This window comes from Hemicordylus capensis, chromosome 14 (assembly GCF_027244095.1).
Source record: "Hemicordylus capensis ecotype Gifberg chromosome 14, rHemCap1.1.pri, whole genome shotgun sequence".
In the NCBI taxonomy this organism is placed as follows: Eukaryota; Metazoa; Chordata; class Lepidosauria; order Squamata; family Cordylidae; genus Hemicordylus; species Hemicordylus capensis.
Window position 1 is genome coordinate 2704541 of NC_069670.1, and position 558782 is coordinate 3263322.

A 558782-nucleotide genomic window follows, 5' to 3' on the forward strand; every position below is an offset into this window, starting at 1 on the left:
ATTTTCCGAGTTTCACCTGTATCTATTTCTCTGGACAGATATACAGCCGGTAGAGCCACAAAACCCCAAGCAATGCCGGGTGCACTGTGCTTGTTTTTCCGTATAAACCACTTTGAGAACTTTGGTTGAAGAGCAGTATAGAAATATTCGTAGTAGTAGCAGCGTAGGGACTGAGGCGGAATGCTTTCAAACAGGCAACTGACCATATTCAACCCGGGCTGGTACAGTCCGGCAAGAGATGACTGTACCACATGCCCTTCCTGAATGTTTGAATGGGCCCCAACCAGGGGCGTAGCAAGGCTGGAGTGGGCCCAGAGACAAGATTTTAAAATGCAAGTCATTTAATGGTACCCGAGAAAGACCTGCTGTTCTGGTAGCTCCAGGTCTTAACACTCGCATCAGTTTCGGAGGATGAAGGAAGCCCGGGCGGGTGCGTGGCTGGGGGAGTCAGTCATGTGACTAGCCTCGGGGGGGGGGGGCAAGGCAGTGGGCCCCCAGACAACTGCCTCCCCTTGCCCTATGATAGTTAATGCCCCTGCCCCAAGGCCCAAAGTCAAAAATGTCGTTGTATAAGGCAGCTAAGCAGACGCAGAGAGTGGCAGAGGGAATCTTACATGAATGCAGGAACCTCAATTCAAAATAATCTAATGTTGTTGCTAAGAGTTGACAGCACTTAATCCATCAAAAAATATTGTCATTGACTTCAACTTGGACGATTGGGCCTTCTGTTTGTTCTCTGCTGGTTTTGCCGTTTGTGAGGTTGGGCCTGCTACTGCTTTTTCTCTCTCTTGGGAAGGAAAGGCTGGGATAGCTTCGTTTAAAAAAGCAAACACCTTATATCTTTCTAAGTTCAATGCTTAGAGCCGTTTCTGTTTTGTAGGCATTGCAGTGGTGGCTTAGATAAAGGAAAGTGTTCCATCAAGTCGGTGTCGACTCCTGGCGACCACAGAGCCTGGAGTTTGTCTTTGGATAGAAAACAGGAGGGGTTGACCATGGCCTCCTCCCGCGCAGTGTGAGATGATGCTTTTCAGCATCTTCCTAGATCGCTGCTGCCCGATATAGATGTTTCCCATAGTCTGGCAAACATACCAGCGAGGATTTAAACCGGCAACCTCCGGCTTGCTAGTCAAGTCATTTCCCCGCTGTGCCATTAGTTTAGCTGGCTTTAAACATGGATTAGAAAAAGTCATGGAGGAGGAAAGAGTGATATTTGGCTTCCAATCATGATAGCTGTGTGGAGCCTGCATGGACAGGAGCAGTCTACCTCGGGAATCAGCTACTGGAGACAAGCAAAGGAGGAGCTGTTGATCTAACAGGGCTCTTTTGATTATTATTATTATTAATTTTTTTTTAAGTTCGTTTATCAGCTTCACTGATAGCCAGTTATCAGAGATTTATGTTTTTGTGTGAAACCACCCCTTCCCTCTCTCCTGTTAAACCACAGAATCGTACATAAAAGAGAGAGAGATCAACTGACGGCAGAGAGAACCCGGTTTATTGTTTTAGCTAATTTCTGAAGCATGTTAGCAACAGCAGCACAGAGAATGCCAGCTTCCAGAAACGGATATTGATCGCTAGGTCACAAGCAAGCTTGCTTTGTGCTATGTTGTGAGTCCCACCCAAATGAACTGACCCACTCAAAAGGAGATTCCATTCCTCTTTTGCCCAACCAGGTTTTGACAGCTCCTGTGTTTGTCACAGCTAACTAGATTAAAATGTGGCTGCCTCCTGCAGAGTATAGATCTGGTGGTTTTCAAAAAGCTTCAACACCAAAATGCTTAAGCAATGTGTCTAATACAGAATCTTAAACTATTTTGAAACCAGTTTCACCTTCATTCCATTCCCCCAAAAGAATTCCAGGAATTGTAGATGGGCTAAAAATTCCTTTCCAATAACTTTTCAGCACAAAATTACAATCCCTCGGGGTACTCGGGAGAGAGACATCTGCTAAACTGGTGTCACACTGGTTTTAAAACTGGTTGTGTGGATGTATCCAAAGGCGCCATTTGATTTTCAGTTGCTTGTGTGGGTGAAAGCTGAAAGTGGCCTCTCTAGTGGCAGAATGTGGCAACTTAAGAGCAAACTTTCTTCTGAACACCATTCATTCGTTCAAGGTCTCGCAGACTGTGGATTTGCAGAATTTTGAGTGGCCCAGTTTCAACACAGGTTGGCCCGCTCCTTCAAAATCAGGCTGTAGTGCCATGTAATAAGTGCCCCCCCCCACGTCCCTTTCCAAACCCTTAAGACAAGGCAAACCATTGACATGCCCACCCTCCTCCTGCTGTTCCGCTGAGGCCTCCATTTAAATCCAGATATCGGAGGTGGTGTCTCCCCCGGGGTAGCGGATCTCGTGGGCCAGAGCTGGGCCCTCGGGCTCTTTCCCGAAATCCACGAGGAATTTCTTGTTTGCTGTCAAGCCCCCTTTGGTGGTGTTCACGTCGATCTGCAGCATAACAGAGCCTTCCCTGAAAGGAGAGGAGAAAAGACAGTGAGGAAAGGAAGCCATTTGTTGGGAATTAAAAAGCAGAACTGGAAACTTTTCCATTATTATGGCATTACAAGTATGGACCCACAAGAAAGTGTTGCAGTCTATTCCTGGTGTGCATATGCTACCTGATCCTGTGCCAGATCATGTTCTAAGTTTTAAGCACCTTCCCCCCTTAGAAGCAGAAGGGGTTGTGACTGTCTTGAGGGAGTATTCTTCAAGCTGAGAAATTTCCCTCTCGTTTTGTTCCTTCCCCCCATCTTTGACACCAAGTTTCATTAGCTCCGCCCACCAACTTGTCTGTTAACTGCCCTCAGAGTCTGCAAACATTCCACTCCATGGCGTTATATTGGGGCAGTTTTTGGGTTTTTTTAGGTTTTTCTTTCTTCAGATTTTTGTGACACCAACCTATTTGCTGGTTACCCTAAGTATGCTGGTGCCTCCCTCACACCTACAAGGGCCTCTGGTTATTCACCCATAAAGATCATAAAATTTCCAGCTCTTTCAGAAACAGCTTCTCTGCTCCTTGACAGCTGTTGAAAGGCCCTTTAAAAAGATTGAAAGTTGGAGTGGAATTGGGAACAGAGTTTCTCATCTCTGAATCCAGCATCCACATTTTACCGGGTGCATTCCAGCAAGATAGGAAAGGTAAGTCTGTGCACATGCACACCTCTCCTCTGATTCAAGGTCGTCCCATATTCTAACTTTGAATGTCAAAGATTTTTAAAAAGAAAAACTAGGAGGAGGAATGGTGCCTTACCTAATCATATCGGGGTAGAACTGCTTATCCCAGCCGCTGTAGAGGGAAGTGGAGACATACAATCTCTGGCCATCCAAGCTCAGCTGGATCATTTGAGGCCCACCTTGAACCCTCTTGCCCTGAAGAGGAGGAGAAAGCAGATATGCTAACTTGCCCACATTTCAGGGGCAGAGTAGCGGGTCCCATGGGGCTTTGCATACGCTGAACTGCAGTTTGGTGCATGGGGAACAGCAGAAGCATATGGGGCTGTTTGGAAAAACCAGTCTACTAGGATCCTAGGTGCACTGACGTGGGAGTAAGTACCCCTGAGCTCAGGAAGTCTTACACATGCGTAGGACTGGGCTGCAAGAGGCAGAACCGTTCTAAGGCTGTGTTCGGATATGACGCCAAGCCAGAGGCAAACATGCCAGAGGTTTGAGTCTGTGATTGTCCAGATGCTTGAAACTGTGGTTTTGTCACCCAACTGCAGCCCAGTTTTTGATCCCAAATCTGAATTTGAACCTTCGGTTTGTAGTGCGTTTTGCTGCTGAAACCTGTTTCGTCTGGATTCTGCTGCCACCGCAACCTGGCTTTTGTGCTGTGGCTCCTCCCGAAACCATAGAGAGGGCGGCTCAGAGCATCCCAGAAATGGGTCAGCTCTATGCCGGCTGCGTTTCTTGCTGGCCGCCTCTCGAAGCTGTTGCCCTGCTCTCCGCCGTCTCTGCAATTCTCTCGCCGTTGCTTGGCAACTAAGATGCCGCGTCCCTAGCATTCATTCATTCATTCTTTCTTTCTTTCTTTCTTTCTTTCTTTCTTTCTTTCTTTCACCACATTGGAGAAAGCCCGCTTCCCCGTGCGTCTTATGGGCTCCCCTTGTCCATCCACACAAAAAAGATGGGATGATGTGACAGGGACAGCAAGAGACGTCTCCAGCAATTCAGAACTGCAGAGATATCTGCACACACACATGAAGCCCCGATAACACCAGAAATTGAACAACTTGGTTGTTTCCCCACAAAGGGCACCCATGCCAGGCCATTACGGGAGTGATACCACATCGCTAAGCAGAAATACCAATGTGCCAACATTGGCAGGGGCCCCATCAATACTATATCTGGGATAAACCGGCTCCAAACCCGGCTGTGGCAACCTTCCCGTGGTCCAATAATATAAAGAGGCAACATGTAGCCCCACAAATTTGGTGTCTGTCTCTGTCCGTTGGGTTGGAGTTCTTGAGCAACCTGCTAACTGGGCAAAGAGGCAACTTTCTAACATGGTGATTCTCTTTATTTAGCAGGGGGAGAGTAACTGGCCCTCTCCACCCCCAGCCCAGTTCCTCCAGTGACTCTTGCTGGTGTCTACCTTGCGTTTCTTTTTAGATTGTGAGCCCTTTGGGGACAGGGATCCATCATGTTTGTTTATTATTTCCCTATGTAAACTGCTTTAGAAACTTTTGTTGGAAAGTGGTATATATATATATTTGTTGTTGTTGTAATGCACACCTTCGTGTGCTGGTGAGCATGCGGGACCTTTATGTAGAATTACTCTACAAGACATTTTGACAGCTTCCATCCAGGAAAGAGGCCTACACACGCAAGGAACCCTATCACTCAGTAGCGAAGCCAAGCTAGCAGCAGCCCATGTCCAGCCGTTGCCACGGCCCCACTTGCCCCACCCCCTACATCTGACGTCAGACGCCGGGGGGGGGGCATGGTCTGGCTCCTGAATGGGGCCGCACAGCCCCGTTCAGGACCTAGATTGGGGCCAGCGCTGTGTTCGCAGTGTGGCCAAAAGCAGCTCTCCCTGCCTTTAAACACAGTGCTGGCCACTTAATTCCCAAACAGGGTCACATGGTCCCCATTCGGGAGCTAAACAAGTCCCCTCCCCCCCATACATCTGACATCAGAGGCGGGGGCATGTCGGGATTGCGAGGCGCGGCCCCAAGGGGTGGCAACCCGAATTATTTGAACCCAGTCGCCCAATGGTGGCTATGCCCCTGCTATCACTAACCACACCTCTGATCGAGCGCAGCTGCTCAGCAAGACAATATTGTGTGTGCTGTCAGGTCGGTCAGTAGGGCATTGATTTCCCTGGACGCCTAGGCGCTGTCTATATTTGTGAGGTTCCCCTGGACAGTGCTGCTCCCTCCCACTGTATAGAGGGGTGCCTTCTACTCGGCACATATATGTGTGTGTGTGTGTATCCACGTGTGGAGTACGAGTTCCATTTTTAACCAGAGATGCCGGGAGCCCCACGTCAGCGGGGGCCCCTAGAGTTGGATGGCCTACCTCACAAGAGCGCCGTCCAACTGAGACCCGAAGCACATGGTGCCTCCAGTTTTGTCCAGTGGACTGGCCCTTTCCTCTTAGGCAAGCCGGCATGGAGGCAGGAGTGGGGCCTTCCTGAACCTCTTTGACCCAGGTCTGCGAGTCCAAGAGCATCCTCTGTGTTCCTGGCCCAAACCCCAAGATCCTTTGCCTGCCCTCAGACACAGGTTCCCTCCTAGGAGGTCACTTCCTGTTGATCTAGAAATCACTTCCTGGTGATCTAATGATCACTTCCTGGAGTAACAGAAAACTAGCCCCCCCCCCCCCCCGGTATCTATAGTTGTGCTTGTGCGAGGCTGTAGTATTGCTGGGGAGCTCTTGTAAGGGCAGTGGTGCAAGTAGTTTAAAATGCTTTCCCCCGGCCGAAAAAAGGCCAAACCCCCTTGATGATCATGGCCAATGCTTGGCTGCATTACTGACATCCTGATGCCCTGTGATGTGTGCAGCACAGAGCTTGTTAGGATGCAGCTGCGGCAGCGGATCAGGAAGAGGTAGGGGTCCCTCTGCCCAGAAGCCAGGGGTTGAATGATCGTCTATGGCAGGGATTCTCAACGTTGGGTCCCCAGATGTTCTTGGACTTCAACTCCCATAATCCTCTGCCCCAGTGGCCTTTGGTTGGGGATTATGGGAGTTGAAGTCCAATCACATCTGGGGACCCAACGCTGAGAATCCCTGGTCTATGGGATGAGTCCCGGCTTCACAGATTAACCACAAGTTGGTCTACCCATGGTCTCACGCTTTGTCCGAAAGCAGCCTCAGTTTTGCAGAAGACCGAAGCCGTGATGATTTACCTGAATGACGAACGGCTCTGGCTGGCAGTCCAGCTCTTGGTCCTCAGTGACGGTGACGGGTCCACCTCTTACAATGCTGCCTCCCACAAAGACCTGCCGGGAAATGTGTCAGAGCCAAGTTCATACACAGCCAGAAGTGGCCAAGATGAAGGTCTCGTTGACAGCCTACGCACTGAGCAAAGCAGGCCAACCAGCTTGGCTTAGCTCATCGCCACAAAGTGGCGTGGCAGTGCATCAGTTCAGACCTCGATCTGGTTAGATCCAAGTCAATTTTACTGCCAAGACATCAAGTATGTTGCCCCTGCGTTTTCCTGCAGGCATGCCCTGGAATGGAATGAGACAGCTACAACATCAAGGGGAAAAGTTAGACCTGAACTCTAATCCAGCCTACAGTTCTTCGCCTTCTCTCATCTGAGCCTGTCTGTGTGTTAAGACTGGCATCAGAAACTTGCTCTGTGTCCTGTGGCCATTAGATGTATGGCCAACTAACATAAAAGGCAAGGCCTTTTCTTTGGTGGCACCAAGATTGTGGAACACCCCCTCTGGGGAGATCCACCGAGCTCTTCCTTCACTTGCGTTCAGATAGTCAGTTAAGGCCCTTCAGGCCTTCATTCTCCAATGGTTGCAACTTTTTAACTTGGTCAGTAATTTATCGATGCTGCTGTCTGCTATCCCTGGAACCGTTTCTTTTATTTTTAAATTTGGGGTTCTAAAAGGTGGAAGAGAAATGTATAAATCAGGAGGTGCACTGCAAATTGAAAAGCTGGTCTTTTTGCGGGTGAAGAACATCCTGTGACATCCTTTCTTATATTACATCTGTCTTTGTGGATGAAGGACATCCCCTTTATATTACATCTGTCTTCTCAAGTGAAAGACCATTGTGACATCCTGTTTTACATTATGTCTGTCTTCACCCTGTTTTCTTGGCTGAAAGACCACTGTGGCATTCCTTTTCATATTACAATTGTCTGCACTCTATCTTCACAGGTGAAGGACCACTGTGACATCCTTTTTAATATTACATCTGTCTTCACCTGAAATATTCTAGGCTGGATTGAAGGACAGCTCAACACTGAATGCTAGTTTAAAAAATATCCCCGGTTCTTGTCCCTCTCTCAGAGCTTGCATTTACCTGTCCTACCAGCTTGGGCTTTCGGGTATCGGTGATGTCATACTGGCGAATGTCTCCATGAAGCCAATTGCTAAAATACAGGAATCGGTCGTCCAAGGAGATCAGGATGTCTGTGATGAGACCTTAAGGGGGAAATGGCAGAGAATCATGGAATGTGTCATGGAATTGCAAGGTCAAACTATTCATACACTGTTGTGATTGGTTGGGCAGTGCAAGGCACGGGAGGCTAGGATAGCCACCAGGATGGCCAGGAGGCATCTCCTCGGCTACTTCCACCATAGTGAAATATGTGATCATCTGCGGTGGCGCCAACATCAGGTGCCCTCCATATCTCTGGCTGGGAAACCTCCAGTTCTGTGTTTCACCCTCTCTTTCTGCATACATCTCCCTCCCTCCCTCTTCTCTCTCCCCCTCCCTGTTCTCTCTCCCCAAACGTGAAGCCAGCCTTTGACCAACCTGGCATGTCTGGCAGAAGCCACCCATTCACCTTCTTGTTGGGCACCTGGATCACCTTCTCTGCCGCCCAGGTCCCATTCTGTGGAAAGAGCAGCCACCGTGGAGGTTAATGAAGTACATCAGAGGAGCTTTGGTTTAGCATCCTGTTTCTCACATTCGCCAACCAGAAACTTCTAGGCAGCTCACAGACCGGACACAAAGAGCCCTCTCCTGCTCGTCCCCAGCACCTGGTACTCAAAGATAGACTGCCTTCGTACATGGATGCCCCATTTAGCTATCCTGGCTAAATATCCTGCTGATAGGAACCTATGAAACTGCCTTATCCTGAGTTAGATCATTGGTCCTTCTGGGTCAGTGCTGTCTGCATTGACTGGCAGTGACTCTTCGGGGTTTCAGAAAGGGTTTCTTCCAGCTTCACTTGCAGAGGCCCAGCACTGAACCTGGAACCTTCTGCATGCAAAGAATATGCTCTACCACTGATTTACGCCCCTTCCATAGACTTTTCCTCCACCTCCATCATTTGGCCTGATCCCCTTTTAAAGTCACCAAGTCATTGCCACATCTTGTGGCAGTGAGTTCCACATGTAAACTGTGCGTTATGTGCTGTGCTGTTGCTGCCCCTGAAATGTCCCACCTGTCAGCCTCATTGGGTGAAACTGACGATGAGTTCTGGTACAGTGAGAGAGCTCTTCTACTCCCTCCCTTTCTCCAGGAAAACATACAACCACCTTGTAAGGCAGGCCTGTGAGGTCCCCATAGTGCTGAGGGATGTGGTGGTGGAGGGTGAGATTGTGGCTTGCCTGCAGAGCTGAAATTCAACCAAGGACTTCCGGGTTTCTAGCACCCCCGTAGCCCCTCCTTGCCAAGAATATACAACGCGTCCATTATATGTAGATAATAGAAGGCTCTGTGGTGGAACAGCTGTGCAATAATTTGTATGTAACTCCGCATATTTGTATGTCACAAGGAAACTGCACTATCAATAGGGGAGAACGTTAAACCAAACAGTATTGTCAGAGCAAACAACACTGACAATAGGGGAGAACATTAAACCAGCTGCTTGCAGCACACGGCCCATAATACAGAAAAATAAATCATTCACTTGCAGAGACATAAGAGTGATCACAATTTGGAAAAAAACTTTTTCAGTTCTGGTCCAAGGAACTCTTGTGCTCACAGAGCTGTCTTGATTTCCCCACCTGATTGTGTCGGCCGCTATTTCCTATTTGATTGGCTCCAAATGTTCCGAGACAATCTGATTTGCTCCGAATCGCCCCGGAAGACCGATTCAAATCATTGACAGCTTTTTATGTTTTCCTAGAATGAATGGCCATGGCTGGTTTGTCCCAGCACATTGTGGGTGCAGCCAGAGATCGTGCACTTGGCACTCGGTCTGAAGAAAGCCTTCCAAATCACCATTTTAACGACCTCAAAAAGCCACATTAATCCACGAGTTAAAATCAGGGTTGCAATGAAGGCCTCAGAAAGGATATTTTGATGCTGCGACGTGTCTATACCTACCAGGATTAGAATCATTTGGACAATGGTTTCCCCCATGACACTCTATGGGTGCAAAAGCTGGACTTTGAAGAAGCAAGAGAGAAAAAGCATTGATGCTTTTGAACTTGGGTGCTGGAGAAGACTTTTGAGGATACCATGGGCAGCCAGAAAAACAAACAAATCAATCCAGAATTTTCACTCGAGGCACCAATGACCAGGCTCAAACTATCATACTTTAGACAGATTCTGCGAAAACCCAGCTTCCTCAAGAAGTCCGTAATGCTGGGAAAAGTTGAAGGGAAGAGAAGAAGAGGAGAGAATCTGTGTGGCCGCTAAGAGTCTAATCCATTAATCCATCCTTTTATTAGGACTTTATAACAGAGATGCCAGCCAGGGATCAAACCTGAGACCTTCTGCTGGCAAATCATGGGCTCTCCCCGCAAGTGACAGCCCCTCCCTGATTACTAAGCCAGCGTGGTGTAGTGGTTAGAGTGCTGGACTAGGACTGGGGAGACCCGAGTTCAAATCCCCATTCAGCCATAAGACTTGTTGGGTGACTCTGGGCCAGTCACTTCTCTCTCAGCCTAACCTACTTCACAGGGTTGTTGTGAGGAGAAACTCAAGTATGGAGTACACTGCTCTGGGCTCCTTGGAGGAAGAGCGGGATATAAATGCAAAATAATAATAATAATAATAATAATAGTCATATTGCTACCTCCGTCTTGTAGAAACGGTGCACAGCTCCACTGAGGGCACAGCCGATGAACCCCTCTGCAGCCGCAGGGTCATGGAGAAAGCGGATTTCCAGAGGAATGGAATTCTTTCCCACGTCAATGGATTGGATGAGCTCGTGGGTGGTCCAGTCCCACACGTTAATGTTTCCACCGTAGCATCCTGAAAAGATCAGGTGGAAAAAACAAATGGAGGCTCAGGACAGCCGGGTTTCATGAGAGGCGACGTTTCCTCTTCACCCCAGCGCTCAACCCCCGCAAGGGTGCTGGCTACAGAAGAATAGAGCCAGTTTCCCCACACACCAGAGTCCCCACACTTTCACCAAGCACCGTTACCACCTGCACTGTGGATAGCTTTTGTGGATTTCTTGTAAACAGGGTCCGCCCCGGTTTGCATTCGAAGGAGAGACTGCATGTGAGCACTGGAAGCTCTTCTCCACAGGGGATGGGACTGCTCTGGCATCTCCAAGCTGCTGCCAGTCTGTGTAGACAATACTGAGCTAGATGGACCAGTGGTCTGACTCAGGATATGGCAGCTTCCTGTGTCCCAGGTAAAGCTTTGGCAAGATCTTTCAGATCAGGATGTGAATTGAGACCTTCCTTGCCTCTGCAGCTACTGGCTGTGTCCATCTCATAGGGTCACAGGAAGCTGCCATATATTGAGTCAGACCACTGGTCCATCTTGCTCAGTATTGCCTACCCAGACTGGCAGCAGCTTCTCCAAGGTTGCAGGCAAATGTCTCTCTCGGCCCTACCTTGGAGATGCTACCAGGGAGGGAACTTGGAGCCTTCTGCATGCAAGCAGGCAAGTGCTCTTCCCAGAGTGGCTCCATCCCCTGAGTGGAATAGCTTACAGTGCTCACCAGTGCTCACTGTAGAAAATATTCCCAGATGTTGTTGACTACTACTCCCATAATCCCCTGTCAAAGGCCCCTGCAGCTAGGAATGCTGGGAGTTGTAGTCAACAACATCTGGGAGTCCCTCTTACAGAGAACTCTGGTGTTCACACATGTAGTCTCCCACTCCGATACGAATCAGGACAGACCCTCCCACTATCCTCCATCACTTCCCCCAGTTTTCCTTCCCCACTGAAGCTCCTTCTTCTAGCCTTCGCCTCTAGATCATAGATTCTTAACCATTGGGTCCCCAGATGTTATTGGACCTCAACTCCCATAATCCCCAGCCCCAGTGGCCTCTGGTTGGGGATTATGGGAGTTGAAGTCCAATCACATCTGGGGACCCAACGTTGAGAATCCCTGCTCTAGATCATTCCCTCTTCCAGCCTTCCTTTCCTGGAGCCTGCTTCCTCCCCCTTCTCCTTTCCTGCTGCCATGATGTGACCACCTAACACTGAGTCAGACCCTTGGTCCATCCATCCTAGTATTGTCAACACTGACTGGCAGTGGCAGTCACTCTCCCCGCCCCCCCGCTCTCGAAATCCACCTGAGGTTTCTTTGTTAACTGGAGATGCCACCCGGACTTGAATCTGGGACCTTCTGCAAGCAGCGTTTATCCTCTGCCGCTGAGCTACAGCCTCCCTCCTCTGAAAGATAAACACTGGTCCTGTGGAAGGTGCTCCTCACCATCTCCCAGAGGCACGATTGGAACCCACAGCTCTGGTTTTTCACTGGTTCTCTATTTCTTACTGAGCTACTAGGCAGTGGACAGGTGGCAGCCAGAGTCGCTGAGGGCTGGACGGATCAGATCCTTCGGGTTAGACTTGCAGGCCTACTCAACTTTGCCCCCCCCAGCTGTTTTTGGACTACAACTCCCATAATCCCCAGCCACCGTGGCCAATAGCCGGGGATTATGGGAGTTGTAGCCCAACATCTGCAGGAGGGCTGAAGTTGAGCAGGCCTGTAAGCAAAGGGACATTTACTTTCACAGGGGAAGAGAGACTGAAGGAGGCGTCTTCGGGACGTTTTTGGTTAGCTCACCTTTCTCTAGGTCAGCTGGATCAAACCCATTTACAAGGCACTTGGGCACTCCCCACTCTGTGCTCATCAAGACATTGTGCCTTGGCTGGTACCAGAAATCGTAGCCCAGTTTGGGGGTCTTGGATCCTCTTTCCCAGTTTCCCTTGATCTCAAACGTCTCTCCGTCCAGCAGCACAAAACCACCTAATGGCACCAAACAAACACCCAAACACATTATCGTCATTGACAAGACACATTTTCTATAAAGCCTGAAAAATCTTCCGGGTATAAAAAAAGGTTACTAGTCCTTATTGTTGCTGTCGGGATGCCATGTTACCGGGTTGCTTGAGTGGCCCTGCGGAGGCTGGAAAAGGGCGTGGCATCCCTCCTCTGAAAATTTCGTTCCCTTTAGCGGGCAGTGGGGACGAGAAGGGCCCAGGACGGTCAGATCCCAGTTAGGTTGAGAGGGCAAGGCAGTTTGGGTGTGGCAGGAAACAGGAAGCCGGGTAAGGAAAGGGTTAGGGTGGAAGTCAGCTTTAAGCCCTGTGTCAGCTCTGCAGGGGGGTATTTAAAGGCAAGGCAGCCAAGGAGGAGGGGTTGCTTCTGAGCAGGGGAGCCAGGAGTTCCCCAGGAGAGGGAACTGGCTGAATGCAGCAAGCCAGGAGGAGGACTCCGGGGGACAAGCTCACCTCCTCTCCTGGCTGTGCCTGAGGCTGACCTTTTTTGTGGGTGCTCCAGTCATTCTGGAGTTCAAGAAAGGCTCGGAGCCGACCTCGTCCCCTGGGAGCCTGACAGTGGCACAATATTTCCATATTCTTTCATTGTTTACACAAAGGGCATATTTAGACCAGATCTTGGTACCAAAGTTTAGGAGATTTTTGACCTTCTCGCGCTTGAACGTTCTCCCTTCGGCAGTACTTGATGGTAAATTCATTCATTCATTCATTCATTCGATTTCGATACCTCCCTTCCAAAAATGGCTCAGAGCGGTTTACCCAGAGAAATAACAAACAAATAAGATGGCTCCCTGTCCTCAAAGGGCTCACAGTCTAAAAAGAAACACAAGATAGACACCAGCAACAGTCACTGGACTGTTCAAACAACTCAAACAATTCAAACAACTTCCTTATGATCATCAGTGCTGTTGCCCCTGTGGTTCGGGGGATATAGAGTCTTATCACCCATGTTATTCTTTATTGCCAGTTTTATAAGGATGCTCGCACCACATTTATTGCTCCTATTTTAGCCATTTATCCTGGTCACCCAGACCAATTTGATTTGGAAATTATGCTGACCAGTTTCAAACCTGCGCTTTCAGATCATGTGGCCAAGTTCTGTTTCGTGGCATCGAAGCTCCGTAAAGACTGTATCAGTAATTTGAACTGTTTGTGATTTTGTAAACTTTGAGATTTCTGTATTTTCTTATTAATGTTATTAATTGTTATTAATTGTTAATCGGGTCTGTGACCGCAATAAACTTACTACTTTACACAAAGTGTTATGCTACTAGTCCCTATGATTGTGAGATATGTGGGGATGCCTTTGTATGTAGTCTGGAAACTGCAATTGGCCCAGAATGTAGCAGCCTACACTGGCTGCCGAAACGTTTCGGGGCAAAATACAAGGTGCTGCTTATTACACATGAAGCCCTCAGCAGCTTAGGCCCTGGGTATTTAAGAGAACGTCTTCTTCACCATGAGTGCCACCGCCTGCTAAGATGGAGAAGTTCATCTGCGGTTGCCTTTGGCGGCTACTCAGGAACGGGGCCTTCTCCGTTGCTGCCCCTGGACTCTGGAATGCGCTCTCGGTTGAAAGAAGAGCCTCTCTATCTTTGGCAACTTTTTAAAAGGCACTGAAGGCACATTTATTCGCCTAGGCTTTTAATTCGATTTATAGTTTTAGTATTTTTAATGTTGGATTTTAAGTGATTTTAATGTTAATGATTTTATTCATTTTTATTTATTCATTTTAAAAACTTATATACCACCCAAACTTTTGCCTCTGGGTGGTTAACATAAAACAATTAAAACACATGTAAAGTTAAAACAAATCAACAGTTTTAAAACAACCATAAAATAAAAATGGACAGTTTAAAAAAAAAAATGAGATGAGATAAACCTAGCTGTGTATGACCTTACCATGCTTGTAACTCAGTTTTATGTAATTTATTCTCTTGATGTTGTCTGTTTTTATTGTATTATATTGTTTTTATTCTTTCTTTTTCTTTTTTCTTTTGGTCATGGATCGTAATAAATTTGATTGATCGATTGACAATTTTTAAAAGCTGAGAAAGCTTGGTTGAAAAGATGGCTTTCCAGGTGTGTTTTAAAAAATTGCCAGAGATGGGGAGGATCGTATCTCAGCAGAAAGCGCATTCCACAATCTTGGGACAGCGACCGAGAAGGCCCGTCTCGGTGCAGCCACCAAACGAGTTGGCGGTAACTGGAGACGGACCTCCTCAGATGACCTCAATGGGTGATGGGGCTCGTAGTGAAGAACGCTCTCTTAAATACCCAAGGCCTAAGCCATTTATTTTACTGTTTCAATGATTTCAATTGTTTAATTAATTTAATGTTTCAATGATTTCAATTGTAAGCCACCCAGAGATGTGAGTATAGAAATATGCCAAACAAACAGTAGTGTTTATTATACTTTTTTGCTACTTTTAATGTTAAGACCCAAGGGTGATGTACATTCTTTTTTTAATTCACAGGATCCATAAAGAATGGAATAAGATACATGAAACAAAAGGAAGCAGCCAATAGAGCCCTACAGGTATGGGGTCGGACTCACATGAGGATGGGGCTGTATCTCAGTGGCAGAGCATCTACTTTGCGTGCAGAAAGCCCCAGGTTCAATCCCTGCCAGCACTGCCAGGTCGGGCTGCGAAAGTCTCCTATCGGGAACCCTGCTGCCCGCCAGTGTCGACAACACTGAGCTAGATGGACCAAGGGTCTGACTCAGTTGAAGGCAGCTTCTTATTCTCCCATGTAACCAGTCAGTGACACTCCTTACTGCCCAAAAGCCTGAATAAAGAAAGTGGTCCTAAAACATCTGCCGAAGAAGTTTCTCTCATCTGGGAAGAAGGTTCACCATGTGGGAGCAACCACTGAGAAGGCCCCGTCCTGTGTGCTTGAAAAATGTGCCTCTGCAGACATGGACACGTTCAGCTGTAGGGCGCTGGGTACTAATTATTACCTGGCCAAGACTTCCACCCACAAGTGCCGCCTTTCCAAAACAAATACCTTTCCCGTTGCCCGAAGGATCTCCCATCGTGCTGATCATGATTTCCCCGCTACCCAAGCAGTGAGTGGTGTGTGGATTGGCCAAGTTGCACTTCCAGTACATCTCCACGGGCTCGATAGCCTAAGGAAAGGGGTGAGGCAAACGTGTCAGCTCGAGTCGGCTCACAGACAACCTGCTTGCGGACCCCAGGGGAGATGGCCAACAGCAGCCACGGCGGCACCTTGTAGAGCCTGGGAGCCCGCAGGTCTGTGCCGGTGTCCACGATGTAAATCCGGGAAGAGATCAGGCAGGGGAGGATCAGCCGGTCCCGCTTCTTGGTGGTGTCTCCGAAGCAGCTGCTGCAGGCGTTCCAGCCCGTGTGGTGGAGCTCGTCGTTGACGTTGGGCATGGGCAGGCGATGGATGACCTGTGAAAGAATGGAGGCCTAGGGTAAAACTCCAGGCCGGATCCTGCAAGCCAAGGAACCCCAGCGACTCACTCTCCTGTCTCTGAGCAGTGGGCAGCAGGGCCAACACCGAGAGCCTTCATCGACTGAAAAGCAGCATCTAAACACTAAAGGTAAAGTTTGCCATCAAGTTGATTTCGACTCCTGGCGCCCACAGAGCCCTGTGCTTTTCTTTGGTAGAATACAGGAGGGGTTGACCATTGCCTCCTCCCATGCAGTATGAGATGATGCCTTTCAGCATCTTCCTATATTGCTGCTGCCCGATATTGTATTTTAAATTGTTTTGTGTCAGTGTTTTAATGGTTTTTAGATTGTGAACCTCCCTGGGACTTTTTTATATGGGGAGGTATGTAAATGTAAGAAATGAAATAAAAAATTGTGTGTCCACACTAGGAAGAAAGAGGTTCTGTTGTGATCAGCCTTCCCTCCTTCTTAAGAGTTAACAGGGAGTGAACCCTTGTCTTGACTGACAGGATGGTGAACTCCAGGGCAGCCAATCAGTACACCAGGTGGGTGGGACCTAAAGAGTGGTTGCTGGGAATTCTGGGAACAAGAAAGGTGGTCTGTGCTGGAGAAGCGTGTGCAAAAAGGCATTGAGTTTTTGCTCCCTCATGATCAAAGCCAGCATGGAGATTTCTCACATGGAATAACTGCAGATCCTTAAGAGACAGGATTGCAGGAAGCTTGATTCTCATCAGGTGTTGGGTGAGTTTTCAAGGAAAAGGGAATTCAGCATAGGGAACAGTTTGTTAGTCAGATTTTGCGTTAGATACTTATATTTAATTTTGTGTGTGCTTTGTATATTCCTGATACTGTTCTTTTATTCTTTACCTGCAACGTAATTAAAATAAGATACACTAAACTATGCTCAGTCCACCTAGGGCAGGGATGGGGAACCTTGGCACTCCTGCAGATGTTGGCCTACAATTCCCATAATCCCTAGCTATTGGCCTCTGTGGCTGGGGATTATGGGAGTTGTAGTCCAAAAACAGCTGGAGTGCCAAGGTTCCCCACCCCTGACCTAGGGTGTTGCAAAAGACTCTGTAAACGTTTACGTGTGCCTAAATATAACCAAAAACTGCCAATTAAGACTACCTATTTTTGTAATCTGCTAAATATTTCTGAGTGTATTTAAAACCTAAAAGCCTCAGACAGAAGCAGTCTGTAGTAATTGAATAAAACTGGATGGGGTTGGGTTTTTTTTTGTTATTTTCTTTTTACAAGTCTCTCAGCATTGGTTTTTAACTCAAGAAAAAGGGAGGGCGGAAAGGGGATTTATCTGGTGCAAAAGCATCCTCAAACGCTCAGCAGCTATGAGTTCTTTCGTCACATGTAGGCCTACATGTGGAAGGTTTTTATACTTACCCAATAGCAAAATAAAGAGTTTTCCCTGGGATTCTACTCCAAGCCCAGGGAGGTTCAAGCTCTGTCGACAGGAGTGGTGGTGGTAGCATTTTAATTCTACCGGAAATATAGATTAGTTTTGTTGTATATTTTTACTGTATTGTATTGTTTTTTACTTATTGTCTTCTTGGTCATGTACTGTAATAATAAATTTGATTTGATATAGATTAGTTTTATGAGAAGCCCAGCTAGGCAGCTCGCCAGGGATGATTCAGCATTCCCCCCCCCCCGTCACGTGATCTGCTCTGAGACAAAGGCTTTAATCTGTTACAGGTCCCATTGTATTATTAGCGCCATCTGCTGGCCATCTGCAGCAGTCAGTGAAAGAGTCATCTTTTTTCATACTCCTGTTATTCTAATTTAGAGGGGAAATGGTTGTTTCACTGACTGCCCCAGATTGCCAGCAGATGGCGCTAAGAATATAATGTGACCTCCTTCTTAATGTGGATTACCCCCTTCCTCCCCCCCCCACCCCATGTGAGCTGATCTTGGAATATGACAGTGTTTGGAAAACCCCTCAGCTGATCCTAATAAAGTTTTACACTTTCATCACTTTAGGTTTTTCTTCCCCCTAATGAACCACCATTAACGGCCTGCGGTATTGATTTAAGATTAAGGATGTCTTAAGGCCCTTAAAGATATCTCAAGGCCCGTTACACAAAAGAACAGACTTTGACAAGATATCTTGTTGCACTAGATCAACGGCCCCCAAAGTTAATATAGCGGGATTACAAAAGCAACAAGAGATTTAGCAAACTGAACCGCTGGAGTATTATCCCAGAAGCATTTGACAGATAAATGCCGACCACACCTACATTTTTCTTTGACAGCCACACATTACTCGGATTGAAAAACATGCACTTATTTCATATAACTAGAGAAGCAGCCTAAACTAGCTGGATCCCAAATCGCCTCCCCCCCTCCACAATCTGCCAGATTTTATGGTGTACAATCTATGACTCTAATTCCTATCAGAAAGTAAAATACAAGCAGGAATGTTCAACAACTTGCGTCGCATTCCAGCTGAGAATCTGACCCTTTGGACATTAGTGAATCTGACCCTTTGGATATGGATATTAGCGGCATTAACGACAAAAAAAATCCTTCTTATGGAGAAGGTTCATAAATGCAAAGCAAGCGTTGATACGCTTGTGGAATTCTCTGCCACAAGATGTGGTGACAGTCAACAACCTGGATGGCTTTAAAAGGGGTTTGGATAACTTCATGGAGGAGAGGTCTACTACTAGTCGGAGGGCTACAGGCCACCTCCAGCCTCAAAGGCAGGATGCCTCTGAGTACCAGCTTCAGGGGAGTAACAGCAGGAGAAGGGGCCTGCCCTCAACTCCTGCCTGTGGGCTTCCCAGAGGCATCTGGTGGGCCACTGTGGGAAACAGGATGCTGGACTAGATAGGCCTTGGGCCTGATCCAGCAGGGCTGTTCTTATGAGAGCAGCCAGTCAAGATAATTTGGAAATTTCTCCGCAATTCCTAGCACGTGCATCAACAGTCCCCCTCTTTCCAAATCCTTCACCAGACCCTGGTTACTTCTGTTACTTCAACACTAGCTGCTTTTTCTCCACCACGGCTGCGCTTTCTTCCCCTGCTTTTTATAGAGTATCGAGATCATGTTGGGTCGCTGCAGGCTGCCTTTTTCTGTGCCCCCCCAAGGAAACACAGCCACAGCTCTGCCCTGCCCAGTGTGGGTGGGCAAAAAGTGGTCTTAAATGTTTTCGGAGTTTCTGTGCCTGTACATTAAACATTTCCTACAAAGGGGTTTCCTGTTTTATTGCTCCCCATTGATCGCGGCTGTGGGATTAGCGAGTCCCTGCTGCTTGGTTTCCTTTCTCTATCTCCATTCTTTTTTAAAAAAAAATTGCAATGTTTTCTAGGCGTTTAAATAGAAATGTTTTATTGGGAATTGCTATGTCTCTCCCTCTTAGGATTGGAATATAGGCTTTAGAACATAAGAACAGCCCTGCTGGATCGGGCCCAAGTCAACCTCATAGGAACATAGGAAACTGCCATATACTGAGTCAGACCATTGGTCCATCTCGCTCAGTATTCTCTACCCAGACTGGCAGCGGCTTCTCCAAGGTTGCAGGCAGGAATCTCTTTCAGCCCTACCTTGGAGATGCTGCCAGGGAGGGAACTTGGAACCTTCTGCATGGAAGCAGGCAGATGCTTTGTCCCCTGAATGGCCCTATCCCTTAAGGGGAATATTTTGGTGTGCTCATATATGTAGTCTCCCATTTACCTCTTCTGCCCAACTTCAAATCCTGGTTCCAAGTGGGCAGAGAATGTCAGGCAGACGTTGGTAGAATGTTGGCCGGACAGCCCGAGAACTGGACTCAGGCAAGTTCGCACAACATACTGCCCTGGAACCAACACTTCCTGCCTACTTACATGCCAGTGGATTGTGTGATCTCTCGCTCTCTCTGCCATGGAACCCGGGATTGCCCAGTGAAATGGATGAGCCGTAGATTCAGGACCGGCAGAAGCTTTCACACAATGCATACTTGATTTGCGGAACTCCCTGACACAGGATGAAGTGATGGCCACTGTCTTAGAGGTCTTTAAAAGGGGCTTGGATATGTTTGTGGAGGATTGGTATCTTAGTGACAGTTAGCCATGATAGCTAAACTGAGCGAAATTGAGCTTCTATGCTTGGAGGCAGTATACCTCTAAAAGTATGCTGCTGGGAGAAACAGTAGGGGAGGGTGGTTGCCTTCGTGCCGTGCTTGGGGGCTTCCTGGAAGCATCTCTCTGGCTACTGTGGGGGCAAAAGCTGGACTAGAGAGACCCATCACTTGACCCAGCAGAGCTCTTCTGATGACCAGATGTTTTTGTTTATTTGTGTTTTGGCTGAAAGGAAGCCCTGACAAGAATAGAAAACAGCTGTTGCCTAGAGAAATTGTCTTTTGCAAACTTTGCTTAATCGTCGGAAAGGTTCGACTCCAGATTCAAGACTGGACAAGTCTGAACTTGGTACAAAATATATACCTTGCAATAGGTTGAAGACTTGGGATCTACATCCACCGTGGCCAGGTAGTCTGGCTTCTTTATTCCCGTGTTTCTGTAGATGCAAGGCAGGTATACAATCTCTTCCCGTGGACCTTTCAGAAAGCAAAAGAATGTATAAGTTGCGGGGGGGCGGAGAATACGAGGGAGAAAGATCCATGCTCCACCTGACAGTTGTGTTTGTGGACACAAGGAGCTGCTGCCTACTGAGTCAGACCATTGCTCCGTGTATTTCAATATTGCCTGCACTGACTGGCAGCCGCTCACCAGGGTTTCAGGTAGGGGGCTGATATCCCAGTTAAATACAAGGGTTTGTAGAACCTCCTGTTTCCAATATTTGACAAACCACACAGAAGAGACTCAATTGTGCACAAAACAACAACAACCAGGGAAGGTGTAAGGGGAGCCCACAAGACCCCGAGGCTCACGACAGTTTAGCATTACATCAGCGTGGGTTGCCAGAACCTAAGGGGTATACTCGTGAGTCAAATGGGCCGTAAGCCAGAATTTGGCTTTTTAAAAGCCAAATCTGGCCACCTAGGCGTGGAGGTGCCAGGGCCTGGCTCTCGGCATGCAAAATCTGTGCTGTCCCTCTGAGTGATGGGTCTCTTGAGTTTGCCCTCTGCATACCTGTGCTTGCTGCTGTGATTGATGGATTGATGCCAAGGTGAAATGGGTCTTTATAAACACACAGTTGGCATGCACTGAGGATTGAGTGGAGAGCTGGTCTTGTGGTAGAGCTGGCCTTGTGGCAGCAAGCATGACTTGTCCCGTTATCTAAGCAGGGTCCGCCCCAGTTGCATATGAATAGGAGACTTGTTGTGTGAGCACTGGAAGATCTTGCCCTTAGGGGGACGGAGCCACTCTGGGAAGAGCAGAAGGTTCCCCTCCCTGGCAGCATCTCCAAGATAGGGCGGAGAGAGATTCCTGCCTGCAACCTTGGAGAAGCTGCTGCCAGTCTGTGAAGACAATCCTGAGCTAGATAGACCAAGGGTCTGACTCAATATAAGGCAGTTTCCCATGTTACAGAGAGGAGAGCTGGTCTTGTGGTAGCACACATGACTTGTCCCCTTAGCTAAGCAGGGTCCGCCCTGGTTGCATATGAAAGGGAGACTTGATGTGTGAACTGCTCTGGGAAGCAGAAACACACACAGGCACTGAGGATCAAGAGGAGAGCTGGTCTGTTGGTCGCAAGCATGACTTGTCCCCATAACTAAGCAGGGTCTGCCCTAGTTGCATATGAATGGGAGACTAGATGTGTGAGCACTGTGAGATATTCCCTTCTTAGGGCATGAAGCCGCTCTGGGAAGAGCATCTAGGTTCCAAGTTCCCTCCCTGGCAGCATCTCCAAGATAGGGCTGAGAGAGATTCTTGCCTGCAACCTTGGAGAAGCCACTGCCAGTCTGTGAAGACAATACTAAGCTAGATAGACCAATGGTCTGACTCAGTATATGGCAGCTTCCTATGTTCCTATGCAGGATACCCGTTGTGCCAATCTTGAATTTAGCATAAAACTAAGGCTGTCACTCAATTTACAAAGTCTAAATTGAGCATTCAATTAAATTACCATTTCAAACGGCATAAATGTGCAGAGTTGTGTATCTACTGCCATTCATTGGCGGAGTGTTGTGGGGTAGCCAGAATTTCAGGCCTTGGAAGACTGCGACCCTTACCTTTCATAGCGTCCAACGGCGTTTTGTACCCAGGACCGCAGTCTCCACATTTTGCTGCAAATTTAAAAAGTCGAGATACGTTAATACTCTGCAGAAGGTGGTGGCTAGATGAGCCCTTGCGGAATATATCCAAAGCATTTTTCAGCCCGTGTCTTTTGAAAACATGAAACGTCGAGTCTTTTGAAAACGTCTTTTGAAACCGTCAAATGTCAGTGGCTAGCTTTCGACAGGGCTGCAAGGACCCTGGCAAATCTGCGGAACGATTTAAAAAGAGTTCTGAGGGAGACTCCAGTCCCAGCATTCAGCTTGCTATGAATTGCAGATAATAATAATAATTAAAAAATCAAGTTTCTAGCCCTCATGGCAGTGAAGGTGTGCTTGAAAGTTTATGATGAAATCTCTGTAGCTAACAGGGGGGTGGGAAATGATTTCAGGTGGGCAGTGCTCTTCAATACTTTCTGCCCCACCCCATGGCTATCAGAAGCAGAATAAATTATGTAAAATAAGAGAAAACATGCAATCTTTTGTTGCAGAATTAAGTCGCAGAATTAAGTTTTCCTTGGTGCCATTTGGATAAGGCTCTGCTTCTGTTCTCAGCCTGGTTAACTGACTAAAGGGCCAGCCCGGGGGTTCATTGCTGAGGGAGCATCCACAGCAGATCCATATTTAAGGCTAGTTCTAATCCGACTGGAACTAACTAGAAGTAGAACCGCATTAAAGGTAAAGTTGTGCCGTCGAGTTGGTGTTGACTCCTGGCAACCACAGAGCCCTGTGGTTTTCTTTGGTGGAATACAGGAGGGGTTTACCCTTGCCTCCTCCCACGCAGTATGAGATGATGCCTTTCAGCACTTTCCTAGTTCGCTGCTGCCCGATAGAGGTGTTTGCCATAGTCTGGGGAACACACCCGCGGGGATTTGAACCAGCAACCTCTCGCTCCCTAGGCAAGTGACTTCCCCGCTGCACCTTCATTCATTCATTCATTCATTCATTCGATTTCTACACCGCCCTTCCAAAAATGGCTCAGGGCGGTTTACACAGAGAAATAACAAATAAATAAGATGGATCCCAGTCCCCAAAGGGCTCACAATCTAAAAAGAAACACAAGACAGACACCAGCAACAGTCCCTGGAGCGATGCTGTGCTGGGGATGGATAAGGCCAGTTACTCTCCTCCTGCTCAATAAAGAGAATCACCACGTTAAAAGGTGCCTCTTTGCCAAGTTAGCAGGGGTAACCACCACCATTAGGTGGCAGATCTGCACTAGTGGAATATTTAAGTGGATGTTTTTTGATCCAACAAACTGTTTTGAACCAACAAAAAATCGGCATTCCTTATACTGGAGCACTTGGGAGAGGGAAACTAGAATTTTGACATCACATCTCTAATGGGGGTGGGAGGGAAGCTATGTTACAGCCTCCACAGGGGCTGCCTTTAATCTGAGGAATTCTGTTGACATATTTATTTATCTATCTATCTATCTATCTATCATTACATTTATATCCTGCTCTTCCTCCGAGGAGCTCAGGACTTATTTTTATCCTCACCACAACCCTGTGAGGTAGGTTAGGCTGAGAGATACAGGACTGACCCAGAGTCACCCAGTGAGTTTCATGGTTGAATGGGGGATTCAAACTCGGGCCTTCCCGCTTTACCACCTGTTCCCCCCGGCCTGCCCCGTTTCACCACCTGTGACCTTACCTGGATTTCTCCATGGTGCATGTCAGCGTACAATTATCTCTCTTTTTTTTTATGAGCTGTTGAAATGTTATTGGGTGTAATGTGTCTGCTTATTGCCTGCTGCGGAGAGAGGCAAGGTTTATGGGCAGCTGTAAAATCTTTTTTTTTTAAACCTCTTTTAAATCTTTAAGACCTTCTGTGGTTTGTTGCTTGCAGCTGGCTTATCTGGCTGCCTCCCTAGAATTTGGGTCGATCCAGGCCCAGAGCAGCTTGTTTGACTTAATAAGTAACATTTTAAATGGCAGAAGAAGGAGAGAGGGGAATATAACAGGATCAAATAGCATTGTAGTCCCTACTGGCTCCAGAGACACTTTTGGAGACATCTCCCCCAGTGAGGAATTGCCATGAACCCACCCTTAAGAGTGTTAATTGCTACTAAAAAGATGGTGGGGAGGGGGGAAGGAACAAGGGTGAGACATAAGAAGAGCCCAGCTGGGTCAATGGATATCTAATTCGGCATTGCTTCCCCACTGTGGCCAGCCAGAGGCCTCCAAAAAGCCCCCAAGTAGGGCTTGAGGTTAGAGCCTCCCTCCTTTGCCCATTCCTCAGCAGTGTGTGCTCAAAGGTAGATTGCCTCAGTACATGGAGGCTCAGTTCCTAACTTATCATAGCAAATGCTGTGGCAGAGAAATTCCACAGATTAATTTTATTGTATGTTTAATTTTTATGTATTTATCAAATGTGTAGCCTGCCCCAAACTATCGTCTCTGGTTAGTTTACAGCGATATTTGGGCAGTTTACATTTAATTTTTAAAATGTAAATTAAATGTAAATGTTATTTTTTTAAATGTATATCCTGCACCTCCTCCAAGGAGCCCAGAGTTTATGGTTATGTACATGGTTATGCTTATCCTCACAACAACCCTGTGAGGTAGGTTAGGCTGAGAGAGACGTGCCTGGCCAAGAGTCACCCAGTGAGTTTCATGGCTGAATGGGGATTGGAACTCGGGTCTCCCCGGTCCTAGTCCGGCACTCTAACCACTACCCAGGGCTGCTCAACTCCAGCCCTCCTGCAGATGTTCGCCTACAACTCCCATAATCCTTGTCTATTGGCCACTGTGGTTGGAGATCATGGGAGTTGTAGTCCCAAAACAGCTGGGGAGGGGCTAAGTTGAGCAGGCTTGCACTAACTACATCCATGTCTGCCCTGAATTTCCTGGCAACCAGTTTCCTTCCTTCTGTTCCTCCTCCAGTTAAGAGAGAGCTGTTCTGGTGGTAGCAAGCATGACTTGTCCCCGTTAGCTAAGCAGGGTCTGCCCTGGTTGCATATGAATGGGAGACTTGATGTGTGAGCACTGCAAGAGATTCCCCTCAGGGGATGAAGCCGCTCTGGGAAGAGCAGAAGGTTCCAAGTTCCCTTCCTGGCAGCATCTCCAAGATCGGGCTGAGAGAGAGACTCCTGCCTGCAAGCTTGGAGAAGCCGCTGCCAGTCTGTGAAGACAATACTGAGCTAGATAGACCAGTGGTCTGACTCAGTATCTGGCAGCTTCCTATGTTCCTAAAAAGCTGAGGGCCACTCTCTCGTCCCAAGGGGGAATTTTTTACATCTGAAAATAATGTCAATATTACTAAGCAGGCTTGCAAGATAAACAGCATGCCAGCATCAACGTATCGCCGTTACAGGCTTGCACACTAAACAGATAAAACTGTTCACTGTTTAATTAACAGTTCCAAACAGAGGGATGGTTTTGTTCACACTTTTAAACAGACAAACCGGACTGGTAACTATTGACTTAACTCAGAAGTAAGTACAATATTCAGTGGGGCTTCCTGCCGAGTAAGCCGTCTAGGGTGGCAGTTTACTATAAGCATTCGAGGACTGTGTTCCAATGCTGAACATACTGGAGGGATTGGGACCACACGAGGGGATACATCCTCTCTGCTTCTCTTTCGGAAGCCAAAACCAAGCAGGCACCAGCCAGGGACATGGAAGCGATTCACACAGACAGGCAAAACTGGGCGAAGGGAGCCCAGCACGTGTGAAACCGCTGCGATGATCGGCAGCAAACCCACCTAGGCAGCCGTCCTCTAAAATGAGGTTTGGAGCCTAAATTGTCTGCGGGGAGGTAAGCATTTTAAGACTTCCTTCCCGCTCACTCTATTGTCCCTTCTCACTGCTCACAAGAAAGGGCTTGTTGCTGTTTGACATAATGAGGTCACTCACACAAGCAACTTTCGCCTGTGTGGAAGCCAGGTAGAAAGGAGGAAAACGTGGGTAGAAGTGACCCAGGTTTCCCTCCCACCTTGCTTCCACACTGCCGATAATTGGGAGCGCACACAGCTCCCAAACCCGGGTCAAACACACTTGTGGGTTGTGTGAATGACCAAAATGTGTTAGGAACATAGGAAGCTGCCATATACCGAGTCAGACCCTTGGTCCATCTCGCTTAGTATTGTCAACCCAGACTGGCAGTGGCTTCTCCAAGGCTGCAGGCAGGAATCTTTCTCAGCCCTATCTGGGAGATGCTGCCAGGGAGGGAACTGGGACCCTTCTGCTCTTCCCTCCATCCCCTAAGGGCAAGATCTTTCAGTGCTCACACAACAAGTCCCCCATTCATATGCCAGTAGGGCGGACCCTGCTTGGCTAAGAAGACAAGTCATGCTGGCTACCACCAGACCAGCTCTCCTCTCCCCAAAGTTCAGGGAAGTTTAGGGAGTGTGTATACTTTCTCCTGGAACAGACTGGATAGAAAGATTTTGCCATCCCCTAATCAACCCATTTCCCTCCCAGTTCCAATGAACACGGCCACCTAATGGTGCAGTGGGGAAGTAACTTGCCGCTGGAGCAAGAGGTTGCCAGTTCGAATCCCCACTGGTATGTTTCCCTGGCTATGGGAAACGCCTGTATCGGGCAGCAGCGATATGGGAAGGCGCTGAAAGGCATCCTCTCATACTGTGCGGGAGGAGGCAATGGTCAACCCCTCCTGTATTCTACCAAGAAAACCACATGCCGCCGTGGTTGCCAGACGGCACAACCTTTCCTTTCCTTTTTCAACAAACGTGCTGTAGAGCGGAAGACAGGCCAGTTCTGGGCTTCGGAGCCAAAGAGAGTAAAGTTCCTCTCTTAATCTTCAGGGCAGACTTGGACGTTTACTGCGTTGCTGTCAGGAAACGCCAAAGAAAGAAAGAGAGAGAGAAAAGGGAAGGAAGGAGGGAGAGAGGGAGGGAGGGGGAGAAGAAAGAAAGAAAGAAAGAAAGAAAGAAAGAAAGACCCGTAGAGCTCTTCTGCATAGAAAGAAGGTCTGTTTTTGCATGCAGAGCAAGAACGTTTCTTACCCATGCTGGACTCCTTTTTGCCTTCTTTCCCCAGACTCCGGCTGCTGCAAGCGAAGCAAAGACCCACAGACGCAGAGTGTTGCCGTGAAGGGTCATATATTCCAGGCCAGTGGGTGGAGACGAGGCGGGCTGGAGTCGGAAGCTGCAGCATGGGAGGGTTTCCACAATAAAAAAACCATGCCCTCCCATTGGGCCAAAGACCGAGGAAATGACTGCTCGAAACCCGTGGCATAAGGCGCGGCATTAGGAGATGCCCAAGGCTGTTTTGTGTGGCTCAAGAAATGCAAACGGTTCCAGTTCAGGCCTCGGCATGGCCAAAGAGCCGCTGGAGAAGAAAAGGGCTGCACATTGGTCATATCGCATGGCTGGGTTGCTGCGATGCGGAGCCCTCCGACATGGCACGGCACAGCACGACGCGGCAGAAAATAGTTTTGAGAGTATCAGAAGAGCCCTGCTGAGTCAATCCAGAAAGATGTCTCCAGGAAACCCACAAGCCTCAACAGCCCCCCCTCTCTTTGGAGGTCCCTAGCATGTGGTCCCTGGTGGTATACTACCCCTGAACATGGAGGTTCCATTCCTAGCATGGCTAATATGAGCATAAGAAGAGGCTTACGGGATGGTACTAACGTCCCATCGCCCTACTTTCCAAGAGGCTGGTCAGATTTTATTTATTTTTACATTTTATATCCTGCTCTTCCTCCAAGGAGCCCAGAGCGGTGTACTACATACTTAGATTTCTCCTCACAACAACCCTGTGAAGTAGGTGAGGCTGAAAGAGAAGTGACTGGCCCAGAGTCACCCAGCAAGTCTCATGGCTGAATGGGGATTTGAACTCGGGTCTTCCCGGCCCTTCCCATCAATCTCAGCACTGTCTACACTGACTGGCAGAAGCTCTCTGAGGTTTCAGGCAGGAGTCTCTCCCAGCCCTACCTGGAGATGCTGCCAGGGCTTGAACCTGGGACCTCCTGCATGCAAAGCAGATGTCCTATGACTGAGCCCTTCCCGAAAGGGTCTCCCATCCAGGCACTAACCACACCAAGACTTGCTTAGCTTCAGCAAGATGGCTATATCCTGTACATTTGGTATTTTCCCCCATTTTTATTTTTAGGTCTTTTTGCGGTCATAATTCCCCTAACCCCCTGTTTCCCATAGACTTTAATGCCTGGTCAACCACGAATTTGCCAATGGCGAGGTTTTCCCAGAACAGAACCCTAGCGGTTGGCGAAGGATGACTGTACCCTTAGACCAGGGCTGCTCAACTTCGGTCCTCCTGCAGATGTTGGCCTACAACTCCCATAATCCCTGGCTCTCGGCCACCGTGGTTGGGGATTATGGGAGTTGTAGTCCAAAAACATCTGGGGCGGGCAGGCTGGGGGGGTCGCAAAATTGAGCAGGCCTCCCTTAGGCCATGCTCTGCGACCTGTCGTGTTTAGGACTGGGCTATCAAACAGTGCATGTACTTTTAAATTCCTCACCAGCCCTAGAGATTATTTGCTTCAAAATTAGACAGACATAATGTTGATCTCTTTTGTTGTCTCTCGCAGGCAAAAATGCAGCCTGAAACATTAAGTTAAGGGACATGCAACACCTTGTCAGTTGCATTTGGTTCCCAGCCTGTTCTCTCTCTCTTTTTTGGTGTGTCAGTTTTTATCTATTATTGTGGTCTCACTATCCCACAATAATTATCCCACAATAATCCAGGAACTTGGTTGTAATGCTTAGAGGACAGGAAAGGCTATTTTCTGCCTTTGAACTCACAGTCTGTTCAATATTTCTTTTCTCTTCTTAAGATGCCTACCCTCATGCATTTATTATTATTTCTTGTTTACACAGTCAGACAGGTGTTATTGACTGGTTTGTTTTAGCCAGACATCGAGTCCTTCCCAAGGACCTGGGATGGCTGGATGTTATCATCAATACTGTTGTTGTTATTATTATAGATATTGTCACAAAATATAGGCTGTTCCCAGTAAAGCTGCTTTTTGTAATTGGCTGGTGGTGATTTCTGTGGCCCCGATGGTGTGGAGGTGCTCTTCAAGGTCTTTTGGAACTGCACCCAGGGCGCCAATTACCACTGGGATTATGTGGGTCTTCTTCTGCCACAGCTTTTTAATTTCAATTTGTAGATCTTTGTATTTTGTTGTTGTTGTTGTCGTCATCATCTATATATTTATTTCTCCTAGGCATACCCATCGCTAATCTCATGTGTGGCAGCTCTCACGAGAGTTCACAAACAGCTGCCAGATAGGATTAGCCATGGGGATGTGGGGGGGAAAGGGATGCTGGCCGAGCTTGGTTAGAGTGCTGGACTAGGACCGGGGAGACTTGAGTTCAAATCCCCATTCAGCCATGAAACTAGCTGGGTGACTCTGGGCCAATCACTTCTCTCTCAGCCTCACCTACCTCACAGGGTTGTTGTAAAAGAGAAACTCAAGTATGTAGTACTCCGCTCTGGGCTCCTTGGAGGAAGAGCGGGATATAAATGTAAAAATAATAAATAATACTGAGTCAGACCCTTGGTCTATCTGGCTCAGCATTGTCTACCCTACAGAAAGCTGGGGGGGCGGAGAAGCGGCCGGCTGGCCAGCCAGAAAGCCAAGCATGTGCGGGGGGATGAAAAAGCAACAATGGGTGGGTCGATCGGAGGCACAAAAACTCTGCACCTGGCCCAGCTAGTTGTTGCTCTTATTAATATTAATATTATTTATTATATGTTGGTGGGTGGGTGGACGTTGTCCTCTGGATACCTGCAGGAACAATGTTATATGCTGATAACCTTGTTTTATGAAAATCCAGTTGCTGGCAACCAGATTACGTTTGTGCCGTTTTTAAAAAGTTAATGCAAGGTTTTTCTTTGTTCTGTCACTTCGCTCAATGGTAGGAGTTTTATCTGGTCCACTTTGTAATAGTGATAGATGAGCTTCATGCAGGTCTAGACATCTTATTCAGTTCTCTAGAGAGCATTTAATTGTGGATCTCACTGCTACAGGGACTCACAATGGGGTTTATTTATGGCACATGGGCACTTGATTGTGTGATTTCAACAGCGGCTTGTACAATTGGCTTGTCTGTTCAGTGGTGCACTAAGGGGCATCATCTCTCTGGTTGGGTTTCTTAGGTGCTACCAAAATGCAAGTTTAATCAGCAGCAAGCTGGAGAAAATCGGGTTTAAAAAAAAGACAGGGGAAAAATAATGTGAGATAAGCGTAGAACAGCATTATTATTCAGCAAATTTGCTGTGAGGAGGGAGGTTTGTGGGAACTGAGGTGGGAATTTTGCCTCTGAGTCCTGAATTCTCCAGGTATCTTTAGGTTGTTCATTTTCAACCAGCCAGAATGAAAGAAGAGATCATCCTGGCCTACCTTATGGGGCTGTGGGACCCTCTACAAAACAATTTCTGTAGTGCTTTCCTACAAGGAAAAGCTAAATAATAATATGATTCCACTTTTCAACAAAAGCTTTCAAAGCGGTTAAACAAAAGGTATGAGAAAATGGTCCCCTGTCCCTAAAGGGCTCAGGTCCAAACAATCTAACATCTGAGGCTTTTAATTTAGGAACAAATGATAATTTCATAGAAGCTTGTGAAATTATGCCCCCGTGTTGGAAGTGGATATTGAAAATTTGTTCTCCCATAATACTAGAACCTTTGAGTCAGCCAATTGAAAGGATGCAGTGAATTCAAGACAAGCAAAAGGAAGCCCCTCTTCACACAATGTAGAACAGATATGTGGAACTCATTGCCACAAGATGTGGTGGTGGTCGATAGCTTGGATGGCTTTGAAAGGGGATTACACACATTGATGGAAGAGGCAGAGAGGTCTATTGCTGGCTGTTAGTCATGAGGACTGTATGGAACCCCCATGTTTGGAATCATTTATTTTAATTTAATTTTATTTTATTTATCATACATTTACTTAATATATTTATGCCCCACCCCTCCAGTGCAAATCCAATACTTCTCCAGGGTGGCTCACAACAGTAACACAGACAAAATAATAAAAACCGTAAAACAGAGAAAACCCTAGACAGTGTTGAATTAATAAACCAACTAAAACAGATCCAATTAAAATTAAAAATCCATCTATTTCCATTTCGATGTATTATTATTACAGTCGATGACCAGCATTAAATATACATCACATTAGTTTCACATTAAAAAAACAACAACACACACACCCCATCATCAGACTGTCATAAAATATTTTTTAAAGCTTTTTAAAAAAACCCTAAGGGAGGGAGCATGGTGAAGCTCTTCTGGGAGTACGTTCTGAAGCAGAGGGGCCACATCTGAGAAGGCCCTGCCTCCAGTCCTGCCCACCGAATCTCAGCCAAGAATTGGGCCCTGGCAGATTCGTAGAGGCTAACGGGGTCCAACAGTAACTCCGGCTCGAAGTGGTTTGGGGCACTTTGAACCTGGCTCAGAAGCAGTCTGGCAACCAGTGAAGAAGCTGGAGGATGGGTGAATCTCTTAATCAAAATCAAATCTTTATTGTTACGGTCATTTGGCCAGCAAAACACAGAGTACAAAAACTTTACATAAAAGCGAACCTGGTCAAATAAGTAATAAACTGTTCAAACATAAAACCGAGCCGTAACGCCCGAGTTCATCCACTACATAAAACAGAGGGCTCCATACATTATGATAATCTAGAAACAACTGCTCATATTCTTCTGTATTGTGATTATTACAGAGACATAAGACGCCAACTGATTGCCCCACTTTTGATTAATTTCCCGGGTCGTGGAGATGATTTTTATTTAAACTATCTACTCACCAATTCTAATTGGGACATTATTCCTAGTGTGGCCAAATATTGTTATATAATATGCCAAATGCGTATAAATGTAGTCTGATTTTATAACATTTTTATTATTTTCTTATTTGTTTTATATTGTTGTATTGCTGGTCTATGACCGAAATAAAGTTTTACTTACTTACTTATGATAATCTAGAATTTAATTCAATCCAACCCCATATCTCAAATCCAACCCCATATCACCCAGCCAGTGTGGTGTAGTGATTAGAGTGCTGGAGTAGGACTGGGGAGACCCGAGTTCAAATCCCCATCCAGCCATGAAACTAGCTGGGTGTCTCTGGGCCAGTCACTTCTCTCTCAGCCTAACCTACTTCGCAGGGTTGTTGTGAGGAGAAACTCAAGTATGCAGTACACCGCTCTGGGCTCCTTGGAGGAAGAGTGGAGCATAAGTGTAAACAAACAAACAAACAAACAAACAAACAAATAAAATATCTCGCTTCTCAACATTTCTTATCCTAGTCTTGTTAGCCAGAAAACAAAACTTCGCCACATTCTAAGATACTACATCCCAATGGCCTGTTAAAAGTAATTCCAAATAGAACTGCTCAGAACAACTGGGGTATGCTGTTAAAAAAGGACTTGTATCTCTCTCTCCCGCAACGTTCGAGAAAACTGACAATTATTCAAGATCACATGGGCCGTTGACTCCACTTCCCCAGAACCACAAGGGCAGACATGCTCCTTGTAGGGGATCTTAAGTATTGGTTGGGGATTTGGGCATGCATATTTATTTGACTGGGGGGAAATTCATCTCACAAACATCTCAGCCATGTTAGGGCCACAATATTATGTGTTTCTTTCTGTACATAAACCAGCTGCAACGCTGATGTCTCTCAAACTCTGCTAAGCCTGACCCTTCTTCCTGAATCCCGGCAGTCTTTCTTGTTCTATGTCTAACCGAAACGGAATATGTTGGCTGAACCCACATGGGAATCAGTATCCAGGCAAAATAAATAGCAGTCTCCTATAACACAGGAGGGAACCTTTCAGTGCTGTATTTATCTAACTGGGGTGCAGATCGCCAGGGCTACACTGGTCCTCATCCAGCTGTTGTGGTGTAGTGGTTAGAGTGCTGGACTAGGACTGGGGAGACCCGAGTTCAAATCCCCATTCAGCCATGAACACTAGCTGGGTGACTCTGGGCCAGTCACGTCTCTCTCAGCCTAACCTACTTCACAGGGTTGTTGTGAAAGAGAAACTCAAGTATGTAGTACACCGCTCTGGGCTCCTTGGAGGAAGAGCGGGATATAAATGTAATAATAATAATAATAACTACCATGACCAGTAACCATAGGCCCCTGTGGTTGTGGATGCTGGGATTTGTAGTCCCACGGGAGAAGCCAAAGTTGTGCAGCCCTGTGATAAACTGAAACAGGCAGTTTCACTCTGTGGTTTAATGTGTAATGCAAGGTGGCCAGTTGGTGTAGTGGTTAGAGTGCTGGACTAGGCCTGGGCAGACCCAAGTTTGAATCCCTGTTCAGCCATGAAACTGGCTGGGTGATTTGGGGCCAGTCACTTTTCTCTCAGCCTAACCTACCTCGCAGGGTTGCTGTGGGGAGAAACATTACTGTGTACATTGCTCTGGGGTCCTTGGAGGAAGAGCAGGCTAGAAATGTGAAGATCTCAGAATCTGCTTAGGAAAAGATGTCAAGAACAGCACAAAATGTCTCAATACAAGCTAGCATTTAACTCTTAAAATCATGAATTGTGACTTTAGAAAGCCAATTGTTTTTCCATACACCAATGTAGACTTGGAAAATAATATTCTATAATTAGTCCTCCCCCCCCCAAAAAAAAATCTTGCACCTGCAGCAGAATAAAAATGCTAAAAGAATAAAACTGCATCAGTAAATTCTCAACCATAGAGAAAGCCAAGGTTTGAATTCAAAATCCAATTGCTTCAGGGCACAGTGGTGGTTGTGTAAAAGGTTCAATCTGTCTTCTTTTATATATGAATGGATGCTGATTATTACCAGCAATTACTAGCTTAGCCCCAGGAATTAGTGTCTCTCAGCAGGGGAGGTAGAATCATGCCTTCTCTGAAAAAGCGGGGGGGGGGCCTCACGGGGGGGGGGGGTGTGCGGCTTGTGGCAGGTTTGGTCCGGGCGCCAAAATTACCTAGGTGCGCCACTGCTTGCAGGCTTTGTACTCTGTCTCCCATCATGCCCTGCTGCGATGGACGATAGGGTGATGGGCATTGGAGTCTAACCACCATGAGACCCACAGGGAAACAACAGAATGTTAAGAGTTGTAAGGTACCCATCTTTTTGTATAAATCGGAGCATGGCCACAACACAGTCTTCAGAGCAGTGGGGAAAGAACCCATGCCCAAGTATCTGTTTTGTCCTAACCTTATTTATTTATTTATTTATTTATTTATTTATTTATTTAGAGAAATCCTTACTTCTGTACCTTAAAACAAAATGCCTTTTTCAGAGAAGGAATGACTCTACTTCTCTCGCCCCCCCCCCGCCCCCCAACCGCCGAGACACACTAATTCCTGGTGCTCAGCTGGTAATTGCCTGGTAATTCATTTGCAAAAAGGTGCAGATTAACTTTTCATTTGCAAATGAAGCCACCTCATGAGAATTATTCGGCGGACATTCTGAGGATCATTGGAAGTCCAGCAGGATCTTCTTGCCATTTCTCACCTCATACAGAAATCAAATCAATAAATAATAAATATATTTGCAATCAAAATCCTTTGAGAATACTTGGCGGCATATTCGTCACTAAGTCTACTGAATGAAGCTCCATCGTATCAGAGCTGAAAATTCTGTGGTATCTCTGTTTTTAAAAAGTTGCTGCTTCCGTCTGCCCAGGAGGTTGGAACCCTCTCCTTTTTCAATGTGAACAGTGCCATTGATTTAAATAACAAAAAATGTAACCCCACTCTTTTGACATGAGAACTGGTTTCCCTGCATATCTTGCCGGGACTGTAAACAACCAGGGGAGCCCTTCTGTGAGGCAAGGCATGAGACGAGGCGAGGCGCAAGACGAGGCGAGGCGCTTACCCCAGGCAGCAGATTATTGGAATTCCACCCTCATTTTACTGAACTCCCCTTACCAAACTTTTAATAACTCACATCTCCCCGCAAGAGTGTCTTAGCTGTCTGCCAAAAATAAATAAATTCATTAAAGAGTTGTTCCTGTGGGTGTCCGGAGGGGCAGTTCCCATTGAATTCAATGGGGCACACTCCCAGGGAGTTGGGGGGGGGTGGTATAGGATTGCTGGCTTTGGTCATTCCTTCTTGCACAGTTGAGAGGTATTGGGTTAGGATTCCTAAATCCCCAAAGTGCTCTATTTTGGCTTTTCTTGAAATGCTTTCAAATTTTGCATGTTTTCTTTTCTAACCCAGAGGTTCCCAACAGGGGGAAACTAGTGGCCCTAGGAGTATCTGAAGGGCTCTCAGAGGGTACGTGTGCTGCAGTCATGATATTTGTTCCCCCCATCTAAGAATCGCCAGTGTGAAACCAACACATCCTCAGTGAGGCGTCCTTTGCAGAAGGGGCAGGAGGAGGTGAAGACCAGTGTTCTCTCTAATGTGTTTCATCTGTGTGCAGAATGAGTTTCCTTCTGGGTGTGGCAGAATCAAGGCAGTGTGTGCACATGTGCATTCAGAGTGGGGCCTTCTCATCTGTGTGCGGAATGAGTTTCCTTCTGGGCGGCAGTATCAAGGCTGTGTGTGTGCATGTGCATTCAGAGTGGGGCCTTCTCATCTGTGTGCGGAATGAGTTTCCTTCTGGGCGGCAGAATCAAGGCAGTGTGTGTGCATGTGCATTCAGAGTGGGGCCTTCTCATCTGTGTGCAGAATGAGTTTTGTTCTGGGCGGCAGTATCAAGGCAGTGTGTGCGCATGTGCATTCAGAATGGGGCCTTCCTGCTTCAACCAGAGCAGGTTCTAAAATAAACTGAGCGGACATTAAAAAAGTGTGCGTGCATGTGCGCACACACGCACACATTAGGGAGAACACTGGTGAAGACCCTTCTGCTCTGCTGCTAATTGGCTGGCTACATTACCTCTCCTCTCAGCCTGACTGACAGGCTTCAGAACATTCACACGGAGTACTCCCATTGAAATTAATAGGATACGTTTCCTGTTATTTCAAGTCTATTTGTCCTATTAATTTCAGTGGGAGCACTCATGCATAACTTCATCTAGATGCAAACCAGTGACAGGAGTGACCTGTCTCATAATGGTAACATTTAAATTTGTGCGTACACACACTCTCACACACAAGCTCTATGGAGTACTTGAAATGAAAGTGGAAGAAGGGGTACATGTGTCTATAAAGGTGGGCAAACCTTGTTCTAAACGATCAGAAACAGCTTGGAAAGGTTTCTTGAAAAGCGGGCTCTCAAACATGGATCTCCAGATGATGTTGGACTACAACTCCCATCACCCCCAGCCATGCTGCTGGGGATGATTGGAATTGTAGTCTAACCACACTGGGGGACCCAAGTTTTTATTTTTAAAATTAAGATTTTTATTAATTTCTAATACAAAGAATACAAAAGGCAAGGGGGAAAAATTGAATCAAAAAGATAAAAGACATCTCTAAACTTCTATATACTATAGTAAAATACAATTGATGAAATACAGATTTACTGTCTATACCATAAGAATTGATTGTGTGAAAGCAATCAGACTGGTTTATGTATTCTTTCAGATATCAAACCGATCTGGGGGACCCAAGTTTGGTAAAAGATTCAGTGGTGAATTTTCACAGCTAGTTCTGAACCTGGGTTCCCTGTAATTCCCAAACTGGACAAATGTTTGTGTGTGAACAACACCCCCTCTGCTGGATGGAATTGTCCTCATACAACTACTCGTTAAAGAAGACAATCCATTTATTTATTGTTGGTGTAGCATTTTATTTGATGATCTTCACTTCAATGGCTGCTTTGCATATTGGAAGTCCATATTAAAATAACAGAAGCACACAATGTTAGACTTAAAGGGGACCTTGGAGGCTTAGCAGGAAACTGAGCTAAGCCAGAAACAGGCCATTGATATATACGTTTTGCCTGAAGGCGGATTAGTTTGGGTGTATTGTTTTCCATTCAAGGTATGAAAACCAAAAGGAAGCATACATTTGCCATGGTAAACAATCATGTTTGTTTGTTTGTTTAATGCACTTGTATACTGTCCAAAACGTACATCTCTGGGCAGTATTTATGGAAGCTGAATGCTCTTTTAAGAGATGTTTAAAACATGTTCAGTTTTTGGTTTGGGTAACCGTAAATAGTTCATAATTGATTCTAAAAGCCTGCAGGGGCAGAGGGCAGTGTTCCTGTTAACAGGGAGTCCCAGATGTTGTTGACTACAACTCCCAGAATCCAAGCTGCAGTGGCTTTTGCTTGGGGAAAGATTATGGGGGTTGTAGTCAACCATACCTGGGAATACCTGTTAGAGGAAACACTGGTGGTGGAGTGGATTTTTTTGCTTTATAAACAGTTTATTTTAATGTGTCTGTAACCAGTTGCTGATCTGTTTCAGACAGCTTATGTATGATAGTGTTATGGCAGAAACGAACCATCTTTTTCTTGAAAAGATAGACACTAATAGTCAGACAACATAGCTGGGAATCATCTCGAATAATTGAAAGTGTGGCTGTCACTCAATTAAAGAAAATGCAGCTGAATCATGTAGGTAGCCAATGGACTAAAGTTGCTGGGAAGAGGCATTCCCTTTGCTGGGAAGAGGCATTCCCTCCATTATAAAAAGATAGAATGCCTCTTTAAAAATGGTGCTTGCTATCTTAACTTCATAGCTGTTTATATTTTCATAACTATTTATATTAAAAATAATTTTCCAGTTAAGCAGGGCTACCTGTTTAGTAGATTTTAAAAATCAATATAATCTAACGAACAGATTAAACATTGCAGCCCTTGGAAAGCATCCGATTCCAGGGCAGTCACTGTGAAGACTATGCAGCCAGCATAAACCAGGTGTGCCTCTGCTCCCAGTCCAACCCAGAAGTAGGCATTCCTATTTATTTCAGTGGAGCTTGAGAGTGCCTAATTGCACACTGGGTTGTGTTTTGGTTGCTGTATATTAGTTGGGTATTATTATTATCATCATCATCATCATCATTATTACATTTTATATTCCGCTCTTCCTCCAAGGAGTCCAGATACTACATACTAAAGTTTCTCCTCACAACAACCCTGTGAAGTAGGTTAGGCTGAGAGAGAGGTGACTAACCCAGAGTCACCCAGCAAGTCTGAATGGGAATTTGAACTCGGGTCTCCCTGGTCCTAGTCCAGCACTCTGACCACTATACCAAGCTGGGTTGATAATTACAAATATGAATACAACGAGTATTTATATACCACTTTTCAACAAAAGTTCCCAAAGTGGTTTACAATTAAACAAACAAACAAACAAATGCACTTGGTAGCAAATAAATAAATAAGTAAAATGGCTCTCTGTCCCCACAGGGCTTACAATCTAAAAAATAAACATAAGATAACCACCAGCAACAGCCACCCGAGGGATGCTGTGCTGGGACCGGATCTAGGGCCAATTGCTCTCCCCCTGCTCAATCATGAAAATCACACCACTTTTAAAAGGTGCTTCTTAAGCTCAGTTATCATGGGAAAATTGATAACAGTCTGACCAAAGGAAAACAAACATTCTCAGCTGACGTTTCTGAAGAACAAACGGTAGATTACCAGCATTGTCAGAACCATGTGGATGTGGTTCTTTTATGCAGGAATTTATTTCCGGATCTTGTGAGTTGCGTTGCAGGAATTGATAATAGAGTTTTGTCACATAGTTTAGTAACTAGTATATATTTATTTATATAATAATTAACTATTGTATAGCTTAGAGAGCTGGTCTTAGCGAGCATACATTGTCCCCTTTGCTAAGCAGGGTCTGCTTGGGCTTGTATTTCGGCGGGGACTATATGTGAGCATGATAAGAGATTCCCCTTAGGGGAGGGGGCTGTAGTGGGGCAGCTGTATATCCTCTTGCTACCCCGGCCAGAGTAAAACTGGAAGTGGTGGGCACACGCCACGCACATGTGTGGTGGGCGCCTGTGCACTTGCCACTTCCGGTTTTACGCTGACCCGGGCGGCAAGAGGGTATACTGCTGACCCATGCCAGCATTTTTTAAAGCAGCGCCAGAGGGGGAAATGTCGTGGGGGAGATAAGAGCACCCTCCCCATGCCTTAAAGTGACCCCACCGGTTCGAATTTGAACCGAATTTGAACCGGTTCGAATTTGAACCGGTTCGAACGCAGGGGCTCCGAACCTATTTGGCGTTCCTTGAATGGAACGCCGAACGGGATCGTGCACATCCCTACCCTGTGCCCATAGCCACAATCAGCAAGACGGGCTCTGCTGTTGCTCCCAGCCAGTGTTTTGTTCGAGCTCTGGCTGGGTGCTTCATTCTCTGCCTTTCTGCAAGCAGAGAAAGAATGCACCCATCCTTGAACCCTTGAACGGAGCAGCGCCAACCGGGACCAGCAGAAGGACAGTGCCGAGAGTGGCAACGCCCCTTCGTATGATGTCATACGCGGCATGGCAGGGGGCGCGCTCACGAGCGCGCACAAAACAATACAGAGGAGGGGGCGGCCAGCAAGAGCTTGCCCTGTGGCCGCCAGAAAGCTCTCTACGGCCCTGAAAGCGTGGAGCATCGCTGCCGGTACAGAATACTGAGTTAGAAGAACCAATGGTCTGAGTTGGTGTAAGGCAGCCTCCGATGCTCCTGTGTAACAGCAAAATTTGTGTTTTGTCTTATTTTGTTTTTAAAAAAACACAATTATGAACACATTATTCTATCTATCTATCTATCTATCTATCTATCTATCTATCTATCTATCTATCTATCTATCTATTATTATTACATTTATATCCCGCTCTTCCTCCAAGGAGCCCAGAGCAGTGTACTACATACAGTGGTCCCTCGACTTACGAACTACTCGACATCCGAAGTTTTCGACTTACGAACGACAAAAATGACCGGAAGTCGTTGCCAGTTTAGATGTGGCTTCCTCGACTTATGAATGTTTCCAGACCTCCGTGGGTGCGCTTTTCGACTTACGAAAATTTCGACCTACGAACGTGCGTTCGGAACGGATTAACTTCGTAAGTCGAGGGACCACTGTACTTGAGTTTCTCTTTCACAACAACCCTGTGAGGTAGGTTAGGCTGAGAGAGAAGTGACTGGCCCAGAGTCACCCAGCAAGTCTCCTGGCTGAATGGGGATTGGAACCCGGGTCTCCCTGGTCCTAGTCCAGCACTCTAACCACTACACCATGCTGGCTATCTATCTATCTATCCATCCATCTATCTATTTGATTGATATACTGCCCTTCTTAAAATGGCTCAGGGGTGGTTCATACTAGAATAAACAAAACCATCACAATTAAAATCAACAACCAATGAAATACAGATTAAAATTACAACTAAAACTAGATAACATTCCAACTCGATATCATTAAAAGCCAGGGTAAAAAGATGGGTCCAAGGCTCTCCTGAAGGACTCGACACAGGTTTTGGGCAATATAGAAACATATTAAAATAGCAAATAAATAAATATAAATATTATATCCACAGGGAGCATGTTCCACAACCTAGGGGCAACGATGCCTCTCCATACCAGTTGCAGGGGAGCAACAGCCGGAGAGAAGGCACGCACAGACCTCTGGCCTGTGGGCCCGCCAGAGGCATCTGGCGGGCCACGGTGTGAAACAGGAGGCTGGACCAGCTAGGCCGTGGGCCTAGTCCAGCAGGGCTGTTCTCATGTTCTGTGTTCTTAATAGAGAATGCTTATCCCAGGTCGCCACCAGATTAACAAGTGTCGTTCAGCAAGTAAGCCCAAGGAGCGGTCGTGTGTTGTAGTGTCAGTGTGCTTGAATAATTGATCCCATTACTGTACAGTTTTTGCTTTACTATTGCAGTGTCTCTCTCTTGCACTGGTGACTTTGGTCTGGTCTTGTGGTAGCAAGCATGACTTGTCTCCTTAGCTAAGCACAGTCTGCCCTGGTTGCATATGAATGGGAGACTTGATGTGTGAGCACTGCAAGAGATTCCCCTCAGGGGATGGAGCTGCTCTGGGAAGAGCAGAAGGTTCCAAGTTCCCTTCCTGGCAGCATCTCCAAGATAGGACAAGATATATTTTTTTAATAGGACAAGATTTTATTATTGAATCAACAAACTACCAAAGCATACAGTACGTTGCCCAAGATAGGGCTGAGAGAGATTCCTGCCTGTAACCTTGGAGAAGCCGCTGCCAGTCTGGGTAGAGCGAGATGGACCTAGGGTCTGACTCTGTATATGGCAGCTTCCTATGTTCCTAAAATGGGATAGAAAAGTTTCAAAATAAATTGGGGTCTCTGGCTTTGTCTAGACCAGTGGTTCCCAACCCCGGGGGCCTCCAGATGTTGCTGAACTACCTTTCCCATCAGCCCAAAATATTGTAGCTGGGGCTGATGGGAGTTGTAGTTCCTCAACATCTGGATCCCCCAGGTTGGGATCCACTGGTCTAGATCGTTATGAACTTCTTTCTGCTCTTCTGCTCTGCCCACAGCAGCCTTCATAATAATTCAGACGTGGCAATGGATATAGCATGCTGCACGCTGACCAAGCCGTTTTACCGCTAAGCCTTCTCTGTGGTGCACTGCATGTGCTAAAGTTGACTGTGCATGAGCCATACATTTATATTTTAATATATCTTATGGGTGCAGTTTATAGTTATGCATACTTGAGAGGCTGAATGGGCGTCTGTAGAACTTTTTCTGGGGTGGGGACAAAGGCTACAACTGACCTTAACCATCACAGGCTCCTCCTCCTTATCTGCATAGGAAATCCCCACTGCCCAATCACCACAGTGCCACAGGCTCCTCCTCCTTATCTGCATATGGAATCCCTACTGCCCGATCAGGTGCTTCTGCTTGCAAACTCTGTCAGCCAATCGCCTCCTTTCTACCACGCCCCCACACATGGCCGGTCTTGGAGAATTAATAATATAGATTGTACGGGTCTTCTGTTGCCAGCTGGCATTACCTTTCATGTCTTTGTTGTGATTCAGGTCTTGAGGACATCCTGTCTTTGTCAAAATAGATTTAGTTTCAGCACTGACTACTCTGCTAAATTGCTAGCAAAAATGTTATTTTTTCCCCTGACACTAAGTAGCAATATGTTGGGAAGTTCTATTTTTGTAATAAAACTTGGGACCCCTAGTCGAATGTGTACTTCCTGTGGGATTTCTGGCATTGCCCTTTTGCTGTGGAAACATAAGCCCTTGAAACTAATTACAGAAATTAGCTACAGAAATTAGCAGTCTCATAATTTTCAGCAAATATAATTTGTTGTGGTGGAAAAGCTCAAAAGCTACAAGATCATATTCATACATTATGAACAATGGGTATATATCCAGTACACTTTGCTAGCCACATCCTCAGCTTTAATTAATTGCTAACTAATGGTCTTTGGGTGCAAAAAACCATCACTGAAAGAGGATTGGAGTCCTTAGCTCCAGATATACATCAACAACATAAGTCTTGTCAACAGAACATTGAAAATTATAGGCAAAATTCAGAGTTTGCATCGCAGAAGGTAAACTGTTTATAAAGGAATGTTACTGGTTTCTACTTACATGGCCAACCTCAGAAGGCAGATTTTAGTTAGCAACTTGTGAATTATTTTATTATATTTGTAATCGCCATGGTGGGAACCATGCAAACTTTCTGCCCAAGGTACCAAAATCTCTTAGGCCTGGCTATTTCCCATTTCTACTAGTCCTAAAGCCTTTGGGATATCTTACTAACAAACTGAGAGATCTGACCACCAAATATCAACACAATCGATTTTTCTAGTTCGTTTCTGCTTTGATTTCTAGTCAGTTTCAGTTTTGATTTCATCTCAGGAAGCTTTCCTTGGTTGATGTCATGTTGTTATTCAGTGAACATCTATGTTTTTGTTTCATTAAGCCTTCCATAGTTTTAGTTTATACTGTTCATTGTGTGTGTTTGAAGGTTAGTTTTAACTGGTAGTATTATTTTATTGTGATGTTGTAATTTTCATGGCAAATCTGTTTTGAAACTTTAGGGTGGTGGGCCTAAATTGAGTAGAAAAGCAGAAGAGAAATGTATTAATGTATTTATTAAATATATTAGTTAATACATTCCACAGATCAGGCATTTTTGAAAAAAGTAACATTCATATCATATTAAAAACCATAGATGCTTTATCGTAGTAGAATTTCAAAAGGCTTTTAAATTCAAGATTTTCCATAAGAATCTTTAGAACTCAAATGTTGAACATTTTAATGGTAGTTTCCCGAAGATTAGCTTCTTTTGAACATTCCGCAAAACCATTGCCTGGTTGGAGATGGTTGGCCTTCTATGTTTCTATCCCTGCAAAGTTGCAAATAGCAGAGTCTAACCAAATCTTCTGAATTTGTACACCTGTTGAGAAGGTGAGAAAAAAAGATGTAAAACTATATTTTAGGAAAAAGACCCAAGAAATCATTAAATATTTGGTCCTGAGCGCTAACATGGCAGTGCTTGGCTGACAAAGAAGGGGAAGCCTTTGACTGCTTTTTTCCACCTGTTGTTCCATTTCTGGCCCTATGTTTATGGAAAATACCTCAAAAAATTCAGGTTGTTAGGTTTAAAAGACCCCCAAAACTGGGAAGAACAAAACATCTTCCCAATAATTTATGCCTCAGACAAACTTCACCAGGTTGGGTTAGGGTGTGCCAGTCTGCCACTGACGTCACGCCAGGCAGCCAATCAGGAAGCGGGTTTAGAGAGCGGAGGAAATGATGTCACCGTATCCCTCCGCCGGCCAGGACCCCTTTTTGTGTGTGTGTGTTGTTCTGTATCAACCCGCAACCATTTTTTTTTTATAAAAAAAAAAATCTGGGGAGAGAACGAGGGGGGGGCAAGCTCATGCAAGTCGCCTTTCGCTCTCGCTCGCTTCGCCCTTTGCTGAGGGGCCGTAGGGGGCGTGTGTCACTTTAAGCGTGCCTGTGTGTGGACCGAGCCAGCCTCGGAGGCTGAGGAGGGAGAAGGTGGCCACAGCGGCGGCCGCAGCAAGACTGGGAGGTGAGTTGGCGCCATCCCGTTATGTAGGGGAGAGGCGGACGCAGCAGAATCAACCCGGTTAGGCGTAGCGGGTGGCGCGGAGGGGGGGGGAAGAGAGAGGAGAAGAGAGAGCGGTGCGCGTGCGCGCCCGCGCGAGCCAGCCGGCCACTAGAACGCAGGTGGCGGTTAGGGACCGTTGGAGACCGTTGGGAACCGGTTCGAACCGCCCGGCTCCTTTTTCTCCCCTTCTCTCTCTCTCTGCCCCCCTTTTGATCAGAGAGGGAGGGGGGAATGTGGAAGAGGGAGGGAGGGAGAGAATGCAGGGAGGGGGGGAACGAGCGAGCGAGGGCGCGCGCGCGCCGTACACAAAGCCAGCGCGAGGCGGGAGGAGGAGGGACGGCGGGAGTGGGGACGGCCGCCTCTGCCTGCGAGAGGAGGTCGGCGATTGGAGGACTCTTGAAGCGGGGGAGGGGGGAAGGAGGAGCTTATCTCGCGCGCTCTCTTCCTCTCTCCCCCCCTCCCCCGCCCGCTAGGCGGCGGCATACCTGGCTCGTGCTTTGGCCTCCTTGCCTGATTCTTTTTTGAGGGGAGCGCGCGGAGGGATACGCGAACCCCTCTCTCCCCGTCACATTTCTCCCCCACCCCCGTCTTGAGGGGCGGGACGGGAGTGGGGGGGGGAAAGGAGTGAGGCGGCTTGGAACCCGCCGTTTGCCTCCGCCTACCTCCCCCTTTGGAAGGTCCTATGTGTCAAAGAAAAGCCGCCCCCCCCCGCACAGCATGTGAACCAGAATAAAACTATCAGTTCTTGCCTACGTGTAATTATTTTGGTGGCAAAGAGGGAGGGTTTGCTCAACTTGCCCCCCGCCTCAGCTTAAAACTCAGTGCTGGGTGGGCGGCCATGTTGGGCAAGGGGACTATTTTATTTCTCCCCTCCCCCCACCAGAAAAACGTGAGATGATTAAAAAAATTTAAGTGTTATTTTGATACTGTGAAGACTAATGATATGTTTGCAGACCCCTTTTCCGTGGCAATTGTTGGTGCTCTTGGATGTGTCCTCAGATTGAAGGCAAAATGGGGGGGGGGTTTCCCTAGAGAAAGGTGGAAGTGCCTTTCCCACCCCATAAGCACAATATTTGCCATGTGGGGTATTGTTGGCCTGTCAGGAATGGGCCCCTCTTTGTGGCTGATTGTCGCCCTTTTATTGCCATCTGATTTCGGAAATGAATGTCCCCCCCTTGACCTGGCTTGTGGCAAGGTGCAAAGTAGTTCTTTTTATTCTGTGTTAAATAGAATTTCATATTCATAGTTGCTGGTGTAGAGTAACAATTCTGTCCAAAAAAATGTGGGATTGACTTGGTTGGAGAAACCCATCCTCCTCATGCGAATGGCTCCTGGGCTGTTCTTCTCTTGCTCCTGGGTAGAAATGTGAAGGAAGCCCATGTGGAGATGGCAAGGTGGAGATGGCAGCTGCTGTGGCTTTGGAAAGCACAGATCCACGGCATGTGCGGCTGCCACATGGGGACCCACGGTCTGGATCGGGGCTTCCCATTAATTCACCAGGGCAGATCTCGATGGGCTGCGGAAAGTGGCGGCTGGGGGTGTGCTCCCAACGCCTTGTTTCTCTGTCGCGAGGAAACTTGTGTGTACAATTGCCACATGTTACAATCTATGTCAGATCTGTGTCATATCTGTATAAATACCTCCCCCAAGTGCCCTGAATGCTGCATGTTGATCTTATGGCAACCCAGTGAGGCAGCTTATATTATTATTGATCCCATCTTACAGGTGGAGACTTAGACCGAGAGGGAACCGTTATTTTATTTATTTATTTATACATTTTATATCCCAGAGTCACCCAGCTAGTATCATGGCTGAATGGGGATTTGAATTTGGGTCTTCCCGGTCCTAGTCCAGCACTCTAACCACTACACCATGCTGGCTGTGTTGATGTCAGTTGATGTAAAGGTAAAGTTGTGCCATTGAGTTGGTGTCGGCTCCTGGCGCCCACAGAGCCCTGTGGTTGTCTCTGGTAGAATACAGGAAGGGTTTCCCATTGCTTCCTCTTGCACAGTATGAGATGATGTAATGGCACTCAGTCAATTCCTACATGATATGACATGACATTTAAAATAGCACACCTTGTGCTGTCAGCCACCGTACGAGGGCACCTATGTTCACCTTAAAAAAAACACAGTCTGTTATATGGAAGTGTCTGCCATGTAGGGATTGTGTAAAGTGTGTGACAGCTCGAAGAAATGACGGAAGAGCTCCCTTGTCCGTCGATGTCATTGAAAAGTGAGTACATCTTCAGGTAATCATAAGGACATAAGACAAGCCCTGCCAGATCAGGCCCAAGGCCTACCTAGTCCAGCATCCTGTTTCCCACAGTGACCTACCAGATGCCTCTGGGAAGCCCACAGGCCAGAGTTGAGGGCCTGCCCTCTCTCCTGCTGTTGCTCCCCTGCAGCTGGTATTGAGAGGCATCCTGCCTCTGAGGCTGGAGGTGGCTTATACCCCTCAGAGTGGTAGCCATGGATAGACCTGTCCTCCATGAATTTATCCAAGCCCTTCTTAAAGCCATCCAGGCTGTCGCAACCACAGAAAATTCCATCATGACATGCACTGCACTGCAGGGGTTATCCAGCTTAGGTTCCCAGATGTTGTTGGACTACAACTCCCATCATCCCCAGCCACAGTGGCCTTTGGCCATTGTGATGATGGGAGTTGTAGTCCAAGGATATTTGGGGACCGAAGCTTGAGAACCCCTGCTCTACTGTGTAAAGGAAATGAAAAAACCAGGATTTGTGTCGTAAAGCTTATGGGTTAGAGAAATGTCAGGTTTTGGTATCCTTTGGTTGTTACAAAGTCTGAAAAACTTGCAGAATATCCAGTCATCTAGATGAGTTGAAAAATAATAGTGTGATCCGATGTCCTTGAAAGAACCATTCTGCATAAAGAAGGATCTAATTCACGGTTTCTTAACCTTGGGTCCCCAGATGTTGGACTACAACTCCCATCCCACAAAGGCCATGGCCGGGGATGATGGGAGTTGTAGTCTAAGAACATCTGGGGACCCAAGGTTGAGAAACCCTGATATAATTGCTCAGTCCCTATCATACCTTTATATGCCTGGATCTCCCAGATTATGCTTTAATTGCACAGTGTATTTTACCATCATATTCCTATTCTTTTAGTGTTTGTTCCTGCTGTAGTAAAATTGCCAATGTTAGCACCATTTATTGTTAAATAGTCATTGTGCACATTCAGCAGAATCGCATTGTAGAACCCTTTTCAGACGATAACATTACAGACTGCATTTTTGAACATGTTAAAAATGCTAGTGTGCATAGTAAACAGGCATGCCAGGAAGTGGGCTAGATTAGAAATTGTCTGGTGGCATAGTGGGGAAGTATCTTGCCTAGGGAGCAAGAGGTTGCTGGTTCGAATTCCCGCTGGTTTGTTTCCCAGAATATGAGAAACTCCTATATCGGGCAGCAGCGATATAGGAAGATGCTGAAAGGTGTCATCTCAGACTGCACGCGAGATGGTCATGGGAAACCCCTCCTGTATTCTACCAAAGAAAACCACATGGCTCTGTGATTGCCAGGAGTCGACACTGACTCGACGGCGCAACAGCAGCTAGTTTTCTACTTGCATATGAGTAGGGTTGCCAACTTCCCAGTAAAAGAACTCAGCCTGGCCTCTTTTCTGGGCTCTTGAGAGCTGTTTGATCTGCATAAATCAGTAAGTTTTAAGACAGTAAAAGCTGTTGTTGACATAGAATTGAACATTATTGCATGGGGTGATACCTGTAGATCAAATCATGATGAAGAGTACAGATGCAGAGACCAGCTCAAAGGTTGGCATCCCTGCTTACATGGGAAAGCATTCAGAACGTGACCCTCTAATTGTAATTTAGGATGGTGCAGTCGAGACAGGGCTCTGCAGTGTAATTTTATGTTGCTTTTATTTTATTTTAGCTGAATGTGTAGACCAGCTGTAAGTTCTAGTGCTAGACTAGCTCTTACACTCAAAATACCAGTTTTTCATTCCATCTGCCTGCAGCCCCGACCTTATATGTCTGAATACAAAACATGTATGTTGACATGCATGTCCGTGTGAAGTCAGGAAAAGACCGCAGTTTGCCCATCTCCCTTGTTTAGAATAACTTGCAAATATTGTTATTTTTCAGCTTGCCACAGTTGTGTCACTTCTTCTCCAAGGAGTGAACAATTTCCCACTCAGTTTGAACATATTTTAAATATTTAAAAACATAAGCTGGCTTATCTTGCTCAATCTGTTCTGAGCGTGCGCAGCGCCTTCAGATCGTCCTCAGATCATTTATCCTCCGCACAACTGTTGTGTTGCTCTTTCCCGCTTAGTTCTTCTTTAGCGGTGCCCCAAAACAAAAGAAGTGGTTGCAGGAAGCTTTTGCTGCATGGGGCAGTCATGTTGCTTCTGGAATCTTGGGCCTTATTCTTAGGTGTTTATGATCTGAAACAGCATATTGTACTTTGGTATCATAGCAACATACTGTTGCCTCCTCTCTTTATCCACTGAGACTCCTGAGTCCTCCTCCTGAAGGCTAGTGAGTTACACTCTCGTCTCCTGTGTTAATCTGTTTGGCTTTCCTCTGGACAACCCTTCTGCCCACATCGAATTTAATTTTATTCCTACTTAGTTTTGGGCCATTTTGAACACATAGTATATCAAAAGTGGTTGCATTTCCAGTTTAGTCTCAGCTGTGCGTTTGGGTAAGTGTCCGTCTGTGTAATTAATGAAGATTTTGAATAGTGTTTAACCCAAGACTGACTCCTGTAGAATCCTATTTTATTCTTCTTTCATGTTAGTCCATTCAGTAGTACTCTTATGTGTGTGTTTTCTGCCACTTGTGCATCTACCTGATGATAGTTTCTATCAGGCCTGCTTCCCAAGACATGTCTCTTGAACCATGGCCCTTCCGCACTCTCTGTGCCCACCACAATAACTGATCAGAGGCAGGAGCCGTGGATAGTTTAGCCTCGTCAGGAGCCATTTCTAAGCAACTGTGAAGCTGGATCTTTTGGAGGAAGTCAGGTGACCCACAGGCTCCAATAGCATGCTGTTCTCCCCATCATCACTTTTGTATGGGTCTCTCTGGCTCAAGGAACTCCTTTCTGGAACTGCTGTGTTGTATCCCTATGCCCAATTCCTACCTGTTTGACATATCTCAGGTATCTGACCAGGTCCTGGATCTTCTCTTTCTTGCTCCTCTGTACCAAGGGGAGGAGAGCTGGTCTTGGCTATTGGCCACTGAAACTGGGGATGATGGGAGTTGTAGTCCAAAAACAGCTGGCTGGCAGAAATTGTGCAGCCCTGGTTTACAGGAGAGGACAGCTGGTCTTACGGTAACAAGCATAACTTGTCCCCTTAGCTAAGCAGGGTCTGCCCTGGTTGTATATGAATGGGAGACTACATGTGTGAGCACCGTAAGATATTCCCCTCCAGGGATGGAGCCGCTCTGGGAAGAACATCTAAGTTCCAAATTCCCTCCCTGGCAGCATCTCCAAGATAGGACAAGATTTTTTTTTTTAATAGGACAAGATTTTTTTATTGAACCATCAAATTACCAAAGCATACAGTATGTAACCAAAGCACAATTATATGCAAAGTGGCTGTTTGTACATCATATATCTACAAAGATTTACAAACAAGGATTTGGTAACCCACAGGGTTATAAAGTATATGCACACAGTACTGTAACTTGGGGGGGGGATTACAAGGGATTACAAGGCACATCAGGTAATCGGGGGCGGGGGGTTACATCCAACGTCCATTTCCACAATTTGTCCCATTGCTGTTTAGAAGAGATACACTTGTCTTTTTGCACATAACCATACAAACTTTTCCAGAAGAAATGGGCTGAGAGAGATTCCTGCCTGCAACTGCCGGTCTGTGTAGACAATACTGAGCTAGGTGGACCAAGGGTCTGACTCGGTATATGGCAGCTTCCTGTGTTCCTCTGCCTTCCCAGCTCTATCTCTTGGCCTTTGCCCTTGCCCTGGCTTTGTCAGCCTCTGCAGTGCAGCTGCTGCTGGGGTCTCCTAATCCCACACACCACCTGTTGACCTGCAAGGTGGCCCACCCAAGTCCTGGCTGTGGAAGGTCCTAATCCTTGACCAGATTAATCAAATGAAGGGCCTAATCCTTGACCTGAGCGCCTGGGCAGGGGGAGGTCTGATGTTTTCTTGGAAGGGGGTTGCATTGAACACAGCAGCACAGTAGAGCAAGAGGACTCACTTCCAGAGTCCCCAGCCCATCTCTTGATTTTAGAAATAGGGCGAGTGCCAAGGCAGGCAGCACTTGAGTGGGGCCTACTGGGTTAGGTGGAACTGGGAGGGTAAAAGTCTTTGGGCCAAGCCTGGCTGACCTTGGATTTAGGGGCATAAACAACAGGCTGCTGGACAAACCATAGAGTCTGGCCTCGATTCTAAAAGATTGTCCAGAGGCTGCTTGGCTGCATTCTAGAACGATCTACAAATATGATGAATATGTATATAATGCTTTTGAACAGAAGTTCCCAAAGCGGTTTACAAACAATCAAACAACCAAATAAATAAAATGACATAAATAAATAAGAATTGAGGCAAGGTCTACTGCGCTTCTTGATCCTTCTAGTAAAATTCTGGCTGGTTGGGAATCTACTGGGGCCAGATACATCTGTTAATTCACTAGAGAGCCAGCGTGGTGTAGTGGTTAGAGTGCTGGACTAGGACCGGGGAGACCCGAGTTCAAATCCCCACTCAGCCATGAAATAGCTGGGTGACTCTGGGCCAGTCACTTCTCTCTCAGCCTAACCTACTTCACAGGGTTGTTGTGAAAGAGAAACTCAAGTATGTAGTATACCGCTCTGGGCTCCTTGGAGGAAGAGCGGGATATAAATGTAATAATAACATAACATGGCCTTGGCTCATTGTCTCCAGCATCTAACATTTGGGGGTATATTTCCTCTGTGCATGGAAGGTCCATTCAACTGTCCTGACAAAGAGCCCTTGATTTGCCTGTCTTCTATCAATGTGTGCAGTCATTTCCCCCCACTAGCTATCATTGCCACATCTTGTGGCAGAAAGTGCCATAAGTTAATTAGGTGTTGTGTGAAGCAGTACGTATTTCCATCTATCCTGAATCTACTACCCCATCAATGTCATAAGGTGACTCCTTAAGTTCTGGAGTTGTGAGAGATGCCTTTGTCTGCTTCCTACATGCAGTGCATAATTTGATAAGCCTCAAAAGGCACTGAATAATGATACTGTTAATGCTTGTTAGTTATAATTAGGCTTTGTGGCTTTTTGGGTTGATGGCAGACATGGACAAAAACGAGGGCTTTTGTACTTAATAATGTTTTATGTGCCTAGAAGCTGGCATTGTGTTTCTGGGGGGTACTGACAGCAAATCTGGGATCTGGGATTTCCCCAAGCCTCAGGCTCAATGCATGTCTTTCCCCCCTCCATTGTTCTGCTAAAAGTAAGCTACAATTACTGCATTATTTTTAAACTTACGGTCAACCGTTCTTATTGTACTTTGAAGATCACCACATTTATTGTGGCATAAGAACAGCTCTGCTGGATCAGGCCCGGGGCCTATCTAGTCCAGCCTCCTGTTTCACACATGCCCTCTCTCCTGCTGTTGCTCCCCTGCAGCTGGTATTTTAGAGGCATCTTGCCGCTTAGGCTGGAGGTGACCTGCAGGCCTCAGACTAGTATTGTATGGTTTTGTGGGCTACAACTTTATAAGCTGCTTTGAAATATGAATTCATATTTCAAAGTGAGATGTAAATATGTTGAAGAAAGAATAATAATAATTACACGCACTTTTCTGGATAGCTTTAAAGGGCATTAGACACATTCGTGGAGGAAAGGTCTGCCACGGACAATTAATTATGATGGTTGTGTGAAGTTTGATTGCCCGGGAGCCACTGTAAGAGAGAGGTTGCCCTCTGTGCCCTGCTTATGGGTTTCTTGAAGGTATCTAGTTGACCTCTGGGAAACAGGATGCTGGAAGTGATGGACCAGGGCTGCTCTTCTTATAGTCCACAAGAGTGTATGCCACAATTAATGTGATGGTATTTAGGATGTGGCAGGACTCTTGGTGGATTTCCTTTCACATGGAGACCACTTGGAATGTATTGACTTGTAGGCTGCTGCTCAACTCTGTGTAATTGGTTTTCTCACTGGTTGAATCTTTGGTTTTCTCACTGGTTGGTTGGGATCCACAAGTGGGTTTGAGATCAAACTGGTTGGCTGGGGTCCACAAGTGGGTTGCACGGCAGCATAAAGTGGGTCACCGCTGTGGCATTGCTGCTTTGTTCTCTTCTTTCTTTTGGAATTTTTTAAAAAAGAGGATAGATTGTGGGATAAAGTGGAAAAAACGGGAGGGAGGAGAACAGTGGACACACAGAGGCTATTCACACGTAAGCCCAGAACTGGGCGAAGGGAGCCCAACTTGGTTCCGCACATGCGTGTGAACCGAGCTGGTGATTGGGCCCGATCCCGGCGGCTATATAGCGGCAAACCCATCTATAAGTAGCCACCCCTCTAAATGAGGTTAAGGGAGCGATCTCTCCCTTAATCGTGAGAAGAGCTCCACTGAGTTTAAAAAAAAACAAACACCTGGAAGTGAATTGGTCCCATGTAGATTGTTGGGGTTAAAGATCTGAAAGAATTGTAATTGATTACCCTTAGGTACTGCCTAGGTTTGCAGAGGCCTGTACTTTTATTTTATTATTATTTATTGATTTGTAGCCTGCTTTTCTACTTAAAATATCCAAAGCAGTCGATTTTAATCTAGGCAACGTAACACCTTGGTATAGTGATTGGGGGCAAAGCAAGTGCATGAGCCAGGCGTTCGTAAATTTCACCCAGCTGAATCTGTGTTCATCGTCCTGGCTTTAATATTTTAAAAGTAGGTTGGCAGTATTTCTCCTTGTTGGAAAGGGAGACCAGATTTCCTAGACAGGCTGTCTGGCTTGAAGTTTCTGTTGGAGCAAAGTTCCTTCCTCTCTTCTCCTTTGCGCTTCTGTTTCTTGCCAACCACATGAAGGAGGCGGTAGGCTTGGATTCAAAGAAAGTTTGTTGGAAAGCAGGTATTGCATTGTTGGGATGGGTGGCATGTTAGAAAGCCCTGATATGTGCCTGTTTATTTGTTGTGCTATCATTGTGCGTTGAGGTTTACAAAGTACAGGAGGAGAGGTCTCCGTCCTGAGAGGCTTATAGACTGATGTTATTCAGCACAGGGGAGCTAACTGAGGAAGGGGATGGAGATGGAGTCTGGGGTAAACAGGCAAAGATGATGCTCTTAGATAAGGAGTTGGGCAGGTAGAGCAGAGCGACACATTTTTGGCCCTCCAGCTGGTCCTGGACAACAACTCCCATCATCCCCAGCTCCAGTGGCCAGTAGTCAGGGATGACGAGAGCTTTATCCCAACTCTAGCTGGAGGGCCGAGATTGTGCAGCCCTGCGGTAGAGTTACAGTATTGCAATTATTATTCTTAAATATTTTTAACCAGACTTTCAACTAGCCGCGTACCTGGATTGCCTGCTGGGCATACTATGATAAATATTTATATACCACTTTGCAACAAAAGTTTCCAAAGCGGGTTACATAGATAGATATAAACAACTAAGAACATAACATAAGACCAGCCCAGCTGGATCAGGCCCAAGGCCTATTTAGTCCAGCATCCTGTTTCACACAGTGGCCCACCAAGTGCTGCTGGGAAGCCCACAGGCAAGAGCTGATGGCATGCCCTCTCTCTTGCTGTTGTTGTTCCCCTGCAACTGGTATTGAGAGGCACCTTTTACCATGGTGATTCTCTTTATTTAGCGGGGGAGAGTAACTGGCCCTCTCCACCCCCAGCACAGTACCTCCAGTGACTGTTGCTGGTGTCTATCTTATGTTTCTTTTTAGAATGTGAGCCCTTTGGGGACAGGGTTCCATCTTATTTATTTGTTTGTTATTTCTCGGTGTAAACCGTCCTGAGCCATTTTTGGAAGGGCGGTATAGAAATCAAATAATAATAATAATAATAATAATAATAATAATAATAATAATAATAATTATTATTATTATTATTATCTTGCCTCCGAGGCTGGAGGTGGCCTAATAAAATGAAATGGCTCCCTGTCCCCAAAGGGCTCACAATCTAGAAAAGAAACAGAAGACAGTCACCAGCAACAGCCACTGGAGGGATGTTGTGCTGGGGATGGAGAGGGCCAGTTGCTCTCCCGCTGCTAAATAAAGAGAATCGCCACTTTTAAAAGGTGCCTCTTTGCTCACTTAGCAAGGGACCTGCTTGTAGCCTGTCAGGATCAAGCCTATAGGGATCGCCACCATGTCAACTTAATGGCTGTCATTCTGACCAACTGTGCTTGCAGAAAGACATTGCATTAGTGTGAAGCTGTTGCACTAGCTACTCGTGTATGGGCTGGAGCTTGCATTCCAGACTCATGTGTGCTTCACTGTGCTTGCACAACAGTTGCACAACCTGCAGTGCACTTCCTTTGTTCTAAAGGATTGTGGGGTTTTTTTGCGCAAGAGCACTGCAGCACAGTTCTGCAATCCTCATTTTTGTTGTGCAACTATGACAAACTGCTGTGAGCATCTATATACTGCTTTTGAACAGATCTCAAAGTGGTTTACATCAAAAGGGAAGCATAAGGAGAAGGTGATTACCTGCCCCCCAAGAGCTCACAGTCTAAAAAGACACCAGCAACCAGCAACAGCCACTGGAGGGATGCTGTGCTGGGGTTGGAGAGGGCCAGTTGCTCTCCCCCTGCTAAACAGAAGAGATTAACCACTTTAAAAAGTGCCCCTGTGCTCAGTTAGCAGGGGCAACGGTGTGATCCTGTGCCAGCACAACTTTGCTCATTATGCGTGGGCTTCGTTAGTCAGGATGTCAGTTCTTAAGTTTACATGGAGATATTTTGTTTAATATTCTCCTAGGCTGCATGTATGGAGGAGGGAATGAATCGCACCCATTCTTTCTCTTATATTAATTAATTGTTCTTGTCATTCTTTTGGAAGGAAAGAGAGGGGGCATGTGAGGGAGGGATTCCTTTTCTCCATTTTAAAATCTCTTATTGATATTTGCTGCTGCTGCTAATTTGAAAATAAAATGTATGTGTTCTGTATTGGCTGTCGAGCTTCAGTTGGTATTTTGAGAGAGGGAGGAGGAAGAAAACCGAGACCTTTCCCCACATTGGGGTAATTCATGTGCAGGGTGGCGTTTTAAACCTTTGAGTGCTAGATCTCTTGCAAGTGAATGCTTTCAGTCAGAGCTCTGCTTGCAATCCAACTGTCAACCTTTAAAACCGCCTTGCTGTCATTATTCCAGCATTTCTCAAACTTTTGATTCCTAGGGCACATTCTTTTCCTTAGATGAAAATGTAGGGTGTGCTTCCGTTTTGGCTTGTGGCTGTAACATTAAAGAACTTGAACTTGAAGGGTATGCTTCTTACCCTCAAAAAGATAAAATAGATATTTTGTGGCTGTGACTCTTAATCAATTAATTGGTTAGATAAAATCAATTTTAAGACCTTTTTAATAGACTAAGTGGGTTTCTGTGATTAATTAGGCAACACATTTTTTTTTAACAAAACCTTTCTAATGTGAGTGCTTCTAAAGGCTGCGGGTAGCATGCACCAAGTCTGAAGAGGCATTTCCCTCTTCTTTGCACAAAGGAAGAATGACCTCCTAAGAAAATTAGTTGCTAAATCAATTCACTTAAATCAGTTGTTGGCAAATACAATAATTCTGAAGCAAGAAGCATACCCCCCCCCCCTTTGACAATCCACGGGAATGTTGTCGCAGGCATCATCTGAGAACAGGGCCGTACGACTTCACCTCTGCGACCTCCATAATTCCCATCCATAGTTGCCAATAGTTGGGGATGATGGAAGTTGTAGTCCAACATATGCAGAGGGGCCGAAGTTGTTCAGCCCTGTCATAGTAGAAGCACTCCCACCCAATGTATGAGAAAAGGGGGAATCCCTCATACTTTTATAAATAATGAGAGAATACTTCTTTTCAGATGATGACAGAAGAGGCATTCCCTTCTGTGTGTGAGAGAGAGGGAGGGAGGAGAGCAAGCTGCTTGGAAGACAGGTTCTTGCCATCTGCATTTCCTCCCTGATAAACCAGGGACACCATTTTTATTGAATACCAGTTTTGATTGATTAACTGATTAAAACGGTACAGCTTTTTATTCTTACAACAGGGAAGGAATGTATATTGGCATAGGATGGGGGTGATCAGTGCCGCAGGGGCCTCTTGCTGGACTAGTGGGTGGCTCTCCTTAGCCAGGGACAAGCAAGACAGCAGCTCAGTTAAAGAGCGGCTGACCCAGCAAAGCCAACATACCTAGTGGCCAGGGGCGCTGTCCATTCCTCAGGCAGCTCCAGACCAAAGCAGTTGTCTGAGCTGACCTCCTGTTTCTCCAGAGCAGACCCATTGGGAGGGTGGCCCCGAGCAGCCAAGCAAGCTTGGCACTGGCATGGGGTTGCTTCTGCTCCTGGGGTCCTGATGGCCATGGAGGAGGTTCTGCAGGTCGGACAGGTGCCCCGCTGGGTATCATGGGGTCCCCAGAGCTCGTTCAAGGGGTGGACTAATGAAAAGCTGATAAACGCTCGCTGCTTAGGGTGCTGCTAGATCGAAGGGGCTTTGGTTGGGGCTGAGGGTCCCGGTCAGGGTGTGTTCCTCCTCCTGCTCTTCTGAGAGGGTCTCCTCTGGGTCAGGCTCTGGATGGGTCCTGGCAGTGGCTTAGTTGTTTTGAAGGCCCAGTTAAGCGCTCCCATGGCATAACTGTTCAGGGACAATTATGTGGCAAGGAGAATATAAAGCCATTCCGGCTACTTAAAAGGAACGGCCTGCATTTTTGCAGGACTACGAGTTAACTGTGTACAGCGGGCCACTGGCTTTTGAGTGCCTACCAAGGTCGGTTTTTGTTTTTGTTTTTTGAATGGGAGAGCAAACCATTAGTATGTTCCAGTCTCCTTTTAAAAAAAAACCCAAACCCAAGCTCACAATATATTTAGCACATCCTGGCGTTGGTGTTTTGCGAGCGAGCATCTGCTGGCGAGGTGGCAGAAAGCAAAATGTTAGAATATTTGTCACTGGGCTGAAATCATTCGATTGAGCAGGAGAGTCTGGCACCCCAAATACTGGCACTTGACGCTTGCAAAGAAAACAGGTGATGGAGGGACGGCAAGGTTTTCTTTATTGAATTGACAGGCAAGGTGTGTGTGACAAGGGCCCACTCCTAGAATGTGTCTGTTTGCAGTTTTTGAATAATTATGAGGTTTAAAAATACTGTAATGCGTGACTTGGTATCCTCAGCAACTTTTACAGTAGAACTGTATTGCGCTTTTCTTGTTTCTCTGACTTTTCCCTACACAACTTCAGCCCTCCTGCCTACAACTCTGATAATCCCTGACTATTAGCCACTGCAGCTGGGGATGATGGGAGTTGTAGTCTTAAAACAGCTGGGAGACTGAACTGATGCAGCCCTGCCGTAGACCATGAAGGAGAAGAACCAATCCAACCTGTGAATAAAATGCTCACCACTCTAAAGTAACAATGGAAGTAACATAGACCTATATACTAAACATTATGTAAAGTTTAATCATCGCGTAACCAAAAACCAATCACATACAGTAAACCATATGACTGAAAACATCCTATGCAGAAAAAACAACCAGCCAAACATCTATAAACAACATGTATAGACAATAAAAAACAAAACACATGTAAAGACATTTAATAGTAAACTCCATTGAAGAACCCAAGGTCTTACTGAGACAAAGAGATAACTCCAACAGCCAAAATTGGCAACAATATGTAACTACCCCTTGTAGGGTCACGGAGACTGCCCTATAACCTACTGGTCTAGGCGCCAGCCCCAAAACAATGGGCACTTGGTGAAATTACTGGACACCGTGATGGGCACTGTCAGTCAATCTTTATTATGGTCTCAGACAGTGCTCTCTCTAATTTTTTTCCATCTGTGTGCGGAATGAGTTTTGTTCTGGGCGGCAGTATCAGTGCAGCGTGTGCACAGATGCATTCAGAATGGGGCCTTCCTGATTCAACCTGAGTGGGGTCTAAAATTAACCGAGCAGACATCCAGAAACTTGTGAGCGCAGGCATGTGTGCATGCCTTAGAGGGAGTGCTGGTCTCAGACCAGCACAAGGTAAAAGGAGCAGGTAACAGGCGATACTAAAAGCAATTAAAAGCAGATAAAAGCAAGAGAGTCTATGCCTAAGCTATTAGCATAAAGAGTGTAAGGTTACTATGAAATCACTATAAGATGAAATACTATGAATGTCTGTAAAAAGCGATAAAGGAGCTGTAACATGTCAAAACAGTAGCATGTGACTATGGAGCCTCAGTAGGGCTAAAATCTCTGAGATGCTGCTGAAAGTTACATGCGATAAGCGATAAATTGCAGCAGTACTAAAATCTGTAGAAGATAAACGGAGACTTTAAAAGCAGTAGGGCTGAATGATTGAAGAAGCTAGTTCTTGCTGGTGGTCAGAGCCCGGCGAATTCTGCACGCCGCTGCGCAGAACTTGACTACATTGTATGTTATAGATGGAGTACAGTCTGAGAGTAGGAGGGAGATGTAGGATTGGCCTGAGCGTCCTGGTGACCTGTCAAGTAGACAGGTCAATAATAATAATGAGAATAATGAGAATAATGAGAATAAGGGCAAATAAGGAGAATAAGGGTGTTTCGTACATCTCTGTAGAACAGGCAGTGAAGGAGGACATGCTTGATAGTTTTGACTGGTCCCAAGTTGCAGGGGCACAGATGTTCTGGGAAAGGGGTCTTCCTGTATTTTCCTTCAACGACTGCCGAGGGAAGGGTGTCACAGTGAGCTAAAGGCCCTTCTGTGGTTAGGTACTTCTGGCTGTGTAAGGTATCCAGCAGGTGGTGTTATGTACCTTAGACTTCGAGAGAGAAGAGAGTTCAGGTACCTACCTAGGTTGGTTTGGCATTCTGCGTCCATTGTGCACTGTTTGATAAGTGTTCTGGCCCACTTGTAACCCAAAGAAAGTAGGTGGCGGGGTCGGGGGAGAGTCCAAGTAAGAATAGTTTTGCACATAGAGGTCGCTTCTATGTGGATTGGAAGCCATCCATCAATGTTGAGGGGGCTAGGCCCATTGGGAGGAGGGATAGCCTGTAGTTGAGTATGGACAGCCATACTCGGGCTTCCTGCTTCCAATCGTAGACCAGCATTAGAGACACAATGAGGGGCTTGCAGTACTGCTCTTAGGAATTTGGATTGGACGAGCTCTAGAGGGGCAGAGCTGGAAAAGGGGCCAAGCTGGGCAGCCTATAGAAGTTGTGCCATTGACTTAGCTTTGAATAACTTAAGGGCTATGGGTATGTATTGGCCCCCTTTTGACCAGAAGAACTTTAGAATGGCAGTGGCACTTCTCTGGGCATTTTGGGCAGCATAGCTGCCTTGAGCCTTCCTGGCCCCAAAAGCATGGAAAGCCACTCTCAAGTGTGTCCTAGGTCTCTTGGCGAAGACCATGATTTTGGTTTTAGGGTAACTGATTTCCAGTAGGTCCTCCTTGCAGTATTGGGCGAGAGCCCTCAGTGCTCTTTTAAGTCCTGTAGGGGTCCTTGAGAGGATTGCCACGTTGACTGACTGTGCTGAGCAGGCTAATAGGTCTGTGATTGGCTGGGTTGTCCTTCCTGCCTTTTTAAAAGATGGGAACTAAGACTGTGAGCCCCCAGTCCTCAGGGATGCATCTGTGTATGTCAATGGATGTGAACAGCACAGCCAGAATGGGAGCCCACCATGCTGGGTTGTTTTTGATAAGCTCAGAAGAGAATTAGATCGTTGCCAGGAGCCTTGGGAGATCAGGTCCATGATCTCAGCTGGCACCACCAGCGGCCATGGGGGCAGGTCCTCTGCATCTTTCTGAGGATATTTGTGGTCCACCTCTTTGCCTGTGTATAGTTCGTTGAAGTGTTGTTCCCAGGTCTCTAGTGACGTGAAGCTGTCCAGACATGTCAAATCGTTACTAGTGTGGTCCGCAGTGATGCACCAGAATAGGGCCAGGTTATGACTGCTCGGTGTGACCAAGCGGCTTTCATAGCGTCTCTCTTCTTGTGTTTGAGAAGTTGCCTGTATTGTCTCTTCTGCTTGAGGAGGTCCTGCGCCATCATGAGACTTGTGTTGGTCTTATAGGAGTTGTCGTTGGTGCTGATCTGTTGTTGTTGTTGTTGTTGTTTCAACACATTTGGAATCAAACCAAGAAGCAACACAGGTGCAGCTTGGACTGGCCGTTGGGATGGACATTGTGGAGGGGAATAGGATGATTGGGATTCTCTTTATGCCCTTTACAAGTGACATACCTAGAATGGAAACAGAGTTGTTTTGGCCAACCAAAAGTTGTGCCGTCGAGTCAGTGTCGACTCATGGCAACCACAGAGCCATGTGGTTTTCTTTGGTAGAATACAGGAGGGGTTTACCATTGCTATCTCCCGTGCAGTATGAGATTATGCCTTTCAGCATCTTCCTATATCGCTGCTGCCCAATATAGGTGTTTCCCATAGTCTGGGAAACATACCAGCTTGGATTTGAACCAGCAGCCTCTTGCTCCCTAGGCAAGTTACTTCCCCACTGCGCAAATACAAGCAAAGATTGCATTAAAGCACCCTCCCTCTGAAATCTAGGTGCCGCAATTAAATTTATAGGCGCCATGGCTCCTTGGCGCCTGGGATTTGTTAAGCCCTCCTTCAAAATAAATGTGTGTTTTGTAATACAGGCGTACAAGAGTACATTCACTTTTTAGTTCACACAAACCTTCTGTCTGAAGTTTGGAGATACTGCCAGAAACACACTTGTCAAATGGCAGCTTTTCTGATGGGTTGCTTGCTACTACAGATTCATGCTTCTGGCTTCTTAACTGTGGTTAAGAGAGCAGGGTGCTTCCCATCCCCGGTTGACCTTAAGCAAGTCAATATTGCAGCTTTAACCTAATTTTATGGACAAATCCATTCATCTTCCAGAAGCATCTAGGTTACATAGAAAGCTGCCTTTTACTGAGTCAGAACCTTTGCCCACAATTTAAAATAACAAACAACTTATTCTAGACAGAGTAAGTAAATCTGTTCTCTGTCATCTGAACGAGCGTCAAAGTAGTGTCCTCAGTTTATGTATGTCTGTGTGTTTTGTAGAGGATAAGGGAAAGCCAAAATCGACAGCAAGTATATTGGCTTCAAAAGTGAATTGTTCTCAGGAAATGTCATGCTATCTTATATCTGAAGCTCCCATTCTAAAGAGGCTGTGATGACCATTAGGCATTTGTGCCCTGTTTAGGGTTGTATATTTGACAATTAAGATGGGGCTTCTCGATATGTGGTTCTGCTTGACCTCGGTTCCTGCATGTTGAGAATGATTGGACTGTTGGCAGGGTGCTAGATGAAAAGGCACCAACTCCTTGAAGGCATTCACAGAATAAAAAACTGTTCTATCCAGGTTTGGGAGCTGTGTGTGCTCCCAATTTTCAGTTGTGTGGAAGCAAAGGAGGAAGGAGGAAAACGTGGGAAGAAGCGATTGAGTGGAAGCAAGGCAGAATTTTCCTCCTACCTACCTTGCTTCCACACAACTGAAAATTGGGAGCACATATAGTTCCCAAACCCAGGCAGAACACAGTTTTGTATTGTGTGAATAACCTCCATATGAAGTTGGATCCGGGTTTTCTATTAACCAGCTGCAGCAACAGAGTCTTGTGGAACCTTCAAGCCTGATAATCTATTTTAGCATGAGCTTTCATGGACTGCAGCCCACTTCATCAGTTGCGTAGTGTGTTAATTTCATGGTAGTCATGGCTTTGCAACCACTGTTCCCTCTAAGGCATGCACACGTGTGCGCACTCACAAGTTTTTGGATGTCCGCTCAGTTCAATTTAGATCCTGCTTAGGTTGAATCAGGAAGGCCCCATTCTGAATGCAGGTGCGCACACACTGCCTTGATACGGCCGCCCAGAACAAAACTCATTCCTCACAGAGATGAAAAAAATTAGAGGGACCACTGTTGGCAACCCGCTTCAGACCCTGTTTTAGTAGCAAACCCTGATATCAGAGAGGCACATGGTTGTGAGAGATGAGGCAGGGGAAAGGGTTACGGAAGAGGATGGAATGGGGAGCTTTCCTTCCGTTGGGATGCACTTGGGCCTTCCAGGAAACAATGACTGTCAAACGGAAATAGGCGTGTGAACAGAGAGTAAGAGGTACGAAGTAGATTGGTCTATGGCGCGATGTGTAGCCGGCCAAAAGGCAGAAGTCTTGGTATTCATTTGACTCGTTGTGGCATCATTGCAGCCCCAAAACAAAAGGAGCTACCGTTGCGTCTACATTGCGAACTTCCACACCAGTTCAAATTTGGTTTAACTGACATGGCTTCTCCAATAGGACCACTGACATTTGAAGGTGCTAAGCATCCTCTTTTGGCAATTGCTAGCCCTGCAAAAAGCCACTGTTCTCCAGTTCCTTGTGAGGAAGCATAGCTGTGAATCCTGTTTAAAACTGCTTTGCATTCTTTGTGTTTAACTACGCTCAGTCGCCCTAGTTGTAATTGTTGACATTTGGTGTGTGTCTTGGTAGCAGCACGCCAATTAAATTGTGAAATGGAGGCAATGCCGAAAGTGTTGTGATTCTGGGTTGCCATTTATTTTATTTTAATTGGTTTGAACCAATTTTAAAACAAACCTTATCATCCATTTGGAATGTGAAAAGCTCTCTAGTTGTACCAGTCAGGTCATTGCTTTTCAAACAATGTTCCTTGAAAGCTCTTTTCAATTTTTATTTATTTAATTCCATGTATAACCGTATAAAATATAAGTATTTTTAAAGAATTAACTTGGTTAGAATAGGCTAATTACTTTCCTCTCGTGTTTTTCTGGTTTATTTGGACTATTCTGGTTTATATGGACTATTTTCTGGTTTAGTCCATATTATTTGGTTATTTTTGGAGATTTTTGTTTTGTTATTTGCTGTTAGATCATTCCATTGTGAGCCTCCCTGAGTGCCTCATAGTGAGACAGAGGGCAGGATAAACATTACTTGGGTAAATTAACTAATTTCAAAAACAAATGCTTTATTTGTTTATGATTTGATTTGATTTGATTTGATTTGATTTGATTTATATACCTCCCTTCCAAAAATGGCTTAAGTCCTACTGTGGAAATTTTTTACTTTTTCAAAAGTTGTACTGGACTATTTAAACTGTGAACAATATTCAATAAGTTTTCAATAAATATGAATGATTCTCTGGACCAGGAATGTACAACTTTGGCCCTCCAGCTGGTGTTGGGCTATCGCCCATCAACCCCAGCCACAGTGGCCAGTAGTCAGGGATGACGGGGGCTGTAGTCCAACGACAGCCCTGCATCGGACAGTTTCCCTCTTTGACGTTTATCCTGGAATGCCCAGGTCAACATCAAGTTAGGGAAAGGTGACAAAACTAAAATTTAAACAGAAGTTATACCAACTAACAGCGACTCTTAACAAACCCAAAAGTCAGTTTTAAAGGCAGTAGGCAGCAGAACAGTTTTCTGTGTGTCATCAGTATTGTGACTTGGTCGAATATTTGACCATATTTGACTGCAGCGAAATAACAGGCGATCAGTTGACAACCTTTAGCTAGCATGCCAGCCCTAAATGGGTACTAGGCTCTTCCCAGCAGGATGGGGCGTCTGCCCCTAGAATGCACCAAGAATGGGTCTAGAGGCTTCCTTGAACATGGTAGGCCTTCCCCTTGGAGAGCATTTGAAAACAGCTGTCTTAGAGAGACCTGCCTGATTCTCAGCTTAGCCGCCACTCTTTGCTCGCCCAAGAAAACACACTGATGCCTTTCCTTCTTCCTTTTATTCCCAGGATGGCGGACACAGACCTATTTATGGAGTGTGAGGAGGAGGAGCTGGAGCCCTGGCAGAAAATCAGTGACGTGATTGAGGACTCCGTTGTCGAAGATTACAATTCAGTTGACAAAACCGCTACAGGTAACTCTCCTCTTCCGTCTCCTTTATTTTAAATGTCCGGTGATACACAGTCTTTACATTTTGTTGCTCGGCGTTCCCTTTTGGTGGGTGGGTGGGGGAAGTGATTCTGTGCCATCCGTACCTACTCAACATTCAGCTGCCTGCTGATCAAATAGATCTCTGCATTTAATTTTCTGAATGCTTAAAAATAACTGTTTTGTGTTTTGCCATTTCCAAGCTGCTCAAATAGAGTGTTGTGCGTGTCTCCACTCTGAAGGGGTGTGGAGTGGCCAACATCTTCGGTGACTGGGGAATGTTTGGGCTGACAATTGTTATGAGCCAAATGCCTGTCAAGTTTCATGGGGAGGACTGGGATGGATGGCTCTGTTCCTCTTCACAGTCCTGTGCCTTTCTGCTCTCCTCCTCCACGCTATACTCTTCCATCCTTCACTGAGGCCATTGCTTCAGTCAGAGCAAGGTCTATAGCAGCGATGGCCAACTCAAGGCTCTCCAGTTGTTTATTGGACTACAACTTTCATCGGCTATGGCTGCAGTTGATTGTGGCCGGGAAGATAGAAGCTGCACTCCAGCGGTGGCTGGAACCTCGGGTTGGCCAGCCTTGGTGTAGAGGGAAAGGCCTGCATTGGCTCTGCTTTCTTTGAAGGAAAGAAAAGGCCTGCATTGGCTCTGCTTTCTTTGAAGGAAAGTTACCGCCCTGAGCCATTTTGAAAGGGCGGTATACATATCTAATAAAAAACAAACTAACTAAAGACAGCCTCTGGACCCTGAGGTGGGGATACAGCCTTGCCTCCCAGTTTTCCACAGTTGTCTGATTTCATCCTAGATAGTGGGTTGTATTCCAAATCATGCCTCAGGAGACAGGAAGAAGATTTCAAAGCTGTAGGCCATATCCGGTAGTTAGGTAGGCGGAGCCCAAGACTCTAGTTCCGTTCCTGTCTCACCTCAGGCAACATCGTTTCTGAGAGAGCTCCGATCTTAGCGTTTTCAGGCTTCCGAGGCTTCCCCCAGAAAGGCACACAAGAGGTCCAAGCACTTAAAGGGAGAGGGAATTAAGCCCTCCAAAAAACAGAAGTCTACACAGGAGAGGCAGAAGTGGCATAAAAAGATCAAGCCTCCAGTAGCACCCCTGAGTGAATGCCTGCTACTACAGGTGGTTTGCCAGCAACGCCTTCCTTGGTGTCTCCCCACCCCCCCGCCCTGCTGCAAGTGCAGGAAGGAGTAATAAGTTAACCAACCTCCTCTCCCACTTGCTCATGACACTTCACCCTCTTCCACTATGGAGAAAGGCGAGCTATCAAAAGAGGAATTTCTTTCTCAACAAGCCAGCTCATTTAGACTCTTCCAGCTGGCTGATTTTGAGGTATTATTGGCAAAAGCACAGTGGGTCATCAAGGATATCTCCCTTGAATCCATTGCTCAGCCGCAAACAGGCTTTGACCAGGTGGTTTTTCGTTCCACCTCAGCGTCTTCTACATCAGTACCTTTCCTCCTGCTCTACAGGGATGCCATGCTGACTGAGTGGAAAGTGCCCTTTGCGCCAAAACCAACTACTCCATATCTAAAAAAGCTGTATGCTCTTCCTGATGATGTTATGACCTTATTAGTCTCTCCTATTGTAGATGCTCCTGTGGCACAATTGGTTTCCGGAACACTCATGAATAAGAACGGAGACGAGCAACTAAAAATCCCCAAGGATAAAAAGTACGATTTCCTCCTTCGCAAGGTTCATGACAGCGCGGCAACGGTCATCAAAGCAGCCACCACCAACTCAATTTTCATGCAGGCGTCGGTTTTATGGGCAAATGAGTTGATGCAACTCATCCCCCCCCCCCCCCCGGAAAACAAGCAGCTTAGACAAGGAATCAACAAACTAGCTAAAGCTGCCTCCTTCATAGCTGATTCTAGTTTAGATTGCATCCAACACACCTCTAGATCCATTGCTGTAGGTGTGGCAGTGAGGAGATCCCTTTGGTTGAATAACTGGAAGGTAGACTAAAAGTCCAAACTTAATTTGGCCTCATCCGCTTTTTCCGGGGCTTAGCTTTTCGGGGACTCCTTGGAAACCCATCTTGGTTGAGACTAGGGACAAGGAAAAGGCCATGCCTATATCCCAAATGGAATATACCCGGCCGGGTAGGTTCTCCCAGAATACCTTTCGTCCCTATAGGTCCTTCCAGAGACCCTCCTTCAACCTCTTCAGAGACTACCGCCCGTTCAACAATAATTTCAGGCCCTCCTGGCAACAATAGGGCCAACAGCAGCGATTCAGAGGAAATAGCAGGACCCAAGCCCCTAGACAAGCTTTCAGATCGGGATTCCAGCAGGGAAGAAAAGAATGACTCCTTAACTGTCGGAGGCTGGCCCCGTCTTTTCTCAACATCTTGGAGCCATTATACATTGGACGCATGGGTACTGGATACTGTTGCCACTCATGGCAACCTGGCCCCTCGGCCTCCTATATGCCTTCCCACCTATGGCCATCATAGCCAAAGTTCTTCAGAAGATGGTCATAGAAAAGGCAAACATAATCCCCATCGCCCCACACTGGCCCAGAATACCGTGGTTCGTGGACCTAGTCTCCCTATCTGCCAGGGAACCATAGCCCCTTCCTCAGCGTCAGGATCTGCTGCTCCAGGGCCCTGTACTATATCCAGACCCAGACTGGCTCCAACTAGGCGCCTGAACGTGCCTCCCTGAAGAAGGCCGGATACACAGTGGCAGTGCAGAATACCATACTGGCATCAAGGAGACCTCCCACTAACAGAATTTATCAAGCCGCCTGGTTGGCCTTTTCCAGATGGGCACGCAGGAAACACTTCTCTCCCATCACTTCAGGGATCCCTGAAGTCCTGACATTCCTCCGTCCCAACACACTCCGCAGACAGGTTTCAGCTCTTGCGTCAGTCCTGGATTTGACGTCCCGTGGTTCTTCCATGCTACACCCTCACCTCAGACGTTTTCTAAAGGGGGCCAACAACCTCGCACCTCCACCGATACACAGGTTCCCATCCTGGGATCTTAATAAAATGCTAAATGCTCCTGCACAACATCCCTTTGAAGCCCTAGGGTTAGTTCCTCTGAAAAGACTTTCTTACAAGGTACTCTTTCTGGTGGCCATAACATCTGCATGCAGGGTGTCAGACTTGAGAGCCTTATCAGCACACAAGGAGCTTTTGCTTTTTCAACGAGGAAGTGGTTATCCTGTGCCTGGACCCTACATTCATACCAAAGATCAACTCCACCTTCCACAGATCCTAGGAGGTGGTTCTCCCATCCTTCTGTCCGAATACTACGCATTCTAAGGAGAAGGTCTGGCACCCACTGGACGTATGCAGGCAGCTCCGAATTTATCTGAAGCGTACCAAGACCCATTGCAGCTTGGACGCCCTATTCATTTCCTTTTACCCTAAGTCTCTAGGTCAAAAAGTGTCTACGACTACCCTAGCTAAGTGGATCAGGGCTACTATCTGCCTGGCATATGAAACATTACACTTACCTATTCCAGGGGGCATCACGGCTCACTCCACCCGCAGTGCCAGTACATCATCCGCCTTCTCAGCTAACTCCCCACTTCAGGTCATCTTTAAAGCAGCTACGTGGGCCCCCATCTCCCCATTTATCAAACATTATAAAGTCTCGCCCTTCCATTCGAATCAAGCGGCCATGGCTCACACAGTTCTACAGCAGGTTGTCTAACCGTCCGCTTGTCCCTCCCTATTTATCTCTACTGCTTGGGCATGCCCCACTATCTAGGATGAATGCGGACAACTGCGGAAAAAGAAACATTGGTCTTACCTGTTAAGGGTTTTTTTCCGCAGTGTCTGATTTCATCCACCCCTCCCGTGGACCTTTTCCCTCCAACTATGGGATTCGGGCACAGTCGTGGGAGGTGCTGACTCCCGGGGTAACAGTATTTTCCACCTCTAACTCATGTTTTTTCGTCCTTTCTCCATGCAACCTCTACTATCTGCCTATCACTAGCATCTCTCTCTCTCACTCTCTCTAGTACCTTAAACTTTCCATTGTAGCTTCTATGGTTGCCTGGCTCAACAGTTTGGAACTGAGGTCTTGGGCTCTGCCTACCTAACTACTCGATATGGGCTACAGCTTTCATCTTCCTGTCTCCTGAGGCATGATTTGGAATACAACCCACTATCTAGGATGAAATCAGACAACTGCGAAAAAGAACCCTTCACAGGTAAGACCAATGTTTCTCTTTCTCTCTGTGTAAGAAGGCAGCACTCATTGCAGCGTTGTCCCCAGGCAGAGAAGGACCATCTCCTTCCACATGAATCTGCCGTTGCTTCAGTATCTGCATCAGAGAGGCAGACCAGGGAAAGGGCCTTTCTGGTGGTGGCAACCCGGTTGTAGGATGTTCTCCCCAGGACTGCTTGCCTGGTGCCTAGCTTGACATGCCTTTATATGACCTGCGATATATGACCGGTTTATGTTTCCAAGCATTTAATTGCTTTTAGCTGCAGGCGTTTTATTATTATCATTTTAGTGCTGCTCTGCTGATTCAGTTTTCCCAGGTATCATGAGGTCATTCATCCTCCATGCTGGGTTATCGGCCTCTGAATGCTTCAGGGAGGGCCAATCAAAATTCAGGCAGGCTAGTTCCCGTAGCAGAGCTAGATGTCACTCAAACCCCAGTTCCGGTCCTCTCTGGCTCCTACAGGCAGTATTGGGAAAGAGCTCTTGCTCTTATTAATTCAGGCTAGTCCATATGCCTTTTCCTTTCTTGCTCTGACTTTCATGTGCAAGGGGTGTGGGGAAGGGAGTTGTTAATTTTATCTCATTTTACAAATGGTAAGCTGCTTTCAGAATTTTGTTTCTGAAGTGGGTTAGAGAAGTAATCTAAATGAACAAATACTCTTTGCATGGGTGAAGTTCAGGCGTGCACTTGGGGATAGCATTAGCGTGGAGCCTAGTTCTGTTATCTGCCTGCCCCAGTGTAACTCTGTCCCTTTATTTGCATAACCTCATCCTGGTGGTTCTAGAGTTTGATGGAAAGTTGGCTGCTATGTTTCTGTTTTGCTTGGTTGGTGGTTTGATGGTGAACGACTTGGCCACTCACGGTCAGTCATGCTTTGGTAGCCTCTAGGATAGACTGCTACAATTGGATTATGTGGGGCCACGCCTCGAAGACAGTCTGGAAACTTCAGCTAGTGAAGAATCTTGCCATGTGACTGAGAGTAGACATGGATTGGCATGTTTGTATCGAGTTTCCTTGGGTTCAGTTCAGGGTGCTGGTTTTGACTGACAAAGTGCTCAACTGTCTGGGTCCCGATTGTCTCGGGAAGCTGCTTCTCCTCTTTACTTCCACTCAAGATTTTAAGAGCTATTAAGGAGACCTTCTTGAAAATGCCTTCTGATGGGGAGGCCAGCTTGGCCTTCCTGAGGTTGGGGTTTGCGGTTGGTGCCCTGGGATTCTGGAATGCCCTCCTATGGGATGCCTGCATGGTTCCTCTCCTTCAGGGGAGGAGGGCATTCTGGATTGGGTCGTTCTGTCCAGTGGAGTTTGGGTTTAAACAGCTTCCTGTCCCCACTGGTTGGGGGAAGCTCTGCCCAGTTCTTGTGCTGCCTCAAAATTCCCCATCCTGCCCCCCTTTGCTGTTGCGAGTTCATGAATCCATTCTTCATTGTGTTGAACAGCCTGATCCTAGGGCTGTTTACTCTGAAGTAAATCCCACTGTGTCCCATTGAAGAAAGGCACGACAACAAAACCCTAGACAGGAAGACCAGGCAGCAATAAATAGGTTTAAATTATGTCAGCTTTACTGAACTGTATTATAAAATCTTGGGCTTAGATCTTAAAGGGTAGCCCTTTTGGTTATAAAATACCTACACTTAACTGCTTTTGAGCTGCAAGTGAGAGGAAGCAAAAAACCTGTTGTACTCAGACCCGACCTGATGGGGACCGGCTTCACCCTAACTGGGAAAAATTCCTTCTTGGCTCCTATACGTGGCAGCCAGCTAAGCCTGCAGCATTGGGTTAAACGGTGGGTTGGTTATGAGAATTTAGTTGCCATGTTGGTCTTAACAACCGAACTGACTTTATCCTTTATCTAGCTTACCTTAGTTGTCACGATCCCTGAGTCTGAACTCTCCTCATCCAAGACGGAGCCTAGCCTAGTGAAGAGAACATAGGAACATAAGGAGCTGCCTTATACCGAGTCAATCAGTCAGTCTTTATTATGGTCATAGACCAGCATAAAGTATAAGAGTCAATTACATAGGAGAAATGAGCCACCTATATGAAACACCTATATTGGGCAGCAGTGATATAGGAAGATGCTGGAAGGCGTCATCTCATACTGCGTGGGAGATGGCAATGGTCAACCCCTCCTGTGTTCTACCAAAGAAAACCACAGGGCTCTGTGGTTGCCAGGAGTCAACTTAATGGCACAACTTTTAACAGCACAACTTTACTTTTAACTTTACATATTAGAAATAAGAGTAGATAAAAAGTACACCGGGTGATTACATACGATATAGTACTTTAATAATGTGTAAGGTACATAATGATATTAAAAATATTCGTAATAATAAAAATAATAGAAAGTACACAAGAGGCATGAGGGCATAAAAGCCTGAATACTGAGTTAGACCCTTGATCCATCTAGCTCAGGATTGTCTACACTGACGAGCAGCGGCTTCTCCAAGGTTACCGGCAGGAGTCTCTCTCAACCCTATCTTGGAGATGCCAGAGAGGGAACCTGGAACCTTCTGCGTGCAAGCAGGCAGATGTTCTTTGCACAGTGGCCCCAAATATCTGAACAGTGCTCACACATGTAGTTTCCCATTCAAATGCAAACCAGGGCATACCCTGCTTAGCAAAGGGGACAATTTATGCTTGCTACCACAAGACCTGCTCTCCTCCCATAGTTGTTACCTTGTACTTGCATAGACCTGATCTCCCAGCTTCTGGCCTTGGCTTTGACTGACCTGATAGGATCAGGTAAGATTTGACTTACCTGATCCCATGTAGACCAGACTTCTTGGCTTCTGACCCTGGCTTGTAACGTGGCCTCAGTGTAAATGGCAAAGCTGATTTGATTGCTGCTTTTAAATTGTAGCACATATTCTACCAAAGAAAACCACAGGGATCTTTGGGCTCCAGGAGTCGAAATTGACTTGATGGCACACTTTAGCTTTACCTTTTTTTACCTGAAAGGCAGACTAGGGTTTTCCCCAAGTAGTTTAACTTGGAAAACATTGGCCAAGAGCCAGTCTGGTGTCGTGGTTGGAGTGCTGGACTAGGACCGGGGAGACCCAAGTTCAAATCCCCACTTAGCCATGAAACTCACTGGCTGACTCTGGACCAGTCACTTCTCTCTCCGCCTAACCTACCTCACAGGGTTGTTGTGAAAATAAACATAACCATGTACCCTGCTCTGGGCTCTTTGGAGGTAAAAGTAAAGTGTGCTGTTGAGTTGGTGTCGACTCCTGGCGACCACAGAGTCCTGTGGTTTTTCTTTGGTAGAATACAGGAGGGGGTTAGCATTGCCATCTCCCATGCAGTATGAGATGATGCTTTTCAGCACCTTCCTATATTGCTGCTGCCCGATATAGGCGTTTCCCATAGTCTGGGAAACATACCAGCGGGGATTCAAACCAGCAATCTCATGCTTGCTAGAAAAATCATTTCCCACTGCGCCATTAGGTGGCTCCTTAGAGGACGAGTGGGATATAAATGTTGTAGTAGTAAATGTAGTTTTGTTTATGGGTTTTGCCTTTAATTTTTTGTGTTTGTTTTTAATTCATTTATGATACTTTATGATGATTTTTTTCATAGATTACTGCAGTTTTATATTGCTTGATATAAATGAATCACGTGGTGATTCTCTTTATTTAGCAGGGGGAGAGTGGCCCTATCCACCCCGGCACAGTATTTCCAGTGACTGTTGCTGGTGTCTATCTCATGTTTTCTTTTTAGACCGTGAGCCCTTTGGGGACAGGGATCAATCTTATTTATTTATTTTCTCTGTGTAAACCGCCCTGAGCAGCCATTTTTGGAAGGATACTATAGAAATTAAATTTAACATCATCACCATCATTTGGAAACTTACCTTGAAAGTCTTTTAAATATTGGTAATTACTGATGAATCGCCTACAGTTCAGCTGAGTGCTTTAGAAAGAATGAAACGGAGTGGCCCCTGTCAGATTGTTTTGCAGTTGAACAGGCACAACACCAGGAGGAGAAAAGAATGGGGAGGAAAGTGGGAAACAAGTATGTTCATGTACGCCAGGCCTGGGCATAGATTGATTATGCGCTGTGTGAAAAAATACTTGCTTTTGTCAGTCCTACATTTTGGACCTTGGATTTGTGAAACAGCCTACAATTTAGGAACCAGACATGAACACTTGACAAAATCACCAGACTCAGTTTCTGACTCTGTGGACAGGGAGGATAAATGGGCTTCTCTTTATCCTCTTTTCAAGTAACAAAAGCCGAGTCGCCTCTGAATATCCTAGTCTAGGCGCCATGGCTCCCTGGTGTTAAATTTCTAGGCACCATGACTCCTTGGCGCCTGGAATTTGCCAAGCCTTGGTATATGCAGGTTATCTCGGCCCCTTGGGTCACTGGTTTTCTTCTCCCATCAGCCACTGTTTCCTACCTGGCTTCAGTTGGTGGCCCTCAGAGTAGACCCTGCAAGCCTGAAGGTCTGCCTAGCCCAGTTACGGACTCATGAGGTTGAACACCTTCTGATAGAGACACGACTTCTCTCTATCCCCTCGCAGGGCTCCAATGGCCAGAGATAAGAGTTCACCAGCAGTATTTGAATAGCACAATCCTCTGCCTGTATACTCAGAAGTAAACCAGTGTGTACTTAGGATTGCAGCCTTGTGCTTAAGCTTGTAAATGTGGAATTCCTCCTTTGACATCGCTTAAAGAGCAGGAAATGCAGTTGTGCATAGATGATTAGATATTTTGCAACCAATAAGGACTAGAAATGTACTTTTATGTTCAAGTGCCCAGAAAGCTGAATTCTGTATTCCTGCACAATCATAGCCATGACCGTGGTTCATGCATCAGTTAACCCTGATGAAGGAGGAACATAGGAACCTGCCTTGGTTAAGGAGTTGCAGAGGCGAGGAAGGCCTGAGGTCACATCCTGATCTGAAAAATCTTGCCAAAGCTTTGCCTGGGACACAGGAAGCTGCCTTTTACTGAGTCAGACCATTGGTCCATCTAGCTCAGTATTGTTTACACAGACCGGCAGCAGCTTCTCCAAGGTTGTAGGCAGGAGTCTCTCTCAGCTCTATCTTTGAGATGCTGCCAGGAAGGGAACTTTGATCCTTCCGCACACAGAAATGCTCTTTCCAGAGCGGCTCTATCCTCTAAAGGGAATGTCTTACGGTGCTCACATATAGTCTCCCATTCACATGCAAACCAGGGTGGACCCTGCTTAGCAAAGAGGAGAATTCATGCTTGCTACCACAAGACCAGCTCTCCTCCCTTGAGGTACTGGAGGATGAGAAAAAGAGAGAAAGAAAGTGCGAAAGAGCATGAAAATAGCATGTAGAAAACTAGTGCTTCAAGGAAAAGACTAAGTTAGTACTGGTTCCCTGATCCACTAGCTTTCTAAGTCTGTGTGTTTGTGTGTGTGTGTGTGTGTGTGTGTGTGTGTGTGTGTGTGTGTGTTGGTACAGAGCAGTATTCCATAACCTGCAGTCAAGTCGTATAGCCCAGACACAGGCTGGCCGCGTCTCTGGAGACTTTTACAGCCATTGAATTTCCCCAGCTCTGTACGGCTGTCTCCTTGGAAGCAAGAGAAGGCGCTCCACTTCCTGTGGAGCTCATACTCTCCTTCTGCCCCAGGCTGGGCATGGGTTTTTGCAGGGACTGAGGTTTTAACAGCCACTGAGACAGCGGCAAGAAGTTGGGAGAGAAAGAAACTCTCTTGCTGAGAATATTGAGAGAGTTCGGACTAACAGCGTGATCCACTTCCGAGTAAGGACCAATTCATATATTTAGCACAACAAGGCAGTAAAGCTTTTTCTTAATTGTACCATTTCAGGATGTGGGTGGGGTTTCCCCCCATATTTGAATCATTCCCCTCCCATGGAAATGTAGCTTATCACAGAGTAGGCTAGACTGAATTCCTCTTCTTGCCCATTTTAGGGAGGGTTTTTTTGCAAGGAGGGAGAATATTTGACCTTTTTACACACACACACACACACACACACACTTGGGTACCCTTTGATTCTGCCAAAGATGTAAACTGGCCCAAAGGGCCCTTGAGGCAACTTTGCAAAATGTCCCTATGAATACGAATACGAGTATTTATATACCGCTTTTCAACAGAAGTTCCCAAAGTGGTTTACATAGATATAAGCAATCAAACAAACAAATAAATAAAAAGGCTCTCTGTCCCCAAAGGGTTCACAATCTAAACAAGAAACATAAGATAACCACCAGCAACAGCCACTGGAGGGCTGTTGTGCTGTGGATGGATTGGGCCAATTGCTCTCCCCCTGCTCAATAAAGAGAATCACCACCTTTATAAGTTGCCTCTTTGCTCAGTTAGCAGGGCTATGAAAGTTGCTGGCCCAGAAACGTTCTCACTAACCCACACATACCTTTCGTAGCCTGAAAGAGGAAACCAACTTTTGCAAAGTGTGAGTGGTCAGTGAAAGATTATTCTGATTTGCCACCGACAAATGGGTGATTTATAAGTCCATCTCCTCTTGAGCGCATTCCCAGTGCTGCTGCTCTGACCTGAGACCCGGCACCTTTTCTTGTTTATATTCTTTTTTGTTTAAAGGATTTGTATCCTGCCTTTCATAAAGCAGAATAAACTAGACTAGAACAAGCAAAACAAAACATCAGCTAAATCTATAACATAAGCAGGCCAGTAGTTAAAAGCGCAAGTGGAAACAACAGATGAAAGGCCATTTTTAAAAGGTAGCCTATCTATCTATCTATCTATCTATCTAAAAAATACACTAAGGTCGTACATGGCAAACTTCTCCCCTGCTGCAGCCACGGCCAGTGGAAATGGGGGCAGGGCTTTCACGTACAACCTGGCGGGCCCATAGAACATAGGAAACTGCAGTATACTGAGTCAGACCATTGGTCTATCTAGCTCTGTATTATCTTCACAGATTGGCAGCGGCTTCTCCAAGGTTGCAGGCAGGAGTCTCTTTCAGCCCTCTCTTGGAGAAGTTGCCAGGGAGGGGACTTGGAACCTTCTGCTTTTCCCAGAGCGGCTCTGTCCCCCTAAAGGGAATATCTTGCAGTGCTCACACATGTAGTCTCCCATTCAGATGCAAACCAGGGTGGACCCTGCTTAGCTAAGGGGACAAGTCATGCTTGCGACCACAAGACCAGCTCTCTTCGCTGCCATCTCCATCGCCAGCACCCCGTTGTTGTCCATCCTCTCCACAGTCATGGAGAGGCTTAAGGTGGGAGGGGGCAGGGGGCCAAGTGGTGGGGGGTAAGAAAGGCTGAGCAATGGGGGAAGGAAAGGCTGAGCAGAGGGTGGGAGGGAAGTGGGGGGGGAGGCCGAGCCGGTTGTGGGGAGGACCAAGCGAAGTCTCGTGGGGAGTGAGGGGGCCTTCCATCTCTCTGCCAAGTCTTTGGGGTGGGGAAGGCCGAGTGAGGGGGTGGGAAGGGCAAGTGCACTAGCACACAGATGCTCTGTGTGGGTTCAGCTAGTGACATTAAAAGCACACGAGAAGATTCTGCCCACTACTTGGAAAGATGGTGTCAAGTGAGCATGTCTAGGGGAAAGCCACAGTTTGGGCATCACCACCAAAAAGGCCCCCCAGGAAGCTCCTGCCTCCCTTCTGAAAGCAGGGATAGCCAGAGGGTTCAGCAAGTTCATGTGGTGGGAAGACCGTGCTTGAGATGTATTCGATCCCCCATTCGGTATTTTTTGAAGTGAAACAGCCCTCTCTGGGGGTTGTCCGTGAGTGTAACTTCTCTTAACCATTTGCATTTCCTTCCCTGCAGTTTCGGTGAGTGTGCAGCCGGTTGCCACCCCAATGCCCATTGTCGCCCATGCGTCCATCGGCAGCAACCTCCAGACACCCACGTCCGTCAGTGGCAGCGGGCCTCCGAACAGCGACAGCGCAAAGAAGACGCTCGTGACCCTCTTTGCCAACAACAGCGGTAAGGAGAAAGACCTTGGACGTTGAGTTCTGTGAGCTGGTGGCCTTTGCTCCGTTCCTGGGGGTCAGATCCTCCTTGGAGTTGTGGTGATGCAGATACTGCACCCGAGACAGCTGGGTTCTGGGACCTGTGTACATGAGGCAAATCCAGAACATGTGCTTCTGTCCATTATCTACAAATGTTCTCTTATTTTGAATGAGCTTTTTTTTAAAAAAAGCTGGTTTTTGTCTAGCGACATCCTTTAAGCAAAGATTCTTGAAATTTAATCTAGGGCCTCATGCCCGCGGAGTATGGGCTCTGCCCCCCAAGTACAGCTTGAAGTGAAATGCGAGAATTTGGCAATGGCGTCTGTGAAAATATGCCTTTTTTGGTAACCACATCTATTGTTTTCTTTTGGTGCTGAAGTGTCCTCGTAGCCCAGTCAGCAGCGGTGACAATAACTCACTTCCGGCCCGGCTTTTCTCTCCCTCCCCACCCTTCTTCAGCTGGCACCCCCATCGTGCAGCAGGGCGGGCAGCCCCTGATCCTCACGCAGAGCCCGGCCTCCGGGCTGAGCACAGTGGTGACCCAGCCAGTCCTCCGGCCGGTCCAGGTCATGCAGAATGCCAACCACGTCACCAATTCCCCCGTGAGCAGCCAACCCATCTTCATCACGACCCAGGTGAGGGCGTCCTCCAGTTCTTTTGACATCTGCGATGCAGCCGGGAGAGTATTGCAGGGCACAGAAGCAGGCGTCTTCAGACTCATGGAGGCCGGTCTCACGATCACTGAGACCCGCTTTTGCCGGTTTTGCGAGGAGAGTGGGCTCAGCCTGCTCTCCCCGCAGACGAGCAAGGAGGGAGCCCTGGGCTCCCTCGTGTGGGCGGCCAATCGTGTGGATTGGCCGCCCACGCGACTGCCGGCTCGGTGACGGAGCCGGCGGGGGCCCCCGGAAACTCCAGTATGCCCTGCACGAGCACGCAGGGCATACTGGGGAGACCCCCCGAGCCGGAAGGCTGCTTTCCAGCTTCCCACCGGGGGTCTACTCTTGAGTAGCCATGGCGCAGAGCCGCACCGCGGCTGCTCACGATCCCAAAAACCGGGTTTGCGGAGCAACCTGGTTTAAGGGGCGGGCTACTTGAGCGGGTTACCCGCTCAAGAACCACCAAGCTTGCAGCCGAGCCCGGTGGTTCCCACAGTTGCAGGCGAGCCCGGTTTTCTACAATCGTGTGAATAGCGTCGCTGTCTGATAGGATGAGGACAGTGACCGTATTTTCACATGTAGAATCTGCCGTTTATACATTTCTTGTCCCCCAGAAGCAGGGAGTGCAGGGAACTGAGTGGGTGCAGGTTGTACGGAAATATTTTTCCATTCTTCTTTCCTTGTGGCGGGGGGGGACCCACCTGGCTGGCCCCACAGCCTTCCACCCCAGAGAGCTCCTGGCACCTCTCCCCAGCAGCTTCCCTGTCCCAAGAGCAACTGCTGCCCAGATGCTGAGGCCGATCCCCTGCCCAAGTTGGATGCCTGCACCCAGATACGGCAGCAGCCCTCCTCCGAGTCCCGAGACCCTCTCCTGGGTGGAACCTCCTTCTTCTGTGTGTCCAGCAACAGCCCTCTTGCCTGCAAGACGGATGCCTGCATGCCTCCCCAGCTGTAGTGCCTCCGTCCCTGGGGTCCATTCACCCCTGGGCCTCCCCCTCTGCTAGCCACTCTGCAGCCAGGAGGCAGGAGAAGAAAGCCCTAGCAGGGGATGGGGAGACTATATTTCTGCATCTATACCCCTGGGTCTAGATTGCCACCAGTGCGGGCAATACAGGTTGTTCTCGTTTTACGAGACCGATCAGCTGTGTAAACACGGTACTCCAAGTAGCCCCACAGAAGTTAAGCTTTTCCTTCTTATGTCAGCCCCTGTCGAGAACAGGCGTCGTCCTGCTGGATCTTGAGAGAGGTCGCTCTCTGCGGTGGACATTATCTTGGGCCAGGGAGGGTTTAGAACAGCTAGGAGGGAGATGGTAGCGTGGGAGCCAGCGGGTCCCATTCCGAGTCTTCTCTCCCTTGTACTGCACAGCTGCTAATAGAAAGGTTTGGGGGCGAGGCGCTCTCCTTGCTGCCCCTGCTCTTTAGGCCAAGAGGCACCTTTAAAAGTTGCACCGCCTGTTTGGCAGCAGGAGCGCAACTTTCCCGATTTCAACCCAGCTCGGCTCCCCTCGCCTTGACTACAACCTGCGATGAGCCTGCTAAGGCGCCTCCTTTTGCTTGCACCCCCCAGGGCTTCCCCGTACGGAATGTCCGGCCTGTGCAGAACGCCATGAACCAGGTCGGGATTGTCCTGAACGTCCAGCAAGGCCCGACTGTGAGGCCCATCACCCTCGTCCCAGGTAAGGCAGCGAGCGACTCTGCGAAGCAGGGCAGCCAGCCGGGAGCGTGTTTGTGGCCCAAGAGAGCTGTTGTGCCCACCTGGCGTACATAACGCCGAGATGTCCTTATTGGGCTCTCTTCTGCTTCTGTTCGGAGTCTCCGTGGGATGGAAGCGGCAAAGGGGTTTTATGGGAAGGGGTGTGAAAGGGGCAGGAACGGAGAACTGGCTAGAGAAACGGGGAACGTCGGCAGTTTCCTTCTTCTGAGTCCAGTCTAGCTCAGCGTTGGTCCATCTGACTCGGTCTCGTCTGCACTGGCAGGCAGCCACTCTCCAGGGTTTCAGGCAGGAGTCTTTCCTAGCCCTGCCTGCAGAGGCTGAGGACCGAAGCGGGGACCTTCTGCCTGCAAAGTTCACCATGCCTTGGCTACAAAAAATAGTTTCTGGCAAACCTATCAAGTGGCCGTCCTCCTGAGTGAGACCATTGATCCATCACACTCAGTAGCGTTTACTCTGGCAGCAGCCCCAAGAGAGAGAATCTTGCCTTTCCCGTGCTACCTGAGCTCCTTGTTTAACGGAACCTGGGACCTCTAGGGCATAGTCCTTCCTCGGCACCTGAAGCTGCTTTATAGAGAGTCCATCTGCCAATCCGTCTGTCCCAGTGGCGTCTGCTCTGACTGGCAGCAGCTCTCCAAGGCCTTTCTCCCTCCGTGGGGGAGTGCATCCGATGAGCACACCACCAGATACACTCCCTGCCACTGAGGAGAATGACCTTTCCGATAAGTGCCGATGATTCATTCCCAGCCCCACTACCCGAAATCCTAACTGGAGATGCCAGGTATGCCCTGCTAACTGGGCAAAGAGGCACCTTTTAAAAGGATGGATTCTCTTGTATTTAGCAGAGGGGGAGCAACTGGCCCTCTCCATCCCCAGCACAGCATCCCTCCAGTGGCTGTTGCTAGTGTCTGTCTTGTATTTCTTTTGCAGAATGTGAGCCCTTTGGGGACAGGGAGCCATATATATATTCTTTGGGAACTTTTGTTCAAAAGTGGTATATAAATATTTGTTGTATCAAACGGGGACCCTTTGCATGCAAAGCAGGTGCTCTGTCCCCCAGGCTATGGGGGTTTGTACATTCCTGTAGCCCCCATTGTAATTGGGGGCATCTTTCAGGTTGATCGGTTTTTTAGAATCTTTGTTTTGGGTGAGACGTTGCATCCCTGATTTATAGCATTTCCCAGAGAGTCTCAAGAACTGACCAGCCCCCTCTGACCTTTTCCCGCAGCCCCTGGCACCCAGTTTGTGAAGCCCGCCGTCGGCGTCCCTCAGGTTTTCTCCCAAATGGCCCAGGTGAGACCAGGTCCGACCATGCCGGTCCGACCGTCCTCCAACACTTTCACTACGGTCATTCCGGCCACCCTTACCATCCGGAGCACGGTTCCACAGTCGCAGGCGCCCCCGCCAAGTAAGTCCTCTCCCAGCACCTCCACTACTCCTACGGCAACGCCACCAACCGCACTGGGACACTTAACTGTACAACAGCCAGGGCAGTCCACTCAAGCTACTAACCCCAAATTAGGTAAGACTTCCCATGGGGAGGAAACAAAAAAATAATAATTGAAAAACAAACCAAAAAAAGGCACTTGATCTTCATTCTCTAGAGCTCAGAACAGAGGAACTGGGACCCCAGCCTCCTGGGTTCTGCTGCACCATGTGGGTCTGAGGACAAGTCTCCTATCCTCAGCTTGCCCCCCTCCCGAGAGAGGGGCTAAAAGGAGCACCAGTCTCTTCCTGTCCCCCCGTGAAGTGCAAAATGTTCTGTGAGCCTCGACCTGTAGATTTTGAAAGGTAATAGGTATAGAAAGATAAGAAAAGCAGATTTGAAAAGTGATCCTTCTCAGTCTCTTAATAAAGCAGGGAATGTATGAAACTGCCTTGTATTCAGGGGTGAAGAAATGTTGGCTCAGTCTATCAGCCAGACAAAATATTTTACTTGCCAGATGGTTCCTCAAACAACGTTGAGGAACCATCATTCGCTCATCAGGACTTTTTTTCCACTCGTCAGGCATCATTTTCCACTCGTCACAGACTAGTAAACCAGTGGGTTTCCTCAACGCTGATTATACTAATACTCCCAGTGTTTCCGGCAGTGTTCCCTTGGCTAAACCCTGCTGCCCGGAATGACTTGAAGCAGAGGAGACGCATTTTGCATGCAAAGCATAAGAGGTTTGGGCCATCCTCAGAAATGGGATCTTGGCCTAGAAATATTAGCAGGCCACTTCAGAGCAGACAGTTTCAGTTAAGTATTTCTTGTGTGACAAAGACCTTCAGTTTGCCCTAATCCCAGTTCCCAAATTTAAAGGGGGGGAATTCCAGGCAAGCAGATTAGACAAACCCCGCCCCCCACTTAAACATTTTACAGTCTTAAGCTGAAACACAATTTATTGACACTTCCAATTTCCAATAGGATTAGATCAGACACCATACCCTCATCCCCGCAGTCGGTTTGTTTGATCATATTTCTGTACCACCTGATGTGCATCCTGGGCAGAATACATAAGTCAAAATATAACAAATATATAAACAGGTTGAAATTATTAAAACAATTATGATATAAAACCAATTAAAATTAATTAAAAAGCCCAAGAAAACAGATCTTAAGGATCTTTTTAAAAACAGCCATTGATGGAGAAACGGGTTTTAACAGGGAATGCATTCCAGAGCCCTGGGGCAGCCACAGACAAGTCCCGGTCCCGAGAGCCAGTGGTAGTAGACGTAACCGGACCTCCCCAGATGATCTTAATAGGCAGGAGGGTTCATGACAAAGGAGACGCTCTCTTAAATACCCTGGACCCATGTTGTAAAGGGTTTTATAGGTAATAACCAGCACTTCGTATTTTGCTCGAAAACATATTGGCAGCCAGTGCAGTTCTTTTAAGATTGGTGTTATGTGGTCTCTTCGGGTTATCCTGGAGACCAGTCTGGCTGCTGCATTCTTTAACAACTGTAGTTTCCAACTACGTACAAAGGCAGCCCCATGTAGAGTACATTACAGAAGTCAAGTCTGGAGGTTACCAGCATATGTACCACTGTTTTAAAGTCATTTTCCTCCAGAAGTGGGCATAGCTGACATATCAGCCCAAGCTGGTAAAAAGCACCCCTGGCCATTGCCTCAGCTTGAGAGACCAGAAAGCATTTCGGATCCAGGAGCCTTTCAAGCTATGTACTTGTTCTTTCTGGGGGAGTGTAACCCCATTTTGACATGCAGATCTAAACCATCTCTCAAGTTCTGACCCCGCCACAGGACAGTCTTATTTGGATTCAATTTCAGTTTATCCCTCATCCAGCCCATTACTACCTCCAATAAGGTAATAAGGCAATAAGGGAAGTTATGCCATTACCTGATGAAGTTGATGAGAACTAGATTTGCGCGTCCTCAGCATACTGAGAGCACCCTGCACCAAATCTCCTCATGTTCTCTCCCAGTTGTTTCATGTAGATGTTAAAAAGCATTGGGGAGTGTATGGAGCCTCGTGGAACTCCATACGTTCACTCTTGCTTTGCAGAGGAACAGTTTCCAAGAGACTCCATCTGGAATCTGCCAAGGAGGTAGGAACGGAATCACTGTAGAATAGTGCCACCCAATCCCACCTCCCACAGGCAACCCAGAAGTATACCATGGTCGATGGTATTGAAAGCCGCCAAGAGATCCAAAAGGATCAACGGAGTTACACTTCCTTTGTCAATACCCAATTGGCAATCATCCATCAGGCTGACCAAGGCACTCTCAACCCCGTTTGAAATGGGTCTAAATAATCTTATTTCCTCCAAGCTGTTTCCTGACCTGGAACTGAGAGGCACCACCGGTCTCAATCACCATATTGTTCACCAGTATGATAGCCAATTAAAGTTTGTGTTGATTACTGCCTGTGCAGGGACTGATTTTAACCAGTAGGGTTGTGAGGTCATTTGCTTATTACATTTTGATCGTGCTCTTCCTCTAAAAAGCTGCAGCTGGTATAGATGGTTCTCCCCCTCGTCCCCGCCCCCCATTTTATTCTCTCAGCATACACTGAGACAGGCAGACTGGCCCAAAGTCACCCAGTGAGTTTCATCTCACTGAGCAAGGATTTGGATCTGGGTCTCCCTGGTCTAAATCTAATATTTTAAGTACTAATTTAAGGGCTACATTGTTTGGGGTTTTTTTTGAGGTGGAGGTGCTGTTTGAATTCTGGTATATTACTGTGATGGGGACAGATTAAAAATATGGAAAACAAGGCCTTTCCGTTTACTAAATTTATATGTTTTGGTACGCTTCCTTCCCAAAGTCAATTACGTTGAAGTTTTAGTTACATCCAAATGAAATGTACTGGACTGTCAAAAGGCAGATGATCATTTGACTAAATATTCTTTAATCAGCGGATGGCCCTAGTTTTTGGAAGTTGCGTCAAAGGAGGGCAAGCAAGCCCACATTTGGGCCACCAGTAGTATTCCATTTTCAAGATGAATGGGACCCAAAGCTTGCTTCCCCATGGGGTTAAGAGATCCAGCAAACCATTATCTGCATCTGATCCATAGGAACACACAAAGCTGCTTTCTGGCGAGCCAGGCTATTCTAACCCAATATTGCTTGACTCTGACTGGCAGTGGCTCTCCAGAGCCCCCGGCAAAGAGAGGCCTTTCCCAGCACCCGCTACCCGAAATCCTTTGAACTGGAGATAAACCTAGAACCGTCTGCATGCAAATCACATAGTCTTCTACAGACATTGAGCTACGCCCCACCGCCAAGCTGTTCTGGAAGTCGTGAGAAGGGATTTCTTTCCACATGCCATTACTTGAACTCAGAACACTCAGCCGCTTGGCTTACATTTCCAAGAGGAGCCTATTTTTCTCCTGCTTTGTTCAAGGAATGCCTTGAAACTTTGCCAGCACAACCTGTTTTTTCACCTAATGAAATGTCTATTCCAATTCCCCCCCCCTCCCCACCCCGTTCCTCTTTGGAATGAAAACTATTTCTCTCTCTCTCTCGCTCTCTCTCCCTCCAGTGAGCATTGCTAGCTTTGTGACGGTGAAAAGGCCTGGCGTGACGGGCGAGAACAGCAACGAGGTGGCAAAGCTGGTGAACACCTTGAATACGGTCCCTTCACTGGGCCCCAGCTCAGGCCCCATTGTTGTCTCCAACAACAGCCCTGCCCACAGCTCCCAGAGAGTCAGCGTTTCCGAGTCCTCCTCACAGAAAGGTGGGTCCTGCTGGCGGCCGAAGAGCTAAAAATATTGCTACTCCGAACCCTCCTAAATCCCCACTTTGGAAACTCCATTTCTGCCTGTGTTGGGTGCACGGAGAGGACAGATTCCCCCTGGGTGAAATGCAAAGTTGGTTTACTTGTCATGGGGTTTCATGGAGGACAGGTCTATCCATGGCTACCAGTCTGAGGGCTACAGGCCACCTCCAGCCGGAGGCAAGATGCCTCTCAATACCAGCTGCAGGGGAGCAACAGCAGGGGAGAGGGCATGACCTCAACTCTGGCCTGTGGTCTTCCCAGAGGCATCTGGTGGGCCATTGTATGAAACAGGATGCTGGACTATGTAGGCCTTGGACCTGATCCAGCAGGGCTGTTCTCATGTCCCTCTCAGCCTGGAGCCATGTAAATCTTCTGGTCTGCCCCTTTTGATGGCAGATGTGCCTGCCCCAGTCCCAGTCCTGGCTGCCCCACAGAGACAGAGCCTTTTTGGAACTCCTGCTTCAATCAATCACCTTTATTAAGGTCCAGGACCAGCGTAAGATAAAGCAGTAGAGCATGATTAAAACAAATTATGAAACCATAGAACCGTGTTACTTTAAATTTCTATTCGAATGCTGTGAAGCTATAATATAATACTAAAAGGCTGCTACGCTTAAAAAAAGAGGATAGCTATAACATTATTAAAATTATAAGCATATAAAAAGTGGAATATATAAAATGCAAAAAGCACTGGCTAAAAGAGAGTATATAAAATAAAACGTCTAAATAGGAACACTAAAAACAGTAGTACACCAGCCAGCGTGGTGTAGTGGTTAGAGCGCTGGACTAGGACCGGGGAGACCCGAGTTCAAGTCCCCATCCAGCCATGAGACTTGCTGGGTGACTCTGGGCCAGTCACTTCTCTTTCAGCCTAACCTACTTCACAGGGTTGTTGTGAGGAGAAACACAAGTATGTAGTACACCGCTCTGGGCTCCTTGGAGGAAGAGCGGGATAGAAAATGTAGATGATGATGATGATGATAATAATAATAATCATGATAATAAATTATCATCCCCACCCACTGCAGGCGTGGTGAAAAGAGGGCAGCTTGCCTTAAACGGGCTCTGTGGCGCTGGGGAGAGATGAAGAGGGGGCCTTCCAGTTCACCCCTTGAATTCATGGCTCTGAGACCAGCAGTATGCTCTGCCTTTTTTTTTTTTTTTGGTCCAATGGAAACTGGAGATCTTAGTGTCCTCCCTCCCTGTCGAATCCTTGAATTCTGTTCAGTGCCCTGAATATCTAATATTGTGGGGCCCAGCTGCCCTCCCACCCCCCCACCCCCTTAGCGGGAGTCGTGCCTAGTCTGAGCAAGAGGACAACCTGCTGGATCCCAGCCTGGACTTTTCTTCTGCTTCTCTCCATTACAGTCAGTTCCTCGCCGATCCCCGCCTTCGACTTGCAAGACAGCGGGCGGAAGGTCTGTCCGCGGTGCAATGCCCAGTTTCGAGTCACTGAAGCTTTAAGAGGCCATATGTGCGTAAGTAACCTGCTGCTGAGAAGCGGGACGAGGCGTGTTGCGCTCCACTGGGGGCCCGGGACAAAGTCTCCAGCCACTGTGGGTGGCAGTTTGGGTAGATGGCGATTTAGCATACTAGAAGTCGGAGGGGTGGATGTCAATGAGGTGAATCTGGTCAGAGTTTGCTTCCAAAAAGGAGGCACCATTTCACACGAGGCATGGTTAACGTCTGGAGTTTGAGCTCCAGAACCTGTCACTGCTGGCACAAATGGTTTTAAAGAGGAGAACATAGGAAGCTGCCATATACTGAGTCAGACCATTGGTCCATCTAGCTCAGCATTGTCTTCACAGACTGGCAGCGGCTTCTCCAAGGTTGCAGGCAGGAATCTCTCTCAGCCCTATCTTGGAGATGCTGCCAGGGAGGGAACTTGGAACCTTCTGCTCTTCCCAGAGCGGCTTCATCCCCTGAGGGGAATATCTTGCAGTGCTCACACATCAAGTCTCCCATTCATATACAACCAGGACAGACCCTTCTTAGCTATGGGGACAAGTCATGCTTGCTGCCACAAGACGAGGAGGTTGACACATCCGTAGAGGGTAGGTCTGTCTAGGACAGAACTGCACAACTGTGGCCCTCCTGTGGCTGGACTGTAGCTCCCACCTCCCCTGAATATTGCCCATTATGGCTGGGCATGATGGGAGCTGTAGTCCAAAAGGAGCTGGAGGGCCAGAGTTGGGCATTCCTGGCTAATAGCGGTGATAGCTTAAACCGAATCTCCTTTTGCACAGCAGATACCAGACTAAGGCTGGGAAAATGTGGCTGGTGAGCTGTGATTGGGATCACTGACTTCCCAGCTCATTTCAGTTCTTGGCTCTCTGCTTTAGGAGGACTAGGAACATGCACTGTGTTTTTTTGTGAAAGCCCCAAATCTTAGGGCCCTGCCTGCTTGTGGAATCTTGGGAACCTGCTGGATACTATGTTAAGTATTATGTAAGCAAAGATATTGGATGGGGGTCAGGTGTCCCTGCCAAGAATCTAGTCGCCAAGAAATGGTGGGGGATTTTTTGCCCATCTGTTATTGTAAACTACAAAATGTCCATATCACACTGACATTGTCCTGGATCACTTGCTGGATACAGCCCAGCTCTATCAAAAGCTCTTAAATATACATTCCCACCTCTTAGTTCTTAAATAGCAGCAAGGCTGTGGGGATGGTTGTAAAATACACAGTTGCTGCCGTTCAGGGTGGAAGTCCCCCACTTTCAACTTATCCTTGTCAGAAAACAGCTTGTACCATATATTACATGCATGAAGTCAACCCTGAGTTTAAGACACACACACCGCCCCCCAAAGAGTAGAGGTTAGATACAGGTTATGCCTGCATTTACTCAGAAGCAACAGGACTCTGAAATAAAGATGAGCTCCTGGTTTCTAATTTCAAAAAAATTGGGGGGAAACCTTGTCTTGGGTTCAGGTGGAGTCTTATAGTCTCTCTGTGAGTCAGTCTATGCGTTTTTGTCCGACTCCTCCCGTTGGAACTTCTTGCTACTGTGGGGAGCTGGTGGGGTGGGGAGGGTAATTGCCTTTGTTTCCCCTGTGAGGGAGAGCCCCGACCCCGAAGCCATCCTGCCTTTTCACCCTTGTCCACCCGCCCTTTGTGAGACATCACTTCGGTTGTGACTGGAGCAGACGTGACCTCAATCCCCAGCCTCCTCCCAGCATGCCTAGCAACCTTCCGACTTCCGGAAAGGGCAGAGCCTGCTTTGGCCTGAAGGGCCGCGACTCCGTGTGGGTGTTCAGTGGGGCCCAGCCCTCAGCACACCTGCCCTCTACACATTTCCGCCGGTCACGTTTCCTACTCTTGCTCTTGCCCCCCCCCCCAGTACTGCTGCCCTGAAATGGTGGAGTTCCTGAAGAAAGGGAAGCCCCTGGAGTCTGAACCAAATATCCCAACCCCCAAGCCCCCTTCTCCGGAGAAGACGGCCGCCATCACCTCGCCACCCTCCTCCACCCCCATCCCTGCCCTCTCGCCGCCAGCCAAAGCCTCTGAGCAAAGTGACGGCGTGGCCGACGGGGCCCAGAGCAAGCTCATCATGCTGGTGGACGACTTCTACTACGGCCGGGACGTCGGCAAAGTCAACCAGCTGCTCAACTTCCCCAAGGTGCCGACGTCCTTCCGCTGCCCCCACTGCACCAAGAGGCTCAAGAACAACATTCGGTAACAGCAGCAGCCTTGAACGTTGGCGGGGGGGGGGAGGGAACAGCCGGCTCCCTAGAGTGGAGGCTTCCAAACCTTGGGGATTGATGGTGGCATTCGCTTTGATGGCCTAGACCCCGCCCCGATGCCACGGAAGTCTCCCCCACAAAATATGTTGCTGCAGAAGCCACATAGAGTCTTGTGGCATCTAAAAAAGCTAATCATGGTCTGGTGGCTGGAGAAGAATTTTAAAAGGAGGTATGCTGGGAGTGGAGGAGGAAATGGGCCTCAGGGGAACTTGTTTTATAAACATGAGTTTTATTGAATCTTTTTCGAAAAAGCAAGGTAAAATGTGATACTGACATACCAGTTATATTCATTCATTCATTCATTCATTCATTTGAAATTTCTTGTATACCGCCTCCTCCAAAGACACTAGGCGGTGAACAATATTTTACACACACACACACACACACACCCCTAAACATAGAATAGTGACACATTGCAAAGTAATGACTACTGTTGTTATTATGATGATGATGATGATGATGATGATGATGATGATGCTATGAACATGTGCGAAGCTTTATTTTATTTTATTTATTTATTTATTTATTAGATTTGTATACCGCCCCAAACTTTAGTCTCTGGGCGGTTTACAATAACATAAAACCAGTTAAAAACATATACAAAAACTTACAAACAATTTAACTATTTAAAAATAACCAGAAATTAAAACCCCCAAATGTTAGGAAGCTGAGAAAGCTTGGGCGAAAAGATGGGTTTTCAGATGTTTCTTTAAAATTACCAGAGATGGGGAATGAGAGTGAAGATGCTAAGCGCTGGAAATGTTGTCCTTTGAGGCAGGATTTTCAGGGGGAGAGAGAGCAAGGCAGCACCCCATAGGCGGTCCAGGAGGGTGTTCCAGGCACTGGGGGCAGTGAGGGAGCGTGGGAAGAGAGAACAGGGGATCTTCCCTCCCTCCTGCCTTCTTAGAAGCAGGAACACTTTCTTCCTCCCCACAGGTTTATGAATCACATGAAGCACCATGTCGAACTGGATCAGCAGAACGGAGAAGTGGACGTCCACACCATCTGTCAGCACTGTTACCGGCAGTTCACCACCCCCTTCCAGCTGCAGTGCCACTTGGAGAACGTGCACAGCCCCTACGAATCGACCAGTAAGTCCAAGCTGGAACAGGAGGCGGTTGCCTTCCAGGTTCCCCTTTCCTTTGGGGCAGAAAGCCACTGTCCACGAGACCTGGGCGAGGCAACAGGACATTCGTTCTCGGTTTCCCCGGCAAATGTTTTCCTTGTGGGGAATGGGTCTTTAATGTGCTTCCTCCCTTTTGCAGCCAAATGCAAGATCTGCGAGTGGGCATTTGAGAGTGAGCCCATGTTCCTGCAGCATATGAAGGACACCCACAAGCCGGGGGAGATGCCCTATGTCTGCCAGGTACTGAGGCTGCCCCACGGGAAGGGATTTCTCCTCCTCGACGCAAACTGGGACCCAAAGGATTGCCTTGCGGGGTTGCACCAAAGGTCTCTCTAGTCCAGTAGCCAAGCTGGCACTTCTGGAAGCTCGCCAGCTGGGTGTGGAGGGAGCTCTGAGCACCAGGGCGTTAGGGCCTTCAAAGCCTGCGGGGGGCCTCCCCTTCTGTTCGTCGCTCAATGGAACCTCCATATTCAGAGTCACTTTACCAGTTGGGAGCTCCCGGAAGATGTCAGCCGTGGAGGACAGGCAAGAGGCCTGTGTCAGAAAAAGCTAGCTAGCTGCCTTGTGTGTCTGCTCTCCTCTGCCTCGGCCCTCAAAGCGGGATGAGCAGGTGGAGATAAAGGTGCTGATCGAATGGTGGATGGTGCAGAGGCATTGGGGAAGAGACGTTTTCCTCCTTCCTGCTAGACCTTGGGGTCCTTTAGTGGAATTTATGGACAGTAGGACAGACCAGAAGGGAAACTTCACGCCACTTAGAATTAATTTGTGGCACTCTCTTGGGCAGTGGCCATTGTCTCCAGTGAGTGAGTCAGTAAGTAAAACTTTATTCCGGTCGTAGACCAGCAATGCAACAATCTAAAACAAATAAGAAAATGATAATAATATAAAATCAGACTGCATTTATACGCATTTGGCATATTAGATAACAATACTTGGCCACAATATGAATAACATCCAAATTCGGATTAATGAGCAAATAGTTTAAATAAAAATCATCTCTACGACCCGGAAAATTAATCAAGAGTGGTTGTCTCCAGTGCTTTTATTTATTTGTTTGTTTGTTTGTTTGAAACATTTAATATACCGCCCCCTCCAAAGACTCTGGGCGGTGCACAAAAACATGCAAAGCAAGACAGCATTAAAATTACATCCTAAATTAAAAACTAAAGTAACTAACAAAAAAGGAAAAAACCAAAGCGGTAAACTTTTAGAAGGAGATTTGGCACTCGCGGAGGAGGAAGAGAGGTCTGTCTGGCTATGAGTCATGGCGGCATCCGAAGGCTGGATGCCTTGTGCCACTGACTACCAGATGCTGGGAGGGGGCCATGAGGATTGGGGCGATTTGCCTCCTGGCCCTGCTTGTGTGGATCTCCTCCTCCTCCGCCTCCAAATATTTATATACTGCTTGTAAATACAAGTTCTCAAAGCAGTTAACAAAGAAAAAAGCCATAATGGATAGATGAGCTGGTTCCCTGTCCCCAAGGGACTCACAATCTAAAAAGAAGCCCAAGGCAGACACCAGCCACAGCCACAGGAGGGCTGCTGTGCTGCGGGTGAGTTAGATCAGTTACTCTGAAGAGAAGAGACTCACTCCTTGGAAAGGTGCCTTTTGGAAGCATCGGCCTGGCCACTGGCAAGAACAGAGGAAGCTGCCACATACTGAGTCAGACCATTCGTCTATGTAGTTCAGTGTTGTCTACACAGACTGGCAGCGGCTTCTCCAAGGTTGCAGGCAGGAGTCTCTCTCAGCCCTATCTTGGAGATGCTGCCAGGGAGGGAACTTGGAACCTAGATGCTCTTCCCAGAGCGGCTCCATCCCCTGAGGGGAATCTCTTCCAGTGCTCACACATCTAGTCTCCCTTTCATATGCAACTAGGGCAGACCCTGCTTAGCTAAGGGGACAAGTCATGCTTGTGACCACAAGGCCAGCTCTCCTCTCCAAGAACAAGACACTAGGCTGCTGGCGCTTTGGTCTGACCCTGCAGGGCCAGTTCTTCTGTTTTTGTCTTGCTCCTGTGTGAATGACTCTCCCCCTGCACCCCCCCCCCCAGGTCTGCCAGTACCGCTCATCACTCTACTCGGAGGTGGACAGCCACTTCCGGATGGTGCACGAAGACACGCGGCACCTCCTCTGCCCGTACTGCCTCAAGGTCTTCAAGAACGGCAACGCCTTCCAGCAACACTTCATGCGGCACCAGGTAGGTCTCCACCTCCGTGGCGCTGCGCAGTCACCCGGGGTGAAGCCTTATTCCGCCTTTGTCCACCGCTTCCTGGACTGGAGACAGCAGGCAGGGAGCACAAGCGGGATAGCGCTGGAGCCAGGGTGGTGTAGTGGTTAGAGTGCTGGACTAGGACCGGGGAGACCTGAGTTCCAATCCCCATTCAGCCAGGAGACTAGCTGGGTGACTCTGGACCTGTCGCTTCTCTCTCAGCCTAGCCTACTTCACAGGGTTGTTGTGAGGAGAAAACACAAGTATGTAGTACTCTGGGCTCTGTGGAGGAAGAGTGGAATATAAAATGCAAATAATAATAAGAACACAAGAACAGCCCTGCTGGATGAGGCCCATTTCCGCACAGTGGCCCATCGGATGCCACTGGAAGCCACAGGCAGGAGTGGAGGGCCTGCCCTCTCTCCTGCCGTTACTCCCCTGCAACTGGTACTCACAGGCATCCTGCCTTTGAGGCTGGAGGTGGCCCACATCATCATAATAACGGGAAATAAAAACAAGACTGGAAAACCAAGAGGGAGGGGACGCCTCAAGAAGAAGAAAAGGCCCAACTTGAGAAGGAACGTTCTTGCAGTGGTGTAACGGCTGTCACAAGAACGTAGGAAATGTCGTTCAGTCTTGCCTGCTCTGACCTGGCAGCAGCTCCCCAAAGCTGCCAGCCGGGGTCTTTCCCAGCCCTGCCTGGAGATGCTGCCAGAAATTGAATTTGGGCCCTTCTGCACGCCAAGCAGATGCTCTGCCACTGAGCTGTGGCCTCATCCCCCAAATGGAGCGGATAGGTACCTCGGAAGCTGCCTCCTCATCAAGGGTCAGGCCCTGGGTCCATCTAGCTCCATTCTGCAGGGTTTCAGTCGGGAGTCTCTCCCAGCCCTACTGGGAGATGCTGCTAGGAATCGAGCCTGGGGTCTCCGGTCTGCAAAGCAGATGCTCAGCTAGGGCCCTATCAAAAGAGAAGCGAGTGGGATGGGACTTGGTTTGCCCTTTGAGTGGGGGTGGGGGTCCCTCGAGGGGCGGGACTAGGAATGCCGGGCCATAGACTTTGGCTCTAGGATGTTCCAGGTGCACAAGGCACAGCATCCAGGTGTGTGCCTCCACAGGTGGTGACTTGGAGACTCACAGCCTGTCTTTCTCGGGGTCCGGGTCACTCCGCTGTTGGGGTTGGCGCAGCTGCTCTGAAGCCAGACTGTCGCCTTCAAGGCCGTAGATGGCGTCCTCGGTACTTCTTAGTTGTGTAGAAGGGAGAATTTCAGTGGAGTGCAGCTTCTCCCCATCACCTAGAAGCCGTGGGGGGTCCTGCACCCCCAAACCTCCCTGTTCTTCGTAGTGATGAAAAACAAATGAAACTGGCCTTGCTCTTTCAGTCTGGTCCACGCTACAAATGCTAGCTATTCTTGATGTCTTGCGATAGGAGCGATTTTGCTGCGGAGTCTTAGGAACTCTCGGGCTCTCTGGCTTATTGACTGCCGTTCACATCCCGCCTTTCTGCCAAAGCGCTCGAGGCAACTTGCGATTCCTAAGAGCAGCTCCCAATCCGAGAGGCCTCATGCCGAACGGGCAGAGAGGGCACCGGGAGCAAACGCCAGCCCCAGTTCTGACATAATGGTCGTTGCAGGATTGTTCGAAAGATTGGGTGTCGTGGGCGGTTCTGACTGGCGCCCTCCACGACTCTGCCTCTGTTGAAATGACTAAAGTTCCCTTTTGGGGGGGTGGGGGGCCCGTGCGGGCTTTGCTTGGTCCCCTCCTGCAGAAGAAGAGCGTCTACCACTGCAACAAGTGCCGGCTGCAGTTCCTCTTTGCCAAGGACAAGATTGAACACAAACTACAGCACCACAAAACCTTCCGCAAGCCCAAGCAGCTGGAGGGGCTGAAACCCGGCACCAAGGTACAAGCAATGAGTGGGGAGAGCCTGGGGGGCTTGGCGGAGACTGGGGGTGGGTGGGTTGTGGGGCCTGTGGGGTTTCCGTCGCCATGACTCTCCCGAGCCATTCGTGATGACTGGGAACGCTTTGGCTCGGGCCTGCCTTCTCCCTGGCCGGCTCGCTCGCTCTGTGCGGAGGAGTATTCGCCGAGGGCCGCCCACACCAGCAGTCTGAAGTGGGACAGCCCCTGGCTCGGGCGGGCCATGCCTATTACTTCTCTCCTCCCTGTGTGTTTGGCTGCAGGTCACCATCCGGGCCTCCCGGGGGCAGCCGCGGACCGTGCCCCTCTCCACCAACGACATGCCCCCGGGCCTGCTGCAGGACGCCACCCTGCTGTCGGCCTCCTCGGACCCCCAGCCCAACTTCCCGTACCCGCCTCTGCAGAGGAACATCCAGAAGAAAGCCGTCAGGAAAATGTCAGCGCTGCTTCCTGAGTTTCAGACTAAGATGTTCTGGAGAGGGAAAGTTCAGGCGGCTCGGATGAGGCTGCTCACTGGCCCCCTGAACCAAAACTCTACTCGAGCGGTTCCCATCCGAATGGCTTTCTTCCTGCCTCGGGGTGGACCCCAACTTTCACCCTTGGGGGTCATGTTCCAACCCAAGGCAGGCAGATCCCATTAAATCCCTACATTATGTTGTAGATCAGCTGCATGTTTACACCTTGGCCTCACTGTTCCGTGGGTCAGTTTGCAGAGCTGTTATGTTTTAATTTGAGGAATTTTAAAATGTCAAAATAATTTTTGAGGGTAGTGTTTTCAGGGTCCCTTCTCAAGCCATGAGGACTAGAAACAAAGACAAACAAGAAGCTTATTTTTTCAGGATCCTGATCAACTGTACAATTAGAATCCCTAATGAATAGCCTTCATAGTGTGAGCTGGCTCTTCCTTTCTTCCAGTCTTAGCATTGATACTCTGTCCTTGTTCAGAGGGAACAGACAACCCTCTAGAGAAGAGAGCTGGCCTTGTGGTAGCAGGCACGACTTATCCCCTTAGCTAAGCAGGGCCCACCCTGCTTACAAATGAATGGGAGACTTGATGTATGAGCACTGTAAGAAATCCCCCTGAGAGGATGGGGCCGCTCTGGGAAGAGCCTCAAGGTTCCAAGTTTCCTCCCTGGCAGCATCTCCAAGATTGGGCTGAGAGAGACTCCTGCCTGCAACCTTGGAGAAGCCGCTGCCAGCCTGTGTAGACAATACTGAGCTAGAGGGACCAGTGGTCTGACTCAGTATCTGGCAGCTTCCTATGTTCCAGTGTGGTGGTATTGGTCATCATATTCACCCCCACTTTTCAGTCAAGATGGTATCCCAAGGCAGCTTACAGTGAAGATCCGTACCAATGTTCCATCTGGCTAGCGATAGGTTGTGTGCTGATGGGAGCCTCTTCTGGCCCCTGGCAGTTGATAGAGTCCAGACTCTTTCCTCCAGGAGGAAAGTGGGCTGAAGGGATTAAGGGCTTGTCAATGGCCATGATGCCAGCTCCCTGAAGCCGCCCTTGTGTTGGCCTGGACATTTTGAATTGCCATGTTGGGAAGACCGCAGAGCAAGTTGGCTGTCTGAGGGCTCTTACCTCAGCATTTTTTGTGGGCTGGATGTGTGTCGGGGTGCCTGGTAAGCGCTGTTTTGATCCCCGGAAACCCGGGACCTCATCCGGCTGCTCCCCCTTTTATCCCCAGGAGCGTCCTTGGCAGGCAGACGTGCCTGGAGTGCAGTTTCGAAATCCCGGATTTCCCGAACCACTTCCCGACCTACGTCCACTGTTCGCTGTGCCGTTACAGCACCTGCTGCTCGCGCGCCTACGCCAACCACATGATCAAGTGAGTGCCGCGCTAGCAGGGCGGGAGTAGCAGGCGGCGACTTGGGAGGGGGGGACAAGGAGGGGGGCCCAGATTTTGAGTGCCCGCTGAGTCCAACCCCCCCCCCCCACAGCTGCAGAGGTGGCCAATACTTGGAGCCGGAGAGAGCAACGGGGAAAATATCGGCCGGGCCGATGAACAGGCAGGCCCAAGATCCTGTGCACAAAAGCTTTGAACCTTTTCGGAATAGGAATATTGGTGGGCTCCTTTTCCCGCTGGGTTAAGCCATGTAATGTGTTCGCCCCTTTCGGCGCCATACGGATGGTAACATTTCTGCCTGCTTTGGGTCTTCTTTTTAACAGCAACCATGTTCCTCGCAAGAGCCCGAAGTACTTGGCCTTGTTCAAAAACTACACCGCTTGGTAAGGCAAAACTTCTCTGAACTGAATGGTTTCCCTTCTCGCCTCTTCTGGGAACACTTCTTTTGCCTTCGCTCCTCTCTTGCCAAGGAGCCTTGGGGAACGGTGTTTGGGAGCCAGGAGATCTCCAATAAGCCTGCAGTTCCCAGGGTCCTTTTTTCAGGGCGGCGGGAGGGGGGTTCCCAGACACAAAGCCACCATGTCAAGAAGCCCTGTTTCTCAGCTGGCTGTTTTTCTGTGGGCGTTTTGGGAGGCCACTCGAGTAAGGGCAAATTGCATTTGACAAGCCGGAGCTGTGCAGACCCTCCGTGTGCTTTCTGCATTGTTGTAAAGTAGCTGGCTGATAAGAAATGCCCTGCTGGAGAGCAGAGCAAGGGTTCCTCTAATCTAGCATCTCTCTTTGCACAGTAGCCAGCCCGTCGCCTCCAGGAAGCCCACAAGCAGGGCCAGAAGGCAACAGCTCTTGTTGCTCCCCAGCATCTGGTACATAGCCGCCTCCGCATATGGAGGTTCCATTTACCTGTTACAGTTGATAGCTGCCAATAGATTTCTTCTTCTTCCTCCATGAATTTGTGTTGTCCCTTTTTAAAACCCATCCAAGACAGCTGCCACCACCACATCTTGAAGCAAACTCTAGGCCTCTAGAACATATGCTGCCGATTCCTGTCTTCTGCTCAAGCCTGTCTCATTTTTAATCTGTCCTTGAGGTTGGGATTTTGTGGGGTTCAGTCAATGCTGAATTGTGACTTGTGATCTTTTTTTAAAAAAAATTAAACCAGCCTTTCAAGGTTTATTTATTTGTTTTCAAACATCTGTTGGGTCAGCAATGAGGACTAGAAGCTTTGTTTTAAAATGAATGCTGATACGATTCTCACAAGGCCATATAAAAAGGCTTCAGATCCCCCACTCTGGTGCAGTTTGTCTTGGAGTAGCTGCGTTGTGACAAAACAAATGTACATTGTCTGGGCATATGTTTCTGCCATAAGCTGTTTTTTTGCTGGTGGGGAGATCTGCCACTCGAGTGCCACCCCTTCTTTTCTGTTCCCTCTCCCACAGTGGGGTACGGTTGGCTTGCTCTGCCTGTCTCTTTGCAACATCGGAAGGCGACGCCATGGCCAAGCACCTCGTCTTCAACCCGTCGCACGAATTCAGCAACGTTATCCTACGAGGTAAAGACTGGAGGGCCAGAGCAGAGACAGGCTGATGCGGCACAGGACTTCTCTGCCGCGTTCTCCGTTGTCCCCAGTGCTTGTGCAGTTATATCAGAAAGGAACCAAAAAAAACCCTCTTATTGCAGCCCCCCCACTTCTCCTCTCCCAACAGGGAGAAAGACCGAGAATAGGGGTGTGCACAAAACATAGTTCAGAGCGAGAGCCTTAAGAAGGAGACAGAGGCGCCCACACATGCGTGGGCATCATGTGCACGCTGGCACTGCATGAGGCCGAGAACCACCCCAGCAGGAAGCTGCTCTCCGCTTTGGTATAGCCCCAGCTCCCCTCCCCGCACCAAACCGGTGCTCGAACCGTGGTTCGTGCGCACCCCTAGCAGAGAAGCGAGAGAGAAGACCTCCCCTCTTGATTTCAAAGGGCTTCTGTGGTCTGGCCTTGCCTTCACTCACAGCCCCCTCCTTCCGTGGGTCACCTCCTTGCTCTTGCCTTGCCCCATTCTTCCCCCCCCCCCCCGTTCCTCAGAGGTTGGATCTTAAAGTGATACCTACCGTATATGGAAGCAAGTAAAAACAAACAGGTTTTATCCCAAAAGGGGCTTGGTTCTGGACCTTGGTTTCCCTCTCTCCTCACTTCAGTTTCCAGTTCTAATAAGGGGATTGCAGTCTTGGTCTCTCTGCGGGGGATGAAGGAAAGAGGCTCTCGCGTGCTGGAGTGTGTGGGCCATCCCTGTGTTACCAGGAGAGTAGAAAGGCCTGGGTCTCACTCCAGCCAGGTGGTGCTTGGCTGGAGTGATGCACACCATGTGTTGGAGAGGCCGGCTGAAGTCACTTCCAGAAAGACAGGCCAGGCCAGCAGGGAGAGGAAGAAGTCGGGAGGCCCTTGGAAACAGGGATGAGCAAAGGCCGGTGTGCGGGGTGTCAGGAAAGGGCCAGGGCCAGTCACCGTGGAGGTGGAACGGGGCCAAGAAGTGGCAAGGCCCGAGAGGCCTTTGGCTTCCTAAAGGGTGGGAAGATCCGTGCATCAGCCCCAGCTCCTGGATGTCCTGTGGGCTGAGCCTGAGAACTCGGCCAGGTTGTCACCCCCTTTCTGTGCATGGGGGGTTGGGTGTACTGCTAGCACCGACTAGCATGTCAGTGCTGTATTGCCCCCTGCTAACTGGGCAAAGGGGCACCTTTTAAACGTGGCGATTCTCTTGATTCAGCAGGGGGAGAGGAACTGGCCACCCCCAGCCCAGCATCCCTCCAGTGACTGTTGCTGGTATCTATCGTACATTTCTTTTTAGATTGTGAGCCCTTCGGGGACAGAGATCCCTCTTATCTTATTGATTTCTTATTTCTCTGTGTAAACTGCTTTGGAAACCTTTGTTGAGAAGCGGTATATAAATTGCTGCTGTTGTAGTATTTCTTGTCACTGGCTTAACCTCCCGTTGTTGTTCCTCTCCCTCTCTTAACAGGTCCTGCCTGGAGTTCCCATTCAAGGTGAGTCTTTTCTGGGCCCTCGTCTTGGGCTTCCTGTTCTCCCGCCACCTGCCCCCGCCGCGGGAGAGCTTCTCTTTCTCTGAACACAGCTCTCCGGTCTCTCTCTCTTCCTCTCCTCCAGGCCTATCCAGCCCTTTGACAGAGGTGCAAAGGCTCCTCCGGACTCCACCTACCCCGCCAGCAAAGCTGCTCCTGTGAACTCGCCATCTCCCATGCTCGAAGAGGAGAAGGACGAGGAGGTGACTGAGTTGGTGCCGGAGGCGGACAAAAGACCCGCAGCCGCCGAGGCGGAGGAGTGCTTAAACGTGGAGGACCAGGACGAGGAGCCGCCGGCCAAGGAGCCGCCCGAGCCCGTCAGCAAGAAGGAGCAGCTCTCCGTGAAGAAGCTCCGCGTGGTTCTCTTTGCTCTGTGCTGCAACACGGAGCAGGCGGCTGAACACTTCAAGAACCCTTCGCGGCGGATCCGGCGCTGGCTGAGGAGGTTCCAGGCTTTCCAGGAGGAGAACGTGGCGTCGCTGTCGGAGGGCAAGTACCTCTCCTTGGAGGCTGAAGAGAAGCTGGCGGAGTGGGTGCTCACCCAGCGGGAGCAGCAGTTGCCGGTCAACGAGGAGACCCTTTTCCAGAAGGCCACCAAAATCGGGCGGTCCCTGGAGGGGGGGTTCAAGATCTCCTACGAGTGGGCGGTGCGGTTCATGCTTCGACACAACCTCAGTACGCACAATCGGCGGGCAGTGGCCCACCCCCTCCCCAAAGACGTTGAGGAGAATGCCAACGGCTTCATAGAGTTTGTGCAGCGGCAGATCCACACCCAGGACCTGCCCCTCTCCATGATTGCAGCCATCGACGAGATCTCCCTCTTCCTGGATGTGGAGGTGCTGTGCAGTGACGACCGGAAGGAAAATGCCTTGCAGGCGGTGGGGACAGGCGAGCCCTGGTGCGACATCGTCCTGGCCATCTTGGCCGACGGTAGTGTCCTGCCCACCCTTGTCTTCTACCGGGGCCGCGTGGAGCAGGCCGCCAACGTGCCCGAGATGATCGTGCTGGAGGCCAAGGAGAGCGGGTACAGCGACGACGAAATCATGGAGCTGTGGTCCTCCAAGGTGTGGCAGAAACACATAGAGAGCCAGAACAGCAAAGGCATGCTGGTCTTGGATTGCCACCGGACGCACCTCTCCGAAGAAGTCCTCTCCATGCTGAGCTCCTCCAGCACACTGCCGGCTGTCGTCCCTGCCGGCTGCAGCTCCAAAATCCAGCCCTTGGACGTTTGCATCAAAAGGACCGTGAAAAACTTCCTGCACAAAAAGTGGAAGGAGCAAGCCAAGGAGATGGCCGACGCCACCTGCGACTCGGACATCCTCCTCCAGCTGGTCCTGTGCTGGCTGGCCGAGGTCCTGGAGGTCATCAGCGACTGCCCCGAACTGGTCCAGCAGTCGTTCCTGGTGGCCAGCGTGCTGCCTGGCCCCGACGGCACGGCCAACACCCCCACCCGCAATGCCGACATGCAGGATGAGCTGATTGCATCGCTGGAGGAGCAGCTGAAGCTCAACAATGAGCCTCAAGACGAGGAGGGCGAGTTGCAGGACGGGGCGCACGCCGAGGAGGGCGCGAACCCCGAAATCCTCCACCAGCTCTTCGAAGGGGAGAGCGAGACGGAGTCTTTCTACGGCTTTGAGGATGCCGATCTGGATCTGATGGAAATCTGAGTGGCCGGCTGTGTTCCCAGCCGATCCGAAGGAGGGCGCGCTCGCTCTGTCTCTCTCTCTCTCTCTCCCTCCTTTTTAAACTAAATGTTGGATGAGACCATTTTCACTTCCCTGTGGATTTGTGGGTGTAGGAGAGTAGTAGGTGAACACGCAAACTAATAGCCATTTATGCTGTTCATTTCTTTTTTCTTTTTGGCTTATTTTCTTCTTCTTCTTAAATCACTGTGTTGGTATTTTCTGAAGATATATTGTGGGTGAATATTTTTTGTTTTGCATTTTTCTTTTACCTCAACTGTATTATAGTTTCTGGGTTTTTTTTTTCTTTTATATTGTGCAAAAAAGGGTTTTTTAATTCTACTACATCATCAATGTGACTTTTTTGACAATGAAGCAAACCGATATGTAGCTAATGAATCAGTATCTCTAAATCTCCTCTCTCTCTCTTTAATTTGTTGTAACACGGATTCCCCCCCCCCTTTAATACTTGGACCCAGAGATGTCAGTTTCTGAGGGTACCCCTTTAAAAAAAAAAGATTTGAATGATTACTTTAATATGCTGAACATTCTGTGTCCACCCATTGAAATTTGGGAATTTGCTAAAAAAAAAAAAAAAAAAAAAAGGAAGGGGTGCAAGGTGAGCGTTTAGGGGAGGGAGAGGGTGGATTCCATCTGTTTGTCACCAGCAAAATGACTCCTTGGACTCCGTAACCCTATACTTTAAGATGGGTTGTACAAAGATCCGCTTGTAGAAAGTGACTTTGATTTTGTGACAGTGCTTTCTCCATCTGAGAAACCATCAGCCGCCTGCTTCTTCACATTGCTGACAAAAGTATACTGTGGAAAGATCCAGGCCCAGCACAGCGATTGTCCTGGGCGGTAGATTCTGAGCTGATTGTGTCCTGGACTGTGGACTCGAAATCTTTTTCAGCCTTGATCGATCTCTACTGAAGCCTGCTTTCTCCAACAGCATCGAGACACACACACTCTCACACACACACACACACACACACACACACACACACACACACTACGTTCCCTGAATCGAGCGCTCCGATCGAACCGGCTGTGACATGCACAAGAGGCGGGAAGTTCCCTGTTTTTATTTTTCACTGCCAGAGGTAAAAAAAAAATAATAATGACGAAAAGATGTTTTTTCTACTGTTTGCATGTTTGAGAGTTTTTTTAAAAACTGTAATGTATTATGGTCTAAAAACGAAAGCATTTTGACATGACAGAGAAAGCAAACGTGCGAACCCCCCCCACCCACCCTCTGCACCATTTCTGTTTTTCCGTTCTGAGGTTTCGAGGACCTCCTTGGCCCACTCCACCCCATCCCCACCCCACCCCCAGTGACTGAAGGGACGCAGGAGGTAGGGCGGGCTGACCTGTAAATGGTTCATCTTTGAAATGTACATATGTGGAACATTTAATAAAGCCAGGGAAATGGATTTATAAACACGTGTTTTTATTCTGGAGGACCGCAGGACATTGCGAACAGCCTAGAGGATGCCCGTTCCTCTCCTCGGGCGTTATCAGGTGAGATTTCCTGGGGCAGGTGGGGGGACCACCACACACACACACACAGAGAGAGAAAAACCCCTTGTATCCTTATCTCTCTTACCTTTGGGGTCTGACGCAAGAACTCCTCCAAGGGATCTTCAGACAAATTGGAATATCTGATATCTTAGATCCTTGCCTCCTTGAGCTTGCTCAGGCAGGTTTGCCGAAATTTCTGCAGTATGTTCAGTAGTGTTCTTGGACCAAAACAAAAAACGGGCTACCTTTTTGTGATGATCTTTATTATTTCTCCATTCAGAATTCAGCATATTTAATGTGTTACTCTTTGGGCTTGATACTGCTTGCCAATGTCAGTGTTTTATTATTATTTATTTCCTCACTCACAGCACAGCGCCAGCTCACTTGGCAGTCTGGGTAATATACGAGGGTGGAATGGTTTGGTTTCCCAAACGGATCTGGGTCCTTTGGGAGATCAGCGACTGCCAGCCCGCTGTGGCTGCAGCAGGAAACCCGGGCTTCCCACCAAGCGGACGGGCCGTGCCTGTGACTTGCGTGTTTGGATGGCGTGCAGAGCTGTCGTGTTTTATTTTTAGATCTGTCGTGTGCAGAGGGGAGGGAGAGTGGGCGAGACCGTGGCTTGGATGGGCTTGTCAGGGGAGCGAGAGACGGTGGCTTTCCGCTGCCTCTGAGTTGGGCTGCTGTGAAATCAGCTGGGCAGGCTGTTGCCGGGTTCAGCAACATGGGGAGGATGGCCGTCTTGCGTGATGATGGCGTCTCCCCTTTGCTAAGCAGGGCCCACCGTTTGGTTTGCCTTTGGATGGGTGACGGAGTGCTGGAAGGCATTCCCCTTTGGGGATGGGGCCATAGCGGGCAGAAGGCCCTCTGGCAGCATCTCCAGATACGGCTGGGAGACACGCCTGCATGGAAACTTGGGAGAGCTGCTGCCAGCCAGTGTAGACAAGACTGAGCTAGAGGGACCAATGGCCAGACTCCGTCTAAAGCAGCTTCCCATGTTCCTGTGTAAAGTGTGATTGTGGGAGTAGTGGGGGGGGGGCAACAGACCTTGGTTTGAGGGGATACGTTTTCTACCGTTGTCTTGGTTTTCATCTTTGAAACTGTGGTTACGTGACTGCTGCTTTTCTCCTCCTCCTCCCCCCGCCCCCTGCCGCTGCTTTGCTGTTAGGCCGTTTGCCAGGGGGGAGTGGGCCCACTTTACGGCTGTGCCTGCTTTTGCATCGAGGGCTGCGGTGTGTTGTGGTCGCCCTGGGGTTTGTGTTATGTTTGTGGAACTGCCGTCTCCCGAGTAGGCCTGGAATCTGCATGCTGGAGCGTCTACTCTTGGGAGCAATCAGGGAAGGTCTGCCAACTTGAAGGAGGTGAGAGGACCGAGTGCACGCTTGCGGCCACTTCATGCAGCTGATGTAGAAATCCAAACATTTCCAAACTCCCTTCGTGACTCTTCACACACTTCAGTGTGCTTGTGCTCCAACGGTTAGTGCCGGTTTGAGTCTAGTGCGGTTTGAGTCGTCTCTATTCTGTTAAAAGCAGGAAGCCGGCCTGCTGCTCTCCGAATCCTTGCTGTGGGCATGAAGGAGAGTTGGCCACGGTTCAGAGGCTCTCCAGAGGGATATGGCTTCTGATGATGGAGGCTTCATGTAGCCATCACAGCGAAGAGTTGTTGGGGGAGAGAGGCTAGGAAGACACTTGTCCTGGGGCTCTGCTTGTGGACTTCCTGCTGTTATCGGATTGGCCGCTGGGAGAAACTGGATGAAACTACCTGGTGTGATCTGGCAGGGCTCTTATGTTCTTCGTAGTTATGAATGAAGCCTCTATATACAGAGGTAGTCTTGCCTTCATATGTTAAGTGATGTGGGGGGGGGGGGGCGGGAGGGTAGCAGCAGCTGGGGGGGCTTGTGTGCCTTGTGGATACCTTGCTGGATGGCCCCAAGATACTGGACCATACAAACCCTCCGTTGGATCCAGCAGGGCTCTACATTTATTATTTTTGGCCCTTTCCCAAACTTTAGCTTCCATTTAAGTGTAGCACCCACTTAGCAGCAGGCTAGCTGTGGGTGGGGTGGGGGGGGACTGCTTTAAGAGCCATCCCGCTGGCTGTGTGGCCTAGAGTAGACCCCAGACTCTTCCACAAAAACTTCCCTGAAGGTAATCTTTGAGAAGTGCTGCTTTTAATCCGAACTAGCACTTTCTCTTCACCTGAACCAGGTGGTTGCAGGGGGGGCTGCCTGAGCTCCCGATTTCTCCCACCACTTACTCCAACCACCTTTGTTGCAAAACTATTCAGCGAGCTTTCAAGCTTCACAAGAGCATTTTGCTTAAAGTCAGAAGAGGAAGGGGCTTCAAAAGCAGCTGGTCTCGCAACGTTCCCCAAGGCAGGTCCTTAAGAACAGCCCTGCTGGATCAGGCCCAAGGAGGTCTCTCTAGTCCGGCCTCCTGTTCCACACAGTGGCCCACCCAGATGTTTCTGGGAAGCCCACAGGCCAGAGGTGAAAGCGTGCCCTCTCTCCTGCTGCTGTGGCTTAAAAAGCATTTGAAAACCCACCTCTTCACCCAAGCTTTTCCAGCTTTTTTAATCTTTAGGTTTTAATCTGCTTTTGATTGAAAATTTTCTAAATTGCTTTACGTTTTTGTTTGGTTTTAGCTTGTTTTTTGTGCTGTTAACCACCCAGAGATGACAGTTTGGGGTGGTGTACAAATTACCTTAAGTGGCACAGCAGAGAAATGCTTGACTAACAAGCAGAAGGTTGCCAGTTCGAATCCCTGCTGGTATGTTTCCACCTATACCGGGCAGCAGCGATCTAGGAAGATGCTGAAAGGCATCGTCTCATACTGTGCAGGAGGCGGCCATGGTCAACCCCTCCTGTATTCTACCAAAGAAGACCACAGGTCACTGTGAGCAGCAGGAGTCGAAATCGACTTGACGGCACTTTACCTTCACTGTACAAATCTGATAAATAAACTGGTATTGAGCGGGAGTTTGCCTCTGAGGCCGGAGGTGGCCTCAGACTTCGAAGACCTGACTCATCCCCCCCCCCCTTTTGTAGGCAAGCAATCCGCACACCTATCCCCAAGCAAGACAGCAGTGACGGCTAGTTCTCTGACTTAAGAGGAAGCATCACTCCCTAAAAAGGGGGAGAAACAAAGATCACCTCAGTCTCCCCACCTCAGGCAGGGGGGTGACAGGTTGCCGGGGGCCCAGGCAGCGGGGCCCAGATATTTTACATCATTTCTCTATATAGACACTAAATATAAGTGTCTATGTAGCCAAGGTCTAAGTAAGTTCTGCTGATTGGGGTAAAGTTCAAGGCTTGATTGACTAAGCTCTACTGCTGGGGAACGTAGAGGTCAAGTTTGACTAACGCTGACAACTGGTACATCCCTTGGCATACCATAGACATGGCCTTTATTAAAGATGGGCTTTGTAAAGTGATACAACCCAAACAGAGCTCTACCTTGTACTCTGCACAAGTAAGTTGGCTCTGAAGCTAAACTCCCAACACTGCCCTTTTTGGAGTCAAGGACCGCTAAATTCTTTGTGCAGAGTTTCAAGGACCACTACATTCTTCATGCACAGTTTCGTGGACGAGCAGAACTTGCATCTCTGGGCAGTTTACAATTAAAATAATATAAGCATTAAAATAATTAAGTTTGGAATCTTTTGCAAACATGGAATATTAGGGGTTGGTGCATTTGGCCATTATGGCTGAGGATTATGGGAGTTGAAGTCCACCAACATCTGGGGACCCACCCCTGAATCTAAAAGCCTGGGTGAACAAATATGTCTTCAGTAGGTGCGGGGTGGGGGTGCTTGTGATTACTCAATGGACAAGGACATTAGAAAAATTCAGAAGCTACATGGGGCCAATGAAAACAACACACACGCAAGCTTTTGAATTCCCCAAAACTCTTCATCAGGCTGGATGTCAAGCAAAGCAAAAAGGAGGTGAGGAGAGGAGAGCTGGGCAAGTTGTCAGCAGAGCCCAAAGTCTACAGTTTAACCCTGTCTTGATGGAGGTGGAGATGTGTAATTGCAGGGCTGGATCCAGACCACGTTAGTCAGGACCACCCACTGAAATTAATTTAGTCATCTCTCATTTGTGTCAATGCTGCTTGGTCATGATCACCTGGCTGGGTCTGGTATGCTGCCTAGAAATACATTTCACTGAATACACACAGACACACTTCACAATATATAGTGATATACATTGAGTACTATATATTTGTGCTCAAAGTTCAAAGGTTCAAAAATTGGAAGAGTCAATAGTTCGAAAGTGAACTTTCCTAAAGGGTTCACACTCTAAAAAGATACATAAATTGGGTACCAGTAACACACACACACACCGAAGGATTTTGTGCTGGGGCTGGATAGGGCCAGTTGCTCCCCCCTTTCAATCAAGAGAATCATCACAACTTTTAAAGAGGTGTCTTTTTGCTCCATTAGCAGGAGGCTGGTGTGTGCTCCAGGTTCGAAGGTTCAATGGTTCAAGGGGTCAGTGGGTCGAAGGTTCAATGGGTCAATGTGTCAAAGGTTCAGTGGGTCAATGGGTCAAAGGTTTGATTGTTCAGTGGGTCAAAGGTTCAAGGGGTCGATGTGTCAAAGGTTCAGTGGGTCAAAGGTTTGATTGTTCAATGGGTCAAAGGTTCAATGGTTTGAGGGGTCAATGGGTCAAAGGTTCAAGGGGTCAGTGGGTCTAAGGTTCAGTGGGTCAAAGGTTCGATGGTTTGAGGGGTCAGTGGGTCAAAGGTTCAAGGGGTCAGTGGGTCAAAGGTTCAAGGGGTCAAAGGTTTGATTGTTCAATGGTTCAGTGGGTCAAAGGTTTGATTGTTCAGTGGGTCAAAGGGTCAGTGGGTCAATGGTTTGAGGGGTCAAAGGGTTGAGGGGTCAGTGGGTCAAAGGTTCAGTGGGTCAAAGGTTTGATTGTTCAATGGTTCAGTGGGTCAAAGGTTCAAGGGGTCGATGTGTCAAAGGTTCAGTGGGTCAATGGTTTGATTGTTCAGTGGGTCAAAGGGCCAGTGGGTCAAAGGTTTGGTCAAAGGGTCAGTGGTAGGATCACTTCATTCCAGTGCCATTCATCCAGTTACCCTTTTGCATGAATGCACAAAATGGCGTCTTGCCTCTCCCCCGCCCCATGCTGCCTCCCTCAGCCCTCCTTGGTACTCGTGCTTGCTCCCCCTCCCCCAAGGAAGGTCCACCTGCACTCCCTTTCTGCACCTCCATGATACTCCTCTTCCTCTTCTGTGCCATGTGCAAAACTGAGGAAGTGAGTGCCTTGATTGCAGTTGTTGGGGGGGGGGAGGGTTGACTCCCAGCCAGGGACCGGCGCTCAACCCTTTGCGGACCGGTAGTTGAGGAACTGTGCGTTTAGAGAGCACTGCTTCAACCTGGGGTCCTCCAGATGTTGCTGAACTACAACTCCCAGTATCCCCAGCTGCGGTTTACTGTGGCTAGGGAGCCTGGGAGTTGTGGCTCAGCAACCTCTGAACTGCTTTAGCTGCAAGAGTCCTGAGCAGAAGCTTTTTCTAAACTGATTCCTGTGAAGAATTGCAATAGATGGTTCAAGTAACAGCAAACGGTGCACACACCCCGTAAAGCCAGTAGAAGTAGAGTGCCAACCACCTTTATTTTGTTTACAAAAACACACACAAATGTAGAGTCCTCCCAATACAATGGAGACACCTCTGCAGAAACAAAGCTGGAATGGACATACATTCTTCAGTTTCATTCAAAGCCACTGGAAGAGGGGGATAAAGTTAGATTAGTTCGGTCTCGGCCCAAGAAAGTAAGTATTGTACAGTGTCTGGAAATGTTTAACATATAGAAAATCTTTCTGAAACTAATTGGTTACCCATTCTACTAAAGTATTTCAGTCACACAGTAAAACGGGTAGGCCTGAAGCAAGAAGTACATTTTTCTTTTAGATGATCGATAGAGGTATTCCTTGGTGTCTAAGAAAGGGGTGTCTCTTCTATGACAGTGTCCGCCACCTGCAGCGGTTCTTAACCTTTGCACTAGTAATTTTTAAAAGTTCTCCAGTTAACTGGGACACTTTATGTTTTTAAAATCAAGCCAGCAAAGACCAGTACTTGCCGTCTCTTTGGCTATCAATACCAGCACTTACAGCCTGGGCTTAAGAACATAAAACAGTTAAATGTTCAGGTCTTCGTTGGGAGAAGTCTTTGAAATCTTGGATGGACGGCTTACCAGCTGATCGTCCCATGGGCTTTTGGGTACAGTGAGCCTCACGTCTGAGAACACAGGTACTCTTTCCCAAGCATCCACATACACACACACACACACAACTCCAAAACTAGTATTAATTCATTATTATTGACTTATGTATTTGATTTATATACTGCCCTTCCAAAAAATGGCTCAGGGAAGATACTGGAGGGACGGGACAGGCAAGCACAAGGAGGTTCCCAGGGGCCTCTTCCGGTCCAGGTGGGAGCCGCCTGCTCACAGAGAGCAGAGCTGAGCCAAGCCACCTTCTGCCCTCTCCCTGTCCAAGAGGAGCTGCTTTGGGGCAGGAGCCGCCCCTAAGTAAAATTTATTCCCACCAAGGACCAGATTCTATTATTTAGGAAAAGGAGCCGCCCGTGTCTGTCCTCCACCCGGCAGCCAAGGGCAGGAAGTACCTCTGGCCACCCAGACGGACCTCCCCTTGCACGGGCAGGGAGGGCAGCCCCCAGGTGCCCCACAGTGGGCCGGCTGCTTTGGGGATGGAGCCCAAACACTCACCTGACCAGATGCGCGATTTCCCAGCTGGTCTCCGAGGAGAGGGGCCCTTCCACTTCCACCCCTTTCTCTGTGACCGTGGTGAGCTCATACTGGGGAAGAGGAGGAGAAAACGTCAGCCCCCGTGCTAGAGCGGCACGCCTTGGACGCTGGGAGTGGCACTTCCTTTCTGAAGGCCTGGGCGGCCGGGGGTCGAAGTGGGAGCCCCTGCCTGCCTCTGGGCCCAGCAGCCCCCTTGTGGAGCCAGCAGCAGGGGTGCAAGCGAGCACCTCTCCCAAGACACTCCGGGGGGGGGAGACATCGGCTGGGGCTTTGTCTGGGTTACAAGCGTGTTCCTGGGGCCCTCTGCTCTCCTGGCTTGCAGGCAGCGGTCCAGGCCCATGGGGCACGAAGAGAGGGCTGTCGGGCCCCTCCCAGCCCCGTTTCTACCACCACCTGCTCCGCAACTCACCCTGTTGAACGAGCGGGCATCTCTGTAGTAAAGGATTTTCATGCAGCGCTCAATGAGCTCCCGCGCCTCTTTCTTGGAGAGGTTGGGCTTCTTTTCCAGGGCGTCCCTCATCAAAGGCTGCAACAAGGAGGGAGAGAGGCAGCGGCGGGGGCGGGGGAGAGAGACTCAGTTTCATAGCCGTGGGCAGCAGGCCGTAGCGGAGTGAGGGACTGCGGCCTTAGCCACAGCCCAGACTAGCCGGGGCCCCTTGACTTCAGCCTCGCCCCCTGCACAGGCCCACACTGCGCCCCTCCCCAGACCCCTCACCTGTGCCACGTAGGAGCCGTATCCTGTCGCCAGGGAAGGGGCCTCATAAGCTACGCCCAACATGTCAACGTAGCCTAGAAAACTGAAAGGGGTTCGGGGGGGGGGGGCGAGAAGAGCGGTTATTCCTGCAGGGAGCAAAAAGGGCTCTGGAGCACCCTCTCCCACCCTCCCTCTCCGTGTGACAACGGGCAGCCATTCTGGGCCACACTGCTGCATGCACTAAGAAAGTTCCCTTTGAGCTGTTCATCCCATCCGACTCCCAGGGCTTAATCAGAATCAAACCCGAGCAAAACCGCTGCAGAAGCTAGCACTTTCTGGGCTGCTTCACACAAGTGCACACCTAGCGCTCGTTGACTGTAATGTCAAGTAATGCTCCCAGAACACAACACGTGCTGATGTCCAGACCAAAGCTGCTTCAAGTCCAATATTCTGCTTCCTGCAGCAGGGAGTCAGTTACATTTGAGAAACCTACCTAGCAGGAAGACAGATGCCACCGCCCCTCACTCTGTGCTGTGTTCCCAGCACTTTATCAAAGATATACTGCCTCTGTACATGGAGGCTCCATTTAGCTATCTTGTGTAATATCTGTTAGTCAACTGTTCCCCCTGACAAACCTTTCCTTCTAAAGCCATCTGTGTCATTTGCCACATTGTGTAAAGTCAGCAAGTTGTATGAAGAAGTACTTCCTTTTGTTGATCTGGATCGATTATTGCAAGCCCATGATGTCATGGGTTTGCAACGATCTCTAAACTGCACAGGCGCGCCTCGCAGTTGCTTCAAGATGCTAGCCTGAACAGATGGGCTCAGCATCGTTCCTACTCACACCTTGCCACCGCCGGGGGTGGTGGTGAAGGACTGCTCTGCTCCCCACCACAGCTACCCCTCGCCCACGGTAAGAGTTTTTTTAAAAAATGGAGCTTTGGCAGGATGGGGCCCCCAAAGGTAGTTTCAGGGGGCCTCACCGGGGGGAGGGGCACTCACAGCTGGGCGGTCTGGGAGCCCAAGTTACCTCGGTGCGCCCCTGGGCATGCGCATGTACACACACAAATGGGTAAATATCCCACTCAGTTGAATCAGGAAAGCCCCACTCTGAATGCATGGGTGCGCACACACTACCTCAAAACTACCACCCAGAACAAAACTCATCCCAGCCCCAGTGTGTAAAATGGGAACCCCTCCTCCAACCCTTATCCCATCCCTTTACTAATATTGAGCCAAAGACCAAACACTTCAGTGCCATCTCTGTCCGACTCACCCTTCTCCATTGGAGTAACCACCAATCACAACCGTGTTCCAGAGAGGGTTCATCTTGGACCGGCGGGAGTACATGGCTCGGGTCAGCCAGGAGTGAATGGCCTTGGGGCTGTAGCTGTGCCCGTCTCCCAAGAGCTCCTCATCAATCCTACGGGGTGAATATTCCATGAGATGCACCATCTATCTATCTATATAATTCTCTAAGACCCACTGCTAGTCCCATGTGTGGCAGCTCTCGCGAGAGTTCGCGAGTAAGGGGAGGGAGAGAGGAAAGTGGCAGTGGACAGGTGTGTGGGGGAAGAAAACGGCAGCAGGAGAGAAAGCAGTGGCAGCTGTGGGAGGGGGGCTGCAAAGAACGGGGGGAGAGAGAACTAGAGACACTGATACTCTGTGCCCAGGCCAGCTAGTACACTTCACAACCATTAAAAACCACCAGCCATATCAAGGAGGCCTTGAGGACTGCCTGCTCTCAGAAGAGCCCCCTGGTGGGCCAGCTTTGTTCCTGCACCCTGCCTGACAATGCAGTCAACTGGGGGAACAGCGAGACACACACAGAGTGGCACACAGCCTGAGCACTCGCTTCCTAACTGAAAGTGTGGACGGAGTGGGGGTTTACTCTACCCACCTGCATCTCTATGGTCTTCTGCCCTACCCTGATTAGCAGGTGGAGCCCTACAGATTATTATGCCTTATATACTGCTTTTCAACCAAAAAAGAGCAAATTATATAGCAAAAGGAAGGAGAAAATGGCCCCCTGTCCCAAAGGGACTCAGCAGAAGAAAGCAGAACAGCTGCCTGACGAAGCAGGAGAGCACAGCCACATCTATATATTTATTTCTCCTGGGTGTGCCTTCAAATGTGCGTCCTGGCTCCCAGCCTGATTGGCTGGGCGGCGGAAGCGCCTGATTGGCTGGCGCACCCAGGAGAACTGGTCAGCGGCGGGGGCAGGCCAGAGCAACGGTGGCAGCGGGTCCGGCCTGGCTGCGGAGGTGAGGCGAGGCGGCGGGCCTGGCTGCAGAGGCGGCACTTGGCCTGGCAGCCTGGGCCCATCCCCACCCAGAGACTGGGGCAGAAGGTGGGGGTGGGGGGAGAGGGAGCCGGCCCCAAAGAGGCCAGCCACAGGGCCTTCTTCCTGGAGGGGATAAGTGGGGGCCGGAGTCAGCAACCAGGGCCTGCGGGTGGAGAGAAATCCCCGCTGTGTGCAAGTGAGAAGGGGCCTGGAGAAGTGGGTCTCCCTCAGCAACAAGTGCGCCAGGAATGCTCTGCAGTCACGAGTTGCCAGGAAGCAGGCACCGTGCCACCAGCTGGTACGAGTGTGCAGAAAGGGGGACACCGGAGAGATTAATACTCTCTCAGCCAAGGACCTACCTACTGCTAATGGAAAGGAAAGTGTGCCGTCGAGTCGGTGTCGACTCCTGGCACCCACAGAGCCCTGTGGTTGTCTTTGGTAGGCTACAGGAGGGGTTGACCATGGCCTCCTCCCGCACAGTATGAGAAGATGCCTTTCAGCATCTTCCTAGATCGCGGCTGCCCGATAGAGGTGTTTCCCGAAGTCTGGGAAACATCCCAGCAGGGATTCAAACCAGCAACCTCTGGCTTGCTAGTCAAGTCATTTCCCCGCTGCGCCATTAGGTGGCTACCTACTACAAGACTAAGATAGAACACTTAGTTAGGTTTTTTGTATTTTCTTTTGAATTCCTGCGTGCCCTCTAATTTCCCATGTTTTCCCCAATTCCTTATTCTGTGTGCAACCCTTATTTCTTAATACATTTCCTATTCTTAGAAGTGGCTTCAGTCTGGTTTAAAAGGTTCTGGAAGCAAAATTCTTCCCCAGGTGCCTCTTAAGTTCATGCGCTACGGAGGACTTGTTTTATGATCAAGAGACTTTCTCTAGAGCTGGGTTAAGTGGACAGAGCCTGCAAGTCCCAAGGCAGACAGTCCTAAGTTGTTGGAAGCCACGTGAGCCTGGTCAGTGGATTTCGATCAGTCTTCAACTGGTGACATACTTGATCCCAGGAGAGCCCAGATCCGTCACATGAGCTAAAAATGCAAGGCAAGTATTTGGCCCACCCTGGGCCAAATTGGGAGGCGTGGTATAAAAATGCAATAAATAAATAAATAATAAATTTGTGTGAGGGATCTTTCAGGCAAATACAGACGGTCAAAATAAGTTCAGACTATCTTAAGGCAAGATAAAGTCCCAACCTATTTTATACTTAATTATCTTAGGAAGAAAGTCTGAACTTATTTTGATAGATATATAAACTTTATTGCTGTCTTTGACCAGTACAATAAGGATTAGTCTTACTAACTCATTTAGGCATTCACACACCCAGATACTTTGTATCTTTAACCCATCAAAAGGATCAATTAGTGGGATGGCTCTGAGTAGGTTTCCTTGTAACCTGCACGTTCAGGAACTGTGTCAGCTGCTACTGAGATGCATACAGGACAAGTTGTTTCCCCACAGAACTGAAGTGCCACTGTATGGGCTACCAGCCCCAAAGTGTGAATTGTGTTGACTTACACCATCTGCTCTACGACTTGCTTGAGGTACTGGAAGTCAGCGTAGTCTCCGGACGCTCCCAGCACGGTGCTGTCGTTGACTTTCATAATCCTGGAGATGTTGCGGAACCGGGCCAGGGACCCGTAGGAGCCCAGCATGTCCGCTGCAATCATCACACCACCGTCAAACTTGACACCCAGAACCGAGGTGCCTGTCACCATGGGACTCCTTGGAGAAATGAGAGGGAGAGGATTGGTTTATTTGTTTGTTTATTTATTTAATTTGTATACTGCCCTTCCAAAATGGCTCAGGGCGGTTTGCGGCTTCCCCACTGGCTCTCCCAAAGTACGGATCCAAAACTCTTTGGGTTATCATCACATCAGATAGACTCTGAACCTGTGGAAATAATGCCCCTACTGGAACTGCAGACCCCGGTTTCCTCCCCTATCCCTGGCACTTTCCGAAATTCTACAGTATAGGTCATTTCCGTTCACCTCTACCATGGGATGTGGCGATGGCCACTAGCTTGGATGGCTTTAAAAGGGGCTTGGGCAAATTCATGGAGGACAGGACTATCCATGGCTACTAGTCTGGTGGCTATAGGCCAGCCTCAGAGGCAAGATGCCTCTCAATGCCAGTTGCAGGGGAGCAACAGCAGGAAAGAGGGCAGGCCCTCAGCTCTGGCCTGTGGGCTTCTCAGAGGCATCTGGGGGGCCACTGTGTGAAACAGGATGTTGGACTAGATGGGCCTCCTTGGGCCTCATCCAGCAGGGCTGTTCTTATGACCTGCCCTCGGGAACAGGGGGTGAGACCCCTTCCTCTTCTGACGTTAAGCAAAATGCTCTTGTGAAGCTTAGTTTTGTAACTAAGGTGGTTGGAATAATGTGGTGGAAGAAATGGGAGCTCAGGCAGCCCGCACACTCAACCACCTCTTGCCTGTTGTTTATTATCTACATGTTTATTATCCCCCATATTGTTTATTATCTACATGAAACTGCTGGGGGAGATCATCAGGAGATTTTGGCTTCATTGTCAAGACACTTGGAGCTTTCCCAGACAGCAGGGTTTTTAAAATTATTATTATTATTATTGGCATTTTATATCCCGCTCTTCATCCAAGGAACTCAGAGCAGTGTACTACATATTTAAGTTTCTCCTCACAACAACCCTGTGAAGTAGGTTAGGCTGAGAGAGAAGTGACTGGCCCAAAGTCACCCAGCAAGTATCACAGCTGAATGGGGATTTGAACTCAGGTCTCTCTGGTCCTAGTCCAGCACTCAAACCACTACACCACGCTAGCCAAGTTTACTGAGAGTTCGAAGTTGCCCCAAAAACCCGATGTAAAAAGTTGATTTTTTAACCCTGGATATAAATCGGGCTACACTCTAACACACAATGTAAAAAACCCAAATTGTGTGTTAAGTGCTCACAGGGACCTCAATAGCTCGCAGGGGCTTTGGGGTAAATTTGGCAGATATCCCTCCATTCCGAAGGAGTTGCAAATTAAAAGCCGAATGTGAAAAACTCCCTGGCCCTATCTCACTATGTCTTCCGATTCCAGGGAGGCAGAGGAGGTTCTGAGACATGGTTTGGAAGCCATGATGGGCTGCATGGGGGCGAACAAGCTGAGGCTTCATCCTGGCAAGACGGAGATGATGGTGGTTGGCAGAAGGCCTGCTCAGGGGTTTCAGCCTCTTTGGGACGGGATTGTACTTCCTCCAGTGAGTGCTAGCCATTGCCCCAATGACTGCTCTCTGTTAGCAGCTTATTTTTTATTGACATTTCATTACTGTTTTTCTTGTTCACCACCCTGGGGTCTGCCAACAAACACACACCAATGCTTTCAATAACAAAACACCTCAAAGTAAACCATGTTTAAAGGGTATGTTTCTCAATGAAGAGGCACTCCCCACCATCTCTATGAACTGTTCCCCTTATAAAGTGCACGTGTGTGGCTGTTACATCTGATATCAACAGAGGTACAAAGCACCCACCAAAAGGGAGCTCCAACTAAGTCTGACCACCACGCCACCCACCCCCACCAGACACACGCACACTTCTTAACATAAGAGCAGCCCTGCTGGATCAGGCCCAAGGCGGCCCATCTAGTCCAGCGTCCTGTTTCGCACAGTGGCCCACCAGATGCCGCTGGGCGCCCACAGGCAGGAGTTGAGGGCAGACCCTCTGTTACTCCCCTGCAACTGGGACTCAGAGGCATCCTGCCTCTGAGGCTGGAGATGGCCTATAGCCCTCCGACTAGTAGCCCTTGATAGACCTCTCCTCCATGAAGTTATCCAGAGAAACCCCTCTTCAAGCCATCCAGGCTGTTGGCTGTCACCACATCTTGTGGCGGAGAATTCCACAAGTTGATGATGCCTTGTGTGAAAAAGTACCTCCATTTGCTGGTCCTAGATTTCCTGGCCATCAATTTCCTGGAAAAATTGAACCCCTGGTTCTAGTGTTATGTGAGAGGAGAAGAATTCCTCTCTATCCACTTTCTCCATACCAGGCATGATTTTATTTTATAGACCATCATTTCATGTCTCCCTGCAGTCACCCTTTTTCTAAATAAAATAGTCCCAGGTGTTGTAGCCGTGCCTCATAAGGAAACGACTCTAGCTGCTTCTTCCCTGGGTCGCAACCCCTTAGAGCCCCCCCCCCAAACCCGTGGCTTAGGGTCACGGCCGGCCACCCACGCGCGACGCGGCATCACGGGAGCGCGCCTGAGCGCACCCCCCGCCTTACAGGGTCCTGGTGACGGCCCCGGCCTGGTCTGCTGCTCCGTGGCCCGGGCAGGGCGGCGAGAAGAGCTCCCCCGGAGCGGGACCCCCGGCCCAAAACGGAGGCAGCGACGACATCTCCATCTTTCCTCCGCGGGAGCCGCTTAGTCACTGACTGAGCCGGAAGAGGCTCCGGTTGACTAACTGAGCATGCGCGAGAGCGCTTGGCCCTCGCGGGGAACCGTAGGGGAAGGAAGCCACCATTTTGTGTGCGGCGACCAGTTAAGCCACTACCCCGCCCCCTCCACACACACACACACACACACGTTTATGAAGAGTGCCGATAGCAACATAGAAAGAAAAGGCATTTTGGTGAGCTGCAAAGAGAAAAACGCCGTCTTAAGGAGGTGGGGAAGTTTGGAGCGAGGCCGCCATCTTGAATGTGGCTCCTAGGTGGCCATAAAGTTAGAAATGCTAGAGCGCCCCTTCCGCCTACAGTAAAACTGGACGCGGAATTTTCACCCGGTACTCTATGCCATAGAGCTAACAAAGAAGAGAGCGACCCCTCCCAGATAGCTCTTTCAGAGTGCCTTCAAAGGAAGTTGCCTGTCGTGGCATGCTAGCTTTTTTCTAATCTCTCTGCGTTAGGACTGTGCACGTACGGAAGCGAGACGAACGTCATCCCAGGAAAGGGATGGCAGCCATTTTGGGCGTGGCATACCTTAGCCACACTTTCCTCCTTACCACTGACTACACAGGCATCCAAAGCTTTCCCCTGGAAACTCTTCTTTGTATTAATATTTCAAATTTTTTTGTTCTCAAAGCGATTAATTACTATTAGCAACAACGGCTCCAGTATATCATACATTAAATATTTCAGCTCACTTACTTTATACCAACATTAATAAAGCTCTTAGCTGATCAGTATTTTTTTTTTAAATTACAACTAATTCAATTCCGGACAGAATAAGTATGTCTTAAGTAGTTCCTTCAATTGGACATGGAAGAAGAAAAGCACACTGCCAAATTCAGGGGCTGCTACAAGACAGGCCCTGCTCTTGAGAGATGACAATTTTACTCCACAATGAATAATAAAGAGAAACACAACTTATTGAGACAGTCATATTTGACAGTTATCACCATGCTGGTTTTTTGAAGCAAGAATTACTGAGACTTCTGGCATATTAAAAACTGCACTTTAAAAACTGCCGGAACAGCATTTCCAACTGAGAAAACTGTTCAGCAGAGGTATCACACAGGTCTCTGTTGTCCTCTTCTTTGGTCATGTCTATGGGGTTAAAGCATCGCAGGGGGGCAGTTACTAGCAGGTCATGGCAAGAAGGCCCCCCCTCCAAAAAAATTAAGGTCTTAATTTGTAGGTGATTTTTAAATTGTTTTACGTTTTTGTATATATTTTAACTTGTTTTTATGCTATTGTTAACTGCCCAGAGACAAAAGTTTGGGGCAGTGTACAAATCTGATAAATAAATAAATAATTAATATATAAATCTGACTCTTTTGCTACTTAGACCCATATGAACAAGTTTCCCCTTCTATGTTCCGCATCCCAATCGTGTTTTCTATAGCACCACCACGAAATGTGGATATTACCGTTAGGGCCCTCAAACGAAGAGGGGAGAACTGATCCTTCTCTCTTAATTATTACCTGCAGAAAACTCTAAAGATGTTTCTTTAGTATGTGTTTGTTTTTCTATGTAAACCGCTTGGAGACTTTGGTTGAAGAGCGGTATATAAGTATCTGTTGTTGTTGTAGTAGCAGTAATAGGCACGCATAACAAGTATGCTTATGATGGCTAGTGGCTACTAATAGGAACATAGGGACATAGGAAGCTGCCATATACTGAGTCAGACCCTTGGTCCATCTAGCTCAGTATTGTCTACACAGACTGGCAGCGGCTTCTCCAAGGCTGCAGGCAGGAATCTCTCTCAGCCCTATCTTGAAGATGCTGCCAGGGAGGGAACTTGGAGCCTAGATGCTGTTCCCAGAGCGGCTCCATCCCCTGAGGGGAATATCTTCCAGTACTCACATGTGGTCAATATATGCCCAACTTCAAGGGAAACACTTTGGCAGGCAGGCTGCTGCTGGTGAAAGGCGACAAAATGCTGAATTTTTGCAGCTAGCTGCGTGGCTCTGTTTGCTTTGTGGGAACTGATGCTACTTTATAGCTGAGGACGGCCCATCTGGCTATCTGCCCGCTCCCCCTTGCCCAACTGACATGTTTCTAAATACCGAGATAATTTTTTTTAAAGCGCCGTTAATCTCTCCTTGTAGGAAAAGCAGCCAGCTGCCCTTGGAATTTCATGAAACGGGGAGCAGGAATACTACGGCATTCTCTGCTTTGCGCTGTTCGCTTTCAGTTCCCATCACCTACTGAGGTATCTCCTGTTGAAGTCTCTCCCTCTGCATCCAATTAACAGCCTGGCCTGCAGCCATCGAGGGAAAAGCTGGTCATGCTGCAGAAACATTCCCGTAAGCGTCAGCTGGATGGCTCCTAACACTGTGTGTGTGTGTTTTCCCCACACAAGCAGAAAAGAAAGTGACAGTGCAGTGATATGATTAAGGTTAACGAGCTGCTGATTACCCAGCAGAGGACATAATTTGGGAGACCAGGGCTCCACTGTGAATGGTTGGCTGGGTGGGTGGGTGGGTGGCAGAAGAAGGAGAGCCCATTTTTCCTGGCTGCCTTCCACCTTCCAGTTCCAAATTGGTTATTAGGGCTTGGGATGATGTTCCCACAGCTAGCAACAACCTCGGGGGGGTGGGGGGCCAGGAGATTTTGAGGTGCTGGTTGTGTCCTTAAAAAGCCAGATCTGCAGGGTAGTGTGTAGGAAACGAAAATTAAACTCCTGCATTCGCAGAAGCTGCAGCTGACCCTACCTTCTGGCACCTGTCCGGAGTAAAAGGCTGTCCCGATCTGCTGCCTTTTGAAGAGATGTCAGAGATGCTTTAGTCAAGTGTTACTAGGCACACACGCACACTGGAATTTCCCCCAGATATTTAAACAGGGGTAGTGGCAGGGCACTGTCTATTAATTATTATTATTATTTAATTAATAATTACCCTGTGAAGACAATACTGAGCTAGAAAGACTAATGGTCTGACTCAGTATATGGCAGCTTCCTATGTTCCCATGTGCATTTCTATACTGCCCCATCATAGGAACATAGGAAACTGCCATCTACTGAGTCAGACCATTGGTCTATCTAGCTCAGTATTGTCTTCACAGACTGGCAGCAGCTTCTCCAAGGTTGCAGGCAGGAGTCTCTCTCTCAGCCCCCTCTTGGAGATGCTGCCAGGGAGGGAACTTGAAACCTTCTGCTCTTCCCAGAGCAGCTTCATCCCCTGAGGGGAATATCTTGCAGTGCCCACACATCAAGTCTCCCATTCATATGCAGCCAGGGTAGACCCTGCTTAGCTATGGGGACAAGTCATGCTTGCTACCACAAGACCAGCTCTCCTCATCCAAAAGGCTCTGGGCGATGACTCTAGTGCTGGGGCGGGCAAGCTTCAGGTTTTCAGAATCGACGTTGGTTTTTAGTACTAGAACCTCTTCTGCCCCCTCGTTCTTCTGTTCATCTCTGCCAAGGGATGTGAAGATGGCCACTAGCCTGGATGGCTTTAAGAAGGGCTTGGATAAATTCATGGAGGAGAGGGTCTATCCATGGCTACCAGTCTAAGGGCTATCGGCCACCTCCAGCCTCAGAGGCAGGATGCCTCTCAATCCCAGTTGCAGGGGAGCAACAGCAGGAGAGAGGGCAGGCCCTCAACTCTGGCCTGTGGGCTCCCCAGAGGCATCTGGTGGGTCACTGTGGGAAACAGGATGCTGGAGCAGAGAGGCCTTGGGCCTGATCCAGCAGGGCTGTTCTTAGGTTCTTAAGGTCTACCAACTGCAGCCAGTTGCAAAAGAGGGCAGGGAGTAGAGCCAAACACAAAATGGTGGCTCAGTGGGCGGGGCTGAGGACCCACCACATCCCGTGAGCCATGCACGGCCATGACCTGCATATACAAGTACAAACCTACATCAGAGTTAACCGAAGTTAACTTAAGGGGAGAGGAGAGCTGGTCTTGTGGCAGCAAGCATGACTTGTCCCCTTAGCTAAGCAGAGTCTGCCCTGGTTGCCTTTGAATGGGAGACTACATGTGTGAGCACTGTAAGATATTCCCCTCAGGGGATGAAGCCGCTCTGGAAAGAGTACCTTCATGCTTCTATGCAGGAGGCTCCAAGTTCCCTCCCTGGCAGCATCTCCAAGATAGGGCTGAGAGAGATTCCTGCCTGCAATCTTGGAAAAACCGCTGCCAGTCTGTGCAGACAATACTGAGCTAGATGGATCAATGGTCTGACTCAGTATGTGGCAGCTTCCTAGGTTCCTAAAGATCTGGGAATATAACATAAAGAAATATTTGTAACAACAACAGCAGCAACTCTACAACAGGCCAGCAGAGCAGCACACGGGCTCCATCACAGGCAGGGGTGTCAATCAGCAGCACCCCAGCCGTTGTGGGCCTACAACACCCATCATCCCCAGTCACAGTGGCCAGCAGCTGGGCATGATGGGAGCTGCAGGCCACAGTTGGACACCCTTGGTCAAAAGCAACTGGTGAGTCCTCCTATTTGGCAAGTGAGGAAGATTGAGGCGTGAAACATAAGCACAAGGCTGCCACCAGGGCAGTGGATTCCTCTCTCTTTTCTACTTGCAATTCCGCTTTCTGTGGCCAGAAACCTCCTGCAAGTCTCCCAGAGAGTGACCAGGAGATCCCGAGCAAGCTCCGCCCGACCCACCCCGACGGCAACTACTAATTCTGACGTGGGTTCTGCTCCTGGAGGAAACGCTGGACTTCGGTCTGAGCCCTCGTCATAGATGGAAGGCCGATAAGAATGCCCCCGCGGGTACACCTTGCCTTGCGTTCCGCCGGGGTTGGCTTCCGCAAAGTCCTTGAGCAGCTGATTAAGGAAGTGGATCTCCTCTTTGCGAGGACATGTTGGGACGGAACCAACAAATTTATTGATGTCTTCATCCATTCATTTCATTTATAATCCACTCTTCCTCCGAGGAGCTCAGAGCTCACACACTTATTTTACTGACGTTTCTAGGCGATGGGTTTGACATGGTTCCTTATGATTTCTAAGAACGACAGCTGTTGTACAGGCTCGTTGGGAATAGGGCCAGTGGCAGAACACGTCCTTTGGCGGCAAAAGGCCCCAGGTTCAGTCCCTGGCATCTCTAGGCAGGGCAGCCTGGAATCCGGCAGCGCCACTGCCGGCCAGCGTAGACAACACTGGGCGGGATGGACAGAGGGGCCACTCAGCAGAAAGCAGCCTGACGGTGTTGTGGTTAGACCAGGGGTAGGCAACCTTGGCCCTGTCGGTTCTCCAGCATCCTGGACTGGGCCCTCCTGGCCAGTAATCTGTAGGAACGTAGAAAGCCTCCTTCCACTGAGCCAGGCCATTGCTCTACCAAGCTCAGTGTTGTCTGCACAGACTGGCAGTGGCTCTCCAAGGTTTCAGACAAGGGTCTCTCCCAGCCCTACCTGGAGATGCTGCCAGAGCGTGGTCCTCTATGCCAGGGTTTCTTAACCTTGGGCCTCCAGATGTTGTTGGACTACAACTCCCATCATCCTCAGACATGGCCTTTGTGGCTGAGGATGATGGGAGTTGTAGTCCAACAACATCTGGGGGCCCAAGGTTAAGAAACCCTGCTCTGTGCAAAGCAGATGCCCACCCACTGAGCCATATGACCCCATCTTCTCAGGTTACATAGAAGGCTGCCTGATACCAAGTCAGACCATTGGTCCACCTAGCTGAGTATTCTCTCCACCAAGGCCGCCCAACTCCATGCAGGACTAGCAATTGCGGGATCTGTTGCTGAACTACAATTCCCACTGTCTCCAGCTAAAATACATTATGGCTGGGGGTGATGGGAATTGTGGTCCCGCAACAGCTGCGGAAGCCAACATTACCTACCCCTGGGTTAGATAACTGGGTCAGGGACAGGGAGGGACTTGGGTTCAAATCCTCACTCAGCCAGGAAGCTCACTGCGTGATCTTGGGTCAGTCACCCTGCCTCAGCCTAACATACCGTCCAGGTTTGTGAGGATAACAGGGGATATCCAGTGTACACCACCTGAGTTCCCTGAAGAAGAAGTAGAATATATATATGTATCAAGAAGGTGCTGGGCGCTCAGGAGAGCTGGTCTTGTGGAATTAAGCATGACTTGTCCCCTTTGCTAAGCAGGGTCCACCCTGGATTGCATCTGAATGGGAGACTACAGCTGTAAGATATTCCCCTTAGGGGATGGAGCCACTCTGGGAAGAGCATCTGTGTGCTTGCATGCAGAAGGTTCCAAGTTCCCTCCCTGGCAGCATCTCCCAGATAGGGCTGGGAGAGACTCCTGCCTGCAGCCTTGGAGAAGCTGCTGCCAATCTGTGTAGACCAGGCCTGCTCAACTTTGCCCCCCCCCCAGCTGTTTTTGGACTACAACTCCCACAATCCACAGCCATAGTGGTCAATAGCCAGGAATTATGGGAGTTGTAGGCCGACATCTGTAGGAGGGCCAAAGCTGAGAAGCCCTGGACTGTAATCAAATCTGAGCTAGAGGGACCATCAACAATCTGACTTGGTATATGGCAGCTTCTTACGTTCCTATGTAATCATAATGGGCTCTCACTGTAAATGTATCTTTTTAAAAAAAAAATATTGAATACTGAAGGCTGTACTCTTCCACACTCCATATATTCTGCAGTAGCTAGAATATGTGCATGGTTTTCATAGCCCAGCAGGGTGAACAAAAGGAGAGTGGGATAAGCTGCTGCAGAATACACCGCATGCAAAAGGTGGCACCCAGGGGGTGGAGCCGCTTTGGGAAGAGCAGGTTTCGAGTTCCCTCCCTGGCAACATCTCCAAGAGAGGGCCGAGAGAGACTCCTGCCTGCAACCTTGGAGAAGCCGCTACCAGTCTGGGTAGACAATCCTGAGCTAGATAGACCGATGGTCTGACTCACTATATGGCAGCTTCCTGTGTTCCTAAGCTGCATGCTGGGAGCACTCAGTCAGTCCTTTCCGATACGAGCACTGAGGGGTTACAAAAATGGCCCCGTTTTCATGGAGGAAATGTAGGAGAGGGTAGTGTGGGAGGGAAATGTGGAGGAAACGTGGGAGAAAGTGGCGGAGCGAATAGGCATCAGAATTCAAACCGGGGTCTCCTGTACCAAAGATCAGCTCCTCAACAGGAGGCAGGAACTGCTTGTCGGTTTTCGTTTGTTCCCCGCAGCAAGTCTAGCAAAGGAAGTCAGTTGAAATTAACGGAGTGCATAGTTTTGGGTTCACGGCTCCTGGGGACAAACGAGTGGGGACTGGGGCGGAATGGACACCAGACTTCTGCCACAGCAAAAACACAGGTTTGCCTCCTCCCTTCCCAGTTCAAGCCCTACCTGCTGCTTGCCCGCCTTCTCCTGTGTCAGCCCCGCTGTTCTTTTCCGCCAGTCTTTTTGCTGCCCGTAGTGAAGAAGGGAACCCTTTGGCGAGTGCATAGTGGTGGTGTCAGGTGGAACGTGGTCAGTGCAGAGGCGGGAGAGACAGCCCAAACGGCAGCCCGGAGTGCGAAGCCGTGTGTGTTCCTTACGCGGAGGCCTGGAAGGGAAATGACCAAGGTGAGCTTGGAGCCCAGGTGTCAGGAGCCGTAACGCTCAAGCAGGATGTCGCACGCTGCTTTGTGGGTGCCGGAACTGGAAACATTTTTTTGCAACTGTTGTTGTATAAAAACCATTCAAAACCAAGAAATAATGCTCCTTGCGGTGACAAGCGTTATCCTGGTGGAAGCAGGCGCTGAATCAGGAGCACGGCCAGCTGCCATGTCTCCCTGAAAGGGTAGGACAGTGTGGACTATATTACCTTTATTGCCTATATTACCTTTATTGCTGGTTATTACCTTTAAAGCCCTGAACGGCTTAGGTCCGAGTTATCTAAGAGAGCGCCTCCTTTTACATGATCCCCACCGCACGTTAAGGTCATCTGAGGAGGTCCGTCTCCAGTTGCCACCGGTTCGTCTGGGGGTGACGACTCAGAGGCGGGCCTTCTCTGTAGCTGCTCCTGGGCTGTGGGATGCACTCCCGGCAGAAATCCGTAATTTGAGATCATTGCTGCCCTTCAAGAGAGCCCTTAAAATGTACTTATTTGGCCTGGCCTTCCAGCGTTTTAAATGATTAATTGTTTTAAACTGCTTTAAATTGCTCCCCTGATTTTCAGGGCTTTTAGCTGTTTTATTGGTTTTATTGTGTTTTAATAGTTTGATTTTAATTGTTAATTTGTTTTAATTGTTTTTATCGTGTTGTGAACCGCCCTGAGCCATTTTGGAAGGGCGGTATATAACTCTAATAAATTTATACACACACACACACACACTAAAGGGTAGGGCTATATTGCTGCTGCCCAATATAGTACCAGTGGGGATTTGAACCGGCAACCTTCTGCTTGTTAGTCAAGCATTTCCCTGCTGCGTCATTAGGTAGCTCTGTTCACTGTACCCGTAGTTTAAAGATTAAACCCATTTTCTAGTTCCATTGAATCACTTTAATATGAATATTCACTTTTATCCTTTCTGTCTCTCTGTTCCCCGACAAAAAGGTCGTCATCACTCTGTTCTGCTCCCGGGCTGTGGAATGCACTCCCGGCAGAAATCCGTAATCTGAGTTCATTGTTGGCCTTCCGGAGAGCCCTTAAGACCTATCTGTTTGGCCTGGCCTTCCAGGGTTTTTAAACTGTTTTTAAACCATAAAGGTTTGGCCTGGTTTTCCAGGGTTTACCGTTTTCGATTTTAACAGTTAATTTATTTTAGTGTTGTTTTTAATGTAAACTGCCCTCAGCCATTTTTGGAAGAGTGGTACAGAAATCAAATACATAAATAATAAATAAAAGAATTCTATGTTACCTGAAAGACTGCATGCTCCCAGAGTCAAAAGGATAAAATGTGACCAGCTTTGTCTCTGCTATACCTACAACCCCCCAAACCATGAGCTACATAAAATAAATATCCAGACACTCCCATAAGCCCCCAAATACCCACCCTCAGGAGAGAGCCTGTTGTTGCATCCCAGCACGATGTCCTCATTGCTCCAGTTCTGTCTCATCTCTGCGCCGGGCGCAGTTGAAGCACTCAGTTATTCCCCATGCAGATGCACATCAAGATGATTCACCCTGAAAGGAGGTTGCCTGTTGCATTTTGGTGTGAGTCCCTGTTCCGATTCCCTGTTCGGTTCCGATTCGATCAGAAAGCATGCTCAGAACAACCATCCACTCATGGATGGACACACATGGCCCGGACTCTTCTGAGAGGCCTACAAGCATGGAGAAGAGTATCTGGAGGTGTACAATTAAGTCAGTGTGTTTCCAGTTCTCATTTGTGAATTATTTCCTACATTACATTTATTATTAGCTGGCAGGAGGTCCAGCTCCAGCTCGGAGGGGCCCTCCTCCTTTCTGTCGTTGCAATGCTATGTGGGATTTCAAAATATGGTAGGTAGCAGAGGCAGACTAACTGAAGCTCAGTGGTGGAGCTGTTCAATCCCTGGTAGCATTTCCAGGCAGGGCTGAGAGAGTCTCCGCCCTGAGACCTTGGAGCGCTGCAACCAGTCAGTGTACATAGGAAGCTGCCATATACTGAGTCCGACCCTTGGTCCATCTAGCTCAGTATTGTCTTCACAGACTGGCAGCGGCTTCTCCAAGACTGCAGGCAGGAGTCTCTCTCAGCCCCATCTTGGAGATGCTGCCAGGGAGGGAACTTGGGACCTAGATGCTCTTCCCAGAGCGGCTCCATCCCCTGAGGGGAGCATCTTACTCTCCCATTCAAATGCAAACCAGGGTGGACCCTGCTTAGCTAAGGGGACAAGTCATGCCTGTTACCATAAGACCAGCTCTCCTCTCCTGTAGACCAGGGCTGCACAATTTCTGCCAGCCAGCTGTTTTGGGACTACAACTCCCATCATCACCAGTTTCAGTGGCCAATAGGAGTTGCAGTCCAACGTCTGCAGAGAGGGCTGAAGTTGTGTGGCCTTGGTGAAGACAATACTGTGCTAGATGGGCCAATGGTCTGACTTGGTATAAGGCAGCTTCCTAGGTAACCTGAGAAGATGGGGCCATCTAAGGAGAGCATCAGGGGCAGAGCATCTGCTGGGCATGCAGGAGGTCGCAGGTTCAATCCCTGGCAGCATCTCCAGGTAGGGCTGGGAAAGACCCTTGTCTGAAACCTTGGAGAGCCACTGCCGGTCAGTGCAGACAATACTGAGCTTGGTAGAGCAATGGCCTGGCTCAGCCGAAGGAGGCTTTCTCTATTCCTACGGATTACTGGCCAGGTAGGCCCAGTCCAGGATACTGGGCCCTCAGCCTCTGCCCTTGGGACCAATGAAGGTAAAGTTGTGCCGTCGAGTCGGTGTCAAGTCGACTCCTGGTGCCCACAAAGCCCTGTGGTTTTCTTTGGTAGAATGCAGGAGGGGTTTACCATTGCCTCCTCCCGCGCAGTATGAGATGATGCCTTTCAGCATCTCCTATGTCGCTGCTGCCCGATATAGGCGTTTCCCAAAGTCTGGGAAACATACCGGTGGGGATTTGAACCAGCAACCCCTTGCTCTCTAGGCAAGTTAGTGGTTAAGAAACTGAGCCATGAATTAGAAAGTCCCTGGTTCGAATCTCACCTCTGCCAAACACTCACTTATGAAAGCCCCTCCCTCTTAGGTCCCCATTTGCAATATGGGGATAATATTATCTACCTATAGCAGGACTAATCAATTTTAGGCCGCCTGCAGATGTTGGCCTACAATTCCCATAATCCCTGGCTACTGGCCACTGTTGTTGGGGATTATGGGAGTTGTAGTCCAAAATCAGATGAAGGGGCTTAAGTTGAGCAGGGCTGACCTATAGGGTTCTTGTGAGGATTACAATCTAACAAGAGACGTGAACCACTTTGCACCCTTGAAAGCAGCACTGCCCAAATGTTTATGTATTCTGCTCTTTATTTCAGCTAGCAGGAGTTTTGGAAGCACAAACCTGCGTGGGAGGAGGCAATGGTAAACCCCTCCTGTATTCTACCAAAGAAAACCACAGGACTCTGTGGGTGCCAGGAGTCGAAATTGACTTGTTGGCTCACTTTACCTTTACAGTGGATAGAGTGTTGAACTTGGATTGTAGAGACCTGGGTTCAGATCCCTGAGTGGCTGTGAAGCTTTGTGCAAATCATGATTCAGCCTAGTCTACTTCTCAGAGTTGTTGTGAGAAAAGAATGGGATGCATGCCACCCTGAGCAGATCAGGGTTGCACAACTTTGGTCCTCCAGCTGCTGTTGGCCCACAACTCCCATCATCCCCGATGTGGCCGCTGGGGATGATGGGAGTTGTAGTCCAAGAACAGCTGGAGGGACAAAGTTATGCAGTCATGTTAATTAATACCAACTGCTATTTTAAAAAATGAAATTAACTGCTCGTTGAGCCTGATGGTGTCAAGAAGAATCTCAAGTTTGATCGGGGCTAGAGAGGAGAATTGGTTGGGCGGCTTTAGCTGGAGATGTCTGTCTGAACTCCAGCTTTTCCCATCAAGGATCCAATCTGATCTCTTCACCGCGCCTTCAGATGTGGCTCAGGGCAGTGCGTTCTTAACTTACGGGCTCACTAGTCGAAATCAAATCGACACGTTAGACGAAAGAGGTCAACCCTGTCCATGTCTTGAGGGGCATCTTACACGGTTTGTCATTTGCGAGAGGCTATCGGAGTACAGAAACAGATCTTGAGCAGAAGAGGCATGAACTTCAATGACCTGGGGGGAGCGAAAGAGGTTGTCTCTCTCCCTCCAGTGCTGGCTATCCTGAGATACTCTTTGCCTGGCCAATGCATTAAAAAGTTTTCTGTTTCTGAACTGTCAGGATTGTCGCAGTAAAGTCTTAAGAACATAAGAAGAACAGCCCGGCTGGATCAGGCCTAAGGCTTATCTAGTCAAGCCTCTTGTTTCATATAGTGGCCCACCAGATGTCTCTGGGGAGCCCACAGGCAAGAGGTGAGGGCAGGCCATCTCTCCTGCTGTTGCTCCCCTGCAACTGGGACTCAGAGGCATCATGCCTCTGAGGCTGTAGATGGCCCACAGCCACCAGACTAGTAGCCATTGATAGACCTGTCTTCCATGAATTTGTCTAAGCCCCTTTTAAAGCCATCCAAGCTAGTGGCCATCACCACATCCTATGGCAGAGAATTCCATAGGTTAATTATGCGCTGTGTGGGAAAATATCTCCTTTTGTCTGTCCTAAATCTCCTGGCAACAGGTTTCATGAGATGACCCCTGGTTCTAGTGTTCTCTGAGAGGGAGGAACATTTCTCTCTGTCTACTCTCTACTCCATGCATAATTTTATAGACCTCTATCATGTCTCCCCCCTAGTCACCTCCTTTCCAAAGTAAAAAGCCCCAGATGCTGTAGCCTTGCCTCATCAGGAAGGTGCTCCAGATACCTGATCATCTGGGTTGCCCTCTTCTGCACCTTTCCCAGTTCTACAATATCCTTAAGATACGGTGACCAGAACTGTACTCAGTACTCCAGATGTGGCCGCACCATAGATTTGTAGCAGGGCATTATAATACTAGCATTTTTATTTTCAATCCTAATGAAGAAGGGGAGTGAGGCTCAGCCATTAGAGCACACCTAACCTGCATCCCTCCCCATTTGCTAAGGGGTGTCATCCCAGTGTTAGTACTACAGGGGCCCAGAAGGTGCCCGGTCCCCTGTTTTTTAGAAGGCTAAGGGATGGGACTGCAACTAAATGTAAAGAAGACTAAACTAATGACAACAGATACAGAAACCAGCCTCAGAATTGACAATGAAGGCCTCGGAAAGGATATTTAGATGCCGTGACATGTCTATACCTACAACGATTAGAATCGTTCAGACAATGGTTTCTCCCATGACACTCTATGGATGTGAAAGCTGGACTTTGAAGAAGCAAGATGAAAAAGTATGGATGCTTTTGAACTTTGGTGCTTGATAAGACTTTTGAGGATACCATGGACAGCCAGGAAAACAAACCAATGGATCATAGAACAAATCAATCCAGAATTTTCACTCCAGGCACAAATGACCAGGCTAACTATCATACTTTGGACACATTATGTGAGAACCCAGTTCCTTTGAGAAGTCCATAATGCTGGGGAAACTTGAAGGGAAGAGAAGAAGAGGACGACCAGCAGCCAGATGGATGGACTCGATGATGACAACAATGAATGCACCCGAGAGACCTTAAAGGCCAAGCTGAAGACAGATCATCCTGGAGAGAATCTATCTATGTGGTCACTAAGAGTCCACACCGACTTGACGACACTTAATCAATCAATCAAGGGATGGGAAGATGGCATGACTAAACAGGGATGCAAGGCTTGGGAATTAACGAAGTTAAGAGACAAAGAGTCATGTGTCACCCTGAAAACTTTTCACACGGGGCTTTTGAAGCCCTTTGACTCTCATCTCCTCTGGAATGGAGGGAGTGCGTCCACATATCCGCCAGATTTACCCCGAAGTCCCTGCGAGTTATCAGGGAGCAGTTCACACACCATTCGGGTTTTTCACTGTATGCATTAGAGCAGGGTTTCTTAACCTTGAGCGTCCAGATGTTGTTGGACTACAACTCCCAGAATCCCCAGCCACAAAGGGGATTCTGGGAGTTGTAGTCCAACAACATCTGGGGGCCCAGGGTTAGGAAACCTTGCATTAGAGTGTAACCCAATTTATACCTCCAGTACTTCCAGTGACTGTTGCAGGTGTCTATCATGTTTCTTTTTAGATTGTGAGTCCTTTGGGGACAGGGAATCCATTTTATTTATTTGTTATTTCTCTATATAAATTTAATTTTAAAGGATTGTAAAGAGGAGAATTTATTAAATGTTGCTAAATTTTGTTATATTTGTGGTGTTATTCGGAATGAAGTTGTTAATTCTAAATGATTTTATTCTTGTAATTCTGGCCATTGGCTGTAACTAATAAAGACTTAGACCTATGTAAACCACTTTGGAACCTTTTGTTTAAAAGTGGTATGTTAATTAATTAATTAATTATTACATTTATATTCCGCTCTTCCTTTAAGGAGCCCAGAGCGGGATACATAGTTATGTTTCTCCTCACAACAACCTTGTGAGGTATATAAATATCTGTTGCTGTTATATCCAGGGTAAAAATAAATAAATCCATTATTTGTGTCTTTGGGGACAGCTTCAAGTTCACAGTTAAAGCCTCCCCGTAAACCTTTACCTGCTGGGCGTAAAAGTCTCCCGCTGTTCACAAAAAGCCAGTCCCATGTTTTCCTGAAGACTTGTTAGGATCTTTGCTGAGGCACACATTTCCAAACTGTCTGCTTTGCCTGACGGGACGAAGAACGCTCTGATGCCTGTGAAAGGGTCAATGATAAAAAGATAGTTAGCCAAGGTACTATAATTAATTAATTAATTAATTAATTAATTAAAATATTTATACCCCACCCCTCCAGTGCACTACTGCTCAGGGCGGCTCACAACAATAAGATAGACACAGATACAATAAAAGTAATATAAAATTAACTAAAGTTTTTTTTTTTTAAGTCAGATTAAAAACCACAATTATTAGGTTCAAATTAAAATTGAAAATGATAAAAAGCTAAAGAAGCTATAATAATTTTCAGACTCAATCCTAAAACGTAAGTTTTGGGCGGTATAAAAATATGTTAAATGGGGGAAAAAAATAAATAAATAACAACAATATAGGGGCCTTCCTGCTTACCTCCCGCCTCGCGAAAGCCCAGGCCTGGTTGCTAAGGAGGAGGCAGCCTCTGCCTGGTTGCTAAGGACTCTGCCCTGCCCCGCCCCTTCGCTCCACACAAGGGCCGCCATCTTTTCCGCTGGGGCCACGCCCTCAGTTTCCCGCCTTGTTTCCTTACTGCCGAGGCCACGCCTACCAGGCGGGAGAAGTTTGGCGGCGCAGGCGGAGGGGGGGACATTGGAAGAGAGGAGGAGGTGTGGTGATGAGAGAGAGGGGAGAGGTTGGGGCGGGGCGTCCTGGAGCAGGGGCCAATGGGAAGCGACGGGGGCGTGGCCGCGACTCGAGGCTCAGGTAACAGGTTGAGCCCGCCCGGGGAGGAGGACAGAAGGTGTGAGAAGAGAGCGCGAGCCGGACTGCCCGGGGAGGCTGCGCAGGAGGAGCCAGGTGGGTCGCGGGGGCTCAGCTCTCCCCCCGCCGCATGCCTTGCGTGAGAAATAGTCTGCTTTCCTCCCCCCCCTCCCCATCCTTTGGCAGCCTTTGCTGCCTCCCGTTCCTTATATGGTCAGTTGCCCCTTATTTCTACCCTGGGGAGCCCTGTGCGCCGCCCCCCCGCCTCCCCTTTCACTTCCTCCAGGTGGGACAGGGCGCCCTCTTGTGGTCAGTGCTGCCTTCCCATGGCCAACTGCCCCCCCCCCGGTTTCTGCCCTGGGGTGGGGCTGTGTTTGTGTCCCCCCCCTCACTTAGCAGCACTTTTAGATAGTGACTCCCACGTTTAGAGTGATTGCCCCCAATTTTTCCCCTGGGGTCCCTCCATGTGCCCGCACCCCCTCCCCCCAGCCTCTGTCCTTAATTGATACTGTCGCCTCTCCCACGTTTTATAGTTCTTTTTACCCCAGGAGGTGTTTTGTGTGTGTGTGTGTGTGATTGCTATCTTTGATTTATAACTTGAGAGATTCGGCTCGCTTTTGCCACCCCCCCATCACTAGGGAGTGACTCCCTAATCACTCTTTCTGCCCTAGGGATGCTCTGCCTCTTGGCCTTGTGGCTTTGGGGTCACTGTCCCTTGCTTCTGCCCCATATCTCCCTGTGCCTCTCTCCCCCCGCCCCAGATTGCTGCCCTCCACTTTATAGTCTGTATGCCTGGGGGCTCTGTGGTTGCTACCACCATCACACCCTCTAAATGTCATCTTTGCCCCTTGTTCCCTGGGAAGTTCCTACCCCCCCAGATGATGGCTCTTGTGAGCTCTGTGCCCCCTAAGTAAGCAAGGCTGACCCTACCTCTTGGTTACTGCCTCTTTATGGGGCTGTGTATCCCCCCCCCAGCACTGTGCCTGTGGTAAGCGTCCCTTGTTTTGTGGTCACTGCTCCTGATGTTACCTGGGGGGAATGCTGTTTCTCCCCCCACCATTACTCTCTCCTCTCACTCCCCCCACAATTGTTTTTGCTCCCAGCAGTCCTGTATTTTCCTCCAGTGCTGACTCTTTGTTGGCAGGGTGCCTCCAATACTGGGTGAATGCCGTACCCCATCTCGCCATTATTCTTTCATTTATACCCTGTGCCCTCCCTCCTCCATATTCACTGTCTCCCCATAGTTCAGATAAATATCTCCCCAGCCCCTGCTCCCCCTGTAGCCACTGCACCCCACAACAGTGTCGTAAATGCCCCACTGTGGGGCCTCTCCAGACACCAATGCAGATTTAACTTCAGTTTGGTTCTCCTTGGGTAAAAGAGGACTCATTTGCTCTCGCTTTTGGCACGCCGTGCTCTGGATTGTGTGAACTGATCCCGCCGTGGGGCTGGCCCTTGTTGTCCATTCAGTTTTTTTCCATCCTAATTAAGATGGGAGCAATTCCAGCTCCCGGGCTGCCCAGAGGCCTAAACATTCCTTCTGCCTTCCCTTTTCTGGTGCCCAGGAACTTAGAAGCATATTTTCCCAACTTCCTTCTGTGAACTGGAAAGTGGGGCTGAGAGAATCTGAATGTTCTTAGGGACTAGCACCTTGTTTTTAGGCACCTTGTTCCACCCACCCTTGAGATTTAACTAGCCTGCTGGAAGCTTTGCTGGCTAGGTGCCTTGTGGCTGGATTGTGCGTTGTGCGTCGTCTTAGGAGCTTGCGGGTTTCTGCTTTGCAGCCACAAACCGACCCACATTGGTTGTAAAGAGGGTTGCCAACACTCCAGGACTGGCTGGGAATTTCTGTCCATCTCCCAAGAGGCTGTTGAAAGAAATCCTGGAGACTTGATGGCTTGATATTGTGACAGATATTGGTGGCACCCAAAGGTGTTTGATCCAGTGCAGAATGTCTTGGGTGCAACTAACTGGTGGGGTTTCTCAGGAGCAAATTACTCCAGGAATCACAAAGCCCAAATGAGGAAAGAGGACTTTGGTTTGTGTCTCTCTCTTCATTCAAGCCCCAGAATTGCTGCATTTGTGGAAGCCAGTTCGGGACAGCTTCCCTGTGGGATGTGGGAAGGACTTGTGTAGCTGGTGGCTGTGGCAGTCTCCATAAACGGTGGAGGTTGATGCTGACCAGAGCTGTTCTCTGTCTTTCTGTGCCTTGCGTCTTTTGTTTCTGACTACGGTTTCTTTGGAGGTAACTTGAAGCACAATTTCAAAACTAGACTGCCGATGTGGAAAATGAAATCCTGCTTAAGATCTCTGGCGGTGGGATAAAAGAGGCTGCTGTGTCCAAAGGACTAGAAACGCAAAAGAGGCAAGAGTAGATGCTTGAGCTAGGAGTGTGCAAGCTTCTGAGCTTCATAGGACGCACTTTTTTGTTCCATCTGATTTAAACCGAGTCAGGGATATTTAATTGTTAGCCAGGCAGTATAAGTCCGTAAGGAAAACATAAGGAACAGCCCTGCTGGATTAGGCCCGAGGCTTATCTAGCCCAGCATCCTGTTTCCCACAGTGGCCCACCAGATGCCTCCGAGAAGCCCCCAGGCAAGAGGCGAGGGCATGCTTTGATCAGTCCGAGCCAGGGTCCATCCAGGTCCGCATCCTCCTTCCCACAGTGGCCAAAGGAGGACATAAAGCCAACAGCCTTCTCATGCCTCTAGTCCTTTGAAGGTAGGCTGTCCTTCATAAATCCAGCCTTGGGGTTTCCTGTCTGGTAGCTTCCTTTCCTTTCCTCCAACCTAAGACCAAAGGACCATTTTAACTCCCTCCTCCTCAGCAGAAGCCCTGGCACAGATACTTGGGAATGAGCCACTGAGTTGTGAAATAAAGATAAAGGCCACAACCAGTGCTGTTCTTGCTGCTCACTCTGGGGGAGAAGGGGTTAAAGAGCCCTTTGCCCCGTGAGCCTTTTGCATGGGAATCCCTGTGCAGAGCCATTTGGCCCTGGGTAACATCGTTAAAAATGAGTTTCAGAGCAAGGATATAATTTACACTTGCATTGTTGAGAATAGATTGGGGGGTGCCCCCCCAGCTATTTGTAGCTTTGTAAACAGCCCCCCCTACATACACACAAATGCCATCCCTTCTGTTCCCAAATCCTGCAGATCACTACCCCCACACTTCCAAAAGACCAACGCTTTCTTATTTACTTAGGAAAGTTACTTCTTTCTGTCTAATGAAATACACCTTTGCCTTGAAATGCACAATTTTACTAACGAACGTGCAGTTTCCTATAAAATGCACCCTTGTGTCGAAATACACACTGGGCTCATCGAAATGTGTGTACTTGTAGGAAAACACAGAGCAACTTTTTAAAGTTGCAATTTCCCACCCCCTGCCCCGCCCCAATCCCACTGTGATTGCAAAATGTGTCTTCCTTGATTGCGGGCTCTGTTGTTTCTTTGTGTAAGGAATTCTCACACACACACACACACACACACACACACACACACAGAGCTGTTGGAGCCCTGTGGTTTCCTCTTACACCTGAACGATTTGTACCTTTCCACCTTCCCAATCCACTCCTGCAATCAGCTGATTGAAACTAGAGTAAAGGGCTGAGTCTCTCGTTTCACTTTTTTCTTGTTTTTCCCATGCACTGAGAACAATATTCCTGTGTGTGCGCTGCCCGGGTTGCAGGGGGGTGAGTGGGGGGTGGACAGTTGGAATTCCCGCCCCCCCTTCCAATTGAGAGAGTTGGTTGCTTAATTGGCCATTGCTGAGAGGAACTGAAGTGTTACCAAATCCGCTTTGGAGAGACCCAGATGGGGAAAGCGCAGGTCTAGTGAGGCTACGGACCTTGTTGAATTCCCCAAAGGCAACGTCTCCTGGGGTTTGGGTTTAGACAGGAGGCCGCCGTCAGAGGTCAGCGGCCAAGAGGGCAAACACAGGGCAATCGGCGTTAATTCATGCCTTGGAAAGAGGGGTGGTGTCTAAAAATATCTAAAATTAAACAGAGTCGCAAAATCGGGCTTCTCGCCCTTATGAGAGAGAGCTTGCAAAAGTGAGCTTCTGCTGTGAAAATAGTTCTTTGGGTTGAAGTTCCTAAAAATCTGATGTGACCCCCTAGGCATCTTTTAAAATTGCGTCCTTGGCGTCGGCGGTCTGTCGGGGTACAAATGGGCTATTTAAGAAGAAAAACTAGTCCAAAGCCTCCTTGGGCACTTGGCTTTAGTCTCGCAGGCCAGGATAGGAAGAGCTGTCTTTTCAGCCATGAGGTCTAGAAACTTGATTTTTTTAAAAAAGTTGAAATTCCTAGGAAGTTGAATCCTGCCGCCCAGCTCTCTGTTGTTAGTGTGGGAAATGCACTTGATCAGGACTGCTGACATCTCTTTTAACCTTCAAGGTTCCAGGTTTCTCCCTGGCATGAGTTAAACCTTTGCAGCTCTTCTGTAACTCGATGCCTTTTAAATGTTAATGTTCAGCTCTGTGCCTGCTTCTGCTTTGTCTAGGGATACTCAAGTGGCAGTTTCCACCACGCGGAGGAGAACCTGAGCCCGTTCTGCGGAACTGTCCGAAATCTGAATAGCTCCCTGTGTGAGGCTGCTGCATCTTGAGCGGCGGTTCTGGTCATTCTGGTTCAGGGTGTTGCTGAGGTCATACTTTCAGGGCGGCGCCAGCTTTAACGCTGAGCCTCCGTCTCTTCCAGGCTTAGGAATCTGTTGCACATTCTTTCCCCCACCTTGCCACATTAGCGCTGCCTACATGGTTGTCTGTTAACTATCCTCTGAGTTGGCAAACATTCCGTTCCATTGAGTTATACTGGGGCAGTTTTGGGGATTTTTGCCCCCTTAGGATTTTTTCCCCCTTCAGATGTTTGTGAAATTGACATATCTGCAGGTTACCTCGGGCCTGTCAGTACATCCCTCTTGCCTGCCGGTGCTTGGGTTATGTGTCCATAAGGATCATAACATTTCCAGCTCTTTCAGAAAATAAAAGCATGCACATTCTTCTCGTAAACCCCTATCATAAATTGCCTTTGAAACCTCTGCTCGTACGTTGCTGTGCCACATGGGATATATGTGTCGGATAAACCTAGGTGCAAACTTCCTATGTAAACTTGCGCCGTTTTCTAGATCCTGCTCATAATCTCTTAAACTGGTTTTGGAGAACCACTTGGCAGTAAATACAGTTGTTTTGGGCATCGCAGCCAACTCTCTTCTCCGCCTCTTCCCCGGACACAACTTCTCTTCCCCCTTTCTCACATCTCACCCCCAACCTGTTAGTCTGGTTTTTGAGGATTCGAGTTTTGTTGGAAAGAAACGCTTTGAAAGTGCCAGGTATGTGACCTTCATATTCTTGGCCACCCTTAATTCCCCGTTCCCAGATTTTGCACACTGTGTGACCGCACAGCAGTGGGAATGCTTAACGCTATAATGCACAGCACAGCCAGATTTTCTGGTATGCACATCGAAAGGACAGTGCTAAAGCTTATGATGCAGATGGCCACTGGTGTGGCGTAGTGGTTTGAATAAGGAGGTACAGGTCCCGGGTGACCTTGGGCTGGTGTCTCGCTCTGCCTAAGCAACCTTGCAGGGTTGTTGTGTGAAAATAAAATAAGTGCGAGGTGAACCATATAGGCTGTCCTGAGCTCCTTGGAGGAGAAATGGGAGAGAAATGCATAAATTAGGGGAGAATAGTTTTGTTCTTGAGGAAGGACAAGATTATAACGCCTTTAATGTGGCGGTCCATCGTTTTGAGCAGATGGTTCTTCGGGATGGCGGGGAAACAGCTTGTCTAGAGTGCAAGAGTTCGAATCCCTGCCAGTGTGCTTCCTAGACTGTGCCTAGTAAATATATCTCTAGTTGCCTATATTGGGCAGCAGCGATATAGAGAGGTGCTGAAGGCATCATCTCATAGTGTGCGGGAGGAGGCACTGGTCAACAACTCCTGTATTCTACCTAGAAAATCACATGGAATGAGTTAGGCAGCACAGTCTTTCCTCTTTTTTATCTTCGGGGTGGAACCATAGTTCAGTGGTATAGTAGCTGCTTTGCTGATTTAGTCCTTGGTGGCATCTCCAAGATACGGCTGAGAGAGACGCCTGCCTGAAAACTTTGGAGAAACGGCTGCCAGTCAGTGTAGACAATACTGAACCAGATGGACCAATAACCTGTCTCGGTAGAAGGAAGCTCCCTATGTTCCAAACTATATCACTCCTTACACTAATTTTTCAATAGCGCTTTTAATACTGTTTATAAATGTTTTCTGCTTCTCGCTCTCCTCCTTGCCTTGAATTGTAGACTGTAAGTCCCTTGGGGCAGGGCACCATTCTCTCCGGCTTTGCAAAGAGCTGTGTGCTTGGGTGGCGCTCCTCAGAACACACCACCGTGGGAGGAATCTCCAAAAAGCGGCTCTGAAAACCCCAGAACTCTTAAATAAGCGGGAAAGCCCTCTTTACGTTTAACCTTCCCCTGCAAAATTAAGCCCAAATGATGAGAAAATATTTGCACACAGATTGTGGCCAGGAATGTTCTGTTTGTTTTGTAATCTAAAGACTCACCGCTGTCTGATAGCACATAGCTCTAGCCTTTTTGACGGGCTTAATAGTCACCTCCAGTTTTTGTGGGTGGCTGCAATGTTGGGTATCAAATTTCCTGGGTTCCAGCAAGGAGTCTGAAATTCTGTTTCCTGGGGCCAGCTTTTTCCCTAGCTTTCCTCATCAATTGACGAGGACTGCAATTCCAGCAGACACTTGAATTGGCAGAAAAGTAGTTGTGGAAAGCAGTAATTTAATGCTGTTTTAACGCACTCTCTGGCTTCTGGGCTTTGCTACGTGCGAGGAGTGCTGGAGGTGATACTAAAAGACCAGGAAGCGGTTTCTGCTTTTCTGTCCCAAGAGCTTGGCTTATGATTAACAACGCTCCGGGTCAGTTTTTGGTATGTTTGTTTTTTCTCTAATTTCCTTGCCTGTGGAATTAGGAACCCGAAAGGCTTGCCTAGAAAGCCTGCAGCCGTCTCAGTACTACAGAGAAAATGCTTGCTCCTAAGGTAAAAGTGTGCCGTCGAGTCGGAGACGCGGGCTGGTTTTGTAAATGTGCTTCCAGCCGGGGCTTCTGATTTCTGACTTGCTGGAGGATCACAAGTCCTGGTTTGGCAACTGGAGGGTCCTCCTTGTGGTGGTCTTGTTGCAGTTAGCCTGTGGGACTCACTGCCACAAGATGTGACAGTGGCTGCTGCTTTTGATTTATTTATTTTTATTTTATTATTTATTTGATGGGTTTAAAAGAGGTTTTTTTTTAACTCTGTGGAGAGGAGAGCAGAAGTCCGCCTGGCTAAATGGTGCTTTGACGACACACCCAGGCCTGACAACAGCTGTGTGTATTGTCTCATGCAAGTTTTTTTCTGGTTAAAATCCTTGCATCAACCCTGTAAGGTTGAGAGCAAGTGACAATAAGCTTCAGGGCTAAGGGTGAATTTGACCTTCTGGGTTTCTCCGCTCCAAGGCTAACCACGAGTATGCCATGCTGCTATAAAATGCAGATTTAAATACTGTATTTACCCAAATAGAAGACAACTCTGAATTTTAAGAAGACTACCCCCCTTTGAAAATACAGGTTATACCTCTGAATTTACCTCTGAGTACTCTGAATTTAAGATGACCCCCCAATTTCTGACATCCAAGAACTTGGGCAAAAAACTAGTCTTGGATTCAGGTAAATGCAGTATTGGAGTTGATGAAGTGGGAGGGAGGGAATTCCTCAAGTCACTTCTGGGGGAGCAGTTAAAATCCAGGCATGACTGCAGGCTTTTGGGGAGGGGCAGAGCATGTAGAAATTCTCGCAAGTCTTGTCAAACTGTCAAGGCCACTAGATGAGAGCGTCTTTAGTCTCGCTGCGTGAGCCTTGCCGAAGAAAAATTACAAAGAGAGCAATTGAGGTCAGGATCTGCTTCTGGGGAGAGCAGGAGCAAGATTTCCAGAGACCCAGAAGTCCTTCAGAGGGAAAGGAGGCTGCCAGGACTGCCAAATAAGATTAAAAGCCTCTTGGGAGGGAGAGCCGTGGTATCGAAACACACATGGGAGCCTTAAGCTTGCTTTAGCCAAGGCTGTGGGGACAAAATCATAAAGAAGGTTTTGCACCCACAACTTTCCAAAGATGTCGGCTCCTGCGACCTGTAACTGTTATGTAATTGGAGCATAATCTGTGTCCGGGGAGAGCCGGGCTTGTGGTAGCAAGCAGGAATTGTCCCCTTTGCTAAGCAGGGTCTGCCCTGGTTTTCATTTGAATGGAAATGAAAGCACTGTAAGCATCCTCATGGGATGGAGCCGCTCTGGGAAGAGCATCTAGGTTCCAAGTTCCCTCCCTGGCAGCATCTCCAAGGTAGGGCTGAGAGAGATTCCTTCCTGCAGCCTTGGAGAAGCTGCTGCCAGTCTGTGAAGACAATACTGAGCTAGATAGACCAATAGTCTGACTCAGTATATGGCAGCTTCCTATCCCCCCCCCCGCCCCGATGCAATGCCCCTTTCCTGGTGCAACACCCTAGTCATGCAGCGTTGGAGACCTGTTACATGTAGTTCTGTTTTTGAAACTCATTGGCTATTAGGTGGCGAGGTGGAACCTCCATGCGCAATAGCAGTATACCTCTGAATGGGGATCAGGAACCAGGGAGGGCTGCTGTTGTGGGGTAGAGGGGCATTGCATTGTGGGTAAAAACAATGGCACCTGCCAGTATAGCCACCGTGAAAAGCTCCAGGTGAGGCCTACTGCCAGCAGAAGCCCCGGTTGTGGTACTTGAGGCCTTGAAACGGTAAAGTGTGCTGTCAAATCGATTTCGACTCCTGGCACCCACAGAGGCCTGTGGTTTTCTTTGGTAGAATACAGGAGGGGTTGACCATTGCCTCCTCCCCGTGCAGTATGAGCTGATGCCTCTCAGCATCTTCATAGGGTAGTTGAGAATCATTGCAAGCAGTGGCAAGGAGTTACATGGGCTCTGAAGTACCACCCTTTCGCCCAGTGGTAGGAAGCATTTGTTGGCTATAGTTTTCTGGTTTCCAAGATTTCAGTCAGGGGTGTTCATATAGGGTCAGGGCAGGAGTAATGCCAAGCAGTGGTTTGCCATTAGGTAGGAACATAGGAAGCCGCCATATACGGAGTCAGACCATGTGGTCTATCTAGCTCAGTATCATCTACCCAGATTGGCAGCGGCTTCTCCAAGGTTGCAGGCAGGAGTCTCTCTCAGCCCTATCTTGGAGATGCTGCCAGGGAGGGAACTTGGGACCTTCTGCATGCAGATGCTCTTCCCAGAGTGGCTCCATCCCCTAAGGGGAATCGCTTACAGTGCTCACATGTAGTCTCCCATTCAAATGAATGCCAGGGTGGAACCTGCTTAGCAAAGAGGATAATTCATGCTTTCTACTACAAGACCAGCTCTCCCCTCTCAATGTACTGGAGGGCGAGAGAGAGAAAGCACGAGAGAGCATGAGAAGGGCACCCTGTCCCTGCATCCTGTTTAAAGCGAGTGTCGTTTTGTATGGGTACCATCCATGCTTGTCACCACAAGATCATCTGAGTTCTTATGTCATTCCGATTCCCCTTTCGCTTCCAATTTTGTGGCAAACCACAGAATTTTTGTTATTGATGGACTGCACAAGGAGCAGAACAGTCACACGCCTTTGGGATGCAGGATTAGTGGTTTAGGAGGAAAAGACAGTAGCTTAGGGTTTACCAGCTTAGGGTTCTGAGAGTTTACTGCACCGACCCAGAAAATGGGGCAAGAATCCCCCTCTTTAACATCTCAAGTTCCTAGACCTCATGAACAGTATTCCCTTGAGGAGCACTGATGCCTGTGGTTCTCAGTCTTGTTTTGTGGGGAAACCTTTTTCAAGCTTTGTGTCTGTTTTTTGTTTTAAATTCTTTCATCACGAAATCCCGAAGCCAGTGTGGTGTAGTGGTTAGAGTGCTGGACTAGGACCGGGGAGACCCGAGTTCCAATCCCCATTCAGCCATGAGACTTGCTGGGTGACTCTGGGCCAGTCTCTTCTCTCTCAGCCTAACCTACTTTACAGGGTTGTTGTGAGGAGAAACTTAAGGATGTAGTACACCGCTCTGGGCTCCTTGGAGGAAGAGTGTGATATAAAATGTAAATAAATAAATACATAAATAAATAAACCTTCAAGTTTCTAGACCTCATGGAACTCTTCTCATGTGCTTCTGAGGAACCCAGCCTTGCTCTAAGCAGCACTCTGGAACATAATTAGCATGGCGACCGATACCACCTCTGTCTGCACCTCATGAGGTTTTTAGGGGAGGGGTGTGGTGTGGATACGTGGGCCTCTTGCTGCAGTGCAGGGAACTTGTTCAACAGGTGGAGAGGTGCTCCCAGATAATCTCCTAGCAAGGACGGGCCTGTCGCTTTAATCATTATTTACCTGGTACGGCTTGGCCTTGCTCCATCCCATCCCTCTTGCTACACCTGTGGAGGCTGACAGGTGACGTTTGCCCAGGTGTGTCTGGTTTCAGGTTTCTTTGGCCTCCATGCTGAACCGCTTTGCCGAGTTCCTTTCCGAGTTCCTTTCGTATCCTGTCACACCATCAAAAGGATCCCATCCTCCGGCGTGTCTTAAAGAGACCTCCCTCTCGGGAGCCTGCCTTATAAAGCGATGGCTTGATTTGCACAAGTGTTTGTTAAGGGAGGGGAGGCCTGGGAGTGTAGGGGCATGCTACCTCTTCAAAAGGGAACACGGCACAGTCGCCATGAATATAAGTTTTTGAAGCTGCCAACTGAGTCTCGCCGCTGGGCCACCATGTAGGTGCAGAGCCCCTGCCTTAGGGGGTGGGGCTGAAGCTCAAGTGGTAGAGCATCTGCTTTGCAGGCAGGAAGTCCCAAGTTCAGTCCCTGGCAACATCTCCAGGCCGGGCTGGGAAGTGTGGCTGCCAGTCCGTGTAAACAATCCAGAGCCAGATGAACCAGTGGTCTGACTCAGTATAAGGCAGTTTCTTGTGTCTCCTTAGCAACATGCAAAAAAACCAACTTGATTTCCCCTTGAAACACTTTGTCCTGCTTGACCCAGGTTTGCGGTGCCTCTGGTATGTTACGTGTAGTTCTGTGATTCTCCTTGTTGGCTATCAGGTGGTGAAGTGGAACCTCCATGTACAATAACAGTGTGCCTCTGAAAGGGGATTGACAACCAGGGAGGGATGCTGTCTTCACACCTGGCTTGTGAGGTTCCCAGACACACCTGACTCGTGCTGCAGTCTTATATTTCAGGAGTTCTCAAATTTGGGTCCCTAGTTGTCCTTGGACCATCACTCCCCTTATCCGCAGCTTCTGACAACATCTGGGGGCCTGAGTTTGAGAATTCCTGTTATATTTATAATACATTTCTTACCCTGCCTTTGAGGCTCAGTGCCTTATTTATTTATATCTTATGTCGAACCGCTTTGGGAACTTTTGTAGAAAAGCAGTATATAAATATCTGTCTTCGTATTCACAAGGCAGCTTATGTAAACATTAAGATTTGACTGCATATAAAACAATTATGGAAGGTCCATTGCAGCAAACAGTTTAAAAAAAAAAAAAAACCCAACTCCACACACATGCTTAAAATCATGTGGAACTACATGCACTTGAGTGACAGGTTATGCTCCTCTAGATAAGTTCATCTCATTAGCCTAACGATCTTGAGAGGACAGAAATAACAAGCTGTGCAATACAGGATGGACGGGAATCCTCTGTCTCCTCTACATCCCCCAGAGAGACCTGGTTTCCTTGGCTGTGAGCTCCGGGGAATACAGATGCATTTGCTGCTGTGTGGTTTTATTTTTAAAAAATAAAAAAATAAGATTTGCAACAATTCCACAAATACAAGGCAACAAATATTTATATACTGCTCGCCACTTTAAAAAAACTTGCCTCTTTGCTCAGTTAGCAGGGGTCGCAGATGGATGAATTTACTAGAACCGATGGGTTTAAATTACCGGGCAGCAGATTTAGGCTAGACTGTATACACAGCCATGCAACAAATATTTATTTGCATTCCGAACATCACTTGTGCAGAGATTTCACTAGCCCTTACCCCACACTTCCAGGTCTATATTTTGTTCATGAGGACCAGAAGCATGGGCTTTTCTTTTCTTTTTAAGGACCTGTAACTATAACACAAACATAATGGTAATGATTTAACCTGAGATTTATTTTTTGTAAGGCTTTTACAAGCAAAATACATCCCACAGGATAAACATCAGGAAAGGATGTTTATCCGGTGGCTGGTATGTACTCTATTCTTGTGCAGTGGTTAGTGAACTAGAAGCTGGTCTTGTGGTAGCGAGCATGAATGGTCCCCTTGGCTAAGCAGGGTCTGCCCTGCTTGCATATGAATGGGAGACTCGATGTGTGAGCACTGGAAGAGATTCCCCTTAAGGGGATGGAGCTGCTCTGGGAAGAGCAGAAGGGTCCAAATTCCCTCCCTGGCAGCGTCTCCAAGATGGGGCTGAGAGAGATTCCTGCCTGCAACCTTGGAGAAGCCGCTGCCAGTCTGGGTAGACAATACTGAGCTAGATGGACCAAGGGTCTGACTCGGTATATGGCGGCTTCCTATGTACCCCCAAACCTTGAGGGGGAAACTGTGGCCCTTTTTGCACAGAAGAAAGAGTTAGGGTCAAGATTAGAGTAACCATGAACAATGCCCTTCCTCCATGGGGTCAGCTTTGGAGGACATCCCTACCCATTTTCATTCCCCCGACATCGATAAAATGTTATCATGTTTTTTGGGTTGTGTGTTTTTTTTTTGCAAACTTACAAGCTTTCAAAACCCCATTGCACATTTGGCCGTTGCAGGCCCGATGGTCAGGAGTCGGACCATGAAAGCGTGAGGACACACTGCAAGCCTAAGGTCTGGCCAAGCTATTGCCTCTCTCTTATCTCTCGGGGTGCAGAGCAGACCTTGTCACAAATCACGAGGAGCATCCGTCCCTGCGGATGGTGCCGGCCACTCCAGCCGGCTCATGGCATTCCCTCCGTCCTCCGTTTTCTTGGCCCGGGGACAGAACGCCAGCCTCTTCAAGACATCCGATCTGCCCCTTCTCCTGCCCAGTTGATACTGCGCTGGCATCTGCCCAGTGATTGCTGGATAAAAAATGTGGGGTGGTTTTGTCCTCTGTTTGGATTGCAAACTGTGTTGTTCTGGAAGATAAGGAAATAAGAGCCACATTTACAGAAAAGCAAGCTTCTTTTCTCCTTTGATTCCCCTCGCCAACTCACCCACCCTTCAAGTCTCTGCTGCAGTTGCTTTTGTTATGTTCTGGAAAACCAAAGTTCAGTGTGCTTATTTCGAAGCTGAAAAGTGCACATGTGAGTCAAAGGGGTGCTCAGTTCTTGTTCGCGCTGCACTCGAAGCGAACAAACGTTTATACCTTGTGTCATTATACGAATACGACAAATATTTATATCCTGCATATCAACCAAAGTTCCCAAAGCGGTTTACATAGCTATAAATAAATAGAATGGCTCCCTGCCCCGAAAGGGCTCACAATCTCAAAAAGAAAAATAAGACAGACACCAGCAACAGCCGCTGGAGGGATGCTGTGCTGGGGGTGGAGAGGGCCAGTTGTCCTCCCCTCTGCTAAATAAAGAGGTTGTCTTTGGTAGAATACAGGAGGGATTTTCCATTGCCTCCTCCCGTGCCGTATGAGATGATGCCTTTCAGCATAATGTTTTTCATGCTAGAGGAGGCATTTGAACTTGAGTCTTTTGGTTCTGATCAAATAGCCTCTTTCCACTGGACTTCTGGGACGGGAGCTATTTTGCATGACTGAAGTTTCGGGCTGTTTTTCAAGATCCAAGAAGCAAGCTTTAAAGTTACACAAGGCCCTTCCTCAGGCGAGGGAACTGGCACTCCAGCCAACAACAGAAGGTGGCCTTTTCAGCTTTACAGACGTAACATTGCCATTATAAAATGAGCCAGGGCATGAAATGTCTTGCCTACAGCTTCCCTTCTCAGAAACCATGCCTGAAGAGAGATTCTGTGCAGTGTTCCCTCTAAGGTGTGTGCATGGTTTTTAATGTCACAGTTAATTTTAGATCCCACTCACGCGGAATCAAGAAGGCCCCACTCTGAATGCACGTGTACCCACACTGCCTTGATAAGGCTGCCCAGAACAAAACTCATTCTGCACCGAGATGAGAAAAATTAGAGAGAATACTGGTTCAGTGTAGCTTGAAAGCTTGCTTCCAACCACTTTGGAGCACTAGTTCAAGAAATGAGTATTGGATTTTGGGTTTTGGATCTGTGTCCCCTCTAATAGGAATTCCCAGATTTGACTACAAATCCCATAATCCCCAGCCAAAGGCCATTGCAGCTGCGGATACTGGGAGTTGTAGTCAACAGGATCTGGGAATCCCTGTTAGAGGGGATCCCTTACTTGGATCTTGGGTTTTTGTGTGAGTGTGGAAATAAAGCCCACAAGCAGGAGATGAAGGAAACTGCCACCCCTAGCAATTGCTATTCAGCAGTACACTGCCTCTGAACATGGAAGTCCCAAATAGCTTTTGTGGCCAATAGGTTTTATAGACTCCTCCCCCATGAATTTGCCTAATCCGTTTGTTAAAGTCGCCTGTGCTTGTGGCCACTAATTTTGTGGCCGAGGATGCCACGCGACACAATAATACGTGGCGCGAACGTGGGAAGCTGCTGTTTGCTGAGTCCGACCCTTGTTGCATCTAGCTCAGTACTGCCTACACTGACTGGCAGCGGCTCTCCAAGGTTCCAAGCGGGGATCTTTCTTAGCCCTACCTGGAGAGGCTGCCAGGGATTGAACTTGGGGGGCCTTCTGCATGTAAAGCAGATGCTCTGCTGCTGAGCGAGGGGTGAAGAAACACTTTCTTTTGTCTGTTACAAATCAGTTTCACGGGATCATGACCGAGTTCGAACACGAGAGAGAGAGAGAGCCTCCACCGCTTCTGCTTCTCCTCTTGGGGTAGGTGCTCTAACCCCCTGATCCTTTCGTCTGCCCCCCTTTTTTCCAGCACTGTGGGAGGTCAGAGAGCAGTACTTATTCACTGCGAATGGGATATTCTGTGCAATGAGCAATACCTCCTTTTATTTTTGGAGTCGTAGCATCTTCCCGAGAGGTTAGCTCCTCCTCCTCGGACAATAACTACTTGCAAAGACCCTGGTCTCAAGCGCTTTCTCAGTATTTTTTTTTTTTAAACCCCACCGTCCTTCCTGCTGTGGGATTCGAGATCAGCGTGCCGCCTCCACTCCCCCCCACCCCAATTCCAGCTGACTGCCAGCGTGTGAATGAGTTTTGCCTCTGTCTAATTGTGGCTCCTTCCCTCCCTTCTCTGCTGCTCCTGGTCCGGCTCTTGTCCCACCCGCTTCCGATGCCCTCCGCTTCGGCCCGTGGATCTCGAGGTACGAGGCGATCCTTTTTCCCCTCTCTTTTCTCGTTTCTGCATGCCAGCCCTTGGAAGCAGGGCTCCGGGAGGCCGGCCGGCAGGCAGATAAGCATGTCAGCTGGCCGTTGGCTCAAGGACATCTTGCTTCCAGCGCTGGGAGCCCTGCCTGTTCCTTTGCAAAGGCTGCGGCAGGCTCGGCTCTCCTCCCCCTCCTCCCCCCCCCCAGCCGCCGCCACGGAGCTGGTGCCACGATGCAGCCCGGCCGGCTGGCCATCCCTGCTGCAGCCATGTGCACCCTCACACTCTGTGCCTGACATGTCAGGAGCGGACACCCACTCCGATGCGAGCGGTGCTTCGGACCGGCGGCGTTGAGGTGCCGGCTGCCGTCCGAGCTTAGTTTTACTTCTTGCAAGCTTTTTAGTTCCCCTTCAATAAAGATTTCTCTCCCCCGCCCCTCCCCACACACACCAGTGCTTTATTTCCCTCCATGCACACGGCGCACACACACACGCACACACACACCCGCTCCAGTCGCAGTGAGTATGCACCATTTTGCCAGCGGGCCGCCAAAAGGGGGTTAGGCCGGGGTCACCGGCTCTCTGAGAGTTGGCAGCCGGGGCTCTTGGACAGCCTCTGGAGGGTCTCCGTCTGCAACCCGGTAGCGCTGCGTCGGGCACGCGCGCCCCCTTCCTCGCTGTCCCACTTTGGAAATTGCCCCTTGTCCGTCTTCTGCTGACACCGTGCAATTCCTGATTGGCGTTCCTTTCCGTCCCCAGCGGCGCGGCCCTCATTAATTCCGAGGAGCCGGTTCCGGATGGGGCTGCGCGGTGTGTGGGATCTTGTCTTTCGCTCTCTTGCCGGGGAAACAACCCCCTCCTCGTGCCCTCGAAATGCAAATTCATCTGCTGGCAGGGTTTTCGTGAAATTGTTTTTTTCAAAAAGCCCCAACACTAGCCGTTTCGTGGAGCTGAGCAGAAGGGAACCTGCGGCAGGTCGTCGGTCGGTGTGATCGGTAGACCAGGAAGTTATCCCAGGGAGGTGGGGGGGCGGGTGGATGGGAGGCCGACATTGGGGAGATTTATAAATCTCTGAATGGTAAGGGAGAGTGGACATTTCATGTATTTATTTAACACACTTCTGCGCCGCCCAAAACTCACGTCTCTGGGTGGATAGAGGGAGACTTTTTGAAAGACCGCCTCTCCATAGAAGAGCCCGCGCAGTGTAGTGGTTCAAGTGTGGGAATAGGACCAGAGAGACCCGAGTTCAAATCCCTGTTCAGCCATGAAACTCACTGGGTGACTCTGGGCCAGTCCCTTCTCTCTCAGCCTAACCTACCTCAGAGGGTTGTGGGGAGGATAAACCATCACCATAAACACTGATCTGGGCTCTTTAGAGGAAGGTGAAGTGTGCCATCGAGTCGATTTCGCCTCCTGGCGCCCACAGAGCCCTGTGGTTTTCTTTGATAGAATACAGGAGGTGTCTACCATTGCCTCCTCCCACACAGTTTGAGCTGATGCATTTCAGCATCTTCCTAAATTGCTGCTGCCTGATACAGTACCAGCGGGGATTCGAACCAGCAACCTTCTGCTTGTTAGTCAAGCGTTTCCCCGATGCATCACTTAAGGTGGTATCTTTTTACATTCTTACATTACATTTTATATCCCACTCTTCCTCCAAGGAGCCCAGAGTGGTGTACTCCATACTTAAGTTTCTCCTCACAACAACCCTGTGAAGTAGGTTCGGCTGAGAGAGAAGTGACTGGCCCAGAGTTACCCAGCAAGTATCATGACTAAATGGGGATTTGAACTCAGGTCTCCCTGGTCCTAAATATTTATTTGTACACATACAAATCAATTCTGGAAATTAGGACCATCCAATGAAACTGATCGGCAGGTTTCAGTCAAAGCGAAAAGGAATTACTTTTTCATCCCATGCAGAACTGATTTCTGGCATTTGCCATTGTGATATGCAGTGATGGTCCCTGTCTTAGATGTCTTTTAAAAACCAGGCAAGTTATTGGAGAAGGGTGAGCTTTTCAGGAGAGTGGAGTGGAGTCTTCCGGTTCAGAATCGGCACACCTCTGAGGATCAGATGCTGCAGAGAAAGGGGAAAGACTCTTGCCTTTATCATGCCTTTCTTGCAAGCTTCTTCGAGGCATCTGGCTCGGCACTTTTGGGAACAGGATAAGAGACTAGGTGGGCCTTTGTTCTGGTCCAGCAGGGCAAATTCTTCTGTTCTTACGACTTGTGGTTGACCAAATATCAGATGGGTGCGAGGGATACAGAAGAGGATTAGTTCACCACAGTTTGCCACGTGTACACCTGTGTCATCCAAGAGGAGCACTGTGAAGTGAAAAGGGGAGGAGATTCATCCACGTCTTGGTGTGTGTTCCTGTGATTTTAGACTGCACATATAAATATCTGCTCCCCTATGGCGAGTAGAAATTAACTCCAGCCGAGCAGGCAAAGAATTACTTGTTAATTGGGCATGAGTGGATTCCGTGTGTGTGTGTGTGTGTGGATTCCGTGTGTGTGGATTCCGTGTGTGTGAAGTTTGTTTTTAATTTTTTTAAATTGTATTACATTTTTTATATCCCGCTCTTCCTCCAAGGAGCCCAGAGTACTACATACTTGAGTTTCTCTTTCACAACAACCCTGTGAAGTAGGTGAGGCTGAGAGAGAAGTGACTGGCCCAGAGTCACCCAGCTAGTTTCATGGCTGAGTGGGGATTTGAACTCGGGTCTCCCCGGTCCTAGTCCAGCACTCTAACCACTGCACCACGCTAGTGTACCACAAACCACCTGTACTGTTATGCATGGGCAGCATGCTACCGAAAAGACTCTTGTGGACTAGTAGCTTAGCTGATAGAGAGGCACTGGTCCTGCTTTCGTGCTTTTTGGTGCCTGGCAGGCGTGCTGGGCATGGCTGCTGCTGCATGTGGAATGCAAATGGGCCTTCATCACTCTGTGATTACTCATCCGAGTGGGTGGAGTTGTTGCCACAGCCGAAAGAGACCTGGGTTGACCCCCTCTGACAATCCAAAGTGTGTAGACAAGACTTCCCCCTATCATGGATTCCTGACCTGCCGGGCTCCTCACTTGTAGTTTGGTGCCCACTTCGTGCTTCCTGTATCCTCGTCTGCATCGAAGTTGGCTGGTTTGAAAAAAAGTGAGTCCTGTCGTGAGGGCTGCTGGGCTTGGGTGCACGCTCTTGCTGCGCCGAGGTTCAGTAGCAGCTTTGGGTCTCTGTCAGCGGTCCTCATTTTTCCCAGCCCCGTAGCCAGAAACCATGTTAAGGAACTAAGGGATAATTGCAGAACAGACATACAGGTAGCCCCCAAAGTCTAAAATTAGTTAATTTTATTCCCAGTGAGCAATTGGATAGAATCTTGCCTCCACATGTGCGGATCTCCCCCTAAGTCAAAGGGACTAGAAACTTTTTTTTATTTTTAAAGCAAGCTGGACGTTCCAGAAAAAGCTTCTTATAATCCTGAGCGGCGGGGGGTGGGGGGGGTGGAGTGGAGACAGCCTATCGCCCAGAGCTCTCCCATTCAACTTCGGCTTCCTAAATCCAGCCAGTGGGGCGAACCAGTCCAGGGTCTCCCTTAGCACTAGCCATTGTGGAATCTGCACGTCCAGAACCCTGCTGGATGAGGCCGACGGTCCTTCGCACTGTTTGCAGTCCAGCATGCCATTTGCCGCAGTGCTTGCAGGAAGCCCGCAGGCAGGCTATAAAGCCCACAGCCTTCCCCCTGTTGCCTGTTCCCAGCACCTGGTGTTCTGAGGTAGACTGCCTCTGTATATGGAGGCTCCACTTAGGGGTGTTTTTTTTTTTAAAATTTATTTACCATATTTTAATATGTAAATCTCTAGTTATCGCTGACATAGGAAGTGGCCATATACTGAGTCAGACCCTTGGTCCATCCAGCTCAGCATTGTCCACACTGACTGGCAGCAGCTCTCCGAGGTTTCAGACTCAGGAGCCTCTCCCAGCCCTACCTGGAGATGCTGCCAGGGATTGAACCTGAGGCCTTCTGCAGGCAAAGCCGGGGCGATGACATCCTACGGTATTGTGTGTTTTCTCACTTCCTGGCCATCCGCTCTGATTTCCCTGCCATGGTTCCCGTCCCGTTTTTCCAGACTGGGGACGTGTCCGCTCCTAAGCGGGGGGGTGTGTGTGTGCTTCTGGCCGAAAGCGTTGGCCTCTCTGCCCCGCATGCCATTCGGCGTGATAAAAAGCCTTGTTTGCATGTTTTCCGCCAAGGAGTTGCCGGCTGGGTCTGGGTGTGTCACAGAGGTTAAAGTGCAGCTTTGCTGCTGCTGGCTAAAAGTAGAAATAAGCCCTGTGCTAAATCAGCATTCCAGAGTGGGGTTTTGTTTTTTTGTTTTTAAATGAAAGGAGGAGCCAGCGTTGAGGTGGGCTGTTCTCTAGCTTGGCTCAGTTCAATCACCTCTTGGAATCGTTCTGTTTCCCCCGTCTCTGTATTTGTAGCGCCCTGCGAAAATGTGGCGCTGCCTTCTGAGTCCGGCTCTGGGTCCTCTGTATTGCCAACTCAGACTGGCAGCAACTCTCCAGGGCCTAGGACACAGAGGGGACGGGTTGCCCAACCCTACCTGGAAGTGCTGTCAGGGATTGAACCTGGAGCCTTCTGCATGCAAACCAAGTGTTCTTAGCGGTAGCCCCGGCTTCATCTTCAGTAAAGTGGTGCTGGGGTCGTTGTTGACTCCTGGCGCCCACAGAGCCCTGCGGTTGTCTTTGGTAGAATGCAGGAGGGGTTGACCATGGCCTCCTCCCTCCCAGTATGAGATGATGCCTTTCAGCACCTTCCTATATCGCTGTTGCCCAATATAGGTGTTTCTCATAGTCTGGGAAACATCCCAGCGGGGATTCGAACCAGTAACCTCTTGCTCCCTAGGCAAGTTACTTCCCTGCTGCGTCATTAGGTGAGCTTTATTTATTTATTTAGTACATTTGTATACTGTCCTATCCCTAAAGGTCCCTGGGCAGTTCACAGTACGCTGGGATTGGGATGTGCGAGCCGTTTGCTTGGCGTCTCCATTTCGGGGACCCTATTCAGGACCGGCTGTCCCTCTGGGTGCTGACCCAACTCTTCGAAGAACCTTGAGAGCTGGAGGCCTGGATGCGTTCAGGCGGAAGAAAGCCCCACGGTGTTGAGAGGGTCTTGCTCCCTGGGCAAGTGTGTGTAGGGCCACAGCCGTAGCCGAGCGCAGGGGGCCGAGTCGGGAAAATTCCAGGTTCCAAGCGGAACGGCCGCACCCATATCACCGCTTCTGTGCCTCCCCTGCCTGTACAAGGAGGGTTTGGTTGACCCGCCTTACAGGGATGTCGCAATGATAACCGGAACGATGTACGTGAGGCATTTTGGATGCTTGTGAGCGCCTTGGAGGACGGGCAGGGTATGGATGGAAAAAATAATACACTGGATTTTTTCAACTTTTATTTTATTGGTTGTTGAGTTAATCATATAGGAGTTGTCTTGATGGGTTGGACCAGCGGTCCAGCTAGTCCAGCATCCGGCTTCTAGCCAGCCAGATGCCCCCGGCCGGCCGAAGCGCTTGCAAATTGGGCCCAAAGGTGAGGGCCTTCCCCTGCCGCCAGCCCTTGCAGGCACCCTGCTTTTGAACCTTCACTCTCCATTTTAGACCCCCCCCGGACCAAAACGCCACCCACAGATTGTTGCGGTCCTCTTTACAAGACGACCTGCAAGGCGAGTCAATAAAGCTCGCATCATACCAGCGGGGGAAGCACTCGTGGGGTTCCCCTTCCTCCCTTTCTGGCCTCTGAGCCGGTTTCCCCACAAGCCCATCACTCGTGCCAGCCTCTGCCCCTTTAATCTGGCGAGAAAGAGAAGCGTCCTTGTTGCATGGCGTCATTTGGTGTGGCTCACGGCTGCCTGCCTGCCTCTTCCGTCTACATGCTCAGGTGTGCTACATGCTCAGGTGTTTGTTTTCCCCGTTGCAGGGTCCCTGAAGAACCCGAGTCCGCGGAGAATGGACCACCACATGAACGGCGCCATGGCCGACAAGCACAGCCCCATCGACTACGGGGTCCAGATCCGCTTCATCAACGACTTGAAGGAGCCCAGCAAGTCCCAAAAGATCCGCCCCAAGGTGGCCAAGCCGGGCTCCTATGGGGTCGCGGTGCGGGTCCAAGGGATCGACGGGCAGCCCTTTGTGGTCCTCAATAGTGGAGAGAAGGGCGGGGACTCCTTTGGGGTGCAGATCAAGGGGGAGAGCAAGTATGGGGCGCCTGCCAGGAGCCAGCCGCCGGAGGGTCCCTTCCCGGGGTCCCCTGGGGCAGCGTCGTCGTCCAAGGACGCCTCGGGATCCATCAGCTCGGATTCGGATCTGCCGGAGAACCCCTATGCAGGGAAACTCTCTCGGTACAGCTCCCAATACAGCACCTCGGACGAGGAGCAAGGCCCGCGGCGGGTGCCCAAATCGGACAGCTTGGACGCGGCCCGCACGTACCGCAGCAACGGCTCCTCACCTCCCCAGACCGGCTACAGGACGCTGCCCCACAAAAAGTCCTCTGGGGAGCAGCTGCGGCGGACTCAGTCTCACAGCTCCCTGCTCGATCCCGAACCGGACGCGCCCCAAGAACCCGGCCCGCCACGAACCCGGCCCGGCAACCCTTCCCAGTTGCCGCCCTCAGGGGGCGCCGTGAGGAGCAACAGCATGATGAACCTCCTGGGCCGCAGACTGCCGAGCCCCCGAGAGGAAGTGGGCAGCGTCTCCGGGTTGAAGCCGGTCGCCAAGGCCCCATCGCTGGACACGGGCGCTCCCCGGCTGCTGCCCGCAGCCAACGCGGGCGGTGGCGGCAACGTTGATACCAAGCCCTTGTCTTCGGTGGATGCCCTGATCAACAAGTTTGATGGGAAGGCCCAGCAGAGAGGCCGGGCCGCGCGGAGGAGCCGGGTCTTGCCGGAGGACCGGAAGCGCTCGCAAAGCCTCGACGGAAGGGTGGTCTGCTGTGATACTGCCGACTCGCGGGAGCTGGGTGTCGGCGAGCGCCAAGGAAGCCTCCCAGAAGGGATGGGGCCCTCGGTGGCGAAGCAGCCCGGCTCGGCCAACCCCTCGGGGACGAGAAGCGTCCACAGAGCCGCCGGGCAGCAACTGAAGGAGAACGGAGTGGACAAGCCGAAGCTGACCCGGGATTGGGTCGACAGGAGCCTGGAGGAGCCTGTCGCGGGAAATCAGCCGAGGAGAGTCCAGTCGGATCTGCAGGTAACGCTCCGGGGCTGGCTCCTGGATTGGGGCAGGGGGAGGGGTTGCCGGTCTCTCCTCCCTGCCACCCAGGATGCTCTTGGCCCAGAGTGGGGGCGCTGGGGAGGAGAGGGCTGCTTGGGCTTGCCTTTTATCGGTAACGGGCCACGGCTGACAGATGACAAGGCAGCACTGAATTGTACCCAGCTGGACCTCAAGATGTCGGATGGGATAACTTAGTCAAGGGCGTACCTGCTGAAATTTAGTGTGTTTCCCTTATCGTGGGAATCCAACTCGAGTGTCGCTCGAAGAAAAATGTTTTAAAACAGGGCTTGGCCATTCCAGGTGCTAGGGAGCCGTGGTGCCTAGAAATTTAACCGTAGCACCTTGACTAGGATAGGGCCTGGAGGTGGGGCTGACAAGGTGCCCCCTTGCCCCGCTGCTCCACTGCCCCCATGTCTCCTGGGAAAGAAAGCACGGTGGCCCTCTTCAGCACGTGAAGCGCTTGCTTCATGCCAGAAAGGAAGCATCCGGCCAGTTCAAAGGAAGCACTTCGTTCTCCAAAGGGAGGGGAGCTGGTCTGGTGGTCGCCAGCATGACTTGTCCCCTTAGCTAAGCAGGGTCTGCCCTGGTTGCATATGAATGGGAGACTCCATGTGTCAGCACTGGAAGAGATTCCCCTCAGGGGATGAAGCCGCTCTGGGAAGAGCATCTAGGTCCCTAGTCCCCTCCCTGGCAGCATCTCCAAGAGAGGGCTGAGAGAGAGTCCTGCCTGCAACCTTGGAGAAGCCGCTGCCAGTCTGTGAAAGCAATACTGAGCTAGATGGACCAATGGTCTGACTCTGTATATGGCAGCTTCCTATGTCAATGGGCTAGAGAAAGTGGGGGCCTCTGTGCTTCCCATCCCAGCGTGTGCCTGAGCCCCTGGCCTCTGCAGCAGTGAAGTTGGGGAGCGTGGCAGCAGTGGGGGGAGAAATGCCAGCCGTGTTGAGAAGGGAAGGAAAATGTGACAGCAGTGGACTGTCTCTGGGCCCCTGCCCAGCTTACTACACCTTGCTTGCCAGTTAAATCTGGGTTCCCATGTTTGAATGTTTAACGGGAAACTGCCACAAGTCATAGGTGGACACTCTAAATTCCCTCCCTCCGTGTGTGACCGTGGAAGGAGTGCACGATTATAGCTCTAGAGCTGCATCTGAATTTGGCCGTTGGCTCAGAGGTGCTGGCATGAGGTTGGGGTATCCGGCATTTTTCTTCGCAACTGACATACACAAGTACATTTGTGTTTGCCATCAGGTTGCCATCTGAGATAGCAGGGATTTCCAGACGTTGTTGACTACAACTCCCACAGTCTCCAAACAAAGGCTACTGCAGCTGGGGATGCTGGGAGTTGTAGTCAACGACATCTGGAAATCTCTGTTAGAGGGAACATTGCTACCACCATACCACCACTACAATCAATCCACAAAATTAAGATGTCCAAGCAATGGTTCCTCTAATTCTTTTCCATCTCTGTGTGGAATGAATTTTGTTCTGGGCGGCAGTATCAAGGCAAATCTAAAATGAACTGAGTGGACAGCCAAATGGCAAGAAGGCAGATTTTGGCTAGACGTTAGGAAGGATTTCCAAACTAAGAGCTGTTGGATGGTGAGGCAGCCTGCATCATGCTGTGGTGGGCTCTCCTTCGCTAGAGGTTTTCTGTTGGAATTTGGATGGCTGTCCATCAAGGATGCTGTAAGGGCTAGATGACCTCTCAGGTGCCTTCCAGCTCTGAAATTCCATTCTATTATTCTGCTGTGGAAGTGCCCCTTGCTTCTGCATCATGGCTGCTCCCCTGCCTTTGAAGCACTGGCTTTACAGGAGGTTTCCAAGCTAGCTGCGCGATTTCCCACCTCTCTGCTCACTCGGCGGTTCCTGGCACACCATGCAGAGACGCTGGCCTCCTCCCAGCGATGGCTGACCTTGACTTGTTTTCTTCCAGCTGAAGTCTACCCCAGATCTTCTGAAGGACCAGCAGGAGGTATCTCAGCCGGGGAGCAGCGAGTATGCAAAGGAGGTGATCTACAATATCTTGAAGGATGGGTGAGTGCTGAAGTGCTGAGAGGAAAAGGGACATGGTGTTCCTCACCTGTAAAATGGGAGCATCAGTTCACTGGCCATATCTCTGTGCAGCTCCTCTGGCCAGCTGGTTTTGGAGATTGCAGTTGAACCTTGGCTCCATGCGATGCTTGCATCCTGACCACACGTGAGTCGGGAAAACTGCAGGTTTCCACTGCTTCTAAGTGCAGTGAAAGGCAGTGTAGGTTGTTTTGTGATGCCTGAATCGAATGCTCAGATTGGAATAATTCTGCTCGCCTTTGGAGTGGAAGACCAACTAAGATGGGTTGTGACAACCGAACGGAGCGATCTGGGCTGCTTCGAACCCGCTTCCTTGGAATAAAACAGAGACCTGAATCCCGGGGTTGAAATGGGTTGCGGATCTCAGTTTTATTTCAAGGAAGCTGGTTAGAATTAAGCCAATATTGGCTTAATTCTAACCAGCTTCCTTGAAATAAAACTGAGATCAACAACCCTGGATGACACAGGTAACCCTGGTTTGTTTTTCACTGCAGTCAGAAGTGCAATTATTCAGAGGTTTGCAGGAGAACAGGGGAATGTGCTCTCAGAGATGTTGTGTGGATTCAAGACGTAGCGGTGCTTCCACATGATATCTGAGCAACCTCCTATGTTTAAAAAATCTACATGCAAAATCTGTAGCAACGCTAGTGTAGATGTGTACTTGTATGTGATAGTCTGTGGCGTGCAATGGCTACTTGGTTCATTTTGCATTGGGCTCCACCTCCAAAGCCCCTATTTTGTGCCTGGCTCTGATTGGTCAACTCTGGGGAATCTAGTAAAGAAACACCCAAAAGCTCAAGTAGATCTCACAAGCCAGAAGTCTGCCTGCCCGAAGCCTAGAACGCACTGGGAGCTGTGCATTCCAAGGAAATCTCTGTCGGGATAAGCAGTCTGACATTACTGGTCTTCTCTGAGCCTTAAAGACCATCGGGAAACTACTGCTTTAAGCCATAGAGGAGTTCAAGGTCTCTTAAGGCGGGTTAGATGCACTGAAATAACCATTTAGTTAAGCACTAGGTGGGTATCTTCTAAACTGAGAAGTTGATCCCCTCTTTTTATCTCCCCCTCGCCTTCTTCAGAAGCACGGACAGCGAAGCCTTGGTGAAGAGAAAAACGAACCTGGTCTTTGAGAAAATGCAAGCGCTTGTGGTAGGTCTCTAATAAAATCCACTGTGCCCTGGGCTATCCCAGATCTACGAAGCCTGAATAACTGTGCCCATCATGAGATTTGCACACGTTTTGGGCCGATGCCTCCTAGTTCTGGGCAACCCTGAACCTGCTTCTGCCTTGGCTTAGTGTCCACATCCCAGCATTTCTCTTTGGGACGTTGAGGACTAGGAACTTGCAGCGAGGTTCTCTAGGCCTGAGATGGCTACCAGGCTCTGTGTTTGGGGGATATGGCTTCATTCGTCCAGATTTTCACTGGCTAGGCAAGGGAGAGTTAGGCAAGGGAGAGTAGCCCTCCCAGCCTAAATAAGACCCATCCCTTCAGAGACCGGGTTCCACCTCTCCTCTGAGCTTGTAAAACACCTAGAAACCGTTCCCAGATGCAGACTGTATCCAGTGTGGTGTAGTGGTTAGAGTGCTGGACTAGGACCGGGGAGACCCGAGTTCAAATCCCCATTCAGCCATGAGACTTGCTGGGTGACTCTGGGTCAGTCTATCTGAGCTAGATAGACCAAGGGTTTGACTCAGTATATGGCAGCTTCTTGTGTTCTATTTCTAAGCCCCAAATCCTTGATCTCAGTGTGAAACCCAGCCTGTGTGTCTGACATATTTTCCCCCGCTGTTAACTCCGAGGGCCATATGAGTGCTTCTTAAAAAACAGACTCGGGTGCTTTCTTCTCTTTTTCGCACCCCAGCACGTCTTTAAAAAGAGCTTTTCCTGCCAGCTTTGGCGCATAGACCTCTCCTCCCCTCTCTTTCCCCTGCCCCACGCCACGTTTTGAGAAGGAGATGACAGGCCTCTCTATCGAAATTGGCATCGCTGCTTTGGGGCTCAACAGAACTGCGAGACGAAGGGATGTGGTTTGCCCCTGGCGCGAGAGTGTTGCTTACCCGAGCTGAAATTTCAGAGATCGGGAAGAGCTTGTGAGGGTCATGCTGCTTCCCCCTCCAAACGAATGCAAGCCAAGCTAAAAATCAGAGCATGTTGAAGAGCATTTAGGAAGACCTGAGGACATGTTGGCGCTGAAAGAGGGGAGAGCTGGAGGTTAGGAAAACGGACATGGGAAAGCGGTCTTTTTTCTAAGTCAAGCCATTGGTTCATCTAGCTCAGTAACAGTCAGCACGGACCGGCAGCAGCTCCTCGGCTTTTTCAGCCCTACTGGAAATGCCTGGGGTTGAAATTGGGGTCCTTTGCATGCAAAATAGGTGCTCTGCGACTGAGCTGTGGATGCTCCTGATAAATATAGAAAGGTGCCTTCTACTGAGTCAGTCCATTGGTCCATCTAGCGTAGTATTGTCTGCACTGACTGGCAGCAGCTCTTGGTTTCAGAAAGGGGGGCAGTTCCCCCCCCTTTTTTTGCCCTACTTGGAGATGCTGCCACAGATTGAACCTGGGGCCCTCAGCATGTAATGAGGGTGCCCTCCCTGTGCTCTCACTCACAGGTGTGCAGGAACTCAATCTTGGAGATGCTGCCAGGGAGGGAACTTGGAACCTAGATCCTCTTCCCAGAGCGACTCCATCCCTTAAGGGGAATATCTTCCAGTGCTCACACTTCTAGTCTCCCATTCATACGCAACCAGGGCAGACCCTGCTTAGCTAACGGGACAAGTCCTGCTTGCTACCACAAGACCAGCTCTCCTCCCGATCGCAGGACTGGCCGTAGGCCCTGCCGTATCCCCATCTGATGTACTTTCTTCTCATTTTGGAAAAAGGCTGTCCCGTCCGCGGAGTCGAGGGCGTCCGTCCCCCAGGAGCTGAAGCAGAAGGTTGAAGAGCTGCAGCGGAAGCTGGATGAGGAGTCAAAGGTGACTTTAAAAACAAAAATTGCTATAAGCCACTAAGCATATAGGATAGAAAGGAATATAAATGACCCCTCTCCCATCTAGAAATGGTGTGCATTCCATGCTTTCTTGCTCAGCGTGTGTGTGTGTGTGTGTGTGTGAAAGAGAGAGAGAGAGAGAGAGAGGGAGAGGGAGATGTGTACATTTTTGCAGTAGTCCTTTTGTACCAGCATTAAACCTTTACACTGGCATTCTATACCCAGGCTGAACAGAACTAGGGATCATTCTTCCTTTTAACAGGGATTCCCAGGCGTTGTTGACTACAATTCCCATAATCCCCAGCCAAGGGCCACTGCAGCTGGGGATGCTGGGAGTTGTAGTGAACAACATATGGGAATCCCTGTTGGAGGGAAACAATGCCCAGGATGCACTGAAGTGAAGTGCATTGAAGTGTGGAGCGGGAGGCATTTTATTTATTTATTTTATTTTAAATAGTTACAGCCTGCCCCTCCAGCACACTGCTGCTTGGGCCGGCTTACAACGTTAAGAAGATATATAAGATATAAAATAATTTATATAGAATTTTATATATAGAATTTTATGTATAATTTATATATACTTTTAATGTATATATAATTTTAATTTATAATTTTATATATATAGAATTTTATATAAGATATAAAAGAATTTTAAAAAGAAAAGACCCAGCTAAAACCACATTTAGGTTAAAAATTCTAGAAGTTTAAAATTAAAAGTTAGAAGAAGCATAAAGAACTTTAAAAAAAAAAAAAAAACCCTACCAGTTATAAGCAAAAATGAGAGACCCATGTTCTTGGACCCTTAAGACCCCTGGCTTTTCCTGCAAGGTGCAGCAAAGGGATAGAGAGGAAGAGGCTTCTGGGTAATCCAGAACTGCCACAAAACCTGCAGGCTTGCCGGCTTCTGGCACTCGGTGTGCCAAGACTCTCGATTCCCCTGCCTGTTCTTATTCTTCTTTTTTCTTTCTTTTTTTTTTAAACCACAGCTCCGTCAGAGGCTGGAAATGACGCAGGACTACCGCCGAAACAGCGCCCCTCGCAACCTAGAGATCCGCCTGGAGGAATCTGAAGAGGAATGCCGCAAGCTCCAAGAGGCCTTTGAGAAGAAGAGCCAGGAGCTGCAGAGGGCTTGGCAAGAGTAAGTCCTCCCGCCACCAGCAGGGGGCACCCTCGTAATTTTCACCCCCGGAAGGGGTGGGGCTCTGGAACTGGGCGGCTCTGTCTCTGCCTCGGAAGCAGTTCTGAGCACCAAGTAGCTGCTGAGTTCTTGTCTAAATGAAGACGGCTCCACGGAGCCATGAGTTCTTTAGTCCAGCGCCGGAAGTTCTGAGTCTAGAGAGCTGGACTCTGCTCCGGGACAACCAACAAGTGCCAGCTCTGCCACAGACTCACTGTGTGACCTTCTCCATGTCACTTTCTGTCTGCTTGATCACCCCAGCCAGCCCGCCCAGACTAATAAAGTTGACGACGCCTTGTTGGCCTTTCCCTGCATTTTCTTCCCCTTCCACTCTTCTGTAAGGTAAAGGTAAAGTTGCTCCGTCGAGTCAGTGTCGACACCAGGCGCCCACAGAGCCCTGTGGTTTTTCTTTGGTAGAATACAGGAGGGGTTTACCCTTGCCTCCTCCTGCGCAGTCTGAGATGAGGCCTTTCGGCATCTTCCTATATTGCTGCTGCCAGATAGAGGTGTTTCCCATACTCTGGGAAACATACCAGCGGGGATTCGAACCGGCAACCTCTTGCTCCCTAAGCAAGTTACTTCCCCACTGTTCCATTAGGTGGCAATCAGAGGCACCTTTTAAAAGTGGTGATTCTCTTTATTTATCAGAAGGAGAGCAACTGGCCCTCTCCATCCTCAGCACAGCATCCCTCCAGTGGCTGCCACTGGTGTATATACCTTATGTTTCTTTTTTAGATTGTGAGCCCTTTGGGGAAAGGAAGCCATCTTACTAATTCATTATTTTTTTTCTCTATGCTTTGGGAACTTTTGTTGAAAAGTAGTGTGTGTGGATCATGTATCGGGTATATGTGTATAGTGTGTGTCGAGTATCGTGTGTGTGTGTGTGTGTGTGTGTGTATATATATATATATATATATATATATATATATATATATATATATATATATAGTATCGCGTGTGTGTATAAAAATGTGTATTGTGTGTGTGTGTATAAAAATGTGTATTGTGTGTGTGAGTACCCAGAATGTTGGGGGCAATATGCTAAATAATTGTAAACCGCTTAGAGAGCTCCGGCTATAGAGTGGTATATAAATGTAAGTGCTATTGCTATTGCTATATATAGTGTATACGTGTGTGTGTAGCGTGTATCGTGTGTGTATGTATATATGTATAGCATGTATCTCACACACATATAGTGTAGTGTGTGTGTGTGTGTGTGTGTGTGTATTCATCGTATTGGTATTACTCTTTTGGGTTGCGGGGATAAGCGATTGTATTCAGCTGGGTCGTGAGAAAAGGAATGTGACGAATCGCTGTTGGAGACAGTCAAACCAGTCTCTTCCCCTCTCGATCCTTCAGGCTGAGGGAAGTGAAGATGGTCAAGGAGCAGGCGGAAGCCAAGCTGACCGACCTGGAAGAGCAGCTGATGGAGATGCAGGAGGAGCTTGACCGCTTCCGGGAGCCCATGGGAGGCGCTCCGGATAGGGACGCGTTACTCAAAGTAGGTGGCTGCCCGGGACCTTTGCACACAGGTTGAAAGTGTCCGTGCGGGGCAGGGAGAAGAGGTTGACTTCCCTTTGCCTTCTCGCTTCCCCAGGAGCTGCTGGACACCAGGGAGATGCTGGAGGAGATCCTGACCGCCAAGCAGAAGCAGGAAGAGCAGCTGCGCCTGCGGGAGAGGGAGCTGACGGCCCTGAAAGGGGCCCTGAAGGAAGAGGTGGCCAGCCATGACAAAGAGCTGGACCGGGTCCGGCAGCAGTACCAGCAGGACATGGAGCAGATGAGGCGCAACATGGAGGACGTGTCGCAGGTGGGCGGGGCCGTTTTGGGTTCTGGGACCCTACGCCGGGCCTAGTGCAAAGCTCCCTAGGCCAGCTGTAGAAATGGGCCCCGGGGTTTGCTAGAGATGTGCCGAAACCTGTTTGGAAGCCCTTTTTACGGGCCTCCAAACAGGTTCGAACACCCAGCGGTTTGGAGGTGGGCTAAGGGTGGCGGAGGGTGCACTTACCCCTCCCTCCACTTTCCCCCCGCCGGCACTCTGTTAGTTAGTAGACCTCCCTGCTGCCCTGTTTCTTCTCTGGCCAGAAGTGCCGGGTGCGCGTGTGCACGCACGTTGCACGCACACCCAACGTGCACGTGAACGGGCACAACGTGCATGCAGATGTGCCCAGCATGTGCACATACGCCTGGCACTTCTGGCCAAAGAGGGAACAGGTCTGCTGCGGCCGACCCGACGGAGTACTAAGGGAGCACCGGCGGGGGGAAAGCGGAGGGAGGGGTAAGTGCACCCTCCCCAACCTTAAAGTTAGCCCCTCCCCGCTTTCGAGCTTCCCCTGCCCGGTTCCGTGCACATCCCTTGTTCTTGCGCGGAACCAGGCCCTGAGCTTTCACAGGCCACACCTCAGGGGCTAAACCTATTTCTAGGCTTTTCTGTGTCATATGCAGGTCACACATACCTGAATATTCTCCTCCATGCCAAAATAATAATAGTTACTGCAGTTTCTTGTCCATAGAAAGCTAGTGTGTTAGAAGCAGAATTTAGTGTGTGTGTGTGTGTATGTGTGTGTGCATGCGCTGTCTGGCTGGTTTTCTATGGGAATAGTAAATTTTGTTTTTGTGTGGAGGTGTGTCTTGTCATGGGAGCCCTTGTTTATTTATTTTATTTTATTTTATTACATTTATATCCCGCTCTTTCCCCAAGGAGCCCAGAGCGGTGTACTACATACTTCAGTTTCTCCTCACAACAACCCTGTGAAGTAGGCGAGGCTGAGAGAGGAGTGACTGGCCCAGAGTCACCCAGCAAGTCTCATGGCTGAATGGGGATTTGAACTCGGGTCTGCCCGGTCCTAGTCCAGCACTCTAACCACTACACCACACTGTCTCCATGGTATAAATGGTATCTCATCTGCTCTTCTGTGGAAACTTGAGACTACCTTACAATCAAAGTTGTGGGGGGAAAGGAGATAAACTCACACATCTCTTTCTTCCTATGTGAACTCTAACTTTAAAACTCAGGAGCCAACGGGAGAAGCAGAGGCATCTTGCAGAGTATGCCTTTAGAAGTAAGCGTCTCTTGTGCTCAGCAGTTGGAATGGGCCATCATCTACACAAGAACATAGGAAGCTGCCATATACTGAATCAGACCCTTGGTCCGTCTACCTCAGTATTGTCTACACAGACTGGCAGCGGCTTCTCTGAGGTTGCAGGCAGGAGTCTCTCCCAGCCCTCTCTTGGAGATGCTGCCAAGGATGGAACTTGGAGCCTAGATGCTCTTCCTAGAGCGGCTCCATCCCCTGAGGGGAATATCTTACAGTGCTCACACTTCTAGTCTCCCATTCAAATGCAAACCAGGGTGGACCCTGCTTAGCAAAGGCAAACAATTGAAGCTTGCTACCACAAGACCAGCTCGCCTCCCACAAGATCCTGGGCGCTGCTGTGAGCTTAACGTCATGTCTGGATGCTTAGTTAGCTATTAACCTATAAGCCGTTGGATTCCCACAAGAAATGTGAACAGGCAATGTTGCTGCCTCCTTCCCCTTGGGGAAGCAGTAGGGCCTTGGACAAATGTACTGCAATAGCCAGTGTGGTGTGGTGGTTAGCGTGGCAGAGTAGAAGTAGGGAGACCCAGGTTCGAATCCCCACTCGGGCATGAAACTCTTGGCTGAGCTCAGGCTGGTCACTATTTCTCAGCATGAGGGGGGAAATGGGGAGAGAAGTCTCATTGTATGCTGCTTCTCACATCTTGGGAAACGGTAGAATAATGAGTAATTTAATCCGTTGCATCTTCATGAGTTTCCCCCTGAATCTGCCAGGATCAGGCCAGTTTGGAGGCCGAGAGACAGAAGATCAACTCGGTGGTGAGGAACCTCCAGAGAGAGCTGGAAGAGAGCAATGAAGAAGTGACTCACTGGAAGGAGATGTTTCAGAGGAACAAGGAGGAACTGTGGAGCACCAAACAAGAGTAAGCCGTTCTTCTCCCTCTCTGCCCCAAATCCTCCATTGTAGGCTGGGAATGGAGCCGTGAAGGCCGTGTCCCCTGCTAACTAAGCAAGCAGGCACCTTTTTTTTCAAAAGTGGCGGTTCTCTTGTATTGAGCGGGGGGGAGCAACTGGCCCTATCCGTCCCCAGCACAGGATTCCTCCAGTGGCTGTTTCTGGTGTCTATCTTATGTTTCTTTTTTAAGATTGTGAGCCCTTTGGGGACAGGGAGCCATTTCACTTATTTTATTTATATCTGTGTAAACCACTTTGGGAACTTTTGTGGAAAGCAGCATATAAATGTCTGCCATATTCATTGACTGTCCCCCGGACTCTGAGTTACAGGGCCACATGGGCAGTAGCAGCATGTCTGCGACTGGGTAAGGCGCGTCGGCCCTCACTGGTCACCTCCTGATCCCGAGTTCTGCCGGCCAGGGTTGGGTGCCGACGTAACGGGGAACCTCGCTCTCCTGCTGTAAGAACGCCCCGAGAGGGCAAACTTAGGCTTGAAGGAAAAAATGCTGCTGTGCGTCGCATGCCGCCTTGGTTTGTTAAAGTCTGGAATGATGGGCGTTGCAGTCCAGCTGACGTCGTTCAGCCCCAGCCTGCTGGCTGGAACAATTTCTCTCTTGCCTTCCGGGCAGTGACATGGGCCACGCCATGCCAGGGCCTCTGCACATCAGAACAGCCCTGCTGGATCAGGCCCAAGGAGGCCCATCTAGTCCAGCATCCTGTTTCACACAGTGGCCCACCAGATGCCGCTGTACGCCACAGGCAGGAGTTGAGGGCATGCCCTCTCTCCTGCTGTTACTCCCCTGCAACTGGTACTCAGAGGCACCCTGCCCTTGAGGCTGGAGGTGGCCCACAGCCCTCCGACTAGTAGCCGTTGATAGACCTCTCCTCTGTGAAGTCATCCAAACCCCTCTTAAAGCCATCCAGGTTGTTGGCTGTCACCACATCCTGTGGCAGAGAGTTCCACAAGTGGATCACGCTTTGTGTGAAAAAGTCCTTCCGTTTGTTGGTCCTAGACCTCCTGGCAATCAATTTCATGGGATGACCCCTGGTTCTAGTGTTGTGTGAGAGGGAAAAGAATCCCTCTCTCTCCACTTTCTCCACACCATGCATGACCTTATAGACCTCTATCTCCACACTCCTTCCTCCTCCAATACAAAAAAGAAACCGCCGGATGGGGCCCTTATGCCTGTGGGCTTCTGCCTCACACAAGATGTGAGCTACACAGGAGAAGAAGGCGCTTGGCAGATCTCGCCCAGTATGGTGGCGGAGTTAGTGGCGGGGGGGACTCAGGCTGAGGAGTTCCAAGTTCGTTTCCACTTCCGGCCCTGAAGCTCACGGGGTGAGCTTGGCCTTATTTTCTCTCTCCGCCGCACCTAGCCTGGCCTACCCTACCCTACCCTGCAGGGTTGTTGTGAGGATAGAACTGGAGAGGGGAGGCTCGTGCACAACTCCACCCTGAGCTGAAAGCCACCCTGCCCCCAGGCTAACTGGACAAAGGCACCTTTTGAGGAGGTACTGTGGCTCAGTGGCAGATCCTCTGCTTGGCATGCAGAAGGTCCCAGGTTCAATCACGGCAGCATCTCCAAGTAGGGCTGGGGAAGACTCCGGCCTGAAGCCTTGGAGAGCTGCTGCCAGTCAGCATAGACCAGGGCTGAACAACTTTGTTGTGCATCTCCTACAGATGTTGGACTACAACTCCCATCAACCCCTGCTAACTTGGCAAAGAGGCACCTTTTAACATGGTGATTCTCTTTTATTTAGCAGGGGGAGAGTAACTGGCCCTCTCCACCCCCAACACAGTATTCCTCCAGTGACTGTTGCTGGTGTCTATCGTGTGTTTCTTTTTAGATTGTGAGCCCTTTGGGGACAGGGACCCATCTTATTTATTTGTTGTTTCTCTGTGTAAACTGCCCTGAGCCATTTTTGGAAGGGTGGTATCGAAATCGAATAAATCATCATCCCTGAATAATGGCCACTGTGTCTTGAGATTATGGGATCTGTAGTCCATAAACAAGACTGGAGGTCAAAGTTGTGCAGTGCTGGGGTAGAGCCATGGTTCCCAACCTGGGCTCCTCTAGATCAGGGTTTCTTAACCTTGGGCCCCCAGATGTTGTTGGACTACCACTCCCAGAATCCCCAGCCACAAATACCATGTCTGGGGATTCTGGGAGTTGTTGTCCAACAACATCTGGGGGCCCAAGGTTAAGAAACCCTGCTCTAGATGTTGCTGAACCACAACTCCCATCATTCCTAGCTACCATTTATTGTGGCTGGAGATGATGGGAGTTTTAGTTCAGCAACACCTGGAGGAGACCAGGCTGGGAACCATCTGGAGGAACCCAGAATCCTGATCCAGACGGACCAGTGGTGCGACCCGGTGGAAGGCCCACCTAACAGCGCCTGATGCATGATGCACGTATGGACCGAGGCAGCGTGTGCACAGCCGGGCCGTCTCGAGTGTCTCCTCTCTCGGCTTTGATGCTCAGGGGCAGCTTAACTACAGGGCACCTCTTTGCACGTGGCTTTAGTTTTCCTTCCTCTCCCCGCCAGTCTGATGCAGGTGAAGATGGAGCGTGAAGAATTCGAGGAGGAGCTGAAGGAGATGCGCGAGCGCTTCACGGTCATGCGGCAGGAAGTGGATCAGGTCCGGAGCAGCGCCGGGGACGCCGGCGAGGCCGACGCCCTCAGAAAGGTGCACCTTTCCCCACCAAGTTGAGGGGACCGGCGGCTACCGGGCCGCAAAAGGGATGCTGGGAGCAAGCTTTTCCAGGAAGGCCCCCCAGTAGCCTTTCTGCAAACGCTCCTCCTCCTCCTCCTCTCCGCCTGTGCCAAGGTGGTCCGGGTTCCTTTTTGTGGCAGGCCTCAAAATCTCTTCCCTCCTCCCACCAGGGGCTGCGTGAGGCTCGGGAGCAGCTGAGGGAGCTGGTGTCGGAGAAGCAGGCCCAGGACGAGCTCCTCCGCCAGCGGGAGCGGGAGTTGGCCTCCCTGAAGGCGGCCCTGAAGGAGGAAGCGGCCGGCCGCCACCGCGAAGCCGAGGAGCTAAAGCGGCAGTTCCAGGAGAATGTGGGGCAGCTGCGGAAGGATTACGAGGAGGCGTTCAAGGCAAGGGGGGCCGAGGGGCCGGGCCGGGGGAGGGCGTTGGAAGCGGTTTGGTTGCCTCCTCGTATGTCTTATTTTTATTTATTTCACATATTTGTGTACCGCCCAAAGCTTAACGTCTCTGGGCAGTTTACAATAAAACAATACAAACAAAAGGTTCAAAACATGACAATCATTTTAAAATTTAAAACGATGCTGAGAACTAGTAAAACAGCATCTAATTTCAACCCCTGCTAACTTGGCAAAGAGGCACCTTTTTAACGTGGTGATTCTCTTATGTTTAGTGGGGGGGAGCAAGTGGGCCTCTCCGACCCCAGCACAGCATCCCTCCAGTGGCTGTTGCTGGTCTCTGCCTTGTGTGTCCTTTTAGACTGTGAGCCCTTTGGGGACAGGGTTCCACCTTATTTGTTCGTTATTTCTCTGTGTAAACTACCCTGAGCTATTTTTGGAAGGGTGGTATGGAAATCTGATGGATGGATGGAAAGAAAGAAAGAAAGAGCGAGAGAGCAAGCCTGGATGAACAGATATGTCTTAACTGCCTTTTTAAAAGTTGCCAGAGATGGGGAGGCTCTTATTTCAGCAGGGAGCATGTTCCAAAGCCTCGGGGTGGCCATGGAGAAGGCCCGTCCCTGCGTAGCCACCAGACGAGCCGGTGGAAACTGCAGACAAACCTCTCCTGATGATCTCAGTGGGCGGTGGGAATCATGGAGAAGAAGGTGTCTTCTTAAAAACCCGGGCAGTGTTCCCTGTAAGAGGGAATCCCAGGTGTTGTTGACTACAACTCCCAGCATCCCCAGCTGCAGTGGGCTTTGGCTGAGGATGCTGGGAGTTGTAGTCAACAACATCTGGGGTTTTCTGTTAGAGGGAAACACAGTAAGCTTCCACTGTAAGCTGTTTAGGGCTTTATAGGTTATAACCCACACTTTGTATTTTGCCCGGAAACTTATTGGCAGCCAGTGCAGCTCTTTCAATACTGGAATATGATCTTTCCGAGATGACCAGAGACCGACCTAGCTGCTGCATTCTGGTCCAACTGCAGTTTCCGGACTACGTTTTGATGATGATGATGACTACATTTATATCCCGCTCTTCCTCCAAGGAGCCCAGAGCGGTGTACTACATACTTGAGTTTCTCTTTCACAACAACCCTGTGAAGTAGGCGAGGCAGAGAGAGAAGTGACTGGCCCAGAGTCACCCAGCTAGTTTTATGGCTGAATGGGGATTTGAACTCGGGTCTCCCCGGTCCTAGTCCAGCACTCTAACAAAGCACGTGCTTTCTTGAGTGGATAAAAAGTGGGAAGCTCCTATGATAAGATACTAGAGGGGTGGAAGTTGATCCTTCCTGACTCCAATGCGCCAGTTTATTTATTTTTATTTAAAATATTTATACCTTGCTCCTCCAGTGCATTACTCCAGTTGGGTTAATAGAACAGAAGAACAGGCTGTTCTGCTATAGATAACAACATTGTTGGATCAACTACAATCCTACTTAATTTGTTTAGATTGTGAACCCTCTAGAAACAGGGGAAAATCTTTTAATTTTTCTATATAAACCGCTTTGAGGACTTGTGTTGAAAAGTGGTATATAAATATCTGCTGTAGTATAAGTTTACAGTCTAACGTTTCTAGACCTCAAGGTAGTGCTGAAATGATGTAACCAAGCATCTGTGAAGAACTGTGTTTCTCTGTGCTGCACGGCCACCATTCCCTTCCTGGCAGCATTTCTCCTACCCTTAAAGCTTCTGTTTACCTTCGTCTCTCCTGCCTACCCGGAGTGTAAAAATCCTTCGCCAAGGGGATCAATGACTCATACAAACCACTGGTATGCAAATACTCCTCTGGTCCTCTTTCATGGCACTGTTCAGTCAGTGAGCCTGTTTTTCCCAAAATGTCAAGGACCTTGCAAGATAGGAAGCTGCCTTATACTGAGTCAGACCTCTGGTCCATCTAGCTCAGTACTGTCCACAATGGCTGGCAGCGGCTTCTCCAAGGTTTCATGCAGATGTCTTACCCAGCCCTACCTGGAGATGCTGAGTCTTATTTTAGAGTATCAATGGCTGTGTGAAGACCCAGAAATGCTACCTTTGGGCCTGGAGCCTGTTGAGAGATCTCCCATCTCTTCCACAAACCATGAGGACTAGAAAGATCAGATGCAGAAAAAACTGGGTTTGCAGCATAATGCTTGAAGATGATGATCTCAGAACAGTGGTGCACTCACTGGAAATGTCTAGGCTTGACCACTGCAGTGCGCTTTGTGTGAAGCTGCCTTTTGTATGTCATTCGGAAACCTTCCGTTAGTCCAAAATGCAGCAGCTAGATTGGTCTCCGGGGTTTCTCGGAGAGACCACATGATGCCTGTTTTAGAACAGCTATGCTGGCTGCCGATGTTTCCGGGCAAAATACAAAGTGCTGGTAATTACCTTTAAAGGTAATTAAAGGGGCCTCCAGTGACTGTTGCTGGTGTCAATCTTATGTTTCTTTTAGATTGTGAGCCCTTTGGGGACAGGGATCCATCTTATTTATTTATTATTTCTCTGTGTAAATTGCCCTGAGCCATTTTTGGAAGGGCAGTATAGAAATTGAATAGATGATGATGATGATGGAACATCTGCAAAAAATACAAGCTACTTGTAGCCAAAAATTGGTAGGACCATAGAATTGAAAAGGTTGTAGAAAATGAAGATACAAAAATATTATAGGACTTCCGACTACAAACGAAAAACATCTGCCACACAATACACCAGATATAACTGTAGTCGAGACGAAAGATTTTAAAAAGTTAAAATAATTGACATAGCAATACCAGGGGATAGCAGAATAGAAGAAAAAGAAATAGAAAAAATCACCAAATACAAAGATCTACCAATTGAAATTGAAAGGCTGTGGCAGAAAAAGACCCAAATAATCCCAGTGGTAACTGGCGCCCTGGGTGCAGTTCCAAAAGACCTTGAAGAGCACCTCAACACCATAGGGGCCACAGAAATCACCATCAGCCAGTTACAAAAAGCAGCTTTACTGGGAACAGCCTGTATTCTGCGACGATATCTATAATAATTGACAATAAAATTCTGGCATCCCAGGTCCTTGGGAAGGACTCGACGTCTGGATAAAACAAACCAGTCAATAACACCTGTCTGACTGTGTAGACAAAAATAATAATAAATAATGCCCTAAATGCCTTAGGGCTGGATTGCCTGGGAGAGAGCCTTCTTCTGCATGACCCCCACCTTGCATTAAGGTCCTCACGTGAGGTCGCTCTGCAGCTGCCAACAGCTTGCCTGCCGGTGACCTGGGATCAACCCTTCTCTGTAACTGCTCCTGGGTTCTGGAATGTGCTCCCTATGGATATTAGAAGTTTTAGCAGCCTTTAAAAGAGCCCTAAAATAGATATCTCTTTAACCTGGCTTTTTGTGTTTATTGAAACGGTTTTAAACTGGTTTTAATTTGTGTTTTAATCCATTATTTATTTGTTTTTATCTATCTGCATTTATATTTGTGAACTGCCTAGAGCCATCGAGGTGAGGCGGTATAGAAATCTAATAAATGTATAAGCAGTTATTTTAAAAATACAATCATCTCTTCCTTTTCTTGCAGATGAGGGCGACACTGGAGGGCGAGAAGGAGGCAACTGAGCAGACAAGGAAGGCCATCGAATCTACCTTGAGGGAGACCCAGGAGGAAAACGACGACCTCCGGCGGAAGATCCTGGGCCTGGAGACGCAGCTGAAGGAGTATTGGCACTTTGCTGACAACTGGCAGAGCACCGAGGCCAGGCTGAAGGAGAAGATTGCCAAGCTGGAGGTACCTTTTTGGGGGGAAGCTCAGTAACGGGCTACCCATTTCCTGCAAATCTCTTGAATACTGGAATCGTGAAGGGGGCCACACTCTGATGAGTCATGGGAAGAGGGTTCCAGAATCCGGATCCCAGAATCCGATTCGCGCTAGGAACATAGAAAACTGGCATATACTGAGTCATCACCTAGTTCAGTATTGCCTGCACAGGCTGGCAGCATCTCTTCAAGGTTTCGGTCAGGAGTCCCCCCTGGAATGGGGAAGTTTTTCTTTCCAAGGGGGAACTCCTAGGCTCACAGGCAGTGTGCTACTAAAGCTGGGTGACAGTTACTGGGGGAGGGAGCAGTGGGGGAGAGCACCGGGGGGGCGCAATTGGGGGCCTTCCTAGAGGTAACTGGTTGGCCATTGCTGGAAACAGGATGCTCTGGACCAGATGGAGGCTTGGTCTGTTCCAGCAGGATTCTGTATGTTCCGAACAGCCATGATAGTTAAGAATGGAAGCTCTATATACAGGAGCAGTCTACCTCTGAGCACCAACTGTTGATGGGAAGGAAAGGCTGAGTCCTTCCTGCTCTGCCCGAGAACTTTTCTCAGAGGCATCTTGCCAACCACTGTGAGAAACAGGATGCTGGTCTTAGATGAAGCTTTGGTCAGTGACTACTACCTAGTAAATAATCTCTCCTTTAGCAAACAGTATCTCCAGCTAAAGTCAACTCCAGTTGCGCTGACACGAGGCTTAGTGTGACCAACAGGCTCTCCCAATTCAGCGTCCAGTAAGCGTCTTTTTGACAAGCCAGTTCTGACTTTTCCCCTTTTAATCTTAATTTGTATTCAGCAAATGTTCTTTTTCCAAAAAACCAAGGTAAAGGATTAAAATTTCCATATTTTAACCCACACGCCTAAACATAGAAAAGTATATAGCTGCCTTATACCAAGTCAGAACATGGGGTCCATCTAGCTCAGTACGGCCTACACCAGAGATTCTCAACATTCAGTCCCCAGATGTTAGTGGACTCCAACTCCCATAATCCCCAGCCCCAGTGGCCTTTGGTCGGGGATTATGGGAGCTGAAGTTCAATAGCGTCTGGGGACCCAACGTTGAGAATCCCTGGTCTACACTGACTGGCAGTGGCTTCTCCAGGGTTCCAGGCCGGAGGCTCTGGACCAGTGATTCTCAAACTTGGGTCCTCAGGTGTTATTGGACTTCAACTCCCACAATCCCCAACCAAAGGCCACTGAGGCTGGGGATTATGGGAGTTGAAGTCCAATAACACCTGAGGACCCAAGTTTGAGAATCCCTGCTCTGGACCATTCACTTCTCTTTCAGCCTTACTAATATCACAGAGGCTAAACATAATCCCGCACACCGCTCAGGGCTCCTTGTAGGGAGAGAGGGATAGGAGTGTAAGAATTGAGGAGAGCTGGTCTTGTGGTCGCAAGCATGACTTGTCCCCTTAGCTAAGCAGGGTCGGCCCTGGTTGCATATGAAAGGGAGACTAGAAGTGTGAGCACTGGAAGAGATTCCCATCAGGGGATGGAGCCGCTCTGGGAATTGCATCTAGGTTCCAAGTTCCCTCCCTGGCAGCATCTCCAACGAGACAGGGCTGGGAGAGAGACTCCTGCCTGCAACCTTGGAGAAGCCGCTGCCAGTCTGTGAAGACAATACTGAGCTAGATAGACCAAGGGTCTGACTCAGTATATGGCAGCTCCCTATGTTCCTAATAGACACAGGTTGTTGCTGCGTTTAATTTTAGCTGTGTTTAATTTCTAATTTTCAGTTTTTTGGGGTTTTTTGCTGTGTTTACTGTTTTCTCCCCCGGCCTCGCCTCCCACACCAACGCCTTCCCTCCCCCTTCCAGGTGGCCCGCAAGCAGATGGAGGAGTCCCTGGGGGACACCACGGACCGGGAGCAGGAGCTGTTGCTGGGGAAGAGATCCCTGGAGAGCCGCCTGGAGGAAGCCCAGAGGAGCCTCAACCGGCTCTCGCGGGAGCACCAGGACCTGAGCGCGTCTTACCACGAGGAGCTGAAGCAGAAGGAGCAGCTGAAGCGAGCCAAGAGCGAGCTGGAGGAGGAGAAGCGCCTGCTGGACAAAAGCATCGGGAAGCTGACGAAAGAGGTGGGGGCCGCCCCAGGGAGCAAACGCCCCGCCGGACCACTTGGCTTTGCAGGGTGCTGGACGGCCCCCCTGGGTGCTCCCGCTTTGGGGTGGTAGATCCTGAAAATGGACCCGGCGGGGAGTCCGTTGCCCTGCTGGGGGTCTTTTCTCCATTGTCAGGTCCAGCAAGGCAGCAGCTGGAAGGAAGAGCTCTTGAATGGGCAAGGTCTGGCTGCAGGTGGAGGGGTTGTGCAGGGACAGAGGAAGCTGCCATATCCCGAGTCAGGCCCTTGGTCCATTTCGCTCAGGATGGTCTACCCAGGCTGGCAGCGGCTTCTCCAAGGTGGCAGGCAGGAGTCTCTCTCTCAGCCCTATCTTGATGGCAGGGAGGGAACTTGGATTCTTCTGCCTGCAGGCAGGTACTCTTCCCAGAGTGGCCTCATCCCCTAAGGGGAAGATCTTGCAGGGCTCATGTGTTGTGTCTCATTCAAATGCAAACCAGGGCAGACCCCCTGCTTAGCAAAGGGGACGACTCACGCTTTCCTCAGCCAGAACCCAGCCCTGTTACACTGTACATGCACAGAGGTGTCCATAAATTTGGACCTGCGTCTGCACATGCATTCCTTTTTAGAAGTGGATCTAGGCCCAGCCTCCCGCAAATGCATGGTACAGACCGGAAGGGTATGGCTGTCCCTGGGTGGAACATGAGCTGCAGGACTCCCCATCTGCTCCTTGGAAGAGTCCTGCAGCTCTGGGGAGCCCAGCGCCTGCCTCTCCACCGAGGCGTCTGTCCTGCCACCAGAACCCTTCCCATTGCTCCTGGGACCTCCTGCCACAGCTCGCCTCCACTACCAAGTGGGGAAGTGCTCGCCTGTGTGCTCAGGACCTCCCTCCTGATGGGCTACTTGGGAGGGAGGGGAAGGACTTCTTTCCAGGCACCTGCTTCGGATGAGGGCCAGGGCTCCCAGCTGGTCTTGTCGTGGCAAGCTGTAGCTCAGTGGTGTGGAGCACCTGCTTCAGGCCCTGGCAGCATCTCCCGGTGGGACTGGGAAAGTCCCCTGCCTGAAACCCCGGATAGCTGCTGCCAGTCAGTGTAGGAAAATGTGGAGCTAGACGGACCCAGTGGTTTGGCTTAGAATAAGGCAGCTTCCTGTGTTACTCAGAGACGGCAAGCCGGCTGCTCGGGGCCTTTTGGACGGGCTGCTGGGCCAGTGCATGGCCCCCGTGTCGGCTCATCTCCCGGCCCCCGTGTCGGCTCATCTCCCGCCCCTCTCTCTCTCTCCCTCCAGTTGGACCAGATGGCCGAGGAGTCCCACAGCGCTTTGTCGGCCCTGCAGTCACAGCTGGAGGAGTACAAGGAGAAGTCGCGCAAGGAGATCACAGACTCCCAGAAGCAGGCCAAAGACCGCAACGCGGAAGTGGAGAAGATGCAGTACAACCTGGGGCGGCTGCAAGATGAGGTAGGAGGCAGCTGGCGGAGGGGGAGAGCGGCGCCCTGCGGCGCCTACAGCAGTTGGGCCCTGGCAAGGAGGGGGACGGGTTGCAGTGGTTACTTAGGCCGGGGCGGAGAGCCGGTCACGGGGCAAAGGCAAAGTTGTGCCGTCGAGTCGGTGTCGACTCCTGGCGCCCACAGAGCCCTGTGGTTGTCTTTGGTAGAAAACAGGAGGGGTTGACCATGGCCATCTCCCACGCAGTCTGAGATGATGCCTTTCAGCATCTTCCTAGATCGCTGCTACCTGATATATGCATTTCCCATAGTCTGGGGAACAACCCAGCAAGGATGCGAACCAGCAACCTCTGGCTCCCTAGGTAAGCTACTTCCCCGCTGTGCCATTGTGTGGCAAGCATGATTTTCCCCCTTTGCTAAGCAGGGTCCATCCTGGTTTGCATTTGAGTGGGAGACTAGAAGTGTGAGCACTGTAAGAGATTCCCCTCAAGGAATGGAGCCGCTCTGGGAAGAGCATCTGAGGTTCCCAGTTCCCTCCCTGGCAGCATCTCTAAGAGAGGGCTGAGAGCGACTCCTGCCTGCAACCTTGGAGAAGCCGCTGCCAGTCTGTGTAGACGATACTGAGCTAGATGGACCAATGGCCTGACAATGGCAGCTTCCTCTGTTCCTTAGCTGCCGTATCCCACGCCATTGGTCTATCTAGCTCAGTTTTTTCAGCACTGAGCAGCAGCAATTTTCCAGGGTTTCAGATGGTCTCTCCCAGCCCTACCTGGAGATGCTGCCAGGGGTTGAACCTGGGACCTTCTGCATGCAAAGCATAAGCTCTTCCACGGAGCTACGGTTCATCTTCATGGCAGGGGGCCATCAGAAGGCATCTTGGCTGTTCCTCCTCAGTCCAGATAGCACTTTCACCCTAAGCCAGAAGTGCACGAAATGGTCAGGAAGGTATTTCAGGGCAGTATTTCAGAGGCCGGAGGCTCTGAAGACACTGACTCTGCTGGGTGATCATGACTCAGTATGTGGGCTGAAAGTGGGGACTCCCTGCGGCACAGTTCGCAGAGTGGGATGGGTGGCTATGGGTTAGAGGTGCATGCATGCGTGGGTCTGTCGGTTTTTAACTCGGAGCGTGTGGATTGTGTGCAGAGGAGAGACCCCAAGTGCACTGAATCTTACCAAGATTTATCTTGGTTTCTTTCTGGGCTATTAGGCAAGCTACCACTCCTGCATGCTCTTCCCCTTTTGAAACCAAAACACGTCATGAGGACTAGAAACCTGTCTTTCATTATGCATTTTCAAATTTTTGAGTCTTTTCCAAATCCTTCAAACCTGTAAAATAGGAGTCGGCAACTTAAGCTGCGTCCTTGTTCCCCCTTCTTTATAAACTTTCCCCAGCTTTTACAAGATGACATAGGAAAAAACATGAAGTTTCTCGAGAACAGTAATGGTGATCCTTTCACTGGCAGAGGTTTGGCATTTGGGAAACAAAGAATATTCAGATCTTGAGATGGTTCCCAGCTAGCACTGCAGGGCTGGGGAGGGAAGTTAGGTCAAGAGAAAGTTACCTGGGTCAGCAGTGACCCAGCACACCTTGCTGAATGGTGCACCCAGAAGGAAAAGGCTCATAGCAGACTACAGATTGCTCATTTGGCAGTGAAGGTGCAGAGGTTGTCTCTTTGCAGTGCAGAAATTCACACCTTTTGAATTTGGGAAAGGGAGAATCTTTGGTTCTACAGGACAAGAAATGCAGGATAAGACCCTTTTCATTTGGGGGATGCAAGCTTTTGCATTACACAGGTTTCTTAGGAACATAGGAAGCTGCCATATACTGAGTCAGACCCTTGGTCCATCTAGCTCAGTATTGTCTACACAGACTGGCAGCAGCTTCTCCAAGGTTGCAGGCAGGAGTCTCTCTCAGCCCTGTCTGGAGATGCCAGGGAGGGACCTTAGAACCTTCTGTGTGCACGCTTGCAGAGCGGCCCCATCCCCGAAGGGGAATTTCTTTTGGTGCTCACACATGTAATCTCCCATTCAAATGCAAAACACAGGTGGTGTTTGTTAGTCATGTCTAACTCTGAAAGGGGAACGTATGTGGAGCAAACATAATGAGGTGGATAGGAGGGTGGACCCGGCTTAGCAAAGGGGACAATTCATGCTTGCTACCACAAGCCCAGCTCTCCTCTCCTAGACTAAAATAAAAGGTAAAGTTGTGCCGTCGAGTCGGTGTCAACTCCGGGCGACCACAGAGCCCTGTGGTTGTCTTTGGTAGAACACAGGAGGGGTTGACCATTGCCATCTCCCATGCAGTATGAAATGATGCTTTTCAGCATCTTCCTGTATCGCTACTGCCCGACATAGGTGTTTCCACATAGTCTGGGGGAAAACCTCTTGTTCGCTAGGCAAGTTATTTCCACTGCTGCACCACTAGCTCTCCTCTTATTCGGGCTGTTCAAGAAAGGAAGGAGGGGGTGTTGGAAGGCAAAAATAAACTGGGGGTTCTCAGCCAGTCGCTGATGCTGCTTCTGGCTGGAGAGGGAGTAGGGTGTAGTGGATAGAGGGTTGGGCTTGAGGGTTCAGGTCTCTGCTCTCTGGCCCTTCCAAAGGCACATTCTGCTCACGCATCCTTCTGGTGTTTCCCTCTCCCAGGTAACGCGACTCAAGCAAGCCCTGCAGGACAGCCAGGCGGAGCGTGAGAATGCTGTGTTGGACAAGGAGCTGCTGGCTCAGCGCCTCCACAACCTCGAGCAGGAGGTCGAATCCAAGCGGCGGTCCCAGGACGATCGGTCGCGGCAGGTCAAAGCGCTGGAGGTTTGTATTGATTCCCCCCCCCTCACCCCTGAATAGAATCCGGGGTCACCTTCAGCTCCCGTGTTCTAGGAATGCCTCCTCTTTACATGACAAGGCCTCTCAAAAAAAAAAAAAAATAAAAGACCGCTGTCTCTACAGGAGATCTGGAAACCTTCTGGTGCACAGCAAACCCAGAATGGCATTGCAATTCCCTCGTTGGAAACCTCTGCCGTACTGGCGCTAACAGAATCTGTAATTAAAAATAATCCCAGGACTGCTCTTACTTTATTGATTGATTTGATTTGACTTCTATTCCGCCCTTCCAAAATGGCTCATTAAAACAAAACTAAAATCAATTAACGATTACAATCGAAAACTGTAAAAGCAACATAAAACCATTATTAAAACAGTTTTTAAAACCCTGGAAAACCAGGCCAAACCTTTATGGTTTGAAACAGTTAAAAAACCCTGGAAGGCCAGACAGATAGGTCTTAAGGGCTCTCCGGAAGGCCAATTATGAACTCAGATTGTGGATTTCTGCCGGGACTCGGAGTGCATTCCACAGCCCAGGGGAGCCACAGAGAAGGCTGTGTTGGTGGTAACTGAAGACGGACCTCCTCAGATGACCTTAACGTGTGGTGGGGATTGTGCAGAAGAAGGTGCTCTCTAAAATAACTCGGACCGAAGATAACTCGGACCCCTTGCAGGTTTTGTGCCGCTCGCTGTCTGTGTTGACAGGTGGCATCTTCTCTCTCCTGCTTCCTGGTATCAGTTAAGCTCTTCCTTAATATTAATGGTCAACCAGTCAAACCTGACAGGCGGTAGATCCAGGACAAAAAGCATCCTCTTGGCATGTGGTGTGATGGTTACTAGCCGAGATTATTTTAAAAGGGCATTAGACAACGTTGTGAGGAGAGGGCTTTTGACATCGTAGCTGTGGCGCCTATATGGAACCTCCATGTTGAGGGGCATTCTACCTGTGAACCCCTGCTAACTCGGCAAAGAGGCCCCTTTTTAAATGTGGTGGTTCTCTTGATTTAGCAGAGGGAGAGCAACTAAGGTTTTACTTTCTGTTTTTATTTTGTTGTAAACCGCCCAGAGACGTAAGTTTTTGGGCAGTATAAAAATGTTTAACTAACTAACTGGCCCTATCCACCCCCAGAGCAGTAGCTCCAGTGACTGTTGCTGGTGTCTGTCTTATGTTTCTTTTTAGAATGCGAGCCCTTTGGGGGCATCTTTATTTTAGTATTTCTCTACGTAAAGTGCTTTGGAAACTTTTGTTGAAAAGTGGTATGTTGTTGTGAGTATCTATATTTCTGAGGAATGACAGCAGGAGGGGGGCCTCCATATACTGCTTACAGGCTTCATAGAGGAATGGCTGGCCACCGTAAGAAGCTCAGGATCCGGGACTAGATGGCCTGATCCAGCAGAAAGCAAAGTACTGGGTTCTGTCTTCAGACTGTATTCCTGCACCTGTCTCTCCTATGTGTGCAAAAATCTCCTTGCAACAGCAGGAGGCAGCACTGCGTGTCAAACTGTCTCCTATCAGTTTTTCCTCAAGACAGAGATTGCATGTGTGTGTTCAACAGAACCACTTACTCCCTGCCTTATGTAAAATAAACATTAGGCAACCTGGAAGGTTTAAAAAAATATTTGGATTCTTTCCAAAGCTCTTAACATCAACAAAGCTCTGTTCGGAGACTGAAGCCCAGGCGAATCCTGCCTGTGGACGCAAGTTCCAAAACTTATGACCTGTTCCGAGGCAATGCACAAATGTTGGTCTGCAATTGCAGGATAAAGCGAAACGCCTTGAAGTGGAGCTGGATGAGGAAAGGAACACGGTGGAGTTGCTGACGGAGAGGATCAATCGTACCAGAGACCAGGTGGGTAGTTGGGAGTCTAAATCTCGCAGAACTTGGCCGCTCGCAGAACGTTGGCCCTTGAACCCAGGACAGAGGAAGCTGCCTTTGACTGAGTCAGACCCTTGGTCCGGCTAGTGCAGCATTGCCTACCCTGACTGGCAGCAGCTCTTCAAGGTTTCAGGCAGGAGCCTCTCCCAGCCCTTTCTGGAGATGCTGCCAGGGATTGAACCTGGGGCCTTCTGCATGCAAGGCACTGAGCTACAACTCAGTTTTATTTATCTTTTTATTTTTAATTCTAAAAAACACCCTGCAAGATTCTTTTTAAATTGAAAACCATGTCCAGAGCAGCTTAGAAACGATAAAACTTAACAATATAGAAGAGAGGAGGCAGCTGTGAAAACAGTCCCAGAGATAACTTAAAATTGAAGCAGACAGTTCCAGGCAGGGCTGGGAAAGACGTTTATTTGAAACCTCTGCCCGTCAGTGCAGATTGGGCAGGGTCATATGGGAGGAGAAGGTCTGAAAAAAACCGAAGGTTGTAGAAGTTTAAAGCCAGCATCTTGCTGGTCTTTTGTAATGGGTGTGGTGTGGCCCGGACTATGGGTCCAGCCTGCAGGCTGGAAGCTGTATTCAGAACCAAGCAGTCTTCAAGGGCAGCTCCACAAGTCATGTGTTACAGTAGCCTAACCAGCATGCTCTGACAGCATGGTTGAAGGCAGCGAGGCGCTCTCTGTGGTCATCTGGGTGCCGCAGGAAGCTGGCAAGCAGGGCATGATGGGAATATTATCTGCACACACACACACACACACAGAGCTCTAATATCACTTGCCACACAGTTTAGATGGCTTCTTGGCTCCTATCTAATTTGCAACCAGGGGAAAAAGAAGGCTTGGATGGCACAGGAGCTTGGCTCCGTCCATGCAGAGTAAGCTTTGGCATCATCTCCCCGCAATCCGATGTTGTAAGATCTGCAGCTGTGGCTGGCGGGGATGCAGTTAAAGTCTGACCTTGCCTGGCCACAAAACATGTCCAGGACTATATTTAGCTACCCACAACGATGTCCTCTTCCCAGACTGAAGCCCGGCTGTCTTTTAAATAATGGCAATAAGTGCCCAATGCTTGCAATTAAGTTGTCTCGGTAATCTTTACAACATTCCTCTAAGGCGGGTCAGTGTGACTTCCCGCATATTGCAGCTGGGCATCTGGGGCTGAGTTCAAGGGATTGGCTTCTCTGTGGCCACAGAGAGGGGGCAGGAGCTAGATGTTAACTCTGCCATTAATCCTATTAGGTTACATCAGCTCTCTGACTTTCTGCAATTAGAGAGGGTGTGGTGATGACCACTGGCTTAAATGGTTTTAAAGAAGGATCAGAGAAACTCATGGAGGGGAGGGGAGGAGAGGCTTAATGCTGGCTACTAGCCGGGATGCTTGGGTGGAACCTCCATGTACAGAAGCAGTCTACCACAGAATAGCTGGAGAGCGACTGTAGGTGACCACTGCTGCCTTCGTGCCCCTGCGTGGCTTACATAAGAAGCTGCCTCATACGGAGTCAGACCCTTGGTCCATCTAACTCAGTCCTGTCTACTCTGACTGGCCACGACTCTCCAAAGCAAGAATCCTTCCCAGCCTTTATTTACTTTATTGTTGAATGTATATACCGCCTTTCATTAAAAACAATCTCAAGGCGGTTTACAAAAGTTTTTTTAAAAAAACATACAATAAAAATATTAAGCTAAAAATATAAAAACAAACCAAATTTAAAATCTATAAAATACAAGCCTAAAAACTATACATGGATAAAAAACACATAGAAGCAGCAATAAAAAAACAATCATGTAAAAGCCTGGATAAAAAGCCAAGATTTAACAAGCTTTCTAAAAACTGTGATGGAGTCCGAGGAGCGAATGGCCACTGGGAGAGCATTCCAGAGTCTGGGGGCAGCCACAGAGAAGGCCCTGTCCCGAGTGCACGACAGCCGAGCCTCCCTCATTCTCGGCGCCCGGAGAAGAGCCCCCTCAGATGTCCTCGTCAAGCGGGCAGCAACCCTTGGGAGCAGGCGGTCCCTCAGGTACCCCGGGCCCAAACCATTAAAGGGCTTTAAAGGTCAAAACCAGCACCTTGAATTGGACCTGGAAACAAACTGGCAGCCAGTGCAGCTCTTTCAGGATGGGTGTGATGTGCTCCCACCGGGCAGCTTGAGATAAAACCCTAGCTGCCGCGTTTTGCACTAGCTGCAGTTTCCGGATATTCTTCAAGGGCAGCCCCATGTAGAGCATGTTACAATAATCCAGCCTTACCTGGAGATGCTGCCAGGGAGTGAACTCGGGACTTTCTGCACACCAAGCAGATGCTCGTCCCCTAAGCTACAACCCTATCCTACTCAGTCTATATGTGGCCTTCCAGAAGGCGTCTGGTTATACGCTGCAGATGAACCTTTTGGTCTTCATGTGTCCTTGTGAACTGCTGTGGTTAGGAATGGGAACCTCCATGTTCAGGAGCAGTCTAGCGTGGAGTCCAAAGTGCCGGACTTGTCAAGGTCATGAGCTTGGTTGCTGATGAAAACAAGATGCCACACCTTTTTAGGATTGATCTAGCTGGGCACTTCTTGAGCGCTTACGTGCAAATTAGTACATTGTGTGACGGTGGGTTCTTGTGACGGTCTTCTGCCCCTCCCTCTCCCTTCCTCCAGATCGACCAATTGCGAGCGGAGCTGCTGCAGGAACGTTCCGTCCGGCAAGACCTGGAGTGTGATAAGATCTCGCTGGAGAGACAGGTAAGCCGGCCTGCCGCTGCACCCAGTCAGGTGACTTGCTTTTTTGTACGGACTCGGTAGTCCCACCCAAAGGTTGATGGGAGATTCCTGGCTTCCATATTCATACGGAACTTCATGTGTATTCCGGAGGCCAATCCGAGAGAGACGAATGCGCTTGCTTCCAAAGTTATATCTCAATGCCTTGGGAAATATTTTCCCCTCCCCGGGGGGAAATATACCTATGGAAGTCCATCAGAATATTGACTTCTCCGTTTCAATCTCCACCTGCTTACGCTGGAATAAATTGGCTTATTCAGCGGTTGTACAGTATCTGCATGCTTGGCGCTCAGTGTCACTGCTATCAGTCATCTGCCCACTCCTTATAATGGGCACAAATTAAGTTCTTGTGCTCGGCACAAGAGGGAGGGGCACATCACGGCCAGCGTGGTGTAGTGGCTAGAGTGCTGGACTAGGACCGGGGAGACCCGAGTTCAAATCCCCATTCAGCCATGAGACTTGTTGGGTGACTCTGGGCCAGTCACTTCTCTCTCAGCCTCACCTACTTCACAGGGTTGTTGTGAGGAGAAACTTAAGTATGGAGTACACCGCTCTGGGCTCCGTGGAGGAAGAGCGGGATATAAAATGTAAATAATAAATAAATAAAATAAAATCATTTGTTGCAGGGACATCCTGATTGAAGCTTGGTCCTAGTCCCCTGTCGGGCACTGGCAGGGTGTTGGGATCGGGGTTAAGTTTCCCACGTGGCCATGAAGTCGGTGACTTTGGGCCAGTTACACTCTTTCAGCCTAACCTTCCTGACAGGGGTGTTGTGAGGATAAAAGGGGAGAAGAACCACATGCACCACCCCTCTGAGCGACTTGGAGGAAGGGCAGGATCTAAATGCAATGAATCTTATATCTATTTCCATAAGAGCTGGAAATGTTATGATCGTTACGGATGCATAACCACCTGCGGGTGAGAGGGATGTACCGGCAGACTCAGGATAACCCGCAGATAATTTGTTTTAAAAGAAAATCTAAAGAAAAAAACATAAGGGGCAAAAGAAAAACACACAAGCGTCCTCAGTTTAACTCAGTGGAGTGGAATATTCAGACTCACTGAGGGCAGTTAGCAGACAATCAGGTGGGCAGAAATGACGGAATTCAGTGGCAAGAAAGCAGGGGAAGGAGGGCTTGGACAAAAAGAGTGGGAAATTTCTCAGCTTGAAGAATACTCCCTTTTGCTTCTGAGGGGGAAAGGTACCTAAAACTCACCATGGTTTGGTGAGGTGGGCAGAAAAACAAGTGGGATTCTGTTGTGTTTGCAGCAATGGATTAATGTGACTTCACATCTGGGAGCTGTTAAGAATGAGGTGCCACCCGCACAAGGCATCCTGTCTCCCCACCCCCGAGCTGACCTGACCTGACCACCTCGCTTCTCCCTCGCTCGACGGAGAAGGGGCAAGAAGCCCAACTTTCTATGTCGGGCTTCTCTCCACTTTCTGTGAATGCCACTGAACATTCTGTGACATCATGCAGCAGTTCAGCCAATGGCAACATGAGAATTAAACAGCAAATCACCAGCCACCCTTGCATTTTAGTTTACGGGGGTGGGGAGGGAGGGAGAACTAGAAAATTTACCTTTTAAAAATATAGTCCTTTTGTTCTGGGCCCAATTCAAAATGACTTCTTAGAAAACGAATCTCCGCTGTACAGGTGGGCACTATGGGAATGGAAAGGGTGCGGCTGGAACTGCGAAGTGTGAGGATTAGGAAAGAGACACAGACGGAATTAATGGGTGGTTGGAGATTAAGAGAGATCAGGATTTAAAAGGGGGAAAGAAATCCCGGTGTCTCCATGTTGTCTCGGCTCTGGACCAGGACTTTTGGAGTAGAAGAAAATGCAGGGAATGACTTGTATCAAAAGTTGCATGAACTGGACCTCTGCTTTCTTGGCTGGACAGAATATTGAAATCCCAGAGTTGTCTGCTCTGGTTAGGGACACAGGAAGCGGCCTTTAGATTGGGCCAGACCTTGGTCCATCCAACTCGGTATCATCCGCACTGTGTCTGGCAGCCACCCTCCAAGGTTTCAGGCAGGACTTCTTCCCAGGGATGGAAACCGGGTACCTTTCCACATGCAAAGCAAGGCCTCTACCACTGAGGTGCGGCCCCATCTCCAGAGCTTCCAAGGTCAAACAAAGAGAGGTCTTTCCTAGTGAGATTCTTAACTGGACTCACCAGAACTCGAACCTGGGACTGTCTGTCTGCATAGCTTGTGCCCGGCCGGTGAGCTATGGGCCCTCCCTAGCATATGAAGCTAGCGGATATTGAGCCGGACCACTGGCTTGTGCATATTAATAACAACTAGCCGACCCCGCACAGAGCATCTGTGTGCTCCTTGGGGCCGGCGGTTACCTCTTCCCCACACCTTCTGCCCCAGTCTCCGCTTCCTCATGGCGGACGGCCCGCGCCGGGCCCAGCCGCCTCTCCTCCTCGCCGCCGCCTCCCACTTCTCCCCCCCACACACACACACTTTCTTCCCCTCGCCCTCCTGGGCCTGTTCTGTGGTGCGGCTCCGCTGCCCGCCTCTCACCCCTTCCGGGCGCGGCTCTGCCGCCCGCCAAGCCAGGCCCTCTGCCTCTTCCTGGCAGCCCAGACCCGCCACTGCCGCTGCCGCCGCCGCTTCCTCACTAGCCAGTCCTGCGCGGTTCCACCGGCCTTCTCTCCTCCTCGCCGCCTCCCCTACTTTCTTCCCCCCACTCTCCAGCAAATAGGCCTGGGCCTGCCTCTGCCCGCCAAACATCCCCCCCACACACATCTGCACACATTTCCGCCGCCACATCCGCCCGCCACGCACTGGCTTAGTGAAATAATTGTATAGAAGGTGGCTAATACCGAGTCAGATATTTGACCGCTCCATAATTGTAGTTACTATTATCTTAATAGATGAGAAGGTAATTGCAGACCTATGGCTATACAGAACACAGCAATAAGGAATGACGCCATGAGATAGGAAAGGGAACTTTCACGCTCACACACACACATTTTTGAAAACTTTTTTTTTTGCCTCGTAAAACCATGTTTACGAGGCAAAGGACATAAAACTGCTTTCGGGAACCTGGCTGACTCACGGGTGGTGCTTCAACCGCGTGTTCCTCCAGCTCCCGACCTCGGTCTCGCTTGTGGCGTGTGCCCAAAATGGCAGGGGAGGAGAATGAGACCCCCCCAACCCACCTTCCCACACGGCAGAATCAGCCAGAGGGGCCTGGCTAGTGGGTTGGAGCGTGAACCCTCCGCTTTTGCTGATCCCCTTTCAAAAGCTGCCAGTTGTGGGGAGCAAAGGCCAGGCCGCATTCACGCAGGGGCCTGTGTTCGCCCCGGTGGCCCCTCAGAGGATGGGAGGTCATGAAGAAAATAGGGAGGGCTGGAGCTGGGCGGCCCAAGTTCTTTGCACCCGCCCGCTCAATTATAGCTGCACCCCTGCATTCATGCCAGAGCCCCTTGAAGCGGAGAGGGAGATACAGGGGACGGGGACGAAGGTTACTCAGGATTCCCCCAGAAGCTGCCTTCTGCGGAGTCTGGCCATTGGTGCATCTTGCTCAGTATTAGGGCTGTTCTCAGGATGAGGACAAGGGCCCTACCCAGCTTCGACAGCTGATCGTGCGCCTGGTGTTTTGGTAATCTGTCAGCACGAAACCGAGGGAGCAGAAGTGATGGTGTGGAAGCTCTCATGGCCGAACCAGCGCTCCCCCCATGCTCCGCATATTATGGAGGGTGGAGGAAATGCTGTTAGAGCCTGTGACTACCTCACTCCCCACCCCACACCACTTCCTCCTACCCCAAAAATCATGTATGGTGTGGAGAAAGTGAAATTCTTTTTCACTTCTTCTCCCTCTCACATAACACCAGAACCAGGGGTCATCCCATGAAATTGATGGCCAGGAAATTTAGGCCCAACCAATGGAAGGACTTTTTCACACAACGCATAGTCAACTTGTGGAATTCTCTGCCACACGATGTGGTGACAGCCAACAAGCTGGATGGCTTGAAGAGGGGTTTGGATCACTTCACGGAGGAGAGGTCTATCAACGGCTACTAGTCGCAGGGCTATGGGCCACCTCCAGCCTCAACGGCAGGATGCTTCTGAGTCCCAGTTGCAGGGGAGCAACAGCAAGAGAGAGGGCAGTCCTTCAACTCCTGCCTGTGGCCTTCCAGCGGCATCTGGTGGGCTAGATCAGGGATTCTCAACCTTGGGTCCCCAGATGTTATTGGACTTCAACTCCCATAATCCTCAGCCCCAGTGGCCTTGAGTTGGGGGTTATGGGAGTTGAAGTCCAATGACATCTGAGGACCCAACGCGGAGAATCCCTGGGCTCGATGGGCCTTGGGCCTGATCCAGCCGGGCTGTTCTTATGTTCTTACCTCGGTTTTTGCTTATGGACGACCACAAATCAGGAGCGCGCACAGCTCCCGAAGCTTCCCATTCACCCTTGTGAGAACCAGTGTGCTGACAGGGTCCCAGGCTTTCCCAGTCCTACCTGGAGATGCCGCCAGGCATTGAGCCCGGGGTCTCCTGCACACAAAGCCGCTGAGCTGCTGTCCTTCCTCATCCTTATCTCCGGGAATCGATGGCCTCCATCGAGGCACGTGGGCCTTTATCCCAGCTGGCTTGAGAGACGGCCCCGGTGTGAGGCAGAGCGGAGTTATGCCAGGAATTCTGCGGCTTGTACAAAAGCTTCTTTTGATCCGATGCGTCTCCTTCCTAGGGAAGCTCTTCCCTGTCCAGACCTGCGTGGAGTTATGCAACCACGCCGCCTCCAAGCGCAGAATTATTTATCATTTGGATCAACGAGGACCCCAAGCGGTTCTTGTTCCCGCCGTGTAATTAACGAGGGCAGAACTAACCCGCGACACTCTCCTGGGACGTGGGCATTGGGTGGGCGCTAATGCACACCCCAGAGGCCTTCACGGGTAGTGGTGTCTCCCTTTCTGGGCTGATACTTTCTTAATAAGCCGAGTGCCTGTCTTCTCTCCATGGGAGGCCTCTTGAATTTTACCAGAGCAGAATTTCTTAAACTTGCCCCGCACCCCGCCGATGTTGCTGAACTACAACTCCCAGCATTCTCAGCTATGATTTATTGTGGCTGAGGATGATGGGAGTTGTAGTTCCTCAACATCTGGGGGCCTAGCCCTGTACCAGAGGAGGGAATGTGGAAGCTGTCAAACAGCTGGAAACTGGGCTGTTGGCTAACTTCTTTTGTTTTGGTTTTCTGGCAGCTTCCTTGCACAACTTTCCTCTTGATTTCCGAATCCTTTGACGGCAGACCTTCAGTCAATTTGGCTGGTTTGATCTGAATTCATATGTGGAATTTAGATGTGGAATTCTCTCTCTTCTTTCCTCTCATCCCACAGCCACTACAAACACACAAGCCTACACTTTCGGGGATCCCCGATCTACTTCTTGTTTAAGGACATAAAAAACATAAGAGCCCTGCTGGATCGGGTTCAAGGCCTTTCTTGTCCAGCATCCCTGTTTCTGACGGTGGTCCCCCAGATGCCTCTGAGAAGCCCACAAGCAGGAGATGAAGGCGTGCCCCCTCTCCTGCGGTTGCTCTCCTACAACTGGTATTCAGGGGCATCCTATAGCCCAGGGATTCTCAATGTTGGGTCCCCAGATGTTATTGGACTTCAACTCCCATCATCCCCAGCCCCAGTGGCCTTTGTTTGGGGGTTATGGGAGTTGAAGTCCAATAACATCTGGGGACCCAATGTTGAGAATCCCTGCTATAGCCATCCAGACTAGTAGCCACTGAGAAACCTGTCCCCCATGAATGTGTCTAAGCCCCTTTTAAAGCCATCCAAGCTGGTGGTAGTCGCCACATCTCCTGGCAGAGAATTCCATAGATGGATGATGCACAGTATAAAAAGCACCTCCTTTTTATCAGTCCTAAATGTCCTGGCCATCGGTTTCAAGGGATGACCTCTGGTTCTGGTGTGGTGAGAGAGGGAGAAAAACATCTCTGTAGCCACACTCTCCACACCACCCATCATTTTATAAACCTCTATCTTATGGGTAGACATAGGGAAGTACTCGTAAAAACCCACTTTTCGTATCCAAAATTGCTCCCTGAGCTTCCCTCCGCCTGTCACTGCACTACAACTCTGTAGTGGAGAGAGGAGAGCTGGACTTGTGGTCGCAAGCATGACTTGTCCCCTTAGCTAAGCAGGGTCTGCCCTGGTTTACATTTGGATGGGAGACTAGAAGTGTGAGTACTGGAAGATATTTCCCCCTTAGGGGATGGAGCCATTCTGGGAAGAGCATCTAGGTTCCAAGTTCCCTCCCTGGCAACTTCTCCAAGATAGGGCTGGGAGAGATTCCTGCCTGCAGCCTTGGAGAAGCCGCTGCCAGTCTGGGTAGACGATACTGAGCTAGATGGACCAAGGGTCTGACTCGGTATATGGCAGCTTCCTATGTAACCTCCATCATTCCCCACCACAATTTATTTGTGGCTAGGGAAGATAGGAGTTCGGCAACTGTTGAAGAGCCAAGGTTGCCTATACCTGCTCTACTGCTATGAATCATAAAAACACGACTGCCTTCCATTTGCTGTATCCATTTATTCTGCAATTAACGCTACCCATCATCAATTTAAAAGTTGAGAAAGTGCCTGTTCTTTGAATGCAAGATGTGTTACTAGACAAACAGAAAAATTATTTTCCCCCCTTTGTTTTTGCTCTAGGCATCAGGATGACCTAATTTTTTAGCCCCAAATTTTGGACCAAAGACTGCTTGTTTTAAAGATTGCCCTGACTCTCCACTATAGCTTCACTATCTCCCCTTAGCCTCTGTCTTCTGTCATGTACTCAAGAGGACTAGGAACTTGCATCTTTTTCTAAGAGCAAACTTTGCATTTCCAAACTTTCTGATGCAAATGTGTAAATTGGTGTCATGGTTCTTACTGGTGCAGTAAAGTTTATCTTTGACGTATACATTCTCTCCATAGCCCCTTTCTTCTGCTTTGTACCCATGAGGACTAAGAGCTTGCTTCCTTTTTTAAAAAAGAGAGAGAGCGAGAGAGAGAGAGCAAAAGCTGCCTTTCCAAAGTTTCTGACAGTAATGTTGGTGTCATGGTGGTTTCTGCTGATGCACTTAGCACCTGACTTATAAAATTCTCTTTTCATTTGTGCAACTGTTCAAGAGCAATCACCCAAAACCTTTGAACACAGAGATGGAGGGGAGGGGTGCGGGGAGGGGAAGAGCGAGGTGTGCATACGCTTCTCCTGGGCTTCTGCGTAGTTCTCTTAAACACCTTTTCTCTTGGCCACAGTTCAGTGCAAGGAAAAAATAATTACTGTTATGTAACTTGGCTACCAAAACATCCCGTCCCATTGGGAGTGGAGGGGTTGAAGGGGGGGGATTTCAGTCCACCTGCCAGGGGACGTTACATAACACTGCCTGTGTTCTCTTTGTTAAGCATAAGTTGCTGACTCAGCCACAAGCTGCAGGACGGATCAAAGCCCCATCCAGTGCAAATCCCCTTCCTGCCGTTTGAACAGAGGCCTGCTGTAGCGTGGTGTACGTGGGCACTTTCTGGAGGGAATAGCTCTGGATTGTGGTCACTTTAGAGTGGATGCAAAATGAGCTTGGCTAACTCCAGGTGACTCGAAACAGTGAGCCAAGTCACGCACAGGGCAGGCGTCTGTGAAGTAAAGTTGTGCCCTCGATTCGGTGTCGACTCCTGGCGCCCACAGAGCCCTGTGGTTGCCGTTGGTAGCAGAATACAGGAGGGGTTTGCCATGCGCGCAGTATGGGTTGATGCCTTTCAGCACCTTCCTAGATCGCTGCTGCCCGACAGAGGAGTTTCCCATAGTCTGGGAAACATACCAGCAGGGATTCAGACTGGCAAACTGAGAAGAAAACTGTGCTTCCTTTGCTTGTTGACGATGCCCTTGCTTGCCACAGCAGGGACTTCTTAGAAGGCAGGAAGGAGAGCTGGTTTGTGGTAGTGAGTGTGAATTGTCCCATTTGCTAAGCAGGGTCCATCCTGGTTTGCATTTGGATGGGTGACGACATGTGACCGCTGCCTGCGGGGAGAGGCCCATAGCTCAGTAGTAGAGCATCTACTCCCAGGTTTAATCCCTGGCAGCATCTCCCGGTAGGGCTGGGAAGGACTCCTGCTTGAAACCTTGGAGAGCTGCTGCCAGTCAGTGTAGATGATACTGAGGTAGATGGACTAATGGTCTGACTCGGTATAAAGCTGCTTCCTATCTTCCTAAGATACATTCTCTCTGATAAAAGGGGGGATGCTTTTTCTTGGACAGATACCTCCAGCCACTTGCAGGTTTTAGAAGCACTGTTATTAAAAAAAAAATCTGCTACCTGATCGGTTGGTCAAAATTGATTAAATTAACAATCTGCTTTTTTCAATGTTTTCATTTCCGTCCTGCTGTTCCTTCACGGAGTCCAGAGCAATGTACACGGTGGTGCTTACCCTCACAATGACCCTGCGAGGTAGATTAGGCTGAGAAGAAGTGACTGGCCCAGAGTCACCCAGTGAGTTTCATGGCTGAAAGGAGATTTGAACTTGGGTCCTCCAGTCCCAGTCAGACAGTCAAATCGCTACACCGTACTGGCTCTTGGCACGTTGGAGCCCTGTGCAGAACCAAACTCGAATGCCCGGCCAAATGTGTGAAATATAAAGACTGTTTCTGAATCCGTGCAGAGTGTTTTCCCTGGGCCCTGGAGTTAACTTGCCAGCCTGGAAGCTCTCAAGACTGGAGAATAGAGCTTCTAGATCAGAGATGGGAGTAGTCGCTGCATACTCTCTGTTCTTCTTTTGAAAGGTGTTTCTGCAGCCTTGAGGGCTAGTAACTTAATTTCATTTTCTAAAGAGAGCCGAGATTCTTAGCTTTGCTGTAGGCTGGTGGCCTGTGTGAGTGCCACTGCTTGTTGCTGCACCCTTGTATTGAATGGTGCTCTTAAAATGCTTCTTTCCAGAACAAAGACCTCAAAAGCCGTCTGGCAAGCAGTGAAGGACTGCAGAAACCAAGTGCCAACGTATCACAGCTGGAGTCACGCATTCAGGAGCTGCAGGACAAGCTCCAGTCTGAAGAGAGGTAAGCAAGTCCCTCCTGTACCCCGCCCCCCCCAAAAGAAAGGTCTGGTCTTCTTCCACTCACTGAAAACCACTAGGCTTCTCTGCCACTTGAACTACTGCCATGTCTCCTGAAAAGTCATAGCAGTCGACACTTGCTAGTTAAACCTGTCCCTTTGCGAGTAAGGAGGCTGGCTTCTCTTTGGGGTTCAATGTGGCAGCAAGTCTCCAGTCATTTAAACAATTGCCCCCATGTTTCTCTCCACCTCCCTTCCCTGGGCCAACAAATGATCTCCTAGATGTGCGCATGTGCACACAGCACCCCATCAGAGACTCTGCAGTGGAAGATTCCATTGCTCGGTATTGACTTAATGTGGTTGATCAACACAGTGAGAAAGCAGATGGGCTCTATTTCTGTCCGTCTTTGTGCCAACAAGTCATCTCCCAAAGTGCCCCCCCAAATTGGAGACTCTGCAGCGGAAAGATTCTGTTGCTTGGTATTGACTTAATGTGGTTGATCAATGCAGCGAGAAAGCAGCTGGGCTGTATTTCTGTCCATCTTTGTGCTAACAAGTCATCTCCTAAAATGCCCCCTCAAATTGTAGACTCTGCAGTGGAAAGATTCTGTTGCTTAATTGACTTAATGTGGTTGATCAGTGCAATGAGACTGCAGTTGAGCCATGCTGTCTCCCTCCCCCATCGCAGAGAGAAGAGCGTCCTGGTGTCGTCGAACCGTAAGCTGGAGCGGAAGGTAAAGGAGCTGACCATCCAGATAGACGATGAGAGGCAACACGTCAATGACCAGAAAGACCAGGTGCGTCGGGGTGGAGTTGGTGGTGCAGTAGGGCGCTTAGCTTCTCTTTTCTTGTTTATGGGTGTCAGGGAGAGAGCCAGAGGGCAGACCCGAATGGTGCCAGAATCCCGGGTTAGGGTCTGTTTTCTTAGTTCTTGTTACAGATCTGCTGCTAGCCAGAGCTGGGTTGGGTGCCGCAGTGGTAGTGCCTATGCTTTGCACCCAGGAGGTCCCAGTTTCATGGCCACTTAGAAGGATCCTAGGCACTGTTCCCTCTAAGGGGTGTGTGTGTGCTCGCAAGGTTTTGGATGTCCACTCAGTTCAATTTAGATCCTGCTCAGGTTGAATGAGGAAGAGCCCCACTCTGAATGCACATGCGCACACACTGCCTTGATCCTGCTGCACAGAACAAAACTCATTCCGCACAGCTGTGTTCCCTCTAAGGCGTGCGCAGGTGCACGCGCTCACAAGTTTTCTTAAATTTAAATTTACATTTTATTTATTTACATTTTATATCCCGCTCTTCCTCCAAGGAGCCCAGAGCGGTGTACTACATACTTGAGTTTCTCTTTCACAACAACCCTGTGAAGTAGGTTAGGCTGAGAGAGAAGTGACTGGCCCAGAGTCACCCAGCAAGTATCATGGCTGGGTGGGGATTTGAACTCGGGTCTCCCCGGTCCTAGTCCAGCACTCTAACCACTACACCATGCTGGCTCTCTTTTTAAAATGTCTGCTCAGTTATTTTTAGATCCCACTCGGGTTGAATCAAGAAGGCCCCGTTCTGAATGAACATGCACGCACACACTGCCTTGATCCTGCCACCCAGAACGAAACACATTCCGCACACAGATGAAAAAAAATTAGAGAGAACACTGCCGCACAGACATTGATCCTACCAGATTTCTGGTACCTTGGCAACGATTCTGCCTGAAAACCCTGGAAAGCCTTTGCCAGTCAGCATGGACGATTCGTAGGTCGATGGGCCTGCCTTGGAAGGTAGGCATAGGAAGCTGCTTCGTACCATGTCAGACCGTTGGCTTCTCCAAGAAAGGGCTGAGAGAGATTCCTGTCTGCAACCCTGGAGAAGCCGCTGCCAGTCTGTGAAGACAATACTGAGCTAAACGGACCAAGGGTCTGACTCAGTGTATGGCAGCTGCCGATGTTCCTATGTTGGTCTCTCTTGGTCTTGTCTACACTAATTGGCAGCAGCTCTCCAGGACAATGGATTTGGGTTATTTCCTGGCCCTGCCTGGCGATGCCGGGGATTGAACCTGGGACCTTCTGCATGCAAAGAAGGTGGCGTACCCCTGTGCTATGGCTCCTTCCAAGGCAGGACTTGGCTTTGGGCAGCTTCGCATGTTGGTTCTCTGTGTGGGAGATCCTCTCTCCTACTTGGGAAGGAAAAGCAGCACCCAACTGAGACCTGTTCTCCACCCTCCCCACACACACACACTTTATTTTTAATTCTTACAGAAATGTACAAAGGAAAACATTACACTAAACAACAGATAACACTCCGCTCAGGAACAAATATAGCACTCCAGGATTATTCCTTCACTTAATTCATTTGGCAGATTTGTAAATATATTTATAAGTGAGCAGAGGCATGTAGCTGGGAAGAGAGCGTGTCCTGCACCAGCGACCCCCAAACTTCATCAAACCAACATTTAATTTGTTGATCATCCCTCCTTTCCCTCTTCTTGGCAATGTGAAGTTTTTTGTTGTTGCAAATAATAAAAGTGCAGTCAATTACCTGCATAAAGTAGATGCTCATCTCTGGGTCCCTCCAATACGTGCTGCGTCCCACACGGCCACCGAGAGCCGAGTTTGGAGGCCGGCTGGGTCTCCTCCTTCCTCTCACATAGCTGAGCCGCATCTCCCTTCCTTCTTTCCCTTCACATAGCTGAGCCTGCGGGTCAAGGCGCTGAAGAGGCAAGTCGACGAGGCAGAAGAGGAGATTGAGCGGCTGGAGGCTGCGCGGAAGAAGGCCCTGCGGGAGTTGGAGGAGCAGCTTGAGATGAATGAGCAACTGCAAGGCCGGGTCAAGGCTCTGGAGAAAGACCTCTGGTAGGTAGGGCCGCAGAAGCTGTATGCATGTATGTACATAAGAACAGGCCCAAGGCCCATCTAGTCCAGCATCCTGTTTCACACAGTGGCCCACCAGATGCCTCTGGAAGCCACAGGCAGGAGTTGAGGGCATGCCCTCCCTCCTGCTGTTACTCCCCTGCAACTGGGGCTCAGAGAAATCCTGCCTTTGAGGCTGGAGGTGGCCTGTAGTCCTCCAACTAGTAGCTGTTGATAGACCTCTCCTTCATGAAGTGATCCAAACCCCTCTTCAAGCCATCCAAGTTGATGATGCATCTCCTTCAGGAGATGAGAGCTGGTCTTGTGGTAGCTAGCATGACTTGTCCCCTTAGCTAAGCAGGGTCCACCCTGGTTGCATATGAATGGGAGACTAGAAGTGTGAGCCCTGGAAGATATTCCCTTTAGGGGATGGAGCCACTCGGGGAAGAGCAGAAGGTTTCTAGTTCCCTCTCTGGCTTCTCCAAGACAGGGCTGAGAGAGAGACTCCTGCCTGCAACCTTGGAGAAGCCGCTGCCAGTCTGTGAAGACAATACTGAGCTAGATAGACCCATGGTCGGACTCGGTATATGGCAGCTTCCTATGTTCCTATGTTGTGTGAAAAAGTACTTCCATTGGTTGGTCCTTAACTTTCTGGCCATCAATTTCATGGGATGACCCCTGCTTCTAGTGTTGTGTGAGAGGGAGAAGAATTCCTCTCTCTCCACTTTCTGTCCCTTTCATGCTCTGTTCTTGAGTTTTTGTCTGAATGAAATGCTCACCTAGAAGGAGCTTTTGGTCTGACCCTGCAGAGCAGGTCTTTATGCCGATGGTTTAAACCAGAGAGGTGATAAGACTGCCTTGCTTTCTCGTGCAAACCTCCTGCCTACCCATCCCCATACCTTTAAGAGGCTGCAAATTTTGTCGCTTGCCTTCTCTTCCTTCTGATCTAGGCGCAAGGCAGCCCGGTCCACTGCTGAGTCGTCCCTGAAGGATGACCACTTGAGCTCGGACGAGGAGGTTGACAGCGCCTACGGCCCGTCCTCCATTGCGTCGCTGCTGACAGAAGGGAACCTCCAGACGAGTTCTTGCTAGCAACAACTGCCTGCGCTTGGGGGTAGGGAAGAAGAGCATTCCCCCACGAGGGCCGTTGTTGAAGCTCCCACGTTAACACTCTTGAAACCCAATGGCAAAACCATCCCCTCTTTAAACAGTCTGCAAAATCTGGCAAGGAACCAGAAGATGGAGCGCGCCCCTGACATTGTGTGCCTGTAGATAAAATAGACCTCTCTATCTATGTGAAGGAAATGTTTTATTTTTTGCTTGTTAAGGGGGCAGGGTCAGCAAGATTGGGGAGAAGCGGAGTGTAACATAGAAATGAAATGATTATGGTGTAGCCTTTTCTCTCTCCTCTCCCCACCCCACTTTGATCTGGTTCTCAGGGCATTGGTGAATGATTAAGAAATCAAATCATTTTTCTTTTCTTTTCTTTTGTTAACCAAATTGTAATTCTTTTCGTTTGCCTAAAAAAGGCCTATATAGTCCATATGTCAATGCATGTGTACTGACACTGATGTGCAATAATGTTACAGTGTAAGCTGGTGAGATGGGAGATAAGAATGTGTTTGCAGGGGGGCACCTGTAGCCCCACACCTATCCGGAACATGAATGTGGACATTTAGCAGAAAGATTCCGAGGTGGCCTTAATCGTGTTGATCGTTGCGTCCTTTTCTTCACCGGTGGGTCTTTCGTTCTTCAAGCCGAAGTTGCCTGAGATGGAAGGGATTGTTTCTTACTTTGCAACTGGGCACCTTTTTTTGGTGGTTCGGCTCATATTTCCCCCCCCAACGAGTCTGATAATAATAGGTGTTTTGGCTCGTTTCTTCCCACTGCTCCGACACGAGCATCCCTTCCTGTGTTTTCCTGATCACCTCATCAGATGCTCTCTTCTCCCCTAATGAATGAATTTCCTAACCATGTTTCCAGAGCAAAGATGACTTCATAACAGAGATACATGAGCCTCTTTTGGGGAAGGGGCATTTGAGTCCTCCAGATTTCCATTGTCACATGTCGCTGGCTTTTTGCTCCCGACGTCGCACGAAGGTTGGATAAGCAGATATCAGAACCAGGACGATAAACGTGAAAACAAAGCTGTTGCAAGAGTTGAGCTATGAGACGCATCGGGTAGTGGGAAGCTCTCCATTCAACTCATGCTTGGCTTGGTGGCCATGGAAGTCTATTGAAGAAACCAGTACAAGTTGGCATAAACTTGTATTGGCTCCTTCAATATAGCTGTGATCTCCGCCCTCGTGTTCAGCCAACCACTCTAGGAACACTCAGCTTCTCTGTACCCTGATTGCCCAAGTATCTATTTCTGAAAACCTCCACCAAATGGTGGCCATTTCCATTTCGTAGGGAGAGGACTCCGGCCTATGGGATCTGCCTTTGGAAGAAGAGCAATGGCAGGATTCAAAGCGGATGCCGATGGAAGAACGTATTTGAGACTGGTGGGGACGGGGAAGCTTGCGTCTCGAGCACTTTATTGCCAAAACAATCAGGTCCACACCACTAAATCATGGATGTCTCCGAATAGGCTTACCTTCCCAGTGCTGACGACCACAGAACCTGATACGCTCAGTGCAGGTATACAAAAGTGAGAAGTAATCCATATCCTCCCAACAGTTCTTCTAAACCATTTCCCATTGTCTGGCTCGTAAAGCAACCACAGAGGGAGATCGTCGCAACCATTTTGGGGATGGATGGTCCCGGAGGCATTCTCAACAATCCTGTTTGCCTACAACTCCTTGAAAGTCAGTCGCTTGACGCCAGCCCTGATCAGGCCATGAGCAGACGCCCCTCTCGGGCAGCCATCCACGAACTGCTTCCAACCTGATTATCTAACCAGCGAGTCTTCATGCCTGTCGCTCGTGTGTCTGGAAACCTAACCCGCAGCTGAGGAATACGTAGCAGAGAAGACTGACATGGGCAGGCCGGAGGCACGGAAGAACCCTGTCGGAGCCATTTTGTGGGGCTCTCCTTGCATCTGCACACTTTGCTTAGCAGCCTTGCCGTTCCAAAGTTGCCTGGCTTTTGAGTGGTCTTGGGAGCTGCAGCTGGGCACCTCTTTCAACTGGGCCTCGGGGAAAGTGGCATAAGCGTCACTCCACGTAGCCGGGCACCTTCTAGAGGTCTGTGTACTCCTCCTCCTTTCTAATTCCCAGCTTCACGCAGGGCAGGGAGAGGGTGCTGTGCTGTGGGACCCTCCTGAGTAAGGGCTGCTGCCTTCCATCCCTTTACAGTCCCCAATTCAGGTTTCCCTCATTCATCTCTCTCCAGGCCTTCCACCAAGTGCCTTATTGCTTGTCTGTTCCAAGAGGGGTGGCATTTTAACACATGTTTCTGATGGGAGAAAGATTGTGGGTTGTATTTGGAAACACCCCCCTCCAACGATACCACACGTGCAGGCTGTGGCACTTATGCAAATCCACGTGCTCGAGCCAAGGAAAAAGTGCCGTCGTGTGAACATAGCAGCATCTTTTGCCGTGTGCTCCCCTCTCAGCAGCTGGTACCATTCAGTTGGTCTCACAGTGGCAATAAACAAGTTTTTTTTTTTTAAAAAAAGATCCTTAAATGCTGGTTCTTGACAGGATGACTGTTTTAGTTTTCCGCCTCGGCTATGCAGCTACTGGCTTCAAAGGGTGCCAGGTCAACTGCTGAGGTGATTTTTGGCTCTTTGTGGAGTTGGCCCAAAGAGGCGCATTTGTTCTGTGGAGCGGGGAGCTCTTCCTGCCATGAGGTGGTCCTCCACAAGACGTCTCAAGAAATCCTGAGTAGCTTGTAGGCAGAGGCTTCCAGAAAGAGCGTCCAGCAGATTACGGAAGGGGCCAAGATGGAGTTGGAGGCTGGTGTTCCCTGTCGTGGGGATTCCCAGATGCTGACTATGACTCCCATAATCCCCAGCTAAATGCCATTGCAGCTGGGGATGCTGGGAGCTGTAGTCAGTATCTGCTGGAGGCTCCACTTCAGGTGACAAATTCTTGTCCAAGTATAGCCCGTCCCTCAATCCTAACCTTGTTGTCCCTGTCGGCTTGGGCACTGCTTCCAGGACACTGTTGGGCGTGTGTGTATATGCACGCATGTTTTGGACAGTGAAAACACAGAGGCCTGGCCTTCCGCATGGCACTAAGAGTATTCAAGATGTTCCATCTCCAAGCAACATGCATCAGAACAGAAACTACAGTTGTACACGTGAATATAGGCTTCACTGCTCTTGACCCCCTCTCCAATATTTTTGCGACCATGTGGTCCTTTGGTCCAAGGGCAGAAAGCCGATTTTTGCCACAACTTGGGCTGCTCATCCGTCCGTTTTTCCTTGGGTAGCAAGTCATCTCTTTTCTAAAAAGCCGAGTTTTCTGTCGGGGCAGGATTTGGCCAAAATTGTGATAGATGTGTGCGATCAGCAGACCTCTGCAAAAACAAGATCTCTGAACCATTGTGTTGTGCCTTGGAGCACATTTCTTGGCTACAGGTTTCCTACCAGACTCTTCTGGGCTTTGAAGACACTCTTGGGTGAGCCTCCATCAACCAGGACGAGCTGATCTAACAGATTCCGAGAGCGTTTTCGACACTCTTCCACTTCTTTGCTGAGTATCGAGACAATCAAAGGGTGTCATCTACGTGGAGTTTGTGGCCAGCTCTCCAACATGCTTTGGGTTTGGGGGAGTTGCTGGGCTTTGGGAACTGGGTGAAATTGGATGATCTGTAAGGCTCAGCAGCAACAAACTCCTCCTCCACCCTAACAGGCCACCATACATGGCTATTTAGTTGCATTCTGATGGGTGGGTAACAACACAACCTGGTCTCAAATGGACTTATGATAACTCCTGCCAATGGTCATGTTCTGCTTGATTCCCTAAAGCAATGCATGCTGGGAAGACTTTGGTTTGATGCCACACCACGTTCACAAAGAACTATTCAGGAGTAAGCAAGCTGGGCTGTCTAGCTGTTGTTGAGCTCCCATATCCCCAGCTACAATGAAGGGTGTCTGGGGATGATGGGAGTTGTAGTTCAACAGCTAGAGAACCAAGATTGCCTTACCCTGATTTAGTTCTCCCTTTTTCCTGTCAGATCATTGGGCTGATAAGAAGAAACCTCCCTTGGACCAATGAATTCTCCTTCCTTTGTCTAATTGTGTGCCCAGAGGATCATTTTGGTAGAAGGACCTTTAAGGCAGATTGTGATGTGATTGATCCAAATCGTCTGAAATAGGCTGAAGGCCACCACGGACCTCTTATTTTTAGGGCTAGCAAAAAATACAGTGGCTACTTTCTGACTGAATACTGACAATGCAATAAGATTTCACTTCTGCATTGTATTGCAATAACAGATTATATCACTGCATTATGTTGGGGGATTCAGGGCCCATGAATGTCTGCTGCAATTCATCCCAATAAGTTTAGAAGAGCTGTCAGCCTTTGGCAGTGCCGGATACCTCTGCTGCTATCAGGAACACAATGGACAACTGTCAAAACCCACCCTGCAAAAACAGGTGTCTGAGAAATGAGCAAAGCTCTCTGTGTTGGATTTCTGCCTGTCCTGTTCCGTTTTCCAGGGGCAAAATTTGGGGTATGGTTTTTCCACCCAGACCCTCTGAAGCCATACTCCCACTTTTTGCAGTAATGCAATAATTTTAGGCATGTATTTGGAGGAAGGATCTGATCCAAGTGGAATGTTTCATTATTTTGTGCACACATCCTTCAATGATGGGTTTGTACAGTTTTAAATGGCTGCTAATTTGATCTGGGTTGGTTTTTATCATTTGTAACTTCTGATTTCCCTCCAGATTTATTTTTCCTTTATTAAAGAAACAAAACAAAACCTTGTACATTGATTTTTAAAATAAAGTCCTATATTAATTTGGGCTTCAGTGATTTGATTCTCTTGCCTGCCTTCCCCTCCCTCAAATATCTTGAAATTGGTGTGTAACAAAAGACTTTAGGCAAGGATTTTTTAAATTTTATTTAAAGGTTTTACATAGGAAGCTGCCTTGATACCAAGTTGGATCATTGGTCCATCTCACTTAGTATTGTCTACACTGATTGGCAGCAGCTTCTCCAAGGTTTTAGGCAGGAATCTCTCCCAGCCCGACCTGGAGATGCTTCTTCGCATGCAAAAGCTCCCTGCTGTCATAGGAACATAGGAAGCTGCCATATACTGAGTCAGACCATTAGTCCATCTAGCTCAGTATTGTCTTTACAGACTGGCAGCGGCTTCTCCAAGGTGGCAGGCAGGAATCTCTCTCAGCCCTCTCTTGGAGACGCTGCTAGGGAGGGAACGTGGAACCTTCTGCTCTTCCCAGGGCGGCTCCATCCCCTGAGGGGAACATCTTGCAGTGCTCACACATCAAGTCTCCCATTCATATGCACAAGGGTAGACCCTGCTTAGCTAAGGGGACAAGTCATTCTTTCTGCCACAAGACAAGCTCGCCTCTTTCAAGGAGTGAACCTGGTAGTCACTGCCACCCAGAAAGTGTAAAACACTCAGTTATTCATTCTTTCTTCAGTATTGTTACCACAGTACTGGAATGCATCCCATTCCTTAATGGATTTATACTTCCATACCATATTGCTGTGCATGCAAAGGATACTGTACCGGTGAGCTATGCCCCCTATAACCCGCTGTTTCACCAAGGGCTGGAGTTGGGTTGAAATGACGGGAGAGCTGCCAAAGGCCTAGGTCAGCTTGATCCTGGGATACTGTTGGACTACAACTCCCATCATCTATTGTTGCTGGGGATGATGGGAATTGTAGTCCCACAACATTTAAGGACTCCTGGCTTAGGGTGTTCAGAAGGGCACACTATATGTCCCCTTGTCCGTGTCCCTCGACTTCATGCAGTGGTGGTCAACCGACCCTCCACAGGCCCAGGGAAGAGAGGACCCATGGAAGGCAGCTTGTTGTGGGCTCCCTGAATCCTGGTCCTTGCTTGGGACGTCCCTGTATTTCTAACAATAATTGCTGCTGCTGTAAGCGCACGTGTGCATTTGTTGAAGGCTGAATCCGTTTCAGCCACCTCCACTGACTCAAAAGCAAAGCAGGTGTTTGTTCTTGGGGCTAAAGATACGCCTAGGGAAGCAGAATGTCTTCCAATATGTTATCAGTCTCCCAGATGCAGGTTGTGAATTGGCGACCACTGCACAGAGCCTTAGGTGTCATGTGCACGTGTTGACCTGTGCCCGCATTACCACCCAGGGATTTAACTGCTAGAGACTCTGGGGGAGGGAGTTGAATCCTGAAGAATTACGACGCTAGCAAATTGGGCTTGCACAAAATGGATCGAGGCTGAACTCGGAGGGATAAGATAGGGACAAAGCAGATCAGAAAGTAGGGACTGTCCCTAATAAATCCGGACAGTTGGTGTATATGACAGAGACGGGGAAGAATGTTTGTTGACTAGTAACTTGATTGGGTTTGTTTTCCATTTTGGTGTACAGGGAAACCTCTTTCAATTGGTGTCTCTCAAAAATTCGAGGTGGGAGGCATTATAAGTAGTAGTGTCAGCCAGCTCCTCTCTGAAAAGCCCTGATCTTCCCTATTCTTGCATGGCTGTTCCTGGAAGGCATACCCGATGTTTGCAAAGATCTCTGGGGCAACCTCTTCTTTCCTGACAGGAGGGATGTCTACCAAGATCTTCAGCCTAGGGGAATTCTCTCTTCCCTCCCACACAGGAGGAAATGCCTCTTCTCCATACATGGCGCTTACTGCGATTTGTGCAGTAACAAGGATGCTGCTTTTTCCCCCTGTACTAACATTGGAACATAGGAAGCTGCCATATACTGAGTCAGACCCTTGGTCCACCTAGCTCAGTATTGTCTGCACAAACTGGCAGCAGCTTCTCCAAGGCTGCTGGCAGGAGTCTCTCTCAGCCGTATCTTGTGGATGCCAGAGAGGGAACTTGGAACCTTCTTGCTCTTCCCAGAGCGGCCTCATTCCCAAAGGAGGTATGTCTCCCATTCAAATGCAAGCCAGGGTGCACTTTGCTTGGCAAAGAGGGCCATTCATGCTTGCTACCACAAGACCAGCTCTCCTCCCTACTGCTAGCATGATGTTCATGTGCAAATGAAGGCAGGTTTCACTGCTTAAAATGTGTGAATTTACTTGACTAAGATTTCTTTAAGCAGATGTCTGCCCTGCTTAGGGACATAGGCATCTGCCATAGACGGTGTTGCATAATCTGACTTGAGAACTGGGCCAGCCAGGCACACACGAGTGGGCCTTTGCCACACCCTTGCAGCCTATACTTGAGCAAAGTTGGAAGGGTGCAGTCACCTTACAGATAAGTTCTCCTCACCCACGTGTGTTTCTGCTGCTAATTCCAAGTCCTGGGATCTCTCTCCAGAGAGGCGTTCCATCCTGCTGTGTGTGGATTCTTCTGGCAATCGATCCTATGGGTGGCTTGAAAAATGGGTGAACCAGCCAGCATTCACACCAGGTTGGCCTTTGCCAGTCCTGTTTTAAAATACAAAACATCTAAGTTAGTGACTACAAGATGTAATAATGGGCACTAGCTTAGACTTAACCCCCGGCCACCGCCGCCGCTTTCCAAAATCAATTATCAGTGGCTCTTGGCCATGAATCCATTAATCTGCCAGGGCCCTCCGATCATCATCTCAGGCCCTGCTCATGGCCCTGCCACTAACAGAGATCTGGTCGGCGAGGACTAGAGACAGGGCCTTTTCGGTTGTGGCCCCTCGGCTTTGGAACGCCCTCCCTGAAGAGTTTCTTCATGCTCCCTCCCCCAGTGTTTTTAAAAAAACATCTCAAAACACACCTTTTTAAGGAGGCTTTTTAATGCTCCATTATTTTGTGTTATCTGCTAGGTTCTTTAGCTTCTTTCGCTTTTTATAATTTTCAGTTTTAATTTGAACCTAATAATTGTGGTTTTTAATCTGACTTTTTTTTAAAGTTAATTTTATTACTTTTATTGTATCTGTGTCTATCTTATTGTTGTGAGCTGCCCCGAGCAGTAGTGCGCTGGAGGGGCGGGGTATAAATATTTTGAATAATAATAATAATACATAATTAATGGCTAAACCAAACCTCCAGGTGCAGAAACAGTATATCTGTGAAAGAAGGGGCCTGCTGGATCAGGCCCAAATGTCTGTCTGGTTGCGTATCATGTTTTCAACAGCGACCAGCCAGAAACGTTAGAGAAGCCCACCTCCTTGGTATGCCCCCAACATCTAGGACTTGGAGAGAGACAGCCTGTACAGGAGGCTTAAGGATCATCACAAATGAGAACATCAGCTCTGCTGGATCAGACCAAAGGTCCATCTCTAAAACATTCTGCAGCCCTCGTCTTTGGACTTGTAGAGCCATCTGCCCTGCATGCAGAAATTTCCAGATTCGATCACTAGCAGCAACTCCTGGGACAGCTGGGGAAAGCCACAGCCTAAAACCCTAGCGAGCTGCTGCCAGTCAGAGTTTATAGTATTAAGCTAGATGGACGGAGGGTCTGACTCAGTTGAAGGAAGCATTGTACGTACATATGTTTTAATATGCCAGCGTGATGTGGTGGTTAGAGTGCTGGACTAGGACCGGGGAGACCCGAGTTCAAATCCCCATTCAGCCATAAAACTAGCTGGGTGACTCTGGGCCAGTCACTTCTCTCTCAGCCTAACCTACTTCACAGGGTTGTTGTGAAAAATAAACTCAAGTATGTAGTCCACCGCTCTGGGCTCCTTGGAGGAAGAGCAGGATATAAATGTAATAATAATAATAATAATGGGCAGTCAAATGCCTCTGGGGAGTCCACAGGCACCAGACCTCTCTCCTAGTTTGCCCCCCAGCAGTTGATATTCAGAGGCATGTGTGTGTTATCTATTTATCGATATGTTGTTTTTAATGATCAGGAAAGCTGGTTACAACATGCTCTTTATCTAGGCTTGATGTGTCACCCTGATAAGATTTGTGCTAAAGTAAAGTGTGCCATCCAGTTGATTTCAACTCCTGGCACCCACAGAGCCCTGTGGTTTTCTTTTGGTGGAATACAGGAGGGGTTGGCCATTGCCTCCTCCCTCACAGTATGAGATGATGCCTTTCAGTATCTTCCTATATTGCTGCTGCCCGATATAAGAGTTTCCCATAGTCTGGGAAACATCCCAGCGGGGATTTGAACTGATCTGTGCTACACACATTGAGAAAACGTTGCAGAACCGCCTTGAGATTGTTTTAATGAAAGTATAATGGTACTAATGAAACGTATAATGGTATACATTTAATGGTATATTATTTATTTATTTATTATTTTTTACATTTTATATCCTGCTCTTCCTCCAAGGAGCCCAGAGTGGTGTACTACATACTTGAGTTTCTCCTCACAACAACCCTGTGAAGTAGGTGAGGCTGAGAGAGAAGTGACTGGCCCAGAGTCACCCAACTAGTTTCATGGCTGGATGGGGATTTGAACTCGGGTCTCCCCGGTCCTAGTCCAGCACTCTAACCACTACACCACGTTGGCTATCATATTGGTATGGCAATTTAACAATCAGTCAATCCCTTTGACACACTGCCATGTCAATGGGGCTGCATTTTTTTCCTCCTTCTCCAGCTTCTGTTTTGTGTTTTCCTTTTCAGGGCTCCTCTGCCTTAAACAGCGGCCAAGCCAGGCCAGGCTAGGCCAACCCAAACCCTCCCCCCAAAGAAAAGAAAAGAAATGAAAGAAAACTACCCCCAAACCAACAAGTTCAGCTTATCCTGGCACAGAAATGCAACTAAAAGGGAAAGCTTTACTTGTTGAGTTTGTGTAGCGACTTCTCGGCAACTGTTCCTCAACTTCTGATATCTGAAACCCAATTTTTTTTTCTTCAGTTAGAAGTGGCAGCTCTCTTTGGCTTTCAGTAAGTTCACCACAACTGTCCTAATTTTAACCTGTCAGTATCGCATTGATTGTTTGTTTTTATTATGCTGAGTTTTGTGTAAGTATGTTTTACTAAATATTGGTCTATGACCGCAATACAGGATGACTGTCTGACTGACTGGAACGCTACAGATGTCAGAAAACAGAAGCATCCTTTCCTGCCTTTCCTCATCGAGGAGGGAATGCCTTTTCTGACACCATTCGAGGCTATGTGGTCTCTGCCTGCTTCTACCTTCAACCAGTCAAACAATTTTACCTCACGTTTCCGGTGGCCGCATGTTAGGGCATCAGAGTTCCCTCTTCCCAAAGGGGGGAAAAGAATGTTCAGAAGTCTAGGTACTTTGTCTTTTGCATGGCTGAATTTATCCCTCAGGAAAATCCTGAAAACACACAGACAAATGATAACATGCAAGTTGTTTGTTCTCATCCAAATCTTGGCAGGTTTGAGAAGGCAGCAGGGAGTTGCAATTCCAGGGGGTCGGTCATGGTCAGCACGTTCGGAGAGGAGAGCTGGTCTTGGGGTAGCAAGCATGACTTGTCCCCTTAGCTAAGCAGGGTCCACACTGGTTGCATATGAATGGGAGCCTAGATGTGTGAGCACTGGAAGAGATTCCCCTCTTAGGGGATGGAGCCGCTCTGGGAGGAGCATCTAGGCTCCAAGTTCCCTCCCTGGTGGCATCTCCAAGATAGGGCTGAGAGAGATTCCTGCCTGCAACCTTGGAGAAGCTGCTGCCAGTCTGTGAAGACAATACTGAGCTAGATAGACCAATGGTCTGACTCAGTATATGGCAGCTTCCTATGTTCCTATGTTCCAATCCTCAATCGGGAATCTAGATGTTTTGATCGAAAGCGATCTGTTGGGTTGTTTAATGCCTTCTCTCTTTCCTGTCTTGTCTGTGTGTGGTGTGTGGCTCCTGAAATTGAGGGATGATTATATTATTAATATCTACATTTAATAATCATTATCTACATTTTATATCCCGCTCTTCCTCCAAGGAGCCCAGAGCAGTGTACTACATACTTGAGTTTCTCCTCACAACAACCCTGTGAAGTAGGTTAGGCTGAGAGAGAAGTGACTGGCCCAGAGTCACCCAACTAGTTTCATGGCTGAATGGGGATTTGAACTCAGGTCTGCCCGGTCCTAGTCCAGCACTCTAACCACTACACCACGCTGGCGCTCTGATATGGGGAGGAGAACTACACACCAAGGCATCCACAGAGGAGACAGGAAAGAGAGAAGAAGGTATATAAAACACACACACACACACACACACATATACACAGAGATAGCTTTCAATTCTCAGCAGCCAGATCTCTGACTGATGATTAGAACACGTTGCCTGGACGCTGAGATTTTTTCTTACCGCTGTCTGCTGGAGTTTGTCAAGAGTTGGGGTGAGAATAAACGCTGCTAATTTTTAACAACTTGTCTGTGTCTTTTCAAGGGTCCTGGAGGAGCAGAATCAGCCAAGCAAAAGGCAAAGGATCTAGACTTTTGAATGCCCTGTTCCCCTTTAGGGAGGAGAGATTTCTGATGCCCCAAACTCTTACAAGCACCAGTGTGTGTGTGGGGGGGAACCTGAGGGGTTCACACGGGGAGGCAAAGTGCATTTATGGGTGGGTGAGCTGTGTCCCACGTATTAGAGCCAGCCCAGTGTAGTGGTTAGAGTGCTGGACTAGGACCAGGGAGACCCGAGTTCAAATCCCCACTCAGCCATAAGACTAGCTGGGTGACTCTGGGCCAGTCACTTCTCTCTCAGCCTAACCTACTTCACAGGGTTGTTGTGAGGAGAAACCTAAGTATGTAGTACACCGCTCTGGACTCCTTGGAGGAAGAGCAGGATATAAAATGTAAAAAATAAAAATAATTAAATAAATAGATTTCTGAAACAGAAACGGGGGCCAGTGTGTGGGGAAACCACTTGTCTGGAGGGTTGCTAACCCCTCAGAGCCGCCCTTGTGTTTTTCTCTCTATTAAAGATTATTTCATCCTTTAAATCAGGGTTTCTTAACTTTGGGTCCCCAGATTTTTATTGTTGCATTATTTATTATTTACATTTTATATCCCACTCTTCCTCCAAGGAGCCCAGAGCAGTGTACTACATACTTAACTTTCTCCTCACAACAACCCTGTGACGTAGGTGAGGCTGAGAGAGAAGTGACTGGCCCAGAGTCACCCAGCAAGTCTCCTGGCTGAAGGGGGATTGGAACTCAGGTCTCCCTGGTCCTAGTCCGGCACTCTAACCACTACACTACACTGGCTCACATTATGCTGGACTACATCTCCCATCATCACCAGTCTCAAAGGCCACAGCTGGGGGTGATGGGAGTTGTAGTCCAACAACGTCTGGGGACCCAAGATTAAGAAATCCTGCTTTCAATGATGAAGCGGCAAATTCTCTACAGCGGAGAAATCTCCACAAATCTTTTTCCTTCCCCCCCCCGCCACCTTCCCTTTTACAAATTGGGCAGGTGTTGGCCACTTTATAGCTAATGCATTTTTGTTTTGTTTTTAATGTGATAGCTTGTCGCGGTTTCTTAGGCAAATACCTTAACAGGCCACAAGTTACATATTAAACCTCCCCCCGGATTTTGTCTCTGTGTGCTCTCTTGGTGTAGCAGACTTTATAGCCAGAAGCTCGCAGAGATAAAAAGTGACTGGAGCAATAAAACTCTTCTCTGTCTAGAAACAGGTAGATGTCAGAGAGCTGCTAATTCTGACTGGAGCAATTCCTGGAGATTTTCCCTCCCTCCAATATTTTGCACAACTGAAAGCCACAGAGACCTCCAGATGTGATTTCAACAGCCCCCTGGAAATGGATGCCCGCCAATGCCAACCCAATATGGCTACCCCATGTTGTATTGGCACAGTACCTATTTCATTTGAAAAATCTGATTTTACCATTAATTTCTCAGTTATGTATTTATTCATCTTTGTGGCCTCTAGACACTTCCATACTGGGAACTGTGTGACGACAGCCATAGGACCGTCTACAATTCTGTAAGTTATTGTGTTCATTTATTTATTTATTTATTTAATGTATAAACTGCACCATCCAAAGGCTCTGGGTGATGTACAACACATGAGTAATGAGTGTGGGGTGATTTCTTCTCGTCCCTCAGTGAATGCTTTTACCTTTTACTTCTCACACACTGAAGGGAAGTGGGGGAAATACACTGCCTTCCTCACTGTGGAAATAGAATTATTTTGTTCAAAAGAAGCAATGAAATCTGATTTCCCTTTGGTTTGATTGGTTGGTTGGTTGCTTGGTTGGTTGGTTAAGTGCCATCAAGTCGATGTCAACTCTTAGCGACCACATAGATAGATTCTCTCCAGGATGATAATCTGTCTTCAGCTTGGCCTTCAAGGTCTCTCAGTGGTGCATTCATTGTTGTCGTCATTGAGTCCATCCACCTTGCTGCTGGTTGTCCTCTTCTTAGGAACACAGGGAGCTGCCATATACAGAGTCAGACCATTGGTTTATCTAGCTCAGTATTGTCTTCCCAGACTGGCAGCGGCTTCTCCAAGGTTGCAGGCAGGAGTCTCTCTCAGCCCTATCTGGAGATGCTGCCAGGGAGGGGACTTGGAACCTTCTGCTCTTTCCAGAGTGGCTCTATCCCCTGAAGGGAATCTCTTCCAGTGCTCACACTTCTAGTCTCCCATTCATATGCAACCAGAGCAGAGCCTGCTTAGCTAGGGGGACAAGTCATGCTTGCTACCACAAGACCAGCTTCTCTTCTCTCTTTCCTTCTTCTCTTTCCTCTTCTCTTCTTCTCTTCCCTTCATCTTTTCCCAGCATGATGGACTTCTTAAGGGAGCTGGGTCTTCACATCATGTGTCCGAAGTTTGAGAGTTTGAGCCTGGTCATTTGGGCCTCGAGTGAAAATTCTGGATTGATTTGTTCTATGATCCATTTTTACATAAATATAAAAGGGGAACGGGCATTAGTCGTGTTTTCATAGGATACTTGCTGCATGCCAGTGTCTTCCTTTCTGTCTTAAAATGACTCTAACAGTCTTGGTTAGTTTTAAATTGGAATGGAATCCTTATTTCAGTCCAGACAAAAATACAACACAATTGTTAAGCCGTAACCTCCAGCAATCTTGATTCTGCCAGTACTTTCTTACAAAACCCACTTACAATATAACAATATATAGTACCCTCGACACTCATGATGTTACCAATGGCTTCCTTACACAGCTTGCAATGCAACACAACTTTGCCACCTTGGTGGAAACATTACTATCACTCTCAGACAAAAGGAGAGACACATAAAAATCTAGACAGAATAGGTGACAAAAGTACTAGCCGGATATCTCTACTGAACAAACAGTGGAGCAACTTATGATCAATCGTCTGAACTGCTCCTGACTTGTTTGGCTTACAGCCGTAAATAAAATGATTATGATTATGATTATAACTGCTCCTGACTGACACAGGCACCATAGAGCAGTTGGGCTAATATTTTCCCTTTGAAGACCTGAATTGCAGCGGGGATGTAACCACCTCCATTACTGGGGGAAAAAATCTATTTAAATTGTTTTAAATGTTAAAAACCCACAGCCTCTCATATGCACTTCCCCAATACTTTGTGATCAGCCACTAAGGCCTTGCTTCCACCTTTTTATTTATTTATTTTAATATCTTTTTGAGAAACTATATTTGTATGTGGAGATTTCTTGGTGATGACATTGTGGTTATAGAACAGATTATAGTCTGCCCCACCACTGGCGGAATTCTTGCTCAGAAAGCTCTCTGTAATTTGTCTTAATTTCCCCATGGAGAAGGGACAATTGTGAACAGTTCTAGAAGAGAGTTTCCAGTCCTCCTGGGCAGAAGAAATAATTGGCTAGAGTGGCCTTTTCATCCTGCCTCACTTGGTGCAAGGGATTATGGGACAGAATGCCTAGAAACCTACCAAATATGAATGCTTGAGGTGGAACATTTTCTTCTCTCCTAAATGTTTGAATTTACATTCCTTGTGGGATGTCCTTGGTTCTGTGTGCATATTATAAATAGATATAAAACAATATGTATTTAATTAAATATTGTTTTAATAGTTTTAACATTGTTTTAAAATATTCTTTTAAAATTGTAAATTGTAATGTTTTAATGGTTTTTGTTGTCATCTGTTTGGTTTTAACTAATGAGGTTTTAACTGGTTTGTTGTCATTTCTTTTGTTTTAACTTTAACTTTTTCCGTTGTCATTTATTTTGCTTTGCGTAAACTGCCCAGAGACGTAAGTTTTAGGTGGTATGAAAATACGTCAAATAAATAAATAATATGTTCTGGTTTGGGGCTTTTAATCCCTATTTAGTACCGATGCACACACGTAAAACAGACTTGTTGTATGCAAGCATTCATGTCCTGCAATATAAAATGACCATGCACTCTCCCTTCTCTCATTGCTAAGATGTGCAGTACCACAGAACACTGTTCAGAAAAATGTACTAATCTCCAGCACAAGCTTTTCTCGTGTATTTCAGCTTCATAAGTGACTCATGGAAAGATGACAGATTGAAATACAGTGGACTGAAAAAATATAGCTTGAGAGAGAGCGAGAGAGAGCGAGAGCGAGAGCGAGAGCGAGAGCGCGTGATGTAGTGGTTAGAGTGCTGGACTAGGACCGGGGAGACCTGAGTTCAAATCCCCATTCAGCCATGATACTAGCTGGGTGACTCTGGGCCAGTCACTTCCCTCTCAGCCTAACCTACTTCACAGGGTTGTTGTGAAAGAGAAATTCAAGTATGTAGTACACCACTCTCGGCTCCTTGGAGGAAGAGCAGGATATAAATGTAATAATAATAATAATAATAATAATAATAGTTGCTTCATAATTCGGGATAGTCTGGACTTTCTGTCTCGAAAAGTACCCAAGAATACCGCCAAAAAAGTTTGTCGAAAGGTATCATTCCCGATGCTTTTCTACTGGGAGATTTCCCGGCAGATCAATTTCCCCAAGGTTTACAATTTTTCTGGTAGTCTGGGTGAGGTCTGGAGCCTACCTGTGAAAATGGCATGGTTCTATCTTTTATGGTTTGATCTGGCAGTTTGACGACAGTGAGTTAGTGAGGCCCAAGCAGCTTTAGAGATATATAGATAGAAGTGGCATAGGAATGAAAATAAATTTATATCAATAGCATTGGGTCTTTTAACAGAAAGGTGATGCATTGTGATGCTAGGGTAGTGGCCGTGGAAAGAAAGGCAAGAAAGGATGTTCCTAGGCTCTTGTCCTCAGCTCCTGAAAAGACCAACAGCCTGAGACATTTTATTAATCTTCTGTCATTTTATTCTTTTAATATTGTAAACCGCTCTGGGTGCCTCTGTTAAGGCAGAAAGGCGGTATAAAAATGTAGCAAATAAATAATTGATTAAGTAAGGAGGAGGCTTTTTAATGCTCCATTATTATTTTGTTATATCTGGTAGGTTCTTTAGCTTCTTTAGCCTTTGATAATTTTCAGTTTTAATTTGAACCTAATAATTGTGGTTTTTAATCTGGCTTTTTTCTCTTTTAATTTAGTTAATTTTATTACTTTTATTTTATCTTGTGTCTGTCTTATTGTTGTGAGCCGCCCCGAGCAGTCGTGCACTGGAGGGGCGGGGTAGAAATATTTCAAATAAATAAATAATAAGTAAGTAAGTAAGATCACCGGTTGAATTTCTGCCCATCAGGCAAGTGCCAGAAGGCATAAGGTCTGCAGGCCACATTTTTAAAAGCGGCTTCCGTTTCAGGCAACCTTTTCTCTGGTGTTTCCTGCTGTGCCAACTTTCCAAGGCAGTTTTGTGGAGTCAAATCCACCTAGCGCCAGGTTACACCTGGCTGCTTGATGTCATCACATTGCTGGTTGCTAAGTGACACTCAAAATCCCGAGAAACCGGGGAACTGTGTTTATTAATAGCACCCGGGGCTGGTGCTTGACTGTTGCTCCTGCAGAGCCAGCTCAGCACTGCTCAGTCTGGTTCCCACAGCATCCTAGATCCTTCTGAAACACCACCCAGTCTGGGTATCCTTTAGGGGCACCTTGAAAGCCATTTTTCACCTCAGAAGCATTTGACTGCTCTCGGAGTGCTTCTTCACAGTCATCTTACACTGATGGCGTTGTGCTAGGCACCGTCCGTAAAAGACAGTGAGGTCATTCACACAATTAAAATGTGTGTTCTACCTGGGTTTGGATGAATTGTGTGTGCTCCCAATTCTTGGTTGTGTGGAAGCAAGGTAGGAGGAAAACCTGGGTAGAGGCGATTGGGTGGAAGCAAGGTAGGAGGAAAAGCTACCCAGGTTTTCCTCCTACCTTGCTTCCACCCAATCAGTTCTACCCAGGCTTCCCTCTTACCTTGCTTCCACACAACCACTTCTACCCAGGTTTTCCCTCCTACCTTGCTTCCACACAACCACTTCTACCCAGGTTTTCCTTTCTACCTTCTACCTTGCTTCCACACAACCACTTCTACCCAGGTTTTCCCTCCTACCTTGCTTGCTTCCACACAACCACTTCTACCCAGGTTTTCCTTTCTACCTCCTACCTTGCTTCCACACAACCACTTCTACCCAGGTTTTCCTTTCTACCTTCTACCTTGCTTCCACACAACCACTTCTACCCAGGCTTTCCCTCCTACCTTGCTTGCTTCCACACAACCACTTCTGCCCAGGTTTTCCTTTCTACCTTGCTTCCACACAACCACTTCTACCCAGGTGTTCCCTCCTACCTTGCTTCCGCATAACCACTTCTACCCAGGTTTTCCTTTCTACCTCCTAACTTGCTTCCACACAACCACTTCTACCCAGGTTTTCCTTTCTACCTTCTACCTTGCTACCACACAACCACTTCTACCCAGGTTTTCCTTTCTACCTTCTACCTTGCTTCCACACAACCACTTCTACCCAGGTTTTCCTTCCTACCTTGCTTGCTTCCACACAACCACTTCTACCCAGGTTTTCCTTTCTACCTCCTACCTTGCTTCCACACAACCACTTCTGCCCAGGTTTTCCTTTCTACCTTGCTTGATTCCACACAACCACTTCTACCCAGGTTTTCCTTTCTACCTTCTACCTTGCTTCCACACAACCACTTCTACCCAGGTTTTCCCTCCTACCTTGCTTGCTTCCACACAACCACTTCTACCCAGGGTTTCCTTTCTACCTCCTACCTTGCTTCCACACAACCACTTCTACCCAGGGTTTCCTTTCTACCTCCTACCTTGCTTCCACACAACCACTTCTACCCAGGTTTTCCTTTCTACCTTCTACCTTGCTTCCACACAACCACTTCTACCCAGGTTTTTCCTCCTACCTTGCTTGCTTCCACACAACCACTTCTGCCCAGGTTTTCCTTTCTACCTTGCTTCCACACAACCACTTCTACCCAGGTGTTCCCTCCTACCTTGCTTCCGCATAACCACTTCTACCCAGGTTTTCCTTTCTACCTCCTAACTTGCTTCCACACAACCACTGCTGCCCAGGTTTTCCTTTCTACCTTGCTTCCACACAACCACTTCTACCCAGGTGTTCCCTCCTACCTTGCTTCCGCATAACCACTTCTACCCAGGTTTTCCTTTCTACCTCCTAACTTGCTTCCACACAACCACTTCTACCCAGGTTTTCCTTTCTACCTTCTACCTTGCTACCACACAACCACTTCTACCCAGGTTTTCCTTTCTACCTTCTACCTTGCTTCCACACAACCACTTCTACCCAGGTTTTCCTTCCTACCTTGCTTGCTTCCACACAACCACTTCTACCCAGGTTTTCCTTTCTACCTCCTACCTTGCTTCCACACAACCACTTCTGCCCAGGTTTTCCTTTCTACCTTGCTTGCTTCCACACAACCACTTCTACCCAGGTTTTCCTTTCTACCTTCTACCTTGCTTCCACACAACCACTTCTACCCAGGTTTTCCCTCCTACCTTGCTTGCTTCCACACAACCACTTCTACCCAGGGTTTCCTTTCTACCTCCTACCTTGCTTCCACACAACCACTTCTACCCAGGTTTTCCTTTCTACCTCCTACCTTGCTTCCACACAACCACTTCTACCCAGGTGTTCCTTTCTACCTTCTACCTTGCTTCCACACAACCACTTCTACCCAGGTTTTTCCTCCTACCTTGCTTGCTTCCACACAACCACTTCTGCCCAGGTTTTCCTTTCTACCTTGCTTCCACACAACCACTTCTACCCAGGTGTTCCCTCCTACCTTGCTTCCGCATAACCACTTCTACCCAGGTTTTCCTTTCTACCTCCTAACTTGCTTCCACACAACCACTTCTACCCAGGTTTTCCTTTCTACCTTCTACCTTGCTTCCACACAACCACTTCTACCCAGGTTTTCCTTTCTACCTTCTACCTTGCTTCCACACAACCACTTCTACCCAGGTTTTCCTTCCTACCTTGCTTGCTTCCACACAACCACTTCTACCCAGGTTTTCCTTTCTACCTCCTACCTTGCTTCGACACAACCACTTCTACCCAGGTGTTCCCTCCTACCTTGCTTCCGCATAACCACTTCTACCCAGGTTTTCCTTTCTACCTTCTACCTTGCTTCCACACAACCACTTCTACCCAGGTTTTCCTTTCTACCTTCTACCTTGCTTCCACACAACCACTTCTACCCAGGTTTTCCTTTCTACCTTCTACCTTGCTTCCACACAACCACTTCTACCCAGGTTTTCCTTCCTACCTTGCTTGCTTCCACACAACCACTTCTACCCAGGTTTTCCTTTCTACCTCCTACCTTGCTTCCACACAACCACTTCTACACAGGTTTTCCCTCCTACCTTGCTTGCTTCCACACAACCACTTCTGCCCAGGTTTTCCTTTCTACCTTGCTTCCACACAACCACTTCTACCCAGGTGTTCCCTCCTACCTTGCTTCCGCATAACCACTTCTACCCAGGTTTTCCTTTCTACCTCCTAACTTGCTTCCACACAACCACTTCTACCCAGGTTTTCCTTTCTACCTTCTACCTTGCTTCCACACAACCACTTCTACCCAGGTTTTCCTTTCTACCTTGCTTCCACACAACCACTTCTACCCAGGTGTTCCCTCCTACCTTGCTTCCGCACAACCACTTCTACCCAGGTTTTCCTTTCTCCCTCCTACCTTGCTTCCGCACAACCACTTCTACCCAGGTTTTCCTTTCTACCTCCTAACTTGCTTCCACACAACCACTGCTGCCCAGGTTTTCCTTTCTACCTTGCTTCCACACAACCACTTCTACCCAGGTGTTCCCTCCTACCTTGCTTCCGCATAACCACTTCTACCCAGGTTTTCCTTTCTACCTCCTAACTTGCTTCCACACAACCACTTCTACCCAGGTTTTCCTTTCTACCTTCTACCTTGCTACCACACAACCACTTCTACCCAGGTTTTCCTTTCTACCTTCTACCTTGCTTCCACACAACCACTTCTACCCAGGTTTTCCTTCCTACCTTGCTTGCTTCCACACAACCACTTCTACCCAGGTTTTCCTTTCTACCTCCTACCTTGCTTCCACACAACCACTTCTGCCCAGGTTTTCCTTTCTACCTTGCTTGCTTCCACACAACCACTTCTACCCAGGTTTTCCTTTCTACCTTCTACCTTGCTTCCACACAACCACTTCTACCCAGGTTTTCCCTCCTACCTTGCTTGCTTCCACACAACCACTTCTACCCAGGGTTTCCTTTCTACCTCCTACCTTGCTTCCACACAACCACTTCTACCCAGGTTTTCCTTTCTACCTCCTACCTTGCTTCCACACAACCACTTCTACCCAGGTTTTCCTTTCTACCTTCTACCTTGCTTCCACACAACCACTTCTACCCAGGTTTTTCCTCCTACCTTGCTTGCTTCCACACAACCACTTCTGCCCAGGTTTTCCTTTCTACCTTGCTTCCACACAACCACTTCTACCCAGGTGTTCCCTCCTACCTTGCTTCCGCATAACCACTTCTACCCAGGTTTTCCTTTCTACCTCCTAACTTGCTTCCACACAACCACTTCTACCCAGGTTTTCCTTTCTACCTTCTACCTTGCTTCCACACAACCACTTCTACCCAGGTTTTCCTTTCTACCTTCTACCTTGCTTCCACACAACCACTTCTACCCAGGTTTTCCTTCCTACCTTGCTTGCTTCCACACAACCACTTCTACCCAGGTTTTCCTTTCTACCTCCTACCTTGCTTCGACACAACCACTTCTACCCAGGTGTTCCCTCCTACCTTGCTTCCGCATAACCACTTCTACCCAGGTTTTCCTTTCTACCTTCTACCTTGCTTCCACACAACCACTTCTACCCAGGTTTTCCTTTCTACCTTCTACCTTGCTTCCACACAACCACTTCTACCCAGGTTTTCCTTTCTACCTTCTACCTTGCTTCCACACAACCACTTCTACCCAGGTTTTCCTTCCTACCTTGCTTGCTTCCACACAACCACTTCTACCCAGGTTTTCCTTTCTACCTCCTACCTTGCTTCCACACAACCACTTCTACACAGGTTTTCCCTCCTACCTTGCTTGCTTCCACACAACCACTTCTGCCCAGGTTTTCCTTTCTACCTTGCTTCCACACAACCACTTCTACCCAGGTGTTCCCTCCTACCTTGCTTCCGCATAACCACTTCTACCCAGGTTTTCCTTTCTACCTCCTAACTTGCTTCCACACAACCACTTCTACCCAGGTTTTCCTTTCTACCTTCTACCTTGCTTCCACACAACCACTTCTACCCAGGTTTTCCTTTCTACCTTGCTTCCACACAACCACTTCTACCCAGGTGTTCCCTCCTACCTTGCTTCCGCACAACCACTTCTACCCAGGTGTTCCCTCCTACCTTGCTTCCGCACAACCACTTCTACCCAGGTTTTCCTTTCTACCTTCTACCTTGCTTCCACACAACCACTTCTACCCAGGTTATCCCTCCTACCTTGCTTGCTTCCACACAACCACTTCTACCCAGGTTTTCCTTTCTACCTTGCTTCCACACAACCACTTCTATCCAGGTTTTCCCTCCTACCTTGCTTCCGCACAACCACTTCTACCCAGGTTTTCCTTTCTTCCTCCTACCTTGCTTCCACACAACCACTTCTACCCAGGTTTTCCCTCCTACCTTGCTTCCACACAACCACTTCTACTCTGGTTTTCCTCCTACCTTGCTTCTGCACAACTGCAGATTGGGAACACACACAGCTCCCAAACCTGGGTAGAACACAGTTTTTGATTATGTGAATGACCTCCCGGTCTCACATTGATTCAGTTGTGCTGTGGGGGCTGCACAAAGCCAGAAGCGATACCGTCCTGCCCAGCTTTAGCTACCAGTCTGAACTCCAGAACTTGGTATTGTTGCAAAGTCTTTGCTTTGGTGGGAAAATAAGAATGACCAGAGTGTGCCTCTGTAGACATGCACAGATGAATTACTCCCTACTGAGATTGTTTTTATTGTATAAAAGGTAAGCATCAAATTACAAAATATACAGCTCAAAAACATGTCTGAAACCCAGTCCACCACCTCATTTTCTGCTCATTACTAAACACAATGCAGAAATAAACAATAAGTCAGTTTTTCTCACAGTCTCAAGACAAATACATGGTTTCTCTCATGTCAGTTCTCCTTCCCAAAACTGTAATTACAGTTTATTGCTGTCTTCTGTGCCGTTCATAGCCGTGCAAGAGGCAGAAATTCAAGAAGTGAAGCTTGGCATTTGAGTGGTTTGGAGCAGAATATCCTCAGGGCCACTGCCTAACCTCTGCCACTGACTCACTGTACATCCTTGGTCATGGCACCTGGTGCTTCAATTTCCCATGTGTTAAAAAAACAAATAGAGGTATTAGTCATACTTTTTGGGATTCCTTCCCATAGGATTCTTGTGACCTTCTGAGTGGTGCATCAAAGGCTTAAGGGAGAAAATCTGTTGCTGATCTTGGTTGCTTGCATCCCTCTGGGCTATGGAGATGCTTCCAGTGGTGTGAAACTCTGTTGTCCTCCTGACTATCAGTTGGGTGTGTCTTTTCCTTCCCTTCATTGCTTCTTGGCTGTCTTGTTTGATCAAGGGTTGTTTGTCCAAGCCAGGCTTTGAAGAACCAGGTCTTTGGAAGAAGCTCTGTCATGCATAACCTGAGAGTGACCCTGTTATGCTGTGTATCTGGAGATTTCCTTATAAGGTTGCCAACTGATCGGGGGGAGGGGGTGGACCCCTGGCTTTCTCTGAAGCATTTAGTAGCAGCACGGTTTCTACAGAAACCAGAAAGCTTTTCACAACATCGAGTTGGCAGTGGACACAGCTGCTTTTAAAGGCATAGATGCAATAACTGGTTGAGAAGTTGGCAACCTTACTCCCTGTCAGTGCTTAATTTCTCAAGTGAGGTGCTGGGATTGAAGGCTCAAGTTGTAGTCCCCCACCCACCCACGCACAAATGTGAAGCTTCCTTCTTCCAAACTTCAGAGGCAATTGTACATTTTGCTGTAGCATTTTCCTAGAAGACCTCCAAGGTCCACTTCCAACTCTAACATTTTGTAACTGAACACTTATAACATGCTTAGAAGGACCTCTCTTCTTTACCTTCTCCCATAGTACTAGAACTTGAAGTCATCCCATTAAACTGATCGATAGATTCAGAACACAGAGTCCTTATTTGCACTGTGCATCAACATATGGAACTCACTGTCACAAGATATGATGATGGTTGCTGGTCTAGACAGCTTGAAAAGGTTGTTGTTATTATTATTACTATTATTACATTTATATCCCACTCTTCCTCCAAGGAGCCCAGAGCAGTGTACTACATACTTGAGTTCTCCTCACAACAACCCTGTGAGGTAGGTTAGGCTGAGAGAGGAGTGACTGGCCCAGAGTCACCCAGCAAGTCTCATGGCTGAATGGGGATTGGAACTCGGGTCTCCCCGGTCCTAGTCCAGCCCTCTAACCACTACACCACGCTGGCTGTTTTGGATCCACGCTGGATCTTTTGGATCTGATTAGTCAAATTCACAGAGGAGGAGAAGTCTGCCAATGGCTGCATTAAACCTCCATGTTCAGAGGGAGTATGAAAGCAATCCCTGAGGGTGGACAACTCTTTTCAAGCCTTGAAACAACAGATATTTATATACCACTTTCCAACACAAGTTTCCAAAGTGGTTTACATAGAGAAATGATAAATAAGATAGATGATGAAATCTGGAGCCAGAGTGGTGTAGTGGTTAGAGTGCTGGACTAGGACCGGGGAGACCCGAGTTCAAATCCCCATTCAGCCATGAAACTAGCTGGCTGACTCTGGGCCAGTCACTTCTCTCTCAGCCTCACCTACCTCACAGGGTTGTTGTGAAAGAGAAACTCAAGTATGTAGTACACCGCTCTGGGCTCCTTGGAGGAAGAGCGGGATATAAATGTAATAATAATAATAATCCCAGTCCCCAAAGGGTTCACAATCTAAAAATAAACATAAGATAGACACCAGCAACAGCCACTGGAAGGATGCTTTGCTGGGGATGGATAAGGCCATCCCCCTGCTCAATAAAGAGAATCACCACGTTAAAAGGTGCCTCTTTGCCAAGTTAGCAGGGGTTATTGCTGAAGTGACTATCGATATTGCTGAACTACAAATCCCAGCATCCCCAGTCACAATAAATGGTAGCTGGGGGTGATGGGCGTTGTAGTCCAGCAACATCTGGTGTACTCCAGGTTGGGAGCCCTTTCTATAGGGAAACAGAAGAGAGAGGCAAGCATCCCCCCAGCACCTGCAGGATGAAGCCTGTTTAGTTCATGGGAGAACTGAAGGAGGAGGTTGCTCCTGTTCGGCTGGCCTTCCCTCCCCAGCAAACCTCCACCACTGGATCCCGATGAGCTAACTTCCCAGGAATGTAGCAATTACAGCCTTCTCAGGTGGAGAGGCGGCTGCCCGCCAAAGGCACGCCTTATTTGCTGGTAGAGCGAGGAAGAGAAGGTATTGTTGGATACACCTCCTAGAAGAGGAGCGATGGCCTACCAAAGCCATCGGAGGCTCTCCATGCCTGCCCAGGTTGGAGCAGGCGGGATGTCTCCAGATCTTAACTTCTGGGGAAAAGAGGAAGCGAAGAGGATCTTCTGCTCCCAGGTAAATCCGCAAATGCCCAGAAGATTAACGCCCTATTTACCTGCATTCAAGCCTAGGTTCCCCCCCACCAAGTTTGTTGATGTTAGAAATCGTGGGGTTGTCTTGAATTCAGAGACTTTTCCCTTTGGGATCAATACAGGTACCGTGCAACCTGTACTGAACCGGTATTTTTAAAGGAGGTCATCTTAGATTCAGAGTCACCTGCTACTCAGGTAAATAGGCTAGATCGGGTGTTATAGCGGCCAGATTATTTCTAATAAGGGGCAGCAATGGGAAAAATTCCTCTTTCTTTGGGGTCAACATGGGTACCATGTGATTGGTATTGAATCAGTATTTTTAAAGGAGGTCATCTTAGATTCAGAGTCACCTGCTACTCAGGTAAATAGGCTAGATCGGGTGTTATAGCGGCCAGATAATCTCTAATAAGGGGCAGCAATGGGGCAAATTTGGTCTCCTCTGTAGTCTTTTCTCAGTAGCTTTTCTTAGGGGCAAAAGAAGGATAGATGAATCATATGCGTGGCCATGAGCAGACCCTCTCCGGAGGTCTTGATGGATAAGGCCTTCCAAAAATATTAGTTTCTGACTGGGGCTCCACAGAGCTAGGAGTCAGAATGTCTCCATGAATAGGCAAAAAGCCCATCATGGCACGTTGGAGAGCAGAGGGAGGGGATAGAAATTGGCTTAATTAATTTTCCATATAGATCTCAGATGCAAAAAAGGTGCTGGCAGATGAAGCGGCAAAGGGACTTGTTGGAAGAGTCAGAAGAGATCCACAATAGCTAAATGGAGCCTCCACTGGCAGGGGCAGTCTAGTTCCTAGTATCAGTTGCTGAGGCAAAAAGGAGAAGGCCTGTCACTTCTAAGTATTTGTGTGTGAGTCTCCAGAGGTGATTTATTCTCAAAATGATTCTGTGGTGGTTGACGTGATGTATCATTTCATAAAATAAACATAGGAAGCTGCCATATACTGAGTCAGACCATCGGTCTATCTAGCTCAGTATTGTCTACACAGACTGGCAGCGGCTTCTCCAAGGTTGCAGGCAGGAGTCTCTCTCAGCCCTGTATTGGAGATGCTGCCAGGGAGGGAACTTGGAACCTTCTGCTCTTCCCAGACGCAGCTCCATCCCCTGAGGGGAATATCTTACAGGGCTCACAGATCAAGTCTCCCAAACTTGCTTAAAATAAATAAATAAATAGAAATCCAAGGCATTAAAAATCTGGGGTGTAAAAACCTTCCGCAGCTGCAAGGTAGAGATAAATTAATGTATGAGATGTTTATTTTAGGATTTAAAGCAAGATTTATTTTTTGGTTGGTTTTGGTTTTTTTGTATGTGTGTTGCAATGTTGGGTTATTGAGGCTGGAGGGACATCTCCCCTTCTGGGGCAGTTTTAGGATGTTTGGGTTATGATAACCCTTCCTTTGGAGGGTGAGAGATCTGCTTTGGAGGTTAATATCCACAGGGGGCTGTGAGAAATTATCACTATCAACTATGATAGTTAAATAGAACCTCCATGCCCAGTGGTGATCTACCTTTGTGTACCAGATACTAGAGAGCAACAAATGGAGAAGGTTGTTGTCCTCTTGCCCTGCCTCTGGGCTTCCCAGAGACATCAGTGGCCACCGCAGCAAACCAGATGCTAGTCCGAACCAGCAAGGCGCTTCTTATGGGTACTGAGATCCCTGTTATACTGCTTCTGAAAATGGAGGCTCTCTTCCTTCCTTTCATTATCCCTTGGCCATTTCTTTTTCATTAATTTCTCTTGTCTTTTCCCTAAGCCATCTTTGTCAGAGGTTGTTAACAAATGCCATACTGTGGTGATGAGTTCCACAGAACAGTTAGGCACAGTGGAAGGAATTACTTCCCCACGTGTTACTGCAGTAGCTATTTGGATAGGGAAAATACACGTTGGGGCACATAGTCAATAGGTCGAAAGGTGTGTGTATTTTCAAGTCCAAGGTACACACAGAGGGACCTCCCAATTTTATAATTCTGTGTGAGTATACTTAGTGTTCTGTCCCCACCTACACTAGACAGCTAGTATCAAGCTGTGGCTACTTTCCGAGATTCTGGTGTTTGGAAAGTCTGCTTTTAGAAATACCAAGTTTCTAGTTCTCATGATTGCGTGGGGAGGGAATGCCTTCCAAGTGACCCAGCAAAAGTTTCCCCCCGCCAAGAGTTGAGAAACAACAGAAAACCCTCACTCCTGTGTTGTTGTGTTTAGCTTTTTTAAAAAGCTCTTATGATGTTGGCAGGGTAGACCTGTAATTTGGCCTTGGTGGGAAAGGTGTGTCTGGCACGCAAGTGATAATTTTGATACAGGTGCCTTACGGAGGGAAGGGGAAACACAAACAGGTGCGTTCACATCAGGATCCATTAATCGAGTCCCAGGTTCTCTTCTCCCATGGGCTGGAGTTTTGCCTGATAGCTGTTTGATCGGTGATCAAAGGGCTACTGCACAATTTTACCATCATCTCACACTATGTGGGAGGAGGCAATGGTAAGCCCCTCCTGTATTCTACCAAAGACAACCACAGGGCTCTGTGGGCGCCCCGAGTCGAAATCGACTTGACGGCACACGCCACACCACAAGTAGAATCTCTAGCCGGTGGTCCTCTGAGGTAGGCTGCTTCTGTGCATGAAAGTTCTATATTTTAAAATTTGATTTTTGCATGTGTATCCCACTCTTCCTCCAAGGCGCCCCGAGCAGCGTACATGGGCTACGTTTATCCTCACAACAACTCTGCAAAGCAGTTAGGCTGTGAGAGATAAGCGACTGGCCCAGAGACACCCAATGAGTTTAATGGCTAAACGGGGATTCGAACTCTGATCTCCCTGGTCCTGGTCCAGAACTTTAACCATTACACCTTGCTGGCTCTGTTTGGTGTGGACAGCAGTGCATGAACGGGCAATCATGAGACCCTACAGAGACTAATGTGTATCACTCCAGGTTGCCCTTGTCCACAGTCTATTTGCTCTACTTCAGTCTTTCTATTAGCCAGAATTGCTGCACTGAACCTCCACATGCAGACTGTATGTCACAAAAGAACAGGTAGTGGTTGTTGACTCAGTTCCCTGCTTGTGGGCTTCGTGGACATGTGTAGTTGACCACAGTTAGAAAAAGGAGGCTTAGTAATTTGGTTGGTTCTAGCAGAAGCAGTCTTCTCATGTTGTTCAGCCTCACCTACTTCACAGGGTTGTTGTAAGGAGAAACCTAAGTAAGTAGTACATTGCTCTGGGCTCCTTGGAGGAAGAGCGGGATATAAATGTAAAAATAAATAAATAAATGATGTGAATGAAACCTCCAGTTGCAGATGCAGTCTACCTCAGAACCCAGGCTTGAAACAAGGAGGGCAGGGCCGTTGACTACCTGCAGTTTGATCTGATTCATGAGGATAATTCTTGGAGGTCTCTGTTATCCATGATAATTGCAGGAAGCCTCCAGGAACACAGGAACACAGACAGCTGCCATATACTGAGTCAGACCATTGGTCTATCTAGCTCACTATTGTCTTCCCAGACTGGCAGCTGCTTCTCCAAGGCAGGCAGGAATCTCTCTCAGCCCTCTCTTGGAGATGCTGCCGGGGAGGGAACGTGGAACCTAGATGCTCTTCCCAGAGCGGCTCCATCCCCTGAGGGGAAGATCTTACACTGCTCTCACATGAAGTCTCCCTTTCATATGCAACCAGTGTGGACCCTACTTAGCTAAGGGGACAAGTCATGCTTGCTACCACAAGACCAGCTCTCCTGTCCATGTTCAGAAGCAGTCCACCTCTGGGTACCAGATGTGCCTTCATGCCCTGCAGGTGAGCTTTCTGGAAGCATCTATCTCTGGTCCTCTGTGGGAAACAGTTGCTGCATTAGTGAGACCTTTTGATCTAACTGAGTAGAGCTCCTCTTATGTTATTTATTATCCACGTTAGGAATAGAACTTCCATGGTATGGGGCAGTATATCTCTGAGAAGCTGCTGTTAAGGCCATACATCAGGGGAGGGCTCTTTTTCTAGTGTGTAGGCTTCCTGGAGGGAATCTGGTCTCTCCCTGGCAGAAATAGGATGCTGGCTCAATGCACCTTTGGCCTCATCCAGTATGGCTGCCTTCTTTCCTTCCTTCATCGCATTTATAAACCGCCAAGGTTTATAAATCCAAGGTGGTGTACAGCAATTTAAAACAATAAAACACAATATAAATTTTAAAAAAATTGAAAACACATTTAACAAAAGGCCAGAGAAAACAGATGTGTCTTGAGCAATTATTTGAAGACAGCCAGAGATGGAGAAACCCTTATATTAGTATATTAAGTTTATTGTGAGTATATTAAGTCTATTGTGATCATAACATGTTGGTTATGTTTTGTTGTCGTCATAACATGGCATAGCATAACATAAAACATAGCATAAAAGAGAGCTCTTATATTGACAGGAAGCACATTCCAAAGCCTGGGGCAGCCACAGAGAAGGCCTGGTTCCGCATTGCCACCAAACAAGCCGGTGGTAGTTGTAGCCGGACCTCCCTACATGAATGATCTCAGTATGGCATGGTTCATGGCAGAGATGGCGCTCCCTTTAATACCCTGGACCCAAACTGTCAAGGGTTTGTATTCTGCACTTTGTATTTTGCTTGGAAACATATCAGTAGCCAGCGGCGCTCTTTGAAAATCTCTGTGTTATGGTCTCTTCAACTCACCCACCCTAGAGACCAATCTGGCTGCTGCATTTCTGCACCAGTTGTCGTTTCTGGACTATACGTGAGGCAGCCCCACGTAGAGCACATTACAGAAATCTATGACTTTATTAGCCATGGTTGGTAGGAATAGAGCCTCCATACACTGAGGCAGTCTACCTCGGAGTACCAAAACATTGGGGACAGAAAGCAGGGGAGGACTATTTCTTCCTGAGCTTACCCCCCTGGTGTGTGAGATGCATCTTGGGCCCGATCCCAAGCTGTGTTGTTTGGCCCATTAGCTTTAGGTGGCTTGACTCTTCTGTGGGAAAGAGGCTTTCTCTCTTAGTATTTGTAAGCAGCTTGAACAGGCAAGCATCGACCTCTTCGACTTTTGCAAAGGCTTTTTCCAAGCAGCAGCAACAACAACAATAACAACAATGTTTATTAGTTTTTTAATACCTTTTAAGCACACGTATTGACAGGACCAGCGAGCTCCCTGTGTGCAGCTCGCGCAACGAGACTGTGAAGGGGCGGAGCCTAACAAGGAGCTGGGCGGAGCCAGCCTGTCAAAGCAAGGTCGAGAGCAAAGGGCGGTGGGCACGGAAAGGAGAGAGGAGGAGAAAAGGGCCCGTGTGGCCGAAGAAGACCGCGGAAGGAGGGGTGGGCGTGGCGAACGTGCAGAGAACGGCGCTGATTGAGGCGAGCAGGGTCGGAGGGCGTGTCTTGGGGCGGGGCAGCGGCAGTGGGCGTGTCTGCTATATAAGAGTCGGGCGTGGCGGAGTCCGCCTCCAGTTGGAGCGGAGTCCGTGTTGCCTGGAGCAGGGCTGTAGGTAGATCCGGCTATGAATGGGGCGCGGAGTCTTTGCACGCTGTTGGATCTGCAGCCGCTGGAGGAAGACAGCTCGGTAAGCTTACGCCTTGTAAAGCAGAATCCTGCATTCATTTATCCTTAATGCTCTTCGCCTTATATCATGATTATTTAAGGATGCCTGCTCGTTTTTATTTTTAGGCTGGACACTACTAGGATAACGAGTGTAGAGGATCAAACTGGCTTTCTCAACATGTAACTTCTGGATTTTCAAAAACCCTTTTAAAAACCCTGTTGTTTACTTGTTAATCGACTTGTCAAGTTGTATCCTCCCCGTTAAAAAGAAAAACCCTTTAAAAAGGTTAAAAACAAAATTTTAACCCTCTTGAAATTTAAGCATAAAAGTAGAGATACAAGATGTTCATGACACAGCAGAATAGAACATTATCTGCCCGATGTTTAGATGCATTCATTGCTAAGTTAGCAAATTAATAATCTAGTAAACTAATGGATTTGATGAATTCATGAACTAGTTCCATTAAAAAGTTACTGAGTTAACAATTTAGTGAAAATGATAAAAGCAGCGAGTTAGCAGTTTAGTGAATTAATGAATTGGATCTGTCAAAACAAATTAGTCAACAAGTTATGCAAGGTTAGTACTAAAGAGATATAATAGAGGTGGCCCCCCACCCCCCCAAAAATATTGAGGTAAACAGTGCAGAGAACCTAATGATTAATTCCTCTAAAAAAAAGTAACTTGTACTTGTATCTCTAGTTTTATTTGCTCTATATCTTTATAAAACTTTTCAATTGCATTCTTTCATTTTGCAAAGTGCTGAAGCTTTTTCAAAATTGCTAAAAGTAGGACCACTAACTATGCAGCGTTAAAGGCAATATTTAAGGATGGCTTTGCATCTGTAGCATAAAAAAGGACCAGTGCCAGCCGCTTGTTTAAAAATGGAAATAAAAAAGCCTTGAGGAGACTTTAGTCAACCAAAAGCAATATAAGAAACACCCATTTTTCAAAGCAGATCAAGGTTGCAGTCCAAGACATGCTTATTTGTACTCTGTGCGACTTTCTGAGTAAGCCTGTGTGGGATTGCTCCATACGATAGTTACTCATAATTTCATGTGAGGCGCGGCCAACGCTCAGGTTTTTTTTGTGTTTTTTTGCATTTTATTTTTACCTGCTCAGGTAGGAACTAACGGGTGCCTCTGAGAACATGCAGACTGCCCATCAAGCAGGACTGCATGGAAATCCAGGGGGTAGCAGGCATGTGAGTCCATTCTGGCGAATAAGGCCCAGTCTCTCATGGCACCTTAGCAGATTTATTGTGGCCCTGCTTGGAGGTGATCAGGTGCAAACCTGAGAGTGCCATTGAACCCTGGGGACTTGCCTTGTGTCGTCAGTTGGACAGAAATGTTTGTGAACCACAAGAGGTTCTGCCACAGTAAACCTCTGAGACTTCCAGAAACTCTTTGACTTGGGGTCTTAAAGATCGAGGGGTTTATTGTTGTTTTTCCCTCCCTCTTCTTTCAAGAAGCTGTAAGGTGGTCACTGCAGAGAGCTAAAGCTGGCAGCAGAAAGACTTTGAGTGTGAAGCCTTCTAGCCAAAGTGGGTAGAAGAAGCCCTTAGCTCTCCCATTCTGCCCAGTCATTCCTAAATCAGATAGGGCTGCCAGCTCTGGCTGAGCTATTCTTGGAGATTTATTTCCCATATCTTTCATGATGGCGAACCATTAAATTCTCAGGGATTAATGGATTGCCTTCACGGCTGCTCCTGGAGGTGGATGCCGGATCCTTGAACCCTAAATTCAGAGAACGCAGGCTAAAGAGGTTATATTGCCGATATTAAAAGATGGCAGTAGGAGAAGATGTTTAGCTGCTTCTATTTGATGTTGGATTAGTAAGTGCCAGTATTAAAACCAAGAAATGATGTAGGATTGAAATTAACGAATTGTTGTGGTCAGGCCTTGACAAATTTTCTTTTGGATCTAGGTAAGGTAAAGTGTGCTGTTGAGTCAGTGTCGACTCCGGGTGCCCACAGAGCCCTGTGGTTGTCTTTGGTAGAATACAGGAGGGGCTGACCATGGCCATCTCCTGCCCAGTATGAGATGATGCCTTTCTGCACCTTCCTATATCGCTGCTGACCCATATAGGAGTTTCCTATAGTCTGGGGAACATCCCAGCGGGGATTCAAACTGGCGACCTCTGGCTTGCTAGTCAAGTTATTTCCCCGCTGCACCATTCAGCCAGTCCAAATATTTAGGAGCCAGACCATGGACACTTGACAAAATCATTAGACTTAGTGACAGACGTTGTGATGGAGGAGGGTAAGTGGATGACTTCTTATGAGGAACGGAAACAGGGTTACCTGGGACAAGTAAAGATTTTCTTCAAATAATTCCCTTGAATATCCTAGTCTAGGCCCCACGAATAGATGCCATGTTAAGCCCTGATTGTGAGTGTACTGCTTTTTGTATAATGGCAGTAACTCTCATTTAGCCAAAAGAAAAAAAACAAAGTCCCAGTAAGTAAAGGTTTATATGTCCTCTTTGCTGAATAGGCACCTTTTTAAAAGTGGTGATTCTCTTTTATTTACCTGGGGGAGAGTAACTGGCCCTATCCAACCCCAGCCCAGAATCAGCGGTTGTTGCTGGTGTCTCCTTGAACCCCTTGGGGTCAGGGAAGCAACCATGTATTTTTTATTTTTCTGTGTAAACCATGTTGACAACTTTTGTTGAAAAGCAGTATATAAATATTCATAGCAGTCAGTTTATATGCATGGATTTGTGTGCTGCAATACCTTGTCTGCTGACAGTTGACAAATGGCTTTCTCTGTTTTGTTTTCCTTTTCTCTGTTACCTGGTTAAAAACAGAACTCCTAACAAATTATGTTTAGAAGAATACATAGGCTGTTCGCTTGAGTCCGTCAAATACTGCAGCTGCTTCTGAGCTGAACCTCTGAAATAAGAATAATTAATCACCCAGCTGTTTCAGTTATTGATTTGAGAGAAGGGCTGGATTGAAGAAACGGCTGATAAAAAAAAAAAGAAGAGGTTGGAATCAACCAAAACCCGATTCCAGCTTTGGGGTGTTTAATGTAGGGGTGTGGGGAATAAAAGGCTGTAAAAACCTTTGCAAGCATGACTGAATAGATGTTCTTAAAGTACAGGTTGCATGTAGAACCCTTCCCACTGTAATATGAGCTCACTCTCACTTTATGTAACAGCTTCACTCCATGTTATTGTGTGTTACAGATAAATACATGTAGGGTTTGGGTTGAAATCTGCAAGCTTTGGGGTTGCGCAGAACTCTTGCAGCCTTGTTTCCAGATAACCTTATTCGATTTAAGACTGTAATCTTAATGCACGTTTGTCTGGGTGGAAGTCCTTTTGACCTCTGGGAATTACTTGTGACTAAACATACCTAAGGACATGCTGTAATTGCACTGTACTTTAGCCTGGGAGCATGGCCTATTAGATGCAGTGGGATTTACTTCTGAGTAAACATGTGCGTGTTCGAGCTCTTTGGAACTGGTTGCCTGTTGCTTTCCATCATAACATATCCCATCCGGTTTTCTTGCTGCATGAAGTATGTGCACGTATAATAATCTCATTTGCTTTAAGATACATACATCTAATATCTATTTCTGGAGGAGTTAAATATTATGATCCTTATGGACACACAAAGTGGTGTATGTGTGTGAGAGGGCAGTACTAGCAGATTCGGGGTAACCTGCAGATGTGTCAATTTAACAGACATCTGAAGGAAAAACCCTAAGGGGGCAAAACACCCCCAGATTTCCCCAGTGCAGCCCAATGAGGTGGAATGGTTGTAGACTCTGAGGGCAGTTAACAGATATGCAGGTGGGCGGAGCTAATGGAACTCTGTGGGGCAGAGTGGGGGCGGGGAAGGAGGACTTGAACAAAACGAACGGGAAATTTCTCAACTTGAAGAATGCTCTCTCAGGATGGTCACAGCCCTTAATGTGTTTGAAGGGGAAAGGTGGCTAAAACTTTCACCATGCTCAGAAACAGGTTCAGGAAACGCTTGCACACCAGGGATGGACCGTAACATTTTGTTACACCATTGCTAACTTGGCAAAGAGGCACCTTTTAACGTGGTGATTCTTTTTATTTAGCAGGGGGAGAGTAACTGGCCCTATCCGTCCCCTGCACAGCACCCCTCCAGTGACTGTTGCTGGTGTCTATCTTATGTTTATTTTTAGTTTGTGAGCCCTTTGGGGACAGGGATTCATCTTATTTATTTATTATTTCTCTGTGTAAACCGCCCTGAGCCATTTTTGGAAGGGCGGTATAGAAATCAAATGAATAATAATAATACTTGTGAAGAAAATAAAATTCTAGTGTGAAAATGTTTAAAGAAACAGATTAAAATCTTCAGCAAGGGTTGCAGACAATTAGAGTCTTTATTTTTATTTATTTTAACACATTTATGTACTGCCCCAAACCTATGTCTCTGGGTGATGTACAACAAAAATAAAACTAAACAGAATTAAAATGATGAAAACACTAAAATCATTTAAAACCCAACATTTAAAACTATTAAAACTATAAATCAAAAGCTTGGGTGAACAAATGTGTCTCCAGTGCCTTTTAAAAAGTTGCCAGAGATTGCGCTCACTGTGTGCTCAAGAGAGACCACAACAGACCTGCAAGGTAGGCTGGTCATCTTATCCTCATAGTGGAGGACCAAGGCTAGGAGAAAAATGCTTCCCTAAGGCCATGTCATGAGTTTGTAGCTAAGGTGTGACTCTAAGAAGGGACTTCCCATCTGATGAGAGCTGGTCTTGTGGTAGCCAGCATGACTTGTCCCCTTAGCTAAGCAGGGTCCATCCTGGTTGCTTATGAATGGGAGACCTGATGTGTGAGCACTGTAAGATCTTCCCTTTAGGGGATGGAGCCACTCTGGAAAGAGCATCTAGGTTCCAAGTTCCCTCCCTGGCAGCATCTCCAAGATAGGGCTGAGAGAGACTCCTGCCTGCAACCTTGAAGAAGCCACTGCCAGTCTGTGTAGACGATCCTGAGCTAGATGGACCTAGGGTCTGACTCAATATATGGCAGCTTCCAATGTTCCTACCACAATGATGTCCCCCCCACCACCAAATTGTTCCCTTTCTCTTTTCATTTCCAACATGTGCAGAGGTGAGATTGTTTTCTGGTTTGCAGCTGACCTATTCAAGGATCAAGGCTGATACCATGCCCCTTTTCTGGGATTTTTTTTAGTTACTTAGATCCCCTTTACATAGGAATATAGGAGACTACCTTCTACCTTGGTCCATCTAGCTCAGTATTAGCTACACAGAGACTGGCAGCGGCTTCTCCAAGGTTGCAGGCAGGAGTCTCTCTCAGCCCTGTCTTGGAGATGCTGCCAGGGAGGGAACTTGGAACCTCATACTCAGAGAGGCTCCATCCCCTAAGGGTAATATCTTAAAGTGCTCCCATGTAGTCTCCCATTCAAATGCAAACCATGGTGGGCCCTGCTTAGCAAAGGGGACAAGTCATGCTTGCTGCCACAAGACGAGCTCTCATCCCTACCAATTTACGACTGTGCAGTTTAGGAGCAATCCAATTCTCTTTATTTTTTTCTCTGTCAATTTCTTCTAGCTGTGGAAGAAGAGACTTCTGTTTCTGGGGTCACCTAGAAGCAGATTTCTTCAATCTGGTTATCTCTAAACTCCAGGGATTTTGCCAGTGGAAAGGAGTTGCTGAGGGTCATGAAGTCAGGGTCCCTGAAGTGTTGAACTTCTCTACTAAATGCTGTCATTTTTTTTTTTTGGTCAGGTGGGGCTCAGTGGTCCTTAGGGATGTGCATGAAATCCATTTGAGTCGATTCAGATTCAAAACCATTGAACAGAGTGGACATTCGCTCGAATCGATTCAAATGCACCCAAAGTCGAATTGATTCGAGCAAATCTCCACTCTGTTCATTGCCTGTGAATTCGATTTGAATCGACTTGAGCGAATTTCATGCACATCCCTAGTGGTCTTGTTTCTGGGTGCCTCACGGGTGATATATTGGGCATCATGGTTTTTAATCTTGGTGGACAGAGTTACTTTGTTGATCTCAGGAAGAGAAGAAGAAGAAATCAAGCATGATCCTAGAGCTGGCGAGGGCCTTGAGGTCTTCTAAGCCCCTCCCTGGTCAGAGCAGGAAGCTGCCACACCATCGCTGGCTGTCTAGCTTCTGTTTGACAACTCCAACGAAGAATAGCTTGTGGAAGCAGACTGCTATACCACTGCACAGCTCTTACCGGTCAGGCAATTTCTACTAAGGTCTAGCATAAATCTGGTTCTCTTGTCATTCCACCAGGAACAACGGGGAACAAATCTGCTCCTTCTGTGCCTTTCAGACGTTTGGAGATGGCTATCCTATCTCCCTTTTAATCTTCCCTTTCCCAGGCTGAATCTGAAAAATATAATCTGAAATAATTCTCTACCCTCTGAAAACGTCTAGGGATGATGCAAATGAGTGGGAAAACATGCCAAAGGAGGGTGATGTAATCTTGTTGCCTTGGCTTATTGACTGTCTGAAGAGGAAAATTACAGGTGTTAATGGGTTTGTTTGCTCTGGTCTTGGAGAGCTGGAGGAGAGGAGGGAAACCTAGAGCAAAATATGTATAGAGCAGAAGCCTTTGGAAGAATTGCAAAAGTGTAAGGAGGGGCTGAAGAACAGGGAGGGCCATCCAAAAATGGTATTAAAGAATTCACATAAATGCAGTCTAGCTTGCACTAAACACTTTATTTTTGTATTTATTACATTTTACTGCCGCCCCCTCCAGAGGCTCTGAGTGGTTTACAACAACAAAACAAAAAACTAATCATCATTTACAACAATCGACTAAAAACAAATTTAAAACAATGTAAAACCATTAAAAACAGCGAATAACATCCAGAGCAATTTAAATATCTCTACAGTGCAAGCTTTTGTATTTCGCCAAAGTCTTCATTGCATAAAAAAAGGAAGGTCAGCAGAATCTCGTCTTATAAATCTAATGTGAAGAAGAACTTGGTGAATAAATGCCACAAGCTTGCACATCTCAGCAGTGGTCCTTCTAATTTTTTTCATCTCTGTGTGGAATGAGTTTTGTTCAGGTCAGTGTGTGTGCGCACCTGCATTCAGAATGGGGCCTTCCTGATTCAACCTGAGCGGGATCTAAAATGGACTGAGCAGACATCCAAAAACTTGTGAGTGTGCGCACGCCTTAGAGAGAACAGTGCATCTCACAAGAGCAGCCAAGTTGGTTCAGTCAGAAAAAGAAATTTTCCTCCTCTGTGAGAAGGACCCAGAATGCCATTGTTTCCCCCCTTCCCTTATTTCTTCTTTATCTCACTCCCTGCGTACTGCTTCCCACTCACATTCTTGGAATTGCTGAGCTGAACTCTTGCAACCTTCCATATCTCACTCTTGCCTAAAGCTGAAAACTGGAGCATTTTAGCCCTCCTTCCTCTTTTCTCCCCCTTCCCAGGATCCTTGGGTTAAATTTGTGCCAAGACCGAAGAATCTCTTGCTGTATTCCCGGGCTTGGTATTGAAAAGCAGTAGTGTGAGGACCTCTGAGCATATGCAGAGTTCTTTCTCTTCATTGCTAAGTAATGACCGCCTGTACCCACACTTTTAGCATTGGTCAAATACAGACCTTGACAAATTTTCTTTGGATTTGGGCGTCAGATAGTGAACACTTAACAAAATTACCAGACTTTGAAGGTGAATGGGCTTCTTTATCCCCTTTGCAAGTAACATACTTAGAATAGAAATGGGACTGCTGGGGTAAACTACAGATTTTATTAAATAACTTAATCTCTGAATATACTAGTCTAGGTGACACTGTTAAATTTTAGGTGCCATGGCTCCCTGGCGCCTGGGATTTCTCAAGACTTGAGCAAATATTACAAAATAAGTGTCAGGTGTTTTTAGTGTTCACTTTTTAGAACCACAGAAATAATACTTGGATCACAGCACACTTAATGCTTATGCTGACTTCCAAAAGACACTTGTGAAACTGAAATTCATTTGGGGGACAGTGTTAGGTATAGGTTTTTTATAAATGCAAGGGAGTCACTAGGCAGTTCTCTTTGGCATTTATCCTGGAATGCTCAGGTCAGTATACAATTAGAAAAAGGTTACAGAAGTGAAATTGCATCATAGTAAAGTAACAGCAGTGATTTAAAAACAACCGCCTCAAAAATCGTTTTCTAAAGGCTGTGGAGCAAATAGTTTTCTAAAAAAATTCATTTTTTAGGAAAAAATGGCAGTAGCCAGGAGCGCTTTTTATCAGCTTTGGCTGATAATGTCAGCTACATCCATTTCTAGAGGTCAATGACCTTTAAACTGTGGTACATATGCTGGTAACCTCCAGGCTTGACTACTGTAATTCACTCTACGTGGGGCCGCCTTTGTACGTAGTCCGGAAACTACAGTTGATACAGAACGTGGCAGCCAGATTGGTCTCTGAGACAACACAAAGGGACCACATAACACTGGTTTTAAAAGACAATATGTTTGACAGTATGCTGCCAATATGTTTCCGGGTGAAATACAAAGTAATATAGGTAATACAAATGTTAGCTATAAAGCCCTTAACGGCTTGAGTCCAGGCGATTTGAGAGATTGCCTGCTTTGTTACCCTGCTACCTGCTACAATCTTCTGGAACGGTCCAGTTACAGTTGCCACTGGCTTGTTTGGTGGCGACCCAGGACCAGGCTTTCTCTGTGGCTGCTTCAGGGCTTTGGAATATGCTCCCGTCTGAAATAAGAGCATCTCCTTCTCTGTTTGTTTTCAGGAAGACCCTCAAGACTCTCTTGTTTTTCTCAGGCTTTTAATTAGAATTAATTTTAATAATTTTTTTAAAAAACTTGTTTTAATAATTATTGTGTTTATTTTCATGTATTTTAATTTGTGACTTCTAACTGTTTTAAATTTTGTACTAGAGATATACATGTCAGCTGGTATAAAAATATGATAAACTTTTCTAAAGGCATGATGTCGTCAGCATCATGGCTTCACAAAGTACTTGACAATATTTGACTGGCCTGCCAGTCCTAATCTAAGGTCAAAAAACAAGAGCCCTGGTAGCTTATCTCTTTAGAAATCTAGTAGGGTCCCTATTCCTTTCTCTGCCTTCTGATTTTAGAAACATTCGCCCACCCGTTATAGGACTTGGATGAAATGGGTGGAGAACCCCACCTTCTTCCCTTAAATAACTGGAATGTTTGGTCTGGATGTATCTCTGGTTTTTTAATGACTCAGGGTCTTGGTAGTTCTTCCTGCCCACGCCTCGGTGTTTACAAGGGTCTGTGTTGTATGGATCAGCACTAAAAGATTCCCAAGAACGCTGCTGGTAATCCACAGTGACTCATTTTCCCCCTGGTAGGATTGTGAATGTGGACGCTGCGGTTATCCGAGAATTTTGCAATTGCTTTTGCTTGACCTCGGATATTATTCTCCCACTGAAGCCTCTTATCTCTTTGAGTGTGCAGGTGTTGATATACCATCTCATGTCAACTTAAAAGAGAGGTTTCAACTGAAAATGGAGTCACGAAGAAGCTATTTAAAGGTTCTCCGATAACCCAGGTGTTCATACCCTTGCCAAATACAAGATTCTACTTATTCCCGAGATAAGGTTGAAATTACATGCAATTTTCTGCATAGAACCGATGAAAAGATATTTCTTTCCCTTCTTCTCCCCACCTTGGCTTGAGTGTTGTTGTTGCTGCAAAACTGACAAATCTATTCTTAAAATTCTATTTATATAAGAAGTTGGTAGGCCATCTTTCTCTGGATAGCTGTGTCCAGTGACTTCCGCTGTTTCTAAAAGCCTCAGTTGCTTGAGACTAGACAGTTCTAGTTTCCTCTTTGTTGACTGAGTGCAGCAAGATCCCCTTGTAGAATACTAGGTTAAGTTGTTGCTTGTCAGTGATGCCACAGATGCTGTCCAGTACATGCTTGCAGTTTGGAATGCAGTTGCAGGAGTGTTGTAACAGCCTCGCCAGCTGGGGAATGAATTCTGTTCTCCTTGCAACAATACATAGGGGTCTGAGCACTGGAAAAATGTGACACCCCCAATGTTGAAGCATGTTCTTGAAGGAGAACATCTGAATCCTACACAGTGATGAGCAACTGTCATGCATTTGGAGAAGACCTGGCCTCCAAGGAGCCCAGAGCGGTGTACTCCATACTTAAGTTTCTCCTCACAACAACCCTGTGAAATAGGTTAGGCTGAGAGAGAAGTGACTGGCCCAGAGTCACCCAGCTAGTTTTATGGCTGAATGGGGATTTGAACTCGGGTCTCCCCGGTCCTAGTCCAGCACTCTAACCACTACACCACGCTGGCTCCATGTAGCATTGTAGTGTAGCATTGGCAAAGCAAGCATATGGTCAGAAATGTTGACTCTGTTCAGCAGCCTGACACAAAATTTCTACTTGTCAAGCTATGTTGGTACATTAATTGTCAGGATTTTTTTTTGCATGTCAGGCATTATTTTTATTTACTCATCACAGACAAGTAGACTGGTGGATTTCCTGAGCCCTGAATATGATCCAGTTCAGATGTGACACTACACCACAAAACTGATCTATGGTTAACTATGGGTTTGTTCAAACCACAGTTCCTCCCGTTTGGATGAAACTGGAAACTGTGGCTTGTTACAAACGGTAAGAGAAAACTTTAAATTTCTGTGCTTTGTGTGTGAAGGACAAAGGAAGGGGGCAGGGAGTGTGTGAGCCCAAGACAACAAGCTTGAGTTGCTTGTCACGGCTGAATCAGGCCTATATGCTTGAACCCGAAAGTTCCTCTTCAAAGTTTGCCTCTTGTCACAAACTTGTTGGCCAGTCCAAATGGCTGACTGTTCCTGTTACCCTTTGCGGACTCCTCAGATGGGCTTTGAGGATGGGTAGCATCCTCAACTCGTTATTGCCCTGATGTTGTGCTCCTCAGAAATGAGAGACTTGTGTTTTGGGCGGTATAAAGGTAAAGTGTGCCATCAAGTTAGTGTCGACTCCTGGCGCCCACAGAGCCCCGTGGTTGTTTTCGGTAGAATACAGGAGGGGTTGACCATTGCCTCCTCCCGCGCAGTCTGAGATGATGCCTTTCAGCATCTTCCTATATCGCTGCTGCCCAATACAGGTGTTTCCCATAGTCTGGGGAACATACCAGTGGGGAATCGAACCAGCAACCTCTGGCTTGCTAGTCAAGTCATACAGATAGGTTAAATAAAATAAATAAATAAAAATGGTGTCTCCCAGTGTTCCCTCTAACAGCAATTCCCAGATGTTGTGGACTCCAACTTCCATAATCCTCAAGTGCAGCTGGGGATTCTGGGAGTTGTAGTCAACAACATCTGGGAATCCCTGTTAGAGGCAACAGTGGTGGTTGCTATTTTCTTCATCTGTGTTATAATCTGATGTGGGAAGGGAGCGAATGGGCTGTGATGGAACACAAATGCAAAGATAATTGCATCCCATCATGCTTGATGGGACTGGGTTCTTTCTGCAGCCTTTAACATGCCCCTTGGTGGGCAGATAATTACTTTAGGGACCCGCGGAGAATCAAACTTGCGTAATCAAGACCTCTCATTGGACACCTTAAGTTGTGTTGGTGGTTTAGTCATGATATTGCAGAACCGCTTCAGGGCTTTGTCATCGCTGGTCGGACTGCGTACACCTTATCACATCGGCTGGAAATGTCAGGGACGGGTGTGTCTGACAGCATTCTCGACAGAGAGGAGATCTGGTTTTCTGATTTGATGTGGCTGCAGATTCTGGGTGGTCAGCAGGTAGGGTGCACCGAGACCAATTTAAAACTGCTGATCAGTTGGCATCTTTGAAAGTTGGGACTTGGATGTTCTAATGCAGGGATCCTCAACGTTGGGCCCCCAGATGTTCTTGGACTTCAACTCCCATGATCCCCAGCCCCAGTGGCCTTTGGTTGGGGATTATGGGAGTTGAAGTCCAATAACATCTGGGGGCCCAACGTTGAGGATCCCTGGTAATGTATCCACGCTCTCTCCCCATGTTCTCGCTTATCTTTTTTTTGAAAAAGCTGGAAATGTTATCATTTTGGACACATAATCAGAGCACCTGTGGGTGAGATGGAAGTACCAGCAAACTTGGGGTAACCTGCAGTTTCGGTTTCACAAAACTGAAGAGAGAGAAAAATTAAGGGGCCAAAAAACCCCAAACTGCCCCAGTGTAACTCAATGGAGTGGAATGTTCACAGACTCAGAGGGCAGTTAAAAGACAGCCAGGTGGGCGGAGTGAATGGAACTCAGTGGTGAGCCAATGGAAAGGAAGAGTTGAATGAAAAGAGTGGGAAATTTCTCGGCTTGAAGATTACTCCCTCAAGAGAGTCAAAACCCTTTCTGCTTCTGAGAGGGAAAGATGCCTAAAACTTTCACCATGCTTTGGTGCAGGTTCAGGTGACACATGCACAACAGAGACATACTACAACTTTTTTTTGGGGGGGGGGGGTAGGTCCATACTTGTCAGATCTCCTTAGACACCTGGTATTTTTGCAACGGCAGCAAATGCAAAAGCTTGCCGCTTCGTGGTGCAAAAGCGGATGGCGCTGGGATGTTGGCACCGAGTTGGTCTTGAAAATGTTTGCATTTCCCGCAAGTCACGTGAGGTGGACTGTGCACATTTCCCAGGGAGGCCAGTTTGCACGATTACTGCATGGTTGGAACTTGAATGTCTCAAGGATATGTAAGCAGCTGATGATAGTGAATTCCTAGGAGTAGGGGAGGGTTGGCTGTTCAGCTCATGACCCCGAGGATTGGTCGGTTGAGCTGTAGGAGTCGGTCAACTGTGTTTTCAGTCAATCCATCAATCATCTTTATTACGGTCCAAGACCAGCATAAGGTAGAACAGTAGAGCATAACAAATTATGGAACAGCAGAATCATATTAAAGGTGAATGTGTGCTGTCGAGTCGGTGTCGACTTTTGGCACCCACAGAGCCCTGTGGTTGTCTTTGGTAGAATACAGGAGGGGTTGACCATTGCTGCCTCCTGCGCAGTATGAGATGATGCCTTTCAGCACCTTCCTATATTGCTGCTGCCCGACAGAGGTATTTCCATAGTCTGGGAAACATCCCAGCGGGGATTCTGTTAGAGCTTGTTAATTTTTACCCTCAATAGGTAAAACAGCAGAGCACTAAGGAATGAGCACACACTCCAGTTACAGAGTAGGTAGCAGAGGATGGTTTAGTTGTTGCAGCTATTTAGAGAAAACACATGGAGATCCTTGTATGACTAAACACTAAATATTTATTGGTTAAATACACTTGGATAGGAAAGACGTAAACTTGATTTAAAGGACTACATAATGGATAGGTAAGGAGAGAGAGAGAAGTTTCCATCTGCTCTCTAGGAGGAAAGGAAGGATTGTGACTCAGCACAGGAAGTGCGGACGAGTCAGATCAGAGGTCACAGAGTAGGGAGAGGTAGAACTGTCAGGGAGACCCTTAGTATCTCTACTCCCAATGCCCCTAGTGGTAGTTAGGATAGGAACGTAGGAGGTTGCCATATACTGAGCCAGACCATTGTCTATCTAGCTCAGGATTGTCTACCCAGACTGGCAGCGGCTTCTCCAAGGTTGCAGGCAGGAATCTCTCTCAGCCCTCTCTTGGAGAAGCCAGGGAGCGAACTTGGAACCTTCTGCTCTTCCCAGAGCAGCTCCATCCTTTAAGGGGAAGATCTTGCAGTGCTCACACATCAAGTCTCCCATTCAAATGCAACCAGGGTGGACCCTGCTTAGCTAAGGGGACAAGTCATGCTTGCTACCACAAGACCAGCTCTTCTCCTCTAATAGTTGGTGCAAAAAGTCGATGCACTGGAAGTCCATCTCCAACAGATTTGAACCGGCAACCTCTGGCTTGCTGGTCAAGTCATTTCCCTGCTGCACCATTAGGTGGCTTAGAATCATATTACTTTAGAATAATGATTCTAATGTTATGAAAAATACTAGAAAACTAGTATTTAGAACTAGTATATAGAAAACTAGTATAGTATATAGAAAACTATTTAGTATTTTCTAGTATCTCTAAATACTAGAAACCTTAGAATGGGGGTGGGGCGGACAGGTGGAACTCACTATGATCATAAGCACCTATATTTAAAAGAATAAGAATATAAAATATGTATAAACCGAAGTGGCTAAAACAAGATATGTCAAGTAGACTAGCAAACTGGGAGGACTGAGCAGGCAAGTAAAATAGTCAGTAGTTTAAAGTGATACAAGGCTGATACGTGGTTTTACAGACTAGGAGTTGGGGCCGGGCGGATCTTATACGCTGCTACGCAGAACTTGGCAGTGTTAGAGGTGAAGGTCTTTGTCTGAGAGCCGTGTCCAGGTGTAGGCTTGGCTTGGGCGACCAGGGTGCTTGAAGAATAGCAGAAGTGTAAGCTTGGCATGGCTGCCTCTATAAAAGGGGCAGGATAGGAGGACGTGCTCTGTGGTTTCAGCCTCCCCGCTGTCACAGGGGCAAAGTCCCTCTGTGTCTGGAATCTTTCTGTATTTGTCTTCTAAAACAGCAGAGGTCTGTTTGGCCTATGGCTGCAATAAAAGAACGACTACTACTCTAAAACAGCAGAGGGGAGGGGGCACGGCAAGGGTGTAGGCCCTTCTGTGGATTGGGATTTCCAACTAGGTACGCAGCAGGAGAGCCAGGGTATCGGTGCTTTCCGAGGACAGGATGCTTGGAGCCCTGCCTAGGTGGGCCTGGTGCTCAGTGCCCAGTATCCTCTGAGGGCCATTTTCACTTTGTCACAGCCCATTTAGTAAGTATTTAGTAAGTATCATTATTTATTTATTTATTTAATTCAAATTTTATACCGCCCTTCCAAAAGGGCTCAGGGCAATTTACAATTAAAACCATAGCATAAGCCCATAGCAAGTAGTAGAGGAGAGGAGAATCCCAGCAGCGCCACTTTAGACCAGGCGGCCATTTCCAGGAGGACTGAAAATTGCCCATCAGGGTCAAAGGGCCCATGCCCTGTGAGGTCTGAGGGATAGTTTAAGCCAGAGGGTAGGAATGGTCATCCACACTCTGGCCTTGATTTTTAGCATATCGCACCAGTTTCCAAGCATAGAGTAGCATTAGACACAGCATGGCCAGAGGAGAGCTGGTCTTGTGGTAGCAAGCATGACTTGTCCCCTTAGCTAAGCAGGGTCCACTCTGGTTGTATATGAAAGGGAGACTACATGTGTGAGCACTGTTAAGATATTCCCCTCAGGGGATGGAGTCGCTCTGGGAAGAGCAGAAGGTTCCAAGTTCCCTCCCTGGCAGCATCTCCAAGATAGGGCTGAGAGAGACTCCTGCCTGCAACCTTGGAGAAGCCGCTGCCAGTCTGTGAAGACAATACTGAGCTAGATAGACCAATGGTCTGACTCAGTATATGGCAGCTTCCTATGTTCCTTGTGTGCCACCTAATGGCGCACTGCAGAATCAATCTGCCTAGAGAGCAGGAGGCTGTTGGTTCGAATCCCCGCTGGTGTGTTTCCCAGAATATGGGGAACTCCTGTATCGGGCAGCAGCGATTTAGGAAGGTCTCATACAGTGCAGGAGAAGGCAATGGTAAACCACTCCCGTATTCTACAAAGAAAACCACATAGCTCTGTTGTGGGGGGGGAATCCCGGGTGGGAACTGTTTTTGCAGCATGTGCCTGATTAAAATGAAAGAAGTGATGCTTCAATGTTGCTTAGAAACAGGTGAGATGTTGTGAAACAATGAAACTGATAAAAGAATTACAACTGAACAACTTCAGGTTTGCGATAATAAATGGGGATGAGTCATTAATTCTTGCTAGACTTTGATCCTGGAATGCCAAGGTCAGTCTACAGTTTGCAAATTAATGCCAGCAAAATGAACAAAACAGGGAATTAAGATGAGACTAAAGCAAAATTAACGGCAGCTACTTGGGGCCACCTAATGGCTCAGTGGGGAAATAACTTGCCTAGGGAGCAAGAGGTTGCTGATTCAAATCCCCACTGGTATGTTCCCCAGACTATGAGAAACACCTCTATGAGGCAGCAGTGATACAGGAAGATACTGAAAGGCATCTTCTCATACTGTGCGGGAGGAGGCAATGGTCAACCCCTCCTGTATTCTACCAAAGACAACCACAGGGCTCTGTGGGCGCCAGGAAATGACACCGACTGGACGGCACAACTTTACCTTTATTCAGTAACAAAAGCTGGGTTTCAGAGAATCACTGGCCTCTTGGCGTTAGGACCAGGGTTCTCAAACTTGCGTCGTTGGACTACAGCTCCCATCATCCCCAGGCCAACAGCCATTGGGATGATGGCACTCGTAGTCCAACAGCAGCTGGGAATCGAAGTTTGAGAACCGCTTCACTAGGGAACATCTGACCACTAGGCCATTGACTGGCTGGCCTACCCTAGAGGATGGGGCCGTGCACACCAGTGTGCCTGCATCTGAATGCTGCCATCCTGGGCAAACCCTGTTGGGCTGGGTAGGGCGTACTCGGGAGACATATGCCCGGGATGGGCCGGGTGCCAGCTAGTGCAAACCGTGGAATGCTATAAAAAGAGAATTGTCACACAGTGCCCTTTGCTCTAGCGTGATCTGACATCTGGTAATTGTGATGGTCATGTTTTCCTAGACCAAACCACACCTTTGAGGAGAAGAGCTGGCCTTGTGGCCGTGGGCCTGAGTTGTCTGCTTTGCTAAGCAGGGTCTGTCCTGGTTTGCATTTGGATGGGTGACTGCTTCTGAGCACTGTAAAGTATTCCCCTGGGGCGGGGGGCTGTAGCTCAGGGGAAGAGTACCTGCATATATGCAGAAGGTCCCAGGTTCACTCCCTGGCAGGATCTCCAGGTAGAGCTGGGAAAGACTCCTGCCTGAAACCTTGGGGGAGCTGCTGCCGCCAGTCAGAGTAGACGGTACTAGGCTAGATGGGCCAAGGTCCTGACTCTGTATATGGCAGCTTCCTGTGATCCATTTTGAATTCTAAATCTTCTATTGCCAGCGTAGTGTAGTGGCTATAGTGCTGGACTAGGACCGGAGAGACCCGAGTTCCAATCCCCATCCAGCCATGAGACTTGCCGGGTGACTCTGGGCCAGTCACTTCTCTCTCAGCCTCATCTACTTCACAGGGTTGTTGTGAGGAGAAACTCAAGTATGTAGTACACTGCTCTGGGCTCCTTGGAGGAAGAATGGGATATAAATGTTGTTGATAATAATAATAATATTGGCTGATATTGACTTTTGAAACCTTAGAACTTGATCAGTATGTTGTCACATCATGGCTGGAGTGGAACAGGCAAACACCCGGACAGACCCGGTTGCTCATCCCCCAATGGCCACCCCAGCCCTTTTATGGCTCCAAACCTTGGTCGCCCCGCCCTTCCTGCCTGCTTCCTCCCTGCTGGAATCTGCCCCCGGCCCCTTCGTGCTCTTGGTTTTGGTGATGGGTGTGACTCATCCCTGGGCAACCTCGAAGCACCCTTTCCCTCACTCCCCTCAGACCATATATGGAGTCAGAAAAGCACGTTTGCTTTAATTAACCCCACCGGGCAATGACGGAGGCACTCATTAACCTGGTTGCTGTAGCCGCAATAGTCTTGCGCCTATGTGCATGTGCGTGCACGCACACACAGACTGCCTTGGTCGTTGTTTGATGGGAGTTAATTAACCCTTGCCACAGTCACTTAGTGAGGGGAAGCATTCTCGGAGTGGGTGTGACTCAAAAGACACGTGCCAAACTTGGGTGACGGCGTGCCACTTGTGGTGATTCCAAGCTCTTCCGTAAAGGGTTCACAAAGCAGTTTCTGCACCCAAGGAAATCGGGGGAAGAAGGGGAAAGGCGGTTCGCTGCCCCCAAGGGCTCCCAGTCCAAAGAGAGAAACCCAAAGGAAATGCCAGCAAGAGCCAATGGAAGGAATGCTGGGGGGGCTGAACGGGGACAGTTGCTCCTCCACCCCCCTCATAAAGAGAAGAGAGCCGCCATTTTGAGAAGGACATCTTTCTCAACAACAATCCTACTTGTTTTTCCTCCACATCTGGCATGCAGAGGCACACCGCTTCTGATCATGGAGTTTCCACTAAGCTTTCACAAGTATGATCCATCAGTAGACCTTTGCCAACTGGGTCAAGGGGCAGTTTCCCAAAATGGCAGCTCTCTTGCACCTATTCGTAGTGTCCCTCCCAGGGGCTTCTGCTGGTGTCTCTTTTGGGTTTCCTTTTAGGTGGTGAGCCCCTTGTGGAAGAGAACCCTGATAAACAACAAAAAAAGTTCTCAATGTAGTTTACATAAGAAAAGGTAGAAGAAAATGGCGCTCTGTCCTCAACGGGCTCAACCTCTTAAACCAGGCCTGCTCAACTCCCCCCCCCGCCCACAGTTGTTTTTGAACTACAGTTCCCATAATTCCCAGTCACAGTGGCCCATCGCCAGGGATTATGGGAGTTGTAGGCCAACATCTGCAGGAGGGCTGAAGTCGAGCAGCCCTGTCTTAAAAACACACACACACACACACACACGTCACCAGTAAGAGCAACTGGAGAGAGTCACTAAGCTGGGCTGAAGAGCGACAGTTGCTCTCCTCTTGCTACAGAGGAGAGAGCCGCCATTTTTGAGAAGCCGCCATTTTGACCTTGGCCCAGTGAGGGGGGGCACTTGTTCTATGTCCCAGAAGGGGGTCAGAAGACGGTCCCTTGTCCCAAAGGGCTCATAATCTGAAGCGAAACCCAAGGGAGAGGTCAGTAACAGCCCCTGGAAGGGATGTTGCGATGGGCTGAATGGGGACAGTTGCTCCCCCACTCCTGCTACAGAGAAGAGAGCCGCCATTTTGAGAAGACGCCCCTTGGCCCAGTCAGCAGCGGCCGCTTAACGAGCTCAACCTGAGGGAGCAACTCATTTATTACTTATTTCGTATCTGTTCACTCTGTTTTCCAAGGGGAAAAAATTAATTCTGAAACCGTTTAACCTTATTAATTTTTAATCCTATATTGTATCCATTTTATTAACGTCGCAAGCAGCCCCAAGCTGCAGTGAACTGTAGGGGCGGGGTATAATAATAATAAAAATAAAAGCTATTTCCAAAGGAGTATAGGGGAGACGCTAGCAGCTGCCACTGGAATGGGGACAGTTGCTCTCCCACTACCTCTGAGTTATGGCCTCTTTCCAAGCACAGGAAGCTGCCTTCTACCGAGTCAGACCCTTGCTCCTTCTAGCTCAGTATTACCTACCCTGACTGGCAGCGGCTCTCCAGGGTTTCAGGTTGGAGTCTTTCCCAGCCCTACCTGGAGATGCTGCCAGGGATTGAACCCGGGAACTTTTGCATGCAAAGAAGATGCTGTGCCCCATGCTAGATGGGCCTCCCTAGATGGCTTCAGGCAACCCACTCTCAGCCCCGCCAACCTCAGAATATCTGTTATTAAGAATACTAGCATGGTGTAGTGGTTAGAGTGCTGGACTAGGACCGGGAAGACCCGAGTTCAAATCCCCATTCAGCCATGAGACTTGCTGGGTGACTCTGGGCCAGTCACTTCTCTCTCGGCCTAACCTACTTCACAGGGCTCCTTGGAGGAAGAGCGGGATATAAAATGTTAATAATTAATAATAATAATACACTATAACTTAAGCCTATGTACATGTGAAATATTCTTCTCCTACTTCTCCCTGAATCTGCTTCTCTCCCTTTGTTCCCCTTATGTAACTTGTAAATTGTGAGCCCCGTGGGGCAGGGACCTGCCTTCTCCTTACCTGTCAAGTACATGGTGGTGTATAAGTAAATTAAAACGAGAAATCGAATCAAGTCAGCATTGGCCACCCCCCTTTCAAGCACATACCTCCACAACCATAAGGACTAGCAACTTTGTGTTTGTTTTTTAAACATGCAGTTCTCAGGGACTCAAGTTCTTCTCTGAGGACCCAGGATTCAGGGCTGCTATGCTCCTGGAAGCCTGCATATAGCCAGACTGCTGAGAGTGCTCTGATCCCTTATACATACAGACACACGCATCCTCCGCCCAGAGAACTGGTTTAAACTTGCAGTCATGCAAATATCTGCTCCAGCATGTAAATGCTGCACTCCACCGTGAGCGTGTTCTCGGAGGGGAAGCAAATAAACTGCGTGGTTTGGGCCCAGGTGCACTGTAAAGGTAGGCTCTGGCTTCTTAAGAACATAAGAACAGCCCTGCTGGATCAGGCCCAAGGTGGCCCATCTAGTCCAGCATCTTGTTTCACACAGTGGCCCACCAGATGCCCCTGGAAGCCACAGGCAGGAGTTGAGGGCATGCCCTCCTTCCTGCTGTTACTCCCCTGCAACTGGTACTCAGAGGCATCCTGCCTTTGAGGCTGGAGGTGGCCCACAGCCCTCCGACTAGTAACCGTTGATAGACCTCTCCTCCATGAAGTTATCCAAACCCTTCTTCAAGCCATCCAGGCTGTTGGCTGTCACCACATCCTGTGGCAGAGAGTTCCACAAGTGGATCACACGTTGTGTGAAAAAGTACTTCCGTTTGTTGGTCCTAGACCTCCTGGCAATCAGTTTCATGGAATGCCGGGAATCTCTCTCAGCCCTATCTTGGAGATGCTGCCTGGGAGGGAACTTGGAACCTTCTGCTCATCCCAGAGCGGCTCCATCCCTTGAGGGGAATATCTTTCAATGCCCACACATGTTGTCTCCCATTCAAATGCAAACCAGGGTGGACCCTGCTTAGCAAAGGGAACAAGTCATGCTTACTACCACGAGGCTAGCTGTCCTCTAGAATTTTAGATTATTATGATGCATGGAGCTTTCAGTTTTATGTAATGGATGAACTCCGGTGTTATGCTTCTGTTTTATGTTTTAACAGTTTATTGCTTTATTTGACCAAGTTCGCTTTTATGTAAAGCTTTTGTACTTTGTGTTTTGCTGGTCGAATGACCGTAACAATACAGATTTGATTTTGGAATGCTTTGTCTCCGGCGGCCTAGATCCTGCTTTGTGGCTGCAATTCATTCACGGAAAAATGTGGGCCTTCTGGTTTGCTCCCATTTCTTGCTCAATCCCTGAATGCCCTAAGCAGAAGCCGGGGGAGAACCGGCAGCGGTGTGCCCTTTGATGCACCAGCGCAAACCGCCTGTGGACAGGTGGCTCTCTTGACATTGGCCAAGGCGTTGTCAGGGTGAGGCTTTGCTAAAAGCACGAGATCAGGATGGCCTTAATAAGCTTGGGATGTTCTGCGTGCCAGGAACGTAAGACACACCTCTGTCGTGTTGAGACCAACCATGTGCTTTTGTTCCCTTCCCCTTAAAAAAATAAAAAAAATAAATGCACGCTCCCATTTTCTGCCCCTGGGCTGGATCTGAGTATTTAGGGGCAGGAACGTGTTCCTTGAGTGCCTGCAAATTGCTGGTAATTAAATAAGGGGAAGGAAGGTGAGTCTTCCCTGTTTAATAGTCCTGATTGCAGCCCCGGAGGCACCCAAGTGGGGTGCATGTTTCGACTGCCTTCCCTGAGGGACGCTGTGCATTTTGAATGCTCCTTCCTTAGATAAACTTCCCCTCTCACTGCACATTCCTTCGCCTTTCTCTCCCTCTGTCTCCCCCATCTGCATCAGTAGCAGAGCATTCCCAGGTTCAGTCCCTGGCAGCATCTCCAGGTAGATCTGGGAAAGACTCCTCCCTGAAACCTTGGTGAAGCCGCTGCCAGTCAGGGATGGGCTAGCTGGACCAAGGGTCTGACTCGGTATAAGAGCAGCCCTGCTGGATCAGTCCCGACCTGTGTTCCCTCGAACAGCAGATCCCAGATGTTCTTGACTACAACTCCCATAATCCCCAGCCAAAGCCCACTGCAGCAAGGGATGCTGGGAGCTGTAGTCAACAACACCTGGGATTCCTCTTTTTTACAGGGAACACTGGTCCCAACCCCTATCTCGTCCAGCATCCTGTTTCCCACAGTAGCTCACCAGATGCCTCTGGGAAGCCCACAGGGAAGCGATGAAGGCAGGCCCCCCCTCTCTCTTCCTTTTGCTCTCCTGCAGCTGATATTTGGAGGAATCTTGCTTAGGAACATAAGAAGCTGCCTTCACCAGCTTTTAGATGACCCTTGGTCCATCTCGCTCAGTATTGTCTGCATGGACTAGCAGCGGCTTCTCCAAGGTTTCTGGCAGGACTCTCTCTCTCGGCCCTGTCTTGGAGATGCTGCCAGGGAGGGGACCTGGGACCTAGATGCTCTTCCCAGGGCGGCCCCATCCCCTAAGGGGAATCTCTTCCAGTGCTCACACATGTAGTCTCCCATTCACATGCTGCTTAGCAAAGGGGACAACTCGTGCTTTGCTAGGGATGTGCACGAACCTGTTCGGAGGCCCGTAAAACGGTTCGAACACTGGCTGGTTTGAAGGGGTGGGTGTGGATCGGACTCGTAAGGGCGGGGGAGGGTGAACTTACCCCTGCCGGCGCTCGGTTTCTGTAAAATCCTTTGGGGCGGCAACATACCTCCCTGCTGCCCCTTCCCCTCTTTGGCCGGAAGTAGCTGGCGCGCATGTGCGCACGTTACGCTCACACACGACCCCACCTGATCCTCCTCCGCCCTTAAAGTCCAACCCCCACCCCACCCCTTCGAACCACCCCCTTCCGGTTCCGTGCTCATCCCTGATGCAAAGTCGAGCAGGCCTGGTTTAGACCAGGGATTCTCCGCGTTGGGTCCCCAGGTGTTATTGGACTTCAACTCCCATCATCCCCAACCAAAGACCAACTGGGGTTGGGGATGATGGGAGTTGAAGTCCACTAACATCTGGGGACCCAACGTTGAGAATCCCTGGTTTAGACGATCCTGAGCTTGACGGACCAAAGGTCTGGCTTGGCAGAAGGCAGGTTCCCTCTGTCCCTCTCGGAATTTAAATTGTGAGCTCCTCAGGGTAGCCATGTATTTCCTCTGATCATACTTGGGTGCGCCGATAGTGCTGTATAAACGAGCTAGTAACTGAATTGCTCATCATCTGAGCCTGGATTGGCATCTGCTTTGCATTGCCTGCAGAACATCCCTGGTTCCATCTCTCGATGGGGGAAAGGACCCTGCTTGAAACTCTTCTGCCCGCCAGGGTAGACGATACTGAGCTAGAGGGACAAAGGGCCTGACTCGGTGGGAAGCAGCATCGCGCGTTGTTGTCCAAACCCAAGGCCTCATCTTGTTCAACCAAGAATAATCTGCCAGTGCTGGAAAACTGAGCCCGCTTTGATCTCCTGGGAGGAGAGCAGGTCTTGTGGCAGCAAGCATGAATTGCCCCCCTTTGCTAAGCAGGGCCCACCCTGGTTTGCATTTGAATGGGAGACTACATGGGGGCACTGTAAGATATTCCCCTTAAGGGATGGAGCTGCTCTGGGAAGAGCACCTGCATGCTGGCATGTAGAAGGTTCCAAGTTCCTTTCCTGGCGTCTCCCAGATAGGGCCGAGAGAGACCCCTGCCTGCAACCTTGGAGAAGCTGCTGCCAGTCTGGGTAGACAATACTGAGCTAGATGGATGAAGGGTCTGACTCAGTACAGGTGAAACTTGGAAAATTAGAATATCGTGCAAAAGTCCATTAATTTCAGTAATGCAAATTAAAAGGTGAAACTGATATATGAGACAGACGCATTACATGCAAAGCGAGATAAGTCAAGCCTTAATTTGTTATAATTGTGATGATCCTGGCGTACAGCTCATGAAAACCCCAAATCCACAATCTCAGAAAATTAGAATATTACATGGAACCAAGAAGACAAGGATTGTAGAATAGAACAATATCGGACCTCTGAAAAGTATACAGTGTACTGTGCTTGATTGGCCAGCAAACTCGCCTGACCTGACCCCATAGAGAATCTATGGGGCATTGCCAAGAGAAGGAGGAGAGACATGAGACCAAACAATGCAGAAGAGCTGAAGGCCGCTAATGAAGCATCCTGGTCTTCCATAACACCTCATCAGTGCCACAGGCTGATAGCATCCATGCCACGCCTCATTGAGGCAGTAATTGCTGCAAAAGGGGCCCAAACCAAGTACTGAATACATATGCATGCTTATACTTTTCAGAGGTCCGATATTGTTCTTTTCTTCAATCCTTGTCTTCTTGGTTCCATGTAATATAAAAAACAAAACAAGCCAGAAACTGCAGAGGGTGGGGGTATAAGCACATAGGTGCTTCTGTCGGACCTTGGAGCCTGGAAGGTGTCTCATGTGCTTGCTGGTAAACACGGCTCTTTAGCCTGGTAAACAAGGATTTAAGAGCGAGAGTCGGAGCGAGATCTCAAGGGGGGGGGGGGGGAGGAACTCTGCCTGACTTTTAAAAAGATGTTGAATCGTTCATGCAGCGTAGGGTGGCGGAAATGGATTGGTAGTGCCAACCGTCACCCCTGAATTAAACACGAGCATCTGTCCCTGCTGCTGAGTTTGTGCCGAAGGATCCTGAGATAATGACAGAAAGCCCCACTGGCTTGTAACTTCGGCGGGGAGTTTTCAACTCCTCACTCTTGGAGGTGACTTGCCCCATAATAACCCCTGCTAACTGGGCAAAGAGGCACCTTTTTAACGTGGTGATTCTCTTCATTTAGCAGGGGGAGAGCAACTGGCCCTATCCACCCCCAGCACAGGACCTCCAGTGACTGTTGCTGGTGTCTGTCTTATGTTTTCTTTTTAGATTGTGAGCCCTTTGGGGACAGGGAGCCATCTTATTTATTTATTATTTCTCTGTGTAAACCACCCGGAGCCATTTTTGGAAGGGCAGTTTGCTTTTGTTTTTCTGTAGAAACATGTGCTTTGCCAGTATACAGTGTGTCTCAAAATAAACTCTTTCCCTCCCCTCCCCTCTTGTGTTTTTAGGACAGTGTGAAAATACTAAGATTAACTCTCCAGAATGATCTCCCCGGCGACAGACGCGATCAAGTGAAACAAAAGGTCAGGCTTGTCTTGTGTGCAGAAGCCTCGCTTCTAGAAGCCCTCGGTCTATGAGCAGGGGCCGACTAGGGGGGTCCATGAATAGGGGAACAAGGCCAAGCTGGTATTTGTCCTTGCTTAAATTGTGGCTGGGAATAAATTGTAGGGGTAAAGAAATTTTATTTATTTATTTATTTATCCATCCATCCATCCATTTATATACTGCCTTCCATTAAAAACAATCACAAGGCGGTTTACAAAAGTTAAAAAAAGACAATAAAATACAATTATGCCACATAAATTGTAGCTGGGGGTGATGGGAGTTGTAGTCCAGCAACATCTGGAGGGCCACAGCTTGGGGGCAGTGTCCCTTGTAAGAGGGATTCCCAGATGTGGTTGACTACAACTCCCACAATCCCCAGCCAAAGGCCATTGCAGCTGGGGATTATGGGAGCTGTAGTCAACCACATCTGAGAACCCCTCTTACAGAGGACACTGGTTGTAATGTATTTCCACAAAATCAGTTTGTGTAGACCTGGTCTGCACCACTTCAGCCCTCCGGCCAATGTTGGCCTACAACTCCCCCGATCCCTGACTATTGCCCACTGTGGCTGGGGATTATAGGAGTTGTAGTCCAAAAACAGCAGGGATGGGGTGTGTGTCAAAGTTGAGCGGGTTTGGTGCAGAATCTTTCTTTCTGTAAGGTAAAGTGGTGTAGAACCTTCTTTTCTGCCTCCCAGAATCGGGGGAGAACTGGTCTTGTAGTAGCAAGCATGAATTGTCCCCTTTGCTAAGCATGGTCCACCCTGGTTTGCATTTGAATGGGAGACCACACTGTAAGTCGTTCCCGTTAGGGGATGGGGCCGCTCTGGGACAAGCGTCTGCATGCTTGCATCCAAGTTCCCTTCCTGGCATCTCCAAGGCAGGGCTGAGAGAGACTCCTGCCTGCATCCTTGGAGAAGCCGCCGCCAGTCTGTGCAGGCAATCCTGAGCTGGAGGGACCAAGGGTCTGACTCAGTAAGTGGCAGCTTCCTATGTATTTAGAGCCCTTGTTCTGTCTTCTCTTCCTACAGCCAGTGGGCAGAGCCTTTGCCATGGTGGCCAACCGGCCCACGAGCAACCACTCCTTGGCTTCGGAATGCATCAAGTTCAACGATGGCAATGAGGAGATCATCAAGGTGAGGAAAGAGCCATTGGGCTGTGGTGGGCTACAGCGGCCCAGAGCGATTTTCTTTTCTCTCTTTCTTTCTTTCTTTTTTTTGCAGGGGGGGGGGAGGAATAAAGGGGTGCAGTCACTGTGAAGCTTCCTGCAGTGCGGCACTTCAGGCATCTGGCGAGTGCGTGGTAAGGGGAGGGTGGTGGCTTCCATTCGCTCAAGGCCAAGCAATCAGCGGCGATTACCAGATTAGCACTGGGAATTCATGTCTCTCAGCGGGGGAGGTAGAGCCATGCCTTCTTTGAAAAAAGTCAGTTTGTTTTAAGGTATGGAAGTAATAATTTTTTTTAATGAATCAATTTGATCTTTAGCAGATTGGCAGTCCTCTGATAACTGGGCAAAGAGGCACCTTTTAACGTTGTGATTCTCTTGATTGAGCAGGGGGAGAGTAACTGGCCCTATCCGTCCCCAGCACAGCACCCCTCCAGTGACTGTTGCTGGTGTCTATCTTGTGTTTCTTTTTAGGTTGAGAGCCCTTTGGGGACAGGGAGCCATCCATCTTATTTATTTGTTATTTCTCTGTGTCATTTTTGGAAGGGTGGTATAGAAATCAAATAAATAATAATAATAATCTGATTGATCTGAGGATTGGCACAAGCGGCACACCTCTGGTCCTTCTGCAGACGTTGGACTGCAGCCCTCCTCACTCCTGATTATTGGCCAGCGAGGCTGAGGATGATGGGAGTTGTAGTCCAAGATCAGCCGGAGAGCCAAAGCTTTTCTTGCAGCGCAGATCTAAGGCCACAGTGGAGGCCTGCAAGCCTGTATGAGAAGACATTGCAGCTCGGGATGTGTGCCATGAAGCCTCAGCAATGTGCATTTGGGGTGGGGCTGTAGGTGGGTGGAAGAGCAGCTGCTTGGCATGCAGAAGGTCCCAGGTTCAAACCCTGGCAGCATCTCCAGGTAGGCCTGGGAAAGGCTTCTGCTTGAATGCTTGGAGAACCTGCTGCCAGTCAGTGCAGGCAAAACTGAGCTAGATGGACCCGTGGTCTGACTCAGTAGACAGCAGCTTCGTATGCATGGGTTCCTCAGCCCTATGTGAAAAGAGTTTTCCGGGGGTAGGAAGCTTATGGGGGGTTGAAAGCCCACTGACTTAAGAAAATGTAATGAAATACACTGTCCTGCTTCGATCCACTTCACTTGGGGCTGCCTTTAAAGACCACATTCTGAGTGCCAGTTGTGTCGGTCTGTGGCCTCCAGTGGGTCAGAGCATCCTGCCCTGAATTTGATCCACTTTCACTGATTACCTCTAGCCTTTGGGCTCAGTTTTTAAGTGTGGCTGATCGCCCTGAAAACCTTAGGGCCAGATTGCCTGATGGGCTGCCCTTGCCTGTTTCGAACCGGCTCCTGTCTCCAGATTTGCTGCTGAGGCTCTGGTAGCCTCAGGGCTGGCAGGTGACCGAACGGGGCCTTCTCCTTGGTAGCCCCGTGATTGTGGAACTGCTTCCCCAGTTAAATTAGACTGACTTCTTTGGATGGTGGCCGAAGACCATTGTGTTCCTGGAAGCCTTATTTTAATTCTGTTACAGGGCTGCATAACTTTGATCCTCCAGCAGATGGGACTGCAATGCCCATCATCCCCAGCGACAATGGCCAGTCGTTGGGAATGATGGGAGTTGTAGTCCAGCAGCTGAAGGGCTGAAGTTGTGCCGACCTGCTCTCTTGACAGATGTTAGATTGCTGCTGCTTCAGCATGGATTTTTGTGGTGTTTTCAGTGGGCCTTACTCCTGAGTAAGTGAGCATAGGATTTCAGCCTACAGAGGTTTCTCTGTAACCGTTGCTGGAGTGTAGATATGGGTCTCTGTCTTCTTATCTTTTGTGTGTGTGTGACACTGTCATATCTGGGCAGCTTGCTCATCGTGGGCGTTGTGGTTTCTGCTTTCCTCCTCTCTGACTCAGGTGTACCTAAAAGCACGGGCCGACGACAGAGCCAGACACGAAAAGAGCCTCCATCAGCTGAAAAGTGACAGCTCTCATCTCCAAGAGGTAATTAGCAGCTTTGGGGGAGGATTTCTGCTGGCAGCCAGACAGAAGCGAATGGCCCAAAGCCTTAAAACGGAAAATGCAAAACTCAGTATGACCCATGACTGGCTCTGGTAAGAAGCAAGATGGGGCATTTTTTGGGGGGTGTAAAAGCTCAATAAGTGGGTAGTGGGAGAAACGGTTGAAATTCAGAACCAGAGAGAAATCCATTGTGGTGAGGGGTTTGGCACGAACAGACCAGAAGGGAATATCTTGTTGCTAAAAACCACTGCTTAGTAGTGTTGGCTCATTTAGGGAAAAGACCAGAAAGCCGCAGTAGAGCCGTACTTTCATTGTGATGTGTAATTGGTCCTTAAAGTAGCGAGCAAGCTTTTGAGTTTAATAGAACTCTTCTTCAGGCTGGATATGGAATAGAACTGGGTAGGGGGAGAAATCTGAGCCTGATAAAGTTTTACAATTAGACTCTGCTATGTGTGTGATGGATTTCAGGCCGTGCTGTCGGCAGCTAGGATAAAGCATCCATGATGATGGTTCTTACATATTTTTGAAAACTTAAAATTCTGTCAGTTTATTTTTACACTTATATCCCACTCTTCCTCCAAGGAGCCCAGAGGAGTGTACATAGTTAGGCTTATTCTCACAACTCCTCTCTGAGGTAGGTTGGGCTGAGAGAGACGTGACTGGCCCAGAGTCACCCAGCGGATTACATGGTTGAATGGGGATTTGAACTCGGGTCTCCCTGGTTCGAGTCCAGCACTCTAACCACTACACCACAGAGCAGAACACTCGAGTGTGAAGTATAGAGCAGAAGTAAAGAGTACCATATTTCTCTTTATGTTAGGAAATCTGGAAATTTGTTTTTTATATACTGCTTTTCAACAAAAAATTGCCAAAACTGATTTACAAAGGAAAAAGAATAATAGGGACTGAGTGTCTCCCTGTCTCCAAAGAGCTCGCAATCTGAAAAGAAACAATTTTAGGTGATGCACCTGGTAAAGAGTAAGTAGAAGCCAAACAGGTTAGTATATGCTAGGAACACAGGAAGCTGCCATATACTGAGTCAGACCATTGGTCCATCTAGCTCAGTATTGTCTTCACAGACTGGCAGTGGCTTCTCCAAGGTTGCAGGCAGGGATCTCTCTTAGCCTTGTCTTGAAGATGCTGCAAGAGAGGGAACTTGGAACCTTCTGTACACTAGCATGCAGATGCTCTTCCCAGGCCCACTTCCTGAGGGGAATATCGTACAAAGTGCTCACATGTAGTCTCCCATTCAAATAAAAACCAGGGCAGACTCTGCTTAGCAAAGGGGACAAATCATGCTTGCTACCACAAGACCAGCTCTTCTCCCATTGTGGTTGGAGGGCATGCAGCTCCCTACCTTATTTTATTTATTTATTCAAAAAATTCATTTCATTTCACTTCATACCCCGCCTCTCCAGTGCACTACTGCTTGGGGTGGCTCACAACAATAAGATAGATCAGGGTTTCTTAACCTTGGGCCCACTGATGATGTTGGACTACAACTCCCAGAATCCCCAGCCACAAAGGCCATGTCTGGGGATTCTGGGAGTTGTAGTCCCAACAACTTCTAGGGGCCCAAGGTTAAGAAATCCTGAGAAAGATAAAAGATACAATAAAAGTAATAAAATTAACTAAATTAAACAAAAAAGTTGTCAGATTAAAACCACAATCATTATTAGGTTCAAATTAAAGGTTCTTTTAAAAGCTAAAAACTGAAAATTATAAAAAGCGAAAGAACCTACCAGATATAACAAAAAAAAAGAGGGAGCATTAAAAAGCCTCCTTTAAAAGGTGTGTTTTAAGATGTTTTTTTAAAAAACACTGAGTGAGGGAGCATGGCGAAGCTCTTTGGGGAGGGCGTTCGAAAGCCGAGGGGCCACCACCGAGAAGGCCCTGTCTCTAGTCCCCGCCCACTGGATCTCTGTTAATGGCGGGGCCATGAACAGGGCCTGAGATGATGAGCAGAGGACCCTGGCAGGTTTATGTGGGCGAATGCGGTCCGACAGGTACCCCAGCCCTAAGCCGTGTAGGGTAAGCCCCATCTTCACGTGGCAGAAGACAATGTTTCTCCGGTCTTAAGGCATTAAGAGACCCTAACTTTAAACGAAGCTTTTGGCAGAGCTCTCCCTCATGGTCACCTGGAGTGACTTCTTAGCCTGCTGTAGGCGATTGGGCAAGGGCAGCCTCCAAGCCCTGCTGAAATGTCCCCATGGGAACGTCTGGCAGTTGGGAAGGCTCAGCCAAGTTGCCAATGGAGGCTTTTGTGTTCCGAAACGTCTGTGTTCAGACTTGGGTTTTTTGTTTTTTGTTTTTTTTAAAAGCCTCCGCCCCGGCTGGCACCAAACTTTGCTGACTCACCCCCTTGAAGACCTGCAGAACTCAAGTTTGCAATTGTTCTGCTATCTGGGAGGAATCTGTAGGGAATCGTCCCCTTTCTGTGTCTTTTTCTCAGCCAAGCTGCCAAGTATGTGCCACACCCAATCATGCCGTGAGCGCCTTGCCTTCTGTTGTTGGCGGCTTCTCTCGGAGGCCCTGCTTTCTGCCCCTTGCGGTTCCCTTTTGCTCCTATCCCGGAAGGCTCCCAATCTCTGTCTCTTGTTACCTGTGTCGTAGAGCAGAGCTTCCCTGCCGGGGACCCACAAATTCTGATCCTTTGATGGCCCGTAGGAGAGAAGCAGATCTCTGGTCATTTGCTCTGGGATCTGGGGACAGTAAGCTGGAGCTGGTTTCTGGGTTGGCTTATTTTTCTCTCCCCTTCCTGCTTCTATTGCGTCTTAGCTCAGCGACAATGTAGACCGGGGTTGCGGTGGGGGGGAGGGTTGTGGGGTTGGGAAGGCAACTCTGCACAGGGGGCTATGAGGAAGGGGACTTAAAATGGACTTGGTAGGGGAGAATTGGAACCAACCCTTTATTTAGCAGAGAATTCCATCTGGATGAGAACAGAGCTTAGGGCGGAGATCTGGAGATCTCCTCCCTAAACTTAAGGTGCCAAAAAAGCAAAGCTTTATTTGAAGAAGCTACAGACTTAGCTATGAAACCCTGTGCTGGCTGCCTCCGTGGTGGAAGGAAGAAGGAACCGCGAGAACAAAGGAAGAGTGTCCTAAGAGTATCAGCCTACCCGTCAGAAGAGACTTGGAGCACAGATACAGAAACAAGAGAGAACTGGGAGAGGAGAGCTGGTCTGGTGGTCGCAAGCATGACCTGTCTCCTTAGCTAAGCAGGGTCCACCCTGGTTGCATTTGAATGGGTGACTTGATGTGTGATCACTGGAGCCACTCTGGGAAGAGCATCTAGGTTCCAAGTTCCCTCCCTGGCAGCGTCTCCAAGATAGGGCTGAGAGAGATTCCTGCCTGCAACCTTGGAGAAGTCGCTGCCAGTCTGGGAAGACAAGACTGAGCTAGATGGACCAGTGGTCTGACTCAGTATATGGCAGCTTCCTATGTTCCTAACAAGGGGGCAGATTCTCTACCTCTACAGGCCCTAGCAGACAATAAGAAGGCTTGGTGTTGAGAGTCAATGCCGGTGGAGCCACATCTCCCACAGTCTTGCTGTGCCAGGTGCTGGCATAAAGCACTGGGCAGGGCTGTTGCCCTCATGACCTGCTTGTGGGCTTCCTAGAGGCCTCTGGTTGGTCATTGCAGGAGGGCAAGTTCCTAGGAGAAATGAGCCTTTCGTCTGACCCAGCAGGGCTGCCTTCTTATTAACCTTGACAGGAATGGAGCCTCCATGCTCAGAAGCAGTCTACTTCTGGGTGCCAGCTGCTTGGGGCAAAGAGAGGGAAAGCAGGCAGTTGTTGTCTCAATTGTAAGCCCTCTTGAGAGCTGGTCTTGTGGTAGCAAGCATGACTTGTCCTCTTGGCCAAGCAGGGTCTGCTCTGGTTTCCATTTGGATGGGCATCTGTGTGTGAGCACTGTAAGATATTCCCCTCAGGGGATGGGGCTGCTCTGGGAAGAGCACCTGCTTGCACGCAGAAGGTCCCAAATTCCCTCCCTGGCGGCTTCTCCAGGTAAGGCTGAGAGAGACTCCTGCCTGCAACCTTGGAGAAGCCGCTGCCAGTCTGGGTAGGCAATACTGAGCTAGACGATCAAAGGGTCTGACTCAGTATACGGCAGCTTCCTATGTTCCTATGAGTGCGCTGGCAGAAAGGCTGTGTGCATATGTAGAGCCAGTGTGGTGGAATTCCCATTCAGCCATGAAACTCCCTGGGAGATGGGCCCAGTCGCTTCTCTCTCAGCCTAACCTACCTTGCAAGGTATATATAAGGTAACCATAACCATGTGCTCCTTGGAGGAAAAGCAGGATATAAATGTAGTAAAGGAAACCCCAAAATAAATGTGCAAGAATAATTTTGATAGAGAGCAGAGATTTCCTCCACACACAGACATACAGATAACAGCCTCCAGTGGCCAGGTTCTGCCTGTCACGAGAGAGGTCTTGCATCCTCTTGAGAGCACTCACGATTGTTTCTCTCTTTGTCTGAAACGCAGCTACCGTCGGAAAAAACGAATGGCGTCCATCCATACAGAACTGCCTCCTACCGAAGCATGTCCGTAAGCCAGGCACGTGCAAAGATTGGGGTGTGGGGCTGGAGTGGTGATGTCTGGCGGCTGGAAAGAAACCCGGTTTTTGAGAATGAGCTTGCGCTGTTCAGTTCGGCATCCCATCCACCACAGAGTGGGGAGGGGCCACACAATGGAGAATTTTTGTCCCAGCCTTCTCCTGGTGTAAGAGAAGACCTCACGTACACGCTCCTGATCAGTGTGTGTGTTTGTTTATATGGGGAAGTTCGGAGAGAGTGGAATTGCAGAAGAAAAGTGAGGTGAGGTTGAGTCAGTGCTTCCCTCCCACTGGTGGTTTCTCGACCACATGTTTTGCACACCAGCAGCATGTGCAGGACTGAAAGTTCAAAATCAGAATTCAATTTTCTTTGTTAGGTCTTTGACCAGCAAATTAGAAATACAAAATACGCTATAGAGGTGGACCTCGTTATCCATGGGGGTTCTGTTCCCGCAGATTACCGCTGGTAACGAAACCGCGGATAATGAGTAATTGAGTCTATGGGTTAGTTTCCCAGACTAAAAAAAAAGTCATCACAATGGGCCAAATAAAGTGCCCTCCGTGGGTCTCCTGACATCCACAAATGCCCCATTTTTTTTGGTGAAAATGAGCCACAAAATGGCTCCCGTGGACAAAATGGCAGCCGGAAGTGACCTCTGCAGTCACTTCCAGCCCTCGGGGAACCACCGATATGTGATTTTTTTATCCATGGATATTGAAATCGGGTGTCAATTACACACCCAGGAATATGTGAAACCATGGATACAGAATCCGCATATAACATGGTTCTTATGTAGAACCTTGTTACGAGGTTCTTCTAACAAGGTCGTTATGTAGTAATAACTACTACATATCGTATATTCTAAGTAGCACCTCTTGCTATAAACTCTAGCTTCTAAGACGAACTATCTCAAACTTAAATCTAATTTACATATAACAATAGATAGCCACCTTTTCCAAGTTATGAATCAAGATGAATGAGGGTAGCTATTAATCTACAACAAATTCGAATCGCAGCTGCTTAGGTCTTGGCTACATTATATGTAATATTAGATTGCTCATCTGATAAAAGAAATGGAACCTAAAATTCAACCACTCATCCTGGCAATTTAGATGATAAAGGAGAAAACAGAGGTTCGCAGTTCTTGAGAACCGCTGCAGTACAATGAAACATGATCTACGTTTCCTCATCACCTGAGCGTCAAGGGCAAAAGTGTTCTCGATGAGGGATTTCCCCAATGCAGAGGGAAGTGCATCAAGGCACGCTAGCCAAAATGCTCTGTGGTCAGGATTATAAGTGATGTAAAGTCATTGGGAAGGCCACCAAATGGCGCAGCGGGGAAGTAACTTCCCCGCCCTGAGCCATTTTTGGAAGGGCGGGATATGAATCAAAGAAATAAATAATAGAATAAAGCTTGCCTAGGGAGCGAGAGGTTGCTGGTTTGAATCCCCGCTGGGCAGCAGTGATCTAGGAAGATGCTGTGAAAGGCATTATCTCATACTGCGCGGGAGATGGCAACAGTAAACCCCTCCTGTATTCTACCAAATAAAACCACATGGCTCTGTGGTTGCCAGGAGTCGACACCAATTCGAAAGCACAACTGTATAAAGTAATCAGGGGTTGGGACGTTTGATGTTTAGCCTCTGAATTTGTTCTGCCCCGAGTTCCAGTTTCCTTCATCTGCTAGCTTCTGGGATTCACAGAGTAGCCTCTCTCTGAAACCGTCTGTCCATGCGATGTCCGTTTCTAAGCACTGATCAGACTGCCCTCCCCTCTGTGTCACTGGCAGGAGGAGCCGACCTATCCGAGCGAAGACATCACGATCATGCGCGAGACAACCAAGCGGCTCTTCTCGAAGCTCCAGGAGGCCGAGAAGCGACACCAGTCAGACAGAGCCGCCTATGAGGTCAGCCCGGGGTGCTAACTGGGCTTCAACGGTGGTTTCATTTGGATTAATTTGCCACTGGCTTATTCGGTCAGGTGCCCTCATATTATTGTTTTATTTATTTATTTATTTCATTTAAAACATTTATACCCCGCCCCTCCATTACATTACTGCTCAGGGTGGCTCACAACACTTACAAAACAGTTACAATATAAAAATCAGACTCATACACTTAACCAAACTAAGCAAGTTGGAAAATCCAAGCGAAAACCACAATCAAAATTAGCTTTTCAAATTCCAAATTAAAATCTTAAAGCTAAAAATGAAGAATTATACCACTGAAACTATCATTGGATGTACATCTGGCCACTTAAGCTCCATGCTTAACCAGCAGTATTGGGGGTGGTGGTGGTTAAAGATGACCCGCCAGTAGTATTATTCCAGGGATTTGGTGTGTGAAATCCTTCCTGTTCTTACACAAAGCAGCTGAGATACAGTCTGCCAGCCAAAGCAAATAAAAGCTTCTTTATGCTTTTGGGGAAATGTCCTCTACAGCAGGGATCCTCAACGTTGGGCCCCCAGATGTTAGTGGACTTCAACTCCCATAATCCCCAGCCCCAGTGGCCTTTGGTTGGGGATTATGGGAGTTGAAGTCCAATCACATCTGGGGGCCCAACGTTGAGGATCCCTGCTCTACAGAACTTTAAAATGTGGACTCCTCCTGTTTCTCCCTGCTCTGCAGTGCGGTGTTTTATACTCCTTAATCCGTTTCACATGGATGTTCTCAGGTTACTGTACTTCTAAACATCCCAGAGGCAATGGCAGCAAAAAGACTCCACCTAAAGATGGTGGCTGAAAGTAATTGCTGCTGCTGTCCCCCAGGGCAGTAGAAAGAGTTGGCTAGAGTGCCGTATTCCCAAGGAAGCATCCTCCTTGGCATTAAATGCAGGAGCCATTGGGGTTACCGTCTTCCCAAAGGTGCCTAGAAACCTGTTTGAAGACATTTTCGGTTTGCATGCTGCCTTTCCTCTGAGGAGCAAGGAACAGAGCCAGAAACTGAGGATTGTCCTGTTCAAGGCCCTCCAGTGGGGACTGGAGTGAAGGCTTCACGTGTCCTTACAAATAGAACGGATATTTATATTCCACTTTTCAACAAAAGGTTCCCAAACATACTTATTTACATAGCTATAAATAAAATGGCTCCCTGTCCCCAAAGGGCTCACAATCTTTTTTTAAAAAAGAAAGAAACCTAAGATAGACACCAGCAACAGCCACTGGAGGGATGCTGTGCTGGGGATGGATAGGGCCGGTTGCTCTCCCGCTGCTCTGCTGTTAGCAGCGGTGGCTGTTGTCCTAGTGCAGCACGGAACATTGGCATCCTACTTGTCGGGGAAGGATCGGAGCGCAGAGAACTCACACCCCCCACGATTCCACATTGCATTTGTATGTGGGGAAAGATGCTCGGCCTTATGGACAATGAGTTTCTTGTCTTGCCTTGCAGACATCCATCTCCCACTACCGGCGGGAAGCAGAGCAGTCGGGCACAGCGCTCAAGAGGGCGGAGGTGGAGATGGAAGAAAAGGACCTGAAACTGGAGGAATTACAGCGGCTTCTGACGGGGATGGAGAAGGTATGGTCACGTCTGTGGCTTCTGCATCAGCCCCCACTGGCGGATGGGCCAGGAATTTGATGCACCTCCGCCTGAATCACAGTATAGTTTTATATTTAAAGTATCTTTATGGAATATATAAGAGAACCATTTGGCAGATTTAAAACCATCGAATCCAAAGGGAACACGCAGCCAAGAAGACCACAGTTCCAAAACTGAAGTTGCAGTGATAGAGTGAGGGCGTCTAGTTTAGAAGATGTAATTGTACAGCGTGCATTGAGTTTAAAAAAACAACACTTCAGAATATGCAGGTGCTTTGCATGTACTGTTAACAACATCCCAATAAGGTGGGCTGGTATTTAAAATTCCCGTATTGTACATGAGAGCTTGGGAGGGACCAACAGCAAGAGAGAAGGGTTTTTTTGGGTTTGGGTTTTCTTAAGAGCAGTCTGAGTTTTATTTATTTGATTGATTAATTGATTTCTGTAGGTGGCTCAGGGCGGTTTACATTAACATCAAAACAATTAAAATCAATTAAAAGTCAAAAATAAAAAACTATAAAAACCATATAAAGCCTGTTAACAGTTAAAAAACATTTAAATCAGTTTTAAAACTCTGGAAAACTGAGCCAAACATTTACAGCTTAAAAATAGCAAGTTTGTGGGAGTGGCCGGGCCAGAGCCGAGAATTTGCTGGTTTACAGCTTAGGTGCTCAGCCATGGAGCAAAGGAAGCTGCCATCCACTGAGCCAGGCCCTTGGTCCACCTAGCTCAGTGTCGTCTACACTGACTGGCAGCGTCTCTTCAGTGTCTCAGGCAGGGGTCTTTCCCAGCCCGACCTGGAGATGCTGGCAGGGATTTATTTATTTATTTAACATATTTATATAATTGTAAACTGCCCAAAAATTTTGGGTTGGTATAGAAATATGTTAGATAGATAGAGAAGTAAATAAATATACTTCCCAAAGCTTATGTCTGTGGGCGGATTGAAGCTGGGTCCTCCTGCATTTCAGCCTCATTTTCCCCACAGTGCTGCAGCAGCTCAGATGATCCAGTGTGGAGGAGAGGGGGCGAAACGACCCACTTCCTCCAAGTGATGCCCAACGTTATAAACACGCTGCTCTCCCTCCCGTTCATTTCTTTTTCTAAAAACGAAAAAGCCCCCAGTGTCTTAGCCTTCCCTTGCAGAGAAGGTGCTCAGATCACTTCGGTTCCTGCACCTTTCCTGGCTCTGCAATCATCAAAGGATCATTTGATTCTTGGGGCCACAGGATACAGCATCCCAAAGGTGGCTGCACTCTAAATGTAGTATGCAACCTCCGAATTGCCACTTCTAATGGGAGGAGAGCTGGTCTCGTGGTTGCAAGCATGACTTGTCCCCTTAGCTAAGCAGGGTCTGCCCTGGTTGCATATGAATGGGAGACTCCATGCATGAGCAGTATTAAGATATTCCCCTCAGGGGATGGGGCTACTCCGGGAAGAGTGTCTGAGGTTCCAAGCAGTGTTCCCTCTTAACAGGGATTCCTGGATGTTTGCTTATTATTTTATTTATTTAACATATTTTTATACCGCATACCGAAGATAAAAACAAAAGTAAAACACTAGTTAAAAACAAAAACAAGGAATTTAAAACACCACAATTTAGAATTTTTAAAACAATATTCTAAAAACAATATTAAAACAATCAAAGCAATATCAGTTAAAAGCCTGGGTGAACAGATGTGTCTTTAAAGGCTTTTTAAAATTTGTCAGAGATGGGGAGGCTCTCATTTCACTAGGGAGCACATTCCAAAGCCTACATGAGTTGTTGTTGCCTGCAACTCCCAGAATCCCCAGCTGTGATGGCTCTGCTTGGGGGACTCTGGGAATTGTAGTCAACAACATCTGGGAATCCCTGTTGGAGGGAATATTGGTTCCAAGTTCCTTCCCTGGCAGCATCGCCAAGATAGGGCTAAGGTAGACTCCGGCCAGCAACCTTGGAGAAGCCGCTGCCAGTCTGTGCGGACAGTACTGAGCTGGATGGACCAGACTCAGTATGTGGCAGCTTGCTATGTAACCCTGAGCCCCAGAAGTACAGTCAGCCCCTTGGCCTCCTCGGTTGCTCCCTTGCCCAAGCGGGCTGCATCTGGAGCCGTTCCTTTGCTGTCACCAGCTCTTCTGGCAGCTGCCTCAACCCGTTTGCCCTCCTCTCCTCCTTAGGAGCACCAGGCCCTGCTGCAGAAGATGAAAGACGGCGAGTTGGAGCTGGAGGCCCTGAGGGATCTTGAGAGAGACAAGCTGGCTGAACAGGAAAGGTGAGGAGATGTTTGTCAAGACGGTGTGACGGCTGCCGCCCGGGGCGTGCCGATGGTTTTGCTCAGTAAACCCAGCCACCCTTCGCGATGGTTGGCAGGTGCATGGATTCCTGCTTCCCCCGAGAGGGTTATAAGATATGCATTGGCACTGCAGAAACGTAAAGCTGCGTCCATCTTCTGCAGCAGTTCTAAATCGGCTCTCCTCCAGTTTTGGGAAGTAGTTCTACAGTGGTGCAGCAGGGAAACGGCTTGACTAGCAAGCCAGAGGTTGCTGGTTCGAATCCCTGCTGGGATGTCCCCCAGACTATGGGAAACAGCTGTATCGGGCAGCAGCGATCTAGGAAGGTGCTGAAAGGCATCATCTCAGACTGCGTGGGAGGAGGCAATGGTCAACCCCTCCTGTATTCTACCAAAGACAACCACAAGGCTCTGTGGGTGCCAGGAGTCGACACCGACTCGAAGGCACACTTTACCTTTAAAGTGGGGGTTGACTAGGATTGGAGAGATCTGAGTTCAAATCCCTCCCCATTCAGCAGTGTAGCTCAGGGGATGAATGTGGGCCTGTCGCTTTCTCTCCTCCCAGCCCACTTCACAGTATTTTTGTCAGGATAAAAAAAGCGGGAAGCAGCAACTTTTGAGCCACCCTGTGCTCCTAGGAGGAAGGGAAGGATCTTAATGTCAAACACACGTCTGTATGTAAGATCCATATTCCTGGTAGCTACTAGACACATGCACTCTGATAATAAGCATGTAAATAGGGAAGCAAATTTAAAGGGATGTTGCAGTGAAGCCACATAATGGCACAGCAGGGAAGTAACTTGCCTAGTGAGCCAGAGGTTGCCGGTTCGAATCCCTGCTGGTAGGTTTCCCAGACTATGGGAAACACCTCTATCGGGCAGCAGCGATAAGGTGCTGAAAGATATCATCTCACACTGCGTGGAAGGAGGCAATGGTCAATCCCTCCTGGATTCTACCAAAAGAAAACCACAGGGCTCTGTGGTCACCAGGAGTCAACACCGACTCGACGGCACAACTTTACCTTTACCTACAATGACTACCAGACAAGGAGGAGTTTTTGGCTGCTAACTGATCTTCATTTGACTGATTTCCTGATAACTGAGCCCCTTTGAATGTGGTGACACTCTTATATTTCTTGTGTTTTTGTTTTTATCTTGCCCAGAGACATAGGTTTTGTGCGGTATAAGAATATGTTGAATGAATAAATAAATATTTAGCAAAAGGGGAGCAGCTGTCTCTGTCCATCCCCAGCACAGCATCCCTCCAGTGGCTGTTGCTGGTGTCTGCCTTGTGCTTATCTTTAGACTGGGAGCCCTCTGTGGACAGGAACTAGCCCCCCTGCTAACTTGGCAAAGAGGCACCTTTTAACGTGGTGATTCTCTTTATTTAGCAGGGGGAGAGTAACCGGCCCTCTCCACTCCCAACACGGCATCCCACCAGTGACTGTGGCTGGTGTCTATCTTGTGTTTCTTTTTAGATTGTGAGCCCTTTGGGGACAGAGATCCATCTTATTTATTTGTTATTTCTCTGTGTAAACTGCCCGGAGCCATTTTTGGAAGGGAGGTATAGAAATCAAATAAATAATAAATAAATAATAATAAATACTACATACTTCAGTTTCTCTTTCACAACAACCCTGTGAAGTAGGTGAGGCTGAGAGAGAAGTGACTGGCCCGGAGTCACCCAGCAAGTCTCATGGCTGAAGGGGGATTTGAACTCGGGTCTCCCCGGTCCTAGTCCAGCACTCTGGCCACTACACCACGCTGGCTCCTTTTACGCCTGTAGTGAAATGTGACCAGCAGCAGCAGCAGCTTGAACCCACGGGCTCTTTCCTTTCCCCATCCCCAGGTCAGCCAAACTAGAGAAGGAGGTTGCCACCTTGCGGGAGAAAATCCACCACCTGGATGACATGCTGAAGAGCCAGCAACGCAAAGTCCGGCAGATGATTGAGCAGGTGGGTGTTGGCTTTGCCCCGTAGTAGGGAAGGGTCGTGGCTCAGCGGTGGAGCCCCTACTTTGCGCGCAGAAGCTCCCAGGTTCATTCCCTGGCAGCATCTCCAGGTAGGCTGGGAAAGACCCCCTGCCTGGAACCTAGGAGGGTGGCGAGGGCCGCTGCCAGTCAGTGTCTGCGAGGCTGAGCTAGAGAGACCAATGGTCTGACTCGGTATAAGGCAGCTTCCTATGTTCCCAAATACTATAATAATAAACTTTATTAGCTGCCCCATAACAAACTGTTCTCTGGGCGGCTTAACCCTGGAGGGCTGGTGCCAGACACATGGGAAGCTGCCATATACTGAGTCAGACAATCCATCTAGCTCCATATTGTCTACCCAGACTGGCAGCGGCTTCTCCAAGATTGCAGGCAGGAGTCTCTCTTAGCCCTATCTTGGAGATGCTGCCAGGGAGGGAACCTGGAATCTCAGATGCTCTTCCCAGAGAAGCCCCACCCCCCTGAGGGGAATATCTTAACAGCGCTCACATGGAGTCTCCCATTCAAATTCAAACCACGGTGGGCCCTGCTTAGCAAAGGGGACAAGTCATGCTTGCTACCACAAGGCTGGCTCTCCTCCCACATGGACAGTGCAGACAATCTAACTAGAGTTAGACGGAGCAATGGTCTGATCCTGCAGGAAAGCTTTGTGTTCCAACTGTTGGGTAGGGGAAGAGCATCTGCTTTGCATGTTGGAGGAAAGGAGGGGAGGGAAATCCCACCGTGACTGTAGCAAACATACACAAATAATATAAAGCAACCAAACTATGGAAATATATATTAAAGACAATAAACCAATAGTAAAATAATCTCTAATTACTGACACTCATGAACCATAAATCATAAATCCAAGCACAAAATTGGGCAAGAATAATAATATGTACAATAATATTCGAACCATCACATAATACAGAATACAAGAATATAAACATATACAGTAACAGTCCAAAATTTCCCGAGGAGGTGTGACCAGCAAGACAAAATAGGGCTGCTAAATAAATGGGCAAAGTTCAATGTCATCCATACAGTAATGAAAGGTCCAAACTGCAGAAAAGCCGCATCAAACGGAGTCTCAATAAGGTGTGGAAGTCAACATTCACTTGACGTAACCCTCATGCCTTTTCAAGAGAATGCAAACTAAACGTGTAGAGATGTAGCTGAGGGCAAAAGAAAGAGGGGTGCTGGCTTGTAGGAGAATGCTCAGTGCCATCCACACAAGAGTGAAAATTCCCAATAGCAAACCCGCAAATTGCAGAGAACCAGTCGAGCGTGGCTTCAAAAGATGGTGTAAATCACAGATAAAGCCCACTGCATGCCCTGTGGAGGAATGGAAACTAAACAAGTCAAAGTAGAACGGCTATTCCGGATACTCGCCATTTCGCGAGTATCGGCACCTCCTTCATACCGGCACCTCATTCCTAGAGCTAATACTGGGATAATACTGTAAGGCATTATTTAGCATGGGAGACTTGATGTGTGAGTACTGTAAGATCTCCCCCTCAGGGGATGGAGCCGCTCTGGGAAGAGCAGAAGGCTCCAAGTCCCCTCCCTGGCAGCATCTCCAAGACAGGGCTGAGAGAGATTCCTGCCTGCAACCTTGGAGAAGCCGCTGCCAGTCAGTGTAGACAATACTGAGCTAGATAGACCAATGGTCTGACTCAGTATATGGCAGCTTCCTGTGTACGGGCAGCCCTGCTGTCTTGAAGAGCTGTCCGAGCCACAAGGAAGAGAACTGGTCTTGGGGTAGCAAGCATGAATCTCTCCCCTCTCCCTTTGCTAAGCATGGTCTTTCGTCTGAATGGGAGACTACATATGAGCACTGTAAGAGATTCCCCTTAGGGGATGGGGCTGCTCTGGGAAGAGCATCTGAAAGCAGAAGGTTCCATGTTCCCTCCCTGGCAGCATCTCCAAGAGAGGGCTGAGAGAGACTCCTGCCTGCAGCCTTGGAGAAGCCACTGCCATTCTGTGTAGACAGTACTAAGCTAGATGGACCAAGGGTCTGACTCCGTATATGGCAGTTTTCTGTGTTCTGCTATCCTTTTTTCTACAGTTGTCAGGCACTGTGGGAAAGAAGATGCTGGACTGAATGAATGAGTCTTTCAGGGCTCTTCAGGCTTTTTACATTAATATGATTCTGCTATGTCCCAATGTCATGTTGAGGAACATAAGAAGCTGCCATATACTGAGTCAGACCATTGGTCTATCTAGCTCAGGATTGTCCACACAGACTGGCAGCGGCTTCTCCAAGGTTGCAGGCAGGAGTCTCTCTCTGCCCGATCTTGGAGATGCTTCCAGGGAGGGAACTTGGAACCTTCTGCTCTTCCCAGAGTGGCTCCATCCCTTGAGGGGAATATCTTACGGTGCTCACACCTGTAGTCTCCCATTCATATGCAACCAGGGTGGACCCTGCTTAGCTAAGGGGACAAATCATGCTTGCTACACCAGACCAGTTCACCTGTCTTGTGGCTTGCTGTGTTATGACTATTAGTCTGTGTTAGGCTAGTACACTTGGAAGCATCCCATCTAGGCCGTGTTACGGAAGGCGGTGTGTTCTTCCCAACAGCTTCAGAACTCCAAAACTGTGATCCAGTCCAAGGACGCCATTATCCAGGAACTGAAAGAGCGTGTGTCCTACCTGGAAGCTGAGGTATGTGGCAATGCTTTCTTTAAAAACATTCCACTGTTTTCCTGCTCCTCCTCCTCCTCCTTCTTAAACCGTGCTTTCAGAATGGACAAGCCACCTAATGGCGCAGTGGAGAACCAACTTGCCTAGGGAGCAAGAGGCTGTCAGTTTGAATCCCCACTGGTATGTTTCCCAGAGAATGGGGAAACACCTATATCAGGCAGCAGTGATATAGGAAGATGTTGAAAGGCCTCATCTCATACTGCGCGGGAGGAGGCAATGGGAACACCCTCCTAAGAGAACCACAGGGCTCTGTGGGCGCCAGGAGTTGAGACCGACTCGGGTGCAATCTTTCCTTTTTCCTTCAGAACAGACATTGCCTTGGGTGTGTGCTTGTTGGCGGGGCAGCAGGAGTTTGCAGTTCCTCAGCTCTGCTGCCCCCTAACGGGGATTTGTAACACTGCCAGAGGCTGGCTAGATCAAAAGTGTCCTTCCACTTATAGCCCGGACTGCGTCCTCCTTGTGGATTAAAGTTTCGTCTTTCTTATTTCTTTCTTATTTCTTTCTTATTTCTTTCTTATTTCTTCCTTATTCCTTTCTTTCTCTCTTTCTTTCTTTCTCTCTTTCTTTCTTTCTCTCTTTCTTTCTTTCTCTCTTTCTCTCTTTCTTTCTCTGTGTAAACCGCCCTGAGCCATTTTTGGAAGGGCGGTATAGAAATCAAACAAATAAATAAATAATAAAGTGCAAGCATACTGTGCAGATTATTATTAGTATTATGCTGCTTTTAGGCATTTTGCAAATAACATGTGGTCCATCTTGATTTGTTTTACCTTTTATATCCTCCTTTTCCTCTGAGGAGGCCAGAGTGGTGTACATGGTTTTGTTTAGCCTTGCAAGAGCCCTGTGGGGTAGGTTAGGCTGAGAGAGAAATGACTGGCCCAGAGTCCCCCAGTGAGATTCACGGCAGAATGGGGGATTTGAACCCGGGTCTCCCCTGGTGCTGGTCCAACACTTTCACCACTACACCACACTGGCTCTCTTGCCTTGGTTTTCAGACTAAGTTTCTGTTGCTGCTCTTTAAGCTTCTTCCAGCTCAAAGCCATCTTGACTGACCACTATTTATTCATTTTTATTTTATTTATTGTTAAATGTATATACCACCTTTCATTAAAAACAATCCCGAGGCGGTTTACAAAAGCTAAAAAAAATACAGTAAAAATTGTATCTTCCCGAAGAACCTCCCTCTAGCTCCAATGGAGGCCTTTCTCCACGTGCCTCCTCCTTTTGGAGCTAAAGCCTTCCCTCCCGGCTCTTTGGCTCTTTGATTTCACAGCTTCCTTCTCTGACTGAATAATGTGTGTGGTTATTTTGGCAATTCCCAGACTGCAAAAGTGGCCTGTGCTTCTCCTCCCGTCCCCAGCATGTCCCAGAATGTTGTTATGCTTTGATGTTACATTTTGGGGTGTTTTCCTTTTTAATCTTTCTTAGAACCTGGAGATGCATGATCGCATGGAGCATCTCATTGAGAAGCAGATCAACCCCGGGGGCCAGAGCACCAGACCCCGCTCCAAATCCGAGTATGTCAGCAGGTGAGCTGCAGAAGGTTCCAAGTTCCCTCCTTGGCAGCATTTCCAAGATAGGGCTGAGAGAGACTCCTGCCTGTAATCTTGGAGAAGCCGCTGCCAATCTATGTAGACAATCCTGAGCTAGATGGATCAAGGATCTGACTCGGTAGAAGGCAGCTTCATAAATGCATCTGTTCAAGAAACTGATTTTTATTTTTCGGTGTAAGGCTACACCTTAATTGCACCCTTCCTCAGGAACTCAAGGATGTGTCTGTGACTTTCTCCCCCTTTATTTTAGCTTCACAATAGCCCTGCGAGGTAGGTTAGGCGAAGAGCTGATGTGTGGTCCCAGCTCAGCTAGTAAACGTCCTAGCTGAGTTGGGATTTGAACCTCGGTCTCTCTGTTCTGTGCCCAGCACTTGAATCAAGGTGATGCAGCCTGCCTCACCCTTGCAAAGGTGTCGGCAAGATTCGAACTGGCAACCGTAGTGTTAAGAAAGCAGGAAGGGGGCTCTCTAAGCAGTATTGAAGGCACTCTTGGCTGAAGGCCTCCTGAAGAATTTATGACCGAAGCAGGGCTGACCGCTTCCTGGTTTGCAGGCAGATCTCCTAGACTCCGTCTTAGCTCAGCTCAAACAGAAAGAAATGCCATGGCAAGGTGCAAGTCCCGTTGATTGATTGATTGATTGATTGATTTAAATAGCAGTGTGAGCACCATAAGAGATCCCCTTTAGGGGGTGGAGTCGCTCCGGGAAGAGCATCTAGGTTCTGAGTTCCCTCCCTGGCGGCATCTGCAAGAAAGGGCTGAGAAGGATTCCTGCCTGCAACTTTGGAGGAGCCGCTGCCAGTCTGTGAAGACAATCCTGAGCTAGATAGACCAATGATCTGACGGCAGCTTCCTATCTTCCTCTCACCTTGCATCTTGCCCTTAAGAGGGGCACCCTGGGAAGCCCTTGCAATACCACAAAGTCGTGTGACTCTTCGGAAAACAGAACTTGTCCGCCTCTGAATTTACCCTATGCATTAATACCGATTTCTTCTTCTTCTTCTCCTCTCTCCTCCCAGCAAACGGCCCACCAGGTCTTTGGGCCCCAAACCGTTGCCTCTCATCCGAGTGGTAGAGACATGAACTGGCTCTCGCCGCTGCCTCCCCCACAAAGAAGCCCACCATGACTCGCAGAGCCAGCTGCTTTCGCTCCACCACTTCTTGATGTTTTCCCCCAAAGACAAGCGACTCCCCCTGGCATGGTGCAGCGCCACCAGCAGGGTCTCCCTTTTGGCCAAAGAGAAGCCAACAGACTTTGGGACTGTGGGGGCATGAGATTGTACAAAAGAGGGATCCACAACGCTCTTTCCCCAAAGGCTGGGAGAAGAACCCTTTCTCTTAATATCCTTGCAATAAAACTAGCCCGTTAGCGGAACAGTGCCTTTAAGTTTCCCCCTTCCCCTTTGAATTTGGGTAACTTGCTCTGTTTAGTGCAGCAGGGTATAAAATTTGTCCAGAGACAAACGGGTATTCCTGTTGGGGAATACTTTCTCGGGCTTAGTGCTTTCTAAAGGCCTTTTGGACTGGGCCGGAGAGGCAAAGAATTCTCTCTCTCTCTCCCCCAGCCTAGCATTTGTCTGAATCAGTAGTGTGCCCCACATTGCTCTGTGGGTCCCATTTAGAACCCAGCCAGCCGCTATCTGAACTCACCCTGCTTTGGGTTGTGTTTCAGAGTCACACCGGGGTGTCATGGGACTACGGTGCATAGACTAGAACTTAGCATTGTGTATATATGAATGCGACCTTACTGAGGAGTGTACAGAGACAGGCGGGACATTCTGGCTGAATTTTTCAGAGCGAAATTCTGGGGCAGAGGTACCAGGGTGCCCGAGGCAAGCCGATCGCTCTTCAGCTAAAGGATCTCCAATCGCAAAGCCGGCAGAGAACTCTCTTAACCCTGGCGCATCTCCTCTCGTCAGTGCGTATGGTACGAAGCTAGATGGACCAAGGTCTCGATTGAGTTGAAGGTACCTGCATTAGCTTCATGTGCTCCCACTTGACTGTAGCCATGCCCCAAACGAATCCTTCCTTTGAAAAATATCTGGACAGGCAAGCAGCTGTAGAAACAGAAGGCTGAAGAATTGCAGTGTGGTGGGACAGGGAAACGCTTCATTCCTTTCATGTTGCGCCTTTGCAGCTGAGAGAGAGGCTGTGAACGTCTTCACTAAAGATGCTTCAGACCTCTTCAGGGGCTTATATTTATTCTGTAAGTTATTGGGCTAGTCCACATGATCGGAATCCAGACAGCAGGAGGAGGGTCCAGCCAGGGTAAGAGAACTGGGTGTGCCTCTGATTGGCAGTCGTAGGGACCCCAAGATGAAGGGAGGAGGAGGGAGAGCAAGGCAGGAGCCGAATTGGATGGCTTTCCGCCCACCCTCGGTAAAATGTTGGGTAGAAAATCTGAGGACGGCTTGTCCATATGACTCGGCTCCGCCTTGCCTCTGATCACTCTCCCCACCTCTTACCTGGGTTTTTCTCATGTGAACTGGCCTCTTGAATAGCAATAATTGCTTAGGAATAACTACCACGGTGCGTGATCTCAATCGGCCTTGCTGTGTGTGAGGCTGTCTCCTCTGTCCAGGGTTAAGGAATCCCCCCGGTTTATCCAGCATGGCTTGTCTTTTGGTTAACTTTACAGTATCAAAATCTGCGCCTCTTGCATCCACATCAGAGGGCAGGAAAAGCTTTTGGCTTTTTGGATAATTTCTGGCATGCTGAGCGGCATAGCTGTGCGGAAGTGAAAACGAGGGCGTTGTAAAACCAGATGGGAACCCCGTCAGCCTTAAATGTGTCTGGGTCCAAATGTTCTGAATGTACAGTATATAGCTGGTTTAAATAAAATTAAAGTCCAAAAAAAACCCCCTGGTTTTGTCTGTGGATTTTTATCTTGTCTGTATGTGTGTTGTATATCTGCATCTTAGCTGTTCATACCACCACTGTTTACTACGAATAGTAGGGTTAAGTCCTGCAATTTAAGTCCGATTGGCTTAAGGCCTATTCTTATTTTTCCTGATAACACCATCCTGGAGCAAATTAAATCGAGCAAGAGGACTGTGAGGTTGATGGGGAATGTCTGGGAAGAGAATCTGTAGTTTTTGGACACGGTGGTTAAAGCATTGGTTGGTTTTGATTATCATTGTTGAGTGTGTGTGTGTGTGTGTGTGTGTGTGTGTGTGTGTGAAATAAGAAAAAGGGGGAGTGTGTGTGTGTGCGTGTGTGAGAGAGAGAGAGAGAGAGAGAGAAAGAAGGAAAAGGAGAAAACAAGAAAATGAAGGAAAAAACAGAGTCCTCTGTGTGTGTGTATGTGAGAAATAAGGAAAAGGAGAAAATGGAGGAGAAAATGAAGGAAAAAACTGGAGTCCTTAACGTATGTTTGTGTGTGTAAGAGAAAGAAGGAAAGGAAAAAATGAACTTAAAGTGAACACAAATTACCTGCTTCTTGATGTGTCTCTATTCACTGCTGAATAATCATAAGGTGGGACCACACTGTCACTATTACTGAATCCGCTAATCCCATTTAAGTTTTGTGTTTTTGTGTTTTTCAGGCAGGGCTGCGGGGAGTGTGATTTTATCTTAGTTGAAGGTTTTACAGTTTTTGGCGCTCAGCGTCAGGAAGTCCTACCTTGCGGTTGTTGGGATTTAGGTGTACAGTTGTCCCCTGCCAACCGCAAGGGTCCCGTTCCTGTTGAATTCATGGTAGATGAGAAATAGGAAAGCGTTGGAAACTGGGTTAAGGGAACTGCAGTCACAGAAGGGCTGGAAAACAAGGTAAAAAACAAAGAACTGACCCCTGGAAATGACCCTCGCGAACCTTGGAAGTGACCAAAAACCCCGATTTTTTTTTTTTTTTAAGATTGCCAAACTGTAGATACTTGTGTTGCGGTTGGCAAAACTGGTGACAATTTCCTAGTCGTGGATATTCAAATCCATGATTAGGAAACCCATGGTTGGAGAAGGACGACTGTATATACATTGTCTTTGTACTTGCCATGGATGTATTGTATGTATATGTATAGGCTTATAGGGGTAGGGTTTAGAAATGCCCGTCTCAATCATAAGTGCTGTGGACTGATTGATCCGTTCGTATTTCTTAATGGACGCTTGAGATGATTATTTTTTCTGTTAGGATGATCTTTTACTCAGAGTGGGGCTGTTGTTTATGATTTGGTAATAGTTCAGTAATAAACCTTAGTAACTTTGTTCAATAAACCTTACAAGCCTGAGTTTCCCCTCCGTTACACTCTGCTACAGTGGTATGGGTAAGCTCTTCCCCATAGTGTTTAATCAGATTCCCCTTTTCAAAAAGGGATTCAGTAATCCCAAAACCTTTGGTTTGAGATGAGAGTTAAGATGCTTTACATTCTTACTCGTGCTCTAAAAAGAATGGAAATTGCAAGTTAAGGTGCACAACTTAACTTCTGTGCCATATAATGTAACTTCCTGAAGTCACCTGGAAGTGTGTGTATCTTTTTTTTTTTTAAGCAATTTTTAGTTACTGGAGTGGTCGATGCTAGGCTGGCGCCCCCTAGGAATCAGACTGGCTGGAACAGCTTGATTAGCAGGCTGTTCCAGCCAATAAGACCAAGGAAGGAAGCAGTAGGCAAGGAGGAGGGGCAAGAGGGAGCTTTGTGCTTTTTTGGAGGTTTTTCTGGCTGCCTGTACAGGTAAGTTTGAGTTTCATTGTTAGCTTTGTTTGGTGGGAGAGATTCAAGTCCTGGCTTTCTTGCCTTTGAGTACTCTTTTCTATCCCTCTTTCTCCTGCCCCCCGCCTCTCTTCTTCAGTTCTCTGCTTCTGCCTTTTGGCCCCTGATCTTTGCTGCCTCCCCACTTCCTGTTTTCTTCCTCCAAGGAGCCCAGAGCGGTGTACTGCATACTTGAGTTTCTCTTTCGTAACAACCCTGTGAAGTAGGCTAGGCTGAGAGAGAAATGACTGGCCCAGAGTCACCCAGCAAGTCTCATGGCTGGATGGGGATTTGAACTCAGGTCTCCCCGGTCCTAGTCCAGCACTCTAGCCACTACACCACGCTGCCTCCACATGGTTTCTTCAGGAGGGAGAGACCAGATAGGAATGTTCAGTATGCGTGCCATGCTTTTTGATGAACATGACTCCCAAGTTCTAACCACTACACCATGCTGGCTCTTGTTCATTTGATGCCAAAACAAAGGAAATCTGCCCCACCGTACCTCCACCTCTTATATCCACTTCTCACAGCATCATCTCATACTGTGCGGGAAGAGGCAGTGTTCAACCCCTCCTGTATTCTGCCAAAGACAACCACAGGGCTCTGTGGGCGCCAGGAGTCGACACCGACGTGACGGCACACTTTACTTTACTCTACTCCTGAAACAACATCTGCACCAAGTGCTGCTTCCAACCCAATGAAACCCTTGGCCTCCACCTGCACTTCTAACATTCTTTTCTTCATGGGCAATAGACCATGTTAGTAAATAATGCCTTTATCTAGGCTGCCCGGCATGGCTGAACTACCACAAAGTTAATGCTGCATGTGTTGCTGTCTCCAAGTTTTCCCACAATGCCATCATCTCTCCACAAGCCTGACGCCTTCAGTCAGTCACATGAGCCATCGGACAGTGCTGTCATGCCAGCTAAGCTGTGGCAGAGAGTTCCAGTGTCTTGAATCCTATTGCTTTCACATTAGCTCTCCCTCCTGCTACATCCTGCCTCTCCATCCAGAAGTCCAAGCTGAAGAAAAGGGGAACTATTTTGGGGAATTTGTACTACATACAAAATCACTGAAAATTATTTTAAACAATTGGTAGTTCATGGGGATTAATATTAAGGAGCTCTGTTGAATGCTCCATCTGTGTGTGAAAAGCAGGAAACAGAATGGCTCAGTTTTTCTCTGTCTTCAGTGGGACACTATAGCATCAAAACAAAAATCTAAAACTGGCCAGTGAAATGGTATCATTCTGTGCACACAGCTCTAAACACATCAGAATCACTTTTGTTACACTGATTATTGTTGCAGGCTACTTTGGTGGCCGTTGTTCATTGGAAGGTCACGGACACAATGCTGTGGGTATATGCAGGGGTGTAACTGTAATAGGGCAAGGGGAGACAGTTGTTTGGGGGGCCCCCAGAGGCAAGTCACATGACTGACTCCCCCAGCCGCGCACCCGCCCGGGCTTTCTTCAGTTGTATTCATCCTCTGAAATTGCTGTGGGTGTTGAGACCTGGAGCTACCAGAACAGCATGTCTTTCTCTGGGCCCACTCCAACCTTGCTACGCCCCTGGGTAATCTATTTATTTGATTGATTGATTGATTGATTGATATACTGCCCTTCCAGAATGGCTCAGGGCGGTTCACAACATGATAGAAACAATTAAAACAAATTAACAATTAAAATCAAACTATTAAAACACATTAAAACAGCTAAAAGCCCTGAAAATCAGGGCAACAGTTTAAAATAGTTTAAAACAATCATTTAAAACTCTGGAAGGCCAGGCCAAATAAGTACGTTTTAAGTATATGTCATGCATTAAAAGGTAATGTGTGCCATCAAGTCAATTTCAACACCTGGCACCCAGAGAGCCCTGTGGTTTTCTTTTGGTAGAATACAGGAGGGGTTTACCATTGTCTCCCCCCCACGCAATATGAGATGATGCCTTTCAGCACCTTCCTATATCACTGCTGCCCGATATAGTACCAGCGGGGATTCAAACCAGCAACCTTCTGCTTGTTAGTCAAGCATTTCCATGCTGCGCCATTAGGTCGCCTTATGTTGTGCATTATAAGGGTTCAAACCAAGCAGGTTTGTGATGTCACATTTGGGCTTGTCTTTAAATTACATGGGATTGTTAGAAGGTCCTCCACAGTTAGACCAACATAAGATATGTTAACCAAAAAGAAAAAAGAGAGCAAAAAGGAAAAAGAAATGTAATTAACTCTATATGGTTTCTCTGTTACAGCTTATTATTATTAATTATTTATTTTCATTGCTCTCGAGAAAACAAAATGCTGTCAGCTGTACCAGACTAACCACCATGGTTTTGTCTGCAGACACCATGTTTCCTTGGTGGTGGTGGTGGTGTTCGTTCATTCATTCATTCAGTCAGTCGATTTCTATACCACACTTCCAAAAATGGCTCAGGGTGGTTTACAAAGAGAAATAATAAATAAATAAGATGGATCCCTGTCCCCAAAGGGCTCACGGTCTAAAAAGAAAACATAAAATAGACACCAGCAACAGTCACTGGAGGTCCTGTGCTGGGGGGTGGATAGGGCCAGTTACTCTCCCCCTGCTAAATAAAGAGAATCACCACATGAAAAGGTACCTCTTTGCCAAGTTAGCAGTTGCACCATAATGACAAGAGAAGAGGGTGATCCTTCTTTCCGCTCTCCTTGGATATAAGGTAGTTTTGTAAAATGCCTAACTTTTGGTTAATACTTTGAAACTATTGATGGGATGCAGACATCCTTAAAGTTTACCTTTCATATTAAAAATGACGGTGACATTAAAATGGAAATCTGAGTTGAGACATCTAAAACACCAACAAATTTTGGGCAATTAAATGCTACTGGCCAATTCTTTTGCCTACCAATTTTGGGCAATGAAATGCTAACTTAGCTCAGGTTTTAGATTGTGTGGCCAATGTAGTGAGAATGAAAGGAGAGAAGAGAAAAGGAATTGCTCATTCTATATAACATTCTACTCAGAACAAAAGTCACTGGGGCTTCTAAATTCTACTTAATGAAGTGCAAATGTTGGTTTTGTTTGGAATATGTGTTTAACTCAAGGAAACGCAAAAAATGTGCATACAAGTTGGTGGTGGTGGGGAGATTATGTATGTCACTTAAGTGAGAACGGGACATATTGAGGTAATTTGTAAGTATTCTCTACCGCATTCTCCATATGAGGCATAGGTGAGGCTTAAAAAAAACATATGCCTGTATTGCAATCACACATGATACGACTATCGTAATGGTGATGCTTGAAGAATGGCGAGGTCTCTACTGACCCTGCCATTTTCAGCACCAAAATGGGGAGATGTACAATCTATTAGTAGGGGAAATATTTACTTATCAAACACACACACTGTTAGGATTAATAGACCAGTAATTTGTTAGAGAGCTCAGGAGGGGAGATTTCTGCATCTCCCCCATTGGAAGTGCATAGATAAGGGAACACTGCTTTTAACATGGTCCGGAAACATGGAGTTAGAGTTATAAATAAAGTCGTTTTATTTAGGAAATCCATCAGGGAGCTAGATAAGACCTATTGTGCCTCATAGCAAGTTACATACAGGAGGAGGGGAAGGGAGAAAAAAAGATGGAAGTCTCTCTCTTGGATGAGAAGGAACCTGATACTATCAGTCTAACAAAGAGAAAGCAGGGGAGAGGAAGCGTGGTCAGAGGGGACCTACCTGTTTGGCTGGCCTTCCAGGGTTTTTTAATTGTTTTAAAGGGTTTTGAATGTATCGGGGTTTTATAAGGCTTTGAATAGTTTTATTTTTAGCTGCTTTATTGTAGTTTAAAATTTTCATTCCCAATCATTGATTGATTTTAACTGTTTTGTGATATTTGTGAACCGCCCTGAGCTATTCTGTAAGGGCGGTCTAGAAATTGAATGAATGAATAAACAAACAAATAAATGCCCTTCCTGGCTATCTCTACTGATTAGCTTGGCTTGAGCATGGCTATTTAACTTTAAAAGAGTGGCATAATTTCTGAACTCTAATTTCAACTCTCTGCAAAAGTTCAGAGTCCTGTTTTCTACATCTGTAGTTCTGTTTTCCACACCAGATCCAGTTCCATGGTTCTAATCAAGCTCATCTTCTATTAATGAAAGGACTAAGTTCATAAGAGAGCCAGCGTGGTGTAGTGGTTAGAATGCTGGACTAGGACTGGGGAGACCCGAGTTCAAATCCCCATTCAGCCATGAGACTTGTTGGGTGACTCTGGGCCAGTCACTTCTCTCTCAGCCTAACCTACTTCACAGGGTTGTTGTGAGGATAAACCTAAGTATGTAGTACACCGCTCTGGACTCCTTGGAGGAAGAGCGGGATATAAAATGTAAAAATAATAATAATAATAATAATACTTTGGGAAGGACTCGATGTCTGGATAAAACAAACCAATCAATAACACCTGTCTGACAGCAATAATAATAACAGCATCCAGATCAACACTCAGCTTTCAGTTGTTCCATCAACAGTATCAAACTAGGTGTGTTAGGGAAGCATATAGCCCACCTCGGAAGTGATATTCAAAGGATGTTCTCTACTCAGGTACAGAAAATGAAAACCCACAGCTGATGTACACATATCAGGTGATATGAAAGGTCAAGGAATGAGGGAAAGGTTAAGGAATGAGGGTTGGAATCAATCAATATTCCTATAAACAAGTCAAGGATAACATGTTCTAAAGGTTTCGTTGTGGGAGACGGGGTATAAGAATACTTGAGCAAGATTGTGAGGGGTTGCCAGTTCTGCAGAGGAAGCTCCGTGCTAACTTTTCAAGGCCTGATCACCCAGCTAGCTGAAATGATTGTTATCCATCTTGACCCGGTGGTAAGCATAATAAAGTACTCTTATATTATGAATTGAGTATTTGTGTCTAGATGTTTTCTGTGGGTCAAGACAAGTTGAAATAGCCTCAAGGAGCAGCAATAATTTACAGTATCAAAATCTGTGAGTTGCATCCACATCAGAGGATGAAATTCTGGCTTTTTGGATAATTTCTGGTACGCTGATTGGTATAGATGTGCGAAACTGAAAGCAAGGGCATTTTAAAAATAGATGAGAAGCCCGTCAGCTTTAAATGTGTCTGGGTCCAAATATTCTGAATGTATATAGCAGGTTTAAATCAATATTCAGGTTCAAAAACTATAGGTTTGTCTGGGGATTTGATCTTGCAGTCTCTATGCATTTTGTATATCCTCATCTTAGTGGTTCATACCACCACCGTGTTAATTAGAGATATTCCACCATCAATGTGATTGGCTCCACAAAATAAAGCCAGGCCAGTCTCTGCCCCAAAGATCCTACAATCTAAAAAGCTACTGAACGCTTTAGTTATAGAAGAATATACTTTGTCTAAAGCTGGGTTTCTGGCTGCACAGTGCCAGTAAGCGCTAAGCAGTGTTCCCTGTACCAGGGATTCCCAGATGTTGTTGACCACAGCTCCCACAATCCCCAGCCAAAGGCCATCGCAGCTGGGAATTCTGGGAGTTGTAGTCAACAATAGCTGGGAGTCTCTGTTACAGGGAACTCTGGTCTTAAGCCACATAGTTCTAGACGCAGAAGCCATGTCTGAGTCTGGCCAGTGACTCTATAAACTGGTGGCAGCCTACCTCAAAGAAGCAGCCTGAATTGGAATCCAAGCAACCTCTCTACAGAAGGTAGATCTCAGGAAAATGTCCATTAATCACCCCCTCCCCGGTCAGTCACACAATGATGGCTGTAAAGTGCAGATCTCAAAAACAAACGGTTCTTGGGTATGGAAGCTGAATTGAACCTGCAAGTGTAGAAGCAGTCTACCTCTCAGTACCTGCTGCTCCTAAATAACCATTGGAGGGAGTGTGTGCCTTTTTGTGGGGGTGGGGGTGTGATTGATTGATTGATTAAGTTCTATCAAGTTGGTGTCAACTCTTAGCGACCACATAGATTTTCTCCAGGATGGTCTGTCTTTAACTTGGCCTTTAAGGTATCTCAGTGGTGCATTCATTGCTGCTGGCCGTCCTCTTCTTCTCTTCCCTTCAGCTTTCCCCAGCATTAGGGACTTCTCAAGGGAGCTGGGTCTTCACATAATGTGTCCAAAGTATGATAGTTTGAGCCTGGTCATTTGTGCCACGAGTGAAAAAATTCTGGATTGATTTGTTCTATGATCCATTTGTTTGCTTGCTGCCCATGGTATCCTCAAAAGTCTTCTCCAGCACCCAAGTTCAAAAGCGTCAGTGCTTATTCTCTCTTGCTTCTTCAAAGTCCAGTGTTTGCATCCATAGAGTGTCACGGGGAAAACCATTGTCCAGACGATTCTAATCTTTCTAGGTGTAGACATGTCACGGCATCTCAATATCCTTTCCAAGACCTTCATTGCAACCCTACCAAGTGCTATCCTGGGGCATATTTCTTGCCTGCTGGATCCTTGACTGTTGACGGTCGGTCCTAAAAGGCAGAAGCTATCCACCACTTCAGCGTTTTCATTGTCAGTTCTGAGGCTGGTTGCTGGGCCTGTTGTCATTAGATGAGTCGTCTTTACATTTAGTTGTAGTCCCACTTTTTCGCTGTGTTCCTTGACTTCCCCTACTAGAGCTTACCTCCTTTATTCAGTTTTGTAGGGGTAGTCTTCCTAAAAGATGTATTTGGTTACAGGGAAAAGATGCTGGCACACCCACTGAGATACTGACTAGGAATGAAGGGATGTCTTGTGGCAATCCAGACTTTTTTGACTTGCAAAATGCAAGCGCTGTTTAAACAGTAGAAGTGTAGCCATAGCCTTGCTGGCTCTGGGAAACAGGGTGGCGCATCTTTCAAATCCTCGTCTTCAGCCAACACAGCTGCGAATGTTTGCCAACATCGGCCCAATTGCTTTGTATTAGCCCATATGTGTTGACAGTTAAAACAGGCAAGCTGCTATCTCCCGCCCACTTCAGGTCTGCCTGTGTGTCTGGGGAAACTGTTGACTCTTGCCTTCAGAGGATTTCCTGAGCCTGCAAGAACAGCTACAGCTGCGGAAGGCATCCAAGCCAAGCAGCTTACAAGAAACAAGTCTTTGCTGGGCTGGACCAAAAATCCAGCATCCAGTGGCTATCCGAATGCTTCAACCAACCAGCTCGGGATGGTGATGGCTCTCTTCTATGGTTGTCCTTCATCACCCTGGGGTGCAGAGGTAGACTGCATCTTTATGGGGAGGTTCTCCTTGTCTTATCCCCTTTTAGAAGCTAGGAATAGGATGTTAGGTAACACCCCCCCCCCGCAAGAAAACGAAAACACTTTTTTTTTTCAACCACAGGGGGGAAATTGCATCAGTCGGAATTGTTTTTCCTCTTTTATTATTTTATTTTAATTTAGAATTTTATCTGAGGTTTTGACATTCTCATATCCCGCTAAACGAGACACAGCGCAATCTGGCTTTATTATTTAAAGGTACATATTACAGTCTTATATCATTTAGTCACAATTTCACACGAATTGAAAATACATCCCAGCTAATCCTTCATCCCTGCCTCCCTCCAGCCTTGCTCTCCTTTTCCTCCACCTGGGTTGCCTTAGTAACCAGCTCCCCGAGCTCTCTTACAGAACTACAGTTCCCATGAAGCCCCGCGAGAAAGAGGTCCAGCCCCCTGGCTAGAAGGCTCGGCGAGCGCCCGCCCCCCCGTTTCGAACCCGCGAGTCCAAAGAGGGGCGTGTCCCCGTCGCAGTCTTTCCCCATACTACAGCTCCCCGGCAGCCTCGCAGATGAAGCGCGTGCGCAGTCCTGCCCCGAGAGTTCCTCTGCGCCGCCCAAGACTTGCCGGGAAGCAACTACATCTCCCAGGAGCCCCTTGCGCGCGCGGCCGGAAGGAGAGAGGAGACGGGGACGAAGGGAGGCGCGCCTACGGCGGAAGGACTACGGAAGCCGGGGCGGCCGGGAGGGGGCGTGCCTGGTCGCGTGACAGGGCGCGCGTGTGTGTGGCTGAGGGGAAGCGGCGTCCTCCTGAGGCAGAGCAACGGCTCTCGCCAAGATGGCGGACGAGGCCAGCGAGGGGCTTCCGCGCTCCGTCCTGCCGGGCCCCCTGCGGGGCGGCGGCGGTGGAGGCGGGGGCGGCGGAGGAGGAGGAGGTTCGGGCTCTGGCTCCGGCTCCTCGGGGGCCCCGCCTGCCTCGGCGTCGTCCTCGGCGGGCCCCGCCGCGGCCGGCGGTCCTCCTCCCCCTCCGTCGGGGCCTCGCGTGGTGCGCATCGTCAAGTCCGAGTCGGGCTACGGGTTCAACGTTCGCGGGCAAGTGAGCGAGGGCGGGCAGCTGCGCAGCATCAACGGGGAGCTCTACGCGCCGCTGCAGCACGTCAGCGCCGTCCTGGGCGGGGGGGCGGCCGAGCGCGCCGGGGTCCGCAAGGGGGACCGCATCCTCGAGGTGTGAGTACAAGGAGGGGGCGCGCGCGCGAGGGGGTGGCGGGTGCGGCTGGGGGGGCACCTGCGAAGCTGGAGACGGACAGATACGAAATATATATATACGTCTCTAAAGCATGTGGGGGGTGTGGAGAGAGAAAAACGTGTCCTTTATGCATACACTTCATGAGTGTGTTAAACACATACACACACACACACACACTCTCTCTCTCTCTAAGTATGTGTTTCGGTTTTGCATGTGTGTGTATCGGTGTGTGTAAAGAGAATATGCATGCAGAATCTGTATAGAAAGCATACTGTGTGTGTATTTCTAGAGACAGCTTTTCTGAAGCTGCAGACAACAGAAGTGTGTTTGGGATCTTGGAAGGATGTATTTAATCAGAAAGAGCAGTATACATTTACTGTTGCTCCACAAAACAGAAATATAATGGGCAAGATGTTTAGGCTTCCACCTTCTTTTTCATCAGCTCTCCTAGCAGGTGCTGAACCTCTCCTATAACATTGGTGCAGTGGAAGAAGACAGAAGCCGGAACATCTTGCTTGCTATATTTCTGCTTTGTTAATCAACAGTGGACTCTGTGTGTGTGTGTGCACACATACGCACTGTATTAATGGTTATTGTTCTTGCACAGAATATGTATCCAAACATATGGAGAAGAATGGGGAAATTGCTACACTGAGCCTCCCTTTCTCTCTCTGGAGTTGCCTTCTTACATTTAGAAAGTAGTGTCCTCCCAGAGAAAGAAGAAATAGCGTGGTGTAGTGGTTAGAGTGCTGGACTAGGACTGGGGAGACCTGAGTTCAAATCCCCATTCAGCCATGAGACTAGCTGGGTGACTCTGGGCCAGTCACTTCTCTCTCAGCCTCACCTACTTCACAGGGTTGCTGTGAAAGAGAAACTTTAGTATGTAGTACACCGCTCTGGGCTCCTTGGAGCAAAAGCGGAATATAAATGTAATAATAAAAATAATAAAATAATTTAAAGATTTCACTGCTGTGTGGGCTGTAGTTATAAGGAGAACTTCTCCCCTTATTTTGGTATATCCCATCCACAGTAATAGTGGGAGGTCATATCTCTCTCTCTCTCTCTCTCTCTCTCTCTCTCTCTCTCTCTCTCTCTCTCTCTCTCTCTGCATGCAGTACATATGTGTGCATACACAAGATTATATATATATATGATCCTTGTGAAAGTAGGTTTTAGGTAGTGGGAGGAGAGCAAACACTTCACCCCCTTTAGTATGTGTCTCTTCTACATAGCAATATTTCCACTTTAAAAAGATATGTATTTGGGTATTGGGAAGGACTGGGAAGCCCCTTTCCTTTGGTGTATTCCTCTGAGGGTTATTTTAAAACGTGGTGGTATTACTGTAATTCTTCTCCACCTGCCCAGTTCCCAGAAGGCAACTTCAAGATAAAATGGGCAGGGGGGAGGAATTGGGGGAGGAACTGGGAAAACCGATACCCTAACCGGTCTGTGGAGCTGTGTTGGGCTGAAATGAACTCTTCCCTTAACAAATTCTGAGGGACAGAGCTGAGAGTTTTTCTCACTGGGTGAGATGAAAGCTGGTTGAGGTGTGTTGTGTGTTTTGGGGTATGGAGTTCTGTTGCATTTTGGTTATATAAATCACTGGGTTTGCCAATAGGAATGGTTAACCACACGTCTTTCCTAGTATGGATGGTTTCTGTGAGTAGTCACTACATTTACTAGGAGAAAACGGAGCGTTGGAGCAGTGGAAGGCTGTGTGTAATTGGTTCCTGCCCTCCCGCATCCTAAGGGACACTTTGGTGTGTGAGATGGATTCTTGATGGGACCAGTTAGCTTTGGAACCGACAGGTCCTCGATATTTCTTAGCTGCCTTATGTGTTGGTGCACATTAGCAGAAGGAAAATATGTGTCCTTGTTTACTTGGAAATGTTCTGGTCAGTTGGAAAAAAGTGTCGTCAGCTTTTCCCACTGTGTGATTTTAACCAGGGATGGCCAACTTCTTCAGCCCCGGGGGTGTGTGTGCTTGGGTGCCAATTTCTTGGTGTACACCACAGGCATGGATGGTTGCAGTGCCTGCGAGGAGTAGTCACTCCCCTTGAAGGAGAGGAAGGGGTGCTCATTGCTGCTTGAGGTGCAGTTGGCTTCTCCATGTGGGACCATCATGAGACATCCTAGAACTGCAGTCTAGAACCTCCTGGGCTGACAGGAGGAAGAGGAACATAGGAAGCTGCTGTCTGCTGAGTCAGACTACTGGTCAATCTAGCTCAGTATTGTCTACAGCCCTCCAAGGTTTCAGGCAGGTGTTTTTCCCAGCTCTATCAGAAGATGCTGCAGGGGTTGAACCTGGAACCTTCTGCACTTTATCAACCCTAAACTGTCTGGTTTTTCTTTTTCTGGGCAGGCATAATGGGTCTTATTGTGGTCTTGTACAAAATGCACTTTTGGGGATTAAAAAAAGGGACAAAGTTTCCCCTGTTAGAAAGCACAAGCACGTTAGCAGTGAATTTTGGTTATAGCCATTACTGAATCTTCTTAAGTAGGCGTTTGAAGACTGAAAAGTAACCAAGCCTGGCTGTTGCTCAGCAGATGGAAACTTGCCACCCTGCTCTGCAATACACCTCATTCAGATTTTGTTGCTGTTTGCTGTCTAGCTGAAGGAACTAAAAATATCTGCACATGTAAACAGTAATCTGGAACTTCTTAAAGAGAGGTCAGGGGAGATCTGTAGATTTCCATTCTGTTTACTTGGTGAAGAATTCTGTGTAGCTAAAAGAGCTTGCATACCCCGTAGGCCTAAAATAAGTTTGTCTTATGCAAAGTGTCACTACTTTTTGCATGTCTTGCTTTCATTTAAATAAAGTTGGTGATGTATGTGAATGGGCCGGAAAAAGGTTTCTAGACACAGGCTTATTACTTATACAAACTTACTTTCCCTAAGTTCCGCCATGCCTGTTTAAATGTGTTACCATTGGCTGTTTTGGAGGGTAGATTTTGCCATACATCATATTTTCAATGGCTCTGCCCCTGCTGCTCAGGCATGATTGAGTCAGCGGGGCATGTATTATTTTATAGAGATATACGCCCTCTTATTGGCCCAAATCTGTTACATTATCCAGGCAGGCCAGATGACCTTTATGTAAATTTTCTGTTTTCTGACTCTGATGCCAAGATTACCTACTGTGTGGCCAAATTTCGTGCCATTGCTTGTAAAATCAGGAAACAAATGGTTAACCCTTATGTTATGTAAGGTACATGTGTTACTCTGGTGGTGGCTTGGTAGTTTAGTAGTATGCATTATTATTTAATAACAGAGTATTTTAAGTTATGTTTGCAACTGTTGATTATTGTAATTGCTGGCTGGTCATGGACCGTAATAAACGGTGATTCTGATTCTTGGTGAAGAATTATGTGTAGCTAAAAAAGCTTGCATAGGCCTAAAATAAGTTTGTTGCATGCAGAGTGTCACTTCGTTTTGCATATCTTGGTTTCATTTTAATAAAGTTGGTGATGCGTGTGAATGGGCCGGGGGGGAATTTCTAGACACAGGCATGTGGAATTTATTCCAGTCCTGACCCTGTCATGGTTTTTGTGAGAGATGGTGTTGAAAAATGGTTAAGAAGAGCATCTGTTAATATAGGTGCAGTCTCTGAGTTGAAACTGGAATATTTTTGCTGTGCAAACAGCGTAGACCAGGCCTATACAACATAAAGCCTGGGTGCCGGATTTGGCCCGCAGGGACTATTTTACTGGTCTCCAGGTATCCTGCAGCAAGACAGGAGCTGGAAACTGCCTTATAGCGCCATCCTGTGCATGCTTTCTCAGAAATATGCTCCATGGTGTGCCCAGTGAGGTTTACTCCCATGTAAGCATGCCTAGCATTGCAGCCTGAAAGCAGCAACAATTTAGGGAGAGGAGAGGACTTGGCATTTGTTTGGGGCTGGCATGGACTCTAGGGGCCCCGTTGATTGAGCAGGGACAGGACCTATTCTCTGGCTACTATCCTTGGTTGAAACTGTGGGTCCACTGACAGGGGGAATAGCTCCACAGTAACTAATAATATTTTTAATTTTAATGTAATGTGCTAAAAATTTGACCTCGGCCCCTGCATGCCAAGTTGTGGATGATTCCGGCCCACCAGGGCATTTGAGTTGTGCAGCCTTGGCATAGACCCACGCTCCTCCCTTCCTTCCAATGCCTCTGATTCTGAAGATCTGTTGGAGGGGAGCAAAAAGAGGAGAAGGGGCCCTCATCTCTTCCTTGTGGGCTTCCCAGAGACATTTAGTGGGGCCACTGTGAGAAACAGAGTGCTGGATTAGAGAGGCCTGGAGCCTCATCCAGCAAAGCTGCTCTTATGTTTCAGGTCTGTTGTGGGTCCTGCAGCAAGTGTCCATCCGTTGTGTGATGTATACCTTGATTATAGCAAGGGTGCCTGTGTATTTGGAGGGAACAAATCTTCATGTTGAGAAACTTCCTTTGCTTGTCCTGTGTGGAAGCAAGCTATGTGTATTATTTGTGTACTGCTTTTCAACAAAGTTCTTAAAGACGTTTATGTAGACTAAGAGCAACCTGGCCCCAAAAGGATTCAGAATCGAAAAAAGAACACAAGGTAAATGCCAGCAACTACCACTGGAAAGGCACCACACTGTGGTTGGATAAGGATAGTGGTTCTTGCCTTGCTAGATCTGAGGGTCGCCACTTTAAACGGTTCCTCTTTGCTCAGCTAGCTATGTAGGGATACTTGTACCTAACTTTTAAATTCTTTGCTCATGGTATATGTTCCCAGACTAAGCATGCAAAGTGTTTGTTTTTAATTTCTTCTTTTTTCATGAGTAGTACTAATGCAGCTGCTGGCATCTGGCCATGAGGCCAGATGCCATGCTACCACCCTGGTTAAATTTTGAGCGTGAGAAGTTACTGAAATTACTGGATTTAATTCACACAATTGAAAGTCTGCGGGAGAGACAGTTTTGTATTTGTTGGCTGCTGCTGTGTTCCTTCCTAGTTAAACTCTGCTCCGCCTCCTGCTAGCAGCTCTCTTTGCCCTGCAGTTTGCTTTGAAGATCCTCCCAGCTGAAGTGGATAGGATGATTATGGTGTCAAGTTCTGGTTTTTAGGTCATAGGACTATGAAAAGTGGAGGCTTGGTCAGACAATTGGGATGCCCCCTGTGTGCTTCCCTATCCCTAGAATTAGGCAGCAGTTCTTGTTGTGTCTCTTGACACATAACAAGAGGACAGTATTCTTGTGTGATTAATGCAAAATGGCAGAGAATATGTCAAAATTTCTCTGACACGTTTGTGTCTGTGGCAGGGAGGGGTGTTGCCTTGATGGTTTGGTCTGAGCTAAGGATTTTCCCTCCCCACATCCTTCAGCCATGAGTGGTACTCTATGCAATTCTCATCCTTCAAAGGTAAAAGTAAAGTGTGTGCTTTTACTTTCTGGAGACTGTGTGGCACTGTCTTCTTATTTCTTTATTTTTCTATGTAATCTACTTTGAGAACATGGGTTGAAAAGCAGTATATAAGTCATAGTAGTATTGCATGGGATCAGGCCATCTGCTAGGCAGCTGACGGTGTTGGTAAGCCATGTGGAGGGGGACCTGTTAGCAAGTCTAGCTGTAATATCCTCTTGTCTTCAGTACTTCATAAGAGAGGGTGATGCTCGGGGAATCTGTCTTCCCCTTTCTTGTTCACATTGTTTTGATTCATCTAGTAGAGTCAAGACAAGGGCTCAAGGATGTTGGAAGGACTCCTTGTTTTGTTGTTTCTGGAGGTGGGGAGACAGGATGTGATGGCTTCTGGCTTCTGACCCCTAATCCTATATCTAAAGAAACAGCCTTCTAGCTTCCCATCTTAGGAATCATTTCCATACTTACTGGTCTGCTGAGAAACTTCCATGTCTTGTGGAGTACCTTCCAGCATGCTGTCTAGGGCACGCTCTTAGTGTGCGTGAGGCCCAGATCAGGGCCGTTGAATCTCACTGTAGCCCCATGAGAAAACCGAGCACACTCCAGAATGTACTGAACACTTCCCCGCATTGCAGGGCAAGATTGGTAGTGGTGGGCATCAGTGTCCCCTACAGCTCCCAACATTCCCAGCTGCAATGGCCTTTGGCTGGGCATTATGGGAGTTGTAATCCACAACATCTGGGAATCCCTGTTACAGGGAGCAGTGGTGGGCATCCTGTATTTCAGGTCAGTTTGTTTGCCGTTATTGATCCTTGGTTGCCTTTATTGATTGGTGTGCTCAGTGGGAGAGCACCTGCTTTGCATGCAGAAGGTCCCAAGTTCAATCCCTGGCAGCATCTCCAGGTAGGGCTGGGAATAGTGCCTGCCTGTAACCTCGGAGAGCCCCTGCCAGTCAGAGTAGACAGTATTGAGCTAGATGGACCAGGGATCTGACTTGGAATAAGGCAGCTTCCTGTGTTCCTATCTTCTTGTCCACTAACCCGTGGGTCAGCTAGCTTCTGAGGAACCTCATTGTTTCCTGGCAGAGAGTTTGAAAGCCATTGATCTGAAGCATCCCTGGCAGAAGCAAGCCTAGCATGTTGGAGGGAGGAGGGCCCATTGCTTCTTGGTAGAGCATGTCCTTTGCATGTAGATGGTCAGAGATTTAGTCCTCTGCATTTCCCATTAAAAGATTGGGGCAGAATTTATTTACATCTATATCCCGTTCTTCTTCCAAGGAGCCCAGAATGGTGTACATGGTTATGTTTATTCCCACAATAACCCTGTGAGATAGGTTAGGTTGAGAGAGAACTGACTGGCCCAGAGTCACCCAGTGATTTTTTTGGATGAATGGGGATTTTTTCAAGACAGCTTGATATGATGGTACATTTCCAGAGGAGAAGTGCTCCTAAGAGTCAGTTCAGTCTTTGACCTGCTCTCACAGCTACGATATTGAACCTGCCGTTTGAAAGCTCTTGGTCATCCTCCTGTCCTTGATGGATATGGTGAATCATGAGGTCACACGCCTGCCGGCATGTGCAATGGAACAAAAGCCAACCTCTTTATCATGCAGGAGAAGGCTACAAATCCTCAGTAGAGCGGTTTGATTTTGCTGTAGCTGCAGGGAGCATGCAAAGTGGATTGGCTGGATTTCTTTTTAAAAGTTGTGGATGACCAAACGAATCTTCACCACCACATTGGCACCCTCCCTCAGTCTAGCTTCTGTGTTAGTGTCTGATTCCCTTTTGTTTCTGCCCCCCTCAATGGTTCTTGCATTACTGGGGTGGTGTGGAAGAACCCACAGGGAAGCAACTCTCAAGCCATAGCTGCTGGATCTAAATTGACCCTTGAACCCTAGATCTCTTCCTCTTTTTGCTTGGCTTGGGTTACTGTTGGTTGGAAAGAAGGAAGGAAGGATTATGTGGTTTCTATATTCTGAACATTGACCTGTAGCTTTGTGATTCTATAATAGCCAGGCAGGCTTCCTTTGGTTGTGCATGTGAACCTGGATTAGGATTGTGAAGTTGCAGGGACGTATAGCTTCCTGAGCCCAGTGATGCTTTGCTTACACTTGGGTAAATGGAGTACACTCTGGCAGAGACTTCTGTGCCAGTTTAGGGGTTGTTTAGAGATGGAACTGTGAAAAATGAAGTTCTAATCTCTCTTATCTTTCCCTCTCAGCTGCCTGCAGTATGATAGTGATCCACCTTACAGGGTGGTGATTAGGATTACTGAAATAATGTACATGAAGCGCTTTAAAATGTGGAGCTCCTTTAATGATCTCTGGTGTCAGTCCTGACAAAGACCTCTCTTTGACACTGTTAATGGAACTGGCCCGGGGCGATTGGTCGACACCCCCAATGTTCAGGCTGTGTGGGGAATTAGCTATTAACGGGGTCAGCTCCACCAGTTTTAATTTGGACTCAAGAAATGATTGGATTTGAGACAAGGATATAGTTTCAAAAAAGAAGAAATGTATTTGAAATAAGCGGGATACAGGAAGAGAATGGTGTGATTAGATCAATAAAAAGGTACTAAGCAATTTAACTACAATGAGGCGTTTCTGACTTAAAAGAGCAATAAAATAAGTTTCTAAATAAAGCAACTACAATGAGGCGTTTTAGCTTAAGGTCTAATTGTGTAAGTTTTCCCAAGAAAGATGCTAAGAGATGGGGGAAAGGGGAAGTTTGAAAAGAAGTTATAGATTGGGGTCCTGAGAGCCGGACAACCACTATACAGTACCTGCCTCTCTAGGCAATGAGGCTTTGAGCAGCTCACGTCCTTTGGGGATAGTGAGGTGGAGAGCAGGAGGGTTGCAAGGATTTTTATAAAGAGGGTTGCCCATGAGAATGGCTTCTCCGTGGGTCCAGCTTCCTGTAGGTGCAAGGCAAGCTGGATGGATTGGCACAAGGACCGATCCAGGTAGTGATTTCAAGCTCTTTTCAAGGTGCAGGAGAGCAGAAGCAGTGCCCAATGGAGTCCCAAGTATTAGCACACGAGGGAGCATGGAGGTGGCTGGATAGAATCCAGCACAATGGATGGATGGAGCACAAGAGAGTGCTTGTTGCAGTGGAGTCCCAGGTGGCAAGACCAAAGGAGCACACTGGGTCATGGAACTGGGGATACTTATATCCCAAAATGTGCCTTGGGGACACATTCCTATAGTCATGTTTTGCTGTCTAGAATTGTCCGGGTGGACCTGCACAGACGGCATTGTTACTGATGGCTCTTCCAGGGTGTGACAATGTGGGGATCGCCTTTTGTGTGTAAGGCTGTCTGTGATGAAAATCAAGGCATGCAGGTGCGTGAAAGAATATCCATGCTGGATGGGCTCTCCAATAATCCTTTCAATAGTTTCAATGGGTACATCTCTGAGCCTACCTCACTGACTCATCTCCTTTGTAATGGGAGATCATTATTTTTCCCCTGTGTTGGAGCTCATCAGATAAGGTTGTGCACTGAGCATGCTTGAGACAGGACTAGATCACGTGGTTTAAGTTCTGTCTTACTTGAGCTGGCACATCTTTCAGAGAGTTCTTCAATATTTAGTCTTTTTTGGCCTCCTATTCCTCCCTTTCCTGCTATTCCCTCCACTGTCTAGATTGTGCGAGTGTGGGAAGGGAGCTGTCTCCATTGGATCCTAAATTATCTTTTTCTAAATACAATTTTTTTTCTTTTTAATTTGGCCTAATTGGACTCCAAAAGATTTATTTTTCATTCCTTTTTCTCTGTGGCGGTTTGCAAAATGGAGCTGGCTCACGCCGAAGAGCCCCTGAGGGGCTCCCTCTTGGAGGGTTCCCAGCTACCGCAGGACCTGGGTAGCTTAGAGCAGAGACCCACGATCCCTCTCCGGCAGCTGGAATTGGCTACTTCCACTGCGCCTGCCATTTTGATTCATGAGCCAGACGACTTGGAGCTTCCTTCCAAGAAAGCTCCCAAGAAAACCAAACACTGAGGGGACCAAGCCCCACCAAAGAAAAAGAAGTGTTCTCCAGCTCCTCTAGACTCTTCTCTTCAACTGACTTTGATGTTCTCCTTTCCAAGGGAAAAAGGACCATCAATGATGTTGCACCTTCTGAGTCTCCTGAACCTTCTCTTACTTTGGCCCAGAATGTATTTCCCTCAGGCACCAGTATTGCTGAGGCGGTCCCATTTCCATCTCTCTTCTGCAAAGTCATGTGTGCAGAATGGCAACGCCCAGCCTCCTCCAAACCAATAGGCAACATCCCGAAGAAACATTACACCTTGCCACAAGAAATTATGTCCTTGCTGGCAACTCCCAAGATTGACTTCCTGGTGGTGCAATTGGTATCCAGATCACTCCTTCATTCCGAGGGCCAAGAACAATTGAGAAACCAAGAGGATAGGAAGTCTGACTCTCTTCTGAAGGTTCATGATGCTACGGCCACAACCATCAGGGCGGCTACCACCAATTCCATTTAAGCTTGCACCACTGTCCTCTGTGTCAAAGAACTTGCTACCTTGGTCCCACCTGAAAACACTAAACTCCGCCAAGGAATCAATAAGATAGCCAGGGCAGCGGCGCTCATGGCGGACTCCAGCTTAGACTGCATTCAGCAGTCTTCCAGAGCTATGGTTGCAGTACGCAGGTCCCTTTGGCTCAGAAGTTGGAATGTGGACACCAAGTCCAAACTCGCCCTGACCTTGGCACCCTTCTCCGTCTCTAACATTTTCGGTCCGGCACTAGACCCTATTCTCATAGAAATCGGAGACAAGAAAAAGGCTATGCCCTCTAACCCTAGAGATACTCGCAGATTTTTTTGAGGCACAACGCAGTTCTTTTGCCCCAACAGGCAATTCAATAGCCAATCATCCTCACAGTACCAAGACTTCTGTCTCCAGAACTCTAGGGGTTTTGGAAGACCACAGTGGCGACAGAGGTTCAGAAGGAACTCTAGGGGCTCCAGTACCCACCCCTTCTCCTCCGCCATGGCACTGCGTAAACAATGACTCCATCCCCATGGGCGGCAGGTTGCTAGAATTCACCACAACCCCCACATCCAATGACAAATGGGTCATCTACACAGTCTCCAAGGGCTATTTCCTTGAACTCATTTCTTCCCCTCTCTACTGGTGCCTTCATCATGCTCCAACAACCTGGCCAAACATCTTTGGATGCTCCAAGCAGTTCACCATCTTCTGAGGATTCAAGCAATAGAACGTGTTCCATCTACTTAAAGATTTCAAGGCATGTACTCCATCCTGTTTCTGGTTCCCAAGAAGGACTCCTCCTGGAGGGCAGTCCTCGACCTGAAATTCCTCAATCGCTTCATCAGGAAAAGGAAGTTCCGAATGGAATCCCTATGCACTATAAAAGAGACTATACACCTGGGAGATTATCTGGCATCAATAGATCTCTCCGAGGCCTACCTCCACATCCCCACCAGACAGGAACACCGTGTATTCCTTCGTTTCTCTTACGACAACCACCACTTCCAGTACCATGCCCTCCCGTTCAGTCTCTCCTCTTCTCCCTGGGTCTTCATCAAAGTCATGGTGGCGATCATAGCACACCTCTGCCTCCAGGGGGTGCATGTCCACTCCTACCTGGACGACCTCATCAGATCTCATTCCTCCCAGCAAGCTCAGGTAGACGTCCCCAGGACTCTTCAGTGCCTCAAGGATCATGGGTTCATTGTGAACTTTGAGAAGAGTCTGCTCATCCCTTCTCAGTCTCTCATCCATCTGGGAGCCCTCTTCAACACAGTTCAGGACTCCATCTCTCTATCACCGGACAGAAGAAAGAGGGTTGTCTCCCAGTTATGCCCTCTCCTCCACTGCTGTTATGCAGAAGTCATTGACCCCTCTCAGGCCTTGAGATCCATGATAGCTTGTCTGGAATGTACTCCATGGGCCAAGTGGCACTCTCGTCCCCTGCAGTGGTTACTCCTTCCCTATCAGGACCTTATCATGGCCTCAACCCACCTTCAGATACCCCTTCCCCAGGTCATCACGCAGTGCCTACTGTGGTGGCTCTCCTCGGCTCTCCTCAAGGGCCTCCCCCCTTCCAGCCAATCCACCTCGTACTTACGACGGACGCCAGTCTCCTGGGCTGGGGAGCCCACTGCCTCGGTCACCTAGCACAAGCCCGCTGGTCCCTGACCGAAGCGAAGCATCCCATAAATTGGCTGGAACTTCGGGCTGTCTGCCTCACACTCCTTCACTTTCCGCATCTTTTCCGCGGAGGCCAAGTCCTGGTCCGGATGGACAATGTCACCGCCAAGGCGCACATCAGTCGACAGGGTGGCACACGTTCCAAGTCACTGATGTTGGAATCCAACCACGTGTTCCAGTGGGCTGAACACAATCTGGCTTTCATGGCTGCCGACTATCTCAGGGGGACAGAAAATACGCAGGCAGATTGGTTCAGCAGACAGTCCCTCAGTCCAGCTGAGTGGTCTCTACATCCAGAGGTCTTCAGGCAAACTCTCCAACTCTTCGGATGTACCCAGGTAGACCTCTTTGTGTCCACTGCCAACCACCTCCTCCCTTGGTTCTTCACAAGATTCCACTCTCCCCATGCGGAAGCGACCGATGCCCTGACTTTGCCCTGGCCGAAGACTCTCCTTTATGCCTTCCCACCCATGGCAGTAATTACCAAGGTTCTCAGGAAGGTGGTTCTCTAAAAGGCAGAAGTAATTCTCATTGCTCTTCACTGGCCTCGCAGACCTGGGTTCCCTGACCTTCTCGATCTACAGTCTCGATCTGTCTATCGTGGCAACTCTCGACTTGCCTGGATCTGCTTTCACAGGGCCCTCCTTTCCATCCAGACCCAGGTTGGCTACGTCTCTTTGCCTGGAAGTTGAACGCCAAAGACTAGCCTCCCGGGGCTACTCCAAGCAAGTACAAAATACCACCCTGGCCTCTCGATGGCCCTCAACTAACAGGGTCTATCAAGGACATGGGCGGCACTCCTACACTGGTCATGGACCAATAGCAAGAATCCATTGTCCGCTGGCATCCTGGAGGTGCTAGCTTTCATACAGGTCAGGCTGGACTTTCATCTGCCCCAACACCCTGGACCTCCGTCCCATCCCAAAGAAAAGCTCTGGCATAAACCCGGCGTCCGGAGAGCTTTGCACGTCTACATCAGACACACCAAGGACCTTCACAAATCAGATGCCCTTTTTGTTTCCTTCCACCTCCCCTCCCTAAGCAACAAGGTTTCTAAAGCCACACTCTTGAGTTGGAATAGGTCTTGCATTATCCTTGCCTACGAATCTCTCAGCCTTCCTCTGCCGGCGGGGGGGGGGGGGCATAACTGCACACTCCACCAGAAGTGCGGCCACCTCGGCAGCATTCTCCGCGAACATTCCGCTTCCAGAAATTTGCCATGCGGCCACTTGGTCGTCTGTTACCCCTTTTATCCGACATTATAAGATCTTCTCTTTTTCTATCCCTCAGGCTGCTTTTGGCTGCACAGTTCTCCAACAAGTGGTCTGATACATCCTTCCCTTCCTTTTTTCCCCACACTCCGCTTGGGCAAGAACCTCTCTGATGAGCTCCAACACGGGGAAAAAGGAACATTGGCTTACCGTGAAGGGTTCTTTTTCCCTGTGTTCGGAGCTCATCAGCCACACCCGGATATATGACAGGACTCTGTGCTTCTCCTTGGGAGGGATAGATGCATACAAACGTTCCTTTTTGTCCCTTATGTCGCCTTTTTGGGAGGGGGAGACAGCTCTCAGGGTACCAGTTTTGGTAGGCTGTCGTTTTTCTTCTGTCCCTAACTTCTCTGTTCTACCCAAGATGTTTCTTTCATTCAGCTCACCTTGCTTCAGCTCTCTCTTCCTAGCTGTCCAAACTTCTCGCAGCAGCCCTGGAACTGGGATCAGGAGGCAGCTTCCAACAGGAAATTAAACCACATGATCCAATCCTGTCTCGAGCATTCTCAGTGCACAACCCTATCTGATGAGCTCCGAACATAGGGAAAAAGAACCCTTCACAGTAAGGGTTCCTTTCGCCACCTTATCTTGTCCTTTCTTCCTGCTGGCACAATTGGTTCCTTAACCAATCTCCTGTGGAAGGAGGGGAGTGAGGTGGTTCACTTAAGTACAGGGTGTCCTTGAAAGTTAACTCGATATAGTTAACTCTCAAGCTGGGACTCCCATCTAGGGAGAGGAGTGCATCTTATCCCAATTTGCTTTGTTTGCAGCAAATCTAGGGGTGACTAGCCCACTGCCAACTAAGTGACTTGCCCCTATGTGTACCATAAACTGGTTGCTCACATGGCAGTGCAGCTCCTGAGCATATCCAGAGCGCAATCTCCAAGCCTGGAGGTGCAAGCCAACAGAGAGGCTCCTGGGTGCTGGGTAGAATAAGCGTAGTTGGTAACAACAGCCTGGTGACTGGGTGCCAGTCAGAGTTGAGAGTACTCCCATCTGCTTGAGTGGAACATGGAATAGGTCACTTATCTGTGATGGTGTTCCCACTGCAGAACTAATTTTCTCAGGGTACCTGTCTGATATTCTCCCTTTCTGTCTTCTAAGTCAGGTCAAAAACGCTGCTCCTTAGATGTGCAAATGACCTAATTCTTGAAATAATCTAGTTCTTTGCATTTGCTGATAGCTTGGAACTTCTTTTTTTGTAACCTTTGATTGGATTTTTGTGTTGATTGTGATTGTCAGCTGCCTTGAGGGTTCACTACGGGGGAGAGAAGCTTTTAGCCTAGATGAATTAGTAAGTCTATTGAAATCCTGTTCCTGGGCTTAAATGTCACACTAGTTTAGGTCCACACGCGAAATGCCAATGTGTTTGCAAGTTTAGTTGCCCACTGGATTGCACCCTCCCCCTTCAGTGGGTGCTTTTGCACTTTCTACAATGCTGAACCTAAAAGAAGACTTGCAGTCTTGCTTTCCCTCTTTCTTACTTTCCCTCTTTCTGTGATTGCAGTTAACCTTTGCATCCTAATTGGAAAGCAGTTTACTTCCAAGTGAAGTGAGCTTTGGGTGGCAGATGAGTCAACTGTTTCCTCCACAGTTTTCATGGCATCAGGCATGGAAAGAGAGCTTGGCCAAAGCACAAAATCCGCCTGTGAAAACAAGGCGGGGGCCATGCGTGGATGTGTTGGGTTTTTCATGGTGCTGGCACCTGGCAGAGGATGCCAGCGATTGTGTTGTGAAGCGGTCAGTAGGCTGAAGAAAGGCAAAATCTCTGGGTCTCGCCTGTCGTTCTTTGTAACGACAGGCTTCTGGGTAATGGCACTGCTGGTTTTGCAGACACATTGTGTTGCCAGGGCTGCTGCGGTCCAGGAAGCATTTGACTGACTGACTGACATGCCTCACCTCCCTCTCTATGTACATATGTATTATTATTATTATTATTATTATTATTATTATTATTATTATTATTTACATTTATATCCCGCTCTTCCTCCAAGGAGCCCAGAGCGGTGTACTACATTACATACTTGAGTTGCTCTTTCACAACAACCCTGTGAAGTCGGCTAGGCTGAGAGAGAAGTGACTGGCCCAGAGTCACCCAGCTAGTTTCATGGCTGAATGGGGATTTGAACTCGGGTCTCCCCGGTCCTAGTCCAGCACTCTAACCACTATACCACGCTGGCACTCTGTATGAGCATCATAGCAGTCCTGCCTTGTTGGGTCAGACCACAGGTCCCTCTAGTACAGCATCCTGGTTCCCACAATAGCCAGCCAGAAGTCTGTGAGAAGGCTCTGAGCAGGACATGAAGGTTACAACCCTCCTCTGCATTTGGTACTCAGAGGTACTGCCTTTAAGCATGGAGGTTCTGTTTAGTTGTCATGGTTAATGGCTGTAGATGGATCTCTCCTGTCTGATCCAGGCCTGTTCAGTTTAGTCCCCCCCCAGCTGTTTTTGGACTACAACTCCCATAATCCCCAGCCACAGTGGCCAGTAGCCAGGGATCAGGATTGCTGTTCTTGTGGTAGCAAGCATAATTTGTCCCCCTTTAGCGAAGCAGGGTCCACCCTGGTTGCATATGAAAGGGAGACCACATGTGAGCACTGTAAGAGATTCCCCTCAGGGGATGGAGCCGCTCTGGGAAGAGCAGAAGGTTTCAAGTTCCCTCCCCGGCAGTATCTCCAAGATAGGGCTGAGAGAGATTCCTGCCTGCAACCTTGGAGAAGCTGCTGCCAGTCTGGGAAGACGATACTGAGCTAGATGGACCGATGGTCTGACTCAGTATATGGCAGCTTCCTGTGTTCCTTTGACTATGGGAGTTTTAGGCCAACATCTGCAGGAGGGCCGAAGTTGAGCAGCCCTGGAATCCTTTCAAAAAGTTGTCTGAACGAAGAAACGTCACCACATCTTGCAGTGGTGAATTCCGCAGGTTAATTGCATGTTGCAGGGGGAGAGCAACTGTCCCCAGCAGCACAGCATCCCTCCAGTGGCTGTGGCTGGTGTCTACCTTACGGCTTACCCCTCATTGGCATTCCTCAGCACCTGGTGTTCATGGGCATGCCCGCTCTGATTCCAGTGGGAATTAGATCCTGTTGGCCTTTCTCTTGGCCTCAGTTTCCCATCTGTGCAGTAGGTAAAATCTACTTACCTCCCCTCTCGCTAAAAACAAAACACAAGCCACCATACCAATTTTCAACTTCCATTCAGCACATGTGACACATTTCTCAGCATAATGAGCTCTTGGTCCTGAAAAATGCCAAGTTCTCCTTCCTGAGAGGAATTAGGCAAACTGGGCAAATGACTTTTTGCATTAAGTGGCTGAGAGTGGGTGAGATCTCTTCTAACTTCCTCAGGGAGCTTATCTAGTATGTGGAATTAGGTTTCAAAAGCACGTGTCCACGTTTCTTGAAAGCTGATTTTTTTTTTTTTAACCTGAAGACATATTTAAAAACCTTTTAATCCATCCTGGGCCTTCAAGATGAGTTGTGCCAAAAAAAAAAATCCCAAGAGATGAAATGTTAAGATGCTTTCTTTCTTCTCCTTCTCCTCCCTCCTCTAAGGATTTGAGACATCAATAGGTAGGTAAAGAGGCTTGTAGAGAAAAGAGCAGAGATAGCTCTGGGTGGGCAGAAAGAGTAAAAGATCAGTGGGCCACGCAGGCTGTACTTCCTGCTTATGATATCATCAAAAACTTTACCTTTCCAAGGTGATCCCAGCAATTTGGAGGACTGAGAACTTTAATGCTTGCCCAAACAAAAACTATACTTCACTAATGCAGTGGTTGGGGTGAGGGTATCTGTGATAACCTGGGATGAGTTGCCTTGAGCACAACACTAGCTACAAAGAAAAATATCGATCTTTAGTTAAGAATTTTGCTTTGGCAGTGCAGGCTTAAAGCAGTGGCAGAAATGAAGTCAATAACAGTGATACGTTTATATTGTTGAGGATGTATATAAATATTCTTTTGTGCATGCAAGAATGAAACTAATAGCTGCACGTCTGTTTCGGTTTTGCCTCCTTTGTGACTGGAGCGAAGCAACTTCATTAATGTCAGAGTACACACTGCAATGTACAAAAAACCAGTCAAGGGGTGGGGACATGAAATATCACAAGGTGAAAGACTTAAGGTTGAAGAGTGCATGGAAGATGAACTGATAGACAGAAATGGAAGATCTATTTTTTCTCCTCGCTTCTCTGGGTTAGGTTGATCCTAATATTCGGGTGAGGGTTAAGAAAAAAAACAAAAATGTGGAGATCATTGGTATCCAATTCTGTGTGCAATTTTCACGTGCATTGTGAGCCATACTCAAGTACTTGAAATCTGGAGTTAGGAGGGATCCCAATTGCCTAAGGGTGAGTTTTCCATTTACTGGGGAGTAAACATTTGGTGAGGCACATGTCTGAGTCCACATGCCTGAGATAGGACTGCGCAAATGTATCTGGGCAGCCCCCTCAGCCTTGTGCAGGGCTTGGTGGCTACGAATTAGAAGGAATTGGAAGCCATTTCCCTTTGGAAACGGGAAGCTGAGCACTCCCATGTTACCCTGGGCTGTAATTCCAATATTCCTGCTTTCAAAATGACTGGTTTATTTTTATTTGTATTGCTTTTATCATGTGTATAAGCCATCTTGGGCTCAAGTCTGGGGCATGTTTAGACATAAGACGGTTCTGTACGAAGCCAGCTCCCAACTTGTGGTCGCTAGCATGAATTATGCCCTTTGTTAAGTAGAGTCCGCCTTGGTTAGCATTTGGCTGGTTGACTGTGTGGACTGCTGTGAGAGATTTCCCCCTGGGATGGGGCTGTAGCTCAGTGGTAGAGCATCTGCCTCGCGTGCAGAAGGGCCCAGAAGGTTTGGTCCCTGCCAGCATCTCCAGATAGGGCTGGAAGAGACCCCTGCCTGAAACCTTGGAGAGCCATAGACAATACTGAGCAATAATACAGTGCTGTAGACAATACTGAGCTGAATGAACCAAGAGTCTGACTTGGTATAAGGCAGCTTCTTATGTTCCTTATTGGGAAGGGGGAGAGCTACACAGGGGCATAAGGTACTGGATTTTGCATGGAACCCCACCCAAGGTTAGGACATTTCTTCTGCCCACGTTCTTTTCTTGATGGCTGATCTGTCAGTTTTCCTCTCTGGTGTAGTAATTTTGCTTTTGCTTTCAGAACCCAGGAGCATGCGGTTTCCGCTTCCCCAGGCTGCCAAGCAGGAATGTCTCCCAGGGGTGTCCTTGAGAGCTCTTTTGGCTGCATGGCAGGAAAACAAGGGAAGACCCATGGCCTGCCTGATCTGCTGGTGAACTTCTTGGAGACACCCGGTTGGCTGCCGTGGGCATTAGGAGAAGGGGCTAGATAGAGCCTGAGCCAGCACAAGGCCGTTCTTGGTGGTCTCTGTTCTTGGCACTTGCCTGTTTCTGTGAACAAGCTGGATGCTGGTCAGTGTGAAAACTTGCTGCTTGTGTTGCGACATCCCTAAATGGTATTTATTAATCCTTTTATGATGGCATAGTAACATAGGAACTGCTTAGTATCAAGTCAGAGCAGTGCTCCATCTCGCTCAGTATTGACTGCACAAACTGGCAGCCGCTCTCCAGTCAGAGGAGGCGGAGGAGGCGGCAGGCGAGAAAGAGTCTTTCCTAGCCCTACCCAGAGGTGCTGCCAGGGGTGGAAGTTGGGACCTTCCGCATGCAAGCAGATGCTCTGCCGCTGAGCTGTGTCCTTGTCCTCTAAAGGAAATAACTTACAGTGCTCCCAAGTAGTCTCTCCCAATCCCCCAATGAGGAGTTGGGTCAGGCGATAGACACAGTTGCGCCTCGGCGTCTTCTCCTGACCCGCCAAGCCCAAGCGACTCCCTGGTATACATGTGAGTTGCGGACAGTGAAACAGACAGTGAAACAGGCTGGTAGACGGCTTGAGCGTTGTTGGCGGAAAACTCAGAATGAATGTGACCGAACGTAGGCTAGACGCCCATATTAGGGCCTGCTCTATGGCGGTGATGGCGGCGAAGAAATCCTACTTCTCCGCCACCATTGAGTCTGCTCAGTGTCGTCCAGTGGAGCTTTTTTGAGTGGTTTGGTGCCTCCTAGGTGAGGACCCCAAAGACCATCTAAATAGAACTGCCGGCAGCCCACTGTGACCAATTTGCGTTATATTTTGCAGATAAAATTGCTCGCATCCGTTCTGACTTGGATGCTTAGATTTATGTGGTACCGGAACAGGATTTGTCAATGCACTGTCTGGCCCTGTTATATTGGATAGTTTTCAGACTGTGTTGCCTGAGGAAGGCTGAGGCCTACCATATCCGTGCTCGACCCCTGCCCTTCATGGTTGGTGAAAGTTTCTAGAAAGGGACTAGGTCCATGGGTAGTGGGGGTGGTGAATGCCTCTCTAAGGCAGAGGGTGGTGCCCTCTCAGCTGCAGTCATCAGGCCCCTCCTAAAGGAAGCCCTCATTGGACCCAGATGATCTGAACAACTTCCGACCAGTTTCTAACCTCCCCTTCTTGGGCAAGGTGTTGGAGACTGTGGTGGCATCTCAGCTCCAGGCAGCCCTGGATGAATCTGATTACTTAGATTCTTTCCAGTCTTGCTTCTGACCTGGATATGGGATGGAAACTGCCTTGGTCTCCCTGGTGGATGACATATGCTGGGAGATAGACAGAGGGAGTGGGACTCTGTTGATCCTCCTGGACCTTCCAGCCGCTTTTGACACCATCACCCATGGTATCCTCCTGGGATGTCTCTCTGGGTTGGGACTTGGGGGCACAGTTATACAATGGCTCTGCTCCTGCTTGTGGGTTGTACTCAGAAGGTGGTGCTAGGGGATGCTTGTTCCACCCCTTGGCCTTTGGCCTATGGGGTGCCACAGGGATCTGTTCTGTCCCCCATGCTGTATAACATCTACATGAAACCTCTGGGAGAGGTCATCCGTAGGTGTGGGCTGCGGTGTCATTAGTATGCTGATGACACTCAGATCTACCTATCTTTTAAGTCAGCAGACACCAGGGATGTAGTGGATGCTCTGAACCATGGTTTGGAGGCTGTTCTGGACTGGATGGGGACAAACAAGCTGAAACTTAATCCAGATAAGATGGAAGTGCTATGGGTTGGTAAAACGGATTATCCGAGTAGCAAGTTAAATCTGGTCTTTGATGGGGTCACACTCCCTCTGAAAGACAGAGTCTGCAGCATGTGGGTGCTTCAAGACCCAGCGCTGTCCTTGGAGGCACAGGTGGCAGTGGTGTGCAGAAGCGCATTTTACCAGCTACAGCTGGTGTGCCAGCTGCGACCCTACTTGGAGAAGTCGGACCTGACCTCAGTCACTCATGCATTGGTAATGTCCAGATTGGGCTACTGCAATGCGCTTTACGTGGGGCTGCCCTTGAAGATGGTTTGGAAGCTGCAGCTGGTTCAGAATGCTGCTGCAAGGATGCTCTTGGGTGCAAGTCTCTTCACGAGTATTACACCCATCCTGCGTCAGCTTCTTTGGCTACCAGTCCACTTCTGGGCTAGGTTCAAGGTGCTGGTATTGACCTTTAAAGCCCTACACGGCTTGGGCCGGGGTACCTGTCGGACCGCATTTGCCCATATGAACCTGCCAGGGCCCTCCACTTGTCTTTTCAGGCCCTGCTAATGGCTCTGCCACTAACAGAGATCTGATTGGCAGGGACTAGAGACAGGGCATTTTTGGTTGTGGCCCCTAGGCTTTGGAACACACTCCATGAAGAGCTTTGCCATGCTACCTCTCTCAGTGTTCTTAAAAACAACTAAAACCACATTTTTTTAAAGAGGCTTTTTGATGTGTCACCTGTTGTATATATCTGGTAGGTTATTTAGTTTTTAGTTTTTATAATTAGATTTTAACTTTAAGGTTTTAATTTGGAATTTTAAGAGCTAATTTTGATTGTGGTTTTAGGTTGGATTTTTAACTTGTTTAAGTTGGTTAATTTTATTAGTCTGATTTTATATTGTAACTGTTTTATAAATGTTGTGAGCTGCCCTGTACTGGAGGGGTGGGATATAAATATTTTAAATAAAAAATAGTCATCATTCAAATACAAACCAGGGTGGATACTACTACTACTACTACTACTACTACTTCTTCTTCTTCTTCTTCTTCTTCTTCTTTTATTCTTATTCTTCCGATTATGGCTAAATAAAGAGAATCACGGCGTTAAAAGGTGCCTCTTTGCCAAGTTAGTGGGGGTTGTTGTCCCATTTACAAAGGGGACAACTCATGCTCTGTATCAGGAGAGCTGATCTTGTGGTAGCAAGCACAAATTGTGTCCTTTGCTAAGCATGGGTCCACTCTGCTTTGCATTTGAATGGAAGACTATATGTGAGTACTGTAAAAGATTCCCTTTCGGGGATGGGGCCACTCTGGGAAGAGCATCTGTGTGCTTGCACACAGAAGGTTCCAAGTTCCCTCCCTGGCAGCATCTCCAAGACAGGGCCGAGAGAGACTCCTGCCTGCAGCCTTGGAGAAGCTGCTGCCAGTCTGTGTAGACAATACTGAGCTAATACTGGGCCAAGGGTCTGACTCTGTGTATGGCAGCTTCCTATGTTCCTATACTGCAAGACCAGTTACTTCTATTTTTTTTTAATGTCCTTGCTCTAATAATTACATTTCCAAGTTGGCCTATGACATCTAGAAGCTTTTAAAACAGGGTGGTGTAGTGGTTAGAGTGCTGGACCAGGACTGGGGAGACCCGAGTTCAAATCTCCCTTCAGCCATGAGACTAGCTGGGTGACTCTGGGCCAGTCACTTCTCTCTCCGCCTCACCTACTTCACAGGGTTGTTGTGAGGAGAAACCTAAGTATGTAGTACACCGCTCTGGGGTCCTTGGAGGAAGAGTGGGATATAAAATGTAATAAATAAATAACATACAAGTCTGAACAGTGGTTCAAATGTTGCTTGAAAGTGTTTCACCAGCATGCTTTCTCAGTTCTCATTGAAGTTCCAACTTCCCCATCCCGTAAACATTGATGTTACAGCTTCAGTGAAGTCTCCCTCACTGGCTTCCACTGCGTGCAGGTAAAAACATATGACACCTAGCAAGCTAGCCCAGGCTGGCATGTCGCCTACTTGGCACCGTTCTTGCCCACATAACCCTCTGGGACAGGGCAGGTCTGCCGAGACAACAAGAAGTTCCTTGCGGGAAACAACTGTTAACTCTCCCAGGGCCAGAAACAGGAAGCCTGGCCAAGTCTCGGAGTGTGGCAACTCCCTCTTTTAAAAAAAAGAAAAGAATAAAAGAGACAACAATCTGGAACCATTCATTCATTCAGTCGCTGATGGTGATCTCTTCCCCTTTGCGAGGGATTTCCAGTTTCGGCCTGTAGGATCCTGGAGCCCTGGGCTGTGTATCTGATAATTCCCCATTGGGTTGCCATGGCAACTTGATTGCAAAAAGGTTTGGGCCCTCTGATGGCATGCACCGAGGTGCTGTGGTCGGATATCCCATGGGAGAGGCTGGGGTGGGACCACCAGCCCCCTGGGTTGCAGATGCAACAGGTCTGCCTTTCTCCTTGCGTTGCTATTAGCGATGTGGTTCCGTGGTGGCAGTGGGCAAAGCGGACGTGTTTTGAGGAGACGGCTTCTGTCTTGGTTGATCTGCCTGACCTGATCACCATTTGTCCCTGAAGCTCAGCTGGCAGCCGAAGCAAATCACGCTCTCTTGGCAGTGCTTTGTTCTAAGATGCATGACCTCAGACTTCACCCTAGCTTAAACCCAGCCAGAGTATGCGCGCTGTGTGTGTGTGTGTGTGTGTGAGAGTGAGAGTGAGAGAGAGAGAGAGAGAGAGAGAGAGAGAGAGAGAGAGAAAATAAATAAATATGAATGTGTCACGCTTTGCTTTCTTCTCTGTTGTGTACTTCAACATGGGGGGAAAGTGTTTTTGTTTTTGTTTTTGTTTTGCAGGTGCAATGTGACCTGTGGTATTTGAGAATACACATAGGCAGCTGCCTTGTACTGAGTCAGACCATTGGTCCCTCTTGCGCTGCCTGGTCTACACTGACTGGCAGTGGCTCTCCGAGTTTTCAGGCGGGAGAGGAAGCCAGACTTCTGATCATCTGAGCAATCAGGCAGGTTCACATGGGAGAAGGTGATTGTGACCTTAGCCTTGCAAAATAGCTTGCAAAGTTAAACATGGCTGTTTGTCTCCCATTAAACCTTTGGCAGCAGCAGTCTAAGACCAATGGTAGTTTCCGCATGCTCTTCAAAGGCAAACACATGGAGAACACATGAGCAATAGTCTAATCTGGGATTTCTGTGGCATGAGCAGGCAGATGATGTCGCCTGAGCAGTGATTTATGCTCTTAACACTTAAGTTGCTCTTTTGACCTCTGTTGGCCTGTCTTGAAGCCAGCTTCTGATTTGTTTGGCAGTGGTGGTTGTGCTTCCTGATGCTCATGTCTTGCTTTTTCATTCTAGCAGCTATCGTTCCGTTAGCTGGGGTCGAGGAGGGACAAACCCATCACCAACTGTTGGGAATGGAGAACAAACTTTATGAAGATTGTGCCTTTATTGTGCCTTTTCTGTGCTTGGCTCCCACTGGTTAAGATCGCGTTGGTGCTCTGTGGTGGCCTTGCCCCTTTGTGCTCTGAGGCGGAGATCCAAAGTGTCCTAAACTTTGCATGCATGCAGTGTGGTCATGCATGCGTAGGTCATGACACATGCGTAGGGGGCTCTTCATAGGGACATAGGAAGCTGCCATATACTGAGTCAGAATATAGGTCCATCTCGCTCAGTTTTGCCTGCAATGGTTCCTTGCGGGAAACTCTTCGAGCCCTCTCTTGGCCTTGCACCTGTCCTATGCCTTACCTGGTCCTCTGCATCCCATCACTGCGTGCTGTTTGTCTTTTGTCCTCACTTGTCTCATTTGAGACTTGTAAGCCCTCTGGGGGAGAGGCTGTCGCCGCTACTTTCTGTACAGCACCTGGGCACAGAACTGGTGACTGGTAAAGATGTTAACAGTGCCCCCTGCTTGGCCATTAGCATGAGAGAACCTTCTTCAGAGTGTTTTTGGGGCTCTGTAGTTTATGCTCTGCTCAGATTGTGGCTCAAGGTTTTGTTGAGATGACCATTTTCGGTGTGGTACATAAATAAAAAACATGCAGTCCAATTCAGGAACCCAAACTTTCATCTGAATTTGTATCCACACATAGAAATTAATCTAGTGTCTGCTGTGGGACACAGGCCGCTAAACTTCTTGTTTTTAAATAACCAGCTTGTAGGGCTTATTTGGAGTCTTTCTCACAAGCCTCTCATTAGCTGTGTGCTCTCAGAATTCAATCTTTTCCAGGCCTCTGAATTTTGAGGTGCCCACAAGCAGAAGTTTCTCAAAGCAAATGCCTGTCTGTTTGGGGTGTGTGTGTGTGTTTATATTTATATTTAGCAATAGCAATAGCACTTACATGTATATACCGCTCTATAGCTGGAAGCTCTCTAAGCAGTTTACAGTGATTTAGCATATTGCCCCCCAACATTCTGGGTACTCATTTTACCGACCTCGGAAGGATGGAAGGCTGAGTCAACCTTGAGCCCCTGGTCAGGATCGAACTTGTAACCTTCTGGTTACAGGGCGGCAGTTTTACCACTGCGCCACCAGGGGCTCTTTATATTCATTTATATTTATATTCATATTCAGAATACTGAAACAGAACAGGGGTCTGACTCAGTAGAGGGCAGCATCCTCTGTTCCTATCTCTTGGAGAGCTGCTGCCAGTTAGTGTAGACGATGCTGAGCTAGATGGACCAGTGGTTTTGGGATAAGAGCTTGGGCCAGTGGGTTGGACCTCTCAATGCCAGTTGCAGGGGAGTAGCAGTAGGAGAGTGGGCGTGCCCTCCGCTCTTGCCTCGGAGCTTCCCAGAGGGCCACTGGGATCTGGTGGGTCACTCTGTGAAACCGGATGCTGGACGAGATGGGCCTTGGGTCTGATCCAGCAGGGCTGTTCTTATGACAGTAAGAGCAAAAGCGAGCCTTGTATTGGTGGTGTGAGGACAGCAGCTCTGTCTACTGGCAGACTAAACCTTTTGGGGAGAAAGTGGTGCAGGTGATTTTCAGTCTCACGGTAGGCTTGCAAAAATCTGGAGAAGCTGGAGTCCAGTGGGTTTGAAGTTCATGCAGGGTTCTAACTATATTCTTAACCAGTACTGACCAGAAATGTCAGGGCACACTGGCCAGCCAAATGGGCCCATGGCAAATTATTTCAGCAGTAAAGCTCCTCTTCCCCCTGGACCCTCAAATCTGGGATTAGAGAGAGAGGGGACTAGAGGAAAATGCCAAATTAACTTCACCCCTTCCTTCCAGGGCGTTGAAACCCCTTAATGTTCAAATCCAAGTACCCTCCTGTTGGCTTGTCTCCAATTTTGCGCATATTGCCTTGAACACCTTATAGCCCGTGCGGTCCTATTTCGGTAGAGCAACTCTTTCCCTCCTCCTTGCCAGGAATGGCGTGAACGTTGAAGGGGCAACGCACAAGCAGGTGGTGGACTTGATCCGGGCGGGCGAGAAGGAGCTGATCCTGACAGTGTTGTCGGTGCCGCTGCACGAGGCTGAGAACCTCGACCCGAGCGACGACTCGCTGGGCCAGTCGTTCTATGACTACACGGAGAAGCAGGCCGTCCCCATCTCCATCCCCACCTACAAGCACGTGGAACAGAATGGTGAGAAGTTTGTGGTGAGTACCGGCCCGGCTGGGGTCCTCCTGAGTGTCTGTGCCTAGTCTGTCTCTCCCCGCTGCCGCCTGCCAGTCTGCTTTGCAGTTCTTCGGGCCGATCTTGCTTGCTGATTATCGCGAATCTGTGTAAGAAGCCAGCCTTCCTCACCTCTGCAGCTTCAGGCCACTTGCATCTCTTCTCTGGGCCCCTTGACTTTTCCTTCCCCTCTGATGATACTCCTCTTAGCTGTCACCTCATTCCTCTGGGTCACTTTCCTCTTCCAAGACTTGTTTCCACCTTGGAAAAGGACTGCTACCCCCTGAGCTTGCTGCTGCTTCTCTTGGCCTTTCCACCCCTCATTCTGTACGTTCTTTTGCTTAACCTGCCGGTGGCTGTCAGAAATGGCTAGTTCCCAAAGGAGCAGCTTTTGGGACTCTTCCTGAGATGCTTCTCACTTGTGCCAGATATCAGCATGCAGTTGGCGCTTTCGGTGTTAGAAACATAGGAAGCTGCCATATACTGAGTCAGACCATTGGTCTATCTAGCTCAGTATTGTCTTCACAGACTGGCAGCGGCTTCTCCAAGGTTGCAGGCAGGAATCTCTCTCAGCCCTATCTTGAAGAAGCCAGGGAGGAAACTTGGAACCTACATGCTCTTCCCAGGTGTTGGTCCCTTTAACCTTGCTCCCCTAGCCTGTTGCAAGCGGAGCCCTTGACCTCAGGGTTGAGGGTCCAGAGCTGGGTAGCTCAGCACCTGCTTGGCATGCACAATGCCCTTACAGGTTCCCTTCCATGCCCTGTTTGTGAAGCATGACTGGCAGCCGTTTGGGATGGGGGTGAGCTGGTCTTGGATGACCTGAGCCAAGGCCTTTTGTAGGTTCTTAACTGTGCTCTGTGGCATTGTCTGCATGCATACAGAAGAACAGCCCTGCTAGATCAGCCCAAGCACATCTAGTCCAGCATCCTGTTTCACACACTTTGAAACGCTCTGTCTATCCCCAGCACAGTCCCGCTAGTAACTGTTGCTGGTGTCTATCTTGTGTTTCATTTTAGATTGTGAGCCCTTTGGGGACAGAGATCCATCTTATTTATTTATTTATTTATTTCTCTGTGTAAACCGCCCTGAGCCGTTTTTGGAAGGGTGATATAGAAATCGAATCAAACAAACAAACGAAGTGACCTGCCAGATGCCTCAGAATCCCACAGGCAGGAGCTGAGGGCCTGCCCTCTCTCCTGCTGTTGCTCCCCTGCAACTGGTATTTAGCAGCATCTCGCCTCTGAGGCTGGAGGTGGCCCTCAGCCTAGTTCACCTATTGGGAACCCATCAAATTCTATTGTTTGGAATGTAGAATGTTTGATGGAAAGAACTGTGTGTTTACTGTCTTTGCAACCTGTTATACAGGTTGTTGTTGTTGTTTTACATTTATATCCCGCTCTTCCTCCAAGGAGCCCAGAGCGGTGAGGTTGGCCTGTGTTTGACACTTAAGCTGTTAAGTTTGAGTGACTGAGTCTTAAAAAAAAAAAAAGAAAGAATTATGGAGTGTGGCAGCAGCTGTTATGCTGGTGCTATTAGAAGCCTGTTGTTTGGGTGGAATACCAGACAGTCTTTAAAAAGTAACATGACTCGATGGCGTGCTCCTTTGGCAATGACGGCGGCTTCTGTGCTCTCCAAGGTCCTCTCTGCCGGTGTCAGGCTTGAGGCTGCATGGTGGTTGAATCCTCAAGGGAGCCGCTGAATGCAGACAGAGGAGCTGGAGCACTGGTGTCCACTCAGTTTAGTACTGGTCTGCTCAGCTTAATCTACATCACTGGGTGGCTCAGATAAAAGGCGCGAAGATTTGTAAAACAGGGGAGCTGAACGTGCTCTAGAGAGGAATCCTCTCTTCCTTTTGAGCTTTCCCCTGAAAGAAGCCGTCTTCATTTTCAAAGTGCTTGCATTGTGGAGTCCTGGAAATCAAACCATTTTCAGTAGGAAAAGGCCCGGCCTGAGCATGGTGTGCCTTGTTCTGACTGTGTCGTTCCTCCCCTTGTAGGTTTATAATGTTTACATGGCGGGCCGACAGTTGTGTTCGAAGAGATACCGCGAGTTTGCCATTCTGCACCAGAACCTGAAGCGAGAGTTTGCCAACTTCACCTTTCCCCGTCTGCCAGGCAAATGGCCATTCTCGTTATCGGAACAGCAGCTGGACGCCAGGCGGCGGGGGCTTGAGGAATACCTTGAGAAGGGTAAGCGGTTGTTGTTTTGGGTGGGGGGGAAGCCACGAGGCTACCTTCACCCCGGTCTTCTGACAACCCCTGAACTGACTCCTCTGACCATGGCACGATTCTGACCTGCCACTTCTTGGGACAAAGCTGTCACCCTGAATTGATTAAAAACAAAACATTAATAGACTATTTGCTGCAATTTAAAACTTATTTTTAATGCAAGGACTTAAAAAAAAAAAAAGTCAGGTGGCAAGCATGGTCTTAGAAAGCATTTCTTCCTGCATGTGTCTGTGGCAAGAGAGCCTCTTCTCAGGTGATATTAGAAGAGGTGTTCCCTGTGTGAGAGAATGGGAGCGTGCCTCTTCTAAGCCAATCAACGTAGGTTTGCATCAAACTAAGTGCTCTTTTTTTTTTTGTTATGCAAACTTACGCAGATTTAACTGATTATTTGAATCCGTCAGTGAGGTGATAGTTTCACTTGGAAACCTTTTGGGGAGAGGATGAAGCTTGATTGACAGCTGACCCTCTTCCTCTCCCCACTCACCTCTGAAGGGTAAGCCTGGGAGTCCTGTAGTACTGGTGACGTTCAAGAGGCCTGCTTGGTTCTTAGATGGGAAACCACCAGGCTGCCTACCCCTCGTGATTCTGGTGGAATAAACAGTGGTGGTCCTGGCGACCAGTGCGGAAGCCTCATCTTCCAGGAATCTAGCAAGCAGTCCAGGGCCCGAGAGCTCTTCTCCCTCTTGTCCTCTTCCCGGTGCCATCTCTCGGAACACAGTTGCAGCCTCTCTTCTTGTTTCCGAACACAGTCTCTCTTCTTGTTGCTACAGTGTGTTCCATCCGGGTCATTGGGGAGAGTGACATCATGCAAGAGTTCTTGTCTGAATCGGATGAGGTAGGCCTGCAAATATGTTCCCTCTCCAGGGGTGGTGTCAGACTGCATGCTTTGTTGCAGTGGGTTGGATCCTGGCGCCTCCACTTGGGGCCACAAGTAGCGGGGCTAGGAGGGGTGTCCGGCTTCGATCTTTCCAGATGGACATCCCTTCTGTGGAACTCTCTCCTGAGCGGAAAAACTGGCTGAGCTGGTTCCTCTGGAGCATTGAAACCCCTGCTAGCAGGGCAGGGTGGGCCTATTAAAGTAATGTCTGATATATTTAAGAAAATAAGGAAAGCCCGGCTGGATCAGGCCCAAGGCTCATCTAGTCCAGCATCCTGCTTCACACACTGGCCCACCAGATGCATCTGGGAAGCCCACAGGCAAAAGCTGAGGGCATGCCCTCTCTCCTGTTGGTGCTCCCTTACAACTGGTATTCAGAGGCATCTTGCCTCTGAGGCTGGAGGTGGCCTACAGCCCTCAGACTAGTAGCCATTGATGGACCTCTGCTCCATGAAAAGCCATCCTGTTTGTTGGCTGTCACCACATCTTGTGGCAGAGAATTCCATAGTTTGATTATGTGTTGTGTGAAAACGTGCTTCCTTTTGTCGGTCCTAAATTTCTTGGCAGTCAGTTTCATAGGATGACCCCTGGTTCTAGTGTTGCTGGTGTCTGTTTTGTGTTTCTTTTTAGATTGAGAGCCCCTTCAAGGCAGGGACCGTTTTTTCTTTACTTATTTCTTTGCACTTTGAGAAGTTGTTTGCTGCAGTGCAGTATATAAACATTTTTACTAAATACTTGCAGTTTTGTTTTTGGTTTGTTTGTTTTTTACATTTTATATCCCACTCTTCCTCCAAGGAGCCCAGAGCGGTGTACTACATAGTTAAGTACCTCCTCACAACAACCCTGTGAAGTAGGTGAGGCTGAGAGAGAAGTGACTGGCCCAGAGTCACCCAGCTAGTATCATGGCTGGATGGGGAGTTGAACTCGGGTCTCCCCGGTCCTAGTCCAGCACTCTAGCCACTACACCACGCTGGCTCTTTTGGGGGGGGTGGCCTGTTTATGCACTTTTAGGCCATCTTAATTGCTGCAAAGAGCAGGATAGAAATTCACAAATGGTAATATCAAATTGGAGCAAGCAACCCTCAGCCATATTGGCCAGTGACTCTTGTGTGGGGCACCCTTATCTGCACAGTTAAATCTTTCTGTGTGCATGGAGAATAAGACCCCAGTTAGAAGGGCAGGATTAAACCCTGCACAAGGAAGGGGGCTTTCTAGCTCGATTGGTGAGCATATCTTTGTGTGTCTTGCCTTCCAGAACTACAATGGTGTGTCAGACGTGGAGCTCAGAGTGGCACTTCCAGACATCACGACAGTGACCATCCGTGTCAAAAAGAACAGCACCACGGACCAGGTGTACCAGGTGAGGCGGTTGCCTGGAGACACTTTTCTCCCTGGCAGTGGGAGGTGGGGAACGCCCAGAGCAGATGGGCTCCTTCTTTTGCAGGCTTGTAGAAATAGGTGGGAGAGTATGACCCCGCCTTTGTAGCAGGAGGGCAGTGTTTCTTAGAGAACAGAGCACGGGCAATGGGATGGGGTAGGCAGCTAGCGGCCTCTGTGCCCAATCAGGCCTTAAAAGGCTTCTCATTTGGCTCCTGGCATCATAAAACACAGGAAAGCTCCTCGTTAACCCTCTTCCCCTCTTGACTGTTGACATTCGAGGATCTCTTTGGAAAGTATAAACTTTATAAATGTTTTACTATTTAGGTGAATTTTAAAAAGAAATTACAACTTGTGAAACACATTTTCTTTTTGAAAAAGAGTGAGTGGATCATGGGCCTGGCACAAGTGATTTCCGGGTTTGCCCTTACGGAGGAAAGCTGGTCTTGCAGTAGCGAGCACGAGTAGTTCGCTTTGCTAAGCAGGGTTTGCCTTGGTTTGCATTTGGATGGGTGACTACGTTAGCACCGTCTGCTGTAAAATATTCCCCTGAGGGGATGGGGCTGTACTTCGGTGACAGAGCTTCTGCTTTGCATGCAGAAGGTCCTGTTGATTAATAAATGTAGTCTATATTTGCAACCTGCTCACACAACTGTCTTGAATATTAAAACAAACCCACTTCCTGATAGAGGGATGGGGCCGTAGCTCACTGCTAGAGCACCTGCTTTGCATGGAGAAGGTCCCCCAGGTTCACTCCCTAGCAGAATCTCCAGGTAAGTCTGGGACAGACTCCTGCCTGAATCCTTGGAGAGCTGCTGCCAGTCAGTGTAGACCAAGGATTCTCAACGTTGGGTCCCCAGATGTTACTGGACTTCAATTCCCAGAATTCCCAACCAAAGGCCACTGAGCCTGGGGATTATGGGAGTTGAAGTCCAATAACATCTGGAGACCCAACGTTGAGAATCCCTGGTGTAGACCATGGCTGCTCAACCTTGGCCCTCCTGCAGATGGTGGCCTACAACTCCCATAATCCCTGGCTATTGGCCATTGTGGCTGGGGATTATGGGAGCTGTAGTCCAAAAACAGCTGGGGTGGGGGCAAAGTTGAGCAGCCCTGGTGTAGACAGTGGTGAGCTAGACCGACCAACAGGCTGGCTTGGTAGAAGACCCCTTTCTGTGTTTCTGTATTCACTTTGGAGATGTGGGTGCTTCTAGGTCTGCAGCTGGATCTGCCCCCCACTGCTTGGAAGGGAGGGGGCAAGCAGCCCTCCTCTTTGCCCTTGTTAACAAAGGATCCTGTAATGGCAAAGGAATGAGCTGTCACCTACATTCTTGGCTTTGTGGAATGTTTGCTCAAATGAGTCAGACAGTCAACAGTATTTGCCTGGTCAATTGACTCACATCTCCCCCCCCCCCATGCAAGCAGCCAACTCATCCTTCCTCTTATGCACGTGAGCTGTTGTCTCCCATAAGGCAGCCGAGACATACGAGAGGAAAGTCTGGAAATCACATGGCAGGGAGCAGTGATTCAGAGCACTCTGCCTGTGGCCAAGATACACAGGCAAGGAAAGGTTCTGCCATTCTTAAGGGGGAGGAGGAGATTTGAGGCCTGTCCGTCAGCCAATCAGTATTTCAGTCCTTGACCAGCAGAGAAGCCAGTCCAGCATTGCTGGTCTTGTTGGCCCCTTCTCTCCATCAAAATTTGGCCCATTTTTTTTTTTTTAAATAAAGAGTTGCTAAGTGAGGCAATAGGAGCTCCTCAGCTCTGGTGCTGTAAGCGTATGTGGTTTCTCATCTTGAGAATGGAAACTGCAAGAATCGGAGAGAGAAGCTGACCTAATTGTTTTGGGGGACGGAATTGCTTTACCCGAGTGAGGAACCTCCGAGGCCTAGTTATGAAATCTCATCACAAGCTTTGCCGCAGTGAGGAATTGGGCAAGTGAGTTTCCCTGCCTTAGAGTTGGGGCTTGTGAGGGACAGCCTGTCACCGAGGGGAGGCATCCTGCTCTGCCTTTTGGGGTGGCCAGATCCTTATTTATCTCCCCTGCTCTGTGTTCCCCTTGTGCTCCAGGCCGTGGCTGCCAAAGTCGGGATGGACAGCACGACTGCAAACTACTTCGCCTTGTTTGAAGTGATCAATCACTCCTTTGGTAAGAGCCTGGTTGGAGCCGAGGAGTCGCTTGGACTGCAGTCGCCTTTCGGCATTTTCAGAGGTTTCCTGGCCGTGGAATTGGAGCACCTTCCCTCCCACGAAAGGCTATAGCTTAAGAACATACAGACAGCCCTGCTGGATCAGGCCCAAGGAGGCCCATCTAGTCTAGCATCCTGCTTCACACAGTGGCCCACCCGATGATGATGATGATGATGATGATGATTGACATTTACATCCCAGATGCCTCCGGGAAGCCCACAGGCAAGAGCTGAGGACATGCCCTTTCTCCTTCTGTCGCTCCCCTACAACTGGTATTCAGAGGCATCTCACCTCTGCGGCTGCAGGTGGCCTATAGCCCCCAGACTAGTAGCCACTGAGAGACCCTGTCCTCCATGAATTTATCTAAACCCCTCTTCAAGCCATCCAGGCTGTTGGCTGTCACCCCTATTGTGGCAGAGAATTCCATAGGTTGGTTATACATTGTGGGGGAAAGTACTTCCTTTTTGTTGGTCCTAAATTTCTTGGCAGTCAGTTTCATGGGATGACCCCTGGTATGTGAGAAGGAGAAAAACTTCTCTCTGTCCACTTTCTCCACACCATGCATGATTTTATAGACCCCTATCATGTCGCCCCTCAGTCCTTTTTTCTAAATTAAAAAGCCCCAGGTGGTGTAGCTTTGAGGCCTTTTTAAAGTTCTGTGAATATTATCTATCTAATGTGTACGCCGCCCCAAACTTTCGTCTCTGGGTGGTTAAAAATAGCATAAAACTAGTTAAAAACGTATACAAAAAACTTTAAAACAATTTAAAAATTTAAAAATAAACCAGAGATTAAAACCTAAAAATATTAGGAAGCTGAGAAAGCTTGGGCAAAAAGATGGGTTTTCAGGTGTTCTTTGAAAATTGCCAGAGATGGGGAGGATCGTATCTCAGCAGGGAGCACATTCCACAATCTCGGGGCAGCGACCAGGAAGGGCCGCCTCTGAGTAGCCACCAAACGAGTTGGCGGCAACTGGAGACGGACTTCCTCAGATGATTTCAGTGGGCGGTGGGGCTCATAATGAAGAAGGCGGTCTCTTAAATACCCAGGGCCTAAGCCGTTTAGGGCTTTGTAAGTTATAACTAGCACTTTGTATTTTGTCCAGAAACCTATCGGCAGCCAATGTAACTCCATCAGTAAAGGAGTAACATGGTCTCTCCGAGATGACCCAGAGACCAACCTGGCTGCCACGTTCTGAACCAACTGAAGTTTCTGGACTATGTTCAAAGGCAGCCCCACGTAGAGCGCATTACAGAAGTCCAGTCTGGAGGTTACCAACGGATGTACCACTGTTTTGAGGTCGTTGATCTCAAGAAACGGGCGCAGCTGGCATATCAGCCGGAGCTGATAGAAAGCCCCTCTGGCCACCGCCTCAACCTGAGAAACCAGGGAGAGGTGTGAATCCAGAAGTGAACCCAAACTAAGAACCTGTTCCTTTTGGGGAAGTGTGACCCCGTCTAAAACAGGCAGATCAAAATCGTCTCTAGAGTTCTGACCCCGCACAATAAGTACCTCCGTCTTATCTGGATTCAGCTTTAGTTTATTCTTCCTCATCCAGCCCATTACTGCTTCCAGGCAGGCATTGAGGGAGGATATGCCAGGTCCTGAAGAAGTTGACATGGAGAAGTAGATCTGGGTGTCATCAGCGTACTGGTAATACCCAGCTCCAGATTGCCTGATGATCTCTCCCAGTGGTTTCATGTAGATATTAAAAAGCATTGGAGAAAGTGCGGAGGCTTGAGGAATAAGTTTATGAGAAGACACAGTGGGAGTTTATCGCGTTATGCATAGTGTGTGGAAAGTGGGGAGAGAAGCTTTTTTCCCTTTCTCAGAATACTAGGAGAGTTGGTCTTGTGGTAGCAAGCATGACTTGTCCCCTTAGCTAAGCAAGGTCCACGCTGGTTGCATTTGAATGGGAGACTCCATGTGTGAGCACTGGAAGATCTTCCCCTCGGGATGGAGCCGCTCTAGGAAGAGCAGAAGGTTCCAAGTTCCCTCCCTGGCAGCTTCTCCAAGATAGGGCTGAGAGAGATTCCTGCCTGCAACCTTGGAGAAGCCGCTGCCAGTCTGTGAAGACAATACTGAGCTAGATAGACCAGTATCTAGATAGACTAGATAGACTCATTATATGGCAGCTTCCCATTTTCCTGTGTAGGAGTCCTTTGGTGAAATTGATTGTCAGTTAATTCAGAACAGACAAGTTCTTCTCAATCCATCATGAATATAAGGAGAGCTGGTCTTGTTATAGTGAGTTGTTAATTGTCCCCTTGGCTAAGCAGTGTGTGCCCTGGTTTGCATTTGGATGGGTGATTACAGACGACCACTGTCAGCTTTAACAGCCTCCCCTTAGGGCAAGGGGCCATGACTCAGTGGTAGAGCATCTGCTTTTATGCAGAAGGTCCTAGGCTCACTCCCTGGCAGCATCTCTAGGTAGGGCTGGGAGAGACTGCTGCCTGAAACCTTGCAGAACTGCTGCCAGCCAGTGCAGACAAGACTGAGCTAGATGGACCAATGGTCCTACTCAATATAAGGCACCTTCCTATGTTCCTGTGAAGTTCATTGCCACAAGGTGTGGTGTGGGTCAGTGGCTTGGATGGTTTTAAAAAGGGATTAGACAAATCAGTGAGTGCTACTATCAATAATATCTCTTCAGTATGAAGGATAAGTCGATCAACCCTGACTATAATAATGATGGCTCTCTAGACCTTTGCTCAGAGGCAGTAGGTCCCTGAATCCCATTTGCTGGGGAGCAATGGCAGAATAGGGTGTTCCCTCCCTGTCCTGCTTGTGGGCTTCCTGGAGGCATCCGATTGGCCACTGTGAGAAACGGGATGCTGGGCTAGGCGGGCTTTGTGTTCTGACCTGGCAGCATGACTCTTGAGGTTGTTGCTTTCAGGACAGGAGGCGTCGAGCGGGTCTTTCTCCAGCAAGAGGGCATCCCTTCCCCACACAAGCACTGGGGAGCCACTTGGGGTTCTGGTTGAGAGGTCCTGAAAGCCATACCGTGGCTGCAGAGGGAAAGCTTCAAGACACTCTGGCCCTAGGAAGAGTGGCTGCTAAGCCCTGCCAGCCTAGCAAAGAGGCCCCTTCTAACGCTCCCCGGCCGGCCCCAGCATCCCTCCAGTGGTTGTGATTGGTGGCTGCCTTCTGTTTCTTCTTAGATTGTGAGCCCTTTTGGGGACAGGGAATCATCTCTTTCATTATTTTCCATGGGGACTTCTTCAAGAACCTTGGTTGAAAAGTGGTATATAAATATCCATAGTAGTAGGCCTCCCAGTCCTTCCTGGCCAAATCCACCCACAAGGCAAAGGCTTTTCGGGCCCTGGCTTTCGGGCCCAAGGACCAACAGCCGCTCAGGGGCTCTCTTCCCCCATCCCTTTCCAAGAAAGAACGTCAAATCAATGATCTGGCCTGGCCCAAGCATCTAATGGAATTGGCTGGGAAGTGTCAGCATGGGTAGCTGGTGGGTCATATTTCTGAATGCTCCATGTACCCTTTGAGTTCAGTTTAATAGTGGGGAAGGGGGAGCAGAGGGGGAAGGCAGATGCGGTAGACGCAGGTAATGAGGAATCCATGTGAACAAGCATCATGGTGCATGTTGAGACTGCTTTGGGGTTGGCTGTTGTCCATGCCTCGGGCACGAGGGCTTCATGGGTTGGTGATTGATTGATTAAGTGCCGTCAAGTCGGTGTCGACTCTTAACGACCACATAGATAGATCTATCTTGTCTATTCATGTGCTTTTCCTTGTAAAATACAGGAGTGGTTTACCATTGCCTCCTCCCGTGCAGTATGAAATGATGCCTTTCTTGTTGTCACTAAAGTGACCATCTGCCTTCAGCACTTTCCTGTATTGCTGCTGCCCAATATAAGCCTGTTTGCTTTAGCTGGGATGACCTTTGTGCTTTGGGTGACCCTACTGGGAGTATACCTCTTGGCGTACTTTGCTCATCCCTCTCAGGAACACGCTCTGCCCCCGCCACGATGAGGCAGCATAGCAGGACGTGTGTGAGTGAGAGAGAGAGAGAGAGATTGGTTGGTTGGTGCAGGGCTGCTCTACTTCGGCCCTCCTGCAGATGTTGGTCTACAACTCCCATAATCCCTGGCTATTGTCTACTGTGGCTGGGGATTATGGGAGTTGCAGTTCAAAAACAGCTGGGGGCCCTAAGTTGAGCATGCCTGGGTTGGTGGCTGTAGAGAAAGTGTGCCACCCTTGAAATATGCAGAGCCAAAACGGCACCTTTTCCCGTTTTTCTTTCCTGGGTCCCCTGCCTGTTATGTAGTGCGGAAGCTGGCGCCCAACGAGTTCCCTCACAAGCTCTACGTGCAGAACTACACCTCGGCTGTGCCCGGGACCTGTCTGACGATCAGGAAGTGGCTCTTCACCACAGAAGAGGAAGTCCTCCTGAACGACAATGACCTGGCGGTGACTTACTTCTTCCATCAAGTGAGCATGCTCAGGGAATGTAACCATCAGGGGCTTGTAAGCACAAACCGCTTCCGAGTCCCCCGTGGTGTTGCTCACCTGAGGAGACAATTAAAAACCACACCAACTGGGGTATGTGCATCTCCGGGGAGCGAGGCAATGATTGCGCATGTGGGGAGCAGAGAGTGGGAGAACTTCCTTATTCAGAGGCAGTTGATCTTGGAGGGCAGACTGGCCAGAAAGGCCATGGTCACCTTGCTCTGCTTGTCAGCCACCTGGCTGGAAACTGTGCTGGGAGAGGTGGATTTTAGCCTGCTCCAGCAAGACGGTTCTTGCAGGATGATTTCGAGCAGACACGTTTAAGGGCAGAGAGCTTTTCAGTATTAGGAGATTGGAGCTGTACTGGCAAACGACCAGAAGCCAAGCTGAGTGGCACATGTAGAAGGTACAGAGAATGGGGGGGTGGGGAGAAGGAGACAAAGGTGTAAGCCAGATCCAGGTGAATAATAATAATAATAATTCGATTTCTATTCCGCCCTTCCAAAAATGGCTCAGGGCGGTTTACACAGAGAAACAATAAATGAATAAAATGGATCCCTGTCCCCAAAGGGCTCACAATCTAAAAAGCAACATCAGATAGACACCAGCAACAGTCACTGGAAGTACTGTGCTGGGGGTGGATAGAGCCACTTACTCTCCCCCTGCTAAATAAAGAGAATCACCACATTAAAAGGTGCCTCTTTGCCAAGTTAGCAAGGGTAGAAGAGAAGCCGTTAAATCCTGTGGCAGTCCTTATTAATGTTGGCTGTTCTCTGAAGACTGCTGTTGCCCCCACAGGCTGTTGATGATGTGAAGAAAGGGTACATCAAAGCCGAGGAGAAGTCCTATCAGCTGCAGAAGCTCTGTGAGCAGAGGAAGATGGTGATGGTAAGGCGATCTTCCTGGTCAGTGGGAGCAAGGCATTCTGGGATGTGGAGTTTGTGGGCCTCACTCGTGAAGGTGGCACGGGTGGACAGAAATGTCTGCGTGGCACTTGAAAACTTCTTTAAAGGTTGGGGAACGGGACAGACAGCCCACCTGAAGCATGTTGGGGGGTGGGGACTGATAGCTGGAGCAGAGGTAGATTATCTGCTATGTCTGCCCAATCAAACTGCAAAGCAGTGAAGAATGAAGACACAGGATGGACCCGGTGGCCAAGAGATCCTTGCCCCCATCCCCTGCATTATACAGCTGTCTGCTCCCTTCTATGTCCATGAAAGGCACACACAGGGCATGTCAGTCTTCAGGTGGTTTCCGACCCCCATTGCTTTCTTTCAGGAAGTCTTATTGGGGCTGGCTTTTGGTGGGAAGTGGTAAACCCTGTAGGGCAAGCTTTGCAGAAAGCTTCAGTTTCGAAGTGCGGAAGCCGCTCTTCGCCAAACCCGTTGCCCCTTGCCCCTGACCTCATGCAGCCACTCCCCTCACTCACCTTCACACAGAATGTTGCTTTTAAAAAGTGTTACCATATTTACCGGAGTTGAAGATGAGGCTGTAGTTAAGATGACCCTGTTGAAAAGTAGAGGTGATACTTGCATTTACTCAAAAGGAACAGGGCTCTGAATTTAAGATCTCCTGATTTCCAGTATCAAAAATCCTGGGTGGGGAGCCTGGTCTTGGATTCAGGTACATAGACTGTCACGTTGAAGAGCTGATGGTCAACAAGCAGTAGATAAATCTAATAAAGTGCATAATAAAATGCCTCCTGCAAAAAAATATTGCAAGGGCAGCCTCCTCTTTGTCTGACATTGATTTGATTTGATTTTGATTTGACATGCATTATTCTCTCTCTCTCCCCCATTCTGATTCCCTCTCCACAGTACCTGAACATGTTGCGGACCTGTGAGGGTTACAACGAGATCATCTTCCCACACTGCTCGTGCGACTCGCGCCGGAAAGGCCATGTGATCACAGCCATCAGCATAAAGCACTTTAAACTCCATGCCTGCACCGAAGAGGGCCAACTAGAGGTCAGGAGCCATGGATGAGTTGTGGCCAGTTGAGGAGTGAGAGAGAGCGGGATTTCTTTGTTTGTCTGTTGCTTGCATTTCTATACCACCCCATTAAAAAAAAAGAAGTCGTCGTCGTCCCTGGATGGTTCACAATCCAAAAACCATTAACACATAAGACACAATTAAAACAGTTTAAAAATACAAAGGAAAACTCTAAAACCCCAAGGTTTAAAATGAAACCGTGAGTAAACCTGGCGAAACAGGTATGTTTTCAGGTCCTTCTTAAAAACATTCAGAGAATGGGAAACTCTTAATTTCATTAGGAAGCGTGTGATAGAGTCCCGGGGCAACTCTAGAAAAGGCCTGGTTTTGAGTCGCCACCAACCAAGTCCGTGGTGATCAGATGATCTTATTAGGCGGCGGGGTTGGTGAAGAGGAAAGCCTTGGGGCTAACCGCCTTGGGGCTATATTTTAATGAAAGGCGGTATAAAAATACAAAAATAAATAAAATAAAAATAAAAAAGCATTCTCTTAAATACCTCGGACCCAAGCCGTTTAGGGCTTTAGAGGTAATAACCAGCACTTTATATTTCATCCAGAAACTTATTGGCAGCCAGTGGTGGTCTTTTTAAAATGGGTGTCATATGATCTTTTTTGGCAGCACTGGAAACCAACCTGGCTGCTTCATTCTGTGCTAACTGTAGTTTCTGAACTTTGAACAAAGGCAGCCCAACGTAGAGCACATTGCAGTAGTCAAGCCTGGATATTCCCAGCACATGCACCACTGTCTTAAGGTCATTTATCTCCAGAAATGGACGTAGCTGGCGAATAAGCTGAAGCTGATAGAAAGCACTCCTGGCCACAGCCTGAGAAGTCAGGGAGAGGTTTGAGTCCAGAAGTACTCCCAGACGACATACCTGCTCTTTCCGAGGGAGTGCAGCCATGTTCAGAGCAGGCAGATCTCAACTACTTCCTGAGCCTCGACCTCCCGCAATGAGCCCCTCCATCCTGCTTGGGTTCAGCTTCGGTTTGTTCTCCCCCGGCCAGGGAGAGAGTGGGATTGTGACGCTCACAGTTGTACCAAGCCAGAACTGGGCATGGGGCTGTAACTCAATGGCGGAGCATTGGCTTTGTATGCAGATGGTCCCAGGTTCCATCCCGGGCAAGCATCTCCGGGTAGGGAGAGACTGGGAGAGACTCCTGCCTGCAACCTTAGAGCTTCCAATCTTCCTATGCTTTATCCTGAGTCAGACTCTGGGGTCTTTTCAGGCCAACACTCTTTACTCTGACTGGCATCGCCTCTGGAGCAGTGCTCCTCTAATTTTTATAGTCAGTGAATAGAAACAGTAAGTATTTCGGTCGTAGACCAGCAGTGCAACAATATAAAACAAGTAAGAAAATAATAATCTAAAATCAGACTACATTTATACGCATTTGCATATTATATAACAACATTTGGCTACAATATGAATAACATCCGAATTAGGATTAGTGAGCAAATAGTTTAAATAAAAATCATCTCCACGACCCGGAAAATTGATCAAAAGTGGGGCACTTAGTTGGTGTCTTATGTCTCTGTAATAATCACAGTGCAGAAGAACATGAGCAGTTGTTTCAACGTTACCAGATCTGCAAGGGCATAATCTTGATGCATATGGTATACCCTGGAATCTCCCATGGAGCACAGCTGTTGGGAGAGCATTTACATAATAGAAACAGTTTTGTTCTGGGCAGCCGTTTCAAGGTATTGTGCGCGCATAATTTTGTTACATACACAGATATTAATACTGCACAATCTTTTGCCCACTGCTCTTCTTCCACAGCTTATTAATCAACACTTAAACTAGTTATTCATTACTAAGCACCATAAATATGCACTGTAAATATGAAAGGAAAAAGAAATGTCTTTTACAATTCTATTCTATTTTATTACAAAGTATAATAAAAACAAGGCAATTCCTCAGCAAATAGTTACTGGAACTGATAATTCTTCAGTCTTCAAATTAGTATGGTGGAACTAGTATTATCACACTGCAGACTTTATTACAAAGTATAATAAAAATAAGCCAACAAACATATACTTCAACAGTTATTGGAAGTGATAATACTAAGGTGCGTGCCTTAGAGGGAAGGCTGATTAGTTGCTGTGCAAGTCTTAATGTCTCCTCATAAAGCTGTTCTGTGCTTTAATTGTTGTGTATGAAGATTACTGAAAGCTATGTCCAATGATGAAAACCTTTGCTGTTCACATCATGATTGAATGTGATTAGTACTTAAATTTGAGGACATAGGCTTCAGAGGAATAGACCTTGGTGTTGAATTTCTTATGGCGTGTGTATGCATGCTTTTAGTGAAGAAAAAAGAATTGTGTTTTAAAAACAGCCCTTATCCTTTTTCCTTGCCAATTAGAAGGGATAGAAACTTACTTGCTTTAAAATAAAAAAAAATCTGGATGAGAATTTTCCATGTCTTATAATAGATTGTCTACTTATGGAATAAAGGGATATAAAAGCGGGAAGAGGGCCTGTTCAAAATAAAACTGAGGGGGAAAATAATGCAATGTAATAGGCATTTTAACTATATTTTGGACCTAAAAAACTTCCAGTATTGCACACATAACATGTTACCAGTCAGAACCCAAATAGCATCTTCTGGAACAGACATTTTATAAATACTCATTGCATTGAAAACAGTGGAAAATGCTACATATGAGAATAATGTAGAAATTAAATCTCTGCATTACTAAAATCTTAATCTTTCACAGACAAAACTTGGAGTGAGAGATTAGAACAACCTTGCATCTGTCTTCACGGCAGAGGATACTGACCATATACCCTCTCCAGAATTGAGTTGTTCAGGTTTAGAGGTTGAGGAACTGGGTGAATTTGAGGTGACAAGGGAAGATGTTCCAAACTGTCTTGAAAAGCTAAAAATTAACAAATTGCAAGGGCCAGATGGCATCCACCCAAGGGTTCTAAAGGAACTCAAATGTGAAATTACCGATCTCCTAGCAAAAAATATATAACTTGTCCCTACAATCAGGCTCTGTACCAGAGGACTGGAAAGTAGCCAGTGTGACTCTAATTTTCAAGAAGGGATCCAGGGGGAATCCAGGAAATTACTAGAACCGGGGAGACCCGAGTTCAAATCCCCATTCAGCCATGAGACTTGCTGGGTGACTCTGGGCCAGTCACTTCTCTCTCAGCCTCACCTACTTCACAGGGTTGTTGTGAGGAGAAACTCAAGTATGTAGTACACCGCTCTGGGCTCCTTGGAGGAAGAACGGGATAGAAAATGTAAATAATAATACAGTTTAAGGAAGCTGCGCGGAGGGCTTGGGTGCTCTGTGCTTTACATGAATGGGCGCAAAGCCATTCTCCATTCGGAGAGGAGAGCTGGTCTTGTGGTCGCAAGCGTGACTTGTCCCCTTAGCTAAGCAGGGTTGGCCCTGCTTGCATATGAAAGGGAGACTAGAAGTGTGAGCAGTGTAAGATCTTCCCCTCCGGGGATGGAACCGCTCTGGGAAGAGCATCTAGGTTCCAAGTTCCCTCCCTGGCAGCATCTCCAAGATCGGGCTGAGAGACATTCCTGCCTGCAACCTTGGAGAAGCTGCTGCCAGTCTGTGAAGACAATAGTGAGCTAGTAGACCAATGGTCTGACTCAGTATATGGCAGCTTCCTATGTTCCTATATGTAAGAGCACAGATGGCCACTAGAAGAACCCAAGTTACAGGTAAGCAACCTGTCGATCCTCTGACTGGCAAATATCTGGTTCCGCTTGAACCTCCTGCGGGCAAAGCACATGCTCTCCTGCCACTCTGTGGCCCCTTCATATTCCTGTTGTGGAGAAAGGCAAATTTCATGCTAGCCATTTTGGGCAGGGGAGTCATCAATAATACCTGCATTGCTCTCTTTCCCCAGAACCAGGTAATAGCCTTTGAATGGGACGAGATGCAGCGATGGGACACAGACGAGGAAGGCATGGCTTTCTGCTTTGAATACGCACGCGGGGAAAAGAAGCCACGATGGGTTAAAATCTTCACCCCTTACGTGAGTAGAGAGATCCTTGTCAAAGAGAGCAGGGTGTGGGGTGTGGTTCGGAGCTGGGGTGCAAATGGGGCTGGCCGGGCCGCTAGGGGGCAGCAGAGGCACAGCAACTCAGGTCAACGTGGGTCTTGTCCTTAGCTGGCCTTTGGGTGGAGTGAAGGGAATTTGGGTGGGGGTGATGGTGCTGGAATGGGGGGGGGAGCAGCTCCCCAAACCCTCAGCCCTGCCTTTTCTCTTTTCAGTTCAACTACATGCACGAGTGTTTCGAGCGGGTTTTCTGCGAGCTCAAGTGGCGGAAAGAGGTGAGGGTTTGCATTGCTCAGGATGACGACATTCCTGGAAGTCCTAGTCAGGTTTAATCTGAGCCACAGTTCTCACGGTGCAAGGCAGGCTTTGCAGTGGCCTTGCTCACCGGGGAATCTCTGCGCACCACGCTGCAGAGAATTCTGGGACACGTTTGCATGCTCAGGTTTGTGGTCACTGGGGTACCCACAGAACATCCCCAACACCACCATATGGCTGATCTTCTCATCAAGGATAGGCTTCTGAGGAGCCACCATTTGGAGTCAACTAAGAGATTCTCTGGGCATTTGCTAGAAGAGGACGGAGGTTCTCTACCTTCTCATCTCTGTCCCTTTTGCTGCGTGGGGTGGCGCCCGCCACCTTCTTTTGACTGGCAGTTCAGGGAGCCAATGGGGTGCTTCTCTCCGCATTCCATGGCTAAAGAGGTGTGTCTTCCATCCAGCCCCAGGAGCTTGACTAGAGGGCGGGGAAGACCCCTCTGCTGCCGCCGCTAGAGCCAGGAGGGACATGTTTGTTTGCCGAGCGAGTGCCGATAGTCTCGCTGCCGCTTGAAATAATTCTGTCCTTTTTGAAGGTGGAGGAGGAAGCCACAGACAAGGATAACAAGAACTGCAGTAAAGACAATATGTGCAGCAAGGTATGGTGGAGTGGAACAAAACTCTCTCTTGAACTTGCCCTCGCCCGACTGACCCCCACCCCTCCCCGAAAGAGGCCTCCCATTTTGAGTCAGGCTGAGACATGTGGGGCTGTTGACAGTGTGGGCTTTGCCTCTGCCCCTTGCTGCCAGCCTGCCTCCCTTGGCAAGGAAAACAAACCCCAGGATCCCTTGCAGAGGAGGCAACACGCGTGGCAAAGCGAGGAGGGCACCTAGACCGACCTGGCTGGCCAGCCCGTGAGCCGGAAATGGTTTGCGTGCTCAGGAGTGCCTTTTCCTGCTGGTGTCATGGGATTTGTCGCTCTCTCTGGGTAGAGAAAGCGGCAGATCCCACACTTCCAGAAGAAAGCAGCCGTATGCCTAAGTAACTTCAGGAGTCGGGCAGGGCTGTCTGAGAGACCCCTCCTGCTGCCTCTTCATAAAGATCAGGGTAGATTTGCGTGGGCAAACGGACACGCCTTTCAGGCTTTTCGAGTCGAGAAACCCAGTTTTCAAGGCGAGAGGCTTGGCAGGGTGGGGCTGCCGATACCCCTGCTCATGGTGTCTTAGTGTGTTCTCTCCCCTCTCTCTCCAGAACATCTTTCAGGTGATGCGGACACAGCACAGAGACATTACGACTTAAGCCTCCGGCCGCCACGGACAAAAAAACACGTATTCTCCCTTCCCCGCCCCATGAAAATTAACACTTTAAAAAAAAAAACCCACAAAAAAAAACAAAGAGGGGGAAATGGTTTGTTGTATTAAAGCCCTGACACTAAATATTAATGATACCATTTGTGAATTTCATGTTAAGCAACCCGGGGCAGGGAAAACCAGCAGAGCTGTCGGCAACAAGGGGTTGGAGGAGTTGGGGGGGGGGGCGGGCGTCAATTTTGCTTTCCAACAAAAATTGTGGTTTCTTCTGGTTTGTCCCCCTTCCTGTTGTTCAGAGATGGACTATGCTGAGATTATTTTTTTTTTTTTTTTTGGTCTCTTTGTTTTTGTTATTTTTACAACTGGATATAGAGATGTACACCCATGTGCACTGTTCGGACATATATATGTATGTATGTAAAAAAAATTATATATACAAACTATCACGCACGTATATACATATATATAATTTTCATATCGGCGGCCGTTAACCCCCTTTGGAACGCTTTTGTTTTTTTACACGGAGTTGTCCTCCTTCCCGGATTTGTCGTGTCATTATTTTGTAAAGATCTAGAACCCAGAAGAGGAAGAGGAGAAAAGAAACCGCATTAAAGGAACTGCCTTTCTCTGCGTGTAGGAATTTGCTGGAGCTGAACGAAATGTTGAATGTCCTCCGAATCCTAAATTCTGAAATCTTGCAGTTTGAATGTCAAACTCCTGCTGTGAAGGCTTGGAAATATTCGCGCCGCAGCTTGACAGAACACGTGTTCTGTCTGAATTTGATGAGCCAAATGTGAATTTTTTTTTGCAGTTGTGAAACTCCAATTTAAGGTGGTTCGTTTTTAAAAAGGACAAGATTTCCTTTCAGCTCTGGTCTCCTGCCACCTTCCGTGCTTTAAACTTTGGTCCCCGTCCCCCCCGCATTGGAGCTCTTTGACTGTTTTTGCATTCTTGTATTTCAAGAGTCAGCGCTTGGGAAGAAGCGGAGGCATTTTCTCCTCTTGAGTAGGCGGATGTCATCACAGTGTAGCAAGCTTGCACGGAGCAGTCGAAGAGCCCTGGCTGCATATGAATGGGAGATGCTCTGGGAAGAGCAGAAGGTTTCAAGTTCCTTCCCTGGCAGCTTCTCCAAGATCAGGCAGAGAGAGATTCCTGCCTGCAACCTTGGAGAAGCTGCTGCCAGTCTGTGTAGACAATACTGAGCTAGATAGACCAATGGCCTGACTCAGTATATGGCAGCTTCCTATGTACCGTTTGCTTTGCACGCAGGAGGTCCCGGGTTCAGTCTCCACGGTCTTGAGTGAGAAAGAGCTCTTTGGGTTCGCTGCTGGTCCAAGGTGAGACGAGGCTAAATGGGCCCCTACTCTAACCCAGGGGTGGGCCAGCGTGGCCCTCCCACTTGTGTCTGGACTACAACTCCCATCACCCCCTGCCACAAAAATACACTGTGGGTGGGGAACATGGGAGTTGTAGCCCAACATCTGGAGGGCCAAGCTTGCCGCCCCCCCCCCCCAAATTCTCTAACCCTAACCTAAGGCAGCTCTGGATGTTCATCAATGCACATGTCAGCACCAGGCTGCATAGAAACGGAAGTGCTGCCCCTCATGTGGGGAAATGGGGCGGTGGGGGGGGGAGCCAGATACGTCTGGGGCTAACAGGGAACTGGCTCCCCGGGACCCCTTCTTCCTGGCTTTGGCTAGTGCTGGGAGATTGATTCTGGGTCTCCCCCCTTCCTTGAGAGTAGACCAGTGCTGTTCAGCAGGGTGGAAGCCAAAGTGAGGGCAGGCAGAAAGTGGTAGCCTTGGGCCGCCTGGTCCGACAGGCTGGCTAATAGAAGCACACCAGGTTCATTCTGTGGTTGGGGCTGAGTCCTGGAGCACGTGAAGCAAAGAGTGTCTCCAAGTAGGGTGTATATATATTAAAAAATCCAACAATGTTAAGAATGTCCCTGCTGGATCAGACCAAATCTCCACCTGGTCTGGTATTCTGGTTGTCACATTGGCCAGCCAGATAACTCTGGGAAGCTTAGGAACAGGGTGTGAAGGCAACAGCCCTTGAGTTTATCCTTAGCGTCTGCTGCTCGGAGGTATACTGCACCTGGACACAGAGGCTCCATTTAGCTACGATGGCTACTGGCCATTGATAGACCTCCTCCTCCTCCATTCCTTTCAAAGCTATCCCCATTTAAGAGCAGTGGCCATCACCGCACCTTGTAGCAGAGAGTTCCGCAAGCTGCCGCTGTGTTGCATACCCACACCCAAGGCTTGCTTTGCAGCAGAAATGGTGCGTGAGGCGATCCTGCTCTGCAGCCAGCTGCTGCTGGGCCAACCTTTTTGGGTTTGGGGGCTTGAAGTGAGAAATCAGTTTCATGGCATGCTTTCCCCCACAACTGGTCTGTCACGCCAGCAAGCCGTGGGTCTCCTGCCAGCACCGGCCATTGTTCCCCGCGATACCTTTGCAGCCGCTGTTCTCCAAGGGGAGGGATCTCAGCGGCCCGCCTGCCTCTCCGTAGCCAAGTTCTGCTGCTGGATCCTGCAAAGGGCCAATGGAGAGGGGTAGCGCTCTGGAGAGACAGACCCACTGCATGTCCAGCCATTCAGCCTGTCTTATATTTTTTAATCTTTATTTATTAACATATTTTCATGCCGCCCAAAACTTACGTCTCTGGGCGGTTTACGACAAAATCCCCCAGTCTCAGGTTTTCTGGAGGAATTCCGTACCTCCTTAATTCCTCCGGTGTTTGCCTCATCTCCTCACCCGCCCAGTGAGAAGGCTCTGAGGATCTATATAACTTGGCGGCAGAGCTTCTGCTTTGCATGCAAAAGGTCTCTGGCTCACCCCTGTGTGTCAGGTTTTTAATAGCATGGCTCGAAAAGACCCCAGCCCTGCAGCTGTGGAGAGCTGCTGTGAGCTCCTTGCCTGGCAACGCTCAAAATAATCTTTCTAGCTTCCCAGATGCCTCCGGGAAGCCCGGGGGCAGCAGGACCCCTCTCTTGCCACTTCCTCCCAGCATGTGATGCTCTGAGGTAGACTGGCCCTGATCTTGGAGGTTCCATCTAGCTCTTATGCCAGTTCTCCTCCTGCTCTTCCAGGAATTTACGCGATCCCCTTTCATCAGAACCTAAGACATGTCTTCTTGCTGGATCAGGCCCAAGGAGGCCTATCTAGTCCAGCATCCTGTTTCACACAGTGGGCCAGCGGATGCCTCTGGGGGGAGCCCACAGGCTTCCAAAGCCCTTTCAAACAGTGGCCATCACCACAACTGGCAGCCAGCCAGTTCAATGCTTTGTTGGAAGAACAACTTCTGTGTGTGAGAGAGAGAGAGAACGAGAATGGGGCAGGGGGAGGAAATTAGAAGCCGCACACAGCAGGTTGTGTGATCTCGCAAGTGCAGAAATTCAGTGTCTGGCAGCCTCGCTCTTCTAGCTCATTAAGAATCTCAGCAGTAGGGTAGAAAGTGCTCTAGCAACTCAGGATGTCAGCAGGTGGTGAGCTTTTGGGCAGGTGCACCTCTCTCTCTCTGCTGTTGATGTGATGTTCCTGACATCAGAAAAAAAAAGTGCTAACGGTCTTCCAAGACTGTACCACTTCAGGGGGCGGCCCCTCTCCCTGAAAACCGGACTCTTCCCTGCATGTAGAAAACTAGAATTTGCGGTGCCTTGCCCCGAAGTGGCGTCTTTCTACATGCAGGGTGTGTGTCTGGTCTGGCGGAACATTCAGACCTGTGGCCGCCCGGGAGCCCAGGTGGACTCTCGCACCACAGTAGCTTGGCTGTTCCTTGCCAGTTGGCCAGAAGGACTTGCCTGTGCCTGGTGTGTGGTGAGAAGCTCAGCTGTCTGGGCTGCAGGAAAAGCCCTGCTGCGTGACTTCCCCAGATGTGCCCAGCCTGCCGGATCATGGCGTCTGCAGCTGCTGGCCACTCCGCCCTCCCTCCCTTGCTGCTCAGGGCGTGCAAACTGGGATGAAACCCATCCAGTGTGCGGAAACGCGGATGCCTTCTGCCTCGATTGCCCTTGGTACCCACTCCCCGCCCCCCTTCTCCCTCTCTGCTTCGGAGACCGGCACGGGGGATTTAAAAGGCCCCCTTCCCTGCTAACTTTGCCTGCCTCTCCGTTTCCAGGCTGGTGGCTCGGCTGCTTATCTTCCTTTAAATTAAGGGATTGCTCACAAAGCCATCCCCACCGGCAACGAAACATGGCATGTAAGCTAAGCGGGACTTTAAAGTGGGTCAGAGTGTGTGTGTGTGTGTGTGTGTGTGTGTGTGTGTGTGTGTGTGTGTGTGTGTGTGTGTAAGCGGGACTTTAAAGTGGGTCAGAGTCTGTGTGTGTGTGTGTGTGTGTGTGTGGTGTGCTTCAGATTTGAATATTCAGGAGCAGTGATTGATGGGGAGGTTATTCTTGGCAGCCGTAACAGGATGAACCTCCTGATCGGGGTGGGGCTTTGTGAGAGTGGGGAGTGGGGGCATATGGGTCAGCAACTGGTGGCCCCTGAGTCGCATCTGGCCCCTTGTGGGGGGCTCTCGTTGGCCCCCAGGCCACATCTGGGCCCAGGTGCCTCCCACTTCGGGATGCCCAAGGCGAGAGGATTATATAGAAAGAGCCGCAGCTGTGGCACCCATTGGCAGCCTGCTTTCTGTGATGCTAGGGGGTGAGGGTGGGCCCTGAGTGTGGGTCACCTGCCGTCCCCAGGGGGGCAACCCCAGGGGAACGGAACGCTGCACTGTACCCCATTCTGTGCATGGTTGGTTCCTGCGCCCCACACAATTGCATCCAGGGGTCCCCAGCAAAGATTTCTCAGGCCCCTCCCACCCATGGGGCTTCCTTCTGCCGAGGCTTTTTGAGCTGCCTGCACGGAGCGTTTTCGGCCCCCTGCCCTCTCCGTGGCCCACCCTGACTGGCAGCGGCCCGCCAGGGTGTCAGGCTCAGAGGTCTTTCCCAGCCCTACCGGGAGGTGCTGCCAGGCACTGAAACTGGGGCCTTCCACTTGCCGAGCAGCGGCCCCACTGCCATCCCCGGTGGTTGGGAAAGGCCTCTGCCGGAGATCCCAGCAAACCCTCCTGGCCGGGAGGGGTTGGCGGTCCAGCTCAGTTCCCGACCTCCCTGCAAGCCCCTCTCTCCCACTCTGAACCAGTCAAGTGCTGTCACGTGGCCTCTGCGTAAGGAACCCCTGCTTGGTGCGTCTCTGCCCGTTGCCCGCCAGCCTGCTTTGGTTCAGAGCCCCTGTTGAATGGCTGCCTGTGGTTGGAGTGAGGGGTGTGTGCTTGAGAGCCAACAGCCTGGCGAATGCAGTGCTTGCCGCCCCCGCCCGATTGCATGTGGGGCCACATTCCGCCCCCTGCTCCTCACCCTGGGATGACACCTGTGCAAACGGAAAGGATTTTTGCCATAAAAGGAAAGTACCTGTCCTCTTATGACAGCAGTAGCCATTTATAGGGGGGGATATCTCTTTATTTCGTGTCCTGGTTCTCTTTTCCTTCGTCAGGTTCTCTTAAGTGTGGGTTTTGGCCCTACCAGCGAGGCTGCTGAAAACCTTTTCCAGCCCAGCCCTCTCTGATTATTGCCTTCGTTTAGAAAGGAGAGGGGAAAGCATTATTTTTTATTGGCTCTGGCCAACCACTTACATACCCAGATGCCACTTGTGCATCTCTTTTCTTTTTTAATTTATTCGAGATGACTCTAATTGTAATTTTCATTGCAGTATCTTGTATTTTTATTTGCGATTTCAAGAAATGTGAAGAAAAAATAGAGGTGGGGTGTGGGGTGGTGGTGTCAAAAGACAGTTTCCAACAGTGTTGCATTCTTCATTTTCTTTAGAGCTAACCACTCTAAAATTTGTTTGGTAAAAGTCAATTAGTGTAACTAATTGTAACATATTCTTTTAAATAAATTGATTTATTGATGAAATAGCTAAGTTGTGGGTCTGTTTCTCTTTCTGGGCAGGGCATGGAGGGGAGCGCAGGTTGGCATTGGGAGACCACCTGATTTGCATGCAGAAGGTCCCAGGTGCGAAACCTGACAGCATCTCGCACTCAGACCTTGAAGAGCCACGGGCCATACACTGTATCTGTATACCAAGGATCTCTGGTAACAGGGCTGAGAAAGACCCCTCTCTGGCCTTTGAGGGCTGCTGCCAGTCAAAGGCAATATTCAGCCGGACCATTGCCACGACTCTATATAGTCTGTTGTATTCAATTAATGCTTCTACCTTGAAGATTCACTAGATATTGCCCACAAACGTATGTTTGCTTTAACCCCCCCCACACACACACTCATATCCGGCTCTTCCTCCAAGGAGCCCGGAGCAGTGTACATGTTTCCTGTCTCCACAACAACCCTGTGAGGTAGGTTAGAGAGAAGCAACTGGCCCGGAGTCACCCAGTGAGTTTCATGGCTGAACAGGGACTTGAACTCAGATCTCCCTGGTCCTATTCCAGCACACTAACCACTACACTAAGCTGGTTCTTAGTCATAAGGACTAGGAACTTGTTAAATGAAAGCTAGGCTTTCCAGCATTCAGGCTTTCACGCATATCTGGGCAACCATGACCGCTAGGAGCTTAAGTTTTTCTTCACAAATAGAAACTGAGATTGCCAAGAAGCTGCAAAACTGCACCTCGGCTAGCTTTGTATGAAACTGCAAACCAAAATTAAGTAAAGTGTGCTGTCGAGTCACTGTTGACTCCTGGCGAACACAGAACCCTGTGGTTGTCTTTGGTAGAATACAGGAGGGGTTTACCATTGCTTCCTCCCGCGCAATATGAAATGATGCCTTTCAGTATCTTCCTGTATCACTGCGGCCCGATATAGGTGTCTAACATAATCTGGGGAACATACCAGTGGGGATTTGAACCGGCAACCTCTGGCTTGCTAAGTCAAGTCATTGCCCCGCTGTGCCATTACGTGGCTCAAACTGCCACCACCCTAACCCAAATGAGATGCTTACACATATTTGAGATCTTGCGTTTCAGTACGGGAAGGGGCTCCCAAGAGCTTCTGAAACCGTGACATGTATTAGCAACTTGCTGGCTAAATTGTCAGTGGGGAGGAATTGGATCTAGGACTTCAAAACTCTGGGGAGCCTTTTGAGACGGCAGCTGAACAGAAATAAATTTTCTTTCCCCCTGGAACGCAACTGCTGCTGACAAGACTGCAGGCTTTAGACTACTGCTATGTGGGTCAAATCGATGAGGATTCCTAAGGTGGAGAAGCAGAAAAGGAGCAGGCAGCCATGTTTAATTCCGCCTGGAGGGGGAGAAGACGGAGGAGAGGAAAGCTGCGTGGAAGAACTAGATGCAGGTGAAGAGAAGCTTTTGAAGTAAGTCAATAAATTTTTATTACGGTCCTTAGACCAGCTCATTTAAAATATACGTTTATGATTTACAAAATATTCAGATTGCTAATACAAGCGCCACGAAGTTCGGATGCAACAAAACAAAACTCGGCCACATGTCTAGAAGTGACAGATTTAAAATTTGACAGCAGAAAATCCAAGTAAAATTGATCCGGATGGCCAGGATGATTCTTTGAGAGAGGAGAACTAAACTGAATACGAGCATCCCTATAAAACTGACAATACAGAATAACATGAACAACTGACTCTATATCCCCTGAGCCACAAGGGCAACAATCTATTTATTTATTAGTTTATTATTTATCTTTTGTTTGTTTGTTTGTTTGTTATTTCTCTTTGTAAACCGCCCTGAGCCATTTTTGGAAGGGCAGTATAGAAATTGAATTATTATTATTATTATATGGAACTCGTTTATATTTCCCGTCCAGGAGTGGAGAGGGAAGGGCATTCGAACGAGCAAGGGTCAGCGCTCTCCTCAACTTGGGAAGGTTTTGAATGGTATGGTGCTCAGGGGGACTCCTGCCTTCAGATACGAATCTCGGCATCCCTAAGAGCGGTCTGTCGGGATCTTCACTCGATTTCTCACTTACCTTTGTCTGGGACGGGGCAAAGTTTGAAAGGGAAGTTGGGGGGCTGGCAACCCCGAGCACTCAAGCTGGCCGAGTGGAGCGTCCCGTGTGACCCTGATCCCCTGCTGGTGCACCTCGGGATTCTTTAAACACCTTCGCCTCCGTGATCAAGGGAGGTTTTGACTGAGTTGCCCTGGCCGCTCACTCCCATTTGCCTGGTCCGGACACCTGTCTAGAAGTCGACATCAGACTCTGTTTCAGGTCATTCTGGGGAGGAGAGGATTCAAAAGCACTTTGCTCTGTCCCACCTAGGAGGCCTGGCGGTGGCAGCGGGGGCGACTGGGGGGGGAACCCCCCACATTTTTTCTAGAAAAAACTTAAAACTTGTGTTTTCACAGTTTCCCCCCCAGGCTTTCACATCTCTAATCCCACTTTCTGCAGGTGGAGCCAGTGATGCTGGGTCAGTTTGCCTGCCCCTGTTCTAAAAAGCTGCTGATTGGGGATTTGTAATGAAACACCGAGCTGGGGAATAGCATGTTCTGCCTCTTGGAGGCCGGGATCCGAAACTTTTTCAACACTCAGACTTTATTTATTTATGTATTAGGAGCATTTAATATACTGCCCCCTCCGAAGACTCCGGGCGGTGCACAAAAACATGCAAAACAAGGCAACATGAAAAATTACATTCTAAATTAAAAACTAAAGTAACTAGCAACAACAAAAAAAGTAAACTACAGGGCAAAAGCTTGGCGAAAAAGTCTTCAATAGCGATTTGAAGATCAGTAAGGAAGGGACTAAACCAGGCCTGCTCAATTTAGGCCCCTCAGATGTTTTTGGACTACAACTCCCACAATCCCCAGCCACAGTGGCCAATAGCCAGGGATTATGGGAGTTGTAGGCCAACATCTGCAGGAGGGCCGAAGTTGAGCAGCCCTGGACTAAACGAATCGGAAGGGGAAGAGAGTTCCAAAGACACGGGGCAGCACTCCAGACTAGGCTTGATTCCAGACTAGTTTTTGGAATTCTCGAGTTAGCCGTGTTAGTCTGTTACAGTAGTTACGAGAGACCTCTGGCACTTTAAGGACTAACAGGTTGTGTTGTGGTGTCGGTGAGTTTGTTTCCGTTTTAGGATTAGGAGAGCTGGTCTTGTGGTAGCCAGCATAGATTGTCCCCTTTGCTAAGCAGGGTCTGCCCTGGTTGCATTTGAATGGGAGACCACTTGTGAGTTCTGCAAGATCTTCCCCTCAGGGGATGGAGCTGCTTTGGGAAGAGCAAAAGGTTCCAAGTTCCCTCCCTGGCAACCTCTCCAAGATAGGGCTGAGAGGGACTCCTGCTGGCAACCTTGGCGAAGCCGCTGCCAGTCTGTGTAGACAATCCTGAGCTAGATGGACCAAGGGTCTGACTCAGTATGTGGCAGCTGCTGATGTTCCATCATCTGTTCTGGCCTGCCTTCCTCCCTGCAGACGTTCAGCTAACAGCCCAAAGCTTGGCTGTCCTTATTCATGCAACCCTTTTGAGAGAGGTTTTGCAGGGGAACCCCCAAGGTGGAGCTGATGGCCACGGGAAAACCTGGAGAACTTCATGTCGGGGCCTCCCCCACCTGGGTCTTGCAGGGGGGACCCTATCAGGTGGGGGAAGAAGGAGATGCCAGTCGGCCCACCTGGGAGTGTTCAGGCCGGCCCGGCAGGGAGATGTTGCCTGGCCATCCACGGACAGCAGAGGCGAGATCTCGCGAGACTTGACCCGGCTATATAAGGGAGGCCTGGCCAGTGATGAGGGGCCATCCAGGAGGAGGGCTCAGCATGGAAGGGACTCTGGTACCAACACTAGGGCAGGGCTGGTGGATGGAACAAGCCCTGCCTGCAAGCCTTGAAGCTCCCCTGGCGGAAAACTCTGGAGGCCATCTCCACCTTCAATGGAGAGGAGAGCTGGTCTTGTGGTCGCAAGCGTGACTTGTCCCCTTAGCTAAGCAGGGTCTGCCCTAGTTGCATATGAATGGGAGACTAGAAGTGTGAGAGCTGTAAGAGATTCCCTTTAGGGGGGAAGAGCAGAAGGTTCCAAGTTCCCTCCCTGGCAGCATCTCCAAGATAGGGCTGAGAGAGACTCCTGCCTGCAACCTCGGAGAAGCCGCTGCCAGTCTGTGAAGACAATCCTGAGCTAGACGGACCAAGGGTCTGACTCGGTATCTATAAGGCAGTTTCCTGTGTTCTTATATTAGGCTGCTATCAGCAAATTCCTGGCTGCTGCGTCCTGGGAACCTACTTCCTATCCTACCTTTAACCATACAGGGGTGGGGCTGTTGCTCAGTGATCAGAGCATCTGTTTTGACTGCAGCATCTCCAAGTAGGGCTGGAAAGGACCCCCGGCCGGAAAGCTTAGAAAGTCACTGCCAGTCAGTTATAGACAATACTGAGTGAGGGCCTGACTCTGTATAATCAGACCCGTGAGAAGCTCAGGGCGATATACCTGGTGGTCTCTCCTCTCCCCCGCCCCGAGCTTCTTCCTCACGGAGTGGGGATTTGTCTCGGCCCCACGTCTGGCACTCTACCCACTCTGCCCCACACCAGCTCCTGCCCCTGGGGCCCCACGTGGCTTAATACTGGGGCTGGTGCAAGGCGGGCCCTGCTTTGGCCCACGTCTCCCCTTTGCTGCAGGATAATGTGTGTGTGATGGCAGAATAAACCCTGCCCTTTCCCTTTCAATCCCCGTGAGTGGAAGGGGACCTTTCCCGGGCTTGGATTTATGTCCTCTGCTTGCGCCAAGAACACTATTTCAATTAGAGCTGCAGCCCTCGCGGGGATCCCAGACACTCGCTTTTAGCAGGTACGATTGATGCTTTTGCCTGCATCTCCGAAGCCTGGAGGTCTTCCCAGCTGCTGCAGAGCGGAGATGTAAACGGGTGTGTGGGGGGGCTTCTTTGGCTTGCTGTCGTGCAGGAGGGCTGCAGCAACGTCTCTGGAGGGGAGGATGTGCTGCTGAATATCTGTAAAGGAGATGGAACGAGACAGGCCATCTGTGCCTGTTGGTTGCCTGAGGCGCCTTAGCAGAACCACCCCTAAAAGGAGCCGAGAAGCCCCACGGTGTGTAAGCCCCACATCTGCAGCAATGTATGTCTGTATTGGTTTGCACATCGGCAGCAAGGTTTCCCACGTCCCTTTCTGCGTACACCCTCTTGACTAGCCGATTGCCCCCCTCCCGTTCTTTGCTCACTTGGAGTCACAGGGGCAAGGTGCCTCTGAGCATGGGCGGACTGCATTCCGCTAACAAATCCGTCGTGCCCCACTGTGAAAGAAAGCCTGTGCCCCGAAGTTGGGGGGTGGGGGAGAGTGCTGAATGGGTTTGGGGTCAGAAAAGAAACCAGAGAGAAACCCTGCTGACAGCTCTCTTTAAGGAGAGGAGTCACAATGTAGGGAAGGGCTTGGAAGATAAAGTTTGGGCTATTCTTCAAAAAGCCAAACCAAACCAAACCCCCCCAGTGATCCAGTGGGACTTCTCCTACCGTTTCTTTTGTGCTTTAGCCCTGTGGAGACAGGGAACAATTTCTTCTTATCCTTTTTGTAAACTGCTTTAAAAATCCTTTTTTCTTGAAAACTGGTGTATACATAGTAATAGCTTCAACCTAGAATAGGGAGAGATGGTCTTCCAACCAGGAGATTTGGGTCCCCTCCGGGCAGCCAGCCAGGCATTAGACCTGATGGATCTAGACCTGCTCTACTAGAAGCCAGTGTCCACCATGGGCACTTAGGGGGTAAAGCCAAATACTCAAGGCACCCCATAGGCCATATGCTAGTATGGCCACATGCAAATGTGCACCTGCATTTCTGTCCAGCACCTACAACTGTCCAGCAATTCCCACCCCCAGCACTCCTAAGAATTAGCAAATCGTCAGCTCTCTTCAGCATGAAGGCCTCCCCGGCAGCTGCAGGACGCTGAAACGTAGGACTTTGCAACTGGCCACTAACTAAGCCAATGCGTGCAGCATTGCGGCCTTTTTGTTGTTTTTGAACAGCTGCCAATCTCCTGCAAAATCCTCCGGGGATCTCCCGGCAGATCCCGAGATATCTTCTGCCCAAGCCCTATGCAGCTTACATTGGTTGTATACCCGTTTCACTGGCGAGGCTGCACTTAAAAAAATTCTAGTCTGTCTTGGATCCTCAGAATCCCCTCTTAGGACCCTGAGCAGACTAGAATTCCTGGACATTTGGAGTAAGCCGTGGTTCAACTGCATTGCTTACAGCAAGCAGAGGTCAGCCCAAGATGGGGTGGGTGGTTAAAGGATGGTTTAAAGGCTGCCTGAGAAGTTATTTATTTGACTGACTCATTAAATAATTCATTAAGCTATCAAGATCATGACAGCAGTGGGCCCCTCACATGCGAAACAACCCAGCCATTCAGCGATGCAGATCAAGCAATGTGGCTTTCGCAGGGAATGCTTCTCTATAGGTGAAGTTAACATCTGAAAAGGCAAGGAGAGAATATATTTTCTAGCCTCCATAGCGCCTGGTAACTTACTGATCAGTCCATGCAGGAATCTCTCTCTTGGGTCTTTAGAGAGTGGGCAATCAAGAAGATGGGGAGTCGGATCTTCATGCACAGACAAACTTCACAGATTTCCTTGAGGTCGGGTGTATTTGCTAGAGTTAAGGAAGGGGCTGGCTACCATCTCTGATTATGCACTGTTAGAGGCGGACAGGGTCTCGTGTCCATTTAGAAAGTGAAGGACAGGGTTGTTGGTTACCTCCAGGCTCAGAGGAATTGATGCCTGAATAAGAGAGCCAGTGTGGTATAGTGGTTAGAGTGCTGGACTAGGACCGGGGAGACCCGAGTTCAAATCCCCATCCAGCCATGAAACTAGCTGGGTGACTCTGGGCCAGTCACTTCTCTCTCAGCCTCTCCTACTTCACACGGTTGTTGTGAAAGAGCAACTCAAGTATGTAGTACACCGCTCTGGGCTCCTTGGAGGAAGAGCGGGATATAAATGTGAAAATAAATAAATAAATAAATAAATAAATAAATAAATAAATAACAACAACAACAGCAACAACAACAACAACAACGGTTGCAGGGGAGTAACAGTAGGAGAGAGGGCATGCCTTCATCTCTTACCTTTGGGCTTCCCATTAGATAGGCCTTGGGCCTGCTCCAGCAGGGCCGTTCTTATGTTTATGCATGATAGCGCAGGACTCTTAAGTTGTTGGTAAGTTGGCTGTACTGCAGAGAGAGAGGAATTGTGGGAAAGAAAGTTGGTTGTATCCACGGTGGGCGGTCCGTGCCTGCGGTTCTGAGTAACCCCAATCTGAGAGGATGTTTGGTAGGTGGAATTACCTGGCCGTGGATGGTTACAAAATGAATTGGAGTATTACAAATAAATTGCAATATAATGCAGGCATTTAGGTGGGGGTTGCCTTACTAAGCTGATGGGCAGGCCAGTTCAAGGCGGGTGTCGTGATAGATGAAGAGCATCCTGTCTCCCAGAGGGGCCCAGTGGAGGAAATGCCTCTGTGAAGTCCACAAGCAGGGCATGGATGCAAAAGCCTTGTTTGCCTCAACAATTGGTATCCCGAGATAGACTGCCCCTGTATATGGAGGTTCCATTTGTAACGATCGTGGCCAATAAGAACATAAGAAGAGCCCCTGCATAATCACACCAAAGGCCCATCCAGTCCAGTAGCCATTTTGGGAACTTTTATTTAAAAGTGCTGTATAAATATTTGCCATCTTTGTATTCGTAGACAACCAGATTTATTTCTTTTATTATATACCGCCTTTCATTGAAAACAATCTCAAAGTGGTTTGCCATATAGTTAAACAACCCAAACCAATTATCTCTTATTACATTACCCCAGCCGAACTGATGCATTTTATGTCACACTTCTTCTTGCAATTAAGAAATCTTCTATCGCTCACAAGGTTGCTAAATTTTGTGCGGCCCCTGTTAAGATCTGCCAACAATCAATTTCAATTTTCTAGATCCTGCTATAAAATGCTTACTCTGTTGATGTACTGTATGATAGCTCTCTTATCTGAATGCTGTATAATTGGTTGTTTCTGTGTCTGATCTATGATCGTAATAATGTTATTCATTCATTCAATTAGACCATTAAGATAATACATGTATTAAATTTAAAAATTAAAGTAATACAAGTCAATTTAAAAGTTGATGCCTTTGGGAAGCTGGCAGCGCAGAAAGGAAAGAGCCCTTCTGGAGAGTTGATGGATAAACTAGGAAAGGTAGACTTTCTCTGGACGGAGAGGCTCTACTCCTAACTATCTTGGCCAGGAAGAAGAGCATTGCTTGATCAGGCCAAAAAGTCCATCTGGTCCACCATCCTGCTTCCAATACTGGCCCACAAGATGCCTCAGGAAAGCTTGCAGACCAGATCGGCAAAAAAGCTTTCCTTTGCTGTATCTAGTATTCAGAGCCAGAGTGCTCCAATTTTGCTGTATGATATGGTGGTTCCAATATGGTGCCTACACCTTAAGTGGTCGCAGCTGGACTGACAAGCGGAAGGTTGCCAGTTCGAATCCCCGCTGGTATGTTTCCCAGACTAAGGGAAACACCTCTATCGGGCAGTAGTGATATAGGAAGCTGCTTGAAGGCATCATCTCATACTGCGTGGGAGGAAGCAATAGTAAACCTATCCAGTATTCTACCAAAAGCAAACCACAGGGCTCTGTGGGTGCCAGGAATCGAAATCGACGGCACACTTTACCTTGCCTTTAATATGGTGCCTAAAGCCGCAGCAGGGAAGTCACTTGCCTAGGGAGCGAGAGGTTGCCGGTTCAGATGTCCGCTGGGATGTTTCCCAGACTATGGGAAACTCCTATATGGGGCAGCAGTGACATAGGAAGATGCTGAAAGGCATCATCTCATACAGCGCGGGAGGAGGCAATGGTCAACCCCTCCTGTATCCTACCAAAGATAACCACAGGGCTCTGTGGGCGCCAGGAGTCGACACCACAACACTACCTTTTACCTTTAGTATTTCAGTATCTGTATGTGGAGATAGTGGACAGAAAGATGCTTTTCTTCAAGTATCTTTCTGTCCACTCTCTCCACATCTCCACATACAGATTCATAAAATATCTGTTTCTTCTCCACCTTCTAGCTTAGTCTTCCTTTTCCCTAATGAAACAACCCCCTATTAATATGATGATGATGATGATGATGATGATGATGGTACTTCCGACTACAAACAGACAAACATCTGCCACACAATACACCAGATATAACTAGTCGAGAAGAAAGAAAAACAAGTCAAAATAATCGACATAGCAATACCAGGGGATAGCAGAATCGAAAAAGAAATAGGAAAAAATCACCAAATACAAAGATCTACCAATTGAAATTGAAAGGCTGTGGCAGAAAAAGACCCAAATAATCCCAGTGGTCATTGGCGCCCTGGGTGCAGTTCCAAAAGACCTTGAAGAGCACCTCAACACCATCGGGGCCACAGAAATCACCATCAGCCAATGACAAAAAGCAGCTTTACTGGGAACAGCCTATATTCGGCGACGATATCTATAACAGCAACAACATTGGCAACAACATTGACAATAAAATTCTGGCATCCCAGGTCCTTGGGAAGGACTCGATGTCTGGATAAAACGAACCAGTCAATAACACCTGTCTGACTGTGTAAACAAGAAATAATAATAATAATAATAATAATAATAATAATAATAATAATAATAATAATAAATTTACTCTGCCTTTCTACATTCAAGAAGCCTCAGAGCGGTTGCAGGGAACAAAGAATTAAAAATAATAGCACACTGTGTCAATGAGCACAAATGACAATCTCCCCCTTTCTCTCCTCCACCGCCTGGCTCTAGCGGTTCTCTAGCCCCTGGTTGTTTAAGCTGCCCTTTCCAACAGAAGCAAGTTCTCTTTTGTACAGAGCCTGCAGATCAGCGCTTATAATGCGTTGCTAGCCGAGGGTTGTGGGTGGGGGAAGTGTAAAGAAATCACCCAGACCCTTCAGGAACACCAGCCAGAAGCTCTTTGTGTACCAGCGGATATTGATATGGCTATTTATGAGATATTTATACTTTTATACTTTTTCTTGGCACAAGCCAACCTGAGGGAGCAAGCCAATCCATAAAATAAAGCCGTATCCCACAATCCAAGAATCCCTGCCTCCCATATTACTGAAAGCGGCAGATAAAAATCATCATCCTTTTGGAAATGGAGAGGGAAACTGGTGCAGTGTAGTGGGTAAGAGATTGAGCAGCGTTTGGGAGAGTCCCAGGTTCGAATCTAATATTGGCAGGAAATTCAGTAAATCGCCTTAGCGAGCTCATTTCCTTCTCAGCCCTGTTGCGCTTGGAACATAGGAAGCTGCCATATACCGAGTCAGACCCTTGGTCCATCTAGCTCAGTATTGTCTGCACAGACTGGCAGTGGCTTCTCCAAGGTTGCAGGCAGGAGTCTCTCTCAGCGTCCTATCTTGGAGATGCTGCCAGGGAGGGAACTTGGGACCTTCTGCATGCACGCCGGCAGGTGCTTTTTCCCGAGTGGCCTCTTCTCCTGGAATATCTTCCAGTGCTCACACGTGTTCCCTCTAACAGGGGTTTCCAGACGTTGTTGATCACAACTCCCATAATCCTCAGCCAAAGATCATTGCAGCTGGGGATGCTGGGGGTTGTAGTCATCAAGATCTGGAAATCCCTGTTAGAGGAAACACTGATGTAGTCTCCCATTCAAATGCAAACCAGGATGGACCCTGCTTAGCAAAGTAGACAATCCATGCTTGCTACCACAAGGTCAGCTCTCTGCCGGATTAACAGTGCCAGCCTGCCTTACAAAACTGTGGTGCAGGTTATGGTGTGCATATGAAGTTCTTGAAACATTGAAAAGTTCATATCCATGCCAAGTAATTAATTTCCAGAGGGTTTGCTGGGTTTGTCTTTGGCAATGAGAAGTATAGTAGTACCATAAAGAATAACAGATCTGTTGTAGCATTATGCTATAATTCCTTGGTTTTCAGGTGCCTCTACTCTTAAGTCTTAATTACACAATTACTTAATTACTCTTAATAATTGTTGTAGTATTGTACTTGTTCTTGTCTTTCCATATTGTGTTTGTTTTCTAATCTTTTTAATCCGATCTGTATTTTTATATTCTAGCTTCATGTTTTAATTGTGTAATTGCCATAGTCTTGTGTTAACTTTTTTGTGAACTGCCTTGAGATTGTTTTAATGAAAAGTGCTATAGAAATGTAACAGTAAATATAAGTAAATAAATAGGGCTTATTTTCTAAAACAAGAGATGCTGAGGTTCATGCCTGTCAACAATGGGATATCTGCTACCCTGGGAGCCCTGATTTCGGGTCTACAGACATCGATGTGGAAGGAGCAAGAGCCCTTTGCATATGCTCAGAGATCCTCCATACATTTCAAGCTTCGTTGGCCCACACTGACCCAAATGAATTTCTCTCTCTCTCTCTCTCTCTCTCTCTCTCTCACCGATCTGTCTCAGAGCCTGGTCTAAGGGTGCATAATACAACCGCCTTGCTGATGCTCTTCCAGTTAGGGCTGGGAGAGATTCCTGCCTGCAACACTGGAGCACTGATGCCACTAGTCAGAGTAGACAATCCTGCACTAGATGGACCAAGGGTCTGACTCTGTATCCCACACCCATCCATAATTCTGCCTGTCTACATCCGCAGCCTTAACACCTCCTTCCTTGGGTATCAGCCCCTTTCAACCCAACAGGACAAACTCCGGAGTCAATATGCATGACTCTTTCTTTCCCTTTCCGATTTCCCCGTCCAGTTGTAATTCTTGGCCTCGTTTTTTTTTTTTTTTTTTAAGCTGGGTTTTATCATCTGTTCTGTTGTTTTGCTTGTGTGTTGTCTAATCTCGGACAGGCTTTGCGAGCGAGCGAAAGATGCAGTTAAATTAGAAGCCCCATTACCGCTGACCTCCGGGAAGGCTTGTCCGTGCCGCTCTTAAATAAACCCTCTCCAGCCAGAACGACAGCAACATGATTGGACTGATGGATGCTGAACGCTGCTTCATGCGTCCTCCGATTTCCTTTCCCTCCCTCCCCACAGCCTCTTCCCTTCCAAATAAAGCGCCATTGCTGCCTGCCTCGCAGATCTGCGCACCCAGCCCGAAGCCTGAGGACGCGGACGACCAGTTGGCAACCACCAAAGGCTCCCAGCGCTGGCCTCGATCATGGCACCATCCGCTTGGATTCCTGCCTTGAGCATCTTCTTGGCTTTTCAAGGTAACTCCTTGCTGGTTTCTACCTGCAATCAGGGTTTCTTCTAACGTGCAGCTGGACATATTCTGTGCACGCCTGTGCAGTTGGGGATGTGGGGGTTTAATAAGGAATAGAAACATGACTACTGTTTCCTTTCAATCGCATAGGAAAAGAACCCTGATTCCTGTTGATCTTTGTGAGTTTATTGGGAGAGTATGTTATACAATCGGGATCAACTAGTCCAACCCATTTATTATTGAATTCTCCCTGCAAAGAGTCTCTGTGGGTATAAAACTGTTAGATAGCAGCAAAATAAAAAAATAAATAAATAATAAAAAAATAAAAATAAAAAAATAAAAAAAATAAAAAGTCTCTGGCCATTGTGCCATATTTCCTCTCGCATTATATCTCTCACTGTTAGGTTCCCCCTGCCAACTTTTTTTTTTAATTAGAAAAGGTTTGGGAGATGCCCAGGGATTAGAGATGGGGGCTGCTCTGGCTCTTTGTGCAGTTGGAGTGGAGGGGTGGGGTGGGGGGAACATAGGATGAACCTTGACCGACGGACGTTGCTCGTGTTTTCTCTTTTCCCCCTTTCACAAATGCACAAAATTCCTCCTGTCCATCGCTTGGAAAACTGCTAAGCTGGGAGGGATAGATCTGGTTAGACTGGAGAGAGACTTTTCGCAGGGGGTGGCTGCATGTGGATGGGCTGGAGCTGGGCTCAGCCGTAAGTGAAACATACAAGCCTCCACCCCAACCCCAGGGCTTAAGAAACAGAGGAGAGAGGAGAGCTGGTCTGGTGGCAGCAAGCAGGACTTGTCCCCTTCGCTAAGCAGGGTCTGCCCTGGTTGCATATGAATGGGAGACTAGAAGTGTGAGCACTGGAAGATATTCCCCCCCTTTAGGGATGGAGCAGCTCTGGGAAGAGCTTCTAGGCTCCAAGTTTCCTCCCTGGCAGCATCTCCAAGATAGGGCTGAGAGAGAGCCTGCCTGCAACCTTGGAGAAGCCGCTGCCAGTCTGTGAAGACAATACTGAGTGAGATGAACCTATGGCCGGACTCAGTATATGGCAGCTTCCCATGTTCCTAGATCCAGCATTTCAAAGTAAGACCTTCTCTCTCTTTCTCTCTCCCTCTCTCCTTTGACTCTGAACCACAACTAGGAGATCTGTAGATTCCCCCACCCCAGCCCAGCCCCAGGGCTGGATATTCCTTTATCTCCAAAGATGCGCCTTACGGTTGGAGCATAAATCTAGATAAATCCCGGGTTTCTTATCCACCCTGCTATAATTCGCAGCAAAATAAGACCTGTGGCTTGGTGCTTGTCTTTTTGTGTTTTTTTTAAGCATCTGTTTTTTAGTATCTCTCTTCCTACCACAGATTTAGCATCTGTTTTTACAACCTCGCTGGATGCTTGGCAGGAAAGAAAAGCCAGCTTTCCCAGTCCTGCTCCCCCCCGCCCCCCCGCCACCTAAATCATTTCATGCTTGCTGAGTTTAAATTTTATATATAGCCTCTGTTTCCTTGGAAGGTGGGAGCAGACAGTCTGGCTTGTCAGTTTCGCTCAGGGTCGCCGGTTAAAAGGGGCCACCTTCTCTCTCTCTCTATCTCTCATCCCATTCAAGGAAGGATTCGGCCATTAAAGAGAGTGCCCAGCTGAAGAAGACCTTGCATTTACAGAGTGGGAAAAGGATGCAGAAAGAAAGGTCTCCCTGCTCCCCTATAATACTCAAACTTGGAGTCACCCAGTAGGAATGATTAGCAGGCGATTCAGGAGAGAGAGAGAGATAAAAAGGATGTTTTCTCACAACATGTCATTAGAGAATTCACTTGGGAGAGGAAGAGCTGTCTGAGGTGGGCTGGAGAGGGGTTTAGGCACATTTGCGGAGGAGGAAGAGGAGGAGTCCTATCAAGGCTTACGGTGGCAGCTAAATGGAACCTCCAGTTGCAGAGGGAGCATATCTGAATATTTATTTATTTCTTCGATCTCTAGACCGCCCTTCCAAAAATGGCTCAGGGTGGTTTACACAGATAAATAATAAATACATAAACAAGATGGCTCCCTGTCCCCAAAGGGCTCACAATCTAAAAAGAAACATCAGACAGACACCAGCCACAGTCACTGGAGGGATGCTGTGCTGGGGACGGATAGGGCCAGTTGCTCTCCCCCTGCTAATAAAGAGGATCACCATGTTGGTGCCTCTTTGCCAAGTGAGCAGGGGTTCCCTGTTTGTGGGCAAGCAGCAAGGGGCCATGATTGCCTTGGTGCCTGGCCGGTGTGCTTCCCAGGTGTATTCGACTGGTGGTGGGTGGAAGCAAGGCCTCATTCTTTACATTTCTCTCCCACTCTTCTTCTGCGGAACGCAGAGAACCAACATGGTTCTGCTGGTCCTCACAACAACCCTGTCAGGTGGGTTATGCTGCAAGAGAACGGACCGGCCCAGAATCATCCCTGCATGGCGGAGCAGAGATGTGAACCCTGAATCCTCAGTCTATGTCCAAAACTTTAACTGCTGGCTGGACTGATCATCCAGCAACTCATGTCTTGCAGCAGCTGTTCCCTCTCCGCCTCTGTATGTTAAAGACCCACCAGGAAGAGCTCAGGCCCAAGGTCTGTTGAAACGCAGAGGGGCTTGGCCGAAGCGCGGCCGTGATCTGGGTCAGACCCAAGGGTTTGTTTGCCTGGACGAACGAGGTTGGAGAGCAGAGCTGGTCTGGTGGCAGCAAGCAGGACTTGTCCCCTTCCCTAAGCAGGGTCTGCCCTGGTTGCATTTGAATGGGAGACTAGAAGTGTGAGCACTGGAAGAGATTCCCCCCCTTTAGGGATGGAGCAGCTCTGGGAAGAGAGCAGAAGGTTCCAATTCCCCCCCGGCAGCATCTCAAAGATCGGGCTGAGAGAGAGACTCCTGCCTCCAGCCTTGGAGAAGCCGCTGCCAGTCTGTGAAGACAATACTGAGCTAGATAGACCAAGGGTCTGACTCAGCATATGGCAGCTTCCTATGTTCCTATGCCTCTGCATCTTTTCCCCAATATCAACTAGTCAGAGCCCTTGGGAAGCGTGTAGGCAGGGCACAGAGCTTCTAGCCCTTCCCTGTTTCACTCACAGGGGATGCAGCTGCCACTCAGTGGAAGAGCCTCTGAATTGCATACAGAAAGTCCAGAGGTTCAGCCCCCGGCAGCATCTCCAGGCAGGTCTGGGGAAGATCCCTGAGCCTTTGCTCAATGGTCCAAGGGTCTGCCTCATTTTAAAGCAGCGTCTTATGTTCCTTTCCATCTATCCATCCTTGGGAACATGGGAAGCACCCATATACTGAGTCAGACCCATGGTCTATGAAGCTCAGTATTGTCTACACAGACTGGCAGCAGCTTCTCCAAGGTTGTAGGCAGGAGTGGAGATGCTGCCAGGGAGGGAACTTCGAGCCTTCTGCCTGCAAGTACAAACATGCTCTCTAGAGGTTTAGTGTTCAGGCTAATGGTCATTGATAGACCTCTCCTCCTCCTCCTTCAATTTATTCCATCCTGTTTGAAGCCATCTAAGCTGGTGGCCCTTGCCACATCTTGTGGCAGTGAGTTCCATACATTCTGTGTTGTGTAAAGAAGTACAATCTCTCCGCTGCCCTGAATTTACTGCTGACCAGTTCTGTCAGGTGAACATGAATTCTCGTAGTACGAGAGAGAGGGTATAATGCATTGTTTTCTTTAATTTTCTTGGCCAGCTTTTTTTAGTTCAATATTCTGACAAGCAAGAGTCTGTTTTCTGGGTGTTGAACCTAAGCTTTTGGAAACGGGAGATGGATCACTGTTGCGAAGCGCTATTGATTAAGAGACTGGGAAAACCAGAGAATTAATTGAATTGACTTTCCTGGTGAGAGTAAGAGAGAGAATGAAGGATGATGATAATCCCATGATCAGTATTTGAGTGTTTTACAGAATAAGGACATTGCAATGCAATTATGGGGTGTGTATTGCCAACATAGATGGGATTCCAGTTATTCAGTTGGTTATATGCATCTTCCTCCCTTTATTTTATTTATTTAGCTATTTATTTATCATATTTTTATACCGCCTGAAATGTATATCTCTAACCCTTTGATGGGGGGAAAAAGCCTCAGGCAGCACTGAAGGGGTGGCCAGCTTGAGGCTCTCCAGCTCTTGTTGGACTACAAGTCCCATCATCCCTGGTCACAATAAGTTGTGGCCATGCATGATGGGAGTTGTAGTCTAACATCTGGCGAGATGGGCCACCCCTTAAAAACTGCCTGAGGTTCCCCTTCCAAAAAAACCCAACCCAAAATACTGCTGTTCTAGTTTTTAAAAAATGAGAAGCAGAAATGAAGGATCTGGCATCTTGTCTAGACCCTCGGCCCATCTCGCTCTGCGTTGTCTACGCTGGCTGGCCACGGTGGGTCTCCAGGCTATCCGACCTTCCAGCGGGGGACTTTCCACGTGCACAGCAAGCGTTCTCACACCCCCTCCCTGTCACCCCTTTTCTGAGAGTGGAGGAGATGTTGTCTCTCACGCACATGCACACCAATGAATGCGCATGGACATTAAGGCTCCATTAAGGTGGTTTCATGCGCCCTAGCAGGTGAGGTTCATTTTTGAATGCTGATGATGCATGATGGGGGGAGCGTGTGTGTGTGTAAGCAAAAGAACAAAGGCGCTCTGCTTTTAGATCACTGGTGCGGCTGAAACTGCTGTGGAGGAATCCTACAGCACAGCGTGGGCCGAAGAGGGCCTTCAGCTGTGGGTAACGGAGAGTGGTGGAGTGCTCAGGCTTTGTGAAAATGGCTCATTTGGAAACACAGGAGTGTCTGGCTTGGCTTCGCAGGCCCCCCGACTGCTTCCCCTTGAGGGCGCTTGGGCTGGTTTTTGGATCCTGAGCTGGTCCCAACCTCCAGTGCCTCAAGCGCGCCTGGAGAACGTCCCCGTTGCCTCTCTCCAGCGGTGATACTGACAGCAGCAGCAAGAAGCCCGCTGTGGGTGGAGACGTCTAAGTGGAGCCCAAAGAGCGGGACTGGTGCTCTGAGAAGGCCTTGAGCCAAAGGACTGGTTTGTTCTCCCCACATCTCCAAGGCTGCGACGCTTTCTCCCTGCTTATTGGGAATCAGTGGGGCTGATTTCCGAGTAATCGGGGCCAGGGCTCGGATCTTCTTGTCCTAGGATAAAAAGGAACATAGGCAGCTGCCATATACTGAGTCAGACCCTTGGTCCGTCTAGTTCAGGATTGTCTACCCAGGCTGGCAACGGCTTCTCCAAGGTTGCAGGCAGCCCGATCCTGGAGATGCTGCCAGGGAGGGACCTTGGAACCTTCTGCATGCAAGCCGGCAGGTGCTCTTCCCAGAGCGGCTCCGTCATTGTGCCCCACTCACTGTGGGGTCCTGTCTCCGCATGACCTGCTGTCACTCTCCGTGGAAGAATCCAGTAAGAATGTGGCATCTGCACAAAGCGGGTGATGACTGGGGTGGGAGTGTTAGGATCTTCCTAGCTTGGCCTCTTTTCCTTGGAGACTTTTCAGCTGAGCGTAGAAATGCCCCCATCTGGACCTTGTGCATTGCCTCCGCCTCCCTTTATGGGGAATTGTCTTGGCCCACGGAAGCCCTTTCAGACCCAGGCAAGGAAAGAGCGAGGATTGCAGCCTTGGAAGCCCCGAGTTCACGAACCAGACTTTCAATGGCCTTTGCAGAGAACCACCTTCCCGTCTGTAGTTCCACCTGAAGCCTGTGGTGAAACACTTGTTGCCAGAACAATGGAACCCAGTTCTTAAAATGGCTTTATTTGCCTCTCTTTTTCATTTTCCCTCCTTCCCTTTTTGGCCAGGCTTTTTCTTTCCTTTTGCACTTTCTGTCTTTTGCTTAGAACTGTGTTCCCTGTAACAGAGATTCCCAGATGTTGTTGACTCCAACTCCTATGATCCCCAGCCAAAGGCCATTGCAGCAGGGGATGATGGGAGTTGTAGCCCACAACATCTGGGAATCCCTGTTACAGGGAATTGGCTTAGATGCCTCCTTTCTTGTTTTGGGAGTGGTGTTCACTAGGGGTGTGCGTTTCGTTTCGGATACAAAACGTTTTGTGTACAAAACAGGCCATTTCGGCTGTTTTGTAGCCAAAACAAAACACCCAGTGCTCAAAACAGAAAATTTTGTAGCCAAAACAAAACGTCCATGTTTCGGATACAAAACGTTCTGTTGTTTCGGCTGTTTTGGAATTCCATTTCGCAATCGCAAAAAGTCTTTCTCCTTCAGTCTGCATTTTGAGTTTTGACATCTGTTTGAATTTCCAGCCCTTCCAGCCCACAGATTGGCCAGCAAAAGCATGCGCTGATCTGCTGGCAATTGCCTCCTTATTCCCTTTAAGCACATTTAAGGGTAAATTTTACCCTTATTGGCCAGTGGGGCAGTGTGCATTTCATTGTGTGTAGATCAATTGCATTTCAGGCGGGGTGGGGGGATGTGGATGTGCATGACCTTTGGAAATCTGCCTGATTTTCTTCCAAAGCTCTGCTGTTGTTGATGTGTGATGTTATTTGGGGTGGATTTGGGGCAGAAAGGGGGCTTTGGGGGCAGAAGAGTGGTTCAGGTGGTAGTGCCCCAATGGGTGCCTGCTGCCACCCAGATTCCAGACGAATTGGGGAAAGGGCTTATTTTTAAAGAATTTTTGGAAAAGGGGCAGAAAGGGGGCCTGAGGGGCAAAACAGTGAGTTGGGTGGCAGTGCCCCAAGGGGTGCCTGCCACAACCCAGATTCCAAAGGAATAGGGCAAAGGGCTGATTTCTTAGGAATTGTTGAAATTTATGCTTCTTTAAGGTCCCCCCCCCGGAATAATGGAGGTTTCAGCAGACCCATAACTCCACCTGGAGGGCACTGGGGTGACCGGGAGCAAGTGGTGGTGTAGTGCACATAGGGTGCCAACCACCCCCATGGGTTGCTGGGTTCTGTTGTTTCTGAGGTGTTCTGAGTGTAGATTCTCTGGTAGCATATGAGATTTTTCAACGACAAACCATGAATCCACTCTCATATGCTACCAGACAATCTGAATCTACACTCAAAACATCTCAGAAACAACAGAACCCAGTACCCCATGGGTTAGCAAGCCATGGGGGTGGTTGGCACCCTATGTGCTCTACACCACCACTCACTCTGGGACACCCTGGTGCCCCCCAAGTGCAGTTATGGGGCAGGAATTATGGAGGTCCATCCAGAGGCGTATCTAGGGAAAATAGCGCCTAGGGCAAACACTGAAATTGCGCCCCCTGTCCAAGCATCTGACACCCATCTTTCAGATAACTTTACCATAATATCAGCTGAAAAATACAAGTCAGGCTTGTTAATCTTTTAATCTTTCAAAAACTATTTTAGCAGTGGACTTAGCCAGACCAAAAAATGCTGGAAAACTACAAATTTCAGTATGCTGGGGCTCATGAAATACCCAATTACTATGTGGAGCTGTACTTGGAAAACTAAACAGAAGTGCCTGTCTAATTCTCTACTATGCATTGTAGCATCACTATTACATAAGTTTTAAAAATAAATGGAGAATTTGACTTTTCCCAGATACTCTGAACATAATGAAAGGATATGCAGAGTAAACTGTGTCACTGCTTGGAATATATTCTAGTCTTTCAGAAAGACAGTTAAAATGAGAGAAAGAGAGCAAGAAACTCCCAGTGGGCCTTAATATTAAGGATTTCACACTGATTCAAAGACAAATTCACCATTAATAGCCATATTAGCAAGACATCACATTTAACTCACTTATCACAAGAAGCAAAGTAAGAGCAAATGAATACAATCCTAGCTCATAAGCATCAGCTCAGTATTCACAAGCCCTGATTCTCTGTACATAGTGCCAATCTGAATATGTGTACAGTGACTTATATTATATATTATTATTATTTTACCTGTAGCCCCTTCGAGGGGCTTCCTAAAGGCAGGGTTTTTTTTTTTGCAAAGGTTCCTCCTCCCCCCACTGGCCTCTAGGGCCTCGCAGGGACCATTTGAGCATGTGCAGTGGCCATTTTTAAAAATCTTTTTTTAAAAAAATGGCCACTGAAAACAAAATGGCCACCATGCATGCTCAAATGGCCTCTCCAGGGCCTGGCAAGACCTAGGGCCTCACAGAGGCCATTTGAGCATGCACGGTGGCCATTTTGTTTTTGGCAGCCATTTTTTTTAAAAAATAATTTTACAAAATGGCGCCCCCCTTCAAGTGGCGCCCAGGGCACGTGCCCTGCCTGCCCTACCCCTAGATACGCCCCTGGGTCCATCATTCTCTATGGGGAAGAACTTTACAGATGCAGAAACTCCATTACATCTTTAAAAATCAGCCTTCTGCCCAATTCCTTTGAAATAATTCTGGCAGCTTCCTTGCCACCACTGGGCACTACCACCCACCCTACTCTGCTCTGGGCCACACCTTTCCCCCCAACATAAAGCTATACTTTTGCTGAAACCTCCATTCTTCCCTATGGGAAGAATCCTATACTTCAAAAATTCACCAAAAACCAGCCCTTTGCCCAATTCCTCTGAAACTTGGGTGGTAGTTTCCACCCATCAGGCACTACCACCATTTTTCCCTGGGGCCATTTTTAAAAATCCAAAATGTTTCAGATTCGGATTGTGCAATTTCGAAGAAAGAACAAAATTGGGGTGTTTCGGATTGGCTGATTTCGCACAAAGAACAAAATGGGGTTGTTTCGGATTCGGGCCAAAAACAAAACAGAAAAAAAACCAAAACGCACAACCCTAGTGTTCACAATACATGTGAGCACTGTAGGATGCTCTCACAGATGCCCTTAGGGGATGGGGCTGCTCTGGGAAGAGCACCTGCACGCTTGCATGCAGAAAGTTCCACGTTTCCTTCCTGACAGCATCTCCGAGATAGGGCTGAGACTGAGAGAGACTCCTGCCTGCAACCTTGGAGAAGCCGCTGCCAGTCTGGGTAGACAATCCTGAGCCACATGGACCAAGGGTCTGACTCAGTATGCGGCAGCTTCCAGTGTTCTACGTTCTGACGTGTTCAGCCTCTGCATGTGTGTGATTTTCAGGTTCTCAAGGCGGAGTCCACCAGCGGCAGTTGCTGAAGGAGTTGATGGAGGACTATACCCCTCTGGAAAGGCCCGTAGGGGATGATGCTCAACCCATCACGGTCCACTTTACGCTGAGTCTGATGCAGATTATGGATGTGGTAAGCAGGGGAGTGGGAATCGATTTCGGAAGCCTGAGAGGTGAAGCAGATTGCCCCTAACTGGGATTGGCTTGCCAAGATTGGAATTCTTATGATCTTAGTTTGACTAAGATCATATGCTTGTTCTTGGGTGATATACGGCACTGAATCTGGTCAGTTAAATGTAAAAAGTGCCCATGTTTAGCATTTAAAAAAGATTAGAGCTGCCATCCAAGTAATCAAATTTAAATTAAGTAATCAAAGTTAGTTTTAATCAGTTTTAATCAACTACTCCATTAAGTGTGCATAACCCTTGCATCTGACCAAAACAATTCTGTGGGGAAAGTGTACTTCATTTTTAGATGGTGCCTTCATTTTTAGACACTGCAGCAGGTGCCTCCTAAAAGAGGTATTCCCTCCAGTTTTAAGGAAGGGATGGAGGATTGCTCCTTCGCAGGTAGTGTTAGAAGAGGCTTTCCCTCTTCTGTGAAAGTGATGGGAGAATTCTTTGTTGGTGACTGAAGAGGCATTCTCTCTCCTGTGTGAAAGAGAGGGGGAATGCCTCTTCCCAAGTGGTGCCTGTCACTTGCAGTACATATACATCCTTATATTAAAAATAATTAACTTAAAAATAAGTGCCTCCCTTAATCAGAGATGCTCTCTCAGACAATTAAGCGACTGCGGTTCTTGGAGAGATTAATCAATTAAAGGCTGCAGTCCTAGAAAAGACCTGCCATGTTACCGAAACACTGAACTGAACTCCTTAAGAGATGCACTTTGGACATTTTGGATTCAAAAAATAAATCCCACTAAAGCAGCAGAATTTCCACAGTGATGGAGATGTTGCAAATGACTCACCTCTGAGTCTTCATGTTCTTCACTTGGATGACCAAATTGTGCCTCTTCCTCCTTTGTCCCTTCCTGTAGTTGGCATTTTGGAATTGTGTAGAGGTGCTCTCTTCGCCCTCACCTGCTCTCTCAAGCACCCAGCTTCTCCCCGATCTCTCTGATTCTTTCACCTTTCTGCTTTTCTCTTTGCAGGATGAAAAGAACCAGGTTCTGACTACCAACGTCTGGCTGCAAATGGTAAGGCCGTGGTGGAATAAGGGGAGAAACATCCACCTCTATCTGTATTGTTGGCTGAAATGAATAGTGTCAGTTTCTCTGGCAGAGAAACTCTGCTTCTGGTCTTGGCAGCTGAACTCTTGCAAGGCCTATCTTCTTTGTGGCACCACAATGAGAGATTTAAAAAAAAACCTCTGGTTCAGTTCTAGTTCAGACACAAACACTGAAAGTGGTTAAGTAACTGGTCTAGACACTGAGCTAGTCTCGAACTGATTTAGATACATTTAGAAGACAATCAAACTCTTTCCCCCCTGCGGTATAACTTTATAAAATGATTCCTATTAAACTTGTGGTGGGGGGATTGATTCATTTCTGAAAACCGGATTTTTTAAAGGTGTTTTACAAACAAAATCCAGGCCTAGATAAAACCCAGAAAAATATGAAACAAGCCCTTCAGCCGCAAGCTCAGAGCCTGATTTCCAGGCTACTTCTAGTGAACACGTTTACTGTTTAGGGGCTTGGTTCAGGTCTAAGGCAGCCAAGATATGCTAGATTTGCGCTCAATTCCGGTTCATTCACAGAACTCCTCTGAACTGGGTTTTGGGTCTGGGTTCAGATTTGGGTTGACAATATTTGTTTGTTTGTTTGTTTGAATCATTTAATATACTACCCACTCCAAAGGTGGTGCACAATGACATGTAAATAAGATAACATTAAAAATTGCAATCAAAAATGACATTAAAAATTGCAAACGAAAATAGATAATGGAAAGGAAATGAACAGGGCAAATGCCCAGCGGAAAAGAAACGTCTTCAGTAAGGATTTAAAGACTGGGAAAGAGGGGGCTAGACGAATCTGACGGGAAAGAGAATTCCAAAGAAGTGGGACAATCTGCCTCTTCCATCCTAAGAAAACCAGAGTGGGTCAGCTCTGCATGAACTTTGCATTCTCGCCCTACAGTATTGGTATGATCATTATCTGCGGTGGAATGAAACGGAATATCCCGGTGTGAAGACGCTGCGGTTCTCGGCCGACCAGGTCTGGACACCTGACATCCTCTTGTACAACAGGTAGGGACTGGTCTTTCCTGGGTGGGTTTGTGGGTGCCTGTGTATGGCCTGAGCCACTAATGCAGGCCCCGGAGCGGACAAGCAAACCGTCCTTGGCGAAGAAGCTCTGAATGCCAGCGGGAGAGCGAGAGCTATGCAGACCCTTGGAGGAGCTGCTCTGCAGCATGTCCTCAGTTCCACAATCCCAGGTTTCTATATCACCGGAATCTATCCTTCCTTGGCCTGACTTGATTCGGGCAAGAGAGACAGGACTGTAGGGTCGCCGGCTGACTGGAGGAAAATGGGTCTGGCTGTTGGGAAATTCAGGAGTCCATTGCCAGGAAAACACCCCCCACCCCCACCCAGCTGTGTTTTGTTAGTTGTGGACCTTCCTTAGATGTACACCCAGATTAATCCTCTTGAGCTTCACCCTCCACTCCCCCTTGGACAAAATATCGGCATAAGACCCCATTCTTAAATCTTGCCTTGGATAAAGGACCTTTGATTCCCAGAGTGCTTGGGGGAAAGCTCAGCTTCCCTCTAGAGCCAGGGCATTAAATGTGTTTTTTCTCTGGTTCTAGGACCTGCCCTGCCCCATTGGGGGACAGCCTTAGGGGCTTTGCTGGGGTTCACCCTTAGGGAAGCCTTGGTCTGCTCCAGAACTGGACCTGTGGGCATTTTTTTTTTTTTTTGGCAGATCTTCCTTGGGCAACTAACTACTGCCTCTAATAGGAACATAGGAAGCTGCCGTATACTGAGTCAGACCCTTGGTCCATCTAGCTCAGTATTGTCTACACAGACTGGCAGCGGCTTCTCCAAGGCTGCAGGCACGAGTCTCTCTTGGCCCTGTCTTGGAGATGCTGCCAGGGAAGGAATCTTTCTGGAACTTGGAACCTTCTTCAGGCAAGCAGGCAGGCGCTCTTCTCAGAGGGGAATATCTTACAGTGCTCACGCATGTAGTCTCCCATTCGCATGCAACCAGGGTGGACCCTGCTTAGCAAAGGGGACAAGTCATGCTTGCTACCACAAGGCCAGCTCTCCTCATAAGAGCAGCCCGGCAGGGACCAGGTCAGGTGCTCGCATGTAGTCCTCATCCAAATGGAGACCAAGGCAGACCCTGCTTAGCAAAGGGGACAATTCATGCTGACTCTTGCAAGGCCAGCTCTCCTCCCTGAAGACACGGGGAGCAGGGGAGGAGAAGGCGAGGGGCCCACTCCTCATTCTCAGACGTGAACTTGTCGTCTGACCTAAGCATCCTCCAAGCTAGAGTGGAAATCCACAATATTTTTTAGGATGGTATTCCTGGTACAGGTTTGACCACTGCCTGTTAGATATCTGCTGGGCCGTTCCTTGCTTAAGTGGATCTGATACCCAATTATGCTGCTAAGCTTCACTCTGGGCCTAATTAGATGGGAAATACGAGACTGTCTAAAATGAAAAAAGAAAAAGAAAACACGCTAAAAAAACACAAATGAGCATTGCTGTGAATGTATCTGTAATGAAATTGACGATCTGGTTCATTATCTTCTTCACTGCCCATTATCCGTCTGCTTCATTATCTCCACGCCCAGACCCAAGGGAGAGAATGGAGCTATTAACTCGCGAATTCGCGCAGATCTCGCCAGGCTTCTGCATGCAAAACAGGGGTGTTGCAACTGAACTGCCTTGAATTCTAACCAAGGCCCTGCTGGTTAAGCCCAAACTATTGATTGGTTTTTTAAGCCGTCTTTTGACCCCCAAAAAAACATTCTTTCTGTGCAAAGAATCAAAAATAGTGTTAAGCCAGTTCTTTAGAGCAGATGTCTCTCTTTTACAAAAAAGAGGGTATGTGGGGGTCAATCAGAACTGGGGTGGGTCCTTTCCTCCTGCATCATTTCCCCAACAAAAAATGCTCCCCAGAGAGCCAGCATAGTGTAGTGGTAGCCAGACTAGGACCGGGGAGACCCGAGTTCAAATCCCCCTTCAGCCATGAGTCTTGCTGGGTGACTCTGGGCCAGTCACTTCTCTCTCAGCCTAGCCTACTTCACAGGGTTGTTGTGAGGAGAAACCCAAGTATGTAGTATACCGCTCTGGGCTCCTTGGAGGACGAGCAGGAAATAAAATGTAAATAAACAAATAAAAATAAAATAAATGCTTCTGCTAACTGTGCAAAGAGAGACCTTTTAAAGTGATGCATCTCTTATGTTTAGCACAGGGGGAGCAACCAGCCCTATCCATCCCCAGCACAGCATCCCTCCAGTGGGTGTTGTAGGTGTGTCTACCTTACATTTCTTTGTAGATTGTGAGCCCTTTGGGGATAGGGAACCGTCTTCTTTATGCCTTACTTATTTGTTGATGTAAACCACTTAGAATGTTGGTTGAAGAGCGGTCGATAAATATCCGTAGTAGTATTTGCTGCAGTAGCTGCTTGGAGAAGCGGTTCTTGGAGGGAAAACTGTGCAGACCGAAGCTTCTTTTGGTGAAATGAGAGCAATTTCTTCTTTTAAACCAAGGTTGCTCAACTCTGGCCCTCCAGGTGTCTTTTGGACTACAGCTCCCATAATCCCAAGTCACAGTAGCCCATTACCAGGAATTATGGGAGTTGTAGGCCAACATCTGCAGGAGGGCTGAAGTTGAGCCCTGTTTTAAACCAACAGGTAGCTTGACTTGCCCTTGCTCTCTCCTCTGGTTCCCATAGGGAGCTGTCCTGGATAATGGTGCTGGTTTAACGATCGACCCACCCCCCTTTCTCTCTCTTGCTTCCCAGTGCAAACGAAGAGTTTGACTCCACTCTGCACACCCACGTCTTGGTCAACTCGAGTGGCTACTGCCAGTGGCTACCCCCAGGTGAGGCTCAAAGGGGTCAGGGCCTCTGCGAGGAACAGAGGAAGCTGCCATATACCGAGTCAGACCATTGGTCTATCTAGCTCAGTAGTCAGTATTGTCTTCACAGACTGACAGCGGCTTCTCCAAGGTTGCAGGCAGGAGTCTCTCCCCCAGCCCTATCTCCTTGGAGATGCTGCCAGGGAGGGAACTAGGGACCTTGATGCTCTTCCCAGAGTGGCTCCACCCCCTGAGGGGAATCTCTTACGGTGCTCACACATCAAGTCTCCCATTCAAATGCAACCAGAGTTCAAATCCCTGCTCAACTTGAAACTTATGGGAGACCTGAAGTGTGAGCGCTGCAAGATATCCCCCCTCAGGGGATGGAGCTGCTCTGGGAAGAGCAGAAGGTTCCAAGTTCCCTCCCTGTCAGCATCTCCAAGGTTGGACAAGATATTTTTTTTTAATAGGACAAGATTTTTTTATTGAACCAACAAACTACCAAAGCATACAGTACGTTGCCCAAGATAGGGCTGAGAGAGATTCCTGCCTGTAACCTTGGAGAAGCCGCTGCCAGCCTGTGTAGACAATACTGAGCTAGATGGACCAAGGGTCTGACTCAGTCTGTAGCAGCTTCCTATGTCCCTATGTACTTGACAGGGTGGTTGAGAGGATAAACATCACTCTGTACACTGCTCTCGGCTCCTTGGAGGAAGAGTGGGATATTAAAATGTAAGAATAGAGTAAAGGAATAGTGGCTTGGATAGTTATGGTGCTGGAATGGTGGTGTCTTGAACTAGGAACAGAAGAAGCTGCCTTATACTGAGTCAGACCCTTGGTCCATCTTGCTCAGTATTCTCTGCACTGACTGGCAGCGGCTTCTCCAAGGTTGCAGGCAGGAATCTCTCTCAGCCCCATCTTGGAGATGCCAGGGAGGGAACTTGGAACCTTCTGCTCTTCCCAGAGTGGCCCCATCCCCTACGGGAATATTTTTCAGTGCTCACACCTGTAGTCTCCCATTTAAATGCAAACCAAGGTGGACCGTGCTTGGCAAAGGGGACAAGTCATGCTTTCTACCACAGAACTCACTGTCACATGATGTGGCAGCAGCTGCTGGCTTTAAAAGGTGACTTGACAAATTCATGGAGGAAGAAATGCCCATCAGTGACAATTTTCATGATGGCTAAATGGAACTTCCATGCTCAGAGGCACTCCACCTGTGAATACTGCTTGCTGGGGGGAGGGGGGCAAAGGACATGGGTGGGGCTATTGCTTTGATGTCTTGCTTGTGGATTCCTCCGAGGCACCATAGGGAGGACTAGACGGACCGTTGGTCCAATCTAGCAACTCTTTCCTTATTTCCGTCCAGGTATCTTGAAGAGCACGTGCCAAATTGACGTCCGCTGGTTCCCCTTTGACACCCAGAAGTGTGACCTCAAATTCGGCTCTTGGACTTACGACGGCTGGCTCCTGGACCTGCGGATGCTGGAGACCGATACATCTGGCTACATTGCCAATGGCGAGTGGGACCTTGTTGGTAAGGGGATACCTCCAGCCAGCAGGCCCTGGGTCAAGGCTGATAGGAAAGAACATAGGAAGCTGTCTTGTACTGAGCCAGACCCTTGGTCCATCTCCCTCAGCACTGCCTACCCTGCCTGGCAGCGGCTCTCCAAGGTTTCAGACAGGAGGCTCTCCCCGTCCTACCTGGAGATGCTGCCAGGGATTGGACCTGGGACCTTCCGCCACTGAACTTACAGCCCCATTCCCAAAATGACCATAGGAAACTGCCATCTACCGAGTCAGACTCTGTCCATCTAGCGCTGTATTGTCTACTCTGACTGGCAGCAGCTCTTCAGTGTTTCAGGCAGGAGTCTTTCCCAGCCCGGCCTGGAGATGCTGCCAGCCTGGGACCTTCTGCGTGCAAAACAGATGCTCCAATACTGAGCCCAGCCCCACCCCCTGTGGTTGGCAGAACACAAATCGTGTTGACACTATCTCATCATTTTGGAGTCCTTAGAGCAGGCCTGCTCAACTTAGGCCCCCGCAGCTGTTTTTGGACTACAACTCCCATAATTCTCAGCCACAGCAGCCAAGAGCCAGGGATTATGGGAATTGTAGGCCAACATCTGCAGGAGGGCCGAAGCTGAGCAGGCCTGCCTTAGAGCCTTTGGAGCTGGGCGGTATAAAAATGAAATAAATAATAATTTGGGGCAGGGTGGTTTTTTTGTGCAGTGATGAGGCCACCCCCTAGCACTCCCTCTCTGCCGACAGGTGTTCCAGGCAGCCAGAATAAAGTCTTCTACGAGTGTTGCCGGGAGCCCTACCTAGACGTCACCTTTGCCGTGACCATGCGCCGCCGGACGCTGTACTACGCCCTCAACATGCTGGTGCCTTGCTTGCTCCTCTCGGCCATGACTTTCCTGGTCTTCCTCTTGCCGGCTGACTCGGGCGAGAAGATCTCTCTCGGTAACACTGGCCTGGTGGAGGGGCAGGGCTGGCCGTGGGCACAGCTGATCGCGGGGTGAGGTCCTGATAGAGGGAAGGTGCTCAGGAAGCCTGCAGCCTGCGGTGTGGGGCTAACTGGGGGCTGAGGGGAGGGATTGGAGGAGCCGGGGGTGGCGGGGGGGGAGACGACGAGCAGAAACCAGAACGAAAGCTAGCGGCCTCATCTGTTTCCCGGAAGCTTATTTCTTTGTGGGCTCTCTTACTGAACATGCCAATAGCGTTAAAAAGCAACACCACCACACCTATCAGGTGTCTCTGTGCCTTCCTCCCGCTAGGGTAGGGTCAAGTTGAGCGCCTTCGTTGAATATTGCATGCACGTTTTTTTCCTTATTTCTCTGCAGGTGAGAGGGACTAGCGACTTAGTCTTTTTGAAACAGAAATAAAACAGGAAAGCAGGGAGCAGCTTGGAATGGATTACACCCCCCATCCCAATAACTTCCCTTTAGGGCGAGGGGGGGGGAGAACGTGGCCCTCCAGCTGTTGTGGAACGACAACTCCCATCTTCCCCTGCCACAATAACTTGCCCACCCCTGCCTTAGGGGGAGAACTCCAGCCGTGGGGGCCTCACTCCCCACTGGCAGCTTGGATTAGGATGTCCCAGGGAGGCCCCCCAGTTCTGAGTCTGACCCTCTTTTGCCCCACAGGCCTTGCAGCTTTTGCTGGCCTCTGGTTAGTGTCCACATCCTGACTTTCCACAGTGCTTCCCCACTATAAATACTTGTCACTGGTATAGTGCTTTGGTGTGTTCAAGGGGCTTTGGCAGATAGTGTCAACGCTGCAACAGCCCTGTTAACAGTCAATACTCTCCTACCCATGTTGCAGGGGTGGAGGCTGGGACAAGAGTGAGCCAGCCTAGTACTTAAGGCAGGCCAGCTCACAGCAGAGGAGTGGTTCGAACTCGGGACCTTCTGCTTTGTAGCTCCGTTTCTTCAATGTCTCTGTCAATTTAGTGGGATGCTGTCCTGTCTCTCTCTCTGCTTCCTTCGCAGGCATCACTGTTCTTCTCTCGCTCACCGTTTTCATGCTGCTCGTTGCTGAGGTGATGCCGGCGACATCGGACTCCATCCCCCTCATAGGTACGGGGGCCGGGGGGGGGCGGTATTCACTTCTTGTATTTTTTCAATTTGAATCCCGCTTTTCATTTAAAAACAGCCAAGTGGCTTACCAAAAAATAACCAATCTATTTAAAAAAGACTATAGCGATCACATGGAAGCGTAATCAGCAGTAAGAGCTCTGAAGATGGCTTGTGAGTTGGGCACTTTCCCACGGTGCTTGGCATCCCAGGAGAAGCGGCTCCGAATCGAAGCGGACTTCCGGGCAGAGAATCGAGTGGGATTCGAACCCACAACTGCTGGTCCTAAAGCAGCTCATCCCTTGCTCTTGCTGCAGAGTAGCTGTTGAGAGGCGTCTTTCTGAACTTATTCTTGAATTCTGGATCAGAATGGCCTCTCAGGGCAAAAGAGCACCAAGCAGGGTTGAGAGAGGCCTTGGACCGATCCAGCAGGGCCCTTACGTTCTTAATAATAAAAATAATTATTGATGATAAGAGAGACAGCGTGGTGTAGTGGTTAGAGTGCTGGACTAGGACCGGGGAGACCCGAGTTCAAATCCCCCTTCAGCCATGAGACTTGCTGGGTGACTCTGGGCCAGTCACTTCTCTCTCAGCCTAGCCTACCTCACAGGGTTGTTGTGAAAGAGAAACTCAAGTATGTAGTACTCCGCTCTGGGCTCCTTGGAGGAAGAGTGGGATATAAATGTAGTTGTAGTTGTTTATTTACGATCTTAGATCAAACATCAGAATATACACAGTAAAGAGAGAAAACAAAAACAGAAACAAAGTCTAAAATGTCATCAAATACATAAAATCAGGCACCTTTGACAGTGACCGATTGCTGTGCTCTATAAATGTAGTAATAATATAAATATATAAGGTCCCGCCTGACATTTAGTAGATGATGATATAAATGTAGTAGTAGATATAAATGTAATAATAATAATAATAATAATAATACATTATTAATAATTATTGTGTACGTATAAATCTGTTTTACATACCATAATTATAGGGATTTCTAAGCTCAGGTGCATATCAAACTGTCAGTCCTGAAGATAGCCTTAAATACTTCTGTTTATAACCATAATCAATGAGCCATTTATTAATAAAAGAAGTCTATATTTGGAACCTGCTCACACAACTGTTCAGTATTAAAACAAACCTGCTCCCTGATAGAGGGATGGAGACATCGCTCACTGCTAGAACACCTGCTTTGCTCGCAGAAGTTCCCAAGTTCCCTCTCTGGCAGCAACTCCAAGATAAGGCTGGGAGAGACTCCTGCCTGCAACCTTGGGGAAGCTGCTGCCAGTCAGTGTAGGCAGGGCTGAGCTAGATGGATCAAGGGTCTGACTCGGTAGGAGGCAGCTTCCTGCACTCCTAAAGTTAACCAAATACTATTATCAAATGTTAGCAAACATCATAGTATCTTCAGGTTATCCTTTTCTGTGATTTCTAACCTCGGGAAAAGTCCTTGAGAAGAGGCTGTGGGGAAATCCCCACACTGGAATTATATTGAGGAGAGAAGAGCTAGTCTTGTGGCAGCAAGCATGACTTGTCCCCTTAGCTAAGCAGGGTCTGCCCTGGTTGCATATGAATGGGAGACTTGATGTGCGGGCACTGGAAGATCTTCCCCTCAGGGGATGAAGCCACTCTGGGAAGAGCATCTAGGTTTCCAAGTTCCCTCCCTGGCAGCTTCTCCAAGATGGGGTTGAGAGAGATTCCTGCCTGCAACCTTGGAGAACCCGCTACCAGTCTGGGTAGACAATACTGAACTAGATAGACCAACGGTCTGACTCAGTATGTGGCAGCTTCCTATGTTCTTCCTATCCCGTTGTTGCTTCAAGAAGTAGTGAGTACTCTGTGCCCGCATTTAACTCTTTTGGAATGAAAGTGTCTTAAAATCTGTTATTTATTATTATTAATTACATTTTTATACTGCCCCATCCAATGGCTCTGGGCAGTGCACAGCAAGTAAAAAACCAAAACACAATTTAACACAAATGACAGATCAGCTTTTAGGGCTCTCTTGAAGGCCAACAACAAGCCCAAACTACGGATATCTGCCAGGAGCCCATTCCACAGGCTAGGAGCAAGTACAGAGAAGCAACCCAGTGGATTTTAAGACTTTTTCATTCCCTAAAAGCTTATTTGTGTTAAATTGTGTTTTTGTTTTTTGCTTGCTGTGCCCTGCCCAGAGCCTTTGGATGGGGCAGTATAAAAATGTTGTTGTTGTTATTATTATTATTATTATTAATAATAATAATAATAATAATAATAATAATAATAATAATAATAAACAGATTCTGGCAGCCCCAAATAGAAAGTCGATGGACTTATGGCTGTATCTAAAACATTGCTCTGCCTGTGGTTCCCCAGTATGATGATTACTCAGCAGGGATGCCTGCAAGAGCGTGGCCAGTCCGTTCTTCAGCCCCTGTCTCTCTTGCAGGGCAATACTTTGCCACCACCATGGGCATGGTGGGCCTCTCGGTGGTTGCCACCGTCTTTGTCCTCCAGTACCACCACCACGACCCGGACGGCGGCTGCATGCCAAAATGGGTGAGTCGGAATGCCTCCCGGTTCTCATTTCGAATCCTGGCTCTGCTTATTGTGCTAAACTTAAGTGCTCGCTCTTGTGCATGCCTCTCTCATTGCCTTTTGCGAAGCCTTTGAGAAATTTGAGAACAGGGCGGACAGGGAACTCTGAACCTGGTGGAGAAGAGCGGGATAACAGTCCCACCAATAATCAACAGTTCCCAGAACACCCAAGTGGAACACTTATTCATTCATTCATTCATTTGTCACATTTATATACCGCCCAAACATTCGCTCTGGGTTGGCTCCCAATTTCCCCGCCTCCCACCAGGGCGGTTTTCTAAAAGAACACATTATCCTAAAAGAGCCTGCCCATTAGGAAAGATCTCTACCCACAGCCCTTCTCAGGGGGTGGGGGCCTGCCTTCAGTGGTTAGGCAGGTAGTAGAGGCCTTCTCAGGAATCCCTTTTCCAGACGTGTTCACCTGGGGCCGTCCTTGCGGGGCCTTTTGTGTGGTGGCCCCGCAACTCTGGAACCCTGTACCCGAAGCGTGCTTGTCTTGTGTCCTCGTTGCTGTTCCTTAGACGTCAGGCTTCCTGGAGGCATCTGGCTGGCCACTGGACTGAATGGGTCCTTGTTCTGATTCAGCAGAACTCTTCTGTTGTTCTTATGCCTTTCACCATCCCTCCATGCCAACCCCAATGGCAACAAAGATGCACATCTACACATACATGCGATGGTATTTGCTCACACTTGCTCTTTTGTTGCTCTGGCCTCCCTTCTCCCCTTTCACTTTCCTCCCTCTATTCTTTGCTCCTCTGCCAACATTTAGATTGTAAGCTCTTCGGGGCAGGGACCTGGCCTACATTACTCTGTAAAGTGCTGCTGGTGGGACAACCGAAGTAAAGAATTATAGCAATGCTTACTCAGCAGGCAGCCCCACTGAATTCTGCCAGACTCACTCCCAGGTAAGCGTGCCTAGGATTGAAGGTTTACGGCTGTATTCTGTGTTAGGGTGATTGCCACAAGGAAGCGATTTGCATGGGAGAATTTAGTGTGAAACAGGTCACTGTCTCTGCTGATGGCCTCTGTCACATGGAGAGAGTTTTCCCCGGTTTTATATGTATGTGCTGGGGAGCCTTGGCCGCAGACTTATTTCCAATTCTTCTCTCCACCCTGTATTTAGAGAGAGGGTTCTTAAATGCCTCAAGGTTTTGCATCTTTTTTGCAGCCTGCCAAGGTGCTAGGAAACTAGTAACATCTCCCGGCCTCGATTACCTCCCTGGTAAACGGGTACCGGGATCCTCTCCCCTCTGGTCCCTCCCTCTTTCCTTCCCCTGCTGCCCACTCCTGCTCTCTTGGTTCCCTCGTCAATGGTTCCCTCTTTCCTATGGGCTCTCCTCCTCCTCCTCCTCCTCCTCTAAGAACAGCCCTGCTGGATCAGGCCCAAGGAGGCCCATCTAGTCCAGCATCCTGTTTCGCACAGTGGCCCACCAGATGCCATTGGGAGCCTACAGGAAGGAGTTGAGGGCCTGCCCTCTCACCTGCCATTACTCCCCTGCAACTGGTACTCAGAGGCACCCTGCCCTTGAGGCAGGTGGTGGCCCACAGCCCTCCGACTAGTAGCCATTGATAGACCTCTGCTCCATGAAGTCATCCAAACCCCTCTTAAAGCCATCCAGGTTGTTGGCTGTCACCACATCCTGTGGCAGAGAGTTCCACAAGTGGATCACGCGTTGTGTGAAAAAGTACTCTCACTGGCTGATTTGTCCTGTCCACACAGGTGCAGGTGGTGGTGCTGCGTTGGGGCGCCTGGCTGCTGCGCATGCGTCAGCCCGGGGAAGAGCCGGTGGGGCGGCCACGCTGTGCCCCCAGCCTGTTGAGCTGCAGCTCCGACAACAGTGAAGGCCGCCGCAGCACGCCGACCCAGCAGGCCCCTCCGGTCGCCAACGGCAACCTGGCCTACATGGCCGCCCCAACCGGGCCGCTCCCCAGCAAGCCCCCAGAAGTGCCGCGCCCCTTCCTCCCGTCCCCAGAGCCACAGGCCTCCACCCCCGAGGAACTGCTGGCCACCCCCGAGCTGGGCCACATCTTGGAGGAACTGCGCTACGTGGCTCAATGTTTCCGGGGCCGAGACGCCGCTCAGGCCGCCTGCAGCCAGTGGAAGTTTGCCGCGGCCGTTGTCGACCGGCTCTGCTTGGTCACCTTTGCCCTCGTCCACATTGTCTGCTCCATCGGCATCCTCATGGCCGCGCCCAACTTTGCCGAGGCCATCACCAAGGATTTCCTGTGACAGTCCGGAGGCGGACTCCCCTGAAGCACAAAGGCCGGCTGGGCTGAGGCCTCGTCTCTGGTGCCCCTCTCCAGCAACAGCATGGGGCTCCCCCCCAAATGGCTTCCCACCCACCCCAGCAAGAGGCGGGGCATTTCCAAAATAGCCTCTCGCTCCCGTCACAGGATGGGTGTTGCTAGAGACTTCTTGCGAGGCCTAACGGGACAGGCTTCGTCGAGGGTGAATGCGATCCGTGAATCCCCAGGCGGTACTCTGGATGGCAGGATGGTCCGCTTTTCTCCCCCATTCTGACGGTTCTCTTGATGCCACTGCCAAAGACTTGAAAATTCACCGCTCCAATTTATTTATTTATTTTTTGCCACCAACCTATGTCACTTTGAGCCACTTTCAAACTCGATGGGTTCCCAAAACCGCCTGGAACCTTGCAAGTGTTTAAAGGAGTTGGGGAGTTGTGTGGGTTCCAGTTGTAGGGAAGGAAGTTCTTGAAAAATTCAAATGCTCCCATCTCTGAATTGTGACCAGGGATTTAAGTCCCACCTCAGTCTTGGTCAATGCCTCAGTTCCCTCGGTCTGTAAAATGGGCGAAACATACTTTCTTTCGCAGGGTTGCTGTGAGGGCAAAATGCAATAAAGTTTCTAAAGCACTTTGCAAATGCAAATGTATAGTGCTTAGATGTACTGTATTCTTAAGTAGATGTCTCTTTATGGGGACAGTATGTGTTGGAATTCAAATGGAGGACCTTCGCTAGAGTGGCATCCAAGGCCAGCTTTATCATAAAGGTGAACCTGGCTACTGTCTAAACTACAGCAGTAAAGTAAGAAGATTTGCTAACGCACACAGGTATACATCTACCCAGAAGGAAAGGAAAGGAAATTGGGTATCCAATTATCCTTTTTGGAGACCTTCAGCATACTACTGGTAGATCCAGAAGTGGTGACAAATATAACAGTATGCACTTACTTTTCATTTCTTTTATTTAGACAGAAAAAAATTAAATTAAAAGTAAACAGCAATAAATAATCAATAACTTAAGCGTTGATATCGTCTGAAACATATAATCCAACTCTTCATTTTAAACCCACCCCCCGCCCCCCACTAAAAGTTCATCTGGTGTGTTTTTAAAACTTTTTCCTTTTCCTTTTTTGTCCTTCTAAATTAAATGATCAAGTAATAAACCCACCTCCCACCCTAGAAGGGAAAATAAAAGGAAAAAAGGGAGACAGAAAGAGAGAGAAAGAGAAAGCAAGATTTTAAAATCTTCTAAAATCAGTAAAGGTAAAATGGTGATGGATTGAAAACCCTTTTTTAAAATTTAATTGCAGCTTATCGCAATGGAATTATTTACAATTACTGGATCAGCAAGAGACTGTAAACATATTTTTAATTTCTTATTTCTTCCTCTCTTTCATTTTGTTGTATCACCTTGATTTTAGAATGTTTGTGAGTGTGAAAGGTTTCTGAGCATGGACAGAAATCATGTCCCCCCCCTCCTTTTTAAAAAATACAATTGCTTTATGGAGATGCAGGGGGAAAGGGCCAGGTGTGGGCTCATGGAGGAGAAGTATGAGGACAGCAAAACTTTGCTTTGCAATGGGGCAGGAAATTCACTCAAGGCTTTGGCTGTGTGGACAGCTCTGGGTTGAAAGGAGTAACTTGAGCACACGCCAACGGGGTGGGGTGGGGTGGGGTGTGTGTGGGGAGAGGGAGAGCAGACAGGTCAGGAAAACGTTCTCTCGCTGCAACTCTGAGAGAGGTCCAATGGGGCTGGGGTGTGGATATTGCGTCCAGTTCTTGGGGGTGGGTTCAGGAGGCTTCCGCTAGTTACAGAGTACGGATTTAGGACATCTGTGGTAATAACGCTCCAGCTTTGGTACTAACCCTGAGTTGCCCCTGTGTCCTGTTTCCCCCTCCAATCAAACAAGCGTTGAGTCCATTTTGAATTTCCCAAGGGCTGCCTCAACACCATAAAGGTCCGACTCCCAGCTCTGGATTCCAGCACTGAGTTGAGGGTGTAGAAATGCTCAAAGCAGATAGACCCCTTGCATGTTCTGGTTCTGTTCTAGCAAACCATGTTTGCCTTTGAGACATGTGAGCTGGATTTCCCCTTCTTCTGTTTGATTTCCGTGGGTGACTGTCCTCCAGATCTTTCTCTCCCACTCCTCCCATCAAGAATGGTTGAGGTGGATGGGGGATGAGCAGCAACGCAATGCGGAGTGTATTTTGTGCCTGGTCTTTGGACTCAGTCAGGACTGCCTTGCGAAAAGATGAGGCGAGAGAGAGTTCAAAATTGCCACTTGGGAAGCCCCCAAAGGGACCCTGGGCTGAGGGAATGCGTGTTTGAAAAGGAGCTCTCTGGGTAGAGAGAGGGGGCAAAATGGAAAGAGAGAAGCTTCCGAAATCTCCTGGCTGGAATGGACCCAAGTCAACGTTCAAACAGTTTCCGGAATGTCAGAAGGTTCAACGGCAAAATCTTTGCGAGTTTCATGGCGGAGTCGGCTGGTCTGCAGGAGAGCAGGTGGATCAATCCAAGATCTTCCCGTAGGCTTCTTATCGACCCACGTAACATAGCCCTGGAGGTGGTGCATGTGTCCTTCTGTCTTTGTTTCCGTCTTGGAAGGGATAGGCTTCGAGGAAGGATGCCAGCCAGGCTTTGGAGGTGGGGCATGTGTCCTCTGCACCCTGGTCCTTCCTGGCTGGATACCCAACTCAGGTGCCTTAACTGGCCCAGTGGTGTCCTCAAATGCCACTTGGCCGTGGTGGAATTCTCCCATCACGGCATCTTGTGGTTGAAATGCCAGCCGGTGGCCAGCCAGGAAGGAAACAGTGGGGCAGGGGTGTGGGCGTGAGAGAGAGTTATGTCGAATCCATAAATTTTGTATTTATAATGTTGGATTTGCATCCAGCTCCTCCTTGAAAAAGTGGCATCGTATAGGAAGTTCCCAAGCGATCTCCTATCTATCCTGGTTCCTCCAGGCCGTCCTCTGGCGCTGTGAAAGAGTTCTCACACTCTGTAACCCGGGTAGCCTGCGTACTTAGGTGGTAAGCAAAATGTGTTTATGGCAGGGTTGCCAACTCTCCCCCAACACCCCCATCAGGACACCTGTGCCTTTAACATCGGGAAAAGATTCAGTGATGCATCTTCATTACAGCACCTCTGTGCTGGTGAACAAGCAGTTAGTTGCCTGCTGCATCCTCGTTTCCGACTGGTGGGCTGTGAGATTACTGCAGATGGGCCGTGAGCAACATCCTGCGATTCCAAAGCAGCTGCTTATGCAGGAGGCCTCCTGGGTCTCCTTCCTGCCAGAGCTTTGCATCTGCATCAGAGCTTGGTTAGCAGAGTTCTCTCCTCTTGGACTCTGTGCCGCTGTAGGAGTCACGGCGCTGGCCTCCTGCCAGTCAAGCAAGCAGCTCTCCGGAGACGACTGAATGACTCCTGGGGAGCCCGGAGGAGGCTCGGCTCGTCCTCCTCTGTGGGCAGCTAATCTTAGCCGCCTTCTGGAGTTTTAAGAGTGAAGCATCCCTCAGCCCGTTTGGAGAAATGTTGCAATTAAAGGCACAGACACCCTGCCAGGAAAAAAGCTGGCAAACCTCATTTGGCCAGAGCGGGGCATGTCCTTCAGCCACGGCCTACCTCAGAGCTGCAGATCTGTCTGGGAAGACGACTGTGGCAAAAAATAGATATACAATAATAGGTAGCTTCCCAATTCTCTCTCCAACTGCTTCTGCAAGCCAGTCTGGAATCCTCTCTTTCCCAGCAACCCCACCGCCAGAACGAGGTTCTCCTGCCATTTAGAGGCTGGCTGGCTGGGGGTGGATTATTACTTTACTTTATCCAAAAACTCTCCCAGTGGCCCCCCTGCGGCAGCATCCGCTACTTTGCTAGAACCCTGCATCATCCACTGGTGTACAGGAGCAGCTTAGGGGAAGGGGTCATGCTGCGGGCCCGAAAGGCGGTTGGGTGTCTATCTGGGTTGGTCCTGGGGCTCTCCTTTTCTTCTGCCCAAGTTGTCTGGTCCGAGCCCTGAGGGGTCCTTTCTTGAAATGCGAGCTTCTGTTTGCAAAAGGCCTTTTGCAGGCTGGGTGCTTGGCACTCTGGTCCCCACAGTGCTCCTTGGCTGAGTGAGTGTGTGTGTGTGTGTGAGAGAGAGAGAGGGCAGGGGCAGAATCCAAGTGGACTGGGGGCAGAAACGTCTGGCGAAGCCCATCTGATCGAATCTGTCCCCGGAAGAGGAGTCGGTTGGACGCAACTGGAGATCCTTCGGGTTAGAGCTGGCAAAGAAAGCGGAGTCCCTCGACTTTGGGAACAGGCGGCTTTCTGTGATCTATGAGGAGGAAGAAGAGCCAAGGAAGAGGGGGAACTCGGGAGTAGGAATGGGCAGGGGACAAGAATTTAGCGGACTTTGCTCCTCCGTTGAGCTCCAGTCCTAAAGAGAGGGGGAGAGAGGGGGGGGAGAAAAGGGGGAAAACCAGAACATACATCAGTTAAATCCTTCTCTTTCTAGTGGGACTTTTCCTGCTGGGTCACAGAGACAGGGAACTGTCTGAGCGCCTAAGACATGCAGAGAAAGGAGGCTGGTTTGGCTGGAATCCTGGGCACCGCCCACCCACCCCAAAAGTCGCTTTGAGCCCAGCCCCTGCTCCACGCCCAACTTGGGTGGGAAGGCGACATGGGCACGTATTGAGCCAACTGCGCTTGGGACCGAAGCACCAACAGAGGGTCAACACCTGCCAACTTCCCATGGTCCCAAAAAGGCTGCTCATGCTTCCAAGGACCCTGCCCAACTGCCTTGCCTTGAGCTGATGGGACCTTTGGTTGGGGAGTTAGAGATTCTGGTCCAAGCCAAAAGCTTTGTTTTAAAGGCTGAATTGCAAACTTGGGGTGAAGAGAGATGTAGGGTTTTTCGAGGGTGGGGGCAGACAACTGGTTTGCTCTGTAAACATATATTTTTCTTTACTGGACTGGGCACTGGATTTCGCAGCTTGAGGAATGGGGGAAAGCTGGTTGTGATGGACACCTATTGGCTAGTATCCGTGCCACAACCAATACCCCCAATGAATCCTTGGAACGGCATCGTAACTTTTAAAAAATTGTATGTGGAATAGTGTCTTTTTAAAAAGTGGACAGTCTAACAGATACAAGAGGTGAGAGGCAACACTCGAGGGAACATCCAGACCACTAACTGCTGGCCTGCATGTATGTTCTAATATCTGATTAACCTTGTGATGTTATGACATACTTGTAAAGAAAACAGGTTGTACTTGGAGACTAACTGAAAAGCTAAGATGGTTTAACAGTGCATGAACTTTTGTGGGTGACAACCCGTTTCATCATTCATTTATGGGTTAGTACTGGACAAACGAGACAATTGAGAACAAAGGTTGGAACCATTCTGAGATTTTTAAAGGGTTAGGGGCTAAGTAGATAACGTGAAAGAAAACCAAAGTCTCTAATCCCTTGTCTAATACAGTCAGATTTTCTAATATATTCTTGTCCTGCTATTTCCCAGTCTATATGGTTTCCAGAGTAGATTTATAAGTCAGGTACATGATGCTGTGACGCTCAATGGTAAAGTGTTTGAGCTGACAGGGTTCTTGATGTTACTTCTGATATAAGAGCTACATCCATTCAATCTTTATCTAAGGGACAATCTTGTTTACATGGCTGATGGGTGTTTGATGCATGATACTGGCTACACATTTTTTTTTGATGCGCATGTATATTTTTACATTTATATCCCGCTCTTCCTCCAAGGAGCCCAGAGTGGTGTACGTGGTTATGTTTCTCCTCACAACAACTTTGTGAGGTAGTTGAGGCTGAGAGAGACTTGACTGGCCCAGTCACCCAGTGAGTTTCATGGCTGAGTGGGGATTCGAACTCAGGTCTCCCCGGTCTTAGTCCAACACTCTAACCATTACACCACACTGCCTCATGTGCCCTGTATATGGAAGATGGCACCACTGCATCCACATACAGAATCCTTTTTGCTTTTCAAAGTGGGCACAGTTGGCAGCTGGGTTTGCTGCAGTGTCTGGTACCATGTACTATTTGATGGGATGGGTTTATTGCTTAGAATGAGCTTCAGATGAGGTGACTGTCTGTCTGATGAGAATGGCATGCCCCCCACTAGACTTTTCTAGATAGGGATCACTCTCAATAGTGGATTGTAGTTCTTCTTGTGGTGTGCTTGGAATATTCTGGATGGAGCTCCCTAGGCCAAGGCTTCTCAAACTTGGGTCTCCAAATGATGCTGGACTACAACTTCCATTATCCCCAGCCACAATGGGGATGATGGAAGTTGTCAGTCCAGCATCATTGGGGACCCGTGTTTGAAACCCCCTGCTTTAGGTTATAACAAGAGAAGTCCTGTTGTGTGTTTTTGTTGTTTCTTGTGTGGTGCACCCTCACCCCTGCTAACTGAGCAAAAAGACGCCTTTTAAAGTGGTGATTCTCTTGTATTTAGCAGGGGGGTAAGCAGCCAGCCCTATCCAGCCCCAGCAAAGCATCCCTCCAGTGGCTGTTGCTGGTATCTGCCTTATGTTTCTTTTCAGATTGTGAGCCCTTTAGGGACCAGAGGCTGTCTTATTCATTTTTCGATATAATCCGCATTGAGAACTTTGGTTGAAGAGCGGTATATAAATATTTGTAGTAGTAGTAACTGGATTATAATTCAAATTAATAAACGTTTTGTCTAATGGAGGATCACGATCCAGTGGGGCTGAGCATATCTATTGTATAAAGCCAGAATGGCCTGGCTTTATCCAACAGATGATTTAATGTTTTTGATGGTAGTTTAAATGTATTTTAACCCCTGTCCTTTTACAGAGAAGAGAAGACGCTTTGTTTTCAATTGCACATTTTCCTGTGTTGCTTCAGGACCAACCCAGCCTCTGTGCCATGTTGGAGGCGTGTTTTCCCCCTTGCTTGACTGGTTTTGGCACTGGTTTCCAACTGGCTTGCAGTCTCCTTGCTTCTCCTTTGGCTGGTTAACATACAGATCGGCTTGATTTGGATGGTAACAAGTCACCCAAGAAGCAAGGAGATGGCCCCTTCCACGATGACCTCTGCATGTTTTGGAGCTGGCAGGTGTGCACAGCGGCAAGCGTGTGGCAGAGGGAGTGGAAGGGGGGGCTGAGTCCAGGTCAAAAAACTGGAGGGCCATCAGCAGGAGGAGCGGCACGTTCGGGGCTGGTCTACAGGGTGAGGCAATGGGGCAGAGAGCAGTCCGGAAGTTCTGCCTGGCCTTTTCACCTCCCCAGCATGCAAAGCTTGCCCGTTTTGACCCGTGTCCCAGGATTCCAGCAGCCGGCCGGGCCCCTGAGTGCAACACAACGGCACAGGCTCATTCAAGTCGCGGTATTCGCCATTTCTCCCAAGGGCAACAGAGAAAGCCAAGGTGGCAGCAGGGGAACCCAAGATGGGCCATGTCCTGGCCGCACTTACCAGAATTTCCCAGGACTACATAATCCGATTCGTGCATTTAACCCCAATCAATAGGGCCTGTGTCCCAGGAAGAGAGGAGGTGGGAGGGGAAATGGCCACAAATTCCCAATTCCCTATAAATTGCGTGGGTGGGGTGGGGGAATTCCTACTGCTGCCACTGAGCTCTGCTTTGACCTTGGGGTGCATCCCTATTTTTCTCTGGGCCTTTTCCTCCTTGATCTCTTTGCCCAGCTCATAACCTCCGGGTGCTGCCAGCATCATCTACTAAATGTCAGGCGGGACCTTAAATATTTCAGTGATGATGACGGAAGCAGAAAAGGAAAGCCCCATTTTTAAAAATTAGCCCCTTAAAGTCCACCCCGCCCAGGAACCACCTTATGGAGTCCATCATCAGTGGCGTCTGGTCTCCACATGGTGTTTGCCCCAGCCCCGTGATGCTTCTTTAGTGACTGAAAATACAGACACGCCCACGCACACACACGCACGCACGCACACCAACAACAAAAAGAAAGCAAAAACACAGGAGAAACCCACAACGACGACGACGACGACAATGACAAGGACGACGACAAGAACAAAACAAGAAAAAGGCCCTCAGCAGCAGCAGCTTGAGATTCTTGCTTACACAACAGCGCACACGGGCCAAGCAACACATCAGCATGGGAGATTCTGTCGGTGGCAACGGTTGCTAGGGAGCAGCCAATCGGGAATCTCCAGGAGGGATGGTGGCGGAGGTGATACCCAACAGGCTCCGGGGAAAGTGAGATGGAGGGAGGGGAAGGGGATTCCATGCAGAGCGGGGAGAGGCAGTGATGGAGGTGGTGGACCAGGCAGGCAGTTCCGCAATCAAATGGATGTAGGGAGAAGGTGGAGGGCCTCTGTTGTGTGCTGAGGAGTGGAGGGGGCAGGTGGATTGTGGGCACAGACCCCTTTGCCACATGAGGAGAGGGGCTTAGGGGCATTTCCTTTGCCTCCGTCAAGGCTAGGCAGGCTTGTTTGTTAAACAGCGTCTGGCTGTGCTCTGTTGGGTAGGGGTGGGGTGCATTTCAAGGGTTCTGGTTTTCTTGGCAAAATCAGGAGGATGAAGGTGCTCCCTTTCCCCATCTCCAATGATTGGTTCCGTTCCTTTGTGCTGCAAGTGGATTTGTTGGGGCTCCATTCAAATCTCCCCAGATTCTAATGGATCAGAAGCCTGAGGGGATGGGCCAAAGTCCACTCTCTGGTATATGATACTCTAGTATTCATCCAGATTAACTGGATCCTGGCTCTGTAGCAACCTTTTAAGAAGTAGTGGAGGCAGTTAAGTGGAGGTCTACACATACGGCAGAGTGGCTGTCTTTTTGCTCTGCCACACCGTCAGATCAGTTTTATAGCACATGAGAAAGATCTTTTCTCTTTACAGGGCTCCACTTGTTCACACAATACATCAGTTTGTGGAATTCTCTGCCACAACATGTGGTGGCAGCCAACAACTTGGATGGCTTTAAGGGGGTTTGGATAACTTCATGGAGGAGAGGTCTATCAACGGCTACTAGTCGGAGGGCTATAGGCCACCTCCAGCCTCAAAGTCAGTTGCAGGGGAGTCACAGCAGGAGGGAGGGCATGCCCTCAACTCCTGCCTGTAGGCTTCCAGCAGCATCTGGTGGGCCACTGTGTGAAACAGGATGCTGGACTCCTTCTTGGGCCTGGTCCAGCAGGGCTGTTCTTATGCCCTGGGGCAAGGTATCTTTTCTGTGGGACTCCTAACAAAACCCTTGGCACAGGCTGCATATATTTACACAGCGATGCCTTCCATGGGGGCTTCTGTATCGGATGTCCAAATGGCTGTAATCCCATATGGTCAGAACATCCACTTTCCCAAGTCTGGCCTGAGGAATCTTTGGCAAACGACGCCAGACCTTTTTATTGGGGTACTGTGGGTGGAGGTGAGTGGGCGATCTGGGTGCAGTTAGCGGACGTTGGAGAGAGAAAAGTGCTTCAACGGGTGTGTTTAATTTTCCGCGACCCCGGCAGGTTAAATGTACAAGAAGGCTGTGCGCCATGCCTGCGCATGGCTTCAGGTTGATGTGGTCAGGCACTCATGTGGCAAAGGCGGAAGGGAGGGCAGGCTGGGACGTGGCGGGGGCAAGGAGAAGTCTTGTGTTCACCCACGGGACGAGAAGCACCAACCAATCACACAGTGCCGCCAGCCAACGCGCGTGAGGGACAGAACCATACAAACAAGCAACCACGGCACAGGCAAGAAAATTAAAGAGAGGCCTTCTGCGGAATGGGGACAGCAAGGAACTTAACGGTGGTGGAAGAACAAAAAAAGTGGTGTGGGGTTCAGGGGGGAGCTGTGTGTAGAAGGGGGGCGGTCAGAATTGAGATCAGTGGAGGCCACAGGGAGTGTACTGGAGACCCTGAATTGAGGGTGGGGTTTTGCTTCTGGCTAGCCAGTGGGCCGGGCATCTGTGTGCGCGTGTGCTTATGCGTGCAGGGGTGCGTGTGTGCGCAGGTGTTGGGGAGGGGTGGGGGTGGGGGGGGCTTCACCAAACGAAAACTACGTTCCAAAAACTCACGGCACATCCAGTAATGCTAAATCACACAGAGGTCATGCAAAAAGAGTGCAGTCTCAGACCACAGGACGGTTTGGTTTGTCTTTCCAAACAATAAGAATATAGAAATAAATAAATGGGGGGGGGGAAGAGGAAACAAAAACAGAAGATACAACCACTTGGGTGGTGTTGCTGTTCATTCCGTTGGATGCAACTTACAAGGGGGGCGGAGCTAGGTCTCCCGCGACAGCGAGCGAAGGGTGGCGCTAGGAACAGAGTCCTCTCAAGATATGGCGGGGACCCTGCCCGCGAGGAGGAGGCGGGTTGTGCTTTCGAGCAGCAAAGAAAGAAAAGGGGAGTTTGGTTTCTCTTTGGTGGCTGGGTGGTTAGTTCTGCGCTTTCAACAACAACTTCTTATTTTCCTCCCCACGTTTTGGCGATTTCAGTCATAAAGCGGGGTGGGTGGGTGGGTGGGGGGAACTGACAAGTCATTCAAAGAAAACAACTCTACGTGCTCACACATTGAAAGAGACAAGATAGCAGAGGGTTCGCCTGGCTGGGTTTCCCCCCTTTCCTTTGAAGGCGATTCGGGCTTCAAGGATTTGGGCCCTTGGAAGGCGATTCGGGCTTCAAGGATTTGGGCCCTTGCTCTCTAAAGGGTGGGGGCGACTGATGAGCAAGAGCGCCACAGGGAGCCCCCCCAACTTAAAAACCGGTTGTAGGGACCCAAGAGTCTGGAGGCCCATCCAATTCAAACTCTGAATGCTTCCAGCTTTTTAGTGGCTGTGCCAACTCAGAGCAAAGTTTTGTATCGCACCTTTGTAAGTGAGTATTTTTACCCCCAGGTTGCTGCTTTGCCTTCCTAAGACCACCCAATAGGTTCACAACCGGGGAGCTTTGCAAGATATTTAGGCAACCAAATTTGCTACTCACGAGCAGCACAAATGGAGTTAATGGAGTGTGCGATCCCCAGACAAAGGGCGGCTCCATTGAGCGCTTGCGGGTAGGGTCTGCATGTCCTGGAGCGGGATGGGTTATGATGCGGCAATGGTCTCTCCCAAGTATAGACATGGAATTTTTCTTGCTATAAATTTCATTTTTACATGGGCCAAGCCTTTGGAAATTTGGCCTGATTTTTATTTTTTTTTAAAGTGGGGCGGGGGTGGAGGTAAGAAGGTGCAAAACCACTCACCCTGTTTCACAGCTCCAGGAGGATATTGTGTGTGTGGGTGTGGGGGGGTGGTGGCATTCACCGGAGCTATTCCTAGTTCCTTTCAGTTACCATCCCTCCCCCCACCCCGCCAGAATGACTGTCAGAATTATGGTTCATCAAGATGTTTTAAAAACCCCAAACAGCGCCTCCTGCTGGCAGCCACCAATTTGCCCCCAGAATGTTCCCTTGGTGTACTGTGTTGGCATAGCACCAATCCAAAGCATTCTAGGGGGCGGCGGGGGGGGGGGGGAGAAAAGTGTATCCAGCAGCTCACAGGAGACCCTGTGAGTTGCACCCCACCCTGAAAATTGCCACAATGGACCCCCCAGTTTTGTGGCCCGTGGATATGACCACAAAATTGGGAGTGCGGGGGGGGGGGGATAGAGTCTTAAATTAGAGGCGAGGTGCAGAAACCTTGATGGACTGTGGCAGTGATGGGTTTAAGTATACTTAAATCTGGGCTGGGTTATGGCCAGGGTGTACAAATCCGTTTTTCCATCTTTAAGCCTGGTTTAGATTGTAAAACAACCTTACAAGTGGCCATGAAGTCTTAGCAGCCTGCAGAAACTTCCACCTGCCAAAACATACTTCTGTTATTTGTTTGAAACTCAAAACAAATTAGGTTAAAAGCAGGGGTGAAAAGGGACCAACTTTTTTTTTAACCCTTCTGCGACTGACCCTTAATTTGGCAACTGTCAATGACCAGCAATTTAGAAGCCTACTTCTAATGTCTGTATTTTGAAACTGTGTAATCTCCTTGGGGCAGAGACTTGTTAGAATACACCCCACAGAAAAGTGTTCCTTACCAGGCCATATCCGGGATGTAACACGGACCCCAGAATCCCCTCCTGAAAACGAAACATGGTGGGAGGGAAGCGCCCTTGGGGCATTGCAACTCTGTCTCTTTAATGTGCGCAAAGTATATTTTAAGACAGAAGGGTCTTCTACAACGACCCCCACAAAACACCACCACCAACGACAACAAAAACGACACAAGGCAAAAGGAACTTCAAAAAAAAGAGAGAGAGAGAGGAAAAACTAATTCACGCCAGGAGAAACTGTTGTTTGGAACTAGATATGGCAAACACGCACATGAGAGAACAAGATGGTTATCCAGAATGAAGGCATGGGACAACATGCCATGGTGGACACTTAGGGGTCTCCACCACCCCCATCCCCCCATGGGTATTTTCTTCCCTTATTTATCCCTCCCTCCGCTATCTCCCCTGTGTAGAATTGTAGAGTGCAATCTCAGGCAGAGACCTGTCCTCCTTTGCAAAGTGTCATATGTACAGTTAGCACTATACAAAGAATCACTGTCTGACATTGGGCAATCACAGAGTTCTCTCATTTTCTGAAGTATAAAAAATAAATTTTAAAAATAAGATTGGAAGTTTTGTGCACTCTGCTTTTTGAAACCCTAATCCCTTTCCTAACAGGCATCTCCCCGACCCCCAACACAATTTGGGCCCACCTACAAGCCCATAAATATTATACTTATTATTATAAATATTTATATACTGCTTTTCAACAAAAATGTTCTTATAGTGATTTACAGAGAAGAAAACATTTAACGGTTATTAATCTGTGAAGCTTGTTTCCTTGAAACCAACAACCCACAAATGGAAATGTTTTATTTGGGTTTCTTAATTTCATTTATTTGGGTTTCTTAATTTCATTTCAGTATTGGGGGAAAAACAACCTTTGGGAGGGAAAATGATGCATTTAAAGTAGGAGGCTGCATGTCTTAACATCACACCAGAGGATCCAATCTATGCTGTTCACATCAATTTATCAATCTCAGGTCATTTCCAGATTGTCTGCCAGGGCACCCAACTGTCCAATGAGAAACAAATTATAGGGATGTGCAAAAAGTTTCAACGTCAAAACAACCTGTTTCGAGCTCAAAACCGAACACCCTTTAAATAAAGAGCCTGTTTTGAGCTTTCTGGCATTGGCTTCTAGTTGGCTTGTGATCTCCTTGCTTCTTGGTTGGCTTGTTGTTATACAAATCAAGTGTTGGCATGGGCAACTGTGCCCCCATTGGCTGGGGATGAGGGGGGGACATAAAGGGAGGGGATTTCAAAATGTATTTGAAGGGACTGGGAGGCACCAAGAGCCCTTATACTGTGCCTGCCTCTCTTGATGAAGAGGATACAACAGGAGAGGAGAATGGAAAGGTTTGATTTTGTGGTTTTATTTTCTCAGCACTGAGTATAGTATGCTGTGCTATTGCTACTATAACCACCTGGTTTTGCCGGATCTCAGAATGACAAAGGCAGAATTTGGGTGCCTGCCTTCCTTGAGTTGTGATTCATTTTGTTTGTGAGATAGTATTGTGGCGAGAAATGAACACTGGCAGGTACATGCACGAGTGATATTTTTTGGTGAGAGCTGTGATGAGCTCCATGTCTGACCTTGAGACTAACTTGTGCTTCACTCACTGCTTTGGTCTGCTCTGCAATCTGCGGGGTGTACTCAGTCAAAATGTGGCTTAAGTTGCTCTCGTTGAGCTTATGGCTATGCTTGCTGCTAAGAGAGCAGCAGCTTGTGCCAGTGCAGTGGATTCTGGGTCAGTGATTCTTTTCTGGCCATTTCTGGACTGTGTCTGAAATGTGTGTTCTGTGTTGGGAGGTAGAGATTCCCTTTTACTGTGTTCCTCTGCAATGCTTTTCAAGGCAGGATTGTAAAGCTCATTGCACTCTGAGTGCAGCTTGTTCTGGCCATAGGGAACAAACTTGAAACACTCCATTGTTCCCCATGGGTAGCTCCTAGGGTCACCAAAATGGGTCATGTGGTCAGGCATGATACTACCAAACAGCCCACAAAAGAAATGGGCAACTGGGTGATTTTTTAACAGCCCCCCCCCATTTTTTAACTTTCCCCCCATAACCCCCATAAAACCTTTTGGGGGAAAGATTAAACATGTGTTAAAAACATGTGTTGAGTTTCCCCATTGTTTGCTATGGCCCAAACACTCAAAACGTTTCGAGTTTGTTTCATCAAAACAGCCAGCTCGACTGCTGTTCCTGACGAAACCTTTTGGCTGTTTGCGTTTCTTTTTGAGCTTGAAACAGAACGCAAAATTTGTTTTGTGCACATCCCTAATAAATTAATGAAGTAGTTAAAGGCTCCTGGAAGCTCAAGGCATTGACCCCATCGAGGGAGACTCCTCACTGGGTGTCTGAATGAGCCAATGCTCAGGCATTGCCTCCTATCAGTCAGCTTCCACTGCAGGAAGGCAATTTCCCTGTAGGGATGCATCAGTTCTGAAGCACTGGCCAAGCAAATGTTGTGCCTCCATCTTAAATATATAGTGGCAACTTTTAAATATGTCCTCCACCCCAACATGTGCTTTTTGAAACATCAGTACGGAAATAATTCGGAAAGGAAGTTTGTCCCATTGCCAGAACTGCATTGCCCTCTAGTGGCAGGGAGGACGTAGCGCAGAATTGTGTTTCCCTGCCTTGCTGATGGACAACCTCCCAGCGTTCATGACAAGTTCCTACTAATTATGTCTGCCCCAAATTTGATAGCAAGGCCTCACAGCAATTGGCAGAGAGAGGGTGAGGAGGGGCTTTGATATTTTGCCTCTAGTGCCCTGGACTTGTTGGAGGCTTTGCCTTCACGTCTGACGTGGAGACATTTCTCACCGAAAAGGGCTACATAGAACCATGGGGAGTGGATGGAACCTAAACCAAGGCTACCCAAGTGCAAAACACAGTCCCCTCCGTTCTTCACAATAAGCCAAGACCTACATTTTTGGTGGCCACCATGGCGTAGGAGTAGAACCCCAGGTGGGAAGACTAACGATGCCCAGTGCCTACCCTCCAGTCGGGATGCCTCCGGGTGTATCAACAGGTGTTGACTGGTTCACACCTGGCTGAGACAGCACTCACCTGGTGGATGGCAGTTCAGTACGGCCGGTTGGCATCTTTGGGCCGCTTGAGCTGGACCTTGAGCCGCTTCATGCCAATCTGGAAGCCGTTCATGGCCTGGATGGCAGCCTGAGCGCTGGCGGGATTGTCAAAACTCACGAATCCTGCAGGAGGGAGAGAGATGGAGAAGAGGGTGGGGGGGACGAGCACCTGCTGGGACCTCACAGTCCACAGGCGGGGGGGGTTCCCCCATGTGTAAGGGCTTATAATTCGATGGACCACATGCACAAATGTGGAATCAAAGGTGGGATTCAGCAAGAGGGGGTCTTTGAAAGCGGCCGATTATATTTTGCACAAAGCAGGGCATTTTTGCAATTTTCAGAAATCTGGTGGGCAAAATAAAGGCTTGAGACAGTGGAGCCCAACCTGGGGCTGTCCAGATGTTGCTGAACCACAACTCAAAAATTGTAAGTGGGGCTGCTGAGAGTTGTAGTTTAGCACCATCTGGAAGACCCCCAGTTGGGAACTGCTGCTCTAGAGGAACAGCTGGTTTAGCCTGGTGGGGGAAGTGAGTTGGACACAGAGCCAGGGGTTATGTAAACCACTTGTGGAATTCTCTGCCACGAGATGTGGTGACAGCCAACAAGCTGGATGGCTTTAAGAGGGGTTTGGACAACTTCATGGAGGAGAGGTCTATCAAGGGCTACTAGTCGGAGGGCTATGGGCCACCTCCAGCCTCAGAGGCAGGATGCCTCTGAGTCCCAGTTGCAGGGGAGCAACAGCAGGAGGGAGGGCCTGCCCTCAACTCCTGCCTGTGGGCTTCTCAGAGGCATCTGGTGGGCCACTGTGCGAAACAGGACGCTGGACTAGATGGGCCTCCTTGGGCCTGATCCAGTAGGGCTGTTCTTACGTTCTTATCTGTCTTTTGTCCTGGAAAGCCCTTTGGGAATTGGAGCTTCAACTATTACCTCTGAAGAAGTTCTCTTCTAGTGAACACTGCCCTCTAGTGGCAGCACGGGGGGGAGGCTGGCCAAGGAATCTCTGGTTGTGGGCATAAGAGATTAGTAGATCTTTTTATACTAGGCGATATATCAATCCAATCAATCAATCAATCAATCAATCAATAGTCCCTTTGCCCTGCAAGCCACTGGGAATCCAAGTAGAGCTTCTGAAGACACTGGTTGCAGAACGAGGGGCTGAGGGTTCAAATCCCCGCTGGAGTGTTTGGGCAAGAAGTGGGCTCGGCGTTCAATAATAATAGCAGTTCTTAGTTCAGCTGCTGCCCTGCCTCAATTTAAATAAATAAATAAATAACTGGTGGTTTCCAGAGTTTTGAGCTCTATGCATTTGGCCTCAAGGAAGCTACACAGCCCCAAGCGAGGGACCCGCCAGAGAAGGGGGCCGGTTGAGACGGCATCTTGCCCAAGGCTGCCCATGTGGCAGGGACCCATCACCCAGTAACAAGCAACCATGTCGGTACTGGTTACTAGGCAGAGCCAGGGAAGCGCACCGGCGGAGATTTGAGCTCAGGAATCTTCGCTGGCCTGCAGGAGGCCACACTGGCGGGGCCAGCAATCTCCACTGCACCAATGCAGCCAATGGGAGCAGCTCCAGGTGGAGCGGCCTTGGAAGGGTCAATTCCAGCCTTCCAACGGCACCCAGAAGACCTTGGAAGCTTTGAGCCCGCCCCCTGCCCTGACAGGTGGACGCTGGGACTGTGGGATCCATGCACGATGCAGGCATCGCCCGTGGCCTCCCTGGGGAGTTTTGCTCCTCTGTAGAGCCTTCGGTGAGGCTGCCAGGAATCCAGAAGATTTCCTGCTGAAATAAGAGCCTCCCCATCTGACAACTTTTAAATAGTCCTTCAAGACTTGTCTCTTCACCTAAGCTTTTGGACTGTGGTTCTAAATTGTTTTTAAGGTTTTTATTTTCTGTGTTTTAACTTGTTTTATATTGTTGTAAACTGCCCAGAGAGGGAGGTTTGGGGTGGTAAATAAGTAAATATTGTTGACCCCTGGGCTCCTGTTCAGGAGGTGTCATCCTAGGCCCATGGGAGAGGAATATGGTGCAAGGTTCACTAGAACGGTCTCTCTGCACTAACCCTGTTGAACATCAGTCAGGCAGGGGGATGCTGCTGTTCAATTCAATGGCGTTTTGTGCAGGGGAACTTTTGAGTGGATCGTGGGGGGTGGTCTTCAGCTCCAGGACACGAGGCCTGTAAGGGGCAGAGATCCACCCCCTCTTTCAGCCGTACATCCCTACCGAAACATTTGCTTTGATTAGTGGCCCGATCGACAAAGACTTTGGCAGAGATTACGTTCCCGAAGGGGAGGAACATCTGCAAGATCTCTGAGTCCGTAAACTCCTGCGGCAGGTGGTAAATGAAGATGTTACAGCCTTCGGGACCTGGAAAAGAATGGAGAGTTGTGGGAGGAGGCCAGGGGATGTGAGAGAAGACAGAGACAGAGACAGAGACAGAGAGACAGAAATGGTGGGTTGAGAATATGCCGGAACTTAAGCATGGGTCCAGCCTGTGCAAGAAATTAAAGGGTTTGAAAACCCTCCCTCCTCTGGGCTGTAAGATGAACCGCTAAACCAGACTCTAACCGTGCAAGCCTGGAACATATGAATGGGAAGGGTGTAGGTCATTAGCAGCAGATGGTGACAAGCTCTCCACAGGCCAATCACATTAATTAGTGACCTATGACACAAATTTGTAATGGCTCAAGTCACTGAATTGCAGTCTGATGACCGGAGGCTATCTAGCCAAAACTGTGGAATCTGCAGAGAGCAGATTAGGAGGAAAAGCATCCCCTTAAGGTGAATAGGCAGGCATAGTAGAAGATATACCAGACCATAAAGAAGAACCATTATTTACTTGTAGATTTAAGTTGGGCTTGTCTAGGTCGTACTGCTTAGATTCACCCATGGCTGCTTAGAGTAAGAAGAACCTGAGGCATCTGTGTGAAACAGGATGCCGGACTAGATGGGCCTTGAGCTTGATCTGGCAAGTCTGGCCCTTGTATTCTCAAGCAGGTCCTCCTGTTCCAGAGCGCTCTAGAAACCCAGCACAGCCTAGAACCTGCAGTCAGCCTAGCACCTGAACCCTTGCCTGTGGGCTTCCCTGAAGCATCTATGTCATTTCCTACTAGGGGCACTGTGGATCTTATAAGCACATACACAGAAAAATCTTAATCCCATAGACAATTTTGTTAAAAAAAATCTTCAGTCTTTTACTACATGCAACACTTTATATGTTGTTTATGCTACTGAATCACTCTGTCAACAGCTATATATAAGTAAGGCAACCAGAAGTCTTAATAACAACAACAAAACAAGTTGGGGAACACAAACAACTGTTGCTACTCCCTACTTCTCAAATGGGAACAATTTGGCCACTCCCTATAGGGTTGTCTGCCAGTAAAGTGAACAAAATGTGACAAAATAATGGCTTAAAAATGGAAAGTATAGGGATATGAATGGGACAAATTTTTCAACCAAAGTTCCCAAAGCAGCTTACATAGATATAAATACATAAATAAAATGGCTCCCTGTCCCCAAAGATCTCACAATCTAAAGAAGAGACATAAGACAGACGTTGTGCTGGGGTTGGAGAGGGCCGGTTGCTCTCCCCCTGCTAAATAAAAGAGAGTCAGCACTTTAAAAATGTGTCTCTTCGCACAACAATAGCCAGTAGATTTTTATTTATTTAATCTGGGGGTATTTTTGCAGTTTTCAGAAACCTGGCAGAGAAAAACCAGGGCTGAAATTAGAGAACGGATAAGAATAGCCAGGAGATTTTTCTTGGCTTTTTTACGCACATCTACACCGATGAGGGGAGTGCAGCTTCAATGTGTTGTGAGTCTCACAGCATGCTGAGTGTGGGGCACAAAGTTGAGAGTATTTCAGGAACCTGGCCCGCCAAATCCTGGCTGAAATTAGGAACAGGAAGAGCCAGGAGATGTTTCCTTGGGGGTAGTTAAGCACCTCCAAGAAGTGGGCTACTCTCCATTTCGGGGGTTGAGACAGCACCGCTCAGGCTGGGCTTACCTTCCCGCTGCTGCTGCTGCTGGGGAGGAGGTTGCTGGGTGATGATAGCGGCTGGTTGCTGAGGGAAGGCTGGGCTCACCAGGCCGTAGGCAGCGGGGTAGGCAGCTGTGGGGAGAAACAGGAATGACTGAAGGCCAAGCAGTGGCAGAGTTGCCCAGGCCCCCTGGAATTCCGGGTTTCACCCGGATTCTAAGCTTCTCGCCCAGATTGCTTAGCACAACCAGATTTGCCTGGATTTCAGCTTTCTTTTTTTTCTTTTTTTTAAAAAGCTAAGCTCCAGCCCTTGCAGGAGCGGAGTTATGGAGGAAAACGTGCAGTCACACTTCTGCTCAAAAATGCTATGCAAATTAGGCACCTGGATTTGAAAGAAAGAAAGAAAAAAAAATATATATATATATGCAAAATTTCATAATATGCAAATTAGGCACCCAGATTTGGGAAGCCAGCATGCGGCAACCCTAAGCAGTGGTTGTTGGCTGCAGTGATGAACTCCGGGCCCCTGGGGGTTGCCCAGGCAACAGGGCCTGGGCAAGGGAGTGAACACTCTACAAGATGGCCTTGGAGAGACCGCGAGGGGCAGGCCTTTTAGGCCGGAGGTACCCGGACTGGGGTCCCCAGTGTTGGACTCCCAACTCCAGGCCATTGTGCCTGGGGAGGATGGGAGTTGTAGTCCAAAGTTGGGGGGGGGGGTTCCCCAAGTTTGAGAGCCTCTAGCCTAGGCAATGGGGCACGGAAGAAGAGAAGGAACAACCCTGGGTATGACCCAAGCAGCAGAGTGAAGCCAGGGGATGCACAAGAGGCCAACTACTCTCAGGTAGCCCACCAAGCAGCAACTGCTAGGCTGACTCACCCAGCCTGCTGCGGCCACCAGCGTCCCGCCCTCGCCCACCTACCTGTATAGTGCTGCATCCCAGCGTAGGCCTGCTGCAACGGGTCCACAGGGGCGGCCGGGCTCTGTGCTGTGGCAAGGGGAGAAGGGGAAATGGCACACACCCATGAGGAGACCGGCCCCCATCATTGAACATGTGCCAAGTTTCTGCAGCAGCTGATGCTTGGACACGGAACCATTCAAAATAATTAATCTTGGGGAAGGGCTGCATCTGTGGAATGTCCTCCTGAGAAATGATCCGGTATGGACTCGATCATTTAGGTGTCAAAGGGAGGCCATAAGAACATCAGAACAGCCCTGGTGGATCAGGCCCAAGGAGGCCCATCTAGTCCAGCATCCTGTTTCACACAGTGGCCCACCAGATACCTATGGGGAGCCTACAGACTCAGAGCTGAGGGCCTGCCCTCTCCCCTGCTGTTGCTCCCCTGCAGCTGGTGTTGAGAGGCATCTTGCCTTTGAGGCTGGAGGTGGCCTATAGCCACCAGAGTAGTAGCCATGGATAGACCTGTCCTCCACGCATTTATCTAAACCCCTCTTAAAGCCATCCAGGCTGCTGGCTGCCTGCAAGTCTTGTGGCAGAGAATTCCATAGGTTGATTATGCGTTCTGTGAAATCTTCCTTTTGTCAGTCCTAAGTTTCTTGGCAATCAGTTTCACGGGATGACCCCTGGTTCTAGTAGTGATATGCAAGAGGGAGAAAAATTTGTATGTCTCAAATTTTCCCACACCATGCATGATTTTATAGACCATCTTCCTCTCTCTCTTGGGCGACATCATTATGTCATTATGACAACTTTGTAAGGAATTAACTGTTTGAGACTCCTCTCTTTAGTATTTGCTGCTGATGTGCTTAAGTTTATCAAGAGCAATTCAACCACAATTCATAATTTATTTTCAAATGTTTTGTAAGAACTTAAGAAGATGCCTGCTGGATTCAAAGGAAAGTCCACCTACTCCAGCTTCTTATCTCCAACACGAGCCAAGCAGATGCTTCTAGGACACAAAAGCACTCTCCTGTTCTTGATCCCCATTTAAAGGTAAGGTAAAGTGTGCCGTCAAGTCAATTTCAACTCCTGGCGCCCACAGAGCCCTGTGGTTCTCTTTGGTAGAATACAGGAGGGGTATACCATTGCCTCCTCCTTCACAGTATGAGATGATGCCTTTCAGCATCTTCCTATATCGCTGCTGCCCGATATAGTACCAGTGGGGATTCGAACTGGCAACTTTCTGCTTGTTAGTCAAACATTTTCCCACTGCACCACTTAAGATTACTGGTATTTAGAGGTACACTGCCTCTAAATCTAGAGGTGCCAGATTTAGATTTCTATTTCTATTTAGAAATCTAGATTCAGATTTCTATTGTGGACAGTCTCCTCCATAAAGCTGTCTAAACTCCGACTGTGAAATTAGTCCATCAGTCAGGTTCTTTCTGGGGACAGGACAACGCACTTAACTTTGGCAAGGTTGCTATAAAACTTGACAAAAATCTGGAACAAGCCCTATAACCCAAATCTGCAGCAAGTATATGTCACTGAGAAAATTCATATAGTGCCAAGATATCGGATGCCCAGGGAAAAGAGCCTGAATAATATTGATCCATTATGGAGAGCCACACAAAATATTTTCAGAAAAGCTACAAATAGTCCTGATGGCCAGAAACCAGCCTAGGGAGGTAGCTTTGGGCACAACCAATTTTAAAAGAACTGCACTGGCTGCCGATAGGTTAGAGCTGGTTATTACCTATAAAGTCCTTAATGGGTTGGGTCCAGGGTACTAAGAGAGCGTCTCCTTTGTCATGAACTCTGCTGCCTATTAAGATCATCTGGGAAGGACCGGTTATGGTTGCCACCGGCTCATTTGGTGGCTGGGCCTTCTCGGGGCTTTGGAATATGCTCCCTGTCACAATAAGAGCATCTCCATTTGATTGCTTTTAGGAAGACCCTCAAGGCACACCCGTTTTCTCAGGGTTTTAACTGAAATTTATTTTAAACTGTTCAATTGTTTTTATCCTATGAAATTGTTTCAATGTTTTATTCTGTGGAATTGTTTTAATTGTTTTTACTCTGTTTTACATTTGTTGTTTTAAATTTTGTACACCGCCATAGGAACAGAGGAAGGTGCCATCTACTGAGTCAGACCATTGGTCTATCTAGCTCAGTATTGTCTGCACAGACTGGCAGCGGCTTCTCCAAGGTTGCAGACAGGAATCTTTCTCAGCCCTGTCTTGGAGATGCTGCCAGGGAGGGAACTTGAAACCTTCTGCTCTTCCCAGAGTGGCCCCATCCCCTAAGAGGGGGAATATCTTACAGTGCTCACACTTCTAGTCTCCCTTTCATATGCAACCAGGGCAGACTCTGCTTAGCTAAGGGGACAAGTCATGCTTGCTACCACAAGGCCAGCTCTCCTCTAGAGAAGGCCTGCTCAACTTTGGCCCCCAGCTGTTTTTGGACTACAACTCCCATAATCCCCAGCCACAGTGGCCAATAGCCAGGGATTATGGGAGTTGTAGGCCAACATCTGCAGGAGGGCCGAAGTTGAGCAGCCCTAGCACAAACATCAGGCTGTATATAAATATGATAAACAAACAAACAGATACCTGGATATGGGTGGACACCATTGGTGTAGATGGCCTCAGAGGCAGGCTGTCCCGTGCTCTGCGTGGGGACGGGGCTGTACCCATTGACGCTGAGGGTGGCCGGGATGGCAGACACTGGTGTGGCAGCAATAGTGGGCGGCGTGCTGGTACCTTGTGAGGAGGGAGGAAATGATGGGTGAGAGATAGGATGGCCATTAAACTCCCACCAGGCCCTGAGGGCGTGTCCCCCCATCACAATGGTCTGTAGACTTTGTCCCTCCACGACACAAGTCTTTACATCTGGGTCAACGTCTTGTTTGGCTTAACAATACCGCCTGAGTGAAGAAGAGTTCTGGAGAACTCAAAAGCTTGCTCGGCCCAGGTGCCATTTTAGTTATCACTTGGGATATGTTTCAACTTTTCAACAGAAAACGTTCCCGAAGCAGCAAAAAGGAATTTGAAGAGAGCCCCCTCTCCCAAAATGGGCTTGCCGTTCACAAAGAAACACCAGAGAGGCCCCAGCAACAGCCACTAGAAGGGAGGCCATGCTGGGCCGAAGAGGGGCAGTTGCTCTCCCCTTGCTAAAGAGAAGAGAGCCGCCATTTTGAGATGGCACCTCTTGGCCCAGTGAGCAGGGAGGGACTCTCATACTGTCTGCGAAAAGAGGGCCTCAAGACGGTGCCCTGCCCCTAAGGGTTCATAAATCAAAACAGAAACACCAGCAACCATCACCGGGGAGTGGGGGTGCTCTGTGGGGCTGAATAGGGGCAGTAGCAAGAGACGAGAGAATGGCCATTTTGAGAAAGTGTCCCGTGGACCAGCGAGGGGGAGGCAATTAACGAGGCCGGCCTTTGCCTGAGGGAGCAACTCGTGGATTATTCATGCAGCAGCACCTGTCCACTCTGCTTTTCCAGAGGAAAAAGTTCCCGAAGCATTTATCACAGCAAAGGGAATGAGAAGATGGCCCCCGCCCCAACCCCAAGTGGGTCCCAGTCTCGAAAAGAAATGCCACTGTGCTCAGCTGAATGGGGATGGTTGCTTCCCCCCACCTCGCTCAGACGGAAGGGAGCCGCCATCTTGAAAGGGCACCTCTCGGCCCCACCAGCGGAGCTTACCTGAGGAGGGCGTGATGGGGGTGGCGATGAGGCCGTTGGGGTTGATGGTGGCCATTTGCTGCATCTGGACGGCGGCCATCGTCGCCATGGGGTTGAGGTAGGCGGAGTGCGCAGCAACCAGCGCTGCCTGCTGCTGCATTAGCTAGAGCGGGGAGGACGGTGGAAAGACGTCAGGTACGGCGCCCTCAGACTCCCGACAGCCGCACCGGTCTGGCCCTACGGCCACGGTGCGCCCGTGTCGTGCTGAATGAAGTGCTCGTGTCGTGCTGAAGGACGTGCTGAATTCTCAGCACTTTCTTTAGTTATGTCGACGGATGTATAGACCGCCCCCAAACCTTATGGCTCTTTATGGCTCTTCCCACCCAACTAGAGTTCCCCGCGGGAAATAACGTTGACAGTGAAAGTGGCATGGAAATGGATAGAAAGGAACGGGAGGGGGAAGGACCACGGCGACGAGGAGAGGAGGACAACCAGGAACGGCATGAAGAGTTATGCTTAGGACTACTGAGATTTGTCTGCTGCTTTCCAACAGACATTTCCAAAGTGGTTTGCATAGATAAATGTATTTAAACTACTTGCGTCTCTGGGCGGTTTACAGTTAAATAAGATGGTTCCCTATCCCCAAAGGGCTTGCAGTCTAAAAAGAAACACAAGGTAGACACCAGCGGCAGTCACTGGAGGGATGCTGTGCTGGGGCTAGACAGGGTCAGTTGCTTTCTCCCTGCTAAAAGAGAGCCAGCATGGTGTAGTGGTTAGAGTGCTGGACTAGGACCGGGGAGACCCGAGTTCAAATCCCCATTCAGCCATAATACTAGCTGGGTGACTCTGGGCCAGTCACTTCTCTCTCAGCCTAGCCTACTTCACAGGGTTGTTGTGAAAGAGAATCTTAAGTATGTAGTACTCTGGGCTCCTTGGAGGAAGAGCAGGATATAAATGTAATAATAATAATAAATGTAAGAGAATCACTGCTTGGAAAGGGGCCTCTTTGCTCCGTTAGGAAGGGTGTATCCAGGAAAATGTGTCCCTGCACGTTTCAAGGCTTCAGGGGCAAATCTCCAGCATACAAAGCTGCTCAAACTTCTGATGACTGCCATTCCTGAACCATCCCTGGGTTTCCTTCTGTGCTCCTTGTCGTGGTGCCTCCTGAATTCTCACAAGCAGCAGGCGACAGTGTCAACCTTTGTCTAGAGCAGGCCTGCTTAGCTTCGGCACTCCTGCAGATGTTGGCCTACAACTCCCATAATCCCTGGCTATTGGCCTCTGTGGCTGGGGATTATGGGAATTGTAGTCCAAAAACAGATGGCGGGGCCTAAGTTGAGCAGGCCTGGTCTAGACTGTACCACTTCAGGCTACAGGTGGTGGCTCATCCAATCGAACACTCCTACATAAAACAAACAGGCCATGATCATAGAAAACTAGTGTGTCAGGGAAAGAGAGCTTAGCCTTCTTCCTGATGTACTCGTTTTCTGTGTACAGGGATCTTGATTTCCTTATTTTTTTAAATAGAAGGAGAGCACCCAATTGTGTGAGTCCCCATTTGCATTCCACAGTGATCCGGTCCAGATCAATGGTCCCTTTTCCTGAGCCGCAAGGTCCAGCCTGGTTTGCTTTTAAGTGGGAGACAACATGTGAGCACTGTAAGATACTCCCCTTTGGAGGTGAGGCCATCGCTCAGTAGTCGAGCAGATGCCTGCTTGCATGTAGGGATGTGCACGGAACTGGGTGGGGGAAGTTCAAAGGCGGGGAGGGGAAGTCTGACTCCAAGGGCAGGGAGGCTGCACATATCCCTCCCTCTGCTTTCCCCCAGCATACCTCCCTGCCACCGTTTCCTCTTTATGATGATGATGATGACATTTATATCCCACTCTTCCTCCAAGGAGCCCAGAGCGGTGTACTGCATACTTAAGTTTCTCTTTCACAACAACCCTGTAAAGTAGGCGAGGCTGAGAGAGAAGTGACTGGCCCAGAGTCACCCAGCTAGTATCAAGGCTGGATGGGGATTGGAACTCGGGTCTCCCCGAACCAGGAAGTACCCAGCACCGCCTGACGTACACGCGCTAGGTACTTCCTGATACTTCTGGCCAAAGAGGAAATGGGGCGGCAGCGAGGTATGCTGGGGGAAAGTGGACGGAGGGATAAGTGCACCCTCCCCTGCCCTTAGAGTCAGACCCGCCCCCTGCCTTCAAACCAGTTCGGACGGCCTTAAAAGGGCCTCCAAACAGGTTCGTGCACCTCCCTGCTTGCATGCAGAAGCTCCCAGATCCCCTCCTTGGCTTCTCCAAGATAGGGCTGAGAGAGAGACTCCTGCCTGCAACCTTGGAGAAACCGCTGCCAGTCTGGGTAGACAATCCTGAGCTAGATGCCCCAACGGTTGGACTCAGTATAAGGCAGCTTCCTATGCAGGCCAGTTTCCTCACCTGATGTTTGTGATAACTAGGCCTGCGACAGGGGTGCCTGAAATCTCAATGGACACCTTACTCCCACCCAAAACACAGCCAAGTCCTCTCTCCCGCCCTCCTGGCCCAAGGCGAGATCCTCACTGCTTGGGTATAGGCGCTGTACGCCCCGAACTGCAATGCGATGGGGCTGAACATGCCCAGCTGGTTGGCCACTTGCTGCATGCGCCGGAGACCTCTTTCCTTTTCCGTGTCCGCGAATTTCACCACGAGGCTCGAGGAGGCGCCCTGGGGGAGCAGGGAAAGAATTGGGGGCAAAGCCAATTATTTTTGGAGCAAGGAATCATGGCTTTGCTATGCATGTGTTAAAGCGGATATTATTTGAGAAGGGACCTTCCTTCCTGCGTATGCAAGAGGAAGTGGAGGAGGCATTCCCGCCTATCTGTGTGAGAGAAGGGGAATACCTCTCTTACCATGCCATCCAAAAGTTTTAGAAGTACTCGTAAGTCATTCTTTTTAAAACACTAGTGTTTAATTAATCAGGGAGAACAGTTTTGAGTTGATTAAATGCATTTAAAGAGAATAATATAACCAATAACTCCGTTAAACATTTCCGTCCTATTTTTAACTGTTTTGGAAATGTACAGCCAGGGAATATTTTGGACAAACACTGTTGGGGAGGTGCCATGGCAGGCGCTGGCCACCAAGGGGCAGCAGAGTGCAAGGAAAGGTCTCCTTTTTTCTAAGGGTGGAGTGTCAAAATTTAGGATGGGTGGGCGTCAGGAGGTTTGGGGCAAGGTTAAATCCTATCTCCGCCCCCCCCTCCACCCCCAGGCCCTGAGCCCAGAGGACTCACCGGCAACGTGCGACTGCCGTGCAACGTGTTGATGGCTGCCTGCGCTTCTGCGTGTGTCTGGAACTTCACAAAGGCACAGCCTAATGGGAAAAGACAGAAAGACAAGTCCATCGGGCAGATGGGAGGGCGTTCCTGTGAGCTTAGAACCGAGACAGATTCCGATTTCTATATTACGGCCACTGGCCAGGAAATAAAAAGACACAAAGCAGCAAGGTACAAAACATCTAGAAATACAAATTCAAAAGAGTATACAAATAAAATAGGTGGATATAGTCAATAGATGAGCGACCTGCTAGGCCCCATCACATGACAGCCGGGTCCTTATTGGACCGGACTGTTGCATACTAAAAGTGGGGTGGGTGGGTGGCATTTTGAATTATGCAAAAGCAACCAAAAAAACCCACCCTCCCTGCATGTAGAAAACTAGTACAACATGGGAAAGTGTTGCAGTGTACCCTGCCCTTATAAATGCTAAATTTTTGCATATAAGGTTTTGGGGTTCTTTTCTCCATCCTGAAATAGTACAGTCCTGGAAGGACTCTAGCCTGTGACTTTTCCAAATGCATAGAGTTAAACCATGCGTACCTGCCCACAGCAACTTGAAGGAAAGAATTAGCATGCAGTGGTCCATCTAGCAAAGTTCTGCGGTTCTTGCCTAACCCCTTACCCAAAGATAAATCCCAAGCGAGGCATAGAGGCAGGGCCCATTCCTATTTTCTATCTATCTATCTCCCCGTTTTCTAAGGGTGCATAAATAACACACAGCATTTGAGTGCTTTGATGCACTTTCACCAGATCTTCTTCAAATTATCCTCTTCCTTCCTAGACTAGAACAAACCAACTCTGCACGTTTTGTGTCTATGTACAGCTCCGATTGGCTTGAATCTGTGGCATCGTGAACCCACCTCATTATCCCTGGAGCATTTTTTTCAATTATTTTAAAGCTGATTCTGCTTTATTTTATTTTAAGCAGGCAAACTTATACTCGGCCAGTGGTGGATTAATGGAGAGGCAGAGTAGGCATTTGCCTAGGGCGGCAAAATTTGAGGAGCGGCAAATTTTGCCACCCCACTGTGGGTGGTTGCAGCAATGGTGGTGGGGAGAAAGTCCCCCCTTTTACCTTAAAAAAATGTTGCTGTGTGGTGGCGGCTATGGGTGGTGTGTGTGTGTGTGTGTGACTGTGCTCTCTGCCGTGCAGCCTGTTTTTGGCCTCCCCCCATGTGTGGAGGAAGCCGAAAACGGGCTGCACAGCAGAGAGGCCGGTGCAGTCACTTGGGAGGAGTCGGGGAGCTGGAAGGAGCTTTCTGCCCCCCCCCTGCTGTGCAGTGGTGTTCTTTAGAGAGGAAAAGGGGAAAATTTCCTCCCCCCCCACCACAGCTGCCATGGCACAATGGTGTTTTGTGGGGTTTTTTTAAGGTTAAAAGGTGGCAAAAAGCTTAATCTGCACCTGTTCTCACCTTAATAAATGGAAAGGCAGCACTCTAAAAATAAAAAGAGGCAAACAATCCAGCTAAAACAGGGCGGGCGGCCAACACAATTGGCTGAATCAGTGTTGGATTTGCATACTGGTACATCTGTCACCTGCATTCCAGATTATTATTATTATTATTACATTTATATCCCGCTCTTCCTCCAAGGAGCCCAGAGCGGTGTACTACATACTTGAGTTTCCTTTCACAACAACCCTGTGAAGTAGGTGAGGCTGAGAGAGAAGTGACTGGCCGAGTCACCCAGCAAGTCTCATGGCTGAATGGGGATTTGAACTCGGGTCTCCCCGGTCCTAGTCCAGCACTCTAACCACTAAGGAAGTCTGGTTCTTCCCACTGGTGGGGGGGGGGAGGGCGGGGAGGCGTGCTGTGACTTTTTATCTCTTCATATGCCTGTAAGTATAGATGCCCCACGGAGTTCATATAACAATGCCCCTTAGAGCTGCCCCGAGGTCTTTGCAGCCCAGTGTCTCTCTGGGACAACCTGTCAATGGTGAAAGGGTCCAAGCCCATGTTAAATTTATATCACAGAACGCCCAACCATCGACCCACTCAGAGAGAGATCCTTTCATTTCACGAGGGGTGCTTCTTATATTCCTGCTGCGATTCAACTTCTTGTGGCTCAAGTCTATCCACAGCTTATGTATGGCGCCGAATCGGGCCCCTTTGGCAACTTTTCACCTGGGGAGTCTATACAAACAAAATTCCTCAGATCTTCAGGTGGGAAGCAGGAGTCTTTACTCTGGAATCGGGTTACTGGCGATGCAGTCTTTTAATTTTGGTTAAAACGGAGTTCTCCCAAGTGGGCCTGGCCCCTCTCACATGGGTCGAGCGGAGGGTTAAAATAAAATTACAACTTTACAGGCTCCCACGGGAAGAACCTATCCGGTTGGGACTCGATCAAGCGACGAAGGTCCTTAAACAGCGTATCCTCGATACTGAATTACAAGCTGAAGCTGCCAAAATACCAAGAGGCCTGTGTATAGGTAATCAGCTTGTTAATTTGAAACCTGCTGGTTATTTAGGCGATATAACATTCCCTCAATTTAGACGTGCATTATCTCTTGCGCGTCTTAACGCTCTCCCAACTGCTGTACTTGAGGGGAAGTTTAAGGGGATTCCATATTCTTTGCGCCAATGCCCTTGTGGCTCCGATGCTATTGAGTCCACCGCCCATGTCATTTTACATTGTGACCTTTACAGGGATATTTTGATTAAATCTTATTTCACCTTTTCTGAAGTTTTTTCCTGGCCACTCGGATGAATTTTATCTTGATCTATTGCTGCCCAATTTTAATGTTATGAGTACTAATTCGGTGGCCAGGTTTTGCTATATTTTCTGTAAATCTTGTACTTTTTAAAAAATGATGTTCTTTTGTTCTGGCCGATGACCGAAATAAAGTGATTCTGATTCTGGTGAAAGGGGAAGCACCACCGCCCACTTAAGCTCACCTTTGCTGGTGCCATCGGGCCCGCGGAGTACCGTGCACTCGTCGATACTGCCAAAGGGCTCAAACATTTTCCGGACGTCCTCGTCTGTCTGTTGCTTACCCAGCATCCCCACAAACAGCTTCCTGTCTTCTGGAGAAGCAGACAGGAAGTTGCTCAGATAAAGGATATTCCAGCAAAGCTTACCGCCTTTCCCTGAATTGTGGACATTTCCACCCCAAAATGTTGGCCCACCCCAAAAATACGTTTCTAGAAAAGCCATTGTTGGTACCCTGAATGTGCATGTTTTACTTAAAAACGCTGCCAGTTTTATGCTCAAATGCAAAACGAAAACAGTAAAAAATGGGGTGTGGTGGTGGTGCTGTTCAGGGAGAGGATGGAGGTAGAGCATCTGCTTGGCATGCAGAAGGCCCCAGGTTCAGTCCTTGGCAGCATCTCCAGGGAGGGCTGAGAGAGACTCCCGCCTGAAACCTTGGGGAGCTGCTGCCAGTCAGTGTAGACAAAACTAAGCCAGCGGGGCCCATGGTATAAGGCAGCTTCCTAGACTTCCTAGGAATGACCTGCTAGGGGAATTAACCCTGCCCAGAATCTGAAGCCTCGTTCTTACTGGTACAGTTTGGTATGTTCCCAAATGTCCCAGGGAGGAGAGCTTAGGGTTAACATGTCCCCCGAAATTCCAGGTTTCACCCAGATTTTAAGCATCTCACCCAGATGCTAAAAACCCTAACCCACCCAGATTCACCCAGATTTCAGCTTTCTTTCTTTCTTTCTTTCTTTCTTTCTTTCTTTCTTTCTTTCTTTCTTTCTTTCAGATTTGGAAAGCCAGAAGATGGCAACCCTAGAGAGCTGGTCTTGTGGTAGCTGATCTCAGACAAGCACGACTTGACCCTTTTACTAAGCAGGGTCCACCCTGGTTGCATAGGAATGGGAGACTAGATGTGTGAGCATATAAAGAGATACTCTCCTTAAGGGATGTGGCCACTCTGAGAAGAGCACCTGCTGGCTTGCATGTGGAAGGTTCCAAGTTCCCTCCCGGGCAGCATCTCCAAGATCGGGCCGAGAGAGACTCCTGCCTGCAAACTTGGAGAGGCTGCTGCCAGCCTGTGTAGACAATACTGAGCTAGATGGACCACGGGTCTGACTCAGCACATGGCAGCTCCCTCTGTTCCCAAACATAATGTGGTGGCAGTACCTCCTCTGCTTTCACTGTCTGCTGGTTTCACCTGGATGGGTCGGTTCATCTGAAAGAAGAGAGGGATAGAAAACAGACAATGAGAAAAAGGGAAACTCAACCCCAACATTGCTCCACTAAGAAAGACTACGGACAGCCAATGAACAAAATCCGAGTTGAGGAATTGTGTTAGTTTCCACTAAGCAAACAGAGCAGTTTAGAAAAATAAACAGGACGGATATTTAGATACTGCTTTTCAACAACAGTTCCCAAAGTGGTTTACATAGCTATAAATAAATAAAACGGCTCCCTGTCCCCAAAGGGCTCACAACCTTCAAAAGAAACATAAGATAGACCCCAGCCACAGCCACTGGAGGGATGCTGTGCTGGGGATGGATAGGGCCGGTTGCTCTCCCCCTGCTCCATATAGAGAATCGCCACTTTTAGAAGGTGCCTCGGAAGTTCAGCACCGGTCACCTCTGTCGCCCGCACCTTTCCCAAGAAGCCCCGCTCAGCCGTGGGAGGGTTAAGGCCCATCGGAAAGCACTCTCCCCTGCTTGGAGGATTAGAAAAGCAAGATTATCTCACAGCAGGCAGCTGGGGCCCGTTTCTGGAAAGGCATTTGTAATCATATTAAAGGAACGCAGCCCCTCCAGGGGATGGAGGGGCCCTCAAAATGCCCCGCTGCCAAGGAGGGGGAGAAAGGAGGAGCAGACTTTTGCCAGGCTCTGGTAGGTCACAGGGTCCCGCCACGCCGGCCTCCCCTGCATGGAACAACTGCACGGCACCGTTGGGTGATGGGCAGAGTGCGGGAGAACGGTTCTCCTGCACTCTGTCCCAATTTTCCGGGGACAGTCTGGATTTTCAGGTGCCTCTCCCTGGAAAATCTTCTTTGTTGGCTTTTGAGAATGCCTCAGCATTTTTGTTAGGGCGAGCTACTAATGTTGCGGTTCTCTAGGCTTCGGTGCCCGTCCCAGAGAACTTATAGAAATTAAAACTCGGGGCAGGTGGCTGATTTTCGACCACGCATGCGCATCATATGGGGATGGGGCCATAGTCCAGTGTTAGAGCATCTGTATGTTCGCGTGCCAAAGGTCCCAGGTTCAGTTCCCGGCAGCAGCTCCAGGTAGGGCTGGGAGAGGCTGCTGCTTGAAACCTTGGAGCGTCGCTGCCAGTCAGTGTAGACAATCCTGAGCTAGATGGACCAAGGGTCTGACTCAGTATGAAGCAGTTCTATGTTCAATGCACGCGCATAGATGCCAAGACCCCACATGTGCACAGTCACGTCCTGCAGCTGCTGAGGAATCTTTGAAACTGCCGAGAATGGGTTAACGCGTTTCTTCTCAGTTTATCGTCAGCAAAATCGACTTTTAACTCAACCGAGGCCGAATGCAGCTTGGAACAGACGGAGTAATGTGACGGTGTGGAGGGGCCCAGATGCTCATCCTTGTCTTGAGAACGGAGGGGTAACATGCACATCTCCATCTGTGAAATGTCACAGGACATGCACTGCCTGGACCGACGGCCCCCAACTCAATTTCTCCGTCAGGTGTGGCACAAGGACAGTTACCACCACTGAGAGGGACTAAACCAAATTCCAGTTCAGCCAAGACAGAGAGGCTGGGCAGAGGACCTCAGCCATGGGGATATGGTGGATACCCTGGTTCTGGATGGGGTTCAGGCTCCCCCAATGCAGCAGGGCCTCTGTTCCGGGGCACTCCTTGCCACTGGAACAGCGCCGCTTGCATTTTGATCTGATCTTTTAAAAACTCAACATAATATATTTATGCATGGCTCTTCTATAAAATATATCAGAAGTGGTTTGCACTAAAGTAATATTCTTAAGTACATGTAACTGAGTTAAGTGCATACGCTCCATTTCACTTCCTTTCCTTTGTTTCCTCCCTCGGCTCTGTGTCAGATTTTTAGACTGCAAGCCCTTTGGGCAGGGACCAGCCCCTCTTACAGAAATAAACACATATTCTTCTCCTGCATACTCCATCTCTCTCCTTGCCTCTCCTTTGTCGATTACAGATATTAAGCCCCTCAGGACAGAGACCTATCTGGCTGTACCTTGAGGAGAGTCACACGGATGGCACTATACAATTACTCATACTATAAAGTCATCCATAACACACAATAGCCAAAGCATACCAATAACGCACAATAAAATAACCATAACATGGTAGCCACAAATGACCATTTTAAAACCCGTTTTTAAAGCGTTCCCAATTTTTGTAGGCTCTGGTAACCTCTGAACTTGACTACTGCAATGAGCGTACGTGGGGCGGCCCTGGGAAACCATTTGGAAATCTCAACGGATCCAGAATGCAGCCGCTCAACTTTTATCAGGAGCTGGCCGCAGAGTTCGTGCACTTCAGAGCCTTTGCCGTCTCCTTCACAGATTACTGGTTGGCTTCCGGGCCAAACGCAAGGTGAAATGTCCCCTCATGGAAGTGGTGTGGTTGTCTGGCTAAGAGCCTTTTTGAGTTACAGGCACTCATTTTATGACTGGCTCCATTTTGCCTTCTTTCTTTGTAAAAAAGCTTTCGCTTTCTTTGTGCACTCTATGCCATTTTATTATTAATGAATAAGAATTATCATTATGTATGCAGTGTCATCCTTGAGCATGTATATTATTCTTACTCCATCGTTTCTAAGGGTTGTAAACGTCTACGGGAGTATAGCAACATTAAAAAGCAGGATACAAAGTAAAAAATGAAATCTGGGTGGGGTGGGGGTGAGGGACGGCTTCAGCCTTCAAAACCCAAAACGGCCTGGGTGTGGGATATCTTAGGGGAGGTCTTCTCCCATAAATACCTGGGAATGAAAATTAAACAGTAAAATGTTCACAGAATTTCAGAGTGGGAAGGGACCCCAGAGGACCCTCTGCAACACCCCTGTCCAGTCCCTACGTTTCCCCCCCAAATGAAATCTTGTAGCAAGTGACTCTGGACTAAAAATCAGGTGTTTTCGATAGCAACTGTGAATTACGGAACTCCCTCCTGAGGGAAATCTTCCAAGTGTGTTTTTGCTGGGATTTGCAGGCAGTTTGTCAAATATTGTCTTTTCTCTGCGGACACTGAGTTTATAGAGCATTCTGCGCTCATTAGCTGCTGTTACGATGTCTGTGGTGTTGTTGGGGTTTTTTTAAAATGATGTCTTTAGAACACTGTGTACAGTTCTGGTAAAGCTGCCATGACAAGGATTTTTACAGAACTGGACAAAATGCAGTTAAAGGCAACTTAAAGAATAGTGGGTTAGATCAGCTTCCCCGGGAGGAACGGCTAAAGCAGCTGGGGCTTGCGAGTTTTAAAAAAAAGATGACAAAGGAAAGATGGGATAGAAATTGATAGAATTACACATGGTGTGGAGAGAGAGTGAACAGAAAGAAGTTTTTTCCCCTCCCTCCCTCACCTCATAGGAGAACTCTGGGCCATCCAATGAGACTGGTGTGAGATTCAGGACAAATCATCATGTCCTCAGCTATGATTTCGCACAGACCATAACTGGTTTATGGAACTCACTAACACAAGATGTGGTGACTGGAGATGTCGAGGTCTATTAACAGGGATGGCTGATGATGGCAAAATGGAACCTCTTGTTTTAGAAGCAGTCTACCTTAAGTGGCGCAGCGGGGAAATGCTTGACTAACAAGCAGAAGGTTGCCGGTTTGAATCCCCGCTGGTACTATATCGGGCAGCAGCGATCTAGGAAGATGCTGAAAGGCATCATCACATCATGCGCGGGAGGAGGCAATGGTCAACCCCTCCTATAGTCTACCAAAAAAAACTACAGGGCTCTGTGGACGCCATGAGTCGACTCCGACTCAACGGCACACTTTATTGGTTCTAAAAATACAATGAAATCAGTATTAAAGGGTGTCGCACACCCCAGCTGCAAAGCACCGCTTGGGGAATAAACAAATCCAACCTTATTCTGCGTGCCTTACAATCTTTGCAAACACATCTGGAATTACGCAACTTTAGGGCAATTCTGCACCATAATCTCATGGGTTTTTAAGTGCCAAGGCTTCCTTCCCAAAGGAATCCTGGGAAGGGTAGCTGGACGATGATCCTGAGAATTCTCAGAAAATGGCAATTCCCAGGGTTCCTTGCAGCGAGCAAATGGCCGTTTTAATCCCGTTTATGTCTGTAGTGTGGATACATCTTTACGCACAGTGGTTAATCTCTCCGCTAAGGGGCGATGAGGCTAGGCCTCTTTCCATCTCTGTACCCCTTTTCAGATATTTTCTTTCTACATCCCCCATCGTTATAACGGTAACCAGCCTTCCCAAATTGTGGGAGGGGGAGATAATCTCCCACCGCGTGATCCCTTTGACCTCTGGCGGGGGGGGGGGGACGCAAAGGATTCCTGTTGTGCGATCAGTGTAATGAACGCTCTGCTAATTGACTCGCCGGTCGATTACTGTCGCTAATGTACTGTGTACGGGCCTCAGTCGATCAATCAGGGACAGCCCACGGCAAACGGGCTGGGGTGGGGGTTGGGGCGTACAGTACGGCAGGGAAAACCCAGCAAGGGCGGCAGATTTTGTACCCCACACCCCTTGGGCTCTGCTCAGACGGGAACGTCTCCCTTGCTGGGCTCAAGCCGAGTGAGATTTGATTCCGGTGTTCAATACTCCATTTCAGATCTCCAACAGAATGAGACTACAATTAGAGGAAGAGCGGTGGTTTTGTGCTAAGCAGGGTCTACCCTGGTCTGCATTCGGATGTCTACATGTGAGCACAGTCAGATATTCCCCTTAGGGGGTGGGGTGCTCTGGAAAGGGCACCTGCCTGCTTGCATGCAAAAGGGCTCCAGGTTCCCTCCCTCGCAACACCTCCAAGATAGGGCTGAGAGAGACTCCTGCCTGCAACCTCGGAGAAGCCGCTGCCAGTCTGTGAAGACAATACTGAGCTAGATGGACCAAGGGTCTGACTTGATACAGGGCAGCCTCTTATGTTCCTATGAGTGTTGCAGAACTGCAAGCATGTAGAACATCTCATTTTTTGGGAGGAGAGCTAGTCTTGTGGATGCAAGCAGGAGTTGTCCCCTTTGCTAAGCAGGGTCCACCCTGGTTTGAATTTGGATGGGAGCCTCCATGTGTGAGCACTGGAAGATATTCCCCTCAGGGGATGAATCCGCTCTGGGAAGAGCAGAAGGTTCCAAGCTCCCTCCCTGGCAGCATCCCCAGATAGGGCTGAAAGAGACTCCTGCCTGCAACCTTGCAGAAGCCGCTGCCAGTCTGGGTAGACGATACTGAGCTAGACGGACCAAGGGTCTGACTCGGCAGAAAGCAGCTTCCTGTGTTCCTATGTACAATTCCCTTACAGTTCTTCACGTTTCAAGGCAGGCCTGCCTCCGATCACATGCAGCACTTTCCCCTGCTGCCCCCACAGAAGTAGGAGGCCCTTTCAAGGTGGATGAGGAGGGGGAACAAGAACGGTAAGATCGGAGGCCCTGGGTCTGAAGGGCGCCCTTTTGGCTTTTGAAATTATCTTTCCCCCTTTCAAACAGAACAAATGTGTGACTCCAGACCCTAGAGCAGGGCTGCACGGCTTTGGGCCTCCAGCTGTTGCTGGACTACAACTCCCATCACCCCCCGGCCATGGGGGCTGACAGTCAGGGATGATGGGAGTTGTAGTCCAAGCACAGCTGCAGGGTTGAAGTTGTGCAGCTCTGCTGAAGAGGAAGGTTACATTGAGTATATAAACGGTATATATTAATGTAATACACATATAATAATTATAAACATACCTTAGATTAACAGAACATATAATAGGTGGTACATTAGTCAGTCAGTCTCTCTCTCTCACGCACACACCCCTTGCTGTGATCTCTATTTATGGACATTCAAATTGCAGATGGGGAAGCTGTCAGTGACAGACTTTTGACACACCGTGCCACTTCCGTGAAAGGAAGAAAATAACCAGAGAAAAAGGCCAATTCCATGCTAGGGACCATAGAACATAGGGACATAGGAAGCTGCCATATACTGAGTCAGACCATTGGTCTATCTAGCTCAGTATTGTCTACCCAGACTGGCAGCCACTTCTCCAAGGTTGCAGGCAGGAGTCTCTCTCCCAGCCCTGTCTCGTTGGAGATGCTGCCAGGGAGGGAACTTGGAACCTAGATGCTCTTCCCAGAGCGGCTCCATCCCCTATGGGGAAGAGAACATCTTACAGTGCTCACACAAGTCTCCCATTCATATGCAAACCAGGGCAGACCCTGCTTAGCTAAAGGGACAGCTTGCAACCACAAGGCCAGCTCTCCTCTCCCTGAGGAGGAGATTGAAAATAAAACTGCTAATATTATGCCCTGAAACAAAACGATGGTGCAGCCACATCTGGAGTACTGCGTACCGTTCTGGTCGCCGTATCTTAAGGAGGACATTGTAGAACTGGGAAAGGTGTCGAAGAGGGCAACCCAGATGATCGGGGGGGGGGGCCTGGAGCACCTTCCTGATGAGGAAGTGACTAAGCTACAATTGACTTATGGGTCACCTCAGAGGCAGGATGCCTCTGAATCTGTTGCAGGGGAGCAACAGCAAGAGAGAGGGCACGGCCTCACCCCCCTGCTTGCAGGGCTTCTCGGAGGCATCTGCTGGGCCACTGTGCGGAACAGGAGGCTGAACTAGATGGGCCTCCTCGGGCCTGATCCGGCAGGGCTGTTCTGAGGTTCTTATGAGAAGGAGAGGGAGGGGGCTGTACATTTTTGTGGGCGATGGAGGAGACCCTGAGGGTTGCTCATCAGGATGGGAGGCCTGGTGAGGAGTGGGAGTTCGAGTGAGAGAAAGGCCAGGTCTAAAACCTGTTTCAGGAAGGGTAGGGTGGTTCGCGGAGGCAGAGGGGCAGAGCGGAGGAAATCTCTCACTGCATCGTCGTCGTGTTGGGTCCTGTGGGTTGCACCTCAGCCACCCCATGGGCTAGCATGGGGGGTTTTGCATGATAAGGGGCTGTGGACCCAACGGGGGGATGCAGGGATGCTGAAGAGGCAACACGGTTGTGGGGCTTCGCCAGCCAACAACTTGGTGGCAAGAACGTTCTAGAACTTGGCCGGCCAGGCAGCCGTCAGATGGCTGGAAGGCATTCAAGGATGCTTCAGACCTTGTGAGGCCTTCTTCTTCTGAGCAGGATGTGGGGACTGCCTTGTCCTCAAATCCCGGGGCTGCCCAAGAGTCCTGCTTACAAAAGAAACAGGAGGATCCTTTTAACCTCTCCATCCAAATCTGTGTGGGGAGAGGGGATGCCTGATTCTCCATTCTGGGAGGCTCCAACCCCTCATTTGGCAGGGATGGTGGGGCAGAGGCTCAGAGAGGGCAGGATTTCCAGTGGGGGGGGGAAGAACCCCCACCCCACCCCAAGTCACCCCCGAAGGCTCTGTGAGGGGCTTGAGAGCCAGTTGCCATGGCGCCCAGGCCCTGTATCTTCCCTGCACATCTCCTCCCTCTTTTGCTTCTTGTTGCCAGGTTATCTCCCGTTGCCACAGCAACCGGTGCAGCGGAGGGGACCAGTTTCCCTTCGTGACTTCCCTCTTATTCCCCTCCCCGTAAAGCACACCACTCCCAATTTATTTGATTATTCTCCTTTCTTCCCCCCTTCATTTTACAAAGCCAGCCACCCCCCGCCCCCCGGCTAAAAAAATAATAATAGAGAGACGGCCTCATCCCAAAGATTTAGAAAGAGATCAGCCGGCAGGTCCTTTCAAGGACGGCAGGGAAGGAAGAGCAAAGGAGGCAAAGCAGGCCAGAGAAAAGAAATTCCTCTTGGGGGTCGATTCACCGAAGGCTCGCAAGATTCTCTCTCCCTAAAAAAAGATGTGGTGTGTGTCCCGGTGAGGGTTAAAGGCCTTGCCTTACACTGGCTCCGTGGCCCTAGCAAGAAGCTTTGGATTTGCTATCCTTACAATTAACTCTAGCCACCGAACGGCACAGCTGGGAAATGGCTTGACTAGCAAGCCAGAGGTTGCCGGTTCGAATCCCCGCTGGGATGTCCCCCAGACTATGGGAAACGCCTATATTGGGCAGCAGCGATCTAGGAAGATGCTGAAAGGCATCCTCTCATCCTGCGCGGGAGGGGGCAATGGGAAACCCCTCCTGTATTCTACCAAAGATAACCGCAGGGCTCTGTGGGCGCCAGGAGTCGACACCGACTCGATGGCACACTTTTTAACAATACAACAAGGCATTATGCAAAAGAACAGGCCCCTGGCCCAATCAAACAAAGAGGCCAGAAAGACAGAGGTAGAGAGAATCAAGGGATGAAAATGCATTTATTTCAGTTCCACACACTTATGCGTGGCGACAGCAGGGTACAGCTTGTGCCCAAATTGAATTGTTTGGTGCACATACTCTCAGAATCTCACGTTCTTATTTATCTCATTTCCGCTCGCCTCCTCCCAAAGTGCCCCAGCGAAAGGAGACGGGATTGTCCCATTTTTAATCACAGCGAGAGAGCCCAAGATCTCTGTGCTGAGCGCCCCACCCCAGGCAGTGCCAGAAACAAGAATACAGCGTTCGTCTTCAGAAGCCCTCTTCTCCTCCCATCCTTGTCATTTCTGCCAGCAAAAATACAGGGGGGAAAGGGAAAAAAAGGGGGGGGGAGAGAGAAAGAGCAGATGCCCGGTATCTATGGCAACGGGAGAACATACTCCATGGCAACCGCCCACTCACCCCCAATTTACCCATCGGGTTGCCATAGGAACTGCGCTGACATCATCACTTATCTCTATAAACAATGACCAGGATACTCGAACATAGGGTGGGGGGTGGAGAAGGGGAAAAGGTACATGCATTGAACAGAGAAGGGGTGAATTTTAGCCAAAGACTAAATACACAGGGATGGAAGGGAAGAGGTTAATTTTGTTGTTGCTGTTGGGAAAAAAGTGAGGAATCCAAACCAAGCAAAGCCTGCGGGCTTGCAAAACCATTTGGCTTGTACGGCTCCTCCCCGAAAATAATTGGTTTTTAGCCACGTTAATACACAGCCATTTCCATCAGGCCTGGCCCCCAACAGATTACACAATCCCCAGTGTGGCAACGTAGGAGGGTGGGCACTGCAGGATAATCCCCAGGCCCACGGGAACGGGATTCGGAGCTTCTGCTCGCGGGGGCCACAGTGTGTCGCTGTGGCGTGGTGAGTCATGGCCGGGATGGAGAGAGAAGCCGTGGGGGGGGCGCCCTTGTGGAGGTCTTGCGTGGAGGCAGAGCGGCCGTTTGGAACGGAGACCCCCGACTGGCAAGAAGGTTGCTGCCGACAGGGACGACAGCCCTAGGAAGCTGCCTTATACCGAGTCAGACCATCGGTCCAACTTCTCCAGCGAAGGACTGACTGCACTGACTGGCAGTAGTTCTGCAAGGTTTCCGGCAGGAGTCTCTCCCAGCCCTACTTGGAGATGCTGCCAGGAAGTTTCTCACACCCGGCTCTGAGCCTCGCATCTCCTCCGGGATGGAGGCTGTCTGTTCACCTATCGGCCAAATTTACCCCAAAGTCCCTGCAAGCTATCGGGGAGCGCTTCACACACAATTTGGGTTTTCCGTCGGCACCAGGGGCGTAGCAAGGTTGGAGTGGGCCCAGAGACAAGATTTCAAAATGCCCCCACCCACCCCGAAGCTCAGCTCATGAAGTAAAGAAATCTTAAAGGAGGCTGAATAGTGGTAACAAAAAGCATAGTTATACACACACACACACACACACACCCTACGTGTCACAATAGAACATCATTCTAAAGTTGTTGTTTTTTAAAGGTTTTGTAAATTGTGGACGATGCAAGTCATTTCATGGTACTAGAATATGCTGTTCTGGTAGCTCCAGGTCTTAACACCCACATCAGTTTCGGAGGGTGAATACAACTAAAGGAACCCATGTGTGTGTGTGTGTGTGTGTGTGTGTGTGTGTGCGCGCGCGCACGCGCGACTCAGGGAGTCAGTCATGTGACGCCTCTGGGGGGGCCACCAAGGCAGTGGGCCCCAACTGTCTCCCTTTGCCCTATTATAGTTACGCCCCTGCATCGCACGTTAGAGTGTAGCCCGATCTATATCTGGGGTTAAAAAAAATCCACTTTTTGCATCCGTGTTTTTGGGCAACTTCGAACTCGCAGTAAAGGCTCGCAGAAAACCCGCGCTAAAGCCCAGAAAGCTCCAGGGAGTGAACCTAGGATGCAGACCGCTGCTCTACCACTGAGCAATGGCCCCATCCCCTCAGGGAAAGACCTTACAGTGCTCAACCATCCAAATGCAAACCAGGGCAGACTCCGCTTAGCAAAGGGGACAATACATGCGTGCTACCTTAAGACCAGCTCTCCTTCTACCATGGCCCAGAAGGAGATTTCGGGTGCCGTTGCCGGCATCAAACTGGAAGACCAAGTTGTTCCTGCCAGTTTTAAAAAAATATAAATAAATAAATAACGGGCCGAGGAAAAAGTGGGACAAATCAGTCTGGCCCACAGAGCACAACCTATCGAGGTGTTCTCCTGAGCAAGCCCAGCCCTATAAACCAGTGGTTTCCAACCTGGGGAGCGGGGGGACCTTCCAGATGTCACTGAACTACAACTCCCAGCATCCCCAGAGACAATAAATTGTAGCTGGGTGTGATGGGAGTTGTCGTTCTGGAGGCCCTCAGGCCGGGAACCACTGCTACAGACACTGCATGGGAAAAGAAGGCGGCATGCTTGTTACACCTTCAGTTCTCAAACTCAGGTTTGGCGCTGAAGGTTCCCCCCAGGCGCCTTAACTCAACCCACTCCTGTCTCATTTGCCTTTTGTATGTCTGCTCCACGACAGTTTTCTGAGAAGTGAAAAAGCCGGAGAGCGATTCTTCTTTTCATTGCAGAGATACTAGGAAAAGACAAAAGTATCCTGCAGTATGGAAACAGGGCCATAACTCAATGGGAGTCCACCTGCTGTGCAAGCAGAACCTCCCAGGTTCATCCCTGGCAGCATCTCCAGGTAGGGCTGGGAGAGACCCCTGCCTGAAATCTAGGAGAGCTGCTGCCAGTCAGTGTGGACAATACTGAGCTAGGTGGAGGAACGGTCAGACTCAGAATACGGAAGCTCCCTCTGTACCGACCCTCTCTGTTTCGGGGGATGGGGCCATCGCTTCGTGGCAAAGCATCTGTTTTTCATGCAGAAGACTCCAGGTTCATCCGCTGGCAGCATCTCCAAGGAGGGCTGAGGGAGACTCAGGGGGCGGAGCCACCACTGAGAGGGCGGGTTCAAAGAACTCAGGCCGCCGCCGCTCAGGGGCCGCACCTCACGCCCCCGCATCTGACATCCGTCACAGGGGGCGTGGCTAAATGCTCCCTGCGTCTGGTGTCAGGTGCAGGGGGCGGGGCTAAGGGGGCTGCGGTGGCGGCAGAACCCGGGCCTCCCTCTGCTCCTGGGGAGACTCCTGCCTGAAACCTTGGAGAGCTGCTGCCAGTCTGTGCAGACAATACTGAAACTGAACCAGGGTCTGACTCAGTAGAGGGCAGCTTCCTCCTATGTTCCTATCTCTTGGAGAGCCGCTGCCAGTCAGTGCAGACGATGCCAAGCTAGATGGACCAGTGGCCTGGCTCAGTATATGGCAGCTCCCTGTGTTCCCAATACGGAGATCCATCGTCGAAACAGACTTCCACAGCTGCAGGCTAGGCCGCAAATGCCAGGGTGCCAAGCCAGACGTGACTTTAATCACACTGGTTTCTCTTACGTAAAGAGCACGTGCAAGGGATCCTTCTGATCTGGAGGGAGGCGATGGCTGGGCGCAGAAGAGGTCTAAGCCCATCTCTGTGGCTCCGAGAAGAATCACAGTGCTTAGCGACTCACATTTCAAACAAGGAGGTGTAATGCAGAGAGAAAAAGGGAGACAGGCATAGAGCCAGGAGGGGGCCCGGAAAACAGAGGAAATTCTCCTACTGAATCGAGGACAGCTGGAGAGATGCAAGCCTGGTTGAAGTGGGCGGAGCGCTCGCTGCCGTGGGGCTTGCCCAGGGCAGCGTCCTCGTGGGCCTGGGTGGCCCGTGTTAATTAGCGGGAGAGCGGCTGTCATTTGGATGTGCGGCCTTGGGCTGACGGCTCCTGTGCAGCTAAGCACAGCTAAAATTATCCCGCGTGCTGTGAGTGTCAGCTTTCACTCTAGGGGGAGCGAAGCCAAGGTGCTAGTCCTCGGGAAGGCAGGCTTGGAACTGTGTGGGCCACGCTGGAGGATATCGCAGGTGCTGTCCCAGTTTGAGGGCGCACAGTTTGCTGGGGGCTCCCCCTCTTATTTGGGCCCCTTTACCGTGGCGGTGCTCACAGGTTTCTCTCAATCAAAGCACCAGCTCGCCACGACTCGTGAAAGGAAACCCATGAAATCGACTCGCCACGACTCGCCACCCATGAAATCGATTCGCCACTCGCCACAACTCGTGAAAGGAAACCCATGTCTGCCACCACAATAAAGGGGGATGCGTTTAAAATAAACAAATCGGCAGCCCCTCTGTTAGGGCCCAATCCCCCTAGGGGCCAGGACAGGCCTCAGCAGCAAGCTCCTTGCAGGGGGCTGAACTTCAGGGGCCTGCATCATCTCCGAGAAGTCTTGGACACAATCGTTCCGTTCCCACGCCCTACTGAAACGGCACCTCACTGTGTATTATTCTCCTCTGGCTGGCCGGCTACTGTCTCGTCCCACTTCCACTGTTGTCTCTCTGGACAAAACTGATTGTGGCTAGGAATGATGGGAGCTGTCGTTCAGCAACAGCTGGAGGACTAAATTCTCCCACTCTTGCCCTTGTGTCATTTTCCAGATTGGAGCCTCCTCGGGGCAGAGGCCTGCCTCCTTGTTCTGCATAGAATAGGAGCTCTTCCCCTGCTTAGGCCCGCCTCCCAACATGGGAAAGCACCCTTTCCCACGTTGCTTCCCCTGGGTCAGTTCTTAGATTGTAAGCGCTCTGGGGCACGGACCTATCCTCCCGTCATTACTCTGTAAAGGACGTGCGCATCAACAGCATCCTAAATAATTGTTGCCAAGGTGACATTGCTGCTCTGTTGTGCAACGAAGGGGGTGAGGGGGAGACGATGTGGAGGAAAAGCAGGCTGCCCCACCCCAACTGAGCAAATGTAAGACGCCGGCGACCAGCTACCAAGGTGAGCCCGAACTGGCATTGCTTAGAGCAAAATCAGGGCGTGCATGTAATCTACCCTTTTCAAGTCAAGGATCCCTGCCCAAGTGTCTCCACAACGTGGAAAGCTCTGTTCCGCCTGTGGGATGCCGTGTTCCTCTCGGAACATAGGAAGCTGCCACATACTGAGTCAGACCCTTGGCCCATCTAGGTCAGTATTGTCTACTCAGTCTGGCAGCAGCTTCTCGAAGGTTGCAGGCAGGAGTCTCTCTCAGCTCCATCTTAGAGATGCCAGGGAGGGAACTTGGAACCTTCTGCATGCAAGCATGAAGGTGCTCTACTCAGAGCAGCCCCATCCCCTAAGGGGACTATCTTACAGTGCTCACATGTAGTCTCCCATCCAAATGCAAACCAGGGTGGACCCTGCTTAGCAAAGGGGACAGTTCATGCTTTCCTCAGCCAGAACCCAGCCCTGTTACACTGTACATGCACAGAGGTGTCCATAAATTTGGACCTGCGTCTGCACATGCATTCCTTTTTAGAAGTTGATCTAGGCCCAGCCTCCCGCAAATGCATGGTACAGACCGGAAGGGTATGGCTGACCCTGTGTGTGAACATGCTGTGTGTGAATGGGGCTCTTGTCTGATTTAAACGTCAAGATGGCAATTTTGGTAAAAGCCCAGTTGCCCGACAAGCATATTATCCGCAGTTCCGACTATACTTTGGTCCCCACTGGGCGTAAATCAGGAGGATGTGTGCCAATGGTGGTGCCTTAGCGCCCATGTGTCCCCACTGGCGCGCATGTGCATTCGAGACGAGTCTGCCCACCCACACGGAGGTTTCACTTTTAGAGGCCTCAGGAAGTCAGGGCTGAGCCCTGGAGAAGGACAACGCAAGCAACTCAGCCAGATAAAACGTTAACCAGACAAGAGAGCCAGCGTGGTGTAGTGGTTAGAGCGCTGGACTAGGACTGGGGAGACCCGAGTTCAAATCCCCATCCAGCCATGAGACTTGCTGGGTGACTCTGGGCCAGTCGCTTCTCTCTCAGCCTCACCTACTTCACAGGGTTGTTGTGAGGAGGAACTCAAGTATGTAATACACTGCTCTGGGCTCCTTGGAGGAAGAGCGGGATATAAAATGTAAATCCTCCTCCTCCTCCTCCAAAGGCAAGACACTGGAGCAAAAACAGCAGTTATCTAGGGACTAGGAAATTGGGGCCGCCTAATGACACAGTGGGGAAGTAACCTGCTTAGAGAGCAGGAGGCTATGGGTTCGAATCTCCGCTGGTGTGTTCCCCAGACTATGGGAAATACCTATATCGGGCATCAGAGACATAGGAAGGTGCTGAAAGGCCTCATCTCAGGCTGCGTGGAAGGAGGCCATGGGAAGCCCCTTCCTCCCACCAAGAAAACCACAGGGCTCTGGGGTCGCCAGGAATCGACACCAACTCGACGGCACACCCTTCCCAACCTTTAGGAAATCAGGATTCTCTCTGGGAAATCAGGGAGGCTAGAGCACGGGCCTTCGGTTACTCTAAGCAAGCCCTGGATTTAGAAACCCAACCGCCGGCTTCTTGCGACCCTCAAAAGAAAACGAAAGTCGGCTCTCTGACGCCTCTGCCCCTCGGAGCCGTTTCAGATGCCGCCAGCGCCTCCGCAGGGGGGATTAAAGTGGGGATTACCAACATCCCCACACAGGTTTAATTTCCTTCAGCCATCTGGGGCAGGCCGGCGAGCCTCCGACATGTCCCCCTTTTAGCAAGGAGAGAATATGGCTTATTTCGCTTTCTTCCTGTGGGGCAAAAGCAAGGAGGTCTGGGGTGTACGTGTGGGCATCAGCTCATTGGCTTTAGCTCGCGTCTCACGGGCCTGCAGGTTCTCCATGTTAGTTAATCCAGTGCTTTGTTGCTTTATAAAAATTCTGACTCCCCCTAGGCATGCGCAGAGTTTCTTTCTCCTAAGGGGAAATAAGTCACTAAAAATAACCTAAGGTAAAAATAACCTAAGGCTACATTCCCATTGTCCCTGGGAATGTAGACTTTTGCTGCCTGTCCAGAATGTGGTGTCCAGCATCTCACCGGGCTGGGAGTAGTCCCAGATAAGTGAACCGAGAGAAAGCCTGGGGTGAGATAACCAGCTGGGACGAAGGTCTGAATTCTGTTTCTGCACAGTGAGGAGATGGACATCCATCCTGGAAAAAAGCTCTTCTTCCAGGAGTCTAGTCAAGATCTGACTTATATTGTGAGGATGTGGGCAAGTTTTCTGTATATCTTTGATGTACAGCACCCAGTTGATGTGGACCCTGCTTAGCTAAGGGGACAAGTCATGCTTGCTACCCACAAGACCAGCTCTCCTCTCCATGGAGAGTGAAAGGATCATAGGGACTCGGTCCTTCTAGTCTCCCATTCAAGTGCAAACCAGGGTGGACCCTGCCTAGCAAAGAGTTGGTCTTGCTTCCACAAGACCAGCTCTCCTCCCACAGACCAGCTCTCCACCTCACAAGTAAAACTGAGTGACACCTCCGGACCGCAGAGGGCTTCTTCAAGACACAACACCCGGGACTAGCGGGAGGCAGACGGTGCCCAGGTCATATGAACCTGCATTCGTCCTTTTCGGGGGTCCCAGCCTTGGGGAGGGACGCGAGGAACCCTCCTGGGAAATGTTGATAATTTCATTAAAACATTCCCCCCCCCATTTTAATCACAAGTTAAGCATGTGGGCTGGGGGTGTGTCCCATGGCTGCTAAAACCAAGCTATAGGTCTCAGCCCCAGCTGGCCAGCCACAGGCCACGATTCACTGCCATGGGCCCTACATAGGAAGCTGCCTTATTCCGAGTCAGATCCTTGGTCCATCTAGCTCAGTCTTGCCTACACTCACTGGCGGCGGCTTCTCCAAGGTTTCAGGCAGGGGTCTTTCCCAGCCCTACCTGGAAATGCTGCCAGGGCTGGGACCTCCCACGTGTGCAAGCACGCAGATGTTCTTGCACTCCGCGGAGGCCCCACCCCCTAAGGGGAAGATCCGGCCGCGCTCACCTAGGCAGTCTCCCATCCAAATGCAAACCAGGGCAGACCCTGCTTAGCAAAGGGGCAATTCGCACCCGCTACCACTACTTGGGATTGGGGGGGTCTCGTCCTTCGTGGGACAAGTGCTTTTGAGTGGCGGGGGAGGCCAAGCCGCCCCGAGACTTTCGCCTAGGAGGTTGGGTGGGATTTCTGGCTGTGGCTTCATGCGGCTTCCTGTCTCTCCGCCACCAAGAAAGGGCATGGCAGCTCTCTGAGATCAGAAGGCATTTGCCTGGGTGCCACCTGCTCTAATCCGGCTTCTCCTCCCCCCACGCCGCTCCCCCCCCCCACACTTTGCCTCGGCTTCGCCAGGCCTAAATCGAGGGATTATCCAATCCAATCCCAAATCTCCTTAGATCCCAGCATGCCGTGCGTGGCCGGCATCTTACCACAGGGTTAGCGCTTGCTGTTTGTTTAGCATCGGTGACCCGGGGAGGGTGATACGGCGTCCGAGGTAAACTGCTCCAGAGAGGGGAGAGAGAGAGGGGGAGAGAGAGGGAGCGAGCCAGCGTGCGGAAAGGTCAGCCGTCTCAAAATATCCCAGGATCAAGCAGTCCTGGGGCTTTAAAAGCTCCGGCCAGATCTACACGCCGCTGCCACTATAATGGGACCGCCAACCTTTAGGGGCGACTCTGGGCAGGGAAGGTGGGAAGAAAAAGCAGGATTTCGCTGCGCAAGACCATCAGGAATGGAACCTCCATGGTCTAGGGCAGTATACCTGAGCGCTAGATGCTGGGGGCATACAAGGCCGAGGGCTATTGCTTTCAGACTCGGTTTGCGGGTTCCCAGAGGCACCTGGTTAGCCTCTGCGTGGAAACAGAGTGGGGACTTCCTTAGACTTCTGTTTCAAACCCAGCAGGGCTTTTCTTACGCTTATCTTCCTCTGCAAAATGCCGAAAACGTGTGCATCGAGGCTCACGCCACACCACACCAGCTCACACCGGTCCTCTATCAAACCGCGCAGAGGGGAAGAGAATCCCGGCAGGCGGCCCTTTTCCCTCCCTGTGCTCCCGCCAGTGGGAGAAGCCGCGCCCGGGGAAAAAAATTCTCCCCGCAACCAGGGTTGAAAACCTAGCATCCCTGGAAGGGACCTGCAATGACCCGAGGCCTGGAATGCTCTCTCTCCAGCTTCTAAGAAAACAGATAAAGAAATAGAAATAGGAAAACACCCAACCAGATGTGAATCGCCCCTCCCCAGGACATGAGTGGATCCCCCCCCCCCGACACACAAGGCAGACACATGTCTGCAGATGCAATCCCCCCCCCCGGGCGTCACTGCTCCCCAGTGGGGACTCTTGCTGTTGTTAGCTCAGCTGCCCCCCCCCCAATCTGACACACCTGCCTCCCTTTGCATCCTGCCCCACCACAGGCCACGCTGGATGATGTTTACCTGGCAACTGCAGCCGGTTACCTAGCAACCGGGCGGCCAGGTGACGCACCATCCGCGGAGCAGAAGGGACTATATTTATAATCGACCGAGTCCCTGAACAAAAGGGAGACGGGAGGCGAGAGAAGCCGCGCAGCAGAGGGGGCCAGGAGTCAAGTATAGGGCTGAACGGCAATTTGATTCTTAAAAAAGCGGGGGGGAAAGGAAAGAAAAAGAAATCCCAAATTTCGTGCCCAACAAACGTCAGTTCTGCAGCCGGTAAAAAAATGGCACAAGCGAAAGAGGATTCGCCTCGCTGCTTCTCGGCAGAGATGCTGCAATTTCAAATATCGTCACACAGCACTTGTTGGGATTATGCAAGCCAAGGTGGAGGAAGGGAGCAGGGGACGGAGCACTGCAGAGCAGGGATTCTCAACGCTGGGCCCCCAGATGTGATGGGACTTCAACTCCCATCATCCCCAGCCCCAGTGGCCTTTGGTTGGGGATTATGGGAGTTGAAGTCCAATCACATCTGGGGACCCAATTTTGAGAATCCCTCCTGTAAAGGCACAGGGGTTCTCTCTCCCCCCTGAAGCACCAGGAACCTTGGTTTGTACACTTTTTAAGCTGGCGAGATTTCAGCCCACACTTGTCTGCCAAGTGGTAGGCAGGGCAACGAGACAAAAGGAAGCACGCTTCGGCACACGAGCCACAGATCACTTGCGGAACTCCCTGCCACACGAGGTGGCAAGGGCCTCCGACTTAGAAAGGGGATGGGTCACGTGAAGGGGACGGAGAGAGAGGTCTATGAGCCACGAGAGCGAAATGGAGCCTCTCGGTTCAGGAGGAGTCTACCTCGACCAGGTGCTGAGGAGCAACGCGGGGGGGGGGGAGGGCTATTACTTCCGGGAGCCTCCTGTGGGCTTCTCACGGACGGCCTTAAACAAAGCCAGGAGACTGTTATTGTTCAGGCCTGCTGGAAGAAAAGGTGTTGCAATGCTACCGATTAGAACAGCAGGTAAAACACCTGCTGCCCATGAGGGGGGGGGCCTCCATCTTCTCCCTAGGCAAACAGCTGCCAGGAAACGAGGGGGGGGGGAGAGAGAGAAAGAGAGGAGTCGAGACCAAACAAAGCTCACGGTTGGTCAGATGGGGCCAAGGAAGGAAACGTCACCGCCAGCCCCACCCTGCAGACAGACGGGCCGGGAGGAGCATCTGCTTCTTGCAGACCCTACGAAGAGCTGGGCAATGGTCTACTGAGTCCGACATACATGGCCCATGTCCAGATGCTGCCGGCAAGCAGGCCAGGAGGGCGGCAGCAAGCCTCCGGGCAACTGGCATTCAGAGAAACTGCCCCTGAACGTGGATGTTCCATTCCTAAGGACCAAGAAGAAAAGAAAACCGCATGGCTCTGGGGTCGCCAGGAGTCGACACCGACTCGATGGCACAACTTTACTTTAAAGGGCCTCTCGGATCAGATCAAAGGTCCGTTTGGCCCAGAATCCTGTAGCCCACTCTGGCCGCCAAAGTGAGGCCTCCGGGGAGACCATAAGAGAGGGGCAGAAAGGCAAGCCCCTTATTCCTTTGTACATCCCTAGACCACAGGGAGAAGTGCGGGAGCACCACCCAGAACGGCCTCTGCGAGATTGGACCGAATCCCCGTCTCATCCAGCATTCACAGACCCCAGGGGAGTGAGGCGGGTGGGATCTGGGGGTGGGGACCGAGCCCCACCATCACTCGCTTTCCCACCATCCAGGGCTCAAGTCTTAAGTCTCTAAGAAGCACGCACAGAACACCTTTCCTCATCCCACAGAGTCTGCGCAACCCGCCCCGAAGGCATCGGAAATAAAGTCAGGAGTCCCTGGCCACACTTGGGAATACAAACTCCCACCCTTCTCATCAAAAAGCTCCCCATCCCCGCCGTACCCCGACAACCCCCGCTTCTCAAACTTTGCAACCCTGGAAGCTGCCATCTACTGAGTCAGACCCTTGGTCCAACTAGCTCAGTGTTGTCTTCACAGACTGGCAGCGGCTTCTCCAAGGTGGCAGGCAGGAATCTCCCTCAGCCCTCTCTTGGAGATGCTGCCAGGGAGGGAACTTGGAACCTCATACTCTTCTCAGAGCGGCTCCATCCCTTAAGGGGAATATCTTCCAGTGCTCACACTTCTAGTCCCCCATTCATATGCAACCAGGGTGGACCCTGCTTAGCTAAGGGGACAAGTCATGCTCGCGACCACCAGACCAGCTCTCCTCTCCTTATCTTGGTTTTGACCCATTTGAGAGTGGACTTCGGTATCAAAGTCCTTTTAAGAAGCCCTTAAAGACTTACCTTTGCACCCAAGCTTTTTAATTAAATGGCGGTTTTAAACTGTTTTAAGGTTTGCTTTTGTGTTTTAATTTGTTTTATGTTGTTGCAAGCCGCCCAGACACGGAGGTTCTGGGCAGCATACAAATTTGATCTAGAGATAGATAAATAAAGAAAAGATACCTCCACTACCCCCACACTGAAAACCAAATACACAGGAACATAGGAAGTTGTCTTCTACTGAGTCATCGAGCTCAGGCCCATCTGGCTCAGGACTGTCTACACAGACTGGCAGTGGCTGGCTTCTGCAAGGTTGCAGGCAGGAGTCTCTCTCAGCCCTCTCTTGGAGATGCTGCCAGGGAGGGAACTTGGAACCTTCTGCTCTTCCCAGAGTGGCTCCATCCCCTGAGGGGAATCTCTTACTGTGCTCACACATGTCATCTCCCATTCAAATGCAAACCAGGGGGGACCCTGCTTAGCAAGGGGAGCAATTGATGCTTACTACCACAAGACCAGCACCTTAAGTGGTGCAGCGGGGAGATGCTTGACTAACAAGCAGAAGGTTGCCGGTTCGAATTCCTTCCCATGTGTCCCTATGCCCCTGAAGAAGCAGGAGGTCCACCCCATGGATGGAAAACCACTCCCTGAACATTTTAGCAAGGATTTGGGGGGGGGGCATGACTCTAGGCCAGGCCTGCTCAACTTAGGCTCCCCCGCAGCTGTTTTTGGCTGGCAATTCCCACAGTCCCCATCCACAGTGGCCAATAGCCAGGGATCATGGGAGTTAGGAACATAGGAAGCTGCCATATACTGAGTCAGACCCTTGGCCCAGTATTAGCTCAGTATTGTCTCTACACAGACTGGCAGCGGCTTCTCCAAGGTTGCAGGCGGGAGTCTCTCTCTCAGCCCTGTCTTGGAGATGCTGCCAGGGAGGGAACTTGGATCCTAGATGCTCTTCCCAGAGAAGCTCCATCCCCTGAGGGGAATCTCTTCCAGTACTCACACATCAAGTCTCCCATTCAGATGCAACCAGGGCAGACCCTGCTTAGCTATGGGGACAAGTCATGCTTGCTACCACCAGTCCAGCTCTCTTCCCAAAGTTGTAGGCCAACATCTGCAGGAGGGCCGAATTTGAACAGCCCTGCTCTAGGCCTTCTTTCAGCGACAACAGTTTTTCCTCCAGGGGCAAACCAGAGAAAATCATTGGGGCTAGGGGAGAAGGGGTCCCACCGTCTAGGGAGGTGTTGGATTACACCAGTTTCACACAAACAGCGGGAGAGGTTGGGCTGAGATTTAATGGATTTAAATTTACATGGATTTAATTGGAGCCATGTTCCCTGTGATTTAGTTCTGCTTCTAGAGTTTCTGTCTGAAGCCTGTGAGTACACAGAAACGTAGGAAGCTGCCATATACTGAGTCAGACCCTTGGTCCACCTAGCTCAGTACTGTCTACTCAGACTGGCAGCAGCTCCTCCAAGGCTGCAGGCAGGAGTCTCTCCCAGCCCCATCTTGGAGATGCCGGGAAGGGAACTTGGAGCCTTCTACATGCAAGCATACAGGTGCTCTTCCCGTCAGGGGAATATCTTACAGTGCTCACACATGGAGTCTCCCATTTAAATGCAAACCAGGGCACATGCCGCTTAGCAAAGGAGACAAGTCATACTTGCTACCACAAGACCAGCTCTCCTAACAAGCGTGCACCTGAGTACATGCAGGGTGCCTTCTTTTATACCACTAATACCCACAAATCTGATCAAGAAAGGTGAACCTGAATACGAATACGTGGAGTCTGCTTCCTAACCAAACCTGGTTGACTGCGGTCAGCCCCCAAGAATCCAGTGATTTGGAGGGAAAGGGTTGTGTCTGAGTGAGTCGATCCACATTTTTGGAGAAGCTAAAATGCCTGGAGGAGTGATCGGGAAAGACAGGACCTCCAAGGGAGGCTGGACTGGACACTGGAGGAAAAAAGATCCCTGGTCAGCTCAGCTGTGATGTGCTGCTTCTATTTTCACAAATCAAAGGGACTAGATACTTGCTTTTTAAATGGGAGCTGAAAATTCAAGGAAGGATCTTGGGCACGTCAGCCTCTCTCAGGTGGTAAAGTGCCCTGCAGTTGAGACGGAAAATGCAAACCGGAATATTCTGGAGACTCCCAGGAACAGTGATGGCGCGACAAACAAATCTGGGAATGAAAATCTTTGGCAACGGAGTTGCAGCAGAGATCTCGCATCTCCTGGCCAGTTAAGGAAGGGGGCTTACTTTGGGGGCTTCAAGTCCTAGCATCTCTCATGTCATAAATCCTAAGCCCTGCTCCGTCTCCTTTGAGAGTTCTCCTCCGAGAACTCAGTCTAAATACTGTACTTTTTAAAAACTCATTATCGCTTGTGCAGGTCTCAGTACCTGGCTGTACCCTCTTGCTTTGATTGTTACACACAGCCCTGCCTACACACTTTGCCCTATAGCTGCACAAGTCAAAGGGACTAGAGACTTGATTTTTCATTGACAGCTGGACATTCAGGGAGTGGCCTGGGAGATCCGTGAGGAGGCCAGACCCCTACAAGCCCCTCCCGCGGCTACAGCCCTATCTTCCAGGAACAGAAGAGAGAGGTCAACTGAGTTCCTATCCTGCTGGGGACCTGGCAGATTAAGCCCCTTGTCCTTTTGCTGCAAACGGGTTTTTCCTTGAGAACTTTCTCCATCTAAATAGCAAAATGGCTTGCGATGAGATAAGTAGCTGTCTGCAAAACGCAGTGCCAAAAAAAAAAAAATTAATAATAATAGTAATAATAATAAGCCACACACTGAATAAAAGAGCTGTAGAAAGGGAAGGCAGGTGGCAGGAAGGGAAGAAAAGAAAGAGCCTGCCCCACAGACAAAGGGGGGAGCTCCCGACCGCAGACACGCAGAAACATCTGCTCCCCACATCCACAAGGGAGGCGGCGGGGAAACAAAGTCCTTGGATTTCACTCCTCCCTCCGATTCTTTGGATTCTGTCGTTGTGGGCTGGGGGGGCAGGATGAGAGAAAGCGAAGGGCAAGGGAAGAGAAAAGCACGAGGGTCCCTTTTGGGGAGGACAATATGCAAAGGAGACCCTCAAGGATGCTGGGGGGATGGTGGTCTGTCTTTATGGGGGTCTCTTCTTCTGCGGGGACGGAGTCCGTCTCTCGGTAATCAATCTCTCAAACGAGAGGCCTTGGGCGAGTGCTCACGTCCACCTTGAACCTCTGTATGGTCCCCTGCCCGGCAATCCTCAGACACAAGAGCTGCCACAGCGGTGCTAGCAACCCAGGACTCTGTACATGCTCAGAGGCACCTGCTTCAATCACAGGTCTCTGGGGCTGAGACCCGGCATTAAGCACAAAGGTTTATGTGGGGGCTCAAATTAAGCCCGACAACCTCTCCTTCAGGGTCAAAGTCACAGAGTTGATGCTATGACCCTTTCCTTACCCACCCACCGCCACCAGCGGGAAAGCAGGGAACTCGGGGGTGGCAGATGTGTGTTCCAACGCCACGATCAATTCATTTACGGGCCAATCAGCATGTGGGGCAGAACGAGGGGGCAGGATTCTGCACCATGCAATTCCTGACAATAAGGAGATGGGATCCTATTTTCCAGCGCTGTTCCCCCAATGTACAGAAAAGAGAAGAGAAAAGAAAAGATACCCCTTGCACGTAGTAAAGTTGTGTCTCAGGAAAAGGGACAACAAAATCTTTCTCGCCGGTGTGCAACTCTTTCCAGACAGGAAGCTCTGCTATGTTTGGGCATCGGGGGAAGCATTCAAAACTATGACGAGGGCCTGTAATCTGACACAGCTCCCCTCCAGAATTCCGCAATCTTATTCTGCGTGAGAACAGCTTCTGCTGGCCTCTGGCCTATAAGCCTCTCAAAGCGCAGTTTGTGCAAATAAACGCACCCTAAGTTCAGATTCTAGAATGTACCTCCCAAGGAAAGCAAAACACCACGCAGCCCAAAGCTGGCATATAACCTTAAAAATCCTTTTTTTTGGCCTTCTAGGGGCCTCCCTTCGGAGATCAGGCAGGTTTGGACCAAGCATTTCCTGGGATGGTCCCCTCCTAGACAAACACGCCTGGCGTGCTCACGGCTATCTTTAAGCTGCCAGACTCTCTCTCTCGCGCTTTTCACAACAATCCCCACTTATTGGCTGCTCCCACCTTTATTTTTGCTTCACTTCTTTTCTAAGCCTTCTGGGATTTTGTGCAACTTCCTCACACCACTTCCATGGCTGGCCTTTAATATTGTTTGAACGGGGTGTTTTGTGTTTTTTGTTTGCAAAGCGTCTCAAGGGCTCAAGAGGTGGGATATTCACATTGTAGATCAACAAATAAATAAATGGCCCCAAACCGCTGCATGGCAGAATACACTTCCAGGACTTTTACTGTCTCCTGTTTTGGCGGTTGACCCGAGACTACTCGATTTAGGCTCCAAACACAGTCCTTCAGATTTCGGTTCAAATCCCGCTGCTGACGTTTTGCCTGATGAACCTTGACTACTCAAGTGTTTTTAAGACGCTTCCTCCCTCACTGTTTTTAAGAGACGAGACGCATCTTTTTAGAGAGGTTTTTAAAACGTTTTGTGCGCTGCTTATATCCAGTAGGTTTCTTAGTTTGTGGCTTTCGCCTCAGAACTTTTAATTTGAAACTTTGCAGTGTTGAAACTTTTAAATGGGGTTTTTGTCTGGTCTTGTGTAACTTCTTTTAATTTTATTTTTTGGATCGTTCTGCATTGTATTTATTTTATTAATGTTGCAAGCCACCCCCAGCAGCAAATAAATAAACAAACACACACATGTTTGCACAGGGGCTGGCTGCTTAACTTATACCCTAGTAGGGCACAGTAGGCCAAGGGCAGAGAGGGAAAAGAGAGTCTGGGCTGTACCCAAGAGGGACTGTGCACATTTAATTCACCCTACACACACAGCTCAGAGGACACCTTGAGCCCTGCCCGTGGCCCCTCCACTCACTGAGATCCGGTTGGCGGGGACAAGAGACAGGGCCTTTTTGGTTGTGGCCCTTCGGCTTTGCAACACTCCCCGGAAGAATGCCATCAGGCTCCCTCCCTCACTGAAGCATCTGACAAAACATCTTTTTCGAGAGGCGTTTTAGTGCTTTATCCGCAGTGATAACTGGCGGCTTTTTTGAACTTTTCAATCTGGTTAGAACGGAGTCCTGCTTCTAGTGATTTGACTTATTTGATTAATGTCCGGTTTTATGACAGTCTCGTCATTTCTGTGAGCCACCCCGAGCAGTATTGCACCAGGCATATTTTAAGCAAGCACATAATGAAAGCTCCCTTCCTGGGAAGAATCCACCCTGGGCGGGAAGGAGAGCTGTGGATGTGGGTGGTTTCAACCAGATCGGCCCACCTGTTGCTCTCCTGGCAACCTTGAGAGGAACGGCCATATGGCTGCCCCAAATGCTCGCACAGACCAGGCAGAGAAAAAGCTTTCGTTAAGAGCTTTCCCGGCAGGAGGTAAGGGAGGTTGCCGAGGGTGGGGTGGGGAGTGGAACGGGCCACCCACAGAACCGGTGGAGAGAAGAACGGCCCCCTTGGACTTACCCCTGGCAGTGTTTTCTGCTCATGAAGAGCACTTTGGGCTTTGAGGGCAGATTCGCGGGCACAGTAGGTCAGGAAAGCGCATCCTGGAAGAGAAGAGGGGCAAAAAGGATTAACGCTGGAACGCAACCAATATTGCACTTTGTTACTGCTCAAGGGACAACTGTGTGTGCGAGGCGCTGTACCAAGAGACACAGCCCGCTCCCCGGAACCTCCACGTCCAGGGGCAGTCTAGCTCTGAACACCAGCTTCTGGGGAGCAAGTGTCGGGGAGGCCGCTTCCTCGACAGCCTGTTCACGCGGGCTTCCTGAAAGCATCCAGCTGTCCACGGCTGGAAACAGGTGGCTGGGCCAGATGGACATTTTTGTCTGATCCAGAAGGGGCTCCTCTGCTCTCCTTATGCAAAGGCGAAGTCTTCACACCCTTGTCAAACTACAGTTCCCAGGATCCCCTGGGGGAAGCCATGACAGTTCAAACAGCAAAAAAACAATATAGATGGGTAAGGCCGTTATGTTGGAAGGGCCTGGGGCTGTCGGTTATATCCGAGATACTCATCTGGCTTCTCCTAGCTCAGTGGAACTTGGCAGGCAGAAGGTGGCAGGTTCAATGCCTGGCAGCATCTCCAGGAAGGGCTGGGAAAGTCTCCTGCCTGCAACCCTGGGAGAGCCGCTGCCAGTCAGAGTAGGCAATACTTAGCTAGATGGACCAAGGGTCAAGGGTATACGTCAGCTTCTTATGGTCCTAATTCCAAGCGGGAAGATAAATAGGAACAGAGGAAGCTGCCATATACTGAGTCAGACCCTTGTTCCATCTAGCTCAGTATTGTTTTCACAAACTGGCAGTGTCTTCTCCACGGTTGCAGGCAGGAGTCTCTCTCAGCCCGATCTTGGAGATGCTGCCAGGGAGGGAACTTGGAACCTTCTGCTCTTCCCAGAGCGGCTCCATCTCCTAAGGGGGGAATATCTTTCAGTGCTCACACATCTAGGCTCCCATTCATATGCAATCAGGGTGGACCCTGCTTAGTTAAGGGGACAAGTCAGGCTTGCTACCACAAGACCAGCTCTCCCCTAATGAAAGGTTATCTGAACTACCACCAATAGATTATATTTACCACCGATGCCCACTTCTGCCTAGATTGTGCTTCGGGCACATAACCCACTCCTGGTTTGCAGGAGGTGCCTTTCAGGGGTGGAGAGGAGGATAGGACCCCCCTCTTTGATTTTAAAGCCCCCCCCCCAGCACTTTAAAAAAGTGTTGTAGCTCATGGCTGGGCAGACCTCAGGTCTGTGGGACCTGCTTTGTCTTTTACCCTACGGTTCACCAACTGGAGTGAGATGCAAAATGGCGGCTATGGGGAGAAGCCAAGCACCCTCTAGTCCAGGGATTTTCAACCTTGGGTCCCCAGATGTTATTGGACTTCAGCTCCCATAATCCCCAACCAAAAGCCACTGGGGCTGGGGATTATGGGAGTTGAAGTCCAATCACATCTGGGGACCCAACATTGAGAATCCCTGCTCTAGTCCATAGACTGGGAGAAGTGGCATACACAAGGACAAACCTGCATGCACGTTACTACAGATCAGAGATTCCAACACAGAATTCTCCACCAAGCCACCAAAATGGCACAAAGACCGGCTCCAAGACAAGGAATGATTAATATTCATATTTGACAAGTGAGGAACACCAAAGAGAAGCAATTACTGCTAGTCCAGCTGTGGGAAATGTTTTCCTTCGCATGCAGTTCTAAGCAATGGCAGGTTGTGCCTTTATGCTCAAGAGCGGAGACCCATTTTACAGCTGAGGCACACTGAGGCTCAGAGACCCATAACTGTGAATTAAGCAGTCCAGAATTGGGAGTCTGGTGCAAGTCACTCAGATCTGCCAGTCGCTCCAGATCCACCTTCTCCTTGCTGTGGCTAACTGAACAGAAATTAATTCCGTAACAGTCAGCTCAGCAGCACCAAATAAATACAGACAGACAGACAGACCCCTCCACATCTTCCAATCCCAAATCCCACATCCCAGCAAAGGCCTTTTGCAATATCATTTCTCACCCAGGCTTGACTGATTTCACATCTTCCCACTGGCAACCCAAACGCAAAAGGCTAAAAATAACCGGCGTGAGAGACGGGAGAGCGAGAATCCCTTGAAGAAATTTAAACGGGAGAATCTGCGCTGGTCAACCACCCAATTTCCTCCTTTTTCTTCTACCCAAAGCATGCATGAAACTGCTCCCAATTTTACAATGCTTGTTGGGATGAGAGACAACCAGAAATTAAACTGCAGGCCAGATTACTAAAAGGCATCACTGAGGTGGCAAAAGAGATGGATTGGGTGTTGTTCCTGTGTCAGCCTGGATCTCTTGCGCCTTGATTCAGGACTGCAGGCGTACAGCCCGATCCTACGTCAGGGCTGGGAAAGACTCCGGCCTGAAACCTTGGAGCGTCACTGCCAGTCTGTGTAGACGATACTGAGGGAGATGGACCAATGGGCTGATTCAGTATATGGCAGCTTCCTATGTGATGGCCTCTCTTTGCTCTTGCATGGTCCTCTGTTGCTTTTTACTAGGATTATTTACTAGAACTATAATTTTACTATGTCATGGGCACACAGAAAGCTTGCTGGAAGTTACTACTTACCTATTGTCTTGTATTTTTGTCTGGTTGATGGCTGAAAAATAAAGATTCCTTTCCATTCCAAAGAAAGCTGCCTTCTACTGAGTCAGGCCACGGGTCGTCTAGCTCAGTATTGCCTACACTGACTGGCAGCGGCTCTCCAAGGTTTCGGGCCAGAGACTTTCCCAGTTCTGCTTGGAGATGCTGCCAGGGAGGGAACCTGGGAGCTTCTGCATGCAAAGCAGACGCTCTGCCATGGAGCGACGGCTTCATCCATACCACCGAGCTACGGTCCACTCCCGCAAGCTGCAGTGAGTTTGCATGGCCTTATAAAGCGTGAGCGTGCACCTTTGTGGTGGAGGAGGAAGGGGTCTATTCACAGGCTTCTCCAGCAGAAGCAGTTCTCATGCTTTTCAGCGACATGGAGGAAATATACGGAGAAGCCGCTGCCAGTCTGTGCAGACAATACTGAGCTAGATAGACCAAGGGTAGGACGGCAGCTTCCTATGTTCCTAAAACTTCCACATCAACTTAGAGATACTGATCATAGGATCACAGGAAGCTGCCATATACTGAGTCAGACCCTTGGTCTATCTAGCTCAGGATTGTCTTCACAGACTGGCAGCGGCTTCTCCAAGGTTGCAGGCAGGAATCTCTCTCAGCCCGATCTTGGAGAAGCCAGGGAGGGAACTTGGAACCTTCTGCTCTTCCCAGAGTGGCTCCATCCCCTGAGGGGAATCTCTTCCAGTGCTCACACTTCTAGTCTCCCTTCCATATGCAACCAGGGCAGACCCTGCTTAGCTAAGGGGAGAAGTCATGCTTGCTATCACAAGACCAGCTCTCCTCTCGAGACAGCTACATAGAGATTTCATGTGCAGTCCATTCAAACATGCGGCTGCACAGCCTCCAAGTAGTGAGAACCCATGCATGTGCAAGCTGGCTGATACGCACATGCACACACACACACACACACGCCAGAGCGCACACAGCTAGCAAGCTCCGAGGTCGTGCTTTTCCTGTGGATCCTTCTGCCTGCCTGCCTCGCTCTCCGAGGTGATAGATGCCAGTTTAGAAAGAGAGCGGGCTCGCTCCGATGTGAATCAGCACCCCACCCTTCCTCTCTCCCCCCCTTCTTCAAAAATGTATGAGCAAAATATGTTTCTTTTCTTCCGAGCAGGAGCGCCGAGTCTATATTTAGACTCCCTGCCAGCGAGCCTGTCGTGGGAAGCAGCGAGGTGGAAAAGCAACGCTGTCGCACTCCAGTGGGCCCTTCTTACGGTGCCACGCGGGCTGAGCAGACGGGCTGCCAGGAGTTGATTTTCTGCTGGGCAGGGGAAAGGCCGGTGCCGCGCAGATGCTTAAGGCTGAGTGGATTTTGTTCCTTTATTGTTCTTCTGGTTCTCTCTGCCCTTTCGTCCATGCCTCCTGAATCCCCATTTATCTGGGGAAATTTAGCAAACATGTTTTCCAGTGGAAACATGCACAGTTTTTCTGCGGCTCTGTTCCACGGATTCACATGTGCACATTGATAAACGCCACCAAAAAAAGCCCAAGGTACGTGATGGTTCATACACTTGGAGAATCCTTTTTGCATGGGGCTGTTCCAGTGCGCGGGGGTGCACGTGTGCCCCTGTGTGCATGTGTGCCCCAGTTAAACCTTGCAGCAAAAGCACCTTGCAGCAGTCGCATGCACAGTCACTCCTTCTGTTGGTTGGCCTCTTTCATTCCTCTCTCTAATGTGCCCGAGTGCACTAAGGAAACACTGCAAAGAAGCAATCTTGGCACGACTGCGCATGCGATGGCATCACGGTGCTTCTGGTGCACAGTGTTGCTGATGCACATGCGCACTCCTGCGTGCCAGGAAGACACCTTGCAAAAACGAATCTCAATTCAAGCGTTTGAACCATCACGTAAATTCGGCTCTTTTTGGCGGCCTTTAGCCGTGCGCACAAGTGCAGATGCATGTCTGTGAAACACAGCACGAAAAGAACTTGGATGCCCTTGTGCACAGAATTGCATTTTTAAATTTGAGAAGTGGAGGCAGGAGGGTGTCGGTTGGCACCCCAGTAACCTGCGGCCTGAGGCAACGTGCCTCATGGAAAGGGTGCCCCTGACACAGATAAAAACCATGAATTAACAGAAAGAAACAGAAGCAGCTGCAGCAAAATTTGGAAATGGAAAATAGAATTATGGAGGATTCTGAATGCTGCAGCTCCACACAGGAAACAAGACTGGTGAAGTGGGATGAAGCAAATTCTGGAAGCGGCCCTGCTTAGCAGAAATCACTTTCCTCTGGCAAATGAAACTATCCTGCAAGTGGTCAGACAGGAACAGATCTGGACCACTGCAAAGCGGTTCTTTATTTTAATGGCAAGCTGCCCATATGCCACTGTGACCTACAAGAAATGCCCAAAGGCTTCAAGAAACAAAACAAAACCCTGCATTGGGAAAAAAGAAGATGGATTTAGTTGCATGCATATATTAGGTAAACTGGCTATCTACATATGTTTTCTGCTTCTGCCTGCCAGAGAGAGTGTGACACAGAGGCCTTGCCCACTATTAGTATTTGGACCGTAGTCTGCAGCAAACGGAAGCGACTCCCCCTAACCTCAATGGTTACTTAGTGGGGAGGGGGAAAGCACTCTGCACGTGCTCAGACTCGCCGCCACTGAAGTTCAGGGTCAGAAGCCTGGAGTTCAGGTTTGAAGTCGGGCTCCGGAGTGCCTTTAATGGCCTTGCACAGCAGGCAAGAATTCAACAGATGCTTCTACCCCATCACTGTCTGTCGATTTTTGCCTGCCATGATGCTTCTAAAGGCAGAGAACCTCGGTCTGGGGGGAAAGTGTGTGTGGGGGGTGGGGGGGGGAAAGGATAACCTTAATTAGAAACAATGTTTTCCCCATTGTTGTGGAAAAATCCAAACATAGGAAATAACACCTGCTCTTGGAATAACTCCTTGACGTACACAGAAGCATCAGATGCCCACTGGCACAAAGATCAAATTATCATCCAACTTCATTTCAAATCTCTCCTCTCCTCAAATATTTCTCTACAGGGCAACACATGTGTGCCGCTGAGCTGGCAGGAGCCCAACTGCATGACAATTTTTACTTTCCCTTGCCAAAAAAAGCCTCGTGCTCAACCATTTTTCATGGGCCCTAATGGAAGGGTGCAAAAGTGTTGGGGGCTGGGGGATGAATCCCTGTTGCCAAGGCAACCAGACCAACACCCCTCGGTTTGCCACCTTGGAAGAGTAGGCCCTGTTGCCTTAGCAACAAGGCTGTGCTTTCCCTCCTTTCCACCCATCCACAGTGAGGGCAAAGAAACCGGCTTCGTTTGCCCTCACTGAAACAGTCCAATCTGATAGGTTACAGGGCGGTGTGATGTCGTCGCATTCAGTCCGTGACAGGCCGCATAGGGAGTGATGTCATCACCTTCATAACTGCATCACCGGCTAGTTCAGACGGGACTTCAGTCTTTTGAAAGAGACATTAGAAGCCCCCCCCCCCCCACTCCCAAGACACATTTTTAAACACGAAATACAAGCCACAGCATGTTGGGGGATAGCAGTAGCGATGTGGGCGGGGATGTGTGGGAAGGCGTCCAGGGTTGCTTCTTCCAGGGAAATGTTCACATTTCCAAAGCGCATTTTTTTTCATCCCCAAAATGTTTGCAGCCAGGTATTTGGTGGTGTTAGCTAAGAGGCAGAAAGCCTCCCTAAGTCCAAGCCCCTAACTGGGGTTGCCATCTTTCTTTCCGGCAGGCCTCCTGTGCGACTGACAGAAATTGAAGCACCAAGACCAGATGGATAACTGGAAGATAGACAGAAAATAGAGAGGCGTTTCCATTTCAATACAGAAGCTGAGAGAGAGAGAGAGAGAGAGAGAGAGAGAGAGAGAGAGAGAGAGAGAGAGAGAGAGAAGGAGGTGGGGAAAGGATGGATAGCCATGGAATTAGGGTTGCCATGTCTCCCGGAATTCCGGGTTTCACCCGAATTTTAAGCATCTCACCCAGATTGCTTAGCGGCCCACCCAGATTCGCCCGGATTTCAGCTTTCATTTCTTTTTTTAAAAGCTAAGCTCTAGCCCTTGTAGGAGTGTAGTGATGGAGCAAAACGTGCAGTCACCATTGTGCTCAAAAATCATTTTCAAGCCAATGTATGCAAATTAGGCACCCGGATTTGGAGAGCCAGCATACGGCAGCCCTACATGGAGTGCCATCAGCTTCTTTCCTATTTAACCTTGCCTTTAAAAAAACCCACACCATCACCGGATATCGGAACCCAGCTCCTGTATGCCTTCCTCAGTGAGGACTAGCTACATGCACCGATTGTTTCAAGTGTGGTTCTTCCATTAGAGGTTGGCCCGACTATGTGGGACAGACTAAGTTTGCTTATACCTGGCTCCACTCTAGGTAGGAAGCAGGGAGTGGGATATGGGGACCCAACTTTTAAATCAAACGCGGCAGGTGATTGGGGGTGCCGAGATTCTCTCCCCATCTCTCTGGGCGCTCGTCACTTTTCTCCCCACCAGGCTATAAGTCTGAAGGGAGATATGATTGCCATCTTCAAATATCCGAAGGGCTCTCAGACAGAAGATCATCTCAGATGGCCGTCTTGTCGGTCCCTGATTTCTGAGAGGTTCGGGGCTCTCAGACCTGCAAAAGGGCCTTTTCGGTTGTTGCCCCACTTCTCTGGAACTCTCTTCCCCTCCAGATTCCTTTAGCCCCTTCCTTATTGATCTTCAAATCTCTATTGAAGACTTTTCTTTTTCGCCAGGCTTTTGCCCTGTAGTTACCTATTTGTTTTTTGTTAGTTACTTTAGTTTTTCATTTAGAATGTTATTTTTAATGTTGCCTTGTTTGCCTGTTTTTGTACACCGCCCGGAGTCTTCGGAGTGGGTGGTATATTAAATGTTTCAAAATAATAAATAAATAAATAAATAAATAAATAAATAAATAAATAAATAAATAAGGAGGAATGGAAACAGGTTAAGGCTAGAGGAACTTCCTGACTGTAAGTGCTGTTAGACAGTGGAACAGACTGCCTCATGCAGTAGTGGGCCCTTCTTCACTAGAAGTTTTCAAAGAGAGGCTAGATGACCATCTTTCCTAGCCTGAGCATCCAATGCTAGATGACCATTTTTCCTAGCCTGAGGATCCAAGGTCCATTCCAACTCTAAAATCCAGTGACTCCTGGAATCAAATACTGGCTAAGAAGAAAAGTATTTGGACAGGGAGCAGACTACGTTGGAGAGGTTTAGAACCCCCTATACGTAGCTGGTTTTTGTTCTAGACCCTACCACGGTATATATGTGATGGGACAGGCCTGGGTTCAAATCACCGGGATGGTGTTTCCCACCCAGGCACACAACTGCATCAGCAAACATCTCTGTTTTAGTTTTCCAGATTCCCTTTCCCCGCCCCACTGAACACAGGAGCCTTTTGCTGATGAACCCTGCCTGTTTGCAAAGCATCAGAGTTGAAATGGGTATTTACATCCCCATATCTGTTTGCAACGGCACCTCAGGGTGCTCTTTGGGGAGACTTAATACAGTCACACAGAGAGTGTTGGAAAAGGTATCAGATTTTTTTGCCCATCTGTACCCAAATCAGACAAACTTGACACAAGGAGAAGGGGCAAAAAACGGGATAAATACAGACTTTAAAACCTCAACAGGAACGCAGGAAGCTGCCTTATACTGAGTCAGGCCATCAGTGCCCCTAGCTCAGTATTGTCTACACAGATTGGCAGCGGCTTCTCCAAGGTTGAGACAGGAGAGTCTTGCAGATGTTGTCAGGGAGGCAACCTGAAACCTTCCGTATGCAGGTGCTCTCCCCAGAGCGGCCTCTATCTTACAGTGCTCACACAGGTAGTCTCCCTTTCAAATACAAACCAGGGTGGACCCTGCTTAGCAAAGGGGGAAATTCATGCTTGCTACCACAAGACCAGCTCTCCTCTCAAAGAGTTATAGCTATCGGCTGTGAGAGCCCTGCCTTCAGTCAGTGGAATCCCACCTCTCTTGGCTCAGCTGTCGAGGGGCTACGGAATGTTTACCAACCCCCCAACTGCTCAGGAGTTACAAAGAAAAATGGAAAGATGGGATGGAGCGATCAATGGTACGGGGTGCAGGGAAGAGAGGAGGAGTTGTTCTCACTCTTTGTGCTGGGGCACAATGGTGAGTCCTGAAAAGGTTGCCAGTGATTGATGAGAGGTAACTTAATTCAATAATAAAAAGGCAAGAACTTTGGCCATATAACAGGGCGAGAGTGGATCATTCCATGGCTCCCAATGCCAAGGCACTGCAGAATGGCCAGTCTCTGTTGCATCAATGCTTGAGTCACTGATCTGGCCACCAATCAGATCGTATAAGGAGGTTTGTTGATTCATGAGAGAGCTGAGGGGTGGTGCAGTGGTTAGGGGGCTGGACTAGGATTGTGGAGAGCCGAGTTCAAATCCCTGTTCGGCCATTAACCTCACTGGGTAACTCTGGGCCAGTCGCTTCTCCCTTAGCCTTAACCTACCCAACAGGGTTGTTGTGGGCCTTTCACTTTTGGATGGCTTCAAAAGGTGATTAGTCAAATTCAGAGAGGAAGAGTCGTCTATCACTGCCTAGCCATAATGGCTGTGTGGAACCTCCATGCCCAGGAGCAGTCTATATTGAGGTGGATTTGCAACACCAGTTGCTGGGAAGCAGCAGGAGAGGGCTATTTCCTTCGCACCCTGCTTGTGGGGCATCTAGCTGTCCACTGTTGAAAACTGGGTTCTGGGTCAGATGGACCTTTGGTCTCATCCAGCACGCCCGCGCTTTTGTGCTAATAAACAACTGGTGCCCCGGGGTTCATTGCAACCCCAGGAGGCCTCTGGCATAACCAGCAATCATCCCCGCTTTTGCTACGAGCCTCCCTGGCTTTCGCCCACACAAATCACGATGCCAACAAAAGACTCTTCAGTGCTGCGCTCCGTGGGGCGAACAGCAGAGCAGGAAGTGGCAGGGGCCTTCCGTTGTAAACACAAAGGCACTCTGGTTATGCACAGTGTGCTCCAAATTCCTGACAGAGAAGAGCTGGTCTGGTGGTAGCAAGCATGACTTGTCCCCTAGCTAAGCACGGTCTGCCCTGGTTGCATATGAATGGGAGACTTGATGTGTGAGCACTGCAAGATAATTCCCCTCGGGATGGAGCTGCTCTGGGAAGAGCATCTAGGTTCCAAGTTCCCTCAACCTGACACCCAATCTATGAGAGGAGAGCTGGTCTTGTGGGAGCAAGCATGAATTGTCCCCTTTGCTAAGCAGGGTCCACCCTGGTTTGCATTTGGATGGGAGACTGCATGTGTGAGCACTGGAAGATATTCCCCTTTGGGGATGGGGCCGCTCTGGGAAGAGCACCTGCCTGCTTGCATGCAGAAGGTTCTAAGTTCCCTCTCTGGCTGCATCTCCAGATAGGACTGAGAGAGACTCCTGCTTGCAACCTTGGAGAAGCCGCCGCCAGTTTGGGTAGGCTACATGCATAAGAACTGTAAGAGATTACCCTCAAGGCATGGGGCCGCTCTGGGAAGAGTAGAAGGTTCTAAGTTCCCTCCTTGGCAGCATCTCCAAGATAGGGCTGAGAAAGACCCCTGCCTGAAGCTGCTGCCAGTCTGGGTAGACAATACTGAGCTAGATGGACCAAGGGTCTGACTCAGTATATGGCAGCTTCCTATGTCCCTAAGTTTATTTCCATATGGCTAACAAGAACCACACCCTTCCAGCCTATCGGAAGTGGGAAGATGGAATTGCTACTGGGGTGGCAATTGAGCTATGGTTATCCAAAACTTGAATTGTCTTTTACTTACACACACACACACACACACACACACACCCCTACCTTTTCTAGGGAGTGGGGGTGGGGTTAGACTTTCGGAGAATTTAAGCTGGAGATCGACTTGCAAAAGAGAGCAAGGGTGGTCTACGGGTTAGAACGCTGGACCAGGATCAGGGAGACCCGGGTTCAAATCCCTGTTCAGCTGTGAAATTCACTGGGTGACTCTGGGCCCATCACTTCTCTCTCAGCCTAACCTACCTCACATAGCCACGTACCTCGCTTTGGGCTCCTTGGAGGAAGAGCAGGATCTAAATGGTGTTTAGTTTTGTTTTGAAATAAAAAATAAAAGCACAGTGCTCTTGATCATGTGCTGATACCACAGGAAGGACTGGTTTGGATCAGGTGCAAAGGCTGCTTTGGGAAACTCACTGGATAAATGCCAAGGGAGAACCAGCACATGCACACAAACACCCTACGATTCTTTCGATTCAGTCTTCTGAAAGAAGAGCAGATGGAGAGAAGCTTCTCACTCTCATTTGTCAGTGGCAAACTAGGCCTCTGGCCTCCGTGTCCCGCTTGTGAATTTCTGGGTGTGGCTGCCCACTGTGGGGAACTAGGTGGCAGACTCCATAAATCCTTAATGATCCGCTGGGGATCTTCCTATGTTGCCATTAGCTAAGGGTGTGAGGAGCAGAACCTCCATGTACAAGGGAAGTATACCACAGAGTGTCAAGTGCTGGTACATAAAAAGAGGAAGGCTACGGATCTCCTGGGGGGCTTTCCAGAGACAGCCGGTTGTCTGCTGTTGGAAACAGGATGTTTGTCTAGATCAGGGCTGCATAACTTCAGCCCCCCAGCTGTTTTTTGGACGGCAGCACCCGTGACCCCCAGCTCCAGTTGGGGATTGTGGGAGCTGAAGTCCCAATTCTGCAGGACAGCCGAAGTGGCGCAGCCCTGGCCTAGGTGGACCAGGACCAGAAAAATGCTTATTCTTAGAAAATCAGCCACTGTGGTTCAAATCCTGCGTAGTGCTTTGGGGACGAGGCCGTAGCTCAGAGGCAGAGAATCTGCTTCGTGTGCAGGAGGTTCTGGGTTCAAGTGTGCATCTCCAGGAAGGGCCGAGAAAAATTCCTGCCTGAAGCTCTGGAGAGCCGCTGCCAGTCAGTGTAGACAACATTTAGCTGGACGGACCAAAGGTCTGACTCAGCAGACAGCCTCCTGACGGCCTTTGGCCAGATCCAGCAGGGCTCTTCCGCTCCTTAAACAATATCCATGCCAACAGAAGCGTAACTCTGAACCCACCTACCTTCCTTTTGTGTGTGTTAGTTAATGTTCTTTGACATTATAACAAGCTATTCCCTCCGGCACAATTAAGAGATTAGATTTTGGCTGCCTGTTTCTTTTCGGAGTGATCTTCCAAATTACTTATCCTTCCCTATAGGGCTGAAAGAGACACCCCCCAGATCAGGGCAAACAGGGTCGGTAATATGATGCTACTCTCAGCAACATTTATTTTCAAACCCACCCACAATTTGCAGAAATCTTGTACCCAGTTCCATACAAATGAAGAGAGCAAAAAGAGGAGGCCTGGTGGGGAGCATCCGCTTTGCACGCCCAAGGCCCCCGGTTCAATCCCTAGCAGCGTCTCCAGGTAGGGCTGGGATAGAGACTGAAAACCTTGGAGGGCTGCTGCCAGTCAGTGTAGACAGCACTGAGCTAGATGGACCAAGGGTCTGACTCAGTAGGAGGCAGCTTCCTATGTCGCTCTGTCCAGTGGCATGGCAAAAGGAGAAAAAATGGTCTGCAATGTGGGGGGCACAACTGCCCCACACCTTGGAGCATGTCGGTCCTATGAATTTTGGAGGATAAGGTTGTTCCCCTACGGGGCAGTCCGGAAGAGCTCGGCGCCCCGGGAACCCTGTAACCCTAGGCAGCCACCTGTACCACCTAGTGGGCTCAGCCGGCCTTGAAAACGTTTATCGAGGGGAAGCAGAAGAGGCTCGTCTTTAATTATTTTCGAGGCTCATTCTCAGACTTATTAAGCTACCCCCATGTTATAAAAGCAGATTTGAGTCTCCATTTGCCTTCATCTCTCCCCCCACAAGCAAAATATCCTCCCACACCTCCTGCCTAAGAAATCTCGGTTATGCTTTGTATTCCGTCTTTAAAAGCCTTGTTTATGTTTTCTGTTTATTCTCCAAGCACACTTTCCTCTCCTTTCCTAAACAGACCAACCAACTCCAACAGCCCAAATGCTTGCCGTGTGTGTGTGTGTGTGGGGGGGGGGGGGGCACATGTCTGCCATGTAACACACCATACAAACCCTGAGAGTTTCCTGGAAATGGAAGCCGATTTCACACTTTGAATTATTGAAAAATCACAGTTATATAAAAAGGAGGGGTTTGAAGCATCAGACCTGGTTGCAGACCAGAGTCTGTAACATGTTGCTTTAAAATATATATATTAAAAAACCATGCATTTTGAGGTCTGGCAGTTTTGGTTTTTTTTAAGCACGCAGACAAGACAGAGAAATAAAACCTCTGGATCCTAAATGTGTGTTCTTGGAAGCAAGTCTTCTTGATTTCAGCAGGACCTATTTCTAAGCAATCATCCTTTAAGACCATGAGTGGTGTGTGTGTGTGTGTGTGTGTGTGTGCGCGCGCGCATACACACACACACACACACACACACACAGACCCCACAAACAACAGACCATCTTATCATCTTAAATGCTTCACTGGAGAAATTGGACATTTAGAACTGGCACCTAAAGAAAACACTGGAGATTTCAAGAACACACAGCTGCTAAATCATACCCCAATAGCTGCTTCTTACCTCTGTTCTATGCAACGGAGGTATTGCCATTCAGAGCAGTGTCCCACAAAAGCTAGGAGGACCAACATCTGGGACAGTCATAGCTGCCTTACAGGCAATGGAAGGGAAAAATCGGCAAAGCTGTTCCGATTTTCAGTTCAGGGAGGGGACAAAAGGAAATCTGGGAGGCTGGCATGGTTGGGGGGGGGAGAACAGGCAAGATTCATGGCAAGATTTAAAGGCCAAAATAGACCCCCCCCTCCACTGTGTTATATGTGATAAGGACATTTGTTGTTGGTACTTTTTCGAGGTCACTATAGCAGTGTTATCGACGCAGGACGAAGCATTATTTGTTAATGGGAGGGCATCTTGAACCCCTTCTGAGAACAGCGGAACCTCCAAAATTTCCCAGGTGAAAACAGGGACGTGCATCGAACACCCCAATATTCACGGCAAGGGCCGCTGACTGAACCGTGTGTTCAATCAGCTGGAAGCGTTCCTCTGCCTGGATTAGGCTGGGGTCGGCAACAGCTTCCGCCGATTTAGAAGCCAGCGGGGGTCTTGGCGCTTTGAGTTCAAGATATACCCGGAACTCATGACTGTCCTGTGATACATCAGCAACCTCGCCGGCTGCAGGGTGGGGAACGGCAGGCTCCGTGCTGCAGATTCACGGTCCCTGCGAACTGGGCAAAGAGGCACCTTTCAAAAACGGCGATTCTCTTTATTGAGCAGGGGGAGAGCAACTGGCCCTCTCCATCCCTCCAGCACAGCATCCCTCCAGTGGCTGTTGCTGGGGCCTATCTCATGTTTCTGTTTTAAGCTGTTTTAAGCCCTTTGCGGGACGGGGAGCCATTTTATTTATTTATATCTATGTAAACCGCTTTGGGAAATTTTGCTGGAAAGCCACATATAAATATCTGTGGTATATAAATATCCATCGTATTTGTATGGGCAAGTAGAGATGAGATGCATCTACCCACCCAGAGATCTAACACATGGACATCTCAGGGAGCAGGACCTTAAAGGATATCAATTGCTATAATGAACACACACACACACAGACACACACAGACACACACACACAGAGTAAACAAATGATAAAAACTGGAAGAAAATAGCGAGAGCAGTGGCCTAAGAGAACATATGGGCAGTCTCTGTTAATTCGGGACCACTGGGCATATTATTATTATTATTATTATTATTATTATTATTATTATTATTATTATTATTATTATTATTTTGATTTCTATACCGCCCTTCCAAAAATGGGCAGTTTACACAGAGAATTAATAAATAAATAAGAGGGCTCCCTGTCCCCAAAGGGCTCACATTCTTAAAAAACACACGATAGACACCAGCAACAGTCACTGGAGGTACTGTGCTGGGGACGGATAGGGCCAGTTACTCTCCCCCTGCTAAATAAAGAGAATCACCACGTTAAAAGGCGCCTCTTGGCCAAGTTAGAAGGGCATAATCCATATGCAAGTCATAGGAACATAGGAAGCTGCCATATACTGAGTCAGACCATTGGTCTATCTAGCTCAGTATTGCCTTCACTGACTGGCAGCGGCTTCTCCCTTGGCAAGTGAGCGGGCCAAAGGTCTAAGTGTTCCTGAGGACTAGCCACATGTAGCCCGAAACTTGGGGGCGGAAAGCTAAAGGGTGTCCCTAGAAAAACCAACTCCCCTTCAAAATCAAAACACTGATCATCCTTAATGGATTTTGACCAAGCTGCAGTGAATGCAATATAGGTTTGATGTTTCTCAATCCAGAGGTTTGTGCCCTCCGCTGTCAAATTTGAGGCAATTATTGTTTCTCTGGGTTTCTCATCAACATTTTGTGATGGCATGTACTCAATATGATCAAATCGAAATCTTTTGAGTAGATTTTTGGTTTCCCCAGATACGGAAGGTCATTTCCCCCCACTAATGACTGCCTGCACAGAAACACACTCTAGGCCCAAAGCTCAAAGGCATCTGAGCCCACTCATTTCCTTCCTATTAGGGCTGCCAACTGAACAGGGAAATCAGACAGGCCTGCTCCAGTGCCTTTAACAGAGCCCTGATCTGCAGAAACCAGGGGATGTTTGTCATGGCCACCTGTTCATGCCTGCAGATCAAGCTGCCGATAAAGGTACAGAAGCCGGAAAAAAGTTGGCCATTCTATTAAAGACAGGAGAGCCCTGCCAGGGAAAAAAGTTGGCAACTCTTTAAGCTCCAGTTTAAAGTGTATTTGTAGTAACGGAACCTCAAACAACGCCATACTGGGTTATGCAATCCCAGCCGGTCCGGAGGACAATTTTTTCCCCTGGACCTTACTGCGAGAGCATGCTTCAAATTGACTCAGCAAAAGTCGCTGTTCTCACACCGCCAAAATTGCTTTTCACAGAACAGCATGGTGAACACCTGCCAAACATCGCCCATCAATCGCGGCCCGGATCAGCAAACCCTGAGACCAATGAGTCGTCCCCAGTTCTCTCCCCAACTTCCACCTTTTCTGCTACCAAAAGCGGAAGATTCCCAAGTTCTGTTTAAAAGAGAAATCTCGTCCCCATGAGCTTTTGACAGTGTAACTTAACAAAGAAATCTTAATTATACTTCATCCTCAATCATGGCCCTTCGGGATGTGCTAAATAGATTCGGATTGGCTTTCGACTTTCTTTAAAGTGGTCCTTACGGTCAGAGTGGTGTTTACAAGATGAGACAGCCACCTTGGCATCGGTGGTGTGGGGGGAGGAGAAGAAAAGAATTTATTCTGCAATCCTCCTCCTCTGCAAAGTTGGAGGTGTCTTGAATTACAATAATCACAATTAAAAAAAAACATTCAGGAAATTAAGCAACAAAAACTTGGCGCTCTCTTATCGCTTGGAATATAGGCCTATGATGAAAAAGGAGAGAAAAAAGAGGCACGCCACCGTTGGATGTCTTGGCCGGGAAATTTGGAAAGCTATCTAACCCAAGATGAAAGTCCTCTGTTTGGAAAGGGAGAAGTCCCAGGAGCTCTGTCCAACGGGCGTATTTAGACTTGGAAGCCCTCCCTCTGGCAGGCACCATGTCCCCCAGCGGCGGCGCCAGCTCCAGCTAAAAATACGTATTTCCTCTTCGCACCCTTAAGGGTATTGCGAAGTACACATCTACCGATGCATACTTCACAAAAGACAAACATGGGCGTAGGATTCAGGTGAGCAACACACTCCGATCCGACGCTGCCAGGGATGGGGATCGGGCAGGAAGTGGAGGCGAGGGACAACTTTGGGGGCAGGGGAGACCCACGCCCCCCTTTGGACCCAACGGACAAAATAAACTAGAGCAAAAGGTTTGTGTGTTGCCTGTCACTAGAATTTCGCGGACACGCCAAGCTTAATGTATTGGCATTGCTGCTCCCACACCTTTGATAAGTGGAGATTGTCGCCACTGTCAGCCTCCCCCCCCCCGCTCTTCCAGCTCGTTTGGAGCCCAATCCTACCAGCCTAATTAAACAGGAATATTTGAATATATAAGCTCTGCCTCAGCCCCACTGACAGCCGAGTCGCCTGCGTCTCTAACCCTGCGGTGTGGACAGTTAAACACCCAGCTCCTGTTAATGATCCCTTCCCCCCCCCTTCTCTTCCTGGATCTCCTGCCATCTGCCACTTTCCCCCCACCCCACCCTGTCCTCCTTATTTTCACATGCCTCACTCCAACGGCCTCTCTAACCTTAAGGGTCCGATACCCGAGGATCTCCGGACAACAGCTTTCCGATCTGTGGATTTTTGCTGTTCGTTTCGGGGGTCTTTTTGTCCACGAGCGAAAATTCGGGCTCTCGATTCGACTCCTCCTCCACTCTCGCTTTGTTGTTTCGTGTTCCACTTCCTCGGCCCATCTGACACCCACCCCCCACACACACACATCAAGACATGCTGCCGTTTCCATTCCCAGACACGACACGGGCCGTCTCGTGTGGTCCGAAGTCTTACCTTTATGCATGCCAGTGTATTTATCCTTAATGACCGTCAACTCGTAGATCTTGCCAAACTGTTCAAAGATGGGCTTAAGGTCCTTCTCTTCGAGATTCCTAGGGATTTGTCCGATGAAAAGTTTGATGGCGTCTGGTTCCTTCATTGGTCCAAAAAAAGAGCAAGCTAGAGCAAGCCTCGAATTCGGAACAGTAACCAAAAAAAAAAAAAAAAAAAAGATGTAGCAATGAAATAAACGGAATCCCAACCTGGACTTGACGGTCGTCTCGGTGAAACAGACAAAGAGATCAAAAGCCGCCAGCAGTTTGAGGGGCAAAAAAAAAATATATATATATTTTAAATCCTCTGATCTCGCCTTAATGAAATGGCATTTTCCCCTTCTCCTTTCCCCCTTGATTATTTTGTTTAAAAAAAAGAAGAAAAATAATTTCCCCCTTCCTAGTGCAATAAAATCAAATGCAATTTGGGAAAAAAAAAAGCAGCCAAGGGTTCTATGATTTTGGCCTTTATCCCTGGATATCGTGCAACCTCCAATCCCTCATCCTAATTCTTCTGATCAAGCAATTACAAAGCTTGCAAACAGTTAATTAGTTTATCGATTAACTTTCCTCCAGGAGGTTGAGATTCTTCAGTTTGTTGTGAATTTTCGCCCCTTCCGTGCTTATCGATTCATGTCTCCTGTCTCCCCGCTGGCTGCCTTCTTCTCCCCCACCCCACCCCACGCCTTGCTGGATCTCCTTCCCTCCCCCCCCAGCCCCACCTGGAGCGGGATCTTGGCCGCTTTTGCAGTTTGATGGTCCCTTCCTTTAATGGATGTTGAGCTCTGTTTCAAATCTTTTTCTTTACCAACAAAAACCTCCACCACACACCCCGCCCTCCTTTCCCCTGACTAATAATCATGTCAGAGCTAGGGACCGGCAACAAATTACCGGCCCCGAGGAGAGATGCAAAACAGAGACAGGCTGGAAGATGGGAGCTGGTTAACCAAGAAGGAAGTCTTTGTTCCTCCCTCCATGGGTCTCTCTTCACTCCAGGCAACCCTAGAAATTTTGGGGCACAAATCAGCAAAAAAAACCAACACCAAGGGCTATTATCATCCCCTTACAAACCGCTACACAACTCAGGCATAAGCCTCAGAGCCCCAGGGGTCTGAATCGCTCCACCATCACAAACCCAGTAGGAAGGCGGCCTCATACGTGCTACCGTGCTTTCAGCCTCTCTTTTGGCATAGGAGGATATTCCTGGCGCAAGCCTACCTTACAGGGCTGTTGTGAAGAGGGCTGAGATCGCCCATGTCGACGGCAAGGCACGATAAATTCCATGAACAAAGTTAAGGAGGCATAAACAGGCTTCCCAGAAGATCTCTCGCCTGGTCTTGTGGTAGTGAGCATCAATTGTCCCCTTTGCTAAGCAGGGCCTGCCTTGGCTTGCATTCAGATGGGAGGCTACACATGAGTGCTGTAAGATATTTCCTCCTAGGGGAGGGGGAAAACGCCCCTCATTGTGACAGATAAGATAGGCTTTGCAAGAGGTTAGTTGTCAAACAGTAGGCAGGTTTTGCAAGAGGCTGGTTGTCAAGTGGAAAGGCAAGCTTTGCAAGAGGCTGGTTGTCGGGAGCTATGCTTTGCAAGAGGTTAGTTGTTGGGTGGCAAGGTCTGCTTTGTGCTGGCTGCCGGGTGCTATGATAAACTTGGAAAGGGAATTAAAAATGTTAGTATTGCCAGCAGAATGAGCTACTGCATGTAGCTCAGTCAGGGGCAGAGCATTGGTTTTGCATGCAGAAGGCCCCAGGTTCAATCGCCGGCAGGACCTCCAAGTAGAGCTGGGAAAGACTCTGGCCTGAAACCTTGGTGAAGCCGCTGCCAGTCAGGGAGCAGCTTCCGATATTCCTGGCTCTGACCCGACCCAAGCTGTTGAAGACACACCTCTGCGGAATCTTCCCCATTATGGACGTCTAATTGTTGGCAAAGGAGATACCTTGTGTACCTTCAGATCATGCTCCAGGACAGGGTTGCACATCTTTGGCTTTCCAGCTGTTGTTGGACTACAACTCCCATCACCCCCTCCCAGACACAGTGGCCAATAGGGATGATGGGAGTTGTAGTCCAGCAGCTGGGCTGAAATTGTGCCACCCTGTTCCTGGATCCATATAAGCCATTTTTGACATGATGCTATGGATGTTTACTCGGAAGTAAACCCAACCGCGGTCAGTGGGACTTGCTCCCTAGCAAGTGTGTACAGGATAGCAGGCTAAAATAAGAACTCTACCAGGACATGGGGCTATAGCTCCTTTGCCTGCAGAAGGTTCCAAGTTCCCTCCCTGGCAGCATCTCCAAGAAAGGGCTGGGAGAGATTCCTGCCTGCAACCTTGGAGAAGCCGCTGTCAGTCTGTGTAGACAATACTGAGCTAGATGGACCAACGGTCTGACTCAGTATGTGGCAGCTTCCTATGTTTACAACTCCCAAATGATGGGAGAAATTCAGTTGTGGGTAGTTAATGAGTCCTGATGTAGACCCGGGAGGTGAGCTGGCCTCCTGATGTCAAGCATGATTTGTCCCCTTTGCTAAGCAGGGTCTACCCTGGCTGCATATGAATGGGCGACTTGATGTGTGAGCACTGCAAGATAATTCCCCTCGGGATGGAGCTGCTCTGGGAAGAGCAGAAGGTTCCAAGTTCCCTCCCTGGCAGCATCTCCAAGATTGGGCTGAGAGAGATTCCTGCCTGCAACCTTGGAGAAGCCGCTGCCGGTCAGTGTAGAAAATACTGAGCTAGATGGACCAAGGGTCTGACTCAGTATATGGCGGCTTCCGAGGAAGTCCAGCTGTATTAGGCTGGATTGCACCTGAAGCAATTCCATTTCAAACTGGACTCTTTCCCGGCCCTACCTGGAGACGCTGCCAGGGACTGAACCTGGGAACCTTCTACATGTAAAGCAGATTCTTTGACCTGAGATTCTCAGCCACTGATCCACCACCCCTCTCAGCCTATTTTACCCCTGTGACGTGTAGTAAACTGACAGGCTTTTAAATGTCCATGCAAAACTCAAGCAGAAATACCCGAGGCCTCTTCTGCATCAGGACGATCTGACTGGTGCTTGCCAATCCCAAGAAGAAACCACACAACTGCTGTTGCGTCCTTCGCTGGCCGGCGCTGGGCAGTCCTTCACTCCCTAGTCTGAGGCGATGGCGAATGAACAGGGCTTTAATGCCACCTGGGATGCAAAGAAAAAGAGCCCAGCTGGATCAGATCAGAAGTCCATCTCGCTCAACATCCTGTTGCTCACAGTGGCCTATCAGCCATCAGGAAGGTCACAAGTGGGGCAAGAAGCCACCTGTCCTTCCTTGCTGTCCTCCCCTTCCCAGCCACTGCAATTCAGGGTAGACTGCTTCTAAACATGGAGGCAGCCTAGTCCTTGCCACGCCTCCACATTTCCTCCCCATTTTCTTTGCAAAAATGAGCTCTTTAAAGAGATGACAAATCCTTCCCTCCGGTTTACAGAAAGAGATGGAGTCCTCCTAGTTATTCCTGGAGTTTATAGAAAGACTATCATAAACCTGCCAGTGAACCTGGACTACAGAGTCCAGGTGAAATTAGCCCAGTCTTCCTTCTGTGTTAGTATTCTCTCTCCACACTTTGGGAACTTAATAGACTTTGTATATTAGTATATATGCAGCCTGTTTCGTCTCCATGCAGCCTCTTATGGCAAATCACTCCTATCTGTGGTATGAAGAAAAAAGTGATTAAAACCAGGGTATAATCTGAGACATGGTCCCAGACCTTATTTTTTACCGCTGAAGGTTAAACTGAATTCTTAGACACAATTTATATATATACCGCCTTGGGATTGTTTTAATGAAAGGCGGTATATAAATTTAACAATCAATCAATCAATCAATACACACACAGACACAGACACACACATATAGAGCCAGCGTGGTATAGTGGTTAGAGTGCTGGACTAGGACCGGGAAGACCCGAGTTCAAATCCCCATCCAGCCATGAAACTAGTTGGGTGACTCTGGGCCAGTCACTTCTCTCTCCGCCTCACCTACTTCACAGGGTTTTGTGAAAGAGAAACTCAAGTATGTAGTACACCGCTCTGGGCTCCTTGGAGGAAGAGCGGGATATAAATGTAATAAATAAATAAATAAATAAATAATAATATATAACACATATATACACACAAACCCGTGGATGGATATACAAACACCCCTACATTTTATACATACATACATATGTCACATTCTGGTGTGACCAAGAAACATAATCTAGGGAGGCAGTCTTGCAAAGGAAGGGGTGGAGCTACACACAAATCGGAGCAGGCTTGATTCTCAATGGTTGGGGTGACCAGGAGGCAGGCAGCCTGTTTAGTCTCCATCTCTATGGTGCTCTGGAGGACACCCCTTTACTTTCTCCCTGCCTGGGAACTGTCATTATAAAGGTCAGCCAATGGGTGGCACTATTAGGAGCTGCAGTTTGGAAGGTGCTGGGAACTTCCTTTCACTCTATGATCCTTTCGCTCTCTATGGAGAGGAGAGCTGGTCTTGGGGTAGCAAGCATGACTTGTCCCCTTAGCTAAGCAGGGTCTGCCCGGGTTGCATATGAATGGGAGACTTGATGTGTGAGCACTGCAAGATCTTCCCCTCAGGGGATGGAGCCGCTCTGGGAAGAGCATCTAGGCTCCAAGTTCCCTCCCTGGCAGCATCTCCAAGATAGGGCTGAGAGAGATTCCTGCCTGCAACCTTGGAGAAGCCGCTGCCAGTCTGTGTAGAGACAATACTGAGCTAGATAGACCAATGGTCTGACTCAGTATATGGCAGTCTCCTATGTTCCTATGAACAGGGGCTACTGCCAGATATTCCTATAGAAAGGGCTGCTCAACTTTGGCCCTCCTGCCGATGTTGGCCTACAACTCCCATAATCCCTGACAATTGGCCACTGTGGCTGGAGATGATGGGTGTTGTAGTCCAAAAACAGCTGGGAGGTGCACGGAATTGAGTAGGCCTGTGAAGCAGAGCAGCTGTGCAGTGACATGAATGCACTTATTTTTCTTTACCCGCTCTGATCTTTTTCCTGTTTGCATCGTGCTTATTAAATTGTGAACCATCTTAAATTCTTTGGCAGAAAGGGGATACATAAAGCAGTTAGTAAATCAATAATAAACAAGTTGGCGAGAGCCTACTCTGCCTCAGCAACAGGAGAGTGCAGTGTTCTGTGAGTGTAAAAGGGACCACCAACGTCTTTGAAATATAAGCATTTACTACTACTACTACTACTACTATTAATATACTGCTCTTCAAACAAAGTTCACAAAGTGGTTTACAAAGAAAAATTCATAAATAAAATGGTCCCCGGTCCCCAAAGGGCTCACAATCTAAAAGGAAACGCAAGACAGATACCAGCAACAGCCACTGGAGGGATGCTGTGCTGGGGGTGGATAGGGCTAGTTGCTCTCCCCCTGCTAAATAAAAAGAGAACCACCACTTTAAAAGGTGTCTCTTTGCTCAGTTAGCATCTGAAACATACATGCGCAAAGCCTCTGCTGAACCCATTTTTGTGCATGTCTGAGTAAAGATAAAGTACATATTTACTATTCAAGCATCAGCAGAACATCAGATTTGTGGCATGTTCTGCTGTGGACACTAACATTTTTAATTCCCTTTCCAAGGTTATCTTACCACCCGGCAGCCAACGCAAAGCAGACCTCACCACCCAACACCTAACCTCTTGCAAAGCATAGCTCCCGACAACCAGCCTCTTGCAAAGCTTGCCTTTCCACTTGACAACCAGCCTCTTGCAAAACCTGCCTGCTATTTGACTACTAGCCTCTTGCAGAGCCTATCTTATCTGTCATAATGAGGGGCATTTTTTTTTTTAAGCCCAGTGACATAAGTACTTTGTTTCTGGTTGGTATTCATTCCGCAAGCATATTTGTAACACGATCACCCTGGACGGCGGAGGCAGAAAAACTGCATTTCTGGTATGTTGATCCCTGGTTCAATCCCTGCAAGCCATTTTTAGAGAGGGGATATAGAAGATGTGAGAAACATGCAGAAACTCCTTTGATATGGAGGAAAGAACACAATTCTACATTTCAGGGCACAAAACAGATTGTGTTGTGACATATGAAGGATGACCTCTTAAACCACTGTATCCATTCTCTCTGGAGCTGGGTTTTCGCAGAATGTGTCCAAAGCATAATAGTTTGAGCCTGGTCATTTATTATTTTTATTTTTTATTTTTACATTTTATATCCCGCTCTTCCTCCAAGGAGCCCAGAGCGGTGTACTACATACTTAGGTTTCTCCTCACAACAACCTTGTGAAGTAGGTGAGGCTGAGAGAGAAGTGACTGGCCCAGAGTCACCCAGCTAGTTTCATGGCTGAATGGGGATTTGAACTCGGGTCTTCCCGGTCCTAGTCCAGCACTCTAACCACTAAACCACACTGGCTCAAGTGAAAATTCTGGATGGATTTGCTCAATGATCCATTGGTTTGTTTTCCTGGCTGTCCATGGGATCCTCAATAGTCTTCTCCAGCACCAAATTTCAAAAGCATCAATGCTTTTCCTATCCTGCTTCTTCAAAGTCCAGCTTTCACATCCATCGAGTGTCGAGAGGGAAAACCATGGTCCGGACGATTCTAATCTTTGTAGTGGAGTTACTGGCCAACATCCTGACTAAATGACTCCGTCCTCCTCCTCGGGAGTAACTCTAAAAGACCACGACATTCCAGTAGGATTTCCTGTAATAAGAGATCTAATCAGGATGTGCGGCTACTGTACTTTCCTGCAGGTCGGGGAACTTCAAAGGGAAACCCCCAGCGTGAAATGGCGGAATTAGAATTTACAACAAACCTTGATCCTGCTCTTTCCAGGTCTGAATCGGAGCAATGAATTTTTATCACATTATAAAGTGAATTTCCGCGGTACTGCTAGGAGGGTGCAGTGACTGCCAATTACGGCTACTGTGAAGAGTCACCACCAGCCTTATCTTGTTCGCTCTGAAGCTGTATTGTCACAGACCAGGCTTCTTGAATTTCCCAGAGATCGGACTCCTCACTGTTTATTTCCCCCCTCCTTATCTCATGTATACATACACCTGCATATAGAGGATAACAAGTTACACATCTGGTGAAGCTGACTGTCCTCCACAAAAGCTTCTGCTGAAATAAACTGGGTAGTCTTCCAGATGCCACAAGGTTCCTTGTTGGTTTTGCTGCAACAGAACATGGTGGCCCTTCTGGAAATGGCTTTTCTCGCTCTCTCTCTCATTTGCCTCCTGGTGCGAGGCGAGTTCCTGCCCACTAGAGGGCACACATGCAGCGGAAGGGACAGTGTTCCCATGGGGCAATGGGGCCTATACATCCACCAGAGAAGGGTCACAGCACAGAGCACACCCTTTGGGAAGGAACGCTGGTCTTGTGACAAAAAGTAAAGGTCAAGTGTGCCGTCAAGTCGGTTCCAATTCCTGGCGCCCACAGAGCTCTGTGGTTGTCTTTTGGTAGAATACAGGACGGGCTTGCCATGGCCTCCTCCCGTGCAGTATGAGATGATGCCTTTCAGCATCTTCCTGGATCGCTGCTGCCTGATATAGTACTACTGGGGATCCGAACCGGCAACCTTCTGCTTCTTAGTCAAGCATTTCCCCGCTGCGCCACTTAAGTGGTAGCACGCATTGTTCCCTTTGCTAAGCAGGGTCTGTTCTGGTTTGAATTTGGATGGGAGACGACATGTGAGCTCTGTCTGCTGCTCCTTAAGGGATGGGCCTTTAGCTCAGAGCAACTGCTTGCTTGGAGAAGGTTCCAGGTTCAGTTCCCGGCAGCAGCTCCAGGAAGGGCTTGGGGGAGATGCCTGCCTGAAACCATGGAAAGCCGCTGCCACTCAGAGTAGGCAAGACTGAGTTAGATGGAGCAAGGGTCTGACTCGGTAGAAGGCAGCTTCCTATGTTTGCATCCAGAAGCTCCCCAGGTTCATAGGGACATAGGGAAGCTGCCTTATACCAAGTCAGACCACTGGTCCTTCTGACTCAGTATTGTAATGTCTACCCAGACTGGCAGCGGCTTCCCCAAGGTTGCAGGCAGGAGCCTCTCTCAGAGGATGCCAGGGAGGACCTTGGAACCTTCCCAGAGCGCCTCCCTTAAGGGGATGAGAGCCCCTTAAGGATCCCCCCATCCCTGAAGGGGAATATCTTACAGTGCTCACACATCTCGTCTCCCCTCCAAATTCAAACCAGGGGGGTCCTGCTTAGCAAAGGGGGCCATCCAATCCTGCTAGACCAGCTCTCCTCCCTGGCATCTCCAGTTTTCTTTCTTTCTTTTTTTTTAAGGATCTCAGGTGATGGGCAAAAACATCTGTCCAAGACATTGGAGAACGGCTGCTGCCAGTCAGAGCAGACAATGCCGAGCGCTAGACGGATCAGCGGCCTGACTCAGCCGCACAAGGCGGGCTCTGGTGTGTGAGGGGCTCCCAAAGGACTTGGAAAGGTGCCTGGCGGAGGAGGAGGGCCTCCTCTGTCTCTTGCCTCTCGCTAGGAGAGCGCCAGCCTCTAACCAGCCAGCCTCCTTTCTGCTGCCGAGCGCTGGCTGGGAATTTGACGAGGGCCCCTCAGCCACTTCCAAGGCACTGCCCCATTGTTCAGCGCTGGAGCTGTCCTCGGTGCTGAAACACAGCTGGCCGGATCACAATTAGAAGAAAGGCTACCTTGGGGAGGGCGGGCAGGAAATGGACTGGAGGGAGGGCGGCTGAAGCAAACCCCTCTCCAGCTAAGGGGGAGAGAGAGAGGGAGAGAGAGAGAGAGAGAGAGAGAGAGAGAGAGATTCTGCATGCACTCAGACCTCTCTCTTGCTCTCAGGCTTCACGAGGCATTTTCTTCCACCCGCTTCCCTTGTCCACAGATCTCAGAGCTTAGCAGATTCCCACCCTCGTTGATGGTTAGCAGCAGGAGAGATAATAAAAACAAGAATCTTTTTTAAAATTATTATTAAAGAGAAGTGCCTCTGAACACATCTTGAGGTCATTCACACAATCAAAGAAATCAGGTTTGGGAGCCTGGGGTAGAAGCAAGGGAGGAGGGGAACCTGGGTAGAAGTGGTTGTGTGGAAGCCAGGTAGGAGGGGAACCTGGGTAGGAGTGGTTGTGTGGAAGCAAGGTAGGAGGGGAACCTGGGTAGGAGTGGTTGTGTGGAAGCAAGGTAGGAGGGGAACCTGGGTAGGAGTGGTTGTGTGGAAGCAAGGTAGGAGGGGAACCTGGGTAGGAGTGGTTGTGTGGAAGCAAGGTAGGAGGGGAACCTGGGTAGGAGTGGTTGTGTGGAAGCCAGGTAGGAGGGGAACCTGGGTAGGAGTGGTTGTGTGGAAGCCAGGTAGGAGGGGAACCTGGGTAGGAGTGGTTGTGTGGAAGCCAGGTAGGAGGGGAACCTGGGTAGGAGTGGTTGTGTGGAAGCCAGGTAGGAGGGGAACCTGGGTAGGAGTGGTTGTGTGGAAGCCAGGTAGGAGGGGAACCTGGGTAGGAGTGGTTGTGTGGAAGCCAGGTAGGAGGTGAACCTGGGTAGGAGTGGTTGTGTGGAAGCCAGGTAGGAGGGGAACCTGGGTAGGAGTGGTTGTGTGGAAGCAAGGTAGGAGGGGAACCTGGGTAGGAGTGGTTGTGTGGAAGCCAGGTAGGAGGGGAACCTGGGTAGGCGTGTTTGTGCAGAAGCAAGCTAGGAGCAAAATCTACCCAGGTTTCCCTCTTACCTTGCTTCCACACAGCCAAGAATTGAGAGCACATGACGCTGCCAAACCCGGGTAGAACACAGTTTTTGATTGTGTGAATGATCTCGTAGAGCAGGGATTCTCAGCATTGGGTCCCCAGATGTTACTGGACTTCAACTCCCCTAATCCTTAACCAAAGGCCACTGGGGCTGGGGATTATGGGAGTTGAAGTCCAAGAACATCTGGGGACCCAGCGTTGAGAAACCCTGCCGTAGAGTGACTTGCAACTCAGTTCTGAGAAACCACAGCCGGCCTTGAACATCAGCAATGGGGAAGAAAGGCTTTCGAGGCATATGGTGTAAGGCCTGGGAGCCTCAGGATCACTCTCTTTAGACATTAAGCCCTGAATAATAAAATAATAAAAAGTAATACAGCACTACTGATGACGCTTTACAAAATAGAAAAGGATGGGTCCCTGCCCCAAGGGGCTTACAATCTATAAGTCAGAACAGGAGCAGACGGCAGAGGGAGGAAAAGGAGGCAGGATCTTCTTAAGGACTTTATGGATACAGGCTGACAGAGTGGGACACAGGCCTGCTGGGCCTCCTGTCTAAGATCAGCCCTGCAAATGAATCGTTTTGGCTTTGGAACATGCTCCTTACTGAAATAAGAGCATCTCCTTCTGGGTTTGTTTTCAGGAAGAACCTCAAGACTCTCTTGTTTTCCCAGGCTTTTAATTAGAATTCATTTTAATCATGTTAACAGCGTGGTGTAGTGGCTAGAGTGCTGGACTAGGACTGGGGAGACCCGAGTTCAAATCCCCATTCAGCCATGATAACTAGCTGGGTGACTCTGGGCCAGTCACGTCTCTCTCAGCCTAGCCTACTTCACAGGGTTGTTGTGAAAGAGAAACTCAAGTATGTAGTACACCGCTCTGGGTTCCTTGGAGGAAGAGCGGGATATAAATGTAAAAATAAATAATAATAATATTTTATCCTATTGTCATGTATTTTAAGCTGTAACTTTTAAATATTTTAGATTTTGTATACCACCTAGGGATGTACATTATCAGGCAGTATAGAAACAAAACGAAACAAGCCAGCAAGCCAGTCAGGGGTCCGGAACACTTTTTCTTGTAAGGCTAAAGTATCTGGGGCCTTTTTGCTGCAGAAAGAAAGTCCACCGACAGAAGTGAGAAGATTCTGAAAAGTGCAGGGCCGTTGGTTTCCTTTCCAATCTCAGGACAGACCAAAAGGCAGGACCCTGTGACAGTGGATTGCTGCTGGCCACGAACCACCGCGGAATTCTCTCTCCTTTTCCAGCGATCTGAGAAAGGTCTGGCTCGAGGGCCATTAGCCGTCAGGGCTAAATGGCATCTCCGGGTTCAGGGCCATCCTCCCCGGCTGCGCTGGGTCCGGTGTGTTAGCCCACTCCCAAAAAGGTGCTTAGCAGCTACTTGAGGTGGCCCACGAGGGCTGTGCTATCGCTTGGTCTGAACACGGGAATCAATATGCATGTAACTTCATATCTCAATGACTGTTTTACTGTGTGTGTTCCTGACGGATCCGCAGCAGAAAAGTAGTCACTTTTTTTTTAAAAAAGCCTCCCTTCTGTCAAACACACTCCCTGCAGGTACAAATCTAAGGCAGCAGGAATAAAAGATTCCATCTGGGTCCCTCTTCTACTGACAGGAAAATCTGAACCCCATCTGTCTCCAAGGAATTCAGGGGGGGCGGAGAGGCAACTTGCCCATTCAGTCCTTACAAAACCCCAGCGAGAGACAGCCACTGGGGCCAAGGATGGATCTGCATCCGATCCGGCCCTCCCCAAACCAAGTCCGCCTGGCACATCCCGTCCCATGACAAGGGACCTGCTGGATCAGGCCAACTCTAGGATCCTCTAGGGCAGAGCTGCACACAACTCGGGCTCTCCAGCAGATGTCGGATTGCAACTTCCACGATGCCCGACCATGGACCACTGTGGGCAATAAAAGTAACCCAGCACTACTGGGTTTTGGTGCAAACCACCACCACCACCACCACCCCAGTTTTGGCTGCCGGTTTTGGTCCAAAACCAGCTGGAGGGCTGAAGTTGGTTTGGGGTCCCTGCAGTGGAACCCACACAAGAGAATGTCCTGGTGGGCTGGACCTTTAAACAGCCCTTTAATCACCTCCCAATCCCTAGGACGTCCACAAGCACGGCATGAAGGCCCTTGCTGTCCGTCCCCTGCGGCTGGCCGCCAGAGGTAGAATGCACCTGCACATGGAGTTTCCACTCCTAACTATCACGGACAAAGAGAACGAGCCCAACTGGATGGAATCAAGGGTCCATCCAGGGCAGTGGTCTTCACTGTTTTTCAAGTGAGGGCCACCTTTGGCCCAAACCGCCCCCACAAAACCTTTTAGTGCGAGAGCCACCCCCCACTGCGCTGACCTCTGGGAGTGTTGCGCTTCCCATGGAGAGTGGGGTGGTGGTGGTGGTGGTTGGCTTTGAGAGAAAGAAAGCCCTGTCAAGCCCCAGCACCCTCTTAGCAGCTGTACACGGACTGCTGGGAAACGTAGTTCTTCCCAGAGCTTTCCCCACAGAACTCCTGGAAAGGACTACACTTCCCAGCACTCTGTGTGTATCTTCCAAGATGGCGCCGTGGCTCGAGAGGGCTCCATTTCCCTTAAAGGTGCCCTGCCAGCGCTGGGGAGAGTGTAGCACTGCATGCTGGGCATGGCCGCCTCTGCACGGTGCCAGGGGAGTTGTGTGGGTATCGTGCATTGGCTGAAGCATCACACAAGTGCAATAAACAATGAGTCAGGGGGCTGCCATAAGTTCCAAGGCCTTGCAGCAAAGGACACTGCTCTAGCACATCCTCCTAAATCCAACAGCAGCCAGAACAGGCCTGGTCAACTTTGGCCCCACCCCACTGCCTTTGGACTACAACTCCCATCATCCCCAGCCACAGTGACCAATAGCCAGGGATTATGGGAGTTGTAGGCTAATGACAACAGGTACAGCAACCAGCCTCAGAACTGATAATGATGATGAAGACATTGAAGTGGTGGATAGCTTCTGCCTTCTAGGGTCAACGGCCAACAGTCAAGGATCCAGCAGTCAAGAAATACGCCGCAGACTAGCACTTGGTAGGGTTGTAATGAAGGCCTCGGAAAGGATATTTAGATGCCGTGACGTGTCTATACCGACGATTAGAATCGTTCGGAAAATGGTTTTCCCCGTGACATTCTATGGATGTGAAAGCTGGACTTTCAAAAAGCAAGAGAGAAAAAGTATTGATGCTTTTGAACTTGGGTGCTGGAGAAGACTTTTGAGGAGACCATGGACAGCAAGCAAATCAATGGATCATCGAACAAATCCATCCAGAATTTTCACTCGAGGCGCAAATGGCCAGGCTCAAACTCTCATACTTCAGAGAAGACCCAGCTCCCTTGAGAAGTCCATCATGCTGGGGAAAGTGGAAGGAAAGAGAAGAAGAGGACGACCAGCAGCCAGGTGGATGGACTCGATTACAACAGCCATGAATGCACCACTGAGAGACCTTCAAGGCCAAGTGGAAGACAGATCATCCTGGAGAGCATCTATCTATGTGGTCGCTAAGAGTCGACACTGACTTGACGACACTCAATCAATCAATCAGGCCAACACCTGCAGGAGGGCCGAAGCGGAGCAGAGAGATACTTTGGGGAAGTCCGCAAGAGGGACGCGAACCTCTCTCCTGCCATTTGTCCCCCGACCCAAAGGTGCCGTGCCCCTGCCTCTGGAGGTTCTGCTTAGTTAGCACAGCTCATGGCAGCCGATGAGTCACCCGGGCTCCGGCTCCCTCTCCCCCCACCAAAGCATCCCACCCCCCACACCGCTCGGCAATGTTAGACACGCAGGGAGACGCAAGAGGCCCCGGCCTCGATGGGGATGGGCAAAATGCCCACCCGTGTAATATATATTGGCATCTGTCAGGAAGCGTGCGCGGTTTGTTGATATTGGAAATGACAAGATGATTTAAGAATTTGCTCGTTTCCACAATGATCTCATTCGTGCCGGCGGGCGGGGGGGGGGGAGGACGGCAGAAGGAGAGCTCCTCTCTGCCTGGCGCTGTGTGTGTGTGTGTGTGTGTGTGTGTGTGTGTGTGTGTGTGTGTGTGAGAGAGAGAGAGAGAGAGAGAGAGAGAGAGAGAGAGAGAGAGAGAGAGAGAATGAGAATATGAATGGGTCAAAAGCAGACAGAAAGGAAATTTGTCCGATGTTCCTGACTTGGCCTTGAGAATCTCTCCACCCTCATTTAATGCTTAGAATAAGCAGCACTGCCTGGTATGAATCTTATCTGACTAGAGATGAGAAAGCCTGTGTGTGCGTGCGGGGGGGGGGAGGTTTATTTCATTTTATTCTAGCTCCCCTTCCTCCCCCCCCCAGGCTTTCACATCAGTCCCCTGCTAACTGAGCAAAAGAGACACCTTTTTAAAGGGGCGAGTCTTTTTCTGTAGCGGGGTGGGGAGCAACTGACCCTCTCCATCCCCAGCACAGCATCCCTCCAGTGGCTGTTGCTGGCGTCTGTCTTATGTTTCTTTTCTTTTTGACTGTGAGCCCTTCAGGGACATGGAGCCATCTTTATTTATATCTATGCACACCACTTTGGGAACTTGGGTGGAAAAGCGGGATATAAGTATCCGTTGTATTCGTATCTCTACGTCTGACCTCAGCCACAGCGGCTTTGACCAAGGTGCAAAGAACATCCCTGGTGGTGGATCTGGAGACTTTTAAAAGGGCTGACCCACTGGGCTCAGCCCAACGGGACCTTCTCTTGCGTGGTTGCCGCTGAAGGGACCCCCAAACCAAGCAAGCTCTGCCCTGCAAAAGCTGTGGGGCTAATGACTGATATTAAGTGGGTGTGTTATTTCTGTTCAGATATGTGTACCATATAAAATTGGGGTTGAGCGATTGACTTTTTGAGTATTCCAATTCCAGTTCATTGAGTCATGTTGTGCTATTCGTCTATTTGTTTATATATCACGTGGCTTGCAGGCCTCCTCAACTTAGGCCTTTCCCCGGCTGTTTCTGAACTACAATTCCCATAATCCCCAGCCACAGTGGCCAATACCCAGCGATTATGGGAGTTGTAGGCCAACATCTGCAGGAGGGCCGAAGTTGAGCAGGCCTGGGTTGAAGTGTGCATCAACTGGCACCCCCAAAGCCGGTCTTCGCTTCCTGTAACCCTCACTCAGTCCGGGGGATGTTGAGGGCTATATACCAGGAATTCCGAACCCAGGTGCGAGGGCCTCTCAATAAGCCAGGAAAAAATGGCTCCGTGACGTGAGCAATAATTCTTTGGGAGCTCAAAGACGCCGCGGCCCAGGGCATGCCTGCAATCAGGCTCCCCGGGGAGGAAAATTCCACTGTTTTTCTCTCTCTCACTCACTCACGGTTCATTCCATGATGCATATACAGTCCTCTGCGCCTTGAAAAGGTGCCTGTTGCCTCCTTGCCCGAGTCACCGTTCCGTCTCGCCTTCTTTTCCAATCAGCCTCTGCTGAGGGAGAGTAACTCTGCCCTCTTTTTGCACCGGACAAAACTGAAGCGGTCAGCTGCTCTCCAGGCCGAGCCCGTTCTTGGAGGAAGAAATTGCCCGGTGCCACTCTAGACGAGTCTCCGCTCGACCTTGGCCGCCTTTCAATAGAGAGGCACGTTCCGATCCACGGCGCAGAAGGCTCCTCCGAGAGCAGGTCATGTGTGTATTCTGATATTTATTTATTTATTTATTTTGGAAAAGTAACGGTTTTCGTGACGAAGGACCGGTTTTTACCTCGCGCGGGCCTTTGTCATCAGGCATTTGCAAAACACTGATTGAGACGGATATTCCAAAGGGTTGGATCGGGCTGAACAGCTTGTGCCTAACTCGGCGTTTGCGCCGGGGGTGGAGGCGAAGGAGCAGAGAAAGTGGGTCAGGAGAAGCCCGTGGCTTAAAGAGGAGGAACAGCTGGTGGAGAGGGAGGAAACCAAATGGCTGGTTTCCAAAAGGAAGGAGGGGGAGGGCGTTGGACTCACCTCGCCCCCTCCCTGTTGGACGGCCAGGTTTCCAAACCTGGATGCCTAAGTGGAGAAGATCGGCATCTCTCTGCGCGGCGGAATTTCAAGACAGAAGTTCACCGCCTCTCCCAAAGGAACTGCAAGGCTGAGGATGCTGGAGATCTCTAGCAGAGAATTCTCCCCACCCCTCACAAAAACCACAGCTCCCAGGATCCTTGGGGAGAAGCCGCGACACTTCCAATCCAAACCCAGTACATGGTCCGAGTGTCGAACCGTAGGCCCGTTTGAAGAAGACGTGCGAGCTGCAGGGCTGAATGGCTGCACATGGCATTTGAACCAAATCTGGGCGAAATTAGGAGGCATGGCTTATTTAGAATATTTACATCTCGACCCTCCAATGCTATACTGCTCGGATTAGCCCACAAAACTGTACCTATTTAAAGCACAGAGAACCAAGATATCAGGAAGGGACTCCCACCCCCAAATCTATTCCAATCCGGCCCAGAGACACTCTAGAGTAGAGGGTACACAACTTGTGATTGGACTACAGCTCCCACCATACCTGCCCCAGTGGATGATGGGAGTTGTAGTCCAACAGCAGCTGTGCAGCCCTTACCTATGTGCACCTCTATACAGAGATCCCGCCAAAGGCTCACCTAAGCCAGCATCCTGTTTCCCACGGTGATCAGCCAAATGCCTCTGGGAAGCCCACCAGTGGTCTAGGAATGAGGAGGAAGCTGCCATATACAGAGTCAGACCCTTGGTCCATCCAGCTCAGCACTGCCTACCCAGACCAGCAGCGGCTCCTCCACGGTTGGAGGCAGGTGTCTCTCTCGGCCCTATCTTGGAGATGTCCGGGTGGGCAGAGAACTTGGAAACTTCTGCAGGCAAGTGGGAAGGTGCTCTTTCCAGAGCGGCCCCACCCAGCGGCCCCCATCTTAAAGTGCTCACACATGTAGTCTCCCATTCAAATGCAAACCAGGGCCACCCCTGCTTAGCAAAGGGAACAATTCATGCGCTCTCCCACAAGGCCAGTTCTCCTCCCAAGAACAGGCTGGCAAGCCTCAGCCTGCTATAGACTAGTCCTGCTTTGTCGAGAGTGCTTGTAGCTCTCCCTCGCTGAACTGGTCTATTTGTAGGCTAAAAGGTTTCCAGGAAAACACGGTAAGGCTCCAGCACACTTCGCCTGGGGCCTTATCGACCCTATCAAAGAGGGTCTCTATTCTGGAACGCCCTACCTCCTTAGAGAAATAGGGAATGGCTGCTCCCAGCTACGTCCTGGAGAACAGGTCTTGTGGTAGCAAGCATGACTTGTCCCCTTAGCTTAGCAGGGTCTGCCCTGGTTGCATTTGAATGGGAGACCAGAAGTGTGAGCTCTGCAAGATCTTCCCCTCAGGGGATGGAGCCGCTCTGGGAAGAGCAGAAGGTCCCAAGTTCCCTCCCTGGCAGCATCTCCAAGATCGGGCTGAGAGAGACTCCTGCCTGCCACCTTGGAGAAGCTGCTGCCAGTCTGTGAAGACAACACTGAGCTAGATAGACCAAGGGTCTGACTCAGTATATGGCAGCTTCCTCTGTTCCTATGTACTCCCCCCAAATTTATCCCAATCCTGCCCAAGGACGCTCTACAGCAGGGGTGCACAACTTCAGCCTTCCAGCGGTTGTTGGACTACAGCTCCCATCAGGCCCAGCCAGAGTGGATGATGGGAGTTGTAGTCCAGCAGCAGCTGGAGGGCCATAGTTGCGCAGCCCTGTTCGACAGGTCAGAGACAGTTTGTTCAAGACCTGGGACCTCTGGTCTTCCAGCCAGCATTGACCAGACTAGACTTGATGGACCAATTCCGGGGCTCAGTATATACAAAAAGGGGGCGATCAGTAGCTACCAGCCACCCAGGGCACTGGGCCAGGAAATATAAGACACCGATGCATCCACCAAAATGTGGGGTCCGGATCTGCTATGAAGACGCCAATGGATCTTGCCAGCATCAAGCGCCAGAACAAGATTTGAGGGCTCCTCATGCCCTCAGCAAGCCACCTCATGGCGCTGCGGGGAAATGACTTGACGAGCCAGCCAGAGGTGGCCGGTTCGAATCCCCGCTGGGATGTCCCCCAGACTATGGGAAAGCACCTCCATCGGGCAGCAGCGATCCGGGAAGATGCTGAAAGGCATCATCTCAGACTGCGTGGGAGACGGCAATGGTCAACCCCGCCTGTATTTTATGACTTGTATCTGTGTCTGTCTTCTTGTAAGCCGCCCCGAGCAGTATTGCACTGGAGGGGCGGGGCAGAAATATTTCTAAATAAATAAATAATAAAACAAACATTCTGCCAAAGACAACCACAGGGCTCTGCGGTCGCCAGGAGTCGAACCCGGCTCAACGGCACACTTGACCCTCACGGCGGTTGGACCCCTGAATTTCAGATCCATTTGGAAAATAAATAAGATTCATTCGGGAGTTGCTTGGTTCATTTTCTCCATCCAATCCAACGGGAGCTGGCCGAGAGCTGGCCCATCTTGAACGAGCACACTCTGCCGGGCTCCTCCGCCAAAGTGAGTGCACCGGCTCGGTGGGTGGGCAGCTCCCATGCGCCAGTCCACACACGATCGCAAACGCACACACGCCCTCCAGCCATTGGCACAGCACTCCCTGCCAGCTGGGCCGGCCTGACGGGAAGCCGTAACTGTCAGCACACTCCAGGGTCATTCCTGCCTTCGAGATTTCTCTGGCATGAACTCAAGATGCTTCTGGAATTCTACTCAGCTCGACGCAGGAGTCCCGAATCTCCCGCTTCTTTTGTTTCCAAAGTGGAACGGCTGCATAAGGATGCATCGTTCTCTTTTTAGCCTACTTTCTAGTAAGCTTTTGATCTAGTAAGATCTAGATCTAGTAAGCTTTTGAGATCTAGTAAGCTTTTGATCTAGTAAGATCTAGATCTAGTAAGCTTTTGAGATCCCCTGGCATTCCATGAGAGAGAGAGAGAGAGAGTCCCGCCCTGCTCCAATCAACTTCACAATGCCTGGACCAATAGGAACTAAATCAGATCCAGTTGTAGGGACACATCAATGGCGTGGTGCGTGATGATGGCATCCATCCCGATCCAAGATGGCGGATGCATAAACATTTGAGGTGCAAGTGGACCGTCTAACCGATTTGAACCAAATTAGGTACAGCTGTAAGGACACTTACGGATGCCCAAATGGCGTGGTGTGTGATGATGGCATCCATCCCAGTAGCAGTGCATCTGCTTTGCATGGAGGAGGTTCCAGGTTCGAGCCCTACTAATTGAGCAAAGAAACCCCTTTTTAAAGAGGTGACTCTCTTAAATTTAGCCTGGGGAGAGCAACTGGCCCTATCCAGCCCCAGCACAGCATCCCTCCAGTGGCTGTTGCTGGTATCTGCCTGATGTTTCTTTTAGATTGTGAGCCCTTTGGGGACAGTGGACCATCTTCTTGATGAATTTTTCTTTGTAAACCGCTGTGTGAACTTTGGTTGAAGAGCAGTATATAAACATTCGTAGTAGTCGTAGTAGTAGTAGCAGCAGCAGCAGCATCTGGGAAAGACTCGTTTGAAGCCTTGGAGAGCCGCTGCCAGTCAAAGCAGAGCAGGGTTGCGCAACGTTGGCCCTCTTGCCAATGCTGGACTGTTGGCTCCCACCATCCCTGAGTATTGGTCACTGTGGCTGGGGATGATGGGAGTTGTAGTCCAAAACCAGCTGGAAGGCCAGAGTTGTGCAGCCCTGACATAGGCGGAAGGGGAAAGGATAGAAAGATGGGAGGAAGGGCGGGGAGGGACAGGGACAGATTGTGCATGTGCACCTTTTACGAGAAATATATATATATATGAGATAATTTCATGACATCCCACGGCAGAAGATAGACCCCTTTTGCCAGCTATGGCTGCAAACGTCAAAAATGTCAAAACCTTCCCTTCAGCCCCGCTGACCCAAACAGGGGAGGCCGGCCCAACAGCTAGCAGCCACTAGCCTTCCAAGGCCATCCAGCAAACTCCTGCAGTTCGCAAAACTATACCCAAGGCTTTGAGAGAAGGGCTTGCTTCTGGGTACGCAAAGAGGCAGGCGGCTTGCCACGTGAGGGGCATGGGAGGGGGAAAGCACAGAAGAAGAGCCCCGCTGGATCAGGCCCAAGAGCTTCCATTTAGTCCCGCATCCTGCGTTCTGGGCAGTATAAAAATATGTTGAATAAATAAATAAATAGCCCTCCAACTAGTAGCCATCGATAGACCTCTCCTCCATGAAGTTATCCAAACCCCTCTTCAAGCCATCCAGGCTGTGGGCTGTCACCACACCTTGTGGCAGAGAATCCCACAAGTTGATGATGCCTTGTGTGAAAAGGTACCTCCGTTTGCTGGCCAGCCAACAGCCTGGGTGGCTTGAAGAGGGGCTTGGATAACTTCATGGAGAAGAGGTCTATCAACGGCTACTAGTCGGAGGGCTGTGGGCCACCTCCAGCCTCAAAGGCAGGATGCCTCTGAATACCAGTTGCAGGGGCGTAACAGCAGGAGAGAGGGCATGCCCACAACTCCTGCCTGTAGGCTTCCAGCGGCACCTGGTGGGCCACTGTGTGAAACACGATGCTGGACTGGATGGGCTCCCTTGGGCCCGATCCAGCAGGGCTGTTATGTTCTTATGTCCTCAATTTCCTGGCCATCAATTTCATGGGATGACCCCTGGTTCTAGTGTTATTTGAGAGGAAGAAGAATTTCTCTTGATCCACTTTCTCCACACCACACATCAGGATTGGCTGGGATTATTTATTATTATTATTATTATATTACATTTTATATCCCACTCTTCCTCCAAGGAGCCCAGAGCGGTGTACTCCATATTTAAGTTCCTCCTCACAACAACCCTGTGAAGTAGGTGAGGCTGAGAGAGAAGTGACTGGCCCAGAGTCACCCAGCTAGTATCACGGCTGGATGGGGATTTGAACTCGGGTCTTCCTGGTCCTAGTCCAGCACTCTAACCACTACCCCACGCTGGCTCCAGAGGCTGGTAGTTCCCCACCCTTCTGCCCTCTCGGAAAGTCCAGGAAAATGCCCGGCCTGACCTGGCATGCTCCTGGCAGCTGTTCCTTTCCCCTCTCCATCTCCCCAATCTCATTTGCTCTTCCCCTGCCAGGAGGAGAAAGCAGCTGGGAGGCCTCCTATGGGGAAGGGCTACCACAAGCTGCTTGCTTCCTAGCTAGGAGCTGCGCCCCACAGAGAAAGAGAGAAGCGGGGAGAACGGGAGGCCGTGGCTGTGGCTAGAGCGGACCCCACGAAGTGCGGAGGCAGGCCGGAAACACTGGCTTGGAGCAGGAAGCTCCGAAACATCACCCCTTCGCAAATAATAACCCAGCATGGCCTTCAGTTCTCGCTATTTCCCTGCCTCCTTTGGCATAAACTGCATCTGTTTAAAGCTCTCCATGACTTCCTGGATTGACCTGAATCCAAGTCTAGGTTTCCCCCACGTTCTTCCACGAGAGCTTTAAAAGTCTTTCGTCCCGGGGTCAGCTTGAATCCAGAGCCCTCTTCCTTTTGTGTAAAGATAGGTATGACCTGTATCTAAGAGTATTTTTTTTAAAGGGGCTCATCTTAAATTCAGAGTCGCCTTGTATTTGGGTAAATGCGGTATATTTTGGCCTAACGGCTCATTATGCCCATGACCCTTACACCCCACCTCATGCTATAGTTGAAGACCAGAAAGAGAGCTGGTCTGGTGGTAGCCAGCATGACTTGTCCCCTTAGCTAAGCAGGGTCCGCCCTGGTTGCATATGAATGGGAGACTAGAAGTGTGAGCACCGGAAGAGATTCCCCGACTCAAAGTCCCACACTAAACACATAGACTACTTTACTGGGGCATTCTTACTTACTGCATATAGGCCATATATTGTTCCTTTATCCCAAAACAGAGACATCCTCTCCCCTTGCCATGATAGCACTACTGTCTGTCTCCCAGCTTTTAAATACTGCTGTAGCAAGTGACTTCTATTAGGATAATGTCCACAGTTGTCAATCACAGGCTTTAATTCCGCTGAATATACTGACTCTGGAAATACTTAGCCTGAGGCTGACAAACTCAATTGCCCCCTAATCGACTGTTGTGTTTATGAATATCACCCTTCTAGCAATTCCATAGGGATCAAATAATCAATACAATTCACAAATACAGAGTACAAATATCCAAATTACTGCCTTTCATGATATATAACATCGAAGCATACTTATATCTGAACCCATGAGCAACAACAAAAACAAGTAATAACAACAACAAAGTAAATCAACATCCACAAGCCAGTTCAACCTCCTCATTCAACCCAAAGGGGTCCATATTCATAGTATATTAATCCAAAAGAGCCCTGGATGGGCAAAAGAATGATGGAGAACATCATTACTATTCCTGATCTTTTCTACACACCCAAAGCTTAAGTCTTCAACCTTATGGGTTGATTCAACAAAATGTTCGACTAAAGGTGCTTGTATCTTCCTTAGGAACATAGGAAGCTGCCATATACTGAGTCTGACCATAGGTCCATCTAGTTCAGTATCGTCTTCACAGACTGGCAGCGGTTTCTCCAAGGTTGCAGGCAGGAATATCTCTCAACCTTATCTTGGAGATGCTGCCAGGGAGGGAATTTGGAACCTAGATGCTCTTCCCAGAGCAGCCCCATCCCTTAAGAGACAAAAGTTTGGGCGGTATATAAATTTGATGAATAAATAAATGAATATCTTATGGTGCTCACATGTAGTCTCCCATACAAATGCAAACCAGGGTGGACCCTGCTTAGCAAAGGGGACAAGTCACACCTGCTACCACAAGACCAGCTCTCTTCCTTTCCTTCTTTTAATATAACTTTTATGTCCAATAATTCTGGTTTTTATATTCCTAGTCGTCATCCCCACACATAGCAACTCGCCAAGGCACCGAGTGACATAAATCACTCCCTTCGTATTACAATTAAAGAAGTCCCCAATGGTATATTCCGGACCATGTACAGGATTCCTGGACTTCTTAAGTTTCTCACAATTGACAAAGACCACAAGGAAACTGTCTTACAGGTGATGTCCCCTCCATTGGAGAGGAGAGCTGGTCTTGTGATAGCAAGTATGACTTGTCCCCTTAGCTAAGCAGGGTCTGCCCTGGTCTGAATACAGATGGGAGGCCACATGTCTGAGCACTGTAAGATATTCCCCCCTGAAGGGATAGAGCCACTCTGGGAAGAGCATCTAGGTCCCAAGTTCCCTCCCTGGCAGCATCTCCAAGTTAGGGCTGAGAAAGACCCCAGCCTGCAATCTTGGAGAAGCTGCTGCCAGTCTGTGAAGACGATACTGCGCCAGATGGACCAATGGTCTGACTCGGGAGAAGGCAGTTCCCTATGTTTCTACCTAGACATCTCAAACAAAAAATCGCCTTAGTGCAACTAGTGACTACCAAGTTCTTACAGCGGTGCTCCGACCTTCCCGCTTTTGTCTCACCTCTTTTAAATAGAATCCTGAGAGTAAATGGATCCACACCTCACCCCATATTCTCTCAAAAGAAAATCCTCCCTTCAGGTAGAAGAAATCTTTCAGGAGAGTAGAACAAGAGCCAGGAGTGGGCTAGTTCACAAGTTTCCTCTGGAATCCTTAACATAAGAACAGGGTTTGCGCGGGGGGGGGGGGGGGGGAGTGAAGGGGATCCCCTCCTTTTCTTGACCCTATCTAGTCCAGCATCCTGTTTTCCACAGTGGCCCACCAGATGCCTCTGAGAAGAAGCCCACAAGCAGGAGATGAAGGCATACCTCCTCTTGTCCCCCTGCAACTGGGATCCAGAGGATCCCTGAGCCACCAGGACCAGCAGCCAGACAACCCCATAGATTAACTATGCTCTGTGTGAGAGAGTCCTTCCTTTGGTCGTCGGGCCTACATTTCCTGGCAATCAGTTTCTTGGGACGACCCCTGACTCTTGTGTTGTGCAAGTGGTGGGAGAAGTACGGCTCTCTTGTCCACGCTCTCCACACCATGCATAATTTTATTACCCTTATTTCACTGTGTCTCCTTAGACACCCTGAAACCCCAGAGGGAAATGCTCAGGGTGTATTAACTGCCGGCTCAGCCCCGAAAGCCGCTGTCAGGAACACGTTCTGGAAGATGTGAGGCCAAATGGGCGTCTAAGTTCTGCATGATCCCCACTGCACATTGAAGTCATCTGAGGAGGTCCGTCTCCAGTTACCACCGGTGCGTCTCATGGCGACTCAGAGGCGGGGCCTTCTCTGTAGCCGCCCCTGGGCTGTGGAATGAACTCCCAGCAGAAATCCGTAGCTTGAATTCATTGCTGGCTTTCAGGAGAGCTGTTTGGCCTGGACTTTCAAGGTTTGTAAACTGTTTTATATGTTTTAATTGCTAATTATGGTTTTATGCTGTTTTTAATTTTTTTCTGTAATGATGGCTTTTAAACAGGTTTTTTTTTTTGCTGTTTTTAGATTGTTCTGCAATGATTGCTTTTAAAAGGATTGATTTGTGGGTTTTATTTTTATTGTTGTGCTGTTTGGATGGGGCGGTATATAAATGTAAATAAAATAAAATAAAATAAAATAAATTGAGAACACGCACAGAGTGCTTTTTTCACCACAGAGGCAGGGAAGGTTGGCTTCTTCTCTCTCTTTCTTGGCATACGTATCCTTTTCTTTTTTAACCGCAGCTTCTTCACTCTTCAAGACCCTTATGTCCCCTCCAAAGTGCTGCTTTTATGTGTATGTTTTTTAAATCTAAGTAACCTCCCTTTTAAAAACCTGGTGTCTCCTTTCCCCAAACCCCTGGTTTTGCGTCAGATCTTTTTTTGCCCTCTTGCCCTCTCCTTCCACCACCCACTGTGCAACCATTTTCACGGGAGAACATGCAGTTGCTTCAAAAATCTATTTATACAGCCACAAGGCAAGAAGGGAAAAGGCCTGCGACTAACCTGGGAGGCCGTCAAAGCCTTGAGGCAAAGGAAGCTGAAACTAAGAACACTAGTTTTGTTCACTACTGTTCCCCTCTTGAAGGGCTCACGGGCCTTTCCTAGCTGTGCGACGGGCAGAAATCCAACAGGCAAAGCTTTCCAATTGTGCCTATCCAGTGGTGGGAAAACGTCACCTGCTGAACTTCTGCCTGTATTATGGCCACAGCAGGCATGCTAAAAAGGGTGAACACCCTACACACCCTGGTTAGGAACATAGGAAGTTGCCTTATACCGAGTCAGACCACTGGTCCATCTAGCTCAGTATTACCTACACTGACTGGCAGCGGCTTCTCCAAGGTTGCAGGCAGGATTCCTTCCCAGCCCTACCTGGAGATTCTGCCTGGGATCTTCTGCATGGCCCCATCCCACGGATCTTCCTCTGTTTATTCATTTACCATATTTTTATACCACCTGATATGTACATCTCTAGGTGGTATACAAACTAATATTAGGAAGTATTAGTGTACTAGGAAGAAATCAGTATTAGGAAGAAAAACCACAGGGCCTGAGAGTAAAAGCGTATCAACCTGATATGCTTCATGATCTCCAGACAGATGGACCACAACAATTTTATTGCGAAACAGCGAATATACTGCGATTTAGAAGTTTCCATCATGGCTCACATTTTCATCATGAAAAATAATGCCTGGACTATGTTCAGGTGACAATTACTTTTGTGTTTGGTTGGGTTTTTTTTGGAAGCCTAAGGTTTAGTAGTCTTTTGGCCTAGCCTTTCTTACAGAGATTCCAGTGCATTTTTTTAAAACGAGCCTATTTCCAGAAATTGCATTTTTCTGACTAAGGTATAATCGCACATACCCTGAGGGGAGGCTGTGTTTTGACCTGACTGAACAAGAGAAAAGGAGAAACTAGCGACAGGCAGAAGTCTTACATTCCTACATTGGGTCGGCAGGACCCTTTTAGGATGACGGCCAAGGCAACGAGGAAACAGAAGGTCATCCCATCCAACCCAGAGGTTTTCCTTGCCCTCTTCCTGTGCTTTTAACATGGCTACTAGTCTGGTGGCTATAGGCCACTGCCAGCCTCAGAGGCAAGATGCCTCTGAGTCCCAGTTGCAGGGGAGTAACAGCAGAAGAGAGGGCAGGCCCTCAACTCCTACCTGTGGCTTCCAGCGGCATCTGGTGGGCCACTGTGTGAAACAGGATGCTGCCAGTCTGTGAAGGCGATACTGAGCTAGATAGACCAATGGTCTGACTCAGTATATGGCAGCTTCCTAGGTCCCTATGACTAGGCGGGCCTTGGGCCTGATCCAGCAGGGCTGTTCTTATGTTCTACAGTAGGAAATTCCAGCCATACGGCTTGTCAGCACTGCAGATGGTAAGACATCCAGTCCTGCGAGTTCAAGCTATGGGCAGCATCCCATAAGACTAAGTCTTACTGAAATGACTGGGACTTCATCGTGACTCATCATGGATCACCGGAGGGCTATAGGCCACCTCCAGCCTCAGAGGCAGGATGCCTCGAACTAGCAGGAGAGTAAACAGGAGGAGAGAGGGGAGGGGAGCTGGTCTTGTGGCCGCAAGCAAGAGAAACATGGCAAGGAGTGGGAAGAAGATGGGGACCCCCACAGCCGTCTCCTCCGGACCCGTTTCCAAGGAAGGAGGGCCAAGTGCGGGGGGGGGGTGGGCGATGCCGCTGGGTGTCGCTGGGAAACGGCAGCCCCAGCCGGCTCCCAGGGCCTAGTACGGTAGCTGCACTGCCAGGCAGCAGGCAAGGCCGAGCTAGTCTAGCAACGGTCCCCATGGCAACGCAAACAGCCGGCCTGCCAGCCTGCCTGCCTGGAAGGAGCCGGCAAGATGGTCGACATCGGTTCAGGGCTGGAGCATCTGGACATCGCTGCCCTCAACCCAGAGCAGACGATGAAGCTCCTGCATTTCAAGGTGGGTCTGGAAAAGACTTCTAAAAATCCCCTTTGACTGCCCCCCCCCGCCCACCATTTTTAGCCTTTGGTTGGCAACTATGCCCCAGTGCATGCTGGGAGTTTGGTTCGCCCCCTGCAAGCGGCTAGCCCAGTTTGGGGCAAAGGGAACGGGGACAGTGGCTGCTCCAAATCTCTTATTTTATATATTTATTGCATCGGCTTGTGTTCAAAAATGGTTTATGCGGCTGCCCTGAGACTCCTCCTGCAGAAGGGTGGTTTTTACCTGGCCAAAAAGGAGTATGTTTTAGTTAGATAAGTCCTCTCTCTTGTTCAGCAAAGTGTGCTTCAAGCCATGCACAAGTTGAAAAGCAAAGTCAAAAAAAATATTTTTTTAAAGAAAGGGGGGAAATGAGACACTCTTCTTTGGAGGGACGTTGTGGTGCGACCGTCTTTTACACAGTCGTTTAAAACAACAACAAAAAAGATGCTGCATTCTTGTTCCTTAGCACAGGTCAGTAAGAGTCTATGCAAAGGTTCAAACCAAAGCCAGATTTTTGTGTGTTGTTTATTTAAGAGAGAGAAAGGAAAAGCCACCACATACTGCAGTGCAAGGAGACCAAATGATTCAGAAGACTGCCCAAGACTGACTCTCTTGGAGGGATGACATTTTGTGACCTCCTTTTGAGGAGTGATTTCTTTATACCGTATACAGCTTTGCTGACACAAAAAGTGAAACAGAATGTGTTGCCGCTGCCCACTTCTGGGCCAGAAGATGGTTATTGCAATACGAATATTAAAATTAAAAAAAATCCTTTCAGAATAAAGTCAAGGCCAAGCCTCATCTTATGGTGTTATGGCTTTTGGTGTAATCTCTTTTTCCCTATTTATATATAGTCGTTCCAGATGGAGCATGACTGTGTTTTGCTGGATAAAGGTTCAATTTGGGGGAACGTCTGCAGGCATTCTTCTGGGAGCCTTTCTGGAACGGAGGGCTGTGGGTGGGGTTTTTTGCCATTTGTGAATGCATGTGTCCAAAAGAAATAAAAACAAAAAATCTACCTGCAAATTCTAGGCATGGAAACACACAAGAGACAACATTATTTTTAACTAGCATTTCTTACCCCTCACCATTTTGTACAAGGAGCTCAGGACAGCGTGTATTGTTTTCCCTCTACACTTCACAACAACCTTGTGAGGTGGGCTAGCCTGGAAGATAGCAGCCTTTACAATTCCTTCCCTCTACCTCTTCCCCATTTCCAAATGTGCTCCCTCATGCTGATTTTTTAAAAACTGTAAGCCCCTGGGGGGCAGTGACCTGTTCACTTGTACTTTGTAAAACACCAAATGTGTTGATGGCACTATATTAAGAATATACATGAAAGTTGGTTCCCCCCCCCCGCTGCTGTTTTCATGCATCTTGCTAAGAAAAGCAGCAACTGCAATGGGTGAGCACCACTTTAAACTGATGTAAAGTGTGTATATTTATAAAGGATGTGGACATTTATTCTGGCCTCTCCCCCATCCCCACCCTCTCTCATGTAATACTGATATTATGTGATTGGTCATCAGTGAAATCACAAAGGAATAGTGTTTGTTCATTCGTTCATTCTCTCTCTCTCTCTCTCTCTCACACACACACACACACTCAATTCACTACCGCAAAGTAGCATAATGCCTGTGAGATTATATGGCTTTTTAAAAAGACTGACAAATTCACAGAGAAGGAGAGGGCTATCAACAGCTATTTACAACCACAGCCAAAATGGAACCTCACTGTTGGGAGGCAGTCTACCTCTGAAGACCAAGTGCTCAGGGCAAACAACAGAGGAAGGCCACAACCTTCAAGCCCTGTGTATGGCTTTCCCAGAGGCACCTGGCTGGAAACAAGAACCTTGAACTAGATACGCCTTTGGTTTGATTCAATATGACAATTCTTGGGAGACTTCCTTCCTAACCACACTGCACAACCCCCTTCCTATCTCAAGACCTTGGGTGATAGTTCTCCGCCCATTTCAACCAAACCAAACCTTTCACTTCCTTCCTTCCAATCACTGCACTGTTCATCAACATTCTATTGCTGACATCTTCCCCCCAAGTGGTTCAAAAGTGTCTCTGAACATTCCATGATGTCACAGTAGCTCAGCCAATTGCTAAGGAGCATGGCCTTCAAGCCACAGACCTTAGCCCAAAACATTGCTGGGGACATCAAGAGTCTACAAGCTTTTGGACACCACATGAGTGATCCGTACATTTCTGTCTGAAGACCCAGTCTCCTTCGCCTCTTCTTTATCCATGCCTTTTTATTTCCAGATAAACACCAAGATTGCCAATGAGAAATACCTCCGTTCCCACAAAGAGGTGGAGCTGCTGCTGTCAGGATTTCTCAGGTAGGTTTCTCACCCTCAGAGTGGGGAAAAAAAAATCAAATTCAGCAGAACTAGTTTCTTGAGGCAGGGCAGTACGCTTTAGGGTTGGCCAGTAAACGCTAATGCACTTTGAGCACGGCTTGCCAAGGTTAGAGAGATAAAGACATGAGCAGGATGTTACATATCAGCAAGGAAAAGCACAAGGAGAACAGTGCGCACAAAAATATTGCACCCAATTCAATTCAACGTGTGGGATCTCCTTCGGCAAAACGTCTTCCACCAACACTGCTTGACCACCAAAACCCAATGTTACTTTACGGCACAGTGGCAAAAACAGAAATGTAGACTTAAATGTTTCAAAATGAGGCAGGGGGCGGGGAGCACATTGTGATGTTCAAATGGGCCCACTCAACAATTCAATTACTCAATGGCAGGCCGGTCAGTTTCACGGGCATTGGAGGCATGTTTGTACCCTCTCCTCCTTTTGCTCTACAGAAGCAGGGGTAGACAGCTTCTACACATGGAGGTTCCATTTAATGACCAAGACCAGTAGCGAGAGAGCTCCCCTACTCCTGTAGGAAGGTGTCTAATCCCCGCTCAAAGCCATCTAACCAAGCAGCCATTGCTGTATTTGGGGGCTGCATCACTTTTGGCTGAGGTGGGTGGGAGGGAAATCACATTTTAAAAATAAATAAATGCTCCCCTAAATTACACATAGCCACTGAATGGCGCAGCGGGGAAATGACTTGCCTAGCAAGCCAGAGGTTGCCGGTTTGAATCCCCGCTGGGATGTTTCCCAGACTATGGGGAACTCCTATATTGGGCAGCAGCGATATAGGAAGATGCTGAAAGGCATCATCTCATACTGTGCGGGAGGAGGCAATGGGCAACCCCTCCTGTATTCTACCAAAGGCAACCACAGGGCTCTGTGGGCGCCAGGAGTCGACACCGACTCGATGGCACATCTTTAAATAACACACATACGCCTGCATGTGGAAAACAGACAAGGGAAGAAGATTCGAGATCCACAGTTCTCCCGACGTGCTCGCTCTCTATTTTTTTAATTTTACACGGTGGAGAATCTGAAATGATGATGACCTCCCTTGGAAGCACAGCGACGTAATGCAGTCCAGGCCAGACTCCACCATGCAAACCTTGCTGAATGTGGCCGCATTTCTTAATCCCCAGAAAGGCCTAAGGTGGCAGCAGAGGTTTGGGCTAAAGGCTGCCAGCGGCCTACGACTGAAACCCTCCCTTGGATTTCCAAGGTGCCTCTCCCAAAGTGGCACTTAATCCTTGGCAAACTTTCCGCCCATCGTCCACCCCACTTGGAGGTTTTGTTTCCCAGCTCGGTGCTAATTGCTTTATCGATCAGCCAGCAGAGGCCCCGCGTGATTCAGAAGAGGGCTTTTTAATTGTTATAAATATTTCCTCCGCTCAGATGTTCCTGTTGTCGTTTCTAATATAAAACTCCCCTCCGCCAGAGGTGAATGCAGATGTAAATTAAACGGTCCTCCTCGCTTGCTAATTGGCTTATCGATTCCCAATAGGGACGGAGTAATTTACCAATTTGTCTTACGTACCTTTGACAAGGACCCACAAAATCAACAGTGAGAAAAAGCAACTGCTTAAAAAGACCTCTCTTTTCCCGAGTCTATTTTCTCCCCTTCTCCCTTTGTTGTTTCCAGGGAAGTCTTGCTGAAGAGGCCGGAAGATATCCGAGAGTTTGCTGCAGGTAAGAGTTTATACTAACCTTGTAAACTGGGAGGTTTTCGCTCCGTTTCTTTGAGCCCCCCCCCCGCCCAGTTGCTATGGTACAGTCCTCACACGGCCAACCTCCATGCAAGTGTATGTAGTATCCAGGCCTAGAAGTTACTACAACTACTATTAATATTTCTGTTTTTCAATAGAAGTTCTCAAAGGGGCTTACACAGAAAAGTCCGGCCAATTAAGATAACTGAAGATACTACTTTTTACACCGAAATATGCTGTAAATAACTTTTTTTTAAAATGCAAAATGACTTCTGCCCAGTCAATTACAGGCCTCACCAACTAGCAATTAATTAAGACGTCTCCAAAGGGCTCACTGTCTAAAAAGAAAAATAAGGTAGTCCCCACAACAGTCACTGGAGGGATGCTGCAATAGGAACATCGGAAGCTGCCATATACTGAGTCAGGCCACTGGTCTATCTAGCTCAGTATTGTCTTCACAGACTGGCAGTGGCTTCTCCAAGGTTGCAGGCAGGAGTCTCTCCCAGCCTGAAATTTTACACAGGCCCTAGGGAGGCATGGGGCTGTGTGGGGCAGGCCAAGGACCTGAACACCAACCACCGAGAGAAGGGCCCAAAGGACAGGGAGCTGAAGGGATGGAGACTCCAGAGGCAAGGAGGCTGCCTCTGTAAGAGACCTGGGCTCTCCGGAGAACTGGTCTCTCATATGAAAAATAGAAGCCAATCTGGAGCAAAAGTGTGGCTAAAGTTGAACCCTGAAACAGGCTTTTGCATGTCTGGAGTGGGCGATGAACTTATCTATTTTATTACATTTCCATCCTGCCCAAAACTTGCGTCTCTTATGAAGCGGCTTCCCACAGAGTCAGGCCCTTGGCCCGGCTCGTTCAGTCCTGCCTGCATGGACTAGTAGCAGCGCTTCCGCATAATTTCAGGTGGAGAAGAGTCTTTCTCCCCAGCTCGATCTGGAGGGGGCTGGACCCGGGACGGCCTGCATCCAGAACAGGTGCTCCGACACACTGCGATGCCTGAAATGGTATTAAAGGAAAGCAGGAAAGAGAGGAAACCTGGCCGCATGAGCCTTTCCATCTCACGGTGGAAACGCAGCTCGCAATGCATTCAGCCGGGATTTGCAGAGGGGCCCTCAAAAGGACTCGGGAACCCCTCTTGTAAGAACCGAGAATGAGGAGGCGCTCGGGGCGGCGGCGGGGACCTCACACACACACCTCTGGAATATTTCAACGCGGCTTCCTTTCTGGCAAGCGGAGCGGCGGCTGGGAGCGGCCGGTGTGTCTGGTACCCTTTGCTGTCAGATCGATGACAGAGAGAACGCACAGTACGGATGGCGCTCTTCAATCACAGTGAGGGACACGGAGGCCTCTCGCTGTCCTCCCCTCCTCCCCACCATGCGGCTTTGGTATCGAAGGACCATACGAGGCCGTCCTGACGGTCGGAGAGGCTTCCTCTGACCCACTGGGGCTCTCCAAGGGGCTCTCTCCAGCCCCGCGGCTTGAGAATTTAAACTGGGAGGTGCCAGGGATTGAATCTGGGGTGGGCGTGAGAAGCACAGGCCCCACCACTCAGCCACAGGCCACCCCCCTAGTAAGCGGTCTCGGATCGGGGCCACGGCTCAGTGGTAGAGCCCAGTGCTTTGCAGGCAGAAGGTCTCGGGTTCAATCCCCAGCAGCATCGCGAGGTAGGGCTGGGAGAGACTCCTGGGGCAGGGCTGCAGAAATCCACTAGTCTACTAGTCTGTGACGAGTGAAAATTTTATTTACCTTTTTTTTTAAAAAAAATTTTATATCCCGCTTTTCCTCCAAGGAGCCCAGAGCGGTGTACTACATACTTAAGTTTCTCCTCACAACAACCCTGTGAAGTAGGTCAGGCTGATAGAGAAGCGACTGGCCCAGAGTCACCCAGCAAGTCTCATGGCTGAATGGGGATTGGAACCCGGGTCTCCCTGGTTCTAGTCCGGCACTCTAACCAGTACACCATGAGGAGCAGTGTACCAACATTGCTTGAGTGAAATATTTTGTCTGGCTGATAAACTGAGCCAACGTTTCTTCACCCGTCATGGAGAGTTGCTGCCAGTCAGTGTAGGTAATACTGAGCTAGATAGAGCAAGGATCTAACTCAGGAGAAGGCAGCTTTTACATTCAAAGTTAAACTCCCCCGCCTAAAAACGATGTATTTAAGCAATGCATACCTGAGCAAGACCATTGGTTTATCTGGCCCAATCTTGCCTACACTGAACGGCAGCAGCTTTATGTCCTGATCTTGCTTTAAAAAAAAAAAAAAAAAAAAAAAAGGAAATTGACTCCAGGGCACTTTGTGAGGAAAAGCAACACATCCCGGCCCTTTCCTTCAATATCCCTCCTTCCAAGATCCCATACAAGGAGCGTGTCTGCCCTTGTAGTTCTGGGGAAGTGGAGTGAATTGTCAGTTTTATCAAGCTTTGCGGGAGAGAGAGATACAAGTCCTTTTTTAACAGCATACCCCAGTTGTTCTGAGCAGTTCTATTTGGAGTTACTTTTAACAGGCCATTGGGATGTTATAACGTGGTGAAGTTTTGTTTTAACAAGACTAAGATAAGAAATGTTGGGAAGCGAGATATGGGGTTGGATTGAATGAAATTCTAGATTATTATAATGTATGGAGCCCTCTGTTTTATGTAATGGATGAACTCGGGCGTTACGGCTCGGTTTTATGTTTGAACAGTTTATTACTTATTTGACCAGGTTCGCTTTTATGTAAAGTTTTTGTACTTTGTGTTTTGCTGGCCGAATGACCGTAACAATACAGATTTGATCTGAATATCCCTCCCTCCTGTCATTTCAGACTATTTCACCAACCCAGAACTTCCCACGCAAGTGAAGCGAGAGCTGATGGCGAAAATAAACCAGGCTGTGTAGACACACGCCCAGACTCGGGATACGGGTGGCGTGTGCAAGCCTGGCCATGGTGTGCCTGGGTCTTCGGGATGCCCCTTCTCGAGATGACCTCTCCACTGCCCAGGACCTCTCCTGGACCGAGATCGCGCCTCCGCCGTGATCTTCACCATTCCGCCCCTGCGTGTCTTCCAACCCCTTCCCCCATCCAAAGCTTCCAATAAATTTGGCTACCTGGCCCAAGCAAGACTGAGCCTCCCTCTTTCGTGGCCATAAAATCTGCACCAGGATGGAGGCGCCAGGACGTGGCGGAGGAGGCCTTTTAAAACACCGCTCTCTTAGGGGAGCTACCAGCCTTAAAAGGTGGCTCTTAAAAGAACCTACGAGCAATCCCTGCAGGATGGGACCCAAGGCTGCTCTAGTCCAGTCCAACACCCGCCTTCCAAGAGGAGCTGGCCGGGTGCTTTCAGGAAGCCCACAGGCAGGGTATGGCACCAACCCTCTCCCCTCCATGGTTCCCAAGCACCTGGTGTTCAGAAATAGACTGCCCCTGAAAATGGGGGCTCGGCTTAGCTCTCTTAGCTCCCACAGCCATTCACACCCCTCCCCTCCTCTGCAGGTTTGCCCGACGCCTTTTAAAGCTAGTCAAAAGCCAACAGCCGCCACCACATCTTATTGCAGCGCTCTCAAAGATACGATGTGCATTAGGTGAAAGACAACTTTGGGGCTGCCTTTTCCGGCACCGTTTCTCATCCTGCACAGAAATGTATACAGCATCCCAAATGCGGCTGCGCCACAGATGCGAAGAAAGGGCATTACGATGCCATCAGTTTCGTTTCCAATCCCTTGAAAATCCCGAGGGATTAAGAGACTGCCACCTTTGTCATGCCCAGAGTGCATGGATCCTAAGGCAGGGGTGGCCAGCCTGAGGCTCTCTGGGTGGCAAAGGACTACAGCTCCCATCACCCCCTGCCAAAATTGTGACAGGGGGATGATGGGAGTCGTAGTCCAACAACAGCTTGACCACAGGTGGGCAACCCCTTATCTCGGAGCTTCCAGGAAACCTGCTTTCCTGATCCCGAGCCACCCCATCCCAATTACTGTGGGGTATGCTTCATCAAGAGAGAGGAGAGCTGGTCTGGTGGCAGCAAGCATGACTTGTCCCCATAGCTAAGCAGGGTCTGCCCTGGTTGCATCTGAATGGGAGACTTGATGTGTGAGAACTGTAAGAGATTCCCCTCAGGGGATGGAGCCACTCTGGGAAGAGCATCTAGGTTCTTCCAAGTCCCCTCCCTGGCAGCATCTCCAAGATAGGGGCTGAGAGAGATTCCTGCCTGCAACCTTGGAGAAGCCGCTGCCAGTCTGGGTAGAGACAATACTGAGCTAGATAAACCAATGGTCTGACTCAGTGTACAGCAGCTTCCTATGTTCCTAACCAAGTGAGTGATGTTTTAGTCTCAATGGCTATGAAGGGTGCAACTCTCACCTCAGGGAGCCCTCCCTCCTCACTAACCTCTGGGCTTCAGTACAGTCAGGTGGCCTTGCCCCCTTTGAGGGCCAGTCCCCACCTAACAGAATCAGCGACCACACCCCAATGGGAACATGGGGACTGACTCCAAGGAATGGGGGGGGGCAATGTGAGGATTTAGGAAGCTGCTGTCAGCCAAGTCAGACCACTGGTCCATCTGGCTTAGTATTGCCCACACTGACTGGCAGCAGCTGTCCAAGGCTTCAGGCAGGAGTATTTCCCAGTTGTCCCAGGAGATGCTGCCAGGGCTTGAAGCTGAGACGTTCTGCAGACAACGGGTGGGCTCTGCCACGGAGCGCCGGCCCCTCCTTGGGGAAAACTGTCTGCAAGAGACTGAACTGGCCCGACACGGCTAAGCAGCTCCGAGAGGCTGGTGCAGGACCAGAGTGAGGGGATGCGGTCATAAATCAAGCAGAGGTGTGGCTCTCTGCTGCCACCTGGTGGACTTCGACAGGAGAGGGTCGCAGAGCTTCGGCTGGTGGTAGGAGCAGGATCGAGCCCTTTCTCTCTACGAGGTTTTGCAAAACTTAAGGAGGCAGATGGAGGGGAGAAAGGGAGGCCTATCTGCCAACTGAGAGTGGCGAATCCCGTCTGAGATGGTGCGCTCCAGTCCATCTACCTCCAGTTACAACCGCTTCAAATACCGTCCCTGCTGGACCAACTTTAAGCTGCAACTGAGAAGCAGAGATAGCCAAACCCTGGCTTCTGCTAGCCAACCTCCATCCCGAGTCGTGACCAGTGTTCCCTCCCACAGGGATTCCCAGATGCTGTTGACTACAACTCCCATGACCTCCAGCCAAAGGCCATTGCTGCTGGGGATACTGGGAGTTATAGTCAACATCTGGGAATCCCTGTTCGCGGGAACAGTGGCCGTTACAGTGTGGGCCAAGGAGCAGGAAGAACTCTGTTCACGCGTCTGCACTCCGCTGTAAAGCTCACCCTGGGCTGGTCAGTCGCTTTCGCTGCCCAACGACCTACCTTGGAGTGGGTGCAGGGATAAAAACTGGATGGGGTGGTGGGAAGAACCTTGCCCACTATCCTGAGCTTCTTGAATAATAAAATAATAACAATAATATATACTTTCTTGCTTAGCTGCCCCATAACTAATTGTCCTGTGAGCCAATTCTCCTCGAAGGAAGGAAGGCCTGGATAAAATGACTGATTAATAATGCTACATGGGGAAAACTAGGGTCAGAGAGATTGGTGTTGGGAGAGGAACGCAATGAGGAATGATTCCTGCCAGAGAAGACAGAGGCAGCACTCACCCCAGGGATCTTCCCTATTTCCCAAGAGGGGGCCACGCTGAGAAAAAGACCTTCCACATGAGAGCCATTCCCACTGCGATGACCTCCACCCAGGACCCTGCTTTCCCCAGTGCGAGACAGAGGCCTCTGAAGGTCCCAGGTTCCCTCCCTGGCAGCATCTCCAAGATAGGGCTGAGAGAGACTCCTGCCTGCAACCTGGGAGAAGCCGCTGCCAGTCTGTGAAGACAATACTGAGCTAGATGGACCAATGGTCTGACTCCGTATATGGCAGCTGCCTATGTGCCTATGTTCTTCGCTTAAGAACTCTAGGTGGGCAAACATGGCCCTCCTGCTGCTGTTGAACTACAACTCCCATCGTCCCCGTGACTACTGGAAGGAGAGCTGGTCTTATGGTAGCAAGCACAAATTGTCCCCTTAGCTAAACAGGGTCCACCCGGTTTTGCATGTGAATGGGAGACATGTGAGCGCTGTTAAAATATTCCCATTAGAGGCTGGGACCACTCGGGGAAGAGCATCCTCATGCTTGCACGGAGGAGGTTCCAAGTTCCCTCCCTGGCAGCATCTCCAAGACAGGGCTGAGAGAGAGACTCCTGCCTGCAACCTCGGAGGAGCCGCTGCCAGTCTGTGTAGACAACACTGAGCTAGACAGACCAAGGGTCTGACTCAGTATGTAGCAGCTTCCTGTGTTCCTAACTTTGTTCCAAGTTTGCCCACCCCAGCTCCAGGAGGAAAGCGTTGGCGAGGAGGACGGCTCCCAGCACTCTGCGCATGCCTTTCAAGATGGCACGGGGGCTCTAGAGGGCTCCGTTTTCCCTTAAAGGAGCCCACCCTGGTGGGGGCCAAAGCACAGGACTGTACAATGAGAAGGGTGGCCTCCGCATGGTCCGGGGGGGCCGTGCAGAGTCCCCCACTTTGGCCGAAGTGTCACACTGGCTCAACCCAACCATTAGCCAAGGAGGTGAAGAGGGCGGCCGCTGGCCCGCAGGCCGGAGAGTGCAGAACACGGGCCCACCCTCTTCAGCCACCTGAGTGCTTCTCACTCGGGCCCACCTTCTGGGTACTTGGATTCCTGCACTCCTCAGACGATCACGCAAGCAACCCTTGTGGGACTGGAGAAAAGTAAGGCTGGACCAATCCTGGGCGCAAGGGAGCCGTGGCGCTTCGGAATTTAAGCGAGGCGCCCAGACGGTCCCTCGAACCGAGGCTCCCAGATGTTGCTGACTACAACTCCCATAATCCCCAGCCAAAGGCCACTGCAGCTGGGGATGCTGGGAGTTGTAGTGAGCAACATCTGGAAATCCCTGTTAGAGGGAACACTGGCCTAGACCAGGGATTCTCAGCGCTGGGTCCCCAGATGTTATTGGACTTCAACTCCCATAATCCCCAACCCCAGTGGTCTTTGGTTGGGGATCATGGGAGTTGAAGTCCAATAACAACTGGGGACCCAACACTGGGAATCTAGACTGCCAATCTGTTTCCAGACAGATAACTTGGAGGGTTACCAGATGGGGCCACAGCTCAGTGGAGAAGCATCTGCTTGTCTGCGGGAGGTCCCAGCTTCAATCCCTGGCAGCATTTCCAGGTAGGGTTCGGATAGACTCCTCCCCGAGACCTTGGAGAGCAAGGGATGTGCACGAACCAGTTCGGCGCTCCTTCTGTGGAGCGCCGAACCGGTTCGGAAGTCATGTGTTTGAGCCAGTTTGGGGGGGGGGCTTTAAGGGGCAGGGGAGGTGCCCATACATGCCCCGCCGCTTCGGGTTAGTGGTACACGTGTTGGCCCCTTCCGGTATGGTGCCAACCGGGGCTGCAAGGAGGTACGCTGCAGCCCCGCACCAGCGGGGGGTGGGTGGGAGCGATGGGGCAGGAAAGGGCCCCCTCCTTGCCCTTTAAAGGCCCACCTCCCACGGGTGCATGAACCAGTCCGTGCACATCCCTATGCAGAGCCGCTGCCAGTCAGAGCAGACAATCCTGAACTGGAGGGACCAAGGACCTGACTCCGTATAAAACCGCTTCTTCTGTTCTCACGCGAAGGCAAAAAGATCTGGCTTCACTGCGCTTCAGAGGCGCCGGGATCCTCTTCCCTAGCAACTCCTCCAGACAGAGATCCCGCCCCGCGCTTGAGAACCCCACAGCCGCACAGCCCACCACGCCTCGCCTGCTACCAGCCCTGCATTGCCAAGCATCTTCCCTGCTGGCGGGATCTTCCTCCGACATGATCTCAGGAGTCACCTTGAGGAGGCGGGACGTCAACCTTGCGATAACTGATGGGCCTCCTGCGGCAGGCAGGGAGCCCGCCCGTGAATATTCATGCCCTCCTCCTCCTCCTCCTCCGACAGAGAGGGGCCCCTTCTCCTCCCCACGTCCAGATAGCGTCATGGCGAGCCCTAATGATACTTTTGGCAGCTTCTCACGCTTTGCTTTTAAACCGAGCGGGGGGGGGGGGGGGGAGACCTTTCCTGTTACCCTCCCAGCAGGGACTGGGAGTGGGGCCTGAGATTCTCCACTCCCTTCTGAAGACCGCTTGATCACCCTGAGCCTCGGCGGAGGAAAGTTCAAGTTTCCTCTCGGGAGAGAGAATTATTTCCAAAAGTTGCCCAAGGCCCATCAATCATCCGGAGAGCTGTCTCCGATAGCAGGAGGCACCGCGGTCGCGAGATGTGAATTATTCCGGCGTGCTATTCGGTGGCGTTGCGAATACTGAAGGCGGGCGCCAAAGAAGAAGCGACTTCGAGAGGCAAGAGACGCCCTGGACGGGAGCAAATCTGGCACCAGCTCCGTGGCTGCCTCCCAGCGTGGAGAGATCCGCGCGGCCTCCTTTCTGGCCCGTGCTTCACGTCAACAACCCGGAGACTCCTCCTCCCATGGCCTTCCACGCGGCCTGCGATTCGAGATGGTTCGAAGCATCAACCGGGGGTGAGCCCGCCTCTAGAGCAGGGATTCTCAGCGTTGGGTCCCCAGACGTTATTGGACTTCAACTCCCATAATCCCCAGCCCCGGAGTCCTTCGGTTGAGGATTATGGGAGTTGAAGTCCAATCACATCTGGAGACCCAGCGTTGAGAATCCCTGCTCTAGAGAGTGGGCAGGAAGCCAGGACTGTCAAACTCTGGCCTAGGAGCACCAACATCCTGTCACTGTGTGAGATGCAAGATAGCCAGATGCCCGTTACTCAGGGATGCCCAGCTCCGGGCCTTCAGCGGTTATTGGGCGTCTTCCCCCCTTGCCTGTAGCCACAGCAGCCAATCTCTGGGGAAGATGGGAGCTGCCGCCCAACATCTGCAGGAGGAGCCAAGTGGTAGGTACAGCCCTGATCCGATTTGACACAAGAATGCCTTGAAAATTGGGTGGGCGGGTGATTTACTCGTAGGATTCCGGAGGTGACGGAAGCGAAACATCTCAAGTGGGTCAGAACAAGATTGAAATATATTCACTGACACGACTGGCAGGCTAGAGAGCTTGTAGCCAGAACGGTGGTGGATGATGTCCAGTTAACATCACAACTGCCACCTCCCTCATCTGTGTGTAGCTTTCAACCACTGGTAACACAAGGAAATAGCCGGAAAATCTGTCATCCTTTGAGACACATGGTTGGGTTGCAGATATCACCTCCATGCCAATGGGAGGGACTGTGAATGGGAATGCGTTGCTGTACAACGATGAGAAGAGTTCTCTTCACCCTACCCAACTGGTGTTGAACCCTGCTTGTGGACTATCTGGATTATAAGATAAGAACTGTTCTGATCACACCTAAGTGTTCAAAGGGACTATATATGTTGTGGAAGATCCTTTGCAACATCTGTATGTATTTTGTTTCATTAAGTGGGTGTGTTATTTCTGTCCAGATATGTGTACCATAGAAAACTGGGGTGGACTGATCGACTTTTTGAGCATTCCGATTCCAGTTCATTTAGTCATGTTGTGCTATTCATTCATTTGTTTAACCACGGACAGCTCTACGCCCGTCTTTCCCCCCATTTCACCCCCCCCTCCGAAACTCCTCCTCTCTGTTCTTCTCATCTCTCTGGACCACTTCCAACTTTCCATTTCTCGGCATCTGCTTCTTCCACTCAGACCTCGCCAGCCCTTCCCCTCGATGGTCCATCCAGCCAATAGCAGATCGGCCATGCTCAGCATCACAGCAAGCTCGGCCAATGGCAGCAAGACTATTCCGTCCGCTCTACTGGGACAGCTCGGCAGGTGACCCAATCAACGCCCTCACCACCGCAAAGCCCTTCCGGGACGAGAAAGAGGAGTTTCATACAGGCTCCTCCTTCCCCTTGCCTCCTTGGCCGTCAAGACATGCCTCACCTAGCCAGCCACTCATCCCAACGAGACCACGTTTTGGAAACAGGAATATTTTTTATTCACAAGAGGCTCAAGGTTCTCCGGCTCTTTGGCAGAGCTCAGAAACACAGGTCGAGGGGAGGCAGTGCCACCACCTCGCCCAAGAGAAATCGGTGGGTCAGACATGGAGGCTTCTCCCAGTCGATGGAGAGAGAGTGCATCTCTTTCTTGCAGTCACTGCCCGTCAAACACAGACACAAGGAGTAAGTGACAAGGCCTGGCTTGCTGGGGGATTGTGTCCAACCCCAGACGGGACAAGGAGCTCGGTTCTCAGAGCTGCAATGGGAGCTCAGTTAAGTATGTGCGCTTGAGGGGGTTCCCTATCCTCCTCCTCGGGAACGCCAAACCCCTCTCGTGTTACTGGTCAGGTGGCGGTTGTGCCTTCGGTTGGGTCAGCCATTCCCGGTAGTCGCTGCTTTTGGGCTGTGCGGAGGTCACCACCGACATGGCCACCTGGACGGTATCCAGGCCGTTCACCTGCAACGCACAAGGAAGCAGACATGGAAGAACCGTCCCACCGGGGAGTCCTGCTCTCTCGAGGCGCAGGGGGAAAGAGACAACTACGCTACTCACACTGGCCTGCAGAGGCCAACTCTATTCTAGCACAAGCACAATACCACCTGGGCCTTCTCTTCCCCATCGGCAACCATCACACCAATCCCCACTCTCCTCTCCGATAAATTTGCATGCTAAGCAACCAACACATCTCATGCCAAGGAAAGGGGGAAAGATGGCCATGCTTAACAGGATTGGAAGCAAAAAAGTTAAGAATGGATGCAAACACAGAGGCAAGCAACAGGCTGTACTCCATGCAAGAAGTTCATGGGCAGAAGCAATGCACTAATCCCCACCCTCCTCGCAGATCTATTTGCACGTCTAGCAACCAATGCACCTCATGCCAAGGAAAGGGGAAAGGGTAGAACCAAGGCACCAATCCCCACCCTCCTTGCAGATCTATTTGCATGTCTAGCAACCAACGCACCGCATGCCAAGGAAAGGAGGAAAGACGGCCATGCTTAATAGGTTAAGAATGGATCCAAAAGCAGAGCAATAGGCAGTACAAGCAGTCCACGCAACAGGTGCATTAGAATAAGCATAAAAGTTACTTTTTTTTAAAAAGGAACAGGTGAAGCAAGCTGTGACACTTGGTAGCTGTTGGCAGTTTTGGATTTCCATTGATCACACCAACCTCTTGCACGCACAAAGCTCATTACACATGACTCAACACTTACTGAATCTAGCCTTTCATATTCCATTTTTTACGGCTGCTTTCCGGCTTTATAGAGATTTCTATAATAAATCTGCATTACAGTGTGATCGTGAGTCACTCCTAGCACACCCGATGTAGAAAGGCAGTGTAGAAACAACTGGAATGCATTAATCTAAGAAAGTAAGAGCAAATCTGTTGGATTGAACTGCCCCAGCCAAGCATCCAGTTCCCCACAGCAGCCAGACATTTCCAGGAAACCCACCATCAGGGAAACAGCTCTACTCTGCTGTCTACCTCCAGAGGTAGACTGCTTCTGAACATGGAAGGTCCACTTAGGCCTCAAGGCCAATAGTGGTCGATAAACCTGTCCTCCTGGATTCACTTTTGATCACACACACTTTGGATGTGCATTTATGGTGCCACAAGTACAAAACCTGTATCCTGAGGTGGCGACATGCAACTCCAAACTACCTTGATATTGGCACAGAGAGTAGCAAAGCAAGCAATGCAGAAAAAAATTAAAATTAAAATATAAACCAAGACAGAAGCAAGCAAACAAGCAGGTTTCAAGAAACCTGAGCCGTTTCGTTACCAACTCGGGAGAATACGCCCAAGCAACATGGCACATGCAGAAAACTGTTCTTACCGTGACTTCACACCAGTAATCTCCCAACTCTCTGATGGGCTTCTCTGGCAACTTCAAGGTGTGCAGGGGCACCATGACCTGGAGCTGAAAAGACCAGGAGTCCACATTACCGCTACGACCCATGCTTCAGAACGTCCAATGGGACGAGGACACTGCTGGAGAGGTCTCTTTCCCCTGCAGAGATCATTCCCCCTTTCCCAAGATTACATAGTTCAGAAAGCTTCACCCAGCCAGGAAGACATGATCGCTTTGGTATGTACTTAACGGCTGGCCTTGTGGAAGCCAGCATGCATTGTCCTCTTTGCTAAGCAGGGGCTCCCTTGGTTTGCATTTGGATGGGGGACTACACGTGAGCACTGAGAGATAGTCCCTGGAGGGGATGGGAAGAGCAGTGGAAGAGCAGCTGCATGCTTGCACACAGAAGATCCCAGGTTCAGTTAGGTTTAGGGTTAGGGTTCAGCCCTAACTGGCTGAGTCCAGATAAGACGGAGGTACTTATTGTGCGGGGTCAGAACTCTAGAAACGATTTTGATCTCCCTGTTCTGGATGGGGTCACACTTCCCCAAAAGGAACAGGTTCGCAGTCTGGGAGTACTTCTGGATCCACACCTCTCCCTGGTTTCTCAGGTTGAGGCGGTGGCCAGGGGTGCTTTCTACCAGCTTCGGCTGATACGCCAGCTGCGCCCGTTTCTCGAGATCAATGACCACAAAACTGTGGTACATCTGTTGGTAACCTCCAGACTTGACTTCTGTAATGCGCTCTACGTGGGGCTGCCTTTGTACGTAGTCCGGAAACTTCAGTTGGTTCAGAACGTGGCAGCCAGGTTGGTCTCTGGGTCATCTTGGAGTGACCATGTTACTCCTTTACTGATGGAGTAACACTGGCTACTAATAGGTTTCTGGACAAAATACGAAGTGCTAGTGCTGCAAAATACAAAGCCCTAAACGGCTTAGGCCCTGGGTATCTAAGAGAGCGTCTTCTTCGCTATGTGCCCCACCGCCCATTGAGGTCACTTGAGGAGGTCCGTCTCCAGTTGCCGCCAACTCATTTGGTGGCTACACAGAGATGGGCCTTCTCAGCTGCTGCCCCAAGATTGTGGAATACGCTCCCTACCAAGATATGAGCCTCCCCATCTCTGGCAATTTTTAAGAAACTTTTGAGAACACATCTCTTCAACCAAGCTTTCTCAGCTTTTTAAAACTTGTTTTAAATTGTTTTGGCTATTTAATTATGATGTTTTAATTGTTAATTATTATTTTATGCATTCTATAATATTTTTAATTGTTAATTGATTTTAATGGTGTTTTAATGTAAACCGCCCTGAGCCTTTTGGAAGGGCAGTATAAAATTTTTAATAATAATAATAATAATAATAATAATAATAATAATAATAATATTAGGAGCACCTCCAGGAAGGGGTGGGAGAGACTTCTAGCTGGAACCTTGGAAAAGCCACTGCCGCTCAGTGTAGACAATGGTGAGCTAGACGGACCAACTGTGTGACTCTGTATAAGGCAGCTTCCTGTGTTTCAGAGTTCCTCTTCCCCTGCTCTCAAGTAGATCTTCCCCCCTGTACAGAGTGTGTGTGTTTCCTTTCAAATACTTACATACCACCTTCCAATTTCACATACACAAAATAATCACAATCATAAAAATAAATAGAACAGGCAGAAGCCTGGAGAGATAAGGGAGAATTTTTTTAAAAAGAAGCAAGCTTTGCACAGCACCAAAAGGATAGTGGCACAGGTGCCAGGCAAGTCTCCTTTGGGGAGGATATTTCATAATGAGAGGGAGAGGGAGAGCACAAGATCTTCAGGTGGCTGAGGATGGTAGAATTGGAGCAGCAAAGGTCATGGACAGGGACCTACCTACAAGGATATATGCTCTTGAGTATAGGATTTACACAGTCAGAAAGGAGAACTTGTCTTGTGGTAGCAAGCATGAAGGGTGGATGCTAAGCAGGGTCCACCCCAGTTTGCATTTGAATGGGAGATGTGTGTGAGCACTGTAAGACATTCCCTTGAGGGGATGGGGCCGCTCTGGGAAGAACATCTGCCTGCTTGCATGCAGAAGGTTGCAAGTTCCCTCCCTGGCAGCATCTCCAAGATCGGGCTGAGAGAGATTCCTGCCTGCAGCCTTGGAGAAGCTGCTGCCAGTCCGTGTGTAGACAAGACTGAGCAAGAGGGACCAAAGGTCTGACTAGGGCAGCTTCCTATACGTTTTTTAGCAATATTCTGGGATCTAACACTAGTGAACGTCAGCTGAAATGTGAAGCTGTTTGTTCTGTTGTTCTCCATGCCATAATTAAAAATAAATAAATTACAGAGTGATGATATGTTTTATTATTGTTAGGGTGGAGAGCCGGTTTTGCCTTGGTTTGCATTTGGATGGGTGACTATCCCGTGAGCACTGTCCGCTGTAAGAGATTCCCCTTGGGGGATGGGGCCGTAGCTTAGAGGTGCTGAGCACACAGAAGGCCCCAGGTTCAATCCCTGGCAGCACCGTTCCCTCGAAGGCGTGCGCATATGCGTGCGCTCACAAGTTTTTGGATGTCTGCTCAGTTCATTTTCAATCCCGCCCAGGTTGAATCAAGAAGTCCCCATTCTGAACGCACATATGCACACGCGGCCTTGATCCTGCTGCCCAGAACGAAATTCATTCCGCACAGGGATGAAAAAAAATTAGAGGGACCACTGCCTGGCAGCATCTCCAGGTTGGACTGGGAGAGATTCCTGCCTGCAACCTTGGAGAAGCCGCTGCCAGTCTGGGTAGACAACACTGAGCTAGAGGGACTAAGGGTCCGACTCGGTAGAAGGTAGTCTCCTATATTCCTATGGAAAGGGCAGAGCTGGGAAGCGCCCACAGCTGAGAGGGAAAGCGGATGCTGTGTGACTCGGACCCAAGCTTCACCGTCTCCGATTAAAATAGCAAGGATTGCAAATCAGTTTTGTTCAAGAGCTGAGAGAGCAGCTAACTTGAAAAAAAGGCAGTGCTGCGCCAGCACGAAATGGATGTTGCTCCGATGGTCCAACGCAGCCGACTTCCTCCCCATCTCGGCACACACAAGACCCAGCATTAAAAAACAATCAGCACTCACGTTCCGGAGGAAGTGGCGGGCCACAATCTCTTTGGTCAGTTCCCAGTGCTTGCAGTCATTGACTCCTATCTCCAGGCAGCAGTTTTGCAGGAACCGGACTGTCTGCAGGAGGAGACACAACCAGAGGTGTAAAAATTAGCTTCCCTATCAGCTGACCGGTGGAGATAAGAACTGGAGCTGCAACCACTGATCAGTTAAAAATCTTTTTAGACAGACTAAAAAGGCACCCCGATCCCCTTTTAAAAGTAATATAAGGGGTGTGGGAATGCCTTTAAAATCTTTTAAGTTTATAAGTCATCTATATTTAAAAAAAAACAGCAGCTGCAGACAGCAGGCACTTAGAGAAGGCATTCTCTCTTCACTTACCCCTGCTAATTGAGCAAAGAGACACCTTTTTAACGTGGGTGTTTCTCTTTATTGAGCAGGGGGTGAGCAACTGACCCTATCCAACCCCAGTACAGCATCCCTCCAGTGGCTGTTGTTGGTGTGTCTTATGTTTCGTTCTAGATTGTGAGCGCTTTAAGGACAGGGCGCCATCCTTATTTATCTTTATTTCTCTATGTGAACCGCTTTGGAAACTTTTGTTGAAAAGCAGCATATAAATACTCAGTCGTAGTTACACTCACTCGTTTGTCATCTCAGAAGAGGCATTCCTTCTCCTCTAACCACTTTCTAGCCAATCATGTCACATAAGCGAGAATGCCTCTCTTGATACCATTTGAGGCATCCCCTCTTTTCTCTTAAACAGAAGGGAATGCCTCTTCTTAGGAGGATGCATGCAGTATCTCAAAACATGCAGCATGTCAAAACATAGGGTCATATGTTTCCCCCTTCAAAATGACTGGCTTAGTTGCACGCAAGGGTAGGCATATTGGATTAATCCACCGAATAAGGCTCATTTGTTTGACTAGTTAACATTTCTTTTAATTCATAAAAACAATTGCCTGAACAGCTGCTGCTGATTCTTCTTCTTCTTCTAAATAAAACTGCCACTGGTAGCTTCTCAGGACTCAAAGAGATTTGGAATCGGCGTAGTGTGGCTCGAGGGTGGACACCTTTAAGGACACCCTCCCCAGTCCTTAAAGGGATTCCCCCACCTCCGCACTGGTCGAACCGCCGGTCTTTCGAAGCTGTTTGGAAGCCCATAAAAGGGCCTCTGGTCAGGTTCATGCACATCCCTACCTAAAGGTGACTGGATGGGAATAAACTCTGGAGATTCCTCAGGAATGTCTCCTACCAAACTCAGTGCCGCTTCTGCCTAGGAAGAGGCTGTAGCTCTGAAGAGGCCCGGCTTTGTATTCAGATGGCCCCGAGTTCCAAACCTGGCATCTCCAAGTTAAAAAATAACAAGTCTCAAGAAACCGATTTCTCTTCCTGAAACTTTGGAAAGCTGCTGTCAACCAAGAGTTAAACGCCATGGGGCTCGGTTTATCAAAGTCCCCACTTGGTATAACGCAGCTTCAAACATTTTATCTGAATCTGGGCTTCGTCGGTTCCAGTATGTGAAGGCTGCTATGAATCTCCATGTTTCCCCAGAAGACAGCACTTGCCACGGAATCCCCAAGCACCAAAACCCTGGAGGCACCAGGACAGGGCTGCACAGCTGTTTCCGGACTACAACTCCCATCATTCCCAGCCAAAGTTGCCAGAGGTCAGGGATGATGGGAGTTGTAGTCCAGCTGGAGAGCCTAGTTGTGCAACCCTGGCCTAGAGACATCCTGTGGTATATTATGTTCCAGGTATATTATGGTCCATCCTATTTCCAGAACATGCCAGGAATCCACCAGGTCCTGGACATTGTCCAGTCCTGCACTAGGACCACACAGCCACAAACCTGGAACCATGCCTACCACCTGCCTCACCCTGTGTTTAAGTAGGCAACAGCCATGCAGGAAAGTGCTTGCAACTTGATGTGTGCTTGCAACTTGATGCCTACCCACAAGTGGCTTAGTATGCCAATATACTCATGCACCCTAGATTTGTCCTGCTTTCTGCTCAAAGTTACACCCCTTCTTCAGCTCCGGGAACTGTGCAAGCTTACCTTGACGCCAGTGTGGGTTTGGAGTTTCGGCAGCTTCCCTTCCTCGCGTAACTAAGGGGTGAAAAGCAGGACACACGTATCAGACAGTTGGTCCTTCAGAGCGAGGCAAACCAAACTGAAGCCAAAACCCAGTTCAGAGATCTCCCGCCACCCGCAGTGAACTGGAACTGAATCCAAACCTAAAATCTTCTGGCTGCCTTTGAACCCGAACCAAACCCCTAAACACAAAAAGTGAAAACTCCATTCACATAGAAGTGCTTAAATTATTAGACAGTCACAACTGTATATTAATGCTTTTTGTCTACCTTGCTTTTAATTTATTTATTTCTCTACCTATCATACTTCTATACCGCCTGATATGTACATCTCTAGCGGTGTACAATATTTAAAATATTTTGAAGTTACAAATAAAAAATACATAATAAAAACAATAGAATAAAATAGATATTAAAACAAGTTTTAAATTTAAAAAAATAAAATAGATATTTAAAAAAGTTTTAAAATTATTAAAGTTAATTCTAATTAAAAGCCTGCAAGAACAGGAGAGTTTTGAGGGTCTTCCTGAAAACCAACAGAGGAGGAGATGCTCTTATTTTAGTAGGGAGCATATTCCAAAGCCTTGGGGCAGCCACAGAGAAGGCCCGGTCCTGGGTCACCACCAAACGAGCCGGTGGCAACCGTAACCAGACCTCTCCAGAAGACCATAACAGGCGGCAGGTTTTATGATATTTTGTCTGAATATTTTTTTAAAAATTAAAAAGCAGTTTCAAAATATATTATTTTCCTCTCATATTAGATAGCTATCAATGAGTCTATCGTACAGAGTTATGCACCATGCAAAGCAAAAAGCTTGAAGTGTATCCAAACTGGTTCAAAACAGATTCAGAGAGTCTGAACTGGTCTCTCAAAACACTTGTTAGTGTCTGAAGCAGAGAGTTAATTTAAAAAATCTATTAATCTGACCTGGAACTGAAGCCTATGTAAATCCAAGCTTCTAATGGTTCAGCTCCCTGACTTTCTATCTTGCTTTGGGTTTAGTTTGGCACTGCAGGGATTTCTGGACAAACACTCACACACAAATACTCAGTGATACTCACTCGCTTTTCCTCTTCATATATCTTCTTGTTTTCAGGGGAGGCATAGACAGCCAAATTTCTGGCAAGGAGATGGTTGCGACCAAACCACTTCTTCACAGAGACGATGTCACCACGGTTTCCCACATCTGCAAAGCGAGAGAGAGTCAAGTTTATTCAGTCATTGACCAGCAAAAATTTACAATACCTGCAAATGAGAGACACTGAATGTGTAGCTGCAAAGCATCCCTTTTATCTCATGTAGAAGAGCACCTTCTTTTCACTAAAGAAATCCCAAATTAGCCTGTGACCGAACGCAAATGTCAAATTCAGCTTTGGATTATCTAAGATTTTAGTGGCAAGTTCCTAACCCCCCTGAAAGGCAAGCTCAAAAGTATACTGCTAATGCCTGCTGAAATTTCAGAAGCCAAACGATACTTTTACAAGGTTCAGCTCCTCCCATGACTAGCCAAACTCTTTCATGTTTACAATCTGATACAAACCAAATGCACAGCACATGAGAGGAGGTATCCCAAGATACCTTAATGGGGTTGTTGTTGTTGTAGTAAACCAATCTGCCATGTTCCAAAATGGTAGCCAACAGCTGACAGGAGGGAAAATACTCAAAGTAGCCCCATGAAAATGGCCTTTTAATTTCAGTGGGACTACTTTGAGTCATCTTCCTCCTGTCAGCCAACACCCCCTTGTAACCCACGTGCTGACATTCAGATACAAACCCAATTCACAGCACACAGTCCTAAGAAAGAGCCACCGTAGAAAAATACGTTGAAAAGAGACTTCATTGGTTCTTCTTAGAACTACTTCTTGTTGGATAAAGCTTATGTTAAAAAGAGTTCAGGACTTCCTAACGCACACCATCACAGAACCTTGCAGGTCGAGACACGGCCAAGCTGACAGACCAGAAGGGCAACTCACGCCCCATTCAGAAGTCGCCTTCAACTCCCGACCCCCACGGAAGTGGATCAGTACATATGAAGTTTGTTCAGCCAGGCCTTGACAGGTTTTCTTTGGATCTAGGAGCCAGCCAGAAAATTTAAGAGCCAGACAAGGGACATTTGACAAAATTACCAGGCTTCTCCATAGCCTCTTTACAAGTAACACCCTGTATTTACCTGAATAGAAGGCAACTCTGAATGTAAGACGATGTCTTAAAAGATAGGAGGTTAAGGACAGGTGTTTACCCAAAAAGAAAGAGGATTCTGAATTCACAGAAACATAGGAAACTGCCTTCTATCGAGTCAGACCATTGGTCCATTTAGTTCAGTATTGTCTGCATAGACTGGCAGCAGCTTCTCCAAGGTTACAGGCAGGAGTTTCTCTCTGTCTTATCTTGGAGATGCTGCCAGGGAGGGAACTTGAAACCTTCTGCACACAAGCAGGCAGATGCTTTTCTCAGAGCAGCCCCATCCCCTCAGGTGAATCTCTTACAGTGCTCATACACTGTCGTCTCCCATTCAAATGCAAACCAGGGCAGACCCTGCTTAGCTGAGGCATTAATTCATGCTTGCTACCACAAAACCAGCTCTCCCCCAAGACAACCCTCCTATATTTAACAGGAAAGAGCTGGGCAACGGCGGGGGGGGGGGGGCTCGTCTTGGATTCGGGTAAATACAGTACTTAGAACAGAAACAGGACTGCTTGGGACCAGTGTTCCCACTGACAGGGATTCCCAGACATTATTGACTACAACTCCCATAATCCCCAGCCAAAGGCCACTGCAGCTGGGGATGCTGGGAGTTGTAGTGAACAACATCTGGGAATCCCTGTTAGAGGGAACAGTGCTTGGGACAAATCAAAATTAAATAACCTGAATATCCTCGTCTGGGCACCATGGTTAGATTTCCAGGCACCATCGCTCCCTGGTGATTGGGATTTGTCAAGCCCGGCTTTAAACAGAATTAAGCTTTCACACGGATGAGACCAAACTCAAGCCACAAGCGGGCGTCATGGGAAACATACCCTCCACATTCTCCGTGAGGATGAGCTCCAGCGGCTGCTTCGGGCTATGCTTGGTGTCCTCCACCAGGCGGTAGACCTTGTACCGGCGGTGCTTCATCCGGGGCTGGCGGCCTTCCTTGGCCAACGGCACCTTCCACCACCGCTCCACGATCACCGTCCCCTGCCGGTGGAAGGAAACAAAGCTTCAGCAAAGGGCGCCTCCGAGAGCAGTGATCCCTCTAAGAGCATTCCCCAGAGGTGGTGGACGACCATTCCCAGACTCCCCAAGCAAAAGCCGTGGCAGCCGGGGATGCTGGGAGTTGTAGTCAAAGACACCTGGGAATCCCTGTGAGAGGGGACACCGTTCAAGATTCCAGCACACCCCTTTTTACCCATTAAACCACACACACCCCAACGCCCTCCCTGCAAGCCCGGGCATCTCACATGCTCTGTCCCTAGATGCACGCCGATTTCTGCTCAGGTCCCTTCACAGCTCACACCACAACACACAGGCCAAGATGCTTCCTCAGACCCCCAACTCCCTCCTGCTGCCCCACAACGACTACCCTCTAACCAACCCTATGGAGAGCAAACTTACTGCCGTCTTTGCACACGTATCACCTCAGCGACCCAGAGCTCAACAGCCCCATATTATCATTTTTTTAAAAATCAGGTTTGTTTTATATTTTTAGCTTAATATTTAAATTGTGTCTTCTTCTTCTTCTTTTTTTACAATCTTGTTTTTAAATTTTGCTGTAAACCGCCTCGGGATTGTTTTCATGAAAGGCGGGCTACAAGTTTTACAATAAAATAAATACATAAATTGAAAATAAATGGCCCCCAGCCTGCAAACTCCTGCTCTCAGAGCTGTCCCCCACACCTCCCCCAAAGAGCGAACCCCAGACCCACACATCCTTTGCTTCGCTGACCCCTACCTTTGCCATTTGTTTTATCAGAGCTCAGCTCCCCATAAAAGCATCCCTCCAAATGTCCCCAAAGATCCTCTGAAGTCTTCTGTGGATTAATCAATTGTGCTTACACGTGGCAGGCAGCTAAGCCAGTCATTTCGAGGGAGAAAACGCACCTCCTATGTTTTGAGAGGCTGCATGTAGGGGTCATAGCCAGCGTGGTGTATTGGTTAGAGTGCTGGACTAGGACCGGGGAGACCCGAGTTCCAATCCCCATCCAGCCATGAAACTAGCTGGGTGACTCTGGGCCAGTCACTTCTCTCTCAGCCTAACCTACTTCACAGGGTTGTTGTGAGGAGAAACTCAAGTATGTAGTACACCGCTCTGGGCTCCTGGGAGGAAGAGCGGGATATAAATGTAATAATAATAATAATAATAATAATAATAATAATAATAATAATAGCAAGCCTCCTCCTCCTCCTCCTCCTCCTAAGAAGAGGCATTCCCTGCTGTGTGTGAGAAAAATGGGGGTCCTAAGAGGCATTCCCTGCCCTCTCCCCCCCACACACACCCCTCTGCCCTCTCCCCCCTTTCGCCCCCCACAAACGCCTCCCGCGCATTCTAGCAGAGCCCAGCTCCGCCCCACCGCAGCCCCACTCCAAGGGCTACTCCTAGGCCCCACATCGCCCCCCCCCACCCCCGGGCCATACAGAGACACACACACCCCTCCACAGAGTCCTCCCACCGCGGCTCCCTCCCGCTGCCCCCCAGCCCAGCTCCCTCCCTCAGCCCTGCCCCACACCTGCACACTCCCCACGTGCTTTATAAAGTACACCTCCTCAGTGCCCCCTCACCAGTGGGGCGGAGAGGCTGAGGCCCCTATGCGGAGGGAGGAGCCCCGCGAGGGGCCCCCTCAGAGCAGCCGCCGCCGCCGCCGCCGCCAGCAGCATGCTCGACTAGGCCCGTTCCAGAGCCTCGGCCTCGCCTGGCTCCGCCTGCCGGGATGGGTGGGCCGGCCGCAGGGCGGGCGGCGCCGGCGAAGGAGGAAGGGAAGGGAAAGAGGAGGAGGAGCCTTTCGAGCCGCCCCCTGGAGACGCAACCCGAGAAGGGCCGCCCATCCCCTCCCCTCTGGGCGTGCTGAGAGTGGCTTGGCTTTCCTCTCCACCACACACATATACGAAGAGAGCGCCTTGCAAACGGACAAGCGAGCAAACCCTCCGGGAAGAGGGAGTGCCTCTGAGCATGGACAGAAGGCGCGCTGCCCTTCCTCCCAGGCCCCACGCCTCGCACGGCAGACCAAGAGAGCGAGGGGAGTTCTGATGTGTGGGGAGTGAGGAAAGCTGAACCTGTCACCCCTCCGCCCTGGACTCTGAGAGGAACAGGGGTTCTTGGGGAAGAGACTTCACAGCAAAGGCCTCTGAGCATGTACAGGGAGCATGTACTGGTTGGTTGGTTTCATGTCTCCTCCGATTTTATTAAGTATGGTTTAAACCACTGCGCAGTACTCCCTCGTTCTGGGGAAAGGACTAAGAGCAGAGGGCCTCTGAGGACACACGGAGGGCTCCCAGCTTCCCTTCTAAAAGACGGCTGTGGGTGAGACATGATAGAGGTCTATAAAATCGTGCCTGGTGTGGAGAAAGTGGAGAGAGAGAAATTCTTCTCCCATCACACTAGAACCAGGGGTCATCCCATGAAATGGATATCCAGGAAATTTAGGGTCAACAAATGGGAGTATTTTTTCACACAATGCGTAATCAACTTGTGGAATTCTCTGCCACAAGATGTGGTGACAGCCAACAAGCTGGATGGCTTTAAGAGGGGTTTGGATAACTTCATGGAGGAGAGGTCTATCGACGGCTACTAGTCGGAGGGCTACAGGCCACCTCCAGCCTCAAAGGCAGGATGCCTCTGAGTACCAGTTGCAGGGGAGTAACAGGAGGAGGGTGCGCATGAATCTACTTCTGCCTGTGGCTTCCAGGGGCATCTGGTGGGCCACTGTGTGAAACAGGATGCTGGACTAGATAGGTGTTCTTGGGCCTGATCCAGGAGAGTTCCTGAGCCTGCACAAGCCTATCTGTTTGCCATTCCCTCCCATTATTTTATTTATTTATTTATTTATTTATTTACATTTTATATCCTGCTCTTCCTCCCAGGAGCCCAGAGGAAGTACTATATACTTAGGTTTCTCTTTCACAACAACCCTGTGAAGTAGGCGAGGCTGAGAGAGACGTGACTGGCCCAGAGTCACCCAGCAAGTCTCATGGCCGGATGGGGATTGGAACTCGGACCTCCCCGGTCCTAGTCCGGCACTCTAGCCACTACACCACGCTGACAGGAAACCCCTTCCCCCCCCCCCCGACAACTAAATTGGGAAACTGGTCCCTTGGATGGGAGCCAACTGGTTTGAAACTGGTTTAACTGGCACAGTGTGTAGACATGACGGGAAGGGAGAATGTAGCTGTGCAGCCGGGAGTGGGAGGAGCTTTGCACAGGTGTGGCCAGGTGCGGCTGTCATAATGATGCTTGTTGCGCATCCATGTTGCCATGGGCGGCGGGGAGAGGGCACACATGTCATAATGGAGGCCTTAGGCATTTAAATCCACAGGGCCTGGCACTCAGGGCTCACTTTGCCCCAGAGGTGGCACTGCCCGAAGAAACCTTGTAGCCCCAGGATTGCCCTTGCCCTTTCTCAGACCCCCAAGGGGAAGCTGCGACACTGCCTCTACCTGGCCTTGCCCCCCCATCCCCTATTTATTCTATCTGTACAAGCACCAGCTTAAGTATCGTCAGAAAATGACACCCTTTGACAGGAGGTAAGGGGTGTGTGTGGGGGTGTGTGTAGGGCTGCCCACTTGGACCGAAGCAGGGACCCACATATTTAGGCTTGGCTCACTAGCCAGCCATGATGTGTGGTTGCCACCGCTCTCCTCTCTTCCCTCTGGCTGATTTCTGGCATGCAGGAGAGGAGTGGGTCTCTCTCTTCGGTCCTTTGCCCTGGGATTTGGAGATGGTGAGAAGCAATGGAAGGCCTCTCCTTTCTGGTTCAGAAAGGATTCCTGCTGTTTCTCCTCAAAAATGGTGGTGGAAATGAACCTTCTGGGAAGGAGATCTGTGTGGCACTGGAGGTCCTGCTCACCAGGAGGCTGGGGACTGACTCTCTAAATTATTATTATTTAATCTGTGTGCAGAATGAGTTTTGTTCTCGGCGGCAGGATCAAGGCAGATTCTTCCTGATTCAACCTGAACGAGATCTAAAATTAACTGAGTGGGCGTCCAAAAACTTGTGAGCACATGCACATGTGCATGCAGAGATTCTCAACCTTGGGTCCCCAGATGTTGATGGACTTCAACTCCCATAATCCCCAACCAAAGGCCATTGGGGCTGGGGATTATGGGAGTTGAAGTCCAATAACATCTGGGGACCCAAGGTTGAGAATCCCTGCCTTAGAGAGAACACTTGTCATGGCAAGAGGATTTGTAGGTGCCTGGACACACACTCTCCCACCGCCCCCATATATTCTTCACAATACCAAGCCATACAAAACTCTAGAATTGCTTCAAGATTCAGCTGGAGATTGGGGCTGATTCTTGGAGACTTTGGGCTAATCCTAAATGGCGGGGTTCCTCCCACCCACATATTTGTGTTTTTGTCATGTCAGAGGCAATTTGGTTGATTTCGCTTGTGGAAAAATTGGTTCATAGATGCTAATTAAAATCCTTGCAGGGTTTTTAAACAGTTGTAAAGGCTTTAAAAAATTTTTTTCATTGTTTTATGGTGTTATAATCTGTTTTAATTTCTAATTGATTTTTTAACTTTTTTGTTTTAATTGTAAACTGCCCTGAGCCATTTTGGAAGGGTGGTATAGAAATTGAATAAATAACTAAATAATTGATAATTATAACCCTCATAAATGGTTGTCAACCTCCTGCCAACCATTAATGAACAGAAAAGACTTTCCACATGCAGCAGATGAGGTAAAGCTTGCCTCATGCCATCATCATGCCAAGGGAAGAGAGCTGGTCTTGTGATAGCAAGCATGACTTGTCTCTTTAGCTAAGCAGGGTCTGCCCTGGTTGCATTTGAATGGGAGACTACATGTGTGAGCACTGTAAGATCTTCCCCCTCTTAGGGGATGGAGCCGCTCTGGGAAGAGCATCTAGGTTCCAAGTTCCTTCCCTGGCAGCATCTCCAAGATAGGGCTGAGAGAGAGATTCCTGCCTGCAACCTTGGAGAAGCCGCTGCCAGTCTGTGTAGAGACAATACTGAGCTAGATAGACCAAGGTCTGACTCAGTAGAAGGCTGCTTCCTATGTTCCTATTTTCCTGTGTCCACAGTTTGGCACTGGCCTGTGCTTCCAATGTTACGTTCAGTGTTGGGTTGTTAGCAACTCCTTCCACATTGCAGCATTGTAGGTACATTGGTTTCCGACAGTCAAAAACACAACTCTGAAAACAAAATGGCAGCCCCAGCTGTTCGCTTGTAGCAAGGTTAGTCAAGGGTTTCCGTCCACTGCCTTCTCTCGAAACGGCTACAGCCTTCACCACCTTTCTGGAAAGTGGTGCAGGTCCAAAACTTTTTCTTCTCCCCTTTCTCTGTCTCAGCGCAAGCCTTACTCAGCATGAGAGCTTGAGTCTTAGGCCCCGGTACTGCCTGCAGTGTTCCTGAGTACGGGGGCAGTTGCCCAAACCAACAGAGGAGGACCAGTGGAGAAAACGGTGCAAGCTTCGAAGAGGTATACAAGGTAAGAGGTTTCTAGGCCTTTCTAGGCCTTTCCATACCATTACAATTTTTGCACTTATCTGCGTAGGCCTTTTACAAAGTGCAAGAGCCTGGCTCTCTGCCTCGAGGAGCCTACAGTTTACACTTCAACACAAGGAAGATAACCGAGGGAGAAAAATGCAGGCAGGAGTAAACAGGCGGAGAAGCTGTGCTCATTTCAGGTCTCTGCCCTGAGGGGCTTACAATCCAAAATCTGACACAAGGAAGACAACAGAGGAAGGGTAGGGAGGTGGTGGATTTTGAATTCTACAATGCCTGGTCTCCTTTTCAATATGGAGCCGATATGTTAGGAATCTTCCATGTTTCCTTTTCCAATTTCCAAATGCTGTGCACAGATTGGCCCATCTTTTGTTCCTTCTATAGGCAGAAGGAACCATTTCCCCAGCACCCCACCCCTCAAAAATAAAAATAAAGTTAAGTTGCCCTGATGAGCTTAGGTGTATGATTGTATTAAGATACCTCCACATTAAGAACTTTCTGGTGTAGTCAGTGTTCCCTGTAACAGAAAATCCCAGATGTTGTTGACTACAACTCCCAGCATCCTCAGCCAAAGCCCACTGCAGCTAGGGATTCTGGGAGCTGTAGTCAACAACATCTGGGATTCCCCATTACATGGAACCCTGGGTGTAGTATTTATCAACAAGTACCTCCATTGGTAATGGAGCAGGGAGAAAATTCAAGTGACCTGAAGAGGCTGAGTTCTAGAAATAGTCTTGATTAAACTGGAATTTTAGAAGAGCAGAGAGCATGCTAACTTGGCAAAGAGGTGCCTTTTAACGTTGTGATTCTCTTTATTTAGCAGGCGGAGAGTAACTGGCCCTTTCCACCCCCAGGACAGCATCCCTCCAGTGACTGTTGCTGGAATCTATCTGATGTTTCTTTTTAGATTGTGAGCCCTTTGGGGACAGGGGTCCATCTTATTTATTTGTTATTACTCTGTGTAAACCGCCCTGAGCCATTTTTGGAAGGGCGGTATAGACATCGAATTAATAAATAATAATAATAATAATAATAATAATAATAATAGACAAACATCTGCCACACAGTGCACCAGATATAACTGTAGTCGAGAAGAAAGAAAAACAAGTCAAAATAATCGACATAGCAATACCAGGGGATAGCAGAATAGAAGAAAAAGAAATAGAAAAAAAATCACAAAATAAAGATCTACAAATTGAAATTGAAAGGCTGTGGTAGAAGTAGACCCAAATAATCCCAGTGGTAATTGGCGCCCTGGGTGCAGTTCCAAAAGACCTTGAAGAGCACCTCAACACCATAGGGGCCACAGAAATCACCATCAGCCAATGACAAAAAGCAACTTTACTGGGAACAGCCTACTGTTTATTCTGCGACAATATCTATAATAACAGCAGCAACAATATTGATAATAAAATTCAGCCACCCCAGGTCCTTGGGAAAGACTCGATGTCTGGATAAAACAAACCAATCAATAACACCTGTCTGACTATGTAAACAAAAATTGATGATGATGATGATGAATGGAATGGGGGGAATCCACTCATCTATATCTACAACCAGGATCTCTCTAATTTCTCCCCTATCCAACAGGCTGGTAATCTGACAGTATTTGCGGGCAAACGTGGGCACCCCGATCAACCAGTCCAGTTGGACTTCCATTTCAAAGTTGGTAGCCAGGATACCGCTCACTGGCACGGCCTTCTCCGAAGGGACGCACTTTTCCTCGACACTCCGCACAGAGTCCTGGAATTCAGCAGCCGTGAAAGGTAGTTGGCTATTTATTTCTCTTTTCACATTTCAATCCCACTCTTTCTCCAAGGAACCCAGTTCTGTGGCAGCAACCGAATCATGTTTTGCTAACCTGCTGCTTGGCTTCGTAGCAGGTCAAAAATCGGGGAACCTTCTGCTAGTGCTGAGAAAAGGCAGAGTTTTGCTAAAACGCATAGAAGAGAGAACACTCTAGAAATAACAATTCTCCAAGACTGCAAGTCAGTGTTATGATGGGAATAAGGAGTGTATATTTAAAAACCCCTCCTGTATTCTACCAGAGACGACCGCAGGGCTCTGTGGTCGCCAGGAGTTGACACTGACTCAACAGCATACTTTACTTTTACTTATTGAAGTTTAAAGAGAGTAAAGAAGACTACTGACAACAGGCTTGAATTTTGCTATATTGACTGGAATTGAAGTAAGAAACCCAAAAGTAGTGCAATCTGTTTTCCAGTCGCTGGTCTTTTGGTCTTATTGTGGGTTCATAGCCATTTAGTCGTATTTAGCCATTGGAATTGGATGTACCAGCATTTTGGGGCATTTACCGTGACCTCTCCAGAGATATCTTTATACACAAAAATTGTTCAAGTTCCATCACTTTACATTTTATGAGCACCACAATCATTTTGATATGTTGTCAAAGCATTTTTTGCAAGATTGTTCTAACAATGAAACAATACATACTGATTTAATTGTATAATCTGCATATTTGTGCACTTCCATAGCTGTATTGGATCACTCCGGGTCACCTAATGGTGCAGCGGGGAAATTACTTGACTAGCAAGCCAGAGGTTGCTGGTTTGAATCCCCGCTGGTATGTTTCCCAGACTATGGGAAACATCTATATCAGGCAGCAGCGACATAGGGAGATGCTGAAAGGCATCATCTCATACTGCACGGGAGGAGACAATGGTAAACCCCTCCTGTATTCTACCCAAAGACAACCACAGGGCTCTGTGCTCACCAGGAGTCAACACTGACTTGACAGCACACTTTACTTTTTTTGGAGGAGTCACTCCATTTTTGCACTGTATTTCACAGTACTGCTCCCCTTTCTGGTTTGTTCTGTACCTTCTGCTAGGACAAGATGGAATTCTTGGATGTGCTCTTTGCTCTTGCTGAAAATCTCAGGTTTTATTTGAGATGAGAGAAGCAAGTTTCTAGATCTCATGAGGGCAATTTCCAAGGTCAGAGGCAGGAAGCTGCCTTATACCAAGTCAGACCAGCTCAGACTTGTTCACTGACTCTCCAGGGTTTCAGGCAGGAATCTTTCCCAGCCCTACCCGGAGATGCCGTCAGGGATTGAACCCGGGACCTTCTGCTTGAAAAACAGGTGCTTGACTGATGTGCCAGCCTTATCTCCTGGTAAAGGAGTGGTAAAAGAATTAGGTGGCCATATATAGTTTTTTGCTCTTCACGACTGATAGAATCAGAATAAATTAGGCAAAGAGGGACTGATATGTTTCAATTTTCTTCATTTCCAGTCACACTCAGTGTTCCTGAGATCACTCAGGTACAGACCCCGAGTGATCTTAACTCAGAATACCAGTTGCAGGGGAGCAACAGCAGGAGAGAGGGTCTGCTCTCAGCTCCTGCCTGTGGGCTTCTCAGAGGCATCGGGTGGGCCACTGTGTGAAACAGGATGCTGGGCTAGATGGGCCTCCTTGGGCCTGATCCAGCAGGGCTGTTCCGATGTTCTAGTCTAAATCCTGCAACTGTAGATTCCAAAGCACACAGCCAAGGGAGCCTGGTGTGTCAGGAATGTGACAATTGCCAGCTTGTTGGTGGCCATGTAGTGGTTCTTTTATTTTCTGAATGCATGCTCCACTGAGAAAGACCCTTTCCTCCCTGAAATCCTGGAGGGAGCTACCTGCTAGCGTAAATAATAGTGAACTATGTGGACCGAGGGTCTGATTTAGTAGAAGGCAGCGTCCTGCTTTGATTAGGAACTTCTGTGGTAAAGCACATGTATTGCACACAGAAGGTCCCAGGTTCAATCCCCAAGAAAAGCGAAGAAATGCCCTGGTCTGAAATCCTGGTAATCTGTTGCCAATTCCTGTAGACAAGGCTCAGCTACAGGGACCAATGGACTGTATGGCTCTCATGAAAACTCCTTGATTGCCACAAGAAATCCCATTGGTTAAAGCAGAGAGCAAAAGTGAATTAAAAGTAAAAGATAAAGTGAATGAAAAAAGAGTGAAAGTAAATTAAAAGTAGATTGAAAGTAGATGATAAAAGTGAAAGTAAAAAGTAGATGTAAAAAATAAAAAGTAAAAGTTAAGTAAAGTTGTACTTTGTTGCCTTAAATAATGTTAAACATAGTTCTTCTGATAGAGAGCCAACACATATGGACTGTCCCCCTACAGTTTGGGGCTCACCTGACTGAATGCTTCTCCACACATACATTTCTGAACATAGAGATCTAGCCTGTCAGGGTTCCAGCTTAGCTTCTCCCTGACGTGCTAGCTTTCTCTCTGCGAGGATTTTTTGGTAGGATTGTTTGGACAGGTGAGACCGCGCCTGCAGTCTGAAATGGTGCTGCCCAGATCAGTGTTCCCTGTAAGAGGGATTCCCAGATGTTATTGAGATAGATAGTCCTCCAAGTTAGGCCTGAGAGAGATTCCTGCCTGCAACCTTGGAGAAGCCGCTGCCAGTCTGTGAAGACAATACTGAGCGAGGTCTGACTCAGTATATGGCAGCTTCCTATGTTACAACTCCCATAACCCCCAGCTGCAATGGCCAACACCATTGCAGCTGGAGTTTATGGGAGTTGTTGTCAATAACATCTGGGAATCCCTCTGACAGGGAGCACTAGTCCAGACCAGGTTTGCCATCTCAGCGAGAACCAGGCCTCTGAAACAGAAATCCACACCAAAAACCTTACCTTGTTCTCCGCGGCTGTTTCCACTTCTAGCCTGATTGCAACGCTGGAATACGTGGAAGAAAAGACAGAGGCGGACCTGGTGTTTGTGAACTTCCATAAGGCTCGTAGTGACCGTGGTGAGAGTGCTTTGCTGCATTATAGGCCCTGGTCTTCATGCCAGGGATGAATTCCTCCCCAAATCATAGAGAAGGTGACAGTCCAGGAAATGACTCTTCAGTCAAGCCCTTCAGACACATGAAACATACAATATGAATGTTGACCAGTTTATTTATTGGACAGAATAAGCAGCACTGGCCAGGAGAAAAAAAATCCATCTGCCCTCAGTCTGCAACTCATGTCAGGCATAGCTGCTGCACTGTATCCAATTCCTCTCTCTCTGCCCTTAGGGCAGTGGAAAGATCTTGTCTCAAGGGAATAAGGTTTGCACAACCATGCAGAGGCCCCCGCAATTGCCAGCCAGCAGATAATGGAAATGGTCCATATGATTTCATTAGAAGTGTTGCAGGGGGGGGGGGGGCGGCGGCAGGGGGAAGTCCAGATATATGTTGGAAGGGATACTGCAATACATTGTGATTGTACTGCAGTATTTTATGTAAGCCACATTGGAGAGCCCTCTGTCTTAAAAGGCAGGATGGAAACTTTATGAACAGCATGGTACTTGTTCCTTAAGGCAGGGCTTTCAAGCTTGGGTTCCCAGCTGTTGCTGGACTACAACTCCCATCATCCCCAGCCACAGTGGCCAAAGGCCTTCTTGGTCTGCTCTGATGGGCTGCCCCATTGGATGGCCACTTGGTCTCATCCAGCAATGGCCTTAAGTTCCACCTACTTCCCTCTCCACTTATATCAACATTATACAGATCGGGAAATTGACCATGTATACAGATAGGAGGGCCGTGTTTATTTCCCGAGACCCACCTGATTTTAACGCTCCTCTCCCATCCGGAAGGCAACTTGCTACGGGCCTTCGGTTTCCTGGGATTTGAACTCGTGCGGCCCGATCACCCTGCCCTGCCGCCCTGGGAGGATGTCATCTTCATGGCCTACCATATGGAACGAGAACCTTTCCAAGACTGGGAGCGTGAGGCCCCCAAGCCGGGCAGTTCTCTGGGACAGCATGGGCCCAAACCAGTGGATGGGGCCCTTGAGCCACCTCGACAGGGAACATGAGACTCGGCACCTTGACCGTTTCTCCACTAGGGGGCAATAAACAGGCTTGAACTTTCCAAAGTCTCGTGAATGAATTGGAAGGATGAGTTAGACGTTTCTACCGTTATCTGTGAAATTATTGGGAACGGAAGATCCACGAATAACGAGAGCATATATGAATAGGTATAAGCTCCTAACCTTCTCCTGTGCAGAGAACGCTATAGGGGGAATTACATGTAAGTAAGTAAGCCCTCAGCCCTTTTTGGAAGGGCGATATAGAAATAGAATAAATTGATTTCTATACCGATAAATAGGAATTGAATAAAATAATAATAATAATAAGTAGAAGTAGTAGTAGTAAAACATCTTCTTTATGGTCATTGACCAAATATAAAACTAAGAATTACAAAGATTACTATGACAGAAAACACATAGCGTCGCAATTGGAGCGGTACCAAGTCGCCATCGCAGCAGTCTTATAAACAGTCCGAGCTCCCTTTTGAACCATTCAGGGAGCTGTGCACCGTAATGGCTATATAACAGAATTTTGCTACAATATAGGAGATAGAGGAATCGTTATCCACAAGTAAAAATTTAACTAAAAAATCATCAGGGTGTCCAGGGAATCTGATCAGTAGGGGTAAAATCAAACTGCCTAATATCCCGATAAAAGCTACGATTCAGTAAAACATGAGCAATGGTTTTGATTTCACCAGAACTGCAGGGACAAAGCCGAGCCTCCATGGGTAGATGTTAAAACCTCCCAGTAAGCAGAGCCAACGGGGAAGCATTGAAGCGGGCTCCCAGAAAGGCCCAGCGAAACTTAGAGGACAAGTAATAGAGGACAAGTATGATGCAGAGGAAAAACCCGCCCCGATCTTTGATGATGTCTAGAACGGAGGCAAACAAGCCACCTCATCCTGCAACTCAATATCTTCCAATCGCTGGCGAACTATTCCCAACCCCCCAGGCCCATTTCCAGTAAAGAATCTGGAGCTAATCCGAGGAGGAGAAGTTTGTTAACTATCTTCAAACACCAGGGCGGTTGAGGCATAACCAATACAAATGTTAGGTATGAGTCCTACTGGTCGAAGATGAAGTTTCAGCCAGTAATCGATGATTGATAGCCAAGCCCTAGTTTAAACTAGCCTCCTGGTGAATCACCACATTAGCAGTGCATCTGGGTGTAGAAAAGAGAGCTCTCAGGAAACCTAGAGTTAAAAAATTGGTATAGGGGCCTAATTGGGCGCCATATAAAAGTTGTGACAGGGATTTGGCTAGGTACAATTTGATAGCAGCAGGAATATAACCACCGCCCTTTGTGCCATATCAGCAACCCGTCTGACATGTGCAGATTTCCTGCCATTGTGCTGGAAAACCACTCCAAGATATGTAAAACGTTTCACTCGCTAAGTTCGATGACCCTCGACAGACCAAGTGAAGTTCTTAACCCCATTGTTAAAGCAAACAGTTTTAGTTTGGGAGTAGATGATAACCAAACGCTCCTCCTGGCAATGGAGAGGCAGGGCCCGCAAAGCTCTCTTGAAACCAGTCCTGGCCTGCGAAAGGATCACGGCATTGTCAGCATACCGAAGTATATTGGTAGCCTTTTGTCAGCTAGTTTGGGGGCATGGATGTCCAAGCTCTGCAGCTGTTTGATTAGCGGATTGATATAGATGCTAAATAAAAAAAAAGGTATGCAACCCTGCCTCACGCCTTTTGAGGTCGGAACTGACTGAATCAGATCATTGGCCCTCTAGATTGAATCGAACACGATTAGTAGTCCCATGTAATTTGTGAATTAATAGTAGCAGCCTCTTGTCGATTGATGGATTTGAGAGTTTTGACCATAGAAGGCCTCTAGAGACAGACTCAAAGGCAGCTTTGAAATCGACAAAGGCTGCAAAAAGGGACCCTTTGTCAGAGCAGACGTATTTATCAATTAAATACTGCAAAAATAGGCAGTGATCCATAACTGAGCTACCATACCCGAAGCCAGCTTGTTCTTCCTCCAATAAACCTTCTTGTTCTAACCAATTACATAGTTTTATACAGAAGATGTTTAGCAGATAATTTGCTGATTATATTAAGGCGGCTTATTGGTCTATAGTTAGCTGGATCCTCTCTACTTCCTTTTTTGAAAATAGGAACTATAAAAATAGGAGAGGGAAGCTGGTCTTGTGGTAGCAAGCATGACTGGTCCCCTTTGCTAAGCAGGGTCCACCATGGTTTGCATTTGAATGGAAGACTACATGGGAGCACTTTGAGATATTACCCTTAGGGGATGGAGCCCCTCTGAGTATGAGGTCCAGAGTTCCCTCCCTGGCAGCATCTCCAAGATCGGGCTGAGAGAGACTCCTGCCTGCAACCTAGGAGAAGCCACTGCCAGTCTGTGAAGACAATACTGAGCTAGATAGACCAAAGGTCTGACTCAGTATATGGCAGCTTCCTATGTTCCTATCCGCAGTGTTGCGGGGCTGAGGTGGAGTGGCCAGTCAGTTTATTATATTTATAGTTCCCTTTACAGGCAAAATTGGCTCCCAAAGCAGCTTACAAACCTCAGTTGTGTACAATATAATAGACAGGTTAACGTGGGTCTATTATGTGCAAGTCACAGCATTTTATGGACAGCAATTGGCCAGATTCCTCGTGCTTCCTCTGGCCTCTCCATGTTGTCCCTCTCGGGGTTTCGCCAACCCCCTGCTCCAATACCCGTTAAGTTTGCCACCTGGTCATTCACCACACGCTCAACTCCAAAACCAGAATTCAAAACACAAGTCTTTATTAAATAAAGAGGAAAATGAGAACCCAGAGTACGTCATGTACTTTGCAAAATTCAATACATCGCACTTCGTTTGGGTACGGAAGGGGCAGCAGAGACACTTCTGACAACACGCCGCCTGCAACTTGCCTGCCTTGTCCCCACAACAGACGACAGGATGCAAACGCTGCCACGTTGTTCAAACTGGGATACAACTTGAAGAACGGCAAAGGGGTGCCCACCTGATGGACCTGCCCTTAGAATGACATCATAATATACCCCCTTGGGATCCACCCACATTAATGTGATGTCACAGGTAAGGGTGGGTTCGTGGTCCCAATTACAACCCACCAATCATCGCATTTTTTTTAAAGCATGCTGCTGGGGCAAATAAGGCATCTTATAGCTAATCTACGACTCCAGCCCAAAGGGTGACAGACTGTACCATTGGAGAATGAAGGTGGGGGTGGGGGTTTGAGTGTCTGCCTGTTCCCAACATGCAGACACCCTTTGCACTCTCATCTGTTATTCTCATCGGGGAATCGTGAAGCTAAACATTCTCCTCTCTCCCCAATATACATGGAAAGTGTAATTTTGGATGGGAGAGAAGAGAGCATCTAGGCAGGCGCTCACCCCCGCCATCTATAGTGGCACAATCCACTATTCTGCAGTGGATTATGCATTCTGTAGTGTATCCTGCAGTAGATCAAAGATTGGCTTAAAGAGGTGGGGGGGAGGAATCAATGCAGGTCCCAATTCTCAAATCGCCACCCAACACAGGAAAACAAAACAAAACATTGACATATGACAAACAGGCCTAGCGGTGAATTTGCAACAACATTCAACAGCCTTGTATACATTCGGTCTTGTTTAGCACTTGGGTTAGTCCCCACGTCAGAAGGCAGGCAAGAACGCACTCTCAACTGTGCACCTTTGCCCAACAGAATCCAATCCATCCTCCCCCCGCCCCCGTGGTTTCTGGTTACCCAAATGCAACTCGGACATCCAAGGGACACGATGCTGTGCTCAGCTGGATCAAGGTAACCAATCAGTGTCAGCCGGTGATGTTCCACAAGCAACCCCAGCCTCCCCAAAGCTCCGTCCACTCCGCGGCAGGCAGATGTCCCGGGTCCCACGGCTGTCTTTCAAAGCCGGGATTTCCGGTCATGAAGCCAGGATGTCCCCCAGTGCCACCTTCAATAGGCCGGGCCGAAACAAGAGCTAACTCACTGACTGATCGCAGCTCACTCAATCCAGGCAGATAGGCTGGGAAAAAGCCAAAGGAGAGAGAGAATCAATCGCTGCGAAGTCACTGAATGGCAACGGCTTACGCCATTTCCTTCCAACGCCCAACTCTGGTGGTCTGGTGCCTGCTTGGCAGGAGACGGGGGCCACCCCAAAATAAGGCGGGGTTTTTTTGCATTCTCGGGGGCTCTCCAGATATGCAGATCTTTGTTAATTTGCACATGAGGAGGAGTTTCAGCGGCTTCGAAGACCATGTCAGTTGGGACAAAGTGGGAGGGGGCTGGTGGGGAGAGAATTGCCTGCTTGAACTTCTTCTAGTCCCAGGGATGGGGCTGTAGTTCAGTGGTAAAGCGTCTGCTTTGCATGCAGAGGATCTCAGGTTCAGTTCTTGGCAGCAGCTCCAGGTAGGGCTGGGATGGATTCCTGCTGGAAACCTCGGAGAGCTGCTGCTGGTCAGTGTAGACAATACTCAACTAGATGGACCAAGGGTCTGACTCAGTAGGAGGCAGCCTCCTATGTATGCTGTGGGAAGGTGGATAATTAGGGTCAAGAAGGGGATTAAGAGAGGTTTAACAGAGGTGTAAAGAGGGACTCCTCTTCCTCCTCTTCTCCCTCTCACGTAACACTAGAACCAGGGCCACCCCATGAAACTGATTGCCAAGCAAGTTAGGACCGACAAAAGGAAGCACCTTTTCACACAACGCAAAATCAACCTGTGGAATTCTCTGCCACAAGATGTGGTGACAGCCAGCAAAATGGAGGGCTTTAGCTAAATTCATGGAGGAGAGGTCGATCAATGGCTACTAGTCTGAGAGCTATAGATCACCTCCAGCCTCCAAGGCAGGATGCCTCTGAGTCCCAGTTGCAGGGGAGTCACAGCAGGAGGGAGGGCAGGCCCTCCACTCCTGCCTGTGGCTTCCAGAGGCATCTGGTGGGCCACTGTGTGAAACAGGATGCTGGACTAGATGGGCCTCCTTGGGCCTGATCCAGCAGGGCTGTTCTGATGTTCTTACTTGAGGCAATTTCAAGGAGGGAGGAAAGGCAAGTCATCTCTCACTCTCTGGAGAGCTCCCCTCTGCTTTCTGCAATATATAGCATTTTAATCACAACCAACCCCAAATCCGAACCCTTTGGTACTATACAGCATAGGAGGGTGGAGAAGAAAAGGGGCAATTTTTTCCTTCCTCCTCACCTGAAACATCTCCCACGGGAAGCCCCTACCTCCAAAAAAACCAGCACTATCTGGCTTCTGTTCAAGGCTGGAAATGCTTGGTGACGTTGTGTTGCAAGACTCTGCCTTTGCAATCGCGACTGCTCAGTGGAACGTCCAGAGGCCTCTTTCGAGGCCTCAGCCCTCTCAAGCACCAGCTACTGGGGACCAACCACGATGGCTCCCACCATAGATGGACATTTGACCCAAGGCCATTCTGATGTCCCAGTAGCAGGCCGGCCCTCAATGTGGCCTCAACCTCTGGACCTTTTCAGGCAAGGATCCCCGAAATAACCCGTTTAACCAGCACCGACTGCCCCAAACGCTCACCAGCCTTACCACAATCCCTTCCGCTCAAGGAGTCAAGGAGCCGTCTTCGAACAAAAAGATGTCACCGCTTTCGGAGACCGAGGCAGCTTCTATGGGGGTGGCAAGAGGCAGCGTTAGTAGTGAAGGACCAAGGGAGAAGACTCCCAGTGCCTTCTGAAGTGGCATTGTTCCACAAGAAGTGAAGACACGCTAAAGGAACATTCTAGACTAGCGCACTCTCCGAGACCCTAGAGACACCATAATACCCAGTGGGATAGACCCATGGCAAGAATCCCAGATTCTGAGCAGATCCGTGGCCAGCCGGGTAGTGTGTGAAAAGCAGTAACTAGGGCTGTCAGCTTATGGGTCAGCGAGAAATTCTTCAACTGCTTGCCTTAAGAGGATTTAAATAAATCCTCATGCCACTAAAACTTGGTGCCTTTCTGGAGATACCCAAGGAAGCCCAAAGATATAGCCAACTTAACAGCCCTGGGCACTATAGAAATGTAATTTAAATTTAAAAAAAAAAAAAAAATAAAGTCCCACTCATGAGAAAGAAAGCCTGGTATCTTCTCCCCATTCCACTAACTCTAGGGATGCCTCTGCTAAAAAGGTGGCGTGCCCCCAGGTCTCAATCCCTACTACAACTGGTCTTTAAGGATTAATCAACTCAAGTTAAGTTGATTAACCCAGCAAACCAGTGGGTTTCAAACTTTTTTATGATCAGGGAAGCCTTTCCTCATGGATTCATCTGCCGAGGAACCTCTGAATGCCTGCCACAGAAACTGCAGAGGATTCTGGATGATATGGGCTGACAGCCCTAGTGAAAAGCCACTCAGCCTAGTGACAGGAGGGCTTTGGCTGCAATGCCCCGCACAATATGACCCCCATGTGGTGCTCCCCTGCCACGCCCTTGTGGGGTGCTGCTCCCGGTACCTTCCTCCCCGGCAAGCTCATCTGTTTCTCGGCTGTTGGAAGTGGAGCAGACACTGGAGGCGGGGCCAGACAAAACAGGGGGCGGCGACCCATCCTGGTGGGATGCGTCAAGGGAGGGTGATCCTCTGCAGAAGTCCGAGAAGTCCCACTGGTCCTCAGACATGGAGAGGTAGTAGAAGCAGCCCCGGGGAGAATATGTGCTGCTGTCGGCCTCGCTGAGGGACAGATCCTTGCCTGAGGAACCTCGGCTCAAAGGTAAAAGCGGGGAGGGTGTCTCTCCGGGACGGACGTGAGCAGCAGGGCTGGACGTTTGGCTGGCTTCCATCCCAAACGCCCTGGCATCGGGCAAGGATTCTAGCAGGACCTCCGCTTGTGCTGGCATTTCCACACAGAGCTCCTGCCTGGAGGGCCCTTTGGTGCTTCCTGTTTCCTGGTCAGCCAGCGAGGAGGGATTCTCAGAGGGGCAGGAGGGCCCCAAGGAGGAGAGCTGCAAGGAGTCGAGGGAGGGCGCGAGGCCCTCTGGGGAGGATCCTGGCGTGGGCGGTGCCGTCTTGTTCCGGAACTGTTCAATGGGCTCACCTGATTGGCCAGAGGACCACATTCACTGGGGAGGGCAAACCCAAGCAGAACCCGACCGCTGGTCCAAAGCAGTCGTCCCTGTAATAGGGGCTCCCAGGTGTGGTTGACGAGAACCCCCATAATGCCCAGCTGCAATGGCCTTTGCAGCTGGGGATCATGGGAGTCGTGGTCAACAAAATCTGGGAACCCCTGTTAGAGGGAGCACTGGTCCAGAGAGGGGTGGGCTGGGGTGGAGAGATGAATGCTCCTTGTGCTTTTTGACGTCTAGCCCTAAAAATTGAAAATGGGCAACAGCATCCGCAAGGCTCTCATCACGCTTTTATTGCCCTGAGCATCAGGCCTGCAGTGGCCAAATTTGCAATGGCATTTTAAAAGGTTTTTAATTATTTTTTTTTTTAAAGAACCCAAACCAATATAAAGTTTTAGCAATGTGGTCAGAGCAATGGAAATGGAAACGGGCAGGAATATCCTCCCAAGATTACTCCACTGAATGAGCACAATTTGTTCATTGTTACCCTGACCCTAAACCTTTCCTCTGTGCAAAAATGACTGCCATTTCACCTTAATCGTCTGGTGGTAGAGATAATGAAGGGGTGACAACACAGAGAAAGCTGCCAGTGTAACAGTGCTATTCTCCCTTTCGGCGGCAGGGTGTAGCTGCTGCCTAAACACACCAGCTAACTGGGCAAAGAGGCACCTTTTAACATGGTGATTCTCTTTTATTTAGCAGGGGGAGAGTAACTGGCCCTATCCACCCCCAGCACAGTACCTCCAGTGACTGTGGCTGGTGTCTATCGTACGGTTTCTTTTTAGATTGTGAGCCCTTTGGAGACAGGGAGCCCTCTTATTTATTTATTATTTCTCTGTGTAAACCACCCTGAGCCATTTTTGGAAAGGCGGTATAGAAATTGAATGAATGAATGAATAATAATAATAATAATAAACACACGGTGAACATCCATCCCCTGAGATGGTAAAGGTAAAATGTGCCTTGGAGTTGGTGTCGACTCCAGGCACCCACAGAGCCCTGTGGTTGTCTTTGGTAGACTAGAGGAGGGGTTGACCGTTGCCTCCTCCTGCACAGTATGAGATGATGCCTTTCAGCACCTTCCTATATTGCTGCTGCCCAATAGAGGTGTTTCCCATAGTCTGGCTAACATACCAGTGGGGATTCAAACCGGCAACCTGAGATGGTACTCATGGCCACAATTTGTGGGCTTGGCTCATGGACTAAAACCTGAGATATCCTGGTTGTCTTGAACTTGAACTCCTCAATGCAAAACGTGGTAAATGGTTCAGTCGTTAAGTCACGGCACTTGAAAGTGTAGGCCCAATGTTGTATTTCCAACCCCTGTTCTATTTTATTCGTAAAAATCTTTTTAGAAACAGTTTTAAAAATAAATGGGTTGGATCCAAAGAACTGAGAGTGGAAGGAAAATAGCGGACACTGTTCCACAAAGGGTTTTTTGCAAGAATTCACATCATGCTATGATATTCAATAGGGATGTGCACAAACTGATCCGGTGTTCTATTCTTAGAACGCCGAACCGGTTCGGAAACCCCACATTCGAACCGGTTCAAATGTGGGGGGTGGAGGTCGCTTTAAGGTGCATGAAGGGTGCCCTTATCTCCACTGCAGAACTTCCTCCTCCAGTGTTGCTTTAAAAACCACCGGCACGGGGCAGCTGTATACCCTCTTGCCTCCCCGGTCAGCGTAAAACCGGAAGTGGTGGGCGTTCGGAGGGGGAAGCACGGCGGAGGAAGCAAGGGCCTTAAAGCAATCCCACCGCCTCCTGGGTGTGCACGGATCCGGTTCCGTGCACACCCCTAGTATTCTATACTGGGTTTCACAAGTCGGCTTGTGCAAAATTTCACAAGGCCCTTCATAAGCAGAATGAGAGCTGGTCTGGTGGTAGCAAGCACGAATTGCCCCCTTTGCTATGCAGGGTCTGCCCTGGTTTGCATTTGAATGGGAGACTATTACACAAGGCCCTTCACAAGCATGTGAGTGCTGTAAGATATTCCCCTTAGGGGATGGGGCCACAGAGCTCAGTGGAAGAGTACCTGCAGGCAGGCAGGCCCCAGATCTCCCCTGCCCCCCCCCCCATCTCCAGAAAGGGCTGAGAGAGACTCCTGCCTGCAGCCTTGGAGAAGCCGCTGCCAGTCTGTGAAGACAATACTGAGCTAGATAGACCAATAGCCTGACTCAGTATACGGCAGGTTCCTATGCTCCTAAGAGCACCTTTGGATTTACCTTCCCTTTTCCTGCATAAGATTCCTGCACAAGGTATAAAGTGGCTCTTCCACGAGCGGATGTTGTCTTCTGCAAGGTTTTGGGGAACTGATTCAAGGAAAAAAACAGGCTTCCATGGTGTGCTGCAGGGAGTTACCTGAAAGGCTGACGCAGGACAGAGTGAGAGGCAGCTCGTCGGGAGTTTTTTGCGGATCGGAGAGGAGGCTCTCCAGCGACGCCCCCACCGTGTTTCCCTGGGAAAGAAAGCAGCATCAGGCCGTCACTCAAGTCAAACCAAGTCCCACGTTTCACACTCTGGGCAAGCATTCAGTGCTCAGCTGCCAAATCAATAAGCCATTTGTTTTCATTTGAAACATTACAAGCTCTCCTTGCAGTTCTGCAGCAGCAAGACTTTGAACGGCAATCATGAGGACTAGCAACTTTGCCAATTATTCAGAGCTTGCTTGTGGCCCAAGGGTAGAAGCACAACCCCTTGCCCAGACCAGGGTGGCCCCAACTCCAGCCCTCCCATTGCTGTTGGGTTACAGTCCCCATCATTCCTGACTAATGGTCACGGTGGCTGGGGATGATGGGAGTTGTAGTCCAACAAGAGCTGAAGGGCTGAAGTCGAGCCGCCCGGGTCCAGATCCTTCCTCCCAGGAAGGAGAGATTTGCTAAATCAAAGGACTACCAGGGTTTGGGGGAGGGTGCCCGACACAGCCCCCTTTTCAGCCTGACAGGGTCCGTCTCCCATGGCGCCGACTTCGTCCTGCGGACACCAGACCGCATAGCCCAAGCGCACCAACTCCTCGCCAATGTTAACATTCTGGGGGGGGGGGGAGAAAAGAGGGTGTTATTTATTTAACATATTTTTATACCACCCAAAACTCACGTCTCTGGGTGGTTTACAACAAAATAAAAACAGAAAACAAAACATTAGTTAAGAACACAAACAAAAAATTTAACACACAATTTTTTTAAAAAAACCAATATTCTAAAACAACATTAAAACAATATGAATGAAAAGCCTGGGTGAACAGAAGCGTCTTTCAAGACTTTTAAAAAGCTGTCAGAGATGGGGAGGCTCTTATTTCACTAGGGAGCACATTCCAAAGCTTCAGGGCAGCAACGGAGAAGGCCCGTCCTTGAGTAGCCACCAGACAAATGCAGATGGGCTTCTCCTGATGATCTCAATGGTCGGTGGAGTTCACGACAAAGAAGACGGTTTCTTAAATATCCAGGGCCCAAGCTGTTTAGGGCCTTACAGGTTATAACCAGCACCCGGAAACATATCGGCAGCCAGTGTCGCTCCTTCAATACGGGAGTAACATGGTCTCTCCTAGATGACCCAGAGACCAACCCGACTGCTGCATTCTGGACCAACTGCAGTTTCCAGACTACATACAAGGGCAGCCCCACACAGAGCGCATTGCAGTAATCCAGTCTAGGGGAAAAGCTGCTGGTTGCGGGACTCGTTTAAGGACTACAAGGCCAAAGGCCAAAACGGGAGGCCAGTGGGGTGGAGAGTCTGAAGGTGGCCCAGGATGGAGGAGGAGAAGTAGCGTTCAGATCCACTCGTGGGACTAAAGAAGGGTTTGATGTAGTTTTCAAGTGGGGATCTGCTGCTGTAGGCATCCCAGGTGCCCAATCCGGGATGCACCTCCCTGCCACGCTAGGTTTCTATGTGCAGGGAATCTTTGGTAGGGATATTCCACCAAGTGGGCCACTCCCCTTGTCTACACAGACACTCCCCATCCTCCAGCCACAAGTGGTACAGCCTAGACCAGGCTTGCTCAACTTAGCACCCGCCCAGCTGTTTTTGGACTACAACTCCCACAATCCCCAGCCACAGTGGCCAATAGCCAAGGATTATGGGAGCCAACATCTGCAGAAGGGCCGGAGTTGTGCAGCCCTGGCCTAGACACACACTGACCACCTCCAAGATTAAACCAGGGACAGGCTGTTGAACTACAACTCCCATCACCCTCAGCCACAATTTATTGTGGCCCAGGATCATAGGAGTTGTAGTTCAACAGGAGCTGGAGAGCCAAGGTTGCCTGTCCCTGGATTAGACCTAAATTCAGGGTTGCTAGACAGGCAGATAGGGTGGGCAGGACGCCCACACCAAGTGGGCTGGATTCACAGAGTAGCCCTCTGTGTGAAGAAAGCTAACTTCTTTGGAAACCCACACTGCACAGCAGGGAAAGCACCAATCACCCAAGAAGCCAGCAAGCCCAAGTGGTTTACATAGCACCTGCCTGTCCACTGGTGGTGGTATTGTACAGCTGGATGTGAGGCCAGGTGCTGCTTCCGGAAGGCACATAGCTTGAGATCTTGGCCACAATTGGCTTCCACCTGGCGCAGTGGGTGAGGCGCTCAAATTCGTCCAGTGCTGCTTCTTCCCAATGGCCTCCTGTTAAGACAACAGGCATGAATACACAGTCAAGCAATGGGCTCCCAGTCACCTCCCAGCCCCGCCAGCCATTGGTTAAACTGCTGTGACATCACAGCATGTCCAGACATGGAAAGAGTGAGAGGAAGGGCCAGTCAAAATGATGTTCACTGCTGCCTTAACTCCTCTTCTTCACCATTATGAGGCAAACCATCTGTACGCAGACACAATCATTTAATTATCCCCCACGCCAAAAAATATGGCTGTCGGTAGCCTCTGAATTCCCTTCAGCCCCTGGGCTGAGCTGCAATGACATCAGAGCATGTTCAGTCACAACTGCAGTGCTGTGTAAGTCATGTAGTAGTGATCACTAGCGTAGCTTCAAGTCACTTGAGATGGGGAAATTTTTCCCCAGGGCCAAGGGGCAGGAAAGGGGTCTTGTCTTTCCAGAAAGAGGATAAATAGGGAGCAGCAGAGAATGATGAAACTGAGCCCCACAAGACAGTATCACTATAGGAATAAAACAAAGAAACTGAGAAAGGGATGGGGAAGAGGAAGGAGGTGATAGGCACAACTTGCTAATGCAGGTGCTTCCAACCTGTGGTATTCCAGATGTTGATGAACTACAACTCTCATCACCCCAAGCCAAAATAAACTGCAGCAGGGGATGATGGGAGTTGTAGTCCATCAACATCTGGACTACCACAGGTCGCAAATCCCTGTTCTAATGTATGCACCCAAGGTGAAAGCATCTGAGCATTTGCTACATTTCACATTCAAATGCTTTCCCAAAAATTATTGTTCTGTCTCCGAGGACAGACACACTAAGGTTGGTGCTGCAGCCGCTAGGCCGAGCTGCCTTGAGAACCCAGCCAGATCCACAGCAGCCTCTTCTTGTGTGCCCTCTGGAGCCAGGCGGGCTTCTTCCAGCCAGGCCTTCGTGCATTTCATTGCAAGCCAGCCCCTGCGGAGTTCAACGGGGCTCGGTCCCCTCGGGATCACCGCGTGAGGCCACTAGCCCCACTGCAAGGGCTAAGCCTCTGGTGGGCTGTTCTGCCGAGACTCACCGGCCGGAGCGATGCCAGCAAGACTGCACTGGATGGCTTGGAAGGGGAGGCTCAGGAAGTCACTCCTGGGTGGGGGAAGACAGACAGACGGGTGGGACAGTCACATTCTGGTTTTCATGCTGTTTTTAAAATATTCTTTTAGAATTTTTAAATTGTTGTAATGTTTTAAACTTTTTGTTTTAACTTATGTTCTACTTTGTTTTTATTTTGTTGTAAACCACCCAGAGACGTACGTTTTGGGTGGTATAAAAATATGTTAAGTAATTTAAAATAAAATAAAATAAAAATGCCAGTCTCAAGGCAGCCCTATGCCCTGATCTGTAGCTAGGACAGGGGGCTAGGGCAAGCCTGAGCCCCCCCCCCATTTTCTCTGCCCCCTTATATTTTTTGCAAGGAAGTATAGGTACCCCATGCCCATAAGTTGTCTGCCCCCCCCCTGAATTTTAGGCTAGCTACAGGCTTGCCTCTGCCTGCTCCTCGCACCCCTTCACGCAGAGGCACTGCGCCCGCCCGGGACGGAGACCCCGACCTCTGCCCCGGGGGGCGCTCACCGTAAGGGCCGCAGCTTCTCCAGCGGCATCGCCCCGTTGTCCCCGAAGTCCACGTAGTAGAGATCCAGGTTTCCGTTCTCCAGAGGGCCGAGGATGGTGGCCCGGTACCAGCTGCAGTCTTCTGGGTAGGGGGCAGCCACAATGTCGCCCACGTGCACGCTGGGGAGGTCAGACTGGGGGGGGGAGCGCGAGGGGGAGGATGTCACCGAGGGGGATGCATAAAGGCCAGTTTCCCCCCCTACAAGAGGGATCTTTCCCCCCCTACAAGAGGGATTCCCTGATGTTGGGGACTTCCAACTCCCAGTGTCCCCAGCTGCAATGGGGATGCTGGGAGTTGCGGTCCACAGCGTCTGGGAATACTGGTCCCGCCCCACCCGCTGCTGCCCCTCACCAAACAGCTGCCACTTCCGTAGTACTGGGTCATCTCGCAGGTGAGCTTGTCCAGCTGGAGGGTGCGGGAGCCGATGATCTGGATCCAGAAGTGGTTGGGGTTCTCGGTGGCCGAGACGAAGACCTCCAAGTACTCGTTGGCGTGGAAGCTGAAATCGGGGCTGGGGACTGGAGCCAGAGGGGGATGCGTCAGCCACAGGGGCACCTGCCGTCCCAGAAGGCCAGGCCTTGGCCACAGAGGTAGCAAAAGACTAGAGCAGGGATCCTCAACGTGGGGATTATGAGAGTTGAAGGCCAGTAACATCTGGGGACCCAACGTTGAGAATCCCTGGACTAGAAGGACCATTCAGGTGTCTGGGGACTATGTCCTGGTTCCCTCTGATGCTTTTGCTTCCCTCTAGCCACCCTATAGTGGCAGCTACCCATAGAAAACAATGGGGAGAAACACATTTGAACCCCAGGAGGGGTCTCAAACAGGGGGCCCCAGATGTTGTTGGACTACAACTCCCATCAGCCCCAGCCCCAGCATTCTTTGGTCATGGTTTGAACCTGTGCTTGCACTGCAGCATTGGTCTCCTCTCCCTCACCCCAGAGAAAAAGCTAGTGGCTAAAGACAGGAGTTCATGCTCTAACTCGGGTCTTTTGGGGGGGGGGGCGCAGGGTGTGTGTGATTCTTTTTTTAAAATTTAGCTTATTACAAAAAAGTCACCTTGCCAAAGACAATATGCTCACGGTGTCCACGTTGTGGATAGGCTGTGGAAGGGCAGCTACGGACAGCCCAAATAGCTAAACAGAACCTCCATGTTCAACTGGCATTCAAATTACCTCCGAATGCCAGTTGCTGGGGTGCAGATACTTCTGGGAGGGCTGGTTGCCCGGCATCTGCAAATCTACTCACCAGCGGTGAGCGGCTAAAGGCTCCTGGCGAGCAGGACACCCAACAGACACCCAGAGGACTCGCCTTATTACTGAGAAGGGAAGAAGACAGCAGAAATCCTTTCTGAGCAGAAGGAGGGGGCTCCCTGGTTTATCGCCACCCCCACGGCCCAGTGCAAATAAGAGAAGACCCACTTCTCTCCTGTGTGCCAGAAAAGGCTTTGAGGAAGAGAGAGAGAAGGGATTGGTGGAGACCAGCGTTCCTCGTAAGAGGGGTTCCCAGATGTTTTTATAGCTCCCACAATGTCCAGCAGGAGTCCACTGCAGCTGGGGTTGCTGGGAATTGTAGTCAACAGCTGGGGATCCTAGGGAACGTTGGCGGCCACCACCAAGAGCAGCTGGCTAGTGAGCCAAGCCTGAGCGTGTGGACCCCTGGCTGTCGCCTTCTGCTTACGTTCAAACGCCGAGCTCGGCCAGGAGGCTCCCGAAAGCGACTCTTCAGGGGAGCCCTCTCCGCTCCTCAGCTCCTGCGGTTCATCCGGGGAATAATCCGGGAGTTTCCCCCCAGCTCCATCCCGACACGGGCTTGGCGGCCTCCCCGAGGCCTCTCCGTTGAGCCACGGCGGCCGCTCCGGCTGCTTGGCGGCCTCCTCCTTCCGCGTGCCCAAGGGATGCTTGCGCTGACTCCGCCCAAGGGCCGACTGGGCCAGCTTCTTCTGGAAAGCTTCGTCCTCCGAGAGTTTCTCTGTGATCAGTTGCTGTCGGAAGCAAGCAAGAGGCAAGCGCTAAGGCCGGGGTCTGCCTTGCTGAGCATCATGGGCACCTCTCGCTCCATTTGTCCACCTGGGAAGCGAGTCTCTTGGGGCAGTGCTCGGAGTGCCCCTCTGGGGACGGGGAGTGTAGCTAAAATGGTTTCCAAGCCATCTCAGCAACTCTTTGCCGGCAGAAATGAATGAGAACCACCCAAATGCACCTCAGTAGACCTGGCCAAGTTTCCTTTGGCTCTTGGAGGCAGCCCCAAAATTCAGGAGCCACGCAATGGGCATCAGAACATAGGAAGCTCACATATACTGAGTCAGACCATAGGTCCATCTAGCTCACTATTGTCTACACTGACTGGCAGCAGCTTCTCCAAGGTGCCAGGCAGGAGTCTCTCTCAGGTCTACCTGGAGATGCTGCCGGGGATTGAACCTGGGACCTTCCGCATGCCAAGCAGATGCTCTACCATAGGATCTCTTAACCTTGGGCCCCCAGATGTTGATGGACTACAACTCCCAGAATCCCCAGACATGGCCTTTGTGGCTGGGGATGATGGGAGTTGTAGCCCATCAACATTATTAATATTAATTATTTTTACATTTATATCCCACTCTTCCTCCAAGGAGCCCAGAGCGGTGTACTACATACTTGAGTTTCGCCTCACAACAACCCTGTGAAGTAGGTTAGGCTGAGAGAGAAGTGACTGGCCCAGAGTCACCCAGCAAGTCTCATGGCTGAAGGGGGATTGGAACTCGGGTCTCCCCAGTCCTAGTCCAGCACTCTAACCACTACACCACGCTGGCTTCGCAAAGCAAACAATTCATACTCCCAATGGCACAGCGGGGAAGTAACTTGCCTAGCGATCAAGAGGTTGGCGGTTCGAATCCCCGCTGGTCTGTTTCCCAGACTATGGGAAACGCCTCTATCGGGCAGCAGCAATCTAGGAAGGTGCTGAAAGGCATCATCTCAGACCAGTCAACCCCTCCTGTATTCTGCCAAAGAAAGCCACAGGGCTCTGTGGTTGCCAGGAGTCAACACTGACTCAACGGCACAACTTTACCTTTACCGCAAGACCAGCTCTCCTCCCTGTGCTTCTCTCGACAAACTGCCACCTGAGAAATTACCGGATTTAGCGACAGAATTGTGAAGGCGGAGGGCAAGTGGGCCTTTATCCCCTTTACAAGTAACATACTTGGGGTGCCTGGGACAAATTCATGTTTTGCTAAATAACCTGGCCTCTGAATATCCTAGGGTAGGCGCCGTGCTTAAATTCCTAGGCACCAAGGGCTTCCTGGTGCCTGGAGTTTGCCAAGGCTTGCATTAGGCCAGGTTAGGCAACTTTAGCTCCCCAGCTGTTGAACTCAACTCCCATCATCCCTTCTATGCAGAAGGCCCCGGGTTCAATCTCTGGCAGCATCTCCAGGTAGGGCTGGGAGAGACGCCTGCCTGGAACCTGGGAGAAGCCGCTACCAGTCAGTGGAGTCTACACTGAGCTAAACAGACTAATGGCCCCAACTCTGTACAGGGCAGCTTCCTCGGTTCCTATGAGCCCTCACGAATATCAATCAATCAAAGTTTATTACGGTCTATGACCAGCACAACAAGGGGGGAAAAACAATACAATTACGAATAGCCGCTGCCAGTCAGCGCAGACCACCCGGAGCTAGCCAGACCAAGGACCCGGCCGAGCAGAAGGCCATTCCCTGGATCCTCACCTTGGCAGCTTTCACTTGCTTGTGGGTCCCCGAGATGGTGATCAGCCTCATGAGTGAGAGGGGTCCTTCCTCGTCCCGGCTGCAGTCCACGGTCGCCCCTGTGTTACGGCAGATGGATCGCACTGTCTCTCCGCCCCGGCCTGGGAGACACGGAGGAAGGGGTGGAGAGAAAGAGAACATCACTTCTGCATTAGCGGGAGAAGACAGATGCCGAGCTGTGGGGGCTGGATACAGAGGACCAACCTCACAGGCCCTAAACCCGGCCTGCTCAACTTAGCCCCCCCCCGCTGTTTCTGAACAACAACTCCCATAATCCCCAGCCACAGCGGCCAATAGCCAGGGATTATGGGAATTGTAGGCCAACGTCTGCAGGAGGGCTGAGCAGACCTGCCCTAAACTCTGAACACACAAAGCTGACGGCTAATTTTTGCCATGAATACGTTCTGGAAATCAATTATAGCAAGACCAAAATTATGGCCTTTGCTAAACATCCAAAGACCTTGAAATGGTCTTTGGCTGGACATAAACTAGAACAGGTTAAGATCTTTAAATATCTAGGGGTTGTTTTCCAGGCCTCTACGAAACGCCAAGCACATCTGCAATACGTTACCCAAAATGCACGTAAATCGGCATTGGCCATTCAATCATATTTCCACCAAGATGGGGCTCAATTTGTACCAGCTGCCCTTAAGTTATTTACAGCTAAAGCCTGCTCTCAGTTGCTTTATGGGTCACAGTTGGGCCCGTATACTAACTGCACTCCACTAGAGATAGTTCAGACAAAGTTTCTGAGATCTATTCTACAGATCCCTAGATGTGTTCCCAATGTAATATTGAGGATGGAAACTGGCATGCCTAAGATGGAAGCCCGGATGTGGTTTTCCATTCTCAGCTTTTGGTTGAGATTGTCTTTCTTTTCTACAGGCCTTGCTCACTTAATTTTTATTGATAAATTTAATTCTAGTTGGAAGCAGTCAATATCTCGCCAAATAAGTTTATATGGCTTTAGCCTGGATGGTCTATTAGAAATGGGTTTTTGTCACGCGAGACTGATATTAAAGCAGCGGATCTATGATATGGAAATGCAGACTGATCGATCTTTAATCTCTAAAGAAGTTTTCCTAGGTTTACAAATGTATAATACTAAACCTGCGAATTACCTGGGTAAGATTACTATCACTAAATATCGCAGGATGTTTACATTGGCCAGATTTAATGTGCTACCTTCAGCTGAATTAGAAGGTAAATTTAGAGGGATCCCAAAAGAACAGAGACTATGTCCTTGTGGCTCTGGAGAACAGGAGTCTATCTTTCATATCTTACTCCGCTGTCTCTTCTATAGGGACTTTTGAACTTGTTATATTTCCCCGTTACTGACTGATTTCCCAGGACATACAGATGCATTTTACGTCAACTATTTGCTCTCAGATCAGAAGGAGGAAGTAACATTTAAAGTTGCTAAGTTCTGTGAGGCAGCTAAGAAGGCTAGACAACAGATGGTTAATCAGATTATGCTAACGGGAAATTGCTGATTAGGATGAGTCCATGTTCCTGATTATATTATGTATATATTATTACTATATTACGTGTATTATTATGTATGTAAATTTTGGTCTATGACCGTAAATAAACATGACTGACTGACTGACAAAGCTGACGAAGAGCAACTGGTGAGCTGTCTCCAGAGCAGGGCTATGCAGCTTTGGCCCTCCTACAGATATTAGACTACAACGTCCATCAGCCCTATTGGCCACTCTGGCTGGGGATGATGGGAGTTGTAGTCCAGAAACAGCTGGAGGGCCGAAATTGTGTGGAACTGCTCCAGAGGATCAGGCAGGAAACACTGCAAGAATGTCCTCGCACCCCTCCACATTCTAGTCCAGCGGTTCTCAACCAGGGTTCCTCCAGATGGTTGGGAACCGCTGGACTAGAATGTGGAGGGGTGCGAGAACACTCTTGCAGTGTTTCCTGCCTGATCCTCTGGAGCAGTTCCACACAATTTCCAACACAAGTTCCACTACAACTCCCAGCATCCCCAACCAAAATGCATTATGCTGGGAGCTGTAGTCCAGCACCATCTGGAGGAACCCTGGTTGGGAACCACTGCTCTAGTCGAAACGTTTCCCATTGCTATGTCGCTCGACAGAACACGTCTCCATTTCACATCAGAGGGGATCCAAAGAACTGGGAGCGGAAGGGAAATAGCTGCTGGTGCCATCTTGCAAAAGGACAGGACTGATAACCGGGTTCCAGAACAATTGTCACAATTCCCGTTCATGCAGGAGCTTAAGCAAGCAAATGTGTGATTTGTTGCATTTCCAGATGGAGCGGCTCTGGGAAGAGCAGAAGGTTCCAAGTCCCCTCCCTGGCAGCATCTCCAAGATAGGGCTGAGAGAGACTCCTGCCTGCAACCCTGGAGAAGCCGCTGCCAGTCTGTGAAGACAATACTGAGCTAGATAGACCAATGGTCTGACTCAGTATATGGCAGCTTCCTATGTTCCCTTTTCTCACACCACACATTTTGGCACACAAGGTGGAAAACAGCCCTCCCGTGAGAGAGAAAAACTGGCATGCACAGGAGCCCCTTTATGTACGTGAAACCATAATATAGCCTACAGTTACAATGCCAGCCAACGTGGGCGACAGCCAACTCAGGCAGCCACCCCTATGAAAAATTTAGATATCAAATTACAAAGATAATGGGCCGGGGGGGGTGGGGGGGAGGACAGCAGCAGGAGGAGGAGGAGGAGAGGAGCAAGTATGCTTTAAAAATTATTTAATACAAAAATACAATCCAATCGTGAGGAGCAAAGGGATGGGCCATAGCCGAGTGGCAGAGCATCTTGGGTGTAATCCCTGGCAGCGTGCCCAGGTAGGGCTGGGAAAGACTCCTGCCTGAAGCCTTGGAGGAGCTGCTGCCAGCCAGTGCCGACAACGCTGAGCTGGCTTAGGCCTGCTCAACTCCCCTCTCCCCCAAGCTGTTTTTGGACTGCAGTTCCCCAAATCCCCAGCCACAGTGGCCAATAGCCAGAGTTGAAGGGAGCTGTAGGCCAAGCCCTGAGCTAGGTGGACCAACAGCTTGACTCAGATAAAGAAAAATAAATCCAACAGACAAGCTCCCCCTGCTAACTGAGCAAAGAGGCACCTTTTTAAAGAAGTGATTCTCTCTCTCTCTCTCTTTTTTTTAAGCAGGGGGAGAGTAACTGGCCCTATCCACCCCCAGCACAGCATCCCTCCAGTGGCTGTTGCCGGTGTCTATCTTATGTTTCTTTTTTAGACTGTGAGCCCTTTGGGGACAGACAGGGAGCCCATTTTTATTTCTCTCTTTCTCTACCACTTTGGGAGCTTCCGTTGAAAAGCGATATCTAAATATTCATCTGTGCCATCCAAAGCAGCTTCCGATGCTCCGTGAGATTCTCTCCGCTGCTCGGGCAACACGTTACGATCGATTTCAGAAACTGAACTTAAGTATTCTCTAGATTTCGGGTGCCTTTCGCACGTCACACAAAGGGAGAAGCAGGCCGTCACAACTGAGAGAGAAACACGTACCGATGATCCGCCCGACAGCACGCTGGGGCACGCGGATCTGCTCCGTCACCGGCAAGTTCTCCGCGATGATCTGGTGGATGGCGGCCTTGGCTTTGCACACCTGGACGGGGGAGCCGTAGATGCGGAGGAGGCGTTCCTCGTGGGAATCCTCGAGGTCGACTTCGATCCGGGCGTGGGTGTCCCTTCTCAGCTGCAGAGAGCGGGGCGGGGCGGGGGGGAGTGGGTGGAGAGAGACGCCGCGACTGCAGTGACTGCCCAACACCATGGGATGTTAAGAGAACCCTGCTGGATCCGACCAAGCTGGGCCCGTCTAGTGACGTATCCTGCTTCCCTACCAGATGCCTCCCACCATCCACAAGTGGGGCAGGGAGGGAAACAGCCCTCCTCTTCTGCACACCCCTCAGCATCGATTGCCTCAAAGGTAGACTGCCTCAGAGCACGGAGGTTCCATTCCTAGCTGTCAAGGCTGCCGAGAGCCTCCCTGGCTCCGATCAAAGACCCATCAAACTCAACATTCGGGTTCCGGCAGTAGCCCCCTCTGGCCGTTGCCTCCGCCAGCAGGCTGTTATCCAGTGGCATACTGCCTCTGTACATGGAGGCTCTACACCATGACCAGCCGCCATCAGGAAACCACCTCCTCCACAAAATGGTTGAACCCCTTTTTAAAGCCATCTAAGCTAGCGGCCATGGCCACATCGGAAGCTGCCATATACCGAGTCAGACCCTTGGTCCAGCCAGCTCAGTATTGTCTACCCAGACTGGCAGCGGCTTCTCCAAGGTTGCAGGCAGGAGTGTATCTCCGCTTTATCTTGGAGATGCTGCCAGGGAGGGAACCTGGAACCAGATGTTTTTCCCAGAGCGGCCCCATCCCCCAAGGGGGAACGTCTTCCAGTGCTCAGACATGGAGTCTCCCATTCAAGCACACCCTGCTTAGCAAAGGGGACAAGTCCTGCTTGCTACCACAAGCATCTTCTCTCCTTGACAGCAAATTCCATTAGTCAAGCGTGTATGACCCAAGCATCCCCCGTTATTGCATCAAGCGCCCCTCCCACCTCCAAAAAAAGAAAGAAAAGGAAAGGAAAGGAAAAAAAAAGAACTGGGCAGCACTTTGGACAAATCAGCCTGGAAGCGTGGGTGGGCACGGCTGTGCAAAGGCTGCATGTCCATTGTAAGCATAGCTCTACTGTCATGGCTTCTAAGCCATTAGGGGGTTTAACTGTACTGTGTGCATCCCCTTCCCAACCCTAATTCCGGAGGGATGCTGTGCTGGGGATGGAGAGGGCCAATTGCTCTCCCCCTGCTAAATACAAGAGACTCCCCACTTTGAAAGGTGCCTCTTTGCTCAGTTAGCAGAGATGCTGCCAGGGAGTGAACCTGGGACCTTCTGCATGCAACACGGATGCTTTGCACTACAGCCCCATTCCCTAGGGGAATATCTTATGCACGCACATGTCGTTTCCCAACCAAATGCAGACCCCGCTTAGCAATATGATGTCGTGGCTAGAGTCTTGGACTAGGCCCGGGGAAGACCCGAGTTCAAATCCCCGTACAGCCATTAAACTCACTGGGTGACTCTGGGGCAGTTACTTCTCTCTCGGCCTCAAACGGTTACTGTGGGAATAAACATAACCATGGACACTGCTCTGGGCTCCTTGGAGGAAGAGTGGGATAGAAATATAATAAAGAAAGGGGACAAACTCATGCTTGCTGCCACAAGACCAGCTCTCCTTTCCTTCCTGGGCTGTTTCCTGAGCTTCCACGGGTTTCTTTCTCCCCCTGATTGATTCACAAACAATCTCTGCTTAATTGGGAGCATTCAAGGCAGTGTTCTCTCTTTTCCCCCCCATCTGTGTGCAGAATGAGTTTCGTTCTAGGTGGCAGTATCAAGGCAGCGTGTGCGCATGTGCATTCAGAGTGGAGCTTTCCCGATTCAACCTGAGCGGGACTTAAAACTAACTGAGCGGACATCCAAAAACTTGTGAGTGCAGACACATTTGCACGCCTTAGAGGGGACACTGACTCAAAGATACAGAGGCTGCTACCTCATCTGTGGCCAGCCCATTTTCATTGCCAAACGTATCGGCATGGGACCACCATCCTCACCACTCAGAGGAGAGGTCTTCCAGTTTTTCCCTTTGCTGCTCCTCAGGAATGTTTCAAGACCCTCAGGTGCGTTTCAAGCTCTTTCAGGACCGGTCAGTTCTCCTCTAAAACGCCACAATCTGTCTGGAGTCCCTGGGAGAGGCGGGATCTACATTCAACCAATCCCCTTACCTGCTTGATGGTGGCTCCGTGGCGGCCAATGAGAAGCCTCACAGCATCCTTCGGGACCTTCACCTCTATTTCCATCTCCTCTTCTCCCACAAATGTCAGCCGCTCATCTGGAGAGACAAACAGGGCTGAAAGCCCACCCTGCCCCTCCATCTCGGGGTGGGGGTGGGTGGGTCCCCTCTACTCAGCATTTCAAGCTGACTACTCCAGGGAAGAAAAGACGGACTTTTCCCTGCTCAGTCTCACTTCCGGGATGTGAGGTGGGCAATTAAAGCGGAATCCAAAACGGCTGGGCCATGTGCAGGCTGAATGCGGCCAACGAAGACTCCCATTTTACAGATGACCCCCCCCAATGAGGCCAAAGAGAGACCAGGCCAGCCATGGTACAGATTTTGTATTTTATTATTATTTACATTATCCCCAGCAGTTGCAACTGAATCAGAAATACCTGGCCCATCTACCACAAATCACTCAGAAATCTGTAGTAGGTCTAGAGATGTGATGGCCTGGGGAAAAACTCGGGGGGATGGAAACGTTCCCCCGCCCAGACCTTCACATCTCTAGGTAGGTCTCGATCCATCTTCTGCCCACCCTGCTTCAGCACACGGCCCAGAATCCTCTGGTAGCCCACGCCAGAGCTCCTGGGCAGAAATGGCTAAACCTGTAGTCAGAATGCTTAAAAGCCACATCTTGGATATGAAGCCGCCACCAAGGAAAAGCCAGAAGGAGGCACTCTAGGCACCAACTCAGCGCCTGTGAGATGTTATGGGTTACTATCTAGCAGGCGGCCGCAATTGCCTTCTTATTTATAGAACGCCGTGGACATACAACAAACAAGAGGCCAGGCGCCTGCTCCCAGAAACATACAATTTATCATCTGACACGGGGAAGAAATGGGGGAAGATGATATAGCAGCAGGAAACAGAGAAGGGACATGCTTTCATTTGGGTGCGAGAGGGAAGCGGCTTGCCCCAAGGAGGCTACAGTCTATGTTTTGACCCAAAGAAGGAAACAGAGGATGGGACTGAGATGGAGGCAAGGGTGAAGAATATGGATTTATTATAGGATACGGGGGCTATGGGGAGCCCTGTACATACTTTAAGAGTAACCTCACTGAACTGTGTGGCACTTCCTTAGAAGTTTTAGGACGCAAGTTTTGGGCAGTACAGCAATATTTTAAATAAATAAAAATAAAGAAGTAAAACAGGCCCAAGATCCGTCTGTTGGCATTTCAGCACTGCCCCAATTTTGTTCCCCAACATAATACAGGCCTGTATGCCAATTGGCCCCCCCGGTGCACACCCCAGCCATGCACAACAGTACAGACAGAAGAGACAAACAGAACACACGAGAGCGTTCTGGACGTGCGCCAAGTAAGAAGGGAGGAAGATGGAAAGCGGCAGACAGGAGCAATGAATAATTCAAAGCACAGAGACGCCGTGCAGAGCTGGTGCCGGGCGTCTGCACCAAGGCTGCCGATCACATGACTGCCCTCCCCCCCACCATAGGGTGCACCCACCTTGGCTCTCCCGGTAGCGGCGGTAAAGTATGTAGAGGATGGCGCCGCTGGCGGGGATCCCGAGGGCCAAGGCCACCTTCTGCAGAGTCGTCAGGCTGCTCCAGGATCCTCGTTCGGCCGACATGCTCCCAGCTAGGGCTGGTCTTGGCCTAAGAGGAGAGGGGAAGAATCTCCTTAGCCGTAATTCCCCGCTGGAGAGGGAGACCAGGAACATCATCCTGCAGGGCCGAGGCAGGGATCCAGCAGACCTCAGCAACGCCGGGCAGGGAGAGAGCTTGCTGTGAGGAGCAAGCCAGCCAGGAGCTGGGAAGTGATTCTCAGCAGATTTGGGGCAGAAGCTCGGAGCTTCCAATAGCCAACCTACTGTCCTGTGCAAAAGGGAAGCCCCTCCCCGCCGCTCATCAGAACTAGCAGGAGGGCTGGCAGGGAAACAAAAATCAATTCCTTTTTGCATTGATCCATTTTTTTTAAAAAAGTAAGAATTGTCTAGGCAGATCGGACTCAAAGATCCACCCAGTCCACTGTCCTCTTTGCCACATAGCCAGCCAGATGCTTCCTGGAAGCCTCCCAGCGGCAGGGCTTTGGGGCAACAGCTCTCCCGCTACCGTTTCACAGCAACTACAATTCAGGGATAGGCTGTGACTGACCATGGAGGTTCCACAGAGCTCATCATGGCTTTATCACTGCTCACAGACCGCCTCTGCGAGTGTGACTGAGCCGCTGGAGACACTGCCCCATGTCCCATCCTCCGATGGTGTGAAGGATTTTCTCTTGCCTGGCTTGCTTCTACTACCACTGGGAGATTCCAGCCTAGTGCCATGGCAGAGAGAAATCCCTTCTCCACACAAGTCTCTGTATTCTGAGCTTTTCGGATTATCGCTCTAGGTCCAAGAACCTTCTGCTCCCCACAACAAATAACCAGTTCACCCAAAACAAAATATAACTGGGTTGTAGATGTTTGCCCACGTGTTTCTCTCTGCTCAGACACATGCTGGGATGTCTCTGCCCTTCCACACAGGGTGCCCCACAGTGGAACCTGAGCCACACAATGATCAAGGAGGGCGGCGGAATCAGCTCCTGCTATTCTGAGATTTTATCCACCCCCACGCCACCTGGCACAAACCACAGTCGTAACAAATAAACCACAACAGCTACAAAGCTCTGAGCAATTTCTACCAGATTGCCGGGCCAGAAACCTGTGTGGAAGACAGAAAATACAAAAACAAAGAAGCAAAAAACCCACTCGAAAAACTCCTGCAACAGTTTGCAAATAACTTCTTTGCATGGCTGCCGGGAGATTATGAGGTCATTCACACAATCAGAAACCTTGTTCTACTCGGGTTTGGGAGATGTATGTGCTCCCAATTTTCAATTGTGTGGCACAGGGTAGGAGCAAAACTTGGGTAGAAGTGATTGTGTGGAAAGCAAGCTAGGAGGAAAAGCTACCCAGGTTTTCCTCCTACCTTGCTTCCACACAATCACTTTTTCCCAGGTTTTGTTCCTATCTTATTTCCACACAACTGAAAATTGGGAGAACACACGGCTTCCAAACCTGGGTAAAACAGAGTTTTTGACTGTGAGCATGACCTCTATAAATGTCACACAGACAAGAGGTGGTTAGCGAATCTTTGGAAGATGATGGAGGCAGAGACCCAGCAGAAGCAGCCTAGGATGGGGGAAGGCTTGTGGGAATCTGGACCGCTGCTGGCCTGGGACCAGCACAGGCTGTTACAGCTCCAGCACCTTGGCCTGCAGAGTCCAGTAAACTTTCCACCTGACTTCCAGCAAAGGGGACAGTTATGGAGAGGAGAGCTGGTCTTGTGGTAGCAAGCATGACTTGTTCCCTTAGCTAAGCAGGGTCTGCCCTGGTTGCATATGAAAGGGAGACTAGAAGCGTGAGCACTGGAAGAGATTCCCTTTAAAGGATGGAGCCGCTCTGGGAAGAGCATCTAAGTTTCAAGTTCCCTCCTTGGCAGCATCTCCAAGACAGGGCTGAGAAAGTCTCCTGCCTGCAACCTTGGAGCAGCCGCTGCCAGTCTGTGAAGACAACACTGAGCTAGTTGGACCAATGGTCTGACTCCATATATGGCAGCTTCCTATGTTCCTATGTACGGGCATCTTGTTATGCCCCTGATGGCACAGTGGTAAAACTGCCGCCCTGTAACCAGGTTACAAGTTCAATCCTGACCAGGGGCTCAAGGTTGACTCAGCCTTCCATCCTTCCGAGGTCGGTAAAATGAGTACCCAGAATGTTGGGGGGCAATATGCTAAATCATTGTAAACCGCTTAGAGAGCTTCCAGCTATAGAGCGGTATATAAATCTAAGTGCTATTGCTATCACAAACTTACACAAAAATAACTGACAAGGTTTCCTCCAAAGAACCTTGGGAGTTGTGGTTTAAATGTTTCTGCCAGACCTCCCCTGTTCTCCTCCCCGCCTTCCAGAAGTATGATTCCCAGATTTCCTGGGGAGAGACAATGACAATTAAACTTCTTAATGAGCCAGTCCTACACACACTAATTAATCAACTGTATTACTACCAGGATTGCAGAAATCCACTAGTCTGTGACGAGTGAAAAATGATGCCTGATGAGGGAAAGGAGTCCCGATAAGCCATGTACCAGCATAGCTTGACAAATAAAATATTTTGTCTGGCTGATAAGCTGAGCCAACATTTCTTCATCCCTGACTACAAAAGAAGAAAAAAGGAAATATCATGCCGTCCAGTCGGTGTCGACTCCTGGCGACCACAGAGCCATGTGGTTTTCTTTGGTAGAATACAGGAGGGATTGACCATGGCCTTTCTCCCGCACAGTATGAAATGATGCCTTTTCAGCACCTTCCTCCTATATTGCTGCTGCCTGATATAGGAGTTTCCCATATTCTGGGAAAGACACCAGCAGGGATTCAAACCAACAGCCTCCTGCTCTTGAAGCAGGTTGTTTTCCTGCTGCACCATTAAGTGGTCCACCCCACTGTATTCTACATGGTTTTTGCCCGTGACATACTTGCTCTCCTTCTGGTTCACCCCGCAAACCATTTCTTATTAGCCCACTGAAATAACACTCTTGGCTGTAGGAGGTGGCACATAGGAATCTGCCATATACTGAGTCAGACCCTTGGTCCATCTAGCTCAGTATTGTCCACACAGACTGGTAGTGGCTTCTCCAAGGCCTCAGGCAGGAGTCTCTCCCATCTTTGGAGATGCCAGGGAGGGAACTTAGGACCTGCTGCATGCAATCAGGCAGAGATGCTCTCCCTGGAGCAGCCCCAGAATCTCTCACAGTGCTCACACGCCATCTCCCATTCCAAGGCAACAATACAATCATTGTAAGCAATGATTTGCTTACACCAAATCAGATATCTAGCTCAGTATTGTCTCTACACAGACTGGCAGCGAGGAGTCTCTCCCAGCCCTATCTGGAGATGCAGCCAGGGAGGGAACCTGGGGCCTCCTGCAGGCAGTGCTCTTCCACCAGGCTGCGTGCTCACCTAGGCAGTCTCCCATCCAAATGCAAACCAGGGCAGATCCTGCTTAGCAAAAGGGACAGTTTATTTTATGCTCCCTGCCACAAGAAGACCAGCCCCCGACCTCCCAGCACCCGTTCCCCACACTCTCCCCCACATCCCCCCTCTTTTTTCCAGCACACCACCCACCGACTCCGCTTCGGTTCTGCCTCCTCCTCAGCCCGCGCGCAGCGCTACCTGTTCGACATCCTCTCGCTCACGCGCCGCTTAACGAAGCCCCGCCCCAATATCGCTCCTCTCCGACTCCGTCCAATTACAAACACGCCCGCCCCTTCTCTCGTTTCACCCAATACCAACCCGCCTCCAGGCTCCGTCCGTGCCCCCCGTCGCTTCTCCTTGCCCAATCAGAGCGCTCTCAGGCCCACCGCCCGCCTCCGCGTTCCGCCTACCAGACTCCCGAACATCGGACCCTAGTTCCAGGCCGACCAATGATTCGTCGCCGCTGATAGAGCGACACATTCCTTTGAGGGGGCCCCGCACGAGGTGGGCGGGGGTGGTGGGGGGGAGAGGAACAACCAATCAAGAAAGAGCAGTGTAGGTATAGGAGCGGGGGCGAGAAAGAGCTCGAGCGCCTCGCTTGGGCTTGGGAAAGAAGAGCAACCAATGAGAGGGAGGAAAGGGTGGGAGAAAGGCAGGTGCATAGACAGTGACCAATCAGGAGCAAGTGCAGGAGGCGGCAGGCTGAGCCGTCGCCGTCCTCGTCCTCGCGCGCGGTCTCGTCAGGCACGTGCCGCCGCCTGGCGTCAACGGCCAACGGCAAGTTGGCCAAGGAATCCCATGAGGCTGTAGCTGGCCAAATAGCGTTCCCTGACGTGTTCATTAATAATTAGCTAAATTAGGTCGATGAAACATGCCTGTAATTACAAAGTAAACTACATAGATAACGAAATAGCTGGGTGTTTCCACATACACGTTGCCCACATTGCACTTTTTCTACCACACAATTGCCCCCAAAGTGACTTAGCAGCAGAATAGCAACATCTTAATCGTAATGCTCCCTCCCTTCTGTCCTTTAAGAAGCTTTTGAAAACTTAACTATTTTGCCAGGCTTTTATTTTTTAATGCCCCCCCCTCTTGTTTTCGTTGTTTTAATGTATGTATATGACATACATTAGTCTATGGAAGTCAGTTGAGCAACCAGGGTTGGAGACTGCAAGGTTACTGGAAGAAACGTCGCTTAACCAGAAAAAATATACGAAAAATGCCAACAAGGAAATAATGATCTGCTATTACAAGTCTAATCCAACTAGAAGAGGTTCTTTAAAAAGAATGTACCAAATTTGGAAAGAGAAGCATCCAGATAGAGAAATAACAGAACAAAGGCTAGCAGACCAGAGAAGATTCATAATAAGAAATAAAGTATTCACAGGAGTTGAGCTGGAAGAACTGCAAAGAGCAACACAGGTTCAAGATATGGAAGAAGAATTACCACCAACTGAAGAAGTTGCTCAGGCGCAGGTGGAGGAGGTGTTGGAAATAGAGGATGCCACTGTTGCTGAACTGTTTCAAAATCAAAACCAGGCAACCTCCCCTTTCCCTTCACCTCAAAAACCCAAATGCCGTTTAACAGTAAAGCAACAAGAACTAAAGCAAAAAATAACTGAGCACATGAACCAAACAACCACCAGGGTTTGACTTCCAGCTCTAAAAGCAGTTGCTAGAAAATCAACTTGCTCAGGCATTAAAAGATGTCAGTGCTGCACTTGCAGAAATAACAACCAATAATTTGCAAGAAACAAACCAACTAATGTACAGTGCAGCAACAATATCAACACAAGAGCTCGGATATAAGATCAGTGGACCTGTAAAAAAAGAAAGTAGTATATCACCTAAATGGAAGATTAGATTAGAAAATAAAATCTCCAGGCTTAGATCAGATGCTAGTAAATTGAAATATATGAAAGACAAGAAGCTGAAGAATGAAAGCACCAAACTGTATTTGATCCAGAAATACCACTTAGATTCAAGGAAAATTAGAGAAGTCCTGGAAATAATAAAGCAGCAAATAACAGCAGTGTCAAAGAAGATTAGCAGATACGAAGCCAGACTTACACAACATAGGCAGAATCTCCAGTTCCAGTTGAATCAGAGACGTTTCTACCAAAGCATAGAAGGAGAAACTGCAAGAAACATAAAAACACCAAATCAAGAAGAAACAGTGCAATTCTGGGGGAAATTATGGGACAATCCAATAGATTATAATAAAAAAGCAGGCTGGATGAAAGAGGTCAAAAAATGTAACCAACAAATGCAAGGTCTAATCATAACACCAGAATTAATAAGTGAAAGAGCAAAGAAAATTAAAAATTGGACTGCTCCAGGCGACGATGAACTGCATGGCTTTTGGCTTAAACACCTAACAAGCCTTCATAAACAACTATCAAAACAGTTCAATCACATTTTGCAAGGAGGTGATATTGAACAATGGCTAACAACTGGGAAAACTCATCTCATCATGAAAGACCCAGCAAAAGGTGCAGTTCCAAGTAATTATAGACCCATAACCTGCCTGCCAACCTTGTTCTAATTATTAACTGGAATAACAGCAGATGAAGTGATGCAACACTTATTAACTAACAAACAGCTTCCAGCTGAACAGAAAGGAAATTGCCCAAACACCAGAGGCACAAAAGACCAACTGCTGATTGACAAAATGATTTTAGAAAATTGCAAGGGAAGAAAAACCAATCTAAGTGTTGCATGGATTGACTACAAGAAAGCCTTCGATTCATTGCCTCACACATGGATACTAAAATGTTTAGAAACAACTGGTGTCAGCAAAAACATTCAGATATTTATTTAAAAAGCAATGAGCATGTGGAGTACACAGTTAACAATCAATGGCGAGACATTTGGACAGGTTAGCATTAGAAGAGGCATTTTCCAAGGGGACTCACTATCCCCTCTGTTGTTTGTAATCGCCATGACCCTACTTTCACAAATACTAAACAAAACAGGCCTCGGATACCAAACATCTCAAACATCCAGTAAAATAAACCATCTGCTGTACATGGATGATCTGAAGTTGTATGGAAAGTCCCAGTCAGAAATCGAATCACTGCTAAACACTGTCCATATATTCAGTAGTGATATAGCAATGGAGTTTGGACTAGACAAGTGTGCAACATTAATAATGAACAGAGGGAAAATAAGAAAAACAGAAGGAATAGAACTGTCCAATGGAAGCAAGATCAAGAACCTGGAAGAGAAAGAACATTACAAATACTTGGCCATTCTCCAGGCGGATAACATTGCACACACTGAAGTTGAAAAAAAATTGGAAGTGAATACATCAGGAGAGTTTGAAAAATCCTCAAGTCCAAACTCAATGGCGGGAACACCATACAAGCCATAAACACCTGGGCTATACCTGTTATCAGATACACTGCAGGAATAATAGACTGGACCCAGGCAGAGCTAGAGACGCTAGATCATAAGACCAGGAAAACAATGACCATCCATCATGCTCTGCACCTCCGCAGTGATGTCGATAGGCTATACCTCCCCCGCAGCTCAGGTGGAAGAGGAATGCTGCAAGTCCATCAAACAGTAGAGGAGGAGAAAAGAGGCCTTGCAGAATACATAAAAGACAGTGAAGAAGATGCACTGAAAATGGTAATAACGCGAAACTATTCAACACCAATGAAAGAAAGCAGGCCTACAAGAAAGAACAAGTCAAGAACCGAGCAGAAAAATGGAGAAATAAGCCACTGCATGGTCAATACTTGCACAATATAAGTGGAAAATCAGACATCACCAAGACCTGGCAATGGCTTAAGAATGGCAACTTGAAGAAAGAAAGAGAGGGTTTAATACTGGCTGCACAAGAACAGGCACTGAGAACAAATGCAATAAGAGCCAATGTCGAAAAGTCAACAACAAACAGCAAGTGCAGCCTTTGTAAAGAAGCAGATGAAACAGTGGACTACCTAATCAGCTGTTGTAAAAAGATCGCACAGACTGACTGCAAACAAAGACATGACAAGGTAGCAGGGATGATACACTGGAATGTCTGCAAAAAAGCACAAGCTACCTGTAGCCAATAATGGGTGGGACCATAAAATGGAAAAAGTTGAAGAAAATGAAGATGTAAAAATATTATGGGACTTCCAACTTCAAACAGACAAACATCTGCCACACAATACACCAGATATAACTGTAGTCAAGAAGAAAGAAAGAAAAAGTTAAAATAATCGAAATAGCAATACCAGGGGATAGCAGAATAGAAGAAAAAGAAATAGAAAAATCACAAAATACAAATATCAACAAATTGAAATTGAAAGGCTGTGGCAGAAAAAGACCAAAATCATCCCAGTGGTAATTGGCGCCCTGGGTGCAATTCCAGAAGACCTTGAAGAGCACCTCAACACCATCAGGGCCACAGAAATCACCATCAGCCAATGACAAAAAGCAACTTTACTGGGAACAGCCTATATTCTGCAACGAGATCTATAACAACAGCAACAACATTGACAGTAAAATTCTGGCATCCCAGGTCCTTGGGTAGGACTCGATGTCTGGATAAAACAAACCAGTCAATAACACCTGTCTGACTGTGTAAACAAGAAATAATAATAACTAATACAGAGAGGCATCCTGCCTTTGAGGCTGGAGGTGGCCTCAAGCCCTCTGATTAGTAGCCGATGATAGACTTCTCCTCCATAAAGTTCTCCAAACCCCTCTTAAAACCATCCAGGTTGTTGCTTTCACCACATCTTGTAGCAGAGAATTCCACAAGTGGATTATGCATTGTGTGAAAAAGTATTTCCCTTTCTTGGTCCTAAATTTCCTGGCCTTCAGTTTCATGGGATGATTCCTGGTTCTAGTGTTGTGAGAGAGGGAGAAAAGTTTCTCTCTATCCATGCATAATTTTATGCACCTCAATCATGTCTCCCTGTAGTTGCCACTTTTCGAAAATAAAGAGCCCCAGATGCTGTAGCCTTGCCTCACGAGGAAGGTCCTCCAATCCCCTGATCATATTGGATGCCCTCTTCTGCATCTTCTCCAATTAAAAAATGTTCTTCTTAAGAAGTGGTGACCAGATCTGTACGCAGTACTCCAAATGTGGCTGCACTATAGATTTGTATAAGGGCATTCTAATATTAGCATTTTCATTTTCAGTCTCCTTCCTAATGATCCCTGGCATGGAATTAGCCTTTTTCAAAGTGGAGTCAACACTTTCAACCAGCTGTCCACCAGGACCCCAAGATCTTTCTCCTGGTCAGTCACCGACAGCTCAGATCTCCTCAGCATATATGTGAAGTTGCGGTTTTTTTGCCCCAATGTGCATAACTTTACACTTGCTTACTTTGAACTGCATTTGCCATTTTGACGCCCACTCCCTCAGTTTGGAGAGATGCCTTTAGAGCTCCTCATGATCTGTTATGGATTTCACTAACCGAAAGGGTTTGGCGTCATCTGTAAATGTGACCACTTTACTGCTTACCCCAACTTCTAGATCATTTATGAACAAGTTAAAGAGCACTGGTCCCAGTACAGATCCCTGGGGGACCCCACTTCTTCCCTCCCTCCCTCCCTTGTGAAAATTATCCATTTATACCTACCCTCCATTTCCACATCCAGCCAATCCCAAAGCAATGCCATAAGAGCAAGTTAAAGAAACAGCTACCAATCCACAGCGACCAATTCACACCTGAACCTGTTCCCTGATTCCATGACTACTGAGATTACTCAAGAGACTTTGGTGGGGAACTTTGTCCAAAGCTTTTTGGAAGTCCAAGTATACTATGCCAAGCAGATCACCTTTATCCACATGCCTGTTGACACTCTCCAAGAACTAAAGATGAGTGAGGCAAGACTTTTCCTTGCAGATTTAAAATATTTAAATAAAATCACCTTTTCTAAGTTCAGGCGGGTGCTATCTTAGGCGCAATTAAACATGCTTCCTACAGCAGTGCTTTATGGGAGGTTCAGGGGGGTTCCTTATGCATCCCAACTTTGTCCTTGTGGGTCTGGTGAGATCAAGACCACTGAACATGTTATCTTATATTGTGACCTCTACAAGAATGATCGTTCAGCTCTTATTTTGCCTTATCTTGTGACGTTTCCTGGACACTCAGACAAATTTCTCTTAAAAATTTTATTGTCAAATTGTAATTATAAGTACAGCAACTCAGTAGCTAAATTCTGTTATATTCTGTTATACGAAGTCTTCTCGTTCACGCTCAGAAAGGGTGGCTGGTTGGGAGAGAAGAAGACAAGAGTGTGGATGAGAACAAGGCTTGGTTTGGGGAAGGGCAGAGGGGAACCTTTCCACCCACCCCGAGGAAAGGAAGAGGCTTCCGGGCTGGAATTCCCAAAGGGTTAGAGAAATGCTTTCCCCACCTGAATTGGGACACACCAGTAGTTCTCATTCATCCCAGAATTCCATCGCGCCCCGGAAGAGGTCATCTGGTTGGGGGAGAAGGCCAGAGAATTAATGACTACATCGCTTGGCTTTGGAAAGGGGCAGAGGGCGCTGTTCACCCCCCCCCGGAAGAAAGGAGGGGGCTTCTGGACAGGGATTCCCAAGGGGAGAGTGGCAGAGACGGCTTCCCCAGCTGCAGTTTGGCCTTCCCAGGGAGCGCCATGTTCCCCTGGTTGGGGGATTGGGATGTCAGGGCCCTGGTTTTGGAGAGGGCTCTGGGGGGGGGCAGGGAGAGGGAGGGAGTGGGCTCCTCGGAGACTCATGGCAGGCCAAGAGGGGGAGCCCCCGAGGCCCAGGAGAGGGAGGGGGCTCTGCTGCCCCCCTTTCCTTCGGGATGGACATTACCTTCACTGGATGAGTGACTGCCCTCACCCTTGGCCCGGCCCGTCGTCCTCCCCACCTGGCGTACGGCTAGAGGGAGCATCGGTTTTATTTGCTCCGCCTGTAGAGAGAGGGGGAAAGGAAGGCCCATTGGAGCTCTGCTGGGGACCCTGAAACCTGCAGGAGGGGAGCTGGGGGGTGCCGGAGCAGAGCCCGGTCGGCACGGGGGGAGACTCACCTCGAAATGGAAGGGGGGCCCGATGGCCAGGTTGAGGAGGAAGAGGCCGGTCCTCTCCGCCACCGCTGCCTTCCGCTCATGAGTGCTTAGGATCTCCACGTCGATGGCCTGTAGGAGGAAGGAGTCCATGCAAGTGAGAAGCTGCAGGGGACCTGGGCGCCCACCCAGTCTGCGAATGGGCCCCAGAAGAACCCACCGCCCGATAATCCCCTTAAAAGAACAATTAATTCGAACAATCAACAATGAATTTGATCACTTACTCTTGTTCGAATGGTTTCAGTGCTGTTTTAAAATATTCTTTGACACATTTTAAATTGCCGTAATGCTTTGAACTTTTTGTGTTTCTTTTAACGAATGATTTCGTTTCTGTTTTTATTTTGATGTATACCACCCAGAGATGTATGTTTTGGGCAGTATAAAAATATGTCAATGACATTTATTTATTTATTTATTTATTTATTTCAATTTCTATACTGCCCTTCCAAAAATGGCTCAGGGCAGTTGACACAGAGAAATAATACATAAATAAGCTGGATCTCTTCCCCCAAAGGGCTCACAGTCTAAAAAGAAACATCAGATAGACACCAGCAACAGTCACTGGAGGTCCTGTACTGGGGGTGGATAGGGCCAGTTCCTCTCCCCCTGTTAAACAAAAAGAATCACCTCTTTGGAGGACGCCACCCTCCTCTCCCCCACTTACATCAGCCATCAGGATCAGCTGGGCGAGGGTTGGCTTTTCCTGCAGGAGGCCTCTCAGCATGTTTTGGAGGGCCTTCTCTGGGGGCTGAAACGGGCTCTGAAGTGGAGAGAGAGAGAGAACCAGAGTGTGGCTGCTGCTAGCCCGAAGGGTTTCCCAGGAGCCCGGCCTTTCCTCTTCCCTCCTGGGGGCTCACGGCGCCTGCCTCCATGGGGATGGGAGATGCAGGCCCCCCCCACCGAAGGAGCACCGTCCCGGCAGAGTCTTTTCCTAGGTGGGGGGCTGTGGGGGCACCGTCAATACATACGTCCTGGTCTTCCTCTAGCTCCTCTCCGACCATGTGACTTATCACAAAGAGGGAGTCCATGATCAATGTTCTCACGGTTTTGGGTCCGAAGCCCGGCTTCATCCGACTGCCCCAAGGAAAGGAGGGAGGTGAGAAAGGCAGCCGGGCCGGTGAGGATGTGGGGGGGACACCCTCAGGAAACAGGTACAGGAGGGAAAAGGAATCCCCTCCAACTCCGGGCCCCGATCCGAGGCTTCCCCAGCAGGCGAGGCAGGAGAAGGAGGCCTGATCTGGTGGCACTCAGCCATCTCTCCCGAGGTGGGAGGCCAACTCCTCCACAGCCCTGGTGGGGGGCTTGGCTGAAGAGGTGGGGGAGAGCTTCTTGCTAGGCCTCTGCAGACCTTTCCCCGATTAATGAGGGTGTGAAGGGCTACCAATAGGCTGGTGACTCCCCCCCCACCTGACCCCCTTTGCCTCCCCCCCCACTTAGACTCTTCTCGGCCTCCCTGGAATTCTCCGGGGGGCGGCCCTTCTTGCCACTTCCCACACCACTGCCCCCCTTCCAGGCCCAGCCTGTTCCCCACGTACCTCAAGGAGGTGATGGCCTCCATACAGAACGAAAAGAGATGGTGGGGCACAGGGTCCTCATAGATGTTGTCCATCTCCTCCTGGGAAGGAACAGAGAGCAGGAGGGAGTCATCCCCGAGCCCCTGGGGGGCTTCCCTAGCCCCAGATCCACCGCCCTCATCCGCCCCAGATGTCCCTGCCCCAGATCACTCACCAGCACGGCCTTGGCGGCTAAGGCCTTGGAGAAGGGCAGGTGTCGGTCCCCTCTCCGGGTGGCCTCCTGACACGCCTGGAGGATGGCGGCCAGGAACTCTATCTGGGCCCTCCTCTCCTGGAAAGGGCAAGCAAGCAAGTGGGGCAGGATCTCTCCCTCCCTTCTCCGGAATGGACCAGCAGGCAGGCCCCCTTTTTGGAGATCCTGCAATCAGGCTGTTTTTCAGCACCCTGGACAAGGGTCTGGGCTTCCCAGGGGCTCTTCTGGGGGAGGCTGGTTCCCTACCTTCCCTCCTCCTTCTTTGAGGGTCCTGGACCGCTTGACTGTCTGCAGCCGGGCAGTAATGACGGGGCAGGTGGTGAAAGCTAGGGGAGAGGGGGAGAAGGCCGATGTGTGAGCCGGCTGTCTTTCCAGCCGGGCCACCCCCTCCCCTTCTGCCCCCCCCGGACCCCAGCCCCCTGCGGAATGGGGCACCTCCTACTCACCTCCAGAATCCTGCTCGGACGGCCCAGGCTGGCTGCACTCCCCAGATGGCGGCAGCGAGGGAGGCAGTGCGGAGGCAGCGAGGGGGGAAGCAGGGGCGGCAGCAAGGGGGGCATCTGGGGCAGCAACGAGGGGGGCAGGCGGGGCCACCTGGTTCTTCCGCCCGCAGATGCACCACCACCTGGCGGCAGATGGACCGGAGGCAGAGGGCTCTCCTGGTGAGTTCAGGGGGGCCACCCTGCTGGACCTTCTGGACAGGAATGCTCTGATCCTGCCCGGCCTTGAAGAAAAGAGGGAGACAGTGAGAGCGAGGCCCTTGGGCAGAAAACCTGGGGGCAGAGAGGGAGAGGGAGCCCAGGGGGGCGGGGAGCCCCTGCAGAGCAGCCAGGGAGATTTTATTTTATTTTATTTTATTTTATTTTATTTTATTTTATTTTATTCGATTTCTATACCGCCCTTCCAACAATGGCTCAGGGCAGTTTACACACAGAAATAATAAACAAACAAGATGGCTCCCTGTCCCCAAACAGCTCACAATCTTAAAAAGAAACACAAGACAGACACCAGCAACAGACACTGGAGGGACGTTGTGCTGGGGGTGGAGAGGGCCAGTTACTCTCCCCCTGCTAAATAAAGAGAATCACCACATTAAAGGTGCCTGTTTGCCCAGTTAGCAGGGGTTACCCGCTAGCAAGGTTACCAGCTACCAAGTTAGCAGTGTTAGCAGCTACGCTGATACGGCCTGGCTCCCTTATTGCCGATTCATCTCCAGGCTTAGAGATGGCACTTTGGATATGCTCAGGAGCCTCACAGCGACAGGAGCTCTCAGTTCATAGTACACAGGGGGAACAGATCACTGAGTTGGCAACAGGCTTGTCGCCCCTAGATTTGGATACAGATAAAGCAAATTGGAACAGGCTTGTAGTTCCCGCTCTTGATATGCTCAGAGCCTGTCGGGATCGTGGGCTCCTTGCTTTCCGTTCTATGTGGACAGGTCAGTTAGCAGGCAGTGGGACGATCGCCCCAGGTTCACCAGCTATGAAGCGAACTGAAATGGGATTAGCCTCGTGCCTTTCCCTCTATTGGAAATGCCTAAGCAGACCCGAGTTCGCTTCTGACGGAATTTCAAGGTCTCTCTGTCCGGAGACTGACTCCGTTTCCTCCCCTCCTTGGTTGCCTCAAACAAGCTATGCTAATCACAGGGGTGCAACTATCATAGGGCAAGGGGAGGCTGTTGTCTGGGGGCCCACCGCCTTGGGGGTCCCCCCAGAGGCAATTCACATGACTGACTCCCCCATCCGCGCACCTGCCTGGGCTTCCTTCAGTGGTATTCTCCCCCCGAGAAGTCCATCATCAAGAAGTCCTTCAGCCCATTTACATACAGGTTGTTCTCGAGGGATGCTTTGGAGACCCAGAGCAATTCCCCTCCCCAGGAAGGAGGAGGAATCAGCATTTGCCTCACTCATGGCATCATTCCCGCTCTCACCCTGCAGATCAGCCTTCCTCACAGGCCTGGCTGCCACGAGAAGATGGCTACACTGAAACCAGGCCCCTTGGGGATCTACCCCCACTGCTCAGCCCCACAACGGCATTCGCTTCTCTAACACTGCCTCCCGATTCCCCATCCAGTCCAGAGGAAAGAGCTCTGTCCTCTGGTTGCATCAGAGTCAGAAGGAGTGAGGTGGTCTACTAACCACGGTGCCCCTCTGGGCTTCTCCCTGTCCCTATTCTTTCCTCCATCCCAAAACCTGTTGCTCTGAAGCCTTCTTCCTCTCGCCAGCCTGGAGTTCATTCAGTTCAGACACCAGGCTCAAACCACCTCTTTGGAAGTTCCCCGGTTAACCTTGGTGATGTTTTTGAGTCATAATATTGCCTTAATTCTTTGGCACTCTCTTCCCCTTCAGATTCGTCTAGCCCCTTTCTTACTGATCTTCAAATCTCTATTGAAGACTTTTCCCCCCCGCTAGACTTTTGCCCTGTAATTTTCTTTTTGTTGTTGTTAGTTACTTTAGGTATTAGTTTAGAATGTAATTTTTCATGTGCCTTGTTTTGCATGTTTTTGTGCTCCACTCAGAGTCTTCAGAGTGGGCGGTATATTAAAGGTTTCTAATAAATAATAATAATAATAAATAATATTAAATCAACTCTTTTCTCACTCTAGCCCGAAACCCTTCCATAAACCGATTGCTTTTGTGAACCACAGCCTACTCTCTGTCAGTTCATTTCCCAAGGTCCAGAGCTTTGCACCAATTTATTCTGACATGGTGGGACAGATTCACTCTAGTCCACTTATTCCTCTGCCAAACAAGCTTTATCGCATTTTGTGGTTTTTTGCCCGTCCCCCAAAACAGTTCCATTAACAGAAGGTTTTTCTAAACCATTTTAAAAATGTTATGATTGGTTGGATTACTTTGATTGACTGTTATTATTGCTTTCAGTGGAGCACAATGCTTTGAGATAACAACAACAAACATCTATATACATTTATATCAACGTTTTTCTAAACCATCTTTAAAATTCTTATAATTGGTTGGATTGCTTTTATTGACTCTTGTGCACACTGCCTTGATATAACCAAAAAAAAAAAGTTATATACCTCTTTTCATCAATCGTTTCCCTAGCGGTTTATGTAGAGAAATAACCAGTAAATGAAAGCAAGACTTACATTTTCAGCACGATGGTCGTTGTTCTTCGAAGAAGAATTGCAACCTGACTAACACCTACCACTAACACTAAATCTAATTCAACAACAAAAAACTACTAGAAACAAAAATGCACCCCAGCCCCAACCCCCTCCCCCTCCCTATCCCAAACAAATCCCTGCTTCTGATCTCTCTGCTATTTAATCTCAATCTCTCTCTCAATCGCTCTCTCTTTCACTCTCACAATCGCGCCCAATCTCTCTCTAAATCACTTTCGCTGCCACAGCCACTCTCTCAGACACCCGCTCTCTTCCACTCTCACATTCATTCAAGCGAGCCAGCGATGATTCCTGCCCCAGGACCCCCTAGCGAGGGGTGACCTCAAAAAGGGGGCTGCATCACCAGCTAACTGCCAGCCGAACGGCCGCTGGTCTTCTGGGTCTAGAGCCAGTGTGGTGTAGTCGTTAGAGTGTTGCACTAAGACCGGTCCTTGTTCTTGGATGAAGAATTGCAACCTAACCTGAATAACACCTACCAGTAACACTAAATCTAACTCAACAACAAAAAACTGCTAGAAACAACAATGCAACCCAGCCCCAACCCCTCCCCCTCCCTATCCCAAAAAACAACGCACCCCAGCACCAACCCCCTCCCCCTCACTATCCCAAACAAATCCCTGCTTCTGACTGCTCTGATCTCTAATCTCAATCTCTCTCTCAGTCTCTCTCTCTTTCACTCTCACAATCGCGCCCAATCTCTCTCTAGATCACTTTCGCTGCCACAGCCGCTCTCTCAGACACCCGCTCTCTTCCACTCTCACATTCATTCAAGGGAGCCAGCGATGATTCCTGCCCCAGGACCCCGTAGCGACGAGTGACCTCACAAAGGGGGCCGCATCACCAGCTAACTGCCAGCCCAACGGCCGTTGGTCCTCTGAGTCTAGAGCCAGTGTGGTGTAGTGGTTAGAGTGTTGCACTAAGACCGGTCCTTGTTTTGGATGAAGAATTGCAACCTAACCTGACTAACACCTACCACTAACACTAAATCTAACTCAACAACAAAAACTGCTAGAAACAACAATGCAACCCAGCCCCAAACCCTCCCCCTCCCTATCCCAAAAAACAACGCACCCCAGCCCCAACCCCCCCTCCCTATCCCAAACAAATCCCTGCTTCTGATCTCTCTGCTATTTAATCTCAATCTCTCTCTCTTCCACTCTCACAATTGCGCCCAATCTCTCTCTAAATCACTTTCGCTGCCACAGCGGCTCTCTCAGACACCCGCTCTCTTCCACTCTCACATTCATTCAAGGGAGCCAGCGATGATTCCTGCCCCAGGACCCCCTAGCGACGGGTGACCTCACAAAGGGGACCGCATCACCAGCTAACTGCCAGCCCAACAGCAGCTGGTCCTCTGAGTCTAGAGCCAGTGTGGTGTAGTGGTTAGAGTGTTGCACTAAGACCGGTCCTTGTTTTGGATGAAGAATTGCAACCTAACCTGACTAACACCTACCACTAACACTAAATCTAACTCAACAACAAAAACTGCTAGAAACAACAATGCAACCCAGCCCCAAACCCTCCCCCTCCCTATCCCAAAAAACAACGCACCCCAGCCCCAACCCCCCCTCCCTATCCCAAACAAATCCCTGCTTCTGATCTCTCTGCTATTTAATCTCAATCTCTCTCTCTTCCACTCTCACAATTGCGCCCAATCTCTCTCTAAATCACTTTCGCTGCCACAGCGGCTCTCTCAGACACCCGCTCTCTTCCACTCTCACATTCATTCAAGGGAGCCAGCGATGATTCCTGCCCCAGGACCCCCTAGCGACGGGTGACCTCACAAAGGGGACCGCATCACCAGCTAACTGCCAGCCCAACAGCAGCTGGTCCTCTGGGTCTAGAGCCAGTGTGGTGTAGTCATTAGAGTGTTGCACTAAGACCGGTCCTTTTTCTTGGATGAAGAATTGCAACCTAACCTGACTAACACCTACCACTAACATAAATCTAACTCAACAACAAAAAACTGCTAGAAACAACAATGCAACCCAGCCTCAACCCCTCCCCCTCCCTATCCCAAAAAACAACGCACCCCAGCCCCAACCCCCCCTCCCTATCCCAAACAAATCCCTGCTTCTGATCGCTCTGCTATTTAATCTCAATCTCTCTCTCTTTCACTCTCTCAATTGCGCCCAATCTCTCTCTAAATCACTTTCGCTGCCACAGCGGGTCTCTCAGACACCCGCTCTCTTCCACTCTCACATTCATTCAAGGGAGCCAGCGATGATTCCTGCCCCAGGACCCCCTAGTGACGGGTGACCTCACAAAGGGGGCCGCATCACCAGCTAACTGCCAGCCGAATGGCAGCTGGTCCTCTGGGTCTAGAGCCAGTGTGGTGTAGTCGTTAGAGTGTTGCACTAAGACCGGTCCTTGTTCTTGGATGAAGAATTGCAACCTAACCTGACTAACACCTACCACTAACACTAAATCTAACTCAACAACAAAAAACTGCTAGAAACAACAATGCAACCCAGCCCCAACCCCTCCCCCTCCCTATCGCAAACAACAACGAACCCCAGCCCCAACCCCCTCCCCCTCCCTATCCCAAACAAATCCCTGCTTCTGACTGCTCTGATCTCTAATCTCAATCTCTCTCTCAGTCTCTCTCTCTTTCACTCTCACAATCGCGCCCAATCTCTCTCTACATCACTTTTGCTGCCACAGCGGCTCTCTCAGACACCCGCTCTCTTCCACTCTCACATTAATTCCAGGGAGCCATCGAGAAATCCGGCCCCAGGTCCCCCTAGCGACGGGTGACCTCACAAAGGGGACCGCATCACCAGCTAACTGCTAGCCCAATGGCAGCTGGTCCTCTGGGTCTAGAGCCAGTGTGGTGTAGTCGTTAGAGTGTTGCACTAAGACCGGTCCTTGTTCTTGGATGAAGAATTGCAACCTAACCTGACTAACACGTACCACTAACACTAAATCTAACTCAACAACAAAAAACTGCTAGAAACAACAATGCAACCCAGCACCAACCCACTCCCCCTCCCTATCCCAAACAAATCCCTGCTTCTGACTGCTCTGATCTCTAATCTCAATCTCTCTCTCAGTCTCTCTCTCTTTCACTCTCACAATCGCGCCCAATCTCTCTCTAAATCACTTTAGCTGCCACAGCGGCTCTCTCAGACACCCGCTCTCTTCCACTCTCACATTCATTCAAGGGAGCCAGCGATGATTCCTGCCCCAGGACCCCGTAGCGACGGGTGACCTCACAAAGGGGGCCACATCACCAGCTAACTGCCAGCCGAACGGCAGCTGGTCCTCTAGGTCTAGAGCCAGTGTGGTGTAGTGGTTAGAGTGTTGCACTAAGACCGGTCCTTGTTCTTGGATGAAGAATTGCAACCTAACCTGACTAACACCTACCACTAACACTAAATCTAATTCAACAACAAAAAACTGCTAGAAACAACAATGCAACCCAGCCCCAACCCCTCCCCCTCCCTATCCCAAACAACAACGCACCCCAGCCCCAACCCCCCCTCCCTATCCCAAACAAATCCCTGCTTCTGATCTCTCTGCTATTTAATCTCAATCTCTCTCTCTTCCACTCTCACAATTGCGCCCAATCTCTCTCTAAATCACTTTCGCTGCCACAGCGGCTCTCTCAGACACCCGCTCTCTTCCACTCTCACATTCATTCAAGGGAGCCAGCGATGATTCCTGCCCCAGGACCCCCTAGCGACGGGTGACCTCACAAAGGGGACCGCATCACCAGCTAACTGCCAGCCCAACAGCAGCTGGTCCTCTGGGTCTAGAGCCAGTGTGGTGTAGTCATTAGAGTGTTGCACTAAGACCGGTCCTTTTTCTTGGATGAAGAATTGCAACCTAACCTGACTAACACCTACCACTAACATAAATCTAACTCAACAACAAAAAACTGCTAGAAACAACAATGCAACCCAGCCTCAACCCCTCCCCCTCCCTATCCCAAAAAACAACGCACCCCAGCCCCAACCCCCCCTCCCTATCCCAAACAAATCCCTGCTTCTGATCGCTCTGCTATTTAATCTCAATCTCTCTCTCTTTCACTCTCTCAATTGCGCCCAATCTCTCTCTAAATCACTTTCGCTGCCACAGCGGGTCTCTCAGACACCCGCTCTCTTCCACTCTCACATTCATTCAAGGGAGCCAGCGATGATTCCTGCCCCAGGACCCCCTAGTGACGGGTGACCTCACAAAGGGGGCCGCATCACCAGCTAACTGCCAGCCGAATGGCAGCTGGTCCTCTGGGTCTAGAGCCAGTGTGGTGTAGTCGTTAGAGTGTTGCACTAAGACCGGTCCTTGTTCTTGGATGAAGAATTGCAACCTAACCTGACTAACACCTACCACTAACACTAAATCTAACTCAACAACAAAAAACTGCTAGAAACAACAATGCAACCCAGCCCCAACCCCTCCCCCTCCCTATCGCAAACAACAACGAACCCCAGCCCCAACCCCCTCCCCCTCCCTATCCCAAACAAATCCCTGCTTCTGACTGCTCTGATCTCTAATCTCAATCTCTCTCTCAGTCTCTCTCTCTTTCACTCTCACAATCGCGCCCAATCTCTCTCTACATCACTTTTGCTGCCACAGCGGCTCTCTCAGACACCCGCTCTCTTCCACTCTCACATTCATTCCAGGGAGCCATCGAGAAATCCGGCCCCAGGTCCCCCTAGCGACGGGTGACCTCACAAAGGGGACCGCATCACCAGCTAACTGCTAGCCCAATGGCAGCTGGTCCTCTGGGTCTAGAGCCAGTGTGGTGTAGTCGTTAGAGTGTTGCACTAAGACCGGTCCTTGTTCTTGGATGAAGAATTGCAACCTAACCTGACTAACACGTACCACTAACACTAAATCTAACTCAACAACAAAAAACTGCTAGAAACAACAATGCAACCCAGCACCAACCCACTCCCCCTCCCTATCCCAAACAAATCCCTGCTTCTGACTGCTCTGATCTCTAATCTCAATCTCTCTCTCAGTCTCTCTCTCTTTCACTCTCACAATCGCGCCCAATCTCTCTCTAAATCACTTTAGCTGCCACAGCGGCTCTCTCAGACACCCGCTCTCTTCCACTCTCACATTCATTCAAGGGAGCCAGCGATGATTCCTGCCCCAGGACCCCGTAGCGACGGGTGACCTCACAAAGGGGGCCACATCACCAGCTAACTGCCAGCCGAACGGCAGCTGGTCCTCTAGGTCTAGAGCCAGTGTGGTGTAGTCGTTAGAGTGTTGCACTAAGACCGGTCCTTGTTCTTGGATGAAGAATTGCAACCTAACCTGACTAACACCTACCACTAACACTAAATCTAATTCAACAACAAAAAACTGCTAGAAACAACAATGCAACCCAGCCCCAACCCCTCCCCCTCCCTATCCCAAACAACAACGCACCCGAGCCCCAACCCCCCTCCCTATCCCAAACAAATCCCTGCTTCTGATCGCTCTGCTATTTAATCTCAATCTCTCTCTCTTCCACTCTCACAATTGTGCCCAATCTCTCTCTAAATCACTTTAGCTGCCACAGCGGCTCTCTCAGACACCCGCTCTCTTCCACTCTCACATTCATTCAAGCGAGCCAGCGATGATTCCTGCCCCAGGACCCCCTAGCGACGGGTGACCTCACAAAGGGGGCCGCATCACCAGCTAACTGCCAGCCGAACGGCAGCTGGTCCTCTGGGTCTAGAGCCAGTGTGGTGTAGTCGTTAGAGTGTTGCACTAGGACCGGTCCTTGTTCTTGGATGAAGAATTGCAACCTAACCTGACTAACACCTACCACTAACACTAAATCTAACTCAACAACAAAAAACTGCTAGAAACAACAATGCAACCCAGCCCCAACCCCTCCCCCTCCCTATCCCAAAAAACAACGCACCCCAGCACCAACCCCCTCCCCCTCCCTATCCCAAACAAATCCCTGCTTCTGACTGCTCTGATCTCTAATCTCAATCTCTCTCTCAGTCTCTTTCTCTTTCACTCTCACAATCGCGCCCAATCTCTCTCTACATCACTTTTGCTGCCACAGCGGCTCTCTCAGACACCCGCTCTCTTCCACTCTCACATTCATTCCAGGGAGCCAGCGAGAAATCCGGCCCCAGGTCCCCCTAGCGACGGGTGACCTCACAAAGGGGACCGCATCACCAGCTAACTGCCAGCCCAACGGCAGCTGGTCCTCTGGGTCTAGAGCCAGTGTGGTGTAGTGGTTAGAGTGTTGCACTAAGACCGGTCCTTGTTCTTGGATGAAGAATTGCAACCTAACCTGACTAACACCTACCACTAACACTAAATCTAATTCAACAACAAAAAACTGCTAGAAACAACAATGCAACCCAGCCCCAACCCCTCCCACTCCCTATCCCAAAAAACAACGCACCCCAGCACCAACCCCCACTCCCTATCCCAAACAGACCCCTGCTTCTGATCGCTCTGCTATTTAATCTCAATCTCTCTCTCTTCCACTCTCACAATTGCGCCCAATCTCTCTCTAAATCACTTTCGCTGCCACAGCCGCTATCTCAGACACCCGCTCTCTTCCACTCTCACATTCATTCAAGGGAGCCAGCGATGATTCCTGCCCCAGGACCCCGTAGCGACGGGTGACCTCACAAAGGGGGCCGCATCACCAGCTAACTGCCAGCCGAATGGCAGCTGGTCCTCTGGGTCTAGAGCCAGTGTGGTGTAGTCGTTAGAGTGTTGCACTAAGACCGGTCCTTGTTCTTGGATGAAGAATTGCAACCTAACCTGACTAACACGTACCACTAACACTAAATCTAACTCAACAACAAAAAACTGCTAGAAACAACAATGCAACCCAGCACCAACCCACTCCCCCTCCCTATCCCAAACAAATCCCTGCTTCTGACTGCTCTGATCTCTAATCTCAATCTCTCTCTCAGTCTCTCTCTCTTTCACTCTCACAATCGCGCCCAATCTCTCTCTAAATCACTTTAGCTGCCACAGCGGCTCTCTCAGACACCCGCTCTCTTCCACTCTCACATTCATTCAAGGGAGCCAGCGATGATTCCTGCCCCAGGACCCCGTAGCGACGGGTGACCTCACAAAGGGGGCCACATCACCAGCTAACTGCCAGCCGAACGGCAGCTGGTCCTCTAGGTCTAGAGCCAGTGTGGTGTAGTGGTTAGAGTGTTGCACTAAGACCGGTCCTTGTTCTTGGATGAAGAATTGCAACCTAACCTGACTAACACCTACCACTAACACTAAATCTAATTCAACAACAAAAAACTGCTAGAAACAACAATGCAACCCAGCCCCAACCCCTCCCCCTCCCTATCCCAAACAACAACGCACCCGAGCCCCAACCCCCCTCCCTATCCCAAACAAATCCCTGCTTCTGATCGCTCTGCTATTTAATCTCAATCTCTCTCTCTTCCACTCTCACAATTGTGCCCAATCTCTCTCTAAATCACTTTAGCTGCCACAGCGGCTCTCTCAGACACCCGCTCTCTTCCACTCTCACATTCATTCAAGCGAGCCAGCGATGATTCCTGCCCCAGGACCCCCTAGCGACGGGTGACCTCACAAAGGGGGCCGCATCACCAGCTAACTGCCAGCCGAACGGCAGCTGGTCCTCTGGGTCTAGAGCCAGTGTGGTGTAGTCGTTAGAGTGTTGCACTAGGACCGGTCCTTGTTCTTGGATGAAGAATTGCAACCTAACCTGACTAACACCTACCACTAACACTAAATCTAACTCAACAACAAAAAACTGCTAGAAACAACAATGCAACCCAGCCCCAACCCCTCCCCCTCCCTATCCCAAAAAACAACGCACCCCAGCACCAACCCCCTCCCCCTCCCTATCCCAAACAAATCCCTGCTTCTGACTGCTCTGATCTCTAATCTCAATCTCTCTCTCAGTCTCTTTCTCTTTCACTCTCACAATCGCGCCCAATCTCTCTCTACATCACTTTTGCTGCCACAGCGGCTCTCTCAGACACCCGCTCTCTTCCACTCTCACATTCATTCCAGGGAGCCAGCGAGAAATCCGGCCCCAGGTCCCCCTAGCGACGGGTGACCTCACAAAGGGGACCGCATCACCAGCTAACTGCCAGCCCAACGGCAGCTGGTCCTCTGGGTCTAGAGCCAGTGTGGTGTAGTCGTTAGAGTGTTGCACTAAGACCGGTCCTTGTTCTTGGATGAAGAATTGCAACCTAACCTGACTAACACCTACCACTAACACTAAATCTAATTCAACAACAAAAAACTGCTAGAAACAACAATGCAACCCAGCCCCAACCCCTCCCACTCCCTATCCCAAACAGACCCCTGCTTCTGATCGCTCTGCTATTTAATCTCAATCTCTCTCTCTTCCACTCTCACAATTGCGCCCAATCTCTCTCTAAATCACTTTCGCTGCCACAGCCGCTATCTCAGACACCCGCTCTCTTCCACTCTCACATTCATTCAAGGGAGCCAGCGATGATTCCTGCCCCAGGACCCCCTAGCGACGGGTGACCTCACAAAGGGGACCGCATCACCAGCTAACTGCCAGCCGAATGGCAGCTGGTCCTCTGGGTCTAGAGCCAGTGTGGTGTAGTCGTTAGAGTGTTGCACTAAGACCGGTCCTTGTTCTTGGATGAAGAATTGCAACCTAACCTGACTAACACGTACCACTAACACTAAATCTAACTCAACAACAAAAAACTGCTAGAAACAACAATGCAACCCAGCCCCAACCCCCTCCCCCTCCCTATCCCAAACAAATCCCTGCTTCTGACTGCTCTGATCTCTAATCTCAATCTCTCTCTCAGTCTCTCTCTCTTTCACTCTCACAATCGCGCCCAATCTCTCTCTAAATCACTTTAGCTGCCACAGCGGCTCTCTCAGACACCCGCTCTCTTCCACTCTCACATTCATTCAAGGGAGCCAGCGATGATTCCTGCCCCAGGACCCCCTAGCGACGGGTGACCTCACAAAGGGGGCCACATCACCAGCTAACTGCCAGCCGAACGGCAGCTGGTCCTCTGGGTCTAGAGCCAGTGTGGTGTAGTCGTTAGAGTGTTGCACTAAGACCGGTTCTTGTTCTTGGATGAAGAATTGCAACCTAACCTGACTAACACCTACCACTAACACTAAATCTAACTCAACAACAAAAAACTGCTAGAAACAACAATGCACCCCAGCCCCAACGCCCTCCCCCTCCCTATCGCAAACAACAACGAACCCCAGCCCCAACCCCCTCCCCCTCCCTATCCCAAACAAATCCCTGCTTCTGACTGCTCTGATCTCTAATCTCAATCTCTCTCTCAGTCTCTTTCTCTTTCACTCTCACAATCGCACCCAATCTCTCTCTAAATCACTTTCGCTGCCACAGCCGCTATCTCAGACACCCGCTCTCTTCCACTCTCACATTCATTCAAGGGAGCCAGCGATGATTCCTGCCCCAGGACCCCGTAGCGACGGGTGACCTCACAAAGGGGGCCGCATCACCAGCTAACTGCCAGCCGAATGGCAGCTGGTCCTCTGGGTCTAGAGCCAGTGTGGTGTAGTCGTTAGAGTGTTGCACTAAGACCGGTCCTTGTTCTTGGATGAAGAATTGCAACCTAACCTGACTAACACCTACCACTAACACTAAATCTAACTCAACAACAAAAAACTGCTAGAAACAACAATGCAACCCAGCCCCAACCCCCTCCCCCTCCCTATCCCAAACAAATCCCTGCTTCTGACTGCTCTGATCTCTAATCTCAATCTCTCTCTCAGTCTCTCTCTCTTTCACTCTCACAATCGCGCCCAATCTCTCTCTAAATCACTTTAGCTGCCACAGCGGCTCTCTCAGACACCCGCTCTCTTCCACTCTCACATTCATTCAAGGGAGCCAGCGATGATTCCTGCCCCAGGACCCCCTAGCGACGGGTGACCTCACAAAGGGGGCCGCATCACCAGCTAACTGCCAGCCGAACGGCAGCTCGTCCTCTGGGTCTAGAGCCAGTGTGGTGTAGTCGTTAGAGTGTTGCACTAAGACCGGTTCTTGTTCTTGGATGAAGAATTGCAACCTAACCTGACTAACACCTACCACTAACACTAAATCTAACTCAACAACAAAAAACTGCTAGAAACAACAATGCACCCCAGCCCCAACGCCCTCCCCCTCCCTATCGCAAACAACAACGAACCCCAGCCCCAACCCCCTCCCCCTCCCTATCCCAAACAAATCCCTGCTTCTGACTGCTCTGATCTCTAATCTCAATCTCTCTCTCAGTCTCTTTCTCTTTCACTCTCACAATCGCACCCAATCTCTCTCTAAATCACTTTCGCTGCCACAGCCGCTATCTCAGACACCCGCTCTCTTCCACTCTCACATTCATTCAAGGGAGCCAGCGATGATTCCTGCCCCAGGACCCCCTAGCGACGGGTGACCTCACAAAGGGGGCCGCATCACCAGCTAACTGCCAGCCGAATGGCAGCTGGTCCTCTGGGTCTAGAGCTAGTGTGGTGTAGTCGTTAAGAGTGTTGCACTAAGACCGGTCCTTGTTCTTGGATGAAGAATTGCAACCTAACCTGACTAACACCTACCACTAACACTAAATCTAATTCAACAACAAAAAACTGCTAGAAACAACAATGCAACCCAGCCCCAACCCCTCCCCTCCCTATCCCAAACAAATCCCTGCTTCTGATCGCTCTGCTATTTAATCTCAATCTCTCTCTCTTTCACTCTCACAATTGCGCCAAATCTCTCTCTAAATCACTTTCGCTGCCACAGCCGCTCTCTCAGACACCCGCTCTCTTCCACTCTCACATTCATTCCAGGGAGCCAGCGATGATTCCTGCCCCAGGCCCCCCTAGCGACGGGTGACCTCACAAAGGGGACCGCATCACCAGCTAACTGCCAGCCCAACGGCTGCTGGTCCTCTGAGTCAAGAGCCAGTGTGGTGTAGTGGTTAGAGTGTTGCACTAAGACCGGTCCTTGTTCTTGAATGAAAAATTGCAACCTAACCTGACTAACACCTAAAGGGGGCTGCATCACCAGCTAACTGCCAGCCCAACGGCCGCTGGTCCTCTGGGTCTAGAGCCAGGGTGGTGTCGTGGTTAGAGTGTTGCACTAAGATCAGGGAGATCCGAGTTCGAATTCCCATTCAGCCATGACACTCACTAGGTGACTCTGGGCCGGTCCCTTTTCTCTCAGCCTAACCTACTTCACAGGGTTGTTGTGAGGAGAAACTTAAGTATGTAGTTCTCTGGGCTCCTTGGAGGAAGAGCAGGATATAAATGTAATAAATAAATAAATAAATACACTCTCCTTGGGACTTTGGTGCCCCTGCGGTTCCTCCGGGGGTCTCTCCCTTTCCGGCCCCATCCCTGTTTCTCTGAGAGGCCTCCTCCTTCCCCACCATGGCTAGAAGGGCACCGTCCCAAATCCCTCCTGGGAGACCCTCCCCACCTCCAGAACTCCCTTCTTTGCTTCTGTGAACCCCACAGGACCCAGGGAGGAGTCCTCCTTTTCTGGGTCCCAAATACAATGGGCTGCTTCCTAGAGGGGTGTGTCTTCCAAAGAGGACTCCGTATACAGGTGGCTCTATCTACGCCATCCAGAGTGACAAGTCACCTGCCCTGACGCTTCCTGAAAAACCTGCCCTCCAACATTTCAGGGATGAAAAGGGGCTCGTCTTCTGAACTTCGTTCTAGTCCCTCATTCCCACCAGAAGGGGTCCTGCTTGGCCAGAATCCCACCCCCACAAGGTTGCAATTCCTACCACTACAGATATTGATACGCCAATTTCCACCATTATTATGGTCATTAGGAAGGGGACTGAAAATAAAACTCCTCTTATCATGACACCTTGATACAAGTCTATGGCCATGGTGGCTAGAGGCCAATGGGGAGGGGGAGTCAGGGAGAAATGAACTCTGTCCATGCTCAGGGACCCCACCTACCTTGTTGCATAGATGGACCTCTGCCTTATACACAGGGCCTGTTTGATTCCAGACCCTGTTTATATCATTCACATCAGCAGCCCTCCCCTCTTTTGGTCTGATTTCATCTCATGTGTCCTGTGTTCCTCATTCATTTTTGGAGTGCTGTGTGTCATGGGCCGCACAGACAGTGCCGGATTAACCAGGTAGCAAAAGTAGCAACTGCTGCGGGCCCCCGCCTTTTTGAGGGCCCCGCACGAAATGTGTGCGAGCTGTCATGTGTCTGTCTGTCTCTCTGTGCAGAGGAGAGGGTGGGCTGAGAGCCGCTGGGGAGGGGCTGTGACAGGCCCAGACCGAGGGCCAAAACCAGGAGCAGCCCCCTGCTGTGGAGGCCCTCTTCCTCCTCCTCTCCTCCCCGCCCACCTCCTGACAGAGCCTCCATGCATCCACTTGTGGAGGGAGAGTGATGGACTAGCAGACGGGACCCAAAGGAATAGAGGTCGGGAGGGGACAGAGTCCTCTTCCTCAGTCCTTACTGCTGCTAGGTTTTCTGAGTGCCAGCAGCCTCTGGACGGTCTCAGGGCTCTCTCCTCCCGACTGGGTGGCTGCTGGTGCTGCTGGGGGAAATCCCAGCCAAGGGCCAGCGCCGAGCAGCAGCTCCGACAAGCTCCCTCGCTTCTCACATGCCCACCTCCCTCTCTCAGTCAGAGACGTATCTAGGGGAAATAGCGCCTAGGGCAAGCACGGAAATGGCGCCGCCTGTCCAAACATCGGACACCCATCTTTCGGATAACCTTACCATAATATCCGCTGAAAAATACAAGTCTGGCTCGTTAATCTTTTAATCTTTCAAAAACTATTTAGCAGTGGATGTAGCCAGACCAAAAAATGCTGGAAAACTACTAATTTCAGGATGCTGGGGCTCATGAAACACCCAAATACTGTGTGGAGGTGTACTTGGAAAACTAAACAGAGGTGCCTGTCTAATTCTCTACTCCGCATTGTAGCGTCACTATTACATAAGTTTTAAAAATAAATTGAGAATTTGGCTTTTCCAGATACTCTGAAAATAATTAAAGGAGATGCAGAGTAAACTGTGTCACTGCTTGGAATATATTCTAGTCTTTCAGAAAGACAGTTAAAAGGAGAGAAAGAGAGCAAGAAACTCCCAGTGGGCCTTAATACTAAGGATTTCACACTGATTCAAAGACAAACTCACCATTAATAGCCCTATTATTAGGACATCACATTCAACTCACTTATCACAAGAAGCAAAGTAAGAGCAAATGAATACAATCCTAGCTCATAAGCTTCAGCTCAGTATTCACAAGCCCCGATTCTCTGTACATAGTGCCAAACTGAGTATGTGTACAGTGACTTATATTATATTAATTTTTTTTTTTAAAAAAAACCCTTATCTGTAGCCCCTTCGGTGGGCTTCCTAAAGGCTGGGGGGGGGGTCTGCAAAGGTTCCCCCTCCCCCTGCTGGCCTCTAGGGCCTCGCAGGGACCAGTTGAGCATGTGTGGTGGCTACTTTTAAAAATAATTTTTTAGAAAAAAATGGCCGCTGAAAACAAAATGGCCACCGCGCATGCTCAAATGCCCTCTAAATGAGTGCGGGGGTTTAAAATAGGGGTGGGGGAAGAGGCGTCTTTATCATGAAGAGGCACTTAATTGCAGCCAAGTACTCCGTGCCTTGGCGTGCAGCCCTCATAAGAACACAAGAACCTAAGAACAGCCCTGCTGGATCAGGCCCAAGAAGGCCCATCTAGTCCAGCATCCTGTTTCACACAGTGGCCCACCAGATGCCACTGAAAACCACAGGCAGGAGTTGAAACGGGCATGCCCTCCCTCCTGCTGTGACTCCCCGGCAACTGGTACTCTGCAACTGCAACTGGTATGGAGAGCTAGCGTGGTGTAGTGGTTAGAGTGCTGGGCTAGGACCGGGGAGACCCGAGTTCCAATCCCCATTCAGCCTCATGATACTTGCTGGGTGACTCTGGGCCAGTCACTTCTCTCTCAGCCTAACCTACTTCACAGTGATGTGGATGGGGCTCGTTCCTGGGTCTGCTTTTTAGTCAATCAAACAGACTCAGTGGGAATCATTTTAGAGGCTTTATTGCTACTGCAGTTTAGCAATAGGTAATCAATAGGCTCACGCTCTCAAACCGGTTACAGTTTGGTTACAGGTGCATCTTACATTTATACAGACAATCTGAATGATGCTGACACCCTAGACACAGTATACGTGGCAATAAAATGGTGGTCTAAGTATCTAGTACGCATGCGAATGATTCATTGTTCATCTGGTGATTACTCCTCATTTGGTTAAATCCTGTTTTCTGAACTGTCAGTGAAAAACAGTGAGATCCTTGTGAGAACCAAGTTTCATAGATACAATTTAGTGGAGAGAGATAATGACGTTGATCATGAGAGGCAGTGATGTCCCTGAGCTGGGCTGGGGTTACTTTAAGTTAGAATGAGGTATTCTGAGTAAACATGGAGTTTCTTTGGTTTTCTAAACACATCACTACCAGTTATAACAAAATAATAATGGAGCATTTAAAAATCTCCTTAAAAATGTACTCCTTATTAGACTGCTCTGAATTGTTAGCCCCTTTTGGCACAATTTTATGGAAGGTGAGATATAGATAACAGTAAGAGTATTTATACGCATTTATTTTATAGTAAGTAAGGTGTTGTGACCACAGGTCATAACATTGTATAACATAATAGAAAAAATGCAACATACCAAGAAGTTACATCTTCATATGTAAAAATAATAATAATCTGTTAAATTGAGCTAAAACCAATGCTATGTTTTAGAGCATAAAACATTTCTTTCTGATTTTTTTTTTAAAAATGTATTTTATATGGCAGACAGTTGGCCTGCTTTTTCACCTCAAAATGGTGTAACACTCATAAGTGTAATACATCCATTCTTCAACCCATCCATAATTAAATGGGCTGTATACAGACAGTATACAGATTATAGGGGCCCGAGCGGGGCTAAATTGTGCCCCTCCTAGAGTTGTCATGCCCCCTGAAATTCTGGGTTTCATCCGGATTTTAAGCATCTAAACCAGATTGCATCTCAACCCAGATTCACTCGGATTTCAGCTTTTATTTATGTATTTATGTATTTATTTATTTATTTATTTATTTAGTTAGTTAGTTATTTTAAAAGCTGAGCTCCAGCCCTTGTAGAAGCGGAGTTATGGAGCAAAATGTGCAGTCACTCTTCTGCTCAAAAATTATTCTCAAGCCAATTTAAATCATATGCAAATTAGGCACCCGGATTTGGAAAGCCAGCATATGGCAACTACCCTGCCCCCCAGCTACTGTTTTAGGAGACTATAAGGGAGCTCATGATTACCCCCCTTTGCATAAATTGGGCTAGGTTCCAATACAGAGGGGGAAACCCAAACCGTGTATGAAGTGCTCTCTGAAATATTGCATGGACTTTGTGGGTAAATCTGGCCAATATGTGAACGCATGCATACCCCCACCCTCTCAGAGTAAAGTCTCCATAAAGCTCCCAGGCTCTTCTTTTGTTCTTACGACAAAAAACTTAGGCGTTTTGTCAGGTTCAGGGAATGCAGTCATACTCATGAGAATAGTGTGTGTGTGTGTAGCCTGCCAGGCAGCTGTTAATACCACGGGAGCCTTGCTGGAGAAGGTAATTATACTCCAGTCCAACCTTGATAAAAAAACAAAATTTGTTCCATGATGCCCTGAGTCCTTGTATGTTCCCTAGAGTGGGGTGGGAGGTTAATCCCAACATGCTTTGAGATACAGCTCTGGATGGGATCCCTTGGTGAACCGTGACACAGGCTTAATGCTGGGATAAGTCATTCTGATTCATGTTCCTTTCTCTTGTTCAATCAGCTTACACATCTCTTGTGAAGGTTGGCTGGCAGGCCGCACAACAAGCAGATCACAACCTTCAAATCCGCATGGTGCTTCACAGGGGTGACTAACATCATAACCTTTCCCACTGGTGCTTGTGTACTCAAGTTTGTATCTCAGCTTAAAAACCCACTTCCCATATAAATGGCATACATTTATATAAATGCTCTGGGGTTGTCTTTTTTTTTACGATTGATTCCATGGATGTTCCTCTTCTGCAAAATCTGAGGTTGACTCATCACAGAGAGGAGCAAAGGCTTTGAGGCTCTGCCCACCCCCCCCCTGGAAATATACCTTATCAGGATCAAAGCAGACAGGATGGGAGACATCTGTAGGGTGTAAAAAAAAACACCTGTCACAATCAGCTCCACACTGCTGATTTGAAGACAAAATGGAACTGAGCCGGGCTGGTGTTTATTGTTTAATCCTTTCCTTATGCATTGGTCACCCCTGTCAACATGCTTAATTCTGAAACTATTGGTTAGTGGGATAAAACCAGAGGTGGCATAAAGGACACCTCAAATGTGACCTAGAGATTTCAGCAAGAATTATCCACACACATTGAAGCAATGTGTTATTTTTAAGAAGGTCAGAACTGAGATTCTGAGAAACCCAGATTCTGCCGTTGGGTTGGGTTGCATTCCCCCATGCAATTTAGGCATGGGGGATGGCAGTAGCGCACAGCCTGACATCTTTCTCAACTTTGTAGGCAGAGGTGCTCTTCCTCTTGGACTTCCAGGCCGAAGTCCAGGGCCTCCATACCCCCCTGGGTCCCCCCCCAAATCCTCTTTAGTCTGTCCCAGGTGATGTGACTGTGACTTGTGCTGGCTGACCTCTGCTTTAGAGACAGGAGCGGGATGGGAATATGTTAAGTTGTCTGTTAAACTGTTTCTGCTAATGCATATTTGCACCCAATAGACCTGTTTTA

At 48.8% G+C, this 558782-nt stretch overlaps 13 protein-coding genes and 3 long non-coding RNA genes across 44 annotated transcripts; 8 read left to right on the forward strand and 8 right to left on the reverse strand.

The window, feature by feature from the left end:
- Positions 1-1473: 1473 nt before the first annotated feature.
- LOC128337343 (methanethiol oxidase-like) lies at positions 1474-27018 on the reverse strand. 2 transcript variants are annotated; one of them, XM_053278238.1, is made up of 12 exons: positions 26876-27017; positions 21863-21916; positions 20172-20284; positions 15544-15729; positions 15323-15443; positions 12099-12281; positions 10146-10324; positions 7931-8009; positions 7475-7596; positions 6343-6435; positions 3246-3364; positions 1474-2465 (listed from the first exon to the last, which is right to left on the reverse strand). In XM_053278238.1, the coding sequence occupies exons 1-12, from the start codon at positions 26877-26879 to the stop codon at positions 2303-2305; spliced, it is 1416 nt and encodes a 471-aa protein (XP_053134213.1). In that variant the 5' UTR covers positions 26880-27017; the 3' UTR covers positions 1474-2302. The 2 variants fall into 2 exon arrangements, with proteins under 2 accessions (XP_053134213.1, XP_053134214.1); XM_053278239.1 differs by lacking the exon at positions 12099-12281 and having other exon boundaries at positions 26876-27018.
- POGZ (pogo transposable element derived with ZNF domain) lies at positions 15718-100553 on the forward strand. Of its 6 annotated transcripts, none has more exons than XM_053278224.1 (20): positions 15718-15881; positions 63665-63789; positions 75752-75910; positions 76396-76571; positions 78160-78268; positions 79532-79711; positions 83292-83486; positions 84897-85006; positions 86870-87204; positions 88209-88363; positions 88538-88638; positions 90450-90595; positions 92349-92508; positions 92789-92961; positions 94217-94357; positions 94699-94758; positions 95164-95238; positions 95812-95924; positions 97378-97402; positions 97524-100553. In XM_053278224.1, exons 2-20 carry the CDS (start codon positions 63666-63668, stop codon positions 99103-99105), a joined length of 4119 nt encoding a protein of 1372 aa, XP_053134199.1. In that variant the 5' UTR covers positions 15718-15881; position 63665; the 3' UTR covers positions 99106-100553. The 6 variants fall into 6 exon arrangements, with proteins under 6 accessions (XP_053134199.1, XP_053134200.1, XP_053134196.1 ...); XM_053278225.1 differs by lacking the exon at positions 15718-15881 and adding an exon at positions 43616-43755 and having other exon boundaries at positions 90450-90596; positions 92374-92508; XM_053278221.1 differs by lacking the exon at positions 15718-15881 and adding an exon at positions 43616-43755.
- LOC128337347 (uncharacterized) lies at positions 42793-43532 on the reverse strand. Its single transcript, XR_008312240.1, has 2 exons — positions 43203-43532; positions 42793-43113 (listed from the first exon to the last, which is right to left on the reverse strand). It is a non-coding gene; the product is annotated as an uncharacterized LOC128337347 (long non-coding RNA).
- Positions 100554-106243: 5690 nt separating the features above from the next.
- Positions 106244-114799, reverse strand: PSMB4 (proteasome 20S subunit beta 4). Its single transcript, XM_053278240.1, has 7 exons — positions 114640-114799; positions 111916-112122; positions 109390-109536; positions 108135-108216; positions 107829-107945; positions 107381-107469; positions 106244-106373 (listed from the first exon to the last, which is right to left on the reverse strand). Exons 1-7 carry the CDS (start codon positions 114756-114758, stop codon positions 106361-106363), a joined length of 774 nt encoding a protein of 257 aa, XP_053134215.1. The 5' UTR covers positions 114759-114799; the 3' UTR covers positions 106244-106360.
- A 512-nt stretch (positions 114800-115311) lies between these two features.
- On the reverse strand, positions 115312-129553 carry LOC128337348 (uncharacterized). The gene is made up of 4 exons (XR_008312241.1): positions 129408-129553; positions 128904-129039; positions 122065-122263; positions 115312-115902 (listed from the first exon to the last, which is right to left on the reverse strand). It is a non-coding gene; the product is annotated as an uncharacterized LOC128337348 (long non-coding RNA).
- A 157-nt stretch (positions 129554-129710) lies between these two features.
- CGN (cingulin) lies at positions 129711-198319 on the forward strand. Of its 3 annotated transcripts, none has more exons than XM_053278228.1 (21): positions 129711-129830; positions 151103-152367; positions 154325-154425; positions 155541-155610; positions 157342-157434; positions 158435-158586; positions 159985-160126; positions 160223-160435; positions 162438-162586; positions 165168-165309; positions 165507-165719; positions 169311-169517; positions 171368-171625; positions 172894-173064; positions 175695-175856; positions 177629-177718; positions 180387-180470; positions 189448-189566; positions 190250-190358; positions 192241-192404; positions 193352-198319. In XM_053278228.1, the coding sequence occupies exons 2-21, from the start codon at positions 151132-151134 to the stop codon at positions 193491-193493; spliced, it is 4017 nt and encodes a 1338-aa protein (XP_053134203.1). In that variant the 5' UTR covers positions 129711-129830; positions 151103-151131; the 3' UTR covers positions 193494-198319. The 3 variants fall into 3 exon arrangements, with proteins under 3 accessions (XP_053134203.1, XP_053134204.1, XP_053134205.1); XM_053278229.1 differs by lacking the exon at positions 129711-129830 and adding an exon at positions 144679-144700; XM_053278230.1 differs by lacking the exon at positions 129711-129830 and having other exon boundaries at positions 151138-151327; positions 151369-152367.
- Positions 198320-204079: 5760 nt separating this feature from the next.
- LOC128337115 (uncharacterized) lies at positions 204080-331767 on the forward strand. The gene is made up of 2 exons (XR_008312183.1): positions 204080-204116; positions 327102-331767. It is a non-coding gene; the product is annotated as an uncharacterized LOC128337115 (long non-coding RNA).
- Positions 218033-271399, forward strand: TUFT1 (tuftelin 1). 3 transcript variants are annotated; one of them, XM_053277729.1, is made up of 12 exons: positions 218033-218381; positions 248681-248755; positions 249808-249912; positions 251851-251937; positions 256443-256514; positions 258303-258419; positions 259900-260028; positions 262206-262300; positions 264167-264272; positions 266871-266954; positions 268419-268507; positions 269561-271399. In XM_053277729.1, the coding sequence occupies exons 1-12, from the start codon at positions 218265-218267 to the stop codon at positions 269622-269624; spliced, it is 1140 nt and encodes a 379-aa protein (XP_053133704.1). In that variant the 5' UTR covers positions 218033-218264; the 3' UTR covers positions 269625-271399. The 3 variants fall into 3 exon arrangements, with proteins under 3 accessions (XP_053133704.1, XP_053133703.1, XP_053133705.1); XM_053277728.1 differs by having other exon boundaries at positions 218037-218381; positions 268419-268519; XM_053277730.1 differs by lacking the exon at positions 218033-218381 and adding an exon at positions 223756-223950 and having other exon boundaries at positions 268419-268519.
- On the forward strand, positions 281087-331767 carry SNX27 (sorting nexin 27). The gene is made up of 13 exons (XM_053277726.1): positions 281087-281617; positions 306893-307124; positions 309137-309329; positions 310139-310203; positions 311501-311605; positions 313693-313771; positions 318095-318258; positions 319075-319164; positions 320094-320243; positions 324146-324274; positions 324514-324573; positions 325149-325211; positions 325804-331767. Exons 1-13 carry the CDS (start codon positions 281229-281231, stop codon positions 325849-325851), a joined length of 1767 nt encoding a protein of 588 aa, XP_053133701.1. The 5' UTR covers positions 281087-281228; the 3' UTR covers positions 325852-331767.
- Positions 331768-332851: 1084 nt separating this feature from the next.
- LOC128336996 (neuronal acetylcholine receptor subunit alpha-7-like) lies at positions 332852-367140 on the forward strand. 4 transcript variants are annotated; one of them, XM_053277397.1, is made up of 11 exons: positions 332852-333175; positions 343839-344014; positions 353035-353174; positions 354195-354239; positions 355179-355288; positions 358014-358093; positions 359439-359606; positions 360341-360535; positions 361564-361650; positions 364079-364188; positions 365948-367140. In XM_053277397.1, exons 2-11 carry the CDS (start codon positions 343963-343965, stop codon positions 366455-366457), a joined length of 1497 nt encoding a protein of 498 aa, XP_053133372.1. In that variant the 5' UTR covers positions 332852-333175; positions 343839-343962; the 3' UTR covers positions 366458-367140. The 4 variants fall into 4 exon arrangements, with proteins under 4 accessions (XP_053133372.1, XP_053133374.1, XP_053133373.1 ...); XM_053277399.1 differs by lacking the exon at positions 332852-333175 and adding an exon at positions 336674-336860; XM_053277398.1 differs by lacking the exon at positions 332852-333175 and having other exon boundaries at positions 343519-344014.
- A 386-nt stretch (positions 367141-367526) lies between these two features.
- On the reverse strand, positions 367527-440815 carry CELF3 (CUGBP Elav-like family member 3). Of its 7 annotated transcripts, XR_008312148.1 has the most exons (14): positions 440085-440815; positions 422904-422986; positions 397536-397584; positions 396347-396475; positions 393408-393487; positions 392696-392839; positions 390156-390297; positions 389062-389211; positions 386471-386536; positions 385578-385682; positions 383790-383933; positions 381549-381691; positions 376656-376765; positions 367527-370882 (listed from the first exon to the last, which is right to left on the reverse strand). XR_008312148.1 is itself a non-coding variant. In XM_053277400.1 (13 exons), the coding sequence occupies exons 1-12, from the start codon at positions 440227-440229 to the stop codon at positions 381564-381566; spliced, it is 1365 nt and encodes a 454-aa protein (XP_053133375.1). In that variant the 5' UTR covers positions 440230-440814; the 3' UTR covers positions 367528-370882; positions 381549-381563. The 7 variants fall into 7 exon arrangements, 6 of the variants coding, with proteins under 6 accessions (XP_053133375.1, XP_053133380.1, XP_053133381.1 ...); XM_053277400.1 differs by lacking the exon at positions 376656-376765 and having other exon boundaries at positions 367528-370882; positions 440085-440814; XM_053277401.1 differs by lacking the exons at positions 376656-376765; positions 440085-440815 and adding an exon at positions 439825-439998 and having other exon boundaries at positions 367529-370882.
- Positions 440816-466136: 25321 nt separating this feature from the next.
- Positions 466137-473876, forward strand: RIIAD1 (regulatory subunit of type II PKA R-subunit domain containing 1). 2 transcript variants are annotated; one of them, XM_053277363.1, is made up of 4 exons: positions 466137-466671; positions 468963-469039; positions 470707-470753; positions 473584-473876. In XM_053277363.1, exons 1-4 carry the CDS (start codon positions 466588-466590, stop codon positions 473655-473657), a joined length of 282 nt encoding a protein of 93 aa, XP_053133338.1. In that variant the 5' UTR covers positions 466137-466587; the 3' UTR covers positions 473658-473876. The 2 variants fall into 2 exon arrangements, with proteins under 2 accessions (XP_053133338.1, XP_053133339.1); XM_053277364.1 differs by lacking the exon at positions 466137-466671 and adding an exon at positions 466791-467163.
- Positions 473877-480763: 6887 nt separating this feature from the next.
- MRPL9 (mitochondrial ribosomal protein L9) lies at positions 480764-493039 on the reverse strand. Of its 3 annotated transcripts, none has more exons than XM_053278508.1 (7): positions 492557-493009; positions 490816-490975; positions 488860-488984; positions 487763-487813; positions 485722-485823; positions 482625-482708; positions 480764-481245 (listed from the first exon to the last, which is right to left on the reverse strand). In XM_053278508.1, exons 1-7 carry the CDS (start codon positions 492650-492652, stop codon positions 481126-481128), a joined length of 738 nt encoding a protein of 245 aa, XP_053134483.1. In that variant the 5' UTR covers positions 492653-493009; the 3' UTR covers positions 480764-481125. The 3 variants fall into 3 exon arrangements, with proteins under 3 accessions (XP_053134483.1, XP_053134484.1, XP_053134482.1); XM_053278509.1 differs by lacking the exons at positions 480764-481245; positions 492557-493009 and adding exons at positions 481258-482150; positions 491730-491845; XM_053278507.1 differs by lacking the exon at positions 480764-481245 and adding an exon at positions 481260-482150 and having other exon boundaries at positions 492557-493039.
- Positions 493040-493303: 264 nt separating this feature from the next.
- Positions 493304-502526, forward strand: OAZ3 (ornithine decarboxylase antizyme 3). The gene is given in 6 exon segments (XM_053278510.1): positions 493304-494515; positions 496305-496365; positions 496367-496444; positions 498052-498227; positions 501146-501231; positions 502062-502526. Coding segments are annotated over 6 exon segments (642 nt in total). The 5' UTR covers positions 493304-494495; the 3' UTR covers positions 502283-502526.
- Positions 502527-505021: 2495 nt separating this feature from the next.
- Positions 505022-530721, reverse strand: TDRKH (tudor and KH domain containing). Of its 7 annotated transcripts, none has more exons than XM_053278536.1 (15): positions 530542-530721; positions 526624-526772; positions 525108-525214; positions 522834-523023; positions 519285-519424; positions 517265-517568; positions 515936-516102; positions 515545-515717; positions 514994-515058; positions 513793-513947; positions 512226-512360; positions 511692-511788; positions 508723-509301; positions 507817-507896; positions 505022-506288 (listed from the first exon to the last, which is right to left on the reverse strand). In XM_053278536.1, the coding sequence occupies exons 2-14, from the start codon at positions 526745-526747 to the stop codon at positions 507832-507834; spliced, it is 2301 nt and encodes a 766-aa protein (XP_053134511.1). In that variant the 5' UTR covers positions 526748-526772; positions 530542-530721; the 3' UTR covers positions 505022-506288; positions 507817-507831. The 7 variants fall into 7 exon arrangements, with proteins under 7 accessions (XP_053134511.1, XP_053134506.1, XP_053134508.1 ...); XM_053278531.1 differs by lacking the exon at positions 530542-530721 and adding an exon at positions 530330-530454; XM_053278533.1 differs by lacking the exon at positions 530542-530721 and adding an exon at positions 530330-530454 and having other exon boundaries at positions 507808-507896.
- Positions 530722-536237: 5516 nt separating this feature from the next.
- Positions 536238-542174, reverse strand: LOC128337721 (uncharacterized). The gene is made up of 11 exons (XM_053279033.1): positions 542051-542174; positions 539388-539665; positions 539188-539267; positions 538903-539019; positions 538710-538789; positions 538143-538248; positions 537839-537934; positions 537139-537246; positions 536925-537021; positions 536498-536563; positions 536238-536350 (listed from the first exon to the last, which is right to left on the reverse strand). Coding segments are annotated over exons 1-10 (1005 nt in total). The 5' UTR covers positions 542053-542174; the 3' UTR covers positions 536238-536350; positions 536498-536522.
- Between the last annotated feature and the right edge of the window lie 16608 nt (positions 542175-558782).

Excerpts from the sequence above, each read along its gene's own strand:
- LOC128337343 (XM_053278238.1), bottom strand. Across the intron at positions 6,436-7,474 it reads AGCCCAAGCTGGTAGGACAG|GTCTTTGTGGGAGGCAGCAT; the intron begins GTAAATGCAAGC and ends ATTTCCCGGCAG. Across the intron at positions 2,466-3,245 it reads TTCTACCCCGATATGATTAG|GGAAGGCTCTGTTATGCTGC; the intron begins GTAAGGCACCAT and ends CTCTCCTTTCAG.
- POGZ (XM_053278224.1), top strand. The coding sequence starts at position 63,666 with ATGGCGGACACAGACCTATTTATGGAGTGTGAGGAGGAGGAGCTGGAG. Across the intron at positions 79,712-83,291 it reads GTCGCAGGCGCCCCCGCCAA|TGAGCATTGCTAGCTTTGTG; the intron begins GTAAGTCCTCTC and ends CTCTCCCTCCAG. Across the intron at positions 85,007-86,869 it reads CTTTAAGAGGCCATATGTGC|TACTGCTGCCCTGAAATGGT; the intron begins GTAAGTAACCTG and ends CCCCCCCCCCAG.
- PSMB4 (XM_053278240.1), bottom strand. The coding sequence starts at position 114,758 with ATGGAGATGTCGTCGCTGCCTCCGTTTTGGGCCGGGGGTCCCGCTCCG. Across the intron at positions 108,217-109,389 it reads GGTTACTCCAATGGAGAAGG|TTTTCTAGGCTACGTTGACA; the intron begins GTGAGTCGGACA and ends AACCCCTTTCAG. Across the intron at positions 107,946-108,134 it reads ACGGCTCCTACGTGGCACAG|CCTTTGATGAGGGACGCCCT; the intron begins GTGAGGGGTCTG and ends TCCTTGTTGCAG.
- CGN (XM_053278228.1), top strand. The coding sequence starts at position 151,132 with ATGGACCACCACATGAACGGCGCCATGGCCGACAAGCACAGCCCCATC. Across the intron at positions 158,587-159,984 it reads CTGCAGAGGGCTTGGCAAGA|GCTGAGGGAAGTGAAGATGG; the intron begins GTAAGTCCTCCC and ends TCGATCCTTCAG. Across the intron at positions 160,436-162,437 it reads ACATGGAGGACGTGTCGCAG|GATCAGGCCAGTTTGGAGGC; the intron begins GTGGGCGGGGCC and ends TGAATCTGCCAG.
- TUFT1 (XM_053277728.1), top strand. The coding sequence starts at position 218,265 with ATGGCCTACCAAAGCCATCGGAGGCTCTCCATGCCTGCCCAGGTTGGA. Across the intron at positions 262,301-264,166 it reads AAGCTGGCTGAACAGGAAAG|GTCAGCCAAACTAGAGAAGG; the intron begins GTGAGGAGATGT and ends CCCCATCCCCAG. Across the intron at positions 264,273-266,870 it reads TCCGGCAGATGATTGAGCAG|CTTCAGAACTCCAAAACTGT; the intron begins GTGGGTGTTGGC and ends TCTTCCCAACAG.
- SNX27 (XM_053277726.1), top strand. The coding sequence starts at position 281,229 with ATGGCGGACGAGGCCAGCGAGGGGCTTCCGCGCTCCGTCCTGCCGGGC. Across the intron at positions 309,330-310,138 it reads TGAGGAATACCTTGAGAAGG|TGTGTTCCATCCGGGTCATT; the intron begins GTAAGCGGTTGT and ends TTGTTGCTACAG. Across the intron at positions 310,204-311,500 it reads TCTTGTCTGAATCGGATGAG|AACTACAATGGTGTGTCAGA; the intron begins GTAGGCCTGCAA and ends CTTGCCTTCCAG.
- LOC128336996 (XM_053277396.1), top strand. The coding sequence starts at position 345,040 with ATGGCCGGACTCAGTATATGGCAGCTTCCCATGTTCCTAGATCCAGCA. Across the intron at positions 355,289-358,013 it reads GACATCCTCTTGTACAACAG|TGCAAACGAAGAGTTTGACT; the intron begins GTAGGGACTGGT and ends CTTGCTTCCCAG. Across the intron at positions 361,651-364,078 it reads GGACTCCATCCCCCTCATAG|GGCAATACTTTGCCACCACC; the intron begins GTACGGGGGCCG and ends TCTCTCTTGCAG.
- CELF3 (XM_053277400.1), bottom strand. The coding sequence starts at position 440,229 with ATGAAGGAACCAGACGCCATCAAACTTTTCATCGGACAAATCCCTAGG. Across the intron at positions 389,212-390,155 it reads CCCCATCACGCCCTCCTCAG|GTACCAGCACGCCGCCCACT; the intron begins GTAAGCTCCGCT and ends CCTCCTCACAAG. Across the intron at positions 381,692-383,789 it reads TAATCAAAGCAAATGTTTCG|GATTCGTGAGTTTTGACAAT; the intron begins GTAGGGATGTAC and ends TCCCTCCTGCAG.
- RIIAD1 (XM_053277363.1), top strand. The coding sequence starts at position 466,588 with ATGGTCGACATCGGTTCAGGGCTGGAGCATCTGGACATCGCTGCCCTC. Across the intron at positions 469,040-470,706 it reads CTGCTGTCAGGATTTCTCAG|GGAAGTCTTGCTGAAGAGGC; the intron begins GTAGGTTTCTCA and ends TGTTGTTTCCAG. Across the intron at positions 470,754-473,583 it reads TATCCGAGAGTTTGCTGCAG|ACTATTTCACCAACCCAGAA; the intron begins GTAAGAGTTTAT and ends CTGTCATTTCAG.
- MRPL9 (XM_053278507.1), bottom strand. The coding sequence starts at position 492,652 with ATGCTGCTGGCGGCGGCGGCGGCGGCGGCTGCTCTGAGGGGGCCCCTC. Across the intron at positions 490,976-492,556 it reads TCAGCCTCTCCGCCCCACTG|GGGACGGTGATCGTGGAGCG; the intron begins GTGAGGGGGCAC and ends TTCCACCGGCAG. Across the intron at positions 482,151-482,624 it reads ATTACTGGTGTGAAGTCACG|ATTAATGCATTCCAGTTGTT; the intron begins GTAAGAACAGTT and ends TTACTTTCTTAG.
- TDRKH (XM_053278531.1), bottom strand. Across the intron at positions 523,024-525,107 it reads ACGGAGCCACCATCAAGCAG|CTGAGAAGGGACACCCACGC; the intron begins GTAAGGGGATTG and ends CGCTCTCTGCAG. Across the intron at positions 517,569-519,284 it reads AGCAAGTGAAAGCTGCCAAG|CAACTGATCACAGAGAAACT; the intron begins GTGAGGATCCAG and ends TGCTTCCGACAG.
- LOC128337721 (XM_053279033.1), bottom strand. Across the intron at positions 538,249-538,709 it reads GAGGCCATCACCTCCTTGAG|TCGGATGAAGCCGGGCTTCG; the intron begins GTACGTGGGGAA and ends TCCTTGGGGCAG. Across the intron at positions 537,022-537,138 it reads GGCCCCCCTTCCATTTCGAG|GCGGAGCAAATAAAACCGAT; the intron begins GTGAGTCTCCCC and ends CTCTCTCTACAG.